The sequence below is a fragment of the Anser cygnoides genome, chromosome 3, assembly GCF_040182565.1.
Source record: "Anser cygnoides isolate HZ-2024a breed goose chromosome 3, Taihu_goose_T2T_genome, whole genome shotgun sequence".
Lineage (NCBI taxonomy): Eukaryota > Metazoa > Chordata > Aves > Anseriformes > Anatidae > Anser > Anser cygnoides.
In genome coordinates this window covers 38768470-39234560 of record NC_089875.1, presented here as the reverse complement: position 1 = coordinate 39234560, position 466091 = coordinate 38768470, and the positions used below count along the sequence as shown (strand labels likewise).

General features: G+C 38.0%; 4 protein-coding genes across 17 annotated transcripts; 2 read left to right on the top strand and 2 right to left on the bottom strand.

Moving 5' to 3' along the window:
- Window positions 1-12797: 12797 nt before the first annotated feature.
- CEP170 (centrosomal protein 170) lies at window positions 12798-113822 on the bottom strand. Its single transcript, XM_048079926.2, is given in 20 exon segments — window positions 12798-14690; window positions 17629-17680; window positions 19838-19931; window positions 25159-25247; window positions 25519-25686; window positions 27127-27274; window positions 31536-31770; window positions 37410-38857; window positions 38859-39237; window positions 44744-44870; window positions 51009-51158; window positions 65596-66233; window positions 68851-69327; window positions 77197-77331; window positions 79462-79624; window positions 79729-79787; window positions 80404-80482; window positions 86529-86618; window positions 91803-91948; window positions 113625-113822. Coding segments are annotated over 19 exon segments (4923 nt in total). The 5' UTR covers window positions 91908-91948; window positions 113625-113822; the 3' UTR covers window positions 12798-14403.
- Window positions 113823-113928: 106 nt separating this feature from the next.
- SDCCAG8 (SHH signaling and ciliogenesis regulator SDCCAG8) lies at window positions 113929-220754 on the top strand. Of its 6 annotated transcripts, XM_066993926.1 has the most exons (20): window positions 113937-114315; window positions 121268-121447; window positions 121592-121674; window positions 126181-126294; window positions 126708-126833; window positions 127126-127266; window positions 128643-128707; window positions 130871-131059; window positions 132662-132800; window positions 135865-136017; window positions 138255-138389; window positions 141761-141877; window positions 153669-153811; window positions 172945-173072; window positions 175178-175286; window positions 180961-181092; window positions 214646-214772; window positions 215449-215472; window positions 216654-216736; window positions 220407-220754. In XM_066993926.1, the coding sequence occupies exons 1-19, from the start codon at window positions 114021-114023 to the stop codon at window positions 216702-216704; spliced, it is 2451 nt and encodes an 816-aa protein (XP_066850027.1). In that variant the 5' UTR covers window positions 113937-114020; the 3' UTR covers window positions 216705-216736; window positions 220407-220754. The 6 variants fall into 6 exon arrangements, with proteins under 6 accessions (XP_066850029.1, XP_066850031.1, XP_066850032.1 ...); XM_066993928.1 differs by lacking the exon at window positions 141761-141877 and having other exon boundaries at window positions 113929-114315; XM_066993927.1 differs by lacking the exon at window positions 215449-215472 and having other exon boundaries at window positions 113940-114315.
- A 2594-nt stretch (window positions 220755-223348) lies between these two features.
- AKT3 (AKT serine/threonine kinase 3) lies at window positions 223349-376264 on the bottom strand. 4 transcript variants are annotated; one of them, XM_066993933.1, is made up of 14 exons: window positions 376112-376264; window positions 363767-363921; window positions 297874-297999; window positions 284794-284905; window positions 283201-283345; window positions 274451-274582; window positions 269855-269920; window positions 268125-268193; window positions 261798-261920; window positions 260006-260134; window positions 242138-242352; window positions 239405-239492; window positions 229177-229279; window positions 223349-227052 (listed from the first exon to the last, which is right to left on the bottom strand). In XM_066993933.1, the coding sequence occupies exons 2-14, from the start codon at window positions 363810-363812 to the stop codon at window positions 226967-226969; spliced, it is 1440 nt and encodes a 479-aa protein (XP_066850034.1). In that variant the 5' UTR covers window positions 363813-363921; window positions 376112-376264; the 3' UTR covers window positions 223349-226966. The 4 variants fall into 4 exon arrangements, with proteins under 4 accessions (XP_066850034.1, XP_066850035.1, XP_013057329.1 ...); XM_066993934.1 differs by lacking the exon at window positions 376112-376264 and adding an exon at window positions 375785-376089; XM_013201875.3 differs by lacking the exon at window positions 376112-376264 and adding an exon at window positions 374494-375083.
- Window positions 376265-449476: 73212 nt separating this feature from the next.
- Window positions 449477-456418, top strand: ZBTB18 (zinc finger and BTB domain containing 18). Of its 6 annotated transcripts, none has more exons than XM_066993923.1 (3): window positions 449478-449795; window positions 450666-450749; window positions 452863-456418. In XM_066993923.1, exons 2-3 carry the CDS (start codon window positions 450737-450739, stop codon window positions 454443-454445), a joined length of 1596 nt encoding a protein of 531 aa, XP_066850024.1. In that variant the 5' UTR covers window positions 449478-449795; window positions 450666-450736; the 3' UTR covers window positions 454446-456418. The 6 variants fall into 6 exon arrangements, with proteins under 6 accessions (XP_066850025.1, XP_066850024.1, XP_066850026.1 ...); XM_066993925.1 differs by lacking the exon at window positions 449478-449795 and having other exon boundaries at window positions 450154-450749; window positions 452863-453550; window positions 453663-453834; XM_066993924.1 differs by lacking the exon at window positions 450666-450749 and having other exon boundaries at window positions 449477-449795.
- The last annotated feature ends 9673 nt before the right edge of the window (window positions 456419-466091 follow it).

Below are 466091 nucleotides of genomic sequence, written 5' to 3'. Positions count from 1 at the left end.
AGCCCACAACTCTCTCTGCAGACTAATACAAAAATCCTTCTTATTTGTCCCCCACATATCACTTATTTTAGTCATTTGCAGGTAAAGTACCTAAGGTCTTCCTTTCCATGCTCTTTTAAATATGAGCTGCTAGATAAGAAAAGCTGCTTTGAAGAGGTACTGCTGTGTACAGTCTGACATGATCTTCAGCCATTTCAAGTACAAAACAGACAGGTCTGTAAAGCTGGCACTCAGATAGGCCTCCACATCTTCTGTCTCCCCATCCCTACCTTGGATATCAGTAACATCAGCCATCCCTGTGCAGTATAACTGAGTTATATACAAAGCAACAGTCTCAGAAAGAACATCTACACAGTTGTATTCCTGTCTGCATGTGTACCACATACTGAGACTCGTGCACACAGGCACATGTGCATGCACACACACACGGGGCAAGCACAGACAATTACGTACTAGCTCTCTCTCATCTACAGCTTGCTCTTTGTCCATGCAACTGCTGGAACTGGGAGCAACACCACAGCGAGTGGTTCTGAAACTTAGACCAATGTGCCATCTAGTGACAAAGCAGGTGAGCCTGAAAACCAAACTCCGTTTCTTTCTTCCATTTTATCTGAAATAGAAATCACTGACTTGTGATGAGCCCACTTGAGTTTGGAAGAGATTTGTGTTTTCAGGCTTTTACTTTGTAGTGCAGGAACACTCTCCAGACTCCAGAATCTGGAGTTCCATAAAAACCTGTGCTTGCATTTGTTTTGAGCAAATGCTAAGCCCGCAATGGACAGCTTTGTAGAAATTCTTATTTCCAGCCCCTCAAACTATGTTTAGTATCCATATTCTTAGAAAGCCCTTCATTTGTGGTGGTTCAAGAACCTCCCAGGTATTCAAGAGGCTACACTGGACATTAGCAGTCCTTTTTTCTTTTTCCTGTCTGCACTTAGAACAGCTTGATTAGCTTATAATGGGGTTCATTTAAATTTGAAAGTGTACAGTTGCCAGGAAATTCGTGGAGGAAAAGCAGATTAGGGAAGAGAGATTAATATTTTGTTCTGAAAAAAAAAGCGTTTAATTTAAAATATTAGAAGGAGGTGATCATTCAGCAGTGCAATATCATCATCTGCATTGTAACCATACCTGACAGTGAAAAGATATAAGGAAGCTGACAGAAGGCTTTGAGTTTCTTTTTTCAATGTCAAAGTCACATTCTAGAGCCGAGATATGAACAGCAGTGACCATTGTAACTATTTCGACTGGCACAAACTTAAGGTTGTACTTGAAGGTCCCTTCCAACTGGACTATTCTATTCACTGCAATTTCTTGTCCTCAAGGACCGATAGGATGGGACTATCTGACAATAGCAGTAAATAAAGCTGCCTTGAGCAGCATGCAGTTGGTATACTTCATATACCTCATGACAGTTGGGATCTCTCCTGGAAAGGATGCAGATCTGTGAGCGTACAGCTACTGAGGAATTTCAGACATTATTACAGCAAATAGCAGATGCAACAGTAGAACAGCTACACAACCTGTTGTATATGTGTATACGGTTATACAATAGCAAAGATCAGATTCCCTTTTCTGTCATATTATCTTTTCTTTCCCTTTTGGAAGCAACTTCTTTGATAGCATAGGTTCAGTAGTAACACCAATATTCCCCTCTACACTCATTTTTTGTAAAGTCTGCATTCCTAGTAAGACAGTGACTCAATTTGTAATTCTTCAACTCAAAGCGCTGCAAGTTGAAGAAATGCACACCAAGAAGCTTCCCAAGAAACCCTGGCTCAGAGCCTAGGAGGTTGGTCAAACCCCTCTTAGGTGGCCCTCATGATTTCAACTACCCACAACTATGATGCTACCAGTGCTGCACAGAAGGAAGAGCAGAGCTCCTGCTGAGTTCAGCTGGAGTTTAATAGAGGAGTTTGGAGTCGTTTGCATGTCTGATGGGTTTCTAATAGCTCCCAGATAGGACAGAAAAAAGTAATAATGGCAATAAGCTACAGACTGAGCCAGGGCAACTGCATCAGTAAGGATGATGGAAAGTCACACCAGGCAGGTCCCCAGCTTCCCTAAATCACACAGAATTAGAGCATCCCTGAAAAAGGTATTTTGCCCTGTCTGACTGGCAGCAATCCACAGAGCAGAGACTCGAGGCATCAGGCAGGCAGACACTGGGAACTGGAAGAATTATCTTCTTGTTTCTACTTCTGCCCACGCTACTCAGTAATGGGAGCTGAGCTGGATGGGCAATGAAAGACTAAGCTAGCTGTGGGGAAGAAGCAGCTGCAGCCCCACAGCATCCAACTTCTTCTGCTTTCACTCCCTTCCTTGTTTAGCTCTACCCTCCTCCTTCTATACCTCCTACATTGAGTAGGAACAGTAGTGCAAGGAGCTTTCTATGTTGTACGTGGCAATGCTTCTCCTCCTTTAGTCCGCTACCTACTGTCATGTACCAGCTGCAGCCCAAATTATGTTTCTGTCCCTTTCCCCCATGACTGCTGCAGGCAGGGCATCACCCTACAAGGTACTCAAGTGGCTGAAATAGACAATACCCGAGTTCTGCTGCACATTGTTACATTAGCAATGTTTTTTACATCCAGAAAATCTTGTAAGGAATTGTGATCTTAGTCAAGCAAGGCAATTTTACAGTTTCTAAAAGCAGAGAACATTCCTGCAAAAATCCAGTTGCAAAACTGGGCTGACTCAGTCACTGCATCAGGTTTGATATTTATAAGTAAGTATGTGTGGCTGTATATAGGACAAGGCACAGTTCAGCCATCTGCCACACAGCTGGATGGCTGGTGTCACAAGCTGGCTGATCTGAAGGCGGACAGGTGGAGCTCTCCTAGATGAGAAGAAATGAGATGGGGAGACAAAGAAAAGGGAACAAGTATCAGTGCAGAGATATACAGCCTCCAGTCTTTTATAGTTTATGTTTGCTTTTCTATTTTCCTCAACCAGTTTTAGTTACAATTAATATTGAACTCTGGATACATTTATGTTACAAAAGTAGTAAGTGTAGAAACAATTCCACCAATATGCAGGTATTAACGAATCTGGCCCAACCTCTTTATTTTTGCCAGAACAACAGCACCTTCGTTTGCCCTCTGCTGATGTCTAGAAGGTGACCAGAAGAGTTACTCATGCAGAGCTGAGGCAGAAAGTTTTCTAGAAATAGCTGCCAAACAGCAGAAGTACATGGCATGGAGAACAGAAAACCTGAGCATCTACTCTTCTTTTCTAAGCCTGTGCTGGGGATGATCAAGAGATATGAGACAGCCACGTGTCTGTGCCAGGTCTCAAGACAGCAATTGTCTCACAGTCCATACCTGACAAACAGCTGGGATAACCCTGCAAATATTTAGAAAAAGCTCAGTATCAGTGGGGGCTGACACAGATAACATTTTGAGTTGACAGAGTACAGTGCTGGCACTTTTAGTCTAGAATAATCAACCTGATTAAGCAGTTCTAATTCCTTGAATGGAGCAAGCATCAGTGAAGGGTAAACAGCTGAAAAGGAGCAGTGTGAACCCTTGGTTTAAATATGGGAAGGTTAAGTGATACGAGACAAACCTTTCTAATCACTTCACTCTGTAGTTCAGCTTTGTGCCTCAATATAGTGTCACAGGATTCAGAGATGAGCAAAAATTAAAGGAGAACAACAAAACACACACACACCACACAAAGAAAGGAAAATGAAAAATTGCAAGTTCTTGATTAAAAAAAAAAAGACTTCATATTATATCAGAAATCCTCATTTCAGACATGATTTCACAGGTTTTCTCTTAACCACATAGTTAATATATCTGCCATATTCCAGGTGTCAACAGAATAAAAACAGCTTTAAATCACAAGTTTGGAAGTACAATGAACTCATGTTATCTCCAGAAGCCAGTCACATGTAATATGACTTTGAAGTGCTGAGGTCTTGGTTCCTTCCCTAGCACCAGGAACATATATCTATAGACGTTTGCAACCCGAGTTTGTGTTACAAATTATCACTGAAGTTCACTGGCAAAGCTTCAGGGAGTTGCTTGCAAGATATTATCTAGTTGTTTTGTTTCACAGATTACTCCCATTAATGAAAGAGTTTTATTAAATAAGGCAAATGACTGTATTTAACATGAAAATAAATAGGATGAAAGATGAGAGAAGTTCTCTAGTCCTCAAGAAATAGATTCTTATGTGCACAAATCTGAAGAAATTGGCAGAAATCCACAGTGAATGTGGGAAACAGAACTGCAAGTTATACAAAGCAAAGTAAATTAATTGTCAGTTTACCTTGCGTGTCCAAAGGCATACCACAGCCAAAATTTGCAGTCACATACCCCGATTATTTTTTACATCAGCCATTTATGTAGCCTCACCATTAATTATCTGTCTCTGAATTGCTATATTTGGTTGTTCATTTGAGACATGAGAGCTGAAATTTAGAATGAGCTACGGCATATTGCACTATGAGTCAGGAGGTTGTTTTAATGCCATTTGAGAAAAATCATGTTGTAGTTCGAGCTTTAATTTGATATCATTAACTGTACTCTATGACTAATGCTGAAATCCTAAGGGTTGTTTCTCATGGCCTCAAGCTTAATTCCCTGGTGATCTACTACCACATTATCCTCTCTGTCTTTTCTCAAGTGTGCATGAGAAACGTAAAAGTTACAACATCAGCTTTAGTCTTTCTATTGTACCATGGAGAATTTCTATAGAGTTATAACCAAAAAACTCTGTAGCTTTCCCACATACCAACTTGTCTTTACTTTTTCCAAGCTCAGTAGAGTCTCACAGAACAGATGAGACAAAGAATAAAGTTCCCCAGAGGTGACAAGGGCGCAACAGCCAAAAATTAGGTGGTGAGCTTACTCGGGTCCCATTGTTCAGGAGTGCAAATGTGAGTAGCAGGAATCAAAGACCACTGGTACCAGGACTGTACTGTTTAGCATCAAACAGGAGATAGATGTAACTATTCTGGTATTTCTCTGACAGCAAAGGAGCCCCTTCCAGGTAAAGGAAAGCCAGACTAGGAGACTGACCCAGTACTCTCATCTCCTCATATAAAACAATATCCCTCATTCTCAGACGCTCCAGACAGGCACTCCTGCTGAACAAGCCACAACATATCAGACCGTTCTAGGTGTGCTGAAGTGTGAAAGGAACACCAGAACTTAAGAACAACTGAGAGCAAAAAGGAAACTGTGGAGACAGAGCAAGAAAAACAGCAGAAAAAGGCAGTGCTTCTTTCAGTCCCAAGGCTGGGGACATTATGCTTTTTACCTTTTCATCTCATGGTCAGCAAATATCATCACTGCATGCTGCAGGCTTCCTTCAGGCCTTTTGGATTCAAATTCTTCCCTCTTCCACCTACCAGAAGTAGCACAAAAGCAGGGCAACCTGCAGCACAGTGACTTGCCTAATAATGACCAGCCTTCATCCTGGCCTAGGCTAAAGCAAGCCAGACTTGCTTTAGTCCTTCCTGTCTGATCATTAACAGCAGCTGGCTCTTCACAGCTTCACTGGAATTAAGAAGAGCTGTTGTTCAGCCCCCAGAAGCATCTGGCTGTAGCAATAACAACGTCACTGTTGAATGGTCACTTTACGTACTTAATGCACGACCCCTTCACATGTCGCACTGCTGAGATCAGGTAGCGCAAACTGCTTATTTACAGTAGTTTATTAAAGCTAGCTCAAGATAATTTAAACTAATTCTGCTTGGTCATTCCCCACCTAATAGCTGTTGTTCATCACTGCTCAGGTAACTCACACTCCTGGAAACAGTCAAATGTGACAGCCTACCCTTTTCATTTACATTAATTTTTGAGAGCTCAGTTATAGGTCATTGATTCACCTTTTGATGTAAATAATAATACATGTGGCTGAGAGCGTGACAAATCTGGAAACCAAGATAAGTGCCAACTGGCATTTTGCAGCAGTGGGTTAGCTTCTCACCACGAGCACTTAATTACATTGCTCAGCACAGCTGACACGTATTAATTCTTATTGATGTTCCCCTGGAAAACATTACAGAGAATTAGTGAGTAAGTACAGGCACAGAAGTACCAAGCTGAAATAGCTCTTCTCTCTCCTATAAGGCACCGGTGGGACAGAGTCTGTGACTGTACCTATCTAATGGATGCAGTAATGGAGGAAATGGCTTGAACTCATGGGAGAAGTAGTTATCCTGAGGAGCTGTGGAGTAGGCTTTCTTAGAAGTGATGGACTAGAGGAGAGGCCAGCAGCCAGAGAGGCAGCTGGAAATCAGGATGGGGAATTCCAGGAAAACAGAGCCTGAGCTGCCACCAAATGTGTCAAACAGAGACCTGCAGAGAGGAAATGTGGCAGATAAGAGCAGCTCCTTGTTAGCCACCTATGTTTTATTCTGTCCCAACATCCTATTCCTATTGCTGTTGTGGTCAGCTCCATCAGATTTGTATCACACACTCCGGATGATAAAATCAGGAAAGCTATAGATGCTCATGATTGATGTCAGACTCATAACAAAACCATAACAATCCTGGTTTTTTGATCATGTTGAGTGATAGCAGATGCAGGAGGAGGTGTCCAGTAGATCTGGCATTCTCCTTGCTCAAACAGCTTTTCCCAACCTTCGGGACAAGGTGATGTCTCAGAGGCTGCCTGCCTCCTGGGACAGGCTCCTTTGTGTCTTCTGTTCTGTTTTTATGTGAATGAAATGAAGGTCAGTGGGTTCTTCATCTTTTTTGAGATATCACTGTCATCTTGGTTAATTAGCCCAGGAGTAAAAAAATAACAAATTCATTCAATTTCTTTTATAGGCATAGAGACCAGCCTGGAAACATGCTATTGGCTGTCAATATTTGGCTCAGATTTATGATGCAGTGAAGTTGCAGGATATAGGAATTCTTGGCTTGTTAATAAATAAATAAATAAATATTTAAAAAAAAAATACCCTTAGAAGAGCCACTTCTCCCTCTCAGTGGGAAGGGCTCAGAGACCACCCTGCATTTGGAAGACTCATCCAGAATTTGAGGACTGAAGAATTATTTACACCATCTCTATCCTGTGGAAAAGAATTGATTTATCTTGAATTCTGCTTTTAGAAAGAGCTCTTTAAAATCCACATGGAAATATATGGTCCCATTTTGCTCTTCAGAAAGCTGATTGATAATAAAGGAAAATAAATGAATAACTGGTATTATACTAAGTTGTATTTTCAAACAACAGAAAGAAAATCAGTCAAGGAAAGCTCTCATGATTTTTAAGGTAGGTTTTATTTTTAGTTATAATCTCCTCCCATTACAAAACAATAATTATTAATTAATGTAGATCTAGGTACACAGAAAGTGCATTTAGCTGGAGACAGATTCAGTTATTGGTGGAAATCTGGTCCAACCCCTTTAGCTGTAGTGCAGTGGAGACAGGGAGCTTTGCTGGCTTACTGTGCTATGCAGCGCTTCGGTGTGCGCTTCCCCTGCAGTTTTTGTGCTTCATCACTAGAGAGCAGCTGCTTGATAGTGTTTTGTACTGAATATCTGCCTTATGAAAGTATCTGCCCTACAGAGAAACTATGAAACAGCTCCTGGTGCTGCGCTCCACCTGCCAGGCACATTGCTATCCCTCTTTGTTGCCTGTGTGCGTAGCATTATTTGGCCAGTGTCTGATTCATTCCTTGCAATGGGCTGATCAGAAACAAGTATAATGGTGCTTGGGGAAACAAATTAACGCAGAGCATAGAAAGTCTGTGAAGGTAGCAAAGGACCCATAAAGTGGTCTTCAATCAGATCTGAAGACACTGACATTTGTTTGAATGCATACATGTTCAGGACTGGAATTTCACGGTTAATGGCACAAGAAGCAATTTTTGGAGCGATCCTATGATGGATAAGGACCATAGAAATCAGTCCAATCCACATTTGTGTAGGTCATGGGAAATGTTTCATTTGCTCATTTATGATGTTAATGTTAGGGATTTGATAACCAGATTACCAACTGTATTTTGACTCAAATTCTTTGCAAAGCACATTAAGATCTTTCTGAAAATTTATTTTTTATTTTTAATTTATTTATTAAAAAAAAAAAAAAGGAAAAAAAATATCAGTACAAGCAGCCCAGAGAGGAACATCAGAGAAATTGCTGAGCAGCAGAGCACTGGGCACTGTGAGAGGATGAGGGAGCACCCCGTCTCTCAGTGGCGAGCCTGCAAGTCAGTGCTGCTCGGTGACTAAAGCTTAGGGCTGCTGTATTCGTGGGTGCTTCAAAACTCTTCCTGTATAATGTTCAAATTCTTGGATTCCTCAGGAGAGCAAGGGGCTGCAATGGGAAGCTTTAAGCCCTCATAGCGCTGGGGCATGTGTGTAAAGGCACCAAATGATTGCTTTCCAACCTGCATTTGCAACAGCTTGTAGCTGGGGCTTTCAGTGTGGTAAAGGCTGGAAAACGTTCACTCATATATAACATATTTTTCTTACGAACAGCTGTCAGCAGGCAAAAAAAGTACTAAGAAAAGTAAATGGGCAATTTTATTTGTTATGCATGTGTAGATCATATACTCGACATGGAGGGGATAAAAATACTCCAGACGTTCAACTTCCCAGTCAGTCAAAGGAATACAAGAAAAAAAATCAGAAATAAGATAGTGAATGTATAAACTTATCCAGAACGATTCATGTTATAATGTGTATACTGTGACATGAGAACTTCATTTTCTTTTAATCTCTGAGGACCTTTGTAACAGCAAAGAATATTAAATTTGGAGATTAAGCAGCAACATGTGGCTGGTTCTGGTATCTCTGCGTAGCAATGGCCCTTTCCTCCCCTTTCATATTTTTGAACCGGCTCAAGGGACTTCACAAAGCCCTCGAGGCACTTCCTTCCTCTGCTTCAAGCAGCCCTGTTTAAGAGCCATCCTTTCACAGTTCTGTCACTGAGCTGAACATCTGCCCTCACTTTTGGGTTGCCAAAAGTTTCGCTCATTCTAGGAAACAGATGTAATCATTTACTGAAGCTTTTGGAAGTGTTCAAAATATAATGAATAAGACCAGCACCCTGCTTTTATCCTGCAGGGGAGGACTTGCCTTGCCTTGCCTTGCAATTTACCTGAAGAATTACTAGACCTGACTGTAATGCACTTTTTTGGATTCTCCTGAGTCCATACATTATTTGTTCCAGCTTTGTTCAGCTAGGTACTCTGTACCAGATCACAATTCCTTTCCTTAGAAATCCTGCTGCTACTAATAGCAGCACTGCTTTGTCTTTACGATCTGCTTTTCAGAGCTCAGTACACTGGTTTACATCAGAGAGAAAAACAGAGAGACATATCTAGTATATTTTTTGCTGAAATTGCCATTAAAGGAGAGAAGCAGGAGAGCCTGAGTGCTGGCATAGCCAGAGCCAGGAGGGGCCAGAGATAACTTGACCATCATGAAATGATCACTGGCTCTTCTGCCTCTCATTTCTCCTTTGATAGCGATGGTAACAAACCACAGACAGAACGTGGGATTATCCACTTAGCTCTGTCCTTCCTGACTCCTGAGTGAGATGAAAGCCTCAGCCACAATCCTGAGCCTTCAAGAAGAAATTAGGCAACTTGATCTTATTTCAAAGGACACCAGACTTAATGGGGCATGTGACCGTTCTCAAAACAACATCTTTAACACTTTGAATTCCTGGTAAGTAGCAGTTTAACTAGAAAATTTTAGAGGCTTCAGAATTTTTTCTTCCAGAAGAATTCATGTGCTAAGCACGGTACATCACTGTATTTATCTTTTTTTTTATGAGAAGTTGACAGGCGGGTGAATGGCTTTTAGATCTTTTCTGAGTAGATACTGTAATTGCCAATATGTTTTTTGGTATCGTGATCCTGTGGACATTTAACATACAAGAGTAATACGGCCACAATCAGTAACTGAGGCTCAGGACTACAGCCTTCCTACAGAACCCTCCTGCTGCACAGTCCTACAGGGAAACTGGCTTGTGATTAACCATAGGGTTGTAAAAATATAATCTTTCCTATATTCCCGATGATTTTTGGATCATCGAACAAAAAGCAGTTACTTGAATGTCTGTCACTTTGCGCTTCTTCCTATATTTTGAAATGGAGTCACAACATTACATTACATTAGAAAACTAAAATGAACAGCTGCATCAGTGCTGCAAAACTGGTTAATAGGATTTTGCTGGCAGCAGATGGAAAGCCGCAGGTATTGGTGGCTGAAAACTTCTATTGATATGATCTCCATTAGCTCATTAAATCTTAAGATAAAAACGATAAAAATATTTAAATATATGCACATAACCCAAGATAATTTGCATGGGAAATTACAGCACTTCATGCACATACAAACCGTATAAATTCAAAGAAAACTGACACACATCATGGCATTCAGCGCTGTCTAATACAGAGAAATAGGGAGAGGCCTGGAAAAAAGATTTTCTGGAGACTCATGAAAATGTCGAAGAAGCACAGCACCGGAGATTAAGCATGCAATGCTTGAGGTCTCTCGGTCTGCCAGGAGGAAGAAGTAGCTCCAAAGCGCCTCGCTGGCTGACCCGGGGGATTCCTCCAGCCCAGCAGTGGGGAGCACTGCCAGAAACCCAGCGGGGGAAAGGGCAGGGAGGGAGCAAATTGATCCAGCTGGGAAGGTGCAGTTCAGCCAGAAAGCACCACTGGAGGGGACGGTCTTGTAGCTCCTTCTTTGGCCTCAGTCGTGCGCTGCAAGCCTAAGGGCGATTGTGCTGTTTGTAAGATTATCTGCGCCAGCCCTCCGTCCCACCATCTGGGAGACTTCAGACAGTGGCAAGATGGCTTCATTGATCTGCAGTGATCCTCCAAAGCCTCGAGGTTTCACTGTGTCTCCCTGGAGAAAAGCCTTAATTAGAAATTTCCTTCAGCTATGCTTTTTAATCATACCTCTTGCTTTATACCTGCTACTTTATGCTTTCCATTTTTTGGCTGACTGCATTTTAAAGCAGTAGGACATGTTCCAGCATGTTTCCTAGGCTGGAGGAATTTAAATATCAATTAAAAGAAACCACAGATCTCAAGTAGGATGAATTTCTTCCTACTAATTTAAAAATCCTTGCTTTTGCAACTTTGGGTTAAAGCTTATAATCATCTCATTTAAAAACACTTTAAAATTTCCTGTGCTGGAGGGCAACTTTTCTGAACTCTACTGAAGTGCATACAAGCAAAAACTTGAACGCAGTGGTCTGATTTTGCACTCAGTCATGCAGGTATGTAACTTCACTTAGACGAACCTTTCCATTGACTCAACGGAGAGCAGCTATGCTTAACTTTAAACCTATAATTGAAGTTGTTGTGTGCTGGATTGTGTGCTGGAGCATTAGGGGACAAAGACATGATTTGTTGAAGAGTTTTCTTACGGTTGCATAAAATCCATATATTTTCCAAATAAAACCATTTCACCGCTAAAAAGGAAATGACTTTTTAGGTTAATGCCACTTTAAGATTTGAAAACTACTTAAATTGGCCGAGGTTGGAAGTTCAGATTCTCAAACATCTGCTCAGGAGCCTAGAAACACATTCTCAGAAACTCCAAGTGGCAAGTGCTGCTTACAGCAATGAACCAACCCTGCTCAGGTAGGCTGAAACCTATCACCTCTCCTAAGTTCAGTATGCCCTGGAGGTATTTAAAAGATATGTGGATGTGGAGCTTAGGGACGTGGTTTAGGGGTGGACTTGGAAGTGCTAGGCTGATGGTTGAGCTTGATGATCTGAAGGGTCCTTTCCAACATACCTGAGTCTGTGATTCTACATCAGGTGCTAACATTAGCCCTGAGATAAGCTCACTAACACTGAAACGTGCAAGCTGGGAAAGAATTGTTGGAATTTAATACTAAACTCAGTTCTGCTCTTGCATGAAACTAACTACAGAGGAGGAAATGCAGTATCTTGCAGGAAGGTTTGTGCAAAATCCAAGCTGGGACAAAAGAAAAACAGGCACCAACCTGGAGCCAAACCAGAATGTTCAATAAAGTTTTCCAATATATGAAGCACAAGGAAAGCAGTCTGGAAACAATTTGATATTGCACCTGGCAGGTGCAATAAAGCTCACTTATTTTCATTCTATAAAGGGGGAAACAGTCACTATTTGGTGACTAGCATACTGGACTATTTTTGCCTCTAGTTTTGCACACAAAAATCAATTCAAATGTTGTAACAAAGCTGAGTATAGGAAAGCAAGCCAATAGTGTCAGCACAGAATAAATGACGCAGGGGTGGCGATACTACAGCGTTTTCAGTATTTATGAAGAATGCCATTTCCTATTTCAGTACAGGTAAGGTGGAATGCAGGAGGATTGTGTGAACTTCCCAGCACTGAATTACATACTCACACGCTTGTAAAGTTCCAGAAACACTTTATTTAAAAATGGAGTTGTAAATGCATATAACAAAATAACATACATAATAAATGTAACAAAAATAAATAAGGAGAACATGTTCATATAAAATAAGAACATAGTAATGCAAAATGCTTATTACAGAACATAAAGGTATCAACGCCTGAAGGAACACAAACAGAATCTTGCATGAAGAGCCCGCACCTTTAATCCTTCCTAGCCATCTCCTACTTCCCACTCGAGTCTGCAGAAAAATTATGTTTCCAAGCATGAAACAAAAGAAGGAATTATGGTGATGGTTTGGTACACTCTGTTTTCAATACCTAGCTCTAGTTTCAATTTGTTTTTGCCCTTCTGCACCTTCTAAAACTTTTCTTGTAGCCCTGTAAACTAGTGTAGTTCAGGCTTCCACAGTTAGCTGGAGTAGAGCATATTGAATCATACATGAAGGCTGTTTGCTTTTAATTATTATTTTTTTTTTAAAGAAAATATGAAATCCATTATACAACAGATTAGTGGTTTTGTTTTTACATCTCTACAAAAAAAGTTTTTGTGTTTTTATTAACTGGTCCAACTTTTACTGATTTCTGAAAGCCTGTACAATTTAAAAGTGTACAGAAAGTAGATTTTTTAAACAAATGTCATAGAGGATTATTGCTGATATTAAAGACCATTTCATAAAAGCTGAAAAACTGTATCTTTAACCTTAATATATAGAGACTGATGCAAACATAGGAAAATTCCAGTCTATTAGTTACATTTAACAGAAATAACATTCCTCCAAATTACAGTGTTCTGGAAATACAAAGTAATTTCCTTTTATTTTTATTATTATTTCCAAATGTTAAGTTACTGGGACAACTTATAAGGAAAATAGGCTTATATAGGAAACTTTAAATAGACTTGCTTTTCCGTGGTATAAGCAAAATGTCTGTGTTAGCAGTCTTCTTCCAGAATCCTTTTAAACATGTAAGACAGAGACAGCTTTACTAGCAAGACTATGGGAAAATATACAGAAACAAATTAAAATCATTTGCTTGGGAGTGCATCTATTGATCAAGCAAATTATGACAACTCTATTTCAAGTCCCTAAAGAAAATTTTACATCTCATGATCATTCCAAGGAACAGTAATTTCTTTCATAAGCTTATGTTGCATTTGAATTGGTGAGAGCCCATTTGCCTCAATATGCTTTAAAATGTCCCACATTGCTGTATGTTTAAATTTGTTTCCTAGTTTCAACAAACATTTGGACAGGAATATGAAATACTTCTACTTTTATTAACATCAAAAAGACATTTGAAGATCAAAAAGTGCCAAATAGTCCTTTCAGAGAGTAAATTAAAACACTGCAATGTTAATGCAAGTACAGTATTATCAGTTTTCTATGTACACCAAAACACTGTTTGCTGTTTAATGATATCGATATGTTCACCTACCACTCCCAGCAAATCTTAGTGCAAACATAATATGTGAACTTCGTAAACCCCAAGACAATTTACGCAGCAACAAGGTTATATAAATCACAGAACTGTTTGAGATTCTCAGCACACAAGAATGAATGTTTTCTGAAATCTGTCTTACCTTTTGCAGTAATGTGTCATTGTAGTCAAAGATAATGCTTCCTATATAAATCATCTAATTCAGGATCAAATTTAACTGTTCAACAGTTCTGTACAAACTTTAGAGGAGAAAGTCCATTAAATAGAGCAGCTTGGCAAAGAGATTTGGGGTTTCAGTAACATTAAATGTTAGACTGCTTGCATGGCTTTTAAAAAGAAATAAATCTGTTAAGGGAAAACTGCTGATATAGTAATTCTTTTGCAAAGCACACAACCACAAAGGGCAAACCTGCCACAATCTGCTTTCCTACACTGGTATCTATGCACGTCTTTATGATTTGAAAAGGATTTGTGTGACAATCAAAGCATCACAGTTAAAGAAAACTGGTTTAATAAAACAATTGCTGTTTGACCAAGCCTTTTTTATTTTTTAGTTATAAAACCAATATTATAATCTTTCCAGTATTTCAAAACATTCCATGTGAACGGTATTTGTATCAACACTCAGATGTCATTCACGCAGAGTGGCATCTTCTTCTTCGCCATCTGGATTAAACCTATTGAAATGTATGCTGAAATCCGACTCAGATTCAGTGGTCTCAAATTCAGCTGCAACAGGGACGGCAGCGGGTCGAGGAGCCCGTGCTTCAGGCTGGCAGTTTGGCTGCACTTGAGGACGGGTGTTTTGGGAAATAGGACTGGACTTCTGCTTTGGCTGAGCTGGTAAGATGGGGCTGGCAAATCCCAAATTGCTCAGAGCATCCAAGGTACCATCAGGGTCAATCATAGCGTTAATTGCTAAGCAATCAAGAAAAGATGAAAGGGATAGGGAAGAAACCATGAAAAACATTATTTTCTGCACTAATGAAAATAGCTTATTCGTATCTCCTCACTTTTTATTCTGTTTACATATTAACATCTCTGACTAGAGTAAAAGCCCACAAACGATCCCAACAGGATCAATAACTGAAGTTATCTGTCAACTATTCAGAATCTAGAGATGTAAAATCCTATTCTAACACTTTTATTTTTATGACGACAGGAACTTTTTATATATGCTGACCACTGCAATACAATGGTATATACAACATATACGTAGCTGATACATATGTTTAAAAGCATTTGCATTTATTAAAATTGCACATGAAAGGGAATTGCACAAACTAAACACTGCCTGATGTGGGGGTGGTAAGGGATGACTAACAGTCTCTAACTAGCTTATGGGGACTGGAAAGAAAGAGGGGATTTTTAGTCATGTTTAAGGGACTGTTTCTTTAATATTATAAGCACATTATGTTGCATCCCTCCCCATGCCCAAGTATCCACAGCTGCTAATTACACAATTGAATGAAATTTGTACAAAAAAGCTATCATTTATCCTTTTATATATAATGATGGGTTTATTGTCCCTCTCCCTCCAGATAGTGAGGGCAAACTGAAAGCGCCCAGTACATGTTTATTTTGCTGAACTATTAATACACGTGTCATATTTAACAGAACCTTTCTGTTTTCTATTTCCAAAACTCAATTAACATACATTTGAATACCACTGCGTACACAAGGAAATTTGGTCTCTTTTTCTGGGCCTTATTTGTTATGTAATCTGAACATAACCTAATTTGTAACAAATTAACATTTTCTTGAAAATTAGCATGAAACAAATATTAATTTGTCAATAAAAGTCACTAATGATTTCCCCTGAAATATTCTTTAAAAAAAAAAACACACATTAATGGAGGATTAAATCTGAATTAAAAAAAAGGAAATTTAAAACAAAGATAATACATTTATGATTATACATGAACAAGGACAACCAATTCATTTGACCCCTCCAAGTAAAGCAATAATCTAAGTATAAACAACACATAAATGTAAGCTCTTTTTAGAATTAGAATAGTTGAGTCAGAAGGGACCTACAAAGATCATCGAGTCCAACTGCCTGATCACTAAGGGACTAACCAAAAGTTAAAGCATTGAGGCAATAATTGAGGGCATTGTCCAAATGCCTCTTGAACGCTGACAGACATGGGCCATCAAACACCTCACTAGGAAGCCTCTTCCAGTGTTCGACCACTCTCATTGCAAAGGAAATTTTCCTAATGGCCAACCTGAACCTCCCCTGGCACCACTTTGTCCTGTTCCTTCATGTCCTGTCATTTGTTACCAGAGAGAATTGTCTCAATTTTAAAATATATGTAGCTTATAGGTTGATTTTGATAAATGGAATATATGTCTAAATAGCAGACCTTGTCAACACTTCCCCCCCCCCCCCCCCCATTTTAACACGTAGGTTAAGTCTTTGCATGTGAAAAAGCAAAGAAATAACTGTTCTATTTCATAGTCTGTGGATTCCACAATCACAGAGAATGGACCTAGTAGTATGAAGGGAAGATGTCAAAAACTGATCCTAGATTTTCATTTTACGGTCAGATAAATCTGACTTTTTTTTTTTTTTTTTTTTGAGATTTCCTATAGATTATAGTCCCAGAGCATTATTTATACTGAATTGTTCTACACATGAGGGCATTACTGATGTGCAAAGACTATTTTATAAAGCCTAATCTCAGTAGGATATGCAGTCCCTCTGAAATCACACTTGGAAAAATATCAAGACCTGCTGCATTTATATAAAACACTCTGAATGCATAACAAGTTTCCTATTCCAAATACAAATGTATGCATAAATGCAATACCTGAAAGAGACTCTGGACGCCTACCTGTGCAATTTGCTCTAGGGAACCTGCTTTGGCAGGGGAGTTGGACCCGATGATCTCTCGAGGTCCCTTCCAACCCCTACAATTCTGTGATTCTGTGATCACCTACTCTTCAAAATTTTCCCACAAAAATATTTATATTAAGGAAGTTTCACAAGTAATTCTTCTGGGATTCCATTGTAAACTGAGCCTGTTCTCACCCCCCAAAAAAATATATCACTATTCTGTTTTAATATAATTCAGTGATGTTTCTTCACCAGATACGCCAGTAATTATATGGTATTAAATTATGTAACATACTGTGATCATATTTTAATAAGATGTGACAATTTTGTTTCATATATATAAAATCATAAAATCATTTAAGTTGGAAAAGACCTCTAAGATAATCACATTCAACTGTTAGCATAGCTCTGCCAAGTCTACCACTAAACCATGTCCCTAAGCACCACATTACCCATCTTTTGAATGCCTCCAGGGACGGTGACTCAACCACTTCCCTGTGCAGCCTGTTCTAATGCCTCACAACCCTTTCAGTGAAGAAATTTTTCCTAATATCCAACCTAAACCTCACCTAATACAACTAAAGGCCATTTCTTCTTGTCCTATCACTTGGTGCTTGAGAGAAGAGACTGACCCCCACCCTGCTACAACCTTCTTTGAGGTAGTTGTAGAGAGCAATAAGGCCTCCTCTGAGCCTCCCTTTCTCCAGGCTAAACAACCCCAGTTCCTTCAGCTGCTCCTCATAAGCCTTGTCCTCTAGACCCTTCAGCAGCTTCATTGCCCTTCTTTGGACATGCTCCAAAGCACCTTGACGTCCTTCTTGTAGTGAGGGGCCCAAAATTGACCACAATATTTGAAGTGAGGCCTCACCAAAGCCACGTACAGAGGGACAATCACTTCCCTGGTCTTGTTGGCCACACTATTTCTGATACAAATATATATATATATATATATATATATAAATTAAAAAAACTGGAAGCAGACAATGATTAGAGAGAAAAGTGGAAAATGATCTCTACCTTGCAACTGTTTCTCAACTCGTTTCAGTTCCTGTAAGATCGACGATATTTCCTAGGAAAGAATCAAATATGCAAATGCTCAAGGACACATTTCATTAAGGAAGAAGACATTCAAACTATGTATCAGTAGCAAATAATCCCTCTCTCCAGATTTTGCAATATGGTATTTGTGTTGTCCCTCCTTGCATCAGGAATACCCTTGCTGGGTGGGGCCATGCCACTTACACCATGGGCCCTAGGTGCTTCAGGATGGACCACTGTGGCCCTCTTGGAAATGAACTATTCTTCCTGACTGGCCAATAGCTCAAATCAACAAATCCTCATTTTGTCCCTTGCTTAATTGCCTACGCTAATTTTTCGTAAGCATTGACAGATAGGCATCCCAGTTGTGTAGAAACAAGGCAAAGTGAAAGCAAACCTTCAAAGGGAAGTCAACACATAAACCCAGTATCAACGGAGTAGACATGCTGATTCATAACCTTGCTCAGATGCAAGTCAGAACAGGCAGTAAGATGACTACCTTAGGATTTTACCTTCAACCACTGGGCCCTGTGCCTGTGAGGGCCTGCACCGCACCAGCGCTGGGCCTTCAGCACTCATTTGCCTTTACAGTGCCTCTGCACTGTGCTGCTTGCTAACACAGATGTAGCCACAGCAGTGCAGTCAGGAGCACAACAATCATTAAATGCACCACATTTTGGATTATAATAAATATGCAAATCCTGCTGCTTAAGAACACTGGACCCTGCACTGAAGAATACTGCTAATCTGATTGCTGAGGAAAGCTATCAGCGATCTTTATAAGCAGGTAATTTTCAAAGGTGCTCAATTTCAGAAATCTATTGAAGGATTTCTGCACTAACTAATTTGATGTGGATTTTTGTGGCTGGCCAAGAAGTTGTATCTTGGATTTTACAAAGCCATTATCTTTAAGCAAATTCCACATCTGAGCTGGACATATATGTCCCAAGGTCAAAGCAAACATCAGCTACAACTGTCCTCTGCTAACTTTTTATAACATTTTGTGGTTAAAAAAAAAAAAAAAGCACCACTTCAGTATGGGTTTGAATGATACACTGCTCTGAAAAATAAGCAGAAACTTGAAAATAGACCAATAAAACACACACTTTCAAACAACGTGAGATGCTTTAAAGTATTGGAAGAAAAAATTGTAAAGTGCTGAGCAAATATACAAAAAATCGTGTTTTTTCATGAAAGCCTTAAAAAAAACACATTAATGGCACTTAGAATGTAAAACACTGAACTTTGTTCTTATTCTGGATATGGATAGGATAATTATATGATCATATTTCTGAAATTACACATTTCCATGAGTAACCTTGATTAAACTTTGAAAACAAATAAACAACCCCACCCCCCCAACATTCTGCTGAAATTACAGGTCAAGTTCTTTAATATTTTCAGGAAAAATCAATCTGGATACATATTATACTGTAAAAACTTGTAACGATATAACAGAGGAGTACTAGCCAGTTCAAGACCAGAGGAACTATGAGCATATTTTGTTTCTCTATCAGTCCAGGATGAAGGACATGAGGAGGAGTTTCCTCTCCTGCCTTTCCCTCAGAAAAGAAAGCTGCCTCCGTAAGTTGACTTTGCTAGCAGCACAATACTCCAGCAGTCAGGGTAATAAAGCTAGGCTCTCTACCTGCTCTCACGTGAAGAAATGTTTTTTAAACCCTATGCTCTGTGTATAGAAGCAGAAGACAAGTATACCAGGAAAAAACACGTGCTCCATTCCCTCACACTGTCACACAGTCTGGTCATGAAATATTTCTGATTATGCAGGGGTAGAAGACTGTACAATCAACTAGAGCTGTAGTTGGTACCCTACAGTTGTCGTTTCACCATAAAATTAAAACGATTAGATTTGAAGAGTTTTTCTTACAATATGTCTACAGATTCTTTTCCTTCCCACATATCAAAAGATAACTATTTCTCTGAATATGATTAATCACTAGGTAAAGTAGTCTTGAAATTGTAAAACAAGTTATTTGAAAGCATCCAACATTCAAACTGATGGTTATCTTCAGTTAAATAATAGTGATCAGTTAAGTCTGTAAACAGCTTGCATCCTTTTCAGTTATTCTGTTTGCAACATTTGAATATAGCATGTTCTTCTACTTATTATTTAGTAACTATATGACAAAAACATTCATTCTGTCCCAGAAAAGGTACGTATTCATACCATGCTTGATGTTTTCACAATAGGAACTTCACTTTCTGCTCGCAACTTGTTTTCAATTTCTTCCCAGTTTCTGTCTTGGTCCTTAAATAATATTCTAGAACAAAGAAATGCAAGAATAGTATGTTTAAAGTAGATAAAAGGTAGACAAACTAAAACTTAAAGATTAGATACACAATCCAAAAAAGCAGCCTAGGGAACACTGAATAAAACCAAAATCTGAAAATATTGAAAACTGATAGAATTGAACCAGAAAGTTTGAATTCGTAGGGTAGCATACAGAGTTTCAGCAATATCATTCGTATTTACATTAAAATGGCAATGGTGCAGCTAAATACTTGCTTATGGTGTTGAAAAGGCACAGTTGATTCTTTCTGCCAGCACTGAGACAATTTTATTTTATTTTTCAAACTACTTTATAGTAGTCAAGAGAATTTCCTGTTAACATTCCATTTTACAACAATGGCAAAATATATGAAAAAGATTAACACTGGTAAATAAATTCAACTTCTACATTTGTACTTTATATTAATTTAGAGAAAAAAACACTTTTGGAAATTAAAAATATGTTACACAGAAGATATTGTTTTTCTAATGCATGAAAACTCTCAATGCACAAATTGTATACACATAGTTCAGCAATAAATATTACTTGTTTAAGAAGTCACTTCTATTATCTGTAAAATCCCAAAGCATGTTATGAGATCCCCAGGTGGGTTTTTTGTTTGTTTGCTTTTACTGTTTTGCTTCCCTGCTGTGATAACATTGCTGTATTATAAACATAATTTAAATTGTCCATATTTACACAATTGAAAAGAAGGAATCCATGTGTATTTAAGGATCTGGGTATTCTTTTTTTTTTTTCTCTTTCCTAAGTGACACCACATGACGTTAGTGAAGTATATTCTAAATCCCCTTCTTTAATTGCTATGATTAGATACTAACTCTAGCTGGAAATGCAACTGTAGCAAACATTAATGGTATTTTAGACTTAACTTTAGACTTGAACCTGCAGTAAAACAGACCTCTAAGCAAATCAATTTAAAACCTAAAAGTAGTATATTTTAAAGAAATTACTAGCATTGGTAGGACTTTCAGGAAATTATTATTTAAGGTACAAATTCATGATACCGTGCATCTCAAAGACTTTATTTAGCAGTAAACACCACAAGTAGAAAAATAGAGAGATTATTGTGACACTGCTTGCTTTTTAATTTACCTTTTTGTTCATATGAGCTTAAAATATTCTGTATTTATATATAATTAATGACCTTATTTATATATGTGGTGCTTTCACCCTTATTCTCCTTTAGAGATGATATTACTTTTTTACAATTTGAAAAATTTACACTTCAGAAGTTAACTTATTTAAAACAATAGAAAAAATGGAAAAAGTAATTTAAAAGATATTACTTCCACTATAATTTGGACTGGCCAATTTGTTTTTGGCATTATTTGAGGAATTATATTTCCTTTTTGCAACATTTCTTCCTTCTGCTCTTGCCCTTGCCCAGTCTTTTTGTTGCAAATCTGCCTAACCTTTCTTCTTTGGTTGTGCTCAGTCCTCATTTTTCTTTTGTTGCACTTTGCAGGATGCACAAACAACTGCAGGAACTGATGAGTGGTGCCTGCACTGAGCTGATTGCTTTGCCTAGATTTTGCCTGACTGAACAGGTACTTGCCTGCTGCAAGTCAAGCCAATAGTACTGCATTCATATTGTACAGCACAGATAAAAACCGGTATGTCTTGTCACTGCAAAGTGTACTTACCTCTTCCCTCCATAATCTCTGAAAATTCCTGCAAATGCATTACAACATACCAGGACAGAAAAGCAAACAAGCTGCGTATCTGCTTCCTGTGAAGCCACCACAGTAATTCATAAGCAAAGAATTGGTTACAGAATACCCAGCAAGAGTGCTACAGAATTTTTAATTACAATGTCATTTCATGTACATCAGTGGGTAAGAACCTGATTACACACACCAACGAATATAAGTATATTAGCAACACCCAAGCTATGACCTTATCCTGAAGAAAAATGCAAATATACAGAGGGTTTGGTGAAAGGAAAGAATCAAGCACTTGAACCTGGTTCAAGCTGAACACCATGCTATGGCCTGGAAAAAAAAACACCTTGGCCAGCTCTGAGAGAATTTAGCCAAGGAATACAGCATCTGAAGCTTCTCTCAATCCTATTTCTTAATATAAGGTAGGAATGATGACAGAACTCAGTAGAACTCTGAACATTATCCATAAAGTAGAAAACAGAAATGGCAGATCTAATGAAATAGGGAAGAAACTAGTCAAGCCAAAAAGATAGACATTTATTTTTCTCCTCAGATTTATTTATCTTCACGACTGATTTCTGCTCCATTTTAATTTCCAATAGATCATCTTGTCAAAAATGACTGAAAATATTTATGATCATAGTATTTTTAGCTAAAGTGAAACTGGTCTTTTCAGTAAAGCTAGCTTCTGCAACTAAAATGTTATAGAAAGAAGAATGTTTATGTTTACAGGAAGCACGTCTTTGACAATCTGAACTCAGATAGGAGGGATGTAATTTTTTAGTATGTATGGTGGAATTTGTAATTGCACTATACTGTCTATGCTCTTGTGAAAGAAGCTTACATTGGTGAACAATGAAATTTGAGGGAGGACTTAAAAACATAGTTAAGCTCACTGGTGCCTATAAACCTTTCTCATCTCCTTTCAGGGTCAAGTACTCTGGAAGAATACACAACTGTTTGCTTGACAAATCCTGACTGATTCTCATTTTATCTCTTCTGGACAGAAATTTTAACTGGCTTAGCTCCAGTGAAATGAATAGAAGGATAGAGTTTGTTGAACTTACTACAGAATTTACCTTAGCTTTGTTGACATATGTAGCTCTTTGCTCCCTTATATGTTCTCTAAAAACAATTCTAAAACTATTGTGTTTTTCTAATTCAAAATACCGATGACATTATGATTAATGTCATATTATTCAAATCCATTCTGAGCAGCAGGAAATTTTGATTACAGTTCTGGGAATATGCTAAAGAATTTCAAATAGATAAAAGTTTTCCAATATATATTTATTGAAAAATGTAATGCCACTCTCTTTAAATGTATATAGAATATTTACATATATGCTTACGTTTATAGTATCGTACATGATCAAATCATTGTTGCATTAATTATAATGTAATATGACATACCCATTAAGCTCAGAAAAGTTAGCAGAAATGTGTAAGAATATTATCATTACCTGTTTTTCTCAGAATGCATTTGCATACATAAATTTGTTTTAATTCACTGTACTAACAGTTTTTTGTGTTAAACAAACTACAACTGTGCTAGCAAAATATTTACAGATCACAAGCTTCAAATCATCAAGAAAAATCAGCATGACAAAAAGAATAGAGCATCTACTATCTACTGCTTTTGAGGCATTTTAAGATTCGTATCATCCTACAAGCCTACCATAAAAAAGTCAGTCAATAAGTAAGATTCTTGTTCCGATGATGCAGCTTTAAAAGGAAAAAAAATATATTGGTAAGCAGAGTTCCTCATGGATGTCACTGTATTTCTCCAGAGAATTACGCTCAAAGCAAAACTTCATGTAATATTTTTGCAATGTTTCTGTCTGCAGTATTTTGAATGCCTTTTAGAAAGACTTTCGAAGAACACTCACACTTATGTATCGCTTTGTACATGTTTCTTTGCTTACTTGTTGGGATCAGCTGTTAAAGTAAATGATACGGTGCACTCAAAGGTAGCATAAACTTGAATAAGTTGTGAATTTCTACACAATTTGTTATAAATTCTGCATAATAAAGTTGAACTCTGTTAATTTGACATAGGTTTTGAGGGTAACTATATTGTAAATCTGCATTTCACAAATTCACTGGTATCTGAAATTTGTATAGCAATAGATATTTGTGTCTTTTGCTTAAGGATATTTAAATAAATAATGATACATGAAATCAAGTATCTGGGGAAACCAAGAAAGGAAAGGCAGTGAACAGTGTAATACAGTATTATAATCCTGTAGCCTGCAAATGGTAAATTGGAAAAAGAAGCAAGACAAATGTCAGTTTGGGAACATGTTCTGAGATAGCAGAAATAACATACTCACAAATGTTACCTATAACCACCAGTAAAAATAGAACAGACACACACACAAAAATAGAACAGATATAATAAGAATGGACTGTTTTAAAGACTTGATTCTTCAGTTATACTCTTCCTACTAGAAACAATAATACTAGAAATGACAGATAATCTACAGTTTTTACTGATTTATATTGATATTTTTTTCTTGATTTGTATGGTCAAGCCTTTTTCAGTAGTCCCATGGGAATACAACATTCAAATATGCTAGTATTTTGCTGCTTTTAGTTGTTACATCACCTTATGATGAATTTAATTTGTGATTTGGTCATCCATCCAAGATTTCAGTATGGGACACTTACTAGACAAACCAATCAATTACTGACCTAATATTTTCTCACATTAAAAAAATATACATGAAGTTCAGCCAAGTGACTTACTTTTTCTTTTACATACACTATTTTTAAATGATTAACTGCACAATGACAGGAAGAAGGACATGTGAATTATACAACCCTGAACTTTTTATTTAGAATTTGTATTTCCTCTTGTCAACTAAAGTGGTCACCAAATGGTTGTACACTCACTCATTCAAGTTAAAAGCAGCTGTTGCTAGAGAAACAGGTTATCATTTTTGACATGTCTGTACTTTGTTAGCTACTACGATATTTTTGGCAGGAATCTAACTATCTAAGCAGGAGTTTTCAATTAAAAATAACAGATGTCATCATCTGTTATTTTAGTTACTGTCTCCAGAGCAAATTCTTTTTCAGAAGGATTTACTGAAACTTCTCTCCTCTCTCCAGTTGTTTTTCTTCCTAAAATGGTTGATCCTTACATCAGCTTGGCAACTACACAGTTCAGTACACTTTAAGTTTATCTTTTAAGAGAGTTCTATTAGTCTTGCATAGAGGTAATGTAGATTTTGCACAGCATTATCATACTTTGCAACAGCACTTTTGCTGGAAGTATAAATATTATTCTGTCCATGCAAATTTTGCTGATATTTAACTTCATATAATGTGTAACACACACAAGCAATAATGGAAAAATTATTAATTCCAAATCTTATTGAAGACTACAAAAAAAACCCAACATAACTAACATTGCTTTTTTAAAACACTAGTTGCTACCAAACACATTTGCTATATCTGAATAATACATGTCGCCTACTAGGAATGTTGATGAGAGCAGAACATTTTCAATAACAACAATTAAAAAAAAATACCTGATTTTGCCAGCTGTTTTGTCTATGGATTGTCTTATCTTGCGAGAAAACTGGAAGACTGAGGACAACAGCAAACTGTCCCCCATAACCTGCAATAAGTTTTAAATAAGGTTAAACAAACAATTCCATATATTTTCAATTACCTTTTTACCATTAAAAACCACACACGTTCTAATTAGTATCCTATACAATCATATTAGAACATTTTGCAAATTAAATAACACACAAAGTATGTTTTCTAGGATTAATGCTACCTGATACAGGTAGGAATGAAAGGATAGTGTAGAACACTAAGCAGAGAGACAATTGTGAAAAATTAAAATAGACCTACTACTATAGAGAAACTTGTTGTGTACTCACTTCATCTCTGCTCCAAGTCCTCCTTCGGGTAATCGTTGGGGGATCCGTGATATCTGGTAGCTGAGGTCTAGCATCATTAGGCCGACCATTCCCCTCTGGTGGTTTGGCATGCACTAGTGGAGGGATTTTTCTAAAATTGAGACTTTCATCAAATACTCGGTCAACCAACTGGAGAATAAAAGAAAAATACAGTTTATGAAACCAACTAATGATGAAGTGAGACTAATCTTTTTTTCCTTTTGAAACAGATTACAAAAAGTCTACCAAATAAAAATCATTCTGTTGTCTTTTGTAGTATAAACTGAGGCATCGCCAATGTAATGATACCTTGTAAAAACGAATGCCGTTTTTCCAAAAAGCAGACATACGTGGTAACTACATGACCAGCCCACAGAAATTTTGCTTACAGACAGGTAACATGATAGTTACCTATAAACTGGTTTGGCCTTTAATTAATGGAATATATTTGTGAAATTAAGTACAGTACAATCAAATTTAGATTTTTTTTCCCAATTAATTGTAGTATTACAGAAGCACTATACCTACTTAAAGGGGACACTGCCACCTGCAGTAGTATTACACATTGTGCAGGATTTTTTAAAGAAGAAAAACAGTAGCATAATAATTCAAGCAATCTAGCTGGATTTGAGAAAATGAGCACTTTCCTTACTGAAGTTTAGCCATGAGTCCATACGAATTAAAAATAAAATCTATGTGGGTGTAGTTATAATTTTTCTAAGTACAGAACTCAGGTTTCTCATCACTGTTTATATCTTTTTTTCCACAGAAAATGACAGTATTTTACTAGTAAAAGTCAACTGATGTATTAACCAAACTTTACATACACAAAAATGAATAAACACATTTTGAAAGGAGTACTATGAAGAAAAAAAAGCAGTAAACATTTATAACATATTAGGGTGAACTGTATATGGTAGAAAGTGATGATTTCAGTTCAAATCAACATGTTTACCGGCATTAGAACTGTGATGGTTACTAGAACAAGTTAGTCAATATATTCAAACAAAAGCACACCAGAGATAGTCAAAGAAAATTAGAACTAGAATAGAATAGAATCACAGGGCAAACTTATTTCAAGGCAGTTTTTGACAATGTTATTAGGAGAGAAAATACAAAGTTATTGTTAGCTGATGGTGCCTAAGCATTTAAATGTTCAGAAGAAGAAACTTTAATGTCATTTGTGAAAAGAGGGGCTTTTTTGTTTTTAAGTACTGTACAAAGTATTAAACATATACATATATATATATATATCCCTGCATAGACACTAGTATCTTTAAATGCACTTAGATACTATTCAATATCTAAGGCTATGGTTAAGCTAGAAACAAATAACCATCTAGGTCCTATGCTTTGTGGAAAAAAAGAGACAGACAGATAGGATGCATTTGGGTGACATTTTTTACAATCTGTGTTAACAGAATCATTTCTGGGTAATTTATCAGAACGTAAAAGAACTTTAAATCAAAAAAGAACAGATCATGCGTACAGGTTGGGTGGAAATAACTAAAAAGGCTATGCAAAATGCTAAAAGCAAAAGAAATAAAGAAAAGAAAGAACCTTATGCATTTCTCCATGAAGATCTCCTACCTCTTCTCTAGTGTCTATGGCAGAGCCAGGGGTGGTGGCAGCAGTGCTTACTGTGGTACTGGGGGCAGTGCCTGATGAAGTCACTGAATCTATCTCTCCTGCTACATCGTTGATTTCCCGTGCGATGAGAGCCAGATCTTGACTGATCCTAGTAATAAAGACAGCGTTACTTTCTCCCCTAGAAATACTACTGGAGCAGTAGAGCCCAACCTGCAGCCTTTCAGCTTCTAAGTTCCAGTTTTTGATGGTAACTGTGCTATGAAAATGTGCATGCCCCTCTGAATAGAAAGTCTATTCATAGAATCACAAAAGCAAATTCTTAACTGAAGCTTCTAATAATATGCTTTTATGGAGGAAGATGGTAGAAGGCAATCTCAAGAGACAGAGCATCCTTGTTTTCTTCCTAGGACTCCCAGGCAAAGATGTGTGTAACACACACAGTTAAGTCCAATATGTGATTCAAGGGAAATACTGTGAAAATACTGCAAAGATGACTCACGTAAATGCAGTAAATCTGAAATGCACAGAATACCTTTAACTGATATCTCAGTTAACCTATTTACAAAGAACTTCCTTCAGGACCTGTGATTACCCAGCAGCCTTGCAACTTGCTCAGATCAAGCTGCTTACATGTCTGAAATTCCAGACCAATATCTTAAATCGTCAAATCAAGACAAACTTGCCAGTTGGAAAAACAGAACATGCTTGGATATGATAGAGCAATACAAATATATTCAGCTTCTCAGCTGAAGATTCCTGCAACTAATTATTGTTTGAAGTTCTCCAAACTGCTGCTGCAGCCTTCCTCTGCAGTTGCTGTACAGAAGCCTTTTCCTTTCTTCTGATCCACCACATCACAAAATAGCCCTGCTCTGTATTCTGCTCAGCAGCATGGAAGCAAAGCAGAGGAGCTTGCCTAGCTCTGCTTGTGCCTCTCCTCCCCAGAACGCCCCAAAAGACTGATAGAAAAAACGAAAAGCAACCCAAAGCAGAAGCTAAGAGCCCCCCAATAACTACGGCACCCTGAATCTCCAGCTTAGAGCAGACAGTTCAGAAGACCTAGAATTCAGAGCAGCCCAAGTGATCCCTGCTCATACTTCTGTCTGAGAGGAGTGAAGGCACAGAAGTCAACAGTGCTGACTCTGCACCACCAAGGATGCTGTGAAATAGCAGCAGCCACCATTTAAGTGGAAGGAGCTGCATGCAACAGGGATGTACGTGATGCTGGCCAGTGCTTAAGGGTGAGTTTTGCTGCCTTTTTTTTTTTTTTTTGAAATTGACTTCTTCAAGTCTGAACAAATGGACATCATCGATTTTGAGATAGTTTAATTTCTACTCACTCAGTCTTAAAACTAGAAAAGCAGAAATAATTAGAGATATTCCCAGCCAAAGAGCAACACTGGATTTTGTGGTTAATGATCAGCAATTTATGACAAAGTGCAAGATTGTGTGTCATAAATGTACATATAATTGGAATAAGGCTGGCAGAGAATATGCGGCAATTACCCATGACATACAAGACAGTATTTCTGAATTCAGGCTATGAAAGACTGGAACACTAAAGTACAAATCAAGTCAATTCCCCATTTTTATAAATTAAGATGTGGTAAATGCTTATTTCTACATTAATTTAACCTAATTATTACAATTTTTCGTCCAATTTTAATTTCTGTTTCAGGTGCTTATATAAGTGCACCATTATAACTCCAAGGTTTGAGCTACTATTCCAAGTAGAAGAGCTACTAGAACACCTGCTTCCATTGCTTCACACAGCCACACCACTTTTTTCGTAAACAGATAGATGTAGCTAATAATCACTTTTGAATCTCTGGGACAAAATTTGGCACGTCATGAATTATTGTGGAGAAAATAAGGAGGAAATTGCTATTATCAGTAAATCCCCCAGAAGACAAATGTCATTAAACAGCAAAACCAAAAGTAGTATAAATCAACTAGGACAACTCTTCACAGAAATCACCAATGCTTCGACATGCAACAGCCACTTCCACTGAATTCCTACCAAGCAATCAAAATTACGGAAAAATGTCAGATGTCCACATACAACTGAATTCAAATGAATCTTAAAGATACCATATTGAACAATTCTAACATGTATGACAAGAAATTTGTTACACAATCACCACAGTCAAACACTAGCCATGTGAACAAAATCTGGAATCAGTTTCATTGTGATAGTAAGCTATAGCCAGTACTCTGTAATTTTCTGTACAGAAACAATATAGAGTGCTAAATCAAAAGCATTATGAAAAACAAAACAGCTCAGAGCTGGGCTTGATCAATTATCAAATCATTCTGCATTAACTTATAGAAAGAAAAAGTATGGCTTAAATATAAGGAGTATGTTTTGTATAATGCAAGGAAGTAGACTTAGTCTTTATGTACACACTATTTACTCTGTTGTAATGGTAGGTTGCGTTGCAGATTTCTACTGCTTCCCTTGCATCAGTCCTTGCAATTACAGAAGGCAAATGGATTCAGGGAGACAAAACCAAAACAAACCTCAAATTCCCATTTCTACCCAAGGAAATGTTATCAGATTTGCTTTGTGAACAGACTCTTCCCCACAACTACACAGTTGATTCATCTAACAGAAGGAAAAATATGAGAACACTTGACTTGGGATAGGGAGAGCATGACCTTCTTTTTCAACAACCTTGAACTCTAACTCTTATTTACCTGTAGTGAAAGAACAGCTGTGGTGTTAGAAAAATTACAATAAAATAGGAATGCTTCCAAGAAATCTGTCATAATTCTTTACTGATGGATTACTGAAAACATTTCTATGCTTAGTCTACTATGTCATAAACTGAGTCAATTAATTTTGTAATGATACTTTGAAACCATTAAACAAAATATATGTGAAGCTCATATTGTATATTCACTCCAGGCCAAAATGTTTTAGACCAAATCTGGCTATTCCATTATTTTTAAATATCTCTTTCAAATTCTCAGTTTTATTAACATCTGTAAATTTTAGAGTCTGTGAAAAGTGCAAACCATCAATCTTTGAAGACCAATTTAAATACAACATGATGGTTATATAGAAGAAATGAAATATTTGTCACACAACCTCTACTTTCAACTATACATTTATTTTATGTAGTACTTACTTTTAACACTCCCTAATTTGATCAGCTATTCAACTAAGACTCACAGAATTTGGTAGGAATTGAATATTTTTATAGTTGTGCACACATGTATGTGTATAAACGTGCATATGTGCACAAATATATATAGCATATATATTTATGATGTTAAATGCCTGTCTTCATCTGTGTTCATAAGGGCACAATATCACCCAAGATACAATAAGGAAATTGTAGCTTTGAAGTCTCTAAGCTTTACATATTTCTGATTTTAGTCACATCTTTTTCATATTCTTGCATTAAATTGATTAATAAACTTAATTTCATTGTGATTCTCATGACTTATCAAGTCTGCCTTAAGTATTTTCTCTTTGCACACACTACGCTAGAAAAAGTATATGCTGAAAAATATTACCAAGAAGAGGCAAAAATAAATTACACTAAGAAAAGCACAGTGATTCACCAGCTGTAAGACCACACTAAGATAAATTTTAAAAAGAAAACACATTTCTTGTTTAGGCTCCCTGATTAAGTTCTGTGAAAAGGTTCAAAACTTGAACACTGGCATCTAAGTTTTAAATAACATTTATTTACTTACGTAGTTTTATTTATTTTGTGCAAGCTATTTGAAGTTTTCATTGCCCGGTTATTGCATGATACAGGAATAATAGGTTACCAGAATGTAGAAGTGATTGCCTTTTACATGGTTAACTTGAAGCACAGTGCTATTAGCAATAATGAAGAAATTGCTACACTAATCTCAGGGTCTCAGAAGAAATTACTTTTTGATGAGTGTATATGATTTAAGCCAGAAAATATCTAACATGAAATAACGTCCAGACAGACTAAACATTAAAGCAAGAACATGGTCTCTCACATTGCCCAAATCCCTTCCTCTCTCTGAGACACATAGGTACCAATCTGAAATTTTACCTCACTATCATTGTAAAGGTAGTATAAAATCCAATATACTTCAGCCTCAAGAAATACACCATTAGCAACTGAGAGTTCCACACAAAGTACCTCTGGAAGTCCCACTAATGCAACCAGAAGTTTGTATTCTGGGATCTAGCTATCATAACTCAGAAATGACCATCATCTTCCATTAGAAAGATACGTGCAGGTAACATGAGTGTTCTGTCAGTCTTTCATCAGAAATCAAATTTACCCATTAAGTTAGTGAATGAAAACTAAGTAGAGTGATACAGAAAATCCATCAGCTCACATTCTCCCATATATGTACCTATACAACTGGTTGGATACAAATCTTTGTAATTTTAGTGGTGCTCCTTGAAAACCAACCTTGCTATTTCTTCTCGATGAGCAGTCCAATCACGAATGTAATCTTCCTGTTCTTTTATTCTGTGCTTGAATGTATTGCTACTTTGAGTTGCTGTCCCAGTGCTCTGCAGTCGTGTGGTTTTCAGGGCTGGAGAGGTACGTAGACGGGTATGTTTAGGGGAATTACGGTTTGATCCAAATTCATCTTCTGAGGTGGAAGCATAATCTGTAGGAAAGCGCCTCCATCTTGCACTTACTAAATTAGTTTAATTATTAAAAAAGAATTATTATTGCATCTTTTATAAGAAAAAAATAAAATTATTTCAGTAGTATCACAAAAATACACAACTATTCATTATCAATCCCCAGATACCTCACAAAAGGTTTATTTACTACATCTTAAAAAGAAAGCTAAAAAGTTGTGTTAAATAATATTAATAAAACATAAAACGGATGCTCTTTGTATAATGATGAGTGAAATAAGATGTAAAAGCCAGTAATTGTATATGAGCTGAAGCAAACTGTATTAAAAAACAAGGGCCCAATTCATTAACATTTAAGTATATAGTCAGGTTGCACTTTTTCTGCAGATTTTTTCCCCAAGTTTCATTTATAGTTTAAGTGATACACAAAAACTGAAAAGACATGAAGGAAGGACTGAGCTGGCACCAAGCCTAGAATGCATGCTTACATAAGGAAAGCATAAAAATCACAGAAGACGCAATTTAGCCTAGAAAGAAAACCACTAATACTGTGCCATAAAAAACAGCATCACATCTAGAAAAACAGCAGCCTTTAGAGCAAAAAGTGTATTTTCTCACATGAAGCACAAAGCATATACAGCCATGTTGCTGAAGACAGACTGAAGTATAAGAGTATTGAAATTAAGTAGGAGGCTCTCTTCCCCCTATAAATTAGTCAAGTCTAGAAAATGTGTTTCAGATATACTGTCCTTGAACAATCCAAGCAGGAAGAGAGATCACTGAACGTTAAATGAGTGCTCATCACTGCAACCTGCTAAATTCTTGCAGGGGATTTAATCCCCTAAACTCACTGACATTTATGAGGCTCCGTAATTACTGTAGACATTTTTTAAAGTGTGTGATCCCCTTCTGGTAATTTAAAAGTAATAGATTTAAGCAACGCATATTGGTTTTAGTATATGAAAGAAAAATGCAAGAAGTAATAATGACTACTCCTGAACCACCAAAAGATTACAAATGAAGTATCAATGAATTTAGGTAACAAATACTGAAAGTCATTTTTAATTGATAAAAGATCTGTGCAATGCTTTGAAAGACTACAGTGTATAAAATATGACATTGGTGTATAAGCTTACATCCCTTCCCTCATGTAAATACTCCATCTGAAAACACAAATATGCTTGCAAAAATTTTTACAGGTTTAAATGTGGTCTTCAAATTGTATCCAGTTCTACTTTTTTTTTTTTTAATATTCTAATTTTATTGAAGAAAAGGAAAAAGTCTCTCCAGTTACTTATTGTATACTTTTTAGGGGGTTTCAAACTTGTTTTTATAAGGGAAATAGAACATAAGCAGAAAAAGCACATTTCCCCACCAGTAGCATGCAAGCAACGTGTGACTGAAGGCCAAAGAGCTTTATGAGTTGGGCCCAAATTTCATCATCAATTTTTCTTTAAATGCTTTGCTCTGGTTTGAATTAAACGTATGAAAATAAATACAAAATTTATCTTAACATCTCTCAAGTGAGGTAGTCCAGCAACTCAGCACTGTACAATGAGCATATGTAGTCATACAGTTAAAAACTAAAGATTGAATGAGAAGTGAAATTATCAGAAATATCAGAAACAGATTTGATTTCTAGTACTCTACCACTGTAAGTTTCAACATCAGGATCTGGGTCTGGGAGAAGCTTGGGTTTCTCTGTGTACAAAATAGTGTTTTATCATGTTAATTTGTATTAAAACATTCAAATTAGAATCATTTGCTTAAAAAAAATCTATTGATGAGATTAGTATTAATTCCTTTTTCACACAGCATTGACCCCACACTTTTTAGGAAAAGAGTCTTAAATTACACACTCACAAATAAAGAATTTTGCAAAAGCTTAAACATATCAGAGATACTATCCAACTGAAACAACTTCAGTAACAATTGTCTACATAGTACCATAATTTTTTTTTATATTTTAAGACTTTAAAATGCTTATTTCTGTATGATCAAAAGGTTTCTTATTGACATGGAAAAAAAGTTATCGTAGGCCTACCAGTAGACAAACCTAAATTGGTGACTACTGTTGAAAAGCACAATGTATTGATAACGCTTTAAGCTGGCAAATTTAGTGACTTGGACACCATAATCTTACTTTTACGATTTAGGGACATAATTATTAAGCATAACCCTTACAAAACACTCTACTCTCACTGATGCATTCTCAGGGATCATCTTTGTTAAAGATCCTGAGATTCAGTGCTCAATATTTGCAATAACACTAAAGGTCAGTTAAGTGTTGTTTTCTTTCCATGCTTGAACCCTTTGTTTTACTTCAGGGATACCTCAACATCTTTGATGAGCCTATCTGCTAATTATTTGCAATGACAACTAGGTCAGCAAGCCAGCAGAGCTGCTGTACACAACCAGTTGCTGAACAAGGTCTCTTTGCTTTGACATAATGCAGAATTTTATGGCTGCAGCTTGGTGCTCTTACACTGGGTCTGTCTCCACTGTTCTTTTTCCCAACACTTTTTTAAAAACTTTTTTTTTTTTTTTTACACTATTGTAACATCATCTGCAGTTTTCCTCCGCAATTGTGGAAAAAGGTCTTCAGTGTTCTCGGTTTTATTGATCACACTATTTTTTGTTGATTTAGTGCTTCGATTAAATCTTTCATTGCTTACACTGTAGAATTACTAATTCTGCTTCACAGCTTTTTTGCAGTGTTACCAGTTATCCAGCCTCCTGCCATGGAAACACCCCGATAACTACTTTAATGCTGATAATTCCCATCCAAGACATTCCACTTATCTGCTTTATCATTTAAAAGGGAGCAGCAATACTTAAGTCTACCAAGTCTTCATATAGATTCTTGAAATTATGGACTTGCTCATAGCTCTGACAATTTTAATGCTATTATGTTTCAATTCATCCATATGAAGTACAAGGCAACAAAAATATCCAATCAATGCAGGTCATTTTTCCGCCCTCCTTCTACAGGCATGTATGTCTGAACATTGAAAAAGATTTGGGAAATGCAGAATTAATTTCCTCTTTGGTAGATTGGAGTTAAGAAGCGTGATTCTGCTGCCAATATTTAGTGATCTAGAATGTTGTAATGCTAACTGTGCTGATGAGAAGGCCCTTGGAAGAACCTGAACACTTCAGTCACAACCGATTCTCTGATAAAAGAAAAAGAAACTAATTTATTGGTAATGATCATCCATTTTACAGTCTATCTAGGTCCAGGGAGACAAAAAAATACATCATAGTTATGTCTTGATTAAATCTGCGCAACGGAAAACAAATTCAAACATTCTGAAGCACTTTTCTCAGGCACTTCATTAGTCATTTCCAGGAGTGTGGCAATTTAAGCGAATTGTTGACATTCCAAGAAACAAAATTAAGGTGAGGAACTGGATGCTTTGGATCCAAAAGCTTCTGCTGTAGTACATTTTTATATAATGCATGAGAACAGTATATTCAAAGATATTCAAAGATATTTTAAATAGGGATAAAGTATTATTATACAGAATTATTATGAAGCATAATTAAAACGAGCTCTTGGGTAGTTATTAGCATCATTTTTAAGATGCTAATGGAAAAATGGAGACACACTGAGTAGTGGCTTATATAAGAAAATTTTATACTTCTATAGCAATTCAGATGTACCTGAAGTATATTCTAAAAGGTCTACATGCTACTCCCTGATTTGGGGAGTAAACTGATCAAACTGATCAAGTCTTTTAATAACAGGAGCTATTCCTACTGCAAATTTTTCAAACCAGTATTTTTTTATTTGTATTTTTATAACGTCTATCTTATTGTGTTGGGATAGCTCATGAAAAGATGCCTTTTTTTTTTTTTGGAAAGCAGAATATTTTATACAAGCCACAGTAAACAGTGTAATGCAGTGAAATGAACGCTCAAGACAGAACCATGACAGACTAGTAGACTAGAAAGAGAAAGCTAAGAGCAATCCATTAACAGAAGAAGCAAACCACCTCAATCTGGCAACCCGTTTAGGAAACATGCAGTAGTACGTAAACCTCAAAATCCATATACAGTTTTGTGAAAAAACAAAAAACGAAACACAAAAATAAGCAAAGTGGCAAGTAACATCTGGGGTTTGCCTTTTCAGAAATCAGCAATATCAGGATATGAATTCGTGTTAATTCTTAAATGAATTAAATTCTTAAATTCTTCTTAATTCTTAAATTCTTCTTCAATGAGCAGTCTTAACTGACACTCTTCCCTGGTCTAATGTTGCCAGCTTTCAGGCTGCACAAATCAATTTAAAACAGACTAAAAGAGAAAACATGCTATTTTTCCAATGGTATCTTAGAGGGAAAGACTGAGTTTTTATCTGAGGCTTAGGTTGTTTTTTTTTTCATTTATTTTTTGTATCTTTGTAGACAACTGTCATCATATTGCAACAGATTCAGTGAACACCTCATTTGTATCTCTTCAGAAATTTCTATTAAGCTAATAAATAACACAACAAAAGGATACCTGTCTGGGAGAAAACACTGCTAAGAATCCTAAAAAGGTACATTTACAATATACAAGCAACAAAAGGGCTGCAGGAAATGTATCTATCACAGACCTTTAAATCAACTCTGAAGAGGAAGCAGCAAAGTAAAATATATAATCTCAGTGGCAACACTCAGCACTGGAAGTAAGGAAGCTATTGTAATTTTATTTTTCTTAGATTGTGGACTGGCTCTAAATACGGTCAAACTTTGATGATTCAAAGAGCAAGAGATCACCAATTATAGATATCCATTTAATATGAGAGATGACATATATAGAATCACCACATTTTTACTTAAGATGATTTAATATTCCTGTTGGTAAAAAGCTAGCCTTTCACACTGTTCATATTTAAAGTGTTATGTTAGTTTCTAACAAAATAGCAGGTTATAATTCATCAATTGTATGGATTTTTTTTGTCATCCATAGATAATATTACTGTAAATGAGCGACTACACAAAAGAAGGTCAACATGATTTGGAAATAATTATGAAATCATAAATTGTCATGACTTTGAACAGAGAACAAAAACTACTCCAAGGAAAGGCAAACATTATTAATTACTTTATGATGTTTATTTAGGTAGTATTTGTGTTTAATTTTTTCACTTTAAACTTTTTTGTTATTATCATTATTAAAAAAACCTCACGGTTGTGGTTTTGGAAGCTAATCTTAAATTACGAGTATGATTATCCTAAAAATGCTCAGGGTATTTCCTTGGGAAACACTACATGTTGGGCTTGTAAATATGCTGAACAAATAAATATTATATTTTCTATGCAGTAAAAAGCATTGCTGACCTTCTGAACATTTACTACTATGACTAGCGCAGAGAGATTCCACCCTGTTTTTGTACCAACACAAATCAGTGCTGCCACACGTGAATGCCTCAATGGAATTCTTTGTTACTGATCTGCTGCTACAAAAAATAAACAAACATATGTATCCATCCAAGAAGGTAAAGGATTGAAATTTCTTGTCTTTGTGATTTTAAGTGAGAAACATCCACAAGCGTCAGCAAGGAAGACTCTTACTTGAAAGAAAAAGAGAGAGTCAACTAAAGCTCAACAAATTGTTTCATAAGAACATTCCTTAAAAAAGTATACAAATATAAAAAACATTTCAAAATATATGGTATTGTAGAAGCTAGTTAAATAATCTGACATACCTGAGGGAGAATTATGAGCTGAAGCCAAAGATTTGGATTTTGAATCTGAAAGTCGAGAAATGCTATTGGCTCGAGTTCTAGCAGAAACTTTACTACTATCTCCAGCTGATGTCAACCTTGCACCACTTCTGATAATAGCTTCTGGGGTACGAGATGAGGCAGTGCTTCTAGTTATTGTTGCTTCAGAATCACTACGTGCTGATAAAGAGCCAAGTCGAGTTCTGCGAGGTTGAGCAAGTAAGTCTATTCTGGAAATACCTCTCCTCCCTGAAGGAGGTTTTGATGTAGAACTTGTAGTGGACACTTCGGAAGCCACTGAAGCTTTATCAGCATCAGCAAGCTCACTATCTGAGGCTTCACCAAGCCGTGCTCTGCGCAAGAGAGAAGTCCTTGTAGGACGAGGTCTTGGAAGAGTGGTAGATTTACTAGATTGCCCAAGTGCAACAGGAGTGCTTTTTGATTTAGCTGACTTTCCTTCCATTTTGGAATGCAAAAGTTCATCTGCTGAGGCAAAAGGAACTCTTCCATGTGATTTGCCAGAGTAGGTTTCCTGGTCAGATGATAAAATATCAGAAATGGCGGAATGAGGTACACTAGATGTTTGGTCATCATCTGTCAAATCCACTGATGGTTGTCTCATTCTTCCACTAGATTGCACAGTTTTGCGAGTATCAGCTCTAGATCCACCATCTGAAGAACGACTTTTAGTTTTCTTTTCCATCTTTTCTCTAGCACTTGTTGCAGAAGATTTTAAAACATCCTTTGAAGGTGAACCAGAGGAACATCTATCTTTATATAAGGTTGTAAAGCTCTTCCGCTTCTGTGTGGATTTTCTTTCAGTGTCACCGGTAACGAGACTGATTGTGCTGGCTGTATCTACATCTGATTCTGGTGATATGGAATTATCTCTGTTATAGCTAGGAGTCTCAGGACCTTCATCAGTTTTATTTTCTTCACGGAGTTTAGCTTCAAGGAAAGCCATTACAGCTTCTGTGTCTTTTAAAATGAGTGTTGTATCTAGACTGGAATCAGTGTCCATTGAATCACTTCTGTCACGTGTCCTGTTTGCAGATGCTGAGGGGGCAACAGATCCACTTTGCTTATTAATGTGAGGAATAAGTTCTATCGGTATATTTGTGCTAGGCTTGTCTATAGTAAAGCTGCCTTGCCTCACTAACGGTTTTGAAGATTCCTTTTTTTCTCCTCCTGATGTTTTAGGACTTTGTCCTTTAATAGTTTCCTCATTTTTTCTTCTTTTTCCCTCACTCTGTGCCAACTTTACTTCTGTTTTATCAGTAACATGTCCAGGAGCTTTGTCTTGATTATCTAAAGTTTTGTGTGACACAGCAATCTCCTCCCTACCCTTCTCAACTTGATTTGTAGCAGGTTTTGTAGAAGACAGTTTTGAGGGTGTCCAGTGTCCTTGCTCCTTTCGTTCTTGTTGAACTTTTTGCTAAAGCTTGTTTCACTACAGAAGTTTCTCTGCCAGTTTCAGATCTCTCTTTACTGGAAGAGCTAGGGAAAGAAAAAACTTTTTCTCCTGTAGCTTTTGGTGAAAGACCGTTCACTGTTCTACCTGACTTAGCTATACTTCTGCCGTCAGCATCTGAGACACGAGCTGGAGTTTCTTTCTCCTGAAGTTCAGTGTCTTGCTTTTCACCTATTTCTGATCTCTGATGAGATGTAGTTTTTGTTCTGGAGCCTTCACTCACTTTCTCCTCTTTGGGAAGCTGTGGAAGTGTCCTCCTTTTTCGCTCACCTTGGCTGGTCACAGAAGTTGCTGAACCAGCACTTCTGATGGAAATACCAGACTCGCTGATGTCTGTGTCTGAAAATGAGGAAGAAAAAATAGCTAAGAAACCCATCCAATAGCAAGCTAAACACAAACATTAAATTCTTAAGATTGCATAACACTAATCAAGCAACATAAAACAGAATTGCAAAAAGTCATTGGAACATAAAAATGTCATTTGTCCACTTATCTATTCTATAGTGGGATCAATTATATTTAGGTAAACATATGATATAAAAGGTGGAACAAGCTCTCAGGTGACAGAGATTTGACTATCCCTATAAGCTTTTTGAGCAGGTAACTCTTCAAATAATTTTCCAGCTTAGCACTTGTTCTATTCTCATTAGGCATAATTTCATCTTATGGGTGAGAGTGGAAGCACTCGTATTATTACAGAGTGGAAACTGTGAATTACATTAACTACTTCCTAAACTATAACCAATAAGTTGAACATACTTGGCTCTATTATTTCATTTCATTTTGTAATAAAAACGGAACAAAATCATGTATGTTAACACAATTTTAGAACAGGTATCTCCTGATTAAAGACATTAGATATATAAAAAGATATTTCTGTATTACTAGAACTACAATATTAGGAGTGCCATACAAAAGAACAGTTTATTCAACACAAAGTCATTACAACCTAATCCAAAGTAGCTGATACAGCGCACGTGTCTACCAAAACAATGTCTAAAAGGTAGCAAGGGAATTACTACAATGAACCATTTGTGGTTTATCAGAGACCTGATAAGGTCAGAAAAAGCCATCTTCTCAGTGTTCTTCCTAAAAAGGTCATGTTGCAGGAAAATGGAAGGAGTCATTGCAGAAGCAGGGTAAGAATGCAAAGACAAAACATTTTTCCTCTTCTGATGCTTCAGACAGGCATGGTTTCTTCCCAAAGATCTTGATTGTGATCACCTGGTTGAATGGTATCTTGGGCTAACTACGACCTTCCCGATACTCTGAATGTATACTGTGAAAGGGCATGCTTTATAAACATGTATGTCATTGCTGCGGAGGGTATACACTATTTTTTCCTGCTTCATTCTAATTTCAGTATCTGTGCAGCATATAGTCTATGATTGCTCTCATATATAAAGGAAAGTTTTCAAAAATATGTAGAATTTGAGCTGTGCAAGAAGCTCTCCCTGAAAACAAACTTTTTGCCAGCAAAGTACACCAACACTGTATATATTAACCTGTTTTTGTGCTCCCACTCTAGGTTTAAATAGGTACACGATGTATCACAGTTACATCAGGACACAACTACAACAGGAAGGGGAAAGCCAGTTTTACATCCCTAAGCAAATTCAGCACCACATTTCAAAGTTCCTGAACAGAGTAAGACCCTCTCCTTTCTATTCACTCACTCCACAGCTGCTCGTCTCACCAAGGGGTTGCAGGCCCTCCCTGTGAAACCACCCCTCAAGGAACACTGAAGAGTAACTTTCAGTATTGAAAAGCCCTATGCATGAAGAAATTACTGTGGTTGCTGCTGTGCAGAGAGCAGAAACAATGCTTTTAATCCAAACAGAACATATAGCATGTCCTGTATATACACGTATATATGTACATACTGGAAAATATATATAATACATATATAGTAAATATAGTATATAGGTATAGAAAGCATCAGAAGAAAAACATCACTGATCAAATTCTTAGTGGATAGGGAATGTTCTTTAAGCAGAAAATATGGCTATCCCCCATTAATCATTGCAAGGAATAACTGATGCTGAATACCCCTATTTTAGGAATCAAACATTTTTCCCCCCAGTGTGTTAACTCTGCTATTCTTGCCTATTTAGCAAACATATCAGTTGTGCTGTCAGAAGCATGCCTTTATTGCTCAGAGACGATCATGCTCTGTGAATCACTCTGAATTTGAATATGTTTGGATGGTAAATAATTATTTTTGCAAGTTCATTTACCAATTATTGCAAAATAGTGTGACATATTAAAACAAATCTGCCAATACACTTTTCACCAGGAGAGATTTAAAAGCAACTTCTCTGCATTCCTTGCTGGTATCTTTCTATTAAGGCTTGTCCCCAGTAGTGGTTGTTCAAGCAGTATAAAGGCTCCTCCCTCTGCAAAAATTCTCTAACCGCTTAATTGAATATTAACAACTATACTGTATGTATACAGTTGTTCCTAGAATATTAATATACTAAACTGAATACTATGCTACTTTCTGAGCTCTTTAATCTTTCTTTTTGCTTTGCAGTGTCACACCTTTGATGAAGAAGGCAGAATGACTTGCATTTTTTTTTTGCATAACTTGTCCTATAACACCTATTTGGGAAGCAGGAGATAACTGAAATCTAACCAAAGTTTCTTAATTCCTGGATTATTTTTCTTGGGAATTATCACTTTAAAATAAAGTAATAAAAAATCAGAGGTTAAATGAAAATCAATATAACTGCTATTTGTGAAGATTGACTTCTCTCATACATACCAGGTCAAATCTTTTAAAGATATTTAGGCATGTAGCTTTCTTCTTGACGTATTTGAAAGTCTTTAGTAGAAGACGTGTGGAGTTGCTCAGCATTGTCGTTGTTAATATACATGCTATGTGAAGTTTAACTTTACTAAATCTTGAACATAACTCAAATTTCTGAAGAAAATACAGGCATCTAAGCCAACTAAAGATTTTGCAAACTGTTCTTTGGACATGCATATCAAGTAGTATTTACATTACATCTTAGGTGCTTGAATGCCTTTTAGATTTCACCCTAAGTATTTTAGAATTCTTGCAGTATGGGTATGCACTATACAGTTGTTGCTTCACTTACAATAAAGTTCTTATAACGGAAAAAGAAAAAGCATTCATCCCTCCAAAGATCCTGTTTAGTATCCCATCTGAAACTGAAAATTTAAACAAATCCAAAAAACAAGTGAGACTCAAACCCGTTGGTTAACCACCCAAAGGATGAGTCTTTTTACTCCAAGTAATGATTACTTTAAGCTATGATTTTAAGTGCCCTGTATGTATATCTGATGCTGCCAAGTAATACAGAATTATGTGTACATGATACATCAAATAATTTTTCACCCTTTCCATCTCCTTAGACATCTGCTATCCTAAAGAAGAGGATATGCAAAGTTCAACATCTATGAAGGGTGGAAAAGCTACTAGAGTAGCAGCAGTCACTGGTAAGACTTTTTTCCATGCATTGATACAGAAGTTTGCACTACACAACATCAAAAGCAAAATTTCTTTGAAAGCTACCACAAACAGCAAAATGAGACTCTAAAGGTAGAAGTTATTTTATTGCTTACTTTATTAAGTGGCCCCGACTTTTATGATTCTAAAACCATGTGAATTTACTTCATAAAGTAAATGATACAAAAAATACCCGTATTTGATTCAAATTCATTTAATTAAACATATTTACATACACTTTCATTTGCTGAATACAAGCCTAAATAGAGCTTCAGTTACTAATCAATACATAAAACTAGCTTCATTTTGGAGAAATTCCCAATAATATACCCGTTTCACTTTTTTTTTTTTCAATTTACTGTTCAAGTTATTAATTCAACTTTAGAATTAAAATTCATTTTCTTTCTCTTCCTTTCATTCTGGCAGAATAATACACAGAATTGAAAGCTAACTCTTTTGTGAAGAAGCTGTTGGCTTTTTTTCCAAGTACAGAAAAAAATTTACAGATAAGATCTCTATAAAGAGCACAGAAAATATCCGAATTCATTTACTAGCTTTATCTAAAATCTGAGGGCAGTAAAGTAAATCTACGACAAAACCACTTAGGAAATGCGTTCATTAGTTACAATTAAATTAAGATGTTCCAGGACAAATAGAGGGAATTTGAAAGAAAAAAAATCATTATAGGATTCAAGATTGAGTACCTCAGACAAGGGTTCAGTTCTCATAACGCAGGTGAGGAACTGCATTAGCTATCTACACTGACCAAGAAACGTATAATTTGGACAGAAAAATACGAACGTGATACTGCTTTTTTGCCTCAAAAAAAATCCCCAAACTATTTGTTTATTTATTAATATCACATAGAATTGATAAATGTTTTGGAGAAATCTCTGCTGCTACACTTTTACACTTGTTTGAGGACTCAAGGAGGAGCGTGTGTGTGGTGGGGAACAAAAAAAAAAATAAAAAACAAATCAGGAAACTGAGTAATAGGCAAGCTTAAGTTTGTTCTGCAGAAGGCCTGACTGCTGGGCAGAGTGCTGAGACCAGGTTTCCAGACTAAGCAGGGAGAGAATCACAGGATTCCACTCTGGAAGCCGTAATGGCTTGGTTTTATCAGTAGAAAATGCATTCTTCTGAGAGACTAACTAAAAAATCAGAGATATAACTTGCTCTGAAATTTAACAGATGTATGTATTCTTGAAAATCTGAAGAAAGCCAGCAGCTATAACAAAAAATAGAGAACACATATTATACTTCTGAGTGTAACTTTGTAAAAAAAAAAATAACTAAAAAGATGCTTAGAACTATAGAAAAAATAATTTATTCTACTCACCAATGTCTAATGAGGTTATTGGACACATTCTGTACGTGGCAGTGTATCTTCCAAAGTGGTGTACAGAGAAAAGCACTTTGTACTTTTAAAGTACACTTTTTCCCTAATTAAAAATCTTTTAAACTTTGTTGTGAATTTCAACGTCAGCTGGAATAAGAGGAAATGCTGGAATTGCAAGACACAAATATCTCTCCAGCAGGTAGACTGATAATTGGTTAACTTTTGGTCACTAAACAGCATATCAGTTTCGAAATATGGACATTCATTGAGATGACATCCCTTTGTAGTTACCAGGCAATTTTGCAACAAAGAGCCACATTAACTCACAAAATTTACAGAAGACAATTGAGGAACTACTTTGCAAGATTTATTAAATTCTACCTTAATATGCAAATACCAGTATTAAAATTCCACTAGAGTTAAATTACCATTTCTAGGCTGAAACTGAGAGGAAGAAAACAGAAGGTAAGTAACATAAGCAACTGCCTCGCAGTGAAGAGTGCAGACGTTAAAGAACATACAAGAACATACTACTTAAAGTCACAAATGTTTAACTAAGGACAGACAGTTGTTCATTGCTGGAGATAAAGTACGTTTTCTATGTTTCCAAGATCAGGAAGTACACTTCTACTACTCAGCTGACTAATAACTGAATAGTGAGTTTCAGGTTGGACTGTTTAATAGTCCATCCATTAAAATCCTGTTTTGAATTTGGGCAGTACTGAAAAAGATGTAAGGAAAGAAACATACTATGCAGACCAAATCAAATCTCACTCAAGTGAAAGTTTTTTTATATCACAAACTTAATTTTTTTTAGTAACATTCAGTTTAATTTTGACACTCTTCAGACACATTAAAAAACACTACCACTGAGCTTGTTTTTACGTTGCTTCTTCTCAAAGACATGCAAGAATTTCAGGTGAAGATAAGGTGCAAAGAATAAGAAAGTTACTTGTTTAGGTACATAACTGCTCTTTTCCCCTTTCAGAGGTTTCTTCATCAGGTATTATGACAACAAGAACTGCTTTTAGTACCGTTTTCTAGTGGAGCAGGCACAGGTGACTCCAATCTGATGTCATCATGATCATGACGTGTGTGATTGGCAGCCAAACTGGCCCACTGTGATACCCAACGTTTACTTCCAGGGGCAGCAGAACCTTCCTAAGGAAGATAAAAAAGCAGAAGAAAAATTACTTATAGATTAAAAGCATGCTCTCATTACAGATTTTCCTGGAATAGAAGTGTTAGACACTTTTCCTGGAGGAAGTTGAAAAAGGAGTTTACTTCAATAAATTTTAGTTATCACTTCTATAATGGCAACATAAATGACTCTATATAGACACAGAATCAGTACAGAATAAGCAGCATTTCCTAGTGCAATGAACTTTTAATCAGAACCTATAGGAAATACACTAGAACATGTGTCTGCTTCAAAACAGAAGAGCGGGAGAGAAACATGGTAAGTGTGCGCACAAGAATTAAGAACGTGCTTCGGGAAGATAACAAAGTTATATTTTACCAGGTTACAAGACACTTTTGTCCACATACAATATTGTATTTACTTCTTTCGGGGAAGACTACCTCAAGGACTGAAAGAATAAGATAATTTGTGATGGAAAGTAAAGGAATATCAGATCACTTGTTTGGCCTAAATAACAAAGCAAAGTACAAAGATTAGTTTTATATCACCCTACTGGATCGTTATCTGATTTTTTTTTTTTTTTGGTAGCTGACCTGGAAAGTAAATTGATTTGATATCCTGAAGGGAAAGCCTTTTGAAACTTTTTTCCATTTGAAAAAAGAAACATAGAAAGCAAAACATCTGCTTATGCTGTATTCTTGTAGTACAAAAACCTTTTTTTTTTTCCCCAAACCAGATTTCTAAATACAATGCAATATTCCTGTTTTATCCGATATACTATAGTTTTGCTTGCTTACTTCCCTAAAAGAAGACAGCAGACAACTATGGCTGTATGTATATGTACACATGCACACATGTGGGCTGTACACTATTGAAAGCTTTATAGGAGTTTAGTTGGTCTACCTTACTGGAATCAAAACACCAAATTCTGCAAATAAAAAAAAGTCACTGACCGTTACTATAGACAAGTAAAACAAGAAATTACAATTCAAGATCAATAAAAGAGATGGAAAGGGCATGAAAATATGAGTAACTTGCTCCGTAAGAAAATTTGCAGGTGCTATTGCAAAGGTTAGATGGAGCTCTGCTGCCTTTTGAGATGTTGGCATTTATATTCAAAATGTTGATTTTTGCCTAATGCATTGGCCACTCTGGGATTCTACTCTTTGATCAGGAACCAACTCTTTATATTTTATAAAATTTATTTAGCAGAAATGGAATGGTGAAAAAATGTCATCTAGTGTATGAGGGCTTCTTTCAAAATTAAACGTAACTTAGACATCAAATCTCTAAGAAGACTTGAATTTATGGTCTTGAATGTCTCTTAATTATATGGATGACCCTAATTAATGAAAACAAAAGCATCATGAATCTATTTCAGAATGTTATGAATGAAGTATGCACAGACTGATCAAATCATCAACTACTGTGTCTACATGCTGAAATCATCTTATAATAAAAATGTTACAAAATAAAAATCTAATAACAGGAAAGTAGGGCAATTCAATGTTTCTGTTATTTATGGGCATTTCTGAACACAATGTAAGGAAAGAGTGCCAGAATGAATCATATTACAAAAAAAAAAAAGGCAAAAATGTGCAGCATTTATGTATTGATAACAAAAACCATTGCCAGTGCTGAAGCTTCATTTTTCTTTCATGTCTAAATTTTGTCTACTCTATTTTCCTGTCCCTACTAGCAAATATCCATCTTCAATAAAGCAAATAATTGCAGCCTAAACTAAATATGATGGCAGTCCCAATTATCTTTGCTACAGAAAATCCTAATTCTTTCTGTACTATCTAGCCAATTCCATACAGATATGATTTCTGACACATAATCAGCAATCTGAATTCCACTTTGCAGTGAAGTATAAAGATTTTGTGAATTAACTGTAATTACCCTGCCAAAAAACCTTTTCTACACACAAGTGGATGCCAATGTGTTTTATCAACTCTGTATATACAAGCACAAACAACAAAGCTATCAAGTTTCTTTTAACAGTAGTTTAAACATGGAGAATTTAGTACCTTAATAAAGTTACAAAATGTCTTTTATTAAATCTAATATGCATCACTATAATAAAGCTTAACTCCAAACAGTTTAATATCCAAATGTGAAAGCTTTATAAAACATTTAGGATAACAGAATATGACCTTTATTTATTTTCCCCTACTAATTCATATGCTTGCATCTTGCAGGCTTTCCATAAGCAATCCTCCAAATCTTCTCTTGAATAAAAAGAGGAGTTTCCTAGTTTTTCAGGCTTACAGCCAGGCTTACATAAGAGACACCAGCATTTTAACGTTGCATTGCATCTGCTTTCCTTTATGTTTATCATATATTCAAACCGAATTTGAAAAACATCCACAGAAAAAATATCCATGGATTTCTGTAGACAAATTTTGCAGCCTGAAGATTCAGAGCTTTAGGCTCTACATCTGGAAAAAGCCACAGCACATGTATATGACACCTGAAAGCCTCTCCAATACTTGGCATTTCACAGTACAATAATAGTAACTTTAAATAAATTTCAACAAACAGAATCAAAGTCTTTTAAGACACATGTTCCAATCATCTCATGTTGTAAGAATCAGACCACGCCATCCTTTCATGAATTTAAGCGCCATTTTGAAAGCAGTCTTCTGGCTTCTCCCCTTTCCACCCCTGTTTCTGAACCACATTCCTCCAGGGGTGGTGATCTTTTTTTTTCTTTCAAATCTCCGTACTCACTCTATTTATACCAATGTTTCCACATCTGCTTACAGAACAACATTGACATCTATCTCAAATATTTTTTTTCCTTCTATTGCATTTACTTCCCTAACACGGCAAACCCCACATCATACCCATGTCAGCTACTGCTTTGCTACAGTAGACGAATTTAATGGTACCAAACTGTTGTTGTAAAGTAAATATCCATTCACTTAATTATCTGAGCAGACCTCTCTGTAGTTTAGAATTCACCCTTCTTAAACAAGAACGGTAACAAATCTCATGCCAATATTTCAGAGTTTCACTACCACTTCCCATCACAGAGACAACAGTTCCCATTTCTACTGGCAATACATCGCCCAGTGCATCCAAGGGTCATGCTTGCCTTTTCACAGCCACAGGACCTTGGTGACACAATCATCCTACGTTCTAAGTTCATAGCATCTAAGTCCAAACAAAAAACAAGCATCAAACTTAAGACTCAATGGTTTCTCTACAAAAGGATAGGAAATTCGTGTAATAAGATCAGACAACAAAAGGACATAGAGCCTCTAAATACGCGTGCCGCTCTCCGCTTATACTCTCCGCTTCTAAGGAGCAATACAAGTATTTACATGAATAAAGTTATTCAGTATTCACAATGTCAGCACTATTATTTACTTTAATCTTCAGTGACAAAGACATGAAGTAGGCATTCAAAACAAGAAAAGGAACATTGTCGTCAATGGCACTGATGACCCTGCAGACAAAGAAAAATAAAAGAGGTATGTCCTTAAGAAGCACATCAAAAACGATATTGACAAATCATGTACATGATTTAAGAACTGTGGGTAGCATATAGTCACTGAAAATTAAATGGAAATTGGATGGATAAGTCATAACCCTAATTCTCTTTGTTCTCTATCGTATTTAACATTTGTTCTTAAACCACTTACCTTGGTTGGCAAATGGCAGCTCATAATATAGAAAAAAACTTTAAAATATTTTACATAAATGGATTTAGTATTTTTAATGCCTAGGCTTATAACCACTGAAAAGGCAAAAAACAGAGCATGCAAGCTCAATCCAATTGTGTCAGACGTTTACTCAGCATTTCATCTAGTCTCATGACTCCTTCAAAGTACCAAAGCTTGTCATATCAAAGGAAAAAAGTGAGAATTTCTTTATAAGAAAAGCAAATTGTATTCCCTTCAAAGCAAGTTATTTACAATGTGCCCTGTAAAGTGAACATATTTAAACTCAGGATAATCTTTCAACCCCAAAATGATTTTATAAAATCCTCATAATTCCCCAAGCCATCTTTTTCATCTTCCAGAACCGAAATCTCTTAAATTTTTAACCACTTCTTCTATGTCAAACATGTTCTGATTTCATCTCATTCTTCTAAATCATCTATAGGTGCAACTGACGTAGGCAGATGCAACAAGACCTCCCCACAGCCTGGGACACTGAGCTACCCCAAGGTTATCTGATTATTTAGGCAAAATCTTCAATAAGGTTTATTCACTTAGGATCTGCAGCTCAGTAATGCAGTAAGTCTTCCAAAAAGCACAAGCAGAAAAGCTCACATATAACGAGAATACGATGCTCATGTACTTTGCAAATCAAACACACCTGCCTCTCCCTTTCCTAATAATAAAACAAGCAATCTGTTTTGGTTAAAAAAAAAAAAAAGAATTTATATATTACAACCTTCTCTCCAGTTGAACCAATAGTTATCCTCATGACTATTTCTCTACTACAAAATTATGAAACACACCTCTGTTTTTCTGGATTAGCTTCTCTTTTACTTCCATATATGTATTAACCTACTTCTATTTTTACGTTTCTCTAGTAAGCTTTTTTCCAACCTTCATTTACCCTCATCTCTTCCTACATTAATTCATGCTATATCCATGTTGTTTCATCTCCTTTACTTACAGAGCAATTACCATTTTTCCCCTGCTACGCCTCATAATAATCCTATAAATTATGACTACGCCAAGATAACCCACTCCTTTCCCAATACATGAAGAAAGCTTATGTATTCAGCAAAGCATCCATAGTAATAAAAAGGGACCATTTTTGTAATTTCAACTTAATTCAAAGGGAGTGTTCATATTCCATTGCCAGAAGGGTTCTTAAACCTGTCCTATGATTGCAGAAGTCTCGGTCTTCTCAAATCAACCTGTTATTTGTAAAGTATGATACCTGGAAAGCTCAATCATGGTCATAAAATAAATCATATATTCTTCTGCTGTTATAAATAGGAAAAATACAGAAACGGAAACAAATCAGTACTTTTGATAATCTTAAAATCTCACAAGGCACAAAAGAGCTGAATGCTGCGAAAGGCATGAAAAAGAGGAGTAAAATTGCAGTTACAGATTCATTCAAAGAAGCAAGGTGCAGTAACCTTAGAAAAATGACTCAAAGACACTAATCCAGATACACTGACTTATTTAGTGTACCAGGGCTGCACAATAGCTCAAATACAAAAACGACAAAGTACACTTTTTCTATGGAAAGCAGTCTTCTAGATACCAAAACCAATACATTTGCATGGCAGGCAGACCGTCGTACTTTAAGCTTTTGATGTATTCCAGAAAAATTGCCCATTTAGAAAGTTTGTTAATTTACAAGATGGTATTTCAGCACCAATTTGCCATGGCAAGCAGAATAAATGTGATGTGCTTCGTTATCAGATTTAATTCTGCTCCAGTCTGAGCCTGTTCTATTTCTAACACATTTTAAGCTATCTTTTATCCATCACCATGATATCAGAATGTCTCCCAGGACTTCAATATGCAATATGATTAACATCTAGCTCATGTGCATATTTTGAGTCATATACAAAGAACAGACATTTTCCTTTGCCTAATCTTTTATCAACTGATTTAATTATACTGCTTTTGAGGCAACTAACGTAAGTGATTTCTCATGAGTGGCATCTCATTTGAGAAACGAAACCCTGAATTTAAAAACCTCTGGCTTCGTTAAAAAAATAATCTGAGATGTATTCTCCATATTTTTTTTTCCTAGCTGGCTTTGTATCACACATTAAATGCATACACCTTATTTCTGATTTTTAATATAGTTACTTGCTTTGGGCTATAAAACATAACCAGCTTTTCCTCAATTCCACTGTATAAACTACAAGAAACATATACTGTGCAAATGTGTGTTGCAAAGGCAATGTTGCAACAAAATTCCTGCTACTTCCCATACACTGGTATTAGTGCACATAGAAAAGTAGCAAAGTTTAAACTTTTCCCAATTTAACTTGCCTCTCTTTGACGTAGAGATTTCAATAATGCAATAAAGGATTAAGAAAAATAAAGAACTTAGAGACCTGAGCTAATATTTTCCAGGCAAGGTTTTGTTTGCTCTTTAACACTTACTTCTCAATTATTAGTGCTCTCTCATTGGAAGAAAAAAGAAGACCATCAAAAGTTAAATTCTACCTCTGTGTCAAGAAATCCAGTTGTACTCAGTGGTCTTTTTTCTTCCAGCACTACTGTAGCAGAATTTATAGCCCAATCTTTTACTAAATCTTTCTGGTTCTCGTTGATAACAGGCCTATTATAATCCTGGCTGTCATCCACTCCAAATACCTGAAAATGAAACAAACCATTACACACATTAACCCAATACCATCCTGATACAATGTTCAATGTTAATGGATGGATGGTGGCATGCTGGATAGTGAGTTCAAGTATTTTTTGTTGTATTATGTTTATCTGACATCTCGATGAAATCTACAGATAAAATAGAAAAAATACCTACTGCAATTTAAAAAAGAACAGAAGTTTATGTCATCACTGACAAATCAAGGATCTGCTATCTGGAATGGTCACATATGAAAAAATGACACTGATGAAAGAAACAAACAGTGAAACCAAAATTATTACAAAAATCATCATAAGTCCATTTTCCCAGTCAAGGAAAAAAATCAAAAACTAAACCCACCACATTTTCAGAATTTTGTCATTGTCTAGTGAAAACAAGAAATGTAAATGCTTAGCTTACATTTACCACTAATACACTCATTAAATTATTTCTTTAATACAAACAAGATTGCAGTTTTTCACTTATCAGGAACTTAGCACACATCAGAAGTTCACCACATCTCACAATGTCTAATAATCTCATTCAGATGTGCCTTGGTATGTGTCATCTACTTTGTTGTTTCCTACTGATGCTTATAGAATCCAATATATATATCAATGATATATTTGCTTATAGTATACTGTTTGTGAGAAACAATTTTCCCATGACATTCAAAACCATAGCTCATAGAGAAAAATACTAGAAAACATTAGGTATGTTTTAGCTATTGACAAGATAATGTAGTGAAAGGGAGTTAAGCAGGACAACCAGCCAGTATACATTCTGTCAAATTTCTTGAGTCATTAAGGAATATCAATTGCTTTCAGAATTTATGTATACTTCAAAGATATTTAAGAGAATATTTTGTACCTTGGAAATGTACCTACCATCTATAAAATTTACATTAAAACTGGCTGCTAGAAAGAAGCTATGACATCAAAAAAGGCTTTATCTTGAAGAAATGAAAATGACTTTCACATGTGTTATGCCCCTGCAAAAAAATGACTAGTACAAAAGAGAAAGAGCTATAGAATTATTTTTCCCCCCAAAAAATGTTTTGTAATTCAGTTTTGCACAGTAAAGCTAGAGGCCTAGTTTATTAAAATCCTCCATGTTTGTGTATTTTAAAGGGATTCACCACTAGATGGCCACAAACCATAACGTTTGTTAATGTCTCAGAAGCAGAGGAAAGAAAAAAAATTAAGCACCCAATCATTCTGCTCCTGCTAATGCTCCCCAAATTTGTAATAAAAAAATTAAATCATGTCTAGGTATTCTTATGCATGAGTTGCTTGAGAGTATTTTATAAATATTTATTTCCTTAGAAAAAGTGTAACAGAACATAAAACTCCTCTCTTTAAAGATATGCTTCTGATTTGTACAGTTGCAGCAATTTTTGAAGATAGGAACAAACCAGCTGTCATTCAGTGCCTCCTTTCTTTGAATATATCATTACTTTGCAGCCACTTTTTCCTTGTTTAATATAGTTTACTGTCTAGAGTTTTACATGTTCTTAAATTAAATGAAATTCTGATTTTATCACCTAAGCATCTGAAGGAAAATATGAATTCATACTTCCATAACTACAGGAATCAGGACTACAGAAGTAAATTGTTGCTTACAAATCTCTTAGTATTAGCTGGTGGCACATTCATTTACTGTGCTGAATTTCTTTACTTGTATCACAAACATGACCTAGGTTTCTTTCATTCATCGTTACCTCTTCTAGTCTTGAAGCCCTTTTTTAAGCAAATTTTAGTTTTCTTCTTCCATTATTGAAATTACTGCAAAAGCAAATTTGAATGTTGTCTTTTTTTTTTTTTCCTTCTGTGAAAGGCAATATTTGCAACAATAAGATCCAAGTAACAGATTTACCTCCTAATACTACTTCCAATGCACCCTCTGTAAATAAAGTGGGGGTATCATAGGCAAGAAAAAGTACTGCAAATATCTGGAGATGTTCTTAGTTAGAAAGAAAGGGAAAGCATCTTCTTCGATAAATTAATGCTTTGTGAAAGCACCTGCCCTGCTGAAGTTGCATTCCTATACTACCTCAAAACTCCCCTCCTTGGGATGGGCCAGGTTCACACAAGTGCGATCTAACCCAAAGACTAAAACTTCAGAGCTGTGATATAAAAAAATCCCTTTAAAACCAGATGACATTAATAGATGTTTAAGACTTTACATATGACAATGAAATGAAAGGAAAAATAACTCATACTTAATGCTTCACAAAATTCAGAACATCTCTGACACACCAAAACTGAATAGTGTCAGAATTTCAGGATCAACCAATCCACTTACAATGTCTACCAAATAATGAAAATATACTCTCAACATAAAGAATAGCCTAAAGGTTTGTGCTGGAAACTGTGTTGCTTCCATCTAAAAAATGTTACTTGTAGTTAACCGGTTGCTGTCATAAGGTATGGGTGTTTTGACTGAAGCCTCAACAGATAAAGGCCTCTATCCTCCTAAAGACACTGAAAAACATTCTTCAAGATTTCCATTTCTTCAGAGCTTTCTGTTCTTTAAGTAACTTCATGATTTCAAATGAGATTAACTTAACCACCACCAAAAAAAAAAATCCAGAGGAAATGCTGGTGACACCTACCTTTGCATCTCTTAACTATTTATACAAAAAGAGTGAAGTTTCTTTCTGTAAAGCTTGCATTTGTCAGAAGCAGCAGCCACAGCTTTAAAGAGAAGCAACTACCATCTGTATTTTGATCAATTGTGTTTTTGAGAAGAAAAAATGAAGCCAGATTACAAGATGCAGGTTTGGACATGGCTGAGTTGTTTGAAAACTGAGAAGGATGCTTTTTTTTTGTTTTTGTTTTTTGCTAAAATAGGTAAAGGGAGTTTTAACATTTGTTTATGACTTAGAAAACTTTCCTAACTATCTCAAATCACAGGTATCCAGCATAATGCTGGTCAATAAAAAAATAGGTATGCTTTTTTTTTTTTTTTAAATCACTGCAAACAATAAAACTTCTACAAAGTAATGATTTTGCTTTTTTTTTGGAGAGCACCTGGGGGATGGATAGTAATGATTTTTTTTTTTATTTTTTTTAAACTTAGGTACTTGTAAGTAACATGAACAAAGCAATTCCTAGAAATTTATTTAAGATATTAATGCTGTTTTTAAACATGTCTTTTCAAAATGAAACTATAAACTCACTGAAGAAGCTAACTCAAAAGTTAAAGTTTTCTGGCCTGCTCTAGCCTATTATTGTTCATTTTTATGGAATGGTAGCTTAGCAGAAAGACTAGTTTATTTTACCCTGAATGCTATAAATTTCATAAAGTTACAAAACAGAAAACGGGATCATAATTTTTCCAGAATCCCTGAAATGTGACCAATGGGGGAAAAATCCAGGCACTGCCAAAATCTGCAGCATTATTTGGGGTTGCTACAGCATCTCTGCCACCCGGCTGTAATGGTGGAACTGTCAGAAATATTGTGTAAGCTGTGGTGGTGGGGTTTATAAATAACTACTTAATTGTTAAGAAGCATGAAACAATTTCCATTGCAAACCAGAACATTTTGAATGGCAGGGGAACAACAACATTTGTGCATGAAGTCAAGCCCCGTTTATGAAATGTAGTCAAAATAATGTTGTTTAGCCTGAAATGCAACTGGCCTTTACACAAATGGATTAACAAGTGATAGAGCAACTGCATCTGGTTTTGGTCCCCCAGTGGAAGAGAGAAATGGACAAATTGGAGAGCTCAGTTGGAGCTGCCAAAGCAGTCAAACTGGAGCACTTCCCCTGTGTGGAGAGTTTGGGCAAGCTGGGCTCAGGGAAGGCTTTGGAGGTGCCTAAAAGCAGCCCCCCTGTACCTATGGGGAGAGCATCTGGGTGACACAGCCAGGCTCTTCACAGTGGGGCGCAGCAGGAGGACAAGGGACAACACGCACAAGTTGAAACGAGAGGTTCAGATGGCATGTAAAGGAAAAGCTTTTTCAGCCTGAAGACACCCAAGCAAGGTGGCCCAGTCTGTGTCTCTGGAGGGTTTCCAAGAGCCAAATGGATAAAATCCTGGGCAGCCTGTTTGACTTCAGGGCTACGCCTGCTTTGATCAGGGAGTTGGACTAGAAACATCCTGAGGTCCCTTCCAGTATATGCAATCCTACGATCTTTAATAATAGCGATCCTAGATAATAACTTAGTACCTTGGGTCAGCCTTGTATCTCAAAATCGGTAATAACCTCGCAGCTGCAGAGCTGCTTACACCATAGCTGACATCATAGAATCATAGAATATCCTGAGTTGGAAGGGACCCTTAAGGATCATCATGTCCAACTCCTGGCACCACACAGGTCTACCCAGAAATTCAGACCATATGACTAAGAGCACAGTCCAAACGCTTCTTGAATTCAGACAGGCTTGGTGCAGTGACCACGTCCCTGGGGAGCCTGTTCTAGTGCGCGACCACCCTCTCAGTGAAGAACCTCTTCCTGATATCCAGCCCGAACCTCCCCTGTCATAACTTGCCACCATTCCCTTGGGTCCTATCATTGGTCAGTAAAGAGAACAGACTGGCACCTGCCCCTCGACTCCCTCTCGTAAGGAAGCTGTAGACCGCGACGAGGTCTCCCCTCAGCCTCCTCTTTTCCAGGCTGAACTGGCCAAGTGACCTCAGCTGCTCCTCATACGTCTTCCCTTCTAGGCCCTTCATCATCTTTGTAGCCCTCCTCTGGACACTCTCCAACAGTTTCACGTCCTTTTTGTACCGTGGCGCCCAAAACTGCACACAGTACTCAAGGTGAGGCTGCACCAGCGCAGTGTAGAGGGGGACAATCACTCCCCTTTACTGACTAGCAATGCCGTGCTTGATGCACCCCAGGGTATGGTTGGCCCTCCTGGCTGCCAGGGAATGCTGCTGGCTCATATTCAGCTTGCTGTCAACCACAACCCCCAGATCCCTCTTTGCGGTGCTGCTGTGCAGAACAGGTAATGTCCAGATGTATAACAACAGACGTATGACAAAGTCTTCCACGTCAACAGGAAAAAGGACAGTTCTTGAAACAGACTTTTAAATTTGAAACCAACAAATGGTAAATTCTCCAGACGTGTCCCTATGATAATCCACTGACATCCTGTGCTTCTCCCAGCAAAACAAAGGGACAAAACAGCAAGCTAAAAATATAGCAAGTCCCAGAGCAACATGGTGTTACTTGCTGGAACACAAACCCAGCCTGACAAGTACAGAGGTGAAGTACAAATTAACTGATGGCAAAGTAGTTTTACCTTGAAGTAGATATTGATAATTCCATCAATTAAACTCAGCAACAGTTTCACAATATTATAACTTAGAATATATCTTTACCAACATAAACTAGTCATTTAAGAAAATCTTTATCCAATAACAAAAAAAGAGGTAACAAAATCTATGTAACACAAAACAACCAAGACAGTCCTTGCAAGATGTACTGGCACATTTTGGGGGGAGTAGCATGAGTTACAGGACCAACTCTGAGCACATGCCTCGTCCTATTCTACAGGGGCTAACTTTAGAGAAAGGAGAGTACTCTCTCCTGGCAGGCCATGCACATTTTCCTGTGAAAGCAGCTCACGACTCAGAGCGCATCTGCCTGTCACAATAACCAAAGCACAGCTTTAACACAACTAGCTTTAGCGATCAGTTACTGGTCTTATTCACTTCTTCACCCCTCAATAGATGAGTTAATGTTATATTACATAGATAAACTGTTATAGGTCAGTATAATGACTTTAGGAGTAATTAACAAACGTGATGACTCTTTAAAACCATTTCCATTATTGATATGTGAGAATTTCTAGAAATTAAAATAAAAACTGGTCAGAAAAGTTAGAGGCAACATGAACCATTTTTCTGAATCACAAGGAAGAAAATGGAATAGCTAAAAAAAATGCTCGACATTTTCTTAATATGCTTCTAATAAACTTCTAAGTACTTGATTAAGAATCTTCTCCAGTTTTATCTCGTATCTTTCTATCTCATATCTTATGTCTCATTTGCATGCATTTTAGAGTTCCTAATGTCAGGACATAGTTGCTTTTCAATTTCAGGATATTAACTTTAAAACATTTCACAGTTCATGAAGATCACACTGCAGATGTAAAATACTGTAATTACTCAGTATTTAATGTCCACTCTTCTAGTTCACCATCCAAATCATTACTGAAGACGGAGATACAGATGGAGAAAAGGTCTTATTTGTGACTCTTAATAACTTCACTCAGTTTATAGCAAATGAGGCATACTGGAATAGGGATTCAATTGTTCAGCTTACATACTTACTCTAAAAAGCATTCAAAAACATTTTGAAGAGCACTGAAACTCGGAGCATAAACTATTCAAAATGCAAGTCTGAAGAATTCTATCTAGTTTTATAAGTGTACATTTCTAAAGTTTCTCTCCATAGATTTACTGCAGTAGTCCTGAGATAAAGGATATACAGTAACTAACAGTATTATTAAGAAAACAGAAAGACAAATTTTTAGGATAATAGTTACAATTCAGAGAGCCATAACTAGGAACCTATCCCATTAATAATGATATTTGTAAACTAGAAGTACATGAAAATTTTTCCCTCTTTTAGTTTGGAACTTAACAACAGTTAAATATATGTTTTGGAGAGGTATTTGAAAATAAGATAATTGATATGCTATTAATTTCAGTGCAGGCAGTCTGCACACAAGGAGCAGAGCAAAATCCCAACACAAAAGGTGTATAAAAGAGAATTCAGTGATGAATGTTTAAAAGGGCAAATTGAATCAAAGCAAAAGGCAGGTAAGGGACATGAGGCTATACTGCACAGTGCATTAAAGATAGGACCATGGCAAAATAAACAAGGAGCAAGTTACTCAATTTGAAATAAGTTATTTGCCATTGAAAAATGAAGGGAATGTAGATTACAATAGAAATTATTTTTCGTAACTTTTTAAGGGAAAGGAAGATGATGAGCGTGTTTAACTGTTAGGGAAGGCAAATAAAAGTAAATTTCAAGAACTGAGCTGTGAACTGACGCAGTCAAATCAGCAAGAAAAAAAAAAGAGGGAAGAGATACGAATTTGGAAACATGCTGGATTTGGACACGGTTTGGATGTGCTAAGCAAGGATAAGAAAGTGTAAATAAGCTAAAACTCTGAGGATGCTTTACTGATGCTTTACTGATAGGAAGAGAGGATTTCAAAGAGTGGGGAAATGGAAGAGGCTTTGGATCCATACTCAGATCAACTTGGCAGTGCTGAGCTTATTGTTCAGACTGAGCTCCTCATAATTCTTCCTAAGAAGGTAGTCTGAACGTTCATAATATACAGTAAACTGGTTGTTAGAAGTTACTGATCTGGTGGAAACAAAAGACAAAAGACAAACATTTTCTTTCCTGCTTTGAAAAAGTTTGATGAGCCAAAGTAAAATGCCTATGTTCATTTTGTGTTAAGCTACTGCAGGAACTGCATTTAACCAAGTTGCTTCTGAGACATCTGATTTTAATAGTTTATGCTTGTTCTTGGCAGTTAGCCTAGCCATCCCAGGCAAACAGACTGTGTCCTGTGCAGGGAGTAGCTCATGAATAGCCATGGATTTTCACAGAAGCTGTTTATGGCATTTAACTATATATTGAAGATACAGAATCAGACGCAAGACACACTGGTATAAAAAAAGCTACATAGGCAAATGAATAGATCAATGTGCCAAGTCTAATAACTTCCTCTTACCAGAAGCCAGTTACATATTTACATGCATACACATTTTATAGTAGTTTGCTATAATGAAAAATTCATTTACTTTAGAATTCCAAATTTAAGAGGAAATGGTAAGTTTAGAGACTGTAAGACTCCTCACTCTCCCTCAGCCCAGAAGAAAAAAAAATTACAAACACTTCATTCTTGCAAAAATTTATATCCTCAGATGACTTGATAGGCTTCAACTGTTCTACTGCTTTTTCAAAATTGTATTCATAAAATACGGTCCCTCTGCAAACAAGACATTCAGTAGGGCTAAAATGAATTCTTTTTGGAAAAAGTCACTGAAGCAATGGCAAAAGCAATTAAATCCACAGAGTGTGAAGAAACAGAAGATCTGAAAGCCATTTTCTGAAAATAGATACATCTGTCTCTGTTCCTTAAACAGCTATTTAAACATGCAGATTTTTTTTTCTACTAACTTACTTCCTGCCCTCTGAATCTTTTCACACAGTTTGTCATTGCCGCTACTGCAAAAATTTGCCAAGTTCCACTTATAATAAACCATCAAATTGTATGTTAAATATTGCAATGTAAAATATCTCCACCTTCCCTACTCCTATGCACCATAAATGTGCATTTTTGGATGAACACGGTTTTAATAAAACAGATATATTTTCTAATTCATCTTAAAGATCTTAAATATAAATACATATGTATATATGTATATACGTATTTTGGGTATATAGCTCTGTGTTTTAATCCAATCGCTGCTGTGCGTTGCACACTATTTACAAATGATGGAAAACATCCAAATTAGTCTATAATTCTAACGCAGCTAGATTGATACATTAAAAATGAAACCATTTAATGAAATAACTACTTATGACTTGGTTACTCTTACTTTCTAAGTATTTAGTATAACATCAATCTTAAACTTGTAAATCCACAATTCTTCATTTAGCAGTTACTTTATGCCTAATACAAACTTTCACAGTACCTGCAAGATTATCTGTATAACTTTAAGGTTTGCAATAGAGAAGATCTAGTAAACAAGCTTTCTGCACTTAAAAAATATAAAACAAAACACCTTTCAAAAGCATGCAGTCAAACACTAAGCTGAACATTTTTTTTTTTTTTTTTTTTTTTAGAAGTTACCATAGATAATGGCGCCTAGGGCTATTTGTCTATGACCGACTGACTGTCCTCCAAAGTTGCCTTCCATGTAAAAATGATCTGATATTAAGCATTTTTTTCTTGCTTGCAACACAAAACCAATAAAGACTCTCTCATTAAGAAGTCCTAGCTCAGCAAGGAGAAGCACAGAACGGTCCTTGGAAGAATGCAATATTAACTACTAAGTAACTTAATATAGTATGAGCAGACATACCTCAGGAGCAAAATGAGTAAAGAGATCCCATTTTATTGTAAATCTTATTTACATGCATACTAAAACCAAGCCAAAAAAAAAAAAAAAACACTAAAATATAAGTATCACCGTAAACAGAAAGATGCAGAAAATGAAAATGGAAAACCTGGTGTCCACATCAACACCTGCTCAGCGTCCCCTCCAAAACTATTACAGTCATTCCAAATTTTTAAAGAGGAAAAAGAATCTCATGATTGTGGCAACAGAATGCTATTCTATGTATACCCTACGCATGGTATATAATCAAGTATATAACAATTGAAGGATACAATTTTGGGACAAAAGAAAATTTTATTCAAGCCCAATGTTTCCATATGCACAAGTTGCTATAAAATTCACGATTCCCTGGTTAGCAAAAGGCTGATAAAATTCAAAACAGACATGTAACTTCTGTTCTATTCTTTCCCTTCACTGACATCCAGAGAAGTTTAGCTCTGCTATAGTAACTCCTAATACCCACACAAATCAAAAAGGCCTCCCCCAAAAACAACCAAAACACAAAGAGCTTGCACAGAACTCACTGAGTTGATCTTTATTTACTGCAATATATAGCCTGATGAAAATATTTTAATATTCCAAACACATCCAGAGTTATTTGCACGCTCACTTGTTAAAAGTTATTACTGGTATTTTGCTTTATTGAAAACATGAAACTCACTGGACTGATAATTTGCAATCTTTATATCAACAAAAAGGAAGATCACAGAATCACAGAATTGTAGGGGTTGGAAGGGACCTCAAGAGATCATAAGGTCCAACCACCAAGATGAACTGCAGAAACTTCATTCTGAATTCTTTCATCCACTCAGAAACTTACTTGTTCTGTGTTCCAGGAATACTTTTTTTGCCTGAAAGAACTGATGAGAAATCACCTCTATTAGAACAAATGTAATTAAAAAAGTAAAACATATGAAGTTCATAATTCAGCGCAAAATAGAGAGCAATTAGCAAGTGTTAACAGAAGAAGGCATTGAACCTATCTAAAGGGCAAAACTGGATGTTTGTAAGAAGCAAATCCTGACTATGCCCCATTTACTTCTCTAATTTGTGTGTTAAAAGGATACTGAAAATGTTTTAAATCAAGATCCTGAATTTATCTTGTACTTTGCGATTAGGTGCAACAATAAGAGTGTTATTCTATTACAAAGATGTCTGAAGTTATTTGAGTAGAGAATATTGTATGCCTGCTATGTTTAAGATGGTCTTCGTAGTATGTAAGAGCAGCTCTTCTCCTTTGCACATTGATAAAATTGATCTCAATGGCAACTTCAAAAAGGCCTCTACAAATATAAAAAGATAGCCAGCATCTCTTTTTCAGTTAGAACTTTATTCCACATCATTAATGTGGAATTAATTTATTTTCTACACCTATTTGGCCTAGTAACCAATTCATACTTTGTATGAACTTAGTTGCTATTTGAACACTGGTATGTAAAAATCTTGGCTAATCATGGGACTTGAAAGAAGCAAGTTTTATTGCTATTTTTCAAGTGTTCTCTGCTTACAAAGAACATTACAACATACAATATTTATACTGGAAAGAACAAGCGAAAAGAGCACGTGAGTTTGTGAGGAATGGAACTGATCTAGCTTAGAATTTGCATTGTATAAAATCAAGTTGACAGAGGACCATATGGAAATCCATGTGAGAGTAAAAATGCAAGTAAACTACAGACAGAAGAGAGAATGTATAACTCATCTCCATACTAATACTGGCACTATTCACTCACTCTAGGAAACAGAATTTGAAAGTAATAGCAATAATGACAAGTTACTCAAAAATAAAATCAGTCAAAAGTCCTAGCAAAACTTTTTAAAAGAATTTAAATACTACAAGATAGATTTTATATGCTTGGGTTCATGCTACTTGCGAAAAGCACAACTGAGTTCTCAGAGAGCTCAGGAATATTTTCAAGACAGCAGTTGATGGACTGAAGAGAGAAGGCAGTTAAAGTGAACAACAGCTGAAGACTCCATTGTTTGCAAATTATAACCATTTTTCCACTACCTCTACAGATTTTTCCATTCAGAAAAATCATGAAATGAAATTGGAATAAGCAAAAACAATAGAACCCAAACGCTTAAGCCATATCCATTTTCCTCCAGCGATAGTCTGGCTTTGATATCTGCCCTAAATACATATATGTATTATGTTTTAAAATAGAAAGAGCTTAGAAACAACTATGAAATCTTATGACTGCTTCTGTCTCCTCCTAATAACATGCTTAGTGATTTCTCTTTTTCTCTTAATCTGTAAATTATTTTTTTTTAACTTACTCTCTAAGATTTTTCTTTGTTCTGAGAGAAGTGACATACTACTTCTAATCATTCAAAGCTGGCCACATGCCTGTGATATTTATTTCCTCTGAGGAAATTCAAATAACAGCACAGAGGAAATAAATATTAATATTTCTGAAATATTAGCTAATTTCTTCAGCTCCTGTAATGGCTGATAATAAGAATGGAAGATTTTAAAATGTAATCATTCCAAATGTTAGACCAACATACATGAGTTAAACAAACAATCTTTGGAGTACTCCAGGCATGTATAGGTTTTACATTTATTTTTTTGATTAAAACTGAAAACTATCTGCTTATCATTTTAAGTCCTACTTTTTTGTGTCCTAAAATCAAATCTATTTTAAAATAAGTAATTGCAGATTTGCAAATAATTTAACAATTATCTCTTTTCCCACTCATTTCAGTCTTGGTAGGCATTTACATAGGTTGCTTTCATTGCAGTGATGTTGCCTGCCAGATCCTGATGTCTTATTTTCACAGGTTCAACAAATTTCCTTGGTCTTGGAAGTTGAGAAAGGCCCAAGCCTCAAATTATTTTTCTGAGTCCTTCATTCTAGGCAAGATATAGTCTACTTACTCCAAGGCAGTCATCATCACAGAGGAATGGTTGCAACTATCTCTTAGGGAAAAGTATTTCACTAAAAAGACTTTTCTCTGTTACTTAGAAAGTGTCTTCCACTATCCTTCTGATTAGGTTTGTAATCTTTCTTCTATTCTCTTTTCAAAAGCCAAGCTTTAAGATGTTCATGAAAAAAAAAAAAAAGAGTATGACATTTGTTATTTTACACCACTTTTGCTGTAGTCTCTTTATACAGACTGAAAGAGTAGCGAAAGAACAAATGGATCCTTAAATAAAATCAAGATGTTGAATAAATAGGACAACATCCTTTTCTGATCATTAAAACATTTCAAATAAGTATGTTTTCCTTGAATATTTCCTGGAAGGATTAGAAAATGGCTACATGGCTACATTAAGCAAAAATGTTGCTTTTGAAGGGAATAATATGACAAAACATTAAGGTGTCTGTCCGTCCCCCCCCCCCGTTTTTTTTTTTGAAGTTACATACAGAGAACTTATAATTTTTCTGATAATTTGGACATTGATTTCCTGAATGCCTCTCTTGGATCCTAAACTCAAAGCAACGTTATTTATCATGACTTAATTTCTGACAATTTAATGTTGCACTTAAATTTGTGGTATGTTCTTAGGTGCTTTTTCTTTTTTGCCCCCCAACAAAGAGCAGAGGCTTCGCCTACAAGGGCGAAGCTATGGCTAAGGCTTTGCAAATGAATGAGTCACAGAAGTAGTCTGAGTTATTTTGTTTGTTCTCACCCTTCCTTCCAGTAAAAAGGAGGGAAAAAAAAAAGGAAAAAAGGAAAAAAAAATACCCAAATCCAAAAGCATTTTATACCATAGGAAATTCTTCAGGTAAACTAGACATGAATTTTAGCACCATTCTAACAAATTTTTACAGATGGACTGTTTGCACTATTTGTGCATATGTTTTAGAAAGTTATCCTTGCTATTTGTAATGCATTTTCATCCCAATCCTAGCAAATCCAACTCTTGAATTTCAATGAATCTTTTGACTCAACAGACTTTGAATGAGACTCAAATCAGCAGGCTGCACAGAGGAAAAAAAATAAAAAAGAAAAAGACTGACTTGCCAAGAAAGAGAGGTTATGCTGGAATTATTGACTAAATGCATACCAACTATTCTCTTAAATACTTGACAGCACAGCAGTCAACAGGCCAGCAAAAGTCCTTGTCTTATTCCTCACTTACCCCTTTTAGCAAACTAAAAGAATCCTCAGCATTAGCAGTCTTAAATGGGAGGGAAACAAAGCTGAGCTGAGCTGGAGCAAAAGATTTTGGCTTCCATTTGGTTTTGATTTTCCTCACTTGCTGTTGTTCTGCACTTCATAAAAATAGTATCATACTACTTTCATATTCCCAAAGTAGGGAATTGTGAAGCAAAGCTTACTTGCAAAAAATCAGTATCTGTGAATTGGATCTTAAATAAAAGTGAAAAAATACAACTTGAGACCTCAAACAATAAATCTCTCTGCTTTACCTCATTGTAAATCTTCAATTTCAAAAAGTTAGCAGTAAGGGGTACTTATAATATCCAAAGGCTTTTTAATGCAACACTACAAACATTAACCGATACTTTACCACTGGGAAAAAAAAAAAACAACACATCATAGATACACAAACAATTCTTAGGTAATTCTATAACAAGCAATACATTTTCTGTTAAGTAGGCCAAAAATATGCCTAAAACTGGCTGCCAGCATTTGACCACAGTGGATGATTTACAAAAATACAATAACAGGAAAAGAAAATCCCGCTCAAGAGTCAGTTAGGACTAACGACTATACATAGTTTATCCTACTGGTATCTTCCTATTGAATCTCAAGGAAGTTTACTTCTATTTTTACCTATAAGCAAAGTTTATTTGGTCATTATAAGGTTCCTAGGCCTAATGAAACACATCTACATTCAAACTATGAAAACGACATTGCTATCATATAAAGATTTTGGGAAAATGAAAACATTTTATGCTTTGAAATTTAAGTTATTGCAGTTAAGAAATGTATTTATAAGTATAGAAAACACTTGCATTATGTTTTTACATGATAATTTAGATGGAACTGATTTGTATACCAAAAACTACAAAGACCGTAGGTTTTTAAGAACAAGTAAGTATTTCTCCATGGGGCATAATAAATAGTAATCAAACAATTCTCATAAAAAATTAACTGATTTAACTTCGTTGTTTAGTACATTTGTGGTACTTAACCTTTTGAAAACACCTTTAAACTACCGAAATAGAAGAACAGCAGTATCAAACAATAACTTTTCGTCAAATGCCTGCTTCTGCTTTTATGATATTCTTTGTATCATCATTATACACTGGCTTCTAAACTTAGGTTATTGCAGCACCTTTAATAAGTCGAACTGAAGAGGTAGACTGTTGCCCACCCACATAACGCATACCAGTTTAGCATCAATACACATTTTTGGTTTCTCACCTTGTCAATCATTTTGCGGGCTTCCATTTCTTCAGAATTGGGATTTTCCAATTCAATAGTGTAAGTACCTTTGTCACTCTGGTCATCCTCATTGTCCTTCTCAATAGCAGCAGAAACATGTTGGCTTTTCAACTTTTTGTCCATCTCCTGGTTCTGACTAGGCCTATGGCCGAGGCTTCCTGAACTCCTTAACAACGCAGCTTGTAAGACAGGTAAAGCAGCAGAGGGGTCTTCTGATTTTTGTTTTAAAAGTTTTGCATGTACTGCTCTGTGATGTGATGAACTAGCTTGCACAGATGAAGGAACTGCTTTCTCTCCTGATGCAGGTTTCACTCTTTCAGCTCGCGCATGAGGTGTTGGAGATGGAGATTCTGAGCACAGAGCACCTACGTTCTGAGAAAAAGAGTAGGAACGTCTCTTTCGAGGATGGTCTTCATCAAAAAACTCAATCATAAAAGCAGTCTGACTCACACCAGCTTGCTCTTGCTGTTTTTCCGTGGAATGGACTTTCTGGTGCGACTTTTTCAGCTCTGTATGATGATGTCTTAAGTGCTCTTCAAGTGCTGCCCGCTTACTATAATGCCGATGTGCACCAGCATTTTCTGAATCACTCTGTGTACCGTCATCATGCTTATTCCCTACAATCAAAGCAAAAGAACATACAGCACAATGAAGCTAAAAAAAAAAAAAAAAAACCAACACATACAAAGTAAACTTGCATACTAGAATAGAATTTCAAATTGTTTTTCTGTGCGGAGTCCAACACGTTTCTGTACCTAGCTCTGGAAACTTTGTACAGCTGATGATGATGCATAAACTGAGCAATAATATCAGTGCATTTGAATTACCCTTTTCATCAGTATTGCAATCTACAGGTACTTATCAGTGATTTACAAAAGGCAGTATTTTATCAGCTGTGCTGCAGTATGGAAATGGCTTGTTTCCCAATTATATTAATTTTGTTACAGAACTATTTGATTGATTACAAGTGACTACTGAAACATTCTAGGCAAGGATAAAATGAAAAAGAAGAACGTTAAGACAGACCTCCTGGGAGGTAAGAATGCCTGTCAAGTGACACAACTGATGTTGTTAGATGGTCTTTTCCTCACACTGTTACAACAGTTTATCATGAGAAATGTCTACTGAAAATTGAAATTAATTCTTTATTACTCTTTCCAAGAAGTAGAATGAATTTTTCCATCATTCATTCCTCTCAGCATCTGATATATGCATGCGAAATGTCTGTTATTACTTATTCATTCCTCAAACTACTTTGAGATCTATGAATAAGGACTACGCACTTAATAAATCATATAGACATATAAATATGCTTAGTAATGAGGCCTGAAAAATGTATGGAAGACTGGGTACTCATACACAGTAAATCAGAGTTAACACTGAGGAACCTCAAGTACAATGAAACTGTCTATACTTTTTAAGTTTTAGTGCAGTTCGTGGAAAGGAAGTTTTCTCTTCTTTGAATTAATTTGGATCAAGGCTTCCTCATGTATACACAAAATGTAAAGGTGATTTTTTTTTTCCTTCTGGAAAGGATAGTTTTTGAAGGTTTTCCCACTTGCATTATTAGGATACACAGCTACTATTCATTTAAATGGTAATTGTATGTTGGGAACCCTTACCTAGGGGACTAACAGCACCGAATACTCAGTTGAAATCTTTACAGCATTCCTACTTAACATAGAGACCTCCCTTTGTTACTTATTCGTACAGTGACTCAACAATGCGATGGGTCCTATACTTCCATACAGTAACAATAAATATCAACACCACTCTGAAAGTCATATAACAATTTTAGCAGTGTGACTTCAATACAGGATACTGTAGGAAAAAGCTGAGCAGAAAAATCAGAAAGATTTTACTTGTCTTTTTTTTTTTTTTTAAACCAAAAATTTCAAAGAAGTTAGGTACATACTCTACCCGTATGATTTGACAAAGAAGAATTAATGAGCAAGAATATGAAGAGATCACCAAAGATTACAAAATTCAGATATTTGTTATGGCCAAATGCAACCTATAACTTACACCTCCCTCAGTCAAAAATTTATCAAACTTCAAAAAGTTTCTGCTGCCAGGAAAGGGCTAAGGCCTTGTAAAAAAAGTCCTGCCTTATTAATAGTGACATGGTTAATGTTTTAAAGAAGGTTCATGAATATAATACAATCTGATGCAGATCAAAGAATGCTCTGTAATATTCTCCAAAGAACTACTATGCTAGTATCTTAATGTTAGCGTGCCCATACAATTCTGTTTTGAAAATGTTATTTTTCAGCTTAATTTGGAAGAGCCAGCCCTAAAATGCAGACTTTTGATCAGAAAGACAAAACACATTGTAACGAATCTCAGCTAGGTTAAGAGTTAACCATGATAATGTTGCAGAACCAAGAAAGTGGGAATAGCAGATTAAATCTGCTGAACTTAAAAACAGAAAATAACAGACTCAAAAAATTTTGTCAGAATTTTCATTCTGAAAGTTTGAATGTCACTGGATTCTTCAACTGAAAATGAAAACTACTTTCTTCTCTATTCTGTGAAGTTGGATCCAAAAGAAAGTACACTTTTCACACTAGACATTTGATTTAATTTTATTGGAAATGTCATTGTCTGCAGTAAGTGAATATGTCTTATCAACTGTTATCAACAGCAGTGTTTTTATAAATATAATATCCTGCAAACATAGTATAAAAATTGAAGATCTTTGTTTATTTCAGATTCCTGAGACAAACTTGACTTCATCATACATGATCAATTTAAGCAGAATAACTATACAACGTATTTTTTGTCACCAAATGATTTTCTTAGAGTACATGAATATCCACAGAAAATATACTATTGGAAGAATTGTTAAAAGCATAACTTGAACTTCCGAACTTTGATTCTATAAAGCTATTCAGCTTTTTAAAGTAATACACAAGAAAAAGTGAAATATGTAAAATTTAACTAAAGGCTTGGGTTTGTTCTTTTTCCCTTCAAGATCAATGTTTTAAAAATATGACTTCTTTGTACCGTGTTAGCTGTACTAAAATATCTCCAATTAGTATGTTTACTGTAAGATGACTTAGGATTTGGTTTATTTTAATAGTGCAATAAGATTTCCCTGAACAGATCCTTGCACTCCTGTGGAGCATTTGTGATTTCAGTTGAACTCCGCAAGGGCTCAAGGACCCACTTACTGGATTCTGGTGAAGAATAGTTGCCTTCAGAAATAAGCATAGCTGGAATTATTCACTTTACCTTTTAGTCTCTTCAAGTACACTGGAACGTCACTCTTAATACTTTTGGAATCTTCTTCCGTTGGTTCCCATATCATTCTTGGGGGATTGTTCTGTGCTAGCCAATCTGCTACTTTGCTCTCTGCAGCCATCATCACAGTCTGAAGCCCAGGCAGGTCCTGACCACTGGAGGAAGAAGGCTTCTTTGACTTGTGACGCTGTTCAGATGTGAACTTCGTTATGTGATCTTTGATTGTTACTTTCCCTGGAGTGTTGTCATCAAATTCAATGGTAAAGGAAGCATGCCCCGCACCTGCTGCATGGGAGCTCTGGTTATCTTTTGTGGGAATTTCATGAATAGTGCTCTCAGCTACCTGTGAAGATTGCTGGAATTCTTTTGTAGGAATTTCAAAATAACTTGGCTCCCTACAGAAAGGATAAAGTTCTTCACTTGCAGCTGCAGATTGTTCCTCAGCTTGCTTGGCATCTGTGCTGCATCCTATTAAGAAAAATAAAAAATAGATTTCACAATACTTGGGAACTTCAGGTTCTTCAAGAATTTTCTGAATTTCTGTAAAGGCCACTCGAGAAAATTCTGTAGTAAACAGCAGAATTGTGGAGAAGATTGAGTAACACAGTTCTGGAAAAATAATTCCAGAATTACATATGAAAAGCATTACTGAAGAGACAGCTCTGGCTGTAAGGAGTGTAAAGTGGCAAAAAGCTCACTTCAATTTGACAAAGGAAATCTGCACTCCAAAAATGTTTAGATGACATAAAGGTCACATGAGTTATTAGTAACATGGAGAACAGTCATAAAACATTAGAGAAATAGTTGAGAGGATCACTATTGCAATTTTCAATCTATTTAGAGAAACATCAGATCAAGGTGCCCCTAAAACAAGCGCTAGTGATGTGGCTTCCATCTCCTACAGTGCAGAGTTAGTATAATTTCATTTGGTAAAAATTTGGAAAAACAATTCACACATTAGCACAAGATAAACATTAAGTCTGACTTGAAAGTTTTAACACTGATAGGTTCTGGATAGTGTTTTGGAATCCAAACACCTTTTATATTTCTACAAAAGGTAAAATCCAAGAATCAAGATAAATCCTATTGTCATCCACTCTTATTTTACTTGTTTCCATAATTCGTAGAAGAACAGAAAAAACAACAATAGCTGGAAGCATGCATAATGTTATAAAATCATGCTCTAACTGGGTAAATACAGCAGAATGTGGAAAAAAGCATGGGAAAGTCCCGCTATATAGACTGAATGAAGGTTAAAGCTTCTTTTGGTTGCTAGCAAAGCTATCGATGTATCTTTAAGAAAGCAAATCTTCTGGTTGCATTTCATGAAGTAGTAAGCCAGCCAAAATATCTGGTATAAAGATGTCCTATAAGCAACAGATGCTTGAGATTTTAGCAGCAATGGCAAGTTACATTCCAGCAAAGAATTCTGAATAGTTCCTACATGATTTATCATGAACCACATTAAGATGTTTAAGAAATCACATTAGATTGCCAAGAAAAGGAGTAAGAATGCAATTAAGAGATTTTTGGGGCTAAAAATAGCCACACTATATCAGCTGACGCAGTTAACATTTGTGTATGAAATAATTAAGCAATAAGGTAGCAATGGAAACATGCATACTATAAGTCAGGAGTTTAAGGGGTCAAGGATGCAGGACAGCTTAATACGCCTATGCTGTTCTTCGCAAACATTTGCTTCTTGTGAAGGTTTAGGAAAAAGGTTAAAACTTAAGAAATAAAAGAGGATAGTAGTTTGATGAAGAGAAATGGAACTAATAGCATAATAGCTGGAAAAGTTGAAAAGAATGATGTTATGTAGGGATAACAAAATTAGTCCATATTCTTTATTGATCACCATGCTTTCATACCAACAGGATTAAAGAACACTGATGCAGGTACAGAGTTATTTTATTTCATCTATAAGTAGCTGCTACAAGCTCAAAAGATGTTTAGAATTCAGACATTTTTTATACCGTGTTGTTGCAGGCTAAGAATACCCTTGCTAACATGTTTGACCGATACCAGTTCTTTTTAAACCAGCCCCTACACTGTCAGCTCTTAAACCAGCCTGTGTTACCTCTTCTTTGCACCTTCCTTCAGGTACTTATATACATTGACAAGATTCCCCCGAGCCTTCTCTTCTCCATGCTGAGCAGTCCCAACTCTCTCATACTCTCCTCGTAGGAGAGGTGCTACAGTCCCTTGATCATTTTATCTTCTTAGCCCTCTGTTGTGCTCTTCCCAGTTTGTCAAGGTCTCTCTTGTACTGGGGGGGTGGGAGGGTGGGAACAGAATTGGACACAGAAAGGTGTCCAGGTGCACCTTCAACTATGCTGAGTAGAGCAGAAGGATCACCTCTCTTGACCTGCCAGCAATAGGCAATACTTTGCCTAATACAGCCCAAAATACCATTAGCCTCCTTAGCAGCAAGGGCACATTGCTGACTCATGTTCAGCCTGGTGTCCAACAGGACCACCAGATCCTTTTCTGAAGAGCTGCTTTCCAACAGGGTGACCCCCAGCAAGTACTGGTACCTGGGATTGCTCCTTCCCAGGTGCAGGTCTTTGCACTTCTTGTTGATCTTCCTGAGATTCTTGTTTCCCAAGATACTGTATTTAAAGAAATATTTCTACTTTGGGACCTGGCAAGTGTAATCTACTGGCCAGACAATAAACAATATTTTTCAGAAAATATTAAATCACTGGTTCATCACCATCTTTTGATTTTTGAAAATGGTTAAGATTGAAGCCAAAACACATCAGAGGTGTGGTAGGCTAAGGCTGAGTGCATCTTTAACATTGGTTTGTAAGCATTGATGGACAACTTCAGGAAAAATCTTCTCTGTGAAACTTCCCTGTATCAAATTTAACATTTGAAGTGAACTGTTTATACTATTTTATTTACAGTATTTGATTCTAATATTTTTATTTAAACAGATGATATAATGCTTTTTAAACCTAAATTATGACAGGGTTAGTTTATTCAAAAGAATTGAGAAAGTGGATTACAAATGTAAAACAATTTCCAGTCTAGAAAAATTCCTAGGAATTATTTTTATGAAAAATATCCAAAATACAAGTTAATGTTAGTTACTTAAAAATACTGTTTACAGTCCAAAGTATTTGCATTTTTAAGAGTTAAATGCATAACCTTTGATTAGAATCAGCAATAGAAAGCAAAGATGAAACAAAAATTTAAGGTGAATACTGATCTAAATCACTCTTCAGAATTTTTCAGAAATACAAAATGCAAGCCCTTATAGCTTTCTATATATACACACAAAGATAAGGCTACTTTATAATGAATTTCTATTATCAAGTCATCTGCAAAGCTGAAGGAAATTGTCTATCAGACCAAATATGAATAGATGTAACAGATAAACCTCTGGCAAATTCTTAAGGTATTGGTCATCACAACTCTGTAATAGTAATACTTATTATTTATAAGCAGAACTAGCACAGTACTTATATAGCAAGAAAATCCACATTTTGTGAAACTGAAAGTATAGGCATCTGAAAGAAGGAGCTCTCATTCTACAACAGACTAGAGCTACAAAAGAACACTGTGATGGTTTCTACAGGACAAGCATGGTTTCTACAGGACAAGCAAGGAAGAAAAAAATGTTGCTGTTGCACAGGCATTTGATGATTATTAATAAAATAGTCTCCTAGACCCTCCAGAGCTCACTAAATGGGAAACCATGTAAACCCAACGCTCACTTTCCAACATTAACAGCATTATACTTTCTAGGGCTTCTTTTTTCCCTTACCATATCACACAGACAGCTAGTCAGTATCTTAAAATTTTACTTGACAGCCTGGACAATGAATGTGACAGATATTCTGCTATTCAACATCTTTCTGATACGCAAGAAAGCGTGTGCATATATGAAGTTATTATCAACAGCAAATATAGGGTAAAATCTTAGGAGACATTTTCCAGTGTTCAGAGGCTTTAAAAAAGTTCTGTATTTTTAAGGCAGAAGAACAAAATCGTAACAATAAAACTTGTAAAAGAAAATTGTCTGGAATTTACAAAGCTCTTCTTGAAAAAAAAAATGTGTAAATGTGGAGCAAGATATTTATTTTCAGAAGATAAGAAAAGAGGCCAAAATGCCATATTTATACAATATCCCCAAATATTTTTATATTTAGTTTTATATTTGGCTGAAGTCAGTGCTTTCAGTTGCTCATTAATATTTCCTTTTTCCCTTTTTTCTTCTTTCCATATTACACTTACCTTTTAGTTTCTTTTTTTTTTTTGCTTTATTGCTGAAGCAAGCCAGTGGCCTAACAACATTATTTTTCATTTGATATTTAAAGACAAATTGTGAAGAATACATAAAATGATTTACGTAGTACTAAAGAAAACACCCTTTGTCTTCTAATGTTGTCATATCCTGTATAATCAAAGCGTATCAGAATTGCTCTCTAAAAAATACAAAATAGTATCATATAGATATGTCCACCTCTCATAATAAATAACTTAACTGAATGCTTTAAGGGAGTTAAAAAAATGAACAAAAGAAAACAACTGATCTTAAATATATTGTAGTCATGGCTCTAAAAATTTTTGAGCACTCCCTGGTGCATAGTGTCTACATTCACTTCTCTAGCTTTGCACAGCAAGTGCAGCACATGCACGTATTCCAGGCCAAAACTCAGTAAAATTCTAGAACAAAATTCTCAGAACTTTAATGTTAATATTGATTAAATACATGCGTGTAATCTCTTACACATACGGATTACACTGATATTTCTAAAATACCGGTCAGCCTGCTTTAGCCTAGAATGACTTTCTTATATGTAAGAACATTTAATCTGATATATTGTTATGCAATGCTGGAATTCAAAAAATACTTCATGCCAAACAGAAAAAGAAAGGATTTCAGGCTCTTAAAGCCTATTTAAAAATTATTATTTCTGCCTTTTCTTAGATTTCCAGTAAAGGTATCATTGATAAAACATTCTACAAGTGCTACTTACATTAGCAGAAAATGTAGTTTTTTACTTTTCCAGGAAGTGCGAATATAACACATGGCCAGAATATTAACTACACACCCAGGAAACTTGTCATTAACATGTAAGCTTAACAGCTGGAGCACAAATAAAACAATGTCATATCATCGGTTTATATGCAACAGCTGATTTGGATTGGGGCTAGAAGATTCATGGATCATTAAATTAGAGCAACATGCATGTCTGGAAAAAAAAGGTTTTTTTTTTGTTTTAAAATTTTCCAGGCTTTTCTACTCCGTTTTCAAATAACTTCCATTAGTGAGCTTCCATTGAGACAGAAAGATAGTAACACTAAAATAATCCTATTAACTTGAGACTGTAAAGACTAATTGTCTATAGTTGGTTTAGCAGAAACAAATCTCCCATTTGAATCTCCTCATTAAACCTTGCCCCATCTGTTATAATTCATGCCTTCTTTTCTATTCAGGGAATAATCATTAAAGCATAAAGCAAATTCTTCACAGCATTAATTTGTTAGAATGATCAACATGATGCTTCATGTATTTGAGTTACTTAAGAAAATGTTTAAGAACTTATGTAAGTGTATTCATCTGTAATTAATTTTTGTAGGCAGTTTATATTAAGAACCTTGCTCCAAATTGGTGTTTTAAATACATAATTTTAGCGCATAAAAGAACAAATAACTGTATCCATTTTGAACAGTTTTTGCTAAATTAAAATTTATTGTTTTAGTTCAAAAATATCCAGACATGAAGGTCTTGTGAAGTTTCCCATTTTCGTTCATTGTTTCTTTATAGTGACATCCCATTATTATACTCAGCTATGTTATAAGACCTAAGCCCATGAAGAAAATACAAACTTGTTGAAAATTAACTTCATGGAAGTTGTATGGAATTTACATTTAATTTAATTATAGGCCACAGGGGCCTGAAAAACTTATCTCTTTATTTTAAAATTGTATGAAAACCTTTAGGATATTTTCTGTATGCTTTTATACTGATAAATTTAGTGTTTGGAGACTGAGGAGGAAAATATCATTTCTTATCTGGCCTGTCCTCTCAGGCTCTCTGCCAATACCACTAAAAAAATCTGCAGCAGTTGAAAACTGGATGAGTAGAAACATGTGACTAATGTGCCATTAGTCAGAGATTAAGTGACAGAAAGAAATCACTCTTCTATACATATTTCCACATCCTCTGAAATTAAAATCTTCTGCAAAAAGTGTCAGTACCCCCCATATGTGTATTAAAAAAAAGAAAAATCAGAAATAATTAGTCCATCTTATCTATCCATCCTTACAATTACTTCACCAAGACAAATAATTTCAAAAATATCCCCGTCAATGAAGTTGTGTCTAGAACAAATTTACTTCCATCTAATACTAAACCAGACTGTAACTCCTTGATTAATTTGAGACAAAGTCAACAGCTTATTTTTCTTTGAACTCAGGAACTAAGAAGTACTGATCACTTTGTGAAAAAACTCTTGGTAAAGTAAATAAAAACACTGTAAACTATTTGATGCTATATTGCTTCTGAAAAAGCAATTTAAAAAAAAGGAAAATAACAAAAATAGCTACTAAATAGAAGCTGGAATATTGTGTCAGACCTTGTTAATAGTATTGCATCAAAACCACAGACTTCCAGATGTTTTTTTAATAAGCCTATATTTAATGAGGGTAAATAACCTGCATGTTCTTAAACTAAAACAATGTAGATAGGTACATGCAAGTAGAAAAAGCATCATGATTTCATATTTTCGTTATACTGATTTGGTACAGTGATTGTCATCAAAGAAATAAAAACACAAATACCAGAGACTTCACCCTGTTTTAGTACATGCAGCAAGGTATAGAGTCATGGATATCATAGTCAATAATGTTTCCTCTAGTCACAGAGGAGAGGAGAATCATTTGGCTAGCAAATGTACCAATGGTATGACTTAAAGGCAAGGACTTGATTATTTTTCTTTGTAACTGATGACATATGCACTTTTTTTTCTTTTCTTTGTTGAGGAAAAAAAGAAACTAAACAATATCTAATAGTCTGCCTTCCATTATTTTTGACATTAGGGAAAAAAAACTGTATTCCTTAAGAATGCTTAGAAGCGTTTGAGGAACACTTTTCTAGACAAGATTTGAACTGGAGTTATAGAACCAGAGATTTCTAATGCAGGATAGTAAATCTGCACTTTAAAAAGCCTCCATAGTAGCACACAATAGCACCTAACACCATCTATAGTAGACAAGTCTTTCACACGCACGAAGTGTCCTACAACTATACTCCATTATGACCCAGTTGTTTTCCTATGCAACAAAGTTGTTTTAGTTGCACAACAACTATCACTACACTAAATGATTTTGCCTGGTTTCTTTTCTACTAGACCAAATCTCAAACGACTTACCATTGGAGTCATGAGTAATTTAGACTAACATGAAAAAGGTCGCTATGGAGTTGGAGTTGATTTCATTATAAAGAAGTGTTAGTTTAGTTTGTTCTCACTTATTTTAGAGATTATTCCAATTCCTGCAAAATACTATTCATGATAACCACAGCAACTACCATAATAGTAAGAGAAAAACTCCCACCTCAGTAGTTTAAAGAACTCCAAAATTAAAACAGTTGGGCCTTAAATGTGCACCTAAACATCTAAACAAAGATGGGTTGAATTTTGCCCTAGCTTCAGTAAGTTTTGAAGCTATGCCCTTTATTAGAAAGGCAGTCACTTTATTTATATGTCTGATGATAGATTTAGGAGCCTAATTATAGACATTGAGATTTAGGTTTTGGCAACACACACTGCAACTAGACAAGCTGACTAAAAAAATCTGTATTACGGGGAAATAAACTTTATAAACAGTTTAGATTATGTAAATCTTTACTGCATAAAATATGAAATGCAATTCCTGCTAATGCAACATTACTAAATTATAGGACAGAATGCTATTACCTTATATAACCAAGGGTCAAATAAAAAAAAAAAGTGACTTCATTAAAATATCCCACTTCAATCTATAATTTTTTGTACATGAAATGACAGGTATGGACTAAATTGATAAAGAGGCACTGGTTCTGGAAACATTTCTATATTTACTGACAAAACTAGTATTAGATACTAGCAAAGTGATGTATCATGCCTGAAATTGGTCTCTGGAAATTTCTAGTTCCTTGAGAATAACTTTTCAAAGCTAAATTTTAGTAGGCTTTCATCTGTACAACCAATCTGTGAAACTTACAAAAATAGACATCCATTTAGTTCCCTAGTTCAGAATACATGTACTCTACTAAGCAGCAAAAGCCTTATAAATAATTAAAAGAGAGAGGGAGAGAGTGAGAAAAAGAAAAGATAAACTTACCCGAAGCCCCTGTCTCATGCATTTTTTCTTCACGTTTGCTGTCTGATTTACAACCACTTTTTTCATCTGCTTCATCATCACCCCACCAGGCTGGCTGTCCATACAAAGGTGTACCCCGAGGCATGGCAGAAAGATCTATAAAATAACAGCCCACAGCAGAGGAAATTGCTTTTCTGTTTAGTTTTGGTATTTAGGTTCAAGCAACAAGAAGAGAAAGTGATTTGCCAGGATCATTTCTCCTGGAAGCTGAATTGAATTGGTTGCATGCAACCAACTTAGAGGCTGGATAAGTGATCTGAGTTCTAAATATAAAAGCTTACTAATGACCTGATCAAAACTTCTGGCACGAACATTTTTGCAAAGGCAGCTGACATCTCTTATTGTTACCCTGATGTCTGCAAACACTATTTTCTGCATTCAGTTTGGAGTCATCAGTACAGCAGTACATTCCTAAAAGCTGTTCATTGCCATTTCTATGAGAAGAGTCTCACTTTTACCCACATTGACCTTTTGTTGAAATCTGAACTCACAGCATGAAAAAAATGGTCAAATTTTGCAGTGCTGCCAAGGTTCCAAATCACTGACAGCTACTACAGAGTGCTGAAAGTTACCTAGTGTAAAACATTAGTGAGCACAATTTAAAAATAAAACAGAAAACAAACAAACAGAAGACAAACTGCCCTGCAGTAAAATTGTTTGTTATATAGGATACATAATCATGATTAAACACACTTAAACACAAAGGTTAAGTAAGAAAAACACTAGCATAATTAAGATTTGTACCTTCATGATAAGTTGACTGTATTAGTTTTGATTTGAACTCCTGACAGGATATTCACTCTATTGAGATTTAGCTATTTCAGTATCATACAGATGTACTGAGGATACTTTAAGAAGTCCTTATATAAAAGAACGTGATCTGTTCAAATCCATCTTAGTCGTTGTCCATTGCTTTGTCTGTCATGAATTTCGTCATTTTTATTCAACAATTATATATAATTCCATAGCCATGCCAAACAGCAGCATGATTTGAAGATATTAACTACTTTAAAACAAAACAATAACAAAAAAATACTTTAGTTAATACTCAATTATTTTTAAAAACTTGGTGGCTGATGCTTGTGCATTGAATTAGCAATAGGAAACAGCTTTGCATACAGCCAACAGTGAGAGAGTCAATCCCCAAAATGCTTATGAGTTGCAGTCAAATATAAAACTCTATCATTAACTTTTACTGTTATTTTTGGAACAGTAAAGAGAAAGTGAAGCTGAGAAGAAAGCCCACTGTGCTACACTATAAAAATTTAAGAGGACCTTAAAAAAAGCAATATTAAATAGGAATACTAAGTTATTGGATAGACTTTATGTATCCTTAATAGGATGTCAGATTAGCCAAAAGTTAGTTATACCACTGAGTCCCATAGGTGGCGGAGAGAATTACTTGAAGTAAGCCTTCCAGAAGAATGGATTAAACCTAAACAATGCTGTAACTGCCTTGAATTAAGAAGTCAGACCTAGTCAGAATCATATTAAAAGCACAACAATACACAATTCCTTTCTCATTCTTGTGGTTATCTCCTGTAGTAGCTTGTAACACAGCAAGCAATTATGATCAGATAATCCTAAAACGAACAATAAACTTTGTTGTGTGGCTTGCTTAACATTAAGACATCTGTGGCAAAGCCACCATGACACAATACATAAATATTAAACATACATAAAGATGATGTAGAAACAAGATAGAAACTAGTTTCCACCATTTTTGTACCACAATAGAATGCTTAAATTCCATCCTAGCATCTAAAAACATATGCTAATATCTATTAAAAAAAAAAAAGGTTAAAAAAAAACAGAAAATAAATCAAAAGAAGGGAAACATTTGGGAATAGTGGTGAAAAAACGTACAAACTGTTCCTATAGGAGCATTTTTCAATTCAACTGCAAAAAAAACCATCACTTTACTGCCATCACTACTGGAAATTTCTGATTCTTGGGAAAAGAAATACAAAGATCTGATAAATGCTGCTTAAAAAGAATTTAAAAATTTAAATTTAAATTTAAAATTTAAAAAGCTTTCTTAACATGCAAATGCTCTGAAAGAAGGCAGAAATTAAATTTAGAAAGTTATTGATTATTCTTATAATACATTTAATATTTCACGTGTGATGTTTCTACATCTAATTGAACAGTTTCAAAGGCACCCCAACAAAGCAAACAAATAACCTTTCAAAGTTTACATTCTTTTGCCGCCAAAATGCACCTTACCTATTGATTTCTCTTCAGATTTCAGTGCTTCAGTAGTTTTGTTGTGCACTTCATTTGTGGAGTCTGTTCCTTTGGACTCTGAAGTTTTGGAGCTGGTTTGCTTTGACCCTTCTGCCTCTGAAGATTTTTGGGATAACTGGAGTTGGCTCGTAAATTTTTCATGCTATGTAACATTAAATAAATAAATGAATTATCTCAAAGAATGCAAAAACTTTTACCAGTAACTATGTAATGACAGAAAAACATCTAGGAATGGTCCATTATTACCTTAAGTGCTTCTTCAGGGACTCTCATCTCTCCTCTGACAACAGTAAAAAGATTAGTATGTAGGAAATGCTAAGGAAAACGCTCAACTTACAAGACAACTTTCTGGAAAGGCAATAGTTCTGTAGTCTATTCTGCCATTACAATAGTGACAATTGTTTTACGAATCTATTACTGTACAGACTAGAATGTATAATAATACTTGTGAAAGCAAATGCACATTATTTACTATTTGTAAATAGAACATTGAATAGATACCTTAATGTTGCAATCATGTAAGTTCTCTTTGTTTTCATTTGGTAGTTTGCTGAATAATTACTTGTAATCTTTACAACTTGCATACAATTTCCTACAATACAAGAATTTTCTTATTTGCCTCAAAGTAATGTTTCTTTGCAACACAAAAGTTACACGTTAAGAATGTTACAGCAATAGATATACAGAGGTTTTAAATAGTAATTGGAAATCAAGGTTTCTTTTTGTTAAGAAACAATGACATGTACTTTATCAATACTTCTGACCAAGACATAGTATTCCAAAACCTGCAATTTTCTCGTAAAGAAACAGGTATTTCAAAGTTGCTTCTCTATTAGTATGAGAACCTTTCATTTAATGTAAATATACTTTTCAGCAAGAAAAGCATGTCAGCACATTGTGCATTTTTGATGACAAGGATATCATATCCAAATCTCAGCTTATCTTCTAACTTCAGAGTGATATATGTCTGTTCTGGAATCCTCACATCATTCACAAATGTCTATAGAAATAAATGAAGACAGATAACGTTAAATTGAAGAAAAGGTCACTAAACTAATTTTATAAGAAAGTTTTCAGCATTACAAATCTTCTACCGGTGATTCACTGGGCAATGTTACCTCAAATTAGCATCTAACATCATTATTTTTCTCGTAGCTTGCATTTTCAATCTCAATTAGCTGTCAGAATTGACATACCATTACATTTGTGCAACATTTCACATTATATACATAAGCTCTGAGGTAGTTTATCATTTCTAAACATTGTCAAAAGACGTAATGGAAAACAAACATGGACCAAGTTACTGCATCCAAATAATTCCACATACCAGTGACAAATAACTCAATGTACTGCGACTCCTGAACAGCAACAGGCATAACAACACTTGTAAGCAGAAATAATTATTTTGCTGCTAGCTGTTAGAACAGGGCAAATTCCACGGTCTTAAAAATGTCTTTTGAAAATCCAGTTGTTGTACCAAAACTAATCCTCCCTTCCTTCAAATCACTGTTGGAAACAGCAGGAGAAATCAGACAAGCTTTCAGGGATGTGAAGAAGGATTTATGTACCTGAAAGTTTGCCTAATTTCACCAGCCACATCAGTTGGCTGTTAGAGGTCGTACAGAACAATTCAGACCTCGCAATCTGTGTGGTTAGCAATCTTAATGGCAACAAATAACAAGAAGCTTACAAAAAGATACTGGTATAAACTTCCAGAGAACACCTGAGATGTAGACAACAGCTAATTACAGAAGCAGCAAGGAAGAGGAATAATACATGTTCAAGTCAAAATGGATCTCAGAAAGGTAATTTGGAAGATTTGGCAAACAATAACCATTTTCAAAAGGAAAAAAAGACATTAAACTTAACTCTGGAACTCAGGTCCTTGAAGAATCCGTCCACCATATGAGCCGAGAAAAAGCTTCTGCACAGCATCTTGCCTCAAACTATTCCTCAAGGCTGAATTCAAATCTGCACTGAGGAGCTAAAACTTACACTCTAAGCTCCTCTCCCCTATGTCCTCCCCGGGCTTTCTTGAAATCTTCCTTCTCCTTTTACCTTAAAAGAATGTAGCATCTGGACATACAACAATACATCTTCCCCATACGAAATATGACTAACCAGTTACATATGACCAGTCTCTTGTTTCTTGGTTTATTTCCCTCATCCTCTTTTCAAATCATTAAAAAGCCTTCATTTAGGACAAATTAAGGGCAAATAAAATATTTATGGTTCAGCTGGATGAGTCTGTTGCATTATTTTATGAATTATTTATCAGTATTATTTTCTGTACCTTAAAAAAAATACAGATTCTTGTTCATTTCTACTTTTTAGAACAACTAAACATTAATTCTACAGATAGGAAATTAAGCATTCAGAGAAAGCTTTGCTGAAACTATTGTTTTGTGCCACTTTTAGGGACTCTAAATACCACAACCATGCAGGATCATTCTATTTTAAACTTGCAAATTCTACAACAGCATGTACATGTTTTTAAGGACTGGAGCAGCTCAAGACTGGCATCTTTAAAGCACTTTAAAGTTCGGAGCACACACAAAAAATAAAACTTTAATAGATAAGCAAGCAAAGTATCTGAAACTTTAAACACTTGTTTTGTTCATCTACGTTGAGTATTAGATGAAATCTCTAAGGATAGAAATTATGCACTCCCCTAAAATAATAAAGGGGTCTTCTGTTTTGTTCTTTTTCTAAATAAAAATAATGTTTATCTCATTTATAAAATTGACGTAGGTATCTTTCACAAGAAATAAGAATTACAGGTACAACTATTTACCGGTTAGTAAGCCTGAAACTTAAGAGCAGTATTTAATGCATATTTATTCTACTTCAACATTATGAGAGTCCAGAGCAAAAACCCATGCCAAGAATATCCTCGAGATAGCCTGAATCTCAGTAAATTACCAAAATTCAGACTGCTTTGAGGACACGCAAAGGAGAAAATACAGTTTGGATTCCTTTGATATTGGTGAAATAATTATTTTATATTAGAAACTATACAAATTTTCCTCAGAAAAGATAAATTCATCCATCTTTTTAGTATGAAATAAAAAGATAAGCAAGAATGAGCTGTAGAATTACTTGTTTTTTGGAAATAAAGCATTATGTGAATCTGATAAAATTTTTCTTTTGCTTTATTTTCAAATCTAGATGTACAAAGTCCAGAATGAAGACTTATCTCCTTTTCCCTGAACTGAGCGTGAATTAGCCACACAGATATGACTGTTCAGGTAGTAGGGCATCAACTGCAATCCCAGTCCCTCTTGTGATAGTGTACTGGGCTCACTAAGCTCAAAAGAAAAAGTCTTATGCATTGGCAGTGGCCTTCTCCCCTTAACCCTCAAATTACCTTTAGTGGCTAAAGAGCATTACACCAGAAATGTTCTTGAAGGAAATCAAACTAATTGCAGAGACCCAAAATAAACGTTTGTTCTTGATGAAGGAAGATAAGAACGGGTGGAAACCAACAAAGCAAAAGCAGGACCCTTTCTTCCACAGTACTGCAAGAACACTTGCAGTACTTTTTGAAGAAAGTAGGCCTCAGGCCTACATTAAAGGGAGAGCTTATCTGTCGATACCCATATTACCTCCTAATTACCTACCTAATTCAATTTAAATGCTGTTTTCAAGGAATAGTAAAATTCTGAAGGAACTGTTCTTGTTGGTTGAGTTTTGTTTTCAAACTAAAGAGAACAAAAATGCTGAGTCTTCAGAGAAACCATAGGCTTCCTTACATACCATGTCCTTGTAGACTCATGTATGCTTCTATCTCACTTTTATGAAACAACAAATCACAGAAAAGGTAAGGTTTGAAGGGACCTCTAGAGGTCACCTGGCCACACAAATTTGTGTACACATGACATTAAAAATCAAAGTGCCTTTATAAAAAACTACAAGTCGGTTCTCAGCTCCAGCAGATAAATGGTTCTCCTACAACTTGCTTTGAACTTTTCCCCTTGCAGTCTCCAAAATACTTGGAAGAGAGGCATAAGAAAATTACTTGAATCATTATTAGAAAACCTGGTAGAGTAAACCACCTTCTTTTTGAGACCAAATATAACATTATTTCCCAAGGGTGATGGCTGCATTTCAAACAACTCTAAAAAAAAAAAAAAAAACAACAAAACAGATGTGCACTCACATGTACACAATTGGCCTAGAAACTGGATCCCAGAACTTCCATAAAGATACTGAGGAATAAGACAGAGGAGTAAGAAAAACCTCCTCCTACAATTTTGAGACACTTGACCACAAACTAGCGGCTCTCTGTGTTATGTCCTTCACCAGAAACCGACAGAAGCACAAAAATACACTGCCACTCTTCAATGGCAACTGAGTAAAAAAAGTGTCTGAAGAACCTGGACCCTCAGATACCAGACACAATTTAAAACATTTCACACAGACTAGTGAAGAAACGAGCATCCCTCAAACAAGTAAAGATGACCTTTGAAAACATCAGTTGCAATGCTAAAAAAGTTATCTGTCAAGATTATGAGCAACACTATGTTACAGAATTGGTGACCATGGAGAAAAACTGACACTCAACAATGTTGATTTTAAATTTCTTCAAAGATTAAAGAACTTACACACCTTACAAAAGGTAAGACAGGTAGAGGAAGGAATGGAGCAGAGTAACATGCACATATATCCTGGAAACATTAAAAAGGAGAATGAAAAAGAAGGCTGAATGTCTTGAAAAGCCGAATGTCCCTTTACTACAGATTTCATAGAAAAAAAAGCAATAGTATAGTAAGCACACAAAAAAAGGAGTCATATTTTGGAATGTCTTATTTGTGTTACAGTAACAAGAAAGCTTATATTGAGAACTCCTCTTTGGAGAATTCAGCTACCATTTTCTCCAGGAAGTCATCAACAAAGTCTGCCAAAACCAGGTCAGATGTTACAGCCTCAGTGTAAGAAGCAAGCTTTCTCACTAATTTATCTGCTTTATTTATGTTATCTAATTTATCACAGATACTATTAGATTTAGTAGCTCTCTCCCTGATCCCCACACCAGAAACTATTTTCCAAAGGTGACTTAAAAACAGCCTTTACACACAGAAGCTGGCTGAATTATGCTATGAGATAGTCACAGAAAGATAACCATCCAAAAATTTAAAGTTAAAATCAAGATCATTGGTCTGAAGGCATGTGCTGGATTTTTGGGGTTCTGCTTGCTTCCTGTCTCTGCCCCTTCCCTTGCCCAATTTATGCTTTGCCATTTTGAATGCCAGTTAAAGCCTTGTATTGCTGTATGACAATACACATAGTAAATACAGTCAACACAAACTTTTAACTGGACTAAAAGAACCATTGCCTAGTTAGTAGTTCATTGCAGGGTACAGAGGCATTGCATATACTGTTCTACTACACAATTTGACTGAAGTATGGTGTTAGAAAATTGTATGTTTCCTCTTCAGACTTGAAACCAGATAGGTGGAGGTATGTAAGAAAAAGCACAATTGGAAACAGACAGTAAGGGAAGCACTGTGAAGAGGAGGAACAAGGACTGCAATGATACAATTTAATATTCACCAAACTGTGAGAAGAGCTGCTTTGATGTCTCTGGGTAAACAGCTACTAACTGATACCTCCAACTTGAAAATGAATCAGAGCAAGTGAAGAAAATAACTGAAAGCTGTGTACCATACGTGAAGGAGACAAATGAAGGTCTTAAAAATATAGATAGGTGTATTTTTTATTAAACTCAAGTTTTGTGAGAAGGCAATGAAAATCAGGTATGCCTGTTGACTACAAGAATAACATGGAATTTGGGAATAAAATCAAGTCGCTCAGCAAGAAATTATTATGAGCTGAATTTTGATAATTTCCTTGAAACAGTGTACTGACTTTCAAAATACAGAGGTATATTAAATATTTAAGGAGCAAAGTTCTCTTCTGCTTACAGCTATTCAAATGATATAACCTTTCAGGTTACACTGGTTTCAGATGGAGTTGAGACTCTGACCCTTTGGAAAGCTGAGTTGCCTATACACATGTTAAGTTCTGTACCTTAAAATACAGAAAAACTAATAAAGACAGTCCGAGTATTTATTTTGAAATGCACTTCAAGATGAAACACCAAGCTAAAAATCAATGCTAACAGACAGTAATTTGAGATTCCTTCTTCGTCTTATATATATACATATATATATTTAAAATTTGGCAATGCTTACTGAAATTAATACTTAAGAAGTTACTGATAATAAGTAGGTATCAAAGATGAACTCACAATTTTTGGTACTCTATGCACATTCATGACAAACTGAGAAAGTACCAACCATAACTACCATCTATAAACAGCTCAAAGAAATATCTAAAGGGCTAAAAAAAATATGACAAAGCAACTAAGTTTTTAATAATCCATTACAATATTCGAAATGTTTATAAAAGGTGAAGCTTGTCTAGAATTTTGTATATGCAATCCCTAGAAAAGTCTGAAAATGTAAAATAATATGAAACTTCATTTTGCTCATAACTTTGCATTTGTCTTATGTTAGTTTGTAATAACTTGACATTTATACATTATTCATAGAGATTTTGACATAAAGGATACACAGACAGAATATGCAAATATAAAATGTTAAATAAGTTTACATGCAGCTTGGTTTTTGGATACTTAAAATTTGTTTTCACATAGAGTACAGTAACATTCTTTTCTGTGTGAAACAGGATAATGAGCATATGTCAATTTCTTAGGCAGAAATTTTAGAGATTGAAAGGCTTTTTTTTTTTTTAAAGCATATAATAAATTTAAGATTTTCTGCATTTACGATTTTTAAAAAACAGAAGAGTTAAATATCCCCTTGTATTTTTTTGAGTTTCTTTGTCTTGTCAAGGCCCTCTTATTAAGGTGCTTTGTTCCAGTCCTTTAATTGATGCCCCACAAATTACATTTTCCTTTCAAATGTTCCTTCCATTTGCAAACTTGCATTAAGAAGATATTAATGAACACTTAAGTCATAGTATCCTTGCTATAAAAAAAAAAAAAGACTAAGGGAAACTATACATTTCTGATGTTATCTTACCCCATTCAAGCTGCCCAAATCCTTCACCAGGTGTTCATCTGTAGAGGGATCATAGTTAAGTACAGCATGTTGCTTGTCCACACTTCGTGACTAAAATATTAAAAAGAATACAAAATAAAATAATGCATTTCAAAAACAGATCAATATAGCAATGATGGCTATTTCCGAGAGTACTGCAATTATGTTCTTTCCACATGTTTCTTTAAACTTTATACAAAAATATTAGGCCCACACTAACTTGATAGCTAACCATATCCAACGCTGACCCTGGGTGCCCGTAACAGAATCATAAAATTCTGAATAATTATTTTCTTAATGTTTCCTAAATATAGGTCCCATACCTATATGGTAATGAGAAAGACTTTTGTGCTCATTCCTGTCCCAGCACCATCAGCGCCTGTCAGTTCGAAGGATCCCAGGTTATCAGCACATAAGCCAGTTCAAGGCCTTAAGACCTTGCATCCAGGACTCCTAAGGAAATGCTCTCTATTCTCAGAATCCCGTATCATCTCATTCCTTCTCTATCTCTTGTGACTTGCTAGTATTGTTTTCCTTCCTTCAACTTCCTTCCTTATTTTTTCCTTTCCATGCCATCTTTTCATTGCTTTGCTTTCTCCTCATAGAAGTGAATTCTCTCCTCTTCTGCTTACACTTACTATGTTATTTTAGCCAATCTGCTCTACAGTCTTGAGGGGAAGAGAAAGGGTGTCAGAATATAAGGGGGGGGGAAGGACAGACAAAGGAAGAGAGACAGATGAACAACAAGGTCTGTACCAATAAATACACTTCATCAATTAAGCATTCTTAACAGTGGGTGAAGATACACTGCTACAGTTAATTTTATATGGGTTTAGTAACCTTTCCTCAGGTGAAAAAAGCTCAGTAAAATCAAATTCACTGACGTGAGTGTTCTGCTGAACCTACAAAGTCAAGATTATACTTTTCCAAACAAGTGGTACAAGAATGCAAGCATATGAATTAGCCTAACCTAGGTTATAAGAAAAAGAATCTGAACTTTTCCCAATTATTTTATTCAAATATATATTATGCTACTAATCAGTTATTTTATAATCTTTATGCGCCACTTGCTATTAAAAAAAGGTTAAAAAGGAAATGAAACTAAAAAAAAGATCCTTAAAGTTTCACAATATTTTGTCACATATTTGAAATGGTAAGAACGATTACTTGAGTCTGTGGCTTTTAGAGTGGCACCTGAAATTCTGCACATTGTAGCTCTCCTCAGACTTAAGACTATTTGCATATAATTGAACGTGTTTTTATTCTTTACAGATGACCTTTACAAGTCCAAACATTGTGCTAATCTTTGAAATGCCATTTTTCTTTCAGATTTATTACTGTTGCATTCCATTCAAATATAATTCCTACCAAAACTACTCTTTATAAGTTGTGTTGCCCTGGCTGGCAGCTAAACACTACACAGCCGTTTGCTTGCTTGCTCTTTCTACTCCCTCAGTATGGAAGAGAATAGGAAAAGAAAAAAAACAATAAAACACACGGGTTGAGTTAGAGATAGCTTAAGAAGTGTGAAGGAAAGAGGAAGAAGGAAAACAAACAAACCAAAAAAAAAATTAAAACCCAACAACAACAACAAATCCAGTGACTCAAAAGCACTAACTCACCACCTCCCTCAAGCAGACTTAGGCGCATCATCCAGTCTGTGAGCAGTGGCTACCCTCCCCAAAACCACCTCTCACCAGTTTTTATTGCTGAGCACATCATTATATGGCACAGAATAACTCTTTGGTTAGTTGGGGTCAGCTGCCCTGGCTGTGTCCCCTCCCAGGTTCTTGCGCACTTCTGAGATACTCGTGGAGAAAGGCGGCAGAAAAGAGAAACAGAAAAGGCTTTGACACTGTAAACCTTGTTCAACAGGAGCTAAAACAGGGTCTTATCGGCTGTTTGGGTCACAAATCCAAAGCATACTACCCTAAGGGCTGCAATGAAGAAAACTAACTCCATCCCAGCCAGACTCAGTACAAAGATCTATCTATGACTGAAGACATAATTTTAATCACAGAATAACTGTGCTAAGAGCTGTACACATATAAAGAGGAAAACTCCATCCTTGGTTATAATAAATTTGTAGCTTATATTACTTTTAAATCCAATCCTTACTACTAAAAATGTATTCTCAGAATACAAAAAAAAAGTATTCTTTTCAAATAAATCTATATTATTAGTAATATTGAAGTTATTTATTTTTGTTTCCATCGATATAATTCCCCCATCAAGATCCAAAAGATATTCTAAACATAATGGTGAAAGAAGGAGAAAATGCAGTATTTATCCACAAGAAAGGTGGTATATTGGAGCAGCTAATATAAAGACTGCATACCACGTTTGAATATATTTACAAAATAACACAGTTAAAAGTAAATCTGTATTCCCAGGCCTGAACAAAACTCCTATTAGAAGAATAGTGGTCAGGCATAGATCTGAGGTCTAATTCTATAAAGCACACAACAGAACTGAAATGCTTTTTAATAAGGCTTTTATAACATGCTTTCTGTCAAGAGATTATGAATAAAAGCATTAAATTCCACTTTCTTTATCATGCATTGTCCACATGCTTTGCAGTAAGAGAACAACCAAGTTGTCAGGAGTGGAATGGAAGGTCCTACACAAAGAGCTATACATACAGAACAAGAACACATTATCAGCTTCTCCTTTGGTGGGTTCCTCCCCCTTCAGCAATTGTGGTATCCCAGTCATGTTGGCATGTAGACTTAACAGCAGGCTACAAAGAATATTCTCAAAAAATAGACAGGCCCCTCAATTCTTTTTACTACCTCTAAAGTCAGAGAGCAACTAACATCCATAAATGACTGGATTCTATTTAAAATATTACTCAAAGAGGGAGCTGCTTTTGGAGGTGTTGATGACTGAAGTTTTGTAAAATTAAAGAGTAAATGCTCGAGTGTTAAGCTTTGCTCTAAAGACTTACCAGACAAAGATGTGAACCATTAAAACCTAAGTTATTTACTAATGTGAAAACTGCAAATTCAAATGTACCACATATGCATTGTACAAGGAAAAAGTATCACACATTCTCCAGCTATGGCAAAACTTCAAGAAAATGACATGTAGCAAGGAACTCAGCCTGGGTTTACGTGTATAAAGCTACAAAAATCCTTCCTAGGAGTGTTTTAAATCCTTCATTTAGGTAGCAGAAGGTAGAAAATTATGTCAGGCAAAACTCATTTTGTTAATCTTGATATTTGGTTTCCTGAACTGTTAACTACCTATTGGACAGAGAATTCTTAGTCTTTTCTACTCAGCTAAACTGATCTGCAGTAGTGTATATTAGATACACATTGTCTACAAATCATTTTGTTGGACAAGACCTTGAACAGATCTATGGCTGGCCTGATGCCACAGTGACTTGTAGGCAGCCAATCCAAGTGAATACTAAAGGATTAAAAAGTACAATAAAAATCAGTACTGTGGTAGAGATAGGAATATTAGGAATGACAGATAAAGAAAAAACAGTTAACAAAAAACACTAAGTGCTGAGAAATCACTGTCTTTAAGAAATTGCTTCCACTTTCCCTACCATCTAGGAGAGAATTCTGCCTCTCTAATTTCATACTGAACAAAATTTTACATGTAGAATAACAAAAGTAACAGTCGTTCTCGCAATCAACATAAAAATATTATAATAGTGTAACTTCAATAGCATCAAGCAAAAACACATGTATGTGGATTTCAATACAAAGTTTGTAGAAAACTAGTCACTTTCTAGCAAGTTGCAACTCTAATATTCTTCCTGGCATGAAAAACTACTTGGATTAAACAAGGAATAACATTTATTGTTGGGAAGAGGAGGTGTGAACCAGTTTTCTTACATACCTAACTAGACATAAATTATTTGAAGCACATCACTACTTTTACACTATTGCAATATTTACCTTTTTCCAACCTGTGAACAGTGTGGTCATGTAAGGTATAAAATTATTATCTAACTCCCCACCTTAAAAAAGTGGAGATTGTTCTCAGTTTAATGACCTAAACCAGAAAAAGATGCCTACCAGTGATGGATAGGGAAGGAACAAAAGGAGGAAGAAAAGGAGAAAGAAAAGGGACAACATACCACTAACAAGCTAGTGGTAGAATAAAAGTATTTTGTAATTATAATTTCTTGGGTGGGAATTAATGGTATGGGTTTCTTCGTTGTTGCCACCTGGTCTTCCCCCCCCTTAAAACAAATACTTCTCACATAAATTGCCAAGACTCCATACTGACTATTTTTTAAAGAGAAATTAAGAGTATTTTCAACTACTTTATAAGAAGACAAACTATTTCTATCACTAAAACCTTTTGGATAGCTTCTGAGGTTGAGAACCAAATGCCTTTTACCTATAGAAATTGCATTCTCAGTAATGCACATAAAAGTAGGTTTCTAGGCACTTCATTGGCAAGTGAAATTCTAATTTGGCCATTGATGGCTGCATACACAGTTCTTGAGAACAAAGAGTCCACAGGAAAATATTTTACTGAGTGGTTTGGACATGTGAAAGTTTAATCCTCGTAAGAGTTCTACAGTAACCAAAGACAAGATTTTTTCCCAAAATATTACCATTAGCCATTCAAAAAGAAATACACTGGAAAGAAGCTCAGAGGACTTCAGCTTTGATAAGGCAAAGTGCTTGCTGTGTGGCTACATAACAATACAGCTACATACCTCCTTTAAGTGTTCCCCATAGTGATCCAAAAGTTGAGGAACCTACTTAAAATATTAAACTATTTTGACTAAGACTTGTCTTTTTAGAGTTAAAATGAAACCATTACTGAGACTGAGTCATTCAACTTCCTTAGAGATACAGAAATACTCTTCTCTACTAATTTCATTTGCCTTTGTGCAAGATCAGGACATGGGGATAGAGTTGCATCAAATCATGTGACTAAATTAGATTACAAGTTGCAGAAAAAAAGAAAGCTCTTTTCAACAGCATCCAGTGCACTTAGCATTATCACATATTACAGAGCACACAGTTTACTCATTATACTGCAAAATTTCTTTAATCTTCTAGTTCTGCATTCTGTATGTGATTTATATAAAGGAAATTTGATCCCTTACACTTTGACAATACGCGTATGATTGATGGCAATATATTCAAACTAACTTTTTCTAAGAACACAAAAGATTAATCAGAACTATTGCCCCTCCCAACATCTGGCAAGTTTCATTTTCAAAAGGAATATAAAACTGGCTCAAGATTTGAGCAGTTGCACATGGAAGGCTGATGCAATTACCTGTAACATCAGCTCACAGTCATCTCTTCCAACAAAAATCATTTCTCGTGGCAGCCTGTGGCGGGTGCCTCCACTGCTCACCAAAAACCAGGATGTTAAGCTCATTTTCTGCTTAGCTGATAAATCCTTGGCAAAGCTACGTCATCCTGCAGTGAGACAGAAAGAAAAAGGGACAGAGGAATTCATTTTAGTTATTTTTAGCAACAGCTCCTACTCAGCAAACACTGAGCTGAATATATAAAGCCTCTGAAGATACAGCATTTCTCAATAGCAGGCACTGAATCCAAGATTGGAGGAAGTGACAGGCTACAGATTTCCATAGTCTTGTGGCTCTGCTTCATGCAACGAGGCAAACTGAACAGAGAGGTAAGCTTCTTCAAAATAAATAAGCAGCTAGCTAATGCCAAAGTCATACATCAAGTTGTCAGAAAGCTTTTAACTTTTAACAGCTTATTATCAAGATAGTGAAGCATTAATGTAGCAATTACCACAATCAATAAACAGCATGGCAAATGTTCACAAAAGACAGCAAGTAACTTGCACGTGTGGTGTGTCATTACATTTTCATGTGAAAAAGAACTACTTAAATTTATTCCATTTTAAGCTCAGGTTCTCTGTACAGCACCAAATTTTGCTTCTTATTTACTATTACATGTTTTCAACTGAACTTTTATCTTGGAAATTCGTCGGAATACATTTGAATTTTAAACAAAATGAGCAAAATTTTAGAAGTTAATTGTGAGTAACAAAACTGAAAGCCGTGTTCCTATAATACTTTAGCTTAATTTACCAAACATGACACGTATCATCAAACAGAAATAAACATTTAGCCATTTAAAATGCCATGAAAACACAAAACAAAAGCTTGAAAACTCGATAAAAATACTTTTATGGAAAAGTTCTTCACATAATATGGCCCATTTGACACCGGACAAAGCCATGATTAAAAGCACTCTCCAGAATAATTCTATGGTTGATACTTGGAAAGTAACCAACCACTGGAGTCACATTCCAACTATGATTTGGAATATGTAAAGGCTTAAAAATCTCTCTTTAAGAGAAAGTAAGGCAAAGCAATTATTTCATTCATTCATTACTACTCTCGATTCATTCAGGGGAGCTGAAAATAAAAAGCAACAAGTCTGCATTCCTTCTCAGCACCAAATAGGTGGTATTTCTGGACTTTTATTTATGCCATTTAGTGAAATTATGCAAGGCTAGCAAATGTACTGTAAGTAGACACAAGCCTGTAGCAGATTTGAGCATAATCTGCATAATAATAAGAATGCCGTGAGGTTCTCAAACCCAGGAATAAAGGTAAGTACCGAATGAAACGCCAAGCCAGCACTGCCCCATAAGGCAACCTACAGCCATGGAGAGATCCCACAAATTACAAGCCCACACAAAGAGGAACGAGATAAGGCAAAACTGCATCTGAAAGTGACACAAGAAGCTACAGTAAGTTGAAAGCTTGCTATGGCAGTGCTAAAATGAACCAGCAGAGCTGTAAAATCCAATTTAAAAAAAAAAAAAATGAATTCAAATGAAAGAAGTTAGAGAATTTAATGTGGTAAATACTTATTCAATTAAAAGGGTAAATAAATGTTTGCAACAGAGGTTCTCATATACAGCAACACCTATGATAGGATAATCTTTCCATTACGGTATCATAGCAGGCTCTTCAAATGAAGCCTACACCTACTTAATGTTCTCCAACTCAACAGAAGAAATCATACAGCACCTCTGCCCTCCCTTACAATTACAAATAGCATCTACGGTAACAACTTACTAGATGTGTTAAAATTTTATTTCAGTTATTCAGTGATTTTGAAGGAAATTAACCTTTATATTTTTCATTTAACCTACTTTAAAACTAGAAAATAAACTAGGCCAATCAAATGACATCTGTGCGTTCCTTCTAAGAAAGAAAAAGGAAGCATCAGAAATTGCCAGTCTAGGTTCCCACTTTTCACAAGGAAATTAAATGGACATATTAGAGCAAGCATGCCGATAAATATCAAAATTCATTCAGTTTATATTTTACCACCTTTTACATCTCCTATCTGCCGATATAATACCATCCATACCATTAGGCCTTCCTGCACTAAAAGGAAATTCATCAGAGAACTCTAAGATGATATATATACTATTTTTAAAAGTTCATATTCAAATACTAGGTTTTAGTTTACACAGATAGACTGTCAATAAAAAATAAAAAACATTTTTATTTTTAAAACAGACAAGTAGGTCAACAACAACTGAGCTAGAAAGAAAAACAAAACCTCCAAACCTCCCGCAAATGATAAAGCCTGACAACAAACAGATTAAATTAAGCTATCTGAAAATAATTTTTAAAAAGGAATTATACAGAGCAATCGTTGCTGCACAGCTTGGCAGCACATTTGTAGTTAAAAGCCCATCACCATTTCTGTCAAACTTAATATTGTTGTTCTTTTCAAACAGTGCTGTCTCAACAGTGACAAATCATCAACCCAGATACATATTTTACTTTAAAGTACTCTTTAGAATAAACCAATGCCTTTGATCAGAAAAGCTATGCTGAAATCGCACATGGCAAAACTGAAAGTACACGATGCAGTAGCAACAGTTACTTAATATCAGAGCAAAAAAAAGCACGCTGAAGTTTTTATATGAAACCACACTGTTCATTAGTTACGTAGACAGTATATGGAAAATTGCATTGTGCCCTGAAAACTTCATGAAAGCTAACGATATTTTTAATACTCTGCTAAGTATTCTGGCTGTAGTGGAGAGATTCTGAGCGATAAGAGAATGAATGATTGCTCACCATCTAGGAGATACCGAATTAAATTACTACAGGACAGGTGCAAAATAATCGTAAGTGGCTCTTTACACAGTGCAAATCTAGGTCATGATAATTCTTGCAATGAAATGCTATGGATACTAGAAGGTTACATTGGGTCAAAAAGCGATAACCATTCAGGGAAGAAAAAAGTCCTCATGCCTATTAAATGCAGTGATCCCATTTGTGAGCCAGGGAGAACACTCCAGGGAGATATTCCCTGGTGTCGTCCTAGCGAACACGCTCCCTTCCTTACGGGGCCTGTGCTCATGGGGAAGGGGACAGTGGCCTGGAGGCACCCGTCTGTCTGTCCTACCTCAGGACAGACTGCCCCTTTCAGCCAAAATACTCACCAGATATAGTAGGATTTCCTCCCAGCAAAGCAAATCTTAAACCCTCTATTGAAACATTTTATTCGTCTTTGCTAATAGGGCAGCACTGTGTTGCAATTTTTTTAACGCAGGAAAGATTTCATTATTGAGACTCAATCATCCAAACCAATGTTTTGCCCTAGATACCCTGGAAGTCTGTTTCGCAGACTTCTATTACAACTATGAAACGTTTCCTCATCTGTAGAAGAAACAGCATTTTATGGTGAAGGACGATGAATTTCAAAAGGCAATCATCAGTGTGTAAGAAAACACACACGGGTAATAAGTCATTTGAAACAGATGCAGCAGCAAAGGGAAATTGGCTACATCATCCTGTAAATATAATTCAGCCCTAACAACTAAAGCCCTACATTATCTCGCCAAAAGATGGGTGTAACCCATTTCAAATATGTCTAGAGAAACATTGCCAAGATTACAGTTTTGATACAGTAATGTTATTGTAAGCAAAAACCCTTAATAATCTCACATTTGAGTCTACATTTCTGTATTTGCCTGTAACTGAGAAGAGCCAACTGTTTCCTCCAGCTAGATTATTAGCGAGCACTAAGATGCCAGTCCGACAGAGAAGCAAAAAGCTACCTTTAAAATTAAAACTAAACCTAATATACACCAAAATCAGGTGTAAGCACCAGTCTTCCATATTAAAACTGAAAATCATATAAATTTTAATAGTACATGAAATGTATTGCACAGTAATAGGATAATTATTTAGAATACTTTAAAGTAACATTCAAAAACACCTCTGCATCAAGCTGATACACAATATTGACAGAGCTGGAATCCCTACGTTGCTCAGTATTCACTGTTTTAAGTTCCTGTTTCCAGCTGCTAAAAACTTCATTAAGTCGTCTTTGACATATAATTGCCTTGTCATGTAATTGTATATTCAGGTGAACCTTGAGAAGTATTGACTCAAGCATTTTTGAAACCAAGTAAGTGGAAGAAATTCTATGTTACCAGTGTAAGAAATAATAATAATTGGGAGAAGTAGTTGATACATGCAGATTTGTAATTGAAATGTGATAGGAGGCCTTAGTATCAGTTTGTGCCTTCTACCACTGTTCCTGTGCAAATTGATCCAAATGCAGACAAGCAAAAAGCTTTTGAAAACTTCCTATGCGTATGTTAGTTCAGCAAGTACACAGACAAATTCTCTTACCATCTGTCTGCACGCAGCATGTCCCACATTTGCCTTAACTACTGCTTTTCCATGCTGTAGTGACAGTTCGAATGGGAACCAGCGCCCCATTGCCCAGTACTCCCAATTCACCCACCGCCAATGGCAGAGCACGAAGGCAATGGGACAGCAGCCGGAGGGACAGACTGCCGAGCAAAGCAGCTGAGCAGGAGCTGGGCAGAGTCTGCAGCCAGGACTCAAGGAAGGAAAACATCAGGTGTAAGTCAAGGGAGAAATCAGAATTACTAGAGTGCTAGCGGCATCAGTAGTGACTGGAAAAGACTTAAGTGGAAGCTGATTCCCAAGTCACCATAAAATGCTGTCAGCAAACAGTGCCCACTGCTGCTGTCCCAGAGAAATTGAGAATGCTATGGCTGGCAGGTCTATTTTTGACTGAAACAGAGAAATCTATGCTATAGAAAGAAAAGCGCAAAGTGAATGTAATTCCAACCATGAGAAGACTACGGTATCAACACAACTGATACTACAAAGTATTCTATAAAGATAAATGATTAAAGTCAAGGAAGTTAAAGTGGAAAACTCCATAAAAATATTATATCTACTCTGTAAAACACTCTGACGTGGGGCAGTATCACAAGAGGTGTTTCATGTGCAATCATAATTAACCTACTTACATACCGCACTCAAAAATAACCTTTAATTACACTACCACATAATATTTTAACCAGGACCTCTACCTTATTAAGGTTAAAACAGAGCTTGACAATCAATTAATGAGGGTGTTGTTTTTTTTCCCCTCTCCTCAATTGATTGGCCTGTGCTTATTTATCACACATCACTAAAACTTTTTGTGAATTATTAACTTCCCACTGACTTTATCTGCCACGCTCATTGTCACAGCATGAGAAAGTCACTAATGCTTATGGCAAAAGCTCTACAACATCTTTGTAAAAGGTTTATTATAAATGGGAAACTATAGAGAGTATCTTTCTTTTAAACACTGAAGTACCTTAATATTGAACTATTTAAGTTCTAAAGCCAACCACACTTCATCTTAAAGCAGCTGGTTTTATGCACCACTACAGGCATTCTCATTTATTTTTACGGTCTAATATATTTTTTTTATGTCACTGAATGCCTAATCCTTTTGCAAGTAAGGCTAAAGAGTGTAGGTGTAAGCTGGTAGGAAAATTAGGACCATCCTTCCAAAACAGGAGGCGATGCTCATCTCTCATCACAGGGCCTATAAATAAAAGAATTCATACTGTACGGTAGCTTCTAGATGTTTGAGTCATGAAACTATCCTTGGTGTTTTTTGTAATCCACCGCTTTCACAACTGGCATGGCCGTCATCCCAAAAACGGAGAGAGAGAGGGCTCCACAAACAACAGTCTCTTGGCTGAAGCTATTCTCACCAGTTCCTAGAGCTAGCCCATCAAGCAAATTTGCTAATAAAGAGGTTACCTTGTGCAGGAAAAAAAGAGAACTTTCATTGGGAACTGGAAATCAATTCAGCTGAGACTGAGGCTACATAAGCAATCCCTCACGCCACAGTGGTGCGCAATGTTGCTCCTCGATGCTCTTAAACCCATCTAAATTAAAGAATTTTAGGCTAAAGATAGATGGCAATTTTTGTTGAATTTATGGACCTCCTGAGGGCACAGACAGCATAGTTCAAAAGGGGAAGCAAGAAGACTTTCAGCCTTGGTCCTTGCTTGCCAAGCAACACAGGACACATCTGTAGAAGCGTAGCACAGAAAGACACCACCCAAATAACGCTTGGACCACTGTGTCAAGTGGAAACACACTTCACTTTGCTAAGTTCTCTGACAATATCCATAAAGGTTAATACAAATATAAGTATAAAAAGCTACAAAAAAAAATTAAACAACTCAATGGAAGTATAAACAAGGTGGGTTATGTTTAAAAGAAAGAAACTCTTCTGCGACTTCCCACAGAGATGAGCTCACATGCTTATGAAAACTGACCAAAGCAATCCCAGATTTTCAAAAGCTGTCCAAAAAGCAGAGTTGTTACATTACCAAATATTTCAGTGACTGGAAAATTTACCTGAACAGATCCCTCTGTTCCTAGAAGCATCCACATGGCATACATAGCCCTGAACAAGAAAGCGCTCCTGCTCACATTGGAACTAACAGGAATTTTTATATAAAGGAATACTGGCAAGTTTCATGAAAGTTTTACACAATTACTTTGGAGTTACACTGGTGTAGCAGTGTGGAACTGGATGGCAAGCATGAAAATTGGCAAAGTGGAAGAAAACAGAAAACCCACAGGAAGAAAAGTGAAGCATCCATTCAATTTACCCTATTTATTCAATTGCTTTTAATATTCAATTGCTTAAATATGTTCAGGACAACTGTCCCTCTCGCTAAACCGCAAGACCTTACAGAAAAATCTCAGCCCTTGGTCTGCTGGCTTGTCATAATAAATTTAAGACATAAGGCAACTGAACAACAGCCTTGGGTTTTCATTCTGCTTCTGAGGTATGACTTTTTCCATCTTAGCTCAAATCTCTGAACGTGGCCACAATTCCTTGAAGAAAGATCACAAATTCATATTGAAGCCTTATGTTTCTTCTAAAGCCTCTGTCAGTGTCCATCTAGAGATGTAACCATGCCAAATTCTACAGAACAAGGGAACCATTGAGAGCAAAGAACCCCTCTTAACCACTACCCTGTAAAACTCTTTTCTTCTTTTTGACCCCACCTCCCTTCTCTTTTCTTCTCATTTTTTGCGCATGGAGGGGGAAGAAAGCAAAAGAAGGCTACGTATACCTTTTTGAATCTGAGTCTAGAAAATCATCTGGGTCTTCTCTTCATGGACAGAGAAAATAGTTCACTTGCAACATCTGTGAGGTCTGAGATTCAAAAAAGGTATTTTTGAAAGTAATTTCAAGATTCACGAGAAAAAAAAATACAATCAAACAGAAGTGAAAACTAGTGACAGTAAATGCATTTACAGACCATCAGGAGATCAAGCTGAGCCACCTCCCCCCTTTCATTTATTGATATTTTTACTAATATGCATCCAACACAGGTATTTACCCATTGCACAAGATCAACCAAAACAACAAGAGCTGGCATTCCACCCACTCGCTAAAGCACCAGCAATGTATTTCTCAGGGTGTCTGGCTGGCAGGGGAGCACTTTCAACGACGAAACTCTGAATTCCCTGGGGGATCCAGTCTGGCACCCTAGAGCCAGATTATCACAGCAGCCTCCTCAGCAGCATTTGTGGGAAGAAACATTTCTTCCCTGATATTTGAATGACAAAAGGGCATAAAAGCCTTCTAGTTGGGCATGCGGCTAAGGACAGAGCAAGGTTTTCCTCCTGCATTCAAGGAGTTTGAGGTCTCCCCAGAAGGCCCCCAGATAGCCCCCTCTCTCTGCAGGTGGCCCCACGCATCTGATGGAGGCGGGAGGAGAAAGCAGAGCAGGAGGCTCTTGCCCTCTGCCAGTCACCCGATGGAAGAGGCGCACTTATGTCCTGTGATGTGGCTGCACAAACATCCTCTCCCTCCAGTCCAGGGCAGAATTACATCTATGTTATTGTTGTGACACACAGGAATAGCTGTCAGAACAGCAACTGAAATAAAACCTTTCTTTCTGCCAGCAGTGCAGCTGCACTGGAAGTTGCTTGGGTTTTTGAGTTTGGGGGACACGAGACAACAACTTGGAAGACCGTATCCTACTTCATTTTTGATGTAATAAAGACAAAAAAAAGCCCCCAAACTTTTCTTTTGCTACTCTGTCAACATCAACATACAAACACTGCAAAAATTTTATGAAAAAGTCTTAATAACAGCTAGCAATCAACTGAACCTCACGATATGCAGAAGGATATTATTTGCATGAACAAACAACCAGGATGTCTCTAACAATTATGAAGCCCAATGTTAAGACTTCCTACAAAGTTTAAGCAAACTCACACAGCGAAAACTAAATCTCCCATTTGAAGCACCCTTAGAAAGGGAAGTTAAATGTTTCAGGAACCGTGAAGACAGTCATGCCTTACTCCCTACCATAAAAGTCCCTTTAAAAAAAGTAAACAAACAAAAAAAGCAAACAAAACTAGCAATTCCTCATAGAAGCTGGGAGATCAAACTGTATTAAGAGCAATTTGCTGGACCAAAGGTGATGTCAGCAGATGGAAACAAAGACTTCAGCAAGTCACCCAAACAATAAAATACTGGGTATCTTTACCAACAGTACTGGTACACATGCAAATTTTTAAAAAGGACTGATTAGAAAACTAACACAAGACTGGCACTGTACATGGTTGGTTATTGTCTTTCACAACAATCATAATTCTTTTCTGCATACTGTTGTTATAGTAATCAGGGGTACCTGAAGGTTTACAAAACCAAAAACTAAAATCTTAAGGTATTGTCAGCCTAAAAATTAGATTTCAAACTGTTAAAAGCATACTCAGTTGTTAGTCATGAGGATAAATCTATTCTCAGACTTCAAAAAAGCCTATTCTAACCTTTGATGAGGATAATAAGGATATTTTGCATTTATTAAAGCAAACTGATGGCTAATTTGCATTCTTAATCTTTACATGCATGAGTGAGAAATCAGCTCTCATGAATGTTCCTCTTTGCAGCCTTCCTACACTGAAATGCAACACTTCCCAAAAGTTACTTTCAAAAAACAGATAAAACAAAGAGTAAAGTAATGACCGTCTGTACAAATATTTTAACCTATGATCAAACAATCAAGTGTTCATATTTTGCTCATCATTCTCATTCTGATTAAAGAAATGCATAAGGAAGAGTATTTTGAAATTTTCTTATTTCACCATGACTAAACAAGGCCAGCTATACAGAGATTAACTTACCCAGCATGCTAAAGAAACAAGCAGGTTAAAGAAGCCATAACCAAATTGCCTTTAAGAAAAAGATTCCTTTAATGAAAGCTTCAGAAATCCTTCCTTCCCCCCACCCCATATCACACCATATTATCAGATTATATTATCACCAAGAAAAGCAAACAGGAAAATAAATAAAATAATCAAGCACTGCATTCAGGCAGAATGTAATCAAGATGTAGTCAAGTCCTCATCCCACATTTCCTGTTGTCACTGCCTCCATCATGGCATAGCCCATGTTATTTTTTAGGTTTTGTATGAAGAGGTGGTTTATTTGCATTGGCTAAGTACTGACCACAGTCCTGAGCAGTACTGAAAATACAAACACCGCTTTGCAAAGAAAATTGGACCTTTTGACCTCCCAAGGGTGGTGATTTCACTTTCCCCAAAATTGTGAAATATATGGAGTTTATTCCACATCCCAAGATACTTAGTAAGATTAGATTACATTCAAAAGCAATGCAGATTTTTTTCTTCTATAACTCAAGCAATTACTTTCTTTGTGGATATGAAGATAAGTATACTCTCCAAAGGGGAATAAAACAACCAAACAAAAAAAGCCAACCAAACACAAGTAGTTTTAACATCTATCTTTCAGATTCCAGTCCTGCTGTACTTCCTGACCTGGCACATAAGCACAGACCACGAAAGCAGAAGCACTGGAGGACCACTGCTGCAGTCAGAGTTGCTGATCTCCACGTCCATTCACTGTATAACAGATAAATCACGTCAAACAGGTATTCAATTGTTAATCTTTGCTACACCTCCACAGTAAGATGAAAAATGTATTTATATTTTGAAGGTAGGCTTCATACAAAATATTTGGTACATTCTACCCTCTCCCTTATGGAATGTTTTGGAGCTTTTTACAATTATTCTCAACAGCCAAGTTCACAGATGTATTTTTCTTGGAAACACACTAGGTTGTTTGTTCCAGGATCTAGTAACACAGGCCCTATACTTGAGGGGGAAAAAAGGAGAAAAAAAGTTGGACATAGTTATTTTACAAAACAACCAGAGGCTCCAAATTTTGCCTCTTCAAAGTTGGAAGTGATGCTTGCCCTAGGAAGTCTTCACTGTCTCAAGACAGGGGTAGCATGTTTGCATGTTCACATGTAATAAAGTTCATTTGTTCTCTTTCATAATTATGCTGTGCTACAATGACATTCCACAGACTATTTAATGTAATGACAAGCTTAAAACCAAAAATCTTTAAAAATTAACACAGTCACTATGACTTACAGAGAGCGTTTTTTCATGTTTGCTATTTCCCAGTCTCAGACTGTAATTCAGGATCACATTATGCACTCAATTTTTAAGAGCTTCTTCTGATGGGTAGTGCTCTTCCTGGGGATTCATATAAAAATAGAGTAGAAAAAGGCTTAAAGTGTCTTATATTTTAACTATTTTTTCAGTTCTTTAGTCACATCCTTTCTCCTCTCTCCTTCCCATAAAATGAAACTTCAAGGTACCACAGACAGCACAAACACTTTCTCACTGTAAAATCATGTGAAAACAGCTGCCAAAAAAGCCTCCACAGTTTAGCAAGATATGAAGTAGGATAAGACATTTGCACAAACAACAAGAATACCCATAGTTTGAATGATAAACATAAGCTACTGCAAAGATTTTAAAGTGACATAGACTACACTTCAGATTTTAAAGCAGTCTGTAATTAGTACCTAGGAAATGGCTTCCCTGGAGAGAAGCTATTCCACATTTGCTTGCAGCGCCTGCTCATTCCTTTGTTGTGTGCAGCCAAACAGGAATATAGCTACTAGACTACAGCATGGTTAAGTCTTAACTCTGTTTTTTACACTACCTCTCATTTACTAAATATGATCAAACAATTGTGTGTGAGATTGTCGCTATAAGCTTATTACCAAACACAGTGAGTATATACAGCCTGACACTTTTATGCAAGGACTCGTCTGAGCCAGTGTATTACAATCTCTCAACCAAATTACTTTCATAAACCCCTATTGCTATGCAAGTAGAAAATTTTCAGATAGACATTTATAAGCTGGTTTACGAATGACTGGTGATAATTTGGTTTACAATTGATTTGGTACAACATTAGCATAGGTTCTGCAGACTACTACGATGTAAATCTGGTTAACTTTGGAACATTTGGAGACTACTGGAAAGCACTTTTATTAGTACACTGAAGTAAATACTTTTAATGGGTATTAAATGCTTCCAAGCACGTCTTTCAGTAGACAGATTATCTGTAATTCAAGTAGTTCTGTTGGAGGAAATCTATGTAGATTTTCCTTTGTAAATTCAGTAATTGGCACCTTCGCTTTAGTTGCCTTAAAATAAAGGACCAGAAGGAAGAGATGTGAAAGGGAAGACTAAACGGGAAGAGCTCTGACCTCCACACATGCTGCTCCAGGCACGGAACCAAGAGGAAGCAGAGCTCTAACCTCATCCACAAAAAGGGATTGAGTCATCCCTTCTACCAGGGTTTCAGTGAACAACTGCTGTTTCGGTGGGTTCCCTCCCTCCCCCCCGCCCTTTTTTTTAAATCCACAGTTACTACAAAAGTAACATTTTATGTTTCCAACACAAAGATTTGACTGGGAACTTGGCTATGTTCAGCTACATTTAAAAAAAAAATTAAAATATCAAAGGTATATTAAGCAACATTGACCACATGGCTGCAATTGATATAGTCTTCTGGTTTACCAAAAATATTTTAAATCACTTATCACCAAACGAAATACAGACAAAAACATAAGAAGTTGATTAAGACTGATCATCACCAGTTCCCTCTTTTGAGGCTGGAACAATTCATATCCTCTGTTCGTTAAATCCCTCTATGTATCCATGGTATACAAGTTAGTATTGCTACTGGTGTCCACCCAGCAACATTGCTGTTAGATTAGTAAATTACAACACCTAACACCTTACAATAAATTAGTCCTGCATTTCTGTGTGTGTTTTTTTGCTTTGGCTCTTCCCAGACTTTACCTCTTGTACATTTCCCATCTAAGAGATGGTAAATATTTACTTAACATATCTGTCACATACAAGGCTAATATTTTCTCATGCTTAATCCAAAAATAGCCCAGTTGGAGACTTTTTATTTTTCCCCAGAGATATTTTAAGAGGTATATTTCTCCCATCAAGCAAGAGTGTGTACTTTTAAAACAACCTAGGATTTATGTTTTTTAATTATATTGTCCTTCTGCCACACAGTAATTAATTAAAACTCTTACCGAAACATTATTTAGTTGCCTGAGAAAGTGCAACCTAAGTAGCCACTCTTTATACCAAGCCCTCCTCCTATCAGCAAGCTTTTGCGAGCTGAAGATTTCAGAGGCAGGACTCTGACCAGCTTTGAGGGAAGGAGGGCTGAGTACTAATCAAAGAACAACTTCATCGTAGAATCATAGAATCACTGAGGTTGGAAAAGACTTCTAAGATCACCAAGTCCAACCTTTAACCTAGCACTGCCAAGTCCACCATTAATCTATTTCACTAAGCTCTACATCTACACGGTTTTTGAAGACCTCCAGGGATGGTGACTCAACCACTTCCCTGGGCAGCCTGTTCCAATGCCTAACAACCCTTTCGGTAAAGAAGTACTTCCTAACATCCAACCTAAACATCCCCTAGCTGTATCTGTAAAGATACAGAAGAGAACTGGCCCCAGTACTGAGCCCTGGGGAACTCCGCTAGTGACTGGCCTCCAACTGGATTTAACTCCATTCACCACAACCCTGGACCCGTCTACCCAGCCCGTTTTTACCCAGCCAGCTTCAGGAGAATGTTGTGGGAAATGGTGTCTGAAGCCTTACTGAAGTCTAGGTAGACCACATCCACAGCGTCATCCTTGTCCACTGAGCATGTCACCTTGTAGTAGAAGTAGATCAGATTTGTCAATTAGGACCTGCCTTTGATAAATCCATGCTGACTGGGCCTGATCACCTGGTTGCCCTGTAGGTGCCAGGTGATGGCACTCAAGATGATCTGCTCCATGAGCTTCCCTGGCACTGAGGTCAGGCTGACAGGCCTGTAGTTCTCCGGATCCTCCTTCCAGCCCTTCTTGTAGATGGGCATCACATTCACTAGCCTCCAGTCAGCTGGGACCTCCCCAATAGCCAGGACTGCTGATAAACGATGAAAAGTGGCTTGGTGATCATCCCGCTGGCAGAAACACTGTGCCACAAATTTGGCAAGTACCAGCTCCTTGCAGCCTGCTGCCCACCCTGCACTTGCATGGTTCCTCTGTGCTCGGCCATTCAGGCTGTTTTCCCCACAGAATATTGCTGGTTCCCACCCAAGCAGACAAGAAAGAGCATGTGTTCACATTGAGGGTCAGCATAGTTTGATACAGGACACATCCTTAGGAAACCAGACATGACTTGTTCTGCATGATTTTCCTCTCCATTTTTTTAAATAGGATTGCTTTACTTTGAATTACTAGCAAAGTGCTTTCACAGTGTTGCCAGAAATTCAGAAGTGTTTTTTTCCCTTCAGTCTTGGATGTACCTGCCATGTACTATTACAAGCTGGAGGGAGGAAGAGAGAAGTGGAAGAAACAGAAACATTCCCTGTACTTGGTCTGCGAGTCGGACAGGTTGCTGGCAATCCCAGTCTGGGCACACAGACATTTTTTAACAGAATGAGTGCATTCGCATGGTATCACGAGTATGAACACACAAACACCGTAATGGATTAAACAGACGTTTCAGTAATAGAGGCCCAGCCATACCAGCCCACACATCCATAAAAGTCAAGCTCTACAGCTGGGAACAGATGCTCTAGAACATACCTGTCCATGCCAGTCTGGAAGCTTCCATAAATAAAAAAGCAATTCAAATTAAACACAAGAAAAAAGAAAAAAAAGAAAATGCATTCTATTTTCAAATCCTTCCCCAAGTTTTACTATGTGACAAGATTATGAATTCCAAAGTATACATTGTGTTCAGAATTTCTAATGAGATTGGAGCTGTGTGCGCCCAAAGTTTTATTGGCTGAAATGGAAAAGTTACTTTTAGCAGCTCGATTAAATACACAATTAAGTCTCTAAACATAGGAAGAGTCTACTGGACAGCTGTATGGGATATGAATTTACAGTATGGTATCTCTTCCTCATAGGTGCTCATGCACCTACACTTCCACTGCAGCAAATCCCAAATAACCTAGTAGGAGTTAGTATGGGAAGTTGACATAGTTAATATTTAGCTTCTCCTACTGTAAATCGCTTGCATGCCCAGAACTTCACAATGTTAACTTATTTTCAAACTTAGCACGCAACCAACAGGCAAATACGTAATTCTAACCCTCACCCTACAAACGAGGCGCTGAAGATGCTGTGGTCCCACATCAGCCAAACGCAGCCTGAGTGCTGTCAGGCTCCCAGCCCTCTCACCCTGCCCCAGCCCTGACCGCTCCCTTTGCCTTGGCTGCAGAACTGCCGGGGCTGGGGCTGTGCAGCTGAGCTATTTCAGCGTGTTCAGCTGGTGACAAACCAACTCCTCCCGTCCTCTCCACTCCCACAAACAAATGAATTGTTCCCAGAAGCTAACACACAGAAATCTAGCACCACAGCAAAAGGAGCGGGGCTGCAGAGCCGCAGGGGGAGAAAATGCAGGCCCAGGTCAGCCAGGAGTCAGTTCGGCCTAGGCTGCTAGGAGAACCCGGTGTGGTTACATTAATCCCACCGACACCTCACAGGACTTCTTAGGTCTACAGTAACTGTAAGAAATATTAATAAAATAATTTTCACGGATAATGCAACTTTTAAAATCTGTAATGGGTAATGAAGAAAACCCTTTCTTCTAATGCTGCCTTAGATTAGCGCCCCCAAAGCGTGAATAAATACCTTGAAAAGAAAGGAACAATTCTCATGGAAGTAAGCTATACAAATAAAGCAATACACATGCCCTGAATATAATCTTTTTTTGAAGCATTGCCTCCCAAGAAGCACACTAGATAAAAATAGGTTTAGTGCTTTTCTTGGTTTTGGAATGAAACTGCACCAAGAGAAATACCCACATAATATGGCAACTCAAGGATCTAAGTCTACTAAATCAAACCTCCTCCCAAAGTACTGTTAATCAAACCTTCTTCCAAAGTACTGTTTAAAGTTAATTAATGAATTGCATTTAAAACAGCAGACTGATTGTTTATCTTCTATTAAATCAAGGGCTTCAATTTACCACAATCAGGCAAGGTATGACTCAGGGCTTCAGGGTTCACTGTTGCGTCTTGACACTCATGTCTCTCTTTTTTTTTTTTTTTTTTTTTTTTTTTTTACTAACACTGCCACCTTATAAAGGACTTCACTACATGCTATAGGCTGCCCAGAAATTATAAAAATGAATTCGCCTTGTCAGAGGTTTATAAAAATAATAATCCAATAATATTAGCTGGAGCAATTGAAAACTTACTGCTTAGGGTGCATAAAGAAGGTAAAAAGAATTGAAGACCATGAAAGCAATATCAGAAGCTCTAGTAAAAAATTTTGCTTTTCAACCAAATACAGCTCAAGACACAACAAACTAAAGCTCTAAAGCATTTCTAGTGTACGTGGATACTGCAGCATGATTCAGACATCCAGAAGCGAGGCTGCTGGATAATTCTATTCTCAGTTCTGGTACTAGCCCCAAACCCCTCAGAGCAGGTAACTGGCAGCATTTAGAAGTGTTACACCTACAGTGAGGATCGTGCAAGAGAACAATGCAAACCAGGTTCTGGAGTATCACCCGGTCAGACAGGAGGAAGCCGACTGTTGCTATTTGCAGGTTTAGCAATGCAACACTCAGAATATGTTTAATTTTGAGAGTTGAAGATGCTGATACAGTATGTTAAAGAAAATTCAGTTGGGCTACAAAATTAGGAAAAGCAAAGGTGTTTGCTTAAGAAAAGTGATTTTAAAAATAAAATAAAATGTGCATGCAGTATGCAAGACAATTATATGTGGTGATTTAGAAGATGCAAATACTGAAAAAGGAAATACTGCTTGGCATTATCCAATAGTATCATTTTCTCTTTTCCTAAAATGAGTAAGTTTTCTATAGTAAACTAAAGAATATAATGCAATGGCTATATGTTGGGCCTTGCACTGTGTAAAAACCAATCCCATATACAGAAGTCAGCAGCAGTACCTGAAGCTTATGAACTTCACCAAGACCTTGAGCAAACAAACAACTCATCCTTGCCCAAGGAAGTTGAAAATCAAATTTTGAATGAGGAAATACGCTACAGAATTTGTACTCTAAATGGTAATAGTTAAAACTATACATACTGATTTTAACAAACAGGTGAATTCTGACAAGTTTTCTTATATTTATCAGTGTGAACTGTAATAGTAACAAAAACACGGAAGGACATAAGAGGGCAATATTATCTATATCATGAAAATACTTGAGTTGTTCCATAATTCTTGGCTTTGCTAGTTGTGGTCATTTTTCAAAATTCTCTGCTAATCCAAAATCTAAACAAAAAGGAGTTCTGGGTTCTCAATGGCTTCCTGAATAATTTCTGCTTACAATTCAAAACAGATTTGTAATAGCCAGTTTTATAGTCAACCTCAAAACTAAAATTCAAGCTGTGTTTTGACCCATGAATCACCCCGAGCAGCAATTCTTATAGGAAGTATTTGACCCTCATACTACAGGAATATTCCCTTTGGAAACAAAGTAAAATAGGAAGAACACATATCATATAAAGAAGGGGAGATGGGTGAGCACAATCTTCATTAACCTCACAAAACTAGGTTGGCTTTTCTTTAATAACAAAAAGAGGCAATAAATCAAGATTTTTATTATTAAATTAATCCAGTATAAAACTGAACATGTACGAGAAACGGAGGTCTGAAAACTAGAAAGGGACAGTTTAACTGAACTGCCTTTTCAAGACAGTGCTGAAGAAATGCAGATCAAGTAGAAAGAATAATACTTAGTAGAAACCACACCCAACACAAAAGCCCCAAGCAGAAAATAGATGGAGACTAGCTTTGCTTTAGGAGAAAATATCATATATGCCTGCACCTTTCTTATGGCTCCCTAGGCACCAGGTTGTAGATATTCTTGGAGGCTTCAGTAGATGGACACTTGGCTTGCCCCAAGGTGGCCATTCTTGTGTTCTTAGGAAAAGTGAAAAACAAAAATCTAAGCTAAATGAAACTACAATATTTCTCCCTGTCTTCCATTTAGTTTTATAATTTAGTTTACTAAGTATGATAAGTCTTATTATTAAGTATAAGACTAAGTATAATAAGACTAAGTTACCAGTTGTATTGCTGGGGGAGCAATTGCGGGTTGGAAGCGAGACTAACGAAAGCAAGAAAAATTGTGTTCATGAGAAAACAGAAGAGAGATGACATTCTGAGTTCCTGGTTTTTTTCTTCTGAATCTTGAAATGTAATCCACAACAACATGACAAATAAGAGATAATTGAAAAGGCCTTGATTTTGACCACAGAAGAGAATACGTATGAAGATTGCCAAGTATTTGCAATTCAGAAGAAAGATCATCAAGAAAATTATTTAGAAGGAAAAGTCCTAAGTACATCTAATTTAATGGGTTCAGTGTATTGCTACCTCCAGACCACAATGGTTAGCTAATGGACTGCTTACAAGTCCATCATGCACTACCACAGCTGAAGACGAGCAAAATGCCCCGTGCACAGAGAAGCATCTTGGAAATGCCAGGCAGAGCATCACTTCCAGTCCTGGACAGAAACAAAATGAGCAGAGCCAGAGTCTTGTTTGGAATGCCGTACAGTGATAGGAGATCTGGAAAGCCCACCACACAGACTTAGAAGATTCTGCTATATATCAAGGAAAATACCACTTCAGTTTCAGGGAAAAGTTCTGAACACAAAACATTTTAGTTCGCATGGATGGAAACAAGTAAACAAAGGAACCTATAACGAAAAAGGCCAATTCTTGCACTAAACCCAGCAGAACAAACTGAAGAAGCCAGGCTGTAAGAGGGCTGCAGCTGTTGGCACAGATTCTGCTTCCTAGGCCCACCAGTGGATGCTGATGGAGCTCTGAAAAGCATCTAGCTAAGGAAAAAACTATTTTCCAGTAACAATTTCTATGTGGACAAAAAGAGAAGGAGAAACAAAGTTGACATCTTTCAGATGCACATGGGAAAAGAGATATCCCATCTTATTAAGCATAACATTCAGTGGATTTTGCCATGCATCTGTTTTGAATGAATAAAAACTATTTATCTAAGCACGTACCAAATAGTACTTTTCTACAATTCAAATAAGTAAATATATAAATTTTGAAGTGTGATTTTATTTGACTAGGAAGTAAAAAAAAAAATTGTGAAAGCCTCTGAACACTAACAACCTTAAATTCTGTGAAAGAGAAGATACCACTCTTAGTCTGGTATGAAAACCCTGTTTTTTCTTATGTAAAGGCCACACCACTTACCAGGACCTCTTTTCATACCCATATTATAAAGAAACATTATTTTTTATCCAATTATGTTCTGAACATTGTGAATGTGGACATTTTACATATCAAGAACAGGAAACTAAGACTAAAAGAACAAAACAGTACCTTAATGGTTTTCTTGAATTTATACACATCCCCTTTCTGACTGCAGTATTCTGCAATGGAGACTGTCAGAGCGTAGAGCTGAGCAGACCAAATGGATTGCTGCTACTGGAAAAGGAAGTATTTCCTTCTTCCAGGCTTGACGTTGCTGTCCCCATTCAGTGTACTTGCTCTGGCACTCATCTGACCACACAATGAAATAATTCAGTTTGCTAACCCAAGGGATTAAAAAAAAAAGTCAAGCAAAACAAAAAGAAACTGCTGGATTAGTCGAGCGAATCAACTTTTCCCACTCTTGGCCAAGTAGCAGAGCTGCCTGCTGCAGCATTAGCAGAGCAAGCAGGTAAGCAGGGAGCTTGAGGACCATGAGGATGTTACAGGTGCCAGTCACCCTCCTCTAACACCCACCTACTCCCAGACTTCCCCCTTATCAACCACCTAAGGGCCTGAATGGTGTGCTTCAACTTCACAGGCAATCCACTAAAACATCTCTGTGGGTTTTAGTTGATGCTTTTAGGACAAGCTGCTTTTGATGTAATACATGACAAAAAAACATATATTAATTTAAAATATGTTTTTTTTTTCTGAAGGTCAAACAAAATTTCAGTTAAAATGGTCTTATGACTTTAGCTACAAGAGCACCGCTAAATTAGAAACAGCTTCCCAGCTTTGAGAGGATAGAGTGGGAGAAACTAAATTATAAAAGCGGACTGGGTATTTGTGATTTATTTCAATATTTTGCTGTGGCAATACAATAGACACACACAAAGCCGTTTAAACAAGTAGCCTGTACTCTCTTCCCAGCCTCATTTGCATACATTATCTTATAATTTAAGCCACGTGATCACATACTATTTTTCCCCAGGACATCTGCCTCATTCAGCGCACCGGATGGACTGATGCAGGGAAGCACGAGCATTGTGCAGGGAAGGAAGCTGCTATCTGCAGACCACTCTACAGAGGATGCGTAAGGAACGAGACAATGCAAGAACAGATACAGCAATCGACGCTGGAACAGAACTGCAGGCGTTCAGCAAGAGCATCACAAGCCTTGTAGCCAACGAAAGGCACCTCCCTGCTTCCCTTAGCCCTGACACGGGGAACGCTGGTAGAAAATCATGCATCTAGCACCAGCTTCCAGGCAGCAAATGAGCAGCTCCATCCCCCAGTAACAAAGAGATCTTTTTTCCTCAAATTTCAGTCTCCCGGCCACGACCGTACCAACTTTTACTACAGCAAGCAGCATGCTCTTCAAAGAGGGGACCGCGTGCCATTGTAACCTCACAAATGTCACAGGCAGAGAGGAGAATTTCTGCAATTCTGCTACCTGAAGAGACTCAATGCCTCACTCTCTTGCTCAAAATTTTCTAATGGAAAAGCAGAATTTCACTATTTTCTTGGCTTTCTGGTTGAAGTAGAAAAATAATCTGTTTTTCCTCAATTTCATTCTACCTGCAAAGCCAAGAAAGGCAGCACTGACACTGAAATGGACTTTTTTTTAGAGCCTCAAGGAGGTACTATGGTAACTATGTACATTAAACATTTTTTGCCTGCATTTGCAAGAACTGGAAGTGGTACTTCAAAATCAATTTCTGCAGCCATTCATGTTTTAGGTTGTGTTGCAGTCACTCAGGGAAGCTCCCTAGCTCTCACCTGCAAGTGAACACAGACTTTTTTAGTTCACTTCTGTAACTCGCAGTTATTTTCTGGGTTCTGTGTTACCAAGAGAATTACTGAAAATTCTTCCTGCCAAGTCCCAGACAGTTAGGAAGCACGAGACAGTGAGAAGCCATTCTGATTTGCAAAACCCAGTCTGAATAAATATGGGAGGCAGTCACCTGCAGAATACTTGGAACAGATGCCCAAAAACAAATAAATAAATAAAAATCACACTGCAATGATAAAGTAAGTTTAGTAATAACTTTTATGCCACAACGTTTATTTTAAAAAGAAAAAGATTTGTAGCTGATCCATTACAAATAATACACAGTTTAGAAATCTGAGAAAACAAAACAAAACAAAACCACGTCTTACGGTTTTGCACAGATAATTCTGTGTATCCTCAACTCTACTCTTAGAATCACAGAATCTTTAAGCTTGGAAAAGGCCTCCAAGATCATCTGGTCCAAGCGTCCCCCTACCACCAATGTCACCCACTGAACCATGTCCCAAAGCACCACGTCCAGCCTCTCCTTGAACACCCCCAGGGACGGTGACTCCACCACCTCCCTGGGCAACCCTCTTCTCTCCATCCAGCCAGGCTGTATGACCTCTTTCAGAAAACAAAAGCAAACAAACAAGCAAAACAAACAAACAAACCACACCATCAGAAACTGACATGAAACTGACAGAGTATTCGGAAAAAAAACAAGAAGCGAGGGGAAGATCCTTAGGGGCCCACACGTGCGACGCTCCCCGCTGCCGTTGAACAGACGTGAGCGCCGAGGAGCTGCGTGTCACGCCAGCAGAGCGCGGTTCCCGCACAGGCTGCTCAGCAGCATCTGGGCGCAGAGCAGCTCCCAGAGGACGTTTACCAGAGGAAATCGCCTCGCGTTGAATCACGCCCGGGCCGCCCCGTCCCACCTCACGCGGGCACGGGGGGGGGGGGGGGGGGCCGGGCGCTGTCACGGCGCCTCGGGCAGCGCACCGCGGGCGCGGAGACCTCCATCGCAGCGCCGGGAAGGCGCCTCATCCCTCCCCGGCGCTGCCGCCCTTCTTTCCCTGCACAAAGGAGCAGGCGGCCGGCTCCCCGACCGCTGCCACCTCCCACCGAGCCCACTCCCCATTTATCACCCGCATCTCCCCCCTCCCCTTCCTCCTCCTCCTCCTCCTCGTCCTCCTGGGGCGCAGCCAAGCGCCCCCCGCCCGCGGCTCACCCTCAGCTCGCCGACACCGCCCCCCCCGGCGTGTGCCGACCGCTCCGCGGCGCAGCGGGGGAAGGGGCGACGGCGGCGGGAGCGGCACACAATGGGCGGCTCGACACGGCGCGGCGCGGCGCGGCGAGACCCCGGCCCCGCTCCGCCCGAGCCGCCGCCTCCGCACTCACCCCTTCGCGACGGCTCGGCCCGGCGCTGCTGGTGCTGATGCTGGCGGTACTGGTGATACCGGTAGTACTGGGGGGGGGGGGCGCTCTGCCGGCAGCCCCGCGGGGCGCTGGGCTCGGCGTCGCTGTGCAGCCGCGCCGCCGTTATTCCCCGCACATAGCGGTTAACGGGCACGGCGGGCGCGGCACTGCGCACGCGCCGGCCGGGCTCACACAATGCGGGGGGGGGAGGGAGGAGGAGGAGGAGGAGGGGAGCGCTGCGCAGGCGCCGGGCGCCGAGCGGCGCGGGGACGGAGCTGCCCATGCGCTGGCTGCAGACAATAGCGGGGCAGGGGCTCTGCTCAGTGCGCAGGCGCCGCGGGGAGGTAAACACGGCTTCCCGCGCCTCCGCCATGCGCTATGCCCGGCCGCTGTGGAGCCGGGGACGTAGGCGGAAGGCGCGTGCTTGTGCGCAGGCGCGAGCGCGGCCGCAAGCCCCAACAAAGGGGAGCCCATCCTCCTCCCGGGGACTACACCTCCCAGCAGCCCCCGCGCGGCGCGCTGCATGCCGGGACTTGTAGTCCCTTCCCCGTGAAAGCCGCAGGGGAGTTCGCTGCGAGCGTGGCCCCGGGAGCCGGCGGCGTCCTGATGCGGGCGCCCGGCGGGGAGCCCGGCCTGGCGGCGGCTCTGGAGCGCTACCAGCGGCGCCTCCGAGGTGAGCGGGGGGCGGCGCGGCGTGGGGGGCCGGAGCGGTTTCCCTGCGGGCGGCCGTTTCCCTGGTCGCACGGGTACACCCCCGCCTCCCTGACCCCCCTCGTCCTACCCGAGAGGTGCTCCGCGCAGCCCGGCAGGACCTGGCGTTTGGGCTCCGTTGGCATCTCCTTCGTAACGACAACAAACCACGACCTGCCCCACGCAGGGCAAGCTTCGTACTTCGTCATCTTCCCATTCACTGTGCGTGAGGGTGGAAGGCCGTTAGGGAACTTTCGTGTACTGGATTTGGACTCTCACAGAGGCTGAGGGCTCTGACTGTGGCTGTTACTGACAAAGGAGGAGCGATAAGTTAAGGTTTTAAAACTAGTTGGGCACACGCAATTACTCTACTGAATAAAACTTCTGATGGCAAAATGGTTTTGCCCCAATACAAAGCATTACCATCACACACAACAGAGGGCTCTGGTTAGAAAGGTCACACCTTGGGCTTATTATTTTTGTTTGTTTCTGCTGCACCAGTGCAAGCATAAGCACAAGCTCAAGCAATGTGTTGAAAATGTGACGTGTTTCACAACGCTTGCTGTATTTTTAGAGAGCTTGTGATGATCTTCTGCCTAGAATGCTGCTTCAGGCTTGTTTGCTTGCTTTTGTGCAGGTCTGACAAGGGGCTGCGCTGTCACTGAAATACCTTAGGAATTCAAGCTCTTGTTCTGTACAGTGCAGTGGCTGACCCGCTTTTTCATTTTAGGCGTTGAAGCTTAGTTATTGCTGGCCTCTGGAATCACTGCAAGTCCAAAGCATGGCAATAGAGAAGGCGGATTTCTTGTGTTTATCCTGCAGGAGAGGCACTGATGTGTGTATCTGAGCTCTAGAGCATGCAGGCAGCGTGCTCTGCTCAGCATCTGTCCTGCTGGGGCACAGGGAAATGTGGGGATTCAGTGGTTACATCGGGATTCAGTGGTTACATCGGGCTGCCTGGGCTCCCTGCTGGGCGTGACGTTCTCGGCTTCCTTAGACCGTGACAGCAGGGGAAGCCAAAAACCTTTGGAGGCCAAGTCACTGCCCTCTGCCTGTGTTTTCATAGTTTCAGCATGCTTAGTATTTCTTCGTGTAAATGTTCTTTTGTGTTTGTGGTTTGGTAAGTTTGGTTTGTTCCTCTATTCAAATTTGCCATGAAAATAGGCTTTTGTAGCATTTTGCAACACAGCTCCAGTTTTTCTAATTTTGTCTTAGGCTCTGTGCATTTAAAATGTTCCAGTGGAATTTCTCTTTCCCTCAACCAAAAAATCTGTTGAGATGCTTGGGGGCTGTTTTATATATATTTATAATATATACATATACATATATATATATACACACACACACGAGTATGTGTGTATATATGTGCGTGTATACAGAATCTTCATAGTTGTGGCAAGAATATAGTGTTTTCATATGCAGAGTTTGAAGTATGCCTATGTACCAAGTTATCCAGATGTTGTAAGTGATAGGAGAGCTAAAGCTGTAACTAACTTCAAAGGGCGTTTCTCACAAATCTTGTATCTTGGGCTGTTTAACTCTGTATAACAGTAACAGTAGAGTTCACCATATCAAATGACTGGATGTATTCTGTTCATAAAACTTATTTTGATTTTCCCTATTTGTGGCTGGATTGCCTTACTCTGGATTCATTATGGTTTGTAAACTACTTCAGAGCACAGTCTTCTAGTGGCTGTTTCCCTTTCCACTCTGGGAAGCAGGGACTTTCCATACAGTGTAGAGGTAGGTCTGATCCCTTACATCCAGGAGTGCTTCACAGTCAGTAGATATCAACAGGGCGGTATCACAAACATAACCCCATTGCTCACATTGTTCCTGCTAGCTTTATGGATGTACCGTGGAACAAATAGGTCTATTATTTCATGTGCTGCTGAACCTAATTCTTTACCTATTTTACTCACTGTTATGCAATTTGGGATTTTTTTTTTTACAAATTTGTATCATTCATGTCATCAGGATTCTGGAATTTCAAATAGCCTTGGGCACTGTTACGTATTTTTGATATGCAGCATTTACACTGTTTGTAGTCCTTGACTTTATCTGAACCCAGGCTGACACATGGCAACAGGTTATAATCATCCATTCTGGAGATCAGAAGTATCGTTTCACAGCCTTACTCAGTATGATGGAAGAGTGTACTAGTTCACAAAGATTACCAATTACTCTTCAGTGCTGTGTCCTTTGTTAAGAAAAATCCCTCAGTATTGGTACGTAGGGAAGCCCAAGTATTCAGTGAACTGACTCCTATAGCCAGAGGGCAGAAAGCCAGGCCAAAAATGTTACCAAAAAATAATTGGTCTTAGAGCCCAACAGAGAGTAAATAATGAAGGCTTTATAGCAGGGCTTTTCCTGATAAGTCTAGACTTTGTATAATTGCAGTCTTTCACATTGTGTGTAACGCGGAGTTAGGAGGGTGGTATTTGTACAGTTTGGGTTATTAGGTTACTGTGTAAACTTTCACACAATTGAAACCGTTTCAAATGAACTTCAAAGTCTTTAGGAGATAATAGCATTTCTATTTAAAAGTTATCCCCAAGGGAAGAGAGGTATTTTCTAATGGAGAGTAAGAACTGTGCTATTGTAGTCACATTAACCACCAGAAATGGGCAGTCGTGGCATGAACATCCAGCGAGCCTCCTTCTACATCGGTGTGAGGAGCAGAGTGTGATGGCAGGTGACCTTTCAGCTCAGCTTTCTCTTTTTTGCTCGGCAGCAGTCAATACATGAAAGACATCATTTTAGAGTGTACTTCTTTATTTCTAGCATTCACCTGACTCTCTGGACAGAGAATTGTTCACTTTTAATATGAATTTTCTGCCCCATAAATAAGCAACCCTTTGAAGTGAACAACACTGTCTTGCTTTTGGGTCAGAGTTGGTTTAAGAGAAGGGGGAGGCCGTCCTTTTTAGCTACAATGTCCGATAGAGGCATCTTGTGAATCTTTACTGTAAGAAATCTGCCTTATGTGACTCCACGTCTTTTTCAGTAAATAAAGTAGGAGAGACTTGCAGTCCTAGGAAAAATGAGCATTTGGCCAAGTCACCAGCTTTCCAAGTGCGCTAGGACACTGAAGCTGTTAAAAATTAAATTTTAAATGGTAATCTATAATTGCATTTTTTATTAGGCTTTTTATTTTTATTTGACAATTGTTTCTAGGTATTCTTGCTGAGCAGAACATGTAACATGCATTTAAGGTTGGGGAATCCATCAGAAAGGATTGGGAAGCCCTTGGTGTTTCTTGCAGGTGAGGGATACGTGCTTTTATACTCTGCAGCAAAGGCTGGTTTAGGGACTGGTAGGGATGAATGCTGCAGCTCTAGAGAACAGCTTCCTTTTAAAGATGATAACTGGCTAAAGGAGGTGTTGAAATAGCAGATTTCTCATGTAACAATGCAAAGCAACTATGAAGGCTGGGAAGCCAAACCAGATGGATCTGTAACTCATTATTCTGAGACATCAGTATGTTGAACACATCTTAGGACCTTTTGAGGCCTGTCTTAATGAGCAGCCTGGTATCGTTTGTTGTTGAACGTTTACATGTAAAATCCTAGAAACAGATAGTAATTGATAGGATGGTTTCAGTCTCAAACGGACATGTAGTATGTTAGTAGCGTGGTAGATCGTGTGCCTGTGCTTGGCTACGGCTGTGGTATGAAGAATAGCTCCGTATCAGAATGGCGAGTAAGGTAAATTACAAGCCCGCACAAAATAAAATAAAATAAAAACTTGAAAGCAATTTCTCAGATCGCTTCTTGGTTTCTGAGCAGACATTTCATGTGAAATTTCATTTCAATCAACAAACTTTCACTTGCACTACTTTTCAAATAGGATGAAAGAATCAATTCTAGCTAGTGTACTTGAATACTTCCTTTAAAATAATGAGGTGAGTGCAAATTACTGTTATTGAAGGACAGGTTTTTTTTTTTTATCACCCTGTGAAAATCTCTCCAGTAAATATTTTTAATATAAATAACTGATTTTCTGCCTCACTGAAAAACACAACAAAATAACCTTGAAAACTCGCATACCTCAAATTTCCAATAATGAATAGGTATTCGGGAATTAAATTTCCGCCATGTAAACCAAATGTTTTTCTTTAATATTCTTAAGCAGTTATTTGGCTGAAATACTATCCCAGAAGTATATCGCAGAATCACAGAATTGTTGGGGTTGGAAGGGACCTCCAGAGATCATCAGGTCCAACCCCCCTGCCAAAGCAGGTTCCCTAGAGCAGGTTGCGCAGGTAGGCGTCCAGACGGGCCTTGAATATCTGCAGGGAAGGAGACTATATGATGTACTATTTTTAGATTTCTAAGTGTCAATAGAAACAATCAATGTTAATGTACTTTGGACAGTAAAACTTTCTTTAAATATCTTTGTGTTTACACCAACTGGTCTAATTTCCTGTCTCGTTGGTTAATGCTCCTCGTAAATTCTCTTTATATTATTTTAGCTGTAATCACTGTAATTCTGTCTCCTCCTACTTTCTAGGGCTGTTTTCTGATTGGAAACTGTGGAATATTAACAAGTGACATGTTGAATTTATAGCCAGTAACTTCCAGTTATCTTCCTGTAAACATTATTAGAACTAGAACTTTGCCTGTAGATGATAGAGATAAAGCAACTTTTTTTATGGAGTTGCAGTTTTTCTCCAATGTATGTTGCTCAACACTTCTATCAGTTGGAGTTATTTTCCGTGTCTTGCAGGCAGTTCTGTTATTTTGGATGGTTGGTTCCTTTGCTAAGCTCTCCATTAGCTATCAAGAGTATTTTCTATGGCATTTCTGAGTTCATGAATGAGGTAGCTTTGGTGCTTTCATTTAAAGGGGTGCTCTTCATAGACAGTCTTGGGCAATGTCTGAAAAAACATCTTTTGTTTAGGCAATGCAGACATGGTTCAATTCCTTCTGTTTTTTTTTCTGCTTTCTCCTTAGTAGCAAATTGTTCTCACAATCTTTTTTTCTTTTTTTTCCCCCAAAACTGATTACTACTTGGAAATACAACAACCTCTTCCCTGTTGTATTTTGCTCCAGTGTTTTGACTCTAGCCTTTATCTTAATTTTTTTGGATAAGTTGAATGGATCTGTAGTGTCTTTAATTTTTTATTATTTTTTTAAGTTGTTCTGCAGCAGTAGTGGTGTTACCCTACAAAAAAAAAAAAAAAAAAACTTCTACCCTTTATATTTATATAAAGATTCTTCATTGGAAAAAGGATACCTGTAATATATCTTCAGGGTGTAATACTTAGATTTTGTAGTTAAAATGAGTAGAGGAAATAACAAGAGATATCAATGCTTCTTTCAGGACATGGAAGTATTATTCAGCATGTAGAATATATAGTGTATGCTCTTTGAACATTAATTAATGTTTCAGTCAGGGCCCTATTGGTTTTGTCTAAAACATTACGCTTAACTGAACTTAATCTAGTCCAAGGTTGCGCTGATGGTTGCACTAAAGGTTGCAAGGTTGCACTGGAAGTGGTTGCATTTTAGGTGAAGGGGTCGGAGTTTCTTTGTACCTAGAGCAATGTGGCCTTGAACCAGTTTTGCTGGTTGCTTCTGTCACTGAGATAATTAGCAGTGGTTTTCTTTCTCTAAGGTGTTTGGCTAGCTGTGGCATTAGGTAAGTTATTTGCTTGTCCCTTATGGTAAGTACTGCCTGTGATTTATACATGATAGTTGGCAACTTTTTATGGAGCAGATGGATTGAGTCCGATACATCAAAGAAAAGAGATGCATCAGGTTTTTGTTGCTAGCTTGCAGTTTTTCACAGGGATCTGAGGTCCTTTAAATACTGAAAACCAAAGAGCTTTACCAGTAAATAATACCTAGAGGTTCTGCTCTGTTGAGTATTGCAGAAAGCCATAATATGCTAGGTTACTTTCCTGTCTTTTCTAGTTAGTATATATACATGGCTTAAAGGGAGGAGAAATTACTCATCTCCATTTATACATAGGTGGTTGAAAGAAAGAATGCAGTAAGTGAATTAACTGATTGAGGCCCTACAGTGTGAACCAGAAGTGTCGCTGTCTAAAACCAATCCCATATTTTCTGATTCCCAATCCAGTCGTCACCTCTTCAACTGCAAATCTGTCCAGTTTCTTTTCTGGCGTATCAGATATGTTCAGCTATAGTGGAGTGATACGGCATTTATGGTTAGAAAGCCTGCTATTTTTATGAAATCAGCTGAAAGAAAAAGGGAAAATAAATAAAAGAAAAACATACTGAAAATGAGAAAAGAGTGTTGCTTTATCACCCCTAAGTCAGTCAGTTCTTGGAAGGGTTCATAAAGTATTTTGTTTTATCTGGAAATAGTTTTTTGGTTTTGTTTTTCTGGCATGATGTGTTATTTTTTTACACTTGTTCAGAAGTCATCTATCTTTACTTAATCACTGTTTCCTGTTGCTGAGTTTTTATTTCAGTTACTCAGATATTTTTCAGTTGTACTAGTCATTGCTTTGTCATGTGAGGTGTCACCACTAGAATTCACAAATGCTGTCCGTAGAGCCTGATCCTGCACGTTATATGAAATATAGCATCAGCTTTATATTCATTGAAAAGTAATGGAGCCATATATGCTAGGAAATGTGTTTGGGTCAAATTAGTAGTTGAAGCTTTCTTTCTGCTGGCAGTTTCTAATAGCAGGTACTTGTGCTGCTGCAGAGGCATAATGCATTGACAGGCTAATATGCTGCTTATGGCTTGTTCTTTAAAAATGCGGTAAATGTTTCTCCCGCAAGTTGTTGACATATAATAGTTTTGTTGTTTGCATTAGACAATTGCTTCCAGCGTCTGGCCTCAGATGAAGGAGTCAAGCTAGACAGATGCTGAATGCATTTAGTCTTTGCATTTTTTTGCAAACAAATTGTCAATCGGTAAATACTTTCATTTATGGTTTTTTTTTTTTTACTGTAGAGCGTGCTAATGAAAGTATCCATCAACTGAAATATGCCTTGGAGGAAAGACAGTTTGCAGAGGGTAAGGATGAAGTTGGATTTGATGAGTCCTCTGTGGACAAGGGCAATGATGATGTGGACCGTGGCAACAATGACAGTGAGAATTCAGCCTGGCAGGATCTACAGCACAGTCATGCAGGTAAGATTACTCAGAAGGCGAATAGCTTAAAAATTGTTAGAAGCAATATGAAATTAGTTCCTCCCCCCCCCCCCCCCCCCCCCCCCCCCCCCCAAATCAGAGTTCTTGCTTGCAATAAATGTTTTTTTTTTAATCTCTTCCTAGCTAATCAACTTAAAATTTTGTTGCAACATCAAGAAAGAATGGAAAGTGAAGTCTCTCCATCACGGAGGAAGATGCTGTTCTGTGTATGTTTCTTCTTGTTTCTTTGTGTTATTTGAATGAACAGCATGCATGCTGAGATCAATAATTTCCTAGTATCAATAATTTCCTAGTATCCAGGATGAATGAAAGGCCATCATTCTTATATTCCAAAATGTAAAGTTTTGCTAGAATGTGGTCAGAACTTCGTTTGTTTATGACCACGGCAGAAGAAAAAGAAATCCTTGATACAGGATTTAGAGATTTCTTTTTTTGTTGACCATGATGTGTAGGTGACAGTTCGCATTACTTTCAGCTTTCTCATCATCTTCTCTCCACTAAAATTCATCCTTTTTGTTTTGAAACAGTTGGGATTGACTGCATGGTCAAATTTCTGTAAAAGCAGTCTGTATTTTCCTTTATGACTATACTCAGCAGGCTCAGAAAGGCTTTCTTGTGCTATAACCATGCTTTTTCTTTAGAGGATTAGAGATGTCGATGTAACAACAGAATTTGTAGCTCTGCACCAAAATGCAGTGGTCTCTGCCAAAGTCAGTAAACTAAACGGAAGGGATGCCCTTATCTAGGCTTCTCAAATGTATCCTTCCTGCAGCAGAACTGCACCAAAATACATGCAGTGTACAGGTCAGTTACTGGTATATAGCAGTTTTTCTGTAACTAGCAGGAAAAAAAAAAATTAAAGACATTGTTTCAGTTTAATCTTACAATGGCTTCTATTGCCTGGGTAGGTTTGTACTAAACCATGCAAGCAACTCTTCCCTGTCAAAGTTGAGTTAGCAGTAGGAAAATTGGAAAGACGTGTTCCTCTTCTGTTGCTTTGAGCCTGTGTAGTCAGTCTCAGCTCCACTGTTCTGATATTGAGAAATTTTATTGAAAGTTCAACTTCTCTTAGAGTTCCAAAATCCACAAGTTCAGTCTGATTGTCCTGACAGGCACTTGTGTCTCATAGTAGTGCCAGGATAGAATTAGAGTTTTGTATCTCAAGGGTATGGTGCATCATTGTTTGATCTTGAGGTTACATGAATCAGTATCAATTTGTGGTTAACCCATGTGGGGAGGGGGAAAGTGTGTTTTGTTGTTGTTGGTTTGTTTGTTTGTTTGTTTTAAAAGTGTCTTTTAATTCATCTTTGTCCAAGTTTTCTACTTAAGGAAATTTTAGCCAAGTGGAAAAATTGAGAAAACAAGATGTTTTTCCAAAGAAACAAGTGTGATCGTGGTGTATTTCAGGGGGTGTATCCAGGAGTTAGACTCAGTGATTCCTGTGGGTCCCTTCCAACTCGGGATATCCTATGATTCTATTAAAGCATGGAGGAGTAAACAGAAAATATGGTATTTATTGTATGGATAGAGCGCCTGCTGATTAAAATTGCAGGAGACATCAAATAAGTACTTTTTTTAGCCCACACCCAGATGATCAGGCAGAGATTTTCCTTTAGCACTCACCAGCCCACGTTCCTGATGCTGTCCTTGTAGCTTGAGTTTTTGCAACTGCTTCCCATTGTCTCTTGCCAGTTTACAGGGCAGCAGGTTCAAGAGTGACAGCATGGAGTATCCAATTCCTGGGGTTTGGAAGTTTGGAATTTGAGGCATTCTGTAAAACTACAAGGTGGGCCAACTTACTTGGGATGTTGGCAAAACTATTTGTCACTGTGTAGAACACTAACCCCTAAAGCTGCCAAGCATCTATATTTTATAAACCCTTGTGTTCATGTGGTAAACTTTTCAATGTTGAGAATGCAAATGTGAACAGCATTTCTGAGACTCAGGCATAAATGTCTGGTAATTCATACTGATTTTTATAGTTGGCGTACTTTAAATGTATGTTTCCCCTGACCTCAGTTCTTCTGTTCTATAACACGTATTATTTTGGGGCTGTGATCAGAATATTTATTAAAATTCCCAAATTAAGTGGTAACAATTGTGTAGTTAAAGAAATGAATCACAAATTATCTAACAAGCATTCATCCCATCAAATGGCAGGTAGAGGCTTATAAATAAAGAAATATCACTGTGACAGGACTATGGGTTAACTAGTCCCCTATTCTTTCCCAGTCAGGAGAAGATATTACGTATTCTTTTCCTTTTAGTGAAACTGTTCTTTAGCACTCTTGCATACCTTACACAAGTATGTCTCAGGTTAAACACGAGTACTGTTCTTCAGTGAAAAATAGTTTTGAGTAGAAAAGGAATTTTTCCCACTTTCAAACAATGCTGTTGTGTAAACTTCTCAGTGAGGCAATATGAATTCTCAACTGCAGTGTCTTAAACTTTCAGAGAAGAGTTGGGGGGGTCAATGGGAGCTGGAGGAGCAGAGCAATGAATTCCAAATATTCTTGGAACTGTAATGTGTTCTGTTTAGAATATATGGATATACGTACATACACACATATATTCTCTCTCTTCTCTCCCTTCCCCAACAAATGTGTTTTGTGTTTTTTTAAACTATATAAACTAGTTTAGATGAATAGCCTCTAAAGCACTGTGAATTCTGAGTATACAGAACAGAACGTTTACATGCATTAAGGCAAGGTGAAATAGGTTACAGATTCAGAGTTTATTCTATAAATGTTTTTTTAGATGGTTCTGGAAAACCATGCATTTGTCTCCTCAATTCTAGCTCTAGATTTCTCAAGAATCCCGCTTTCCTATGGCAGAATTTATATTGGGTATCATTTGATAGGAAGGCTTTTCCTGCCAGAAATTTCTGTTGCCTTTACGGGTATGGTTATTCATTCTCATGTAAGGTTTGGATATTCATCACCATCGTAGCATGGTTATTTCTTGTGTGTGTGTGGTGGTCGTTTGTTGTTTTTGTTGTTGTTGTTGTTTGGTTAATTTTGGTTTGTTTTTACCCAGTTAGTGGATTTTATCTTTCTTTAAAGCTGGGCAGGGAGTCTTAATACCTCATCTTGGAAAACATAGCATTTTCTGTCAGTTCTTGTCAGATGCACAACTTCTAGATAAGGTAACTAGAAAATGCAATAGCTAGCCATTAATAGCTTTATTTATTTTAAATGGTGACTGTTTCTATTTCTTTAAAAACAAAGGTGTAGGTTTCTGAATATTTTAGGAGGTCCAGGAGACTTAACAGTCCAGCTGTTCAATTAATTAGTTCCTGAAAATGAGTTCTAGAATCTTTAAGACTTCAGGTGTGTTTGAAAAGCATATAATTGACATTTTTTGCACAAAAAGGTTTGATTTTGACCTAAGATTGCTGAAGGTAGAATTGTAACAGTTTCAAAACTAGCTAGAGATCAGCACAAGGAGTCTGTTTCCTCCAGAATAGCAAACTAATACTAGAAATGTATCTGTTCTTCCTCCAAGAGGACCTAATTAGCAGACTTTGTATCCTTTCCAGAAAACAATACAAAGAAGGGAAACTTACCCTATTTATGTTTATTAGTTACGTTTATCAGTTCAGTAAATTACTGAAAAGTGCAGATTTTTTTTTTACAAGAGGACATATGTTCTATTTAGAAACATGTTCCAATTTGACTGCCTCAGTTTTAATTGTTTAGTTTATAAAAAAAAAAAAAGTGACTTGCATTGATAGACGTTCTTATTACCTTCAGGAATGAGAACAGTTAATATAGTTCAATAGCGGAATATCAAACAAAGGTAGTACAGCAATACTGAAATATGTAAAGAGGATGAGTGAGACTCTGAAAGCAGTGGATTGCTGAATTTGTCATTTGAGACTCCATTAAATATTTTTGTGACTATTCAGAGGCAGTTTCATTGCAGACTGTCATATTTACGGTTAATATTGTTACTCTATTAAAATTATTAAAGTATGTCATATTTCATTAGATCTCAATAATATGCAAAATAGCTGTGTAATATCTACTTTAAATTCACTCTTTTTTCAGAGTGACAAAGACTGCATCTTGCTAGTAGGATCAAAGAGGCTGTAGTTTTCAGGAAGACATTTCAGCTATGATTCGAAGGATATTTTAATAGTAGATTTATTTACATTCTTATTAAATTTGTACTGTATTCTTAGGAGTAAATGCTGTAAAGTCATAGAGTCTTTTAAAATATCAGGTTCTTTGTTAAATGTAGTGTCTGTTACACATTTTTGTGTGTTTCTGTGGAGCTATTAAAATGGCATAGTTGTGTTTCTGCAGCAATTATTAATGAACACTTAGAGGTGTATCCTTTGATGCATACCAATTAAAATTCAAGAGATTTTTAATGTTAATTTCACAGAAGAAAATATTCCCGAACACTCTTCTAAAATGAATAATAAATAGCGGTGTGAATTTCATTTGGACATTGGTTGGTGGGTATAATTTTTTCCTGTTTTATAGATGTGCTTAATCAAGCAGTAACACATTTTGACAGAAGTGACACATTTACTTTTTTGTACTGAAGATTTGAAGTTTTTTCTTGTTTCTCCCTTCCTCATGATCTAGTACTTGGTGTCTTGCTTTTTTTTTGTAAGCATAAATAATATTCTGTGTGCAAGTAACATCTTATTGCAGTAAGTGGAAAATCAGAAAATAACACGTACTATTCTTTCCTTCCTACAGAACCCCCCAGAAGCTGCAGCTGAAGATTTACCAGACCTTTCTGATCTTGTTCCTATAATTAACGATCAGTCTCAGTACATTAACCATTTAGAAGCGGAAGTGAAGTTTTGCAAGGTATTTTACACAATATATTTCACCTGAATATGAAACCCTGGTACCCAAAATAAGAAAAATTGCCTTAAAAACAGCTTCTTAAACTTAGTCTTGAGGTTGATTGTTATAATGACCAAAAATGAGCAAGCCACAATTCAGTCAACACTGAGCCTTACCATGTATCTTGGTGTCTATTTAGAGTCTAAAGACCTTCAAAGACATTTTTACTTTATCTTAGAAATGGAAATAAGCATATTTTTAAGAAGTATTTCTGTACCTTAAATATCCATGTAATGACTCTTTTTTTTTTTTGAACATTCTCATTTTGTTTGAAAGGGTTAAAATAGTTGAAAGTGTTAATCTAGACTTTTGGTCTCAAGATGTATTTAATTGTCTCAAGGAGCCTTTTACATGCAGTTCCTGTTATCATGTAGGAAGAATTGTCTGGGATGAGAGATCGAGTTCGAGTAGTTGTGCTTGAAAATGAGGACCTCCATCAGAAACTGAAATTTCTGGCTGCAGAACATACTTTGAGAGAACAAACTCTTCTAGATGCCTCAGTAAGGTTTTATTTTTGTTGTTATTTTAATCAAGGTTCAGAGACCTAATTCCTATTAGTGAAGGCTATATAAATGGTCATCCTCAAACTGAGTTTTAGTCAAAACTTGATGACAGTTTGAAAACATGGATTTCTGTATATAACTTCACAGGTTGCTACTTAATTAACTTGTTTATTGGTTCTTAAATTCTACTGTGATGAAAATCATTAAGATTCAATACTTATATAATTGGTATTTGTTTAAAAATACAGCCTACATAAGTACAACTGAAGCATTAATATTTTTATTTTAGGCAAATACTCAGAACTCCTGGCCTGTAGGTGGTAATGACTATACTCTGCATCAGCCAGTCACCTCATCAGCAGCAGATAATAAAAATCCAGCTTTGGTTACAGCATCTGTTGGAGAAATAGAAAAATGGCATATAGAACTGGTTGGTATTAGCATTCTTTACCTTTGGAAAAACTTTCAGTACTTTGTTATTGCTGCAGTTCTGAAAATTAATTTTGTAACAGACTTACGGAAGGAGTTTTAGTTGACTGAACCTTAATTGGAGGTCAGATTTTATTCTCTTAAACCTCATTTCCTCATTATTCCCTAATTATTGTTATCCAGTTAGATACAGATGGCAGATTGTAGCTGCAGATGTTGATTTCCAGAGATAAGTCTCAGTTTAAGAATGTCATGTCAGTAGTGGCATATACTATACTTTGGAGATTCTTGGCAGTAACACAACCCACAAGCAGGTGGGAACTAGCTGCTGTAATTCAGGCAAGCCTTTAGGCAAGCTCTTTTACAATGAGCCTTACGACTACAGGAGCAGTGCAGGGTCAGTAAAGTACAAAAGTGGCTTTATCTTGTCTGTCTTCCCTGAGTCGAATTACACTCTTTGTGCTTTTAGAGATAATTAGGAGCCTTTGTGATTCAGAGTTGTTGTAGTGCCTATCTTATTTCCTCAGCTTGGGATGATATTCTAAATTTCTTTGATCTAAATTAATTGGGTAACATTGCCATCTTTTGAGATAAGAACAGGATTAATTTAAAGTTTTGGTGTATTTTATCCATGTGCATGTGTCTGCTGTGGAATTGAAAGGGCTCTTTAATTCTCTGAGATAATTATTGGTATTTAAGTTCTCATAGAAAACTATATTTTTCATAGTTTATGCCTCATCTATAGCTGAAAACATCTTCAGTGATCCATAACACCTATTTGAAAGCTAGTTTTTACAATAATTGCACTTCTTCCTCTGTCATGTTAAAGTGGCAGTATCATATTGATTGGGATTTCTTTCTAAGCATCACTGTGAGCTGAATCTCCGGTGTTTCTTTGGCTCATTATCACCATTGTATTCACCACTGATGTGGTTAATTTATTTATCTAGTTTGTCGTAATAGGATTTCCAGGTAATAAGAGTTACTTACTGTATTATAAATAAATAGCTGTTCTACTTGAAGAATCTACTATTTCTGCTGACGTAGGGGAAAGTAAGATCAAAATTGAGACAAGATTGAAGAGATTTATGTAAATTATTGTAAATAACTGAAACAGGTGGAACTGTAGCAGTTTATACCATATGAATATCTGGCACGTTGTGCAGAAATAAATTAAAAAAAAAAAAAAGGGGAGGGGCTATTCATTTCATAAACTTTCACAATAATATGAGATACTTAGACTTCTCTGCATCTAGTATTTCAACAGATTTATATCTTCAGGGGAAAAGAGTGAATGTGGCTGATGTCTAGATTTCTTTAAGACAGTACAATGAAGAAACCAAAAGACAGCTTTTTTTTCTCCCATCTTTTCTAAAGGAGAAACTAAAACTTCTTTATCAAGAAAAAGTCAATATCCTTGATGCTCAAGTAAAGTCTCTAAGGTAAAGTGATTTTTTTTCTTAAAATTATTGTTGAAGAAATATTATCAACTCATGACAACCTGAACCATTTTTGATTCAAATTCAAGTAACAGAATGGGTAATGACTATGTCATGTTTTCTAGTAGTGTCCCTGGAAGCTGGTTTTACATGAAGCTTTCTCAAATACAAATGTAATGTAATTGAATGCATTGCTATTATATGACAATATAAATTTTATAAATTAAGTTGACTTGTTGTATTTATAGACATTACCGAGCCTTCGAGCTTTATATGAAATCTTTATTCTTTTTACCCATTTTCCATATGGAAACTCCATGTCTGTTCAGATAATCCAATCAAAAAAGAAAAGTTAAAGTTTTAACTTTTGTGAGCTCTTTCATAATTAGTTCTCTTCTGCTAGTGTTTGGTATCGCAACTTTTAGAAATCTTAAACATTGAACTCGTTTAAGCCAGATAATGATTTTGGAGGAGGAGAACATAGTTTTAAAGCATGCATTCTGTGTTTCCAGTCATGCAACCTGCATATCTTTAAAAATAAAAACATAATGAAAATAAGAAATGTATTCTTCAAAATAACGGTGGTGTGATTATAGTAAGCAGACCATGGAAAACCAGAGACAGATGCATTCACTTTAAGATTTGGTGTTCTGGAATAAACTTTTCCCTGTATACTTGCATTCATGATGTTGCTGCTGAATCTGTTTTATTCCCTGAATAAATTGAGATTTCATGTATCTGAAATTTACGTAATTGTGAGTTTGTGTCTGTGCAAGTGTAAAAGGCATTAATGGTTTAAATATGCCTTCTGAAGTGATGCAATCATAAATGTGCAAAGTCAATCGTGCTAGTGAGTGTAAAAGAGAATCTTAAATCTCAGCTGTGTAATCTCCTGTTCACTTGGCTTGAAGTGTTAAATATACTCAGAAAAAGATTGAAGGTTCAAATGGTCTGAAAACTTTTGTAGGTACTTTACTGAACTTCTTGCTTTCCCCTGAGGGGCATGATCTTTGTAAGTGTAAGCTCTGGAAAACATTTGAGATTTGCTGATTTTATTTTTTAAGTGCAAAACTGTACTCGTTTCAGTGGGACTATCCTTGTTTTTAACTTTTAGCATGAATTTACATAGGACTCACCAGTTTCTGCCCTAGGCTTCCCAACAATAGATCTGTTGTACCATGGCCGTCTAAAAATATATGCAGAGCAAATTCTGTTCAGGTTATAGTGATTCTATTTAATACACTGACTACTAAAATTGGGCAAAGTACGCAGATTTCCCAGATGGAAATAAACATGCATGCTCAGTAAATCCAATGCAACCAGAATGTGTCAGACGTGCTACATGTATGCTGCCCAGATGGCCTGCATAACAAACCAAAAGTTTTGGATTCATTGCACAATTTGTCAAATTGATCTATATGTGCACAGTGTGCATTTGTCTGGAACTTCCTGATGTCAGCATTCCTACTGCTCATGCTCTACTTGGCCTTACAGATGCTTGGAAATTCTAGAGAAAGTTTTTTCAGAACACCTGGTTAAAATTTTGGAGAGAAGTTTAAAAAAAAAAAAAAAAAAAAACCTTACCCCTGTTTTCCTGGAGATGTGGTTAACCTCAAGTTTGTGTGTGGTGATCAGAGTGAGTGTGCTGAATAAATCTGGATTTTGCTTAGGGAACATATGGAACTTTTATTTTATATTATCACTTCTCAGTTAATTTGAGAGTAGAGGAGAAATGTGGACTTAATGATACTATAAGCAAGAAGAACAGAAAAAAAATATTTTCTTAGGATACTGAAATATTCACACAGCTGATATGTAAATTTATTTACACAGTTTTTTATTGCAAATGAATCCTTTTCTCTGTTCAGACCAATAGGTCAGTCTACAATTTTCATCTAATCTTTTTTCTATATAACTCCACTGTTTTCTGGCACTGCAGAAAGAACAAATTAATATAATTTTGTTTCATATATATTAACAATTCTGTTTGGGTTGTTCAACTATTATTTCTTAAAGTTTTCCTTACGCTGCTGATGTGTAAAATAATATGTATTACAGGTACTCTTAGAGTTCCTCTTCTCTTGCATCTATAAGTATATGTTGCATATAAATATAGCTTGTAGAAGTGTTTGACTATTGCTGAAATATTTTTTGTTTTCTTTCTAGAAAAGACCTTTCAGAATCTCAGAAGACGTGCGAAGATTTGGAAGGAAGGCTAAAACACCAGAAGTCCCTTGTTTTAGCCACACATTCTAGTCGGGTTGGTGGTCTGTGTCTGAAATGTGCACAGCATGAGGCAGTTCTTGCACAGACTCATTCTAATGTTCATGTGCAGATCATCGAGAGGGTAACAAAGTAAGTTTGGGGTATTTAGTTTCTCACTGAAAGCACGGTTACTCACATTAAACCACAGAAGTCATAATGTGTTTGGTTGCATTCATAAAGATGTGCACTTATAGGACAATGGAGTCCCAAGTTCAAATTGTAATGCTAAAATTGATGGCAGAATATGACTGTAGCTCACAACTACTCTGAAATCCATGTAATTTTTCTGCTTATTTCGACTGCAAAATAACATTAGTCGTGTAATTATGTTGGGGGAAACCCCAAGGTATCATACTGTTAATAGTCTTTGTTTCCTGCACTTATTCTATAAGCAAACCCTTTGCTCTGTCAGGACAAATGTTATGGAAGTCCATATATTTTGATTGATAAGTTCCTTATCTTTCTATAGTTGGAAATTTTTCTTATTCCACTATATTGCACTTTTATTACGAGGGACATCTAGAATACATTAGCATTGTAATCCCTTTTTTCCTTGGATTTGTTTAATAGGTCTGGGGTTTGGAATAGGATGCATTGCTAACTAATTCGGGTAAATTTCCTTTGAATAAGAAATAAATTATTTGCAGCAACCATTTTTAAATTGTAGTTTTTATTTAAATGATTAAATAAACAGTGATACAGTGATAAAATGTATAAGGTATGGTAATTTATTTGTCACAGAACCTGTGGAAAATCTGAACAAGCTATTAACTAGTACATTTTTGTCACCTTGTGTTATAGGGTGATTTGAAACAAAAGATTCGAGCTAACCTTTTTTCTCCCTCTTACACCATTATTTCAGTGTCAAGAAAATCCGAAATCTACATCTTTGTGATCTAAGACTTATTAAAGAGAAATATATTGCAGTAGGGATTTTCAAAGGGACTAAGTTTGCCCAAATGTTAAAACGAACACACGCAACTGTTTTACCATTCCATCCAGCAGATGCATTCACAAAAAAGCAACAATTTTCAGTCAGAATCTAGTTGTACCTTCCATTAATGGAGACAATTATACTCACCTAATTGAAAAGACTTCACCATGTCAAAATAATGAACAGGTGAAGTTAAGTATTACAGTTTTACAGATTGTGCTACTCCATTTGGTATAGATCTCAGTCTCTGTTATTTCTTAGTTCAAGAAGCTGTGGAGGGATGTAGAATTCAGGAGTCTTATTCTTTAGTTATCTTAGTGATCTGAATTACTTGTTGACCCTAAATATTTCTTTCTTTCCTATTTTACATTTAATTACGGGGTAATTTCATATAACTTTGATATTTTAGAAACTTTTCCTTTTTTTGAACATGGATTCCTATTATGCAATGCCAACTTCAGTGTTATTCAGCTTCAATACGTTTGTGACTTGAGCTCTGCTGTCTTTACGGTTTCACTAATGGTCAATCATTCTGAAGTGAAGGACCGATCAGCAAGCAACTGATATCTTTAATATGTGCTGAGTATTTTCAGTATCTAGCAATATTCCATCTTTCACGCTTTACCCATGGTGGTTTTAGTCTTGCTTTGCTTTTCACCTATATGTTTCTTATCTGTTAACATCTTACACTTGATGCACCTGTTTTTTTCCCCCCTTGTGGGAAGATATGAAAGAAATTTCTCTTTCTTTATATACAGAGAAAGAGATGACTTGATGGATGCACTTGTTTCAGTGAGACGAAACATGAAAGAGATGCAGCAAAGAGAATCCAATGCTTACGAGCAAGTTAAACAAGCTGTGCAAATGGCAGAAGAAGCCAATCTAGAAAAAACAAAGGTAAATTCATCAAAAAGATGAGAGCTTTTGAGTATTTGCGACTACTACAAATGTTAATTAGTTTTCATGCTGATGAGGGAATACACGCATAAGATCTTTATCACTGACGTAGTAGATTTAAAGGGATTGCATTTTGTGAATACTTCTGAGCAATAACATGAACTTTCTATTTGGATTCTTAAGTTGTCATCCAATGCCGTAGGTTGTATTGCAATCTTAGGCCACTATTTAAATTCTTATGTAGTTTTCACAACTAGAGGATAAAAATTGAAAGATAGAATTCTAAGAGGCATTCATGGCACATGGGAAGATAATTCTTATATCACATTTATGACCTGCTCCTGAAAGAGTACTTGAAACATTTACAAACAACTCTTCTTACCTCAGAAGAGTGCAGTGCAAGAACTAATTAGCTAATGTAATGCTTTGAAGATAAGTCCTGTGTGAATGCTACCTACATGAACCTTTTGGTACTGTGAAAATAATAGTGATAAAACCAGTTTTGATTTAGTGCTTATGTTAGACCTAGCTACTGTATATATAATCAACTAATTTTGACCTAAATTATTTCCTTGATTTTTAGTGACATCTACTGTGTTATTAGTGAATTACTATGGAATTGAGAGGTGGGGTTTTTTGTTTTGTTTTCTTAATGAAATGCTGTTGTTCTTAACAGTGGACAAAATTGCTTATTTGGTCAATAGAACAATTATATCAGTAGTGTTTACTATCTATCCAGTGTGTGTGTGTGGGGGGGGGTGGTCTTTATCTGTGAGCAGTGGTGGAAAATATAATAAGAGTTAGAAATCATATGTACTTGTTAAATTTGAGTATTATAGCTCCATGTTTTTACTCAACAGAGAGAATCCTTTTGAACCCACCGTTTTCCAATAATCACCTGTCTCACCCTGTCCTGAGGGGTTACATTTTTCAATTGCTAACTAGTTTTCTTTGGGCAGGCAAAGTTGTCTCATACAAATATTACTCACTTACTGTTCTTTAAAAGTGTACCAAATACTTTTAATCTATGTAATAAAATAAGAGTAGCAGATCTTCCTGTTTTTTTCATTAGCTGTTGGAGGTCTTCATTGTAATATTCAAAAAGAAAATCCCTGTTGTCTTTTTCAGGGTAGCTCATGCTAGAAATGGCTTAGTAAAACAAAGAACCTTTAATGAAATGGGTCTTTGTACCTGTACTATTTCTGACATAAAAAAGAAAGCAGCTCCATATGGTCTCTACAGACCACCTCTTCCCTGCAGCAAAGAAATGTGAAGTACTATCTGTTTGTGTACAAGACAGAACAGTGGTCTTTTTCTAGGCTCAAAAATTGTAGTAATATGACAGAACAGGGAGAGAAATCTTTTAGTTCTGCTATATAATTTAGCTTTTTAAAAGTACTGTTATTTCTCTTAAGTACAAACTGTCCCTTATTTTCCCAGTCCTATTCCACTCTTAAGGTGAAGGTCTGTTTGTTTGTTTATTTGTTTTGTAAGTGTCATAGAATCCCTTAGAACAGCCCACATGAGAAAAGTAAGGGGGCTAGCATTTGGAAACCCCGTGTGTTACAGTTCTGCCATCCTGTTGATAGACTGTCTGACCTCGGGTGCTTCTCACTTAAAAAGCACTATTTTTTTCTGTCTTTCAGTTGTCCCTGTAATTTGTGGTCCCTTCTCTGTTGCTTAGAGCCAGGAGGAGATCTAGAAAGGCTAAACTTCCATAGCTGAAGCAAATCCAGAAGTATTTTTTCAACTTAGACTTCATAGAAAAATAATTGTTTGAAATACTCATTATGTAGTCAAAACAGCAGAGCAAATAAAATACACATTTCTTCATGCAATGCATTTCTTCTAGAGTTGCAAGAATTGTGTTTTGCATGTCTACCAAACTACAGCAATCTTATGCACACAATTGTTCACTAATGCTGATGTTACATTTTTAAAAGCAACAAGAAGAAAAGCATTCAAAGCCACAACAGAGGAATTGCCTTTCCAAGGTAGATCTTGCTGATGCGGGGGGAAAAAAACCCTGAGAAGGGTCCTGTAGAATTGACATAAACTAACAGAGACTCAGATTATCCTCTTAAAAACAGTGGTTTGATTTGTTTCATTGAGTATTGGGATGTTCATGAGGGAAACTGAGTACCAGAGACTGGCTTTGAGTAAAAGAAAAATAAGCACTTTGAAAAAAACTTGTTTGAAAATAAAGGATAATAAGGTATTCCTAAAAGTGGGCTACTTTAGCTTCCTTCAAATAGTATATACTATTTCAGTGTGTATATATACTGGATATATTCAGGATATACTTCTATCACTTCTATCAGTGAAATGAAATCTAGTTTATTTTTTCTCTTTTAACTTCTTTAGAAGAGAGTGCCTATTGTTCCTCTTAAGTACAAACTTACCTTTCTTCTTTTGATAATCTAGTTCAAGCAAATAAACGTTACTCACTTCACATGAGACACATATATAACCTGTGTCTTATCAGATTTCTTTAGCTTTTCTTAAATCTTCTAGGCTTGTTCTCTAGCCTTCTGCACTCAGTAGTTTCCCTCGGGGAGAACAAGTAGAAATGCATACAGTTTGCCAATTTTTCCTTCAGATGTGCAATTGAGCAGTAACCACAGGTTTCCAGTGTTTGCAAGGAGTCGGGTGTTAGAGGCTGGTTCTAGAGTTGTGCATTCAGGAATTTTAAATGCAAAACAAATAATCATTGTGGTTGTAGAGAAACAGCTAGTTATTTGGAAAATATACCCTAAAAATGCTTTCATCTTTGCCCTGACTTCTAAATTAATTTAGAACTTACAAATTACAGTAGGGCATGTATATACATATGTATATATGTTTTCAATTTGTTAGTCCTATTTTAAATGTTGACACAGTAGGATATGCATAAACATTGTAGGTAGTAAGTATGTTTAAAAAAAAAGACATCCTTTCTAATAGCAAATTGGTTTCTCTGAAATCATTAGATACATTCTGCAGTTATTTATGTTACGTTTCTTTCAATTAAAAAGTAGTTGTTGTTTAATACTTTGGCTTTGTTACCTCTTTTTTTTTTTTTAAGGCTCTAGTCCAATGTGAGCAACTGAAAAGTGAAATGGAACGCCAGAAGAATCGTCTTGAAAAGGAGTTAGCAGCCCAGCTAAATAAGAGGACTGATGAAAAAGAAGCACTGCGGGAAGAAATGAAGAAAGAAAGGGAGGACTTGGCAGCAATGGTATGAGTGTGTTTCTTTCCTATTTGTTTATTACAAGGAGTGCAGGCGTTCTCTAAACTTCTTGGTTGCATGTCTTTAATTTTGTCTCAGTTTTGGATTTGAAAAGTCAGCAAGTCACATTACTATTCTAAAGCAAGGTTTGTTTCTAGCTTCTTACAAATAGTGTTATTTAGGTTGGTAAGTTGAAGATTCAGTATTTAGCACACGTCAAAGTTAGGACTTTTTGCTACTTCGAACTTACATAATATATTATGTTACAATATCATAATTCCATTCTAATATGGTATTTTTCAGAGCAATTTTATTAATGCTTGATTTCCCCACCTGCAGAAATGTGTTGGAATCTTTTTTTTATGTAACTTTGAGACAGAATCTCTGATCATTTATATTGTGACCAACCATTACAACAGAGCCCTGCTAACCTTGTTTTAGTCTTCTAGATCCTAGTGTAACGTGAATATAAAACAAGGTTTTTCTGCCCAGTGGTATATACAGAGGAAACTGCATGCTTAGAGCAGTAAACCTCTGAGGTGTGTTTGATTTGCAGCCTCTTCAACCGTTTTCTGGTGGAGGTTTGGAAACAATGTAGTGATTTTCTCATCTGACTGTAGGCTTTTTTGTATTTATTAGCTCCTTTTAGAAATAAGCCATATAGTCTATAAAACAGAACTCAGGCTGAACAAGGTAAACCACTGAAGTGTTTAAAAATGAGGAGCTTCTTCAATAGTGTTTTTGCCTGTGACATGATTGGAAAGCTTCTAACATAGAGAACTGAGATGATGGTTGTATTTCTGGTATTATGAGATGCTGGAATAAGGTTCTGAAGCTGCTATGGGAAGTTGCAGCCTTTGACTCCAATTCCAGATGTTAAAACAGGAATTAAGTACAGTAATAAGGATTAAAGGGTATTTGATATTTCTAAAAAGTGAGCTGTTGTAATTGATCATCAGAACTCTGTTGGCAGAACAAACAGAAAATAAAAAGAAAAAAAAACTTGCACTGAAGACAGTGAGCCATCATTAAGCAGTTGTTTGTTCAAGTCATTATCTATTAGAAATTATCCTTCTTATGCCATTTAGATTTACTTTAGAGCAGAGTACACTCTAAAATACAGCCTATTAGACAAGCACATTGTACTTTTTATTAGTAGAATAATTCACGCTGTGTCACCATATCACTTTGTATTTCATCACACCTGGTGTTGTTTTACTGAAACTAATCCCAGCTCTGGAGTTCGTCTTTTTCTTTTTTTTTTTTTTTTTAATTCTTACATTTATATTAAACAACACATAGTGATAATATGATGATGTCATTCTTGGTAATTAAGGATGATCTGGAATGACTTTCTAGAAAACTTTGATCTATATGTACGATTTAAGTCTACATATGATTTAACTAATGTTTATGCTTCAGGAAAATGACATGGTAGAAATAGCGTATTACGCATCAAGTCACTCTCCATGTGAAATTTTATCACTTGCACTAAGAAGTCATTTGTTTGAAGGGGAGAATTGGCATGATCCACAAATCAGGTGGATGTATAATGAGTGAAAAATAGTTATGAATATATAATCCTCTAGGTTTGGCTTTGAATTCCTTTAAGTTAACCTAGAACTGTCAGACACCATTATTTCCACTTTTATTAGTAAGCTTCAGGGCTAAATAGCTGAAGGGTCACTGCCTCTGTTTCATTGTTACTTTTTTTTTTTCTACCATTCAGCAAAATTTGATCTGAATTAATTAGAATTTTTAACATATGATTTCGGTATGCTTCTTGTACAACATTATGCTTTGAGTTACAGTGCTGAAATATTAACTGAACTTGGAATTAATTTAAGATGTCATTGCAATGGCAGTTTTCTTTTTACTGGTGCAAGAGATAGCTGGGGGAACATGATTTGATTGAAATTAATCCTACTTAGGGATTGATAAGAAGGTGTTAAATAGTACCCCTACAGCTGAGAGAATAATGCAGCCAGCTGCTTCTGACACTTTGTCCTTACTAACAAGTCCTGGAGACTAGTCTGGTTAATAAAAAATAAATAAATTAAAATAACCTGTAAATTAATACATTTAAATTAATCCAAAACAATAATAAATTAATCCAAAATAATGAACCTATTGTTACATATTGTTTTGCTACATAACTACAGTTTCTTTCAAGGAGGAAGTCCAACAGGGTTTAGATCTGTAGCTGGTTGAATTTCATTACTGTAGTATTCTTGGGATTTTTGTAGGTGACAGCAATGTCTGAGAATGTCGCCATGTTAGAGGCTCAGGTAGAGAGAATTACAAGGGAAAAGAACGCTCTGGCTAACCAGTTAGAAGAATCACAACATCAACTTGCATCTCATGAAACGGAGATGAATAAGGTAGGCATGTATAAAAATGAGTATTGAGCTTGCTTTTCCTTATCGTTGTGACTTGAAAGATGAGAATTTTTTTCTCCATTTTCCTATGTATTGGTAAAGAGCATGTGAAAAATATGAACTTAATCTGAAGACTCCAGAGACACAGTTTTACAAGTAAAGAGAGAAGTCTGTCAAGTCACCGTGTGATCCAAAAACTATGCTTGCTTTCTCATGGAATATGTAAATCTTATTTAAAACTGCAATCCAGTGTTTCATTTTAAAATTGCATTAGGTGTGAATGAGACACCATAGTATTCAACCCTGTCCTGTAATTTCTACCTCTGGGTTATGCAGTGTTAAAGGGAGCAGTAGCAAATTACTATTTTTCAAGTACTTTCCTGTACAAAATGCTATGTGGTGTACTACTTTATTCAGTAATGTTGATGGTAAGCATTTTACAAAGAAATCTTTCTTCCAGTTAAGTATTATAGCTTAAAATACATATATTCCTTCTATTTTTATATATATACACTGTTTTTTAAAAAAAAAAGTGTATTTACATAAGATCTGTCTATGTATATATATCACTTTATCACGCATTATTTTGCATGTTTCTCAACCAATTAGAGCCTTAATGTGTGTCATAACATGAGAAGGACTGCAAATGTGTTTTCTAAAACTGATGCTGGAGGATGATCTATTATTGCAGTAGTTATTTTCTTATTAGCTCAGTTTCATCAGTCACTTATAGAAATAACTTCAATTTCATGAATATGAGGGAATACTAGATTTTTATAGAATTGACAAACTGAAAATGAAAATTTGTTAGTCTTTTGAAGTGTCTTTGTGGCTGCCCAGTAATCCTAGAGCCAATCCTACTTACCTAGCAGTTAATTGCAGGATTTTTGGGAGCAATTCATTCTTTAGGCCTCCCCTTCTGGAGAGTTTTCAGCACTCCGTCTTCCTCAGCTGCCCCTGCTGGTAGAAATAGGTGGAAGGAAGTATTGCAGAAAATTTACAGCAAAGAGCCAAACATATTAGAAAACTTGATTCAAATTCAGCTGAAAAACAAACAAACAAAAAAGAGCATTTTAAGAATGTCAAAACAGTTCGTTTCACCACTTCTGAAATTTAAGAGTTTTGATTTTTTCCAGACTGGGCTTGTGGCTGGCAGTAGCCATCCATGGAGGGAGCTGGGGAAGGAGGGGAGTGACGTATATGAATATCTGTTGGTTTGAAGGAACAATTATAACATACTATTTTGAAGCAGTTTCCAGGGAGAGGTGACACCGTGGTTCCAGTCCTTGCTTGAGTTAATGTTAAGTGATACAAAGCTGAATAGGTGGCTACTTTGCAATAGTCAATGCTATGTTTTCAGTGCTCTGTCCTGAGGAAGTGGAAAAGGGTGTTCATGATCATGTGCTCAAGTGAGAATTTTTATACATCCTGGAGGAAAGTTCTAATAACAGAGCTATTGGGACTATGTACTTCACTATGACAGTTTGCACTGGTTGTATGACATTTAAATTCCCTTATGGCTTTGACTCATTTCCAAACTCAGATTGCCATTATGAAAAACAGTAAATATTAATGCTTTTCCTTTTGAATTATATGTGAAATGCTTTTTTCCCCCGCATGTACTAGAAGTCAGGGGGGAAAAAAGTTTGGGGTGAGATTTTTTTTTTTTTACCTTCGTTATGAACTACTAGGAGGCTGAAGAATCAATTATTAGGACAGCACCATCTGCTGATTTTTCTGTGTTACTCTATTTGTACTATGTCCAGAGGAGACAAAGGCAAGGATGGCTATATTTTTTTTTTTTTTATTTCCCTTGGAGGAAGGGACATACCACATTTTGTTCATTCTCAATAAAAAGAAAGAAGGAATTGTGAAGACGGGGCTGGCAATCTATGCAGCTGCATTTTAGGATTTTTCAGTTGCATATCATATTTCAGTATTAAAAAATAAATAAAGAAAAAAACACTTTAGAACATTCACAGTCTTCAGAGTATTTGCTACTTTCCATTATTTGCACTGGGGCTAAATTCACAAGCTCTCCTCCAAGAAAATGATCCCTCTGCCCTCTAGTGCTTTTTATTTGTAGGTGGTGCTTCCTTGTAGTTACAACAGTTGGTTTTGTTTGCTTTCTTCTATAAGGTTATCTGATTGCCCTGTGCATATTTACTTTTCTTTCTGTTTTTTTTTTTAGGGGGGGAAATATGAAGAGATAGGAGACTGAAAATTAAAAATGAATTTAGACTGTAGAATGTGTGAGAGGAGGTTGCTGAGAAGTACAGTGGACTAACAGCAAATTAAAAATGTGCGTATTTAGGAAGCAAGTCTGAAAGTATAAACAGGGCAGGCAAACAGGGTTAGTTGGAAATAAAGTTCTCTGAGAGTGGCTGCAAGTAAACACATTTGTGTTTTCATTGGGAAATGTGAGGAATGGCAATCTTGCATATGTTTGTTTCATATTAAGGTGAAATGAATAGGCACAAATTGGAGGTGATTGCACAGGAAAAGGATAAAAAGCAGACAACTTGTACCCTATCCTTCTCTATTTCCAACAGATAAATTTAAATAGAATACATTAAAACCCTTAGATAGGGAAATGGGAGAGTAATAGCCCTGCAAGGCAGTAGCTTTGTGGGAGGGATTGGGCTCTCTCCTTCAGGCCCTTTGAAGCTGAGCTGTCTTCAGGTGTTTAAAAAAAAAAAAAAAAAGATAAAAAATAAGAAGAGGGACAAGATGTTGAACATCTCAACAGCACGGAGTACTTGGCTTTGTGGAAGTGATCTTACATGTCTTTAAATGTTGCTCTGATCCCTTTCTTCTGGCCCATGCATATATATGATACAGGCATTTTGAAAATAATTTTTCATTTTGTAGTAAGTCTATAGTGCTTTGATCCAACTTTGAAAATTATTGTATTAACATCTAAACATTTTCTTTCTTAACAGCGGAGAGTTGGCAAGGCAAGAAACTATGCCCTTATATAGGAGTGTGCTAGATCCTTTACTTCTAGGTTTTGAAAGTGTTGACATAGACTTTCTTGGGATTTTAAAGAGAATGGGAGAAGAATATGAAAGCAACAGTAGTTTAACAGTGTTCAGTAGCACATATATTTACAACATAAATATTTATAGTTAGCAAAATCTTGATCCAAATATAATTGAATCTAGAAGGCACTGCATATTTCAAAGTTAATCACTATATAGAGAATTCAGATCCACCTTTATATAAAAACATTTACCATATGTAGTCTTAAAATATCTGTAAATTGAAATACGTTTCATTCAAACGGCCTCTAGAGGGCACCAAAAGATCTAATTGCAAACCCTGGGCTATGGGTTCTTCAAGCTACAGATCATGTTGTCTGTATAATCTAACAGGTGTGTGGAGAAATGCGCTATCAGTTGAATCAAACCAAAATGAAGAAGGATGAGGCAGAAAAGGAGCTCAGAGAGTACAGAACAAAAACTATAAGGGAGCTTGAAATTAAGGACCAGGTAAGAGATGATACTGCTATAACTTTGCAGTTATTAGAAGCCTAAATAGGGTTATTTTGGAAGTTGGAATGATTCGTTTTTCTAATAGTGGTCATTTATTACTGTTAAATGGTTTCTAAATTAATGGCAATAAGCCAGCTGTTACTGTTAAATAAATACCTCTTGGTTATCTTATTCTTGTTTTCAGCCCTAGTATGTTCAGTTTTACATAGTACTCATCCCATGTTTTCATATAGAATTACTCTATCATATGAATTCATACAATGTACTTGAATTGTATATACTGTATACATATGTTTATACACTTTTTTCTCACAAATAAATCCACATGTAATTAGGTATACATATAGCGTGACAAAACAGTAAGAAGTCCAAGTATAACCTAACTATACAAAGGGGGGGAAAAAAAAAAAATGTTCCCGTTTCTTTAAAGATTCAAGGTTAACAAATGCAGGGCTTCATAGAAAAGTTGTTTCTTTTCTCAAACAAAAGCACAAAAAATAATTTAAAAAAAGTCCTTTTAGAAAAAATAACTATAAAAATTCCAGTAGACATCGGTTGTTGATTATCTAAATCTGTGTTTTAAACAAATATAAAAAAGCAGTATATGCTTTACAGGTAGACTGTGAGAAAACATCCCTTGCAATAAGAAGGATTATTAGGATTATCTGCAACAAACTTGGCAAACAGCTTGAACTGGTATACTCCGTTTCTTTTGAAGTGCCCTTTTTGTTGAGGTTCTATCCATTTTTTCTCTAGCTATTCAAACTTGTAGTTATTCCTTCATAAGCTGTGATTTTTCACGAGTGAACGTCTTCTGAATACACAGAAGAATGTATAAGATGCACAGAAACATAATTTTTATATGGATTTTGTACTTAGAGCAGTCTATCCAACAGATGTTAAATTTTTTTTTCTTGCAAATTAGTGAACAAATCATATCTTATGTAAGAAAATATGTAGGGGAAAAAAGCAGTATTTCCAAAATCATATTTTATTCACCAGTTGCCCAAAATCTGCATGTAGGACAGTAAGTTTACTAAAACAGTAAGTATACTAAAGTATGAGCTTGGACTACAAACAATATTAATTCAAATTATAATTAAAACGTACCTAAAATCAAAAAGCAAAGTCTACTAGATAAAATAACTCTTAAATATGTAAAGAAAAATCAGACAGCCCAGAAAAACAGGGGCCTTCCAAAGCCTTTTGTTTTCATGTTTTTTGTTTTGTTTTGTTTTTTTTCTTTCCTCCTGCATCCTTTAGGCCTAAGGACACTTTAAAAAAACAAAAAGCAGGCTTGTCGTCTGTGTCTTGACAGATATCACAGATAAGAGAGTTGGCATAATCTTGGCATACAAATAAAACAGGATGTGTTTAATAAGATATTTGAAGAAGTATCTTGGATTTTAAATCCTGTTCTTCAACTTGCTTCAGGATTGCCTTCTGAGCAAATTGCAAAATTTAACAAAATATTTTAACCTCATGTATCGACATACTGGTATTTTATTCAGTGTGGGAACGAATACACCAAAATGTGGTAATTTATAATTTGATATAATTAAAGTGAAGTGATGGGAGGGGGGCTCCCTATCGGTAAAGATTATTAAAGTAATTCAGTAACTACCTGAAGTAATTATGTTGTTCACATATGATTGTTGGTTCCTTTTTAAAAGAAAGGAGGGGAAAAAAGAAGGAAAACAAACAATTTTTTAAATACTTAAATTCAGTATCTAGCAGCTGGTTTATAGCTGTGACTCTAATAGTCAAGAAAGTTCTGTATAGGTATTAATATTATTTAATAGGTATTAATGTATAATGTATAATGTAGGTATTATTTAATGTGTTAAAAGGTGACCAAAAAGAGCATTTTTTTTTTTTAGTATCATTCACTAACTTTGCTTTTAAAAAAAAAAAAAAGTTGAGTCACTGCAAATCATTTCCTATAAATGAAATGAAAACAGCTTAATCACATTTAGCTTCATATTTAAAGAAAACCCTAAAATGTTTCAGCTTATATGGCACCAAATAGCAAACAGTAATTGTTCTTTGGTCTCTCAGCCATGACCTGACCTTCTGGCTAAGACACAGAGTTGATACCTTCCTTGGCCACCATCTGTTCATAATAAATACATATTTATTATTTAAAAGTAGAGAGACAATAGTGTATAAACAGTGTCGCTACGCATTTTTCTGTTTAAAAAGTAAAATATCTTTTTCAAGTTCACTTTTGATACATTGAATATGTTTCCTGTTTCTTGATGTGATTGTATTTTTTAATTACAAGGATCAATTTTAGTTTTGAAGTTGTACTTTAGTTGATATGTAATGACTTTCTAAAAAGGATTAATGTTATCCAGGTGTGTCAGAACGGTCATAAATTCCCATATGTACAATTTGGGATGATCAGATAGATAAACTAAAGATGATATTTATAAATTTCTTTGAAAATGAATTTGTATCCTTTAGGAAAATTAAAGGAAATTATATGTTTGATCTTTTGTGCTGTTTTTTTTCTTAATGTCTACTTTTCTGTATTTATTACTCAACTGGGACTAATTTCAAATATTGGCACTTGAGTAGGACTACCTGTTACTAACATTTGATATAAATATATCTTAAGATAAAGAAGCAATGAGCAATGCTACCATTTAAATTGAATAAGTATTTTGTAATATCATCCATCATGATCCTGATTAACATTAGGATTTGGGCCGGGGGACGGAGAGGGGAGGCATATACCACAGTTTCTCAACACAAAAACTGCATCTGTTCATCTGGCCCAGTATATTATAAAGTAGCATAACCTACTGCCCTCTCTTTTTCTGTCTCAGCTCTCCCACTGTGGATGTAGCTGTGCTGAAATAAAATACTTGTTCCTAAGAAGGTAAAGTATTATGAGGTACATGGGTGTAATGCCTTCATGGCAGTAAACAGTGTCCACACTAGGGGTTGTACTAGCACAGCTATATCGGAGGAAAGTCACGCCCTAGCCTAAATAGCTGTTATCAGAGCAAAAATTGTGGCATATTTGACACTGAGGGAATTCACTTTTGTAATACTTTTTCTGTGAATTTGGAAGCGCTGCATGGCATGATTTGTGTATTTTTGGTAGAAATTTTTCTTCTGAAAATATGAAGTTGTTTTTCCTCAGATTTGCATTACTTGCTCTTTTCTGCACTGCATTATAAAAAATAAAAATGAAGTCTACTATTAATCATTTGCTTTCTATTTGTCTGTAAATCATTTTCATTTGGTTTATAAAATCTTTGAAGCTTCAGCGTGTAGAAGTTTGTATTACTGGTTTACGTAGTCGCAACCAGTTTGGGCATCTTCCTTATTAGAGAGTTCTGAGTGGTAGTGGGACACCACTGGGAGTTAGGGCCTTCTTCTAATAAAGCAATGGGATGTGTTCAATCCAACTTCAGAAGATCAATCCTTTAAATTTTATTTTACCATGGAATATTGGAAAAATACTTTTTGTAGAAATCTAAGCTTCTACTCTTAAACTGAAAAACAAACAAAAACATTTTTTTAATACCATCTTTAAAATTCTCCAAATGTAGTTTGAAGCAGGGGATAGTAGAATTCTGCTGTGTACCTTGTAGGTGGCAGAATGAAAAGCTCCAGAAATACTATACTTCCCCCCCAGATTTTTACAAGTTATCTGTACATAATGTACATAAGTTTCTGAGCCCAAATAAAGAGATACCGTAGTCACTGATATGCGCAACCTCTACACGTGGAAAGAGCTGTACATGAGTGCATTTCATTGTTGTATGACAGAACGTAAATGATGTCTATATGCACTATAGACTGAATGACAATTTTGCAGACAAATAAAAATCTGGCAAAATTGCAGTCCAAAAGCATTTTGCCAAAAGGTATTTTGGGAATGTTTATCTCATTTGTCATAAACCCATGATTTATAGTAACCTAATTTAGACATTATAAATGGAGAGATTACTGACTGTCTTCATCAGAAATAAAGCAGGTCGAGAATTTGGGTGTATATCCTGGAAATGCTGAGAGCGTGTCTGATGCAAAACAAATAGGATCTTCTGAAGACACTGATTCCCTGAAATGTCGCCTTATGAATAGATATCAGGCTTCCATGAGTCAGGCTTTAAAAGATTAGGCTTTTCACAAGCTGGGACATTTAGAATATCACCAGATGTTTTGAAACTCAATAAAACTGCAAGATTTGATAACCCTGTTGAAGATGGGTTAGTATTATACGGCAGAAGTAAGAAGAACTGTTAGAAGAATGCTCATTTTTATACTGAAGATTTTGTGACCCCTTTAGTTACAAAGATTCTCTGCAAGTTCTGTTTTTAAAAGAAATTGTTAAGTTAATAAGCAAATGTGACTGCTGTTTCTCAATTTCTCAAGGAGAAGAAAAAAAAAAAAACACATTGCAGACAGCTTGAAATTCTTAGGATCCAATTTTCACACCTAGTCTGACCTTGAATATAATGGCCTTGAGAGTAACAAAAAAAAAAAATTGCTTTTGGACAAGAAAGCCTTAAGAAAAACAAAAATTATGTGATAACATTCCACTATAACCAAACTCTTTCTAATGTATTGTTTTCTTTCCTTTTTTCCTTCCTTTCTTCCTTCCTCCTTTCTTTCTTTTTGACATGCAGCGCACTGATGTGAAAATAGGTAAATGAGGAGGGAATGAAATGTTGTTACTTTAAGGCTTGCTTTGATAATAATTTTCTGACTTGTTCAGGAGGAACATGATTGTTTTTATGATTGGACTTACTAGACTCAACTCAATCTTTTTGAGGAAACACATTGATCTGGAGCCCAACAAAGGAAACGTCTAATTGCAGTTACGATATGGCTGCTGCTATAGTTTTGCTTTCCTCTGTCAGCCATCCTCAATGATCAGTGAGGATCGTCGGTCTTCAATACACTCTTTGACCCATTTTCTTGAGAAAAATCCCTGGGACTGGGATTCCCAGTAGTAGAACTTTTTTGTAGTGTTCTACATTTTCTGTACGGATTTGCTTCCCCAGAGCAGCTGGCCTGCTAAGCGGAGTGAGCTGAGCTCTGTCAGCCCATGTTAGTCATCAGGATTTTATTTCTCATAGCTGCAATTGGCCCAAGTAATCTTGGTCCATGTTCTATCATCAAGAGTGGTGTTACCCTTTGAGCAAATAAAATCGTTTATGTGCGTCAAACGTTATTTGAAATAGGAAAAGAATTGCACAGCTTTTGATATAGTGTGCATATATGTTATACTTAGAGAAACGCTTGCTTTCCCAATTATTTTTTTCTTCTAGGACTAGAAAAATGGTGGCCTTGTCACCATTTGTCATTGTTTATCTACTCAGAAGAAAAAGAGTGTAAAAGTCCCTGACTATCACTTGTCTGTTGTCACTTTGTAGCTTTTCTTAATGCTGTCCAGGGGGAAAAAAAAAAAAAAAAGACAATCCCACATCAGTCATATGAAAGACATATTTGAAAGGATAAAAGAAAGAAGTTTTATCCTCTCCTGTTTCTTAATAGTGAAGGAGGAGTAATCTCCTTCATTTGTTTCTGTATGCATCCCTCCTTTTCTGAAATTCCCTTATCAGTGAGCAAGCCATCTATTCTCCATCACCCTATTTTCCCCCGTACACTCACCCACAACTTCAGCCCTTTAAAAAAAAAAAAAATCTTGTTCCACTGTAGTAGAAAATCATTTGCTTATTTCTGCTGGTGGCTGCTGAGCTAATCTCTAGTACAACAATGTTGTCCATGGGTTTGGAAATTTTGGTCCTGAAATAGTATTGCAGTACAAATATTTTCAAGGAAATAATGAGGTAAAATCCCTCTATAGCATATTTCAGCCACTCACTCTTGCTTGTTTTCCAAGGCACTTATCCACAATATCCAGGGGCCATGTTGCTCTTTAAGAAGAGTTGCCCAAGGACAGCCATGTAAGAATACTGCTTAATTTAAAAATTGCATGTGCATATTCATAAATATATACTTAGCAACATGAATCTTGTCTTTCAATTTTTTCTTTCCCTGACTGCAAGTAACTAACAGATAGAAAGTTTGCTTCGATGGGATTTAAAAATGGTTGAGATCATCCCTCCTCCATGCTATTCCTCATCCTTTCAGTACCCTTGTTCCTTTGTAGCAAACTGCAGCACTGTGCCTCTTGCTTCGCAAACATTTTGGAAGCAGAGGATTTGTTGCTCCTGACCTTTGCATAGCAGATGGCTCTGGTCTTAAAGGTTTGCGCTTTAGTAGGGCACATGGGGTGCCACAGTATTGCCAGGTGTCATTACATTTCTTAACAGTGGTTATGTGGTCACAAAACTTTGCATTTGAGGATTGTGAGACTCCTAGTAGATCAGGCTGGCATAATAGCCATCCAACAAATTACAGCCTGCATTTTTTATCTAGAAAATATCTTTGCTTGTCCCTCCGGTCTTCGGGAAGTCAATTGATTCGTGAAGTGGCCGTGAGGAAAACCTTTCAAAGAAACCCTGTGTGTTTATTGGGGATACTTCTGTTCTTGTATTTCTGCTCATGTCAATTGTCTTTCCTGTCAATATATGAATGAGTTCTCAATTTCATGACTAACTTAGGATTTCTGTTTTGGGCTAAATGATTTGTAGAATTTGCAGTTGTATTTTGTTTTTTGAGAATTGACTTCAGTTGAAAAGGTTTTACCCTTTAAAAACAGATTTAGTTTTTGTAACTGCTTTGTATCCCCATTCAGCTTTGAATAGGAAGCAGCAGCAATTCACATAGAATTCAAAAGGGAGAAAAACATTGTTGGGACCTGGCAGGGGTTAACCTCGTGATGGCCCTAACTCTCCTTATAAAGTTGGATAGTTCTTCAGGTGCAATATGCTATGTCAGATGGCCATGCCTGGGAGGTCTGAGGTTTAGAGACCGCTCAGATTCGAGAGTTGCTTGATTGATACCCGGATTAGGATAGAAATGACTGCAAGTGACCCCTGCTGCATGTGAGCTACTAGTTTTCTTTCCTCCAGGTAGAATACCTTGAAATCTTGCTGTAAAAACTGCACGTTCTTTTTTATAGTTAAAAAAAAAAAAAAAAAGTTTCATCCCTATGGTAGGGTATGACCGTTCTGTCCCTGATTAATTAGTAGATAAATAAGTAACATTGATTGAGATTAGTGTTAGACAATGCAAAAATTCCCTGTTGCTGTTATATATCATGTTTAAGTGTACTTGGAAGGCCATATTGGTGGTAACTCTTAAAAAGAGCTTAATTTTAGCCTCAGTCTTGTGCACTGTCAATAATTTCTTTGCTTTGAAGGGCTATTTTAGTAAGTGAAACTAAGCATCTGAGCATCGAGACCTGTAAAATTTTATTATGTTTTATTCTGAAGTGTCTGTGATTTTACAGATGTTGATTTGCCTTTTGGGGCTGTGTCTGCAAACATGAACAATTACAGTAATTATACTTCACTTCCTGTTACTTTATCTTTGTTATTCTATTTCTTGTTTCTATTTTATATCCCTTTAATATATATATAAAAAATGAAGATAATGAAATGTGAAACAAAGAAAAGAAAATACTGTAAATTCATGAAAATACCTTCCCCTCCAGAACTACCATACTGCAGAATTTCTGCAATGGTATAGTTAGTGCAGAATTTATTTTTCAGGTTATATTGTGTGTTTTCCTACCTGATGTGTAAGAGTACTGGTATAACAGTGAATGTCATAAATCACTTATTAAGTCATTTGATTTTAGTATATTTTTGATTTGTTAAAAGGCTTCTAGAGTTGTTTTTGCATTTAATTCGGAGTGTGAGTTTTTTATCACTGCTTAATCATTCTCATTTGTTTTTAAAAAAAAAAATTTGTCTTTTCTGTCAGCTTTGCTGCTATTTAAAATTCTATGAAAAACATCTGCTAGTTTGGAATTTAAAGTTCCATTTTTCTGCATACAATAGAATCAGCATCAGTATGAAAAGAATTAGGCAATTATTTTAATCTTTAATTTAGCTTGTTTTGAATGAAATTACTTTATTATTTCATTTTATCAGATTTTGTAGAGATAAAGAAATGTCTAGTTAATTAAACAGCACGTTTTTACAACATACATAAGCATTGTTAGGTGAAGATAATTTCAGATAATTCACGAAGAGGGTATATGAAGGTTGATCCAGTATTTGAGGGCTACTATACATTTTCCAGTAAGTTGCATTTATTTCACTGAATGAGCATCTCCAGTGTGCTCACCTAAAAACGCATTGTGAAAATCAGAAGGCTATTTGTAAACTCGTCATGAACTAATGAATGAGAAGTGGAACACTTCTTTTAAGAGTTTCAAGAAACTGTAGAAGGCACTATATGCTTCAAACTGTAGAACTTCAAATATAAATCATGTTTGGTGGTAATACTGGGGAAAAAAAAAAAAGTTCTATAGAATAAGGTTTAGGCTGCCATCTTTCAAAGGCAGAAGTGCCTGCTGATACTCATGGGAGTTAGGCAACTGCAGTGCAAGACAGATTAAATAATACTTTTAAAATTATGTGCAGAAGTAATAAGAATATTAAAGTTGGGGAGTTAAGCACCAGAAGTTGCCTGTTCCAACCTTAATGTAGTCTTGGTGTACATATACATTATGATAATTCTGTTCCTTGTTATACTGAAAATCTGTTTCAGATTTTCTTAAACGCAAGATTGTCATCTGTCTTTTTTCAGTTCTGTGCTCCATCTCTCGTCTCTCACATACATTGAAAAGTTAAGTATCTCAAAGAAATACTATCTGATCATGTTGTAAAAAGCTGCATCACAAGTGATAGGCACTGAGGGATCAAATTAACGCTGCATGAGAAGCGCAGTTGTCATCAAAATCCTTTAGTTGGTGGTTTGTTTCTGTTTCTCCCTACAATTACGCTGAGGCCCAGATAGCAGCTACAGAACTGCTTGCAGCTTCCCAGGAGAAGAACTAAGAACTAAAAGTAACACAAAAACTAGTTTGAGTCTGAGTAGTTTTGGAAGGACGCTCTCTGAGAAGGTTCCCTGCAGGAACAGTGAAGAAGTTGGTGGTTATTGAATTTTTCTATATTTTGAATTCTGATTATATTGTGATGAGCCTGACTTGACATATTTCAGGACAAAGTGTATACATTTTTGAGCCTAAGGTTGTGTGTAGTAGAAGGAAGGGTTTTGTTTTGATTGTATGAACATGTCTCAAGTTCAGAGGCTTTGTATGTTTCAAACCATTGTCTGAGTTACTAAACCAAAGTAACAAGTAGCATTCAGAGCCTTGGCTGTGAGTTTTCAGCATAATGATGTTTGGCTTCTACGAGGTTACTATTTCTAATGAACTGCTTCAGGTATCTGAAAAATAGTTTAGCTGGTATCCCTAAAGTATGTCTGGATTAGATACCTCTGGTTTCTGAGATGCTTGTTAGCATGTCCTCTTGGGTGACAGTTCTCTCCCATCCTTTTCTTGTGAGGCTGTCTGCTATTTCTGCTATAGTCATTGCCAGAATTCTTGGTTAGAATTCCTACTTTCCTTACCACTCACATTGCTATGACCTCTAAATCCTGTTATTTTAAGATATATTTATTTGTGTCTGTATGCAAAGATCCTGTTAGGGAGTCACTGACTGAGAATTTGTTTCTTTAATTCTACGCTTTCATGACAGCTGAAATCTGTGGATGCATTTTTGAGTTCAAACCTTGCAGGGTAAACATCTGGCTGATGGAGGCAGAACATTTTCACCAGAGGTTCTTGTGCTTGGAATTTACTTCCTTCTGTAGGTCTGTGTCAAAACCTGACTGAGCCTGTTTAACTCGAGGGAATGGTGTAAAGCCCATCTGTTCACTGAAGCTTTTCCCTGACAGAGTGATTGTAGAGTGTATTTATGTTCTCAGCTGTAGTTGTGCTTTTTCAAATACTTAGTTGATACTTTTAGCTAATTCATGGTTTTGTTTTTTGAAAGGTGTGTTGAATAGGTGTATTCTTAAAGGAAATTTTAAGAGTGTTGCAGACTGTCCCTATCTTTAACTTGTAAATACAGGGAAGAACACATGTCCCAGCTTACTATGAATGCAGAAATAATGTTAATGAACTGCTGCTGTTGAGAAGAATAGAGTACAGAGAACCCACTGAGATTTCTGTTGTTCTATTTTAAGTAAGCAGAAGTCTCTAGAAATAAGTGAAAAGAGAAAGCATATGTAGCTGAATACCTTTGCATACCTGGTTTTAAAATATTCTGACAGTGTAATAGGTTGTTACATTCTTTAGAGGTGAAGAGTACTAATGATCTTGCAAATAGTTTCACTGTCTTTGTATTCAAACTTGGAATTACCAATTTAATTTGTTAGGTGGTCTGTGTAATAGAGCAAGGTGACATTCAAATTCTAATCAAAATTTTCTTCATAAGCCTTTGTTGAGTGCTCTTAGGGGAAAAAGTGTTCAGTTAAGTAATTACAAAAATTAAAAATATTAAATAAGAAAAAAAAAGAACATCGTGAAACCTTTTTCTGGATGAAGAAATTGTGTTTGCAACATCATGACATACTACAAGTGATTTAGGTTAACATTTCTTGGGAGGAACAGAGACAAGATTATTATGAAGGTGCTTCAAGTGCAAATATTGGCACCAAATTGCATTCATTTGTTCTTGTAGGATGTTTGAATGAATGATTTCATTAACTGAAGAAGATATTAAGGCTTGTCTACATGAGGAAGCTCTCACAAAATAAGTTATGGTATGAATTTAAAATATAATAGCTATTCAGCACTAACTCCTTACATGAACAATTTTATTCTGAGCTACAAATGACCTTTCACAGTTTAGTTGACTGAACAACATGCAAGTTCCCTCTAGTCCCAACGATGAATAAATATTTATGTATGGAGTTACTGTAGAATATTTACATGAAAAAAATTTACATTGTTAGCTTATTCTGTACTACACTGCCCTCCTTAAAAGCGTCCTTAGGACAAAGGATAGTATTACGTTACAAATGTATTCCTACGGGTACTTGTATGCTATACATGGACTTAGAGCAAAACATATTCCTTCTGAGAATATGTATGAAAAATGTTTAAGTTGCTGACAATATGATTCAGTTAGAGGTAGTAAGTCCAGTGTGCTTCACTGGAATCTAGATATGGTCATGAATTTTGCTGATCGTTGTATGTAGAATAAATTAATATACTCATTAACGAAGTTAGATTTACTTACTTGGTTTAGTTGACTTGTAAGGACTAACGATGTAACGAATATGACAGGATTAATAGTGGCTGATGTGTTTAAGATTCAGTCACTAATTACTTATTTTTAGTAAAGCTAAAATCAAAATGACCTTATTCTCTTGCGTAGTATTAGGAGAATATGACAAAAGCTTGATTCCCTTGCATTGTTGCTTATGTCATAGATAAGGAAATGAAGTGAACACGAGCTATCCTCTACACAGCAGCTTCTGAAGATGGCCACTGTTCTGCTTTCTGTCTTTTTAACCCGGTGAATTCTGGACACAAATATGGGAGGTTCACATGAGGATACCGGAAAATGATTTTATGTGTATATCTCTTAAGCCATGAAGACAATTGCGTTGATTGTGTATTAATATATTTAAATGTGATATGCATTATGGCTTTCCATAAGAACGTAATGTCAAATACTTGAATTTACTTGTTTTGCAAATTTTATCAACAAATTTCTTTTGTTCTAAAACAAAACCACATTCTTTTTCATGAGCTGTGATCACATTAAGATTTATTGTCTTAAAATGTTTTTCCATGCATTTCTTAAATATACTTTCTTTGGTTCTAAATTTTTCTAAGAAAATAGAAAAACTGGGATTAGAGCTGAATGGAAACAAACAGCGTTTGGAACAAGCCCAGCAGGATGTGACAGAAGCCAGAGAGGAGTGCCTAAAACTGACAGAACTGCTGAGTAAATCTGAACACCAACTGCACCTCACCAGGTACCCCTTATCCTATTACATGCTGTAGTACCAATTTCATTCTGCTAATTTTTTTTTGCCACAGGCTTCCCCACAGCTGATATAGATAGTTGCTGCCATTGACTGCATGGGCAGCCCTCAGTCATATTAAAAGTGGAAATTTGAATGACTGAGTTATGAACTATAATTGTTGAAAGTGAATTACTAGTGTGTAGAAAAGGTGGCGTTCAGCTCCGGTGATGAGGTACCATACTTTTGGGCAGGAAAGAAGAGCCGGGAAGAGTGAAGCTACGTTCTTTTGTTGTTGCTGTGTTTGATTGGACAAAGATATTTAAAATGTCATTTGAGACTGTAGTGTACAGCAACACCCTTAGGTGTAGGAATTTGCAGATTAATAACATGAAGTTTCTGCAGCAGAGTGACCAGGAACATATAAATGTGCGTAATCATGCTAAGCTTCATTAAAGGTTGAACAATCAAAAGGTAATATTACTCTCTGCACATAGGGAGTAAACTCAAGTGCATGAAGAGGGTGTTTAAGTTAGTTGCTCAGTGGAAATGTGATACAATGCAAGCATTGTGTGACTAGTGACTTTCCAAGAGCTTTTTCCATCTTTTGCTTTAGCCCCCAAAACCACTTACTGTATTACTTGGTATACATTTCTAGAAACCAACAGAAGATTAATGTGCCAATGATTCATTCCAGCTTGAGTTTTGGTAACTGCAGGAATTTTTACCACACAGCATTATTGTCTTACTGTTACAAGGTTTTGGTTGTATGTGTGTTTTTTCTAACCCACTTCCCTCCCTCCCCGAAGAGTGAATATCCAGAAACAAGGACTTTTACTCAGTCCTTGAGCAAAAAGTTGAGTGAGTTTAAATTTTACTTGGGAGGGGGGAAAAAAAAAACCTCAGATTTTTATCACTTAACAGAATGTCTGCATGTTTATCCAAGTCTTGTAGACTCTTTGGTCCTTGTGAGAATTCTGCCATTGAGTAAATGGAAAGAAAATAGCCTCATCCAAACTATTAGATTCAATGAATCAGTTTTTTATTCAGCTACATTTCTGTGTAATTCAGAGCACGGTAGTTTAACAGATGGAAGAAAGTACCACTCTAACAGCCTGTATTTAGAGAAAAAAATATGCTAGAGGTTAATGAACTTGAAAAAAGTTTTGGGTGAGTTGTTAAGATATCTAAAGTTTGGATTTAGCAGAACTTTATTAATAATGATTTGTTGTGATAGTTAACCAAATGGCTTACCACGCTCCTTTTAGCAAAAGGCTGATTATATGCAGTAAAACTCTGGATATCTTAGAGGAAATCTGACTAGCTAATATATTTTTGTGAAAATCTTTGACTTGTTAAAATGAGCATTATTGACTGCTTCTACATAGTGTGGCACCTACAGCTGGGTAACTAGCATACTGATGATTCAGGTAGCTTTTCAGTGTACAATTTTTGACTCAAGTAGTTTGTGAGCTACACATCACTGGAGGCTGGGAACGGTATTTTGGGCAAGTAATGCCCTGTGCTGGCCCAGTTCTTAGAGTATTTAATAGACATCTGCTTTTATCTGCTGTTTGAGACAGACATTGAATTAGCACAGCTTCTTTGTCTGACCTAGCATGGCCTCTCTTCTGGAATGTCCTAATCTTTATTTTTTTATACTTTGTGTTCATACTATGGCCTTTGCTTATGAGTATACTTTTCAGGCATTAAAATATTTTCTATAATGACATATAATTATCAGAAAAATGTATACATTAAAGCATGGGAAATAGGTTGAAATCCTTTACCTTGATATTACTCAAATTCTAGAATACTTCCTAGGTTTTTGTATCCTCCTTATCTTTGGCGTGCATCTGCTTCCCAGGAATATATTAGGTGATGTTGCTGTCACTGGTGGTGGTGGGGAAGGATGAGATATTCATTGCTTCTGTACTGTCATCAGTGGTCCCTGTGTACTTATATTGGTAGGTTAGGATTAGGTTTTCTCACTTTGTCTTCTGTTTTTCTTGAGTCACAGAGGAAAAGATCCCCTGCTGAAATTAAACTTTTGCTCAGCCTGTATTCTCCTCTTCTTGGATCACTTCTGCTAGAGCAAGCTTTCTGTATTAGTGAAGGTTCAAGAGTTAAATGTCCAATGGCATTATGGTTTTGCGTTTTAAAGCCAGTATGTTTTTAATGTTGGTACATCCATGGTTGTTGCATGTGAACTGTATTCACTTACAGTCTGTCCTCCTTCATTCTTTATTCCCTTCACCTAAAATGGCAGCTGTGCCAGTGAAAATACTCACTTGAAGGGTAGTGGTAATAGCAGTCCTATGGGGTTTATGGAACCATTCACTGCAATACTTGCCAAGGAGAACAGATTTTAAGCTCTAGAGTCCTGCCTGTGGGAGATTGCTGCAGAAATTGCACTGATTCAGTGCATCTCTTGGGTATTCTGGCCTTGGCCTCATCTTGCTGATTTCCCTATTTTCAGGACAGAACCAGCTGGTCAACTGCAAGTCTTCTTTCAAAGCTGGACTTAAGGGAGGCCTGTACTGCTGGTACACTGTCATGGATAGTTTTTCTGTTGCCTTGCATGAACTCTCTTTGTTGTTCTGGCAAAAATTAGAGGCAACTGAAGAGTTTGAGTTCTTTGCTTTGTATGACTTCAGGTATTACTAATGAGTAAAATTACTAACTCTTTACTAATCCACCGATTCTAAGCTTGGATATTGTAAATAAAATAATAAAACGAGTACAAGAGCTTTAGATTTTAGTATACGAGCATTAGACAGCATAGATTATATGAATGGATTAAATGAGAAAGAGTATGCAGTCTGTCGTAACGATAAAAGAAAGTGCTCTGCAAAACTGTGCTCTTCTTCAGGAGTCCCACTTCTGTTGTATCCTAGTTTTCAAACACCGTTGATTGATTACCAACTAAACAGCTTCTAAGCTAACAAAATGTACTTGTTAAAAAATCAAGAAAAAGGTTACAATTAGCTATTCTAAACCATTGCCACAGAGTTTAAATTTGCCTTTTCCTGTCACCTTTGTTTCTGGAGCAATATGTTGCTTAGAAATCTTTGCTATTAACATGCATTTCTGATATTGAATCTAGTTAGTAATTCTAATTTGTATGTTTTCAAATGACTGGGAAAATACAGAACTTTTGCAGTGTAGTTAAGGTTGTCAGTCATTTAACTTTGCAGATGTCACCATGCTATGAAGCTGACCATGCTTGTGTAGTTCTTGTTTTTTTTCTTTTTGGTTTTTAACCCTAATTTCTGTTTTGTGTTTATTTGTATTAGTTACTGTAGTAGAATAATCTTAAAAAATTACTTCTGAAGTCAATTGTAAATTAGTCTTACTTTAGCAAGGTTGGGTATTGCTAATGACGCTTATCTGAATCTATTCTTCGGAGAGTAGAAAACATACAGATCAATTTTTCTTGGATCATGAGAATAATTGTTAAAAGTCATGTCAGTATGCTAGTGGAAAAGATCACATAAAAGATACAAGATATTAACAGTTTGCCCAGTTTTTAGCACGGCATCTAATTTAATAAAAATTTTCACTATTCTACTGTAATGAAATTGTCATTAAAAATCTTTACTCTTTTTGTTACAAAACAAATCTGAAGTTGTTACTTGTTTCAGTTTAAGTCAGATGTAGTTCCTGTTTGTATATGCCAGAACACTTAAATCTTAAGCAGTGGGAGAATTGATGAATTTCAGAATTGAACTTTTTCTGTGTCATCATGTGTTTTCTCAGGCATGGAGGTAGGTAGAGGACTTGAGATACATTTGACTGAAATGTCATCTAAAATTTGTTGGGAGATGGAATTGAAGCAGTTTTTTATTTTTTTTTTATTATTATTGTTTACTTATATGAAATGTTACAAACACTGTTGAATGTCAACTTGTAGGTGGGGAAAAATTACTGACTTGTGTAACATGTTACACAAACCTATGTTTCCATGTTCACTAACATGGAACCTTTCAGACTGACCTGAATGCGTGTGTCACTCCCTTGAAGGATAAAAGTTAATATTACAGTGAGGACAAAGGGGTGCTGTAGTTCTTGATCTTTCCATTTATGTGATATATCTTTTCTCCCCCATCTGTACAAATGATGTTGTCTAGAAAGCAGTGTATCTGACACAGTGGTATTTGGTGAGTACAGTGTTTTTTAGCAGTTCCTACTATGTACAGGTCCTTCTAGCAGCCTCTTGCTTGTTTCAGTGGTTCCATTAACACTAACAATAATACATGTATAATAAAATAAAGCACGTAGATCTATCATTCCACCTCCAGGTTCCTGTGACATTATTTAGTCACTGAAGCTTTGCTGTTGTGCTTCATGATGTCACCAGCATTCCTTGTTAGAATTGCAGTGTTACCTCATACATTAAATGCCCTACTTAAACTACACTATGAAATTATAAAATACAAACTGGCTTCTTGATTTATTGGAGTTAGTTATACATAGTCCTCTAGGTAGTTGCAGAGTACCTAGTATATTGTGGTCGTGTTTTTTTTCCTTTTTTTTTTCTTTTCTAGTAGTAAATGGTAGGCAGCAGCACACTTATTGCAGTGCCTTTTCCAAGAATTTTAGCACATTAGAAAGAGTCCATCATCTATGCTGGAAATGAGATAACAGTTGAAGAAATGCTGTTGCTAATATTAAATGACTGAGATATGTTTTATGTTCCCAGACTGGTTGGCTGATGAAAGGACCAATAACACTTGCGTTGTGGGGGGAGAGAGGGGAGAAGCGAAATGAAGTGTAAGCAGTGATTGATTTCTAATTTTTTTGTATGTGCTAATTTTGTACAAAACCATTATTTTAAAATGCAGGGAGGAGTGATAACGTGAAACAACTCTGATAACTAATAAACTTTTTAGTTTCTGCTTCGTATGTTTACTTTTCATTAAATTTAGGGATGGTTGTGACTGTGTTGTTGTGATTCAGTCAACATTTATTTCTATCTGTTTTTCATATACAAAGGCATCGGGATGCCAGAAAATAAACTGTTAACGGAGAATTAACTTCTTTGGCATGCTTTCATACTTATCTTCCAAATTAAAGAAAATGAAATGGGCAGAAGCAGAGTGTAGATTACCTCCTTTTTGTCAAAAATGGTGGGAATTTGAAAATTAATAATAAAAAAGGGAACAGATGCAGTAACATGCCAGAGGGAGATTAATGTGGAGAGTAAAATCTGTGAGCAACAAAACTGAAGCAAACTGAATCAGTGGGAGGTGGTTGTACAATCAAAATCAGGATAAAAGAGAAATTACAAACAACCCTGCACTTGTCAAAGTAGTAGTAATGAAATCCTGACTCTGCCAGCAGCGAGAACCTGTGTTAGCACTTTGGGGTAAGGCCGGGAGCCGGGTGCCAGGTAGGAGGGCAGCGCGAGGCTGCTGGGCGGCAGCCATCGCGTGTGGAACAGATGGCGGGGAAAGCTGGCCGGGGAGGGGCTCCTTAGCAGAACTAATCAGACAGTAACAGATAGGGCAGCTGGGAGGACTGACCACCGAGAGGCAAGCGGCGGGGTAGCCGCAGCTTTCCGCGATGTGTGCAGTGGTGTGCCCGTTGGTCTGAGAGAAGACCTTGCAACGTCTTTTTGGGGCAGAAGCCATGCAAACTTCTGAGGCGGACAGCGCGGCCTGACGCCGCTGGCGGTGGAGGGAGGCGCGAGCTCGCTGCCCGGCTCCTCTTGCGGCCTCCTGAGCATCGAGCCAGTCCTTTCTTGCTGTGTCATGCCGCCTGTTACCCTCAGAATTGTCTTTGCTCTTGGTCCTGTCATAGGATATAAGGGTGCGTGGGTTTGCGTTTTCTTGTGGCAGTGCGTTGAATGTAGAACTTGAAGATCTACAGAAACGCAAAAGCACACAGATCTGGGGCCTGATCCTGCAAGCCGATGAGAGAACTTTGCTCCTGTTGACAGGGAGTAAAAGCTGTAGGTCGGCATCATCCCGCAGGGCTGGGCCCCTTCGATGAATGAAATCAGTTTTCTGATGTTTTATTTTTGCTCGGAGGAGGCACTTCCTTCTTCATAAATGAGAGCTTGTGAGAAGTGAGTTGAGGTCTGAGCCTTCTGATCTTGAGTCACTTGAATAAGTTTACTTGCGTAAGAAGTAAAGATCAATAGGATTTTTTGTGTGAGTTAAGAGGTGGTCATGTGAGAGAGGATTACTAGGTCATGCCCTCTGTTGATGACTGTCAGCTTGAAAGAGAAATGAAAACAAAATTTCCTCAAGGAAGTGGAAAATGAAATCGTGAAGTGTAACAAAAGAGACCTGACTTATTACTGCCCAGTTGCATTTGATTTTGATGCGGGATACTTCCTTAGACAATTAACAAAGGAGCATACATCTCCTGCATCTGCTTTTGAACTTTGTCTCTCTCTTTTGCAGAAGGTTTATAACTTGGCTCAATTATTCATTTTGAGCAGGGAGGGGAGGAAACATTACAGGGATTTGAAATAGGTGGTATAACATAGCCATATGCTATTTATGCAGCACTTTCTGCAATAAATCTAATTTGGTGCTGTCAAAAAAAATTAGACTTATTTGGTATAGCAGCACATTAGTAAATGATCGTGGTAGCTTTGAAAGTTGTCATTCACTCTGCTTTACTTGCAATAGAATCCTGCAAAGCTTTTTTTTTTCCCGTTCCTTTTTCCCTGAGCAACTCTGAAAATGTCTCAGTTCTTTGTCCTGCAGCTGTAGAAACTGCAAATATTTCCACAACTGAAAAGAAGGTCTTGCCTTAAGGTAACCGAAGGAGAGGATAGAAGAAAGAATAACCTCTATTGTTAGCAATTATGTGAATGTACAGGCAGAAAAATCAGTAATGTGGGGGGGATACATTTCTTCCTTGCCTACAGGTTTACATAGTGCAGCTGAAATTGTTTATCTCATTATACAGCATGTAGATAAATTAGCTGCTCTGCGTTATTATAGAAGGTAAAATATTTTACCTGCCATGGTAAGACCATATGCTGCTTTACGAAGACTGATACTGAATGATTTGAAATAAATCGGCTCTGTCGTCTTCTGGCAGTGCCTCTTAGAAATTTTGAAGCTGATAAACTTTGTGTCAAGATAATACACAATTATTTAAATATCTTTCTATTTAGTCATTTAAACATATTTAAGATCATTGTACAAACATTTAAAGGCCATTGATGAAGTTTAAAGGGAAGAAAAAAGATAAAGTGAATGAATAAAGAAGAAATCCAAAATCATTTGTTAATTTTGAATATGAAAGTCATTAAAAATAATCTTTTTTCATTTTTAAAGAATTGAAACATGGTTTACAATTGAATTTATTGTCCTACAATACATTTTTTCCAGGAAGAAGCAATAATACATTTTCAGATTTCAGTCTTAGATTTATCAAAATTTTTCTCTGTGGCATTTAACTGCAACTGGTCACATCAAATTTCTCTAATGATTTCATCTTTTATACATCGCGTCAGGTTGTTGAGGCAGCCAAATTGCTACTGCATGGAGAGTGTGGTTCAGGAGCGGCGACAATACTTAAAGCGCTTTGGAGCGAGCAGCGAATTCAGATGAAATACAGAAGAGACTAACTGCTGTAGAAAACAAGCGTCTTTATAAGGTCTTTGTTTTGAGCAGCTATTATTCAGCAGTAACAGTAATAAGTTTATGCGTGTGTACCAAATATTTACTTTGATCTCATTCAAATTAGGCTTTCTATTTATGTGACTAATGACAACAGGATAATGATTTTTGTTTTTTGTTTTGTTTTGCTTTTTTTAAACCATAATAATCTTTCAGACACGTATTCAAAGCTGCTGGATTTTTTCCTGAATTTGCTACTGGAAAAATGTTTCTGATTTTTATCCTTATTCTTGACTAGATCTAGGACTTTTCTCTCAAGCCCATCTGAAGGCTCGTTTTTACAACAAGCTGAAATATACTTTTTATATCAGTGCATGGTATTTGTGAACTTAATTTTAAAAGCTACCTTGTGCTTTCAAAAGTATACTGGAAGTCATTTACTTCATGCAGTCACGGTGATTGTGTTTCTTCTCCTGTGCAAGATTCTACTCCTCGCCCAGCCAAGATTTCAACAGAGAACCCAAAGGGTCCTTAATTAGGGACTTGGTTCAACTTGACATTTAAGAACATCAGCCTGTAGGTTGTCATCTCTGTAAATGGATGGAGAAAGGAAGGCGAATTACCTGAGCATGCCAGCTTTGGCTGCGGGGCTGCTCTCGCCACCCCTGTGCCCGGTGCCCTGGTGCCGGTTGCTGGCCAGGGGGAAGTGTGAGCTGGGAGAAGCATGTCCCGAGCGAGCAGATGAGCGCCGCTTCTGCCATCGGCTGCTCGACAGAGCTGACCTCCTTTCCCTGTCTGTGGTGGCAGCCTGGCAAGCTTAATAGCATGCTACCATTGGTTGCCCCTGTGTTCCTGGTGATTTGAGTATCAAACTAAGCTTTTGCAGAAGCAGGAGCAACTGTTCTTGATTAGTTGCTCCTTGTTCAGACACCTTCTACAGGGCTTAAATCAAAATAAAGAATAAAAGTTTTGTGGTTTTTTTTTCTTTTTGTAGTTAGATGGGACACAGCTGTATATTCTGTTTGTTCCAAAGTTCCTCTTCCATTTCCACTGCTTTTTTTGACCTGCATGTAGTTTACTGTGGAAGATCATAACATCAGAAAACATTCCTTTGCGAATGCAGCGACTAATTCCCATGTACGGGTAGTATCAGCATTAAGTTATTATTCAGCTAAACTTATGTAGTGTATGTCAATGCAATCTTTATTAGAGTCAAATTCAGACCTAACATAAGTATAACTGCGTTTCTGCTAATGAGATTGGATTACCTCCTGGATTTGCTCCCAGAAAGCTTTACTTTAATTCATTTGTGGTAGTAGGGTAATAAAATGGGTGGTTCATTATAATTGCTTTTAAAACTTAAAATATGTATTTATATTTTTGGTACTATAGTTAATCTTAGTGAAAGATTTTATTTTTAATTATTTTTAAAGGATGACCAAGATAAATGCAGTGAAATTGAAAGGTATTTCTTATTTTAGAAGAATGAGACTGTCAAGGAGGTTAGTTAATAATTCAGGAGTTTGTGGTTATCAGAATCTATTCCTGAAAAGAGATAGGGGCACAGGAGTTGCTAAAAATAATGTCTCCTGTTAACAATGTGAATTTAGTCTCAACCCTGACAAAGAATCTTTACAATTCATCTCAATGTGTAAGGCAGTATTTTAACAAAGAGTTGCATATGTGTGCTTACAAGGCTTAAAAGCAGGAAAAAATGTTCTGGATTTTTTTCTCCTTAAAGAGTGTTGCATTTTAAACATCTGTAGGTAAGTTTGGGAAAAAAAAAAAAAAAAGAAAAAAGACTGTCACAGATAAAATAATTTACAATGAATGCTGTTGGCCGCATCTAGGTTTTACTGTAAACTTACTTGGCTGTTCCCATTTTATCTTTGCATTTTTAGTCAATATCTTTGTTGCATGGTGTTAAAGTGAGTCAAAAGCTTTCATTTGTTATTTTTATTGTCATATTTTTTCCTTTTCCACTTTTTTGCATCTCTCTGCAAGTCCTGAGAGATTCTGGCAGTCTTTGCAAGGAGGTATAAGTATGTGAATTAAAACATATTAGCTGTTGGAGTTAAATGATTAAACTCTCTTATTTTACTTCTGCATTATTTCTCTTGTACCCCAAACCTATCTTCACAAATAGAGAACTGTAAAGAACTTCATCTTCTGCTGGTTAGCAGAAGTGGATTTAAATCCACACCGACAGTTCATTTGACAATGACCTTGAGGGGCTTTGCTTCTTGAAGAAGAAAGCAGAAGCTTGCGGTAAACAAAGTTCACTTCTGACAGATGGATTGAATGACAGAAAGGTTGCGAGTGCCAGAATAGCCCTGGCAGAGGAGGAAATGTTCAGTGGAATCCAACAGGAGAGGAGGTGTGAACAGGTGCAGGGTTGCTGACGGAAGGGGAACCAGATGGAAGGAGCCAGAGCCAGTTTATTTAAAGGAAAAGGCAGAAAACACTGAAAGGCTGTGCGATCAGTGGCTAAAAGTGTGCATGGAAGAAGGTAAAAATTCACAAAGCAAAACTGCACAGTGGGATATCTAGCGCTTAACATAATGGTAGTAATTTGTGAGTTTAGTTTTAAAGTTGCTATTGAAACATGTTTCTCCTTAATCTTGACAGCATAAAGAAGGGAGCTTTATAAACTGACCAAAAAAAAAAAAAAAAAACACCCTTGGCTAATAAATATACCGCTTGTCTGCTATTTCTAATACTAATGTACAGATAATGTTACAATCAGGTAACACCAAAATTATGCTGTAGGTAACCAAACTAGGAAAGAACCAGTAAAGGACACGCGAGGCTGGATTTTTATTTTTTGACTCACCTGTTCATATCTACCTCCTGTGATATGCGGGTAGATAAACATGTCTTTTCTTGGGATGTTTCTGTAAAATCTAAGCAAATCAACATCAGGTACAATGTAATGTTAGCATAGTATTTGATTGATCTTGCTTTTTGTTCACAACTTTGTCAGTGTGCTGTAATACGTGGTATCTTGATGTAGGATGGGGGAGATGTCCAACTTGCCCTAGATCAAATACCCTCAAAATCAAATATTCTGTTTCAGATTGTCTTCCTGAGGAATGCTTTGTTGTGTGAAGTTGTTCTTCTTCCCAGGCTGTTCATGGGAGGCTTGGTCCTTTGGAAGCAGAGAATACTTTTCCTACGTTCTCAACTTCAGCAGTAGTTTGGAAGAGTTAACAACTTCAGCGCCTCAGACCTGCGGCTAGTGTGGTAGCGTAAGCTGGAAGTTGTATGTCTGCCCAAACAGAATGTCTGAAAAATCTGCGGTGGCTGTTCAGCAGGCATTCAGAGTGCATCTGTGATCTACTGGATCATTCAGCTGTGCTGATCTGATGTGGATCAGGTGTGGGCACACAGTCACTTTTCTTTTCAATTAGGCAGAGCGTGCAATGCAGTGTCTATGCTGACTTTATGCTAGCTCCAGTAGGACAGATGATACCTGATTCAGCATAAAGCTGGCAGGTACAAAATTAATATACCCAAATCATTTTTGGAAAAATGGAAATTGGCAGAGTGAGTTCATAACAGATCAGATCTCTGCATCATTTAGCTGCATCATTTTTTGATTCAATAGAAGGAGCTTGGAGACTGGATTTACTGTATCATGTTAGCAAGCTGAGACTTGGAGTACAGATTCACAATTGTTCTGAGGTGGTCTGAGTCTGTGCTGCTACTGAAGCGTAGACTCAGATTCCCTAGCATTGTGACATGTGGCTCTGCCTGGCCACATATCTCTAGGCCCTTGCTTGTGCTGGCACTGGAAGACAGGCACCCTTATGATCAGGGGGTTCTTTTTCAAATGGAAAAAGCATCATATGCTCTTGCAGCATAAGTTGTGTGAATGCTAATTATCAGAGGATAAAAAGAGAGACCTTAAACTGGCAACATCACCTTAGACTGGCTTAAAACTGTCATCAAACCGCATCATAAGAGACTGCTGGTACCAAATTCAGGAATCACCATAAGTCAAGCAAAGTACGCCTTTATTTTAAATAAAGTGAAAATAATTTTCATAACTATGTGTGCAAAGTAAGTGCCTGCAAAAATATTCTATGGTAAGCAAACATTTCAACATTTAGCCATTTGTGAAAGTGGCTTGAAGGACAAAGAGCAAAGGTAGAAAGAATATGCTATAGAAAGGGGCATAGTACTGTCAAGTGTTTAGGGCTGTGTACTGACTTCACAGAAACCACTTCTCATGATGCATCTTCCCATGCAACTTCTGTATTTAATTGTGTGTTTCTATATGTTTTTTATCAACCAAATAGTTCATGATCTGATGTTAATAACCACTGCAGGATGGGTGTTCACATTCAATGTATGTATCTGGCAGACAAGGCTTATAGATGCACCAGAAAAATAACATTTTGGTCTTAAGTCAGTATATTTGACCTAACATGGTACTGCTGTTAGAGACAGATTTTTCCTTCTCTAACAATGAAATAGAGGGCAGTTAATGATAAAATTAAGCTGTGGCTTGGCATACAGAAAATTATCTAGACTGAAAAGTAGTTATTGTCTACACAGAGGAACTAGTAGTTTTCAGTATATATCTTTTGAAGGCAAGGCGCCAAAGGAATAGAATAGTGTTATAAGCTAGAATAGTGTTATAAGCTAGTTGTTTGCAAATTCTTTCTTTTATGCTGAATTTAAAGTGAGTAAGAAATCCAGTCCTTTCACTTTTAGAGATCTAGTCCATAGCAGCAGATATACCACCAGTGATGCATATACTGGTTAGTTATGTTCAAGCTTCTTCATTCTGTATGAACTTGCATAGGAATAACACTCTGTGTCTCACAGTTTGTGTGCCCTTATAACTTTCATGTGCCCATCAGTATCTACAGTTAGTGGTAATTTTGAAGTAGCTTTCAATTACGGTAAGTACTCAAAAGTAGAGTAGGAATCGTCTTCGTGCACAGCCATTAAAGAATATTATCTTCTGATGCCCCTGGCAGGATTTAAAGGTCAAAGCAGAAGTCTAGACTTTGTTTTATTTTTTCCATAGATCTCCTAATACTATATACTGCATAAAGTGCAAACATATATAAAAGTTATAAGCTGTTTCCAATTGTGCAACTACATTTTAAATAGAGAAAGCGGGGAAAAAAGTTTCAGTGGGAACAAGAAAGTCATATGCACTAATTTTCCATCTCAGCAAAACTGAAATTCTCAGAAAAATCAGAATGTCTTATAAGGAGGTTGACATCATTTGGATTCTGGGAATGGGGATACAGTTGTGTAATCTTATTTATTATTTGTATTATGGGGAAAATAGTTGTAAGCTGATTTTGTCAAATATTTGTACTTAGTTTCTTGACAAAAGTTTGAAATGTGGGCAGAGCTTGATCTTGTCTTGTTTTCTCCCCCGAAAATGATTCTTGTATTTGAGGTGTTTCTGCGAAGTAGTAGTACCCTAGGAGAGCTGTCTTTTCCAATCACTTATCTCAGGTAGGGAAGTAAAAGATTTTGTTTATTTTTGGTCCATTAACCTACTTCAAAGGTTTTTCTACTTTAAAGTTATAGCTGTAACATCTCCTACTCTTTCAGATCCATATTTAATTGTTGAGACACTTTGAAGGTTTAATTTCATACCACCCTTGACCTTTACGTAACTTTTCTTACTACTTTCAGTAGCTTCTTCACATGGTTATAAGAAGAAAACTGTAACATTTCATTGCTTATGAAGCTCTCTGTATCTATCAACTAATGTAACTAGGCATCTTAGATTATAAAAACAAAAATTAAGGTTTTTTTATAAACTTCAAATAGGACCATGTGAATTCTTAAAAATGATGCAATCCTCCAATTCTACCAATTAGCGTAATAATCAGGTCTCTACAGAATTTGACCATACAAATGTAGCTTGTACTGAAGTTCACCAAACACAGTGTGCTGGCTGGAGCAGCTTCCAGAAACTGAGCTTTCCAGGTTTCTGAGAAGACCTGGCAGCCAGCTCCAGAATCAGCATCCGGTCAACTCTCAGAAACAGACATAAAGAGCAACTCAGTAGGTAATTCCCACAATGGGATACAGGAAGGGCACTTTATCAGCTCCTTGGAGAGGTTTAAAGAAGTGACCTGATCATGATATTTTTACAAGATATTTCTGTGTTATTCTTGCACTTGTATGCATGAGTACATCTTTTTTTCATTCATTTTGGACATCAGATCATTCATTTCATTCCTCTCCTTCAGTCCTGTAAAAGCACTGAGCGCCATAAAATCCAGCCAGCCCAAGCATGCTATAGTGGGTTTACACAGGTATGGAAAAATATCAAAACCTTTATTACAAAAAAACAGGTACTAAAAAATCTACAGCAGTAAGAGGAAACCATGAAGCACTGTCCAGCTATATCCTCAGCCACAGCAATCCTACGTATTACCAAGGATTAATTAGATGAAAATATGTAAGTTTTATAAAAGAAGAACCAACCAACACCAAACAAAAGTTTCCTAGAAGCCTGACTTAAGAGAGAGAAATCTTCTGACCCTAAGTCTTATTATTGACTTTATCCTAACATACAGACAAGGTACATGCTTGTAGAGCTCTGTTAAGTTATAAGATGTGGAAATTAATAATTTTCAATCATGGCTACACTTGAAACCAACATTTACTTCTTTATCTGCAGAATTTGGGATCTCACTGTGTTTTATTTCCTTATCTAAGTATCTGAAATACTAAAACTTCAGATAGCATAACTGTGTAAACATGTTCTCCATTATAAATAACTGAATGTTATACCAGTATGATGTTAAATTAAATGGCGGGTCTGAAAGCAGTTTTAGAAATTTTACGTAAATAGAGAAAATGATTTAAGACCATTCCAGGGAAGAATGACTTTTAGGTACCTTACGATTTCTTTTTCATGTTTGAAAACCAGCCTTTAAGGCTTGTCTACTCACTAGAAATAAACACAATCCCTTATCCTCCGGCATATGACATAGTTATGAAGATACATATGGAGGACAGAGGGAAGAAATTTGTGAAGTGTTCTGATCCAAACTACGATCTTATTCTATATACATTCTTTTATGACCTTTATCAGCGTGGTATTTGAATGCTTTCTGATAGTACAGTAGGAGACTGCAAGCGTTTTTCTAATGTTTTGCCTTACAGAAAAGGATTATTGCAATATCTTGTTCTTTATCCCCCCCCCCCCCTTTTTTTTAATGTAAGTGTTGCTATGTTGCTAAGGTTATGCTCTGATTTTCCATTCTTCCCTTGACACCTGTGGCTGAAATAATAACATGAACAACCTGTAAGAAAGTTCAGATGCTGCTTGTAATGAACAGTGCATTAGACCTGTAGTGTGGAAGGCTTGCAAAGTAGACTGCATACAGAATTGCTGGGCCTTTGTACCCAAAGCTATTGGTTGAAATCCTTGAAGTTCTTAACATACATAGGCTTTCAAGTCCTGTTTTCAAAAGTGTTTGAATTGATTTGAGTGCCTGCAGGCCAGATTTTTAGAAAGATAATGGGAATTAAGTGAGTAGGTACCTTCCCAAAACTGTTTTTCCATTTGGTATATAGCAGCTCATGCTACGCATTTATTTTCAAAAATGCTGGGAGAAGCTCACTTACGCTAGAAGAGTTTAAAGTAAGTATACATAAAACCCCACAATATTTTATAATTACATTTTTATCTATAATTAACAAGAAAAGAAGATGGCAGAAATAAGGTTATGATAAACTTTGGTGGGCTGCTGAACTGACATAATTGCTCGAGTTTTTTAATTTGTTCAATTAAGTTCATGGTCCTTACTAATGGATCCATTAGCTTTTTACAAAATGTCACATGTTGATCTCATGGAAAAATCAAATAGTCGATATAGGAAGCATGGTTGCTTCACAGCATAGCTGTCTGTGAGAAGGCTTGCTGGCAACTTCCAGTCAGAGGCCTAATTCTACACTGAGATTTATCTTGTGGCTTTTTGTTTTGCATTTGAACTCTTGCCAGAGCAAAAAATCTTGCAGAATTACCTACTGCTGAACTGCATTGTGAAATTCAAAGTTATATCAATCTAAATTTTGTTCTTTTGCAGCCAAAATTCAATTATTTTTGTCAAATTTGACTTTAACATCACTAGTTTATAAATTCTTCCTTTTTTTTCCTTTACTGAGAAGCCACTTCTCAGAGAGAATTAGTTTTCTATTGAAAATGGACCTGTGATCCAGTTTTCATTTACTAGTGGTGGGGAAGGTTTTTGTTTGTTTGTTTTTATTAAATTTGGTGCCTCAAATTCAGCCAGTGTACTTTTCATGTTAGCTTTGAGGTCAAGGTGAGTTTTTACTTTGTTTTCAATAAGGAGTGTTTGTCTCCTTCATGTGCTATAAACTACACTTTATTTTGGCCTTAGTTTTGTCCACAATTATTTGGAAAGCAGAACTTTCAGGCACTGCAAACCACTATGCTGTTCATTGAGATATGTGAACAAGTTAACCCAGTAGGCTGCTCTTGACAACAGTAAGTCAGGCTCAGAGCAACGGGTGTTCTGAATTAAAATCATGGAAAATTTGTACTTCAGAGCAGAGCTCAAGGAGAGCTTAAGCTTGCCTCCATGTGAGTGAGTCTTTGCTTGCTTCTGACTTCATGGCACAAAAATGAATGTCACCTTGAGTTCATTGCTTCTGCTTTAGTAAAATTGAACAACTTTATAGCCAAATCCAGAATTAATTATCAGATAGGCATTTACTTGGTATTTCAGAATGGGTATTGTGTTAAAGAACTTGAATTTTTGCTACTGCCTCCAATTTTGCCTGGATTTCTCCTCCAATTTCTGTTGGAGAACAGGCTAGTAGAGCAGAACCGCTCCAGATCCTTTTCATTGATAGCCATAGCTGGTGTTTTATAAAAGTCTGGTGAATCTTGACCTCTTGTTTCTGATTCTGATCTTACCTGTGTCATCGAAAACTGTTTCCTCTGTGTCTACAGTTGATAACTCTGCTTTTTCTTAAATCAAGCTCATTTTCTTTCACAATTCAGAGTAATTGCAAATAAGTAGCCACTGTCAAATCTTCTAAAACTCTTGCAGTGTTTGCTGGTTGTAGCAGGAATCCTACTAATAGTTCTGAAATTTCTTGGGCCTTCTTCTGTGTGTTTTATGCATGCTTTTTTTTCTCTGTATGTGTAAAATATATCGGGGAAATTTTCTGTAGGAGGGCAGAGAGATTGAACTTAGGGGACAAGGAAGGTGTCAAATCAATGTGTGGGTGATTCACCACTCAGTTTAGACAGCTTTGGCTCCAGCAGACATGTCGCTCCTCAGCAGCTCTAGACACCTTGGGTCCTGCTCTTCATATGGCACTGGGTATGTCTCAATCCCCAAATTTTCCAGGTGCTAAGGCTGAGACTAGTCAGCTACCGTTCTGCTTAAAGATTTACTGTGTCCTCTTAGTCTTATAGTCGAGCTTTTATCCATTACATAAAATCACCTATTTTTACGCACCCCTTACACACTTTGGACATAAGGAACATGCCACTGTTTCTGAGCTCTTGTTGGTTCACTCTACCCAGCAGGTACCATAGATGAGCGGCTTTTTTGGATGGGTCCTCTAAGCAAGAAGGTGTTTTCTGGTGGCATCAGGTTCTCCATTTATTTTGCTCTCTCCCATTAACATATGTTCTTGTTAGACAGGAGCATTCCCAGCAACGAGAAATGGACCTGTATGGGTTTACCTTGGTAGCTTGAGCCGTGCAGCTTGATACATGCTGAAGGCTACCCCTAGCAGAAGGCTAGCCAGCCAGCTGCGTGCCAGATAACTGCCCACAGCCGTCTCACACAAAGACACTATTAAACAAAATATTGTGCAAATGCCACTTTATTTAGCTGGAAATGTCTGGGGGATGTGTTAGGTGTTGGTGCATTTTTTGAGCAGTCCAGTGCTTGTGACAAATGTCTAAAGGCAAAAGATGTTTGGAAGCAGGGGAAGAGGTTAGATAGACTTTTTCAGCAGATATGGAACTATTTTTCATAATAATGTTTTCCAGATTTGGAGCTTATACTTAGGAAGTGATGTAAGCATCACTCCTTAGGATAGCCCCAATATAGTTACGAAGCAATTCTGAGAATGATGTGATAAGGTGTAGCACGATGTTTGAAATTTCCTTAAAATGTGCTTTGTTTCCTGAAAGCTATAATATTCTTGTTATTTAAGTGTATTCTCTGTCGTATCAGTCTCAGTCCCACCTCAGAAAAAACTGCCTGTGATTTCAAAGGGAGTTTTTGCCTCAGGTAGGGCTTGCAACATCAGGATCAGGAATTAGTGTAATGTGACCCACCATTTGTATTGCTTTGGGGTAAATTTAAGAGAGAAGATTTAACATAGTGTATGTCATGCTGAGATATTGCAATATCTCGGATGGGTTATTAGGCACTGATCCAAAGGTTAAGTGCAGCAACCACATGAGATGTGGCTTTATCCTTATATGATCTATGCCCGTGTTCTGTTTTGTAGTTACCTGAAGTGGGAATTATCACACATTTATAAGACTATTGAAACCTATCCTAAGCTATTAAATGTAGTTTCAGTAGAAAAGTGTGTACATATTTATGTCCTTTGAAATCTAGAAATCAGTTCTCGTATGTGTGAACTCAGTGAAATTCTGAATCTATGTCCAACTGTGCACCAGATAAATATTTACGACCTCTGGGAAAGTCTAGATACGAATTTGCAGTTGAGGATCTTTTCTAATTTATATGCATATATCTTTTTGTTTCTTATTTTCCATGCTGTTTTTGCTTGGCTTGCATTAAATAAAATGCTTCAATGGAGTGTGGTAGTCTAGCATTTGTTTTGCCTCGGGAGTAGATTGCCCCATCTTGCATATCTGGTCAAGTAAATTGCTCTCTTGCCTGCGTATTTCAATAATAGTACTGGGCTTCAGACCTTCCTGTACAACCCCCCAGTGAGCAGGGCCACAACGGGCTGGGCCTGCGTGGTGCAAACAGGCTTCTGTATTGTTATGGATGCATTCATCTCCTATTTGCATAAATTAATAGTTAAAACTTGCTTGGTTGCTTAAAAAAAAACTCATTAGGCTTTGAAAGTAGCTGAATTATGAGCACTGTGGCAATCGCTCCCATTGACTTGTCTCCTGCTGGTTCAGTGGGAACCAGTCCATCTCGGGGTCAGGTCCCTAAGTTTCATTGCAATATTAAATAGATAACGTTTAAAAGAAAATGCAAATAATCTGTGGAGTGCAAAGTGCGTGCTGGGGAACTTCCTTACAAGAAAGAAGTTGTGTTTAAAATTTTAAAAGATAAAATGATATTTTAGTCTTAACGGCTAATTTTTGCTCGGGAAATGGATTTTATTTTATTTTTTAATCAATTTTCTACTAGTCACTAGAGAATGTTTGACATTGTAAGAAAAAGGTCAGTTTGTATAACCTGCCATGGGAGAGGAATGCTTCGTGTGAAAGCTTGGCCATATTTTCTTCTTTGTTTTTATTAATTGAATATTCTGCTTTGCCTTTTTTATTTAGTATCTTCAATACATGATTTTTATTTTTCTTTTTTTTTTTTATAGACTGGAGAAAGAGAGCATTCAGCACAGCATTAGCAATGAAGCAAAGGCCCGAGCCCTTCAGGCCCAGCAAAGAGAGCAGGAGCTGACACAGAAGATGCAGCAAATGGAGGCCCAGCATGAGAAAACTGGTAGGTGGTAGGGAAAGATTAGAGCCTGGGCACTCACTCACAAGCCAGGCCCACGCCTTACTGTGAAATGACATCAGGAACACCTGTAACCTTTGGCTGGCCGAAGGGAGCAGATGCTAACTACACCGGAGATTCCGAATTACATATTAGTTAGCGTTTAAAAGAGAAAATGGAAAGTATTGCCCACTGTCTGTTGATTTCAGAGTGCTGCTCTCACATCTGTTGCACCATCTGGATTATGAGTTTATTTACCTGTGTTCAAGAAACGTAAAGCTGAGAGAGACCACAACAAAGTAGAAAAACAAAGGGCTTGTTTTTGGCTGGATTTTCAGGCACACATGTTATATAAAGAAAATAGCATCAGAAGCTCTGCGGGAAATGCTCTGAGCTTACAGTTAAAGTCTCCTGAATAGCATTGAACAGTTCCCACAGTACACACATTATAGCTACTCTAAAAGCTTAATGAGTTTGCTTCGGCATCCAAACTGGAGAAAAGCTTTAGCCATTAATCGGTTCTTAATTCACTGTCGCAGCTGGATGTAATTCACTGGCTCCAAATTGATATGTTCCTTTATTTAATCTTTGCAGCCTCAAACATTTTCAGCATTAGTATGTGTCCCCCCCCACACCCCTAATCTAGAAGAAAGATATTTAATCCCTTGCATACTTCAGCTTGTCATAATAGGAGACTCCATTGTACTAACTTAGCTGATCAATAACTTCTAACCTTTAATCTGGGAGTAAAATGGGTTTTACAAACAACAAAAAAGCCTATTGTCGTTGTGAAGTACTATGCCAATAAAATTAATAAAATGCATTTTATAAACAAAAAATAATTTTAGGGAGGAAATCTCTAACCTCTGAGCATGAAAAGGAGGAGGAGCTTCAGCTTTAATGGAACATGGTATATTCATATGTTTAATGAAATAGCATTCTTATCCACCAGTCGTCTAATGCCTTCAGAAAAATGATGTAGCTTATATTACCACTAAGCAGTGCCAGCTAATGCCTGAGGTAGCAGGCACATTTACATCTTCCATCGATTTTTTTGCAACATTATCACAGTACACAAGGACCTTATCTTGTGTTCAGGGAATGTAAACTGCTACGTTATGGCTACTGTCTACACAGTAGGAGAAGAGAAGAAGCACTCAATCATATTTCACAGCTCTAGCCAGCACATCTGCATATGACCAAGTGTAATTTTGCACAAGAGATGTGTAATTTACCCTCCTTGTGCATAAATTGTCCTAGTACACAAAAATGAAACAACATTAAGTCTGAGTATGTTTTTATATATTTGTAATAGGATTAGAAGGAGTTGAAAATGGAAGTCATTTGTTATGTACATAAAGAAACCCTTGTGTATTATGATCTTCCATGCATACAGGAAATTTGGGTAACAGTGGTCTGTCTTTCTCTGAAAGATTTTAAAAGCAGGAATCAAGAAATACAATTTTGCAATATCTTTCTTTTGGAAGAATAAAAGTCTTTAATTTTTAGGTAGTGAGTTTTGGTACAGCACAAGCTAACAGTAACTGAAAATGAATTTATAAAATTGTCTCACTACAACTCTCACTGGACAATAAGTCTATCTCATTGTTACAGACAAAAAATAAATTACAGCAACCACAGGGCACAGTAAATAAAATAACTGCTTTCTAAAATGACAAAATGAAATGAGTCTACAGTGTGAGCATTTGGATTGCTAGTGTGTCCTCTGCACCAGTTGAGTAAGCAAAAGGCTGCAAAGGCATGGATTGCTAATTTTATTCCTTCCAGAAATATCAGTAAACTTCCAGCTAAAAAGCAAAACCACCAGATTAGATGCATAGTCTTCACGGTGATTCCTGTCACACAAGACCTTATTCAATGGTCACCTCACTTTAAGACTTTAGGTTTAGCTTATTCTGACATATAGCCTTTATCTGATGAATGACAATGTTAAAATTCCATGTCCAGACAGTTGAAGCTTAAAAAAACATACCAAGAACAGTAGGATCTAGACAAAAGAAATTAAGAATATATTACATAGTTCCTAAATTCTCTATATATTTATACAGTTTTAAAATATTTTTCTAGTTTTATAATTTTATAATTTCTAGTAAATGAACTGGACTCATTGCTGACCTCCCAGAATACGTTCATAGCAAAATTAAAGGAAGAATGTTTTTTGTTGGCAAGAAAGTTGGAACAAATGTCAGAAAAATACAGGTTAGTATATTTTCTTATCCTGTCCCCTTTATTATTAGGATATGCTTCCTTATTTTAAATTTGTACTTTAATATTTGTTGTTATTCGTGTTGTCCCAGGTATTACACATTTTCTCAATATAATACATGACATTTAAATAACATGGATGCATTTTTCCAGGATAGTTCTACTTTTCTACTTTTCAGACGATGTTTCTGCCTATTAATTCAAATTTCCTAGATGATTTCAATGTAAAAATTGTGTACTGCATTCTTTCTGATGTTCTTATTCTTAATATGAAAATTTGAAAATTGTTAACAGAGCTACAATTCTAGTTTATCTGAAATTATATTAAAAATACTGAATATTTAAAATTCTCCAATCTGTAGTATGTTGGTTAAATTATTTATTTAAAGTTCCATTCATAATACTACACACTGAATAATTATCTCTGAAAAAAATTGTTGTCAAAATTGCTTGTCATTGAAGCTCTGATTCTGCTGCCACTTGTTATGTGGTGCTCTCATTAAAATCAATAGCAGGTCTAAATACAAAGCCATTGAAAATTCTGGAGTAGAATTAAAAACTAGAAGCAATAACTGGTTTCAATAAATGCAAAAATATTAAGGTATCTGTTTGAAAATTAAGTTCTATAGCACAAAACTATTTTTTAAAAAATACAAGTTCTGTGGATCCAGCCCTTTTATTCTTCACTAGTAAGTAATAGGATTATTTTTTTAAGTGTGAAAATAGTCTTTTTGTTGAAACTTTCTGCAAGGTTTATATTTAGAGTACCAAACAGGGCTGAAATGCAACTTCTGTAAGTTTCATGCAAAATGAATTTAGTAATTAAAAGTAGTATTCATCTCACACAGCTTACGTGAAGTAAGAAGACGCTCAGCAAAGGTAAAATTGGTTTTCAAGATAGGCTTCTTCTGATGGGTGGATTTAATCATCCTGTTGAGGTCATATAACAGGGTCAACACTCACTCAGGGGGAGAGCTTATTTATCCCTGTATCCTGTTTCTGGGAATGGTCAAAAGGGAATGATATAAGTAGATGGCAGGGCAGGCTTATATATACGATGCTTCCCACAGGTACTGCCTCCACTGTCCGTCCTGCTTTTCACTGAATAAAAAGTGTTGACTAACTGTTAAGTAACTAAAGTTGGGAGATGAATCCCACCCTGAGTATTTGAGGAAGAAATTAGAAACTTGAAGAAATGTAAGTGACCTTCCCCTGCAAATGTTGCGGTGGGTATTCAAGAGAGAAGCAAACTAAATTTTCCTTGTGAAAAAGCAGAGCTCCTCCGCTAAAGTAATACAAAATCTAAATAGATTCAAATCATATTATTATTCCAGCAATAAAAATGCACACAGACTTTGTTGCTAGAGCTCACAGTCACAGACTAGTAACTGTAAAAGGATGAAGGAAAGACAGAAAACATACTGTGAAAACACATTATTCTCTGAAAATAAATACCAGAGATTGCCAAGTGTTTCTCCACCTAGCAGCATTAGCTGACTATGTCAAGAACCTGGAAGGGGGAAAAGAAGCCCTCTTGGATCCACACGAAGTGGTATACTTTGCACAAGGAATATGGAAGAATGTATGAAAGCAGTTTTGAGAAGTTGCCCAAAAATAGCTTGAGATTGCCTGCACTGGAGCGGGAGTTGCTGCAGGCAGTAACAAGAATGGACAGATAGGTAGGGACAAAACTAGGAAAGCATATGAAAATGAGAACAGAAAGGTGGAACCGGAGATGGTGTAAAATGGTAACTTAATAGATGGCTTCAAAAATGATGTGATCGGAAGATCAGTTGCAGAAAATGACTTCAGCTAGGTTTTAAATGCATCATCATTCTTTATCTTTTTGTAGCACCTCTCCAAAAGGCAGTCCTCACACTCATTGTCACCAGTGATAGTGTAAAATGCAGTTCTGAGATAGAAGGTTATACCTTTGTCCTCTGAAAAAAAATAATCATTTTAGAAAGATTTTATAACTTAGTTCTTATGTACATTATTAAAAGCAGATCAAGCCTTTTTAAAAAGAGATGCATGAGTAAGTTTATTTATTTATTTATTTGTTGTTTCTTGATGGGAAATAAAGGGTCCATCTGTAATGAGAGATTTCAAATTTGTGAGAAGTACTTATGTTGGACACCTCTGTATTGTGTGTATGTTTTTATACTAAATACAGGCTTTCTGGTAAATCTAAACTGAAATTTTCATGTTTATATGTAAGCTGGAACCGTTTTTTGTGAGCTAGCCCCTATATAGGATTAGAAAAACTTCAGAAGGACAATGTCAGATGAATTATAAACCCCTCAAGCTGTGCAGAAAGAAGATAGTGTCTGGGAAGGTTTTTGTATGCATAGGCATGTTTAAAAATTTTTGTTGATTTCTTCTTCGTTATTTTGTTCTTTTTTTTTTTTTTTTCTCTGTCACTATCTGAGTTTCTAGGTTGTGGATTAATGCTTAACACTGCCCACTGTGTATTTGTGATTTGCGTTTTGTAATTAAGGGGAACAATGGGAGTCCATTGGGTCTCGTTATATATAATGGTTGGTTTAATTTGTTTCACTTCTATCTTGTTAATTGTAAATTGATCATTAAGATTTGAATTCTAATCTGTCACCAGGGTTGTGAGTATTGAAGCTAGAGCAATGATCCTGGTTTTAATCACTGATGATGAGAAACAAATTTTATAATTTTGGTACATATTGCAGTTCATATATTTTAACACTGTATTTTATGGTGTTATAAATATTGTTAAATGACTTTTAGTGTAGTTTTACTGTTTGGACTATAATGTATAAATTATATTACTGTTTTGGCAACAGTAGGCATCCAACTGTGTGAGTTTAATTGAAGTAAAGAACACACACCCGGCTGAACTATTTTTCTGCATGTTTGGTTGACTGCAGTTATTGCGCTCAGTACCAGGAGTAGCGTGTTTGCTGAGGGTAGCTGTACGAGGATGTGCAGCAGAGTCTGTCTGCAGGATGAGTCATTAAAATTATATGCAATGATACTCATTGTGATAGCAGAAAATATTTTAGAGCATATATGTAATTGCTATAAAAGTAAATAAGTTTTAAGAGCAGGAAAAGACAATACTTTAAAAAGCACCATGCTGTGAGTCCAAGTGCTGCAATGCAAAAGATGGTTCAGAGGAGTAAAGGCAGTGTTGCCACTTTCACATTCAAAAATCAGTTCATCCTAAAAATATCCTAAGACAGACTTAAAATTGTGGCTATTTAATATTTGCTCGTTCTTTGCATCTAATCTGAATGTTTCGGTTGAGCTTGGATTTTTATTTTATTTTTCCAAGATTTTCCCAGCAAGAATGGTGGGGTTAAAAACTTAATTTGCTTTTTTTTACATAGTAGTTGAGGCTTTCATTGTAGATGGCTGGATCCAGAAATAGAGAGGTTTTTTTCTGTGGTTGTTCTCCCGGCATCATCAATGATTTTGAAGATAGCCCATTCCTAATATGATGGCTTATGAGCAAAACTTCAGTGTCGTGAAATACCTGAATCTGAATGTTCAGATTCTTAAATATTTGAGTTAGAAGGGCCATTCTCTAAATTTTTTAACTGGAATGGTGTGCTTTTTATCGAGTTCCTCAACTCAACAAAATTCTTCAACTCTTGTAATTATGTTACAAAAGAGATGTAGAAGAGAACACAAGTAACATGGTTCAAAGCATCAGGCATTTAGAGCTATGTATTAGAGATAAGAGATCATGCTACTCATGTTCTCAATGAATTCAGCGCTTTCTTTTGTTCCTTTAACGGTAGTTTTCAGTAGTGTTTTGGTTTTGGTTGATTTGAATCCCCTGGTCTTCCCAGAAAGACTTCCTGCACCTACAAATGTGCTGGAAGCAAGCAAGTCCCTTTAAAACTTTTAGATTTTTACCTCTTTGAAGTTGCTTCTGTTGTTTCTGTGAATCAGAGAGACACACATAAATGCAGAAAAAGAAGCAGGATCCCACGGTTGGGAAACCCTATCAACATGATAATCTATAGTATTCCCACCAGGCAAATATTGTTGTTGCATTTTCCTGGCAAAAAAAGGATTGCAAGATGGCAGATGAGTTTAATCCCTGTTAGCACTTGCTTGGGCTCTGTTACATCAGGTCGCTGGTGAACTGCTTTGCAACAGGACTTTGCTTTTATCCACTGATTGTCTCTCATAATATCAGTATCAAGAAAAGACTGCATTCATCCTGTGTGATAAGAATTGGTCCAACTGACAATATTTTTTGATGCTGACATTTCACAGCTATCAGTATTTCTGTTAAAAGGCAAGAATTAGACTTCAACTACCACCCTATAACAATCCTGACCACTGTTCAGGCAGCCATCCAGGAAACTCTTGTGCATTTAAGTTTGATGTGAATATCTGTGTGATTCTGATGTATTTTTCAGTGATCCTTAATAGAGCTGTAACTCTGCACATAAATCCAATTGTATACAGTCTTCTTCCAAAGTTGCCCTTGCTAAGTTCTTTCAGATTCACAGATGATATCATGTATTGTTCTCCATTTAAATATGAAAAGATGATGTTGTCATTTCCAGATTTGACTTGTCAGTGTAACAACATGTTTTTGAAGGAGGAGTATTCCATTCTCCCTGCACTTTGTTGTGTTTTTCAGAATGTCAGTTGTTGTTGCATTCTGTAACAGCCAGGAAGGTAAAGTCTCTTCGTTCTGTAACTGCAGCATATTTAAGTTGATGATTTAAAGATATCTCCGAAGCTTTTTAACCTCAGGATCTGGAGTGGCAGATGCCATAAAACAAATTTGCTTGCTTTTGATTCTTACGTTCTGATGGTATAGCAGATTCTGACATGTTCTCATTAACCTTTTCCAAAGAGTTAGACTGTACAAGTGCATAATGTATATTTTATCACAATTTTATCTGAGATCTTTTCCCGATATTAAGAAACAGCTCATGCCTGTTTCTCCATGGGCTGATGGTTAGAGATGTAGCAAGTAACAGTCCCAGGTCATTCGTGGATCTGGTGTCTCTGCTCACCCGTGAAGAATAAGAATTGCTAGAAGTGACTGATTTTCTTAAAGGCTGTGCTGAGTCTTATGTAGATTAGAGTATGTCTGTATGATTTGTACCTTGTTTTTTAAGATGTATTCATTTTCCTCTTGATGTTTTTTATCTGTGTAGTGGTATTTGGGCATGTTATGTTAATAAATTTTCTAAAACAGTAGTACTATTGAGAGTTCAACCTGTACAGTGCAATAAGGGTTGAACAAGTTTTTAGTAGCTATATTTAAAATTAGATGTTAGTTTTTACCAATAAAGAACTTGAAACTTATTGTCAAAATGCTAGACAAATTTTTGCTTAACAAGTATAAATTTACATTTATCGATGATGTTTAATATTGGTGCCTAATGTCAAATGACATGCCTGTTTAAATTCAGCTGGAATAAGCATAGCCAACCTCTGACTGAGTAATTGCTACTGACATATTTCCCAAATACACTGCAGCATCATGTTCTTCCACCTTAAGATTATTTGAAATAGTTTCTTGTTTCTGTAAGTTCTAGTAATAGCCTGTTTATGCATTATATATACATGTATGAAATTTTATAAATGCTGAAGCCACATATTGATGGCACGCTGCAGGATGAAATCTGACAACATCCATCATCACTGTGTTTTACTTCTGTAGATCTGAAGTCAACCAGCTTAGTCAGGAAAAAGAGTATCTTCATGGCAGATTGGAGAAGATGCAAAAACGGAATGATGAATTGGACCAACAATGTATCCAGCATGGGAGAATGCATGAGAGGATGAAGTCGAGGTAGGAGGTCCTGTTAATCTGTCAGTATGTGGTATGCTCTACTGTACCTGTTGTGTTTTGAACATAAAAATGGCACTAGATTGTTTGAAAGTAATGGTCTTGCTTTATGAAAATGACCACCCGTTACCCCTCCTCAAGCATTCTGTGAAGTTGTTGGCTTTTTTTTCATAACATCTTTCGCTTGTGCCATTTTGGATAAATAAAGGAAAAGCTTGAACAACATAGTCTTCCAAAGAATTTAAGCCTAGTCCATATGTGTGTGGGCTGCTTCGGCTGTTCTCTGCTCTAACTTGGATGAATTGTCTTACCGTATAAAAAAAAAAAAAAAAAAAATGCTGGGGGATTAGAAGAGGGGAGGCTTCAGTAATGTGAATGTAGACTACAGATGTGGATTCTGTAAGGCCATGTAATATGTTCTTCAGTATTGCCATTTTACCTTTATCAATAATATTTAACTTTTATAAACAGAAAAATCTTTTTGAAGGTCTTAGTATCCAGGGAGCTATTAACAGCTTCCAGGTGCCCCTAGCCTTTTCAGAGGGGTGGTGACTCCAAGAGCTGGGAGCGGCTACCGCAAAACTCGTGGGGGGTATTTCCACTGATACCCAATGACTGTTCTGGCCAGAGTATCCAGACTGGTAGTGTCTTGTCCTGTGATTTGTGTCAGATAGCCTTAAAGATCACTGGGGAGACTCCTCTTCTTGGTACCAGAAAGCTCATCTGTGCCCTCTCGCTCTTTTTTCCACTCCGTGTTCAGGCACCAAAGGTTGCTGAGGCGTGGTTGGGGAGGTAGGAGAAGATAAAGCAGGGAAATGGCAACTGCAATCCCAGTCAACCAGGTGACCAGTTGTCAGCAGTGAAAGGCAGAGTGCAGTTAAAGCTCATTTAAACTAGACAGTCCTGACTATACAACAGTTTGTTTGCTCTTCTTGGCCACTGACCACCTGACAAGAACAGAGCTTGCATATACTGAAGCATCCAGTCTTGTATGCTCACTTTTTTCCAAATATTGACTTTTTATCTCCATCTCTTCATTATCTGTCCGTCCATATTAGCACCTTTTTTTTTTGCACTCTCTCTGCTTTCTTTTCAGTCTTCCAAACTCCATTCTTTCCTCTTCCTTTTCAGATTTGTCTGAACCTCATCCTGTTCCGCTGTAACACAGAATTACCATCATTTTTTATAGCTCAGAGAACAAAGAAACTCAAGATACTACAATTGTGTCCCTAGTCTATGTGACCACATAATTTTTCCATTGATCTCACCTCTTTCTCCCCACCCACCTTTTTTTTTTTTTCTTTTGTGTGCGGTAGATTCTTAGCATTTGGGGGACACATGCACTGAGGACCCTGTTACTTTTAGGGGGGGAATATAAATCTTTTTCTTTTTTTCCCTAGCTGTTCCCCTGTAGCACTACTAGTATCTGGGTGGATATGAGAACTTTTTGTGAGTCTTTTGGAGAGTCTTTCCTCTATGTAAGAGCCAAATAGACCTACTGGAAAATGTTGCTTGTTCTCTGCTGCAGCAGCAGTGACTATACACTAGAAAAGATTAAAAGCATTAATCCAGAACAGAAAAGTGGTTTGAAAACAGAGTGGTCATGCTGCAGGCAGTGCCCTACCTTCTGCTGCTGTTTTGATGATGGCAAGGAGAGAAAACAGGACAGTGATGGTGTTTGTCGTATTTAATATTTTAGAATATTTAAATATGGCAGAGATTATCAGGCATTTGAACCACTGACAGTGTACTTTAACAACGTTTTAAGAGGGGATTCCTTTAACATATTTTTAATTATGATCTTGCACTGTATTTATTTAAAATCCAGGTAATTAATGACAAGGCTTATATAATAAACAGCTTTAAAATTTCAGTGTAATCTGATTTTAGTTTCCATGTGAAAACTGTGATAGGTTTTCAGTATCAGTTCCCTATAAATCAGCTATGAACTACTCAGTTTTAAGTGAAGAGAAAGGTCTTTTTCAACCTTAATGATTCTACAATTCTATGACTTCCACCACATAAAAAAGTGATTTTTCTCTTCTGATTTTTGAAACTAGAGATCTGACTATGCTATATAGCAATAGAGAGAAGAACAAATACTGATGTGCTTTGCCTCAGATTTCAATCCATCACTCAGATACTAATAATCACAATTTTAAGGATGATTATTTCTTGTCACAATTATTTGCTGCCCATTTTTATGCAGCTACAAATAACCCGGGTGATCTTGCAACAAAATCATGTGCAGTGGGTTCCTACCCGATTTCCTATCTGCTTTTATTCTGCCTCTCTTCAGAAAGTTTCTGGTAGCAAAATTAATTTGACTTAATTTTGGACTTAACATTTGCATTTGAATAATAAAAATTGTGCCATTTGTACCTAAGAAATCTTTGTCACTACTTCTGTTCTGCTATGAGAGCATGAAGGCCCTGCTGTAACTATTTTGTGGAAGGAATGAGATCTAATTGATCAATCGGAATTCATTTTGAAGCAACAATGTTTGGACAGTTTTGATATTTACACTGCTGAAAATGAACAAGATAACTCTTTTGCCATTCCCATCTTTCAGTCTGGCTATATGCTACATATGCATATTGTCTGGAATGATATAAGGAGGTTTTAAAGGAAAGGATTGCTTTAAATTGCAGTCTTTAAAGGTGATTTTAAATTAGTCTTTTCAATGTAATGCATTTATCCATCCCTTTCAGTGTTTTTGCTGAGTGAAATGCAGTGTTAAAAGAAGTATATGTCCATCTAAATGACACAGAGGATGCATGCTATTGGAGCAAACTTATATTGAAAGGTGCAGTTTGCAGGACTATGGTGACAGGTTAAGACTGCAGTGGAGCTTCAGAAGAGGTGTTCAATTAATGTCGTTAATCTAGCAACCCTGAGGATCTTTGCTTTAGATCTGTGTATGTTTTTTTACGTTAGTTTATTCTTGTTTTGATATTTTTGTAGCTATGTGCTTTTCATTTTAGACAGTGATCTGTTTAACTAAGCACATTATCTCAAAAGTGTTAGGTAGCACGGCATAGGGCTCTGCCAGTGGAAATGAGCTGGTCAGCGTGGGTGCCTTTACAAGGCTGAATCTTGGAAAAATAAAACACCTGTGGTGTAGCGAAGAGCACATTGATGTCAATTTTCAACTTGAAAGCCAATTTTATGATTAAATTACTCAAATTCCCATTCTGTAGATGTGTGTTCATAGTAGAAATGAACAATAGTTTGTATACTTATGTGAAGTATAAGGCTCTTCCAAAATATTGTTAATAAAACATAAAACCGTAGGCTTCTAAGTAGTGTTTTCAGAACTAATTTTAACTCAGTTTAGTAAATGGTATTTAGGGCTATAAGTTTTTCTGAAACTCCAATTTTGGTGATTGGAGTTGGTATATTTTGCTGTGGGTGCTCACTGTTCGATCTATGTAACATTAGCAATGCATTTTATGCAACGGGGTAAAACTGGGGCTTTTTGCTGTGGTAATTTGGGGAGGCAATGGTAGTGCGTGTGTTATAACTGTATTTTTGGTAGCTAAAGTTAAAAAGGAGAGCCTACAGGACTGGCAGTTTGGGGCAGATGTGTGTCTATTCCTCAGGCATCAGTGGTTGTAAGTTAACTATAAAAATGTTACAACCATCTGTGTAACAAGACGGCAGAGATCTGCTCTTGCCTGTTACTATAAATAAGAAGGAGATTTGTTTGACTTCATAGACATTGGATTTATAAAGACTATATGTGTCAAATTGTAACTACGTGCCATGTTGCTGAGATGTGTCTGCAGCCAACTACCTGGGGTGCCTTCCCCTTCAGACATGGTAGAGGAGTGCAGCAACTGTGCCGAAATGTCTGTACAGCACAAGATGTCACAAATTATATTTGTTTTCCACCTATGGGGAAATGTATGATTCTTACGGATAAGCTTATGTGGAAGAGTGGCTAAAATGGATCCTTAAGTGGACCTCTATAGGAGTTAGGGAGAACAAATGATATTCAGTTCAACAAGGATTTTAATGTTCTTCCACCATTAATTTTATTGTTGTTGTTAATAGATATAATAATAGAGATATATAATAAATAATAATAATAAATAATAGAGAGATTGCATATGCATGAGAGAACACAGATTTATGAGAACTGAGACGTATATTGAGATTATACTAGCTATTTCAAGTAGCTGATACATGAAATCATAAGAGCTGGTTTGCTGTCACTATTACAGTCTGAAGAGAGATTTTGGGTTTATTTAGTAATTCTTCAGTAGAACAATTGATTGAAATTTATTTCTTGATAACTGAAGCTAATAAATTGCACTGCGTATTTTACATTTTCTTTTTAAAGATCATGTATGCCTTTTTGTTTTTCCAAGAAATGATGATGAGCGGAAAAACTCAGTTCTGACCGTTGCTTAAAAGACTTTTATTTTTCTTTCAAATCCAGTTTGTTCTTTGTTGAATATATTGTCTTCCTTATTTTCGTCATACTGATAGGTTAGTATTAAGTAATAATGAAGCAATTGTTACTTTCTACTCACTAGATTAAGCATCTGTTCTGAAATGCAGTTACAGAATAAAAGATGCATTAAGTTGTGGCTTTTTAGTTTAAAAGGCATTTTTTATATTGAAAATAGTGGTAAATATATGTATTGTCCATAACATCTTTGATTATTAGAATTGCCTCAGTGTTTAAATAGCAGTATGCTTTGCTTTTTTCTGAGCATCCTTATTCTTCCCCACGTATCTTTGGTGTGGTTTCGCTGTAACAGGATTGCTCCAGCAATTGAAGAGAGAGTTGTTTGTGTAGCCTTTCATTCAGTGAGGTGGTAAAAAGCTTTGTGGTCAATGCATTCTGCATTGCAGTGCAGCCAGATAAAACTCTCAGCTCTGTCCAGAATTTGGGGTTATCATTCTTACTTAATTTTTTATTGCTATTTAATAGACTCACATTTTAGGTTGAGAACTGTGTACTCCAGAGAAGTACTATTAAGAAGTGATCTACAAATGTTGTGTATATGCACACACACATACATAGATACGTGTAGAAAATCCTGTCAGAATCTGAAAATGTATTTGGCTTTTGATTAATGTGTCTAGATGTTTTAACACAGTACACGTGGTCTGGAATAGGAACTAGATGTTCAAAACTCTCCCTCCCTCCCTTTCTCTCCAGGTCACTGTCTACTTAATTTTTTCCCTTCTTTTTATAGGTGTGTGTATATACAGCGTGTATGTATACCCATATATTTATATAGTTTTACATGTATATTATATGTATCAGTATTTCCATTCTAAATAGTTAACAGATTGTGTAAGATTATATAAGCTCCTGAATACTCTCTTTAAAGATTTGTTCATCAACTACTTGACCAGTATATACATAAAGCAAAAATTATCTTAGTTGTTAGAAAACCTGAAAATGTGTGCCAAGAATAAAAAACAGAGTCTTCAGAAAATGCTGCAAAATAGAACACAAGTCAGTAGTTACCTTTCTTGAGAAGTAAATGGCAAGTAGAGGGAAATATCACACACAATTTTCAGATAGAAGTTTAGGGAACATAATAATGTTCTGTAAGATGTATTCTAGGTCACTGAGTTCTGTGTTCCTCTACTGCAGCTATTAGTGAATCTATACATATATTATATATTTGTTATATGTATAATAATTCCTTTGGGACTGTATTGGGCTCCATTGTAAGAGTCATCAGGCTTCATTGCTCAAGTTGGTCAAGGGTTTCCAGCACCATTGGTGTACTGATCAGGGCCTTTCTTATTTTCCATCTGCATTTATTTGTGGCCAGCTTGTACCTATTTTTCCTTGAGCCAAAACTGGTGTAAGTAGTTCTTTTGTTCTGTTTTTATTTTATCTGCACTGTATTTCTAGACAATGGTTGTACCCATTCAGTCCTACTTTGAATAATAAATGAAGCCTTTCTCTTTTGTTCTTTTTACAATAAGCTTTTCTTCTCCCTCCATTTTCTGGTTGTTGATCTTTTTTGAATATGGGCAATCAGAACTGTCTGCAGGATATTGGAAGAAGGCATTTGAATGTCTTGGATGGTGGAATTAATATGTTTACTGTAAATTCCTTGGCTGACGGATCCTATGATCACATCTGCCTTTCTTACAGCTACGTAATACTGGCAGCTGGTAATCCATCTCTATCCAAGAAGTGCATCCAGGACCTCTTCCTCACAAGTAAATCCAAATTGTTAGCAGAGACTTTTGCTGTGAACTAAGAATCCATTAAGTCTCCAGCGTAAGACTTTGTACTATCAAATTTCTTCTCATTTCTGCTGTTCCATTCTTCTGAGTCATCTTTTTCTTTCTGTGCAATGTCCCAGACCTTCTCTAAGCTTATGACATCTCTTAAATTTATCAGCCCACTCCCACTTTTTGTGCTGAGTCGTAATTCAAAATATTAAAAAATCTGCTTAAACTCAATGAGAAGAAATTCTTAGATTTCTTCCTTAGCTTCAGTTGTTCCTATTGGTTGTGCTCTTTGTTTTAGTCAGTTACTTACCAACAATGACTAGTTGCTTAGTTAGCAATTGCTGATGTGGCATGATATATAATGGTTTGCTTAAGTTAATGTAGGTAAGATTTATTACATATCCTTTATTTAAAAAATAAAAATCAGCTGTCAGAGAAATTAGGGTTGATGTGACAGTATCTGTGTGATTTGTGTTTCAGTTTCTCGTGTTTTCCATTTACCTTTATGTCCCTATTTGTTCTTTTTCCTTCAAAATGTGTAGTACACTTTTCATGCATTTGAAGTCACATTAACAGGCCAATAATTACTGAATTACCTTATTCTAAGGATTAGTTAATGCTGCATGTATTTTGATTGCTTAGCAATGTAGTCAGTGGAGAGGGGAAGAGTGTCTGTGTTCACTTTGCTTATCAGGACAGCTGGTCACCACAACTTCAGTGTTTTAGAAAATGGAGAATAATATCTGGGATATTATAAACGGGGGGATAGTCCATGCCTCAAAGAAAAGCTAGGTGGAAAAATAGCCAGGTTTGCTTGCTTCTCTGAACAGCTATCAACACTCCGGCTAACACCCCTTCTGTGAAGGGTCTGGTAATTGTCCACTCCTGTGAATATCTTCAGCTCGACTGCTTTGATGTGCTCAGCCTTCTCCAGAACAGACATGAGGATAGTTCTTATTCATGCCATCAACTTCTGGGAGTCGAAGCCTTCAGCTCACTAATAGTAAGCTTGTGCTCTTGTCTACCGGGAATGTAAAAAGCCCTGAAATGTGTGACATAAAACAGCACAACATAAGGTTCCAGGCTGTTCTTGTTACTTTCTGTTGTCAGCACAGTTGCTGAGTTTCAAATTTAAATGTTAATTTAGCATTAACAAAGAATTCTTGATTCTCTCCTCTGAAATGGAGGTGGATAAAGGTGATACTTTTAATAGCCCAGCCCAGACTCCCCTTGATGTGTCAAGATCTAGAAATGCTTTGCTCCGTGCAGTGCATCACACTGATGTTAGAAAAGGCACACATTGCAAGCCTACCCATGGCCTTCCAGTGAAAACCTTTTTTTTTTTCCTCCTACAATTGCTTATTTGCTACAAACTTACATTATTTATTTTTTTTTATATTAGTTGGGAGTTGCTTCTGGTGATCATATACAATCCTTCTTGTGGTAATCCACCAATTACACCTTAACCACCACCATATCTTCCTCTCGATATACTTTGCCTTCAGTGCCTGGTAGTAGCCCTTCAGGTCCACTACAGTAGACCAGTCTTCCCCACCTCTCTCACCAGTTCCCCAGAGATGTGAAATAAGAAGTGAGCAGGATGGATCCAAGCGCACCTTTGCCAGCGGGTTCATAGAAGCACTGTTGTTTAATGGCAAGAAACAGCACCAAAACACGTCACAGTTCATTGAAAGCATCTGCTAAAAGGTATCCAGAGCAACAGAATAAAGTTTTCTACCCAGGATAGTACCCTTCCCAATGAAACTCTGGAGGACAACCCTCCCCGTGTTCCTTTAGCAAGTCTTGATTGTTTAGACCATCTAAAAAGTAAATTGCTGAAATCCCTGACGGTTACAGTCACCTTGTTTTCTTCTATATTGTGTTGCATCTGCATTTTTAAAGTTCATTCTTCTGTACTGTATTTCTGTGATATCCATGTGGTATGTCAGAACATTCAGAAATATATTTACAAGTAGTCACTGTGAGACTAACACTATGCAGTAGATCAGTGGCAACTACGCAGTTGGGATATTTAATAGTAATTGGGATCTTTCTATTGGGCCTTAAGTGAACTCACAGTACTTGTAAAATCTAACCATTAACCCATTTAAGCAGTAGCAGATTCTATTTTGGTTTTGCTCTCTGTGTATAACTCTCAGATTTTCAGACTAAGGCTATTTGAAATCCTCTGTTCCCATATAATGGGGAAGTGAAAACAGACAGATGAATAACATTCAGAAGGCTTTGTGTGACATGAAAATTTACCACTGCCATAACAAAATCTATGCACCTGCCTGCTTCCAGGGTTACTGTTGAAGTGAAGGAGACCCCAAACTAGTGGCAATTTATGTTCTTAATATAAGAAGTGAATAGACTTTTGCAAGGCTACTGGAAGGCAGTTTTTTCCTGATAACTCCACCATTTTGATTGCTTCCACAAGGTGCAGTCCTGCTCCTATGGAAGTTGATATAATTGTGGATGCTTTCATTTTTACTGTCTAATCTTTTTTTTTTTTTTTAATCGTTGATTGTTTAGCCGTGATGTGTCTTGTGCCAGTAAGTTACACAACTAACATTTCACTTAAAGGTTTTTTTTGTTCATGATTTTTGGGTTTGATCTATCAAATTAATTGGAAGTGCTGTTGATTTTGGATTATGAAACTAAAGACTTATTTTTGCACCATTTTTTGTCCTTTAAAATGCAGATGGAATCTTCTGTTGCCTATTTCTCGTCTAACTTAAACTGTCATTCATTTCTGGAACTCCAGTCATATTCATTGTCTATTTCTGAGTGTACTCATAATAATAATAATAATAAAAAGTAACTAAGTTTTTATTGTGCCTTGTGATGGTGCAAATTGGTGGTAGCCTAATAGTTACAGGTATTGTGTTAGTTTTTAGAAATACTACCTTAATGTGAGAAGTTATACTGAAATTGAGAGTATGGAAGTAACTCTAAGTGAAGACAGTATAAAAAGAGGTACTTAGCATCTACATTTCTAATGAACTCAAGGCAGTGTTGTGTGTGCTCAGGGCTTCTCAGTTTGATTCTGAATGGAAAAGAGTAATAGATTGTTCTATGGTTGTTTAACTTGTTTTTGTGAACAGTAAATTCTTGTGTGCAGGAAAAGAATTATTTTTTTTTAACTTTTTAACCTCTAGCAGCCATATTCCACCCTTAGTTTTGTGTATGGAAATACTTGCTTGTACCAAGTATCTCTCATTACTTAAGACTTGATCCTTAAAGGCCTTTAGAATTCTGATTTGATTCAAGTCAAGGTTGCCAAATACTTCCAGGTCCACAGATTCAAAAGGTTGACTTAGTGGTAAGACTGAAATTATAGTAATCTTTCCTCTGCTTATGTAAAGTGGTGTAATCCTTCTGAGTGCTACACTAGCACTTCCCACACTCGGAAGGATTTAGCCTTAGTTTTAGCTATATGAATTATATGTAGTCAAAAACAACTTTTAGTTTGATTTATTTTTATTTTTTTCCTCTCTGCTCGGTTCACTCAAGTGGCTGACCTTTCTCATACACTCACACAGACACGCACGCAGTTTCAGAACTGAAAAAAGCTTGTCTGTAAAATTACACCAAGCTTAGTCAATTGCACAGATTACATATTTGGAGACATCTGACTTAAGAGCACTCTAACTTTTACCATCATGAAGGCTGCTGTAATCTGCTGTGCCTTATCACACATGTATTAGATGGTGCAAATAGTTAGGCTTCTCAAACCAGTTTTATGAAGAAAATGGACAAACAAGCTGAACAGAGGTATATGCATCCTGGGGAAAGGGCTTTCAGAGGCTGGGCAGAAATGGAATTTCTTCATTGGCTTTCTGTAACATTAACCCTTGTCAATAAAATCCACAGGAAATGTGTCTAACGTTTTGTCCTTTTTAAATTTCCATTTTTAATAGCAAGAAGACACTACAGGCAGTACATTTCTGAGGGATTATTGCATTTCTCGGGTGGCTGAAGTCACTCGCCCTTCAGCCTTGTGCCTCACAACACACCCGAGGCGAGCCATAATCCCCAGCAAGGCACTGCTTGTCTTATCATATTGCTTAATTATTATACCTATTGAATGCTGCTTAGAACATTGTCAGCTGTTGAGAAAAGGTAATTATCACTAGTCAAATGAAAAACACTTTTTTGGCTGCCTTACGGATACACATTTTACTGGTACCTTGATACATAATGAAGCCTGATAGCAAAACTTTTGCTTGTCTCTTCTTCAAGCCACAGCTGTTTCCCTGCTAAATTCATCCCATCTGTCTCCCCTTCCGTAAGGCTGTAGGCAGTATAGCATAAGTACAGAAGCAGTTCAGTGCTATTTTGGATAAACATAGCTGAAATTTGAATCTTTGCCATTTGCAATGCACACATTTTGTTTTACTGCTGTAAAGAGAGCTGTCAAAATAAAAACTACATGGATAATTTACTGAAATACAGTCAAATAAAACGATGATCAAAGGGGAAAAATGAAGATATAATATAGGGTCACTCTTACTTTCAGGATATATTCTGAACGATGTAATTGTTGACCTCTTGACATTTCTGGGCTCAGAGAAATTGGTAGCAAGTAAGAAAAGGAAAAACCACTGAATTAAGAGTATAGCATGAAGTAGCCTGCGTTTCATGCCAAAAAGGCTAATTGTAGCAGGCAGTTGTTTGCAGTAGTGCCCTGTGAGATAACTGAAAGTTCCAGTTCTTCACTCGTTTTATAAGGAGAATATGATTGTGTAAGATAATACAGCATGGAAATTAAAATGAACAGTTCTGTATGTGTCACTTTGTCTCTGAAAATTGAAAGATACCATAATGATCACTGGGAGGACGGTTTAACCACACTCATCTACATCTTCCTTTGGTGTTTGCAGTTTTAGTAGATATGGAAAAGTATATGTTAAAGCTCAGTAAGGTCTTTTTGCTTGAGTTTGTTGTTCTAAAATGGATTGGATGGTTAGTTATCCAAGACTTTTATGTGAAATTCCTGGACTTTCAGGAACAAAAGATCCAAATCCCTGTGACGTCTGCTTGATAGTTAGCTTTGTTACTTAAATAAATTGAGTACCGTGCAATATAAAGTATCTGAGAGCCTTTTGGACAAAACCATTTATAAATGTCCTCTGTTCTGCCTAAGTGTTAGAAATCCTTTGGCACCTCTGTTAAGAGAAGGGTTGTGACGATTACATCTTAGATATATTTTCCTTTTACTGCATTATTGTGCGCTGTATCCCGTCTCAGAGAAGACTATATTGTGTCAGCACCATACCTATGTGGCTGGTGAACACTTTCGAGCCTTTTGCAGGAGAACCTTGGAAACTCATCCTCGGTTAACCCTGATGTGTATTTGGGGTAATTCCACAACCTGTGGAAGTTAATTCTCAAAGGCTAGTGGATTGTGTAAAGTAAAGGTGAATAAAGCTATTTTTGTCCTAACCTAGATGATGCTGTCCTTGATAAAAGAAACAATGAAATGATCTTAATAAAAAATAGTCTAAACGTTATAAGCAGGAAGTTCTTTTTGGAAAAAACATTTTGGGGAGTTGAATACTATAGAAGTACTGATTTTAGTGTTCTGTGTTGGGATAGAGAAGGGGAAAAGGGTGTTAAATCATTAGCTTCTTCATTTGCTGCAGGATTATTTTCAAGCTATGTTGAAAGCAATAAAGGCTTTTGTCATGCTACTAAGAAAGGTACTGCTACATGAAAAGCTTGCACAGTGTTTTTCTTGCAAATGTGTGTGAAATCAGTACTCTGTGGCAAGAACCAAGACTGCATTGCTGCTTATGTTTACATCAGTGTTGGACTTTCTCTGTCTTTATAACACTGCACGAATAAGGATGTTTTCATCTGGGAGAGCGAATGTCAGTATTTAGTTCTCCCGTAACTAATCCAGGAGCTGGTAAAACAGCTGCTGACAGAACTAGTGCCCCCACATTTCAGCCTAAAGGAAAAAAGGCTCCAGCATTTCTAAAGGAAGCCCAGTTCTTCAAGGACTCCGCCACAGCAGTATGCCCTGTAACCTCTGTGTGAATCACATTCAGAATCACCTTAAATGAAAGACTGCAGGAGCCGTACTATAAAGACTTCCACTGCATGAAAGCTTATGCTAAACGCCGTTAATTCTGGGTGATTTTGTTTTGTGTATGTTTATATTGCTTGTGTATTTAGGAGAGCTGTCCAAATCCACTAGCTGAATGGGAATGTAGCCAACTTTTACCTCATCAACCTGTTGGAGAAAGTTGTTGCAGGAAGATGAAGCTTAAGAAACAAAAGGAGGCTGTGGAGAGTTATGCATGGGGGATGGCATCTCCCCCTCTGCCTCCCCTCAGGCTTTACTGAAAGAACAGTTGTATGGACTTGCTTGTATAATTATTAGGTTACCCAAATATTGTAGTGAACATCCAGGTACCAAGCCCATCTTGGAACAATTGTTTTTATTGTAAATATGTTGGGCTGCTCTTGAAAGTCCTGCTAGGATCTGAGCTTTCCTTCCAAAAATAGCGTTAGGGCTTTGTCATCCAGTTTTGTATACAACTTGCAGTAAAGGGAGAGTGTTTAACATCTGAGAGAAAATGTGCATGCACCAGCTTAATGACTCAATGAGCTTAATAAGCCTTTTCCTCTCCAAAAGGAAAGATTCACTTTTGTGCTGTGTTACAGATTGAAAATTGTTAGTCTCTGTTACAATCATTTAGGTAGCCTCTGGAAGTTCACAAGGGAGGCCTGCACTTTCTTTCATGACAAGTTTGACAGATCCACTGCATGTTTTTCCAAACAAAAACCTCAGTTTTTATAAAGGGTTTTAGCTTCTTACAGTGTGTATGCAAATGAGAATTAGCGATGGAGGAGTGGACAAGATCAAGAGCAAAACAAGTTATAGTGGCTGTAGTCTTTTCCCATGTGCAAAGTATTAAGAAAGCTGTCAATCTTATGCTTTTTATATTTACTATACCTAATTTTTGCATAATACCTTACCATAAGTACGTGTATTTGTTGATGATATGATCAAAAATCCAAGATTTTCTGAACTCCAGGTGATCCCTTACCTACAGTGTCAGGTATGCTTACACTGTTGGGACTGTTTGTGGTGATCTTGATCTAATATGGAGACTTCTGGTTTTGTAGTAAGGTCAAATATAGCACTTCAGATACTCAATTTGTTGTTTTCTGGCCATCATCTTTTACTGAAGTCCAGGATATTTTTTTTTCCCTGCCTGTGTGTTTTTAGATTATAAAGAAGGCCCTGTATTCCACCCTTTCCTTCTGCAAGACAGTATAAGGACAAAAGGAGAAAGGATGAAGGGGTCAGAGGGTGTCACGTACAAAATAAAATGATAATTATAATCCATCAAGTAAAATGAAAGAAGAAAAACACTTCTTACAGTATTGTTTTCTGTACGTGGAAGGAGTGTGTCCTGGTAAAAAATGTGCTGAATATTTCTTAATCTTCTGAAAAAAATATTTTTGGAATGTACACAGTTAGCAAAAAACCTCCACTTGCTTAAAATTTTTCATGCAACTTATTTGTTTGCTCAGTTGCCTTGTGAGCTATCTCATCAAAACCAATAATCAAAGTCAGAAGCAATAAAATCTTTACAGGATATTACTACTTTTCACCCTTAGCTGTCTGCTCTCAATTTCAACTGTATCTATTCTGGCAAATTTTAGGCTGGTAAATTAATGCTTAGATGTTCTGATTATATGTAACTTAAAAAATCCACTATTTGAAAGTGATTTTTTAATAGCAACATGACATTAACTGAACAATACATTTGACCTATATGGTACATAAATGTTTTTCTGCTTTTTGCCTAAGCTCTTCCAAACAGAGAAACTGTTGCAACTATTTTAAGTGTTTGCAGGTCATCTGTAAAATGAAACTAAAATCCCTTGCATTCAGTAATAGTGAAGGTTTTGGATATGCACTGTTAAGAGAAAGAAAAGCTTACCTTATATTGCGTTAAAATGCTTTCCTCTTAGTTGCTCTCTGAACTTGCGACACTAAGTTTTCAATGACAGGGACTATTTATGCAAAATAAGAGGGGAAATTAATTTTGGTAAAAAGCAGAACTGATTAGAATCCTGGCAGCTAAATTCACTATCAGAGCTCCCAGGTCCACTTCATATAAAGCAGTGTTGCGGAATAAATGAATGAGCCTTCCCATGCTATTTTCAATAACCAGTGGAACATGGGCTGCTGGAAACAAGTGAATTTGTTCAGTCCCTTAAATGCAACAAAGTGTTAGAACAGAGTTGAAAATGAGGGTTACCTGAGATGTTAGTGTTATTTGTGTGAAAATATGTTAAAAAAATCTGTCCTACTAAAATCTATTCTCTCCTGTTAAGTTAGTTTCTGTTCATATTTTCAAATAGTACATTTGGGGATTCTTTCCTTTGTAGTCTTTGTGGGAAAGATTTTTTTCGTAATACTTCAGTGATTTTCTGCATCAGATTGGAGGGTACTGTTACAGTCAGTAATGTTTACATCAACAAATGTAAATTCAAATTAAATCTATTATTTAAATAGCATAATGGAAACACATGGTGCTTTGTAGTCATGTAATTAAAGAAGATCTGTGCCTCCAGGAGTTTATGATCTAAAGATCAAAAACAGTTCCACATGCAACAGACCTCTCCTAAATATCGGTGTACAATTTAGGGATTTTGTCTTGCATCTATTTCAGCGTAAGTTTTACTCCTGTACAGAGATTTCTCCCAGGCCAGTGCTGTACAGTTTGAGATGTAATGCATAAGTATTATACTTGGCTGTTTGTGCAGGAGCAGTAAACTCTTAGCACAAAAAAATCATGGCGACTTAATGTCAAGATTTATACCTCACTTATTAAACAGTAACACTGTGAGTTAAACTTTGTGGATGACATTGGTTTAGTTAGGAAAAAACCTCAAATCTCTGTCTGCTATATCTTCAAGAACAAGGAGTCTGACTAGCCATGCTATTTTTTTTCTTCCCCCTCCAGTTGTGAAAGTGATTTTGTGCAAAACTGCATTTGAGTTAAATTATTCACTCATCCTGGGGCAATAGCCTGTATTCACTTTCCAGCTGAGCCAACTAAAAATACGGGTAACAGACCAGCCTAGTACTCCATTGTTGCCTTATATAATGTGGTGGTTTGGAAATGAAGACAACTGGGATGTTTCATGGGTGAAACAGTAGCATCATAAACTAAAAGCTTTGCTTGCAATATGTAATGTTTTCTACCTCCCTCATTTCTGTGCCCTCATTTCAGAGATGTTGCTTTTATTAAAAAAAAAAAAAAAAGAAAGAAAAAAAAAAAAAGCCTTTTTATTCTTTGAGGAAGTTTTTGCCTGAATTGCTGGCTGAGTTCCCTCCAAAGTCCTGGACTCCCTGAAATGAAAACTTGGAAAAGTTCAGCCCTCAACTGAGTATGGCAGTGTACTTTGTCTACTGTACTTGAAGTCTCTCTTTTCCCCTCACTATATGCTACAAAAGAGATGGTTGTAAACATATAGGTTGTTATTGTCAAGTGCAGTGGCTCTGGATTTCTTCCAGTTAGTGTCCTAATTAGAACACTGAATTTAAAAGAGAATTTTTAATTTCTTTGGGGTGTGGGGAGCTAAATGGAGACCTGTCGGTGAACCCTGTGACTCATGGCTGTAAACTATTAAGCTCCTTTGTCTCTGGGATGACTTAGCTGTAAAATAATTGGGCAGCTCTAAGAAGCAATTTTCATCTTCAACCTTCTGGCTTGAGCTTTTTCCTTAAGTTAAGGTAAGGAGGTTTTTTTGTTTGGTTTGTGGTTCTTGTTGTTCTTTGTTTGCAATAATGTACTAGAACTGTGAGATTACAATGTTACAAAAGAAATTTGGTGTTTGGGATTGCTGAGCACTGTATTTTTTTTAATCACAAACCCTTCATATGAGTCTAATACTAATAATATGAGATCCAAATACACAGGTCCCTGGCACAATGCTACACTAGCTGTTGTTTCAGGCTTCCTTTTGTACATTACAAAATCCAATATGTCAGTGAAAAATAAAAGCAACGAGGAGGAAGTGTAAAACAAATCTTTGTTACTAAGCTAGCCCTCATGTGGCAAAGGTTCATGTGAAGCCACATACCATGCGACACAAAGGGTCATTTTGGTTAGAAAGCTGCAGTTCACTTAAAAAAAACCACAAATGCAAATAAGCTTACCTTAATCTAAGGAAAACACTCAGGCAAGGAGTTTGAAGTTTGCCCCTATCAGTAAGGGTAGCTTATTAATTGCAGGTGCTTTGGGTAGAAAAATAAGGAAAAATAATAAGATTTCCTAAGAAGGTGTAGCACTGGTTGTCTTACAGCAAAGCAAAATGAAACAAAAAAGAACAGAACAACAACAAAACAACCAACCTACAGAGGTCCTGTGAAATTAGGCAATAATTCTGACATCAAGCAGCTAAATAACAGACTCCGATGCAGAAAACTGTCCCAGTTTCCAACATTCCTTTCAGATGACATTAGAAAACAAGGTAGACTTAGCATGAGAAATAGTGTCTTTATACGAAGAGATTGCTCTTGTTAGGCCCATATGTGAACCATATATCCAGATTCTCTTTACATCCGCTCACATGTCTCCCTGTCAGCATCTGAAGAGAGATCCCCAAATGTTCAAATGTACCTTTCAGATCAGACTTTAATTTTAGAATACTTTCTTGGCTTATTAATTTTTATTATAACAGTGCTGTGATGGAGGAGACATCACAATGCAAGTAGAATTTCAGAACTCAAAATGCTATGGAGAGATGCTGAAATAAGTGGATGTGCAACAGTAAGTCATGATATATGAATGTAGTAAAATATGTGTGTATGTAAGATATGTCATAAGTAATGATTCACCATGGTGGTACTGTTCATGTATACTTTTTATATCACAAATTACAAGATGAATACTTCCATGATCTATATGTATAGGATGAAGGGAAGCAAAGTTTAAAGGTCCATATAAGTGTGGTTCCAGAGCTGAGACTTGCAGAAATTTGGAACTTTGGTACTGCAGAACTGAAAATGAAAAATATTCTTAGATATTTTTGCAATTTCTTTATTTTCCCTTATTTAATTTTGTATACATTCTTTTTTATTTAGTGACAAGATTTTGAATATACAAGCAAAACCCAAATTTGTTGGGCTTCTTAAAAAAATGTAAAAAGTCAGAAGAAAGAATAAAGTAAGAAAAATAAAAATCTTTATTATTCTGGATTGTTTAATTTCACATAAGCACAGTAAGCACCTAGAAAATGCTGAATAGTCACTCTCATTATTAAAATAAGGTTGGTGATACCGAAGAGTTAGAATAGTAAAACCAATTGCATTGGAACAGTTTGATTACCCTGAAGCTTGCAGAAATGTTAGTTGAAATCTTTCAGGTACCGTATTGTATACTTAATTTCTCTGTGAGGTATGTTTTCTTGTTATATCTTTAAAATTAAATGGATGAATTTCCACCCAAAACTAGAAATGATGCTAAAACAGGAACTGTAAAACAAAAAATGCCAGTTTGAAGTGTTGCCATTTTCTAATGTGGTTCTGTGCTTTCTGCTTTTTTAATGACCGTGTTAAGGACATTCATGTGGTTAGGAGGGAAGAAATTAATTCCCTTCATAATATCCCCACTTCCTCTTGTAAAACCTTTTCAAATTAAAAGGGCTTTGCTTTGCATTCCCCATTTCTCTTTGTCTCAAGAGGGAAAGGACATTGTGTTGTTTCCACAAATTACTGCAGTGCCCAATAAAACTGGGTAGGTGATTTACAATTTCTTTTTTGTTGATATCAGGTATTTTAGGTATACCTAGAGTATGAAAACCACAAGCATTACAACAATTTCTGTAATTATGATCATTCCATTGTTGTTTTTAAAAACAAACAAGCAAATAATACCTCATTTTGTATTTGTAGCTATGCCCAAGATATGGCAGTAAATTAATCAGAACTAGTCCTTTTCTTAAATGGTCCAAACTGCAATCCAGTGAACTCATGGGCACTTTTGACCTGAAACTATGAAAGGTGAGCATCTTATGAGGCAGTGTAATTGCACTCTCCAATCAAGGGAGAAGCCTGTTCCCAAACAAGAAGGCATAGCAGGTGTACAAGGTTCACTTTCCTCCTCATGCCTAAAAAAAGCCCTGTATGTTTTGCCTCTCACCACAAAGATAATGAGCAATGCTCGCAGTAAGTGTCAATTCTGAAACGCTTAATCCAATGCATGCTTCACGTAATCCAAAGGACCTCTGTTGGCCAGCCCCCGTTTCTGAAAATCTGTTTCTGCTGGCTGCACGGGCTTTCACCGAAGGGAGGATGTACCGAAACTTGCTGCCGAGGGACTGGAGCGGGGCGTGGGAGGCTGTGACGGCGCTCGAAGCACGCTGCCTGCTGGAGCTGCTGTCACAGCTGATGTTCAGAGACATGCCCCGTGTAGTTATAGGTGACTGCTTCTGGCTGATCAGTTCAGGAGACATCCTGAGGTGGTAGAGGCTGTTGCTGTAATATCCAAAGCAACCGAGTAGGTAAAATAGGCATTTTTGACCTCTTACTATTCAGATTATTGAGAATCTTTCAGGAAAATGCAGGGAGAAAATCTGTCTCAACTCCTTCATCAATGAAAATAAAGGAAGTTATGTGTTGTCAGATGGTTGGGAAAAGTTTTCTCTCTCATCTCCCAGAGTCCTCTGAGAAGGCTGGGGCAGGCAGCTGTGCCTGGCTGCTAACACCTGAAATGAAAATTGATTAATGATCGGGAATGTGTGCAAAGCAAACAAGGTTTGAAAGACATTTATCCAAGAGGCTTGAGGGGCTTTTTGTTTGATTCAGTTTTTGTTGTTTTTTGGGGTGTGCGTGTGTATGGGTTTTTTGTTCTGTATTCTTACATTTAAGTAGTTCCATAATTTATAAATTTTGAAGAGTATGCATGTAACTAAAATCTTACTCAGTAGTTATTTATGAACATCTCCTGTTACAGTTCTTTATTATAGCTGGTAAATCAAGCCCTATCAAATTTAAACTGAGCTAAATTGCTACATCATTGAATACATTGCCACATTTTACATTTTGAAATTCAAGTGTGTTTTGAACTTCTGTCATCGTTTTCATAAGGAAAAGAGAGAAAAAATGAATTGTTTGAGGAGAAAGTGGCCCTTTTGTTTGTTTTTAGTTAAAACTGTCCATGGCAATTTTGATTAAATTTAAACTAGCCTTGAGACAGAGAAGAAAAAAAGAAAAAACATAAAATAAACAGCTTAGAAATTGAGCATTGTATCCTCAGAAATGCTGTTTTGAACCAAAGCCTCAGCATTGGTCTGCTCTTTCTGTGAGGGTAAGACCTGGCCTCCCCATCTTCTTCTTAAGAACTCCAACTGCTAAATAGCTGAAGTTAAAAACAGTTTGTACCTTCCATAGCCAAACACAAGCATTCCCATGTTATAAGGAAAGCTGGCTTTGTTAAGGCAGTGAAACGCTCTGTGCCTCTTAAAATAGAGAGTTGATGTGGGGAGATTATTGGGAGCAAATCCTTGCAGAGTTTCTATCCTTGAAAAGCACTGGAACGTACACATGTGCTTCATGTTCCTCATGCTACGTACCACTGCTCTCTGTACAGATCGTCATATGAACAATGCATGTGAGCAGCATTTGAGGTAGAGCTGTTATCTTTTATCTCTTTGATGTCTTATTTTACTGATGCATGAAAAGTTGAATGAGGAAATAGTGTTTCTGAACAAAAGGTGCTGCAAATCCTCAGCAGACAGAATTGCAAAGTGCCGTCTGTCCTTACACATTTCCATCTCTGCCTGTCCTTCGTTAACTGAGACCATTATTCATCACAGTGGTTGATGAGAGTTTTATAGGAGCATTTATTTATAATTTCTATGTTCTAGGTATTTTTTTTAATTTCAGGCTCCAAAGTGTGTATTTTCTTTTCTGTTATAGTCAATTATGTCATAAATGGTCAAATGATAACTCATCACAAACAAAATTATTTTTGCAGCCTGTCTTCCTAGCGTCTGGATTCTAAAGAGACAACCTGGATGCCTGCATGCCAGTGCAACCAGGATTTCAACAGTGTCAATAATCTTTGCTCATCATACCAAAAAAATCAGTGTGTCAGTGTATTCCTGCAGAGTCATTAGCATACAGACTCACTCTGCTTGCTTAACAAAGCATGGTTCGGTATATTATAGTTTCCTAGTCTGCTTGTCTAATTCACCTCTGACAAAAGCAGAGAGAAAATTCAATCTCTTACTTCAGTGGCACAGTAATGCAGGAAATAAATCTTAGGGCATAAGGTCTGAAATGGCAGTCATTTAAATAATTCAAATGTAGCAATCATTCTGCCCACGTGCCTTTCATTTCTTTGTTTTGTTTCTCTGTATTTCTCAAATCACGGATAGACAAATGTTCTTCTGCAGCAATCTATATTTTTAAATATCTAGAGCTAAATAATTCCTGTCCTCTTTAAATGCAGTTTAACTGGTTACATGTTAAATAATTATTTGCTCTCTCTTTTGTGGTGTGGAGGGGGGAGTTGGAGGGGAGAAGTAACATACAAGCAGATGTGCTGCTAGATCTACAGGCTTCTGCCAACCATATGGCATCTTAAAGAAAGATGGTTGGAGCGTCTGGATTAGCAAAGAGTCGGGATGGAAAGCCATGTGTCGTGTTGGTACAGGCAGTTGTTTTAGCTCTCTGTAAAAGGCTTCAGGAGATTGTGTAATGGAACAAATGGTACTGCAAGCCTAGTAACAGCCTTACCGCTGCTGGAGAGGCAATTGGCCCCCAGGCGGGTACTGCTTCATCCTTGCTTGTTGGTTTTTCGTGAAGGATTTTTACATCGTTATTCTCTGCTCTTCTTTTAACACACGGGAAACTCGGAGATCTAATTCTGAACTTTATCCTTGAAAGAGAACTATTGTGTGTTTAGGTTTTTTTCACACCCTCGTATTTTATAATGAAAACACGCAGCTTCCCTCTGTTTGAAATGAGAGGCTCGTGCCCTTCTGCAGATTTCCTGCATCCTTCGTGAACATTTTGAGACACTGATTCATTGCATTTGTAGCCAATGCCCAGATTTTGGGGGGAAACTGCTCTCTCTGGGATTTACTTAGTTAAAAACAAGATTGGGGCTATTGTGCGGGTGGCTATAATGTACCGGCTTGGCATTCGTATTCTGTTCGACAAGTTGCTCTTTATGCAAACAAGGGGCCTGCTCCTATTAAAGGCAAAATTCCTTTTGTTTTTGTAACACAGGATTGGGCTCTCGGTGGGCCATTGTGTGCTTTACGGGAGTCTCTGTAGTTCACACTGCGGCTCACGGGAGTTATTCTGGATCAGGATGAAAGCTTTTGTGTCTAGATCTGTAACAGAAATAGGTTTTAGTCATTTCTCTGCTGTCACAAAATAGAATTCTAAGCTGCTCTGTATGTCTATGAAATCTTGCCTCTTAGTACACCTGTTAAATGCAGTTTTATCTCCCCAATCCTCTTTGTTTCAAAGGAAATTTAAAAACCTGATGTTGCAGTAAAGGAGTTCAATTAAATTAGGATTATTTTATTTGAAGAGACTTTAAGTACATTATGATCCCGTATCACAATTTTTATGTAACAAGATAACACGAGGGACACCTAAATATTCACTCATAGGTAAATACCTGCTGAGCAGGTAACATTATGGTTTCAGAGACATTAGAAACAAACCATTAACTACAGAAGCATCTTCCCTACTGGGGATGTTTGCTGAAAAATGTATTATCTTAAACTGAGACAAATGCTGCTCTATCGTAGCCTAAATTCACAATCATTTAGAAGCAAAACTATGATTACTGCTCTTTTTTTCTCTTTAATTCTTTCCTTACTCTCCAGAAGGGTCCTTATCTGGAGCTTAGGAAAGAGCAGCCTTCAGCTTAATCTGCAGTTTAGTTACAGCAGAGCAGCGCCTGCTTTTTGCTGAGCTGCATTCGTGCCCCCCTGCTCAAGCCTGCATATGTTGCTCAACACTGATCAAAAGTGGCCTCCCTGGGGAGGGAGGCTTGGGTTCGTTTTGTCGGCCTGTTCATTACCTCGCCGCGGACGAGCCAGGTGTGGGGTGGACAGTTGTTGGCCAGGAGCCGTGCCAAGACCACCAGCATCTATCTGGAAGGCTCTGGGCAGCCTTCACGGCGGCTGCTTAGGAAGAGCGGGGTCGGGCTGATGACAGCCCGCGGGGACCTGTGGTGCTCTGGTGCTCTGCTGAACTGTCACCATCTTTCAGAAATTCAGGCCGGTTTTTGTGCTGTGAGAGCGTGAGGTCACCATCGTAGTGGTGGACACATTACTGGAAGTGTACGTTTCATTCAGAAATGTTCGTTTCTTTGTGGAGGTTGCCCAATAATTACGAATTATAAATAATAGTGTATTTATGCTGCAGCTGCACTATCAGAGGTTACCACGTCTAGAAGCCACGTTATTGATTGGAGTGGAGTCTCTGGCTTCTCAGTTTGCGTTTGTCTTCTGTGTCCCAGCTTAGAAGAACATAAACCATGGTTGTCTTTTTAAATACACAGGCACAGCTTTGTTTTCTTAATTTACTACTTGTGATTTCAGGCACTTAATTTTAATTGTTCAACCACTTATGTAAGTGAGAATGATCATTTCCCAAAAGAATAACAAGATTTCTGAGCTTTCTGTTTAAACATTTGTTTCATAAAGCTTTTCCTGTTACTTACCATTGGAAGAATAGGATATAGAGAAATAATGTGAGAAAAAGTAAACTTAGGCAGCAAAACTAAGCAAGGTCTTCTGATATGGTCTAAAGGGAAAAGTAGTCTACCTATAGTTACACTGAAGATATGTCAAGAAAATTAGTAACACTCGTAACTTGAAGAAAAGATTATTAGTTTTGTTGGACTTTTTGACAATAATTAAAATATTGTGGAGACAAACAGAAGAGTATGTGCATGCGCAGTCCTGGACAGGATGATTTTTTCTGCAGGAAAATGCCAGTAGTCTTAGCATGGTGGGATGCCTATGCAGAGTCCAGTGACAGCTGGCTGATAGGCCAAGCAGTGATATGGGAGAGCCAGGCTGGAGCCACATTCGTGCTTGTTGGTACTCCTGACAGCCCTGTGCTGCTATCACGGAGACCCAAGAATGGTTATTCTCATCCACAAGCAAAGCTTCTGTCACCAGAGAGGCAAAATTGACCCTTCCCACTGGCTGTGATCTGGGTGTGTTGGTACTCGTCTCCAGACTGCTTGGTTGCAGTCATATTCCTTATTGTGGAAGGGTTAATGGCTTTCTGAAGATAACTGTAATGATATTCGCCTCTAAAGCAGGAACAAAACTCCTCTTTTTTTTGTAGCAATGATGGAGTTCAGCCTTTAGACTTGGTGCACCATTCAGAGCACAAAAGGACTAATATATATACATCATGAAATAGCCACTCTTACAGAGAATCAATTTTAAGATGTATTTTCTCTGAAATGCTTCCCTGTTTTCCTTCAGTGCTTCTAAGCAATTGCTGTTTTCACATACTTCACATGCAAATTCACTGTGCTTCTAATATAGTTTAAAACAAACATCAAGTGGACTCTGTATTCATGGGAGCTGAGCCCCATGAAGGTCAGCTGACAGTACTGCTCAGATCCTCCAGCTCTTTTTTTTCTTTTTTCTTTTTCTTTTTTTTTTTTTTTGTCATTTTCTGATCTCTGCTTTCTCAGGATGAAACTCTGTTCCTCAGAGCTGCTTCCAGTACAAAAGCTGTCTTTGTAACCCTCTCTATCTCCCCTACCTTTGGTCTTCCATGTTATCTTCCTCACTTGGTGTTTGCTTGACACTGTGACCCTCCCTTCACTCTACAGAAGAGCTTTATGGCACACCAAGGGAGCTGGGGAGATCGGCGCTGATCCAGAGTGCTGTGCTGTATGGAGAAACAGAGGCTGAAACCTCCTCGGGTCCCTTGGGTAAATCCATGCGTGCCTGAGCGCAGCTCTTCCCTGCATCTCATGCACACCCTAGGCTCTTCTGCTCACCTGATCTCTTGGCGTGACCGGTTTCCCAGTATCTTCACTCAGTATGTTCCCCTCTACACTAAGTTTTGTTTCCTAGATGGAATAGGTTTGAAAAATAGACGTGTGATAGAGCTATATTTGAGGGGAGGAAATAAGCCAGGCAAGGGACAAGTTCACAAATGGAAGCAATCTGGTCTGTGTGGAGGGAGCAAGGGCCTTGTAAGGAAAACATGCATCTGAATATGCTGCACAGAGAAATTATCTCTGTCACATTAAAGTCATATTCATTCTCTTGTATGTCACAAGCATAAAACTTTCTTCTCTACAAATCTACATCTATCATTACTTTCACTGTAATTTTTAAAAACCACAATAACCCTGTGTGAACCCTGGAAGTAAGCAAATGTGTATAGTCTGCCAGAGCTTGTGGGCAATATCTTGCATGTGAAATGATGCTGGGAAGAGGGGCGTATTGGCACCCCTGGTGTGGAAAATAAGGGTGATGGTGTTTAAGCAGAGGAACTAATGAATGATGCCTGCATAGATATTTAACAGTGTTTGATTTTTTTTTTTATAGCAATCAAACTATACAGTATAGCAGCATTGTTTTTTATAGTGGAGAGTATTTTTGAAGTGCTATGATATGTAAGTATTAAATTGGGCAGACTCCCCTGCAGATAACCAGATCAGAAGGACCATACCTGGCACCACTGAGCTCCCATTTGCGAGGTCATTACTGAGAGACATTTTACCTTTCAAACACAGGTACTAATAGCTATAAGCACAGAAGCTTTATGCTCTCTGTAATACGGTGCCTGCAGTCCATGCTGATAGCAGCTAGAGTTTGGGCTCAGTGAGGACAGCAGGACTGAACCCAAAGCTGTTCTGTTAGCCTATAATTGCAACTGTCAGAAACAACTGAAGCAGTTGTAGCTCAGCTGCGCTATCCTTTCTAGCAGTAGTATTTTTTTAATTAAGACAATGTTTGAAAAAGTAAATTAACAGGAGCTGATGCTTTTATCAGCTTTTTTGCATCAAATGCCTGATGTCAGCTTGGGCCACATGTACATTCTGCACATGCCATCGGATAGAAAAAGTAAAGACTTTTTTCAGTTCTCTGTTGCCTGCCCAAACACCACATGTACTGTCTGTTACATGTCGCTTCTGATGAGGTTCATGCTGGGAATTTCCTTTTAAAGGCAGAGTGTTTCTGAAGGAAGGAGTTCAGATTGGGCAGATTGCATTAAAAAAATTATCAATCTCTCTGACTCAGATATAGTGTTTGTTTTGTGTGGACACCTGGACACCAACTAGCAATCTGTAAAGGTTCGAGTTTGTCCAGTTATAAAAGAAATAAGAGGAATCAGTAAGCTGTGGGGAAAATGGAGCACATTTATAAAAAGTAAAACAACCACTGAAAGAGTTGAGACTAGTAAGACAAGTACAGAAAAATAGTTCTTCAGTAATGTAGACATGTACCTTGTAGAATGATCCTTATAAACATTAGGGAGTCACATTTGAAACCTTGGTAAGGTTTCTCTTAACCTTGGTAAGGTTCTCTCTTAACATATCAAGACAGTTTCTTCACTGGGAACTTGTGTAAGATCTGATCAGCAAGCCCTGCCTCCCTTTTCTACTAAGGTATTCTAAATTAACAGGCAGTCTGAGCAGTTTGGAAAATTTTTATTAAACATTTTTCAGCAATAAGCAGAAAATATTAACAAGAACTGTTCTTCTCTAGAGCAGAGTTGATCCAGAGTTCATATTGTTATTATAGATTATATTATTTTGTATTATTCTGAAGGAGGAAAAAACTTGTTTAGCTGAGGGACTCGAACAGAAATAGATGTTATTGAAGGTTTCACCCGTATCTTTTACGGCCTCCTGTCCATTCTCTTGAATTGTTTCCTTCCTGTCAAAACCCAGGAGGGCTAAAAGTGACCATCATATCAGCTAAGCCCAGCTGCTACACCCCCTGCTAAAGAGCAGGCTGATAATGCTCTTGCTTCAGCACTTCAGACATGAACTATTGGAAGCCCAAGAATAGACCCAGACTCAGGTTTCCTACATGATCGTTTAACCTGCTGGGCCAGCTGTGGAACTGAAGATGTATTCTCATAGTCAGTGATGAAATCACAAACAAAGCAGGAACAACTGTTCCTATGTAAACTTTTAATTAAACCCTATTTGCAATTGTTACAATGGCTTGTTATCTTCTTGGAGAAGATGTAGTGTAGACAATTCTTGAAAAGTGCGTGGAAAAATTGAGTGCCTTTAGTAAAAAAGAAATTCAGAGGTTAACCAATATACATGAAGGAGGGAAAAGAAAAAAAAAAAAGCTTAATAACCACTTGGGTTGCAGGTTCCATGGTGAAATGTGGACATTTTCTTTTTAAGTGTCTGATTCCAAGGAATATTAACCTCTAGTTACCATCTGTTAACATGAGCTGGTTGTCTGTAGCGTAGGCAAGTGCTTATCTTGCTAAACTAGAAGTGGTATTGATTACATTCCCTATCTGGCTAAACAAATGACAGTCATTTCATATTTCAGAGAGGTGGGAAATGCCACAGAAACATCTTTTAATGTGTCCTAAACCATCTTTCCATGTTAGAAGCCAGGACTTCCAGTGTGACAGAACCGAAACACTCATTCACTGTTAATGAAGGATTTTTTTGTTTTGTTTTGTTCTTCTCTTTAGATTTCTTTAATTAACTTGAGAAAGCTGCATCATAGTATTCTGCTTTTGAAGCTAGAAGGGAGAATGGAATTCAATTGAAGGATAGGTAGTACAGATGTTTCTCTTTAACTTTAGGGAGCGTACAGGGACTTCTCAGAGATGCTGATCTCACCAGGTCCTGATCTGTGCCTCAACATCTTAAGTAAATACCAATTTAGGACAATATCGAAACCTTGGCATATAATCCTCTATTTATCTGCATTTCAAAATGTATAGACTCCTATGTAGTTACCTCAAAATGTAGTGTGTGAACTTGTGAATGTTGCAAACCACAATGAAGATGCAGGTGCTTAAGCGAGAACTAACTTTTACTACTGATTTAAGTGTCCTAGCTGTCCATGGAGCTGGTTGAAGACACGAAAAGGTGGTGAATGTAAATTTTACTGCTTTTACAAAAGGGCAACATCATTTCTGCTACAAAAAGGAAAGCAAGAAAAATAGCAGAGCTGAGCTGGACAGCAGAGAGGAACTGTGCTGCTGTCGCTGCAAGAGGGAATGGGGAGTGACAGCAGCTGGGGCTGCTGAAACAAGCCGTTCCTCTCTCACTGTGAGCACCAGCCGTACACCCGAACTCTTCACGTGGCAGTAAGTCTGGCTTTCCAAAACTCTCATGTAGGCAGAGCAAGCCTGATCTTTGATTTATGTGTAGCAGTTTTTTACTGTAGGCAGTGCCTGCTTTATCTGTGTCAAGAGCAAGCTGTGATCACCAGTTTGTATTTAAGGTTGTGTGGTGCTTCTTGTTTTAAGACACTGTTAAGCTCTTTGTGATTTCATTGGGCTTGCCAAAACTTGTGCTTTAGGCTGAAACTGTTCAGCAGGCTCATGGTGGGCCTTGGGAAGAGGTGAGAGAGGCCGAGCAGGGGAGCTGCAGCGGAGGTGGAAGCCGGGGTGGGAAGAAGCTGCACAGAGAGCCTTTGCACTGGCATTTCCTAACTCTCTGAGTATCTGAATATACAAATTCAACATCCTTTAACGTGGTGTAGTACAACTATCTGTGAAGTATCGCAATTTAAAACACTTCCCTACCATTTTAGTGCGATAGCAGATTTGCAGGATGACCTAAAAAAAAAACGGTAATAGTGGGTAGAAGTTTGCTGAAAGAAAATCTACTGGGTTTTGTTGTCTTTTCTGACCGCCTTGTTCCCTCTTATCGTAACCACCTTGTTTTTAATCCTGCATGTGGTTTCACAGTTCACAGAGCACTAGAAACACCTGAGGTTCACAAATGGCCAGCCGCCGATCTGACATTGCCTTCATTTTGGGGCAGATCCTCCTTCATTAGCATCTCTGCAGACTTGCGGGTCCGTGGCCTTGCTCCTGAACTTCCCCCTTGCTACCAGAAGCAGCATCTGATCGCTGCATCCACCTCCAGGCCCGCGGAGCCAGGAGAACGCCATGAGGAACTCATAGCCTGTCGCTCTGCCCTTCTCCTGCAAAGGGACGTGTCGTTCCAAGCCTCTTGGCTGCGCCATGCTGCCTTTTCATGACTTGGGCCTTCTGCAGCCTCGGGGCCCTACTCGCCAGCGGGCAAGCGGCAGACGCCATGCCCGGTGCTGCTGTGGCCGCCTGGGCGGAGAGGCCCCGGGCCCGGTGGGCCACCCTCCATTTCCTTGGCAACCGGCAGATGGGGGTTTCGGCGGGGGTCAGCGGGGGGGCGGCCGCGCCGCTCAGTAACAGCCCTTTCAGCTCTGACAGCTCTGCGCGGGCTGGCCAGCGGTAGTTATCAGATTACTTGTATTAAAACCTAATTAAGATGTGTGCCAGTAAATGCAGCGTGGTTATTGGATTTGGTGATTTAGCGGCTGTAGGTTGCTGCAATCCAATCACGCCGTTTCAGCAAATTCAGCTCTGCAGAGTAGAGGGAAAGCGTTTTACGTTAGTACCCTGACTGTACTGAAAGAGTAAATAACCTTTTAATGCCTCTGCTTTGTCAAGGACTGATCCCCGCTGCTGGACGGATGCACGCTACCCACAGATCTTTGCATATTAATTTCTTTCAAATCAACTTTAAAACCCCGAGGAGGGCCGACAGGTTGTATCGGCTTTTGTTGTACCAGCTTTTCCCTTCAGCACTCGCGGCTGCCTGCGGATTAATGGACCTGTGACTTCCCCAGGGCAGGGGCTCGCTGCGCACTCACTGCTGGAGCCTGCTGGGTGCCCCTGCTTCAGCAATGGGTCTTGATAGAAAAGAAAGAAGGTTTTATTTTTGTCTGTCGGATACACAGTGCTAGTTCAGCTTTGTGCTGTTGAACACTGTGAAAGTTAATTCTGCTAGGTGTAATTCACCTTGGTACCGAAGGTCTGCTCTGTGCTCCATGTTTCACACAGATCCTGTAGTGTCTTGCAAGGGTTGTCTATTCCTACCTGTCCAAATGTAGCAAAACATCTCTCTCCCTTTCCATTTCGTTTCAGGACAACTAGGTACTAGCCTAATCTCGGATCCAAATTTAATTTCTGTGCTGAGTGAGAGATGTGCTCTACTGTAGGTTGTAGCATGAGCTGCAAAAAATGAGCAAGGTAGCTTGGAGCCCTGCTAACATAAAGCTGCATTCAAGCTCTAAATACTGAGAATCAGAATGAATCGCTCACTGTGAAGTGCTCATTGCAGCTTGTGATGCCTCAGTTTTGCTCTTCTGTGGATGCACTTGCCTCACAAAGCTGTCTCTTACCTACTGCCATATCAAAACAGGAATTCTGGTTTAGACTGGTTAAGTTTGCGTGGAAAATTATTTTAAGGGTATTAATACTATTAAATATGAGCTACCCCTTGGTGTAAGGCTATCCTGCAAGTAGTCCAAATATAATATGCTTAGAGTTACACGACTGAAACTTGTGCTTTGAAGTAACGTGACAGAGGGTGGAGTCAGGCCCTACCCTTCAGTGCTCCCAGGCCACAGAGCAGCAGTCACTGCCATCCCAACTGGAGAGCTCTTGCCACTTTGGTGGAAAACGAACTCATTTGGAACGGAGGGGAAGTATGCGGTGGTCACGCAGATGCTCAGGACGCAGCGCACGTTTGCCTGGTCGGTGGTGTTGCCAAAGTGAACATGGTGACTGTGCAACCTCACTCACTCGTATTAGCAAAATGTGCAGAAGGTTCTGTCACCCAGTTGTAAAAATGATGGCAGGCATCGATGTGCAGTTGTAACATATGGGAAGTACAGTGAATGTGGGTGGAGCTGTTCATTTCTCATCTTGAATCATTTACGAGATCAGCAGGCAGGCCAGATACAATGCATATGGGAATGTGTGGCTGTGCTGCACATGTCACACGTAATAGCAGACACTGTGAGAGGGCCCAGAGCCTGTCCTCGGGAGCTAAATGCACCGGAGCAGGCTGGTAGTCCCAGCGTGCAGACCAAGGGCCAGCTTGGCAGCAGTTTTGGGAGAGCAGACTGGTAGACAGAATTTGGGAATTCATAGACTGAGATATGTGCTGACTAGATGTACTCCCTCATTATCTGTTGTGACCCAGAACTGTAGAAAGGAACATTATTAACCCTGTACTCAAGCACTGGAGCTGGATACAGATGATACAAGTTGCGGCCTGCTAGTCAAACCTAGTTCAGTGGCTGTGTCGTTTTCCATCTTTGTTCAAGGGGACAGTCTAATGTAACATGGTGGGTGATAAAGTTACAAAACAGAAAAGTGTAGTTGAGTAGTATTGCCGTAATTAAAGAGTTCTTAATTTGGATGAAGTACTGTAAATAAACTTTAACAGGATCTGATAGGATCCTGTAGATAGAGCCTTACAGTAGAAAGCACTAAGGCTCATATCCAGTGATGTTTTGAAATTTGCATGTGCTGCCTATGAGTATCTAGTAGAAAGTGTTGTTTTGATGTAGAATTTACATGAGCTGGAACTTACTTCAGTCCGCGTGCCAGAACTGGAGGAAGTTCCTTGCACTGAAGTGGTGGCTCTTCAGCTGGAGCCTTCTTCTTGCAGAAGAGACGCCTGGAAGGGCCCTTCCTCATGGGCTTCTTCACTGGTGGCTGCTCTTGCATCCAGAATGGGCCCTCTTTGCAATGGGCAACGCAACCGTGTTGCTGCTTGAGGGGCTTACGCACTTAACCATGTCTTTAGCTGCTAGGAGTGATAATTATGTGTAAGATGGTCTCTCAAAGACCCTTAAAACAAACTGAAGCACTGGTATAATGGAAAAATTACTAATTAAATATAGAAGTCAGCAGAAATTTGACTTTAAGGACTTGAATCCAGACCACAGTTGGTGGTTGTTGAGTGGGGCTTTCACGCTGTCTGAGATAACCTTGCGTGAAGAGGATTTCATAGCCTCAAGGCTTCACCTGTGCAGGGAGGCACTGGAGTTTTTTCTCGTCTGTCTGAAGACAGCATGTTCTAGTTACATCTCCCTACCAGTACTGTTATAAAGTAGTGAGTACAGTATAAATAAAGGACTGGAAGATGACTTTATTACAAATAAAGGAGTCCAGTAAGCTCACAAATCCTCAAGGTAAAGGAAATCAATGGCAAAATAGTAAGCAGAACTCAGCTCTCCAGTATGAAGCTCTTGCTGCATTGCCTCCAGGCTACATTGCCTCCAGCAAACAGTACCACTGTCTGTGCGCTCAGTGGGAGCAATCTGATGCTCTTGGAGGAGCTACTGTCCTTAAAAACAGAACAAAAAAAGTACAAGTGCATTTTTTTGGTTTGTGAGGGAATTTTGTTTCTCTTTTTTTGTTGGTGGAGGTGGTGGTGGTGTTTTTTGTTTGTTTTGTTGAGTTCGACACCTCTGAAGTCACCCTTTGTAAAGAAATCAAGCATAAACAGCTCATGTATCGACATGTTATAGTTTAGAACATACAGGGACTGTGAAATTAGACACACAGCAAGTGTGTATTTAGTAGAATATTCTATGCTATCAAAGTGATCTTTTTGTTTACTTCATTGGATGTTTACAACCAGCTGTCACTGTTTGCAGCTAGCTGCAGTTACTTTTGTTCTGATCCCCAGGAGATGGTCCTGCAGCTCCTCAAATCCCTTTTTGCAGCTATCCATTAGCAGAGTAACAGGACAGGATGAAATATGTCCATTCACAGTGTTTGCTGCATTATTGTTGCAGTTTGACTTCAAAGAAGGTCTGATAGACCACCAAATACTGTTTTTCACATAAATTTTGGCAAATTTGTTTCAGGTAAGTTTTACTAGATTTTTATCAGCAATTTCAGGGGTGTTTACTAATGCAGTTATTTGAACAATCCTGATTAAGAATGTGAATATTCAGAGCGATTAGCTTAGCTGAGTTACGACAGCTGTACAACTCAAAACTACCACATGGAGTTGAAAGTAGAAGGATTCAGAAAATCACATGCCTTATTGTGAGCACATAACTAATTCTATTAAAAACACAGACTGTATGAGAGATACAAGCCTAAGCACCTTGTTCAGTTGAAGCTGTATTTTGAAATGGTGAGCAAGAAATAGTTTACAAAGCAAGCGCAGAATTTAGATCCAGAACTAACCATAACAAAACCCAGGTTGGTTCATGCTCCCTAAGTACATAGTGTTTAGATGTACAGGCTTTTCTCTAGAGCACAGATATTTAAAGAACAGAAGCTTCTAAGATATCTGCAGGGACTTGTAGTTAAAGATGTTTCCACTTAAAGAATGAATGAAAAGCGTTTAAAATAAAAACACAAGTTTCATCTTATTTCTGTTTACTTTCCTTGTTACAGATCCAAGCAAACTTTTAAGATTTTTTTCATGGCAGGATTCAGAGGGCTAAACGGTCACTGGGGACATTCAGGTTTTGTGATTAAAGAAGTAAATGTGCAGTCGCCCTTTCTACATGGATGTTGTTACACTTGTTTCTCAAGTGTAAGCAAAGCCTTTGTGTACCCCTGCTGACACCCACTGGCTTGTTCCCCCTGTTTTGCAGCCCCTGATGAGAAGCCTTTGGAGTGGTGGGCTCTGACATTCTTCCAGAGGAATCTCTGTTAGAGATTAATGCTGACATGCTTAATTAACACTAAGCTCACTTTAAATAATGTTGTGCTCTGTAATGAGTTTTGGGCATTGACCAGGTTGTAAAGAGCAGTGGAATGAAAACTAAACTTTCTGTCACTTCAGGTCCAGTTTGTCAGGGGGCTGGGATACTTGGATTTATAACCTGGGCTAATGTAATTGAAATAAGTGCCTAAAATCAGGAAACTGGTTTCTGAAGGAGCTACAGGGTGCGTAGGTCTGCTGACAGGTTTATTGCCGTGTCCCAAGAACAGCCCTGAACTCACAGCACCCTTTCGGTAGAAAAGAAGAGCAAGGCATGGCTTGCTCAGCTGCAGTTGTCAGGATGCAGTCCTGTGGTCTTTACTGATGTCACTGAATGGCAAAACTGACTTGTTGTCGTGTCACAACAGGGCTTCTAAGTTAGAAGTGCAGACATTTAAAAGTGCTGATTTAAAGTGTCAAGATCAAATGTATTGAGTGCCCATCTGAGGAGTAATAATACTTCAGTCTCAGCCCAACACTAGGCCAAGCTGTGTCATCTGGGAGCTTGCACCTGCCAGTACAAAGATCAAAGCTTCTGCAGAGGACTCCAACTTGAGACACACTGTAGTCTTTTTATCTATTTTTTACAGGTTGCACCAGCTTGACAAGCACTGCCAGGTCACTGCCCAGCAGTTAGTGGAGCTACTCAACAAACAGAATCAGCTCTTCAAAGAGAAGCAGCTGCTAACAGAAGAGGTGCAGTTTCTGCGAATCCAGGTACTGGGCCAAAAGAAAAGAAAGTCTGAAGGGAATATTCTGCAGCTTTAGCAGAGAAATCCACCAGCAGTCTCTTTTCAGCTCTGGGGTTTTATTGCTGTTGTTCTAAATAAGGCATTGCCTTATGAAAAAAAAAAAAAAAAAAACAATTCCTTGCAACTGGAGATAGACTGGTTGCTGGATCAGAGTCCCACTTAAACTAAATGAAGAGACAATAGAACAGCAGTAGTTATTCTTGGTTACAGTTCCTAGCTTTCTTATTGGAAGATTTCGTGTTCCTTTTCCAGAGAAAAGGGAAATCTGTTCTTCCACAGCATTAACATTTAAATAGTAGCTTGATGCTGATATTTTCTTGGAGCGTTTTGCTGACATTTGTCAGACTTAAGTCCCCCTACCACTTTGTGATTTTTTCCCCTTATTTTTGAATGTTACTTGTCTTTCCTGCTGCTTCGTGACCACTCACCCAAATGTGAAATCAATCCACCTGAGCACTACTCACTGCAGTGCACCTTTGGCAGGACCAGCTGTTGCTTCCAGTGGTCTCTAGGATGCTGCAGGTTCTCAGGGGCTGTTGTTGCTTGGGTTTTTGGCCACTGTTCTTCAGTCATTGCTTTAGAAATAAGGGAGAGGACTGCATGGTTTGCTTCATTCTTTCCCTTTCATCCATTTGTTTCAGAAAAAAGAGGAAGAAAGAGAAATAATAAGTACAGAATGAGGTTTTCAGTAAAACTACTAAATAATCAAACCCTTGTTTTGTGACTGAATCACCTAATTCAACCATATCATGATGTTTTCTAACTAATAACTGGAGTTCTGTTAAAAAGGTAACAAGTGCAGTGGAGAAAATGTTGTCCGGTAGCACACTTAGCAGTAAACAGAAAATAGGTGTCTTACAATTTTCAAATATTTACATCACCCTATTTTCCATAGGCTTTTTAGCTGTAAGATTTAATAAATGTTTAACCTAGGCAAATAAAATCCATATTTTGTTACGCGTTTAATCATGTCAGTGTGTTTGGTTTTACAGGATTTGCTGTCGGTAGACAAACCTGGTAACCCAAGATAGTGTAAGGTTATCAGCATGTAGTAATTACTGACAAATTTTAGGGCAACCATAGTGTTCTCTCTTTAAGATGGTTGAAGAACATTTGCCATTTAGAAAAGAAAATGAAAGTTGCTACTCTAAGGGAAGCACTGTAGGTAATGTGAAGAGACTTCACACGTAGTCCACAGAGATTCTGTCATTGATAATGTGTTTTATCTGGAAATGAGCATGTTTTTATGAGGTTGGGCGAAAGTACTAAATCGTACAAATGAGGAAAAAAAATCATTCAGATATACTCTCAAGACTTGACTAGCAAAAACTTCCTTTTTTTTCTCCGTTATAAGTTAATTGTGTTCCAGAGGATGCTTTTTAACATATGAATATTCAGAAGAGAATAATGTATTTTTTAAAAATTATTACAAAATGAGTCCTAAAAATCTGTTTGCTGCTATTGAAAGCAACAGTGATTCTCTGGGAACTGGAATTCAGCCCAAAAAAGCTGTCTGGAATATCAGACAATTGTTTGAAGAAAACTAAAGGACATTTCACTGTAAATTGGAGATTTTAACTATAGAAAGATGTACGTAGCTATTATAGAAATATAAGTTAAAAATATCAGTTGTGTAATCAGTACTGATCAGAGGTGAAAGTGACTTACGCCATGTTTTACTGTGTTATTCAACAGCTATCTTTTGCAGTTAGTTTTGGGTTTTGGGGGGAGGGGGAGAAACCACTCATACCTAATGCTTTTAAAATGATGTAAAATACACTAACTGAAATTTGGTATTGTATCTTGGAACATAAGCCACTAGTAACTCTGCAATTGCATATTTCAGGAAAAGAAATGGGATGCAGATCTCAAACAGGACACAGATGGAATCAAGTAAAAACCTGGATGGATAAAGAGAAATGAGCATAAGTAGGTATTTTTTCTATACACTATATATAGAGGAAAGGGAGGGAGAGGAAAGGAGGACTAAAACTATTTGCAGATGTGGGTTGAATCTGGCAAACACTTCAAGACAAAGGGAGAAGAAAGTGTTTGAAATGTTTTGGGGCTAGAAATTGTTGGGGGGGGGGCTGTGTGGTGTTGTTTTTTTCTTTTTATACTGTTAAAAATTTAGGGCAAGCTATCCAGAAAAGAAACAGGTTTACCTGACAGGATTTAAAAAAAAAATAAATCTTATAATTTAAAATGGAGAGAAAAGAGGACATACAACTCTTGGCAAGGTGGGAACTTTTACAATTCAAGTTTTACCTTAGATACCTTTGGAGCTAGATAATCACTGTGGGTTTCTCTTTTGATTTGGAGTTGGTTAACTTTGTCACTTGCAGTAGTATTTTCCTTCTCAGAAAGCAAAATGCTATTTCTTTAGAAAGGCTTCAGCTTGTTCTATAATGAATCATAAAAGCTTAGTGTCATGTTGTAAGAAACATTATATAAATAATTGCATTTGGAGTGGTGCTGTTGGAATGATAGCACTGCTACAGTTTATAGCTGTTCTTACGGTGTCGTAAGCATTACCTTTTTAAAAAAAAAATGCAATTGAAGTCCCAGATTTTAAAATTGTTTCATTATTTTAATCTAGCTGATTTACAGGGAAAATAAAAACAAACAAACAAAAAAACTACTGCCAAACCTTTAGCCTTTGTAGAATTTCCAGTGCTCATATTTGCTACATTTGGGGGAAAAAATGGAATGAGAGAAAGAGGTCTTTAAATCCTGCTACATTTTGGTGTGTTGAGAATCTGTTTTTCATGGAAAACGCATGTGATACTGTAAGGAACATTCTTGATTTCATAATGAATGAAGAAAAAAAAAAAAGACATTATAAAAGAAATACTTGATCCCGCTACATGCTGAATTCCTTACAGGCAACATGAGTTAAAAGGGTTTTTGCATCCTTGTTGAAGGAGTAACCAAGGCAAGTACCATAGGATTCAAAAACACCTTTCTCGTCCTTGGCAATGAATCGCAGGCTTTTGAAATAATGGCATTAAATCTCATGTTACTGGAGGAAGCTCGGAACAATCACCTGCCTACAACCTTTGGGCTAGGCTAAGTATTTACTTGGAAAATATTTGTCCCATGGACAGAGGATAGCAGAAAGCTCCCATTACCCATACCACTAGCACAGATTGATGTCACTGTCACTGGTTTTCCAGTTCACTTCCTTGTCAAACTTCTCTTGTGTATCTTCCATTCTAAAATGTAAAGCAGGCTCCAGGCGTAGCCCCTGAGAAGTAGAGGAGTGAAATTCTGTCCTTCCCACTGAAGGCAGTAATGGGTACATGATGAAGATGCTCACACCGAAATCTTAATTTTCAGAGAGTTAAAAAGGATCAGTATGATAATTTGGCCTGACCTTACAGCATGTGCTGTAGATGAAGCCTTCACATTAATATTTAATAAAGGTATACAGCTTAACACAGACTGATCCACCAAAAGGTAGTCAAAAGTTTAATTACAGGATTTATACCTCTGATTTTGAAAGCTTTTGAAGGATTCAGGTTTTGTGTTTCTACCTTTGGAAGTCTGACAGTAAGTTACTGCAAGTTACTGCAAGTTACTGCAAATCAGGAGAGCAAGAGATATGTAACTCCCATCCTATATAGCTACTAAATACAAATGTGTGTAATAGAGGGGAAAAAAAAAAATCTAAACTGAGATGACTAGAAACCTCAGCACTGTCCACCCAGTGTGTTTATGTTTCTGAAGGCTGGAATGTGCTTCACTTGCAGGATCTGCCTTGGTGTCCCTCAGTTTTACAGAAATAGCTGTTTCTCCCAGTTTTAATCCCCTTGCAGACTCTGGCCAGCTGAGCCCGCCAGCGTGCAGACCAGCTGACAGGATTGGGACCTCAGGGATTACCCCCAGCCACGTCTGCCGTCCCATGCCGCTGGGCTGTTCTCTCCCCTGGACATCTTCCTGTGCAAGTCCGCCCTTCCCCGTACTCTCCAGATTGTTGTGCCACTAAAACTGCCTCCTCCCTCTTCAGACGTCCTGTATTTCAGTGAGCCTCTCTCTCTGTGAACAAACCGCTCCTTTCCCAAACAGAACATAAAATATACTTACCCTTGAGTATCTTCCCTTCCTCACCCCTCTCATTGCTTAGTGGGAGGTACTGTCAGAATTACAGCTGGTCCTGGGCTGAGATTGTCTTTGTTCTCTTAGGTCTGCATGAATTTTCAGTGGGGCCTCAGCAACAAATGCAGTGTTTGATGGGCTCCCAAGTGCCTTTTTTTTTTTTTTTAACTTAGATGTTAAAGCTAGCCTTCTGTATGTTCAGAAAATGAGTAGCCTTTCCACCTCTGATGTCAGAATTGATTAAGGCTGATCCTTACATGGGCTTTTTTTTTTTTTTTCATTGTGGTCTCAATGCACAAAAATGTGCATCTGTTGGACTTTTTTTTGTAACAGGCAGAGGTGGGTTTTTTGGAGCAGGAGAAGGTAAGGTTGTCACTACTGCTTAGGTGGAGTTTAGTCAAGTGATGATGAGTGTTAAACCATGGTAGGTGTGCTTTGGGTTTTGTGATGCTGCGGCTGGGTGCAGGAGGCTGGTACTGGCCGGGAGGTGTCTGGTAGGGGGAGCAGCAGGAGCTAGGGCTGGCCCCTCTGAGAGCACCACTAGGCTTCCTCTGGCTGTCACTAACTAGCCCCTGATGCTGAGTCTGACCCCTAACTCATTCCAGGGATGTAATTCATTTTTGAGAGCACTGGTTGTGGATACAACCATAGCACTGATGTGGTGCATGTATTTGGGGGACAAAAAAGTACCATGTTATTGTTTTTAATTAAGTCTTTAATGAACTGCAACATTATAAATCCTTTTTTAACTCAGCCCTCGTTACCTTACCAACTCAAAAAAAAAAAAAAGCAAGCAAAAAAAAAGCGAAACTCTCTAAGTCCTCTAATGCAAAATCAGCCCAAATTTAAAGTTTATTTTTATTTGAGGTCATTTACATTTCTTAAATTCAAATTTCAGAACTCCAGTTGCTTAATTCTAGGTAACTACCCCAGCTCCACTAGAGTTTGATGTCTCGCCCTTAATTAAGTCGTGAAGTGCTACTGAGGAGGCACAAACAATAGCTATGCGAGAGCTTAAAAACTGCAAATTAGCCTTCCCACCAGAGGTTTCCTAACAGCACACAGGCGGCTTCCTGTTTTGCTACAGCTGCCCACCCCATATACAGTCTGTACAATTCACGGTAAACAGTCTCTGGCACAAACCTGTCTCCGCCTTCCTGGAAGGGAGAAGGGGCAGGATCTTAGACGTGCCCCAAAACAAGAGCTCGGTTATTTACTGCTAAACATGAGCAATGGCTAAAGCTCATGGAGATCTTGTTTTTCAGAAATCAGATAGCTCTTGTTCTTGCTACCTGTAAGATTTCTGATCTTAGAAAGAGGCGAGGACCACAGGAAGCACAGGCTTGGAAACAGCACTTGTTTACATAGCATTGCCACATTCTTAACCATTTACGTATTTCTTTTCTAAGAACTCACCCACGGGCTGAAGTGCCACAAATGAGAGATACAAGCAGCTCCATACAGACTACTTACTTACACTCCCATCTCTTCTGTCTTTCAGTTCTCCTCTGCACCCGTCTGAAACTTGGGCTTGTTTGAAGCTCACACAGAAAAACGTTCGCAGAAAACAGACACGCTGGCTAATTTCAACTGGTTTATATTTGTTTTCAACTACAGAATCATAAATATTTTGAAACAATTACTCACCTACCAAACTTTCTAGGAAGACAGCTGAGACTTTTCTAAGAAAAGGCTAAGCTTGCAATCCAGTTTTAACAGCTGTTATGAAGCGTCAACTTAATTCATAATTTGTACAATTTTTTATAAAATGTTTTTATCTATTTTTGTAATTTAACATAGATGTCTTATTTACAGATGGCAATACCAATAAACTTAATTTGATTCATTATTTTTCCTGGTTGTGTCCTTTTGCATTCAAGGGAAAATGTGTGTTTGGGGAGGAGGAGAGTGTTCAAAAGTCTAACAAAAATCACAGTGTGCTTGAGGTTGTAACTCATGACCGGAACCTACCTGGGAACGTCAGTCGTACAAGCTACTTGCCACCTTTATACAAAAGTCAGAGTCCTAACAACCATTAATCCATCAGAAGGGCATAAGAATGATTGAGGAATATTCCCTGTAACGTGGAGTAATTTCCACAGGGCAGGTTTCCCATCAAAACAGTTACTGGCTAATGCCTTTGAGACAAAGGGACCCTTTGTTAGCAAAGGCTAATACGTGTGTGAGGTGCCTGGCTCTCAACACTGAAGTGATTCTAGACTTTCCCCCTGGAAGATACTTTGCTATCTTGGGGATGGGCATCAGCTGAACTCTGCTTCGAATTATTGAACTCAAAACATTTGGAGGCTACATTTGGAGGACTTCTTTCCGGTTAACTTCATATTTGTAAAGGTTACTTTCCAAATACCAGGCTGTTTCAGAAAGAATTCATCTGAATCTTTTGCTGAACTAGTGCATAATAAACAATGTAAGAAAAGGTTTCTACATTCAGTGTAGTTGCTGAATTGCACTGGTGAAGAGGGAAAAAAAAAAAGTGCAAAGAACAGTTCCCAGTCAATAAGGCTACTTCAGCCAGCATGAACACATAAAATGTAACAGAAGTAGGAGTAACAACACATGCAATAAGTTACCATTTGCTGTGGGACACAATCTTTCATTCCTTGTATTTTAAGAATTACTAGTGGTACAGCCTTAACATCAAAGTGTTTTTTCTTCCCATTTCAATTTCCTGCCATATGAAACTGCCAAACACATCTGAACTCCTCCCTAAACTGCTTCACCGCTATGACAATAAACATGCTTAAATCGCCTCGGGTCTTTTGGGAAGGGAAAGGCTGCTGATGAAAATTCCTTTCTAGCACAACTACGGGTTCTCCACACTAGTCAGGTGGACAGTTTTATTTTATTTCTCACTACTTTATAGATGGTTACATAGGTAAGAATATATGTTTATAAATCTGCAAACTTATTTCTTTTCCCCACACCGTAAATCTGTGTTTAAATAGGAGCAGTGCCTATCAGCCACATGTGCAAAGGACCTCAGGCTCCCAGTCCCAGCACTTAGGCTTCAATGAGATCCTGGAGCTGCTGTGCCACGGCCTGGGGCACAGCTGGACCCTCAACCTTTCTGGACCTACCTCACCTACCAGGTGGCTCAGGGTGGCTGTGTGCAGAGGACAACTGCCAGCCACCGCTGTGTCTACAAGGATCAATTTCGCTGCAGCAGCAACTCTACCTCGTAGCAATTGCTTACTCACTATGCACACAGAGCACCAGGTCTGCCCTGCTCCTGTTCCCCCCACCCTGCCCTCTCCTTAGCCACAAAATGCTTACTTTTACAAAGTTTACTAAGTTCAGATCAAGCAATCGCATCCAGGAGCTTCCACGCCCACAGCTACAGCATCGCCCCCCCGAGGCATCACCCCTGTACCTCCATGCACAATGAGCAGAGGCTCCTTCCATGGCCACAGCTGAGTCCTGTCGCTGATCTGCAAATACTATTGCAACTAATGTCTGTCTGCCTGTCCCTTTCTTCTGCTCCTTCTGGCCTACTTCAAGGGGAAAACAAGAAAGACCCAGCTCACACACTTACTTACATTCCAGGGAAGGGTTCATGTCTGAGAACTGAGCTAAAACCCGGATGACCAACTGCTCCAGGGACACTCAGCCCTCCCGGCCGGCTGCTGCAATTAGGCTTGGGCCAGCTGGTGGGCGTCAATGAGTCCCACCCCAAGGTGCCCTGCAAATCACACCTTCCCCTTGCTTCTTCCACCACGCTGCCGAGCTATGACTTGAGGCTACGGATTTCATTTGATGACAGCTCGCTTAGATGTTGGGTGTTCTGATAGGAATGTAGCCCTGTGTAATCAGTACTTGAAAAGTACAACCCAAATTTACTTTTAGAAGTTACATACACCTTGTAGAGTTAACAGACCGCCTATATGGAAATAGCCTTGGGCCACAGCACAAATACATCTTGCTTAGCCATAAAAACCTCTTTTTTTTTTTTGACAATACCGTAACTTAATTTACAAGCTGAAACTGATCACCCAGTATCTGAAATACGTCACATCAAGTTACAGTTATCACTAGGACTTCACAGCAAATAAAACTTTGAACTAAACATGCACAGATCATTATATATACAGTGATAAAAAAATAACGATGTACATTTTCTTGTAAGAAGAAATTAAGTAAATTCTTTGTGCATTTCAGGATTGAAACATCTAACCTATATAAAATTACTTTAAAATATGAAGTAAATATTTAAACCAAAACTTGAGAAATCTTTTGTAATCTGCAATATAGCCTTCTTGTTTCAGATTTTCTTTCTCTGACACAGAACAGATTAGGAACTTTATCCTCTAAGATATTTAATAATAATGTGCAGATATAAAAAAATACGTCCTTTGTGGCAAGCTTGAACATATATATAATATATTTACAAACCTCCAGAACAAATTAGCATTAAAAACACAGAAGTAGCAGATTGACATAGTGTTTTATTTAAGCTGTCTGTACGAAGGAAAATAATGTGCATCCCTATCATATACGTGTAAAAATACTAAGGATGTACAGTGTACAAAAACAGTTTCTTGTAGTTATTTCACATCCTTGTGGGTCATATACTTAAGGAAATAAACAGTTTAAGTATGACCAACAGTAATACGGTTTCTTGGGTTCATAGTCGTGTCTGCTTAATATCCTTAACCATATGACTAGATCTTGCATGGATCTAATGAAAGAACTAGCAAGGTCAAGAAATGTCACAAACTCTAAAGCTACAGGGAGGTAATTCAATTACCAATTTAGAGGTTTTTATTTAAATAAATACTTTACATTTCATGCTTGCCTGTAATGCACTACCAGGAGCAAGATAAGGAAATTCTACTGTAGACAGTACAAACAGTAGCAGCAAAGTGTGTACATTGAGGTGTAATATATAGACCCTGCAGTTAGTAAGGAAAGACCTTACTTTTGTACTCTAGGAGAAGCACATGGCCCCTGCAAGAACAGTCAGCTTTAAGAAGCCGCAAGTAAAGATGGAAAAAACGTAAAACAATACTGGAATAAATGTTCTGTAAGCAACAGGAATGTACTGGAAGATGGATTAGTGTGGAAAGCAAAGCCGTGTGCAAAACTGCCAAAACCCAAACAGAAATGACCTACTTCCTCCGAGATGGCTGCAGTACAAGAGGGCATACTGTCTGCCGTGGAAGTCAGTACAAGCTGGAGTCAAAGTCTGAAATGTACTGTGCTCGAAAGGCTCATCAAGGTAACCAGCCACCACCACGCACTGTCCAAACCCGACTACAGCTGCAAACAGGCAAAGAAGAGCTTTGAGAGTTTCTCCCAGCACAGCTTGTTAATTTCTCTTTCCTCCATCTCTAACACTGCTGAGAGGGAATTCCCCAGCCCTGGGTAGCATTAAATGACTGCTGACTCTCTCCATAGCACAAACTTGATCTATGATATTTTGGAAGGCAGATAACACAATACACACTGATTGAAGCCTTAAAAAGTTTTCAGATAATTTGCCCACAGATATTTACTGCAAACTGCACTCTAACTAGCTACACGGTGATGAACCTAGCCACAGGGTTTCTTTCTTCTCAACAAGAGGAAGGGTTGGCCAGAGGCACAACTCCAGTTGGTCATTAGCTATAGGTGCCCTGTGTCAAAAAATTTATTGCTGTTAAAAGCTGGGGAAAAAAAAAAAAAAAAAAAAAACACACCACAGGCATATAACACAGATTTTGAATCACCATAGTTTTAGTCTGTAAGCACAAGGCCTTTGCAGAAAACTAATTAATGCCCATCTCCTAAGTAATTGGTTATTTCAGTCAGTCACTCGCTGTGTCAGTACAGACACTTCTACAGACCTGCAATGCATTTACTGTGCTCGCTCTCTCTACAGAGGGATAATTTCTACACGTTTAGTGTTACAAGGAGACAGAATGAGATCCTATGTAGTTAGCATATACATCATGATATATTTCTGACTGATTATCCATCCGTTACTAAAGATAAAACATGAAACATGAAAAATTGTCTAAATTAGTCTGCGTCTTTAGCTGCCTTGCTAAAATGCCCATTTGCCCCTTGACTGTCCCAGCATATGCACTGCCAGCAGTGGGCTTCACGCCAGGATACTCAACTTTCCACATCAAGAGGCTAAGGCATCTGCGTATGAACGTCTCCTTTCAGACTCACCTCCTCACTCACACAACGCAATCAGTAATACTCTGTGATATCACAGTCTTCGTGGGAGCTAACAAGATACGGACACAGAGATACTTCAAATGATAATCCCATGGAGTCAGGGTTTTCAGATGCCGTTAGCAAGGGCACGTGCACATCATTACTGCACTGCAAAACATCCCAGCTCCTAGCACCAAAGGGTTTATTATTAAGATTATCATTGCTGAAGATCAAAGCTAAAGCTTGTGCACATGTTCTGTTAGATACAGATCTTCGGAACTGGAAAGACGTTTTCCTGTCAGTGGAGTGTTTCTCACGATGCTTTAAATTCGGTCAATCGGGTACCACGGTCACATGTAACATGCTGGGTTTCGTAACTTTTGGTTGAGGACAAACTTTCCTTGAGAATGGCTGATCCCAGAAATTTACTATTTTAATTATTAGAATAAAGTGCTTTTCTTGTAATCACTGTGGTCTCATTGTTCAAATGTGTTTCCTTCATATAGGATAGAAATTTTCTATTGTGCCATCAGGCTTTTACAGTATCTTTATCCTGAATAGAGCACAAGATGTAGCTTTTTTGTTTATTTGTTTTTAACCCTTTGGCACATGAAGTTGGAACTCCTCACCTCCACAGCCAAAGAATTAAAAGACAGTATTTCATTCACAAAAATCTGATTCTAAGCAGTATGTACAATTTCAGAGCCTTGTTAAAATTTCCACATGGGATAAAAGTGCATTATTCCCTTCAGCTTGTACAGTCCTTCCATATATTACAAAATTAACTGCTATAAGCCTGTTCTATCTAAGATGTAGCAGCATTTGCAAACATGACACATACAAACCTTATCTCTAAAAATAAATACTACCGCAGTATAACCAAAAAAAAAAAAAAAAGGAAAGGAAAGAAAAAAAAAAAGAATATTCAGAGTTAAACACCTGGAGAAAAAGCTAATTCACAAACTCAAAAATAAGTAAGGCAAACAACTGTTTACCTTGGTGCACACATTTTGGTGAAAAGCAATACCATTATGCCTGTCTACATTCTTCAGCCATCAGAGGTGATGTATATCATGAAAGAAAAAGAAAAGCATGAGAAAGATGTTATCTGGTGCAAATTATAAGACCCCTAAACAACTTCAACTGCTGCTTTTATGCCTTCATTTCTTGCATGTATAATGTTCGATTCTCCATGATTGCACATGAACCTGGAAGTTCTAAGTGGCAGGCTGGGTGAGCCCAGCCCTTCTGCTTCTTCTGTAGTATCCAACAGTAATTAAAAAATAATATATATATATATTTATATATATCAACAGTTTAAGTCCTTCTCTCAAACGTTTCCCAAGCAAATTCCAGCCAGATGTTAATGACAGAGACCTGCTTCAAGTAATGATATGCCTAACAAAAACCTTGCATATGTACATCACCACCCCTACGCTTCCTTGTTCTAACCAGCACAAACAGATGCAAGAAAATATTATAGACTAGTCTTTTTAGACTAATTACAATTTTGATTAATCTTCTAGAAGAAGATAAACTGGACCAACACATTTTCCTGTTTAGCCTCCACTGTGAGGAAAAATAGATGACTTTGTGCACAAAGTGTACAACGCTGAAGTAAAGTCATCTACCTTCAAAGAAACTGTTAGTAACTTCTTGACATTGCTATTATACTGAGACGGTGGGCAGCAGCAACAGCAGGAGAGCATAGAGAGATGCCATATTTCATGCAAAACCAAAATGGATTTTAGGTAGATTTGGGAAATAAATTTGTTCAATTTGGAATGGTCTCTGAAAGTGCCCCTGCTATCTTAAATAGTATCTAGTACTGGTGGTGATGTTCAGGAATCATTTTCAGTGATAAACCTAAGATGACAGTGAAGCAGCAGAACAAAAAAGTTATTCTCGTCCACTTGCGGAGTAGGAAAACTGGGGGAAATGCGGCCGCCTCTCATTGTCCATGCAGTCCATACCATCCTCGTCATCTGTATGAAGGCAGAAGTTCAAAACGTCATTATATTTACAATAAAATTTTATTATTCACCTGACATGCAGCCCATCTTTCAGAGTTCAATGCTGAAGTTAAAGGCTCAAGTACATCTTCATTTACATAAGCTTATGCTCATACAGTAGACTGATGCTCATGGAAAAGATATCCTTTCAGTAAGTCATCGCTACAGCAATGTGGGGATTTTGTTTGTTTGTTTATTTATTATTTTATTATGACTATCATGCAAGGACTTCAATCACTACTACCCTTTCTAGGCTAATCAAAACACACCAGCACATCTATTTTCTGGTAGCACAGAAGAAAAAGAAAAGAAGTCCTTGCTGATTGAAGCAGAGAAGCAGTTTTCATTGCTTCTTAAACTGAGTTCAGAAAATTATAATCTTGTAGACATATTTAAATACTTCTCCATTTTGAAGGGAGTTAAAAGGAAGAACACCAACAAAATGAACAATTTGTACAAGTTCTTTTTAGTTCAATTTTTACATACAATTATTTAGTAAACTATTTATTTTTACAGTATTTACTGGGATCAGAGGAAACACGGACTAAGCCAAATTCATAAATATTTTTATTTACATAATTCCTGTACTGCCAATGGAAACCAGACACCAGATGTTGCCTAACTCTGAGCATTTGGATCTACATTCTCGCATGGGTTTTTAAACAGTGTCCTTAAAGACACCTATTGAAATTGTTATTCGGACAACAGATTTATATGCATCATCTCAGAATTGTATGACTTATTATGATATATGCGGTTTGGTTACTGTAGATACAAAATATACTTTCAACTTTTGTTGGCAATCAACTTTCTGCTGGCAATCACCCCTATTTTATTATTGTTATGACCAGGGTGGGTTGTAGCCTGTGCTGTTTCATGCTGCACCAGCTACGCCGTTACTAGAGGCCAAGATAGGTATTTCAGGGAGGAGGTAATTTCCTAAGTTCTTATTAACTGACTACTCTGAATTCAATAATTTAAAGCCAAAGTCATGGCAGCATCTGTATATTTTGTATTGCTTCAACATTCAATGGAGAAATATCCATTCTCATTGCATATGTGAAGTTTTAAGAGATAATGACTTTATAGGATCGAACCAATAGTCTCTAATAAATAAGATGAGCTATTTCTATGACAGGATTATCAACCTTAATCATAGCATTTACTGTCTATCTTTATGATCCTCCTTTCTCATCCCCCCAATTTAAAAAAAAAAAATCTCACTTAGAAAGTAATTCATTCAAGAATTCAACAGCAAGATTTTAACTATGCTTTAGCACTGGCTTGGTAGTGACTCTGTTAAGCCCTAGCTTGTCCGATTCCTGCGTGTGCAGTGGAAAATGAAGAAATACAAACTGTGGTGAAGTGAAATTCATTCCTACAAAGGCCTGTGCAAGCCTCAGTGCACCAATTACATCTATACTAATAACTTCTTTAAGTGCTCTGAAAAAGCACAGGACTTGATAAGAAATTTAATTTTCAAGTAATGGATATCCACACAAGAGATATCCACTCATCTCTGTCAGTTTGGGGGGGGGGGGGGGGGGGGGGGGGTGTTTTGGGGGGGGGGGGTGGGGGGTGGGACAGGCAGGGAGATGAGGCTGGGGGTTGGTGGGGTCTATGAAGTACTTTAAAATATGTGTGTCTCACTAAACTTACACAACCCCCATTATGAAATCAATAGCAGTCTCCACATGCTTATAGGAGGGTCTATGTTCCAATTTACTTTGCTGAACTGGGACCTTTACTGTCACCCAGCAAACATTTGAAGCTGGTGTTTTCCCTAAGAAAAGAACTACAGAACTGTGAACTCTGTTAAATAATAATAATAATAATAATAATAATAATAATAATAATAATATAACAAACAAAAGCATGTCTAACATCTAATATTTCAAGCTTTGTTTCTTTCCTTCCTTTCATTCCTTCTTCAAATGAAGACTGTTTTTGAGAATTTATTTACACACTTTCATATGAAGATTTTTGCTAGTAATAGTGGGAATAGCTTTTCCATTCAAACGGAAGAACTTTCTTACATAGTGCTTTATTATAAACCGATTATTTTTAAGTTATGCTTATGTATAATTTTTGACTTACATTTTTCAGGCGGCGTTATTGTAATAGTCTGAGCTGTAAATTCTTCATCAAAATACCTGGTGTCTGTCTCAGATGTCACTTGAGGTTTAAAAGGAGGTACAAGCTGAAAGGAAACAAGAAACAAAACAAAATTATTATACCTAAAGCCAACCAAACTACTACCAAGAAAGGCATTAAAGTTTTTCTTTTTTCTCTACACCCTAGGTCAAACAAGGAGTTGCAAGAGGGTCCATCGAGAGACAGCTGAGTCTGTAACTCCTAGTAAGAGATACATGTCATCAGAATCATACCCAAAAATACTAGTTCAGAATCTAATAGCCAGACAAGGCTAAATTCAAAGTATCACTTTCACATGACTTGCAGATTAATTGAGCTGCATAAAGATAATTACCTAGAATCTCTTCGGGCCATTTCAATTACCTACATAGCTGTCAGGCAAAGGCACCTCCAGGTACTTGCCAGACCTGCGTGGCACAAACAGCTGAGGCAAAAGGGACAGCACAGAGGGTACAGTAAGCACACTGCATTTTTTTGCAGCAGTAAGACCTAGAACTTTACCTTTAAAAGAAATCATGTAGATGTGAAAATAAATTTTATATTTGAGAAAGGTCAGTTCATGCTTAAGTAAGTTTCCTGAGCCCAGCATTTCTGGATCTGATCCTGTCCTCCACTTCCACGATACAGCACAGTGCTTCCCAGCAGCAGACAACTGGTATTTGCTCGCTGCTTACAGACAGTGCTTCCTCACATCAGCCTCGCTTTCCACCTTCTCCTCCAAAAGAACAGCCTATAGTCCACAGGTTTTAATTGGAAGGCACATTCACTATGGGATTTCATGCTGTACTGTGGCAGTCCAAAACTACACAGCAGTTTAATATATATGCTATTATAATGCAGTTCATGGAGGGGCCGCCTTTTGGTTTGTAACTTGGAGCCTCTTGGTGTTATCCGCTCACATACAACTTAAACTACAAACTCTGAAGACAGCATATCGACTTCCCTTTCTATATAAATGCATAAGTTATGGCTCACTGATGTTATCGGAGCGTGTGTGTTTTTCACTAGTTTCATGTTAATTCTCTCGACTCCAGAACACCAACACTGAGCAATTAAATTCTTAATTTACCCCACATAGGAAGAAAAGCTGCTGTTAACCTCCTCCTCCCACCAGGCTCAATGCACTAGACTCATTTTATGACAGACATGATGTACTTTCAGAAGCTGTCTTTTGATAATCACTTTTTACAGTAGTATGAGTCTCCATCATTTTACTATGTCCAATGCACATTTTTAAGACTTTTTGTACACAGCTAGCCTGTCCTATCAGGGCTGTATTGTGCAACTATGTAGTGCTATAAAACCAGCCAAAGAAAAACCTTGTTCAACAAAGAATAGATCTCTATCCAGAAAATTATTTATCTTAATTCCTAAAAGTTTACTGTTTGTTTTTATGACAAAGAAGGCATAAAGGAAAAGAAAAAAAAAGATTGAATTGTGGAAAAGTGTATAAAATGGGACACTTAAAACATAATCAACACAACTCAAAATAATAGCAAAAAAAGAGAATAATAATAATAAAAAATATTACATAAAACCAAGTACTGTAATCTACTCAATTTCAAGTGCCCACCACTGCATATTCTTTTCTAGGACACTTTTATGGTTCTCAGCAACTGTGGTAAACATTAGATAAGCTCAATGTGAAAAAAAAATAATCCATTAGCTAACATGCTATTTTAACAATTTCTCTACTTCCCTGATAAGGGTTATTTTCCCAGATCACTTTTTTTCCCCAAAATGATAATTTATAGGAAGCAAAACTTTTTATCTGAAAGTACCAGCTTTTGGAAAACCTTCTTCCTTCTCGATCAAGGCCAAGAAACAATGTCTTTCTAATGGTGCAATACATGTCTCCAGTAGAACAAACCACTTTTGCAATAGAGTAGACCAGAGGTCATTTGTGCTACAACTATTATGTGAAGAGGAGAAGAAAACACTGACTATGCAGTCTTTAACGATTACTAGTTAGATCAAAGTAGTTAATGAAAAAGAAAAGACAGGCAGGGTAAGATCATAATATATAATAATGTATGGATTTGCAGCTGAAGAGGAAAAAAGTAATGCATTAGCTGGCAGGTTCTTCCTTAAAAGAAAATCTGGTTAATTACTGATTTACTCTTCTTTTTTTCCCTCTTTTTTTGTCCACTGAGATCAACAGGCTTCACTATGACATTAGTAAGAGAAGCACAGTACTCGGGACTCCTGAGGAACAAGTAACTACAACAGTAATTTCAGTCAGGCTTTACAAGCACGGCTAACACAAACGTCACCAGCCACAAGCACATTCTGTAACAGGAGGGGGTTTGGTCCTCCAGTGCCATGCTCGGTAGCCAGGCTTCCAACTGTTTAATAGGAAACTGTTTATCAACACCATCCAGTAAGTCAGCGGCTATGCCACAAGTCTAGATGTCTGGGGAAGTGAAACAAGAAAAACACACAGAACTCCAGTCTATAATGAGAAGGGAGGAACCTGATGCAGATTTACGTCACTGGTGCTACGGGATTCAGTCATCTTACAGAAGTACCTTTCGTATTTGAGACATGAAAAGCAGTAGGAGGCTTCAGTGGCTGTAAACACAAACCCTGCAGCCATGTGGCTGGTATTTACACAGGCTGTACCTTCACGTACACCAACACTGACAGCCTAGGGGAAAGAGAAAATGGCAGCTGAGAGCAAGAGGCACAAACACAAGGGAGAGAAACAGGAAGGTTTCTTCACTCTTCCCACATGCTCTGCCTCCTTCCCTCAGCACATCATCGCCACTGTCCCAGCTGGGAGGATAACCAGAGCTGGGGCTCATTCCTCTCGACCTGCTCTAACCCCTCACAACAGAACAGCCGAGCCTAAAGTCTCAGAGTTGCGCTGCAGGGGCCTGCTCTGCCCTCACATACACATCTTCCCCTCCAGAGATAAACTCTCTCTCTGGCCTCCACATAATTGCTGGGATACCTTCAACACAGACTCCCCAGTTTAAAGGGAGAGCCTCTAAAATAATTTACCAGTTGCTGCACAATTCCTGTCAAGAAACAAGGAACTGGCAGGCAGTGCTTGGGTATCACCTCCAGAAGAAAAAGGGACAAATGGGATAAAATGCTTTCCTAATGCCCTTGCACATAAAGCAGGAGCAGGGAGCACAGTACGAATGATGTGCACAAGTGCACACAGAAGGACACCATACCTCCACAATACAGTCAGGAGATTAGAGGCAGAACCATTCACGTGAGACAGATTTTGTAAGCCATGTCACCAACATGCCAGGCCATGCTACAGAAATTTGGCAATTATCTTTCTGGAGGGATGCCACCTTTGTTCATTAATTGTCAGATTTTATTTAAAAGCAGAAAGTAAAAATCTCCCGAAATTTCAGCTGTAACGAAACTGTTAGAAAGACGAATAAGATGCAACTGCTGCAGAGATAACCACTTACACTGACACAGGGCCTGAATAATAACCCAGAAACTTCTCCATACAACCCGAAAGCTTTAAGCTCAGAGGCTCAATGACAAAGAACAACGCACACAATACTGAGTACAGCTCTGATAATCACAACATGAAGATGTCTCTCTATACCTAGTAATAACTTGCGATCTGGTGCCACAAGGAAATGGCATCTAGCCGCTCTCACCACAGCTTCTCCCCACTTCTGACCTGAGAAGTCAGAAAGTCCAAAAGGAAAATGTGAGCACTGCGAGGCACACAGGGTAATGGGTGTCCAAAACCAACAATACCAGCTTCAGTTAAACTCAGCCTTGTCAGTCTGTGTGAGACTTGTGGTGCTTGGTCCTGGTCCTGGCTGCCTATCTTCACCGTGTGACAATTTGCCCTCTCGTAGCAGCCTGGTCCACTTCAGGAGGAGGACACTTGACCAAACAGGAGAGTTACATGTTCAGCACTCAGCAGTTGCCTCTAAGAACCAGAAATACAGACCATGTGTGTTCATGAGTTACACACACGTGTACAAATAAAGAAATGAAAAACTAAATTCAGCACTGAGTTAATGGCTATAAGAGATGATGTTTAACACAAATCCCATTTCGCACCTGTCAGTCTGAATCTGCCCCAGCCATTTCCAAGGTTCAATATTAGAAATGACAGCAGAAGCAGTATCAAATTCTCAGTATCTTTACTACCTTTAGGAAGCAGCATTCCCACTTGGCATCCATCAAGAGCACCATGTGAGGACCACTGTTTTTCCACAATTCAGGACCCGGTAAACTTGCCACCCATCTCTTGGGGGAACAAAAGGGGTAGATACAGTACCTGACTACTGCAGTCATGGCGATAAACAGACAGACTGTGCTACACCTTCAGCTTTTTCACTCTGACTAAACAACTTTGCAAATACTTCAGTATGAGAGAAAATAGGTAACGTTATTAGCTCAAAGATGATCACACAGGATCAGTTTGTCTTGGATTGCACAGGAAGTGGCTGAAGCTACTTCCCAGAGTGACTGAAGCTACCTCACAGAGTGACTGTGAGGGACCTGGCCTGCCAAAAGAAAATCGTCATGCTTAAGAATTGCAATGTGATCTTCCTTCTCCTTGTAATTTAAAAGGACTTTTCCTACCAACGAACTCAAAATTAACACAATCATAAAAATCTCTTCCACCAACAGCCTGCAGCTGAATAATACTATGAGATGAGTGTTAAAGGCATATGAGGTGCAGATATACATGAACCCAACTGAATTACCCAAGGCATTTAAATAAACTAGGTAACTAAATTATAACCCCAAAACTCACAAACACACTAATTCTTTAAGTATCATACAAATATTAAAGAGTGAGCACTGTTGTCCTGTTTCAGTTTTTAATCATGAGAAATAACTGTTTGACTCTTACGTATGGTTTAACTTGAATATGACATTGTGAGCTGTCCAATTTAAAAAAAAAAAAAAAGATTGCTGTTGCATCCCAACATGTTTTCCTCTTTACTAATGAATTACAATGTATGAGATGAATTCTGCTTTTCTCACAGCTTATGTATTTTGAAAATGTATTATAAAAATAACTACAAAACAGATATTTTAATAATGCCTTGTATTGTCATCATATGCTGTATTTCAACAGTTGCCATCTAGTTTATTATTCAGGTCTGACATATGTCAAAAATTGTGTCAAATGTTACAGTTCTTTCTGGCTATGAAAGTTAATTATGTATTGGTAGTTAAGTGTTCATAATCTGATGTCCAGAAATCAAACTTCCTTCTCTGTTAACCTTCCCTGGAGAGCTATGTTACCAAAACTGCAAAGCTGTTATTCTCAAGAATCAAGCAGAGGAGACGGATTAGCCTAATGAGAACGGCAGAACACGTGCATTATACAGCGAGAAGAGAATGGGGTCGCGTCACTGCAACGCACCTTTGTATTTCATCACAAGCAGGCTCGGCTTTAAGTGCTGAAAACATGTCACGATTCACAGACTTCCCAACTCAAAGAAATATGTATTTGCATTAACAGACTAGATAACATACTAAATGACATTCCAAGTAAACAGCCTATTTTCACGTAAACCGAAATTCATTATATAAATGAATATAAGAACCAAATAACACAATAAAGAACCTTAAAGGGACACTAGCAAAGCCTGTCTCAAAATCTAATTTTTTTTTCTGATGCATATCTGTCAATGTGTTTCCTCACTCATATCTTCTAAGCTCCCTTCAAAGCAAATAGTTGGTGATCCTAAAAATCATGCAGAGATACTAACAACACAAAACCTTTAGCTCAGTTTTCAACAGTAGGCTGTCAACAATACTTTAACTAAAAATATGAAAGTTCTTTAAAGTACTGATTTTCCTCTCCTAATGATACTGTGCGTCCTTTTTCTGACACTAGCTCAGTTACTCAGTTACCAAAGGAAACAGGAGCTGATGAGCACTCTGTCAGTCTGTACGTCCTTCCCTAATAAACTCTGAATGGTTGGGCAAACGCACCACGATGGAGCAAAGACACAAAGACCACAAAATTATAGAGTTGAGCTCACTGAAGAGAAGAGCCATCCCCAGCCGCATCCCACCCCCAAACTGGTTTCCACTGAGCATCAAGCTGCTCAGCAAGTACTGCCGTGGGGACTGGCTCCTCTGCCCCATGCGGGTGGCCAAGCCAAAGGACAGCAGGGAGCCGGGACTAGCCTACGAGCCCTGGTAGGAAACCAACCACGTGTGCTGTGGGGTCAGAGGTGGTCCCAGGCAGCCTGGAGGAGGCAGAGCTGGGGTTTTAGTGCAGGGGGACACACCACATACGCACAGGTTCATCGGGGGGATTGCCCATGCTTGAACCCCATTTTCCCAGCAGCTGATAAGGCAGAGGGAACTCGTGAGCCTCGGGGCTACAGCAGCAATGGCTTGTTTAAGGATCAGACACCCTTATGTTATACTCTCCTCTTTGTAAATTCAAGCAGCTGGGCGAAGAGGTGGTAATCAATCACTAGCTGTGCACGTACAGTTTATAGTATCACTGGAAACACAATGAAAAGATCAGACTGGTTAGCAGCTTTCTGATCTTTTCACTACTTTGCACGGCAACAACATAAAAGCAAGCAACAAGGGTCATTTCTACAGGCTTTATTACGCAGCGGGTAATTGTGCCAAAATAGTACGACTCAAACAGCAACTGCTTAGAACCAGATGTTGGCATTTTCTTATTTCCCTCCTGCCCCTTCCCTTAAAATCTGATACACAAAAGCACTTAAATACGCATTCAGCACTGTAGTTATGTCACAGATTTTGCCAGACCTGAACCCAGAGCTTTAATCATGGGATTTCATCATCTGTTGTGGTTGTGCCTTAAGTAAAGCAAAAGCCGTCACAGCTGGAGGATAAGGAACAGCTTCATGCAGCTGTCCGACTTCACGCTGATGTAAGAGAGGTGCCTTGGGCAGCACTGCTCCGCCAGTCCTCAGCGAGGTTGGGCACCTCAGCTGCAACCACTGCTGCCATTTGCCCCTACTCCCCTCCCAGTACTAACAAAGAAATTTGCTCCAGGAATAACCAGAGACACTAGCAGAAATCAGAAGATATATGCAACTCAGCCCAAACTCCTGCACAGCTTCCTCCTCTTTTTTCCTCCAGATTACACACAGGAGGAAACCCAGAATTCGCTAAAAGGTCTGGATTTCCTCTGACATGAAGCTACCCAAGTGCTTCAAGCTGCATGCCTGAAGACATACCCAAATTCCTACCTTTAACTTAATGCCCATGTGTTTCTTGTTCAGTGAAAGATCCTAGACAGAACATCTGACAATTTCAGAATATTTTTGCAACCCAAATAAAAATACTCTAAAACTATTCTTAAATGAGTAACAGAGAAATGTCAGAAAGCTTCCTGGTTCTAGCTAAAAATAAAACAAATAATTTATTTAGAAGTATACGGGCTTTTGAAGTCTTCAGAGTTTGCCAAACTATTCAATTTCTCATACTCATGCACAGAGACGAAAACTCATCAGGGTTGAGCTGATCACAGGAAGAACCTGGCACAGACTGCTCTCTTTCATATGCCCTCATGATTTTTCTGCCAAAAATAAACACATCTGATCGCAAATGCTAAGTACTATACATTTTTCATTTAAAGGCAACGACCTTCTCTGCTCCAGTGTACCATGCAACATTTTATTATCATTGTGAAGTACCAAATTAGTTGAATTAGTTAGCACTATCAGAGAGCTAATAATTCTGTTTGACCATTTGGATCCATTTGACCTGACAGAGCATTTGACCTGACTGTTTGCTGCATGAAACACTCGAAGTTTACAGACAGAGAATTCTGTCTCTAATCACACCAGTAAAGAGGTACGCTTGTAAGTACAGAGATGTCCTTAATCTTGAGTAAAAACGATAAAATCAGTGGCACAATGGCTCAGCGTGCACATGCACAAAACTATTCCCCAGAAACTACTTGGAATCCACATGATTTTTTGGTTTCCATTACTCTGAATGTGAACTTCAGTTCTTTCGTTACTAACAGAAACACATGCCTGAAATGCAGCCAGAAAATTACAGTTTCATGGTGCATAAACCTCAAACAAGAATACTGTGAAATACTTTTACTATGCAAATGATTATATCGACTATAAATTTAATCAAGTGACCCTACTACTAATAATAAACAGCAACAGAAAAGCAAGCATAAAGGATAAAGCTATCTGAAAATCAAATGTGTTTGATGCATACTCCTGAGTTATTTTAGAAATTGTATCACACACCAAAATCTCAAAAATTTTCACATAAGCATTGTAATAAAAATGCTCAGTTAAAGTTCATTAAGCTTATTATTGTGCTTTAAGTTTACATTTCCGAGCACGGTCTTCCACTCTGCATACTTCAGAACTGGTACGACAGTGCATGCACAGGAGGGACGACTGGACATCTCAACCAACCAGACAAATGGCTTTATAGTAGCAATAAAACTATTTTGGAATTAAACAGAAAAACGTACTGTCAGAAGTAATTTTAATGAGCTATTTTTCCCATAAAGAACACATTGCATGTCAATACTGCACAAAAATAATTCCTGTGGTCCTTGAAGTTAACTGAGGAAATCCAATTCATTTTTTACTAGCAAATTTAGTTTCTCAAAGCAGCAGTGGACAGAGTAAACAAAGAGTGACTGCAATTTCTCCAGTTATAACACTCCAATAAGCCATATCCACCTCCACGAGCATAAAGGCATACATACTACCCGCGTTTATGTAGAAGCAAAATACCTCCATTTATTTTAATAGCTCAGAATAAGATCATGACTCTAAAGCACTTGCCATGTTGATTTGGAAAGATTCGAAGCACATGCTTGTAAGTTAAAAGTATATATATTTTCTTAACTGAATTTGATGTTGAACACAGTGTAGAATTGAGAACTCGGTTTCTAATGCAAAACAATTACGAAATCTTTTTCAACAGAGGAAGAGTAATGTAACAGCTTTTTCTTTCTCATTCAATCACGGCACATGTCAATCCAACCAGTTCCAGGTCCTCAACTTCCATTTTCAGATTTTATCCTCAAATACTTCTCTACAATGTCCTTACACAACCAACCAGTAACCTGATCAGTATACTTGTCCTGATTATTTATTTTCAAGGTTCTTGAAACATCATGATACTGCCAGGGAAAAATCACACTTGTATCAAGTAACTTCAGAGAGTACCATATTTTGTATCATAATATAAGGTTCGCATTTCAATTCTGGTATTTGTCAGAGAAATACCACACCAACAACCACACATTTTTAAAATTCCAGTTCAACAACAACTGAAAAAACAGTTTGTAGCATTGACATTGGAGCATAAACATATTCTGCTCGTTCGTATGTCTTCCATTTTCCTTTTTTTTGAACAAAGCAAAAGAGGAGAAAAATTTTAAAATTACGCAGCTCAACTGGCAGATTAACAATATATAACAGTTGGAAAAAAAAACAGAAAAAAGACTTCATCAAAATAGAAGGGTTTTATAGCAACAAGAAACTTCTTACGCAAGTACTGAGAGAAAATCAGCTTATGTATATAAAAACAACTTAAGTCAAATTGAGTTTCACTACTTAGTAAGATAAATTCATTTTCTAAAATCATTCCCCAAGTGTTGATCATTGCGGGAACAGGACTGCGTTTAGACAAAACTGTTCAAATCCAGTTCCCAGTACTCTCTTTCTCCACAAGCTGTTTTGGCTCAGAATTATAATGCCGTTTTAATTTTCCTATATATTTCTCTAAAAATTAGTTTAAAAAGATATCTACTTAAACCCAGAAAATCAGGAAGTAGATTTTTGCTTTCAATTTCTCCATTATAAAATTTCAATAAAATCAATATTTCAATAAAAGGCAGAAATAAAATTCACGAAAAAAATCCATTTTTTATTTTTTATCATCTTCTTGATTCATACACCTACTTTTCTCTTGAACACCCAGGAAGAAAAAATGTAAAGGAAAAAAATTGGACATACACATAACAAAAGAAAAATCTGTGCTGAGTTTAGTTTGGTTTGCAAAATTTATTTTTGGTCCAGTGGCAAATTGAGAAATGAAAGATTAAATAAGTTCACCTAGTTCAGAATAATTATTTGCATGTATTAACATGAAAAGTCGCAAAGAAAAACATGGTTCCAGAGAGCAACAGTTCTATGACTATCAACAATCTAACAGAAGCCAGACTATTCAATGTCATATAAAGACATACCTTTTTATCATATACATCTTGCCAGTTTACTCCAGCAAAGAAACTATGACGCATGATTTCTTTTGCATCATCTGGGCCTCCACCAAGTCTAAAGAGAGAATTTAAAAAATCATATTAAACAAGCATTACTCTTAAAAGGAGATTAAATTACTGTAATTGTTAGAAAAACAACAATTTCTGAATATCCAGGAAAAATTCTGACCTATTTAATATGAAATTCTCACCTGTTTAATATGAATTCAAGTGATATCAAGATAAGAAGCGGTAACAAAATTGTCCAAATCATGTTCTGTTCTATTTGATTATTCCAACTATGGTGTTCATTACTGTCCACAATCAGTTTTTAATAATCCACTCATTTAAAAGACATACTTAATTTTAGTTTTCTTGAAAGACCAACTAAAGTTCTGGCACTATTAAAAACCAAAACCAACCTAACAGCACTGACACAAAATTTTGCCAGGGAGGTGCCAAGCACTGAATCAGTAATGATTCACACATCATTTTTATACAGTGTTCGCTGCTGTTGCATCTGGGTGCTGTAACAATTAACAAATTACCATAAAATAGTCTCAATCTGAGTCAATTAGTATAAATTAATAAATTGTAGGCCTGCTGAGAAGGTTATTTAAAGGCCATTGTAAATAACCACACTATCCACTGTGGCCCATAGCTTGCCAAAGCCAGACTCTGGCAAATCATCTTAGGAAGTGAATTCCACCTACTTTGAGTGAACTTGCATGGGGTGATTTGAGCTCATGTAAGCAGTCACTGCTGCCAAAAGAAGAGGGTCCCTGCCCTCTCCCCTCTCACTTCCAACTACAGCATCATTTTCACTGATCGCAATACTCACTGGAGTCCGAGAGCTGAGTCAGCTCACTAACGTGGAAGAAAACTAACCCTACAACAAGAAAACAAGAACGAACTGGCATTTTTTTGTTGCTTTAGCGAGTCAATTTTGACTCATCAACAGGTTCAGTGAGCTCCCTTAAGCTGTTGTTGGTGGAGATAGAGCCACACATCCAGAGGAAGGAACCTCTTCCCCTTTCAACAGCAGGTGGACTTCAGGACTGCTCAGCTTTCATCTAACTTCTTCCTAAGTCCAGCTATCCTATGGTCTAACTGAAAGAAGTTGCAACAGGAAAAAAATAGTAATAATCTTAAGTGAACAAACAGCCCATAATTGTTAAATACTAACAAGGAGAATGACACAGGCAGTTTGTGTTTCATTAAAATGAATTGCTAAAGATATAAAGAAAGTTTTTAAAGCAACCTTTTAAGACAAATTCCTCTCTAAAGCAAGGAGCAATAATTCACAAAATTACAGAAACATTCTGGACAACTACCTCAGCCCTGTAGTGACTGGATATAAAGTTATTCTCATTTCCATGCAGTATTTTTCTTTGTTTCTCAGCTACCCATTACAAAATTCTCTACATCTCCGCTAAGCATCCAAGTCTGCAGTCTCCAGACTTCTCTCAGTATCTTCCCATCCAGCTGCTCAGAGAAAAGCTGTGCTGCAGTTAACCTCTGTGCTCCTACCCTATTTATCAGTAGCTAGCACCAAAACTTGAATATGAATAAGCTTGTGAATATAAGTCTGTAACAAACACCACTGTCTGCAAAGATTAATTACAGGGAAGTATCTCTTCAATTCTAAAGGTTAATATATTTGATGGGTCAAACTGTTTGGAGGTTAAAATGCATTAGGAATTACTACAGAGACAAATTTTTACTTTACTTTCCATGTATTTATTTGGTTGGTCACAATTTGCTTTTAGTACATGGAGTAAATTTAGTTAAAATAGATATTGGGCAGCAACGGAAAGGCTGACTGCTTGTACTGTCCTGGCTGCTACACCTAGCTCAGTGCAGGTGAATCCCTCAGAGGGACATGGTGACTGGTCCTGCCCTGAGTGCCAGCAAGCACATGCCTGCTACAGAAAACTTGAGTACAAACTGAGGATGAAGGAGGACTAGAGAAGAGAGAAGGACACACAGAGGAATGCCTGCAGCCTAAGGGATCAAGAAGACCAGGGAGACTGGGAAAAAGAGACAAATCTCACTGATTTACAAAGACAGAGATTTGTTTTGGAACCAGAGGGACTGGACACTGCCGGCCCAGTGCGGGAGGCACTGGAAAATAGATCACCTAGACAACAATCCTTCAGGAAAAAAACCACAACTAAGGGGCACAGGCAGCAGCTGGGTGATGCTTGCTTCCAAACAATGTACATCTCACACGTAAGATGTATTATCTAACAAGTTTATAGTTTACATGATCTAATGTGTGTTCTTTTTACGTGCTTTAATAAAACTTACCTGTGGCAGCTTTTATGTGTCTTCAGGCATGATCACTTCCAAGAAAAAGTGGTTTATTCCCATTAGGCATTATAGCCAACTCAGGGCTAATTCATATTCTGAAAAACAATCTAGAGCACTCCCTTTGTTCCAGTACAAAATCTAAACCTGAAAAGATCTGACTTTGTTGTGAAGGATTAAAAAAGTATTCTCTTCCACGTCCCTTTTCTTCTTTTGCTTGTTAAACTCACTGTTGTATATTATTGATGTACTGAAAAAGTGGAACTCTGAGGCTGTCTGGCTGTGTATGGCCCTTTCCTATGACTGAAAGATCCTTCAGTCAGGAAGACCAGGCACCACTGGCCTATTTTTACATTACGCAATATAATCAGAGTATTTATTATCACTGTATACCTAAGTAATTTTACTTACCGCTTATTTGGATCTTTTATCAGTAGGCCTGAAAGTAATGATTTTGCATCTGCAGATAAAGTTCGAGGAAATTTTATGTCTTCCATTAGTATCAGTTCAAATAGTTTCTCATGATCTTGGTTGTAGAATGGTAATCTTCCACACATCATTTCATACATGACAACGCCTAATCCCCACCAGTCCACTGCACGACCATAGTCATTATCTTCCAACACCTACAACAGAAATCAAAGCCAGCTGCAATACATGCACTACTTCAGGCATGATCATTTCATCTATTCAATGCATCTCTATATGAATGTGTTTTCTTCCACACCATGCAACAAGGTTCACTATGTTCCATGAAGTAGTCCAAAACAGCTGAACTGTACTAGTGCACAGAAGTATGGCAACATTTATACGATACTATGTTTACCACAATACTGTATGTTTATATGATATTATATGATCACAGAAATATAATGCTTATATCATTTGTTAATATGATAATGCCTCCAACGTTGGGTGTCTTATCTTAAAAACAATTACTCCACAGTCCTCCTCTCAGGAGCTCTAGAGAATTGCAATAAGGAATCTAAACAGCATCTCTTGACCTCAGTAGATCTTTATACTGAATTACAGAAATGAAAGCAACATAACAGCGTAGACCCATAATGAAACCATAAGTGATAAGGAAACTAAAGGTTACTATATGTATACATACATAGTTCAGATTTCTGTGCATTACTAGGTGATCATACCCTTTCATTCAAAAGTCGTAAAAATTAGAACTTGATAAATGGTAACACAGAGGGCACTACAATGGCGTGTGCCTAAATTGCCAGTATTTGCTGTAGAAATGTATTTTAAAGAGGCAAAAACCTTAAAACAAGAAATTAGATGTAAATAATGAGCAGAAAGACAGACCAAAGAAATGTGCCTAATATAGATGGACTGTATTTATAAAGAATTAAAGAAATTTCCATGGTTTCTGTATCACTAAAAGGCAGATTCTGAAAAGCAGCACATATGACTGATTAAAAAGCATATACTAATCCACAGAAAACAAATGCCTTTTGCAACACACCGTTGCAGGCAACCAAAGCCACCAAGAGCTTACCCCAATTCAAACAGGAAGAAGACACACAGGAACTGTCATTAAGATACATGCTAGAGAAAGCCCATGGATGTGTAGTAACACCTTCAGGCTTCAAGGAATAAGGCAAACTCTAGCAGATCAGAAATAAAATTTTTCCATGAGCATGTTATATTGTGACTCTCTGAAAAGCGTAAGAATACTTCCAATAATTTCCTGTGAAGCAAGGGCAGACACAGACCTCACCCATCGGGGGACACCAAGTGGCCATGACCACATTGTATCATACAAGGACATGCGCACTACACCAGCCAGCCCTAATGTGGGGTGTAGAGCTCATTTATCTGCCTCTCCTTTTTCTTCTGCAGTGAATCCAAGTCCTGCTCTGAAGTATCTCCTACATGCTATTAGTAGAATATACATCTGATTCAGCACGGCAATTTTGACAATCCCACAGTAATTAATGCATTCATATTCCTAGTTTTCACTGTCCTTAAGGATACGTAGTAGAAACATGATGAAAAGAAGTGTATTGCAAATCCCTCTTGTGTATATATGATTAAAAAATCATAAATATTAACACATTAACACATACTATTTACAACTGTGCCAAAACACACAGACTCGTTACATCATTGATATTTCTAAATAGAGGGTGAAATTTTGGAAAGTGTAAAACACAACAAATTATCTGAATAAGTACATATGACAAAACCAACTAAAATAACTCCTGCATTTTAAAATTAATTAAACATTCTATGAGTTTCAGCATACTGCAAGCCATTTGCTGAAAAAATTTATATGAAATCTGTGTCACTGGTCTTTAAATCACCATTTCTTCTGCCACAGAATAGAAGCATTATATATTTTTCTAATACACGTATTACCACTGTTATTATTTCTCCTATTTGTACCATTAGCTATACTTTTCTTTTGAAGTTACTAAAATACGTAAAATTGCGAGGCAGTGGTAGATTCTTTTTACAAGCAAGCTGAGGTGTGTTTTGCACATATGATTTACAAAAGAAGGCAATGGGAACATAAAACATTTCATTCTCTGAGCAAGACAAATCACATGCCCAACAGCTAAAGCAAACCGTATCTGGGGCTTTACCTAATTTATGCAGGAATTTACCTAATAATAATAAAAAGTATGAGCAACCTTTTGCTGCATTCCCACAACAGCAACAAAACAGTGGTACAAAGAAAGAGCCAAATGTGATTTTTAACCTCTTTTTACATAAAATCATAAAAAAGCATAAAAGCTGGATTAACTGCCTCCCGAACCCGCATATCACCAGCCGGGTTCTCATCCCCAGCTGGCAAAACTGGCAACTCTTTATTTTTGTTTAAATACCTGGTTTACAGCCAGCCAGACAAGCAAGAGCATCAAAAGGGTTTCGTTTAGGCAAAAGGAAAACAGCCTGAAAACAGTATACATAAAGGAAAATGAATTTCAATTTATTTTAATATAAATGGAATAAAATTGTGTTTAATGTTTTCACTGTAAATACACACAACTATTTTCTTTAAGACATTTCTATTCCTCATGGTGTTAAGAAATCCTACGATTTCTGGACTGTAAGAAATCAATGAAAGTGTTGGAGTCCAGCAACTCCTATGATGAAATCTATACAATTACAGTAGGCACAAGAACATGTCTATACACACACATCTATAGCATTACAGGGTCCTTTTCAAACAATTCTTGGACTTTAGGGATTTGGTTTTAATTACACTGAACACAGGACAAGAAAGCTTCAGCCCAGTGCTAAACAAACGTGACATAGTTGCATACTTTGTACCTATGAGTGATTAAAACTTTCGCATGTCAAGAGGTGGATGCCTGCTTTTAGAAATGTCTCCTTAGGTTGTGAGGGTTGGCAAACACCTATTGCTCTCCTCCAGTATGTATGGGGTACCCTTGTATACATGGGGTGCCCATCTAAGCACCTGGCCAGCCTCAGCAGAAATTTTGGTCTTTTAGACTTTGTACACTGCTCTCTAAAGCCACCTCCATCATCTCCATCCAATTCCTGTTCTGCAAGGGCACACAAATCTGTCTTTAAGACAATGCACTGTCCTAACAACCCACTTCCTTCACAGTTGCAGCAGGGAAGACAGCAGGATCACCAAAACCATCATAAAAGGCACATGCTCATCCACTCTGATACTTGTTACAAACCAGTAGGTTGTTTTCTAGAGGTATCAAACAGAAGGATCACATGGAACTCATAAGCTACAGACAGAGCAGCTACACTGAGTACATACTCCAGTCAGGTGTATTTTCATGAAGTACAGATGAAGTTTACATGCTTTCTTCCTCAAAATTAAAAAAGTCAAATCATTCAAGTATATGACTTCTCTTCCTTCATCTGCTTCTTCTACCATTGCACATGAGGTATGAAAATTCCAAGCCACCTCATCAAGATCTAGTGGAAGTTTTAGGAGATGAGAGCTCCAGTGCGATGCGATTTCAGTGTCTGGATAACATTCATAGTCACTCATCCCTATTTTACACCTCACATCCAGCACTGTACCAGTGACTTCCCAGTGTCAAGTAAAGCAGGAGGTCTGCTGAGTGATGTTCAGTTTGGATGATGCCATAGATTATGAGAAATAAAACACAAGAAGTGACCATCGCTTTTATTACTTGAGGGAATCTTACTGTTTGTTTTTAGGGCTCTAGCTCAGTGACTGGTTCTTCCAGAGGCAGCACCAGCCCAATGCACACTTTCATTTCTCTTCCCTCACCGCAACTTCACTTACCTTGCTAAAATTATGCAACATTACGTCAGAGAGTAGACCAGTACTAAGAAAAAGAAAAAGAAAAAAAGTGTTTCACCCTGGGTTATTCAACCTGAATCAAGTCTTTCGGCCTAAGTCACTAAATAATTACGTGAACAGCTGTAGTAGCACAAGTGAGAAGGCAGAAGTGGAAACCCCAGGGCAGGTGGTGTGGAACATAGCATTGCCACCGAAAGAAATGCTTGTCACACTCCACCCACGGTCCTCACCACAGCAGTTACAGAGACTCTCCCAGCTATTCCTGCACACAGACAGCTGCAGCAGCCGTTCTCGCTTAATGGCAAGACGAAGGGCCTGATTCCCTTCCCGACCTGTATTTCTCTAAAGCGCTCTCACAGTACAAAAGGGCTCCAAAGTGGGCAAAAACTAATTGCTGCACTGAAAACATTGCCATTTTAATGGGCGTTGATGCTGCTTTAAAACTTACATCTGTAATAAGAGGACATAGCCTGGATTTATATGGATGCTTTTAAAAAGCTGCACAGGTGCTACTAAAGTTTGTATTTTTCCAGTTTTAGATAAACATGCAAGAGGTTAAATAACATACACCCTTTCTAACAACCAAGAAACATTAGTCAGGCGTCTGCTTCCAGGCATACGCAGGTACTTTAGTGCTTTTATGGATCTTTTAGATGCACTGGACAATATTATAGTTTCAGCTAAGGGAAAGCTATTTATTTACCTTACAACTTCATTTGTATTGCGCACAGAAGGCAACAAAGCACTGCTCTTATGCTTATTTTACATTAAAATCTCAACACTAGCTAAAACAGTATTTGTTTCGTTAGTCAGGAGCTATATTTAAGAAGCATTACATCTCTATATATACACACATACACATATATACGTTTTAAAGAAAGCTGGACAGTAAATATGGCAGTAGTAGTCCATGCCACGGTTTCTCATGCTTTACAGCACTGCTCCCAACTCTCTCCAAAATTTACTGGGATAGCAGGGAAAAAAAGCCACCTGTAAAAAGCGAAAAGGAAGCATTCACCAGAGATTCCACTTTCCTGAAGGGTGTCTGCACCCTTCAGAGTTGCTGGTAAGCATAAGCCAGTAAAAGCAATGGCCAAGGATGTGTGAGATAGTGTTTCATAAACAGAGCAAAGACCATCAAGCCCTCCATACAAAACTCAGAATTAATTTCACAGACTGAACTTTGTGCCTGCAATGACCCAGGCAACACAAACACACTGCAGGGCAATAAAGACTGCAGCAATACAATATTTTTCTCCTTGTATGTAAGGATTTGTTTCGCTGACTAATAACTACAGATCAGAAAAAAATATTCTTTTATTTTAATTTAGTGGAAGAAAAAAAAAGTAATCTCCTAATACTATTCCCCACTGCTGGAAAATATTAATAAAAAACATTAGTATAAGGCAAGTTTTCTCTCACACAGAAAACAAAATCCATTAAAAATAATTCCTCTACTTCATTCATGATTGTAGATTTTCATCTTTAGACTCATCAATCAACACGTCTGCAAGCATCCTTTGTTTATAGGAACATCACTCCTTTAAGAATCATCATAGAATCGCTTGGGTTGGAAGGGACCTTGAAGACCATCTCATTCCAACCACCCTGCCACAGGCAGGGATGCCACCCACTAGATCAGGTTGCTCAGGGCCTCATCCAGCCTGGCCTTGAACACCTCCAGGGATGGGGCATCCACAGTCTCTCTGGGCAACCTGTTTCTGTGCCTCATGTCCATTTAATTCTTACGGCAAAAGTAGTGAAAATGTATATTTTATTGTATAGGCTCCTTATACCTTCAGTAGCAGAGCCAAAAGTTTTCTGACCTGCTGCAACTGTTTGTAGATACATCTGAAAACTTTTATTTACAAGGGTTTGGGACAAAGACTTACGAACCAGGCAGTTAAATGAATCAGACAAAGATAAGTCAATATAAACACATGCAATGCGCATGATTTTGTGGAGGAAAAAAAAATAAAAATTGGAAGGTTGGCAGCCTATATGAAACCTATGATCATCTAAAGTCAGTCATGTATTTCCCCTCGATTTCAGTGAAACTAGGATTCTCTGATATGTCAGTAATCACATAACACTGGACAAGGTGTGACTGCCTTGGACACAAACTGAGCTCAATATAGAAAAACCCTTAATTTTATTTTTACTGCATTTTCTTGAAAGAAAACATCTCTGATAAGCAGCTTCTGGAAGATTTTTTGGTTGCACACCAAAAATTCACATAACCAAGAACTATACTTCCCACAGGACACTAAACATTAATTATTTGCTATAACTTCTGGACTCTACAAACTGACAAATATAGCAGTAACGTTGCAAATGAAAGGCCTCATATAATTTGTTGTTGATCTTCTACAAATGGTTGTCAGCATTGGGTTTTATTTTTAAAAGAACGGCTTCAAAATCTCATTTTGGTACTTTGTGCTAGATAACTAAGGCAACTTAATGGGAAAACAATTAAATTTTTGACCTAGTTATGGTTACTCTTAATATATTATATGTAGACTCTCCGATAGGACGTTACAAACAAATAGCTTGCTCAATCAATAAATTCGACAGAACAGATGGGAAAAGATTTAAACATCTAAACAAACTGTCTGCACACCTATGTTGTGATAGAAAACTGAGAACTTGGATACACCAATGTACCGTTAATTTAAGGGGAAAAAACTGTTTTCAATTAACCTTACAGTTCAGGTGGAGTGTATGTTCTGTAAGCGTTCCTGGTAACCCTTCACACATTTTTATTGCTGCAGGTGTTGGTCTGCTAACAAATATTCATCCACATATTACTCAACAAAAGTTAAAGAAGTGTATTTGCTAGAACTTTCTAGCAATTGCAGTAGCTACTGCAACAAAGAGAAAGTTTATGACCTAACACTAATGAACTAAGGTTATACTCTTTTTTTTTTAATAGAAACAGATGTTTATGCCAAATATATGAAAATCCTCCCTACAGAAGGGTAAGTTTGCCCAATATTACACAAATTTATTTACTGTAACTACATCTTCTGATGAAGAGGGTAAGCATTGCTTAAATGGATGCTCATTGTTTGTGTTACAGGGCTGAAAAGACAAAATGCCAAGGTTATAGATATCCTGGGAAATGGATATCTGAGAATTAAATAAAGGAAAAAAGTTTTCCAGTACTGCTCTAAGTTTTGCAGATTGTTTTTCTCTATTTTTTATCTATGAACTACTGTTTTACTTCTGGTCATTACACAGACAATCTCCCTAATACTTTTTTGTTCTACGGATTTCCTACATCCTACCTAGTCTCTCCTCATGTAACCTTAAAATAAATAGCAAACTAAATTTTTTCATTCACAGGCACACGTTAGGCTGTGTCAGAAATTTTACGTCTTGGTATAAATATGAATTAAGCAATGCCTCCAAATGCCTGAGCAAAAAGCATGCAATACTAATAGTGCTCAACCTTCTAGAAGGGATAGTACCTACAACATAATTTAAATAGAGTTTAAAAAAAGAGTTAAGCTATTGCACATGAAAAAAGTATTCTAACAAAGAACTGTAAGACACCAGTTTAAACCCAGCAATCAAATATAATATACCAAAACAGACTAAAAAGACCCCCCAAAAGTAAAATCTATTCAATGCATACACACAACCAAACCAAACCAAACCAAACAAATAAACAAAACCAGAGATGGTAAAATAACTGTTTAGTCTGGAGAAAAGGAGGCTGTGGGGAAACCTCATTGCTCTCTACAACTGCCTTTCCGGTAGCTACTTTTGCTACCTGAGGTTGCAGCAAGGAGGGTGGTGGTGTCTTTTCTCAGGTGACAAGTGACAGGACACAAGGAAATGGTCTCAAGTTGCTTCAGGGGAGGTTTAGGTTGGACATTAGGAAAAATTTCTTCATGGAGAGAGTGGTCAGGCATCGGAACGGGCTGCCCAGGGAAGCGGTGGAGTCCCCATCCCTGGAGGTATTCAGGAGATGTGTGGAGGTGGCACTGAGGTACATGTTTTGGTGATGGGACTCAGTAGGTCAGGCTCATAGTTGGACTTGATCATCATGAAGGTCTTTTCCAACCTAGATGATTGTCTGGTTGTATGATTGTGTGGCAGTTCTCTCTCATGTCTCTGCTAGATTTGTACCATTGTATGAAAAACTGCAGACCTGTTAATATCTCTATTAATCATCACTGTAGTGGCAGTAGAGTCCATACCATGCACTACTATAAGATGCAACACATGTAAGAAATAACAAGTAATAATAATATCGTGATAATTCTTTCTGGTTGTTCATCGTTCTTGCTGAAATAATTTTGAATTTTTACATACGTTAAACAGAATTTATTCAGCTTTTGTTTATGTTTCATTGCTCTCAAATTTTTGCTGAGATGGAAATAATGTGTGTATTGATTAAATGATAATTAATGAAAAAAGCTTCAAGTATATTATTGAGACAGTCTTTATAAGAATTGTCATACTTGTATTACACACAAATGGGTTTTTCATAAGAAAATCTCTCTGTGCTTTTAAGTCCTGGTTTGAGTACAACAGTTTATTTATAGGCAACATGAAGCTAATCTGTTTTCTAGTCTTTTGTTTTATTATTTTTGTTTATTTGTTACATCTTTCCCCTTGAGAAGTCTGATATTGCTTGTGGACAATTAGTTTTTGTGTCTGGTGAGATTAACCAGATTGCATGAAAATTCAAATTCATGTTACATCATTGGTTATCCAGTTTCAGGTGAAAGTCTAGCTCCTGTACTAATTTATCTCTTGTTGCAGCAGCTCTTCTCTATGTGTAACAGAGCAATGCTTTCATACACTCATCTTTTGATCTTGATGCTGGTGATTGCAAATAAATAAATGTTCTGCTCTGTATACCATGTCTTGTCCACATTCCATCATGTTCACCTCAGGGCCCTGCTGGCAATGCCAAGCTGACAAAAATGCTCAAATTCAAGTTACTAGCATTTCTGATGACTTAGGCATGTAAGATGATACAATGCAGTACACTAAAATATAGTACGTGATAACAAAACAGAAAAAAGGCCACATTTGAGTTTTTCATGAGGTACTACCATTTCAAGATAAAACAACTTTTTGCATTTCCATTTCCTTTCAACATAAAAATCAATTTGGTATTTGGAATTCCAGTGTAAAGAGAAAATTCCATGTTGTAAAATCCCCATAAATCAGAAGGGAAACTATTTTCAGGCATTTGTGCTCTTTCTCCTCCCACCCCCGACTGGTCTTCACCCAAAAGTGAAATGTAGCCAAATATACAACAGACAGCTGTTCAAGAGCACACGCCAACACTAAACCACATTTCCACAGGTAAAATAAATTCTATTGTGTCTCTACTAAGAATCAGATTATGTATGAAGCATCTTGGTAAACAGAGAGTAAACAAACTTGAACTATCCTTTTGAAGCCAAAAGAAAATTAGTGTACCAGAATATAACGTAACTACAGTGTTTTGGTACTGAAGAAATAAAACATGCTTTCAGGAAAATGAGTACCACTTTTTAGAAGTAGAGGGGGGTTGGTTTTAAGCAAAAGGTAACGACCAAAAGCAAAATGTTCTCTGTCACCATGATGCAGTAATGCCTCATGCTATAGGTTAAGACAAACACCTACTCAATTATCAAAATAAAAAATAATGATGGCATCAGTGTCGGTAGAAGACTTAGTAATTAAGTACTTGTCGGATTATCAGATCAAATACTTTTTAATTTATGGAGCAAAATACATTTCATCCACTGAAATTTTTTTAAAGGTATCTTTTTGATTACTATTATTTACATAACAGATACTTATGTTAAAACTCCATTAAACTAATGCAAGAGAATAAGCAAATGTTCAATCCTCATGCTAGTGGTAGGTCTATTGGATGTGGCAGTCCACACACAAAACAGCAATATTATTTTTTGTTGATTATATCTTCTCTTCTTTCTCAGCCTTGTATTTGCCTATATGACAAATATGTAATACTGCCTGTTACAGATTAGCTCTAGTTATACAGCTGTCCCCAGGAAAAGTATTACATGCTTGTATACATGCAACACTACAAATAGGTGACATCAAAGAACAACTTTTCTGACAGCACTCTTTGAGCATGGAAAACAATTGATTTGAATGCATCATTTTAAAAGGAAGAAAAAACACGACTTCCACCTTTTCAAGTCTCTGGCTGATAAAAATTAATATTCTGTCCTCAGACAAAACACCACCATATGACATATTTTCCTAAATATACATTGAACACTTGTAGGTTCCATTTCTTTCTATCAGTAAAGTTTGAGGGTGTTGTGGGTTTGCTGGTTGATTTTCTCTCTTTTTTTTTTTTTGGTGGTTGGGGGGGAGAATGTAAGGGGGGCACTCGATTTTGTTCATTCTAACTTGGCGATCAAAGAATTTTTATTTTTACACTATTACAGAAGTGCATTTTTCTAGGTTTCCAAAACCACCTTATTCAACCTTCCCCATCTGTCACCATCTGCTTCTTTTTAGCATGTACTTTTTGTGTGATCACATAAGCATGTGAAAAATAACTAACATTCAGATGATTGTCTGCTGGTACATTTGAGGACTGGGCATAATAAAAGTGAACTGCCAAAACGTACTTAACACTTCTAATTTTGTTGGGTCTTGCATGTAAGCTACATTTGATTTTCAAACTGTTTTACAGTTGGAAAGTTGATCAGGTACTCTAACTCAACAGTAAAACTGAGACTACATAATTAGCTCAGCACTAAAAAGATTATATTCAAAGACAGGAACAAAACCCAGAAATACATCCACACGAGTTCACACATCCATCTCGACTGAGTCTGTCTGCACAATGTTGCCTGAGGCATCGGATAAGATGCTACAAGAAGCTTACTTCTGGACAGTCGCAACCTGTCTTCCTTCTACGCTGCCAGAGGACAAGGAATAAAGGACTCCCATAATTACAAGGGTGTATGAAATCTCATGGAAACACTGGAGGAGCAAAGAAGCTAAGACAAGAGTAGGAATGCAAAGAAATTCAATGCATTCTTAACAACACAGCAGGCACTGCTTCTGGGTGCAAAGTAATTGGAAATTGCCACCAAAGAACAAAATGCCCTTCTTAATCAAATTTTACTATAAAAAGGACAAAAAAAAGTATAAAGGTAAAGAAATACCTCCTACCCTCAAAAAAATAAAATTACCTCACTCTAAGAAAATTTTATGTATGAAATTCTTTCCAGCTTGCTAGAGCACAACTACAGGCTTCAGGTTTTAGCATAACCACTATGCACAACATTACAAATATATTAGTACTAATACAGACAATTTGGTGGACTGTCTCCTTATCCTTTCCTGAAAAAGAAAGAATCAAGTGAAGTGAAGAAAATAAAAAGAATCCCACTAGCAACTGAAACTATTCCCTCCGCCAGATAAACCCCAAAAGCCACCAACAAGTAGGCTTTATTACTGCTCACCAGAGGTAACTCAACATAAGTGAGAACTCGCTCTCTACAGCATGATGGAAGATGGAGCACAAAATAGTCAAAATAGTCTCTTTTCCATTGTTTCTCCTAACAGCACTGTTCCAACTCTTGAAATTCATACTGTTCTTAAAGCCTTGTGAATGCAGGTGCCATCTAGCAACATCTTAACAGATGCCTTACCTTAACTTATGCCATTTTCCACAAATTCCTTTTTTCCCTATCTACCTTTATTATCCAGGGATACTAGAGATGGAAAATGATGGCACATATCTATTATTTATATAAAAGCTGCAGAGAACTTTAAAAAGCGCGTTACTTAAATGCCTCCATCTTTAAACTCAAATGACATTTAAAGGAAAAGGAGATAAAAAGGAAAGTGCTTAAGCCACGGCAAAAATCATACCGCCCTTCAGTTCCTCTATATTCCTGGACAAACAACTCCCCAGCTAGCTCCTCTCCATTTTAATTTGCTCATCAATTTCTACTGCCTTTCCTGTCTCTCTGCAAAACATCTATTAATTTCTGTTAAAAGAAAATTAACAAAATGACGTAATTGTTTTTAGTTTAGCTAATGCTTTCTTTCTTGCCCACAACCATGTTTTCCTCCATAAGAAAAACCTTCTCATCTCTAAGTTTTGTTATCTGACCCAGCAATCTACCTGTGAGATCATTAGATTCCTTTTCTTTATTTCCTTTCTCTCCTGTTAACCTTCCTCATTATTCTCCTTTTTATTTTTACTGAAGTTCATCTCTTCCCCCATTTAAAAAGTAAAAAGAAAAGTTTTTTTTAAAAAAAAAGTTTTGGCTATATTAGCCATGCAACTTCATTTTTTCTGTTCTCTAACATGCTTATCTCTTTACATCCTCACCTTAGCTTATCCCTCTCAATTGGTACCAGAGTACCCAGCCCTCTCTGTTTGTCCGTGATGCTAGCACCTTCATCAAATTCTGTGCAAACAAGCACCTTCATGCTTTTCTCCACACCTTCAGTAATATTCACATCGCTACTTTTATCTGCGTTAAAATCCATCTTTAAAACACAGTTTTGCAAAAGCTTAAAACACCAGTTTTCATGCTAGACTGTTTCACTGCATTCTAGGGGTTCCCTCTCTGCCTACGTCCTTTAATTTCAGCTTGCATCAGACAAGCTGTGTGCTAGATCATCTTATTCTCAGTACGAAAATTTACCAGACTGCCTTTGGTAAGTAGCCTGATGCAATATAAGCAAGCGCTAAAAGAATGAAATAAATGTATAGCTCCAGCAGTGACAAAATGCTTTTTCTGCCTCTACCACCATATAATCTGCATGCACCACAACATTCCGTGAAAATTCAACTGCAATTACCGTAAAACACGGCAAAAGTTTTTTCTTGCTATGACAAAATCTGCAAGACAAATTACTCTGATTCAGACTGTGCCTGCAACACAGGGCACCATGCTCCCCATTGCTTAAATTCAGCCACTGACCTTCAATGGCCAAGTTCTACATTCTGGATCACTCACAAAACAAAGCCATATCCTTCCCAAAAAGTAAAAGCTGTAAATAAGAAATTAAGTGAAATGTGAGGAAAGACAGTGGTTGCTTCTTGATAGAAGAGTTTTACCTTTCATTTTTATGAGGTAACATTCAGGGAAATAATTGATTACATATGAGCTCTCTCATTCCTTTTCCTAATAGAAAGATGATTAAAAAAAAAAAAAAGCCAAACAAGTTTCAGGTAACATATCTTAACATTTCTCTCATCTCATATATTCATACTGAAACCATCCAATGGTTTTATTATAAAGCAAGTTACAAAGCATACAGACCTTCTTATGCCTATGGACAAAAGTATGAATCTAGTCTTGACTTATTTATTGTTGTATGTTGTTAAGTGATCATAAACTGCATAAACTATATTAAAATGGTTTTGCTGTTTTGTTTTTTTGTTTTTTTGTCTGTTTGTTTTAAATAAAAGACTACTGTTCTTACAGGAATGTATTCATCTATCTACTCTGTGCTTCTACGCTGATTTAACTTAACTAGGTCCTACCATTTTCCTGTTACGGAGAAACACATCAATATCATTAATCATCAATATCTATGAGGAGTCATTTAAATAAGCATGGAAGTCTCTTACAGTCTTGTTCACAGCCAAAACATTCCATTTCCTGTTAGTGAAAAGATACAAAATTAATTTCTGATATTTCATCTTGCATCTCCCATGACACCAAAAATTAGTACCACAGTGACTGCCCTACTCTTGCTAAGGGCTTGCTGTTACACTTGCTGCTAAGGGCTTGAGCTGAAATGCAGAAAGTGTAATCTCATATAAGAAATTACCTTTATACATGATCAGAGCTACAAGAACTTTTATTTCTCTGCCCAAGTAGCTTAATTTCCTGAATATTCTGTTAAAGAAAGTAGACTCTAGAGGTCTGTATCTTTATTAACAAGTCTTTGATCCTTGATGTTCAACTGTAAACCATCAAAATCCAAACTGCTTTTAAATGTCTCACAGGTATGTTTACAAGTACAAGTACTTTCTCAGTTTTACTCTTTCTTTATTAAGCAAATGACATTTTTTGGAAAACACAGACGGTCCTGTCCTGCCTTTACCACTGCAAAACTGCAAAGGATTTTCAACTGATAATGAAATTCAATTGTAATGAAGAATTTCATTATTAATCAAATAACCAAATTGTTCTCAAAAGCCTATACAGTTTCACAAATAAAAAGTTACTCATTCTTCAGTAACTGTAACCAAAACGTACATCTCTACTGTAAATATATTAAGCCCTGCTATTTGACAGTAGCAACCATTTTCTTCCTAGAGGATGCATTCATACCCTACCCCCTTTTTATGCTTGGTACTTGATTATCTAAGACAAAGTACAGTCAAGGTTATTTTAGTTTTCTTTGAACTGTAGAATACTGGGGTTGGGTAACAGCGAAGGACTAAGAGAGGAAAGTGGGAAGGGAATGTACACATAGGCCACCTAGCTTGAAACCCTGCACACCCCTGTAACAGCACAGTGCTTGGTGAAGGTATGTATAAACTTCCAGGTGGTTATCATGAACAATAAATCATTGACTGTCCAGAAAAGTAATTCTAGCTCCAGTGATGAAAATTGGTTCCAACCTGGCAATCTCATTACAAGCTTTTTTCCTGTGACCTACTATCCATTTATCTTCACATGGATGTTCTTCCGGCTCTGCCAGACACCAGCAGTCAGTCTCGGGGTCCTGTATAAAAGGTCTTATCAATGTAAAATGAAAGAATATATTCTTCACTGGATGGGACAGTCCCGGAGGCATAAGGTTTGCAAGCAAAACACAGCAATGGGTATAGTTACTTTCTGATTAAGAGCAATTCTGAAATCACCAAGGAAAATAATTCTGTATGGATCCACTGGGACACATGCACTTGCAAGAAGATCATGTAAGAGGAAAACCCCCTCACACAGGCTTTGCTACTTTATTTTTTCCCATTAAAGTGACTGCAGACTGTCTTTCACAAAAAGATGGAACAGCAAGCAGGACTTTGCCTCAAACAATGGTCCACAAAGCATTCAGAAAACCAAGTGAATCCATAACACTGAATGCATATAAACAAAAATATTAAATCAGTTCTCAGACTAGATGTAGTTTCTTGACAGTGCAACACAGTTTCTGGATTAATCAACTGCTTCCTGGCTAATACACAGGAACCTTGGGCTATCTCTGAGTGTTACAGAGGATGAAAAGGTATTATTAAAAGGACAGATGCTGAATGTAAGTCTCTACATAACTGGAGAATATCTTGCTAGTGAAGAAAGGGTATCTGCCTTTACACTTACCATGACCAGGCAAAATATAAGTATATGCTGCCATTTGTCTTGGGATAAACAAGCAGGAATTCACCATGGTACAAGGACTAAAGTCCAGCTGTAACATTAAGTTCTTATGAACTGCAATTTGTCAAAAAACATTAAGTGTTTGCCATCTGGTAATGATTTCTGTGGCCTGAACTACAAGAAGTGATTTTTGCATGTTCTTTCCCTGACACATGCCCATGAAAGGATGGAGCACCCCGTCTCTTGACGGTCCAGTTATCAGTCAGATCTCCCAGGTATGAAACCAGACACAATTGTCTCACATGAGCAACCGGTAAACGCTATTGCGGAGAGTTCAAAGGGAAAGGTTATTTTTTCTAATGGTGTTCCTCTACTGCTAACTTCACCCTTTCAAATAAGAATGTGCTGATAAAGGTGTTGAATCTTCTCATGCTACATCAATAACTGAAATCTTGTCTAGTTTGATAGAAGAGAGCTAACATGTTTCCAAAAGTGAGAGATGGAAAAGTAGATGGAAGCAACTGAACAGGATATTTGCATCTTTGAGAAAGTTTTCAGGACTGCTGACAAGAAGACAATGAGGGGATAAGAGCTGGCAATGACAACTGTGGTCTGTGCCAGAGATGATAGTATCATCCCTTGTGCTCTTCTAGAACAGATTCTGGGTATGGAACACAAGAAGAGTGGCCACTGTACCACGCCAAACAGGTGGAAGCGCAACTTCTTTTAAGCAGCCAAGTAAGATTCAAAGCAGGCTACAAATAGCTCTGGAATCTATAAATACAGATAAATGCCAAGTGCCCCTGCACTAAACATAAAGGTGCTGTCAGACATCATCAAAGAGAACAACAATCCACATCCATCTTCCTTGGAATCTATGAGATGGAATTCTGCAAAGGAGACCAACATTGGTGAGTTTGCCTTCACAGCTAGAGCAGGCGATGACTCACCAGACAGCTGAAACGAACAAACACACTTAACCAAAATTAAATATTTAAGTTCTTCAAACTTGTAGTGTGAGAGTATGACTACTCAGATTTCTCTTCACTGCTGAAACAGTTAAGGAAGATGGAGACAAAAAGTTAGTGGCTCCTAAGAATGCCAATACTTTCTTTATAGTTAGAGGAAAAGAATGTATCAAAAGATCTTGCTATGATGCAAGGTGGTTTCATTAATTCTACATACCATGTTAAACTCATAACCAACTATTAACCAACTATTAGTTTCAATTTCCTCCCTGAGCGCAAACTGAAGGAGACTTCAAATTTGCTTTAAGACATTTTAGAAGACTCTCAGACCCTCAAACCTGTCCATTCTTACATCTTCATATCCAGTCAATGGTATCCAGAAGGTGATATTTACCTGTTTCCTACACACCCCTTAACTGTAAGGTTCAGAATGAGAATTCAAAGGCAATCTAAACCAGCTTGCTCAAATAGGCTCCAGGGCTTCTTGCTGCTGCTCAGGATTCAATATTCCCAAAAGCAAGAGCATGAAGAGCCATGCTGAATCAGTGACACTTAATCCCCTCTCTTTAAACTAAGGCATATTCTTCTTCAAAGAAGATTTTGAATAGAAACTTTCTGGTAGCACTGTGTTGCTGCAAGAGGTGGGGAATCCCTTGATGAATGCTTCTTCAAAAGAACAGACGGACTGAAGAACCCTGTAAAGTCCTTTAAGTTATGTAGAAAGTTGTGTATCAGGTGTGTAGTGTGTCAATTCCTGATCCTTCAATACAGATGAGAATGGAACTAATGGCTTATTCAGGATCCACAGAATCCTTGTCATTAAGAAACTGCCTCTCATGTTAATACCATGGTGCAATTTCGCAACCTCAGGGGAGAGGCAGAACGACCTCTCCTAGCACCACAGTCAGTACATGTTAACTGAAGCCACACAGGACAAAGACCCAATGCTCAGTGTGCTTCCCTGGCTTTTTTTTTTTCATAGGCATCATCAGTAGCAGAGCTGTCAGCACTAATATTGGAGCAGATTACTTGACTGACGAGCTTTCACAGCAGATTCTGGAGTGGCCAAACCAGAGTTGTGAAGGGAACCAAAACAACATCCTTGTGTCTATCTTTTTGGCAATCCTGAAGAAGTGTGATGTTTTGCACTCCAAGCACTAGCTAATAGTAAAGACGGAGCTGTACCATCTGGGATGGCACTTCAGCATACATACTAGGAGATGGCTAGTTCTTGGTGCCTACCTCAACCAGTTCAGGGACTGATACACTCAACTTTTCAGCAGAAATATCTCAAATGTCAACTCCCTCTCCCCGAGTCAGGGGAGTTCAGATAATACCCAGCAAACTCAATACTTTCCTCCTCCCCCCCTCTGGTCCATTAGGACTATATAAACTCTAGTTATACAGCTCATTCAAGCAAAATCATATGTTCCAAGTGACAGACAGATGGAAGATTATTTTTGAAGAAATCATCAAAAGATAAAAATTTTAACAGAAAAAGGCAGACATGAGAAGGAAAATGCATGTTAAAGGCATTTTTAAACACTAAGGAGCACAGCATCAGTATACATTCAATCACTAAAAAGCAAGAACAGTAGCATATAAAATTCTGAATAACAACTGTATAGTATTAATCAGGCAGACAGTCAGCTCTTCACTACAATGAACAGTTTTCATCATACAAACACTGTAGTCTAAACTTAAATGAAAAATAAACATTTTATAACACATTACAAGAGTATACTCTAAATCATACCTCAGGTGCCAGGTATTCTGGAGTACCACAGAATGTTTTCATAGTTGCTGCGTCTGTGATTCCTTCTTTGCAAAGTCCAAAATCTGTAATCTTTATATGTCCATCTTTATCCAACATTAGATTTTCTAACTGCGTGTCGGGGAAAAAAAGTTCCCTTAGTATTTCTTAAGAGGACAGACTGATGCATTACATTATTTTTTTAAAAAAGGTATGAACTTATTGTTTGTGATAGAACACAATTTGTCTATAATTTACAAAAAAAAAAATTCAACATCTATTACATAATAGCATTTAATAGTGTTTACTCTTATACCATTTAAATAACTATTTAATACTACTTAATTCAGTTTAGAATAGTAAATCACTTGTAATTCAAAGCATGGCCTTTCATTCTGAAGTTGTATTCATTCACAAGTTTGGTGCATCTTCCATAAAAAGAAAGAAAAATAATTTTCTAAATATTCTCAAGATAAAATCAAGGAATTCAAGGTCACAATCTTGACTGTCATTTGGTAAGACTTCATAGGTTTCCTTCGCTGACACATGATCTTCATTTATCATAATGTATTTTACTTACTGTGTTGTCATCAAACAGTTACTATATATCCATGTCCCATTCTTTGAAAATAAATTCTTAAAATATCTTTATTTTCCACAGCCTTTTTAACAACAGACAAAATTGGGGGTAGAGAGGCTATGGTGAAAATAAAATCTTGAAGTAAATTAATTCTTGTATACTTGCAAAGAACTCTTTCAAATTACTCTTTCCTTATTTGGAATTTAAACAAAAAATCATGACATATCATTCCTTGGCCAGATAACTGCATATTTTTCCAAGAGATCACAGTACTCCATATTATTGCCGCAGATTCTGCTACCAACATGTAATCTGGTATCTTGTTTTCTGTCTACTGCCCTGAGCAAAACTTGCCTACCACAGCCTCATTGTCTTCAGTTCCTGTACAAGGGAGTTCATGAATAAACTCCACTGGTGCACATGTAAAATGTGACAATGTATAATGGCACAGTCTCTCACAGAAAAAAAAAATAGACTTTTCACAAAAATAAAATGGTCTCGTCATGGAAATTAGAGGTTCCTCTCATGTAAGTTAGAAAATGTTTCTGTTAAAAGTGGGCTTATTTTCCATAAAACATGCCCATACTGTGTCACAGAGTACCTGCAGCACAATATAAAAGGCGCTTCAGGCAACAGAGCAAGATAACTGCATACACAAACAAATCTAAGACAAACTACATTCCAGTATTATCTTTTCCAATATACAAAAGACATTAATTTTAAAATTAATGTTGAAATTCTTCTCCTATTGAACTATTCTGAAAATGTTCTCAAAACATACCAGAACATAGTCCTTTGATGAGATAAACAGAATGTAGTCACATTTTCCCAATTCCCCATTTCCCTCATTTGGAGGCACTGAGAAACGTATTTGAGATTTGTGTGGAAACCTGAGTAAAGTTGTAATTAACAGGAAAAAAAAAGATTGGAACTTTAAATCTCCTTCAACTGGTATCATTAAGGAATGCTGGTTTTGTTGGTTTGTTTGTGTTTTAATCAGGAAAAACTCAAGCAATATATCAACCTATAGACTACTGTATCTATCAAACTGATTCCTTCAGCATACTTAGAACTTTAAACTGAACACAGATTTTTTTCCCCATTAACTCTGAATAGTGCAACTTTATAATTACTTTGTGTTTGTCCCAATAGTCTCTGCAGAAACAAAAATTTTGATTACTTTTTTCTTTTTTTTTTTTTTTTTTTTTTTTTTACCTTGAGATCACGGTACACAATCTTCCCAGAATGCAGATAGTCCAAAGCAGAGACAATTTCTGCACCATAGAAGCGTGTGCGGTCCTCTGAGAACACCCGCTCTCTCGACAAATGGAAAAACAGCTGCAGGGTAAACAGCAGGGACAGGATTGTAATAATTACTGATTTAGTGGGGGAAATTAACACAAACATAAAACACCTCTCATCACCATATTGTGATGATAGATAGTATACTCTCAGTGGACACTCAGCACTCTTAGACAGCAGCTGGCTTATCTTTTCCAGGTTTCCAAAGGGAGAAAGCGAGCTGTTAAATCAGCGTTTTAATCAATATACCAATCTTGTTTAAGGCATTCTGTTTGCTACTCATTTAACCTTTAGTTACCGGAGGAAAAAGAAGTATGCAGCAGCAGCATTCTGTGCTTCTCCCTCCACCACTTCCTCATATTTTTATTTTAAGCCATTGAGAAATATCATTAAAATACCTATATGTTGGTTCCACCTTAAGTTTTTCAGTAATTTAGTAACTTTTCTTTGCACTGTAAAGATGTCTAGTTCTTCAGCAGACTTTGACTGAACAGGTGAACTGGCATTTTACAAAAACAGCAAATTCATAATGCTAATGATATTACAGTCATTAGAAAAAGCAAATAGACATCTGCTTAGGGCTTATAAAAAGGAACCTATGCATTTATTGTATTTCTTTGCTACGTTGTATACATTTCCTTTTTTTTTTTGTCTCCTTTTCAATACTTCATAATTAACAATACTTTACAAACAATTCTTTAACATAAGTCTTTCAGTGAAAAAAAATAGCCATTATGTATTCCCAATAATATCATCTGCAATGAAAAAGCCTAAGGTGATGCTAAAGTTCTGTGGGGTTATCAGTGTCTTGTCAGATAAAACATCACTCTCTAAACCTGAAACAAACACACACATGAGCACGCATGCATGAAAAGATAATTTGTCTATTTAATTTAAAGTCCCTCTAAAATTGATAGCTGTTTTTACTATGTTAAGAATGCTTAGGAAAGTCTTTAAACAGATTAGTAAGTATATTTCCATAATCTACTTAAGACCAAACAGGCCTTCCTTACTCCTACGACTCAGGATGTTTTTGATTTTACCACAAAAACTAATGAGCAACAAAAGAGAAATACAGAAAATATGATTTTGTACGCTATAGACAAGGGTGTCCATAACTGCGTATTTTTAAATTTCTCTGCTCAAAATATCAAGTAGTAGAGAATTACAAAATGGCAAGGTAGGCATTAAAAAAATAAAAAAGGCATTTCAATCAAAAACCTAATAATAAGCTTAATCTGTCATTACCAGAACCTGCTTTACACCTGTAGGAAGCCTCCAGTGCTCACTTGGCACAGAACAGCATAACAATTACTGCAGTTATTTTCAATGGGCAGCTTTTTCAAAATCAAATTAAAAAGTCAGTCCTACAAACTTTCAAAAGTCACCTTTCCTGACAGCTGTACTTCAAAAAACGTTCATTGCTTTCTTCTGAAGCTAAACAAACTTTCCACTAAATTGAGCCTTTTGGCGGTACATCCTTCTATAACGTAAGACTTCACAGCACACAGAAACTATAGTTTAATATACATTTGATTTAAAGAGAATATTTAATTTTTGTTCATTGTATCTGCATTACCCTTTCAATCTCTTGTTGAATTCTCAAGATACCCTGTACAAAAATGGAATGCCTGCATGACAAGGGGAATGCCTGCATTTTGTGTGCATTTCAATTGCTTCTGCTACTCGTACCCTCTTTAAATACCAATTCCTGATGCTGACATCAGACGTGCCTGTAGTACCCTGCTTTCTGTACTATCCCATAGCTTATCTGCCAACATAAACAGAAGGTACATAGAGCCTAAACAAGCAACTCTGTTTTCATTAAGTGCTTCATATATTATAAGATTGGGAAAAGAACAAATACATATTTTTTACATGCATTTTTTCAGGATATTTAAGTAGGAAACAAGCACCACTAAATAACTAGACCTTCATCCAAAAAAGGCAAAATACATTTATAAAGTGTCCCGATACAAATCTATGAGTTGATAAACTGTGTAGACAAAACTTTTCTTTAGTGTTTATTTCCAACAAAATATTGTCAATATTCAGTCAAAGTAAAATGACCAGTTAGAAACAACTAGCAATTGTTCTGTATTTGCCAAGGAGATTGTGAGCTCCCAAGTCAGTTTATTTTAATGGTACATACAACCAGAATTTATAAGCTCAAGCAGAATTCTTAGTATGTCCAGTCTGTAACAAATGCTCCAAATCTCCTTTTACCAGTAACTCACAAAGTGGACACATGCAAGTGATAAAGTTAAGCACTTCCCTTACGTATGACTAGGTAAAAACAAAAACAAAACAAAACAAAACAAAAACAATCAAACCCACTTTCTTTTCATTATTATCTTGGCTCAGAAAGAACCGATTTTTGAACACGAGGCAGTTTAAGAAGATATAAGTTAATAAGGTTCTCCAACTGGCTGGCCAACTGCAGCCCGGTACAGTATACAAAACCAAAGCCAAAACTCAGCTACAGACTGTGGTGGGCCAGCCTCTGCTTCCCATGCATCTGCACTGTTAGCATAAGCACAGCTATGGACCACTAAACACGTCCAAAGCAGAATCCTCTGTTTGTGAATCAGAGCCCCTGAAAATATTTTAAGACATACACGTATTCTGACATCTCCATCCACAAGCAACAGTGGTGACTAACCATGTGTGAAACAGCAGGAACCTGGGGTCTTACTTACCTAGCAGGTAGAGTGGGCAGTGTGTCTGATGGCAAATATGAACTATCTTTTAAGTAAAACATTATCATTTTAATACAGTCACTCATCATAAGCATTCTTCATATTGCTATAGCACCTAGCATAGTTGTTATCAAACCGTAAGTAGTAGCTTTCAATGAAGAATGATTATTTAGGTATAATAATGCATGCTAGAAGTGAATTCATACACTCACACATATGCTAAAGATCCTAAAGCAACCTTAAGAATTATAATAGAAAAATCTAATTCCATGAAATTACACCAGCATTTTCAGCTAATTGTTTAATTTACTGTTTTGGAATGATTAGGCCACCAGGCTCCATTTAAAATTGTCAGAACATGAAGACAGGATTTATTATGTCTGGGAAGGAAAAGAAGATATCTGGCAGGTTATGAAAAGAGCTTCCAACATTTGCACTATTTATTGATTTACAGTTATTAACTATGTGAGCTAAAGTCAGTAGAATTGCTGTAGAAATAGCTTTGGCACAAAGAAAGCCATTTTGTGCATAATTTTTGATGGCATACATAAGGGTGCTATAGTTACAGAGAAGATTGTGGCTATAAATTTCCTGGTATGTCTGTATTTAAAAACTGAACAACAATGTCACCATGGTGTTTCTTCTAATAAAAAAATAATAATAATAATAATGGAAAATCTTTACAAATAAAAATAAAAAGTCAAATATAAGCATATTCAACTGCAAAGCCTAGCACGCCAAATATGTAAAAGACCCAACCTTTATGAATCGATGTGTTAAACTTCTACAAATGTTGGCGACTTAGTTAGCATGTTGAATGTTGTATGACTGGCTCTTGCTATTGTGTACTAGGCTTGCTCAGCTCTGTACTAAAGCATACTTGTATGCTTACAGTTCTGATTGTTTTGCAAAGCACTTGCAATAACATCCTTGAAACTTTGAATTATTTTTTTAACTGTTTCAGACTTCATAGCACTTCTAGGCAAATTTCATACCCAGAGAAATACAGGGACCTTATTTTGGACTGTAAGAATTTAAGGCCAAGGAATACTCTCTCTCTCAGGCAGAGTTCAGGAAAAGAGAATAGGACTCAATCCGCATAAAAATAACAAAGTTTACAAGGATATTCAGTTATTTTTCATCAGGTAGCTTGTGAATCCTGTTTTTTTCTAGACAGTAATAGCACTTTTTCAATTACAACAAAACATTTGGTTCTGTCTCACTAATGAATTGAAGTAAGAACTGCAAAAGAAATATGCAAGCAGAACAATGATTCGGAGTCCTGGTGTGGAACAACCATCTGAACAAATTTTAGAGTCTAATTTTATTATACAGATAATTACCAATTAAGTTAGTTAAAGACTATAGAATGTGGAATTATCCTGAAAGTCCAAAGCACGGAAGTTAATCAACTTATTAATCAACTGAATCAGTGTATTCTGTAGAGTAATATATGTGATAGATTTCACTCCTAAAGCGTTTAAGCCTTTAATGCAAAATACCAGAAATCAAAAATGGGAAATAAACACCCTGAAAGCATTCCCCAAGAACAGAGCCACTGTTAGTAAATTAGTTTGTATGCCACATTTTTTACCCATTTTGTCCATCCAAGAGGTTGTGGGAACATTGTAATATACTACTAACTTATATCTTAAACTGTAATCACATGGTACTTTAACATAATTCCTTCAAGATAACAATGGTGTTCAGAAGTAAGCATAATGCCAGAAGCATCATTCTGGTTTTATACTGTAACATAGTTTATGATCAATAGACATTGCTAAACATCTCATCCACCGTGTCTAACAGTAACACTAAAAAACAGATTTCAAGATTAGGTCCTTAAGCAGCAAAAAATTAACTATAAAAATTGCCAGGATAAGAAAAAATTCACTCAATATTTCTGTCTGAATAATTTGCTTCAAAAAATCCCCTAATATTTTGCTTCTATATACTTAGCTAAAGAAAATACTTTTTTTTCAAGTTGAAAGAAAATTAGTAAGTTTATGTTTTGTACACAGTAACACACTTTAACACAACTTATTTTCCTCCAGAATGAAAATCAAGGACCCCTTTTTTTTACTGTCTTTTTCCTAAACATAGGAAGAGGAACTGAAGGCTCCTAGTACTGACTAGACTTTTTATTACTGTAGTAAGGCAGAAGCCTGAATTGTGGCATTCTCTTGCTTTCACCTGGGTCAGAGTCAAGGATACTGACAGAAATTTCTGACAGAAATTTCAAGGTTGTTGTTTAAAACATACTTATAAAGTGCATCTCCTGAGATTACAGAAATGGTCCTGTGCAGAGAAGACTATGAAGAATTAGCTAGTTTACAAGGAATCCTTTTTAAACTTCCTGTAAATAGCGCTGACTTAATATTAGTGATATAAGATTAAAGCCAAATAAGCCAACTGAGTATTCAATAGAAGGTTGTTATCCCATTACTATTGAGGGAAATTCTATATCTACTGCCACTAGCCACAATGGTTCAATGCCTGTGATGCTGTGTTCATGCATACTGAGTTGAACAAGACATCCTCCTATACAAGAACCCACACCACCATGTTTGGCCACCAATGGTATAGGGTGGCCGCAGATGAGTTAAAACGTAAATGGGCCTCACACTGGGCCCAGAAATTGCCAGAGCAAGGAACACAAGACAGGCACCCTGTGGGTGCTTAGACATTAGAATTGCAGTTGAAGACAGTTTTATTGAAGGAGAATGCAGCAAAATGATAATGCAAAACATGGCATCATGTTGCAACAATTCCTGAATGAATACTTTTTTTTTTTTTCATAAAAAAAGCTAAAGGAAATGCTTAGTCCTTTAACATTGTCATGCAGCATACAGTATACAAAATAACAAATTCCCCCAGTTGATGTTGTAATGAGATAACATCTGAATAGTTAAAGGCACTCAAAAGGTAGATGAAAGCTCTCTTCTTATATTGCAATTATTTTTAATTCCACTTGACTGGTATAGTTTTTGATACTCTACTCTTCAGTGAAACAGCTGGAGGACAACAAATGTTTACAACACTACACAAAATTTTGCACTTAGGTTTAAATTTCCATAGAGCATATCAAGCAAAGGGGAAAGAAGTAAAGAAAAGGATGAACACCCCATTCATTTCTCCTGGGTACTTGCAACGGCTATAGGAAAGAAAAGAATGCATATTTCACATTAAGACAAAAGCAAGACCACTAAACTACTTTAGCTTGTTTGCACTGGATTAAAACCATATTGTGCCAGAACCTGAAGAAAAAAATAATAAATAAAATAAAATAAAAAAGGTATTTCTAATTATTTCTCTCCCATGAAATTATCTTTCAAAATATAACAGTCTAATTTTTCAAGAATGGAAAGTGTTTTTGAGATGGTATTTTAAAAAGTCTTTTTTTTCCTAAAATAATTTAAAAAAAAAAAAGTTACTTCAAAGATACTAGAAAGCAAAAAAGGCAAAAAAAATTACACCCTTTAAATTGTGGCCCAGTGACATCACTACCATCACAAGTGCAGAATGTGTTTTTTAAACTTACCTCTCCTCCGTTAACATACTCCATCACAAAACACAAACGATCCTTTGTCTGGAAGGAATATTTCAAGGACTTGCAAAGAAAACAGCAAAAGCAAACCAATTATCATATTGTATTAACACAATTTCTTGCATTTTAACTGTAACAGAATTTAATTTTATCCTCTTAAGCAGACAATTCTGACTTGGTGAGAACTTTCAGGAAGTTACTCTTTTAATTAACCTATCTGGAGCTTGAGATGAATTAACATAATGATATGAATTAACATAAAAACCTTCATGTCTTCCCTCATCTCTGTTACATGCCCACTGAAAATGAAAACAGGATGCTTTTTATAATAAAATATTAAATAGCTATTAAACTACAAAATTTTCTACTGCATTTCTTACTGCCATACATGGTACCATTCATCTACTTCATCATTTTAATATCTTATTATGTTGATTTACACAATTGAGAGTACATGTTCTTTCATTCTTCTTCCAAATAAAGTGATCTTACCCTCCAGCTTGCTTTCAATTCCAAAACAAGGACTTTCTATTTGCACATAGTAGGTAATGTTAAAAACATGTGTTTTTGTGCCAAAATGCATATATTGTTTACATATCATTTTTAAATTGTAACAAATGTTTTCATCAATTACAATTTTTGACTTTTCAAAATCGATTTGATTTTGTCAGGAAAAATGATACAAAAAAAATGATACAAAAGAAAATCTACAGATGCAGGTTTGGCCTTAAAAGAGAAATGCAGTAGAACAAAATCATAAGGAGGCTCACATAACTTAAATACTACATGCCTCTAAAACACTTGTTTAATAAAATCAGAAAGATATAAAGATACAACTGTAGTGACATTTTTGCTTGACGTCAGTGAAAATACACCTATTCCTGGTTACCTTTTACATTCTAATTCAAGAAACTTTTGAAGATCTCATTGACTGAACTTCCAAGAGTATTTTGGCATACAAGCAATGTAAATGCAATCCTTTCCTTTCTAAAGGGCTTATGTTTTTCTACATGAGGAAGCTTCCATGCCATGCTTTCATTTTTTTTAATAGAGAAACATATAGTTTTTCCCTATCTTAGAATAACATGCTATTTATTTTGAAATCAATTTAAAGATTTTCTAATGTATTATCAAAGGAGAAGTGTAAGAATTACTTCCATAGAAGGAAGTCTGTTATAAAATTAAAATTATTAATCATAATTTGTCAAGAATATCAAAATTCTCATCTTCTCTTCAGTATTTTATTTCTATTAAATATTAACCACATGAAGACACAGATATTGAAGTAGCGGTGTTTAAGCTTGCTTGCTTCATGGGTTGCTTTTGCTGAACTAATATGTATTTTATCATTTTATTGAATTCTTAACAGTTTGAAGTTTTCTTTGTAAAAATTACTTCCTTGACAACTATGTGAAATCAATTAACTTTTAAAGGAGTTATTAAAAGAATTCATATACAAAAATCGTAAAAATCCCTCAACAGTTCCATTCTACAGTTAAATTTGCTTTCTGTGCAGTTAACCTTTACAAAACTTGATTTCTGAACTGTTAAATGTATACGAGATATTGTAAATACCAGACAGCTATTGCATCTTTATAAATCATCATGAAAAAGACTTCAAAAAATTTTGTTCATAAATTATGTTCATAATGGAATGTCCATGTCATTGAAAATTACCTGTTACAAGTTCTTAATTGCACTTAAAACTAGTTCCTCATACTTACTGTTAAAAAAGGGTGTCTGGTGTTTTTCAATACTCTGCTTTCTGTAAGCGTATGAGCCACTTCATCCTGAGAAATAAAAAGTACAAGAAGCAGGCTTGAAGTAAGATATAAAATCCTACTTAATTAACTACAAGGAAAAAGTCAACGCTTCCAAAAACAAAGCAACATTACAGATTTAGAAAATGAATGAACCTGCTTGCTTTACAGGAAAAATGAAAAGTATTTTCATATTTTTCATATATTCATATATTCACATTTTGGAATTAATTTTTTGAGAATACATTTTAAAGTAAATTGAAGTTTGGCAACATGCAATTATGCATATTTGAATTTCTTTTCTTTTTCTTCTTTTTTTATTGCTTTAAAATGAAGTCTTTATATCCGCTGCACGGCGCAAAAAAAAAAAAAAATAGATATTTGTTTTGATAGTTTAAAAATGTAGTCATCAGAAAATGCCATTCCAATGTGCATTATCTGAACAATGTACACACAAGTTGAATCAATTTGCACGAAACATACACAGTAGCTGACAGGCAACTGTAGAATATAGTCTAATTTAGCCTAATGGTAAGAACAGTCAGAACATTTTTCTGTTTTCTAAACATTGTTCAGGTGTTTGTTTGTTTTTGTTTAAAACCATTCAGCCAAAATTAAAGGGAGACCATACAAAACCCCTGCTCAACCTCTGCACAATCCTACAGAAGCCACATGAGACGTGCTTCTCTGGCTGGGCCTACTCTCCCTCCCCAGGGATGCAGACCTCCTCCAAACAAGATGAGAAACATCCAGGAAATGCCGTTACTCATTCCCAGATAGGTTTTGAAAATGCGGCAATTCCGAACAAGACAGACACGCTCTCCCATCCCTCAGCCTAAATGGCAGGGATTACCACAAGCGCCTTCCAAAGGGAAAAGAAACTGAGTTGGCCCCGGCAGGTATTTGTGCCTGGGGAAGCTCGCTCGTCCTTGAACCTATGCCCATCCCCAGGCAGGAGGCACACCAGAGGTGGGAAGGAGCCCCCAGGGAGGGAGCAAAGCCTGGGGACGTGGTATGGCCCAGCACCACCAGGCCTGCAGGCAGCACAGGCACAGGCCTCACGGGGCGAGCAGGAGAGGATGGCACAGAAGAGGGCTCGTGCAGCTCCTGAGGACAGGGAGGAGGACAGTAAATTTAGGAAATTCATATTATGTACATATGGTTGTTTTATGCTGCTCTTTGAGTAACACGTTGGGAATCCCCCTCTCCCCAGGATGCTGGGGTCCTGACCTAAAAAGCCTGAGAAGCACAAGGCTGGTTTTTGACATTTACAGTTGCGTTAAGCATCAGCTGAGTATTATACTGAACTAAAGACTAACCTGGTGACTCAAGCATCAGTCATAACTCTGCATACGTAAATTTATTTAGTCAGAACATACTTTAATATTGCTACAAATATTACCAATATAACATTAATGTCCTGTATGTGCTTATCAGGCTCTGCTATGAAGATAAGGTATTATTAAACTCCAAAGTAAACACAGATGTCAGGAGTTTTAAATTATACTTTTAAAATTGTCAAAATAAGAAGTTAAAAAATAACAACAACAGAATTAGCAGTAATAAATTATGATGCCATTTAGCTGAATAACAGCGTAATGTTGAGTGTAGCTAATACAGACAGCCACATACTGGAGGAAAAACAAAAAAACACTTCAAGGAAAATGCAAGTCTAAAGATTTTTCAGCATATCTTTAGAAGTTTTCCATATGAAGAATGGCAATATGAAGTAACTTTATAAATTGCATCCTCTGCTTTGTGGATATTTCTCCCTTTGGGGTGTGGGGGGGACACGAAACCCATTCACTGTATTTACTAAAATATATGAATAAACAAAAAAAGTTTCACTCTCTCTCCCTTAAGTATACAGATGTGTTTCCTGAAAGTTGTGAACTGATCTGATGAACAATTTCCATCTGGGTGGAGGAACTGGAGGAAGGGTGCAACTGCTAAGGAGGTGCTGGAGCCAGAGCATGGACTGGGTCTTGTGTTGTTGAGAAAGACATGAAAGTTTGAACAGGACATAGCAGCTACCGCTGTGAGCACCAGCAGTGAGTGCTTTGAGGAGCCACCTCCTCTAAGCCCCTCGCGATTGCTTTAATAGACGAATATTCCTAATAATTCCCAAATTACTCATCTTGGGCCCCTGTCTAAGAGGAATATGTTCCTCAAAGCACTGCCTTGAAACTTCTGCACCCTTATTTTGCACCTTGCAGCTCTGTGCTTCACATCCAGGACATACTCTAGATGCTCAGACTGAGGAAGGCAAAGGAGAAAGGCTGGAGGCGACATCAGAAAAAAGCCTAAGAACCAAAGGACTTGAAGTGGATGTTTCTAGCCTGACAAAAATAAATCTTAACACAATGTAAACTTCAACTTACATTTTTATTCCTATATTTTTTTCTACTCCATTAATTTCATAAAATTTCTCAGTACGTCCGCAAAGTTTAAGTACCCAATTTAGTTCACAACCCAAGACAACCTAGGTAACAGCTATATCTTCTACCAAGCAAAGGATAATACATTTCTGTATCACTACTGAAAAAGAAGGAATTCAAAATTCCAAACTACTAAGGAGGTCTGTGTTAAAGTTTCTCTTTACTACTAAAACTGGAACTTCAATGTCTTCACCCAACCGATGACTCTAACACCATCAGATTTCAACAAAAATGGCCACTTTAAAGTACGAAGCCTATCTATTAATGAAGGAGTTAGTGAAAAGGTAAGAAAAAAATTAACAATGATATAAGAAAACTGAATAAAACGCTTTATCTAGGATCTGATGGGCAGTCTTGTAATAAACAGTGACATGAAAATAAATTGAACAGACTTGCCACTGATCTTTCTGATCTTCAGTGATCTAATTTAGTCTGCAATATTTTTTTAATTGGTGATGTGGAAAAAAAGTTCATTCTCAGGTTCAGACTACAGGTTAAAAAGGAGGAAGAACAGAACATTATTTGTAAATGCATTTTATAAAAGCCAAAATTAAAAATATTTTTAAAAATGAATGTGAGTTATTTAGGTATCTGCTCAATTTTATGAAATGTCAAGCTCAAAAGCTTCCCTCCTATGTTAATGATGTGGAGATAGACTTAAGAGCTTATCTATGAGGAAAATTTTAATACAGACATACGTAGCATTGCAGTATACCACTATAGAGACTTTTTACACTGTGATGAAAAATCTATTTTAATTCTTATTTAACTAATTTACTTTTACTTTTTGGTATAATTTTCAATACTGTTAAAGGAAAAGGTAAGGATTAATTACACTTTCTCACTAATCTTACTACTGAGCATTAATTATTTTATTAAGCTTCCAAATGCACACAACATTAATTTGATATTGACCCTATTCATGTTAATGAAGACAAACTGAGACAACGTTTACTGATTTTTGGAAATCCCATTATTCATCAAGTGTAATTTGAGCAAATCTTCAACCTATCTAAACTGCTATCACCCTCATGGGGCAAAAAAGGAATCTACCATTTTCCAGTGAATCATGATGTTTAGATCAGAATCAAGTTGATGAAAAAGCAACACGGGCTGGTTTTCATGAAGCTCAAAGAAACATAATCGCCTTTGAGGTTTCTATTCCTCTATCAAATTTAATCAAGAATGATCAACACATTCAAAAGCTATTAGAAAGTGAGTGAGAGGCAGACAAATGAACATAGAGATAGCCTGAAGAATGCTGTAAGCTCTCTTTCCATTGGTCAACAGAAAAATTGGAAAAACATGAAGAATATTTTAAAATAAAATATATATAATACATAGTAGTTGCCATTCACATTCAGTCTTTAGGAATAACGGTATTGTTAGCCTCCAGCATTCAAAAAATTTCAATTAGGTCCATATCCCTCAAAAACCTCCTTAATTATTAATTGGGATTATTTTTAATTGCATAATGATGACGACAGTGTGTAGCATTCCTGTTCTCAAGTTTTTTTTGTGCAAACAGGATTCAAAACTCTAGAACTTCAAGAAACAGAGCTCAGAGTACACGATCTTCAAGTTTAAACTGAGTAAAATTATAACCAACCACAAGAGCTAACAATGCTACACTAATCAAGTGTAAGCAACTGGACAATTCCAGTTAAATAATTTTTTCAGACATCAGCTTCAGACTTCTCTTTTTCCTCAAAAACTGAAACAATAAAATTGTTATTCCCATGCACAGCTTTCTTATCTAACATAGCAAAAATAGAGCATAGGCCCATTAAATTAACTGTATTTATCTGAATAAACTTGCAGATCACTTAGAAAATGTTTAGGTGTACAATATACCCTACAATGCTCTTTTTCTTGTTTTAAGCTTTGATCACATTATTTTCCTGCACAGTGAATTATCTCAGTGCCTTTGCACACTCTAGGTTATAGGAGAGTGGAAAAAGGCATACAAAATCTGTACACCTAAATATATTTCACTCATTTTCTTTGCACATATATTTCTGTCAAACTTAGTTACCATCAAAAATCAAATACACCTTATGTATTGGATGTTGATTATTCCATTCAAAAACTGACATAATATTAAAACTATAACCTTCCTTACCTTTGCAATAATAACTTCTTTTTTCAAAATCTTCATAGCATAGTATTTCCCACTAGCCTTCTCTCGGACCAGGATAACTTTGCCAAATGTTCCTTTGCCCAGTAGTTTTAAATAGTCAAAATCATTCATTGTCTACAAGGAGCAAAGAACAAGGATTACCAAGACTTATGTTATGCAGTTCCAATATATACAAAAATGTTTCCGCATATAACCAAATGGTATTACCAATATAATAAGACCAGTTTACAAAAATAGGTACACTTCTATGATTAATCTCATAATAGCTATATCCTTAAGCCATTAAGATGTATTGATCACTACTATTATTACGGTTCCCTAAAGTCAAATACTGCACAATATACCACACGCACACACACACACTTATTTTTAGAAATCACATATAAAACAAGACCTTATTCTATACCAGCATTTCATGAATTCTCCAATTCTAAGAAAGCTCATCAACTCCTGTACTACCACAATAATGCAGCATTTCATCAGGCTTTTCATAACACCAGCCACTGCACTACTGGCTTTTTTGAAATATACATAACCCTTGCTGCAATATTCTACCACTAAGAGTATACAGTGATCTTTGCATGAAGGTTGACTTTTAAAACTCTGAGTACAGATTACTATTACGTGGGTTTTACATTAATAAATATGGCTCCAAAAAGGAGGAAGTGTCAAATTTTAATCTTTCATGTGATTCCGTTATAGTGAATTTTCAAGCGTCTAGTATTGCCTGAGTTTTGCAGAGTAAACATACTACAGCCACAGGCATCCAAGAGCTGGTTCCACCAACAGACAGTTTGAGTCCATTTGGGTAGCGTAATGCAGCAACTGCAGAGTAGCTCTGTGCAGGGTTGTCTTGGATTGACAATACAGTTTATTTGGCCAACTCAGGGCCAAATCGCAGTGGTTTCCATAACGCTTTTTTCAGCCTACTGTGTTACTGGCTTGGGTGCAGCACTGCACAAGCACACAGAGCCAGTTAAGGTACCCAGGAGCATTGAGGAAAGTAGCTAAAAGCTCTGAAAGACAACACAACCCACATACTGCAGGGTTGCTCCTGGGCAAGCATGTATTTCTCACTCTTACTTGGCTGTAGTAGAAAGGTAGTCTCAACAGAGTTATTCTAATTCTAACATCTTTTCTCATCAAGCTTCATTTGTTCACTTTGCTTATGGACAGGATATATCTACAACAGCCACCTAGGTAAAAAGTGAAAATTTTATCTTCATGAGTATCAGAAATGTTGTATATTCCATAGGAATATCGTTGGCTACACCTCAAATAGACATCTAAATAGGTAGGAGATATACAAAAAAAGGAAGAGGAGTCACCTTCCCAAAATAACTTTGCCAGAAGTATGTGGTTGAGAAGCAGATAAATGTGGACCCTAGACTTGTTTCTTTTACTGCTCATGTGATTATCTTTGAACTCCATAAGCCTTATTGCTGACTAAACACCCATCTCCTCTAAGGAAAGGAAATTCTAATTTTGCTAACCATTCCAGAAGCTACATAAGAGTGCTTCGGCTGATTCTCCGAAGGAAGCCCTGTTCTTCACAAAGGATTATTAATTAAAGGCACAATCAAATTGACATTTTATTTTGGAAGCAAATGCACAAAATACATACTTTGAATAGCACTTTCTAGCTCTAGTGCTACTACTGATGGGAATACCAGGCAGGATTCCAACTTGAAAAGAGGGCCTCTGCTGTCATAGATGATTGCATCACAACCCCTGTCATAAATGCATTAAGCATCATTTAAGTATAGATTACTCATGATTCTTCCTGATTTTTCTACACTGTTCCAATGGGAAGCCTATTCCAGACACTCACAGTCTCACAGTCTGGAACTTCTTTCTACAATCTGCACATGTATTCAACTCTTCTTTTTATTGACTGTCCTGTAGCATCAACAACTCTCCCCTTCTTTCTTACTGAGTAATACACCTCCAAACATTTATAAATAGTAATTATATTCTCTCTGAGTTTCAGTTTCACTAAGCTAAATCTATTTAATTCTGTTATGTACAAGGAAAAGAAAAGATCTTGCCTTTCTTTTCACCTTCCTACTGTCCCTTTCTTACACCAGTTGCGGTTTCAGGCAGCTTTCTTGAATAATGGCATTCTAGATAAACTTCTACTTGCATCTTACAAAACAGAGATAGTGCTTTCCTTATTCCTACTAGAAACACCTCTAAAAGTGTCTGTGTATCCCATACGCATCCTAGTAGCGTAGAGTTATTGGGCATATTCCCAGGTATGCAGTCAGAAATACTGGCAGCAAAATACATTTGCTCCCATGAGAAAGAATAGAGGGCAAAATTTACTTCTAAAATCATTTATTCCTTTAAATTTAAGTGCTGAGACTGTTATCGTGGATCTGAAGTTGCTGTGTTCCAGTCCTGCCAACAAACTGTGGAAATAATTTATGCAGTCACTCACCCTGAGTCAGTTTGAAATCTGCTCAGAAAGAGTTAGAACTCAAGTTTCATCAACCACATTAGTGCTGTAATTCCCTAGTTTGGAGGTCTTTGTCTTGCAGCTTAAAAGCTCTTTGGCTTTAAAAATTTTTCAACAAACTAGTTCAGGTAACATCTGAATAGCTGGATGTTGCAAAGCTTTATTAAAGATGCTTTCCACATATCAATTGTCTTGCTAAATCAGGAGGAATTACATCTTTTTCCCATGTAATGTCAGTTTGGTAGCTGCTAAGCAAACTAACCTTGGTGAATTTCATTCTCTGCTCACACATAAACACACAAACATTTTGCACTGATGGGTCTGGTTTTGCTGCCAAAAACAATTCACATCAGGAAGAATAAAATTTTATCCCAGAGAAAAATACGAGTTACAGGGCTTTCAGATAATACTAAAATACTTACTAATACTTTTTAGCTAAAGCAAATCCACGCAAGTAAACTTGAAGTTTATGACCACAGACTTAATGATCACCTTAAATGATCACCTTTTTCAAAAACTAGTAAAATATGCTACAACTAGTGATGCACAAAACTGGGAAAATTATAGATAAGTACAAATGCAGGTCTATTATTAATGCATCTATAGGTTTATTATTAATACAAGAAGCTCATATTTCATTCATTGTATATCAGTGGTTACAAAATAAAGAATTATGCAACATTTTCCTGTCAAAATGAAACTGCTGTTAACAGTAAACTCTAGGATTTCGGATCATGCACAGACTTTAGAACCAAAACGTAAACAATGCTCAAGCTAAAGAAAAGTACGTTATACAGCTACAATTGCATCTCTTTTTAATACTTACTCAAAACCTACAATAATTACTTCTCTAGAAATATTTTACGATCTTTTTATTCCAAATACTGATTCAACTAGTAATTAAAAGTGCTTTCTATGGCACTAGCATCCTTTCAACATATTAGCCTTTTGTTTATCAGGGTTCTAAATTTTTCTTCCATTTATTCTGTCTCCAGTCATATTCCTGCAAACTCAAACTTTAAATAATTTTGAGCTTTCTTCTTTGGTTAGTAGAGAAAAGGAAAATACACACAACTTGTTATAATCCTGATAAACAATGCAAAGAGTAGTTAATGTAAAACAGCAAGAATTATTAGAGGACAGACAATAATATTGACACACAGATTTTGGTTTTGAACTGGCATATGTGAACATTTTTCAGTCACAAGCTCCCATCCTTTAACAAATTGTTCTAAATCGATAATATACTGCCTTAATACCATAACCTATTAAATCTTTGATCCTGTTCATAAAATTATTTTTCTTAGCTCTACAAATAACCTGTTATATAAATGCAGGACATTTTCACAAGGTCATAAAACATTCAGCAAGTGATGGAGAGCTGGTGGAAAGCGGGTGCCTTATGCAAGAGGAAAATGCTGTCTATATTAGAAAGCACTACCATCAATCTAAAAAGCTACTTCCCATCACCGACAGGAATATCAAGTGTAAGTAATAATTAGTAGTAGCTTTTTATCTATATTGAGAAAATGGCACTTGCAATCAATCTGAGGTTGGTGATTTTCAAAATGGAAGGAACACATAGTTATTTCTAGTCTTGTAGCAAATGTAATCTTGTAGCAAATGTAATCAAAGTACTTATTGTTTGAATTAAAATATCTTTTACAGGAAAGTATTGGAAAATACAGAGATAAGTAAAGGAAATCGCACATATGTTTTTAAAAAAGGCTGGATAGAAGGGAGTTTGAATAACAAATTCATCTAACCCTCTTCAAGATAGACTTTCACAATAAACCTTCATTCTGTATATTACATATCTCCAACTATACTGACAATTTTAAAAATAATATTATTTAGCCTGAACAAATCCCTCTCAGCTACCTCAAAATACAAAGCGACCATTAGGAGAATTAAGTAAGAAACAAAGAAAATGTAGATGGGTTTTCACTGTAACCTAGAATTTTTGTTCTGATTGTTTCCTTTCCACCAAACCTATTTCCACTCATATTCATCACTTGGGATTCCAAGACTAAGATACAAAACAAGTTACAACAATTAACATGGGAAAGTTACAATTTATGGAAAAACAGAAGTCTGATGCACATGTACATGCATGAGTATGCATAAACATGCATTAAAAAAAATCTATTATCTTTACTATGTCCCTCTCTGTACAAGCTCAACTCGGATCACAATGGAAATCCACTGTTGACTGGTCATAAGACCCCACACACCAGAAAAAAAAAAAATTTTTTTACTTCTATCAAATCAAAAGAAATACATTCAAGGTCACACATCCTAGTTTGGGAATTCCTGAAACTTACTTTGTAAAAGAGCATTCTCAAATTATTCTTTTTACTGTTGTTAACTGGTACAACACATATGTAAGGTTGTGATCCAAACACTATTACAATGTTTGTACAGTGTACCCTACTACTACTACTACCACTACAGTTGCAACTGCTACTTCATCAACTAAAGAGAAGACTTCTCAAATACCATAGTCAGTATTTTGGAAAGTCAGGACACCTACTCTGATAATTCTATGACAACGATCAAGCAAAAACACACAAAGAAACTGCCTTTGTGCTAAAGCAGTGAAAAATGACAAAAATCACACACACACACACACAAAATGCATTTAACACACAATTTATGTAGAAGATGGGCAGAATCTTCCCCATTTTCGTTCATAAAGCTATCAAATTCCCTCACAAAGAAAGGCCAACAGCTCTACTGATAAAGAATACTTAGTGACCGTAAAAGGTCATCACTTCTAATAGTTAAAAATCTATGGGACCATAAACAGCATAAAAGGCAACTTTTTCCCATACTTCTGATCTTCCTTGAGAGGCTGGATTTAGAGAGAGACCATCAGAGCCTGAACAAAGCCAGCTCATCAAAGCAGCCCTTTGCCCACATGCGGAGGGAGGATCTTGGCTCAACTGATCACAGACATGGGCTTGATGCTAAGGGCAGCAAGCCAGTCAAATTGAAAGACTCATTCGTCCAAAATTTGCTTACATAATGTTCACCAAAGCAGTCATGAATCTAGTTGCAAGCTCAGAGCAAACAAATTTTTAAAATATGTAGATTTGAAAGAGGAAAGTAATAGTTTTGCAAGATTTTAAGCCGTGGCTTAACAGAAGGTTATGGCAGTAGTGCTAGTTCTAAGAATAAAGTCTCCTGATGCTCTTATTCTTTAGAATCTTAGCAGAAGGCTTAGAGATGATACGTAGTGCAGGGTAACTCAAAAAGTCTGCCAAAGAACACAAGACCTTGGGAGATAAAAACACAGATGCCATAGCTAAGGGTGTACTGAAAACTGGTGGAAAATTTGAAATACTTCCTAAACCTGAGGGATGTTGGTAAGCAAGTTTGGAGGCTTCCATAAGATTGATTGCTGTTTCCTTGATAATTTTCTCACTTCTTTATTCCTGCTGAACTCTGAGGAGTGATTTCTTTTTTTCCTCATTACATTACTTTTGGTTTATCTGAAAAATCCATTCTTTACTCACACTGCACCCTGAAAAACAAATTTGCATACAAATAAAAACCAGTGAAGCTACAGGAAACTAACCAAAGAACCATAAAATGGTCAGCCTTCTCTAAAGCCTATTTATTCCTGCTATGGATCTGTTCAAAAGAATACAGTTTAATAGAGGTATTGAAATTCCTACCAAGGAACTACTTTTTAAAAATTCCTGTTATGCACAAACAATATACCACTAGGAGTTTTCATCCGACATCATCAGGAAGAAACTCTACTTACAAAGAATAGCCCAGCAATGAATAAAAGCAGCAGTTTGCTAACAACTTCTAGTATTTGAAATTTTAGTGATGCTATTACTGTAGAACTTAAGTGGCATATTGACACCATTATCAAAACTGAAAAGTGTAAAAGTGTCTCTATTTCTTCCAGCTCATCTGGCCAGGGATGTTGCTGTCATGTCTGTTCCAATCATGTTCCATATCCTAAAGACTGTTTTCTTTGGAAACCTTTTGCTACTTTTTTAGAGAGAAGAACAGGCCCACTCCTCTCTGTCTTGTTTCTTAATCTGATTATGCTCTTCTACTCATATGTATACCATCTGGTACACGCACAAGCAAAATTCGCTGGGCGTAGATGTAATATCAGGTGACAAAACAAGCTTATAGGACACAATGAGCAAACAATCCCTGAAATTACAAGAAATCCAGTACAAGAAAAGGCAATAAAAATGCATTTAGGAGTTATAACTGAAATGGTTCAGATTATGTTGACAACTACAAATGCTTGAACAGAAGCTTTTCAGAAACAGTTCCACAAAGAAATGTTTTTCATAATTTCTATTAACATGGAGTAACAACTCCCTTTATTATGGTCTCTCAGTACTTTTTATTCCAAAAACTTCTGAGCACCTTTTGCTAAAGTCTCCCAACAGTCAGAAATCTATGATTTTGAGTTTTAGCAAATGAAATTCCTTGGTGTTATCAGTGTGCTCTTCACTGGCTATGCAGACTCCATTCTGATCTATTATTAGGTATTGAATATCATCATTTTCCATTTCAGGTTTGATTTGTAGAGTTTGCTTTTGGCTTGTTGCCAAATCCATTAAATATTCTGTAGCACTGCACATGTACTGTCCCAGTATCTTTCTTCAGCATTTCTTAGAGCATAAGCTGCAAGACAGAAACAAAACTATCTTCCTCCTACTCCTATTCTCACAAACCCTTTTGTTGTACTGGAAAATGCACTGAACTGTGAACAAGGAAAGCATACGTTTCAGATAAACAACTTATATTAGACAGCATTTATTTTGACACCTTGAAAACGCTTGTTTTTATGCAGTGTTTTTGTATTCCACTAAGGGGATACACAAGCTTGGAATAGTGGTCAGATCTTTAATAGAGCAAACCCAAATCCCTTCCACATAATCACACAGCCTCTTAGGAAGACTGACACATCTTGAACACAGCCTCTGTCTTGCTGTCACTTATCGTATTTCACCCTGGAACACAATCACTAAACCTCTGTGCTGCAAGGCTAAAAGGTCAATGCCAACCTCTCCAACCTGATAATGTATGATGAGAGTATTGTTACACCTGTACATAATTAGCTTTTACATTTTTGTTTAGTAAAGAAAGCCTAGAAGATTACATACAATGAAACTACATAAAAGTACTATGCTTGTATTGCAAACTCAAGTTATCAAAAGTTAGGACATGATAGAACTAAGATTTCCTGTCACACCTTTGTTATATTCGTAAGGATATAGTTTACTTGTCAGCCACTGATTTTTCTATAATTCTTGCTTCGTATAGTGCAAAGATTAAAACATGCTCTATGAGTAAAGGCATATGTTCAATATTCCTTTTCACTGTTTGTCATTCAAAGACATTCAGTTACACTAGCTGTAAGACTATTATGCACTGTCTGCAGACTTAATTTTCTACAGCTTTCATTTTCTAGCTAGAAAGAATGAAGCCAGTCCTATAGAAACAGGTTATTATTTCTCCTGCGATTTCAATGCATTTCTTGAGCCATGTCAATCCCATGTAGTAAACGAGAAACATCCATTTGAATCCCTCATTATTCTTCAAGAGCAGTCTGTACTTCCAAAAACACAAGACAAAATGGAAACACAAAATAATAACAAATTTTGTGTAACACTATCTTTTAAACATACATTTAGTTGTGTGTTTATCCTGTTAACTCTGGAGGTACACCTACAAGTATGTTGTAGCCAGCTATGTGTATATTCCTACTTACAGCAGAAGCTGCGGAGGATAGCAAAAAGTAAAATATTATTTTCTTGTATGTCACTGAAAATAAAAGCAGAGTTATTTTCCCAGACAGCAAAAACAAGGTCATTAAAAGCCAAATCCTGCTAGCTTTTCTCATGCAAATCATCTAATTTGTACTGGGTATTATTTGCATGAGAAAGGGGCAAATCTACTTGTCTAAAGAAAATATTGTATTTCTGTATTTCTAAAAAAGTAAACAAATGAAAAGGGAAAGACAAAAATAATATTCAAACAACAAGCAGAATGCTAACATCTGCCTGAATGGTTGAACTTTGTGTCTGAAAATTGTTGTACCAGACAGCATAACAAATAAATAAAACTAGAGCAGTACAGCTTCATTGAATTAAAACAAGTATTTACTTTTATGCTTGTAATATGCTGAAATTTATGTAGAGATACTATTGCTTGTATATTGTTATACCAAGTAGACCATTCTGCAGAAGTTACTTACATATTAGTCTTATTAGATATTTTTGAAGGTTATTACCTTTCTTTTATGATGGGTTGTTGAAGCGTCCATCTCCTCTTCTCCTATATTGTCTATCTGTGAAGTTGGGCTACAGTTCATCCTCTCCTCTTCTTGCCTCTGAAGTCTGTCTGCTACAGCCTGGATTGCTTCTGTCCATTCTTCCCTATCATGAACAGGCCAACAACCATATTAGAAACTTATAAAATTGATCCAAATAAATTGTATATAATGTTTTTCTCATGCAACATTGCTTCATTGTGCAATTTTCATGTTACACAACAGAAGACTCATATAAATTATTTGTTTCAATTTCTGCATAATAGAAAAGGTGAAATTAATCAGCATAAAAAAGAATCACTGCACAGTTTATTTCAAGAATTAACAGCATCTAATTTTGCCAATACTTTAATACTGAAAGCTTGAAAACTCTTGCTACAGGTATAATACAGATCAGGGCATAGTATGTCATATCCTATCTGATACTGTATGATAATAATCTGCTACTTTAAGAGTGGTTTTGGTGTTCCCCCTCACCATGAGAAAATAACTAAGTTTTATTAATCTACACCGTGTGTTCAACTCTTTGTCTGTCTCCTCTTAAAACTGAACTTATTGGCCAATTTCACATGCCCCTGAGAATCCGAGGTCCTCAAAGATAATTAAATACCAACAAGCATCATGAAAACCAGCAGCTGCATGGAAGGCGCAGGCCCAGATGAGGGTTTCCACTGACGGAAAAGCAGGGGCAGCTGAGCCCCTGGCTACTTGGCATGCTGGCTGGCCAGCACAGACCTAGCAGCAGGCCAATCCGCACACCACAGCCCCACACCAAGTGCAGTATCTGCTGCTTTTTGCTCAGCCAAGGGATGCAGGAGGAGTCTGGTGGTGTTACGGAATGCAGCAGGAGGTACAGTGCTGCATACACAGAAGGAAGATATGGTGGAAAAACAGTATCATGGTAGAATTGAAAAGCTCTAAGTGAATATACTAATAAAAGAGGAAACAGTGCAAAAAGCAAAATCATTGTTTACTTATTGATATAAACAGTAAGAATGGAGCCAAATCATAGTATTGGTCTCAACAGGACAATGGGAAGACACAGTGGGTCTAACCAGAGATACAGTAAAGAATATTTCAGCAAGGCACATCGTCCTATCTTCTATAGGCTTCTGGTGTCTTAAAAAAGTTAATTCTTAAGAGTGTGTTTGTGTTACTGAAAGAATAAAAGCTAATAAGCAACATAAATTATAACAAACATACTGCTTTCTGTGCCAAAAAAAGGAGCACATTAGGAGGAGTAAAAGCAAAATCTAAGACAGCAAGGCTGGAAAATACTTCAAAGCAGGCATCTATTGTTCAAAATTTCACACTTCAGAGACATATCATGACATAGTTTTGGCTTATTTGAACATACTCATCCCACCTAGTTGCAGGCAGTTTTTACACTAGCTATGAGCTTGGATCATACTTTACAGAAGCTGACATAAAATCTTCAAATAACTGTTCAGAAGTGCCCAGAATGTCACAATTCCCCATTCTGATTACTGAGCAATCCCAGCTGAGACTTGTACATAACGAGCACAGAAAGCAGAACAAAAATAAAACTCTCACCGTTCCTCCGGAGTGTCTACATGGAACGTCCTCTCTATGACAGTGGTCCACTGAAGACATCTGATAATGAATGTGTTTGGCTTTGGTCGCTCTGTTTTCATTAGCTGACATTCTAGAGAAATACATGACATTTCCTCCTTTATACATTACCAGTCAATGGGTGAAGAAGAGCACATACAATTACTTTGATAAAATACTTATAGGTTACGTATACCTATCCAGCACATAGTGGTAATACAGAATGCCAGTATAACCATGGGCTTGAACAAAAGGTAGAAGGCAATGATCATAAGGTGAAGAAATCACTCAGAGGAATTGATGGAACTTGTTCTGCTCCCCATATAAAGAGAGTGATCTCCATTTGCAAACTAGGTCTGTTCTGAGGGTAAGAAGAGTATTAGATCCCAGATTGCTCCAGTATGCCAAGGTAACAGCAGTAGCCAAAGGCACATTTTTCCATCTGTACCTGGCAGGAGGAATATGACGTTTTTCCTTCAACGGTAATCATGCTGCAATAACTCAGGCTACCATCAACTCAGGATTAGATTTATCATAAAACATCTGGGAAAATTCAGATGCTGAAACCAGTCTGATCATTAAACAGGATTACCCCCAACACACACCCAGTGGGGCTGCTCCAGGAAGTCATCTAGTTTTTCTTAGTGCCCCTAGGCAGAATCAGGTCCACCTAGGCTACTTCTCCTGCTTCTCTAAACTCTTTCTACAATTCCCCAAAGTAGTAATTTCAAAACCTCTGTAAGCAAATATTTCATCCAGCTATAAGGAAATTAATTATTTTTATAGCTAGAAGACTTTTCCTAGCATGTCATGCAACTGCTCCAATAATTTAAGCATATTGTTTCTTGCCCTAATGAGCAGTTTATTTATTTTAGCAGCTACCCCTTTTAGACATCTGAAGACTATTTTATCTCTCTTCAGTCTTCTCAGGCCTACATCAGTTCAACGAGTCTACCCTCACAGGTTGTGCATTCAGATCCAAGATCTTTCTTGTCACTCAAATCTAGACATACAGTAGACTATCCACCATTCCTCTGTCACAAGAGCACAACACTGTTGATTCAGGCAATGGTTCAATGAGACTGTATGCTAGATTTTATAATACAGCATACTATACTAAAAACGTTACACTTGCGTGATGCAAAACACTGACTTACTAGAACTCTTTATTCATGCAAATATATTTAAACTTTTGTTGTTTTTTTTTGTTTGTTTGTTTTGTGAGGACAAGGTTACTCTGTCAAAAGTATGACTTGTTTTTTTGCAGCCACCACAAAACTGACATGAACATCACATCTCATGTTCCGGTAATTCAACAAGAATGCTATCATTTGTTCAAACCTGATCCAGATCAAATGTGTGATCGCAAGTCATTGATCAAGTACACAAATTGATCAACAATGAATATGGCAACAGAATTCCTGTTTACAATCCACTGTAAATTTTGTTTTAGAGCTACCACCTACCAGCTGGCCTGCACCTTTCACCGATGGAGTTGAATTCTTTAAAAACCTTGCATAATATAAAAATCCTGCATAAAACCTTGCACTTACTCTTGGTGAATTACATTTTATTTGTTCAAGTTAACGCTGGCATTTCACAAAAGTCATGTTATATGACATGTACCACTTTGCAAGGCGGGCTATTCTTTCATTGAAGTATATATTACATTGGCTGACTTTTTCCCCACACACAAATTCAGTGTCCTGACACCTCAGCTGTCATCCACAATTTTACAGGAAAGCATTTTAAATATTCTCCAAGGAACCGCATCAGACCAAGCAAATTTCTAAACACTCAACACATTTCAGTACCCTCTAGCCTGCTTTTCCTTTCTCTCTTATTCCTGTTGCTAGTGTTAATTGTACAAGCTGCATACTCATAGCTGACCTTCTGAAGTGCAGCTCCATACTGAAAATACATTAAAGCAATTCTCTTTCATTTTACTAGTTTATAACAAGCTTAATGCCTTTGTCCAAGGCATTAATTTGTATGCCTGAAGACCTACATGTTTTGGGACCCATTATCTGAGAATGGCCTCTGTCTCTGTTATAAAGCTACAGCAAATATCATCAGACTTACTTGTACTGGCATACAGTACATTTGTACTTAATCCTTAATACAGGCATTAAAGTATTGATGTTCAGGGGTTCTCTGTGAGGAAGCCCAGATTTAAGAACTGTTGTGCAGGCTGACATGGTGTTTTTGAAAAATTGGTCAAGGGCAGAAGTGGACAGGTCTGTCGATAGGATTTTTTTTTTTCTGCAGATCAGCAGAATGCCTCAGAAGCTTGATGGACACATGTAGAAGAAACAGAAGAAGAAAAAAGTAAACACTGTACTATGCAGGTGTGTATTCCTTGATGCATAAACCTATGTATTCTCCATACATCTATAACTTACGTAAGGCAGACTGGTCGCTGTTCAAGGAGATGACACTACATTTAGCAAACCTGCATATACTATGTAGACTCAAAAGAGAAACAGTAATCCAATCTCACTGCTTTTATACACTCTGCTAGGTCTTGGTTGGGCTGATGGCTATCCTCAGCATTTAGAGGAAAGTGCTACAGGAGGATGGATACAGGAAGAGGGAACTTAACACAAAAGCTGGAAGAGAAACATGGAGAACAGAAGCAGATGAAGGGAACTTAGGGAACATGATGAAGTGCTGCTTAGGATATATAGTTAGGCTTGTAGCTGAGTGCAAGTATTATGAGAGCAAAGAAATCCCTTTCTTCAGGCATACAGCTGAAGTCCAAGTTACAATCACAAGGATAGTTAACATAGGGGTAACAGGCTATTTGTTTGTTAACTTCCTCAGTTGTAGCTTTGAAGAACGCATGGGGCTAATTTTATAACAGACGAGACTGCAAGCATTGCTTGTTCTAAGATCACCTGATCTTACCCCTACCAAAACCATCCTCTCATCTTTAATCCTATCACACTTCAATCACGTAGGTTGAAACTTTCTTTGCTGGGTGTCTGCCTAAAGCTGCACACTGCTGGAAAACACTACTTTTTGGAGATGAGACTTAAAATTTGGCAAACCAAGACCATTGATATCATTCCAGTATTCCCATGAAAATATGACACATCTGGCCATACTACCTGCAGGAGAGAGAGGAGTGCAGGGGAAATTGAGGGGAGGGTGATTGGTTTAAAAAAAAAACTTACTAAAGTACAAAATTCTTACAAATCTATGCATTGAATATAATCCAGAGGCTACAGCTATCTCCTACCTCTACACCTGCTAAATGGAAAGCATTATGTTCATAACGACTCTTGCTATCCTCAGACAGTATGATAAAGAAGCAACCTGGTTGAGGCAAAATCCAATATGGAATGATATCATACAGCAAGTGAAAGAAGAGATGTCAGGAACAAAAGAAAAAAAAAAAACAAGGAACAAAGGCAGAAGAATGTAAATGGACAGGAAAAAGACTGGAACCTGTGTGGGAAAGAAAAACTAGGGGGATAAAATAAGGCTCACTCGGAAGAGCAGCATTAAATTGCAGCTAAAATGGGGAGACTGCAAGAGGGAACTACAAGTGGGAGTTAGCCAAGAGACCATAAAGTGATAATACAAATGAGCTAGTTTAGGAGGTAGGAAGGAAGGTAAAAGAAGCTGCCAGGTACAGAAAAGAGAGATGACTATGTTAGTGCAATCTGAAGGCAAAAAGATACAGAGTCAAACTTGCAGAAAATTCTGTACAATTAAAGCACATCCTCCTCGGTGCTTCGAATCGAGCCAAAGATTTTGAATTTCACCATTCATTTGCTGATTGCAAATACATACAAAAATGCATAAATTAAAATAGCATTAATTTAAGTTTGCCAACTCAAACACTCAAAAATAGGGACAAGTGGAATTAAACTTGCCTATGTCCAAATGCTATATGTAATATGGTCTTTACCTACTTACAAAGTATACTATATATAATGAATATATTATTGATATATACTTGTACGTATACGCATGTAAATCTGTATCTAATATATACATGTATTATTGGTACTACATATTATTTTTTCAGACAGTCCTCAAAGTGATATGCTTTATTAACAAGAACAAAACACTTTTTAGCTATACACATTTTAGCTATAGATGCATATACTGAGCTCTGTAACTAGCAAAGAGTACTTAACTCTCTCAGGTTTTAATTATAAATGATAGACATAATCAATTAAATATAATAAAAAAAAAAATGCTGTGGCAATTGAAAAAGGCACTGAAAATATACAAACAAACAAAAAACCATTTCATTACAATTGAAAGCTATTGAAAAATAAAATCCAGGAAACCTTACCCAAGTGTTGTGGGTTTTTTTGGGTTTTTTTTGTTTTTTTTTTTTAATATATATATTCTATTAAAATTGGCTGAAGATGTAATTTCCTTGTATATGGTTAAAATTGAATACGTTCATGTCCTTACTCTCTGACACAAAGAATTTCAGAAAGAAGTGGAAGAACAACGTATTTCTTAAAGTTGTGTGCTACCCATCCTTCTGAAGTACATAAAAGTAACTGAAGTCTGCTGATATTTAGTCACCCACATGCTTCACATGCTGCTGTATACAAACGTATGGGATAAACAACATTCCTATCATGACTGCAACATGAAGAAAAACTTTTGTGGATGTCTTGCACCTACAGCTAGAAAAAAAAAATCTATTAAGATGAATAAGTACTCTAATACACAGTTACTGCTAATTACCAAAATATTTTTCTACTAATTACTGGAAAAACTGTAATAGTTTTAGACAGAGAGAATAGTTTGGAAACTACAAAAGCACAGAAGAATGAGTGAAACTGGCTACTGAAAGCTGGCTCGAAAGCTCGAGTGATAGTTGGGTCATTACCAAGAGGAGAGAACACTCTACCATAATGTCTTCAAGTTTGCTACTATACATAAACATATGTAATTAAAGGGCTGAATCTCAACTCAAAACAGTTGGAACTCTAAATTATCATTCAAAAAGATGAGTAAGCCAGTAAACAGACAGACTCAACTTTGTGTTCTTGTATGCTAGCCATCTACAACTTGGAATTACACATTTTAATCCTAAAGCGTTCTGTCTTGCTAGGATTAAACATCGGTCATGAAAATTTTCCCCTTTAATATTAGAGGAGATAAAAAACCTTGAGGGAGAACACTTGTTCAAAGCAGCAAAATACAAAATCCGTAACAGAAACTGACAATTCAGTTCCAGCAAGTCTGTGGTACTTGCTTGACCATTTTCAGATCTATCTAAAAAATGGAAAAATGAAATAGAACCAGTATGAAAAAATGCAGTGGATATTTCTCAATTATCGAGCTTTTTTTTTTTTCCCTTAATAAATTAAAAAAAAAAAGTAAGGTACATACCAGAGGTTAACTTTCATCTCCATACCCACAAACAGTGTGACAACTCTAAAATGTTACACTTTTTCAAATAAATGCTACTATCTAAATTAAATAGTTATGCTAGTTAAACTCTCCTGAGCAACTCTAACTACAAACTGTATTTCAAAACGTTCTGTTTACTTTACACCATTCTGAACCACAGATGACAAAGTTTGCTTGAAGCTGTAATTACTCTGCAAAGCTGGGAAGCCAATTAGAGGGCCTGAAACCTGCCAGTTCCAAAAAAAAAAGCACAGATCATCTGTTCAGATTTTATTAAAAAGTTTAAAGTTTGAATTCTATAACTTTAACCATATAATCACCAGTGTTCTTTTCCTAAATGCACTCCCACAGCATAAAAAACAATAAACAAACAAACAAAAACAGAAACAACTCTAATACCATATTATTATTTCATATATGGAAGTTTTCAACTTCAGCAGAATTTGTTGATATGGCTAGACAAGAATGTTAAACATAAAAGCAGCCATAAAAAAATGCACTAAAAAATGAACAGAAGGTTGCATATTTGAGAAAATATTTCTAATGCAGACTGAGTTTTAGCACAAAAGAGAACTTCCTATAATTATCATATGATATAAAAGAAATAGTACTGGACCACTGATTTCATTGTGTAGAATAAATGCATTTTTTCCATATATAGACTGATAGCTATAAACAGATATCTATATATTTGGATTATAATTGAATCCTTAATTTCTTATTCTTCTCTGGGTCTTTCCTTCAGAAGACATACACCTCACTGTCCCAACATTTGCCTATTCAGTTGCTACTCCAATGCTTTCTTTCTCATGTAGAAACACATTGCTTACAATTACTTTTTCATTATTGCTACTCTCTTTGTGCTCAGAATACTCAGTTTTCTCTAATGACCTTTTATGTTAGACAAGTAGCTGAACTAATGTACTGTTTTCATAACATTGACACAGATAAACATGTTTTTGCTCATATACGTATGAAAAGCCCTGATTTTATATATATATATACACACAAATATATGTGTATACACACACTTTCCCTTAGCTTGTTCCTCTCCTGACTCTCTCAGCTGTTTATCTACTCCCTAGGGTAACGCTTCTCTGATGCTTTCCATAAGGCTCTGTCCTTGGTCTCCTCTTTTCTCACTACATCTTGTTTATGTGCTATATTACCCATAAAGATAAGTTTGGTCACACAGAGATATATGTGAACGACATAATATCCTTTCCTTGGTCTCAACAAATGCAGTTTTCCCCTAAAAATGTCATACCCAAACTGATTATAAAAAAATAAAAATAAAAAAATCCACAGATGATTTTTCTCCATTGTCCCTTTGATCACATCATTCTTCTCTTCACATTCCTCATTTCCTACACAGCTCTAGCACATCAGACAGTGGTAACTTTTCAACATGGACTATCCCTACAGCTTAATCTCATCCTCTTTATCACTCTTTATTCAGTATCCAAACGACCGTTCCTGCCATCCATCCTCCTCCCACTGTTCCAGTTTCAACACCATTCCTCAAAAGCATTCCTAATTTCTCTCTGTTTGCTGTACTGTTCTCCTTTAAATCCTCCTTAAAACTCTCCTTCACCATGATGTCTTAAAAAGAGGAAGGAGGGAGGGAGAACAGAAAAGAGACAAAAAAAATCTAACCTTGACAATGGATTAGTTGTTGATGTGCTGAGACCACTGCCTGTACTACAGGCTAATACTGTCTCATTGTTTTCTCATACTCCCCCCATCTGTTTGCATCCATCTGCTGTCCCTTGTTTTATATTTGGAATTTTAGTATTTTGGAGCAGGAACTGACTTTTTGTTCTGTATGGGTAGAAATCCCACTTCTGTGGTGCTTGGCTCATGACTAGGACTTGTATGTGCTTCGATGCTACAACAACATATATGACTGCATAACAAACACACACACAAATAATATTTTATATATATATATATATATGTATTTCCTGAAGCTGAAAAAGATCGCCTTTGATGCACTTCATCATACTGGAGAAGTTTATTTCCACCACTCCAAAAAGCACTGAAGTAGCATCCACACCCTTCTATCATGACAACTAGCTTGCTAGTCACCCTTTCATGCAAAGAGAGAGAATGAAAATGAGAGATTTCTATATCTTATTGTTGAGCTTTACCCGGGGTTTTGCTTGTTATCACAGGAAGTAATAACATTATACATCCCTCTGTCTTTCATACAAACACCTCAATTTCATTTATGCAACTGGGTGTATCACAACAGGATAAAAACTCTCAGACTTGCCAATACACTTCAACTTTGACATGCCATGCTTATACCAGGCCCTATTTAAAGATAATTGGGGACTACATAACAGTAAACTACTGTCTGAGAACGCACCGTCCATTAAAATGGAAGGATAAAATCAAGGAACCCATTTTCATTCACTACCCATGCCAGCAACTAAATCCAAGCTTCTAAGTCAAATGACAGAATACCAACTATGCCACCTAGAAACCATTCATAAGGTAATAGGAAAGCCTCCCAAAGAAAATTACTGGTCCAGTTTTCCAGAAAGATGAGCAGAGGCCCATCTAACACAGTAATATTGGTTATACACAGTAGATTTGAATTTGAATTTCCATAGACACATTTGCATATGCAGTAAACTACATATACATTGCCTTTTTCTCCCCATAAATATTTTCAGTGTTGAATGAACATTATTTATTCAATTGTACCATTATTACTTTGGAATTAAATTTGTACTGTAATTATAAGTAACTAGTTACATGTGTATCTGTGGGCTCATGTCACCCAATGTTGCGACAACTAAAAACACCTGGGACTTCAAAATTAAATCTCATTGAAAAGTTAACTGTGGAGTTGCTGGTACAGAAAGTCATGTCTAATGGCAAAGTATTTGCATGCATAAGTTGATCTCACCTAAAGCATGTTTTATGTTTTTTTTTTTCCTGTTCATTTCCTAACACCATTCCCCTAAAACATTTCAATCCTCATGTTTTGAAGATTTTTTAATCCCCAAAATAATAAACCTTGTCTCTGGCCCATTGAAAAGGTTAAGACTAGTGAAAAATAGTACAGATTCTCCATTTAGAGTAGCCAGTGTTCATCAATAATCATTTCCTCAGAAGAAAAAAAAATAAGAAAAACATGTTATAAATGGATACCTTCTCACAATAACTAGAATTTATTTCACCTTCACTATTTCTTTTCAAAGGCAAGAAGGGTAGCTGTACCACAGAGTGCTTAGAAAGCAAAATCTTTCAAGATACCATAGAAATTCCAGGTGACATCACTTTTGGCCAAAGCTCAAAGGCTACTTCAACGGGACACATCTCCTTCCAATTATTCTCCGCAAGAAGATCAAAATGAAGGCAAAGGGCCAATTCTTAGAGATACCTCATTCCAAATGTACTATGTGATTACTTACATATTCATTGCATGTGTGAGAAGTGGTTTTGTTTTATTTATTTATTTATTTATTTATAACAGTAAGGCCACAAAAGCTCCTTAAGTAGGATTGGAAACAACCGCCTCTTCTTCCTCACTCTGCTCTCCCTAATAACGATGACCATCAAAGACCAAGGTGGTTTACACAAAGCAGTATTGATTCTGCTTCAGCAGGACTGGACCACTTAAAAACAGTATTGTGCGACCATGCTGTTCTTTTTGGGGACTACTGAGGGTATAAATCCTGTCATGCTATGCAGCTGGAGTAGTAGTTTTGTTCAAAAAATAATGGAGTTTTAAAAGACAGGGCATTTTTTTAGGCCCTTGCCTATACAGAGAAGCTTCAGCAATCAAATCAAAATTATTTTTAAACTGGTTCTGACTGCATAAATGCCTAAGCAAAAGCAATTTAAATTAACATATTTTATTTTGCAGTTGAGGTGGGCTAGGAATGCACACCCACTCAGTTACCATGACTCAGTCAATCAGCAGTGTCTCTTCAAACTACAATAACTTCATTACTTGCAACTGCTTGTCTATACCTGAAATGAGCTAAGCTGATTTTGAACTAGTCAGTTCAAGTAAGCTTATACTTCTGAGGTTACCTCCCAAAAAACAGCATCAATCAGCATTAAGTTTCCACACTGAATTTCCCACCTCATTTATCTTCCAGTGTATGGCTAAATACCATGGCACAATTCTTAGTGAGTCTAAGTGTCAGGGGATGAGCATTAAGAACTGAAAGCATACCTCAAAAGCACAGCTCTCTCTGAACTCAGGTGTTAAAAAAAAAAAAAAAAAAAAAAAAAAAAGAGGCTCTGTTTGGTGCAAAATAAGCTGGCTTCACAGAGTGATTCCTACACACCACCCGGTGTTACAAGACTTTGGACTTTGTTCTCCCCACCACAACCCCGTGGCAACTCAGTGGATGTGGCGCAGGGTGCTCCTGCTGACATTTGCCCGTGCCCGAGGAGAGCTGGGGAGCAGCTGCCATGGGGAGGCCAAGCCCCTGATCGGGAGCCTCAGGGCACAGCCAGCGACGGGCCAGTCCCATACCTACCCGCAGGGCTCAGCTCCATCCAGCCCCGGTCCGTCATGCCCCTCAGTCGACTCCATCTTGCCTCCAGGGACCCACCGCCATTTCGGGCCCACACGGTTTCCCTGCCTTTTGAGCAGACAACCGCAGGCTGAGGAGCATGTGCTGCCTCGGGCTCTCCCTGTCTACAGAGAGCTTCTACCTGTTCAAGTGCTGTGTCCTCATGCCTTCCCCTCTATTTCCTCCCCAGCCACTCCAAGGAAAAGAAATGCTATCCAAACACTCCATCCTATGACAAAATAACACCTGATGAGAAAGGCACTATGAATAAAGGCATATTCAGTCCTGGAAGCACTGTTAGCAGGATATAAAATAGTTTTGTTCTCAGGCCTTCCTCTTACTCACAGGATTCCTGAGGGAATACACTGGCTACACAGCATCAAGGAGAGAAAAGTGCTAAGTGTTGGGCTCTGGCTCTTTTCTTACAGTTATCTTGGAAAAAATCAGGAAGCAACTATAGGGAAAACAATACTACATCTGGGAAAGTCTTTTGCAAGAGAGGAAGGGGGCCACACTGTTGGGAAAATATCTATGTGATCAAAGTAACTGGTTTGACAGAGTGGATATAGTTTTAAAGTACAGAACAAGTATCATACAAAGCAGAGCAGTACAAACTTTCCAGTGTTCAACTCCAACAGTACAAGGAAAATAATACCACAGCCTTGGCCTTTTCTGCTTAAATAACAAGCTGTAACTTAGAGCCAAAGATGTCTATCATTTGGAGAGCAAAAAGTAGACTGAGACCACACTCACTTTACAGATAGCTACAAAGATTACATGAAGATAGGACTATAAAGACATATCTTTAAGTCCCTGCCAACCTAATCAAGATGGTATTAACAGTGATCTCACACTCCATCTGCCTGGCTAGTAATTTATGAAAAACGTACTTCACTATTACAGGAAAAATATGTTGTACTGCTTGCGGCCACAAACCTACTGCAACAGCTCAGGAACTTACAGATCGGAGGCCATGAGACCAGTTCTTGACATTTACCAAGTACTGCAGATGAGATCCGATTCATTCACATAGCGTTACTGTTTTTGTTTGTTTGCCCTATTGATCTCATCTTCAGACAGATAAAATAGGTGAACAAAAACTTACAGTCTTTTGCAATTCAGAGCGTAATATCATACTGCCTTATATTTTCAGCTTTTCCATGTCGTGTAATTTTGCACTTCTTATTCAAAATCAAACAGAATCTATTTAATTAAAACCAAGTTAAAAACTGGAATCTTATCCAAGAATTCTGATTCTAGAAAATGTTTTGTTTGTCACATTGTGACCTCCATATAGGTACTTCACTTAGATTTTATAGGATTATTTTTGTGAGTGAAAACATCTCTCTATTCTTGCCCTGATCAGCAGCCATTTCTGATTAAACTACTGCTTTTCCTGCCAGAAAACAGAAAAACCCATCTTGCTTACTGAAACTGTATTTTGCAAGATGCAGAAAGGACTCCCTGCTCACTGCTCCTCCCCCCCCCTCCATTTTTTTTGAGGGGGAAACAATAAGAAATCTTCCAATTCCCATCAAAACAAGGTTTAGTGGCAGCATTCTAATATCAGCATTACATAAGTTGACCTCTGGGTATCAGGACAGAAAAATCAACACCAGTCAATCAACTTGGCAACACTACTATTTGGATCATCATTCTCGTTGAAATAGCAAAGGAAGACTAGAAATGCAATGAAGAGCATGGTAAAGCAGGACATTAAAAAAAAAAAAAGAAAAAAAAAAAACTTCAGTACTTCTACAAGTGCTCTTTGTGCTGGGTATAGAGCAAGAAGTATCTAAGAAATTACTAACTGCTACAAATGACTGGGTTAGTACATTCAGTAGAATAACTAAAGAATAATGGCCTATGACTTAGTCAATGCTAGGTCTACCCACTCATATGAACAACATAAAGGCATTATTGTTTTTGTTTGTTTGCTTTTACTAGATAGCAACAAGGTAAAATGAGCCTCTAATATTATTAAAAAGCTTGTATACTCAATATCATTTCGAAGACTTCTGTCACAATCAGAATATGCAAGGTTTTCCTCTTCTGGTTGTAGGACAAGATGTGGGCTTGGAACACAAGATGATTTCTTTAACAACAAAATGTGCAAATTACTTTGTATACACCAGCTGAATCAATCTCAAGAACAATTCTACCAAGAAAAGAGGCAAATTCAGTCTCAGTAGAATTTGTTCCACCTTCAGCAATGCAGAGGAAGGGTATCCAGATTCCCTAAGTACACATGTTCTTGTGACTCCAGTACTCCCCTATAGAATCAAATGCTGCTATTTATTGTATTGCAGTATGCTAAAAACATTTTCCAAAAAGTTGACTAAGTTTTCTAGTGTTCTTTTGAAAGTTTCTAGCTATGATATACACAACGGTTATATTCAGGGAGATTTTTTTGCCTGATTAGTTTAGCTCCACAAATACTTTCATTTCTGTTCAGAAACATTCTTCTATCAATCTCACTTTGCCAGAAAAAAAAAAAAAAAAAAAGATAAACCTACAAATTGATCTCTTAGAAACATTCTTGGAAAAGAAGAAATCACCATGTCTTCACTTTACCCAACAGATACATACTTCATAGCTTTGCTAATATATGCAAATTGTCTGATTGCTCAAAATTACTGATTAACCAGGCTGGAGAGCTGATTACCTGATTATCCAAGAGATAAATAATTTAGCATGATTTTGTGCCATTTGACAGTCTAGATAATTTTCTAATTAATTTGAGTTTTCAAGTGAATTCAGGGATACTACCAAAAAAAGAAAAAACGAGGTCAATGATCTGAATACAGGTAAGCTTTCCAAGGATTTTCTTCTTACAGCAATCATTTCTCAAATGTTACTGTTAGTTACAGACACCTCAGACAGAAAAGAAAATAAAGATAAAAATTGACGACTTAGATTTAAAAAAATATTCAAAAACCAACCCATGGTAAAATTTTTAATGCCATCTGTAAAAATATCCTGTAGAGCTGGACATGAGATTAGGGAGGAACTAGCATGACGTGTGGCATCAAACTTGCACTGTTACCAACAAATTCTGACCTCCACATGAAGCAATATGTAACAGATATTTTGTCAATATGCTGAGAGAATAATAAATACTGGAAATACATACTTGCCACTGAAAAGTTGTTGAGTGGATATGGCAGATCCACATCCTGGGGCTTCTCCTTATAGCCTATGAAAGAGCCATCTGTCTTTAGCAGGAAATATCTTGGCCGCCAATTTTTTATATATTCTCCTAAAGGAGAAAAAAAAATGTTCATTAGTACTGTAGAAAAAAAAAAAAAAAACCTTTGATATTAAAAAAACATAACATATCATCAGTGTCTAACATTAATTATACCAAAATCTTTTCAGATGTTTTCAATTTACAAAGGAAACTTTAACTCCCTCCAAAAGAAGAGAAAATGGAATTGCAATGGTAAGCCTGGGCTATGGAATAATGCCTCTGTAATAAGGAGCTACAAGCACTATACAGTAATACTCTATAAACCTAGATTTTATTATACTATAGTCTTCCAAATCCTATATCTTCACACCTGTAAACAGTCTGAAATTTGATACAGGTGAAAATAAGTGCTACAGCTCAACTTTTAATAAAAAAATGAAATCTCAACTACTACGAGGTAGAGCATTCACTCTGCTGAGGCAAAAAACATTAAGTTCCTTAAAATATAATCTATCAGCAAGAAGACTGGGGGTAATGAAGAATGTACACAAAGCATACTTAACAAGTATACTTGAAAGCAAAAGGAATATATAAAGAAGAAAAAGCAGAAGCCAGTAACCTTTTACAAGGTAAGCCTACCAATAAACCCATCACCTCCACTTTCTTCCTACCCCAGTCTGAGCAGAAGGTTCTGCAAGCCATGAGGTATTCATTCAGAAACAGCAGTGTAAACAACAGGACAGCACAGAGGTGGTACCTTAATCAGTGTCCTTTATTTGCTATTTAAGGGTGAAAAATCTCTTTAATATTGCAATATTTTATAATGCCACATCAAAATCTCAGCAACAACTTCATTTTTAATGTGTGATTACTCAGGTAAATACAGGTGCATTTAGATGAGCCCAACTTTCCATATCTTTTATTTCTTTCAACTCTGCAAAGCAAATAATATACGTACAAGCATCTAGTAAGACTTTAAATAAGCCACTGTTTCATCATTACACAAGAGAACATTTTAAGAAAAAAAGTGTACGTACCAACACAGAATTTCCAAATGTCCTTAGAAGTTGCCACTTATTACACACTTGTAAGCTGCATGCTAAAATACTGCTCTGAAACTCTTAAGATTACAGCAATGTCACAGTGAAATAAGAATCATGACCTACTCATACTAACTTAAAAAACACAATTTCAAGTTCAGTAAGGCTGAAACTTAAAAATTATTTCAATTTTTCAGTTTGCAAAATGCTCAGAACTGACTACAATCCAGGGGCTGCACTGTCCCTGCACTAAACTCAGTCCTTGAGTAGTGCTTAAGCACCTCAGCAACATGCTAACTGTAGCTACACAGCTTTTACACAATTCAGAGGTCAGACAGAAATTTACACCCATCTGACACTGAGATTGCTCCATTAGAGGCTAATCTATGTTTCCTGGCCCTCAGTAGCAAAACTCTTAGCTATTCATATCTCTGGATAGCAGGGCACCCGCTTGGTTTTGTTATCTAGAGATTTTCATGTAAGTAGAAAGAAAACTGAAAAAGTTCAAAGCGTTACTTAATTTGACCAAAAAATAGAGCAGATATACAGCACTAATTACATTTGTATTGACCCAAAGCTTTCTATCTTAAATCTTTGGTGCTAGTTCAGCTGGGAACATCCACACTGATACTGCTGGTCTAAATTGATTTCAGAATGGGAAATCCCTGCTCGAATAAAAGCAAGCCAAAAAACAAACAAACAAACAAAACAAACAAACAAAAACCACCAAAACACACAACAAAAGTGCAAAAACTGTATCATTACACAAAAAGGTGAAGATGTTTCTTGAATTAAGTTTGCTGAATACTTGAAAACAAGATAATCATAGGCCTAAGGAAAAGTATGACTCTAAGAACATTTAAAATATGTTCCATGAAATACATGTTCCATTTTTTGCTGAAATCTGCCTGGACTCAAGAATTGAAGCCAAAACAAAACCTTACATATCAGTTCATCCAGTATGAGTTTTAAAAATATTAGCAACCTGGTCACTTCCTTAAAGTTGAGCAGATCATAATGACAATCTTCTGTAAGGTTCTCATACACTACATCTTACTTGCTTCTAGGAGACTGCTATGACAGACAGTGCCCCTGTTAGTTGATTTAAAACCTATCAAGATCTTATTCTTCTCTGGAAGGTGCATTCACTGGGAGGCAGGTGGCTAATAGAAGAAGACTTGTTCAAGGGCAGCATCCAATAAGGACAGAACACCAGTACACCCAAGCCAGCTCAAAGGTTCAGGTTTCAAAGAAAGTCCTCCTTTCTGTGAGGAAGAAACTGGACAGGGAGATAAGCAGACTGGACTCTAAGAATTAGGGATGACAAGGTAAGAACACTAGTCACCTCAAGAAAAAACAGAAACCATCGCTTACTTGCATGCACATGCTCTTAAGAGATGCAGCGCATACTTCTCTGATCACTTACTCCTTTCTCTTCTTAGGGCAACATTTAAGATCGCATTTAGCTTCTGCTAGGCACTCAAAGTCTCTTAATCAGATTTTTGATCATCTAGTCAGTTTTGCAGTTGACACCCTACCTAGAGAAAAACTGTTAAAAGAGCCTACTACTTCCGAGCTTTTTTGAAGAGAGTTAGGCACTTTGGACAAAAGCTAATCACAGGAATATATAAATAATTGAATGACAAATAAGTACCAGCTTATCCATGAGCATAACTGTACACCTCTGTCTTCACCCTGCAAACTATAGCCAGACACAGGACACACAGTTTAAAAGCAATAGCTATAGCTTCATAAGGATCCTGTATATTTCTTTCACAGAGATTTTTCTTTGAAGAATGTTTCTCCTAAATGGTTCCCAAAGATGAATCACAGTAACACCCCTTTTTCAGGGCATCTGTACAAACTCATGCACATACACAAATATATAACCCCTTTTTTCCTTGAAATGACCAATATTCCAATCCCTCTTCAACACCTATACAGGAATATTTATCATCTGCCTTTTATTTATTTTGTAATTTAATTAACAAATGGGTGAAGACTTTTGAACAATAAAGTAAACAGTGCTATCAGTAAGCAGTTCACTTAACTGCTGAAGTGGTTTAATGGCTCTCAAGATGCACTCTAGGTGCTCTCTTATAACCACATTCCTTCTATAGGATCTGCTTAATGATAGAAAAACATTTTAGTCCATACTTCTTAATAGACATGTTTAATGGACTGTTTTGAAAGAGAGAAATCCTCCATACAAAAAGAAGAAGGAAAAAAAAAAAAAAACACAAGACAACAACAATAAGAAACCCAACACTGAAACACAACAGAGTATTTGGAAAGAAAAAACACTTTCATGACTTCTACCTTACCAGCCCAAATAAAACAAAAACATCTTTCACAGTTTAAGCAGTATTTAATTACTTTAAATATGTCTGGGGTGTACGTTTAACAAGTACCTCAACAAAAAACAAACAACAGGAAGTTTACATCTGGAAAGTCAGTAATTCAAGTGAAAAGACATTCCAGGAGAAAGGAGTCCACACAGGATAACCAACACACAAGACAGCCTGACAATTTAATGAAATGTAGCTGTGGTATTTAAAAAAGCAGTGGATCTGCCATAGAGAATTAATCAGTTTGTACCCGACTTCCTGCTGAGTTAATGTAAGCTAAATTATTATTTTGCTTAAATTTACACCCTTCTAAGTTGAAAAACATGTACTCATAGAATCTATTTATTAGACTGTAAGAAGAGGTCTCTAATTTCAACCACCGCAGCAAAGAAAGCCAAGTAATACATACATGTTTTTAATTCTAGTCAAAGTTTTTAAAGCTGCTTGAGAGAAGAGGCACTAAAATGCATATATCAAATATGTACAGACAATAAATACATATGCACAATACAAATTTAGAATCAGGTTTAGGTTGTTGGGGTGTGCTTTTTTAATAACTACTGGCAGAATACACCCCAAAGAGGAAATAATACAGCAGAGCATTCTTGAGGTACATGAAAATACAATCTGATCTTCGTGCAAAAAGCACTAATAAATACACTGGATAACAACAATAACAAAGAATGCTTAAAGAAGGTTTGTTCAGAACATGACCCTTGCAGCTAGCTCTGTACTCGCCTACTGCAACTATAATGATTTTTCTTTTTGGCCTTTGACAAATAGTATCAAGAATCCTGCCTTCAGGACATTTCAGAAAATATGTTTATTCTAGTGATGCAATGTTTGTAGTTTTGATACTGTGGAGGAGCTTCACAAAGAAGCGTTTTCTAAGAAACCATATGAGTGTTCAACAAACCCACATCAGATTAAGTATATCACTCCAAGTTTGCAATTTTTTCACTTCACCTCAGGACTCAAATCGTCTCTTCAAACACACACTTCAAGTCACACACTTCAAGTCACATTCAATGGTTGCAGTTTTTAGCCTCATCCATTTGTAATCCCTAGCATATGGAAACTTAGAAATTCTTGAAAACTTATTTAGTAAAGCCAAATTAATCTCATTATTAAAAAAAAAAAACTGTAAGTTTTAAAAGATCACTTTTGCAAAACATCTACATTTTTTAATATGTAAATGGTTTTAGAGGTGTGAAGGAAATGTCTTTAATATACAGTGCTGATAAGCAACAGAAACCTGAGTTCAAAAACTTGCTTCCTTAAAAGAAGCAACAGCTGCCACACAGACATAAGTGAGATTTAAGGGAAGGGAAAAAAAACCCAAGCCCTCCAAGCAGAGAACACCAAAAATCTGCCTCTCGTCTGTGTCATCAATTTACAAAAATGGCTTTAACAGAAATAATATACAAATATGGTTCTCCCCTCCTTTTTTTTTCTTTTTTTTTTCCCTTTAAGAGGCACTTCTGTGTTAAATCAGACTGTAGTTCCCCTGTACTAGCATTTAATAAACAGTTGGGGAAAAAAAAGTGAATGTCTAAGAACAAAATTATAGTAAATAAACTTTAAAAAAAATAACTGTTGGCATATGCAGTTTTTCTTTAAAAGAAACAACTGTAATTAATGCCAGGTCAAGTAAAATATCAGAAGTAATGCCAGTGGTTCTGAGATTGAATTTACTTACCTTGGCCCTCTGAGGGCAGTGTTACCTAACGCACGATTAGAAGCAGCAGTAGACTATTTGACTAAGTCTGTAGACACTAGTAAATGTAAAGTGCTCCTGTTTAATATTTACTCACTTGTGATTGCATGACAACAAATTTGCAACACAGTTCAAAGCTATTGTAAAAAAGAAATGTTTTAAAAAGCTAAAAGGTATACCTGTCCTCATAATTCAATATATGCTCTTCAATACAATGTGTGCAACTATACCATCATGCAAAAGGTTTGACAAAAATCTTACTGCACACCAAAAAATTAAGTGAAACTGTATTTTTTTCGAACATGCATTGGCATATAATAAAAAAAAGTTTTTAAAATGCTAACTCCTAAGAATTTTCCAGCACTTCAAAGAAGAGCAGAATTTGGAACTAACGTTTTTTGATTCTGTCTTTTATACCACAAGACAATGATTATTTATTCATGCTGTTTTCCCACAGTTCCCAGTTCACTAAGTGACATTTTGAGCACATCTGTACTTACATTAGACAAATGAATTTTTTCAGTCACAACTAGGAAATAGTATATAGCATTTCATGCTATACATGGGCATCAGCGTATACCACAGCTAAGCTTCCATTAAACTTCCTACAAACTGGGGAATGGTTCCAAACATGAGGTTTGGATACCAGCGTAAGCAAAACGCCATGATATGGACAGTTAAGGGCACTTGAACTTTTATATGACATCCCAACAACCCAGTGAAGTTACAAAGACTGGTCAATTTATGCTCCGCTCTTCACAGCTGTGTGGTGAGAAACCTGTGGAAGCTATACAGATGCTATGATTTTGCATAATGCAGGCTTAGGAACATGCTCTAGAAGTTACTCATCTGAGCAAGAGAAGAAGAAAGCAGACACAACGCTCTCCCTCATGCCAGCCAAGATGTACTGAAGAGCTGGCAAACAAAAGGACCATTTTTTCTGAAGCGACAGTAGGTTGTGATCAAAATTAAGGACTGCTACAGGTAAGGCAGGCAAGTTCCAAGCAGAGATGGAGTCACCACATAGGGTGGAGGCACTAAGAAATTATCCGTGGTCTCAGTGTACTTCTCTGCACATACAGGTACAGGAAGAACTGAGTTTCTCAGTGGGAAGTTCTTCCCTGCTTCTGTTTCTGAGTTTGCTTCCTCTCAGGTTCTGAATGCAACCTACAAAAGTGAGAGGTTGACTAGGGCTCAAATCACCACGCACCCCCATCATCTCATTACAACTACTGGAGTGAGTCAGTGTCCTGTCTTGTATAAATGCAACCTTACTTCAGCTTCTGTTTTTTATTCAAACCTTTCCTGTTGCATTAATAATCGTTTCTTTAAAATATATAAAAATCAAGAGGAAAATATTCCGTAAAAGACAGACATGCCACTATTCAAATGGCAAGCAGTTTTCTAAATGGGTATCTAAAAATTACCGATGTGTTTTGGCATCTCATGGAAAATAAGCAGTAGCAATTCATACTCAATTTTGATATGCACAAAATTTTGTCCTTTTAGAAATCTGTACCAGAAATACGAAGTTATCTGACATCCTGACAAATTGAGAATTGACCTTTACCATGTCCATTTTGAGCCAACAGGAAGAAAAACTTGCCAATTTCAACATCACTCTCACTTCCCCTCCATTCTTAAAGGATAAGAATTAGAACAATAAATAAATTAAACAGAAGTTGATATTAACACATACCGTCTGGAATAACATGGTACTGGATTGCATTGACATCCCTGAACAACAAAGGAGATCAATATTTTCTAAATGTCTGCTATTCAAGAATGAAACACAAGGTGTATATGCTGGAAACATTTGGAAGCCCTGCTCACATTTCTTAAATCTCTCTCTTGCTTATGGTTTTACAGTATCAAAGCACAAAATGCTACAGTATTCAGCTGCTTCTACAAGGAGTTTTGTAGTTTTTAATAGTATTGAGATGTATTTGTACTAAGTGCAATTTAAAAAAAATAAAGTCTCAGAGGGTTTTTTTTATTGGTAAAAAAAACTTCAAGTTCTCAGTACTTTTAAATATTTATAATTTTTTATACAGAACTATCAGCATTAATTAGTAGACTGTATAACAGAAAACATAAGACTTTCCTTTTTTTTTTGGTCAAGTACTAGTAGACCAAAAGACCTTTTTTAGATTTTGCAAGTATTTTAAGAGTAGGACAAGTGTACAAATATTTATCTATAAATTACACTGAAAAAGATAGCTGCGGCAGTAATGATTTAAATACATGTACTTCGTAGAAATATATCTATTAAATAAGATGATAAAATGTAAATGATTTTTACATGTAGCTATGTTGAATTAAACATCATCTTAATATTCCCTACTTACAACTTTTTGTATAACAGCCAACTCTAGTTTACGTAAGAAACCTCAAACTTTCCATTGTTTGCAAAAAGAGTATGATAAGTTTGACAATAGCATTATCATTGAGTTGAGTTTCTTTGACAGATTAATGTGTTGTCAAAAATTATGTCTTTCCCCTCTTAAAGCTGGTATACTTCCTAGCATGTTTTTGCAAAGCAAACCGTCTCACTTTTACAACTGGCACATCACAATAATTTTAAAATAGCTCCTCTAAACTTTATGCTTGTCACTAGATATGCTCCTAGCCCAAGACCTTGTCAGGTGCCAAAAAACGAGCACTAACCTCATTCATCTGAATTTTTTGCTCAAGCACACGATTAAGGTCAACATTTTCATTTTACCATTTAGCCCACATCATTTGCAAACAATCAGCCTGAGACACATAGAAACATTCCTCAAACTGCTTGAGCTGAAAGAACAGTTTTGTTACCACTGTATGCTTCAGGATTTACTTGAAAACTCTTTGGGTGCATAAAATCATGATAAACAATGACACGGTATTGCTCGGAGTACCTTGGGCTTCATACCAGCCATGACACGACACAGCAAATGGAACACTTCTGTAGAGAAGAACCAACAACCCAGGTAACAGGCGAAAAGCAATTCACCATCTGCAGTGCCACTGACCTGCATCTAGACTCAGATGCAGAAGTCAGTACTTGGGTAGGAGGCAGTCGCACCTGAATTTTCAGTTAAAGACATAATCCAAAATTGACTTTTTCTGCTCAGACAAGATGATGATAAAAGGAGACATGAAATGTTCCCATAAGCAGTTATTGTTATCAAAGACCTATGGACCTGATGCCTATTAGACCTAAGACGGAAGACGTAAGAAAAGTTGGGGGAGGGGGTGCATCTTGGGGTTAAACAGTGGTTAGATTCATTCAGGTAATATTTAAGGCATACTGTAACTAACCAAAAATCCCTGATATACACTGGTAACTGGAAGACAATCTGCAACCCAGAGCCACAGTACACCTCAACCACTATTTCATTCTCCACTTTTCAATTCAATACAGATATCAGATTGCTGAATTTGCACATAATATTTAAGAAAAATAAATAAGACTTACAAGTTCCCTTTTGTATTTTTAAACTAAGAGATCACTTGGATAAGATACTGCTTTCCTTTAGCCTTTTGGGGCAAGCTTAATTTCTTTTCACATTTGTATCCATTTTCATATTTCTTTCACATTATCCTGGAAACTGGTATTGAACAGCACTCACCAAACAAGAAATAAGAAAGGATTTTAGAGAAAGAAAAAAAAAAAAACATATTCCTATATAGTGATCCAATTTTTTATTTATTCATTTTTTATTTGGAACTGTCAAACAGGAAAGTACACAAGTTATGGCTGACCAGCTCCTTGCCTTTGGAGAAAAAAATGAAAATAAGATCAAGTGAAAGAGAAAATTAGTTGCTAATCTCATGCTAACCCCTAGCATTTACTTGTCTACTATATAATGCCAGACAATCACCGATTGGCAATGTCTGCATAAGAAAAGCTCAGGATGCAGTAGTAAGGGTATGCAACGTATCAGTCTTGAGGTAGACAAAGCTACATAAGAACTTGTGTAGCACCTGTCCACCAAATGTCTGAGACTGAAATAACTGCATTATTCTTTCTACTTCCCCAAGTACCAAATTTATCAAGACTTTTTTTTTTTTCTTTAAATCCACCACATGGAGAAATCAAAAGTTTTCTTTGCTGCAAGAAAAGGCTCTTTTTAGGAATAAACAACGGAAGGAGGGAAGATATTAAACTCCTGAACTAATTAACAGAAGTAAAGGAGGCGGTGGGGGACAATGATAATTAATATGTACCCTCCTCCTAACCAAATCTCCACATACATTCATTCTGTATATGCACACACAACAGCAGCATCATAAACCGTCTCAAGTTCTTGCCATTATTCAGTTCGACATCTGCACATGTTTATGCGTCTCTCCAAACAACCTCTTGAACACCCTGCTGGAGCTGTCATTTTTTTCTTCTCCCTATCTGGCAGATGGCAAGTCAACAATCGGCATCAACAGCAGCCGAATATCTCCCCCCTCCATCCGACCCCCCTAAACAGACACAATAATAACTTCTTTGTGCTTCCCCACAATGCAGCTGCTTAAACCATTTCGCTACAAGGCTGCTTTGCCTTAATAAAAAAAAAAAAAAAAAAAAAAAAATCCCTTCTGTCAAGTCTAAAAAGCAGCATAATGTTAAGCAAGCTAAAGCCACAGCACAGCTGCAAACGGGCAGACACATTGACAGCTCCTCCCTTAACAAAGCCCTGTGAATTGAAGGGGGTTCATCTGAGGCTCACACAGTAATTAGTATAAAAAAGTCCGACAGCCTCTATTATGCTAGGAAAAAAAAACTGGACAGAACTGGGCTGCTGTTTTGCGTCAAGAGTTCTGCTGCAGAGTAGATAAATCATGTTGGGTTTTTTTCCTCTCTTTTTAAAGACAGTAATAAGGAGGATGAGAGAAGCTAATTTGAAAACTTGGACACAGTAATTGTACCATATGGTGAGCATTTATCCCTTCTGAAATACACGCTAACAGTCACTTACATGCACAGTGCTTTGTTTTACAGTTGTTATTCTCTCTACCATATTCATAAAATGGATCTGAATATCCGATACTCCAGAGAAGTTGTGTGTAATTAGCAACAAAACTGCCTGAGCTTAATATATTGGCTTACCGTAGCAATCTAGTTAATTGCAGAAAATCCCATGCCCCCAAATTTAAATACTGTCCACTTCAAGGATTTTTTTTTTATTTCTGTCAAACTGGCTAAATATCATACATAATAAGGTTCAGAGAAGTAATTTATTGACACCAGTACTCCTTGATACGGTTGACTCTAAAATGCACAAGCAGGACACATTTTCCTTGTCATCCATGTAGGAGAAGAGAGAGGAATTAATTCAAGAAGCATTTAAGGGAAACCCCAAAACACTTAAGTTCCATCCTACTTGGAAAAGGAATTGCTCCATAAACTTAACACGCTGAAACTAAACTTCAGAGTGTGGCATGGCAGGGAGACAAAGACTTCAAGTCCACCCCCCCATTTCCATCCCGTTTTCTTCCTGATCGTATTTTCCAGTATTTCTGTTAGCAATTCAAACACTTCATTCACAAGAATCTTCAAAATCATGAAAACATACCATTCAACCCTCCGGGTCTGCTCACTCTTTGCCACACACTTCCAACTTTTCACCCTGCTTATGCCAACAAATTACACAGAAAGCACAGAAGATAAGGAACCAGCTGACCTAAGGTGGGAAAATGTAGGTTTCTTTATTTAAAGAAAACACTGTATTTCAGTGGCAAGACTAATAAATCTTAGAGGTGCTGTTTATAGAAAATAAAATGTAGTGAACTTCCAAGCAAGGGAAATAAAATCTCAAGCAGAAGATGCAAATTTGGTGAAAAATTAACCAGACAAAAAATAAAGTCTGCAAGTGAGGATCCTGGTATTTGCAAAGAACCAGAAGGGTGTCTTTCTATTAGCCTTCACCTCAGAAGACAACAACAGAAATCTGCTTTGTGCCTTTCCAGGTAACACAAATACTTTCACTGCCTCCGGATCAAAAATGAGGTACTGGAGCAGTGTGCTAGGGACTAAGGTGTCTTAGTGCAATGAACTAGAGAAGAACTCCCTCCCCCAAAGAAGAATGAAAACCAGTTAGAAAAATACTTGAAAATTTCAAGTCAGTTGGCTGGATGGTAATCTAAGAAAACTGCTTATAATTCTGTTTTTAATCATACTCTTAACTAACGCAAACTGACAGAAGATAAACAAAGCAGCGCTGCCTTTCAGTAAAAAAACCATGCCCATCATACCTAAGGGATTTCTTCTAAAACGTCAAGAAAATAAAATGGACAAAGACTAACTGACACAATTTATTTCAACTTCTAAAAAGCTTTTAATAAGTCTAAGGAAACAGTAGCTCTGAGAGAGAAGAAGAAAAAAAAAAAGCTGTGTGGTGGAACAAAATAGAAATGGGAAACTGGGTAAAAGAAAGACAGCTAAGCAGGATCATATGGTCAAACTTCAATTACTAATGCTCTATAGTTCTTTTTTAGGAACATTTTTAGTTAATATATACATCAGTGATCTGTGATCACCACTGTATGTACTGCAAGGCAGTAAAACTGTTCAAGACTACTAAGAATGTGAAGCCTTTCTGAGTGGCAATGCTATTCCAGTGAGCTGAGATGAAAAGCACTGAAGAATTACTGAAATTAATAAATACAGGAACAATCTTTAATACTCATATAAGATGTGCAGTTTTAAATTAACCACCAAAGACCAATTAATGTAACCATTGCTTACGTGTGCATCATTGTAAAGAAAGAAAATCAAATATTATCACTTGTGAAGGTATAAAATTTTAGGAACACTAAAAATATTATCATTTCATGATAAATGATTACAGTTCTGCTACCTGTATTTAAAAATAATAATCATTACAAGAGAACAGAAGGGCTTCAGAGACAAAACACACCAAAACCAACTAAATAAATTAAAAAAATAATAATAAATCACTGGAGTTACAGAGGAGAGGAGAGAATGACTGGATTAGGCTTCAGTTTCAAAGAAAAGTCTATGGCTAAAGGATTTAATGTCACAAATGACCAACAGCAGAATACCAGTCATCTGAAAAGAACGAATTTTCAGAAGAGTTCAGGAGGGGATTTTCAAGCATCCAGAACCTACAGTTACAGCTGGAGTCTGCACCATGACAATGCAGCCACTCTCCCACCAATTCAGCACCCAGTATCTCTTCGCACCTTTAGAAAAATCAAGCCTCTCCTTCAGTGCTGTAAGGAATTTTTGAACTCCTGTAGAAGTTCTTTGTTTTTTGGGTTTTTTTTTGGAAAGGAAGTCTCACGTTGAGGAAATTGGAGTAAACATTCAACAGAGGCAGAATGTTCCTTTTAACTGCTATGTATTTCTGTCCTATCACAAATCTGCTACTCAGCCAGACAGTGCTAACAGTGAATGAAAGTCCCAGTCCTTGGCCACTTTGGGTCATCTTATGTGCAACCTACCACCAGCACAATGTGCTTGGGATGGCAAGGAATATGTGTGAAGAAGTGTGCTGTGCACCCCATGTCCCGCTCCACCGTGTCAGCTGAGCCAACCCATGCAGCTGAGACACACCTACAAAATCATCTAACCAGAAGCACACCCTAAAAAAAATTAAAAAAAAAAAAAAAGGTTTTGACCTTTGACCTCAGCTCACTGTACAACGACTATTTGCACAAAGGAGAAACGGGAATAACAGGCTGGAGGCATGAAAGATGCAAGGGAGAAGAGGCATCAGCATGAACTTATGCAAGATTAATGACTGATTTATTGGACTGCTAGTCTACCACGTGACTGCAATTCTTGTTTTCCAGTTAAGCTACAAAAGCAGGTTTGAATGATTCAAATTTCTAAGATCAACTGCATCATTAAGCAATGATGCTACCGCTGACACAATGTTAAGCCAAGAAATTCCCTAATACAGCTTCACATTTTATATAAACAGAGTATATTCTGACCTGTGTCAGAATATATCCTGACAACCTTTTTTATACATGTATGTACAAAAATTATAGATAAAAAAATTTGTAAGGTTTAAGGAGTATGCACAAATCCTTCTACTCAGGCAAATAACTGAAAATTCACTTAAAATTCTCAATGTGAAAAATCACTTGAAATAAAGTACTTTGACATGTATTTGTGAAGTAGCAATTACAATTTAATGATGTCAACAAAATCTTAGCGACACAGAGATCCCAGTGCAAATTGATATTTTGAGTTAGCCATGCAGTACTTCCCATACTAGAAACAGCACCAAGAAGATGAGAACAACTTGGTCATTAATGTATTTTCTTAAACTTGCGGACTATAATTAAAGCAATAGAAACAATAAAAAAAAAACCCTCCAGTTTTTAACCACAGGATTCTACATATTTCTACAATATTTTACTGCCTCAGAATGAATAAAACTGCTCCTAACACCCACATATGAATCACAATACAGTTTAATTTTAATATACACATTTTACAGTATTTTATCTTGCATGATTTTGTTACATTACAATTGGAATAAAGGTTCAGGCAAGTGAAATACTTTTAAAGGCTTAGTTTTTCCACTCCTCTGAAATAAAGAAAGCTTTGCTCATGAGCAGAAACGTGAAATTCTTGAACCTGCAATTTTACTAGCACAAAAATTTTGTCTCATTTTCAAACACTCTTTTAGAACATTTTAAAAACAGAGCTTTTAACTATGAACCCTCAAATTCCAGCCACAAGGTGGAACTGAAAAATGACTGACCTAGGTAAGACACACAAATTTATCTAACCAGATGTGGTAAACTCAGGATAAGGTTTGTTACTGTTTTTCACTAACATGCACGTCTTGTGGTTTCTCTACTACAAGCATACATTTTTTTCTAATCTGATTTACTGAACAGTTTTTACTGATTTAGCCTCCAAAATAATTTTGACACAAAGGGCAATCTAATATTTTATCAGATGACCTTAGATAAATCCCAGCAAACTGGGATTATTTTATTCAATTAAATTATTTTATTCAATACCAAAGGCAAACTTTATACAAGAGAAAACTGTGATAATCTCTTCCTAAAATTGGCCTTTCTGAAATTCAGACTGATTATATATACAATTATTAACTGACACCAAATATTTAACATTTGTGACACCAAAATAATAGGGACCAATAAGGAACTGTAATTTTCCAAAATATATTTGCATTAATATTGAATTAACAAAACCAATTTGGTATGGTTTTAGTGGATTTTTTTTTTTCCTCTAGAAAGCAAACAGCACAATTTTCTAATTAATAAAAACAAAATGGAAACTGACTTACAACACTGACTTCAAAATCCTTGTGAAAGTCTGTACTGGTGATGTCACAAATGCTGTCACATCTGAGCGGGTATTGTCTGTAGAAGGTTCAGAAATGTCCATTTTAATCAAAACATTTATTAGAGGTAGTTGTGTATTTTGTTTTTATTTTAATGAATTACAGAGTTCTCTAAAGAATCATGGTTGCAGCTCCCTTTAAAAATAATAGATTAAGTAAAGTGTAGACTTTACTTAATATACCTGAAATATATTATGAGGATCTGATCTACAATGGATGTAGAAAATCAGGTAAGAGTGAGGGGAAACCTATATTTATGGTTCCATCAGGCTTTAATAATGATGTTCACATAACACTGATGTAACATTCACATTCTCTCCTTTGCTTAAAATGTCCTACAAATTATAACTTCCTCAGAGTACTAAAATGCCAATGATAAAGTATTATAAGACAGGAAAAAAAAAAAAAGCAATTTCTTATGCTTGCAATTATTTTTAAATTAAACCTTTCAACTTCATTGTACTTTGGAGAAAAATATTTTCTTCTATTTTCTCCACTCCAAAACACTAACTACTCAATTACTTTTCTTACATCTGGGGGTTAACAGAGCACCTGAGTCAAGAAATCCTCACTTTAGTGGTAGGTCCAAACCCCCAGAAAAAAAATTTAGAGGCAGAGTTTTAAAGAGATAGGGATATTTGTTCACTTAGTTGAAGGTTTTAGGCGTCTGAAAAAAACTTGCTTCTCTCCCTTTTCCCTGTGCAGCTGGGAAACGTGGCACCACCAGAAGTGCCTTGCTGCCCTTTGGGAATGGATTCCAACTGTGCAGGTGCCTGAAGAACTCATAAAAATTCACCTTGGTATGTAGAGCACAGAAATAGTAGATTCATTTGATACAAGCCACACATATTCTATAAGCATTTCTATATGACCCCAGTAAACTTCATCAAATGAAGAAAAAGCCTTGCCAAGAAAAGCTTGCAAGTGAGAAAAAGAGATTTAGATACAGAACTTCTTAAAACATCTTTTAAAATTTTGTATTTATGAGTTAAGAACTGGAACAAATGACGACAGAATAAATCTATGCTTCTACCTAGTATTTCAAAGAGAAACAAATCTAATACCAGAATTAGGTATGAGGCCATATGGGCAGTCTATCACCTGACTACCAAACAACCGTACTAAAGCTCACACATGTTTGTTAATCCCAAGAGGTAAAACGTTGCTTTGTCTTCTGGGGGTCGTGCTGCAGATGAGTGCCCGTTATGATGCTGATGCATTTTTCTGTGCTAAGATCCCCAGGGAATTTGAGTTCACCATCAGTGAAACAGACAGAAATTTTTCATCTCCTCTGTCCTAAAAGTCTTCCATTTTTTTGTTTATCAAGTGTGCATGTAAGAATAGCAAGTAGCAGCAGCACAGCTGAAACAGTTTCAACAAAAGCTTGTCTTCTGACTGCCTACACTTTAATTCAGTTAAATTTTATACCAAGACTATTTAGTTTTCAGTGACAGCTTGATCTTGTACCAACAGATCACATGTTTGATAGGGAATGACTGAAATTTAGTGACATGATTATTGGTTACAGACAGCAAGCCCTCTCCAGACAATCTGAGATGATTAAGGGGAGGGCCATTTCCCAGAGATCTGGCTATTCTCTGATGTACTTTTTATCTCTGTACGGAGCAGAATAAGGTCGGACCAAGTGATCAAGAACGATTAAACTATAGAAACACTCTGGCCCCCTAGAAGCTCTCATTCTCTTGAAATAAGTCTGTTTGCAGATTCCTCCAGTTCCAACTATACACAACAGAGAAGTACAGATGCTGTTTTTGTAAGGTTTGGGGGTTTTTTTTCCTCACCGTTCGGATCCTGCAGTCCATTGGTTTTACTAATGTGATACACCAGTTGTGCAGCTCACTTGTACAACAGGAAGAAAAAAAAAGGGGGGGCGGGGAATAGGGGGAGGATGTCAAATGGGGAGCTGAGAGCAGGAATAGGACAGTGTCCCATCAAATCATATCACTGACCCCATCAGCCTGGAAGTCATGTTCTTGCTGGAATCAGCATGAAGTGGCCACAGGCATGCATTCCAGACAGGGTTTAGCTCAACCTCCTCCTTCATTCATTAGCAGCATACTGCTAGATACGATGAAAAGTAGAAAGAAAACAACCTCTGGATACTGTTCTAAATTTTTCCCCCTCTCTCTGGCACATTAGGCATCTGTTTAAATGCTGTATTCGTGTGGGTAACAAGTACGACGGCTGCATGACTATCTATTGTTAATTGTACACACACCAAAGCACAAGACATACATCTTCTTGCTGTGGCCTCAGTTTGCAAAAGTATGATCATGCTGCCCAGTTGCATCCTTTAGACACGTTTGCTCCTTATGGTAGGAAAATGCAGAAACAGTAATACCTCTGCCTTCAATCAAGAAGGAGAATGAACAGTGGCTTAAATGATACTTTTAGTCTTTCTCTCTCTCTCAAAATCTGTATTTGTGCTACCACAAACATGTTTTAATTCTTAACCCAGCAACACTCCACACACTACAGGAAGTAACACTGCATTGTCATTAAACACCTCCAATTACATAATTTAGCAAACGAATATTAAGAAATTACTTAATTATCACAAACACATACCTTCATGGAGAAAAGTACAAAGGACCAATGGGCTTAACTTGGTGGAACAGAAAGCAGAGATGCACAGCAAGGGAAGTATGTGGACACTCTACATTCATTGAGAGACCTCTAACTGCCCATAATATTGAGCACAAAGGCACTAAACTGGTTCCAAAAGCAGTACCCAGCCAAAAAGGACTATGAAACACACTAGGAACTACAGTAAATTTATTTTTTAATATTGACACAGTGCATGTCAACAGGAACTTCAGCAAAGAGCAACTGGATCTGAATAATATTCTGAACAGACAGTCTCGGACAAATTCTTTACAAGCTCATGTTTCATTACCACCCTGAATTTCTTGTGTGCAAATCTGTATAGGACACTTTGTGATTTTTACTCATGGTATCATGTATTTTAAGACAAAAAAGAACATCTGATCATTTCAGTATAACCTCTTCACGAAAACAACAGGCTACAGAATTTCCCTGTTACGTATATATTGTTAATGTTGTTTTTTTAAGTGTGTATCTCATGCACTGCCTTGTTTTGATGCTGTCAAAACATCTTCCTTAGTATTTTTCCAGTCTTCCTCATAGTCACCCGCATCTTTATTCTGAATACATCTGGATTCAACACTCAGTCATGCGGTCCCAATATCTTTACCCTGCTACATTAGAGAGCTCTTTGCCCCATTCTTTCTCATGGCCAAGCAATCGGATACCTCTCAATATCCACACAGGTTCCCTCAATCTTATGCTCTAAAGCAATTCTCTCAACAATGAAAATGATCTTTCATCTCTATTTTTCCCAGATCTAAATATTCATTTTAATATTAAATACTAAAAGAGAAACTGGAACGGAACTCCAATCTGCTGGGAAAAAGCCAGCACAATGGCTATGAAAGGAAAGCCTGCCTCACCGACCTGATGGAGTTCAACAAGGGGGTGATAAACATGAGGGTAAAAGGCATCCAGTAGGCATAATGTGTTTAACAAGGTTCCTCCCCAAATACAGTTAAAGAAACTACATTGCCACAGGACTGGTGGAGGGTTTTTTTATACAGTCTGAAAATTGCCTAAGGAACAGGAAACAAAACATAAGGCTTAACGGCCACTTTTCAGCATGAGAAAGACAGACGGTAGGTCTCACAGGGATCCATGCTGGGATCATTTTTATTCAACATCTTAATCAATGGACATTGGTATGATCCATGAAATGTTAAAGTTTACAGGTAACATCATGCTGTAGTAGACAGTCAAATGTCATGTCAGTGGCATTGAAAAAAAAAGGGGGGGAAAAAGAAAAAGGACCTCACAAAATTGAGCTGGCAAAGGTGAAAATGAACAGCAGGTATAAAATGTGGGGCAATGTATATATAAAAAAATAATCTAAACCGTGCCTCGCAACGTTTATCTTAGAATGAGGAATTACAGTTTAGGAGAGTCCTAGACTCACTGCTGACAGCTTTATGAAATCATAAGTTAACGTACAGCAGCAGCCAAAAAAAAAAAAAAAAAAAGCTGACAAAATGTTGGACATTTCAAAAAGGATACTGTGAAGAGAAAGGATGTCGTTCTGCTGACACAGAAAACACTGCTGTGCCCACATCTTCATTAACCTGCACAGTCTGGTCTCCACATCTCACAAAGGATGTAGTGCAATTACAAAAAAAAAAAATAGAAATAGAGAGAAGGGCAACCAAAAGGATCCTGGGGATGGAGCATGTGCCTTTTCTAAGAGAGGATTAAGAAGCAGGGACTTCTCAGTTCAGAGAGGAGATGTTTGAGGGTTTACACTCAGGTGTATTCAGGGGTAACTCAGGGGTTATACTCAGGTGTAATGAGAGTGATCAGGTACACTGATCACTCTCATTGCTGGTCTCTGTTAATAGTCTTTATAATCTTGAACTGCAGCACCCAGAAATGGATACGGTTGACAACTGAGACTTAAAGTGCTCAGTGGAGCAGAAAGATGTGTCTCACAGGCTCTGAAACTGTTTATGCATGCCTGCGTTTGCCTTCTTCAGAACACAGAGATATAATTATTATCCAGACTGTGATCCATGGTACCTACTGGTACCTCTTCTTTCTGAAGAGTAACTTACCTAAGCACTTGCTCTGCATCTGTTTTTTTGTAAAGTTGATCATTCTAGTGTTTGTGTCAAACTTGCTCCCCTGAATAGCTTCTAGCTCCTCACAACCACGTCTCGACATTACAGATGTTCTAAATTCCAATCCTATCCTCCAACACACCTGCAGTCCCTTTTACCTTGGAGGCACCTGAAGAAATAATAACCATTCTCTTCTCCGTTAAGCACCTCAGCAATGAAAGCAAAAAGAGAATGCATGACAGAGCCTAGCAGATTTCTATTCCATATTTACTTCAATTTTGATAGAGAACATTTAATAAATGCTCAGCACAGTTGTTGTGTTTTTTTTAACCATTTTTGCTGCTAGAAACAAAGCTCACAGTTATTTCATTTAATCGCTGCATCTCGTTTCCTTATGAAAATGTTATTCACAGATATCAGAAGCATACCTAAATCCAAGATATAACATCCCAAGCTTCTCTCCTATACACGAAGATTGCTACCTTGTCAGTAAAAGGAAATTTGATTAGTTTGATGCAATTTAACCTTGCCAAATCCACAGTGACTCATCTCATTATTTTCTAGATATTCATAAATAGTCTACTTATTCTAGTATTTTCCTTTCTGTTAAATCGATGTCAAGCATTTTGCCCTATTAAAACACATTTTGTTTGAACATAAAATACATGAAACGCAATCCAGATAACTTTCTCGGTGTTATTTATTATATTAGTCTGTTATCTCTAAATGTTATCATAGACGATTTCAAATTTGTTTTCTGAAGTACTGAACCTGTCAGAGAGACAGGTGTAAAACTGATCGCTGCAGAATACAAGTAGAGTATCATCGCATACCTTCATCTCCCATATTTGTAGACATACCTTCCAGTCTGACTTTAGGCAGAAAGTGAGTTGTATAGGAATATGAAAGAAAAAGAGGGAATCCAGCTTAGCGTCATAAAAAATATGAAAGAAGAAGCAAAGAACCCAGTCCAGTCTCAAAAGAGTCAAAGTATTTACTAGAAGTCTTACTCCTTTGTGTACAAGAGGCCTCATGACTGATCTTTAACTCTGACATGAACACATCACGGTAAGAGTGTTCCAGAATAATGGCATAATTAACTCAAAATGCCCACTGCAAATATAAAAGAAAAACACCTTCAAATATTCAACAAATAGCACCTTGCCACAACTATTGTTATCTGCTGCTGCCAATCAGTATTGTTATGGTTGTACAAAGACTCCAGTGCACCAGACTGTCGCTAATTATGTATATTCAAGTGATTAGCAAGCACTTGTTGCCTCGTTCACACCACCCTCCAAACAGCAGCCTTTGAGAGGAGAATAGACTGCAAATTTATTGAGAGAACACTGTTAATCCTTTGGGGAGAATGTAAATGTAAACAGGACTACTCTACATCAAGGTGCTTTGACAACAAAAATCATCTGCATAAACACATGCTCAACAACAAACAGGTGTTCTATTTCACAACTAGCGCCCATTTGATGCTTTCAAGTAAGCATTATGCACAAACTGTTAGAAGTACTTTGAAACCAGCTGCAATTACTATAATTAGCTGTTTTCCTACACTTTGGGTATTTTTTTTTCCTGTACCTGTTCAGCATTGTGTTGGTCGCAATCTGCAAGCTCAAGTGAAACTGAGGTTCTAGCCTCTTGTTTAAAGATTACGATCCTTTCGGTTCAGCATGAACTATGATAAGTTCGTACTTATCATTAAAGTGCCAGCATACTTACCATTAAAGTGCCATAAGATGATGTTTGCATAAAATAACTTAGCAGTCCTACAAATGTCAGGTCACTCATGTAACACTCATCGTGAGTAGGAAAACAAGGACAACTGCCAAAATAACACCATAAAAATAGTAAGCCTTCAATGTTCAGGATTTCCCTTTTTAACAGAAATGTCCCCAGGAACTAACAAGATTTATTTTTAATAACAAGAACTTTACTTCTAGTGTTATCAGACAATGGGTGGTGAAAAGTCCTGATTGCAGACAGCTACTCCTTCGAACATGCTTCAAGTAAAAGTTTAAAATAATTATCTGGAGAGAAATCACGTGTTTCCTTCTCTTTAATGAAGAAAAAAATACATACAAAGCACCTCTACGTGTTATAATAATTATTTAAATTATTTAAGTATCTGACCATTCCTGCTTCAGCCTTTCATGGCATCTGCACAGCCTTTGGTTTTCAGCAGTTCCAAATTTTCTGCCACAGTGATGCATTTCTACAGGTGAGTTCAACATGAACAATGAATAAATCTAGTTGCCTCATCTCCAAAGTCAAATCCTAATGTGCTAATTTCATAAGCTTGGCTGTGCCACCTATAGATAGCTAAAATCTGATTCTCCTACCCTATGATTTGCCAGATTTTAACGACTGAACAGAATAATTCCATATTCAGCATCTGCTGAGGGATGATTTTTTTTTCACAAATGAAAAGCTTAGCAAGCAAAGACTGGGACTGCCCAGGGAGTAAGAACACAGCTGGGAAGAAGGGCTAAAGATGATAAATACACAGTACTAGGATAAGGACAGGCTACAGGCAACTGAAAGAAAGAGTCTCTTTCACCTTGTGTGAAACAGGCAAGAAATTCTGTCATCATCAGAATGCAGCACCTTTCCAAGTCAGGAAGACAGCCTTCTGTTGACAGGTTAATTCGACATCCTCCACCAATATCAAAATATACCTGATGTCCCTCTAATGCTTCTCCATCTGTAATAGAAGAGTTCTATTTTGGGGATGTCAACAATGGGTGATCTACAGAGTTCTATAAATTTTTCTATAATGTCCACTGTTTTCATTCCAGCAGCATCTGCTCAGCTGGAAATGATACGATAGCTTCAGTTCAGTTGGGCCAGCCAAGCAATACAACACTGTATTCATAGCAGTTGTTCCCTAAGAGAACAAAAGAATGAGCAAAGATATTAATAAAAGTTGTAATATTACAAGACCTCCCACAAAAATTCAGGGAGCATCGTATGTCTAGAAAATTCCAGGCAAAACTAATTTTGGGGGTTCTTCCACAGACACACTATCCTTTGAGTAGCCCAAACAGAGGACAACAAACCAACCATGGCTTGCAGTTGGCCCATTAGCTCATATAGCACGCATTGAAAACAATACATCACTAAATCTACAGCTTATGTATTTAAATGCAAAGGAACACCAGAATTAGAGTTACCTTAAGCTTTTAATGTACATTAACAGCTGTGTATACGAGAATGTTGTATTAAAGTAATCTTTGTGATTTGTATTCCTAGCTCTTACACTGAGCTAGGAATAACCAAACCAAATTTCACAATGCAGTCACGGCTAGCCACCAAAAAAAATGCAACCACTCCATAGCACCAAACATTCTTTTGACCTGCAGTCAGGTAATCCAAGGAGCTAGACCAGGAGAAAGCAAACAATTACATCTTTCTGTTGCAGGGTATTTTTTTTCTGCCAGTTTAATACATTGCTCCAACACTGCTTGCTTAGGTGAACACTGCTGGTAGGGCAAAAGATATTGCAGAAATGCATATGCGAAGGTTGCACTGAGCAGCCCACTCTCTCCCCTTCTAAAGAGAACCAGATATTAGTTTAGCTAATCTATTGTAATCTGTCTCAGCACATGAACAGATATGTAATGATTTAAAACCGCTCATTTTTACTTCAAAATCCGAAGGGCTAAGAGTTACTAATTTGTTGCAGAATTTCTAATGGGAATGGTAACTTCTACTGTCACCACATGAAGGGGCTGGAAGGGGCGAATGAACAGCTGTAGGATGCTTAAACAGCTCTAAGTAGATGTGCGAATATGGTTCAGTTATTGTCAAATAAGTCAACTATATGCTAAGCAAAATATACAGCTGTGAGGGTGCTTACTGCTCATTCATGTCATCTTCACCACACATAAAGATACACGCAGACACGTCCACTTTGGTTTGTTTGCTTAAGACTCTCTGCTAGACACAAAGGGAACTAATTAAGAGAAATAACTGTATTGAATCCAAACATAAGGAGGGGTATAAGAGCCTGGTATCCTATTTACACACACAAGTGTGTACTGTTTCTGGGTTTCAAGTAAAAATCTGAGAGAGAAAAAAAAGAATAATATATAATGGAAAGTTTCTGTAGAGGTCACTATTAGTATTTGCACATTGTTTGATATTAAAGTTGTATTAACTAGCAACATTCTGAAAAATTTATGCATGTGTTTAGATTCACTTTACTACAGGATATATATTTCAGCATGCATATGAGATCAATATGAAATCATTCTAAAGAAACACTCTGAAATCACAAGTTTTAAATGAATCAAAGAAAAACCAATGATATTGTTTAGCCATGGGTTTCAAAGAAGAAAGAAACGTAATTTTAACGAGACCCTTTTGAGCTTTACAGCAGTACAGTTACCTCTAATTTACTGCTTTTCATAACACTCTTCTCTCAAAAACCACTTTTTCCATGAATGCTGCATCTAGATTTTCCTTTTTTTTTTTTTTCTTCCATGTGTTCTAGTGAAAGGTGAGATCTTCCTAAAGACAGTCAGGCAGACGAAAGGGACAGAATATTTTGTACCAAGCTGATGTCCTGAGCTAGTGTTCCAAGCAAGTCTCATACCAGACTATGGCTTTGAGATTATATTTTTCCTGCAAAACAAATATAGTAATTACAAATGTATTGTATTTGAGTTGCTCAGATCTAACTGCCTCAAGAAGACTTTAGTCATCTTTAGGATGAACCAGTTGCTCCTTTCAAATGCTCATGTAGGCAACCAGAGGGTGAAGTCTGAACAGGAAGATGAATCCTACCTTTCAGAACTCCGAAGAATACTTTGATAGCTAGTATTCATCAGGAGTAAACAGGTAAGCACAGGCCAAAGCATCACACCTGCACAGGCCTTGCATGTATTTTCAATATTATTTTGAAGCCTTCCTGTTAAGAAGAGCTAACTTGCAATGACAGAGAAATCATGGTATTTACTAGTATGCTAACTAACAAAGCATGGACAATCCAACTGTGCTCAGTATTCTCCACATGAAGTAATGTAGGCCATGGCCATGGATGTAACCTGTAAGCTTTGACGACTAAACTTTAGCCAAAGAAGTGAGAGGTGTAATTGGTAAGGAAAGAAAAATCTCCTATCAGAAAGTCTCCCTTCTGTGACAAGGGCTTCATAGAGGTCGTGTACATGACTATCTACTGCAAAACTGAAACACTCCAGGGCTGCTATGAGAGGAGATCCAAAGAGCTGCAGCAAAGAGACTGGTTGACAGAGCAAGCATCACTAGTGAGAGCAGTCACACACCAGTCCAGTTTTGGAAATGACTACCAGTGAACAAAGTTAGCAGAAGCAGTTAAAATGGTCAATAGAAACAACCTGACATGGATGCAGCCTTCAAATCAATATTCCAGAGCACTAAAACCCATACAATAGTGACTATCTGAAGTTACAACTGTTTATACAACCCTGGCAACTGGGGACAATAAAACACCCAGGCACTAGGCCGAACTACTCTACCAACAACAAACTGAATGGAATACAACTAGAGGAATGGGATTAGTGGCTGGCTACTTTGGCAAGCCCTCGTAGCTGTAGATTTGGGTCAGGACTACTGCCAGCATGTCTGGGGGATGATTGCTGATGCTGTTATGATTCTGTTTTCAGTGGTTCAGACATCCCAAACTGATCTTCCATCATCTTTTCCTCATGTTTATTGACCTTCTGTGATGGGGGAAATTAATGCTTACAGACCACACCTAGGAAACATAATTCAGTATCCTGGTTTCCTAAGTAAGAAATTAACTTGGGGATGTATAAGCTTTCCATTAGGACCCCTCAAACACCTAACAACAGGGTTTTGGCAAAAGAATTGCATTCTTCCTCAAATACCTAGCTTCTAGAAAGAATACACTCTCCTGCAAAAACTTGTGCTGATAAGTTGTGTTCTCTGGGTACCTCCATAATCCATTCCTCCTAATTTCCTGCAAAAAAAAACAAGATCATATGCTTACAGAAAACATACATGTGCTTTGAAATCCTTCTTCAGCATACTGGGTGAAAGCACTCCACCAGTTTGCTGCTTGACAAATAAGCAACGTGTACTTGTTGGAACAGTATTTAAAAGGGGCGAGACAGCAGCACTTGTACAAATATTTAAAATAAGTACACTTTCAAAAGTGGTTTGTTAAACAGGGCCATATTATAACTAAAACAATATAACACATTTACAACTAAGCCTGACTAAACAAAAACGCTTATGCCAAAATATCCACAGCAGCGCTAGCACATTGTAACGGAGTGGAGCCCCCTATGTTTTTACGGTACTTTCACAACCCTAACACAGCATAACGCTGTTGCCGCTCTCACATCCAGTTCCCAGGGAGGGAGAGGCCTGCAGGCGGCCCTGAGCATGATGCCCGAGCATGATGTCACTGTGGTGCCGCCGGAGGGGAACAGTCAGTACCAGGAAGCGTCAAACCCCCTCATTGTGCGCCGGAATCGGCGCAGGGATGGATGCAGGTTGTAAATCTGGACGCAGACCAGCCAGATTTCAGATCACAGCTTCGCTCTGGGAGGCAGTTGAAGCAAGAAGCAGAACATCCACTTCTGTTACATGCAATGTTTCAAATGTAAACATTAACTCTGCAGCTGAATTCCCAGTCTACACTACCAAAAATACAAAGAAGAAATACAAATAGCTGACCTCTAGTAAAGCTAATAAATCCCTAAGTGTTGATTCCCAAATACTTTCAGATAATTCTCTTCTCCTCTTCCACAAAATACCTTTGGAGTGACATCACTACAGTTTTAAACAGCAAACTACATTTATGACCCTGAGAAGTTAAACAGAAGGAGGAAACAACGAATGAGATCATCCAGAGGGGTGGGGGGGATGTTTCTTTTCACAAATTACCGCCACTTTTTTTTCTTTTTTTTTTTTTTTAATTTTTACTTTAAAAAAAAAATTTGCATCCTAAAGCTTTTCTCAGTCTCTCCATTATGTAACAGTTCTTTAGGAAACCGCCAGCTACCCTGACAACTGGGATGTTTTGCCAGAGCGGCTTTGTCTAAATCCTAAAGCAGTACTTGGCTATGCACTGAGCCCAGTGGCTGCCTGTGATCTGAATGCCAATGAGGAGCACTGCCCCTCTTGTCTGACAAGTCAGAGACTTAAAGGTCTATTTGAGGTCAGCAAACTGTCTGGGCTACTTTCGTAAGCTTGAGAGACTGAGAAACACAGCCAACAACATGTCCTTTCCTTTGAGTGCCACAATCGGCAAAGAGCGTTTAATGTACAATTGTCATTACATTTTACTTTAAGTAGCAAAGAATACATATTCTTCACCTTTTGTTTCTGTTTGTTTTGGTGCCTACCTCGAATTCCCAGGATCATCAATGAAATTCAACCCCCTAGTGGACAGGTAGAAATGAAGACTGATTTACTTTAAAATCAAATAAACTTGCATATCTCAAAATTGAAGTAACAAGAAGATTATTGCAATTAATACCAACATATAGATTGTATCCAGTTTAATATATGCTAACTCTGATGTACTGGCTTTATACCATTCAAATCCCTAGCTTTCCTTATAGTCCCCATTCAGTCAAGCCCTGTATCGCACACTTAAAACTACTATTTTTTGTTGCACATCATGAGAAATAGCGTAGCAGGCCAAAAAGTGCTCAAAAATCTCTTTGCCCAGATTTGTTACAAACATCTTGAAATTCTCTTTTTTGACACATACAACAGATCTTTTAAGATGGCAATGGGTACATAATCCATCAACATCAGTAGTTATGAGGCAGCAGTAACTTCCAATCTTTTACATCATTTCTACTTTTGGCGGCAGAGACATAATTATCTGCTAGTTGCACAAAATGTTAACTTCTTCTCTTACTATTGCTTTTGATGTAAACAGTGGGGAAAAAAAATGAGACCTACAATGCATGCCACCTTTTTCATAAATACTATGGCTAAATCTATGAGTATTAACAATTTTCTGATCTAAAAACTTGGACAATTCAAATTTCTATTTTCAAATTTACCACCTTTCATTTGTAATTGGAAATTTAAGCTTCAATTTTTTTGAAGGAAAATTTAACTTCAAACACTCTGAATTCTTAGATATGAGGATATCTCATTAACCCGAAAAGGAAGGGATGCCTTGATTTCTAGGATGATGCAACTACATTTCACACAATGAAACAACATGTTGTTTACACAGCAAAAATAACTGGTAACAACATGTTTTCATGCATGTTTACTAAAATTCTGCATTAGAAGGTATTTATTATACAGAATTACATGAGATGAGGTGACAGAAAACTGTAATGTATCCACTGATTTCTAGAAGGAATTCCCATTTTTGACAGTAGAGTTCAAAAATTAATGAAAAAATTGCAAAGTTGCTCATTAACTTGTCAGACAAAACCGCAAACTAAGGAAGAAGCAGTTAAGCGAATAGCTTTGCTAAAAGCAAGGTTAAATCTCCCACTGAGAAAGGGTGCTAATATGTTTTTGAACTTGCAAACTATTCTATGTATAGCTACATTAAAAAATGAATTTTTGGTGATATATTTTGGGCATATGATCTTGAGGGGGAGGTTGCCTTTTCACTTTATTTTACCTACAGTAGTTCATTCATTTTGGATGTTACCTGTGAGCATGGAAAACTAGTATGGAATAACAGTTGCATATATGATAAAACAAAATTGTGTGATATTTGTAAATATATAAATGTATATTTAAAACTGCATTAAAATAATTAAACAAGATCTAGGTTATAACCTGTACCTTTTTAGGAAATAATTTAGTAAGGCATATCTCTCATTCTTTTCAATCCATTACCTTTATTACTATACATCAGTTTTTCTCAAATGTCCAAGTGTTCACCTGAATTCCTGGCAGGTAAGGGCATTACATAGATACATTCCTACAAAAAAAAACTTATACAAAATTCACTGAAAATATTCCCAAGTCTGCCTCCCAACTTCTCAGTCAGGCTCCCAGTACTTCCATCGCAAATGTCTACATAGCAAGGGGTTTCAACATCAGTAAGTTAGACTCTCTGAAGTCTCTAGCTTTGACATGAGACATCCCCAGAATATCTATTATGACCCTCCAAAGTGATCAAGAAGGTCTTGTGTGACTGTGGAAAAACAAACCTTTTCTAGTGAATTTCACAACCTTATAAAGAGCAGGAATAAGTTCATGAAAAAAAATAAAGTCAATAAACCTTGCATCACTTTGTGACCCCAACTATTCAAAGTCTTCAGCCATGCTTTCAGTATTGCTGAAAAGCACACGCTCGACACCCCTACCATAGCAATGTGCACCTCCAGGCTGACAGTTGGCTGATTAAACCACTAGCTGACAGGCACTGGAATACAATCCCAGAAGAAATTCAAAGCTTTCTCCACAGTTGGAGACAACCACTTCAGTTCCCTGGTGCTCTTGTCTTGGGGTAGATTCCTCATGAGTTTCAGACAAGTGGATTTTCAAAGTTTGTCAGCTTCTGTTTCTTTGACCAGGACTGTACTACTAATTTATCTTATCACCTGCTTGCGGCTGGTATCAGAAAAAGATATATATCAAGTAAAAACCATTAAGAAGAATACCATGATGAAATTAACTGTCCATTTCCATTTTCCTCTTTCATCTTCTCTCCCAGAATCCATGCAGCATCATAGTGGTCATGAAGGTAACGATTTTACATACTGACTGCACTTAAAACACTCAGTACATGGCCACAACCTTCATATCCATAGCAGACCAAATCATTGTGCTCAGCACTACAAAACAGCAGCTGGAACATACAATAGTTTTCGAAGGATGCCAACTAGCAACATATCAGCTATGTATGAAATACAGAGGCCATGCAAGTTTGACAAAGTCCCACAGTTACAGTAGATTTTACTTGTCTTTCCCAAACAGATTTTTACTTATTTTGGGATACTTACCACAATAAATAGTTATATATTGACCACAGCAGAATAGCAGTTTGCAATGTGATCATATATAGGTAAGTGACTTTATTTAAGGAACTTAATCACTCTCTAAGGAAATTAGAAACAAAATATGTTTTTGAAAATTCCTTTTCTTCCCTCCTCAGTTCTCCAGTTTGTAACATCCTGTGATTTTATTTCAAGTTCTGTTCTTAAACTCCAACCTCCTTTCACTCACTTTGTGAAAGTGCAGAGCTACTATATTTTCAAGAATTTTAAGAATTCTCTCTAAAAAAAAATCAAACCCAAACCCATTCAAGCCTACAAACTAAAGAGACTTATAATCTTTAGAATATAAAAAGCCAACATGCCACGTTTTCTTCCAACATGAAAGAAGTCAACTTCATGACTTAAAAAAAAAAAAAAAAAAAGTAAGGAAAGATAAAATCTTGGCCACAATGTATGACATATGTATGAGCAAAAGGACCCCTCAGCTTTTTAGTTCATAGTGGCATCACCTTTCCTATCTTTTGCTAAAAGCTCTAGATACAACAAGAAAAAAAATGGGAAGGTATAAAAAGGTATATAAAGCAGAACAGCTCATATAAAGTTGTGTTTCTGAACTATTGCAAGGTTTTGAGATCAGGTGAGAAAGTATTATATTTCTTGACAAGCAAATTCCATAAGCGTCCATTACTCCTCTCTGACCTTTTTCCACTAGCCTTTGTATGTACACTCACTGTGCTGCCTCCTCAGGCAGAGGATTTTCACTTAAAAAGGATTACTACACATTTACAAGTTTGATCGTGTTTTTTGAGGATTTTTGCCCAAGTGGCTGTGCTAAAAAAGCTATAAACTTCGTTAAGCTCATACACTAACATATGAAATCAGACCAAATGGTTTATCAAGTCTCTTCTTGCTAAAATACGAATGAGGCAAGTAATGTAAAAAGTAACACCTTTCCTTCAAAGCAAACATCCTTTGGTGTCCGACAATACTTTCAAACCTTTAGCCTCTGTGAAATGATGGTCTAACTTTCTGCTTTGAATTTGCTAATAATTCAAGTAGTGCTACCTTGGCAATTTCTCCTGAGCAATTCCGATTCCTCCTGCAATATCTAGGTTGAAGTAATTCTGGTTTCTCTGAGCTCTACAAGAGATCCAGAAAACTGAAAATGAAAAATCTTAGTATCTGTATTGAGCAAATTAGTATAACCTATTCTTGAGAACAGAAATAGTGGGTAGAGATTTAAATATGACAAAAATATCAAAAGAGCTTTTTTAAAAAGAAATTACACCTTAAATCAGTGTTGTTTTCTTTTTAAAGTCAATAAATATTTTTATCAGAAAAAAATCCAATTGATACAGACTACTTCAGTTTCCAAATAACATTCGGCAATATCCTTAACAAAAGGCTACTAAAAAAAATCTACTCCCCACAAGATAAAAGGGATGATCTTCTGAACAAAAAAAAATAAAAAAATAATAAATATGCTGAATTGTCAGTTTTCACAATGAAAGGAGGGTCATCAGTGGAGATGTGCAGTGACCTACCTTGGGTTTGACATAGGCATAAATGACTGGGAAAAGAAGATATGGTGTGTGAAGGTGTGGTGAATCAAAGCTGGTCATGAGAAAAGATGTTCAGGCTAGTAAAGAGGCAAGCCAATTGTAAAGAATCACAGAAAGACTTCAGACAACATCTTTCCCTATTCCTTATACTCCTCCCTAGCATCAAACGTCACCTACCATCAGACACAGGTTATGAATCAGACTGGCCACTGGTGATATTCTTACTGCCTTCTTAACCTACAGGTTCATTCCGTAGGTATAACCAAATTGAATTGAAAATAAGCTCCTGAATCAGCTCAATCATGCATATGTTCCAGGACTTTGTCTGTCTCTAGATTTAGTCTGGAGATGGATTTTGTTAAATGGTTTGTGTTTGCTTCCAAGTAGCTTCTCCTAAATGATTCTTCTAGACAGGGTTTTCTGTTCAATATTGAAACATTGTAGAGAGTCTTTCTTAGGCATCCAAGAGGTCAACTCTGATTTCTGAGGTGTAATTTCTTTCCAAAAATTTGTTTTGATAGTTTTGTCATATTTACATCTCTTTCTAAAGTCTCTCTCAAATTCTGACCCCTGCCTACATGAACATCTCTAAAACCTGGGACACAGAAGCAAGGTCTCAAAAATTAGAACTACAATGTTTCAGACACTTTTGGATACAGGTGCTATAACCATGAGTGCTGTGTATTTCAAAGAATTTCAAAAACAGAGATAGATAGACAGATGAAGATTTTTTTCTCATGTCAATCCTAGCTCTTGCATATTGTTTTAGTGAGAGCTGGCCACACTCAAGTCATGTTTGCTTTGACATGCAATCTTCAAATGAAATCAGGCGTCCAAATTCCATATTTGTTGCATCAAACAGGTAGTTACACTAGGACCACATACTCTAGTACACAGCAGAAAGTAAAATCTACAGATGAGATGAATTTCATTAACTGACCAATGTAAGAGTATCCTTGTGAAACAGATAATATACAGGAAGGTGGGGAGAGACAGAGGAAAGAAAACACTCATACATTTAGCATTGAAAAAGAACCTCTGCAGTTTCATTTTATTGATGACTAATTCACTATCCATAGAGTTCCAGTATAAATATCATCATGTTTATAAACAACTATGAGCACAGTTAAAATTAGTAATATAATGACCATTCTAGATTTCTAGGTCATGTTCCATTTTTGTAACTCTCAACTTCATCTTCCTAAACAGAGGCATCATTATTTGAGAAACTCCCTTAAAACCAAGGGCTGATCCCAAGAGAGCAGGACATTGATAATCTTAACTTTGAAGTACAGAATCATTAAAATAACTAAAAGGAAACAGAACTGATCATTTTACAGATGTTAAAAAAATCCAGTAAAAGAATGTGAAAGAGACTATTAAGTCACATTTTACATCTAAACATATATTTGCAGTGGAACATTGAGAGTAGTGGGACAAAAACTTTTTTTACGGAATTTAAAAGGAAAAAAAAAAAAAGATTGAAAGAAGCAGGTTTGAGATGAGGCAACAAAATATTTTTGAACAAAAACAGGGTTCCATCAGGATCAAAGTGACTAAATAACCATGCTAATTAGTACTTCCCAATAAGCAACCCACCAGCCTGATTTTTTATTTTTTTTTGAACTTCACACTCTCAGTCTTCTTACTTTAACAGAATGAATTGAAAAAAAAAAAAGTAACAACTCTGCCGCCACATACCTACAGAATCTTACTAGACAACAAGTGTACAAGCGCTCTTCTTATTATACTTGTGTAATGAAAATTGCTAAATGACTTCCACTGTAAGCATCATTCTCTGGTCATTCAGACTGCAGACTTCAAGGGTGCTAAGCAAGATGCTGGGATGCTGGACATACTCCTGCTCCCCTGTGTGCTGACGACACTATGAAACTAACTGGGATACTTCACACGTTATTTTGACAGACCTACAAGTCTGGACTTCTTGGGCATCCACTATCCAAGATGCGGGCATCCACATCCAGCAACCACTATCCGTTATTTTTGCTAAATTAACATTAGAAATAATTTTCCAAAATTATAAATGTTAAACAATTTTAAGACTTTGATTTATCAAAATTCAGTTTATTTTGTTCCAAATACAAAATTACACACACACAAATATACATGTTTTCCTTTTCTTATTTAAACGCATCCACATTTTAAAAGCTCTTCAAACACTGCATTGGATTAGCTATAGTACTTTTGTCAAATAAACAGAATATTCATATTTAGATTACATACACTTAAATCATAAGTCTTGTATCTGCATTTTGAAATTGTTTTTCCTCATAATGCAAATCAATTCATTTAAATTACCTGAGTGTTTCAAGGAAGAATATGTCAACATTGTTCAACCTTTCTACCTTCCTCCTTATCGGTGTAACAACTACCATTTTCTGGAAGAAAGTCTGGGAGTACTAAAGAGCAACATCACCATATTCAAAGCATGAAAAAGCAAAAATGGACACATGGCTGTCACCACCTCCCTGAACAGGAGGAACCTCAGCTGCCTGACCCAGTTCCCATTTTACCTGGAGGTGGTCTGTCCACTGATCTAGCAGAAGTTGAATACAAATTGAAACAAGTTGAAGCAAGCCGGTTATTTCTCAGGGAATTAGGGGATGCTACACTGTCCTGCTGTTGTACAAAAACATTAAGTAATCCTTCTGTTGAGAAGCACTAGTAACTAGGCTTTGAAATTTGACTTGGAACTTGCAATTTGGCACGGGATTTACCTGATGTCAAAGATGTCTCCAAGAAGAGCCACCCAAATGTGATGAGTTTTTAAAAATAAATAAATAAATAAAATGCTTCACACCTGCTAAAATAGTCTTGTTGAGTCTGGCAGCCCTATTCTCCAAAGGCTTGTTACTCAGACCATTTTCTCTCCCCTCATGCAGGGTCTGACCAGGTCATTTCCTGCAATTGCTCCTTCTGACAATCAATTTTCTGCAACAGTGCCAGGCAGCTAAATGAGAGCACAGACACTCTTTCTTGCACTCCAAACATTTACCTTTAATGATGTCCAGGTAGCATAAAAATTAAGGAAGCAGTCCAAAAGGAACGATTCAAGTTGGGACAAATGCATTGCAGAACTCTGGAGGTAATGGGACAGGAGGAGGTAAAACACAGAAGAAGGGCAGAGGGGGTGAGTGGTTGGCCAGAAAGTATAGGAGTTGAGTGAAATTCAAACTGATCCCAGAAATAAAGAAGCAGGAGCTGGCACTCCTATAGTCTGAGAAAACAAAGAGAAAGAAGAGGGCCGTTGCTGGAGGGTGTGAGAGCAAATGAACAGCAGCAGGGTAGCCAAGAGGAGAGCACGAATACAAAAGGAAAGGGAATGTGAGATTAAGTAGCAGGGGAAAGACAAGTGAGTGGCAAGGTCAGAAAGCACATTTTCCCAAAAGAGCTGAACTTAGGGGTCCTAAATCGTTACGTTCTTCTGTCAGCAAATAGCTGTGAAAACCGCTGGAAGTTGTGTTGAACCGCCTCTAGTAGCTAGCTGTCATTACAGATAAGAGCTTGTTATAGCTACCAATTAAATATTTCAAGTGCAAATGTCTGTTCTAACCCAAACTGAGAGATGCTATAACTCAAGTGATATAATTACTTTTCAGTTTGCTTTTAAATAGGAAATCACGTCCAAAGCAAACTCCTTTAAAAGGCTGACTCATTACAAACTGAAGGACTCAAAGTTTTAAAAATATCAAAACTAAAGCTGACTATGCAGGCTTCGTTTCAGGTACATACATGTTAGCATGGGTATCTTGTCACTGAGCAAGAAGATACTCAATATTTTCTCTTTTCTTAGGGGTTGTCCCCAACTCCATTTCATATTCTCTGTTCAAATTCTCCAGCGGATTCTCTGAATTTAAGAATCATTACATGCAGTTATGTATTAAAAAGCCTTGAATGCATGTTAAATACTCTTATATCTATGTATTTGTCAGCAAATTTTCCATATTACATTATTAACATACAATTTAATTCATGTTTCTATTTCAAAGAGTAACTGTTGGTGTACCGTATCTTTCTTGCATTTCTGCATCTGGAGATCTCTCAGGGCAAAACAACAAGCAAATAAACAAACAAAACCAACAACACATGGCAATAGAAGAGTATTCACTGATAGTAACAAATAACTGAGAATTGTGAAACAACAGAAATTGCTCCAGCTCATACATCATATAAAATACATGAACGTATATTTCAGTGTTGAACTGCTGAGGTAAACCTGCAAAGAAAATTGGCAATTTCCCTTTCTTAGTTCCTGCAGTTGCATATTTTTCCCACAGGTAGCAAAGCGTTGGAATATAAAAATTCCTTTAAATTTTATAAGTGCAATAGAGAACTTGCAAACATTTATCACATTCCACCCCCAGCCCCAAGAAAAACCCCAAACCACAGAAAAGTGATAAACACAGATCTGTTCCTCAATGAGAAATGTCATATGCCAAATGTGATACTTTAACATTTGAATGTTTGGAATTACTTCAATACTGAAAACTGAAAGACTGATTTAAAGAGAAAACAAACAAATGAATACAAAAAATAATGCTTTCTTGCTATCTGCTATTCCTTAGAAAATCATTAGGGGACTCATATCAGGCAAATGAAGTTTATGCTGTGATCTAACACCTCTAACAAAGTGATCAACAACAGAACAGGATTTTTTTTCTAAATCACGTCAGTCTCACATATGAAAACTATGGGGATCTTCCTTTCATGTCTCTTTTTGTAAACTACTGCACACTCTGTTTATTATAGAACCTAACTGGTCTGAGGTACATTCTTAGTACAGTATCCTTTATCTTCTTAAAGAAATGCAGGTGGTAAATTTGTACATAAAAACTGATTTCGTGTAACAACTGATTTTTTTTCATTAGCTCCCTAACATATGAAGATTCATTAATGCAATCCTGAACATTCAAAGTTGTAAGTAGAAACCACTGTTTTATCACAATTATTTTTGCAGTGTTCCAACTCAAGGCCGTAGCAAAACTGCACCTATAGAGGGAAGTGGGGGGTTCTGGTGGTGACTGATTTTAAATGTGATTCATCACGGTTCTCCTCCCTCCTTTGATTTATACAGCTATCAGAAACCACCAAGATAAACTCAACCTTTCATTGTAGCATATCCTTTGTGTTCTCTGTACAGTATGCTTTTATTACCACCCCTTTAAAATTATTTTTATCATTTGATCAAGATACCATACTATTTTGCAGTAAAACATTATCTGGTGAAGAAAGAAATATATCAGAATGATTTCTTTTATCTGGCTGATGCATAATCAATGATCCACCCTCTACAGATGGCTATGAAAGCATCCAAAAATGCTTAGATGTGAGAGTTCATCATGTGCCACAAGATGCTTTTTTCTTATTTTTTTAATTAGATTTTTAACATACACCCTCCTTCCTGATCACTAGTCCCTTCAGGGCTAAAGCAATTTTTAACAATAACTAGCTAGATCCGTGAATGGCTGGAGTGACGACCTCCTCACATCTGGCACCACAATTTACACATAGTGAGTATACTATTGCTGATTTTAGACGCAAATATTCCAGAAATTAAACATACCTACTTGTAGGCAAAAAGGCTAAAATAAAAATATAAAAACACATATATACAGCCAATCAGGCTTATCAGACAGAACATATCTGCCTCAAATCTTCCTCCCCAGCCACATTCCTCTACGTGTATTGTCAGCAGGTAATCAATCACCTCCTGCTCCTGAAAGAGTAACTTACTGACAAAGTTCATATCATTTAGACAAAATTATCAATTAAAGATTATAGAAATCTTTCTAAATTAACAAAAAGCAAAATCTTCAAATGTTAAATCAAGTAAAAGTGATTCTAGACTTTAAACTGCTTCCTCGTATTTCCATCTGTGCTCTTAATACTCCAGTGATATACAGAACTAAATATTTAAGTAAATAAATATTTTGTTCAGCTGGAGGGCCTTGGGGGAAGGCCAGCTCTGAGAAACATAACTTTAGAAGAAGTTTACTATATCCATTAAAAATATTTTCATGAGTAATTCTTAGTAAATGTTGTAAGTCCCATGCAAAATCAACATAAAACAAACAGGAAAACACAATTCCATGGGAAGGAATCATAGCTTGGTTCTCTTCTCTAGCCAAAAGCCTGCCACGGACTCTGGAAAACCAAAAATGTCATCTGAGCACCTTATACAAAAAGAGTCAAGAAACATATTACAGTTCCCTTTTGGCAAAAATTACCTAAAAGAAAAAAGAAATGTAAACATGCAAGAAAAAATCCAAATAACATTGTACATAGCACTAGACATCTTGGCTAAGAGAAAGAAACACTCCCAGTCTTATCTTTTTCGGGATGTTTTTTTCCCCACTAATTCCATAGCTGCCAAGACACAGTTCTTCATTTACTCCTTCCTTCCAAGCAACATGAGTTTCTCTTTCTCTCTCTTTCTAAGCATCAGCACAGATTTCACTCTCCTGTCAGAACAGGACGGCCACATTCAAGCAGTAATTGTCACCGTGCTTCTTGCAATAGTTAAGACCCCTTCTTCATTCGGTAGCCACAGCTACAGGCTCTATGACAAGGCTTCAAAAGTGAAATTGCAGCTACTTTGAATTCAGATCCTGTGATAATCCAGCAGTCTGTGATCTTTGGCAATGCAAAACTGGTGAGGAAGAGTTCCTTTAGAACTAAATGAATTCATCAACAATTTTATAGCAATAAAAAACCCACATCTTCAATTTCATTTGATACTGTAATACAGACAAAAGCATGACTTGCAAAACAAATGAACAAAAACAACAAAAAAACAAGGTTCTTCAATTCAGAATACAAATCCTATCCCCGTTTAACATGCATCCTTTACTTTCTGCCCCCAACAAAAGCAACTTTCTTAAGCGTCCTTTACCTTCTCGGTAGAGACCACCACCAGAAAAAGCACCTTTCTCCTTCCACTTTATTCTCCATTGTAATGAAACATTTTTATTTCCTTTCTTGTTTGTGTATTACTATCACTAAACTATACATTGGGTTGCTCATTCCACTTGTTGACACTAAATAATAAAGTTTTTTGTGTTTGCTTTAAGTTATAAAAATAGTTCAGTGAAATTTAAAATTAGGTAAAACTTCCAGTTACTTTTAGTACAAAAGAAATCATTTATTCATTCTAATACGATCTTTACATACAGCTTCCTGGGGAATGGCAGAACCACCTCTCAAAAAACATTATACAGAACAGTTCATTATGACTTGTAGACTGAGAAATCATTCCAAAAATACTTCTGTTCTCCTTTTCATGACATAATAAATTACAATAGCTTATTAAAAAAACTTTCAATATATTATATTTTGGGTGGAGCAATGTGCATTTTCTACCGATCTTCCAAAAACATTCTCACTCCTACTTTCAAGCACACACACAAAAACATTCAGCAGCAAGTTTCATGTTTCACAAAATAAAGGTCAAAATGCACATAATCTCTATTAACGTTATCAAAATCAGAAGGCTATGAGAAAGGGAGATTAATTGTCTGCCCCAGAGGACTCAATAAATTTTACCAAAGCATAGCACTATGGTAGTAATATTTTTTAAATTACTTATATAAGAAAATCTTATTTCACACACAATGGAAAATAAGAGGAGTTTAAATTGTAGTAACAAAGAACCACTAATAGAAGAAGTGAAAAACTGGGAAGTCTATATTTAACTTGGTGCTCAGTCATTAGAAAGGTGCCCCATAACGACCATATGTTACTCAAATATGTTATCACACCTACAATTTCATCATATGTCTCCCAAGAAATTAATTAGCTCTAACTTTTTCAACTTTGACAAAAATGTCTGCAGTAAGTCAGATTACTAGCTGTTGCAAATGCTTCAAAATTCAAAGCTTGCCTCAGCTTTTATTTAACCTTTTAATTACTACCATTGAACAACATTTGGAAGGCAGATGTTCCTTTTTTTTTTTTTTGCATATGTAGTTAATAATAAAAAGACCATTTATTTTAAATCAATATTACTTTTTCAACTGCAAAAATGCTACAAAGACAGTCATCATTTTATATAGCAAATATAGAAACATGAGCAACGTTAAAATACCAGTTACCTTAACTGGACATTGAGTAATCTGAAGAGAATGAATTCTAATAAATTCGCATAGCGGGGTTCATTTATACAAAAGATTGAGAGCTGACCTGGACTCTCAACTGATCCAGATATACTGAAACAATACAGGAAAGTTCAGCTTTCAACTGCCACCTCAGCTCACAAAAAAACCCAGCAAAATATAAGTGAGGACTGATTGATTCCATATTTAGGAACCAAATAAAATATAAGGGGAAAAAGTCAGAAGGACACAGCACCAAAAAGCAAAGATATATACTAATAAAACAGTACACCCCAACTACCATCCTGGCAGAGGGTCTCAAGCTTATCTTACAGATAACAGTCTTGGTAGATGTCATTCACAAACAAATCTGATTTATTTTGTTGTGACAGTTACAAAATATCTGCAAAAGTTATTCCAACAGCTTCTTAAGTCTAAAAATTATCCAACAGAAAAAATAGTAACATGAAATTATTTTAATTCAGGCATACACACAAATTCTAAATGTTTTTATTATCAACAATGATTATGTAAAATAACAAATTAATATTACAATCTATATTCTATTGTTTTAAAATATTAAGCAAAATAGTATAGGGCTCTTTGAATCAGTACTTCATCGTAAAAATCAAACATGAAAATAAGCACGTTACATCACTGTTGAAGGTTTACATTCAGAGTTTCTTCAAGAACTTCTATATAAAGCCATTAACCTTGCACAGAGTTATCAACTAAAGGTCCAATGAACAATCAAATCATTCAAGAAAAAGCATGAAACAATAATGTTTTGACCGACAGACATCAAAGACTTTTTCTTAAGGCAGCAGGATGTAACATGTCACCACAGAAAGTAAAACAAGTAATTCAATACTATATTTTCTTCTCCTCCAAGCTCAGAGGAAGATTCTTACCACTTTATTCACAGTCAAAATTATCCTTTGTTACAAAAATATAAATTTAGCCACTCACATACATGCAAGAGTTCACACACAAAAAATACTAAAACAGAATACATTTTTGAACAGGACAGATGATAGCTATGCTATTCCTGTGGTTGTCTACAAGTACCATAAACCTAGGCTATCAAAGTTAAGCCAAAAGTTAAGACAAACCCAGTCTTTTTTAACTATAGTGGAAAAAAATAAAATCACATTTAACAAACCCTAACTCCCTGTATAATGACAGCATAACTGGACTAAAAATGAGAAAGAATGAATGAACAAAAAGCTATCTTCCAAAAGAAAAAGTAATTCAAAAGCTTATTCATGTCTACATATTTTCAAATATTTTAATTGAGTAGCTATGGCTATTTGAAAGCATTCGTTCAACTGTCGTTGGATATCTTCATTTTTATTTCAATCTTAACTTTGGTGAGATTTTCTGTGTACCAGATTTGCTAGAAATATAAATTAGTGATGTGTATGCTGAACTGCAAATCTTTCTCTAGAAATGACTATTCTCATTTAAGTAAAAGGTGTCAGTATGCAGTAGTTCTAATTAAATCTGCTACTGTACGGTTGGGTATACAAAATAACAATGGGCCAATTATAGTAAAACATGATCATAGCACATAGAAATTATATTTGGATAAAACATACATGGACAATATGACGCTACAAAATTGACTTCAAAATAAATATTCAAAATATTTACAGCATAAAAAGAAAAATTCGAGTGAAAATTCATGAGTACAGCTGTATTATAAATAAAATACGAAAAAATCATCCATTAAAAATGAAAAGAAAAAAATGCTGTCAAGACAAACTCTCTACAACCAGCAAGCCATAACTATAGCCTACCCCATAACTCATCCAATCACACATAAATAATTCCCCATAGCTTTTCCATGTCTTCTGCATCAAAACTAAAACAAAATGTAAGTTTTGCCAAAAAAAAAAAAGGCCTAGGACATATTAAATTTGGAATTGTTGCTGTGGTGTCTCAGGGAAACTACAGTTCAGCCAACATATGCTCCTATTTTCTCTTTGAGCTAGCTTCTGCAATAGAATTATATTTTTCGTAAGGCAATGGATGAGCAAAAGTGGCAAATTATGGGAAAGAGTTTTGCCAGAAAGCCCAGCCAACAACAGACCAGAGAAATTAGGTGCTCAAGTAACAACTCTATTTCCTTCCCCCACAGCCTTTAAAACCAGCAGCTGATACCACCTACATGTGACAAAGCTGCAGGCATCTCCCCTTCATTCCCATAAAATCCATGAGAGCAGACACCTATGTCAAGGAGAGGGGCAGACAAGTAACCGGCTGGACAAGGAGAACACGGAAGAGCTCACGCGTGGGAACAAGCCTTCGTGCAGCCAGAAGCAGCCCCAGGACAGAGGCGTGTGGGAGCATTCAGCAGTTCCAGCCCCAGTGCGGTCCCCGGGCCACCCCTACACACCCTGCTCAGCAGCTGAAGAGGCTTACAGCCAGCAAGGATTTGGAGGTAGCTGTCTTCAACACCAAAAGCCAGACTGACTGGATGGACCATCTGCAGGCTGCACTTCAGCATAAGCTGAATACTAATCTTAAAAAGTGTTCATTCTATTTGTTACACGTTGGGGGGAAAAAAAAATCTTTCCACTCTAAAAAGAAGACTGGGATGCTTCTGCTTGAAATAGAAAACTGAGTTTGCAATATTTTTCTAATAACCAGTCTCCAAACACTACGGGATAGGCATAAAGGCAGCAAGGTTGCTTTCCTGTCTTCTGCGCACAGGTGTTGATTGACATCTCTTTAGGAACGTTCTGAAAAAGCAGATGCTTCCTTACTGACAGAAATCATACCTACCTTGAGAAGAAATCCTTACACAGGCATCTTTTACATCCTTAAAAGTGCTCTGAAGGTAGCACAGAAATAGCTCTGTTACATTAAAATACATATACATCTTTTTATCATACTTATTTTTAAACTGAAATTTTGTGTGCTAGGAATATGTGCATACTTGAAAAAGCAAATTTTAATCTTTACTATCATCCTCTGTATCCCATTTTGAGGTCACCCACACAAAGATGCGTAGTGAACCCTGAAGAAAAGCATGCTGTAAGAGCATGAACATGCAAACCAAAAATCATGATCTCCATGGGTTTCAGCTACCGGGCAGACCATGTGTTTTAAATAGCAACACAACGTTTTATTTGGTACTCTCAAGCAACAATCCTTACACTTCTGCATTGGTGATCTTGTGACAACCATTAGTACATACTGGCCACCTTTTTAGTTGCTCAAGACCTTTCTCATATTAGTAATTTTACTTAACCATTAAAGTTGCATCCATGTTTGAATTTCTAATGAACACATGTTGAAATATATTTTCTGTTGATGTACTTCACACGTCCGCTGATTCTTTTTTATTTTTTGAGCAAGTCACTTCACTACAAACATCGATCATGCCACTTTTCTTGCCCTCCCACAGGACTCGTGTGCCAATGAGGATATATCAGAAAGGAAAGTGCCAATCCATCATAAAAGTGTTTCAGAAACATCTTTCACCTCTGGAAACCAAGATCCTCGATCACAAAAACAAACAGAAATTATCTTTGTCTCTTTTAACCTCAGTCTACGAAATCCAAGAAGCCCCCTCAAGATACCACAACAAATGCCGGGCACTGAGAAGATCCCATGCTGCTGGAATGCCGGGTAGACATCGACATGGCCAGGAGCACGGCAGGAAGTTTGGCTCGAGGTGCTCCACAGTTCTCCCAACTTCAGGGGCAAAATGAGACACTTCACCAAAAAAGTTTCTGAAACTGCCCCAGTTAAACTCTCCAGATGTAATTTCTTTTGTAGCAATCAGACTTTGCTTGTTATTTCATATCCTAATCAAAACAACACAGACGAAAATAATTTGCTTACTGAAGACACTTTTTTTTCTTAAAAACTGCCTTTTTCATCCCCTTCCTCTGCCGCTCGGTGCTGTCTCAATAGCTCGTGACATCACGAGGCAGCTGTGCCGCGCTCGCCCCGTGCACAACAACAACTGCACGAGAGCCTCCCAGCCTGAGGCCGGGATGCTGAAACCTAATTAAAATGCTTAAGATAGCACGATGGATATTTCTAATGGTAAATATGAACCCAAACATATAAGCTTTCGCAAATGCAATGGATAATTTTTTAATCTTTTTAATCTAAAAATATTCTGGTGTTCCTACATACTGCGGTGAAAACAATCAATACCACTTGAAAAAATGCTTGCTTTTTCTATTTTGCACCTGCATTCTTCTGCTGTAGAAGTATGTTTCGCATCAAATTTTTTACCACCAAGTTCCTGAGGTGGGTTGAATTAGAGTAACATCGTTTCTGGAGAACAGACCACCACTACGCCGCGAGATTCCTTTGCGGACATCAGTAAGCAATAAAACATCTTCACATTTTAAAGAATATTTTATGATTCTGCCTGGATTCCATGAATTTGCAATTATGTGAAGAGCAGACTTCAAAATACTTTTCCAATTTTAACATTAACATTTAACAAATTATGCATATAAATATTCATATAACTTTATAATAGCTATAGCACATGTGATTTTGGGGAGCTATGTAAGCGCAACGATACGTTGGATGAGGGCAGACCCTAAGTACCTCTTTAGGCAGCGCAATACTTAGAGACAGTTCAACGCGTAACATCACAGGCTCCACCAAGGTTAATACATCCAGCAGGGAAACGGAACCTTTAGAAAAACAGCTGTATACTTAAGGATGTACAATTCTGGTACCTCTTTTGGCTAGTAAGCTATTAACATCCTGGCTATTAAGGATGGGGGAAGAAAGAAAGAGAACACGAAATGCAGCAGTGGACAAAGACTTAAATAATTCAGGCAGAATAACAGCAGGAGCAGGGTAAAAACAAGCCCAGGCTCATCCGCCACACTCCTCCCCTCCCAGGCCTCTGCCAGCCAGCAGCATAGGTCACCCAGCCCAATTTCCAGCAAAGCCCTGCTGGGGCGCAGGGGCCCCCAGGGCAGCCCCGAGCAGGGGGCACCAGCCATGGGCAGGAGGCGCCCACAACCAGCTCCTATACAGACCTGAAGGTAGGGTCAGTGCTCATTTGCAAGGCCAAGGCCTTCCTCCAGTCTTCTACTATTACCTGTCACCCTACACCCAACCTTCAAGTATGTATATTTAAAATGCAGTGTCATGTTAGCTTGGAATCTGTAATTTTAAGGAGAAAGCAATGCTGTAAATAAGGCTGCACCAGACCAGAGCAATACACTGGCAGGGATTCAAATGCATCTCAACAGGGCTCAACGCAGACATCAAAGACCCTTACATGCAAAACCTCCTGCAGAATGTAAGCATTCAATTACACAAGTATCGTTGCAGAGTTGGATTGCACTTTAGGCATTCATACTTTTATCTATGTAAGGTTTCGCTGTATATGTAAACTGCTAAAGGATGATCGCTGTTTCACATATAATACTACTACAGATTTCTACAGGAGCTCTCAGGTATTTAAACACAATTCCTGTTTCATCTTAGAAGCCTCAATTTCAAAGCCTGGGGCTTGACAATGAACTTTTAAAAGGTGTCAACTAGCAATTTTTATTATTACAGGTCTATTAAATATTTAATACTTCTATTCAGTTTCCCTGACACCCCCTTAATGTAGTGCAAGTCCCAATTTGTGTTTCTGATGTGAACTAACAGAATGTAAGTTTTACTCACAGCTTCAGGTCCTTCCTCCCCACCCCAGACCCTGATGGCTGTAGTTCTAAGCTTTACATCCTAAGTGTGGCTAGGACCACAGTTTGGTCCATTTTTGAGTAAGTCTTCTAAATCTCATGGCAACAAAGCAACAAGTCAAGGGACTATACCATAATTATGAAAATATTTCTCTACACAAGGACCATATTTGTAGTCTCGACATTTCTACCAAACTACAAATATTTAGTATATGATTAAAAAAAAGAATAATTGAAAATTTAATTTACTTCTTAATATGCAATTTGCACAAGCGTACTAATTCAGAAATGCACCCCTTATATTCCATTATGCAAATATTACATTATGCCAGGGAACAACATTCTCATTGCTACGTTTTCTGAAGAAAACACACCCATCTAAATGACTTTTAAAAGCAGAAAACGCAAAAAATGTTGCTACAAATTAGTTAGGCCACATTTAGAACTATTACAGTATCATCTTCTTACACTACTGCAGTGGTGTTTTGTGTACTTACCTACTTCAAGAAAATTCTGTAATGTTCAATTGCAAGAAAAAAAAACTTTCAAGTAATACTCAGGTTAGGGTTTGTTGTTTTTTTTTTGATCCAGAAAAGTTATTTATGCAATGCAAAATCAAACGAGACACTAAAAAGAGGAATCTGTATTATCATCTACACTGCTGAAAACAACGCCAACTGGGCCACTGGGCACTCATATCCTCATATCCAACAAAACAAAATTGATCTTGAAATAAGTACATGAAAAACTAAAGCTACAGTATCATCAACATTTGCAGCCCCATTTCTTCCATTGCCATATTTCACGCTTCTTGGAGGAGGCACTTCAAAATTCAGAAGTAGGATTTAGAAAGCGGATTCACATTCCTGTAACATTTGACCCATTTGGAAAAGGAGAATTTAGCAAATTATGGAGTCCTTGTTGTGTCTGGCACGACAAATAAAGCGTCCAGCTATATCCACAGGTAAGAATAAAACAGACAAACTTTTGCAGGCTACTTGTGCAACTGAAAACAGATATCAAAGTGTTTAAGAGATGTAAGAACAAAGAATGGAAAAGGAATAGACTATTTTACATAGAACAAACGAAATAAAAATCTCTGCTGGCTAGCTTTCTCAAATTTAAAAAAGGAAATTAAAAAAAAATCAAAAAAGGGACAAATAATGATCAGCTGTTGGAAAAATAGCTTTAATGAGCACTTGTAGCATCACACTGAAACACCCAATTTGCTTAATAAGTAGGGAACGTGAGTCTCTAACTACAAAAGGAGTGTAAAATGCCGTGCTACGAAAAAACTGTATCAGAAGAGGAGTGAGCGTACTGAATTTAGGGAAAATTCTATACAGAAATGTACAGTAACTTCCTGGGAAAAGTATACTGAACATCGTATCTTTAGCTAGCATTGCACTGTGCTTCCAATCTCCAAAATAACCCAAGCCCTGAAAAGTGCTTACCTACACATCATGTTCAGAAGTCCTTGACAGTGGAGATCAGGGAAAGCTGGGGAGTGGCAAGAAGGGAAACGAAAACCAACATCTACCAGACACAGTGTTCCCCATTGGGTACATATTCCCAGCTACCCGTATATTGGGGCAGCTGTGATCAGCAAGTTCTCTGAGGATTTTGGAACTTCTTTAGTAACTGGCTGGAAGGTTAAAAAAGGAAAAGGTGTATTAGTGTGATGGGCCCTGACTCTGGAGGCTAGAATCACAAATATTTTTGTGCATATCCAAGAGCTGAAGCCATGAACTCAATGGCAAAAAAAAAAAAATGACTGCTTTATGGGCAAAACATGTTTTTTTTTAAAAAATCCTCTGCATTAAGACTTTATTTGCTGTACCAATTCCTGCTAACATAGCTGCCTTGTTCGAGAAATGCATCAGTCCTGCAGGAAATACCCATCTCTTACTAGGGCAGGCCCAGGAGGAATTCTCCTTCGTGCAGGGATTCACGCTGGGTTGTAAGGAGATTATCTCTTCTTCAGCGGCCTCAGATACTCTAGTCAGTCTGTCACTGACTGCTAAGTGGAGCAAGGTGAACTGCTGTGTGTAAGCGACTGGTCACGTGTAGCTCTGTGCTCCCAGGAATTACCTTGCTGAAAAGACAACATACGAGGCCTCCGACAGAGATAGGTATGAGAGAAGGCTGCCTAGAAGTTTCCCAAAAAAGAGTGCAATAGCCAGTAAAGGTTCAGGATCTATGCACGAAACCTGTATCACACTAACATTCGGGGACATGGACGTTCTGGTATGGTGCTCCCTACTGTATTTTGTTAGGGATAAAGAAAAGGGAAAGAGGGAAACACCTCAGAAATGTATTTCCCATACAACCACGTTCACAAGCCATTTGTACAAAGGGAACAGCCAAGGTGACACAAGCACCAGGAAGGCTCCCCCAGACCACCAAGTTCACTTCCAAGCCTACTGCAGCACCACACCACAGAGCCCTTTTTGCAAACAAACAAATTGAAGAGAAATCGCTATTTTTTCTTTAAAATTAGTACTACCACAAATTTGAAAGAAAACCTCTCAAACTGAAGTAAATGTACTGGAAACAACATCCCAGTTAAGCTCAGCCCAATTTTCAAACAGACTTTGTAAGCTTCACACAATGTACAAGTCTATCAAAAATACCTAATAGCAGGGGTCACAAGCAGACACAATCCGATCTTGCATCAAAAGAAGAGCTCTGTGGTAATCATCAGTCAAAGATTTCATACAACGTTGCTCCGGGTATCTTCATCGCCTCTGATAATTCAGAATATCACTGTATTTGTTTTCTCCAATCACTGTATTTATTTTTCCTCAGGTGAAATTACTGTTCTTTATATAAGCAAACAGAAACTGATTTTTTTTCCAAGTGTAAAACATCATAAAAATATATTCTTTCTATTTAAAAAGGTCATTGCATTCTTTAGAAAAGACTAAAGATTACTAGAACATCCTAAGAGAAATGAAAGATTAAAAACAAATAGACAACTAAACACCATTTCCAATTCTCTTTATAGTACATTAAAACAAACAAGCAAAAATCCTCAGGAAAAAAACCAGTGGTAAATTAAATTTAACAGGATATGCTAATAAAAATAAGATTACAATAACACTACCACAGTTGATGGAAGTCAACAGATCAAAAAAGAAATATTTTAATATTATTAATCTAACATTCCAAAATAAGGAAAATATTCTAGATCACTATGATGCTTCAGCCCATTAAAAGCCAACTAAAGTATCCAAAAAACTATCATGCTTCTTTTTTTTTTTTCCAAGATTTTTATTTAGAAGATGGAAGGAAAAATAATTTTCTATTTATTTCTTTGAATTCTGTTTTCCTCATCAGTGACCTGAATGTCACAGAGATACTGAAGAGGTCATTTATTTAGGTATAATGAAAAAAAAAAAAAAAAATCGATCTTTAGCATCTTTGCTGGCTTTATTTTTTATAGAACAGACAAATACATCTCAAAAACAGTAAGAAAAAAAAGAGACTTTAGAGTTTTTTAGTAAATCAGGTAAAGAACAATAAAATACAAGAGAAATCCTGCAAAAGTTAAAACAAAATAAAATAAAATAAAATAAAACAAAATAAAATAAAACAAAATGTATTAAATTATCTGGGTGCAAATCAGTCAGGGGACAAGCAGACAGCAACAGCTCTTTAGAAAAGTAATCCAGATTTAGAAATTTAATTGTCTTTGAAAAAAACCATTAAGAACAAACAATGCAATAATGTTACAAAAGAGACAAATATAATAAGAGATAAATATCACCATGCTATATATGAACTATATTGTCTATAAATCAAGGGAAATATCCAACCACAAGAAATTATTGTTCTTTACTATGCAAAGATAAAAAGCTTTTTAATAACACCATTTACAAATTTTGAGACCTACGAAATTAAAAAAAAAGAAAGCTAAATTGAACAGGGCCCTAAGAGAACAAAAAAACTATAAAGTTTGTGTTTGCTTGCAGAAAACAAGAAGTTTGAAATAGAGTTAAAATAGCTGGCTAAGCTTAGTCTAGAACAAAGAATATGGTAGGGAATAAGAGGGAGGCGGAATATAATATTCTTAAAATATGCGAGAGTCTCATAAGGAGGACAGTGATTAATTGTGCTTCACATCTACAGATGGCAGTACAAAAATTGATCAGCAGGGAAATTTAGATTACATACTGTTAGAAAGTTGGTCCAAATAAAGTTTGTTAAATTGTAGAACAACTTAGTGTCAGGAGGTTGCTGGAGCTTTCAAGAACACCACTGATAAACATCGTGCAAGGACTTTTTTCTGGTTTTGTCTCTGCATCAAAACGGGGGACAGACAACTAGCACTCAAAATCTCTTCCAACACTACATTTTTAAGTCCAATAAAATGTATCAATACATAATCTAAGTTGGCAGCCTTGTTAGAAACACAGGCCAAGATTTTTGAAGTTTAACTAGTTATTTTGGTAGATAATTTGCAACATAAGGACAGCTGTACTAGTTCACCTAGCTCAGTGAGGTTAATGAGGAAGTGATACACTTTTCTTGCAGAGATTTTCTTACTGAGAAATGCATAGTCATACAATGACCTGCATCTGCCCATTTGTTCAATAAATACTGTTTTATACACATGAAAAACTCTTTCATCATCCTAATTACAACCTTGTCAAGAGTCATGGAGCACCTTCAAACATCAAAAATTTATAATTACCTAAATTTGAAGAAAAGTGTCTTTGAAGGAAGATTATTTTATTTTTTTTAATTGGACATGAGCTACATTTCTTATTGCACTTAATTTTACTGGGGAAAACATGGAGCACCTCTCATTCCACCTGGATCTTCAACAAGACCAACTGGAGTTGTTCACAGACAAAGAGTCTGCATCGCATCTCTTCCAGCCTGGCAGCAGAAACAGCTGCAGAAAGCACTGAATTCTATCTGAACTATAAAACGTGAACGTAAATAAAACGTAAATAAATAAATAAATATAAAGGTCACTTTATCCATGTATCTCCTCTCATATTCCAACCCAATGGTCTCATTTCCCAGCTTGGGAAGAAGTCAGCTCTGTCCTATCTGCTCGCTATTGCTCATCCTAACCTCAGCTATAGGTACTGGTTTCTGGGAGGAGGGAATCAACTATATTCTGTACACCCAAAGAAAAATTTGAAGGAAATGACAGTCTTTCTTCACAGTCAGTTCCCAAACAACCTCTCAAATCAGCTGTGAAAGGAATAAAGTTTAGACAGGGACAAGGACAAAATAATGCAGGCATGCTGACCGTACACAGCAGAAAAACAAAGGCTGAAACATTCCAATTTTATTACAGAACTAATTCAGTCAAAAGTCTGGCATAAACAGCAAAGCTGTGCTCTGGAAACCCCCACACACATTCACCCGTGGAAGCCAGATTTCTATAGCAGAGACTCACTCATTCAACCCCTCTTAGACCTAACTACCACTTTGTGTGTGCCATTTGGTTTTGACCATTTATCAAAATGGGGGGAGGAAATCTTTCAGTCTGGCAAAAATCCATTCATCCAACATAAGACCATTGACTTGGAGGGGTAGCCTCTCTTTAGAGATCAAAATTTTGTTAAATCAAGATTTGCTAGAATATTGTTTCAAAATACTGCAAGGAAAATGTACAAAAAATACACAATTTCCATAAGAAACCATTTCCTCAATAACTAGAATTCAGTATATTTTCAAATGAAGGTGTTTACAAATGTTTTGTGTTTTGTTCCTACTTTGTTTAATGCAATCCTACTGAATTCTTAAAAACCCTGCTTCTTCAAGGTGTTTTTAATCTTCAAGTCCTGAAAAATAATATGTCAATACTTTTAATGATCATCCTATAATTGTTCTCTTCAAACAAACCTTGAACGAACAATACAATGCTACTCCTGCCAACTCACTGACCAGAGGTCAGAGCATGTAGTAATCCCGTATTTTTAGCACTTGAGTATTTTTCATTGTTATGTACTGTTTGGCAAAAACCTTTAGCAGCGAGCACAGGACAACTGTATTTCAAAACACTAGTCAACATACAACCTGAAATAGTATACCATACAATGCCTTTTTACTACTTTTATTTCCAGAGACCTATCTTTTAAGTACGTGTAATGTAGTACTGAAAGCATTTTATTACAAACTAAATACACAGAAATTCCCAAGCACACAAAAGAGCAAAGAGCCATGAAAACTAAAGGAGAAAAGATAATCACGGGTGCTCTGGGTTTATTTTTCCATAAAACATACCCAAAGGCAGCTCTGAATTTGGCAGAATAAATAAAGTTTTGTTAAACACCATTTTATCTGCAGTCCTAACTGCATCTAATTACACAACAGATCGGCAGTAGACTCTGTAAAATTGGCTAAGTAGAAAATCTTGACCAAGTAGCTGTTGACTGTGTTTCAGAGCCATGTCTCACCTCCCAGAAATGGGAGGAAGGCACCTAAACTTTGTTCTACCAACGCTGAATGTGTAAAGTGGATTAAAAAAATAGTAATAAAAAAAAAGAAAATTGGTAAACATTTTTTAAAAGAATAGTAAAAACAAATTATGTTTCCAAATTACGTTTCCTGAGTGTTGAACCTTTAATTGCAGCTGAATTGCATTTGCAAGCTTTTCTCACCTTTATGAGGCATTAAGGAATATATTCAGCATAACACTCATTATACCGTAAGTGGAAGAAACAGAAAAGCTGTAGCTATCAATACACATTCGGAAACATTTGAGGAGCTATTCATTTTGCCTAAACTTGCTACCCTGCAAAGTGGAACTAACTGAATCTTGGCTCACTATGTAAGACTCATAAAACAGGAGATTGTTTCTCTGTACTTACAATGCATACATTTTAAAATTGTTTCTGGTAAATCTGAGGTGGCTTCAACAATGTTATGAAGTACCATGATTCTGATTTTTCAGTATATAGAAGGTGAAAACGTTGTTCAAATTTCTCAAAGGTAGCATTTATCCCCCACATGTCAGGCTGGGTGTCAGTGAGCTGACTCAATGAGATTTAAAACAAAAAAAAGCAAACCAAATTAAAAAAAGAAAAGCTGTATCACACACACACTTGCTTGGGAGCACCTCCATGTTATCGAGTGGAGAGTTTTCCTTTTTTTGCCTGAGAAATCATAAGGGAAGTGGAAGAAAAACAAAATAAAACAAAACAAACAAAAAAAAAAGCCAGCAACAACAAAAAAGGCAATCTAACAAGTCTAATACAGTACCAAATACCTACTTTGTCCTAAATTAATTCAGATTGTTACATTTTAATAAAATGTTTTCCATTACATGAGAACAGCAGATAGATTCAGATAACAGATTTGAAATCTTACATTTCAACTAGAAGTCTTTTATGAAATTTATATCCTCCTAAGGTGTTTCCAACACAAACCTTTGTAACATTAGGCTAATATTAGGGCAAATCAAAAGAGTAGAGCAGAGTGAACTTCTACTTCAGAAATTCCAGAACTCCTGCAGAGTGACAAAAATTAGTTTTATTACATAGAAACAGATAAGAGCTAACATTCCCAGAGAAAAGGAAATCTATAATGCTGTCATTAACTCTACGTTACCGTGATTTTTATTCACATAATCCAGAATTCTCTATCACATTCCTGTTGGTTGGTTTAATCTGTATCTGAAGATTTATTTAACTTCTCTTGTCATGTCTAAAGTTATACACAAATTATAAAATAAATGAAAATACGTGACAATTAAGTACTGTACTTATTCTGTACTTTTTAATTCCGATCTTCATTTATTAACCATCCCTTACTAGCTGCAATCTTAACAGAAAACAACCCAAAACCTCCAGTTTACGCACACTGGGAAAAAAAAATAGAAAACAACTCAAAAAGTCCTCTGTCATTCTTGTCTTCTCTGAGCCACTCCTTGTGCACCCAGTGCAAGGTCCCACTTTTTTTTTTTTTTTTTTTTTTTTATAACCTAGGTGTTCAATGGAGAGATTCTTTCAGTTGGTGCTTTTTGCTTGTTCCTCCAGCTGCCCAGTGGCATGCTTTCCATGACAGATGCTCTGGCTTCATTCTTAACATATGTTCCAGATGATAATTCCATCTTCTTTTCTGGATAACTTTAGAGCCAAGGGGTTTTTGAGCTGTCTAATGAATCTTGGCATCTGTTATAAATTCATTCCATTTAATACGTAGTATTTTTCTAAGGCATTTGCTTTCAAAGGCATTTAGATGTCTGTACCTTTGTTAGATTTCCAGCTTTCACATCCATATGTTGAGATGGAAAGAAATATCTGAGTTGAAGTTTCACACCCTGGTCTTTAAAACACGGATTTTTTCATGACCACATCTTATTTAGTTGGTAAATGAAAATGTTGCCTTGCCAATTTGTAACGCTAGTTCCGTTCTGGAATCCCCAGATGACAGGTACCTTATTACCACGATACACAAATTTATTCCCTTCTTTTATTCTTTTACTTTCCAGTATCTTCCAGTCACTGAAGGACAAGCACATGTTGGGGCATCTCAGGAGTTACTGCAATTACCATGTAATTTGTCTTTGTTATGGAAACTTCCCATGATCTCATAATTAATTACCAGTCTCTCCAATCTAAGTTTTCAGTATTTTTTCAGAAACCCTACACTCACACTAAACTTTCTAATTTTTTTTCTTTTTTTTTTTGATATTACTGTATATAGCAATGGTTATTTGATTTCTGTACCAAAGATACATTCCCAGCCTAACGAACACATCTTTCAAATAGGTTTCCCTGCTCTGTATCCTTCCCATTTATACCAATCGCTCTCTGTCCTTGACAGGCCCGCCAGCACAAACAGCAGCATTTACCTGCAACTCCTCCAACCGCACAACTGTGGCTAAGGCAAAGGTGTAGCAACACTAATGGCAGACTTTTACACTGCGAATTACTAATAGCAGTTGCAGTACGAAGGCCATTTCCTTGGAGACTGTGCTCACAACAGACTCTCAGAAAGTTCTCCTGATCTTTTCTGCTGTCAGTGTCTGCTCCGTATCCCAGGCTCCACAGCACCTTGCACTACTCTATAGTTGAAAAGGCACATCAATACAGCTAAAATTGAGCACGAGATCCACCTCTCTTCTCACAATGAATGAGGACTTAAGGAAGCTGGCATCTTTAGATGCAGTCTTATCTTTCTGATCTTAACTCTGTAAGGGTTTATGTACACTAAAAGCATTTATATTTAAGATGATGATGCATTTTTAAACACCATTCTCTTCTTGCATGGTACATTCTAAACAGCATTTAATAATACGTTCTTCAAATGCTGGATTATGATGCATCATGTTTTCTTGGTAGACAGCAATTGTTGATATTTATCTATTTTGAGGAAAGATTAAAATGTTAACAAGTGGATTCATTTCTTGCTTTGTATATTAAAAAAATATGTACTCCCAAAGTCAAGAAATATGAACAGATTTTCAAGGAACTCCAAAGAAAACAAGATATTTGAAGCATTTTTAAATATGTCAACTGGCAAAACACAGAGATTGTGGTAAGCCACTCTTTTTATAAACTGTGCATCTAATCAGTATAAAACTTTCTTCTATGCTACAGCTGCAAACACATTGACATCAACAGTCTACCAACCATGGCTGGCTTTTAGGAAACAAAGTGGATTGGAAGAAAGAAAAGGCTATTAATATGCTAAACCTCTAATGCAGGATCATAATTTACAACAAAAATACAAACGCCTATTGTGAGGCAATTTACAAGCAACAATGTTTGCACTGAATATAAAGACCTGCAACTTTTTCTCTGGCAAAATTCACTATTTCATAAAGATATTTTCCTTTTGTAAAGAAAGGTCAGACACACGATGGAAAAATCAGACAGGGACGCTTCTGAACTCACATTGCCTTACAATAAAAAAAAAATAGGCATTTTTCTCCTCATTTTACTCAGCTCTGGAGTTGTGACTCGTTACTACTTTTACAGGAAAATTCATTATAAGAAACCAACATAAAAATCCGGATTAAACTGACACCTACATAAGAACATAAAATTATGATAGTATGTTCCTCAAAAAAAAAAAAAAAAAAACACGCAAAATAGATGTTAATACTAGAAATGTTTATACTGTGATCTTCTTTAAGTGGATTACGCTTTTGCTATCAAAAGCAATATTTATGATTATTTGCATATCTATAGCAGATTATTTAAACCCCACCACCGATACATTTGACATTAGCAATATTCACACCATTTGTGGCATTCTCTATTAATGAGTATATTAACATTTGGGAGACTGTCACAGAGAAAAATACCTCACTTAGATTTACATATAAGTGTGCATTACACAGCTATTATATACCACAAATAATGCACCATGACCATAACTGTTTTGTTAACTCTGTGTTTGTAGAACAAATAATATCTGTAACGGTTCTTTTCCTGGACTGGCTGCATGAGAACACACAGCATCAAAAAAGATCTCTTAAAAAGCTGGCTTTTTATTTAAGAAAGGAGAGCTAGCATTATGGTTGCAGCAAAGAGGAAACTACAACATGTAAATACCTGGAAAATACAGATAAATCTCACGGCCAGTGCATGCTGTTTGGTGTAACATCAGCGTGGTTGCCCAAGCTGCTGCACATGACAGCAATTCCCTGTCTTCTCAGGAGAAAGGATGGCTGGATCAAGTGAGGGGAAAGTTCATCAGCTCTACATGTACCAACGTGTACCACCCTATGTACCAACAGCAGGTCTACATAAAATCCTATGCACGTAATGTAAACTAAATGTGTAAAGTTTTCACTGTGATGGAAAAACTTCCACGGGGATCCCAAATACAAATGTTTATAACAAAAATAGAGTATTCATTGTGTGAGATGTAACCATATAGATCTTAAGCCTCCTCCAAATTTTGGTATATAACCAAACAGAACTAGAAGCAGGTTTACAAAGAATGTATTTCAGCCAAAACATACTTTTACAAGAATTCTACCAAATGTAGCAGTAATATTGCAGAAAATCTGCAAAAATGCAAGAGGCATAAAAATTAACATTATCTGAAGTTTTACTGATCATCCACCAACGTAGTCTACATATTATGAAGTCTGAGAACAGTAACTATAGTTTAAATCTCGAGTAACACCCAAAAGCCAACAAACTTACCTGCCTCAAAAGGGTATCTAACATAAGCTTTGGGTGTTGGTTTTTTTTTTGTTTTTGTTTGTTTGTTTTAGTTAAAATATTCTTTTTAAAAAACTTTCAAACTCTAAAACCAAGAGGATTACAAAGCTACTGTGTCACTTGGATTAAGACATTGCTTAATGTTTCAGACCTTACCCAAGTCACTACTCTGTTACAACTTACCGTTTAAAAACTATAAACCTATGGGAATAGCAACTAGCTAACCTCCCAAAAACACTTTTTACTTCAATCAAGTTTGGGACCAGCACCAACATCAAGTCAATTCCTCTTCTCTAAACATGAATTACAAAAAATAAAAAAATAAAATAAAAATCTCAAAATACAAAGTTTTTGTGCTGCAGCCTGGCTGTAGTCACAGCCTGAGTTTTCGGTGCAGTTCCATAACCAATTTACTCTTGCGAAGGTGCAGGCCGCCTCTACCAGGAGTTGCCCTGCCCCTCCACACCTCTGGTCTCTCATTCCCATTTGTGCCAGCACTACTGTTTGTGCAGCTATGCAGTGAGTCAGATTAGGGAAATGATCCATCTGAAAGCTAGCTAAGAAAATAAAAATAGATTAGTTTTCAGCCAGAAAAATTTCCTGGTATGATTCACCTTGTGACCATTATGAACACAAATGCCAACACAACAGTGCAAGAAGAGGACATGACACTTCCCCCATTTCAGCAACAGCTTCCACTTAATACAAGTTTCAAGTAAACATGGGATTGCATCTATCAGGGGCGAGTTCACAGGATCCTAATTAAAATTCAGGAGCTGCTGCTGTTTCTCAAGATAAGAATAAACTTGTTCAGAAAAGTTTCCGATGTATTAGTCAGCATGCATAAACTGGCATGATATTATAAAAACCAGCACAGTTCAAAACAAAGTGAGTGAACACTAGCCTTAAAGTAAAGTAATCAATGCTGTACAATAATACATTGTTTTGTAAGTATTTTCATGTGTGTAAAAATTTAGACCATTAATACACCTGCAGTTTCATCAGGTCAGAAGAGCACACAAGTAGGTGGAGATGTCACCATGTTCCTATGGAATCCTTGCCCAGGGACAGCTCATCAGGGGTTTCTTCCATTTGCTCTGCAAGACATCTAGCAAAAAAACTAACCTTAAGAATTGATAAGGGACTACTGGTTTTCACACCTAATTATAAACTCCTCCCTTTACACGGCCCTGGCAAATATCACCTCTTTCTCTGCAAAAGATCAGAAAGATAAGCAAAACAAACAAACAATCCACTGCTTCTCCTTCATGCTAACTTCAGCTAGTGCTAAGCTCATTCTACTTTCCATATAAACACTTACATTTTCAAAAGCACAAATACTGCAATGTGAAGCACCCCAAGTTTCACAAGGACTACCAAACTCACATTCAGGAAGCCCCTGAAGTGAAGTACCAATACTATTTCCATTTTATCAGACGAAAACTGTGGCTTGGACCAATTAAAATCCATAACACTGAGTGCCAAATTTAAGATATTGGTGGCCCAGTTCTTCACAGCACTTACCATCTTGCGCATCTTTCTTCATTAGACAGTTGTCCCCAAATTCATTGCAGCCAAAACTACAGAGCACTCATATAAGCTAGCTACCAGATTCCTCTCCAGTTGTGTGTTTCTCATTATCTAGGCCTAGTTAGCAGCAATCTGTGAAAAATATTGTGTTTTTCTTTTTTACAGTAAAATTTTTACACTTCAACTGTTCAAATGTAACTGAGGATTACACAATTTGGAATTTCAATGTAAAAATGTTAACCATTAATCAAAATGGTGACTTTCTAATTCCACACTAGTAATATGCTACCATATTGTAAATAAACATTCTTGTGAAGACTACCCCCCAACATTTCACAAAAAAATTTCCAAATCTAACTGGAAAGGAGCAAGCATTTTCTTATCTGTGTGCTGGTATCAGATACGTTCATTTCCTATTTCCCTGCCACTCTTTGAGAAAGCACTCTATAAGAAAGCAAACTAATAAATTCAGAATTTATGGTAAACTGGACATCAGTCAGATGATAAGGATCCAATTACAAAGAAATGTAGTTAGCTCACTAAAGTTAGCTTACTAAAAAGTAGGCTAGCACTGCCCTGATTTGCAAGGGAAATTATCAATAATACCATAAAATAATGTTTATTATAAACAGTATATGATAATAATACCAATAAAAAGCACAGAGTACCCAGCACACAGCTAGAGATGGTACTGAAGAGGGCTGGAAAAAATGAGACTGAAGGTCCATCTGCTTTACAGATAGGGAGTATACATCTGAAGCAAATCTCTGAATTACCAACTACTACAAGCTCTGGCTTACACCACGACTGCACTTAATACATTCCCACTGCTAAAAGCACAGGAACAGACATGACAATGAGTCCAAACCAAAGCGCTGGAAACATGAACAGCGCAGACATCAAAATCTAAGCACTAGCTGCTCCACTCGACAGATCCACAGAATGACAGAAGGCTGAGGTTGGAAGGGACCTCTGGAGGTCCAAGCCCCTGCTCCAACAGGTTGCCCAAGACTGTGTCCAGACAGCCTGTGAGTATCTCCTATTGTGCTGTATTATGTGCTAATGGAGACCTACCCCAAGACCCAGGAAATCCTTCCCACACAGTGCAAGTAAGGTCTATGCTGCTGAAATGGAGCAACGCTGTTTTTTTTTTTGCCTGCAGTTTGGAAAAGATCAGTCAGCTCTCAGTAAGTTTGTGGCTGAATAAATCCCAGCCACTACCATCACCTTCATCCCATATTTGCTGGAGAAGAAACCTTATTTTGCCAATAGATTGCGCAGATGTTCATGAAGAGTCAATACTACCTCTGAGAAAACAAAAAGCAACTAAGACAGCAGTTGAGTGGTTACAAAACCTTCTTCTCTTGTCCTCCACCCTCTACTCACTCTCTCAATCATCACTAGCCTGATCTCTTCCCAAATCTGATTTTTCAGTATCTCAATTTGCAGTCTAAATTGTCTCTTTGATATTTGTGCCCTAGACCTTTGATTTCTCCCTCCAGCCCTAAAACTCCTTCAGGACTCCTAGTTTCAAGTCACAGCTGTTGACCTCATTAATGTTTCTGACAACTATAGCAGGGTAGTATAAGAGGAGTGCGTCCCACAGAGGCATAAACTGATCCTCCCAGCTGAGGCAAGAGGAAAGGATACATGGATTGCCTTTGAAATAAAAGAAGGACTGGGAGAAACATTTGTTGGACTGGCACGTAGGTATATTGAGGGAAGAAGACTTCTAGTGAACTATCAGAAACTCTTTTATTACAAGCAAGTTCCGACAAGAATGAAATCTTAATGTGAAAGTGGCATAAACACAAATGGATTTAAGTTTCATCAGCAGACTACAGGATGCCGAAAGCATTAGGTAAAGTGACTATTCAAGCTCAAAAACAAAAAAAAAGTTTTACTTAATAAAGAACATGTATTAGAGTAACAGTTCCTCAAAGTCCTCCCTGACAGCATACTTCCAACATCTGCTGGTCATGCAGCACTGCCAAATCGCGAGAGCTGCAAGTAGGAAAAGGACACTGAGTTGTTAGAGCCTTGCTTTCCAGTCCCTGCAACCAAGAGCATTAACCTTGCTTCTTGGAAAGTATTGCTCTCATGGGTAACAAACTGGAAGGAATACGAGTGACTGGAGAAAAGATTCAGAACACAAACACTACAGCAGCATTCACTACATAGGAACTGGAACAGGAATACAAGAAAATATAATGCAAATCTATCCAGAACGCTCCAAAAAAATGCTGCCTAGGTGTTTTTCTGTGTAACAAGCAACCTGTTGTTGTCAGAATAGAAGAAGCACTGTTCCACCACAAATCTCAGGACATATGAGAGGCCAAATGATTTCTCCCTTTTCCTCTTCCCCCCACCGCAGAGACCAAGGTGATAAGCCCAGAAACATGCTTTACCAACCACCAGAAGGATGGGAATAACAGGGATTCAGTTTGGGTATTGAATCTTTCAACTTTGCAAAAAACAAACATCTGAAAATCAGTAGCACCAAGGTCAAACATGTTGATGCTCCCATGATTGTTACACACTAATAATATCCTCTTAAACACAGGATAACACCTTTCTCCCTCTGAACATATTATTGCATCTTCTATCTGATGTATTATTAGTGGGAACTAATATAGTTAATCGAAGAACATGCACAGAATTTTAGCCGCTACCATCTACAATACAGCTCTAGAGGAGGATAATTTTTACCAATCAGAATCTCAACTGTAAAATGATTTAGAAATGAGAAAAGGCCATATTACAGTTATATTAAAACCAGAACATTAAAAAAGTTTTAATGGAACTTTAAAGACTTACTTAGTTTCAAGTGGTTCATCAATGAAGATTTTACCTAAAACTACTATTTGCTAAGACGATTAGAAAAAATAGTTTGAATTTCTTCTACTTTCTGTAGCAGATGTTCAAGACAGTCTATTTAAATTTGTCTTTGTTAGAGGTGTGTTAAACTACTCAAATAATTCAGACAATCTGCAAACAAGATTTCTGACAGGTTGTGAATAACATTCAATTAGTACCATAACTTCTGAGATTATTTTTTCAATCAAGGCATTCCTGCCCCCACCCAAAAAAAAACATACCACATGAATTCAAGCTCTCATGTGTATTTCCAAAATTAACATATTTTTGGTCTTGATTCAACTGCAAACCCCAATGTCTATTAATTTACTTCATGCTTTTTCAGGGTTTGGGAGAGGGAGGGGGGAGTATAGAAGACTAGTTACTGTAAAACTGTAAACAATTCAAACTTGAGAGGTCAATTCGATTCCTACCTGGAACAACAGATTTATTCCACCACATTATTTATTCTTCTCATTAGTAGATATAACAACATGAAATATTTTCCACATGGTTATTTCGTGAAATCCCGTGATTTCGACACGATTAAGACATGATTGCATCATGTCTTAAATTGCAGAAATGAGAACAAACCAGCAGTTAAATTAATCTCTCATCACAATAAATCAAATACATCTTATTCTATAAATTTATGAGTTTAGAAATACTAACATTACTTCAGGTAATTGTATTCCAGATACCAGAAAGTTATGAAAAGCTGTATTTTCTTAATAAATAAATAAATAGCATTTGAGTGAAAAAGATATTACAGTATTTCAAGTGATGCAATCGTTACAGGACAAACTCATTACAGGAAAGCTTCACAACATCTGTTTTTTACTGCCATCTCATTATATCAAACTTCTTAAGTTATGGTTAAGTTACAGCAACTTTGTACTTCAGTTCCCTCTCTATAAAATTGGTAGACTAGTACTTCTGTACTTGATATGAATGTTGCAAGATAAAATGAGGACATGAAAAATTGAGATTAATGTCACCCCCACGAACAAGTCAGATTCATTATCTATTCCAAATAATTTGCGTAAAAATATCTAATAAAGCAAGGTAAACATGGCCATGACAAACAGCATTATCAAATTTAGCACACCTGAATGCGGAAGTCCAACAGGGGCCTGGTAACTGAAGTACAATAGAAGCACAGACTTAAACTGACAACGTTTTGTTTTGCCTTTCACTAACGATTTAGCCAAATTGTTACATAATACACGTTAGATATACTCTTCCCCAATGAAAAGCCATTACTCTTTCAACATACACACAAAATAAAGTTAGTTGACATGTTAAATTTAAAACTGGGTCCTTTAAAAAGTTAGCATCTGTGTCAATTTTTCCTTTGTCCCAAATGATCTTTTAATAACATGGTAACACAGACTCTTAAAACTTTTCATATGTTTAAACTAATTGAAATCTTGTGCACAGGTTATATATAAAGAAATTAGGTTGCAATTAAGCATAGTTATTAATGATTGTTAAATCTAATTGTTGTGACTATTATAGATCACAGACAAGGTCAGCTCTACAAGCTGTAAAACTAGCTTTCAAGAAAAAAAAAAATCACCTGAATTATATGCATAAAAGCCTCTTTTGTAATGATATGCTCTAATCATATTAAACATGTTCATCCATTTAAAAAAAACAGCTGTTTCCAAACTGATACATTCAAAATATATCCCCGCTTTGTAAGACATTCAATTTGCTTTCAGTAAAATTAAAAATACTAAATCTTACAATAATTTGAAAAGACACTGTGCAAAACATTGTGCACATAAGCAAATCCAAAATGGAAAAGTAATTTCAGCAATTTCCGCAGAGCCCCTACACTAACTGCATGAATATTAAATACATGTTATAACTTCTGCGTGTCACCAGCAAGGTTTGGATCAGTCTATTTCAGATTCTTCATCAAAATCACATCCCTTTCACCTATATGCATTAGAAGAAAAGAACATTGATGTCATTTAAAAAGGACACTCACAAAGGAAGACAACACATCTGTATTCTAATCTGGCCACAGGAATAGTGGGAAAACAGAGAAGAGAAACAAAAATGATTATCCTCTCTGAAACAAAACACACTGGGCCAGTAAATTGCAACATTATCTTTCCAGCAGCGCAGGCACACAAGGCCGTGAGATGCTTGGTTCTTATCACTAGATCCGAGACAGCAAGTCACAGACAAACACAAGACCGTCTGTACAAAAAGCATTCCTGCTGCTCTCTTGACTGAGCGGAGACTCCCTCCAGAAAACTCCAGCAGAAAACTCAAAACCATTGAAGTCATACATCTGCCTCTTGCTCAGACAAGTTGTGATGTCTCACAGGGTACATCTGCATTAATACGGATAAGGAGAACAAAATTTCTTATCACCCCAGCTAATGCGCTTTGCTGAATGATGCAGTCTGGGAGTGCACAAACCTGGCTCCTTTCAGATGAAAGTGAACCACAAGATGGACCCCGGAGCACTACCACTGCTAATGGGGCACAGAAGCAGTCCGACGCCAGACCAAAGTAACACCCACCTCACTTTGCAAATGCCATGGGTGCAGCTAGGTACCAAGTCCTCATCACCAACTAGTTTACTCTCTGGCTCTGCTCTCACTGGACCACAGCACCTGCTCAGGCAGGCCCAGCCACCTTGCTTCAAGGTCTCCTTTCACCTATGACATGGGACCTAACATGGGACCTAACATGGGACCTCCTGAGGTTCGCTGAGCTTCTCAGGCTTGGCTTCATCTTGGGTTTCACTTCCTTCTATCATCTGAAGTTCTCACCTTCTGCCTGTCACCTTTTGCTCACCTAAGCTCACGTAACAGCTTACCTTTCCTCAGTGTCATCTACTCTCACCGCACGGAAACATCTTCTTGTGAAGACTGCTCAAGGCCTAAGTATGACCATCCTTAATTAAGTAAACTTAATTCTGACATGTCTTTACTTTGTATGCTGAACAATTTTAAAATAGGAATACTTTAACAGCTTGGTCATTTAAGTGTTCCCAGAACAACAGCACATTGAGGCTAATCACCTAGAATCACATTGACTCTTCATGCTCCAGAGCAGGGTTAAAGACTTACAAATGTACAACCGTCAGCCCTCTATTATTGACATGGATACAGCACAAAGGATAATAAAGCAAACATTTTCTCAGTGCATTTCACAGCCATTAAGAATCACAATACCCTGCACTAACAGATTCTCTCTTCCCCAGCCTCTATCTGAGCTTCAACTTCGAGATCCCCAGCTCAACTTTTAGTCCTCCCATCTCTTTCCTATACTCAGGCCATATAGGTGAGTTAAAGGAACTATCTCATTAGCTGGCTCTTCAAAACTCTACTTCATCCCCATACTTTCAAGTCATCCTCATACTCCTTGACTGGGCTCCAAATTGCAGCAAGAGATTGCTCTGTTCTTTTCCTTACATCACAAACCACCCTGACTTTTATCACCACCCTGACTGCTGAAGGCAATAGATTTTAAAGGTCCCAGGCTATATTCACATGACCAAGTAATTTGGCATAATAGAAGCAGATCAGTCAGCTGAAACAGCTGGTGCCCAGGCCCCTGCTTTTACAGCGTATAGGGTTTACAAGTCTATTTCAAGTTAAATTCAGTCTGGTGCCTCAAAAGGAACGTTACACCATGCACATGGCTTAGGGCTTTCCAAAGCACCAGCTGTTGGTTTGTACCTTTATGCCTCAGCTAGGGGCTGGAATTTACTCAGTGCATACCTGGAGAGGAGATTCCACACTGCTTTCCTCCAGGAGGAACCTAGTTTGTACATACCAAAACCACTCGGAGAACTGAAGCAAGAAGTGTTAAGTAGGGATGATTAGGGAACAGCCTTTAAAACTGTAACAGCGTTATAGCTTGCAGAAGCAGTGCAACTTTAACCAATCCCACCATGCCTCTTGGTACAGAGAGAGAATATTCAGCTGACAAAGTGTACACTTAGCACAGACAAATTCCAACTTTCAGAGTTTAGATTAAGTTCAGATACTTTTCCTTGGCAACAATAACAAAAGTGCTTAGCAACTCTGCTTCCAGAGCAAGGTCAGGGTAGAATCTGTAATTACATGAAATGTATAACCATTGAATTAAATGCTTACAAGTTTTTGACATTGAAAAACCCTGCTACACTTTTCTTCTTTTCAGAAGCAAAACAAACACTTTAATTCACCAACAACTGTAATAAGTCATAGAAAATTTAGGAAAATGTTAGAAAGCATAGAAAAGAAAAAACACACACACAATGTTACCCATAGCAAGAAGGAACAAAACAACCATACATTCAAAGTTCATTAAAATGAGGGAAAAAATGCATGCATGAAGTGTCTTTGAAAATAAAATACCTATCAAAACTGGCATCAAAATGCAAAATCCATCAGCTTTTCTTTAATTAATAGATTAGCAAAACAGCATGAGAGGGAAAACTTTTATATTTCAGATTTTCAAATATTCACTAAGACATTTAGTTTCACTGTACAAAACTATAATCCTTTTCTGGACCTCAGTCATTAATGCATATCACACTTGATATCGCATTTTAGTAAGAATGAGCAATTTATATGACATTATGTAAGAGAGAACTATTTGAATCACCCTAACCATTTTATAATATGCTTGAAAGAAATTATGTGAAATAAACAACAAGGGAAATCAGATAACCAAACAGAGCAAGCAACAAGTTGGGAAGGAGAAACAATTAAAAATTTTAAATAGCTCCTGCCATGCAAAATTTGATTTGTTATATACAAAAAATATATACTCCAAAACGGGAAGCAGGCCTTAAGCTTCTTGTAGGTTAGCCCATTTTCATCTGCAATACCCACAATGAAATACCAAAATACAGTTATGCAGGAGTAATAGCAGAATAATAAACTTCTCTCATTCTCTTGGCTTCTTTAACATTTAATGTCAATCTACAATAAGAAAGCTAATAATGATCTTTGTCTTTGCATGCTGCTAATGAAACAAAGTATTTCTTTTTAAATTAAATGGCAATTTTGTTCACACTATTCAAGTCTAAGTCCTTCTGGGCTAGAATCACAGAAGCTTGTGGCATACATCACCCTGTAATCCAGATCACCTTCTCTCTGCAAGAGAGATGACGTTCTTTTGGAAATAATCTTGTGCAACACCACAACCCAAAGCAAAGCACCATGAATTATGGAAGATTTCATTCAAAGTCCATTACATGGTGCAAATGCCATCTATTTCTAGAGGTTTCCCATTCAAAACATAACATACAGCAACAGTCCCAAATTTGCAAATCACGTGGTGACAGATTATGAAGTGACATCTCAAGAATTCACAGGAATTTAACTGTAACAGAAAATATTACTTTAGACTGGCTTATAATTAGGAACATACTCTTTAATCATATGGCTTCCAGGTCTGCAGAGTAATTAGATATATGCTGAGCTTTACACAAGTAGTATATTGATTTTACAGGGACTACTTGAGTATGTAATATAACCTGAGCCACATATTGGCATTGAGGAAGTTACACGAAGTATTGCACCCACAACAGCTTCTATGCAACCTTCAACTGTGCACCTCTATTTCTACTTCTAAAAGCTGCCACCACCACCTAGTTAGTCTGATACAGGGGTGACAGGAGCTGCAGCAGCAAGGTTAAGTGGGAATTACCAAGTCCAGCTTCCTCCTTACTGTCAGTTACCCACGTAAAATAGGAGCAGTGCTGAGGGTTAAGTATTAACATGACCCAGGCCTTAATGGCCATTAATTCCATATGGTCAGATTAGCTTGCTGCAGACTAGAAAATAAATCAAGAATGCTCCCAGCGTAACTGTACAATGCCGCTGCGCACAGCCTGCTACACAGCACAAGAACTTTGCATTAAGAGGTAGAACTTACCCCTCTTCTGAACCCAGCCTTCCTTCACAATGGTAACATCGCTCATGATGGCTCCACTCTGAACCCCCGACTCAAAAGAGTATTTCTTTGAGTTATCAGCTTGTCTGTTTGGCTTCTCTTCTGCTGCTCTTCCCAATTTCTACTGATGAGTCACCCTGGAAGGAAATATTAGAGAAAGAATTTAAGTCTTTTCTGTTTTTCTCATTTGACAGCCAACAAAAAAAGTCTTTGTTGATGTCTTCCACTGACTGAGCTCATATTAAAAATCTGCCTTTTTTTTTTTTAATTAACCATATAACGGAATCATATTTCTATAGTCTTACAGCACATTTTCCATGAACACCTTGCTACTTAACAGAACCAGAATGTGTTACATTTTAAGTCACGTGGCACTATTATAAAACGCACACAATAAAATTCCTTGTACTGATGCACAGGATGCTGTTAAATGAAACGGTGCCAGTACTGCTTCACAGGTCCAGCTTTGAAGCCACAGTATCTTTCACCATTCCCCCATTTGTCAGAATCCATGCAACTGGTAAGTGATTCTATTATTAAGACTGCATTGATCAGATCAAGAGTGAAAGGAAATGGAAGGAAAGGTTCTGTAAAGGCACTTAAAACCAAAGCCTTATGATGATAACCATACCTATAATGCTTAACTGTTAAAATCTGTATTAAGCAGTTCACCAGCCATGCAGTTATTTTTTTCAAAATGTTTCAATTAATTTAAAAAAAAAAAAGGGAAGAAAAAGAAATAGTAAAGGCTAAAGAAATATAACATTCTTCCTACTTCCACTGTAACTACATGATAGCCAGTACAAACCTCTAAGTTTTTAGAAACAGCAGCACTGACAAGTATGTGAATAGAGAAGCAACTTTTTAGGAGTGCAAATTAACCAAAAAAGCCACAGCTTAGTTTATGAAAAGAAGGAGTGCATGTTCTCTCGGGGCTTTAAGCCAGGCAGTGACAAGAGTGCTCTCTTCCCTACAAAGAAGAAAAAAAGCTTGCGGGGGGCGGAAGGAGGCCAGCCCTACAACAGGACACGCTGGTCCCAGAAGCCACAGCCCTCCCTTCCAACCACCTCGCTCCCAGACTACCAACAAGCTGTGAAGAAGAGATAATAGCACTGTAACCAAGCAGGAAGAGAAGTCAGAGGGCAGGAGAGGTCTCCTTTTGCCAGCAGACTGCCTTTCCCCTCCATCCTTCAAAACAAAGAGGAACAGCCAAATCATGCCAATCTAGGAAAGGGTTTTCTGTAATGGTGGAGGAACACCCTTCTGCCCTGTGTGGCTGTTCACTCAGGAGCACACCTGTACACACTGCTAGCATGGAGCAGGGACACACAGCCCAGTTTAGTACTATAAAATCCAGCACATACACATCCATTTAGTGTACTGACCAACAAATGTAAACATGCAATAGGAAGAAATACTATTGTCCTAAAAGCAGCCTGCGCAATGAATGAATGGAGCACGGACTGGGAAATAATCTGTTCTAATCCAACCAAGAACAGGGTAAAAACTGAACTATTATACATGTGCAGGTTATTTCTTATTTGTCATTTTAAAAATGTGTATTTGCACGACGCAGCAGCTAGATGGAAGGCTACTTCTGCATGGATGCTGTGCTGTGCAAAATAAAACGGTATGAACATTTTTTCAAGTGGCATGCAACAAATAATGCAGCACAGCACAACTCAGAAATACTGAGGGTGTATTCATTTTACTGTTTTGCGTTCACTTGTTTTCTCAAAAACACAGAGAAATTCAGGTACTTAAAAACTGCAACATTTAATAATTTAGTAGTGCAAAGTTTAAATAATATTGAAAGCATTGCCTCTGTGACATCCCTTGGCACTGGCAGATACAACAGGAAGTCCCTTGTAGGCGATGCACTCCCTTTTGCACCAGCATCATGCCCCACTGTGTCTAAAAGGACATCAGACACCTCTGTTTATGTAAATGCACACTGCCTTCAGACTTATATACCTTCATGTTTTTACAAGAATTAAAAGAAAATGTTACATACAAGGTTTTGGAAGGACAGGAGATGGCTCTGGTAGTGTCAATTCACCTATTTAGCTTTAACTGGTTAGACTTTGCATTACTAGGTAAGTCAGCATGGCAGAAATAAACACAACAAGCATGTCTTCCATAGCCTTTACCTCACTAGTTAGAGAGTTATTTTCTGGGTCATACTCTATCAGAGCTTTTGTTTGTGCTCTTCAATCCAGTGATAAGCAAGCCCAACAGCTGTGCCCGGACAGAGAGAGACTGAGGCACGCAGCTGACACAGGTTCCAGTTCTGCCTTCCAGGATGAGGGCAGCACGGTATCAGGTCCTACTACAAGCAAACACATCTTTACAGAACCAGGGGGGAGCGTCAAAAAACACTGATGTATAACAGCTGTTCTGTGATGCACAAGCAAGCACATCAGTATCCCAACACCCGACTTCGGTTTGACTTTCCTACAAGACTTCCAGTGCATTCCTTAACAGATGATCACAGGCAACTTTTTTCAACTATAGAGACAAAATAAGCAAAATACTTAGCTTGGGCTGGCATATGCTGTGATTTGTTTTATCCTATCTGTTAATCTAATGCAGTTCCCAATGCTGGTGTGTTCTTATGAGAAGTGCAATAATTTATTTTTATTGGTACAGACTAAGCTGTAAGAAATGAACTTCTGCACTAAGTAGCAATGATCTTGTCTGCCCACATACTGATCATTAAGTCCATGATTTCTGCAGACGTATAGTTTTAATGAATGAATTTATGCTTAAAGCTCCCTATTTATCCACTGATCATGATTAAGTTAGTGTTATTTAATCAAAAGCTGATCTATGACTGATTTTTATCTCCGCCTGTGTCCCAATAACCTCAAATGCAAGCCTGTAAGACAGCATCCTACTCCTTCCATGTACTACTACACTGAATTTCAAATAAAAATGCCAAAATGCAAAAATCAGATAAATATGGTGACAAAACTAACCAAATTATCTCCGTTTCAGTTTCACAGTGCTACCAGAAACAACTTAAGTAAAATTATCAACAGTTGTATGCAGACATAACGGTTATAGTGATCACTCCCTTAATGGGTAATTAAAAGTCAATCTGAATTACACAGGAAGCTGTAGAAGATAAATCGAAGCATTAAAAGACTAATGAAAATAAAGGTTATACATTCACACTACACTTTCAAGAAGCCATTTGTAAGCATCTGTAGTATTATCCCTTATTAAATTCCTTTGAGGCTTTCTAGAAGCTACATTCATTCACTCAGAAAGTCATCCAGCAACACACTTTTGAAAATTACCTATTGTGACGAAAACTGACCTTAATGAAAAACAGACATACAGAAACCTTCACCCTGAAGATGCACTGGTGCACTTCTACAGGCATAAAGGAGTTCTCTACAACATATGGAACGAGAACTCTCACAAGAGAATAGCATTCCATCTACAGTCCAACTATTTCAAGAAAACCTACAGAAACGTTCATGCTACGCAGCCTGCACAGAGCTTAAATACTCATTAGCCATCAACTCTGCTCTCCCGATGCACTTCAAGTTTCAGCAGCTGTTACAGAGTAAATATTACAGTTTCCCCTGTTGCTATAGGATAGAATGGGGAAAAAATGTGTAAGAACTGAAGCTGAGGATGTTTTGCATTCCAGCTGCTTCCTACAGGGAAAAACCTAACTTATGTTTTTATTTATGTTCCAACAACTGAAGAACGGGTTGTATTGCTTTTTCTTTTTTCTTTTCCACTTTATCAAACAGAACTTTTAAGAGGTACTTTTCCAATAGTACATCGTATGTATTTTGCACAATGTATCAGTCAGTCACGAATATGCATAATAAATACAAGAACCTATTATCTGCGTGCTTCGTGGTGCAGTTATGACAATTTACTCCATCGTGACCAGTTACAAGAACGAAATGTCTGCATTTATTTTTGGATCTTGTAAAAAAAGGAAAATTTTTTTCTTTCCTCTTTGGAAAACTATTAAGCCGCATTTTGGCATTACGTGGAACAATTCAGCACACTTCTGAAGGACTAATACTACAAAGAATTCTAAGTTCCTAGCTGTAATGGTCACCAGGACATCTTTCTGAGCAAAGATCAAACAGAAACTTCTACATGCTCCTACATGATCTACGTGATCCTACCGAGACTCACAGTTTTCCCAAAGTGTGGTGAAAAACCAACACATTCTCAGTTTTCATCTTGAACTTCTGAGACTAACAGCAATATAAAGAAACAGTTTGTTTCATGCTGCTATTGCCTAGGAACTATAGGACCTACCCTTAAAAGAAGCAATGGACTATTCAGTAGGTAGAAGACACCTTTTCTCAACTTGTATTTTTGAATTAAATGAGGCACTCACGCCCATTGCAGCAGTCAGGCACCTCCGCAGACTCAGCGGATGGGGAGAAGGAAATATTTTCCTTCCAAGCAGAAGGAGCAAGAACAGTGTTTCAGGTCTACACTTAACAACCACTATGTGCAAGTGAATAATCATCAAGACTCGTAAGAGCAGACAACACTCCCTTGGAATCTGGGCATCCTCCCATTTCCCCAGTGACAAGAGACAGCTGAGTACAGAAGACAGTGCCCATAAATTCAGTGTAAATTGTATGATTCAGGTCTCTGTTGTAAGAACTTTCATAAACAGAAGCTCCTACTTTCAACAATTTTGGAGCTGAGAAAAAACAGATACTCTCACATTTACCAACTTAAGCTACCAGAGAGAATACCAACAGGATCAGCTTCACCTCTTCCAATGACTACCCCTACAACTTCACGTACCTTTCGCAACCCAGTGATTATATAAATCTAAATGTAACAGGGAACTGCCATTTTACCTTTTTCAAGTAACCATTTGTTTAATCAAATGCATTGGGGAAGTGGGGAGAGAGGATGTTGTCAAAGTGAATCTTTCTCTTTGCCTGACTCACTGAGATTCCTTGGTCTTCAACATAATCAGAGCCAAATCTCCACATCTTTACCTCATTTCTCAGAAAGGTACACTGAAAAATTATATGTTTGCACACACAAAATACACACTAATAAAAAATAAATAATAAAAAAAAACAGCTCTTAGTCAGTCATCCTCTAGTGCTATCATCATACCCATGTTTGTTTCTCTGCTTTAGGGGCTTTTTTTTTTTCCAGATCAAGTTCTTAGGAGGTTTTCTCAAATCCTCCAAAGTCTGAATCCTCCAACACAACCAAACAGACTGTTTGTAATCACAAAGTAAGAAATTAAAAAGTTAAGGCTCTAAACTAAAAACAGAGTTCTCTTTAGGACGTAAAGTTGAGATTCAAGTTTTATTTATATGAAAAATGCATCCATATCCTCCTCCCCTACCCAAGTTGTTATCTGACAGTCTGGTCAAACAATTAGAGGATACATTGCACAGCATCAAAAATTACACAAAAGACTACGCTGCAGAACAGAGATTGTTACAAAACTTCCTAAATTAAATTAACCTGTATTACTAATGGAAGAATCACATCCAGTTCAGTGACTTATCTAAAAAGTAGTGTATTTATACAGGCTTCTACAAACTACATATTCTGCAATTTTGGTTATATTTCAAAAACAGTGCAGTTGGATTAGGTCCCTCTTTATGGTCTCAGGAGGACTGATTAATTTAAATACTGTCGCTACTTAGATTGAGAAAAAGGAACCTGCAGGCAGACAGTTTATGTTCAACTTAAAAGAACTTCTAAACAAACAAAAAAAAAAATCACAAAACAAAACATTAACTGGTTTTACAATACAAAAAACATAATAAAAAACAACAAACATTCTAAGTACATTCTAAATTTATAAAAATCTTTACTGTATGCACAGTTAAGACACTTAAGCATACCCCTAAATAATTTCTAATTTTTAATGTTCCTATTTTACAAATTTTACAACAAATATAAAAAAAAAAAATCCAAGATATCTCTGCAGCAGGCATTGCAAATATTTTTTTGAATTGTATTCTGCACTAAAAGTCTCAATGTCATTAAGAATATTGATATTAAAAATTATTCCTGACAACTTTATTTCATAAGCCTTGACTTGGAATTAGGAGGATAACAGAAATAGCAATATTTACGCTTTGTGGCAAGGAAAAACAAGATACTTTAGAAAAGATAAATAGGTCTTTTTAAAGCACACTTATATGTATGCTTTTTCCCTTAATATTTTCAGTCTTCTATCTTCACTTACAGTTTGTCAAAAAGCTGCACATAACTCATACATGTTTAGATAAGCGAGTTAGAGACTTCAGATAAGTTCAATTGTGACTGCAGTCACACTGAAATATTAATATGTTAAGTTATATGTTTCAGTTAGATTTCACAACAGAGTAATTTGCCAATAAAGAAACTATAATCCTGTATTCTTTTTCATATCAGAATGACAAATTAAGCTATTTTAAGGGACAAAGGTACAATTAAGGTAAGGTGAACAAACCCACCCCGTCTTTGTTTACCAAGGTATAAAGGAAGTTTCTAACAGTAGCTAAATTGTTTCTCTAGAATCCCACATGAAAAAATAACAACCCATTGTTTGCACTGTTTTTATTGACAAAAATGCTTTGAATCCTTTTCTCTCCCCCAGTCAGAAAAAAAAATAACTGAAAATCAGACAGGAGAGTGAGAAAATAAAATGTATGAGAATACAGGTCTGAAATTCAACCAAAAATATATATTTAAAGCAGTAAATGTGAATGGATGGCTAACGTTAGGCATTAAAGAAAAAAGTTACTCAGATAACGAACTTGGGAGAGTTTTGAGACTTAAAAGAACTCAAATTAAGGATTAGTTGAGTATCTTAACTATGACATCCATATTTCACTCAACACTTCAAAATATGATAAATTTAACTTGCTGAGGATTAACATAGGAATACTCTTTCTTGCCATTTCAAGATGAAGTTCCTTCACTCTTAAAAAAAAAATAGTTTAGTAACGTCTCAAGCTACCAAGCAAAATTAAACTCAAGTTTAATATTCTGAAAACAAACTAAATTGGATTTTTAAGTCTGTAATACCCTGAAACAGGTTGTCTAATTTGCAAAAGGTCATAGAAACAAGAAATGCCCATACATTCTGAAATGAGATAGGTTAAAAGATATCTAAGAGATACAAAATAGAGCTTCATTAAGCTCATATGTTTAATTCTTGGTAAGATAGTAACTTTTGTGGAGCACAGCACCATAGCGCATACACAATGCCAAGCACACAGTTGAAGCCACAAAGAATTAAGATGATAAAAGTCAGAAATAAGCAAAGTACCATGAGTAATGAGAAAAGGAAAGTATTGAAATAAAAAATGTGCTCTCAAACTATTAATATACAAGATGGAAAAAGTTCAATGACATGTCTACGAAAAGACTTTTGTTCAAACTCCTAAATTAGGATTTATTTATTATTTGGGTATTGTACAAATTAAATTCTGAATTTGCTTGAAAAAGTGATTCTTTCCCACATAGCCATCAAAAATTGCTGAACTTGCTAATTCTGCCACTGCAGCATGACCAGAACCACACTCCAACTTCTGATCTAAACCTTTTGGATTTGCTTGTTCATCTTCAACAAGCATTATTCTCGTCAACTTGAGATCTGAATTTCCTAAGCACAGAATGAATTCTCTACAACCATAAATGAAGACTATTCATTTTTCAAAAGCACCTTGTCACTTGGATACATTTAAGGCTAGAAAAACACAAGACAAGTCGTACCAATCACATATCCCAGGAAGCACACTAAACACTCAGGGAAAAAAAAAAAAAAAAAGAAAAAAAAACACTTTTGTTGGTAGAAATTGTTTCGAAAGCCTGCTGAGACTCCACCAAGAAATACTGTATTACTTTTGCGGGGTTAAACCACCTGCAAGAGAAGCTTTTGACCTCTAGGCACTGCCATCCCACACCTACAAAAATCCAGTGGCAAGACCTTATTGATCTCAGTAAAGCTGAACCAGGCTCTTCACCTGTGCCCCTACTGTGGGATGCATTAAAATAACTTCATCACACACAGAGTGCAGTAACATCTGACAAACAGTGCTATCGCATCATTCAGCCACGTGTATGAAACACCGAGGTCCTGGCTGCATTCTTAAGGGAATTATTGCTGCTCTTTAGTCAGGATATTCCAGAAAAATTCACAGGGTGAGAACTTGTTCTTAATACTCTTTGTGATCAATAGGACTCACACCTAGACACTCGCATAGAAACATGTGGAAAAATAGGGTTGCTCAAGATGGACGTGAGACATAAGAAATTATTTAATCTAAACATAGTCAATGTTGACACTAATATCAAAAATCTGAGAAATATTTAAAATGACCAAAAGCAAGCATCTTTCTATACACAGGACAAAAATGCTTCCTCTCCTTGACAAGAACATTTAATGATATTTGTAACTTTTTTTTTTTTGTAAGTATCAACTTCGCCACAGCTTCCTAATATACCTGAACAACACCTTTAAATAGCAAAGACAAAAAGAATCTGCTTGGAATCCATCACATGTGCCAAAACTACTTCAATTGCCGTACTCGATGTAGAGCTACAGGACAAGGACAAAATGCCATACCATCTATTACTACAGCCTTGCATTTTCTGCAAGTTTTTTATTAGTATATATTAGTGATTCAACTAAAACAAGCTTCATTTATAATTTTTCTCTTCATATAAGCAGCCCTGAATCTGCTTCATACAAGTAGCCCAGAAGAAAACACAAACCAAAACAAAACAAAAACCAGATGATTTGACACCACACAAAGCGCTAAGAAGTCAACTTTCCCGTTCAGTAGTTTCATTTGTTTCTCTGGCTTTAATAGATTTGTAAAACACTTTGAATAAGTTTTTCCATTTACTATGTAACTACTGCTTAGAAAAGAGTCTTCTATATAGCCTGCCAACCTGTTGCAAAGAGGAGCAACAAGTGCCACAGATTTACCAATGAGAATTTGCAACACCCAGAGCTGCCTTTCCATGTAACCAGGAGGCAACACACTAGCAGACACGAGGCTCCTCATCCCAAAGATCCCTTGCTTTAAGAGCAGTGCCACACTCCCGGATGGACCTGCTACACTAGACAGTAACCTCCGTCCCCACCGTGATATCCTTGGTAGGCATATCCTAACAGAATGAGAGCCAATCTAACACTCTAGAATGAAGGGCAATCTTACAAGTGGTGGTAAATTTCATACAAATATTGGAAACAAAAGTGACATTTTAAAGGTAAATAAAACTCAGGAACGCACACATTTAACCGTTCCACTCTCTTTGAATCATCAATATTCTTCACAAAGGGAGCAGTGCCCATTTTGAACAGAAGGTTTACTTTATTAGCTGGGAAAAACAAACCAGGGGCTTTGGGCACATAGTGCTAGCTGACTTGGGACAACTAACACCCATACTAAGCACGCAGCTACAGTCCGGTGTGTTCCTTTTAAAGCAACTCCATTTACGCATTAACCATATCGAAACGGAAGTACACTATAAGAAAGTTTTCACTCCATGTATTTCAAGGTCCTCCCACTCTCCAGTGTTGGTTAAAACTAGCATCGTGCCAAAGTCACCAAAGATGCCACCAAAGTTAGACTTCCACGCACCAAGTCAACCTTTCCTGCTGAATTAGCAGCACAAAATGAAATTCCAACCAAATACCTTTATGAGAAACTGTATCTTCTTTACACTAAGAACAGCACAGAAATTTCAAATGCATTTTAACATTTGAACTACTGCAATAATGGTGTCATACCTTCCAAAGCAATCAAGTATTTCAAAGTTATTTCACAAAAAAAAAAAACTTCTTGGGTATAGAAATGACTATCTCTTTAAATTGGGAAAATTTGATTTGCACACGGAAAGTGAAAGAAGACTAAATAAACCAGTGGCAGACAAATTCCAAGTAGTCTGAAGGATGCCTCAGTTATTATACAAACTTCAGACACATGCTGTTTCAAACTGAAGTCGGAAGTCGAGATATGGTTTCTGGGAACATCTTGCAAACAGAAGCTTGGGTTGCAAACAATAGCAGAGCTCCGGTGGTTTTGGGGTAAGCTAAAGAAAAAACACCACTATTATCCCTTCCTTCCACAAAGCATTTGTTCCAGTGTCAAGATGTCAACATTTTCTAGTACAAGTTAACGCCATCTCAGCCTTAACACTGTATCTGCTTCAACTGGGGCAAGATAAAAACTCGTATGTGTCAGATTTTTCATGGACTTCCCGTAGAGCAGCAGCACGTTGTTTAACCAGGCATCATCTTCCCCCAAACTGCCAAACAAGTGAAGGAGCACGATGCTGAAATACAACTTTCTATGAAGCTGAAGGGCCCGCTGAGGTAAGGCAAACCTAGCTAGAGGAAGGCAGGAACGCACCACAGCATCGACTGCCTCAAAGAGGAGTTTCACTGGTGTTAACCTGTGTGTGTGTGCATACACCAAACATTTACATTAGAGGAAAAATGAGTTATCAAAATACAATACAAGGCTTTCCAGGAAACGGGATTTTTCTTATCTCTACAGTTTTTCTTTGGCTCTCATTTGAACTTGACTGACTGGTCGCTTCCAACCAAAATAGATCCACGTGGGCTATAATTAGCAATCCAATCCAATTGGCGATATTGGGGTCAACTTAAAGGCTCCTCCCATAAAACAAACAGACAAGCAAAAAGCCAGTCCTAGAGGCGGGATCTTGAGTTGTACGCTTACCTTAAAGGCCACAATAAGCTTTCTTTCCTATTTCACGTACACGCTTTTCATATTTGTCTACAGAAGCTTGCAAAAACAACAGGTCACGCTGAAGACGTCCTTTCTCAGAAGTTTAGGACCTCTCATTTGCATGCCTCTTGCCTTGGGAAACTGATTGCTATGTACAGAATGTGGTGAGGTATGGGGGAAGTACGTCTGCCTATCCGCCAAGTTTTGGTAGGTCCTAAACAAACAGCGGTAGAAGAGGCTGCTGCGAGTTCCTTCGGTCCTGGGAAAGGGTGGTGATGGAGGTACCTGGGGCACTGGGGTTTTCAGAAGAGAACTTCTTAAGGAGAAGTTAAGCGAGTCTAGCCGTAGGCGCATTTTCATAAAAATAAAAACGAGATCTTGTAGATATATCCAAGTAGCCACCCAACTGAAAATTACGTTAAAAATATAGAATGAAGGTGAGGAGCGATGCACTTGTTTACTCCCTGCCAGCCGCACAAGCCCAGGATTTGGGCTTTTTTTTTTTATTATTATTTTTTTAGCCTAACCCCGTTAGATAACCCAGCGTGGAAAGCTGTGGGGAGGGAACCAGCAGCAACCGCGCCGCCGCTGCGCTCCCCTCCCCTCGCCGACCGCCGCCGGACCCTGCGGACGGGACACGGCGACACCATCCCCCCCCCCCCCCCCATCGCGACACGCTGCGACACGCGCGGCGCGCGCCCCGGCGACATGGCGGGGGGGGTGCAGCACGTGCGGGGCGCGCCCCCGCCGCGCGTCAACTTGCTCGGCATGTGCGCGGCGGCCTCCATGATGGCTGGTGCGGGAGGAGGAGGAGGAGGAGGAGGAGGGTTTGGGGGCGGCGGCCGGTTTGTTTACTCGCAGGCAGGAGCCGCCAGCGGCGGCATCACCCGGGCGGCGCGGGCACGCGCACACCGCGCCGCGGGCACGCGCGCGGGGCTGCCAGACCCCCGCGCCGCAGTCACCCCCGGCGCGCTCCCGCGGGGGGGGGGGGGGGATAAAAAAAAACGTCGGGGGGGGATAACGGGGGGGCTGCGCTCGCTCCCGCCGGGGGCGCGCCCTGCCCGACACCCCCCCCCCCCCCCCCGTTACATAACGCCCGCACCGCCCGGGGGGGGGGACCCCCGCCCCCGGTCCCCCCCCAGCCCCGGGCCCGGCCCGGCCGCGCCGCCGCCGCCGCCCCGCGCCCCCTCCCCGCCTCCCCCCCCGCTCCCCGCCCGCCTCCTCGCTCCCTCCCCTCCCGCCCCTCCCGCCCCGCCGCCGCCCGGCCCCTCCCGCCCCGTACCTGCAGAGGCGGCGGCGGCGCCGCGGGCGCTGCTGCGGAGCCGGAGGGCGGCGGCGGCGGCGGCGGCTCCGGCTCCGGGGGGAGAAGGGGAGGAGGGCGCCGCTGCCGCCTCCTCCTCCTCCCCCGTCCCCCCGCCGGGCTCGGCGGCGGTCCCCGGCGGCTCCGCGGGGGCGGCAGGAGGCGGCCCCGGCCCCCCCCCGGCTACATGGAGCCGCGCGCCCCGCTACGCACGGAGCCGCCCGGGCGGGCAGCGCGGCCGCGGCGGCATCGACGCGCGGGGGTCAGGAGGAGGGCGGCGGCGGCGGCGGCTCCCCCCGGCGCACTCACCCCGGAGCCGGCCGGGCCCCGCTGTCGGCTCCTCCCGCCGCCTCCGCCGGGCTCGTTATTGACTTTCAGGAAAACTCCCGACGTCACCGGCTCCCCCCGCGTGTCTCCCCCTCCGCGGCGGCGGCGGCGGCGGCGGCATCGGCGGCATGCCCAGCTCTCGCGAGAAGCGCGGCGGGGCCGGGGCCGGGGGGGGGCCGCCAGACGGCGCGGGGGGAGCCAGACAGAGGGGGGCGGCTGAGGTGAGGGGGGCGGCGGGGACGGGGCCGCCGGCGGCGGCTGCGGGAGGAGGAGGAGGCGGCGGGGGGAGGCCCGCCCGCCGCGGGGCGGCCCCGGTGCTGCTGCGGTCCCGGCATCCGCGGGGCTGCGGTCGCCCCGACGGGCACACGGATGCGCCCTGGCGATGCTCGCTCACGGCTCGGCTCCCGGTGCCAGCGGCGAGGAGGACACGGCGCCGGTGCCCCATGGTTGCGTCTCAGGACTTCCTCCCTCCCGCATCCCGCCTTCCTCTACAACCCTCTGAAACCCCTTCTTCTCCCTCTTCTGCTGCAGGGCTTCTGCGAGAATTTCTGGAGGATCCAAATAATCATAGGAGTTGGCATAGGGCTGGGAAGTTGCCTCCAGGGGCAGCGGATCCGTTCCCTGCTGTGGCAGGCAACCATACCGCACAATCCCATTCATAAATCAGCTGAGTTTCATCTTCGAGCTACAGAGTTTGTTTGCCCTACTGATTCCACTGGCAGACTGCACCCTATGCTCCCCATCCCCTGAACTGTGAAGAAAAGCAAAAAAATATTATTTATTTGATTAACACAACTTTTTTGGAAAAAAAAAAAAAGTTTTAAAAGTGCATTGCTAAGCATTACTTCCTTTCCCCGAGTTTACAGTTCAGTCTTCCTCTTTCCTCAAAAACTTTTGACTGAAATGAGCATCTCATCAGCTATTAAGATGCACATAAAGCCATAATATCCATTATTCAACATGGATGTATACATTAATGTCTCCCCTCACCGTTGTCACAATGCTGCTCCTGAAAAACGAAAGGTGTGGTTGGTTCTTGGAAGGTGCCTTCTGGTTGCCGCGATCCCCGCAGAGCACCCAGAACCTGAGGCAGCGTGAAGTCTGCATGGGCAGTAGCTGATAGACTGGCAATAAACTGTTCAGGCACCAAATGTTTAGTGTGAAATCCGGGCCCACGGAAAGCAGAGGTATTTGGTATCAGGCAGACCAGGAATTTGTTGCATTTCTGCTGTATGTTGATCCCTGCCACAAACAGTAGCGAATTTCTTATTAGTATATTTGTGTAGTTGATCATCCTCGTTCATTTCTCCTCACTTTCAAAAAGCTGCCTAACAGATACTTCTTGTACGAGGACAGCAGTTTGCTTAAATTTATCTGTATATACTCAGTGTATATCACCCAGGAAAATCTGGCCTAAATGCACATTTTTTAAATCTAAAAAGAAGAAAAAACTGCTCCGTGGTGAAAATATATTCATTAGAGAGGATAACGCTTATCTCCAAAAAAGTGTAGTTTTCTACATTTTTGTTTTATTACAAATTGGTGAAAGATTATGCTGAAATCTGATGAACTGATCTGCAACTGAACGTACTTTTTCAGTAATTCTTCATTAGGATATTTTAGATTTATCTATACAATAAGGACAACTATCCATGGGCTGATTTTTTTTTGCCCAGCATGACTTTGAAATCAGATTCGCCACCTTCATACTCCCTAGCAATGTAAGGCCATTGCTCTTTTTGGAAATTTGTAGTTACTAACTAGTCCTAAGGTTTTGATGGTGCTCAGCCTTACATATTGACCTTAGTGAGCTGAATCTTACCTGTAATTTTTGTACGGATTACTAAATGTGCTATATAAATAAATGCCTCTATGCCACAGTTTGTATTTTATTTTTCTTAAAGCATGTAACCATTTTATTGCTTAGTGTCTTACTCCAAGACATCAGAATGATTTCTTGCAAAGAGTTAATCACTGCAAGGTTGGCAGAAGTGACCCCTGGATTAATAACCAAATAGTGTCATACCTCTTTCAGAAATAACATGGCTGTGATGTACATACTGTGAACATAATGAGGTTGTAGGTTCTGCAGAAATGACATCATTTTCAGATTAATGACTATGTGACATGAATTTAATGAACATATTAACAACATATGCTAATGAAGAAAGTAGTGTAGTTCACATGGTAAGGACAATAGGACTACATGTAAATACAAGAGAAAACAGGCACCTTTGCGGTTGTGTGCTCCAAATACAGAACCCTGAAACAAACTGAATAAAACCCATTCGTTGTCACCCATACTGGCACTGCCAATAAGGTTGATAAACTTTTATATGATCACTGATAATCATGATTTCTACAGAAACCAAATGGAAAACTTGCATACAATCTCTGCAAATTCTATCCATTCTGGGGAAAAAAAAAAAAAAAAAAGGATGTATAAAGGATGTATGCCTTGTTTCACCTAACATGCTTATGTTAAGTGTGATACTAGCAGAGTGATAGAGTCTTAGACTGTGGAGATTCATATAACTCCTGCAAATAAATAGTTAAGTGGGAGAAGAGAAGACTGCCTGCAGAGCACTGGTTCTCTCTGCCTCTGTGCATTACATTGCCTTCATTTTAATTTCTTTCCTTTTTCCTTGTGTCAGCTAATAAGCTTACTTCCATGTAACAATGCATTTTAAAAACAATTTTAACTCAAAGTGCAGCAATTTTCAGGAAAAAAAAAAGAAAAAGAGAAAAAAAAGGCAGTAGGTCAGATGACAATCTCTACCTTTAAATTCCCTATTAATGTCTGTCTTGTTATGCTTTGAGAAGCACACAAGTATCAGTGGCAACTGACTGGCAGGAGAGCAATGAAATTTGCTCTACATGCAGTGATGCTTAGAAGAGATATGCATTTTGTTATAGTGGAGTTAAGGTGCTGCCTGCAAAAGTCATGACCTAAGTTTTTTGTATATGCATAGTTCTTATGCATAAGTTTAAACATGTCTGTCAGTGAGCATAAGTTCAGCTGCTGTGAGGGAGAACATGTTTGTCTTATCTTGAGCTGTGACTCTGGATTCTCTGTGTTGTCACAGGCACACAGCTGATTCAGGACTCTGACCATTGCTGCCCAAACCCTAGCTGTCTCCTGTGACAATTAGATTCCTGGCGACCAGAGGCAGCTCATTGTAAAGCTGCAGAATTTAGATAAGACGTTTAGGAAAAGCATAGGAAGGGGATGTTGCAATCCAGGGGATGCTGGGAGGAAACAAAACTTACACAAGTGCAGTTGGATTTTACAGTGCATTTTTTTTCCTTTCTGTTGCATTTGCTTCTAAATAACTTTATTGCTGTAATACCTTTCTGCTTTTTCTTTACTCTCTTTGACTCCCAGTTGATTTCTTTTTGGCTCTTCTGTCCCTGAGGCTGTCTCAGAGGGCAATATCCCACTGCTTCTGTAAACTTGCTTTGTTTTCTTCCCCCTGTCCCTGGATATTTGTGAGTTGTTTGGGAAAAATAAAAACAAAACAAAACAAAACAAAAAATTAAAGGGTCGTTCGTTTATTTCAAACAAGAAAATCCTGCCATGTAGATTTTGCCTTTGCACCCTGTGTTTTGCTGCACATCCCACCAGCTCCATAAGACTGGGCTTCAGCATCAGGTGCCATGCGGCTGAGCTGCCCCGTGCAGCGAGGTGGCTCCTTGGTACGTTGCAGAAATTGTCTGGATTCAGAAATTTCTGCTTTCCACGGACAGTCACGGTTCATCAGTGCTTACAAAAGGTATTAATATATGGACTCAAATTATTATTATTTTAGGCCCGCAGGGTGTAGGCTATCTGTGAATATGCAGTAAAGCAAGACAGAAATAAAGGAATTATTATTCTGTCCACCTATATTTTGCTGAACAGCACTATAATTATGCTGAATGCATTAGAGGCTTTAGATAAAGGACTATGTAAATATCAGTTGATAGCATTTATTTTACAGCATGTTATTATTGCTTTATTATTTATCCTCCAAAGATCTGAAACTGTGTTTTCCTTCCCCTTCTTTCCTGTACTCCCACACACCGGCACTTTGCAAACACAGAGGAAGGCACATGCCCTGCCCCGATGACCTTACCCAACTTTGAAACAAGATATGACAGTAAGTATGACAAACAATGGGAGGGAAGGATGGGAAGAGGGCAGTAAGATTACACAGTTGCACAGTTTAGCTATATGCTTAACTTGATGTATAGGCCTTCAGATGAACTTGGAAATTTTTCCTCAGTGAGAAAATAGTTTCCATGGTGCGCGGATTTATCTGAGGGAGGTCAATCTACCACAGAAGAAAGCCAAAGAGAAATAAAATGCCAGCCTTTCTGCCTGAGCTTTCTTCTCTCTCTCTTTCCTATCCGATTTTAATTTCATCAGCACAGATAAAAAATGTCTTTGAATAAAATTCTGCAATTACCAGCGTACAGCAATTTCTAACACAGAACCCTGTCTGTGTCCTGGTCTCACTTAATTGAAGTCAATGAGAAAATGCCAGTTGATGCTACTTGGAAAGATCAAGTCTGTAATGCATGAGCAAAATCAGAGAGCATAAAGTTTAATGGGGATAGGGACAGAATTTTAAACAGATGTCTTCTCTTTAGAGGTTTTGTGACCACGTAAATTTTCCCCATGTGATCCTGAGAGGGTCACGGCTGCCCAGAGTTAGAAAGAAGCAGCTGAGGAGAAAGCTGGCTGCTGATGAAGGGAAAGGAAGCTGTCTATTGCCAGACAGAGCCCAGGTCTTTTCCTTTGGAACTTTCTTTGGCAAATGATCAGGATATCAGCGGTAAAGTGCGCCTTATGCTTTGAGTGTGTTACTTAGAGCACCCTCCTTTGCCCCCGGATACCATGTAGACTTCACCGTGTGATTTGCTGGGCTCCTTCCCCACAGTGTCAATCCCCTGGCTTGTAGCTAGGGCAGACCTCCATGATTATTTTTTTTTTTTTTTGTCTATAAGAGAGCAGCTGAAGTACAAGGAGATTGTTTTAGTGTCAACAATAACACTGTTCCACTGGCTCTGGCCAAACCATTGGCTACACTCTTTGCCTTTGATACATTCCATGCTAGAGAGTACCTGCATTTTCTGGAAACTAAGCTGTGACATGAAATCAAAGAATTAGCACAAAAGTTTAGAACACGAAGACAGATTGGGGTTGTGATAACAAGGACCTTCTCAGATCTGATACGTATGTTCTCGTTAATAATGAGGTATAACGATATGCTAAAATATTAATGGTGCATTCATTAATAGTCTTCAAAACTGAAGGGCAGATTGCCTTGAACACTTCAGTTACCTTACACAAGTTTCGGTGGTTTAACTGGATATATATCTGCTTTGTACAAAGTAAAACTAGCAAAAGATGATGATGAATCCAGTCCTTTGTACGTACCTATTGTATACAGGAATGTGGTACGAAATAAGAGGAATGTCTACAGTAAGATTTTCTGCCAAATTTGTTAGCAATCTGTTTAGCAAACTTCATGATAACAGAAATCTGATCAATTATTGACCTCTTTTTAACTTTATTTACCATGAGCTGAAGAAAAAATATATATATATATTAGCCAAGAATGGCAAGTTGTAACTAAGTGCAAGAGACAAAAGCATTCACCCATCTTCTCATAATGCCAAGATTTGAACAGGGTGCTCCTGAGCAGATGGTTTAACAGACTAAAGCATTAGTTTGCTGATCCTCCATGCTTGCTAATTAATTCTTCAGTTTACTAGGATTTAAGATGATTGTTAAAAACAAGGCTTCTCTTAAAATAAACTTTAGGTAAATGTTATAAAGTGGTGTTTAGTATTATAATGGCTGTAACAATAATTTTGTGTATTTTTTAGAAAAGACATTCATCAATGTAAGTCTCAAGTACTATCCTTAAAAATTCTGCCACTGAAACTGTCTTGTTTTAAGAATTTGCTTTTGTTTTCCTAGCTAATTAATCCTCTGACTTCCCGTTGACACTGTTGAGTCAAGATTATGTCCTTGACTTCTGTGAGAATGGCATATATATTAACATGGGAAGGACTTAATCTTTTATAATACAACTGTCCCTTCTCCCTGAATTGTTTTAAGCCCATCATCGTTGACAAAGTAAAAACTGCAGTAGTGCCTGTATTGTTTTAAAAATCATTGTAATTCTAACTAGTATGATTTCTTATAGTAATTTATTTCAGGTTAACATTAAAACAGTGAGTTCTTATTGAGTGTATTAAAATGCAATATTGTAGAGTAGCTTGCTGTTTATTAGATTTAGACAGCAGGCAAATCATTCACTTATTTCAGATTTCATTTTTATAACAGTTTTATACCCTGGACTCCAATCTGAAGACAGCAGAACTCCACCCAGTAGAAATTTTGGAATTTATACTACAGAGATGAAAAAAAAATCAAACAAATATATGATGATAAAATATTCTTTTGCAAAGAAGGAAGTGGGAAGAAAACAAAGTAGTAGTAGGAAAATAAGAACTTCACTTACTAAAGCTAAGACATAAACTTTGAAGGCCCATCCATTGTTGCTTGCAAAGGGGAGGTCTACATTTAATTAGTGGACTTGGGTAATTTCTGTCAAGTTGTCTCACTATGGCCTAAAAGAAGCTCCTCTTCCTTGGTCCTGCTTTGCCAGAGGAGGTGCTGTGAAATTCTGCAGTTGATTTTCTTGTTGTGGTTTGTTACTTGTGTGTTCGTATGTGTTTTGTGATATCTTCCTTTGTGTACAGGTTCAGATTTACTGGTTCGAATTCAGAGCTGTATGTTATCTCTGTAACTATTCATGCTGTCAGAAGCATTATTGGTTGTTTGTTATGTTAAAAATTCTTGGCGATCCTCTTTCAGAACAACAGATAAGAATTCTTATTACTATTGAACAGAATTCATAACTTGTCTCATTCTATAATCTATCCATCTTGTAAACCAAGAAAAAAATATTATTATAGACAATTCAAGGGTGAACTTCCTAGTAAACTGTCAGTATGTCGTTTTCATAGTACCAGTCTTCAGCTCCTTCCAGTAAGTCATTTTCTTATCCAGGATAACTGCAAGGAATTTTGTAATAGTTTTAATATATCCTTAACAGGGAATCTACACTGAGGGTATAACCTATTTATTGAGGTGACATCTGGTTTGAAATGAAGGTAACATGATAAGCTGCTCAAGGTGAATTAATGCTAGTAAACTTGAAGCATTAATTTCAGTAATTTTAGATAGATGGGTTACTACCATATTAATTAAAGCAGTACTAGAACACTATGCCCAGCCAGTGCTCCCATTTTAAAAGCAGCAGAAAGAATTAAAAAGAATTTAAAAATGAATGATCTGATGTTGAAATCTTACTTTATAGTGAAAGATTACAGTCTGATCTGCTTAACAAAAGGAAGAGTTAAGACTACAGCGTGACATTGTAGTAAGAAAATTCCTGTGTAAGAACTTATGGTAGAGTACTTAGAGCACTCTATGGAGTACTCTATAATTCAACATAAAATGGGAACAGTCTTTTTTATGGGTCTTTGAGAAGATCCAGTGAATGAAAACTGAGAGCAAACTCAAAAGAGAAATAAATTACAGCTTTACCCGCAAGGATTATTAAATCTTGGAGCAGTATTAAATTGTAATAATTTAAGCAACATGTGCTAGATTCTCTGTTACTTTAGATCACAATTAAATACCCTGTTCTAGCTCACCTAAGATTAAAAATTAGGAAATTCCTGAAGTTTGTATTAACTTGACAGTCAAGATTTGATGACCGTCTTAAAATCTGAGTTTATGAACATTTTTTTATTGTTGTTTTTTCTTTACGTTGAACCCTAACATAGTGATCTGGAGATAAATATTGGCTGTTAAATGTAGATAAGCATAAGTCAAAAAATAAGATATTCCACAGACAGTGGAACTAAAAAATCTAGGATTCTTTATAAACTAATTCTTTCCTATTTCCCACATTGTTACACTTCTTGACTCCAGCTGCCTTGCAGATCCCTAAAATCTCACCTATTCAAGAATGTAGTAAGTCCCTCCTGTGTACCCAAGACCACAGTAATTCTGCCAGTTCCCTACCACTCTCTGTTGTGACAGTACCCAGTGCACCTACTAACTATCTGCTGGGCAAAAATCAGTAAGCTGGTTCTGACATTTGTACTTAGCAGCCACCTTGCACGGACTGGTAGCCCAGATGATAGCCAAGCAAGATAGCCATTGAGTTCATATTTCGGACTTTGCCATATAGAAGAGAACCTTTTCACTCAGTGTCCAGTTCTCAAGAAAGTTGAAGGCACTGACTGTCTCTGAGGCTTTCACCTCTCTTTTTAAATTGGAAGAAGGAAGACATAAAAAGTTATTGGAAGAGAAAGGACAGGTAGTCAGATGGTCATAAAAACAGCCAGTGGAAGAATTTCCTTTGCAAGTTGTCCTTGCCATACATTTTAATGGAAGTTCCAAGAGGCCGAGACTGCTTAAATAAATACTGATTGTATGAAAGCATACTGCATGCTTCTACAGTATGCTTTACACTCATACATGACAGTACTGGAGTGTCAAATGTCATTTCACTCACAAACCAAATCCAATCTTTTCTAAGTTGAACAAGACAGCTCGCTTTACTGCACATTGCAATGCTATGCTACTGTTTCAGGTGGGAAAAAAATAGAAGAACATTATATTTAGAACTCTGAGAATATTTAGGGAGTCAAAATCTGATTATAACTTATAACTTGATCTACAAATCTAAAATGCACATATGGTTGATATTTTTTCTATTATATAGCATGTATCTCTGGAAGCCTTTTCACTTCTGTCCCTTTTTGATCTGAAAAATATTTTTGGCAGAATCTTCAGATGAAATTTCAAATGAACAAAAAACATTTATCTCCCTTCACTAGCCAGCAAGGCCAGCTATCAGAAGGCGCTCTAACATCATATCTCCTTATGAATCATTAATATGGGATTGTAATTATAGTAAAATCTTTTTAATTTTTTTTTCAAAAAAGATATTGTTAGTTGAGAAAGTTGCTTTGTAACATATTTTTCATTAGGGTTATCTATTTGACAGTGACTTTTTAATCATAGCTAATTATAAATGATTCATCAGAATGTTTAAAACCCTACAGAAATGTTTAAATAACTCATGGCTCTTACTCCGCAGTAGTACTTTAAAATATTATATTCATAACAGAAGAGTAAATTCACTTAACACTGTTGTTGTTCTTATCTTCTTGACACAAGTTAGAGGTTGATTCCTTTGGATCATCTGTGAAACATAGTACTACTAACAGACGTCACCTGGAATATAGGTTCATAGGATTTTTATCATTTATCTTGTTTTCAAGCTATTTATTCCTTAGTAACCTTCATCTATGCAAGCTAATTCTGTGCAGAAAGACTGCCACCACCACAGCTTTTTATTTCCTGCTTTCCAGTTGCAAACAAAGCTAGCAAAGCCTTCCAAATGTACTAAAGGCCAGGTCTTAATTCTGTGTACAATACAGGTGAAAATCTAATATTTTTTTTTCTACTGTCTTAGTCAGTGCAACCATTGGTAGGTTTATCTGTTTCACAAGGGTTGTAATTAAGAATTACTATAGTAACTCTTGAGCCTGGACACAGGGTTACAGACAGTCATGGGAATAAGATGAAAATGGATTTCAGGTCTCAAATCTTTATTAGAATTCCCAACTGTACATTTAGAAGTCTAAGTTATGATACTAGTTAGAAGGCTAATTCCCTGATGATTTCCATGTTTTTAATGGAGTCCTGCTCTAAATCACCTTGTAGAAGAACCTGCCCGGCTCCACTGACTTTGTGGGTGGTCTCAGCAGATTTGCCTTCTGTTTCAAAAATGCAATTTGGGTGGCTAAAATTACATGCGGTGAATATTGCCTTACTTCTACTGGTCAATTCCATGGCAATTTCACATTTTTTAAGGAACAATGTATTGTAGAGAATGCTAATATAGAACAAAAAATGGTTTAGTGCTGTGCTAATTACCATCTTGATTTGGTTCTTGAATTATATTGCAACAAAATAAATGTCCTTTGTTTCTCGTAGCGTGAAAGAAAAAAGTTGATTGTGAGAGAAGAGCCCTATATGGTCAATAAAACTTTGTCATTTTCGGCTAGAAGAAGTGATAGACCTGTTATTCTTAGTCCCTTTCAGATTTCACAGTGTGCAAGATGCTTCCAAAATATTCAAGAAATGTGTACTCCATAGAAATTCAAATCTTGCAGCAACTGGATTGAAAGACATCAGAGAACTGGGAATGACAATAAACAATGTTTGCACAGGTTCACAAGACAGAAGACAGTTTTTCTTAAGACCTGAATTTGAACTAAATTGGTCTTTCTAGATGACTTTATGCAAACAGTAAAGTTCATATGAAAATGTTTTCAGCTCAGAAACAGAATGTGATAGCTGATTATTGAATTCAATGTTGTACTTTTTTCTTCCCCCCCCACCCCCCCCACCCCCCATGGAGGAGGTAAGGAAGGATTCATTTTTTTCTCCTCATTGTCTAGCTACACAATTTCATGAAGAAATGTAATGCTTTTGAGACTACTATGTCCCTGCTAAATTTGACTGGAATTGGCTAATGGATTCAAAAATTATTAGGAAGAACTGGAAGATGAACAGACAATAACAACATGAAATGACTTGATAACCTTAGGAAATCAGACTAAAGCCTATGATATTTTGATGCCCTCAAGTTTAGAGGACAGTGGCACAGCAGAGTTCTTCAGAGTGCCACTTTATACATGTAAACACCATTATATTCTCTGCATCTGTTTTTTCAAACAATAAATGAAGTATAGACATAAGCTTCCACAGCTTCAGTACACAAGGCCACGTGGAACATCTGGTAACAATATTTTTAATTTCCTAGGAGTGGAGCAACACAAGCTTTATGACTAACATTCAATATCTTTTTATCTTCTAGTGGAAATCTGTTTTATTTTATAAACAAGGAAGCATATTATGACCTTAAGAGATTTCTCCAGGAAACAACAAAAAAATAGATGTAATTGTAGCTGCTGGCACTATAGGTGTGGACACCTGAGCTTTGTCTTAACAATCTCAAATAATACTGACTTAAATTCTCACGTTGCAAGTCAAGAAACTGAATTTCTTCATCATCTAGGTATAACCTGTGAGCAGTATTTCTCACCCTTCAAATACTAAGTCCAAGTCTTAGTTTAACACCACTATCTGCGATAGAAGATTAATTTGGTCACACGAATAAATCTGCAATAGGATATCAACACTACTGTGTGTAGATTTTGCAATGATTTTAGTCCATATCTTCTTTTCACAGTTAAGTGGTTAATGAAGTTTCTGATCCTCCTCCTTTTTAAATATCCCTACAACTATGCAAAAGTTATCCCTTGCTGAAAGGGAACAATTCTTCGGTGGATTTCATCTCCTGTCTATGAAGTATGCTCCTGAAGCTACTGAGAGGGATAATTTTGTTTTGTTTTGATCACTCTGTTGAAGCTCCAAGTATTTTTTTGAAAAATACATGTGCAAAACAATGTTTCATTTTGTGGCACCAAATTCTGTAGTCCTTCCTAAAGGTCATCAACATATGCAGTGGAGAAGTGGGTGGTAAATCTTTTGGAACTACTAAAATTAACAAGAAGAATACCCTTAAAGTTCAATTTCAAGCTCACTTGTTTTGTTTAGGCATGCTTGCAAGAAGTCTTTGGTGTAGTCTTAGTATTTCAGACTTAATTCTGTATTTAAGCACCCATTCCTTAAACGGCTCATATAAGTTTCTCTTGCTGTCTTCTGAAAATCTAGTGATTCTAGGTTTTGGTGTTTCCAATTATAATGGATGTTCTTTTAATTGTGCTTTGGTCTGATTGTGCTTGCTCTCATAATGAACTCTTGTGTCTTCCAGTCCAGAAATGTCTTTCCACTTTGTTAACTGCTGTTCTTGATGAAGTACCTAGAGAATTGCTTGTTGATTAAAATCCTTCTTCCTTTACACAGTCTCTTGAATCAGGTGTCCAAAACAGTAATTAAATGAGAAAGAAATTTTGAAGAAATATTTTTAGTATTCTTTGTTGTTTTTTTGGTTTGGTTTGGTTTGGTTTGGTTTGGTTTACTCTTAATTTCCTACCTGTAGAATTATTTCTTTTGTGACAGCTCTACCACCAATTCATGATTATAATTTATATTCTTCTTATAGTATAATTCTGGTTAAAGTATCTTCATATTACTTCATAATTTAAAGTATTTCCTGATATTTTTATTTTGACATACTTCATTGTCTTCAGTAGTCATGATTTTCGCTTGTTCAAGAACTATGCCTTGTTTGTTTGTATGTGATCTTAATAAAATTTAGAAAACATGGCAAGAAATGGAGAAAGCATTCTAAATAAATTACCTCTCAGGGATTATGGTAGGGAGACTTTACTAATAAATTCTCCCTGAAATTTGAAGTAGTGGAGTAATACAAGTTTAATTTATACTGTGTTATTCATTTTAATTAGGGTAGTGGTTAAGAAAAATCAAATTAAAGGTAGGTTAAAAAAAAGAAGCCATTTAATTATCTGAAAAAAAAAAAAAAAAGACATCAATGGCTCAGCAGAGCAAGCTTTTCTGAAAAACTTGGTGATTATTCCTGAGCTCTGTTACAGAATGAGAACAGCAAGGAAGTGAAGATAGCTCAGCCAACATTCACATTCAGTCGTTAGACTCTTCACTAAGGCTGCTAGATTACCAGCTGGTTACAACTTTAGGTGTATATTGCCGCAATAAGACCACGGTAACTTATAGGAAATATGCATTACATGTTGAGCAACTTGGACTACTACCAGTATGTTCAATGCTTGAAGAGGTGTTTCACAGTATCAGCTCCTGCAGATCAGAATCATTATATAGGAACCTACACATAATCTCTGCTATCCTGAATTTATGATATGCTACAACAACTTTGGACAATAAATCCAAAAGTAAAATATATTCACCACACCACTCTGCCATACAAAGTTAGTGCTAAAGGGGAGTGGAAAACAAGCACAATGCCTCAAATTTCGGGACAAATGCTAATGACATTTCTTCTGTCACTTTTCTTCTGAGTACAAAAGTCACTGCCAAGTTCAAAAATGTTAGGGGACATACATAAAGTGAAAAGAGGAAAGAACAGAAATGTTTATTAATATTGAACATACTGATATCTAAATATCAGCAATAATTTTATATTATTCAACTTGTCTGGCGAATTTTGGCAACCTTGCTTTCCAAAAAATCAACATCCACAAAAAACTCTTCCCAAATATTTTCATTCACAAGGATGTTATTTTGCATTTCTGGTGTTGCCTAGCTTTGTTTTTTTTTTTGCTCTATCATTTGTAGTCTGTAGTATCTAAATGTGATATAAATATATGCATGTATTTAAATCAAAGTTCTCTTTTCCAAGATCAATCTTGCTCATTTTGAGTTTAGATCATTATTTTTCAGTAAATATCTTTTCATTCATAGTTAGTTAAAGGTACCAATATAAAATTAATACTTTGAAATTGTAATGATATATTCTGGTCCAGTCTTGTGTTTCAGGACCTTGGAGAGCACTCGTGGTTCTACCACGAGCTCAGGAAACCGCGCACACACACACACACAAAGACAAAACAACTAGAGCAAAGTGTTTATGTTTTAATGAGCCTACTAATAATCTCTGAGGTCTTGAAATATTTTGAAATCTATCTCTTGAAAGAAAAGCTGTTAAATTGCTTTGGGAATATCATAGGTGAAATTACATTTTGCACATTCAGGGTAATCTGCTGGCTTCAGCTGTTTTGGCAATTGAAACAAAGCTGAAATAATTTTCTCATAATATGAATTTACTGATACTTCCCAGTTTTGTGTGAAGACTGCTGTGTGTGACCTGGGCTGCTTGTGAAAGAAGTATGGGACAAACTTTATTTTGATAAAGTCCTGGCATTGACTTCACAGAAATATTCTGTTTCAACAAAGGAAATATATTCAGTAGAATAAAGCTACTGCCCTGCCTATTGAGGCAGATCTGGGCTAATTTGGCCTTCATTTCAGAAATGGCCAAGGAGACATCTGTATTTATATATGCGCGCTATTTTACATCCATAGCAGACTATCTTTTCATTCTCGTGAAACAACCATTTTTCTAAATGAACAACAGGAGAATTTTCTGAAAACATTAGCTGGAGTCTAGACTTTTCTGTTTGCTTCTATTATGTAAAACTTGTTTCAGACTGAAAATAGTCTGGCAGAGGAGGAAAGCAGTAGCACTTTTTGCTTTTACAGCAGAAAGGTAAAGCAGCTTGTTTTGATAGTTTCTAAGCTGAGCAAGAAATGTCCCCAGTGTAGTCTCCAGGTGTCTAGTACCTTTTAAGATGCCATAAATTTTTTTAGATAGACACAGAACCTGAAGGAGACTTCTGCTTTCCTGGAGTGACAGCATACCAGGGGCATCTGAAATAGCATGGATACCTATGGTATCTGAATACCATCATTAAATATTCATAGCAAATAGATACTCTTTTTCAGAAATGAGAGTGGAAAAAATGCATTTGTACACAATAAGAAACCTTTGTTACTTCAACAGTGTGCCATTTACAACTCATTTAGAGCTTGTAGACATTGTAAATTGTTATAAGCCATAGTGTTAATTTAGATCACTGCAACTATAGCAGGTATAGCATATCTAACTCGTACTTCAGAATGAGCAGGTTTTTTTCCATTTCTGCCACATTAGAGGTCACCAATCCCCAAACACCATTTCTCTCTCTTTCCGTCTCTCTCTCTCTCTCCATAAAAAACTTTTTCTGTGGTACGAAGTATTTTAACTGTATTGCCTTAACTGGTGAAATATACACCAGTACATAAATTCTTAGATTTTTGTTTTGACTGGAACAGTGGAAAACAATGTCCTGTGCCTTGGTCCTTGGTCCTTGATCTGAAAGATGGCTCTGGAAAGCCTATAACCCAGGGTGGGGAATGGGGGATTAGTTGAAGGTAGGGGTAGGGTGACATTTGTGTAGACTAGAGATTGTGAGCAATATTTGCACCTCTCACATGAAATCAGTGACAATGTTTTCGTGCATTTTTCTTAAGTGTTTGGAAAGTATCCTCCAATGACATCAGAAAGTATCCAAAGGATGGAGAAAGTAGGCTGGAAGACTTTCTAACTCAAAACTGATTTTTTTAGCCATTTCTTTTCTCTTCAATTAATGGTTGCAATAACAAGCCAAGTGAAATCCTAATGTAGACAACTGCAATCTATGAGACAGTGTTTGTGTCTGTAAAGACAGCAGCCAATGGTTGCCTGCCTGAAGGATGATTCAGTCCCAGGTGCTGAGAGGATGATTCATCCTCAGGCAATGACTCACTACAACTCTCAGCACCAGTTTGGCTCTGGCCCTTGAACATGTATACATAGATACTTGATATCACATGTTGATGCTATGTGTAAGAAAGTTCTCTGAAAGATAATAAGTGGGTATCAAATGTAAAAATGCCCAGGAAACCTCCCTTAACTTGTGTGGACAAGGGTGCTACATAAGGAAGTAGAACTGCAGAACTATGGTGAAAGAATTATTGCAATTGAGAAAAAAAGGGTACGGTCCCACTTGCTTTCAACCAAACTTAAAGAATTTTCACAACAATTTCCACCTGAAATAAAATTCAAACCAAGTTTTGAATGGCAAGTAGATAAAATGGAAATGTAACGACACTGTTGCTACTTCACAGTTCTTCGCAAAGCTTGAAAGTCAAGCCAGATACATACCATCAAAAAGAAATAAAAAAGATATGCGTTGGAGTTTGAAAGTCATCATAACTTGAAGTTTAAAGGGCCTTTTGATTCTCTGATGCTGCAATAATTTGTTCTGTGACAATTTATCCATTAAAGGTGTACTGGAAATAACAAGAAAAGACATCTAAAAAAATGTTGTGTCTATATGTTAATTGTTATCCTCCTGTCTCATTATATAGCAATCCAAGTAATGAGATGAGTCTCTTACTCAGTAGCCACTGTTTTTAAATGCCACCCCCCTCATTTCCCTAAAACTCAAGGTAACAGCCACAAGCGATTAAGTGAACAGATTTTGCTTCATGTTTCTGTTAGTGTTTAGATGACAATCTTTCCTTGTAAGCAGTGTAACATTTTTGATTTCCCTGTTGGCCTCCCTCATACATTTCTTCTCTGCTCCTTTTTATGTTAGTTCAGTGTTTCTTTATAGTGTACTTTGAATGTGTACTAATTAATTTTATGTATTATCTTTTACTGAATGTACATCTCTTTCTGTTTGGAAACATGAAAAACATTTGTTAATACCAACATCTTCACAACTTGTATATATTTTGTGTATTTGTATGTATCTGAGTATATTTATAAATACCCTTAAAATCTTATGCAAAAAAAAAAAAAGAATCGGTATGCAAAACAGTGTGTAAAGTGATGTGCATATATATACATTGTATATTTTGATGCAGAGGTTAGCACGGAGCAGAACACAGCAGCTGAGATCTTCATGAAGTCCAGCAATTACAGTTATTGATGAAAAATAAAGTATGTTTCCTGATAGCCCTGTCATGGGACTGCTGCAGAAAAAACTGAGGAGGAAATGACACATTCAATTCAGCTGATATGAAACTGGGGTAAAGTAGAAACCCAGCATGCCTTTATAGCTAAACAGGAAAAGCAACCATTCAATTTTACTAACTATGCCTTGCCTTTTGTTTGGAATCCTTTATGTAACTGAATTTCAGTATAAACTCCTCTGTGAACATTTATGAATTTTAGATTAATCTCATCACTCATACATCTATTTAAAGTTTCTTTGAACTTATATAATGTTGGTAAGGAATATTCATTATCAATACTTATTGTATGTCAGGAAAAAAAAAAGTTAGACACAATTCTCAACACTACTCAAATAAAATTCCCTCATTTTCAAATATGTGCTTACAGATGCTTTAATATTGGGAGCACTGTCATTTATTCACAAACATATCTGTAAAATGTTTTTCTAACAGTAGAGATAAAGACAAAACCTTAAGAAAGTTTAATGTTCTTGTTAACTTCACTAGCTATAGCTATGTTGAACAGTGGAAGGATTAGGATTAGCAGTGACTGTGGTGCTCAGGCTGGAAAAGGGCCTGCTTCCCTGTATGTGGAATGGAGAGAGGTGTGCATGTCTTTGAAGGCTGGTATTTTAGTGCTGGATGTTGTTGGCTATCATGGCAGAAATAGAGCAGGCTCTCCTTGCCACAGGCTGTGGGAGAGTTGGAGCGTGAGAGCAGTGCGTGGAGTTCATTTAGTAAGTATGTTGTAAAGTACATTGTTCGGCCTAATCATATGGACTGAAAAGGGATTTAAAGCCTTGCAAGTGTTGGGCTGTTTCTACAGAGAAGGCTCCATCTCTGAGTACAAACCATTTATAAATGTTTCCTCTTCAGCTGAGCTCCCACGAGTACCCGTTCTGCACAGTGCTAGTGTATGGAAGGCCATACCCTGGGCCGCCAGCATCATGCCCTCAATGTGAGGGCCCCGCACCTGCCTCCCCTCTCCCAGGAGGTCTGTCACCACCTCACAGCTGCTGAGAAGAAAGCTGGAAGAAGCCTCAGAGAGGATGGCCTCCCCTTCGCTTGGGAGCTGCCCTGCAGTGGAGGCAGTCTGCTGACCACCAACCCTGCTGATCTGGGGAGATCTAGACCTGCAGATGGACTGTCTGGCTTTACCCAGCCAGCCATATCACAGGGGGCTTGCCTGGCAGCTGCCTATGGATGATCTTGGTTATTGTCTCCAGACTCATCCTTGCCTTGCTTAATGGAAAGAGCAGGGGCATGGGACCTCCCTTTGATGATCTGAGTGCTCCCCTCCTGCCCAGTCCATGCTTCAGCTGCTCACCAATGCTCGTCCTTTCCCTTTGCCCTAAATGACCCTCCTTCTGTTATTCCCCAGCCTTTGAGTCATAACAGCCCTTTCCTATCCAGATGTGTGTAAATCTTATCTTTCAGAAAATAATGGGAATGCCTCTGATTTATCTAATATATCCAGATGACTTTCTTCTCAAATATCTATTCATTCAGGGGATTCAGCCCTACTGGGCTGAAGAAATAACAACAACAGGTCTCCAGGCTTTCTCCAGTTTCTGCCAAGAGTGGGATGTGCCTTGCTTACTCAGTGGTCCTGGTATAGCTTTCTGAGTAATTCATGTCTTGTGGTAGTTGTCATGCTACCTAGAAAGCCTATGGCCTAATCCTTTCTCTTTTTGCTCTTTTTTTTTTTTCTTACAGAATTCATGAAGTCAGACAACCTGACTTTTTTCCCCATTAAATCTTATCATTATAATGATTTATTCAATATCGTGTTTCCAAAGAGACTCCTGAGACAGGATCAGTGGGAGTATAAATAGGCCCAAAGCTCAAAATATCAGGAGAGTATAGCAGTTTTCAGAATATTTTTATTTAGAGGACTGGCTCTTCTCTCATTTATCCTCCATTTGAATCCCAAGCCCTGATGTATATTTCCATGAGATGCCCCACATTTGAAGGCAGTGCACCTAACCATACTTATTTATATTGCTTATAAGTTTCTTATTGTTGTCTGTAGCAGGTCTATGGTTGATGTCAAAGCAGGAATTTTGACATCATCCCTGTTGGCACCAGAAGTAAATATGAAATATTCCTTCAAAATGACAATTCTAAGATGCAAAAAAAAATGTAATAAAGGGTAAGAAAAAGCATGCTTCTGTGGATTAACAAAGTATGTGAATATTGATGTACTGAATTCCTTTTAATCTATTATTAGTTCACTGTGATATTAACCTTCCTTCAAACTGAACATCTTGAGAAATCTTATTAAATATTGTAAAAGTTATGCAATGACAACCTAAGTGCTTTCCAGAGGGTAAAAATTGGCATGATAGTTACAGCCTACACACTGTCTGGAATGAGTGGAGCTGGTACTTACAATCTCTGTTTCATAGGTCAACTGTGCTTTATCAATAACTACAAAAGGTTGCTTCACATCTTGGACACTTGTCATCGAAGAAGAGATCTGCCTAGGACACATTACCCAAATCCTATTCTGGGACTGCTTCAGTATTTTGAGACATGTGGCTGTTGTCATCCTTCATGTTTATGTTGCAAATGCACATGCAGTGGAGCCTAAGCTGCAGTATTAAACATATATTTACTGTGAAGCATTCACAATTTTTGGAAAAATGAAGGACTGTTCTTTTTGAATGAATCTGGTCAGTTCTAGTGGCTTTCAGGGGCTAACTTGTAATGGCATAAAATGCACAGATGCTCAAATCCAGACCTAAATGTATTTAGCAATTTAGCCCTCATTATCCCACTTCTGGCATAAGTAGTCCCACTTGGAAATTAAATAATTGCACACCTTAAATGTTTAAATGAGAAAGGCTTGTGTTATGCTTTGATGATGCATTTTTTAAACACACTGAATTTTCTTGCTCTTTTCAAGTCATTCATTGACTCTTTAATTTGCATGGGAAATTGACTATTTCCAATTTTTCACTATCAAACTCTTTAATATTATTCTTCTGTTACTTACTTACAGCTAAAGCAATTATAAACAGAAAATTATTAAAGGACTATTACAGTCACATAGAGGAAAATCAGTAATGAAGAAATGAAAGCCATAAAAGAAAGCTTGCTATAGTAAATCAATTATAAATATCTGAAGATTGATCTTATAAAATGATTTAGTAGGGTATTGCATTTATTCCCTTTTATATTGATTCTACTTCCTTTAGAAGTTAAAAAAATAATCTCTATAAGCTAGCTATAAAAAATCAACATGACATTTTGGAGCTGGGCATGAGTTCTTTCTTTGGGCTTTGGGATGTGAAATTCAGGCTCTAAATAAAACCTGTGCAGCTCCAATCTTCATGGTTCTGACAGAAATTTTTACAAGTGAATGAAAAGATCTTATTTCAGCAGGATTTGGATCAGGCCACCAAAGGAAGAGGTCTGAAAATTTGGCACAAGCATAATCAATCAAAACCAGGTAAACTAGCTTATTGATGAGACACCGCATTGCTGCAGTTTGAACACAAGCACGCAGCACTGAAGCTGTTGCTTTTAAAGCAAACAGATATGCCTGAGCAAATATTGCTGGGCAAAAAGCTACCATTTTACATCATTGATTTTCATTGTAGTATCATGCTTACAAACAATTTTTCCCCATACTGCCTGTATTGGTTTCCAATCTCGTAAGGATTACAAATTTTTTTTTCATTGACTTTGAAAAAATGCAGCTTATCCTTGTAAGAAACTTCTTAGTCCACTGATAAAAAATAAAAAATAAAAAATAAAAAATAAAAAATAAAAAATAAAAAATAAAAAATAAAAAATAAAAAATAAAAAATAAAAAATAAAAAATAAAAAATAAAAAATAAAAAATAAAAAATAAAAAATAAAAAGAGGGTCAGGGTGAGAAAATTGTCCTAATATAGCACTAACTCACAAGTTTTTCTGTAGGAAGCCAAACTATTTAGTCATTCAGCTGATTGCATCCTTGTCGGCAGAAAAGCCCATCTCACTGGCCTAGGTGGTGCTTTTCAAGGTGATGCTAGTGGGAACTACTTCCAGCCCACTGTGGGAGCCATGCCGTGGGCCCCCTGCCACAGCCCCACATGCAGAGCTCAGACACATTCCTCGTCTTCCCAGGTACCCCTACCAAAAACTCACAAATGCTATGTAAATCTGCCTGTGTGTATCTGTAGCAAATGTGCATGTATTTACACGCTTGTACAAACCTCCTTTTACTCTCTTGTGCATTTTCCTTTTCATTTTACGTTTCCATTCATTCCTTGTTCCTATTTATTTCCCATTTTTATTCTCTTCTTCTTCATCTCCTTCCTCTGAAGTCTTCTTTGTTCCTTTATAAGTTCAGTATCATCTACCTTTATAAAATCCAGCCCCAAGGACCTTTTTTCCCATGCTGGCAGTTGTGGAAGCACTGTGAGACAAATGTTAGCAAGGTCACTGCGGTTCCTCTATGACCTACTTACTCTCAACACGAACCCGGGAGGAAGGAATTTCATATATTCTTATGAAATGCTTTGGGATCTATGAATAAAAAAGTACTCTACAAGTCCTAAATAGAAATATTTTGTATTTATTTTTTGGAATTTCACCTATCTTATATTTGAAATCAGCCTGCTTTCGGTCAATGTGAGTAATCATTTACAGCTCCATGCTAATTAGTGTTAATTTTTTCTCTCAATTATAGTGGTGTTGGTCCTCTTACCTTTGGCAGTTCAGTGATTCTTTTCACCTTGTTCAGATTATGTACCATCTAATTCTAACAATTTACAGGTTTTCTAGAGGAATTGGATCCATATGGATAGACCCTGGGTAGGGCTTTCTCATTTCAATTGGGTTGTGTGGATGCAAATATCCATACATTTCCACCTCAAAACTCAGATTCTGGTGAAGTCAGATGAGAGAAGAACTTGAACAGGATGAAAAAAACTCACTCTTGAGAATCTAGGTTCCACAGACTTTTTTTATTCCAGTTCTTCCAAAAAGAAGGTGTACATCGTTTCAAGTAGTTTTTCAGACCGTATTTTGGAGTACAGTTTTTCATGGAAGAGAGAGCCTATACAAGAGCTAACACCTAAATAGACTGTCAAGGGTCTGGGCCTATATTCTGTAACTCCTTCATAAAACCCCTTACTGCCATGAGGAAAAGTTCAAGAGTTTACTGGGACTGAGGTAATCATTTTTGGCTGGGAATCCTGTGTGAAGACAGATGGCCATTGCTCATCATCATGTTAGTAAGAAGCCTAATACTTCTGGTCTTCAGCTGTTAATGCTAGTGTATTGGAGTAATTCTAGCATCAGGTATCAACTGTGCTTCCCCTGTCTTTTTATACCTGAGAATTTGTAACAATGTACTGAATTTAGGAATATAAGGTATATTACAAAGCATAATTACAAATGTACTTGCTTTACCATGTGAAAGGAATAAAGAAGGCACTACAGATCATTAGATTTTATTAAGATGAAAAGTCAAGAATACTGTCTTTTCAACAAAACATGACACCTGAGAAATTATTTTTATGAGACTGCGGAGTTACCAGTAGTTTTTAAGTTACTTTTCTGAAGAGTTTCTCAAGGTTTTAAAACTAATTAATTTCTTCTTTATTCCAGGCTATTTGTTAATGCATTCATAAAACCATTGTTGCCTTTTATCTCCACCTTTTCATTAAAAGACAAAGTAAATTGCTGCTTCTTTAATTTGTGGGACAACCTTTCAAATTTGTGCATAATTGTTTGCAATTTTGACAAGCTCTAAAAATACTTCTGCACAAGTAGCTTGAAACAATAAGCCTTTCTCTGTTCAATCTGTTCTTCAGAATCAACAAGAGTGGCTCAACAAAGTGTAAGAGTTTACATTTAGCCCAAGAAAAGCAACATTCTTACTCTTGCTTCTGATGACAACTTATGGAAAACATTTTAGTATGCTAAAATGAAGTTTTAGGAAGAAAGAAAAATGAAGGCTCCGTTAACAAGTGGAAACTTATGCGACCCAATGAGAAAGCCATGAGCCCACAGAGAGAAGTTCAGGCTTTGTAACATTCTTTTCAGTGCAATCCTGCTCATTTGTGCTTGTTATACACATAAGAAAATGGCTTGCCAAGTTATTTTGGGTATCCTCTGTGTTTTTCTGTTGCAGGTTGTCCAGAAGTGAAAGAAAATTACAAATGACTTTGTGCATGCTGGCTGCAGATTACTGGTGCTCACAAAGAGAGGATTATTACTTTAAGTGGAGAATGGGGGTTATTCTGTTGATAATGCACTACAGTAACCTCTGTTCATTCCTTTCATTCCTTTGAAGAAGCTCAAAATATGATCGCGCACCATCACAACCCCTGCCAAGAAACACAGACTATAGCAGCCACAGGCATCCCACACCTGCTGCCTGCTAAGCCTTTCGCTGATCAGCGGCGTGGAGTGGCCCTTACAAGCAAAGGCTCAGGCAATCTCTTTCCTGGCTCAGCCACCTTCTGGAAGTTCACCAAATCTCTCTTCAGTTTAGCCCTTTAAGACTATTCTGTCACTTGAGGAAGTGTCTTCAGTGTACTGATGTGCTGAGGGCTCTACTCTGTGATTTTCCTGCATTTAAAACCCAGGCGAAAGTGTTAAACATGCAAATATTTTCCATTATTAAGGGAGAGGAAATATATCTCTGAAGTTAAAAGAGACACTTTTAAATACATAAAACATGTACAGCAACAGATACTTCTCTTACAATGGATCGTGTGCATTTCAATGACTGGTGTACCAAGTCACAGTGTTCGCATATTTCTTTGATAAGTTGTTCTTTGACCTTACAAATAATAGATGTCTCAGTAATGCAACTTGACATCACCCTGAGTTCCACTCACAGTTCTTTTTGCTCCCACAAAATTCCCAATGATTCATACTAGATGTTTGTTTTCCCTTTAGAATTACTACTTAAGTTCCCAGAAAAAATTAGAAACCACATTTTGAAGGCCTTGATAATGAAGCCCCTGTGATTAGACATCGTGTCTGTCCAACAGAATTGTAATGGGGCAAATCTGCAGCAGATGTAGGTCAGCGCAACTCCACTGAAATCAACACCAGCATTTTAAAAAGGTGAAAGCATGCTATAGCTGCAAAGTCAAATAATCACAGTTAGTAGGTAGGAGATGTAATAGCACCCATGAAACTTTTATTTGCCCCCTTGTAGTGTGATTTAAACTCTACACTGAATACAAAACTAACCTCATCACTTTCTCTACATTGCTCTAACCATGGATTCTGATCATTTTTCTTTACAGTGCACCTATGACCATAAGCAATTTGATTATACTCATGTTATAGAATGGAGGTGAGATAAGAAAATTCAGGCCAAAACCTCTTATTGTCCATTTTCTTGGGATCCCAGCTTCAGACATTGAGCTCTGGTTTATCCAAGATACACAGCATTATTGGAGCATCCTATTTTTGCCAACCCACCTATATGCTCAAAGCAGGGGCTGCAGAGACAGCAAGGCTGCACTACTAGAGTGGGTTGCCCCTGAAGCACCTGGACCCTGAGGAAAGACATCCTGACACACACAGTGTGATGTGTGTGTGATTGGAGACAAGCGTGTGCTCTTGCTCCAGCCAGCCCGCACAAAGTCCAGCCTCAGCTGGGGAATGCTGTCTTGGACTTCCGGAGGGCTGACTTTGAGCTGTTCAGGACACTTGCTGGCAGAGTCCCTTGGGAGGTGGTTCTGAAGAGCAGAGGAGTCCAGGAAGGCTGGGCACTCTTCAAGAAGGAAATCTTAATGGCTCAGGAGCGGTCTGTACCCATGTGCCCAAAGATGAGATGGCGCGGAAGAAGACCAGCCTGGATGAGCAGAGAGTTGTGGTTCGAGCTTAGGAGAAAAAAGAGGGTTTGTAATCTTTGGAAAAGAGGGCAGGCCACTCACGAGGACTATAAGGCTGTTGCGAGGCTGTGCAGGGACAAAATTAGAAGGGCCAAAGCTCATATGGAGCTCAATCTGGCTACTGCGGTTAAAGATAACAAAAAACGTTTTTACAAATACATCAACACCAAAAGGAGGACTAAGGAGAATCTCCATCCTTTACTGAATGCGGGGGGAAACTTAGTTACAAGGGATGAGGAAAAAGCTGAGGTGCTTAATGCCTTCTTTGCCTCAGTCTTTAGCAGCAAAAACAGCTGTTCTCTGGATACCCAGTACCCTGAGCTGGTGGAAGGGGATGGGGAGCAGGATGTGGCCCTCACTATCCACGAGGAAATGGTTGGCGACTTGCTACAGCACTTGGATGTACGCAAGTTGATAGGGCCGGATGGGATCCACCCAAAGGTACTGAGAGAACTGGTGGAGGAGCTGGCCAAGCCACTTTCCATCATTTATCGGCAGTCCTGGCTATCAGGGGAGGTCCCAGTCGACTGGCGGCTAGCAAATGTGACACTCATCTACAAGAAGGGTTGGAGGGTAGACCCCGGGAACTATAGGCCTGTTAGTTTGACCTCAGTGCCAGGGAAGCTCATAGAGCAGGTTATGTTGAGTGTCATCACGTGGCACTTACAGGGCAACCAGGCGATCAGGCCCAGTCAGCATGGGTTTATGAAAGGCAGGTCCTGCTTGACGAACCTGATCTCCTTCTATGACAAAGTGACACGCTTGGTGGATGAGGAAAAGGCTGTGGATGTGGTCTACCTTGACTTCAGTAAGGCTTTTGACACCGTTTCCCACAACATTCTCCTCGAGAAACTGGCTGCTCTTGGCTTGGACTGGCGTACGCTTCGTTGGGTTAAAAACTGGCTTGATAGCCGGGCCCAAAGACTTGTGGTGAATGGAGTCAAATCCAGTTGGAGGCCGGTCACTAGTGGAGTCCCCCAGGGCTCAGACTGGGGCCAGTCCTCTTCAATATCTTTATCGATGATCTGGATGAGGGGATTGAGTGCACCCTCAGTAAGTTTGCAGATGACACCAAGTTAGGTGCGTGTGTCGATCTGCTTGAGGGCAGGAAGGCTCTGCAGGAGGATCTGGATAGGCTGGAGCGATGGGCTGAGGTCAACTGCATGAAGTTCAACAAGGCCAAGTGCCGGGTCCTGCATCTGGGGCGCAACAACCCCAAGCAGCTCTACAGGCTGGGAAATGAGTGGTTGGAAAGCTGCCTGGCAGAGAAGGACCTGGGAGTACTGGTTGATAGTTGGCTGAATATGAGCCAGCAGTGTGCTCAGGTGGCCAAGAAGGCCAACAGCATCCTGGCTTGCATAAGAAGCAGCGTGGCCAGCAGGGCTAGGGAGGTGACTGTCCCCCTGTACTCGGCTCTGGTGAGGCCGCACCTCGAATACTGTGTTCAGTTTTGGGCCCCTTGCTACAAGAAGGACGTCGAGGTGCTTGAGAGAGTCCAGAGAAGGGCGACGAGGCTGGTGAGGGGTCTGGAGAACAAGTCTTACGAGGAGCGGCTGAGGGAGCTGAGATTGTTCAGCCTGGAGAAGAGGAGGCTCAGGGGCGACCTTATTGCTCTCTACAGTTACCTTAAAGGAGGCTGTAGCGAGGTGGGGGTTGGTCTGTTCTCCCACATGCCTGGTGACAGGATGAGGGGGAATGGGCTAAAGTTGGGCCAGGGGAGGTTTAGGTTGGATATTAGGATGAACTTCTTTACCGAAAGGGTTGTTAGGCATTGGAATGGGCTGCCCAGGGAAGTGGCTGAGTCACCATCCCTGGAGGTCTTTAAGAGATGTTTAGACGTTGAGCTTAGTGATATGGTTTAGTGGAGGACTTGTTAGTGTTAGGTAAGAGGTTGGACTGGGTGATCTTGGAGGTCTCTTCCAATCTAGACGATTCTGTGATTCTGTGAATTACCACGGGGCAGCGTGGGACTTACAATGTGTTCCAGGGTGCACAGCTGGTGCAGACTGGGAGGTGCCGGGCAATTTGGCTTCACCTGTGGCCAACATGCCCTCAGGGAGTAGAACAGGAGCCGGCCAGGGGAGAGTCCAGCCTCCTCCCTGGGAGGATTCTTCAAAACTCTGCAGCACTGATAATAAAGGAAATGGTTGATACCAACATTAGAAAATCACTGCATGTTCCAAAAAAAAAATTGTTTGCAAGGAGGTAATGGTGACGCTATATTTCCTATAGTGGAGCTATGCAGGTGCAGGTTATATTCTCTTGGTGTGTGCTAAATTTCTAGCAAACTGGTTCTGAATTTGGAGTTTCTAAATGACTGGTTTTCATCACTAGCTTTTCCTCTGTACCTGTGCTGCAGTACCATGTCCTGTTGTGGACAACGTATCCCTTTCACCAGAGAGACCTGAGGAATCAAAGGCAGAAAATACACATTGTAACCCTTCCATGACATGTTGGAGCAGTATTTCAGCAAAGGAAGTCAAATGATAAACAAGCAACTAGTTTTATAAATACTGAAATGATACCTGTAATCATCTTTTAATGTCAGACCCTGGCAATTTCCCTGTGGAAAAATAAGTCTCTCTTTCCATTTCAGTGATACATTCAGCCCTGTGAAAATTAATCTCATGTTCCCTCCTTAAAGTCTTTGTTGTTCTCTTTGTCAGAAGACAAGCTATGAGCTTTCGTGATCAAAATCTGGGCTTTTAAAGATCCAAGCTTTCTGTCAGCATCTCTCTGTACATCTTTCTTTGTCACTTTGTTATCTTCTTGCCATTGCAGTCCAATCAGGATCTCTTTTTCTTGAGGACAACTTTGAGGTATCACTCCTGACTTGAGCTATAATAGCAATACAGAGTACCATCCTGTCATCCCTACTGAAAAATAAACATTCATTAAGAATTACAACAGAAGACCTGAGACTGCAGAGATAGTTCCCGTGCTTAGGAACAGTGTCATTTATGTTCAGCTTCCAAGAGGACCGTCATTATTGGTAAATGACAACATCATTGACGTTTTGTAGAAAAAAATATGGTGTATGTCAAGCAATGTTTCAAGGGAACTCCTATTCCTAACATCAAGGTAACACAGCCTGGCTTACAAACATGGTCACTGCCAAGTATTTTCCTTCAGTTGTGGTCCGTGTTACAAGATGCATTGAAGTTGGTTCTCGTGTATTAAAATTTTTGTTACAAAAAAATAGTAAAAAACTGAGAGGAACAAAATATATCATCTTAAATACATACAACAAAAACAGAACAAAATTGATGTATTTTACAAAACTGTCATATTAAATATGATGATAAATATGCACTTCTAACCCAATCTTTCTTTCATTTAGGAAAAAAATCATCCCTATCTAATATGAACAGCATGAGTCCTATGTACCATAACAACTCCACTGATAAAGTGATCAAGGACTTTAAACTCCATTTGACTTCTGCTGGTCTTCTGCATGGGGATAGCTTTCTTTTACAGTGCATAATTATATGCAGCATCAGTGTTTCAGCCTTCAGAAATGTCTTTGGTGATGAATAGTTTTGATGTCAGAATCTTTCTTGATCTTTCACGAGCTTTGTTATCAAAAAGCCAACGTTTAATTCAGAAGATAAAGTCCTTTCTCTAGATCTGTTAGAAAGCTTGTGTTTGAATGGATTAAGGAATTCAATAAATGTCCCTGCTTGTGCCCTTATTAGGAAATCACATCTTTGATTCTTTGCTTAAATGGGTGAGACTCAATACTTGCACTGAAAGTGTGCTGCCATATACTTGCACTGAAAGTGTGCTGCCATATACCTTCTCTTAGTTACAAGTAGGTGAAGAACTTTAACTCATTTCAGATTTGCATCTTCAGGGACACCCATTCCTACACTGGAGGTATATTAGATGGAATGGATTAGGTGTGGTTGCCAGTCTGCATTTTAAGCACTGGCAGGTGGCCCCTCTCGCCACACTTGTTCTTTTACAGTCACCTTCTTTCACAGCTCGACTTAAATGCACATCTTAGTAATGTCATTGCAAACTGGAAGTCACAAAGACTGTAGGCAAAATGAACAAAGAACCATGTTGTTTTATACTAAGACAATATATCTGAGAACACTTTAAGTTTACAGAGCCAGATGAAGAGCACAGGGAGACTTTCATTTGCTCCATCTCTACTGGGGGAAATTTCATTTTATTGACATATAAATGAATGGCAAAATAAATATTATCATTAACAGTTTTAATGTAATGCATCTAGTTTAACCATCAATAGCGTTAATGCAACAACAATACTGCACTGTCCTAGTCATCAGTATTTCTAAATTTTGGCAAAAGAAGTGGAATTAAATGAATATGGTTAGAGGGAGTTTTCTGTTCACATGACATAGTGAAAGACAATTAGGGAAAGAAGGCAAACTTTTCATCAGAAATATTGAGCAGATGCTTGCACAGAGTATGAGCTTTCTTGCACTGCTTTCTTTATTTTTTTTTTTCCTCTTTACAGATGGGCTGCTGATAAATTAAGAATGAAATCAGTTGACCTGGTTTTAATCAGATGTTATCGTTCCTAGACAACCTCTGTTCTGGTGTCCAACACCTCTAGATTTGAAAGATTTTTAGGGAAAAGTTTTTCAGGCATAAAAGTGCATTTTTCAACATATAAGAAACCAGTGAAAGCTCCAAGTGGGCTGTAGGAGGACTGACAAAGCCAGCCAGCATTTGTGAGTTCACTACCTCAAAGAAGCAAGAGATTGGGTTAGAATGAATGATCCCCAAAGTGACTGCATACAAAGCACAGACAACCCTTTTTGACCTCTAGCCTGAGAGAAGGAGGACTCAACACTCATGGCTCCAGTTCTTCAGTGACCTTCCAGCAACAGTTCTGTCCTGAAATCATTTCTCTCTCTTGCAATTTTGTGCTTTCGTTGCATTTGACATAAAATGCCAAGAACCGTGACTGAGATTTACTCGTGCTTGCAAACGTTGTTTTTATTTGCATTGACTGAATCCCCCTGGGCATCCCTTATTTTGTCTGTAGCAGGACAAAGTACGGTCATAAATATTCATGTCCCTGAAAGGTACACCAAGAGGGAAAGGGGAATGCATGACACCCCAAACAGTCCTATCTAAGCGTTTCAAGTGCTTTTAGTTGTACCACCTCTCAGGGCGAAAAGATAATTCAGTCTTTTGCTCCTTGGTTGCTGCCTAACAAGACTGCCAACAGGAGCATGCCAGTGATGGTGATTTGTTTTAGCACGTGGACACTTGTCCAATAGAAATGCTGTGAAGTCACCGGCTCATTTTACGTAAGTCACTGAACAGTCATCAGTGACTAGGAAAAGGATGCTGCTGCATGATCAGTAAATAAGTAGGTGAAATTCTGTCTTGTCTGTGGAGATGTTGGAAGTGAAATCTGCTGCACAGCTTGCAGGTTTATATGAACAGTTTGCTAATTAGAGTTGTATAAAATGACAATTTTTCAAGAAAATATCCACCCTTCATAGCAGCCCAGTGTGAAATCTGATATTTGCTGAAAATCCAACAAATGAGCTATTCTCATGTTATAAAAAGTTTCTACAGGCAATCCAATACTACCACTTGCTGCTGTAAATTTTTCAGTACCGCTTAAAAGTTTCTTGCTGCACAGATATTTGTCAGGTTTTGGCACCCTTCAGCTGCTTTCCTCCTCTCACCCCTTCCTGTCCCTGTTGCCCATCAGAGTGATGAAAAAAGCATCAGGGGACCTCACACAAACTCAGTGTCATTTTTTAAGCTAGAAGTAAGGACATCTGTTAAATGGTCTGCAAAAATAAATAAATAAATAAAAATACTGAAGCATGTTCATTCCTTTAAAAAATCCATGTATTTGCTGTTGCAAGAAAAATCTTCTCTAGTCACACCCATTGAGCTGTTCATGTGCAGACTTTGCTGTGGAAATTCCTTTTTTGGGGAATTCCGGAGGATTTTAAAAAGGATTCTTCAGTCTTTGTTGTAGTTGCCCAGATGAAGCCAGAAGAGTCGGAAAAAGCTGAGAAAGAACAGGAGCACTGTAAAAGTTTTCAAAACAATCTCAGTTCCTATTACATCCCTTTTCCATTGCTCTACTGAACTCTGCTAACCGTGAATTTCCCCTGGGGAGGGAGCCAGAGTGGGAATGCCTTTTGATGAAGCATCCCTCTCCACAGGGACAGCTGCCAAGAGTGGATATGGGATGAGGACCATTTTTGACCTTTGGCCAGTCCTAAGATTAGGCCAAACAGAGAAGCAAATTGGGATGGAGCACGTGGCTTTTGTGAGCAAATCTTCCCTCCCAGTAAATCTGGAGAGTTCCTGTGTTGATAGAATGGAAAAATAAAATATTTTTAATTCTCCATACTTTAGTTCTTACATTTATTTATAAGTGTTATTGAAAAAAATAATCCTGAATGTAGTTTATGCCCAGTGAAATCACAAGTTTGGCTTTAATGGGAGCTGCCTACAAACATGGTAGTAAAGAGACAATAATTTGTGTGTGTGTGAATGTGTGCACATTCATGATGGTGTTATTGGTAGTGGTGACAAGGAGCAAAGTGAGTATTTTTAAATAGTTCTTGCTCTGTAATGTCAGGTTTTGATGCATAGCCTTCTCAGTCACTTTCTTTCCTTTATGAACATATGAGCTGGAGTGGGAGCTGTTCAGTATTCCCAGGCTTTTATATATATATATATACAGACATAAATAAAAGTAACTTACATTTGCTAGCTAGGTGGCAAGCAGAGTGATTAAAGGGTCAGCTGTGCTGCTTGGGACAAGGAGCAGGAGATCCATGTAATTTAAGAAGACTTGAAAGGGGAGGAAGCGGTGGCCTTTAGGGAAAAAGGGAATAAATCTCTTCAGAGATTTAGACAGAACTGAAAACTGATAATATCCCCAGGGCTCTGCCACAATTCCTTCCCTTGAAGGAAGGGCTGGCTCTCTATCTCCTCGGCTCCAAAATATATTTTTTTTAAGTGAAATGTGGAAAGAACGGGCAGTATGAAACAACGTAGGTGGCAAGCTCTTCTTAGCTGCCTTTCCCTAGGAGACAGGTTGCAGGAGCCAGTGAAGATGCCTGTGACGGATGGTGGGATGCTGCTGCTGGAAGGGGCTACTGGTAGTGTTGAGGCCAACCACAGCAGCATTCCCAAACATGCCCCAGTGCCCTACAGCAAAGATAGGGCATGTGGTTAGCACTGAGTAGTAAGTAAATAGCCCAAAGGCCCTAGCCAACCTGCCTTGGAGAAAAAGGTTCATTCAAAATCTTTTCAGCTCAGGGAGCTCTGAGGAAGGCAGCCTCAGAAATGCTTCCTATGGACACCCCCATAAAGTCTGCTGAGGCAGGTGGGGTGAAGGACTTGCCTTTCTTGGCTGTGTGGTGGATGAGGAAGCCTACACAGAGGCAGTGAAGCAGGGTAAGTGTTATTTAGCTACTACTGTCATCTCTGTTAAATCAGGCTGTGTTCAGCAGTAGCCAGAGTGAAGACCAGGGCCCCATTGCTGTTAACACTGCAGCAACACAAAGTTAGCTCCCGTCTTGAGGGCCTTACTGTACAGGTAAAGACCAAGCCTGGCAGGCGGCTGCAGACCATGGGTGAAGAGGTGGCAGACTGGGGAACTGTGTCCTCCAGTTGCACGATTTGGGACTTCAAGGGATTTCCAATGTCATGAATCACAGACTTCAACAGGAGTTTTGTCTGAGAAATGGCGTGAGCTATTCCTTGATTAGAAATCTGTCCTAAACCAGACACAAAACCTTTCTCTCTTATTTTCTCTCTCTGTTTTCTCCCTATTTTTCATTCCCATCAAAGAAAGGGACAGATCAGAGGCAACTGCACTTTGGAGCCCTCGTGCACAGTGACCTGCAGGGCTCAAGGAGCCTGTGAGATGAAATTTGTCCTGACAGCTGAGGGACAAGCCCAGCGTGGTCCGCAGTGCTGTCCTGTTACTGTCCCTAGGCAAGGATGTAAAGTCTGGGCTTGGGCTCTCAGGCAGGAATGATCTTTATTTCCAGATACATGACAGTGGCAACTTTTGTCTCGTTCCTGACCCAGAGCACCAGACCCCAGAGGCTACCATGCTCCCAGAAGTCCCACCACATTCAGTGAATGTAGCCACGCGGCAGCACAGCCTTTCCCTCTCATGAGCATGACATCCCGGGGAGCACAGCCCTTTAGCACAGCCCCAGAGAACACCCCTGGTTAATACACACCCAGAGCTTCGTTCTCCTCTCTGGGCTGCAGCTCAGCCTACTCCATGCAGCTAAACTGGCATCTGGTGGGCTTCTCCTGGTCTGCAGTGCTGGGCCAGGGGCTCAGGATCAGGGCTTTCTAGGTCAGCATACCAAAGTGTGGGCCATTTTTATGGCAACCACAGGGATTATTTACAGCCTGCTTACCACGACCCTTATCTTTTTCTGTTCATTTCTCTGCAGCTACATCCTCTACAGGAAAAAAAATCTTGTCAGTAAGACAAAATTTGTATCATCATGCGCGATTTAATAAGATCAAAATAATTTTGACTGAATGCGGAATGACAAACAAAGTTCTGTTTATGGCTAGATAGATGTAAAGCAGTTGTAGTGGTGATTTAGAATTGATTCGATCTAAGCACATCTCAAAAAATTGTGAAATAGAATCTACCAGCTAAAACTAATGAGCACAAAACTACATTGATTTGGCCCAGGGTGGACAAATAGAACATCTGGCATATTTGGCACCGATGACACAGCTGGCATTGTTGGACCCGTTTCTGCAGAAGGTACAGATGCAGAAATGGGAGAATTGGTACAAACAGTGCAGATGGAACAGTTGGAACAGATGACAGTGGGCAGAGCTGGCGATGCTGGCACAGGTGTCATAACCTCAACAGCTGGCACAAGTTGTGACAATCCTGGGATTTCTTAGTGCAAGGCACATGTTCATTTTGGCTTTGGCTGCAGAGAGATAAGAGCATTTTATAATTAGTAAATGTGCCATTTAAAAAAGAACTTTTTTCCCCATCCTTAAGGACATCCACCTCCAACTGTTACAGCCTGGAATGCGGAGCATTTCTGCAAATTACAATTTCCCAGAGAAAGCCACAATTGATAAATACAGTTTTAATATAAGGTAATTAGACATTTTTATTCTCATATAGATAATAATCATGAATAGGATTTCTTCATAAGTGGTTTGTTAAAAAACATGGTCAGATCTGTAGCCTGATCATGGAGATTAAAACAAGCTTTGTCTTAAAGCCAAGACTTGTTTACCACCAAATTGGTGGGATATATTTTCCAAAAGTGCAACACTTCACAATAAAATGGTGTTTGATAGAAACCACCAGGAAGAGAAGAGTGCACCTCAGAAATGGTTAACTCTTTGGCTGAAAAATGAACTATACATAGGGCAAGAGTGAAAAAATGGAGAAGCCATGATACTGCCTTTTCTTCAGCAACGTGGCTTTGTTAAACATTATTGAAAATATCACTGTTCAGAATCTGATTTTCATCTGAGAAAGCAAATACCTTGCTCTCCCTCGAGCCCCTGCTCTGTGAGTGGCTGTAACGAGGCAGGGTCCTCTGATTCCGATGAAAAGATAAGCAATGAAACGAAGTTGCTTGCCAAGGATTTAAACCAGAAATTAATTCCTTCTTTTATTTAGGCTGTTAAGTGCTGTGGAGAGCAGCCAGGAAGTAAATTTTGCTGAACTCTGGGGCCTGATCCTGCAAAACCTTATTCATGGTTGTCCTCAATAGAAGCACAAGCCTGCAATGGAAGGGCTTGCAGGACTCGGCTTCCCTTTTCAGAAGACTTACACCCTGCAGAGAGCTTACTTGTTGGATATATTTCTGAATGCACCTTTTATCATGCTGCTTGCACAAAACCAGTTTTCACCAACCTGATTTTGCTGCACAAAGAGGCCGTTGGCTGGTATTTTTAGTAAAGTGAATTCACAGGAAAGGGGATTTATAAAAAAGGACAAGACCCAGGACAAACTAATAAAAATATTGAATTGAAAAATATTTAACAGCTTGAAAAACCACAAATGCATACATACTGTCGCGGCTGGAGAGGTTTTTCATACTCAGCCATTTTAAGCAAGTCTTTGTCCTCTCTTTAGTCATGTGCTCCCCTACCTTGTGCTGTAGAGTGCAAAACCACTAGTTAGTCAGATGTGCTTTATATCAAGCCATAACTACAATTTAAACCCTCATAAAACAAAAAGGAAATAGCCTGGAGTAGGGGAAGCAGAAGCTGTACTGCTCAGCTGTGGCTCCAGCTATGCCACAAGTCACGGAGACATTCAAAGCAAAACTCAAATTTCCTGTGCGTCCATTTCCTGCCTGAAAGACATGGATATGTATTGGTGTGAGTGGACCACTGCAAAAGCGAGGCTGTAAATGTCTGCAGAATTAGGAAGGGGTTCCTTATACTGACATAGCTGTAGTAATTTTTGTTTTACAGGCTGCCTGTTTGATGAGCTGGCCCTTGCAACCACAAACAGGTATGGTTCTTTCGAGCAAAGGGTAGCTCATCACCGCAGCTCTCCTGGTTTCTGGAAGTGCCTGGGTGGCCAGCATTACTCTTCCAGCCTCCCTGGTGCCAATGATCACCCCACATGGCTGGTCACACAGCTCAGAGCTGTCAGCCACCACCACGCTGGTCACCACTGTCACGTGTGAGGGGCAGATCTGCCATAGGAGCCAACCAGAGCACCTGGGAATGGGCAGGGGGATGGGGAGCTCGCCTGGGCTGCCGACCTGCTGCTCACTCAGCTTCTTAAGAAGAAACAAACATCTGGTTTCCTGTGTTTCATGAGCGCTTTGCTATCTGCCTTTTATTTAATAGCTGTCTGCACGCCCAGAACTTTATAACCTACTGACGTCTCATGAAAACATTCCTCCGTTGCTTCTGGCCGCAAGATTTTATGACGTGCTTTAATCCCTCCCTTCAAACAGTTGCTGCACATGCTGTCTTGCTGCTGTCCCCGGAGAAGCACCGCCGGGGCGTGCTGCTCCAGCTGGGGTGGCAACTGGGGACTGGCCGCTAATCCCCTCCTCTGCGGGCAGGCACACCCCAGGAACACTTCTGCCGACCTTGGAACGGGCTTCACGTTCTCCGCCTGTCCGGCAGTGAAAAGCGATGACCGAGCAGCATCTTGAACAAACGTGTTCATGGAGAAAAGGTAGCAGTGGAAGTCTGTTCTTTCCCTGCTGTGTAGGTGTAGTGGGTGCCCGTTAATGCTACATGACGGCCATTTGACTACTGCATTGGGTGTTGCACTTTTATTTTCTCTTCCCAAATTTCTGACTTGAGATTGCTGTGTTCTAAAGAGAACAAAGACTATTTGTAAAATCAACTCCTATGCACCACTTGTATTCCACTTAAACATTCAAAATTAAGGTCATGTGGGATTTAATTACTGTCTATGACCGGTGCCACCTCTCTGCACATAGACTATATTTCACCCACCCCCCTGGAAAGGAAACCTGTTAATCATTTTCAAGATGCTGCTCAGTCATCACAGATCAACATTTTCTCTCATCTCAATACTGTCTGATTGAGGATCAGTTCCCCAGCAGATTTGAATCATTGCATCTTCTCCAAAGTCAACACAACTCTGCTGATTGCCTTATTGAGGATCTGGCCCTGTGTATTATGGAGGCAACATCTCCATGAAATTGATTTTGGAAGCAGAAGTGCAATTTTTCTAATATGATTAAAGCACACGCTGTTGTGACAGGAGGTACAGGTTGGACATCAAGTTAGTAAATAATGAGTAATGGCCCTTTGTATGCTCAGGCACCAGCCTTTGTGATTTCCTCTTTTACCCACTTCATGTGCTGCCCACTATGCGTGATGTATTCTCCCAGTACCCAAGCAAATCTGGTTGTTTGGGTACTGCCGTAAGGAACCATAGCATGTCTGCTCTTAACTGCCTGAGAAGCCAGAGAGACCAGCTTTCCCATTTCCAAAAAAAAAAAAAAACATGCACAATTTTAACAAAACCATTAAAATAGCCCTGTGTCCTCACTGGTTAACAGTTCCACCTTAGTACTTTTGTCTCTCACACCATTGCTACACTAAGCCTCAAACACAGAATAAAAGGAATAGTGGCTTCATTTACAGCCCAGAGCCTCAGAGTCACGGCGTTTGCAGTAAGTGTATCTATCACCATTTAATCATTTATGAACAGAGTGGCAGAAGTTTTTGCTGTAATACCATACCTTACTTTGACTTGATTCCTGTATTGATGGGGTTAATCTAACTTTCTAAATTAATTTTAACCTGATTTCTGTTCTTTGATATTATGAGCACTCTTTCATCTAGCAGCATCAGATCTTTGCTACATCAGATAACTGTCAATTTTTGTCCCCAGTATTTTGTGTAGATCTTACAGTCAAATCTGGAGAAGACTGTTGTAGGCCTTGACCCAAAACTCACTTAGGTCAATGGACAACACCCCCCAGGCTCTGAATCAGGGCATTTTCAAGATTTACTCCGCCCTAAGTCGTTTAACCAGGACTGGTCTAGTTGCTTAGACTGCACAGTGGGTATCTTCTAGGGGCCCTGGAGAGGAGCAAGGGAAGATGACCCATCTATCTTAGTCCAACATTAACCCAGGGTATTTGTGCTTTCATCCAGTGGTACCTCTGGCTTCTTCCCTGAATAGTTTAGGTAGTTAAATAATTAAGCATTAATAGCTTGTGCCCTGAAACACGCTCTCATGGCCCACAGGGCAGGTGCACTTCTGCAGCAAATTCCCAAATTCTGCAGGTCACTGACTAACCATGCTCACTGCAGGCTTCATGTGGGAGTCAGAGAGGCAGGTCTGCTGCTCTTTCCATGTCCTGGGTGATCAATTAGGTCTGTTGGCAAAGCGCAGTGTGCATGTGAGCAACCTCCAGCAAGTGATTTGCATCATGGGTGTTAACACTACGCAAATGCTCAGAAAACAAACTCTGATGCCTTCACTAACACAGCGCAAATTTAACTCCATAAATCATCTCAAAGACTTCAGTGGTGCTGTTCACTGTGCAAAGTACTGTTCTGCATGGTATCAGAATATGGCCTTAAGTGCTTTTCTGGACCAGGGCCTAATACCTGTACATTTGCCTTGGAAGATAAAATAAGTAATGATGTATAGGGCTGGGTGAGAGTCATCTCATTACATCGTCTGCTTTTCTTGGCTACTGCAGTTTTCTGATGTGACTGTGGCTGAGAGAGGACAAATGGCTCTGCAGATTCTGTCTTTGGGATTTACTGGGCTTTGTATGCTCAAGAACGGTACAATATTTTTCCCATCTAGACTGGACTTTTCATGTATAAAATTCCATTATTGAGTCTACCCATGTACCCAGGACCACATATCCTGGCATTTCAGAGGTCTAATTCCATTCTACAGGAGCTGCAATCACTCCGGGAAACACAGCCTGAGTTTTGCCTCTGCATGGGGCCCTCCATGTCACCTAAAGCCTGTGGTACTGGCCTCCAGTTTCCGTCTTTTTTTACACATTCAGTCTACTTTGCCTTTCTTACTTGTAACCTGAGAAAGCAAATTTGTGAGGTGCAAAGCCAGTTCCAGCACCAACTGTTTTCAGCTACTGGGCACAGCCTGCTATTTCGTTTCAGTTTAGGAGCCTGGGCAGGACTTGCACAGCTTCCCCTCACTGGACTTTAAAGAGGAGCCTTCTCCAGTGAGGAAATGGGATGTACACTTTCTATTGTGAGTGGCAGTGCAGAGCATGATAAAAACCTATGCTGCTTGTTTTGTCCCTTTGGGATATTCTTTTCTTTGCTTTCTGGTACCCAGCGCACCAGGATCTTGGATGAAGCACAGTTTATTGAGATTTCTGGCACCAGTATTGCTGAATTATGTTTAATTCAGCTCCACATCCCCAAACCCTCAGTGATGCAGGGCTACACATCAGGCTTCACTGCCTTCCAGTAGGTTTCTGTATTCTTTGGTCTTTTCATCTGCAACACTCCCTTAAAAGCGGTTGATGTTCAGAGAAGGTGTAAATGACTAGAGTAATCTTCTTGGGCTACTCGTATTCAGTGTTTCAGTAGCCGTCCCTACAGTGGAGTCACTTCTTACTTGTAAGTGGTTTTGGGTGTTCATGTATTTTTAAACAATTCTAGCCTGATGTGGGGTCCTGCTTCTGGCCCATACTTGTGTGATGCACACTGCAGTCATTATCAGCAATACTAATAGCAATACTAATAGCATGCTGCTGAAGTGGAAAGGAGCTCCACATCCCACCGGAACAACAAAATGGAACCACTCATTTCCTCTAGCTGCTGTGACTTTGTACCTACGAGCAGCATTAAAAAGTAGGTTTGCTGGAAGGGACAGGTGGAAAAAAATCAAATAGATCAAAAAGAATATAATAGTTCAGGGGAAGCTCCTCCTTGGTCTGACAGAAAACAGCTGGAAATCACTACTGTTTTGAGAGAGATGGGGAGGAAGAAGGAGAGAGAAAGGGAGAGGAAAAGGAAAAGGGAAAACAAGCAAAACCAGCTTTCTAACAATGTTACAATGATAAAATCATAGGCTCAGGACAGCCAGTGCTTTACACCAACTTCTGTGGGGCTGCTCTTTGAAATCAATGAGAAGTCTCTGTTTCGCAGGACCACGACCAGAAGCTGGCAGTTTAAACCAAAGGTTAAAGGGAAGCAAGCATTTGGATAAGAAGGAGAAAGAACAGCTGCCTCCTACGTGGGAGGTTACCAGCACATAAAAATGTCTCACGAAGGGGCACAACACCAGCAACTGACGGGGCAGATCCTCCTAATCCCCGCCAGCAGCTGGCCGGCACAGCCGCACGTAGCATCTCGCACCGCACGCAGCCAGCACCGAAGCCCCTGGCACTGCAGCCCCTGAAATTCAGACGGAGCTGGTGGACTGCCCATGGGCCCAGGAAAATGCCTGTCCCTGCAGCCCAAAGCCCAGCAAACTGTCCTTAGCCAGGCAAGTTATTCCTACGAGCTTTCACAATGAGTAGAGATGGCAGCGTTTGGCTTTGTCATACCTTCTGGTAATTATGTAAATAGACCATCTCATTTACTTCTATCATAACCACCCACTAATCAGTGTCTGTGCCAGTCTCAGAGAGACAATTCGTGAGACTGGAGGACAAATGAAAGGACAGGGCTGCACTTGCTATTCAAGTGTCTCATTCTTTCACTCACGCCCCTTTTGCACCACTTGCTTGCGGTGCAGGACATCCACTCATATCCCATGTCTCAGCAATAGGCTCAACTTGCACCACCATAAGGTAGGGCCCACTGAATTTGCATGAGAAAGTAAATAATTAGGTGTATCTTCAGAGACGTTATCAGACAAATTTTCTAAATTCCATATACTTCAATGCTGTGAGTCAAGGGCAGCACTGGGGAGATGCTTGGTACTAATGAACACTTGCTCTCCCCTATCTTCTCTGCCTGTTGTCAGAACAGGACCTTTCTTCCCAGCTTCCACATGCCCACATCCAGTGCTTACTCTATATTCAGGACAAAATAGATTCAATAAACCATGTGCTGATCTCAGGCTTTCACAACGGTCTGTGCATACACCATGCACACACATGTGGCACCTCTGGAGAACTCCACAGCAGTGGGTCACACCAGCAGGCACACCGCTACGCCAATGGCACCTTATTTCTGTGTGAGGTGCAACTCTGCAGGGCATCTCCTGAGGCTCATCGAGTTTATGTAATGCTTTCCCTCAATGCATGCTGAAACCACAAAGAAGCAACTGAGCAAGGAACATATTCCTATGAGACAGCTCCCCTCATGGAGAATAATGTAGATGAAATTTTATAGGGGAAGAAAGGGGACTTCTCTTAATCCAACTCAAGTATTCAGGGCAGTCACCCACCAGGCAATGGCAAAATATTAACAGCAAAATAGTGTCTGTACAGTTTCTGTTACTTGCAATATATAAAAAGCAGAATAATCAAAACTTGATTTTTTTTTTTTTTTTAAACCTAGCTGAGCTTGTTGTGTAGTGAGTAGATAGAATAAAGCTCAGCAAGTCTGACATGGTTGTTACTGAAGAAAAGCCAGTACAGAACCCGGCGAATTGTTGAGGCAATTCTGTATCCATAGCCAATGCCATCAGTCTGGCAGGCATGTTTTTGTTAGGCTGTCACATCTACGTCAGTTCAGAAGTGGTGTCAGATATTGCCATAACAAATTCTCTTGTTATAAGAAATTGGGGTGCATATTTTTGTAACATTAATATATAATACATAAAGTGGTTGGAATTCATACCAGTTGGCACTCAGTATAGGAGTCTTGTTTTGGCTGATATATACAGCATATTGGGAGAGGAGAAAATTTGCTTTCTTTGCAAACATGATGACTTTCCACAAATCAGAATTCTTCCCCTCCTGTTGAATATTGCGGGGGCTTTTCACAATTGAGCGGAACAAATTTAGGGCTGTAAGTAATTGAGAGTTGGCTGCTTGCACACAGGAAGAAAGGAAGACAAACAAAATGTCACAGTGATTATTTTTATCTCTGTAAAGTGTGTGAAATTAATTTATGAAAGCAACATTTTTGCCCTTTTGAAAGTATACGTACACAAGTTAGATGTCTGGGTGGTTCTCTCCAGGCTACCAGGAAAGCAAAACATGTACTGTATATCTGCCCTTTAATCTAGCAGATCTTTATTTGTAGATCTGGCTGTGCATAATGTTTCTGTATCTGTGTTTCTGCCAAGTGCAGGACCAGATTTGATTCTTAGATACGCTGGTTCAAAGCTGGAGGAATCTCACTGGCTTCAGAATACACTGTTGAAGGAGAGGAGGAGAAGCAGTCCGCCTCTCAGTTTAACCCCAGCCTTTTCTGTCTGTATGGATGTCCTTGTCTATGTGGAGTTTTGCTGCATAAGTATTATTTCACCCTTGGCTGATCAAATGGGAAAAAAGGAGGTAAGGCTCCTGGGACCTTAGCCCCATTGTCCTGATCAGGGGCTCATACCTGGTGTAAGACTACTCACTGTATCTAGTCACTCTACTCCCATAAGGGTGTGAAAGCAGAATTGTTGCCAGCCCCATGTCAGCCCAGTGTGTTACCAGCCTCAGTATAAGACCATCTGAGCAAAGGTCACTAGGAAGACCCTAACTTCAGGGATCAGGCTAAGGAAACCAGCCCAAAGCAGCAGGTAGGTCAGTCTATGTTTTGTCAGTCTACCCAAAGTTAAGCTGACATTGGCTATCTAGAGCATCAAGGGGAAGGAAGTGTTCTGAAAGCCAGTGTTCACACTATGAAACCCAGAAGTGGTGAGTATGGACAGTGGTGAGGAGGTGAGGAAGCTGCTGGGAACTCTGAGATCCCTTCTGTCCTCCTTGGAGACTGCCCCAAGCAACTGGGCAGCTCTAAATACTCCTCCAATGATTACCCTTGGAATAATGCAGCCATTTAAAGTCAAATACAACCAGATCTATTAGTTTTTAGTTTTGCCTTTTTTTTTTTTTTTTTAAATGGCATATTCTCTGACACAGGGGAGGGGCTGGAGAAGGGGTTGCATTTTTAGGTGAAGCTCAGGCATGAATATCAAAATATTTCTACAGTCAGGAGCATTTTTTCCTGCTTTTTAGCATGGGCACCTGACGCCACCAAAGCCCAGGAGACATGGTATGGCTTCAGGTGGTGGACGTTTTGGTCAACTGGAGTTCAGTTCTCAAAGAGAATACCACCGTGTACTCCTTTGGGGAAGAAAAACTAAGTTACAGTGCAGACAGTGATCCAGCATTACACCCTTCTTCTTCCTCTTTCCCCTACCCATCTGCACCTCAGATTTTCAATTATTTTCCTTTGTCCTTAATACTTCCGAAAGATGCTTGTCTGTCTCCAGACTCATTTGTCTTTAACTTTTTCCTGACCTTTCAAAAGATCATTTATAAAATTATTTCTACCCTGCCCTTAATGCTGTCAGCTACTATTTCCCATCACTTGTAAAATAATGCTTCAAACTCTGTAGAAAGACCACTGTACATTTTGGTGTATTGGTACAGTCTGTTGGTGGCTCTAACGCTTTGTAGCTGGTGGGGAATCTCAGCAGAAATTTTGGTAATAGACTTGTTATGTTTGTGTGTACGTAAAACATTACCAAAAGTTTAAGACAGCAATACCACACAAAATCAAGAACAGTACAGGGTATTCATTATCTGTATAACACTATCAAGGTGAGAGCATTTAGTAGTCATATGTTCTGTTATGTTGTCATATGTTATGTTTTCAGATGGAAAACAGAACACGTGGCCAGTATTTTGTAAAGGACATTGTAGCTTTCTCCTGCCAGACCCTCTCCAGGCTCACCCTGTCACTGTGACTCAGGGATAGTCAGGGAATCCCCCAGTAATGCCGCAGTGCTGGTACTATGTGGCTCCGTGCTGGGGTGTATGACCTCCCCTGGTGGGTCACCATGCTGGACTCGGCAGTACCAGGGGCAACATTTGTACTTTATACATGAGGGAAAGAAGTCTCAGAAAGATTTCACCAAAGTCTGAGAAGTTCTTTTGCGTATCCCTTCCACCACCTGTAAAGTGAAACCAACAATACTTGCCTATCTGCTGTATCAATAGGCACAAGAAACAGTAAAAACATGAAAACTGCAACGTAAATCCAAGTCCTCATGTGAAAGCTCTGTAAACATTAGCTATTACTGTCTAAAAAGATTAACCAAAGAAACGTAATCCAAGTGCTAACAGGGATAAATCTATCTGGGCATGGAGATTATGCAAAGTTTCTCAGGATTTTCTAAATATGGCTAAAATGTAGAGTTTCATTACCAGTTTGCTCTCTTAATTAACTAGTCTATTGAGCAATAAAATGCAGGAAGGTCTTGCCAGGAACAACCACCAGCTACTGAAGGGCATGTTACTTTGGGGAATCCAGTAAGAAGGTTGGGTACCCTGGAAGCATTCCTGCATGTCATGCCATTTGATCAAAGCAGGTTGTAAATGTTCTGTTTCATCAAATGACAACTTCAAAAGAAAGTTATCAACACAGCAGTAGAGACAACCAGTATGGATTTCTTTTTTATATTTTTTTCTTCATGTTTATTTTTGAGATCAAGTGGTTGAGAAATCTTATAAAATAAAATGGACTTGGTGGTGTGTTTTCTGAATCACAATTGAGATTTTGACTACTTGTTTCCACGTGTATCAGTGAATTGTATCACTCCCTTCATTCTCCCTTCTTTCAGCGAGGCATCTCCAAAACTTATCAGGGAAAGAGATGCTCCTTAAATCAGGTAACCTATTATTAGCACCTTGTTTCCAAATATAAAGTCCCTATTGTCTTAATTATGTTACTATGGTGGCCAATTTGGAATGAGATGGAAAATCTTTTGGAGGTTTGCCATGTCAGATTCCCTGCCTCAAGAGTGGAGGAAACTTGGGTTGCTAATTACAAAGAAGGGTTTTTCTGGATGCCCTCCCCCTTCCAGACAGAATCTACAATGGGTATGATGTCGAAGATTCAATGGGCATGACCTCATTTCGCCTGATGTCACATATTTGTTTCAAGCGGAACCAATCTTGAACAGAGTGTAAACTAGATTATGCCAATGCCATCTTGTTGCTAATAATGCTAACTGAAGCTGAAGTATTGAAAGTACTTACACAGACAAGGTGAATGTATATATGATTTTCTTGCTTTTCTTTTCACTTCAAAGATGTAATTGAATTTACCCCTTATGAATGTACCTATTTCTCTCTGATTTGGTTCTTCTGTATTCCACAGCCCGAATATTGTTATCTTTACCTTCAAAACCTCTGTCTTGTTCCAGATACTGAATTCCCGCTGCTGTGTGTTCCAAACTGCACAGCTGTATTGTGTTCTACACAAAAAAGGGTTATAACAGTGCAATACATGGACTGAGACATTCTTCTAGGTCTGGGTAGCATGGTGAAGAGTTAGATCACAAGCAAACGCAAGGCCACAAACCTTAATTTTGCAACACTGTGCACCTGAAGCCACTACTACCTCTGGGACACTACAACTCATGGCCTTAGGACTGCCCTAAAGAGCTTTGATGCAGATGTAGTCACACCAGCTGAAACTGCCTCCACCTTCACTTACCGGAGTGAGACAGACCTGGGAGATGGAGGGGCACCATCTTTTCCACCCCTTGCAGAAGGGTGGAAACAGCCAGGGGGGACTGGTTGTGCTTTCAACCAAAGATCCATTTGCAATGTGTGGCTGTGGTCACCGCCTGTTTGTAACCTAAGCTTTAGCAGGTACACAATTTTCTGCAAGTGGAAAGTTAGTCCCCTGCCTCAAACCCCAAAGTAATGCTATTTCTTGCATGAAAACAGTCAGGAAGGTTGGGGTTCAGTTTGATATATGCAACTTACCACCTCTCAAGAGAATCTGGAGTTTTGCCCAGGTGATAATACTAACAGAGGGACTTTAAATATGTCCATCATCACTGGAAGTATGTTTAACTGAAACACTGGATTTTTGTTGCAGAAAATAAAGATAATGTTGCCAAAGCTGCTACAGAATATAAACAATGTATGAGGGGTTTTGTTTGTTTGTTTGTTTGTTTGTTTTTAAGTACTGTTTGTCTACCTACAGTTGCAAGTACGTCCTTCGGAATACATAATGTAATGTGCTGCTGCAGGAGCCCAGATCCTTCAGTTATTTTAGGGCAGTTATGTCAGAATAAAAGGAAATACAAATTAAAAAAATAAATAAAAAATAAAAACCCTCTCAGTGCTTTACATTTAAAAACTACTGGCATGACATGTGCTAATTCATTAAAAAAAAAATCTCATTCATCAAAACAATTCATTTTTTGTCTGAACAGGCTGAATAAACAATTTCTTACTGATTTAATCCTGGCAGCCTTTCCAGCGACAAGTGGCTTCAGTTCATGTACAAGCACCACAGTGTCCTTAAGTATCGAGAATGAATTGCATACATAAAGGACATTTAGTGATCACCTCTGCATGACTGCCCAGCATTCCGGCTCTCCTTTTTCTCCCCTTTTTTTCACTATTTTTCTACTGTAGCAAATGCCATTCAAATCTTGAGTTTATCAGAACATTCTGAGAAACATCTGGATTGGATACTTTCTTTTCTTTCTCCTGCCAACGATGGGCTGACATGGCACGAAACGTTGTCCTGAATCAGCACTAGATTGTGTACTGTCAAAAAAGGTCATAGAACAATGCTGAAACAGTGAACAGACACTTGGAAATGTGTTTACTGTCAATCTCACTCTTGTGAAAATAGAGGAAAACACGATATTTTCAATACTTTCGAATAAATACATTTATTTTTAATATTATTTCATTTTTCAGTCAGCCACTAAGCATAAACACAAAATCTGCCTGCACCATAATGAAATCTACATGCTAATATCCAACAGCTACATAGGTATCAAGTGAAAAAAAATATATTTTTTTAAATAATTTTTTTTACAAGTTGCTTGGTTCTTCTCTGAGGTAGGTTTTCCTTTTTCAGGGCCAGTGGCTATCAGCATTCAATCTGAGATGAACCATCTCTCACACTAAATGGTTGCCCACCTCCATACTCTGCACCTCTGAACAAGTTCCTCAGCTCTGTGCTATTTGGCTACCCACCTCCTCACCTCATCTTTCAGGGTAGGTCTCCTTTGAAACTGCTATGAAAACATGGCACCATCTTACACTTGAGATCTGTTTCTTTTGCTGATACAGCCATGCTATTATTTCAGTGATGAATGTCAGTTTTCACTGTTTTTCATGTGGGCACATTCTGAAAAGCTACAACTTTTCATCCAGGCTTCTTTCCTTTTGATGCACCAGTCATACTGCTATCAACCCTCAAATTCCATCTGCAATGCCTAGTTCTGCCTGGGAAATACACACAGCCTATTCCACAGTGACTGGGAGCCAACACAGAGAGAAGCCAGCAGACTTGGTCTACTTGATTGATGGTACCCACAATAAAGTGGGAGTCAGCAGAGGCCAAAATGGAAAGTCAGCTTAGTTAAGCTGAGAGCCAAGAAAAAAATAATGATATCCTCTTTCAAAATCTAGGCTATTTTTCAGGCTTGACAATTAAACAATATATATGTAAAAATCTTGATAATAAAATATATATCCATACTGATAATATATTTTTCAATATGGATAAATACAACATCTTTTCAAATCCATCTTGCAAGTCAGTTTTCATCAGAAGATCCCATGTAACGACTTGAAAGGAAACTGTTTGGTAGAAATGTAAACCTTTAAGTGGCATCTGGTGCTTAATTTTCCCCCTCACAAATTAGAATTTGGGAAGTTCTCAACTAGAAACATACCAACTTAAACATGGATATGCCAACAACAGCAAAAATCAGGTTACAATTTCAAGAATTAAAAACATTTTCCTACAAAATAGTTCGAATATGGAAGATTCTTTTGTAGAACTTCTCCATGTGTCTTTGCTGCAAGTGTCCTTAAAAACTGTGTGACCTTGAGCAGAGCAGCTGTCACGTCTAGTCGTCAGTGGTTTCGACTATAATTCTCATCTTAAAGATTGTGAACAGAGTGAAAAAAAAACAAGTAACAAAAAAAAACTTGAAAAACCTCAGCTCTGCCCCTCCTGGGCATGCTCTAAGCTTAGATATCCTCCTTTTCTCCTCTTCCAGGTGGCACAAGGAAAGAGCAGAGCCTGGTGGTTACTGGGTGCTTTACAGAAAATCAAATCAAGACATGAGAGTTTCCAGACACTTTTAAAAATGTTTAGTTGCATATGTTCAAATAAAAGCCTAGTCAGGTTTTTTTTTGTTTTGTTTTGTTTTTTGTTTTGTTTTGTTTTGTTTTGTTTTGTTTTTGTCTGGCTGATTGGATTTTCCATGAGAGTTATTTAAAGTTGATGGTTGGAGATTTAAGTTTTAATTAAAGCTCAATGGTGGTGCAAGACGGTGGAACTCTGATAAACCAATAAAAGTAGTATGAATGAGCATGTCTGGAAGCTACTCGTCACAACATGTAAGCAGCATGCAGCTGGCCATCTGAAGCACTCAATGGGCAGTTTTCACCAATATGTTGCCATCACTGTCACACGGGAAATCCCCCAAGACTGATTTTTGGTCTCATGGCCTCCAACGGTCATTAAGTGGAAAGTCAACTGGGGGTAATGAGAACAGTAAAGTGGCCAAGGCAGACAGGAATAAAACCAAGTAGTTCAAGGTCTTATCACACCCGGCAAGGCAGGACACAGGCTTTATGGCTCATAGCTTATGGACTCATGACAAAAAAAAAAACAAAACTATTTTTCAGGGAATATTGATGGGGGATTGTCATCAGCACTTTAAACTCTTTAGAAAAGAAAATGTTAGGAGAGCAATTTTACCAGTCTGCCGCCAGACCAGTAAAATCTCTCATTTTATGCTTCACAGAAGAGGATGAACTTCTAGGGGATGTTCAAGCACAGCTTTAATACGGTTTTTAGTGAGTATTACGAGAAAACTCTAAATCTACACTGAGGACACTTACATTGCAGTTGGACAGCCTCAACCATTTCAGAAGAGAAGAGTGGGTCCTGCAACTGGAAGGGATAAGGTTCATGTTGCTGTGTTTCCCCATCTCCTTCCTCTTTCTGCTTCCTACTCAGAGGCTCAATTCCTTCTCATCTCACCCACAGCCAGCTATGCACACAACATCTCCTCTTTCAGTTTGCACCTGCTTTTTATCCTTCCCTTCATTTGCTCTCAGTCTCCCCGTTCAACCCCAGCTTTCTGTCCTGCGTGGCCCTCACCATGGTCTCCCAGGACCTCTGCACAGCCCCCAGCTCCTGCTGCTGCAGGACCAAACAGCCCTGGAAAACATCCCCTTCTCACAGGAGGAGGTGGTGGGGCCTGGGGAGGTCTGCAGCAGGGACTCCTACACGCCTGCTGGCGGGTGCAGAGAGACCCAGAGCTGCGAATCTCTGCCCCCTCTGCATTTGGAAGATTATTCGGGTAATAGTGGGAGGAATTAATTCCTTAGGAAACATCTGCTACCGTATAATATTGGAATTGAGCAGCAAAAAGGGAAGATCCTCACCTCAAATTGTATCACTTTAAACGCCGCCACTCCCAGTTATTGCAGCACAACAAAGGAGGTCTTGTTGGGGTAGTGGGCACCACTTCCCCTGCAGCTGGTGCTGGAGGTGGAATAGCTTTCCTTGCCAGTTGTGGGCTACTTCACAGATGTCCTTTTGTTCCCCTTTCACACTAGCCACAATTTCCTCTTAAACTTTAATCCTCTCTCCGTTTCTAATGTATGCAAATATATGCCAAAAATCAAGTCAGAGATACAAGACAGAGCAAGTTATTGGGGTGGGGGTGGGAGGGAGGGAGACGAGGAGGCAGAGGAATTTCTTTGTTAGTATAAATGTTGCAAGGATCAAAACTGTTTAGAAAAATATCTGAAAGCAAAGACTGAAGCGCCTTTATTATCCGTGCTAACCTGCAGGAATGGAGAACAGCTGAATTTTCTGTACTGCACAGTTAACATTAGAAGGGCTCTCGGAGCAAGGAAGAAAATGTCTCCCTGTCCTCCCTGCATGCAAGGTTTCAGCCAATGTGCTGACTAAAAAGAGGCTTCCCCCCTCCTACAGTCCCACAGAATTCCCATTTTGCCTCCCGTTTTTTAGTTTCCTGCCTCACCTCCCCTGGCTACACAAGTCGCGCTCGCAACTGCTTGGAGGAACGCGTTCTCAAAAGAGGCAGATAGACACGGTCATCAGATGCAACAGATGAAGAGCACAGGGAAATGTCTGTAACATAAATGAAAAGAAATCCAAACTGAAACAAAAAAAAAAATGAAAAATTAGGAGACATTTATTCTCAGAAAGAGCAGCCAGGCATTGGAACGGGTTGCCCAGGGAGATGGTGGAGTCACCATCCCTGGGGATGTTCAAGGAGAGGTTGGACGTGGTGCTTAGGGATATGGTTTAGTGGGTGACATTGGTGGTAGGGGGACGGTTGGATTAGATGATCTTGGAAGTCTTTTCCAACCTTAATGATTCTATGAATAAAGTCTGAAACATTAATTGCTGCTCAAGCAGAAAAATCTTTCTGGTGTCTGAGGTCCAGGCCAGTGACGTTGGAACAATCAGGAGATGAGAGACTGATTCCATCATTGGCTCCCATTTCCCTGGGTGAATTGCGTATCTTCTCTTCTTCCCAGGGTATAAAATGAGGCTTTGGATACTGGAAACTGTGAAGTGCTTGAAGATATGATCAGAAAAATTAGGAAACTATTTTATCAATCCTGCAGGAACAAAAGGGGAAACAGTTATATGGGGTGCCCACAATCTCTGACTTTCCACTTTCTGAATGAAAATAGGTTCTTAATGTCCCCAGCATGCCTGCCAAAACTCTCTGCCACTACAAGTGAGTGCAAACCAGTTGCATTAGATGCTCTTACTGTACAGATCACACATGTCTACTCCTTTCTTTGTCTCCTGGTTTCCTTCAAATGACACCCACTTCTCTCTGCCCTCCTTACCTCTGTCTGACCTCTTTCCATTCCTTCAGTTGACCATCTCATCTCCACTTCTCTTTCCATCATGTTTAATTGCACTTCAGTCTATCAGAGTTTCTCTCTTTCCCTCAGTCTCTTAAGTCCTCCACATTTGTGAATATCATGTTAAAAAAAATAATAATAAAACTAAAAAAAAAAAAAGACCATGCACACCAGAAAGTCTTCTCTGGAGTTCTTTGCACGGTACTTGGTGTGGCAGGGGAATTTTCTCACGCATGGTGCAAGAATGTACAAAAGAACACACGTACAACAAAGGCACAATGCTGTTGGGGTCTCGCTGCATGTTAGGTGTCTCCCTCAAGCTCCAGCCTCCATTGCTTATCAGTCTGCTATGGTTACCTCTTGTTCCTTTCCTGTTACTCCCTCAGGCTATGGAGGCTGCAGCATGAACACTCATCACTAGCAGCTTGGGAGTGCTGGTTCAGTCTCTATGGGGCTAACACAGCAGTTGTCACTGGCATGGGATCAGATGAAATTTAAAGTGCTGAGGGCCTCAGGCACTTAGTACGTGCTTTTGCTGGCCAAAGGAAACATGAAACCTGCTGTCCAGGATGTATTTTACTAATTTCCTTCTAACAAATTTACGGATTGCAATCTCACAGAGGTTTTCACCAGCCTTGCGTATTAATTTGTGAAGCTATCCGTTTCAATCCAAGAATCTGGATTATATTAAGACTTTTATGTGAATCCCTCAAATGATATCTGAATGTCTCCAAATCTTTAATGTAGCCATCCGTCGTGAATGTCCCAGTGAGGTAAACCAGTGCTACCATTTCTCATTTTCAGAAATGATGAATGAAGGTGTGGAAAGATTAAATTGCTTGCGTGATTTAATCATCTATAGGAAATCTGTGACAGTGCTTCTGGTAAGGGATAGCTCTTAGAATAGCACCACCTCTTCAATGCATCCATTTTGATTTCTTAGACAAAATACATGGGCAGACCTTGTGGACGGAAAACCAAAATGATACTTTTAAGAAACTGCAGATATGAACAATGCTTCAGATAACGATAACCAAGGGAAAGGGTCTGAAACTGACTGTGTATGCCAGCTGTGGGAGAAAACTTGCCAGAAATTACAAAAATAAGACCAAGACTGATAATCTATTTCAAGTATATGTCCCTTTTACCTATAAGCGTAAATGTGCAGGTCTGTAATACCTCTTCAATATCACACATTATATAACTTCTGATTTTGAGACCTTGTTCTAATTGATATAAGTTTGTCAGAAGATGTCTCTGAGCTGTAACAGTAGGATGACAGGTGTATATTTTGGATGTGCCTGTCTTCTGCTTCTACATTCCCCTAACCCTGTTACGGGCTAATGCCACTCAGAACAATCATATTAACTAGTCTTGTTAAAACTATATCCACTTTGTCCAGGTAGGAAAACTCTGATCACAAGACTTACATAAATGAAGCCAAGATCCAGTAAACAGATGTTCACATTTTGAAACTGACCCATGACAAACTTCAAAATTTTGAGTGAGATTTCTGATGCTATCACAAAACCTCTGAGTCCAATCATTTCTTTGAAGAGTAACTCCAGAGACCTGTCTAAAACCTAAAAGACAACTCTGAAGATACAAAAGTGTATGGAGTTGACCTTCATGCTATTCCTGAAGGGCAGGTGAGCAGTTTCTAAGGTAGCTGTTGCAATATGTTTAAGATCCGTTATCCGCATTCATTCATGGCACTCCTTGCAAGCCCTGGTTATATTCTGCAGAACAGAGAAAGCCAAGTGCAGATGGACTTACAGACACACGTGGAGCGAGGTATGGAGTTCAAGCTGTAGGTGCAGTATACGTGCATGCCTGCTGTTCCAAAAGTTCTGCCACTTGACCCACACAGAATATTTTTAAACTTTATTTTTTGGCTGATAAGTATTTCAAATTTTTTTTTTAATTTTTTGCTGAGAGAACCTCTTTTTTTATTTTATTTTTCAGCAGGAAGGCAAATCATCTTTGAATACTGCCAAATATAACAAACATCTACAGATGGGTTGGTCTGCAGCTGGAGGCTTTAACTTTGTAGTATTTATTTGAAATATCAAAGCCAGCAGAGCAAGGCTAAAACATAGTGGGCACAATTCACAGTGTTTTGGCTCTTGAGCAAATAGCAGTTGAACTTAGAGGTTGGGTTTTTTTTTTCCTGCTGAAATGGAATTTATGCAGATGTGCTTTGCACTAAATTCATTAACAATTACATCCTGGTGCGGTTTTCACATTTTTGTAAGGGATCTGCATAAGCGCTAATTAGATCTAAAACAATGTTACTGTGCAAATTACAGTGCTGATTGTTCAAGTCGCCTTACATTCTGCATCTGCTTTGCGACGATGATAACATAGGTGCATGTAGTACAAATGCCAGCTTTTCACATTTAGTAGGACGATTTATTTAAAAGATAGCAGTGAACAGATAATACTGCAATTTAAATTGCTCTAGGCTGCTTTTAGGTAATATTGTAAAGTAAAATAAATACTAATGCTAATAAGTTGCATAAACTAATTGCCATTTCATTAGTCAAGAGTGATCTTCTCTGAGGCATACCCATGTTCCATTTGGCAACAAGTACAAACTAGGTCCTATGGCTAAACGAAAGCAGCACTTTAAAAAGATTGCATTCTCACCTAAATGGTGGAAAGAGAAGGCTCAACATCTCAAATACATTGCTTCAAACCATAGAAATGAAATCATTGACTCGCTCTCCTCTATTTCCAGTTAACACGTGGCAGTGGAAGGTCACTAGGAATATAATCTATTTTTAAAGAAACGCTGCAGTGTTTCAATATCTTGGTCTCCACTCCATCTGCAGTATCCCCAGATGTGATGACAACATTAGGCTTTAAAATCACTTTAGATACAGAGTTTTAAATTCAGCCATTATGCTGCTCTCCATATTAATTTTACTGCAAGTTGAAAAGGCGTTAGAATGGGGCCCAAGATGTCATAATGACATTTGTTTATGCAGTGACCACATTCACTTTCAGGAGGAGTCATCCATAAAGATTTCCTGCCTCCCAACCAGCTGTGCCTGCAGCTGGGATGCTAACCGAGCACACAGATACGCCGGCAGTGTCCCAGTATGTGCATCTCCCCCGGCCTTCCTCACTGGCAGAAGCAGCGCACGTGCATGAATGCATGCATACACATGCTCACCATGTTATTCATCGTTTTTATGGAGGGCAGCAGGTCTTCCCTGATCAACTGAAGCCTTTGGGAGGAAAGGATTAATCTGTAAGAAATTCTCCAGTTTAGCCCCCTTATAGAACAAACTTGGAGGAAAACAGGTTTGGGGGGAAGAGAGGGTTTCCCAGCACGACTACTAGAGCATGAAGGATGCTTCTTTTCACCTGTCTTTCTACAGCTGTGATGGAAAAATAAGGTAAATGGAAAGCACAAGGTTTTGCTTTTCCTAGTAAATTTTGAGGGAATGTCATCAGTCCAAGAGAACCACCTGTGCAGACTGAGGCAGGAAGTCCAGCTGCCTCTCCCTGTGAAAGTCCTGGGCTAGAAGTACCATGTTTGCTAAAACCTAATCATGTTCCTCATTCTCTATTTGCTTCTGCTTAAGCATTCTGGGTCATGTATATACTCTAGCTCTTCTTGAACAAAACAGTTTAATTTTCATCTTTCTTTTAGATTCATGCAAATCATATTAGGAATGACAAAGTAGAGCTGGACTCTGCCTGGAAGATTACAAGAGTCTATAAAAAGAAGTGTGGTGTAAGGAGCGTGAATAGGGATGGATTTTTTGTTGTCTCTTCTGATACAAGAGCTATGCCATCAGATGGTAGGTTCAAAATACATGAAGGACGATTCACCACCTTGACATACAGCACGCACTTAGCCACAGAATGGCCTGCCACAAGAGGTTGACAGTTTAGACAGGCTTAAGAAGCAACTGAACAAATTCACAGAAGAAAAAATAAGCACACTGAGGACTGTTAAGCACCAAAATACTACCTTTAGCTCAGAATGTCACTGAGTCACAAACTGCTGTAGGCTGGGGAATTGCTATGGAAAGTGTTTCAATACGTGCTTCTCTTGCTCTTATACCCTTCCTGCAACATATTTTGGTCACTGCTGAATATAGACTATTTGACTAGATGAACACTATCTGACAGAGCATGGGCATTCTCGTGTTCTTCATGTCTTGTGTCAGCCACTGAACTTCCACGACTGAACTTCAGCTGCTGAACTTCAGACATTTACTGCACATAGGGACTCCTGTCTCACCTCTATGGGCAAATGCTTTAGGCTTAAAAAGCAGGCATTGTTTTGAACGCGCTGTGGAGATCATTCACACTGTCCTGTCCCAAATACTTCTGTTAGGGACATTGCTTAGCAGCTATTGTCTGCTATGTTTCCCCTATGGCAACAGAGGGGAGGTCCTGCCCTGGGCCCTGAGCTGGGCACGGTCCTGGAGCCCATGGTCTAACAAAGAAACCTCGGGGGAGTCCTTCTCTCTTCAGTGATTAAAAGGAGAGTCCTGGGAACCTGTCTTTACCAGGTTAAAGTTAATAATCATGAATGCACTTCTGACATATTCAGAACTGCTTAAATGCCTAAATCCTGCAGACTTCCATGAGTAGGGCTATCAACATGACTAACCTCATTGGGTTTAGTCTCTGTAGTCACTCACATGCAAATCTTATATGTATGTTTCAAATAAAATACAAAGTCAGAATAATATTAAAAATAAAATTAATATAACAGTATATTTAAATGGTAAAGACTTTTTTTGCTTATTTTATAAAAGTGCAGTAGCCTCCTAAATTTAATTAAGCAAGCCTGAGAACATGATGAAAGGGTTCTTTAGCATAAAATTCTTTGAAGTTTCCAGAAAAGAGTGAGGTATATAAGTCTGAATAAGGGGATCCCACAAGATTTCACTGTGCTGAAATTAAAGTGCATGCTCTTACCTCAAGGATTCTATTTCCATCATCTCCAGGGTATTATTAGCTTTTGCAGCACGTGCTGCTGTGGGTTATCCTGCATTGCCCACAGAGGCCAAAAGGACAGAGAAAGAGGGAGGCTCCAAGTAATGCACAGGAATATGTTGAACTGAAGGCTGGGGTTATGTGCATCACAGTCTCTCTCCACCCATGCACTGGAGGACATTTTTACTGTGCAGCCTCACATCATGCCTGAAACACAAGGCAGTCATTATTTCCCTCACTTCACAATTTATACCAGGTCAGTTCTAGCAGAGGTGGGAACAGAATCCTGGTTTCCCACATGGCACATTTTGTCGCTTTTTCTAGCTCTGAGGCTCTAGCAGCTGCTTTCCTTTAATCAAGGAGAGACTTGGGAGTCTGGTTCTCCAGTACGTTATTGATGCGTTGCCAAATACTTGCGGAATCTATCACTTAAATCTGTATCAGATCCTCTTCAGTAGCTGGCCTACATAAAATACATTAGTTGCTTCCCTAAGTAGCATTTATCTGATTAACTGAAAGTTTGTGGTTTAAATCGGCATGGTGACATGTGCTCTTGTTTTCTTTTCAGTTTTCCTTTCTAAAAAGCTTCTGCTTACATAATGAAATAACATCTTTAACATGATTTTTTTTTTTTGCCCCTAATGCCATGCAAATCCATGAGTGTGGCTAGCTGGGGAAGAGACCCGAAGCCATTTGCGTTTTTGTCCCTTGTCACATGTTTCAATTGCTGGTGTCACACCTTGGCAAACCTCAAAGGTGAGAAGCAGATTCCCTTCTGCTACAGGGGGCACATTTATGCTCAGAGTCTCCTGTTGTTGTTCCTGGCTTGCTTTACGTAAAATGTACCCATTTATTGAGGGTTATCCTAGCTCAATAAACCTTGAGACCCAATTATTGTAACAGGATCGGTGCATTTTCATCGGCTCCCTGGAAAAATCCAGTTATTACCACCAAGCAGTGACAATGTGCACATATTGTAAGGTGGCAGAACTCTTGTATCATGAATGTAATACAAAAACATTTGTCTCCAGCTCAGACACATTCTGTCAGAGCATCCTCGGCACATCTCTCCCGAGGAGTCAGATCTGACACTTGGAATGGCTGGCTGTCTACTCATCCACCCACTTCTTCTCAGGGTTTTTCTTTGCCTAGCAGGAGTGGGTACAGGGTTCACCGAGAACCCTGAAAGTAGGATATTAAGTGACCTAGATTGGGGGGGGGGGGGGTAGGGGGGCAGGTTCTATTTCTGTGTTGCTTGCCCTATGTGCTTATGTTAGTTGCCTTGTCTCCAGGGCAGGCTATACCCAGCAGGAAATCTGGTAGGGGGAGAGGAAGACGTATAAGGGAGGGCAGCCTGTCTGGAGAGAGGAGAGAAGATGATGGTGAATAAAAAGAATGGACCCAAGGAATAACTGGAATACAAAAATGCAGTTGAAATCCAATCCTTTCTTATGTTTGTGGCTTAACATGTGTCAGTTGGCACATTAACAGTAGCATATGGGTTGCTCTGATGTGAGTTACTGCATACAGTATGTTATGTTCAGGCCTAAAATGTGTAATTCTTTTGGATTAGTGTTGGCAGATTTCAGAGTGCAGCGTACAGTAAATGTTCATAAATTTAATATATTTATAAGCTTTTCTGTGGAGCTCATTGCCGTCTGATCTGAGAACATCCCAAGCAGCTCTGCAGAGCACAGCATTGGTAACTCGAACCTCCCTTATCGAGGCAGGGACACCACAGGGCTGAGAGAGGAGCCTGGGCCATCTCCCGAGTCCCTGCCCAGTGAGTGACCTTCAATGCTTGCTCTCTCTTCTTGGGGTCGTTGCAGTGAACCCTCCATGCCACTGAAGAAACAGAGGTTTGCCTAAAGTAGCTTAGTGGGAGTGTAGCTGTAATGTTCTCTACCGTACACTTCCTACAGGTGCTGCGGTTCAGACCGAATACCTCCCAAATAACTTCCTTGCAGCTCATCACACCGTTCTGACAAAACCCATCCTGAATGCAGAGGGTGCATCTTGAAAGCGTCACCTTCTTAAATGGAGCACATCAACAAGTAAACACTCTCCACAGTAGCCCCGTCCAGGCCCCAAGCAGCAGGACAGCAGTCAGCGCTTCTCCAGAAGCAAGGAGGTCAGGTCAGATCTGCCCCCATTGAGGGGTGGCAGCTGGTGGGCTGGGCTGCAGTCACCTGTCCCTGGCCTGTCCTGAGGTTAAGGTCTCAAAGAAAGAAAGAGCAATATTTCACTATATAATGGTTTTGAAATAAAGGAACAGGGGCAAATCATTTATTGCTTTACAGCTGATTTCACTGGAGTCTGTCCGTTCATCCCTTTCCCTGAAATTATCGCTAGCCCCATGCTCCCAGTGAGGTGGGAAAGCTCTGGCTGTGGTCAGCTCTTGGAGGTCTTTGCCCTGTCAGCAGAAGGCTTAAGTAACATCAGGAGAGCAAAAGCACTTGCAGAGAATATCTTGAAAGCACGACACTATTGCTCAGCCTTGCAAAATGTTTGTTCATTTGGCTGGGGCAAGGAATATTTTCTAGAGCTGTGCATAAAGTTTTTTTCAGCCTCCTGCTAAAATTGGGCAAACTGACTCTTGTGCTTGGAAAAAGCATGTGACTCCATGTCAAGCTGGCTTTTAGTAGTGATGGATGCCCAAGAAACTTCTGCATCACCAGTACTTAGTGCTGGCTGGCATGCCCCTACCCCTCTGCACCCCAAGCTGCACCTAGAGAGAAAGCACAGCCCTCCAAAGGACAAAAAGGAAGCACCCAGCAAGAGCAGCAGCTTTCTGAAAAGAGGGTAGAAAATGTTGAATGTAGTTAAGATATGCAGTCCTGAATTGAAGGGAGCACACCAGGTATGAAGATGGCAGTGGACAAGGTTATGCAGCTTGACAGTCTGCTTGCTCTCCCTCAATATTTTGACTTTTTGTCAGAATTTGTGTATTTTTTTATTGTGATGAAATGCACACTTTTTTTTCGTCTTCTGAAGCCTACTCACCTGAAGCCCATTCATCCTTAAAGTCCTATTGTCTTAGCTGCTCTGAAGACAGATTTCTCAGGATTTTTTATTTTTTAAGAAAAGGTACTGGCAATGAGTTTTTAATCATGAAAACCTGGGTTTTCTTGGGATTATTTAAGAGGAAAAAAAGAAGGTCCTTTTTATTTATATTCCTAGTGAAAAACTAAAAACTGCTTGTCCATATCTAGACAGATAAACACGCAGCCAGTGGTTCACATGAACAGTGTTGGCATGGCCCAGCTTCCAAAGCAGTGGCCCACCAGCTAGCTCTTGCTCCCCTTCAACCAGGAACCAAAGTTCAGCATCTCCAAAGAAGTGGGGGGATGTGATGGAAGGGAGAGAAGAAGTATTACCCCAAAACAGCAAAGTGCTGCTGAAGGACTGAGGTATCCCTGCTCTGCAGCAGCCAAGCACACGCCATCCTGGGAAGGTGGGACGAGCGAATACGCCCTGTGCTTCCCTCAGGACACGAGCCACAGGCATGACATGGCTGTATGAAGCAGGCAGTTAGCTCCAGCTTTCCTTTCCACCCCCTTGAAGGAAGGGAGAGGCAGGACATAGTAAAGGCAGCTGGGGAGACAGGGAACATGTCTGTGGGGAAGCGTGGCTCCCTGCCGAGGCTTGAGAACTGAGTCTCTCTCCCCGGGCTGAGGAAGCTTTTGTTTGTTATTCTTTCTGCTTGCTTTACCTCGTTTGATTTGTAAAGGGTCTCCCCAGGCAAACATACCTTCCTGCCTGCCGATGCGTTTTGTTTCTGCTCAGTTATCTCCTCATCCTGCACTCGCCGCATCCCCAGGAGTGGGTGGAAGCTCCTGGGCCTGGCGGAAGCGGCTCCGGCACCCCCCTGCAAGCCAGGAGCACATGGCTACCTGGAAATGGGCAGCCTGCCTTCCCTGCAGCTAGCCTTGCTACCGCTCACTGCTATATGGGCTTAAATAATGACGGCTCCTGGTAGTCAACCAGAGCAGCGTAGTGTGTTTTTAGGGGAAGTGGAACCCCTTCTCCTCATCTAGTTTTCTCCCTACATCCCACACGTCCCTCCCTGGCGGCATTCGCTGGTCTCACTTCTTTCATCATTTCTCATTGGGTTAGAAAATGAAACCTGCCCTGGCAGGGTCTGGGCACGCTAGACACAGAACTGGCACCTTTTAAAGTGCACATATAAAGCACGCTGGGGTGAGTCCTGCACAGCTGGTGGGGGCCTGGTGGTGAGAGGCCTGTGGGGAAGGGGCACCTGGAAGCCCTGCACCACAACCAGCCAGTTCTGGGAAGGGGCTGTGACGATGGCACCCCAGAGCCTGCACACATCTGCAAGGAAAGTCACCCTTCAGGTGTTATTCTGCAAACGGGATGTTGTGCAAGGAAGCCTTGCTCAGCAAAACTGCCTGCTGATGCTCTGAATTGTCAGCTGCTGGGTTGACAAGCCTTGCAGAAAGATGATGGTCAAAGCCAGGAAGAGATGCAGCTGGACCAGGGATGTGCACTCAGACACACAGACACATAGAAAAGCAGAAATGCTAACAATTGTGGTCTGCTCTGGCATTCTCTGGGGTTCACTGGAAGTGTTTTCCTTGTTTCTCACAGTTGCATCACTTCCTCAGCCTTAGATATGAGTCCACAATATGACATATGAGCAAAACATCACCAGCCAAACAGGGCCGAGACAGCTCAGCTAAGGCAGCAGTGGCTCTGGAGCACTCTCCAGTCACTCTTGGTAAGTAACTGAGGCTAAAACATTGACGTCTTGAGAAAACAGGGGGGACCTACACATGTCACAGCTTTGGAGGGACTAATTTTGAGGGAAATAATAAAGAGAAAAAAGTGGAAATCTGTTATCTGACAATTAAATTGAGGGCATAAACCTGCTAATCTTTGAAAAAAAGATAGAGAAAATATAAGAAGGAAAAAGTATTTTTGACTCAGCAAGAGCCAGACTAATGACATGACACTAACAAAAAGCAATGTTTTCCTAGAGAAACTGGTAAAAAAAATATTTTTCTTTAAAAACCACCAAACAAAGACTGAGCAACATAGACTGGGTAAAACATTCAAAATGGAATAATCCTCCATTCACAGTAGGATAGATGGACAGTGATGGGGAAATGTAATGCATCTTTCTAGCTCTATTTTATTATTCTAACAGTAGAACATCAAATTAAGTTATTGCTAAAGTAGTTATTTGACTTGTAATGTTCAATTTCCACTAGCTTTTGGCTTTTCAGAAGTTTTCTCTCCCTGGACTGAAATGGCTTGTGCTTAGCGTTAAACAAAACCAACGTGCTTATCTATTTGAAAACTTGAGAAAAACCTTTTTTCTTCAGTCAAGAGAATGGAGCAAAAGAGATACTTCTGCTAGTACACATGTACATGCACCCATAATGAAATGACAAAAGATGATGTCTCCTGACACAAGCACTTAATAGCACTTTTGTATGTAGGTGTCTGTAGATACAACAAGGTCCCACGTGCCTGTTTGAAGCTCCCAGATGTTGCAGCCGGTGTACCTGGCATGCTGCAGGGCACTGAAGCATAGCAATAGAGGTGTGTGTATTGTGGAAAAAGGGTAAGCATTTTCACGTGCCGATTTCCCATGCAGGTGAGTGAGTGGCTCTCCCATAGAAGGCTCGAAGAGCGGCTGATTAAAAGACATTTTCACTCACAAAGGGTGTGCATATTCAGAGGCACGCATGCACATTTGCAAAGCAAAATAAGCTTTTGTGTACAAGGATGCCAAATGTACAGCTATTGCTTATGACAAATGGTTTCAAGACGTTAGCCTCTAAAAACTTAGGCAGGCTTTTAATTTTTTTTTCTCTTCTCTGAAAAGAAGGGAAGAAACTTGGGTCAATTTATGATGAGGTAAGGAGGCAGACAAAGTTTGCAGTGGGTTTTTCTCTCCCCTCCTTTTCTCCTGAGTGGCAGAAAAAGGAGCCTCCATATTCCTCTCCCACATGCTGTCCTGAATTTCTCTCCTTTCCTCAACACTTAACTTTTTCTTGGAATGCCTTTACGTGCCAGATGACAACGAGTTACTGTGCTAATTGCTTTATTCTTCAATAAGGACATTTACTATACCAAACTCCTACAATACTTATGTGTAAATTAGAATTTGGCCTTGGAACAGCCCTCTTTCAACAGTTAAAAAGCCTTCTTGAATGGATAGCTTTATAGATAAAAAGGCTTTGTCTTGAATAGATTTTTCTTCTTTTTTCTTTCCTTTTTTCAGCATTAGTAGCTGTTTCTACCCTTATGTACCTATCACACAAGTGAAGACTGATAAATCACCAAACTGTTCTCATTTATGACTAAATATGCATCCTGACCTATTCTACAATGCAGAATTATGGAGCCCCACATACAAATTCCTTTCTTTAAATAACAGTGTTCTTCAAACATATAAACTGAAGTTTTAGACAAATGTTTATCAACCTGTCAGCTCTGTTGAACAGTGTTGCAGCTGCATGACAATCATGTCGAGCCATGGGGAGTAAAAGAGGAACTTACCACTTATTTCTTTTTGCCCAGAGAAGAAATGATAATTTTAGTTATACTTTGCTCGCTTGCAACAATAAAAACAAAACGAAGCCACAGAAGAAAACTGTCATGTTACACCCCTTCCATCTGGCCTGTGCTACACACCCACATATCCCGTCATTCTACAAATTAATCTTTCACACATTTTTTAACAAAAAAAAAGTGTTAATGTTATAGAAGAGAAAATAAGGTAAACAGAGAGCTGTGTAAAAATACATTAACATTAAAATATGGTGGCAGTTATGGATTTTCTTAATTGAATAGGAGAGTAAATATTCACATCAAATCAATGCCAATGGCATGCAAATTAAAGCTACATTAGGGCAGCCTTGATATAGGCATTACCATTTTTGACACTTCTGTGATTTAAAATAATGTGCAGACTTTATTCGTTAATTTTTTCCTCCCTTCTTTATGTTATTTTTGAGTGGGTAATTTGCCATTACCGAGCAGAATCCTTCTCCTGTGCCCTCTTATGTTACGCCACCTTATTTCTTTCTTGTGCCTGGAAGGCCCCGTGAGGGCTCGCCCTGCTTGGTTCAGGGTTAGTACTGCAGCACTCCCTGCTGCCGGACAGACGGACAGATGTCACCGAGCAGCTGCCTTGGGGTGGCACCTGCCCCAGCAGCAGCCAAACAAAGCACCCTGTCGGAAGAGTCTGAGAAAAGGTGCCTGTGGGTCACCACAAGAAGACCTACCGGCATTCCTCTCTCCGTTGCGCTTCTGTGCTTCTTCCCCCACATCTTTATTTCATCTTCCTTTCAAAAATTGCTTTAAAAAAAAAAAAAAGAGAGAACAAACCCAAGGGCCCCAGCACCTTAAGGAGGGACAGCCTCGCAGGGGCTCTGAGAAGCTGCAAGGCTCCCCAGGTAGAAGTGCAAGGTGCAAAACTCTGCCTGGCGTAAAAATCAACACTAATGTGCAGGGTTGCAGGAGCCATGGACCTATAGGGACAGTGATGAGGGAATACATAGACCACACGATGCCAGCAGCTGCTGAGTAGAAGTTTTACCACCGTGGGGATGATGCAGATATTCCCACCTGGATGACTGGAGGGACTTTCAACCAATGCTCTGGGGGCCACAGAAGCGTCACGTATTTGCAGCCTGAGACCTTACAGCATGGCATTTTCTTTGGAAGCTTCTTTGTTTCCTGGCAGTTTTTCAGCCCTCATCAGTCACTGCTGTTTCTGCATGTTGTCTCCAGCTTTTATGAGGACAGGTCCACAGTCACACCACCTTGCCCCCTGAGCAGGGCAGCGCCTGGCTCAGAGCACTCATACAGGAGCGAAGAGCAGTCACGGGTACTGCAGAAAGCCATGCAGGAGGAATACACAAAGCAATACCATATTCCCAGCTTGACTGTTCACCCTCCATCCCTAAGGACTCAGGAGGAGGCTCTAGCTTCCCCTATAGCTTATATACACACTATGGAAAGGCTTTGCTTTCCTTTGTGTGTATTGTACAGCTATTGCTTATGGCTAGCAATGCTCCAGTACAATAACAAAGACTTGATGGAGAGAAAAGATTGAATCCTTCCACACACAAAGTCCCATCAAAAAGAATCTATACTGGAACTTGTGCATTTCAATCCTATACAAAGCTGATACCCAGTATTCAGATTTTCTCTCTGCTCTTCCACACATCCAAGGAAAACCACAGTGGTACATACAAATCTGTTGCAGGGTCACACGAGGCGTGTCAGCTGTATGTCTTGGAAGTTGCTCATCAGAGCCCCAGCAAAAGGTAAGGAGGGCTCCTTGCTGCAGCAAGCACAGCAAAACTGCCATGGCTTAGCAGGCTGTAGTGCAGAAGAGTGCCTGTGAACCTTTGGGTGACCAGTTTAGGACAGAGGGGTCTGTGAGGAGCCTTTCCTGCTCTGTTCTGGTGAGCCCTATCTCACCCACCAGGACGGATCTTACTGGGGAGGAGGGCTAGAAAAGCACATCTTTGGTTTCAGTGAGCACCTTGTACTGGAGCAGAGAGCTCACCAGATGCTCTCAAAGTTTCTCATGGGCACTGAAGACTGTTTATGTATATAAATGTATCCAAATCAATTCCCTTCCCTTTACTGCCTGATTTCTTCTAACCTTGGTTAGATCTTGTTTGATCTCTTAGTTAGATTCCCGTTCTCCTTTTCTTTCTCCTAAACTCTTTCCACTTGCACTCCCTATCTTTTTCTCCCTCTTTTGCATTTTGTCTTTCCTACGCATTCCTAGGTGTTGTTTTGTTTGTTTGTTTGTTTTTGTTTTTTGTTTTGTTTTTATCTTTCTTTATTACAGCGAAATAAGGGGACTTCAGAGTTAGCAAGTCAGAGTACTGAAATCTAATATTATTAGCATGACACCCATTTACAGCGTCGCTTTGGGGAAATCCACCTCATGAAATGTCCCGGCTTCTTGATCTGAAGAGCTGAGATGACGAATACCAATTGCAAAGACAGTTGGCCATAGCAGTTAATGTTTGTGCAACACTTCACATATCTAAGCATTGTATCTGCTCTTCACCACAAGAAAGACTTGGAGCTGCTGCCACTGTGACCAAGCCAGTCTCTGAATGTGATGATTAATGAGCTAATAGCAGTATTTTGCTGCTGAAGTTAATGCTGCTTCCTGAGGGCAACACGCCTGATGAGAGAACTTGTAGCAGTCCATACGCTATATTGATTCGAAATGCCACTGTATGTTTTAATTAGCTTTTAACCATTACAAAGTTGGGCTTCAAATGAAGATGGCACATATGCTTGTGCGGCAAATGCCTGCACCAAAAAGGTAATCGTAAGGCAAAGTTATCGACCTGTATGCTGAATCGCCACTGGCAGTCAAAACTCATCTTCTTGGCAATTAATGCATTTCCATAGATTTGTGTGTGTGTGTGTGTGTGCGTTAGCATTATGCCAAATATCCACTTACATCTATATTCAAGCATTGAGGACTGCATTTTTTTTCACCCACGCTATCCTCTGAGAGTTACAACATGTTACAAAAGTTCAAAGCTTAATTTTGAGGAACTGTGGTTTAGAAGTAAACACACAGGGAGCAGGGTCCATTGAGGCTGGTGAGAAAGCGTTGTGCTGGAATGAAACCCTGTAATGTCACCTGTCCTTCACATTACCAAATAGTCCCAATGTATCACAGACTCACAGAATGTTTTGGGTTGGAAGGGACCTTAAAGACCACCCGGTTCCACCCCCCTGCCATGGGCAGGGACACCTCCCACCAGACCAGGCTGCCCAAAGCCCCATCCTGCCTGGCCTTGAGCACCTCCAGGGATGGGGCATCCACAGCTTCCCTGGGCAACCTGTGCCAGTGCTATTTATAAGGTGCTCATTACCTCAGTATGTAATTATTTCATAATCTGTATTGTACTTATTCTTGAGCACTAGGATATTAAAGAACTGGCTGAAGCAATCTGGTAATCAGTAGCAGTTATTTTTGAGAATTCGTGGAGGGAAGGAGGGTGCTTTATCTTTAGAAGAGGATGAAAAGAGAATTACAGGCCAGATATCAAACTGGAGCAAATAATCAAACATTTTAAAAACACCTAGAAGACCACAAGCAGGTGAGCAATGTCTTTAATTACTTTATCACAAATAAATCACGTTAAACAAACCCAATTCCTCTCTGAGACAGGTTAAGAGGCCTTGAGTGAAGGGGAGAGGTAGGAGTTGCCATATCTTGCCTACAGCCAGGCTGTCTGCATTGACCTACCTGATGCTCTTTGGTCCAAACCAGGGCACATGGGGAAGCTGAAACTGGTTGCAGTCGTGGTTACAAGACAGGCTGAAAAGCCACACATGGGGAATCATTACTGAAGACTCACTGCTAAACCAAAGTAATATCTGAGTCTAGTTCTCCAGCTAGCCATCCTAAGTTTGATACAACTCAAGTGTTTCATTAACGATACAGATAAGCAGATTAAACAGATTACAATTCCTAAATTTGCAGATGACACCAGATTGGAATGGGTGCAAGCATGCTGAAGGGAAGATCATAATTCAAAAGGGTTCTGGTAACTTGGAAAATGGCCAGAAAAAGCTTGGTGCATAGCAGATACAATGAAAGGGAAAAAAAAAAAAAACACTCTGTCAGGAATAATAAACTGTGCAAATGCAGGATTCACAGTCAAGGAATGACCAAGAAGGTTGTGGACTAACTGGACAGTGTAGAAGATGAAAACAAAGAAACAAAATGTGAAAAATGCAACCTACAAGGAACATGTAGGTCTGCTTAATCTAAAGAAGACAAGTCTGAAGGAGGTGACTTCCTTCATGATGGCTGACCTCCAATACATGAGGTGTTAGTGTAAACAAGAAAGAAACTCTTCTGCATGGCCACTCAGCGTAGGACAAACAGTAACCAGCTTCTTACAACAATACTAATGAGAAGACACCAGCAAAAACTTAATGCTAAGGAGGATAATCAGGCACTGGAACAGATTGCCTAGCTGGACCGTGGAATCTCCTTCACTGGAGTTGTCCAAAAAAAAAAAAAAAAGAGGGATAAGCATTTGTCAGAAACAACACAGATACAGATGATCTGACAGGGATGCAGACAGGAAGATGAAGTAAGTGATCTCCTGAAGCTCATTCTGTCCTATTTTTTGTGATTTCTGTGTTACTCATGGGAGGCACAGAACTACTTTGTGCCTCAACTGCACACCAGTGAAACAGAAGTATCAGAGGCCAAGCTGAACAAATCAATGAAAATGACTCCCACTGAACTTGGCTGCCTCAAACTGGTAATCATTTGAGGTTTGCAACTCATACAGTTTATCATCTGTGCCTGCTTTATCACCAAAAGCAGATATTTGCCAATCATGTTGTGGAGAAAATCAGATATTGCTGTCATGACTAAATGCTCTTAAATGCATTTAAAGCATTACAGACTAGTTAGAAGCAAAGTATATTTAAAATATTTAAAAACAGCAAAAGATCAGATTGAGGAAGGAGAGAAAGATGGTAGAACAGTGACACTGTGCAAGTTAGTTTAAATAAAGAATCTTATCAAATCTACTGACTACTTGTTCACATCTGTCCAAATATAACTTATGCCATATGTCCTACTATATAAGTCAGCTTGGAGGCAGGACACTTCCCTAAGCAGCAATTCACTTCCTGAGTCTGCTCTATCTTGTGGAGAATAGAGAGAAAAAAATGACACATTGCTGGAAAATCTGAGAAATAAACAAAATAGCTTTCTAAAAGCCTCTGGGAAATAAAAATCCTTTCTCTAACAGTACAGTTAGCTGAATCTTTTGTCTTTTCATGTACTAGGAGCAGTACTCGTGGTGATGCTGTGCTTCCAATAAGCTGCCTTCAAAGAAGCCAGATGCCTCGGTTTTGCTGCAGCTTTTCATGGTTTGTCAAAGTGGCAAATACGCTCTGGTAGGTCACCCAAGTGACCACCCTCTTATCACGGAGAAATAGCTTACGGTGGCAGCCTCTCTTTTTCTGAGCCAGGTCAGACCCCCAGGTATGGCCAGTCAGTGCTCTAGCGTTTCTTTATCCTTCTCTAAGGGCTTTCATGGTCACCCTGAGAAGCAGGCACCACCCTGCTGAGATGCAGGGCTCACTAACCAAATGCTTCCCTTGTTCTCTTTAAGTGCCACGAACTGGAGCTTTCACTTACTTGGGTAAGATAAAAATATCAGCATCAAAACCCTGTTTCAGATACCAGAAGCCTCCTTATGGCTCTAAGAGTTTAATTTTCATTTAAACATCAATAAATACAGGCATAAGGGTTTAAGATGAATTATGTAAGCCCTTTAGCCATAGCCATTACATTCTGCCACAAAAATGAGCTGCTGTTCTCACTTTGTTTTATGGGCTCAGTGTAGCCTGTTGTTATTGTAGCTGCCAAATAAAAACCAGCAAACCATGCAAATGAAAATATAATCTTTTATGCTTTCATAGTCTTAGGATAAACCGGCATGTGCAGTTTTAGAGGAGTATTTTTTTGTGGTCTGCATTGTTATGCCTCTGTCTTTGGAGCCTCTGCGAGTGGAGAGAGAAGCAGCAGATCCTCAGTAGCTTGGATAGGGAGAGCTATCCTCCGTCGGGATGAGAGCTGCTCTCCCACCTCCAGCTACACCAGTAGCACCTACTCACTGGCAAGAAAACACAAAAAATGGGTTCCTGAAGGTTTGAAGAAAGGATGGATTACAGAGATCCTTTCATAAAAGCGGAAGGTCTTCTTTAAAAACAACAGATCTTCCACCTCTAACATCTCTCAAGCCTCCTTGTTCCCTGTTGGAGCAAATACTCCATGACTCGCTTCGAGCCATGCATTTCCCTAGGGTCTGTCACCCAGCAAATGTGCCAAGAAAGCCATGCGAAGGAATCGCGACAGAGAACAGCAGCTGAAACCAAGTGCTACATGCACACGACTCCATATAGAAATACCTGGGACAAAGTGTGTGCCAGCGGGCTATCGTATGTGCAGCTCCTGGTGAGTACATGAGGAGAAAGACAAAGAGCCAAGAGGGAACCAAGCGAGGGACAAGATCTTATTCATGCGATGTAAAAAATGGGAATGCACAGCGAGCATGAGTTAATGCACTTTCAAGCTAATTACAGCAGAGCACAACAACTGTATTACAGGCAGAATATTGAGCCTGTGAGCATCTGGACTCACACTTAACATCCAGTCTGCAACTTTTCTGCGCAAAAGTGAGGTTCCAGGATGGTGTCCTTCACCTTTGCTGTCTTGTCTCTTTCTTTTGTCTGTCTAGGTTTATTTTCGTAGCCACATTCACTGGTGATAACATTTTATATTTTGTGCTTCCTAGTGGGAGCTATGCTGGATTCTGACACCCACTCTTGTGCAGAGATTTTTGCATATTTTTTTTTCTCTTCCACCCGTTTTACACAAGATGGTAACATATGGCCTTGGGTGATTAAATGATTTAGTGAATGAACTGAGCAGAAAGAGCAGGCTGATTGGAAGAAGACAGCTTCTGTTTAGGCATAAATGTCTTTGTAATCTGTAATGATAGGAAAGAAATTACACAAAAAGCATAAGACTATTTAATTGGGTTTTGGTTAAATATTGTATTTTCCAGGTCTGCTTTAAATATAGTGAAATAACATTATAGCAGCTATTATTTGGTTTCTGCAGTATGCCCTTGCAGAGAGGCCACCCCCCAAATGTACACAGATGTATACAGCCACATAGAACAGGTAAAGAGAGGAAAAATTAAGCAAACAGTCTTCAAAACTAAGTTGGAGTCTTATTTATTAACTTTCAAACACTGCAATGCAACATAAGTTTGTGTTCAGCCACAACACTAGTTGGAAAGACTTCACGCTTTCAAACTTCCCAACAATTACTCCAGTAATACACTACTGCACCTATGCAATCTCAATAGGAATGGAGAATGGTTTTGTGGAAGATATCCTCTGAGTATCTTCACCAAATAAATTCTTTGCCACTGTAGGGACCTAGAGCATTAATTAAAAACCACTCCCGCTCTTTTTCTTGTGGTGCACTTTGATTTCTGTCTCGTCTTCTTGAACTCTAGGTCTTGCATTTGTGATGTGTTTGGGGAAATACTTTTGTGTTCTTGTGAGCGAGAACATGCGGTGGCACGTGGAGTAGGTCTGTCCTGGACCTTGCATCCGTACCATGGTTGGCCAGAGCTCTGGGACACAGGGCGTGAGCAGCTTGGCATTCCTATGCTAAAAATTTGGAGCCAATTCATTCATATCCAAATTTAGCCATCTTTTGAGAGGAAGTATTTCTGTGCTGGTTCTAGTGATCGTGTGCATCTCACTAGTACTCAACAATCAAATTCAACTGAATTCCAGTTCAAGTCTCCACCCACAAGGCCAACTCCATTCTTTATGATCAAATTTTAACATAGAGCCTTGGAACTGTTTCAGGATATAACAAAGAAGTCACTGATCTCAGTAATTTTCGCCATGTGAAGCAGGAGCTGTAGCTTAAAGCTAGGTGGATCTATGCTCCAGAAACGGGCAGTTGGACCTAGGGAAGGTACATCAGCAGTGCCTCAGATTGCAGCAAGCATGCTAGTAGCCACCACGGTGATAAGTTTCAGTACATGGTGCTCCTTCTCCTTTACATGACAGAATTTGAAAGGAGAGAGAAATTTTTGGCCCATGTGCTAAGAAAAGCTCTTAGCTGAGCACATCATGGTGGCTTACCCAGCACAGCTAAGGCTGATAAGAATTACTGATCCAGGCAGACTCTGGCACATTAAGATATACACTTAGGTAATTCACGCAAAGGCTGTATTATATTACCTTGGCACTTCCCCAGAAGTGGTTCCCCAGAGAGAAAACTCTGTTCCATAGTGACATCAGTTGAACCACAAGTGGGATGACAGCTCCAGATACTATTTAACTTTCTTTTTTTCTAAAAACCTCACCGCCATTAATCGTTTCACTACAACTTTAAAAAATAAGTAAAAATTAATAAATCAAGAGTGCTGTGATCACAAGTCTTAATTTTCACTCTACTGGGATCCATAACCATGGGATATTTGCTGCTGTACCTCCAACCCCATTAGTGAAAGCATTCTGGGAGAGTTTTAACTTACCAAGGGGGTACCTATTTCCCGTTGTCCTGTCAATCAAAAGAGTTGCAATGCCTATGGTGATGGTAGCTGGTCCTAAATAACCTTTAGAGCAAAAACCCAGAGCATCTGGCTAAGATGAGTGGGGTTCATTGTTGATTTTTTTCAAAGAGAACAAAATGGATGGCATGTATGGTAATTAGCACAGCACTGCTCTACAAGAAAATGTAGAAAGCTGTGTGGTAGCAGGTATAAGAAAGAAGCATTAACAGGGGAATTTGCAGCTGGTTCCACAGAATAACTGCATTGCATTAACATTGAAATCTATGGCCCCGGACCTTAATACCTTGCAGGCACCTCTGACCTTTGTCAGCTCACACTCCTCTGTGGGACCACCCTCAAGAAGAGTTTCCGAGAGCAGATACTATAATTTAAGCTACAGAAATGAATGCGATAAACACATTTCAAGGACTGTAGGCAAAGCTGGCCTCTGCAAACCATTCTGCTACATAGCAATCAATCCTGAGCAGCAACAAACAATACCGTACTGGGAAATTCACCACACAAATTGTTTTAAAAAAATGCCAGGAAACCTCAATGTGCTATCAGATCAGAGGAAGCAGAAAGGATCCACCAGAGCCGCTGGCACTCCCGTAGCACCACATTGCAACATCAGCATTGGTTATGAGCCAAAGGCCTTCAGGCTTGCTTGTTGCCTGGAGGATATAAATGAAAGTCAGCAGGTGCAAAGGTGCAAGAAGTGCAGAATTGCATCACATCTTTCCAAACCGTGTTTATGCAGTAAATGAGACTCATTTCTTTCCACACTGAACTGAGACCATTTTTATTTTCTTTGGCTTATGAATGCTCTTAGTTCAATTTTCACGTGTGTTCTCCATGGTACCTTGGGATGCCTGAGGTGATTTATAAATGTGTGTAGAGACCAGGTGTATTGCCAGATGTTTATGTCCCTTTACAACAAGTCTTCATGATCCCTTCCAATGCAACTCCCATCCTATATTATTTTTTCTAACAGAGCATCAACTGGACTACATGGTATTTATGAGTTTTCCCAGTGTAGGATTTTTTCTTAATTCACTTATCTATCATCTCATTTCTATATTTAAAATAACACTAAGTCTTTAAACCTCTCTAAGTACTCTTTAAAATTAGAGTTCCTTTCACGTAAAAAAAATCACAGAGAAATGTCAACAGTTCCAGGTTTAAATGAATGAAGCTTGACTCACTGCCAAAAAGATTTTTAATCTCAAAGTGTTACCTACATTGACTTCTTTTCTGTTTCACTTCATCACCTATTTAGGAATAGTAAAAATTGGTTTTTTATAATAGTTGTATAAATTGCAACTGCAGACCACTCTCTTAAATACGACATAATTGTAGTAAGAAATAGTCCATAGCCCTGAAGGTGAATCAATCTGAGGAGGCAAAAAGGACAGTGATTTCTCCAAGGTCGTATTGTCAAGTGACAGAATGGAAAAGAGAGAACAACCAGATTTAATTAGTAATCGGCACTGTAAATACTAAGTGAGGAGCAGTAAGATTTTTCTCAGTATGTCTTAAAACATAAAAATGTAAGTTTATGTGTATGAGGAGGTAAGTGAACCAAAAATATAAACAGTAACATCCCATGAAATTTTGTTTTCAAATTATTTTTTAATTCTGGGTGCTGTCAAAGTCTATACAGACCTGCAGAAGTCTACTTGTTAAATGTCTACTTTAGCAAATAAATTCTTTGATTTTTTTCACATTCAGCAGCCTCATTTTTCCCCAGTTTTGTATCGTGAGAATGACAAAACTGCCTCCCTCAGTAAAGCTGCGCTTGTATAAGTAAATATATATAAAATAAGGTCTTACTAACAGACCCCAAGAAGTTGGTAATGTAGGAAGGAGGAAGGATGCAGTTTACAGAACTAGGACAACATAGTTAATGTAATCATTTCAGGCACAATCACTGACATTTCAAACATACATACGTTATTTCGTGTTTCGTATTAAAAAAAATCTGTAGAACTATATTCAACAGTACTTCCCAATAAAATTATTTTGAAATGTGTTTGTGGAATTTAAAGAAAAATTGTTGTCGGAAAGATGGTCAAGAAATGACAGGCAGCAGGGAACGGAGTACTGATTTTTCTCGGATGAAGTGATTATTAGCACTGAGGACACAATCAGGAAAACACGAAGAGTCAGCATCTTAGCTGCTGCATCTTGAAGACAAGGGCAAAACCCCACTGAGTTTGAGGAACACATTATCAATGGAAGGAAAAAAAAAAACACCAACACCTTAAGCATGGAAGTGTATCACTAAGACGAACTGAAAACAGGATGAGGTAAATAATTAAAAAATCCCATGCTAGGTGTGCGCGAGCAGTCAGTTTACCAAAGGACAGAGCTAAAAGTGCTTTCTTTTGAGCATATGCATATTTTATTTATGCAGTACTTGAAGCACATAGACACCTAGGTGCTAGCTGCTGTGTGACACAGTTAGCAGTGCTGTCAAATAAAGTAGGCACAGCCAAGACTCGCTGTGTTTCTTTATAACGGTTTCGCATTGCTGAAGGAGACTAAACGCACGCCTTGTTCTTGCGGCCGCTCAATCAATTTTGGTTACTAACACACAAGTTACTTTTCTTCAAGCCCTGAGCGAGCCTCTGCCGGCGATGCTTGTGTTCTCCACAAGACCCGCCAAGGCTAACCGCGTACAGGGCAGGTGGGCACACACCCGCCTCCCCGGCCGAGCCCCTTCCCCAGGAGGAACTCCACCGTCCCCCTCCGCAGCCTCCATCCTCCCCAGGACCGCCCCGCGGAGCCGCCCGCCGGGTCCCGCTGCCCTCAGGTCCAGCCGTGCCCGCGGCCGCCATTTTGTGTCTTCGCGGCCCCTCGCCCCGCAGGTGCCCCCCGCCCCTCGGCCGCCCCGCCCCGCCCCCTCCCCTCCCCTCCGGGCAGGCGGCACGAGGCCGCGGCCCGCGCGCGCCCTCCCGCGCTCGCCCCGCCCCCTCTGCCGGCCCCGCCCCTCGCTCTCTCGCTGGCCACGCCCCCTCCTCCCCGCCGCCGGGGCCCCGCCTCCTTCCGCCTCTCCTCCCCGCCGGGTCACGCCCCTCGCCTCCCTGCGGGCCGCTGATTGGCCGCGCCGCCGGCCTTCCCGGGCCGGCCTCCGCCACTCATCGCCCGCCGCCGCCCGTCACTCAGCGGCGGGGCTCGGCGCCCATTGGCGGCGGCGCTGGGGCGGGCGGGCCGCGCTGTCAGCCGGCCCGTCAGTCAGTCAGTCGGGCGGGCGGGCGGGCGGGCAGGGAGCGGGGTCCGCGCGCGGAGCGGGGCGGGGCGGCGGGGGAACATCTGGCTGCCGCCGCCGGGCCCGGCTGTGCCGCCGCCGCCGCCGCCGTGCGTGCGCCCGCGCTGCGTGCGCCCGGCGCCCCCGCCCGCCCCGCGGCCGGCCCCCGCCCCTCCCCTCCCCCGCGGCCGGCCCCGGCCGGCGGTGCCATGGGGAGCCGCTGAGCGCGGGGCCCGCTCCGCTCCGCTCCGCTCGCGGCCGCCAGGGGGGAGCCCGGGGGGCGGCAGCGGGCGGGCGGCCGGGGGGGGGCTGAGGCGCCTCCCGGAGCGCCGAGCGAGCCCCGAGGAGCCGGCGGGCGGCGGCGGCGGCAGCGCGGGGACTTCGGGCCGCCGCCGAGTGTGAGTCCCGCCGCCCCCAGCCCCGCGACGGGCCGCGACGGGGGGGGGGCGGGCGGGGGCGCTCCGGTGCTGCCGCCGCCGCCGGGGCACTTCGGGGGGCGCCGCCGCCGCCGAGCCCCGGGGCGGCCGCTTCCTGCCCCGCCGGCACCGCTGCCCGCGGGCGGCCCCGCGGCAAAGTTGCCGCCGGGGATGCGGGGGCCGGGCCCGGCGGGACCCCGCCGCCTCCCCCCCCCCCCCCTCCCCACCGCCGGGCCGGGGCGCTCGGCAGCCCGCGGCCGCGCCGCTCAAGTTTGCGGCCGGGCACGGCTCGGCGCGGCTCGGGGCTCCGCTCAGCCCCGTGCGCCCGCGGAGAGCGGGGGGGAGGCTCCGGGGCGCCCCCGGGGCTCGGCGCGGGGCGGCGGGGGGAGCCCCGGGGCCGCTGCCCGCTGCCGGTGCCCGAGCCGCCCGCCCTGCCCAGCCCAGCCCAGCCGGCACGGAGCGGGGCTGCGCTGCGAAGACGGCAGAGCCCCATATGTTTAGGATTTTCTTCTCTCTCTCTCTCCCTTTTTTTTTTTTTTTCTTCTCTCCCCCTGTTAGAAAGTTTGAAAAAAAGAGACTTTGAAGTATTTTGTTTATACTAACAGAAGAGAAAAGTTCTCCTAAGAAAAAGCTGGTGGCAGGAGTGTAGAGGAGTAGCATATGGCATTAAAAGGAGCACAGCTGGAGGTAGCATTTCCATCTGAACATGATGTCAGAGCAGCTGACAGCCTGCCATCCCTCAGCCTTTTATTCTAACACACAGACAGGGAGTTAGTGTGTGCAGATCTGTGTGTGGAGAAGGTATCTCATTCCTCTCTAACATCATCTCCACTTTGCATCTGTCTCTCCTAGTCTGCTTTTTTTCCACCGATCTAACAGACCTGGAGCCAGCAAGACTCAGAGGAAAGGACTTAATCAGGTTTATGTGTACTAAAGGTAGGAGTAGCAATAGATTAGATACAGCATATTTCTGTTTTGGTGTGTTGTTTATTGAATTTCAGGAAAAAATCACATTACTTTTCTAACCAAGTTTAGAGGTAATATATGAAATCTAGTATTAAATAGATAAGTGGACTTAGTCGAAAAGGCTTGGGCTCTAGTTTGAGAGTATCAGTTCTGATGCACGTTGATAGAATTAACTTTAATGCATGTCGTGAGAAGAAAATTTCTGGTTTTAGGACGTGGCGAGAGCAAGTTCGGGCTTAATTTCTGGAGACCAAAAACCGAAATGTATTTAGTGGCGAGCCTAATGAGAGTTCTGGTTTGTATTTTTGTGTTGCATCTTTAAATTGACTTTATGGGGGGTTTTGGTGAAGCGTACACCAGCGTGCTTTTTTAAAAAGAACCGTGCTAACTCAAATGTGTTTGTTGTGCAGTCTTTCATTAAACTTCGTGGTTAAATATCCAGCAGCCCAGAACTGTAGTAGCATACAGCTGTAGCGCTTCTGAAAGATAGAAATCAGTTATGTGTTTAAAAACTTTTGTACCCAGGAGAATAGCTCGACTGGCTTCCTCTTTTCTTTCCCGCATGCAGTATTTGAAATCTTTTATTCCAGCGTAACAATAATTATTTGAAGGAGTTTTTGTATTTGCGACTAATTTAGAACTTGTAGATTTGAGCTGCCTGAATTGGCCAGACAGCTGTAATCGCACTCCTCTATTCTTAATCTCTTTATCTGGGCAGCAGCTGCCATATGGCCACAGTCAGCTGGATCAGATGTTTATAAGCTTCCTTCTTCGTCCCTCTCTGTCCTTTCAGCCTCCTAATTTGATCACAGCTACCTTGTGAGCTGCCCTCCAATCTTTATTTTTAGCCCTCTTAAGGATTAGGATTGATGTTGGCTGTGGGGCACTTAAAGTGATTGTATTGTAAATCTTCGTGCTTTACTCTAGCGATGGTATTTTTCAGAATATAGTAGGGGTTGTGCTGCAAGTTTTAGTACGTCTTGCTTTGCCGGCGACGACTATTTTTCAATAATATCTGCCAGCCTCGAGATCCACGGTCTGTCTGGATGGTTTGGGAGAACGTTGCCATCAGTCACAGAAGAATAGATTGAGACAGGTTTTGAGAGATTTTACTTTCTGTTTGAGTTTTGACTTCTCTGCTTCTTTGAAGTTGTTTTTTTTTTTTTTATCGTCAAGGAGGGTGAATAGAAAAATACTTGGCTAAGAACAGTACTCAGGATACTCGTTTTAAATGTGCACACACGCTCGTGCTGAATGACTTTTTTTTTTTTTAAGTTTGGTACTGCAGACTGGCTGGTGTGGGAGGGGAGGGAAATTTCTGTCCTTCTGCATAGGGGAAGCGGTGCTCATTGGCATTTTAGTTGACAGTTTTCTTTTTCTTTTGTAAATTCTGCATATGAGCAAAAAATGTTTATCTTCTATTGTACAGTATGGAGAAGGTTCAAAACCTGAAACTGTACCTACCATAAGAACATAAGAACAAAACAATGCAAACTTAAATTTCTAAAAACATTGATTTTTTTTTTTTATCGATAAATTATTTACCCTTGTCAATTTATATTCTTTATGACTGCTAGACTTTCAGATTTGGGTATATTAACATTTCTTCATGCTCAAGACTCTCCTGTTATTACAATTTGACTTTAAAAAGAATATTGATGGTCTGATTTTCTTTTTTTCCCCCGCTCTGTGATCTCTTGAACTTAGTGTTAATTTTTTTTTTTTTTAATTTTTTGGTTTGCCCTCCTAGGGACACAATCTGGAGGAAGTTCCGTGGAAAAATAACTGTTGAGCAGATTTTATGAACAGCCGTGGCACTTCAAAAAATAATAATATAGATATATGTAATAATGCAGCTCGGCGCTTATTAGAATAGCTTCTTCCCCTCTAAGAGGAAGGCATGACTTCAGTGGTTGATGGGGAGAGGGTGGCCAGCGTGCGTACGCGTTAAATAATCTTTGCGTAGGGGCAGCGCTAGGATTCTGGCAGTATAAATGCCAGGCGTTTGGAGTGGAATAACTGGGATTCGTAAGTTCTGTTGTTCTGACCTACATGTAATTTTTTAAAATCTCGTTGCTTATAGGTTATGAAGACAGCATGGAGTTTCCTGACCACAGTAGACATTTGCTACAGTGTCTGAGTGAGCAGAGACATCAGGGTTTTCTTTGTGATTGCACTGTTCTGGTAGGAGATGCCCAGTTCCGAGCGCACAGAGCTGTACTGGCTTCATGCAGCATGTATTTCCACCTCTTTTACAAGGACCAGCTGGACAAAAGAGACATTGTTCATCTGAACAGCGACATTGTTACAGCCCCAGCTTTCGCTCTCCTGCTTGAATTCATGTACGAAGGAAAACTCCAGTTCAAAGACTTGCCCATTGAAGACGTGCTAGCAGCTGCCAGTTATCTCCACATGTATGACATTGTCAAAGTCTGCAAAAAGAAGCTGAAAGAGAAAGCAACCACGGAGGCAGACAGTACAAAAAAGGAGGAAGACGCCTCAAGTTGTTCAGACAAAGTGGAGAGCCTCTCCGACGGCAGCAGCCACATGCCAGGAGACTTGCCCAGCGATGAAGATGAAGGAGAAGATGAAAAATTGAACATCCTGCCTAGCAAAAGGGACTTGGCGGCTGAGCCTGGGAACATGTGGATGAGATTGCCCTCAGACTCAGCAGGCATTCCCCAGACTGGCGGAGAGGCAGAGACACACGCAACGGCAGCTGGAAAAACAGTAGCCAGCCCCTGCAGCTCAACAGAGTCTTTGTCCCAGAGGTCTGTCACCTCCGTGAGGGATTCAGCAGATGTTGACTGCGTGCTGGACCTGTCTGTCAAGTCCAGCCTTTCAGGAGTTGAAAATCTGAACAGTTCTTATTTCTCTTCGCAGGACATGCTTAGAAGCAGCCTGGTTCAGGTGAAGGTGGAGAAAGAGGCTTCCTGTGATGAGAGTGATGTTGGCACTAATGACTATGATATGGAACATAGCACTGTGAAAGAAAGTGTGAGCACTAATAACAGGGTACAGTACGAGCCGACCCATCTGGCTCCAATGAGGGAAGATTCGGTCTTGAGGGAGCTAGATAGAGAGGACAAGGCAAGTGATGATGAAATGATAACTCCAGAGAATGAGCGAGTCCAGGTGGAAGGAAACATGGACAGCAGCTTGCTCCCTTATGTGTCAAACATACTTAGCCCCGCTGGCCAAATTTTTATGTGTCCTCTCTGCAACAAGGTCTTTCCCAGTCCCCACATCCTGCAGATCCATTTAAGCACGCACTTTCGAGAGCAGGACGGGATCCGCAGCAAGCCTGCTACTGATGTCAATGTCCCCACCTGCTCGCTGTGTGGTAAGACTTTTTCTTGCATGTACACCTTGAAACGTCATGAGAGGACTCATTCAGGTGAAAAGCCCTACACTTGCACCCAGTGTGGGAAGAGCTTCCAGTACTCCCACAACCTGAGCCGCCACGCAGTGGTTCACACACGGGAGAAGCCACATGCTTGTAAGTGGTGTGAACGCAGGTTCACGCAGTCCGGAGACCTTTACAGACACATTCGGAAGTTTCACTGTGAGTTGGTGAACTCATTGTCTGTCAAAAGCGAAGCACTGAGCTTACCTACTGTCAGAGACTGGACCTTAGAAGATAGCTCACAAGAACTTTGGAAATAAAATTTTTATATATATAAATAATATATATATAAATCTATATAGTTGTGGTACAGTCTAAAAGCAATCTTGTTTCCTTGAACTGAAAGTTTGGCTATTAGCTTGTTTTTGCACTTTAAGGCAGCATGAATATTTCACTAATTTAGCACTCTGATAAAACCGAACTTTAGAGGTGACATGACAAAGTAATAAACAACGGAGCGTATTTTTCCCCCTTTTTGGAATAGAAGCCAGTGGATACTTTAGTTTTAAAGAATCTCCAATTCCAAAATGTTGGCTTGGCTTTGTTCTCCCCAAAACACTGCGTTATTTTGAGCTCTAGATACTTTTCCTTTCAAAATCTGAATGTAGAAATCCTCTCCCAATTATATCAGTTCCTTTACATTTCTCTAATTGCATGAGTCCTTTCTAGCTGTTGGAAACCTGAATGCTTTTAGACCCAAATGGAAAATTTCTGAAATGCTGGATTATCTATTTTTAAACAAGCGGTTGACTTAAAACTTATTACGGCAACTTCTGGATTTCTGACAGTTCCCACTGGAAAAAAAACAAAAACACAAAACAAAAACCCTGAGAGTACACTGGGATCACTGGGACTCTGTCTTATGTGAAGGTTTGCTTGGGATGAAAAAGGATATTGCAGCTTCAGCAGTGATGAACTGTGTGTTTAAAAAATGTGAATTACTGTTATTGTATACTGTAATTGATTACATGGGCCGGGGGGAGGTATCAGAGAACTTGGCAGGTTGTGTTGATGCTCTTAGTTGAGTCTTGAAAAGTAAATATTAACGCTACAGAAATGCATGAGTTTCAGTATATTTTTGTCTTTGTTTGCATTGTATAACTTTAATGAGTGAGTTTAAAATTATTTAATTTCCTTAGGAAAAGGCACCGTTGAAAATGCCGGTGTTATGAAGAACATAAATGCACTGTTTTTATTTTATATAATTTAAATTTTCTTTCCCACTGTCTTTCAGTTGAGACAAACTTAAGCTACGAGTTGACAATTTAGCTACATAACAAGGAAAATATGAATGTTTACAAACAGGCTTAAAGATTTGCATGTGCAGTGTGCATTCATTAAAAGAAAACCTTCTAATTGCACAAACCCCACGCCAGCTCAAACTTTAGGTGCATACATTTACCCAGATGAGCATTTTTAGGATTCCTGCTGCACACATCCACAATAGGTCATTCTTTTTCCCCCCTTGAAAAGGGTCTGTGGACTGAAAAAGCCCCGGGCTGAAAGGACTGGAAAGCCCTGATTGACGGGGGGGCCGGGGGGAGGGTAGAGGGCTCTGTGTATCCAAGCAGCAGAGACTGCAGCCTGACGTGTGGTTTTAATGACCAACACGCAGGTCAAAAGCATTTTGCACAGTGTTTGTTTTCCTGTCTTGCACTTACAAATAAGGTCTATGGGAGTAGCATGGAAAACGTTTGCTGTTTTTCCTTTTTTTTTCCGCTTTTGTTTAAAATTTGATCGCCTTAACTACTGTAAACATAGCCTATTTTTGTGCTTAAGATACTGAATGGAAAACTCCATTGTGTATTGCTGGACTGTTTTGGAAATATTTGGTCAAATGTGTGTTAATTTGGCTGTAATGGCATTTAAAACAAAAAAAAAAAGCTGTGAAAATGGCCTTGGAGCGTTATCTTTAGTTACTTGAATAGTTTCTAGGTTTAAAAATACATTCTTTTATTAATTTAGAGAAGACAATCAGTGTCTGAGAAAAATGGACTTTCTCTTGGATTTTTTTGTGGTCCTTGTGAGTGATTGCTTTTTTCCTTTTATTAGTTTCACATTCTTCTTTTGTTCTAAAACTTAGACTGACATCTAGCTTTGACAATCATAGTATGTTTTATTTTCCTGAGGGGGGGAATAACTTATAATGCTGTTTAGTTTTGTACTATTGGTGTGTTGGTGAATTTTTAAACTGTGTGCTAACTGCAATAAATTATATGAACTGAGAAATCAATTCCCTTGTCTTTTTTCCCTCTTTTAAATTATAGTTACGGAGTATTTTTTATAATGTGTAACTTTATTACTTTTGTACAGACTTCTATTGCTAACTGTGTATGGAATATGTTTTCAGTATGCTTTTGAGCACTTTGTTGCTAACGTACATATTTACATCTCACTTAACATTTAAAAAAAAATTAAATGCTTGTGTTTTGAAAGCATTTCTGTGTGTGTAGCTCTCTATCATTCTGTAGAGGGATTTTTGCTTTTTTCCCCCAAAGACTTCTGCAGAAGCCATCTATTCAATTCCAGAAATTTTCATTCCACGCAAATTTCTCTAAAGACACAAAATTCCTTTTCTGGGCTAAGTTTCGCCCCAAGTAGATCTCTCGGGCTCACGCTTTTGTATTTTCTTTCTATCAGGAGAGTAGAGCAGGAGGAAACAACTTAATCTGAAGAACTGCTCGGGTAGGGACTGCCAGTCTACACTACAGAGCAAGCAGCAGTCAAAATGTCCAAAATACCGGCAATCCATCAAAACTGTCTAGGTTACAAAGGAAAATTAGAACAATCCTACGTCTGTGTGAATTTCTCTTACAGACTAAACCTTTATTATTTATTTTTAGGTAAAGCATAGTGAAACCTTTGTAAAAGACGTTTTGAAGGTTTTTTGCAGGATATACCCAGAATTCTTTAACGAAATTGTTCCCTCCTAGGGATGAAACCAGCACTGCAGAGCCCAATGGGAATACAAAAGTAGTGCTAAATTAGAAGTCTGGAACAGAGACAGCAGTGTGAATTTGAAGGGGAAAAGAATCCGAATTTAAACATTTCATTACATTTGTCATCTGCCTAGGTATATCTTCAGTTTTTGTACCTTGACCGAATGAATCTCGTCACCTAACGCTATACTGCTTATCTTCCTACATTTACAGTAACTGGTATTTAGCCAAAACAACCCTTTTCACTGTTTGGTTCTTTATAATAATTTTCAAGCATAATTTGCCTTTATCTTTATTTTTTAATAAAGTGAGTTATTTTGGATATTTTGGGAACATTTCCTCCTGTAAATGTTAATATCCTTGGCCATGTAGTTTTCTCATTTTCTACCAGCAAACCTGTTCTGCAGTCCAGGCTTGCATGCGATAAAGTGGTGTGTGTAGTTAAAACAGTTTAAAGTATCATCAAGATTGGAAAAAGCCTAATAGTGGAGTTCTGAAATGCATCCAGCTGATGAGCTTTAGATGTGGCTCTAGGCAGATTTACCGTTTGTTCTAGAACAATAAGATTTTTAAGAATCGCAGATTCACAAATGAGGCTAGACTTAGAAGAAGCCCTTCTTCAGAAGGGTAACAGAAAACATAACTTAGCCATTAAAGACAAAATAATTCAAAATACGCTTCGTACATTCGGGTTTTATCTAGACGGTATATACATGTGCAGCACATACTTGCTCGTGGCTATCAAAGTGTTTCTTCAATGAAAAGATGAAACGTACTTCTGTGTGCCGCTTCTCTCCATAAGGTTTAACGTACTGACATATCTAAATAGCTGTAACCTTTTTTTTCCTTTTTTTTTTTTTTTAATATAGTCCCTAGACAGTGAATGATGAGAGGATGTTACCACACATCTCCAAGCCAAATAAAACAAAACCCTTACTCTTCATATTGCCATTATGGTCTAAGGCAAACTGCGAGGATGGAGAGTATGCCGTGAACTTCAGAGGTTCAGAAGACTCTCTGGCCACTGCCCGCTGTTACTTTTTAATTGCACGTACTTCTAGCCTAAGACTCTCGGGGAATATACTAAATATATCAGTCAAGTTTTTTTTAACCATTGCCTGTGTTAACTTACTGTTCTCTAGTTATGCGTGATTTCTCTAAACTCGGGCTTAGGGGGTTGGTGTAATAGAGAAATTTTCAATCAGGTGTATTCTATATGCCGCGTATTTAATAAGACCGTCGCGTGTTTTGGGTGAAATTTAAAGAACTTGGCGGGAGTTTAAAACAAAACTTTCAGGTCAACGAACGGAAGGGATCGCCATTGATTCTTCTGCTCCCATCTGTTGAGGAAAAAGTGAAGACCAAACAATTCCAGGTATATTCAGAACGTGAATCATTTCATTTGAAAGCCTAAACACGCTTTTAAAATTAATTTTGGAAACCGGCGATTGCCTTTCCCCCCCTCTGCTGCCTCACCCCGGCAGCTGCGCTCGCTCACCTGCCCAGGCAGCACACCGAGGTTGTCCTTCCCTGCCGAATTGTTCCTTCTGCTTTGCTGGTATGGATAGCGGGTACGTCGAGGTCTCGGCACTGCATCGACTTTTTCCTCATTAAAACTACCTTCTACAATAACAAAGTATTCTAAGTTTTTAATGGACTTTTCAGGCATCCTAACTCGTAAAATACATTTTCCCTGAGTAGTTTCTAAAATCAAGCCCCAAACCCCCTTTTTTACAATCAACAATGCTGCAGCAATTTGTAGCCAAGGAGGACTTGGAAGGGGAGAAAATTTCTACATGCTGCCTCCTTTCCTACTGAAGCACCGTAAATTCCTTCCGAGTTCAAGTGAACTACATTTCGGGTCTGCACAAGTACACTAACACTGGAAAACAGAGTCCAGGATGTTATAATGTAGTCCTACATAGCACTGTTCGCAAACTTATATATTATTAACGCTATTTGTCCACCTGATTTTGAAAGAGAAATATTCCCAGGGAGTATGATCTTTTATTACAGAAAGCTAACAAAAGCAGTAAGATTTTTTTTTTTTTTTACTGGGATTATAAACGTGAATTTTAACAGAACCGCTTGCTATTTTTAAAAGGAGGAAAAAGCAAAAAGAAGATGTTCTGGGCTCTTTCAAAATATTCTACATTTTTTTTAGTGATTTTTTATTTAATTCTTGATGCTCCCCAGTCATATTTTAATCATGTCATTAAATATAGTGAACTTGGTAATAAAAATTATTTTCTATTTGGTAAAAGAGAAGTTCTTTCTTAGTTGTATTCATAAGGGTGCCTTTGGGTAGAAGGTGTAAATGTTAGCTTTTGTCGGCAAATTAAAACCCTCATAGGAATAAGAACACTGCTTGTTAAAACCTGGAGCCAGGAGCTTATTCTGGTGTGATAAAATTTAGCTAAACCTCATAACGGGTGGTACCGATGAGAGCTTACACACTTTTCAGAAATACTATCCATTTTATTATTGTAAGCTAAAAAAAGAAATTACTTTTAGCTGATCGTAGAGTCTAGATGTTCTCCGAGCAAACCACCCAAAGCATGCCCATCTCTGTCAACGTCCGAGAGGCGTCTGGCTTCCTGTAGAGCAAAGCTCGGGTGAAACCAAAGGTGAGGTAGGCTTAGCTGTGACAGTGACGGCACATGCTGCAGAGATTTCAAGTGATAGAAATGTTTCCAGAAAAAGGTGGTTGTTTGGTTTTTCTTTTTTTTTCTTTCTTTCTTTTTTCTTTTTTGTTTTAAATATTTGACCACGAATATTTCTCTTACATTCGAATTCCTTGGGTTAGTTGATTTTTTTGACTATCAGAACTTGATCCGGTTGTATGCTTGAAATCTTAAGGTTCATTTCAGTTTAATTTAGTTCTTGTTTCAGTTTGTTGTTTTTTTCCTAGCAAGACAACTGCTACTCCGAAACACCATATTCTTTGTGCAGAAATTATGGAACTGCCGTTCCCAATAAGCCCTTACCATTAACCTTTCGCAAGAAAACCCCTACCTCCGTGGGGCAGGATTTGTGCTTCTTGCACCACCCCTGCCAGCGTTGGGCCACATTTGCTTTTGCATACTTTTATATTTGAGATTTTACAGCCAAGCTATAACAAGCCTTGGCTTGGGGCTATAAAATAGAGCACATGCAGCCTAGCCTTGGAGCTAAAATTTCAGGTTGATTTGGGATTTTTGGGATTGCAGGAAATAAATAAAAGATTAATTGCATGATGCAGCTAGTGGTTATTTTTTAGGAAATTTTAATGTACGGTGTTCTGCTATTTCTTAAACTCAGTGCTGGGCTTTAAAATGCAGACTGTACGTGAACATGTGTGTGTGAGAGGAAGTGCTTTAAAATAACTTGCTAATTTTTCTTTAGGTGTGCTTTGAAATCACATTCTCAGTTATTCCTTGAATATTTTTGGGAGACGTGTTTCGTGCTCGTACGCGGCAGCCAGCGTGACGTCGCGTTGCATGAACTATTGCTTGTCGTTCTTCCAGTTATCAGCACTAATCTGAGCACCAGGAGGGATTTTTCAGGCATGGGGGGAGCACGCCAGCTCTGGATGCACACAGCACATCACCAGCCACTACAGCCCAGTGCCCGAAACCCGGCTCTAAATCAGTAAAATATTTCGAGAGCGAGCTACATGTGCATCATGACTTCCGAAAGGATTTAACTGGTAATGCAATATGTTACTGCCTTAGTGCTGCAGTAGGTAAATTAAAGGGCTAAACTGTCTCAAAACAGCTATATGGCATGTTATAAGCTGTGTCTTGATGTAAAGAGAGAGATGGGTTTAAATATTTCTTTCACAACCTTCCTGAAATACATTTTGGTTAAGTTTTATTTACAGCTATTAAGAAAATAAAAACTACCCTCAATGCTACATTTTAGGCTTTTGTAAAATTGTCTTCAATTTTAGCATTAAATTTACTTTTTATAAACTTTTGGATGTGAGCCCAAAATACATTTTACAATTTTAAAAATGTACTTTACCTATAAATAAACCCCCTTGAAACTGATAGAGGTTTATCATATAAGACATAATTTATTTTCAACAGCATTTGCTCACGCTTAGTGAGGATTCATGTTGAGATAATTTTGGAAATTCATTCCGAGATAAAATACTGTTAAAATCTTAATGAACCGTATCCAGTTTCCATAGGCTATAGCTACCAGGTCTTCATTTTCTATAGCTTGTTCTATGTTTTTTAAAGTACTTTGACTGGCACTGTGTATCCAGAATCTGATTTCTGTTCCTAGATGGTTTTCAGGTACATGTGTGACAGTTTGAAAATACTGCAAATACCAATATTTCATCGATTTCATATGGCTGAATGGCTTTGAGGAAGGAACATCCTCTTAACAAGGTGAGACTGACTAAGTGATACTGAATTTCTTGAGCGCGGGAAGTTGCACATCCCTGTGTTACCTGTGAGGACATCACTTGATGGAACTGGGACCGCTGGGCTCCCTGCTGCTGGCCAGACCCCGTACCTCTGCGGGAGAGCCTCCAGCCGGATGCGAAGCATTGTTTTGCCCAGCTCAGCGTGAGAAGTATAAACCCCACGAAACATATTTCTTTTTTGTAGAGATCGAGAAAGTCTCACAGAGAGAAGGCTTCAAAAATAGTGAGGGCAAAAAAATGGCATAAAGCGGTACTTCACTTACCAAATTTGGTATTCATAGCCTACATTTGCATCAAGCAACCCATGCACTTTAAAATCTCTACAAGGAGACCTTTGAAAGCCCGCAATCAGTTAAAAATGGGAGTAAACGGAGAGACCTTTATTTTTCAATCAGAGTGCTAATTTTAACGTGCTCTTTTATTCTCTCTAATATATAATGTGAGGGTTGGAGGAAAAGGTGGGATTCTTGCACCGTGGCGAAAACACAGCAGAGCCACATCCACTTTCCAACTGTGCTTAGCCAGGGTGACAGTATGGGGCAGTTTGCAGGTGCAGCCTGGAAGACATCTGCTGTTTTGCCAATAAGCACTCTAGAGGCAAGCACCCAGCAGCAAGAAGCGCTGTCCTCAAAAGACAACAACAGGTTTGCTGGGACACTTCTGCGATGATTTCCAGTGGCTGAAGTGCTGCTTCTGGGAGGACAACGGATGATGCGGAGTGAAGCAAACAGGGAATTGAAATGTCTGCACTAACACTTCCTCGGCACACAATGGAGATGTGAGCACTTGCTACCCTCCCCAGAGCTGACAGATCCGTAAGCCACACAAGTACATGATGATAGAAGCTGATTTTAAAATGTTATGCTCTGAGCTAATCGTGACACTGGGTGGTCTGGGGCTTGATATCTAGGTGCTGTTTTGCAAGCACTAATTAAAATAAAAATGCAGTGAATTTACTTGCCTAATCTCTCAACCTTTCTTCACGGAGTAGGAACGCGCATACGAGCGGAAATGTTCAGATGTGGGCCCTACCTGATGTGAACTGTGTGTGAGTCACTATCAAGACACCGAGTAGATGACTAGCACTCTTCCTAATGTTAGTCTTCTATTTTAGGTTGATGCTCTTCACATTCAGGGCTCCCCCACATGAAAGTGCTACCATTTAGTGCAATTTTTTTTTTAACAAGAGTCTTTGATGGTTCCTACAAGTGTTCATGGGTAAGACAGATTGCTAAGTTTCAAAACTGCCTCTATTAACAGCAAAATTTTTCTTTTGGAAATACTCAGTCCTTTGGGTAGGTACTGTGACTTCCCAAAGCAGGTAGAAATATGTCACACCAGAGTCATGAGCAGAAAAAAATATATATACATTTACAAAGACACGCGTTTCTAAAATTTAGTATCAGTGCTCACCTTTTGAAACAATCATATCTCCAATCTTATCTTCTTTTATTTAGAACGAGAAGGAGGAGTCTGTGCTTGGGACTGAAATGTGGTGAGAAGAGAGGGAACATCTGTAAATAATGGCTTTTTTTTTAAGAAGAAGGATAAGCACATTGTTAAAAGAATGAAGGAAATTACAGAAAAATGAGGTTTAAGGGAAAGCACATGTTGAAAGACAGAGCACATTAATCAGGATATGGGAATGGGAGGTATAAAAACCCTTTTCTACACCACTTTGATTCTTATTAAGGACAAAAAGCATTATGAGTTTTTTCTTTCTTTCCTTGCTCTGAGGAAGGAAGCAATATACCACTGGAAGTTTGTGGTCCTCACTTCTGGTCCAGTCATGGAAGATGAAGCGCTTTTAATTCATCTCAAATGCTTTCCTTTTTTTCTTTTTTCTTTTTTTTTTTTTCCTTTTTTCTTTTTATTTTGAACAAAGGAAGGACAGAGTCATTCCCTTAATTTTACAGACAAGAGGACCCCAGTTGTGAAGGCTCTTCACCAGGTCAGGGCAAGACACCGCATGCCAAGCTGGGGACCGTGGAGCCTGTGGTGGCAGTGCTCAGTAGGGATGTGCTGCTTTCAAAGCCACCGAAGTCACTGGAGAAGGACGGAAAAAAATGCAAGTGAAAGCCGTGTTTATCCTGGGGCTGGATGCAGGATTTGATATTTCAGAGTGTTTTCACCACATCTTCTGTGCTACCTCTCTAGACCCTTTGTGCACCATGTTTGATGCCTGATGTTACACTTGGCTCTACGCCCCTCTGCTGTCAGCGGGTTTCAGTTGGATGTAGTCTTTGAGAGGTATTTGTCGGGGAGAGAACATAATTTTAAAGCCCTCTGGGTAATACTAGAAGTGCATGCTTGAATGAAAGTCCATACCTGGGTTTTAGGCAGAAATGGTGGTAACTGTGGAGGTGCTCACTCCGTCTGAAATCCTCCTCAGGTATCAGGGGACACTTGCCAGACCCCTTTTTTGTGTGCGTGTCAGTGTCATTTGTTTGGAAAAAGGCAAAGGGGCTGACCACCCTACCTCTTCCCAGCCCTGCTGTCCCCAGGAGCCCATTTTGTGGCCCTGTGCCTGGCTGTGGGACCACACAGCGCATGGCCGTGAGCATGCGGCCTGGTGCCCGTCACACACCTCACCACCACAGCTCCCGTCAGAGCATGGCCCCAGGAAGCAGGGCCGGGCACCCCGCTGCCCGTGGGAAGGCGAGGGAAATGGCGCCTCCTCGCCCAGCTGCCGCAGGTCTTAACCTACACACAGGTTGGAGAGAGGGACACAGCCCTTCTCTCCCCTCTCACCCCCCACCCCCCCTTTTATTAAAAAATAGGAGCTTTCTAGTACTTTTGGCATCTCATCCATGATGGTCTCTGAGCAATTTCGGGCTCCAGCCGCCTGTCCTCCTCGGGCCTCAGATGATGCACATTTGTGAGGCGACGAACTCCACAAAAACATCCGAGTGTGATCTATTTTTTCCTTCTCCTTTGTTGCTTAATGGATGACTCAACTTTCTTTTGTGACTGGATAGCTTTAATTTATAGTTTTTAGGAGAGTGATCATTCCTCTCATTATTTTTGGTTAAATATTCTTATTTGTTGATTATTTAATAGTTTGTTTGGATAAAGATGTAAAAAAAAAAAAAAAAAAAAACAGCTTGGTGCCATAGACTGAGTCCAAAAGAAATTAACTGCTCTGCTGCACATATTGGAGCAGGGAGTTTGCGGAGAATGCAGCCCTGCTAATGGACTGGCAAACTTATAAAGGCTTTAAAGATTCCATAGAACCACGCTCTGCCTAATTTTATTAATTAACCCTCATTGCTTTGTACGAAGGTTGTCCTGGCTGTGGCATAAATGAGAGAAAGGGCTGGCCAGTGGGCATTAAGCATAACTTTACGCTTAGCATCGCAGAGGACTAAGGCGCACGGGGTTTGGGGGTTGATCTGTTTTGTTATTTTAATTTTTTTCCCCAGACACATCCTTCCCCTGCCGGTGCTCTCCTCCTTGCCGCTTGCCGAGGCGAGCAGTCGCACCCGCTGTCCCACAGGCCGTGGCCGAGGCTGGGCCCGGGCGAGCACAGCGCTGGCCGGGGAGGAAGGCGGGCGGCTGGGTGCGAGGGGAGCGGGGGGAACAGCCAGCACCAGGCACCCCGCTGCCGGCAGCGCCAACCGGCCGCTCTCGAGCAGCAGTCGGCTCCTCGGCGGTGCGTCGCGGCGAGCAGGCGCTGTTTTGATGGACGGTCGTGTTTAATCACCATGTAGCTGAGGAGCGGCTCGGCTGCGACGTTAAATATTTCCCTGAAATAAAGGTCATTGCGATTTTAAGTTTTTGAATGATTCACTGAATATTAAAGCTGGTTTTTGCTCTGCTGCATCGGCTTTCTGATATTCACACTGTGTGTTTGCTTTTACAGTATGTACAGATTATTGTAAAGCCTGTCAACCAAAAAGGGGCAATAGTTGAGACAGAAATGAGTATTTTTTTTTAATCTGTATGATTCACGGGACAAAGTTCTGCGATGCATCACACCATCCAGTCTCTGTCTGGACCGATACAGGGTTTTTTCTGTTTCTTTTTTTTTTTTTTTTGATGGTGTTTTTTTTTCTAAAACATTACTTCTTGGCAAACTAGATATGCAAATGCCAGAATACACTAAAACCACATTTAATTGGACCCACTTGCCAACTTCTTGAACACAGCTTGGATTATTTCACTGGAGGCTGCTTCTGTTAAAAGATGGGGGAGGAGGAAGTGGCATATTGACAAGGCTTCAGATAATTTTTTTTCCACTAGAAGTACAATTATGCTATGAGCCAAGTTTGGAAGTATTTTACTATGTTTAATAATTATTATTATTAAAGGATATTGTAAACATATGCATTTAAGTGTAATGCAATGGGAATACAATCATGTCACTAATTTAGCTTTGGATTAATTTTCACTTTTTTTTTTTTTGAGGGTAAATGCCTTCCTCAGTCGGTGGAACCTGCACAGCACTGCAAAATGCTGGTTTAAAGAGAGGACACGCATCCTTTCCACGAGCTAAATGAGATGATTAAAAATATTCATTCTTTTAGAAGATCTGTGAAATTTCCATCTTT

Bases quoted from the DNA above. Each gene is read 5' to 3' on its own strand.
- SDCCAG8 (XM_066993931.1), top strand. From the start codon at position 114,021: ATGCCCGGCCGCTGTGGAGCCGGGGACGTAGGCGGAAGGCGCGTGCTT. The intron at 114,316-121,267 runs GTGAGCGGGGGG...TTTTTACTGTAG, and splicing joins CTACCAGCGGCGCCTCCGAG to AGCGTGCTAATGAAAGTATC. The intron at 175,287-180,960 runs GTTAGTATATTT...TTACTTCTGTAG, and splicing joins CAAATGTCAGAAAAATACAG to ATCTGAAGTCAACCAGCTTA.
- AKT3 (XM_066993933.1), bottom strand. From the start codon at position 363,812: ATGAGCGATGTTACCATTGTGAAGGAAGGCTGGGTTCAGAAGAGGG. The intron at 242,353-260,005 runs GTATGATTTAGA...TTTCTGTTGTAG, and splicing joins CAGAATACCTGGCACCTGAG to GTGTTGGAAGATAATGACTA. The intron at 229,280-239,404 runs GTATGTCTTTAT...GTTTCCTTTCAG, and splicing joins AAGATGTATATGATAAAAAG to CTTGTACCTCCTTTTAAACC.